Genomic DNA, 571,632 nt, shown 5'->3' on the forward strand with positions numbered 1-571,632 from the left:
GAGCAAATACATTATCATTGCTGACGTCAGCAAAAAAGTAAGTGTGATCTCAGTGAACACTGAATCTATTTTGTAGTTAACTGAAATTATGGTTACATGCAGATTGTTGTACTTTACCATCTACCTTAAAAGTAAGAACTTTTTAACATTCTGAAGCCCTTGTGAAAAGTAGCAGTAGTAGTTTTGTAAAGTTTTAGATTTGAGATAAGTGATAAAAAGGTCATTTGATTTTTTTTTTCCAGAAAACAATAAATTCAGACAGCTCTGTAACTATAAAAGCATATAGAAAACCAGATTGACAGGTTATGGATACTAATCTTTTCTGGACTCCTATTTTGCACATACAAAAATCTGTAAACTGACATTTTCAAATTCCCACTAATCTGAATGAGTGGCAGATAAGCTTTTATTTTGTGAAGTGGAAAGCATATATTAGTTTTATTTAAAAATAAATAGGAAATGAAAGCCAGTGAGTTTTTTGAAATATAGCCGCTTAACACTTTATAGTATGAAAAACATTTATCCAAGGTGTCTGTGTTGAATATGAAATATAATTTTCTAGTTTATTTTCAAAACAGTACTGATATTCTTAAATTTTACTTTGCAGATATGATAAATATTACAATATTAACAGAAATATATATATATTTTTTTTCCTGCTCTTCTGAAGCTGTTCTCTAAATAAAATACTGCATTCTATTTGATGGGGAACAATTTACTGCAAGTGTTCTTCATATGTAGTCTTATGGACCTCTACTATTTTGACCATATTTGCGACTTGTTAGAATAAAACTTGTAAAAGAACATCACTAACTCTAAAGAAAGTGATTCTTATGCTATTTAATCTGAGAAAATCTAACCAAATAATGTATGCAAAAGAAGTGACCATATCTTCCTGGGATCTATTTGCTAGTTTTTTCCAAAGAGCAGAGTTCTGTCATCCTTGGAGAAAGGAACGGTCATTTACAGTGAAAAAACACTGAAGACTGGTAAAAGAGTCACTGCAATAAAGTGTCTGTTTAGGAACAATTGTTGTATATTCTAGCAGGAGATTGATACCCAACCTTGCGAGACATGAAGTGTGTGCCCATCTAACGCTGTTACATACCAGCTTCATTATGGGTAACCAAAAGAACTAGAAATCAAAATTAGAAATTGTTAGTCTAATGAACGCTTTTAGAGTTTAAACAAAATATAACAACCTAGCTTGAATGCAGCCACGATAGTGCTAAAACTTGTAATTCATTACCCATTTTATATTAAATGAAATCTATTAAATACTACGTTTCTATTAATTCTACTCTTTCTATTTAGTGATACAATAAACCAATAGACAAAGATTCTTTCATAGGTCTTCTCTGGTGTAAAGTTCATACCCCTCCAGTCACTCCCAGTCTGAAGTCACCCTTTTTCTTAGATAAAATGATCTCATGACATTACCATTACAATAGGTATATTAGTATATATACCACAGAGTTCTCTACTTATTGTGACAAAACACTATTCTATCTTCCATATTGTTTTTAGATACATGTGACATGTATTTTGAACTATAATGTGTGTATTAATAGAGATTTTTTTAAACGTCAACTTGGTTTTGTTTCTATTTGTCCATAATTTGTCTTACCGAAGAAATCATAGGCAGGCCAAATTCCTGTCTTTTAAACGCTGATCCTCATATTCCTTCGTTTGGAAACAGCTGCAGATCAGCAGATTCTCTATTAGCTCCTTTCTTCATTGTTTTCTGCCAAATTTCATGTGCTAAAGACAGCAGCAGTTAACATACCTACAGGCCGTTCACTGTAATTCATTATCCTCTAGCACCATCTAGTGGACTTCAGGCGAGCAGAAGTATACTTGTAGTCAAATTTTATCACAGCAGCAAGCTGCAAAAAAAAAATTCTCAGCGGCTGAAAACCAAAAACATTCTTCCTTTCTTCAAACAGTGTTATTTATTTCCAACTGATATAGGGCTTAGGTCTTCTGTTTCTGGAATGATTGAAGAGGGCAGCCAAGCAGGTCAAGGGAAGGAATTTTTCCTCCCTATTTTGCATTTGCAAGGCCACATCTGGCCACTCTGTTCAGTTTTGGGCTTCCCAGTACAAACTGGAATAAAGAGAAGGGAGAGGCACTGTATGCCTAGGGCGAGAGAGCATTTAAGGAGGAGAGGCCTGGAGATGAGAAGGTTAAGTCTGCACCTGGCTGAACAGGATAGAAGAGAATGTAGAACCGAAATTTCCATTGAGGTGTGCAGAAAAAGGGCAATAAGCAGGAATCACAAGTTGTAGCAAAGGAAATTTTGTCTGTCTGCAATAAAAAAATCACAAGAATATGTAGGAATTGGAACAAGATTTGTGATTATACAATGCCCATCTTTAGATTTTGTCAATATACTTTTAGATATAAGGAAGAAAGACATCCACTTTAAGAAAGAGAAAGGGACAATGTCTTAAAATCTCTGGATCAGACCCCAGGCCCTTTCATCACAGCACCAATACTTTCCCAGGTGACTGCAAACCACAGTTCAAAGAAGTCATAAGGGTATGTTTAAACATCTTATTTTACTCTGATACACAACTCTGGACTCAGGTTATTCTACAGTTCTACAGGGAGCTGCAAATAAGATCAAATAACTGAAACGGTGCCCTGTGATGTATTTGTGAAATAGCAGGTATGTGCTCAGACATGACAAAAAGTAAATCTATTGCCTTTTGTTTGCAGGCTTTAGCTCCTTAGAAGATATCATGTTAACTCTCTAAAGTGGCATATCAAAATACATGTTCTTTTTTTTTTTTTTTTTTTTTTAGCTATAGCTAGGTGATCTTTGCTGATGATTAAACATCATTGTTAAGCATCACTTTTGTAGGTTTGGAAACTTATGAGTAGAGAGATCAATCACAGAATCACAGAATTGTTTTTGGAAGGGATCATCTAACTCCAAGCCCTCCTGCCATGGGCAGGGACACCTCCCACTAGTCCAGGTTGCTTAAAGCCCCATCCAGCCTGGCCTTGAACACCTCCAGGGATGGGGCATCCACAGCTTCTCTGGGCAGCCTGTACCACTGCCTCACCACCCTCTGAGTGAAAAATTTCTTATAACTGATCTGAATCTACCCTCTTTCATTTTAAAAGAATTACCCATTGTCCTGTCACTACATTCCTCACCTTCCATTTAGGCCTCTTTTAAGTACTAAAAGGCCACTATAAGGTCTCCCTGGAGCCTTCTCTTCTCCAGGCTGAACAATCCCAACTCCCTCAGCCTGTCTCCATAGCAGAGGTGCTCCAATCCCTCTATCATCTTTGTGACCCTCCTCCAGACTTGTTCTAATATTTCTGTCCTTCTTGTGCTGGTGGCCCCAGAGCTGAATGCAGGACTCCAGGCAGGGCCTCACAAGAGCAGAGTAGAGGGGGAGAATCACCTCCCTCCCCCTGCTGGCCGCACTGCTTTTGATGCAGCCCAGAATATGGTTACTGCCATCTCACGTTGAGCTTCTCATCAACCAGCACCACCAGGCCCTTCTCCTCAAGGCTGCTCTCTATCCACTCATCAGCCTGTATTCATGTTTGGCATTGGCCCAGCCCAGACGCAGAACCTTGCACTTGGCCTTGTTGAACCTCATGAGGTTCACACAGGCCCACCTCTCAGGCCTGTCCAGGTCCCTCTGGTTGGCATCCCTTCCCTCCAGCGTGTCAACCACACCACAGAGCTTGGTGTCATCGGCAAACTTGTTGAGGGTGCACTTGATCCCACTGTCCATATTACCAACAAAGATCTTAGATAATACCAATTCCAATATTGGTATATTCAGTATTTTATCATGTCATACTGAGGTGTTTTTGCTGTGAATTATTTTCTAAACCCACGTTATTGAGATGGTAGCAACCAGCTATGCTTTTAAAGAACTAAAAGTCAAAAAGCATTTCAACATCTGGACAGTATTTGTTCTTATCAATTAGCTATCATTTAAATGAGTCTGATAGCAAACAGGGATAATTGCTCAATGTTTTTTGAAACTAGAGTTTACAAAAAACAGTGGAGCAGTTTGTGAAGGAGTGTATGCTGTAGGAGGGGAAGGAGCATGATGATGAAGGAACAGCAAAAAGCATTACAGACTGGCTGCAGTGCCAATTGCCCACGCCCTGCACTGGGAGGTGGAGGTGGAAAAATCAGGAGTAGATTTGGGCCTGGAAAGAAGGTGGGGTTGGGGGAAAGGTGGTTTTAGTTTTGTATTTATTTCTCACTATTCTACTTGGTTACTAATTGGAACTAAGTTATTTATGCTCCACAAGTCAAGTCTATTTTGGCTGTGACGGTAACTGGTAAATCATCAGCCTGTCCTTATGTTGATCCATGATGTTTTCTTCTTATTTTCTCCTCCTGTCCTGTTGAGAATGGGGAGTGAGAGAGCAGCTGGGTGGGCACCTGCTGGTCAGCAAAGGTTAACCCACCACAGATACATATCATGCTTCAAATGTGCTGACTAGGTGGAAAACCACTGCGCTTTTTCTACTCACTCCATATCACAGAACTGTCAAGAAGCAAAATGTTTGAAGGTGTGGTATTGTGAAGAGTGATGCAGCTTGCATTGCTATAGCCTGCAATAACACTTCACCTTCCCAAAGTACTTTATAAAGTCAAAATTCTGTAAAATATTTACATGCGGTAAAGGTGAATGCAACTTTGCATAAGTTTTGAGCAGAGAAATTTAGACAGAGCAAGGATTAGCCAAAACCAGGCAATAGCAAATGGCAAAGCCAGAACTCTAAACCATGGTTCCCAGCCCTACACACAACCCTCCAGTGTTGTGGTAATGGCAGCTTTGTGGTATGTCTGATATCCATATACACATTCTCATCACTAAAAAATATAAGAATAAAGTAAGACACCAACATATTTTCCATGCCTACCAGAGTATGAACACTTCAGATATGAACTGCAAAACAAAGCTAAGTGCCTTGCAAATGTATTGATCAGGATCGAGTTTGACCTTTTAGTATTTACTTATTTTTTCAAAACTGAAATGAATTAGTTTTTTTGTTGTTTTTCCCTAAATGAAATGTAACAACTTGTGGATAGGAAGCTTGAAATGACTCTAACCTGAGTGTTTTTTGTAACTGATTTTTAATGGATGAGATGATATAGAGTTCTTATGTGTATGTGCACTACAGAAATCTCAATAAAGATTTTATTAATTTAATTAACTTATTAAACTTTAGTAACTTTTAACTGTGGACGTGGACTTGCCAACATTGTACTACACGGTTTCACAGATTACAGTTGTCAGAAACAGCTTAAAGCCAGTAAAATGTCTACCTTTACTGTAATGCAGAAATTAAGATATAAAAAATTCAGACACCAGAGAACTGGATAGTTTAACACAAGATTCACAAATGTTTTTCAGAAGGCAACCGATCAAATTAGTGTTTGTCAGTGTTCTAATTATAATCTATTCAGCCAAACACTATTGAAGTAAACCTGATCTCTCTTTTCAAATGTAGCTTTCAGTTTCAGAGAGACTAAGAACTTATTGCAAGACTTTATCACAAGTCCTTTACTCAGAAAGATTTTGATCGATTCATTTAGGTTGACTTGATTATGAGACCTGCAAAAGAACTTGCTGGAATATAAATTTACTTGTAATTAAAAAGCGAAGATACAATTTTGAGGCACTAATAGTATAGATATTTGGACGAAGAAATGGCTGATAACCCACCAATGAGCAGCAAGAGTTGTCTGCTCTGCTTGGGAAAATGAGCTGACCTTAAATGAAAGCAGTCAAGCACTCAGTGAGAGAAAGAGATTGCAGAGGGGAGCTACAGAGAGAGATGGTTACAGGATTCTCATGGGAATTAGAGCCTGCTGGTACGTTCAAGGCCCTGCCACAATCTTCCTTACTGAGACATAACAAAGAAAAGGTTTATTATAAAAGAGCTAGTTGATTATGTGCAAGCATATTTAATGTATTTTGTATTATTAGACATATTTCTGTTTCCTTAATCTTATTTTGCTTTAATTTTAGCCATAGGATTTAACCATCATATATTTAAGTCTGTTACAGTAGATTTTTTAATAGGTGAGAGGGTAAAATGAGCTCACTTTATGCAGCTTTCCTCTTGACTACTCAAAAGACATTTAAGGCTTTAATAGCTTTGAATTGACAATTTAGAAAAAAAGACACATCATGTCTTCATTATAAACCATCTGGAAATCTAAGTGTCAGTATACTAGCTTCACAATGAAGTGTGTATATCTTATGCTTCAGTCCTGTTGTCTTAATGGCAGGACAGGTTCTAGTGTTTTTACGGGCAAATAGACAATATGACAATGTCTTATTTTAGCCATCTGTTCAGTTTCTGAAAGCACTGTTTTAATTCATAATGATGAATTAATCTTTTTATTATAATTTAAGATTAATCTCAATGTATGTCATCATTTTTCAGCTTCTGTCTGGTTATACCATAAACCTAGTAGCATGACTTTAAGTTGACTTTGAAATTGAATTTCAGTGGGGTAGGAATTTATCACGGATTGCTGAAAGTTACTCACTAGCTGTATGGAAATAGGACATCTATGGAAATGGAAGCGATCAGCTGAGTTTTAAAGTCTGGTTGTGCTCAACAGACATTTAGTTTCTAGATGTTTAGCCCAGAAGGATTTTTCTCCCTATGCTTTCTCTTAAATCACAAAATGCATCAAAACCTGCAGAAAGTATCAGGCTCTACAGAAAAGATCACGTCAGACAGAAATACACTATAGCTCTTATCCTCTATTGCCCATAATCTCTTTATCATTTGTTGTATTCTCTTGCCATTTTGTTGAATGTAGCCTTACACAGAAATCCAAACAAAATGTGCTTGAATAACATCTCAGTGAGGTTCCAGTTCTGACTACAGACCCTTAACTACTAAATAAATATAAAGAACAAATTTAATTACTTAGTGTTTTTGGAACTCTAATAATGTTTTCTAACAACGAGGTTGAAGCAGGCTGTTGACAAGCAATTCTCCCACTCCCAGCATGTAGTTAGTGCAGGAATATTTCTATGGCAATCCTGTAGTATTAGCGGTAATGAGCAGAACAGCTACTGTTTGTCTAAAAAGTTGCCAATATCAGAAACCATGGAAATACTAGTGTAATTCCATTATTAAACCCAGTAATACCATACTGGGATATGCACTCGGCAAAGAAAATAAATTATTGGCTGTACAATGAGATGCTAATTTATAAATGGTTATTAAAATAATCTTATTGCAAAAATTTATCATGCAAGTTACTTATCTGTAGATGAAAGTTGATTCGGGGGTGAAGACCGAGAGATTCCAACGTGACCTGCAATCTGAGAAGAAACAGTGGCACTTGAGATACCTTTTAGCTGCTCCCCACCTCCCAGAGGCCTACAGCACAGTCCTTTTTTGTGGTTACGATGCCAAGCATTTGGACTGCTTCTCTATACGTTCAGTACAAAGAAAATAAAGATATTACCAAGGTGACGTTTGGTAAAATCATGGTTGTAACAAACTCCGTTGTCTGTAATAGAAGAGCTGCCACTGAATCCTCTACCTTCTGCTGCTGAGCCGCACAGTTTAGCTACATTTAAAGATACCAAGTCCAGCACTGCTGCTGAATGCAGTGGTACTGCTGCCACCAGTTTCCTTCGGTCTGAATGTTGAACAGTGCTGCTTTTTGTGCTACTCTTACTTTGGCCTAAATATTTTAAACCAATTGCACTTCTTAACAAGTAGTGCACAACAGTAATGTACGACTGCCTGAGAGTGACCAGGGGTAGGGCTGCAGGGCTGAGAATTGGCTCTAAGAAGAAAGCAACTGTGAGTTTTTCCACTTGGAACCTGCTAATGTTTGCAGAGGCAGGCTCTAGAAAGGCTTAAGCACTGCTCTGAATTATGGTTTCTTAGATCTCCTAGTAACCACTCTGTTTCTTAAACACTGTGCCAGCTCAGCTGCAGAATGAATACTGTACTTCAGCACTCTTCTGTCTGAATGCATCTCTAATACAGCAACAAGAGAGTAACTTTGCTTAAAACAAGAAAATACAATGCTAAAGCCTTCTATTTGGCAGCAGGTCAGAGGCAGATGTAAAACCTGACAGCAATTTTAATTGCTGCTTTGCAATCAATTTTCTTTGAAAATTGATGCCTAAGTGGAATATGATTTCACAGGCTGCAAATTTAATCTCAGAAATAAAGTGCGCCCTTTTCAAGGTACACAATAAACATGCTTCGTATTCTCCAGTAGCTGGTAAATTCAGCAAATGGGTGAATCAAACATAGCTTGGTACTGCCACTTAAAGTCTAGGAAAAGATCAGCTATTCCTCCTCACTGTTAACAACTGAATAGGGAGATGATACAAAGTCTGAATTCCTAGATGGAAAGACGTGCCCAATTTTGCTTTAGATGCTGGGCAAGACTATAAGAAGGACTGGTTCTACATTCTTATCTGGGAGTTTAATTTCTATACAGGAGTTGCTCAACTAGTAACCATGAATCTTATGCTGATATATTTCCGATAGTAAAACAAGGCCAACAAAATATGTTCTACAACAGAGCAGTCATTTTATTTTGAGGATTTGATTTATCAGCCCCATTGTGGAAAATGATTATATACTCTCAAATTACCATTTTTTTATGAACTATTACGATACAGTCAGACTTCTTCACCATGCCTAGACCTTTACAAACAGATGCAATAGGGATAGGTTTGGGATTTCCTCTCAGTTCTGCTGGAAACCAATACAGAAAGTCTATTTGTTGATATTTCCTCCCTCAACTCAAAAAGCCCAGCTTTGGCAAGAAACTATATTCTTCTAGCCAATACTAAAACAAATAAACCAAAACCCAAACCAAAACAAAAAACAACACCCTAAACCAAACAACCAATCATGAGAAAAGAGAAAGCACGATTTTCTATCTGGTTTGAATTAGTAGGAAATGTGGCAAGTAATGTACGCAATACCAGGTCTGATGGCCTCATATCTAGTTATAGCATAAATTGTTTTGCCAGCATTAATTAAATTATCAAATCGTTCCTTTTAATTAAGTGTTGATACTCAAAATTCTTTAATGTTTGCTTTAAAAGTGAAAACATTTTAAACAGCAGAAAACATATTTTAAAACAGCATAAACTGGATTTTGTTGGACTAGCAGAAAGAAAGAACAAAATAAAATGGTACTGTTTTACTCAAAATACAGAACAGGACTTCCTGTCAGATAAAATGTCAATGAAATGCTTATCCACTTTGCACCACATTTCAAGAGATCCTAGATTAACAGTATAGTGAGATAACTATGGGAGGCTGTCCCTGGTGTAGAGGATCCTGATCCATGACTCCTACCTCACTTTGTTTAAATTAAATTAGAGAATTCAGTACAGGGTTGGATTGTCCACATCAACAGATGCACAACTGTCCAAACACAATCCATACCTACTGGAACAACAGTTTAGAAGGCCTTGCTTTTTCTGATCAGAGAGATCAGCCTACGTACTCTAGCTTTCTTACAGAAAGGCAGTTTTCAGCCTGGACTTAAAGAGTACCAGCAAACCACCTGAGCTGGACATGGAATTCCTTCGGTGGTCATGTAAAGAAAAGGGATCAATCTTCCTTTAAGAGCAGCACCTGCTCAGTTCTGTTACCAGTCAACCATCCCCAAACCACAGGACAGTAAAAAGGTGAAAACAGGAGACTTGTTTCTTCTGGAAAATATGACTTTCAAGAGCTTTAGTTTCTCACTGAAACAAATTATTAATGTAATTATCAATGTTAGCATAAGTAAAAATAACTATCCAATCCAGTCTTTCTCTCCTTTCCTGTCTGACATTTAACCAGCAGTAACTAGCTGTACTTTGAATGCAACGGAAGCAAACACTCTTTCATAAACTAAACAGGTGCCCTGAAAATAGTCCAATATCTTTATTAAATATCAAATAATTATAATTATCCAATGTTAAATATATTGAAAAGATCTTGATACATTTTTATACACTGTGTAATAACATCAATATTCTGATATTGTAACCTCACTAAATCCATTTTTTCACATACTTACTTATTCATGAAAATTACCCTTAATTTGCCTAGTCTACCTTTTAGTAAAAGGTGAATAAAAACCCAACAGAATACTTGAAGCTGCCTCATATAGAAAGATAAGGACATGATTACTTCATAAACTACATCTGCTGCTATGCCAGGTGAGCTTCAGCTAAAGATCCAGTTTTTAATGGTACTGACAATTTTTAATGGTAAACAGAAGAGTGACAGACATCTCAGTGGACCATAATATGCAGGAAGGAATAAAAATTTGAAAGCTATCCTTGGTATTGTGCTGAATTCATCTTATCTTTTCAAATAACAGTTGTTCAGTTTCAAGTTTTGCTGAATTTTTGATTATATCTAATATCATAACTCTTTAACACATTATTTACTAAGAAACAAAGTCAAGTGTTTTTACTGAAAATCAATCCATGATCAATAAGAATGATAGGAAAAATCCAGTAAGTGCTATGTTATTGGGAATAATGATAAATTTTCATTTTATTTTCAATTAACATTTTTTTCCAAGCCTCGGAATGACTGGCAATTTCTCTTTACTCCCTTATCTGTAATCTAAATTTTTCTGTATTGTAAATCTTGTGCTGCTATAAGCATTAAAAGGCTAATTTTCCATTGCTATTCATTTTACTCTAGTGAGTGAACAAAACACACTTAAATCATCCATAAATCATCTGTAAGTATCTGTGATAAAAATATAAATAAATCTCCAATTAATAATTTGGAAACACTTAAAATTCAGTTAAAATATCACACATTTAAAACAAAATACATTAAGACTAAACTTTATTTCAAAACAGAAATCAAAGCGATAAATGAGCATCTTTCACAAGATGCATAGACTGTATCACTGTACATTTCCATTTCCTTTGTGTAAACTGAAAAAAATGGAGCCCAGTGTTCACAATTTAGTTGTACAAGTATTGTAAAAAATGCAGCTCCATAACTTAAGCTATTAAGACTATCTTAAACTAAAGACATTTCACATCTTTGGGAAAATTAGTTCTTTAAAATGAATGCAGGAAGTAAAGGAATTTGGCATTTAATAGTACAAGCAGGTTTTGAACAAAAGGGACAAAACCCAACATCTTGAAATCAAAAAGGCAGAAAAACCTCCAAGATGATTTCTAATTTGTCTTGGCTGTGTGTTTCACAGTAGTCCACTGGATGGCTCCCTTACCACTGTGTGTTGCTGTTTCATTGATCATATTACCATGAGGCAAGCTCTACTGCTGGAGGAAACTTCTCTTAGAACAAATGAAAAAGTATCTCCACTTGTGGTCCACGAACTTGCAAATGCAAGGTGTTCTCCCAAAGCAATAAACTTCAGTTTCCTGTGGGAAAAATAAATAAATAAATAAAAATAAAAAAGATGAGCTGAAAATCTCTGAGTACATAAAACTGGAACAGGTATGTTTAACAACAACAACTACCCATGGAGTATACTGGAAAACAATTAAAATGAATTGGGGTAGATTCTGACACTACCATGCTCTTATAATGCACTACAGCCAAGGACAGACACAGTCATCCTACCACTACGTAATCCTTCCCACTGAGAAAACGTTGTAAAGGCAATACAGCAAAGAAAAATCTGGAATGGAGGCATGCTGAAAACGCTCGGGTTCTGTGCATCTAGAATGACAGAAAGAGGTATGGGTCAGTGTACAGTTTGCTCCTTGCAGCCACTCAGGTGTGCAGTTGTGGATTCACATTACTGGTAAGAGCAGGTTGACCCCAAAACAGACAGCCCTGCTTACTCCTTTCTTTAGTTAGATCTAACGACTGTTAGATCTGCAGGATATGTCAGATCAACAGGTTGATTAGACTGAATTTTTCTGATGTACTAGTTTTAGATCAGATGGTAAAATCTGACTGTATGATCTCCACAATATATCACAAGGCATAGCCTGCAGTTATAGTGGGTAAAGTGTAGCATAAACCCATATCCTCTCTGTTGTAAAACTAATTTTCTTTTTTTTTTTCCACTTCAGTTGCATTTTAGTTGTATTTCTAATGGGATTTTACTGCAAAGTCTGTTACCAGATAAAATCACCTACGTGTCATAAAATTCCTAAATGTCTCCTAAAACAATTCCTGTATCATAATAAAACAATTCCTGTGTCATAATCATTTGTGCCAGATCAATTTATCAGATAGAACTGTCTTATACTGCCTTTAGGAATTGATAGTACTCAGGCAGAGAGTTTAGCTGAATAAAATTTCAACCTATTTATTGCAAACTGCCAGATTCCACACAAAGAGAGAAGAGCTGCCTGAGGGGCCAGCTCAGCTACAGAGTTAGGCTGAGCCTTTGTAGTGGTTTTACTCAGGTGGGCAGCGGAGCTCCACCACAGTCGCTCTCTCACTCCCCCTCCTCAAAGGGAAAGGGGGAGAAAATACGATGCAAAGGGCTTGAGGGTTGAGATAGGGACGGGGAGATTGCTCAACAATTATAATGACGGGCAAAACAGACTCAAAGTAGGAAGACAGCAAGATTTATTGCCTATTACTACCAAGCTAGAGAAGTGAGAAACAAAGGAAAGAAACCAAAAAACACCTTCTCCCCATCCACCCTCCTCCACCCCCCTCCTCCTGAGCAGTGCAGCAGAATGGGGAACATGGGCTGCGGTCAGTCCCTGACGCTTCGTCTCCGCCGCTCCTTCACGGTCACTCTAACCCCTAATCCCCGTGGGGTCCCTCCCACGGGATGCCGTCCTTCCCGAACTGAGCCTGCAGGGGCTGCCCACAGGCAGCAGCTCTTCAAGAACTGCTCCAGCATCGGCCCATCCCCCAGGAGCAAACTGCTCCAGCACGGGTCCCCCACGGGCGGCAGCTCCCCCCAGCCCCCTGCTCCTGCGTGGGCTCCTCTCCACGGGCTGCAGCTCCGGCCCGGGGCCTGCTCCTGCGGGGGCTCTCCACGGGCCGCAGCCTCCTCCAGGCCACATCCACCTACTCCACCGGGGGCTCCTCCACGGGCTGCAGCATGGAGATCTGCTCCATGTGGGACCCGTGGGCTGCAGGGGGACAGCCTGCTCCACCAGGGGCCTCTCCACAGGCCGCAGGGGAACTGCTGCTGCGTGCCTGGAGCACCTCCTGCCCTCCTGCTGCACTGACCTGGGGGTCTGCAGGGCTGCTTCTCACTCCTCTCTCTCGCCTAGCTGCTGTTCCTCACCAGGTTTTTTATTCTTTCCATTCTTAAATCTGCTCTCACAGAGGCACAAACAATATTGCTTATTAGCCTGGCTCTGGCCAGCAGCAGGGCCCTTATCTAACATGGGGCAGCTTCTGGATTCTACTCACAGAAGCCACCCCTAGGACCCCCTGCTACCAAAACCTTGCCACGTAAACCCACTACAGCCTGCTTCACAGCTCCCTCGTAAACAGAGCGGATCATTTATAGAATAAAATAACCGGAGATGGAAACAGAAGGTCAATGTTGTTATAATATGAACAAAGGCAAAATCTTGTCTACCTGCCTACTGTTCTGTCAATGTATATTGAATACAAACTGAGGTAATATTTTAGTCTATGCATGTACAGAACAGCTGCAGTAACAGTGGCAAGACGTTGGTTCTGACAGGCAATAAAATCCTTTACTTTCCACTGTGGACAGACTTTGGAATGAAACTGGACCAAATCCGAGAGGTTCACAAGCAGAACAAAAGCAGAGGAGGTCCAAGAATGAGTCCAAGGATGGTCCCATACTGTCCCATTCTACTCAAAGGCTTCAAATATCTTTCGGATATCTAGCGGCTGAGGTCACTGGGCCTGTTCAGCCTGGAGAAGAGGAGGCTGAGGGGAGATCTCATCACAGTCTACAACATCCTCGTGAGGGGGAGTGGAGAGGCAGGTGACCTATTCTCCGTAATCACCAGTGATAGGACCCACGGGAACGGTGTTAAGCTGAGGCAGGGGAAGTTCAGGCTGGACATCAGGAAGAGGTTCTTCACTGAAAGGGTGGTCGCAGACTGGAACAGGCTCCCCAGTGAAGTAGTCACTTCACCAAGCCTGTCTGAATTTAAGAAGCAATTGGACTGTGCGCTTAGTCACATAGTCTAAACTTTTGGGTAGACCTGTGCGGTGTCAGGAGTTGGACTTGATGATCCTTATGGGTCCCTTCCAACTCAGGATATTATATGATTCTACGATTCTATGAACTATATTACACCTTCTTTTTTTTTTTTTTTTTTGTAGGGCTGGGTTTGTTGTGGCTCTAGCTATGAATACCAGTTATGTAAATAACATAACAACTATGAAAGTTTCATATATCTAAGCTTATAACCCAATAGTGGAACTAAGTACAGTGACCTTATGTGCAAACAGACATCAGAGTAGTCATTTGTTACACAAAACAGGGTGCTTAATTTTCTCTCTCACAGATTTAAAATGGACTGTCATGGTGGGCATGGCAATGTGCTGTAAATACCATGACAGTTAAATATTTAAGAAATATGGTTCAATTATATTTGCCATTTCAGACAAAGATAATGCCCAACTCAATGTTCATGGCCACTGGTGTGTTTACAAACGATGAACATGGCAGAGGATCCTCGTCCTACTTCTTGACTGAAAACATGCCTCCTGCAGAAGTGAGGCCTGCAGGTTCACCTAATGCTGACTCTAGTCTGAGCAACTGTGAATGTTACTCTAATTCATATGCACTGTTTCATGTACTCGCCTTAACTTTCAGTTACATCCAAGCTGCACCCTTAAAGCTGGGTAGATGTGATGTCCCATTGCTTGTGATGGGACACAGACTTCATGTTAAGCTAGGAACTCCGGCCTTAGGACTTCTGGATTTATCTTGGTCTACTTCAAGTTCTGTTTTAGCTTGCTTTGTACTATGAGCAATTACCTAACTGTTTTGGTAATTATCTAGTATTAGGTAGTAGGTGACTATTCCCTATTACTATATTTTACCTAGATGATGACTACCGTACTACCTCTTATTGCACTATATTTTACCTTTTGCTTAGCTTTGCACTGTCATGTGTTGTAATGCCTCTTGTAACTAATTGTTGCCTTCTGGAAATAATAGGTAGCAACAGGAAGTAGCTATCGTCTGTAGGAAGAAATATCTGAGAGCCTACAATAAAATGCAGTATAGTGAAGAAGAAAAATCAGACAAGAGCAGACACCTTGAAAGTCTGGTCACAGAATCATACTGGGGTCCTCAGGGTATAAACAAGTCACTAGTCTATTACTGATCAATAAAGGAGTAATGGCCATGAAAGAACAAGTATCCAACATATGTAAAATACACCTTATATTAAATTTCAATCTACCTTGGATTTCCAGTCTTCTAAAAAAAAAAAAAAAGCAGTGCATTGAATGTTAACAAACATAAAAAGTTATTCCAAACACACCCTAAGGTGAAGAGAAAGGAACCATTAGCATCAATATTTTACACCTGCTAGCAAGAAGGAAGAAACACCCAACCATCAACATCATGCTCCTCTCACTGATAGACTCAAGATGAAGCCCCCAGACTGAAGCCATTAATGTTTCAGACTCAGAGGACGAGTAGAAATATTAGGATGCTGTCAAAGAAAGGTATACTAGAAAATGTGCATTTATCAATTTTAACTGTACATAGTCCAAACTATGAGTGCTGGTACCAACTTAAGTGGACTGATAATATTAATTCTTGATCATCCCACTCAGATTTTTTCTGGACTAACAGTAGATTCTTGGCTTTGCATGTAAAGTATGTTCTTTGGCTCACAGCTGCAAAAATTGCGCAACTAAATGAGGGAAATTCATCCTGGTCTACTGTTGGATACAACAAACAGATCATAAAATACACACACGTATATATACATAAAGTCTCATTACATAGATAATGAGGAAATTTTATCTTGCAAAATATATCTCAGAACAATGATATCGAAAACAACAGCATCTCTTGCCATCCTAGTGTGTATATATATATTTTAATATATGCATGTAATATATATATATATTTAAAGAAGGCAAGTTTTGTCCATATCTGGGAAAAAATAATGAAATCAGCCTTTGATTTTGGAAATCAGTTCCAGTACCTAACTGAGGATCCAGAAGTAGCTGTTTGAGCTGTTTGTATCCTCCGCAAGACAGTATTTAAGATTTCCCTTACTCTTTCTCTGCTCCTAACTCTAGACAGATACAAACTGTCCACACGGAATTTAAACAGCTCCCTATGCATCATGCTGCCTCTTTCAGATGTCCATCTAGGACATCTAATTTTAGCACATGATGTGCAGGAAACTTAAATGCGTCACTCACAGGTCTAGGTTCTACTCCAGAAGTGCTAGGTGTTGCATTGCTGTGAGAATACTTCAACTTATCCCACAAATCATTATGAAGGTCTAGCTACATTCAACCAGCGTTCTGTGCTGTTCAGTGGTTCCTGAACTACTGGGAGAGTAGGGGCCTCCAACTTGCTCATAGGCCCCTGGGATAGCCACAATGTACAAGAATGTTGTACGTTTGGGTTGTGTATAGTTCATGAATTGCTGCTGTGATGGACAGTCAGGATTAGAAATATTAATAGAAAGATATAGCCACTATTGCCACTAAAAACTACTTGACAAAATTATAAATCTTATTAGGACGTAGAGAGTCATACAGATTCTTTACACTTTATAATCTGTTAGTTTTCAGATTTGCAGTACTTTGTCTTTTTCAGCATACAGCCTCTTCGTTTTGGTTGCCTTTCATTTCCTTATACTGAAACAATACACAGTAGCAGCAAACTGACTATGGAAGACGTTACAGTAACTTACATTTTCTGGAGTTTACAATGCTGAGACAAACAGTCTTTTCTGGCCTGGGTACCCAAGGTTTCAGCTTTGAAAAACTTTTCTCCCTGGCATTTTATTAATAATCTGACCACTGTATATGGAGAAATAGACCCATATAAGTGAATATAATTTCAGCAGATTGAGTCTTGTGTTTAATTATGCAAATAAAAAATAACTGTATTAAAAAAAAAAAACAACAACTATAATTTGGCAAGCATGAGCTTCCTAATGAGGACTAATTGCTTCAGCTTTCACAAATACATATTTTTATAATTAGGACGTAATTACCTGAAATAGTCTTCCTTTATGCACTTTTTACTTTTATAAATTGCTAGACAAATAGGATGAGAGAATCAGTCCTTTATTTTTCCTGTATTTGTAAGCTTGTTTCCAGGTAAGTTGGTAAAATGTTGAAAGTATTCTTTGATAAACTTTATCTTCAGTCCATATATATTTTTTTTCTTGGAACAGCAGCACTAATTTTCACAGATGAAGATATGCACCAATGTAATTGCAAAACCAGAACATATGCAATTGTTCCTAAGGATGCAATTTAAGGCAGTAAAATGAGGGCTAGGGTTAGCATTTCCATTAGCAAATGGATGGTGATGATGTACTGTTAAGGCTGGGTCTGGTACAGATAAAAGTTTAAGTCAGGCTGGAAGCTGACCCTGCTGGGCCAAGGATTCAGGAGGATTGGCAGGCGATGCTGAGCTAGTGAAAGACCTAGAATTAGACTGATGTGATCCATGCTAAGACAGTCTCCTTACATATTTAAAAATTACTGAAGCATGTTCTTAGGCTGAGGTTTAGACCCAGAAATGGTTTCCTGATGTGTTACTGCTAGTGCTTGCACTTGCAGAGTTTGGTGTACTAGCGTTATTGTACTATTAATCTAGGAATAGAGTTTGGTCTGGTGAGTGAGGGTTAGTGCTTGGTTTACTGGGAGTTAGGGTTAAAACTTTAGTTTTGGCTGAAAAGACCAGGTTGAGCTACATTCCTACCTGGATCCACAAGGAATTTCTGAGTTGGGTTAAATGTGGTGCTATCATGTTGAATTTAATGGGTGGGGGGTTGAAATGTTCTAAACTGACAATGTTGAGTTATGCTGAGTTTGGACAGCTTCAGTCCTGCAGTCAGTGATAACTTCATAGAGAGATGGTGGTATCTTCGGTAGTAAGGCTTCATTCAACCTACCAGAAGATTTTTAAAGAAAAAGCAACATTTCAATTTCAGACTAGAAATGAGTCAGTGGAAATAATGATTTTCTGGTGAGAAGTGTTTTGCCATGAAGAAATGATTCGATTTTGTGTTTTGCTCCAGCATAAATTTCTGGATTATCTACTGATAGCCGATCCAGTTGTTTGATGTAAATAAGCCACCAATCATGCAACTAGCTTCCAGATGAAGTTGTTGTATATTCCTTGGCAAAGTACAGATGCTAAAAAAATATATACTGAATGCTACTGCTGTATGATAATCTAAAAATAAAGCCCAGATGCACTTCCAACTTCTGGTAATTAGAAACTACCTTTTAGTTTCCAGCCTAAAATTGATACAAATTTTTCTGAAACTTTTATTTGTTCTTGTGTAACACTGTACCTGAACTCACATAATTATCATTTGTTCATTGCGTTTACTTGTTGTACTTACCCTTGAACAAGCCAACCCTTCCAGCCTTCCAAGACAGGTCCTCTATTCTGCACAGTATTCTAGAAACAGTTTTCTTTACCTATTCCTTAGTCAAACTAAACTCTCCTGACAATGGTAAATAGTATTTTAGATAAAGTTTCATAAGAGCTTTCTAGAGATGGTGTCCCCACTTGAGTCCTTTTGCATGCATGGAAAAATAGCTCTATCAGAAAAGGTAAGATTTATGTATTACAAATATGCCTTCCCAACCTTTGGAAACTTTACCTGAGCAGTGCAAGTGACAGTGCTACCATGCTTCAATTTTTGTTAATATAATCACTTAAAAGATTATTTTCTGACTTATTTCTTTAGAAGTTACCTGCAAAACTGGTAAAGCACACTTTTTTTCTGCATTACTAGGAGCATAGAAGAATTTAGGGGTCGCCTATTACATGCATGAAACAGTAATTATGCACAAAGTCTGCAACAGCCTATAAGAGATAAATTCTTAAAATTTATTGAGAAATAACACTAGCATTGGATCTCACTACAGCCAATTACATTTACTTTGCTGTTTCTACTGCTAGCCTGTTTGTGTAGGCTTCTTGTTTTGCAGTAAAAATTCTCACTGTGCTTATTTTATACATACTCTCAAACCAGAATTATATTTCCCCATTTCTGCCAACTCACTAACTATCTGAAGTACAGTTCATGACAGAGCTGTTGAAGGCAAGATGAGTGTTTTCATTAGCCATACAAGAGTTGAATGGCATGCCAAGAGATGTCAGAAACACAAAGGAGACCATAAAAGGTTTTATTGATCACCTCCACGCAATTTTGCAGGATGTAGTTCTTTAATCTGAACTAAAGATCTGGACTGATCTTTTAAAATGATTGGGAAACTGAAGCTCAAACCTCCACTTTTCTACATGTCCTATATATAACGAATTTAGCTATAAAGTTCTTCTGCCTCATGAATCCAGCTTTACCCAGCCTATATATGAAATTAAAGGAGATGAACAATAGATGTGCTACTTGTGACAATTCAACAGGAATGCCTTGAATGGTTTACAAGAAGGACTTTTATCAAGTGATAAGTCAAGACAGCTTTATGAATGCTCTACTAATTTTACATGAGCTTTTTCATACTCCTTGGCTAAGATGCAATACAATTTTCCTTTTAAATTAATGGAAGATTTCTAGCACAATAACCTAATTCCTGACTTACTGGAAAAGTTCAAGTAAAACCAATGGAAAACTTGATTCATTATACTTTTATGAGCTTTACAAGAGCTACCTCCAGTTGCTCATACTCCTGAATCAGTTATGTTATCACAACTGCATCTCTCCTACTTGTGTAATGTCAACAACAGTGGCATATACCCTGCTAGTACCACAAGATGATGAGCTTCTCACCTGAAGCAAAATATGTAGTAGAAAAATGAAAATCCATGATGTGAATCATATAGGTTCAAATGTAAACGGAAATATGAGTTTATAAAGAAAATAATGTTTTCTTTATAAACCCCACAACTGAACAATAGATTACAGTAAAGTTCAAATTTTAGTCACATGAAGACTTTATTAACTGCTATGATTTTTTATTTATTTATTTATTTGTTTTGCTGGGCTGAGCTATCTAATAAGACCACCAGCTACAAATTCAAATAGCTTTGCTTACCCACATTATTTGGAAACAAGACAACTTATTTACCCTAACTCCAGACCTGCAACAAGAAAAACCTACCACTGTTTATTGCTTTGTAAAGTTTTATCACTTTGGAAGGCAGTCTGTTACAATGAGAAAAAATTAAGAAAATACGTAAGAAGAACTGTAAGAAAAAAAATCTCATAACGCTAACGCCATGGAGAGAAAATACACAAACTCCTAAAAAAGCCCAAGGCTTTGTTGTTTCCTAAAGTTTTATTTGTTGATTACTTTGTTTTATTCCTAACGTTTATTCAAAGTTTTGAGGACTGGATACGACTTAGGATAACACTGTGTTTACACCACTCTGTCTTTTACAGGGACATCCCTACGTACCTAAGCAATAACAGTACTACTGAAAGCATTAAGTGGCCCCAAAAGTGCCCTCCTTTGACATCCTCTCAAAAAGCATAGAGGCTGAACCTCCCGAGGACTGCCACTTCTGAGTCAGAGCAAGAAAGGACAATAAAGCATAAACTAGATATGCATCTCTCTTTCTGCATAACACAATGTGAATGTTTTTGACCAGATCTACTCTAGATTTTCAAGCTTCCATGCTTATATGAAGAGTTGGGAGTTCATCTTTCATACCTCTAAACCCCTGGTTGCCCAACTGGCATCTGTAGCATTACTTAGCATTTAAATTTCTCAAGTAGCTATTAAATAATTTAACATTTATCTTCTAGCTATAGAAGGTTGTTTTTATCACGCACATAAAATATTTATCTATATCATAACTATAAACCTTGTAACTATAAATACTATATTCAACACCATTGTTTTGCTCATAAGCTAAGTATCATTTTAGAAGGATGCACATAACGGATGCAATAACTTAGATGTGGAAAAAATAACAAAGAAATGATAAATAAAAACTTGAAACAAAACATAATGTCTCATTTCAGTAATGTAGGATTTGTAACACAATTATAGTGCTATAAGTCTTGATAAAATCACTGCATTGCCGTGAGAAAATCAGCTGCTTTCACATGTTGATCTCCAACTTGTACAAAACAAACTAAGAAAAAGCATCAAATCACGTACAGGCTGTGATCCTGTCAGGTACTAACCTTCACTTTAGAAATTACTGACACCTGAAAAAAAATACAGGATGACAATCTTAATAAAATGAACCACATAGCTTTTAAAAGACAAAATCATATAAAATAAATTACTTCTTAAAGCAACTTTGTTAGAATCAGCTGAATTATGTGAGGAAACAATTTAGACTTCCAATCTGGCTCTAGCTAGGAATATTAAAATGACATAGTATCCTTCTATTTAGTTCTCATTACCTTTTTCACAACAGAAAATGAATAAAATTATATAAATACAAATTATATAAAGTATAATTTAAGGCTCCTGTCACTTCACTGAGCTTTAAGTAACTCGGTCCACAAACATGCACAACATATTAAAGAAAAAGGTAGAATCTGCACTGGGCTGTATTGTTCTCAGGACAGGGACTTTTCCCACTGCAAATAAAAATATACGCTTGCTGTTTCTCAGTGAGGACAAAACACTCACTGCTTCGTTGCCCAGGATTCCTGCTTAGGGTAAGTCTCTTATTCCAGCTGCCTCAGAACCCACACTTTCTCATGTCTCAGCCCTTCAGGCAGAAGAGAAGAAACATTGTTAGGTGTATCACCTTTAGTAGTACAGATGTGTTAGCAGTTTTTTCCCTATCATAATCCAATAAGAGAATTGATGTTAGGAATACCTACTCGCAACATTGCTAACTTCCCTTATATTGACGGAAAGAAGTGTCAGATGTATGTTCAGGTTATCATTCCCATGCATATATGCTGCATTATCTGTGACAAAATATATTGCATTTGATTTGCTCTCTCTTCATCGAGTTTAAATCAGCTTAATTAAGTCAGCTGGCCTGGTCTTCTCCCCGAACACATTTATGCCAAAATAGTCACATTGACTTCATGGGAGCTGAGTGATACGTTTCTAGTAAGTTCAGTTGATGGACAATTTCAATTTTCTTCTGCTCTTCTTCCCTGGAAGACAGATGAGCACGTCAGAGCAAAACAGTAATGAAGAAGCCCTACAGGTTATTGCATTGCCTGCAAATCACCGGAAGGCACCCAGGTGTAAAGTTTGCTAGAAAAATAAGCCTGTAAAAAGATTTCCTGTCTTTTCCTTCCTGGCTTGCTGCTCCTCTCACACAGCTTCTCCTTGAAACTCAGTGGCATGTGCTTCCCTCTTCTGCTGGCTTCTTTCTGCTTCCTTTGCTTCGTATTACACTTCTGTTTTTCCAACCCTGCCTCACGTGTCTGACACATCTGTCTCTCTGTCAAGCTCATCTCTGGGTGTTCCTGCTTATCCCCATGACTTTACCCCTGTTAAGGCCATTCAGCCATATAAGTGGTCTCCTACAGGTAAATATAAAATTTATAGGGCAATCTCCAGAATTTTTACTATTTTAGAAAGGACTTCAAATACTAAAACAAAGAAAATTTCAAGCAACTAATTATCTTTATTTACATTCTAGAGCAAGCTACCTAAGGAAAAATATGAAAATGCCAACATGTGCAAAGGGCCCGTTCTAGTAACTCCCAAACTTCACACTATACTTTTAAACGATTGGCTATTTTATCTCACCAAAAATCATTGGCAACATGGTAAAGAAATTCTCAGTTTTTCAAAACAAATTCATGCTTACAGTTATCAATTTATTAAATCTTCATTTAACTTCTCACTCTTGTTCCTCAGTTTTCTCCTGAGAAAAACAGCATGGTCTTCTCTCCTAAATTCTTGTTTCAAATTTTCCTTTTCTATACACCTTTATGCTTCTTTGCTACTAATTTCTGGTTTAATTTCCCATTAGATCTTTGCACTTTCCTCACTAACCCTGTGTATTATTTTCTTATTTTTGACTCTTTTTCTCTGTTCTGCTCATTCTAGTCATTCTTCTGCCAATGTCACTCCGGTTCATCACTTGTACTATGCTGCTCAGTCACTTTCTGCTTTACCATTACATAATTTTCTCATCAGCATACGCATGCCTCAGAGAGGACATAACTGACTTCTAAAAAACTACCATCCTTTACTCTAACCTTCTCAGTAACTGCCCCTGTTCACGCTGACTTGCAGATTACCAGTCAGATATTATTTACTCACCATTTTTCCTTTTATATTATATTTTCCAGTCCATAGGACGTATTATAAAACAGGACTCTTTCTAATCAGTAACTCCTGTGCCAGCAACCTGATCTGCTTTTCTCTGCAATCCCTGCCAGATAATATATTTCCAGGTAGAGTTTTAACAAACTGATCCTCTTTCTTCTTCTCTCTCCCTATGAAAAAAATGTTTTCTGTTCCAAAATGTCCATCAAGTGCTTTCCATAGAGTTTCTCTAGAACAAATTGGCACTACTCTCTAATGTGGCAAAACATATCCCATCTCAGAATCCTTTCAGATCTTTTTCGAGTGTTGCAAGAGAGACACATTTCAGTGCCTACCTCAACTGAAAAGACCATTTTCTACAAATGGATTTATAATGAGACTCTTTTACTGCAGAGGTGGTGTGTAACTAAGATAAATCTGAAGACAACTTTTTTTTTTTTAATTATTATTATTATTTCAAAAACCACACTCAACCTCTGTGTTAAATAATAATTTAATATTTCAGGGAATTCAAGAAGGCTGGGGCCAAAAGATTCAAAACGATTGCATGTCCTTCATCAGTTGAGTCTGAGCTTGCATTACAACCACAAACTATAAACCAAACTCTGGATTTGTGTAAAGGGCAATTTGGCAATTTGCTGTGGTAGCAACAAGTAAAAGAAAGTTATATGCTATCACAAAAACAGAAAGGGACTAGCAAGGATAAAAAGGAAAGGAAGGGATTTTCAGAACAATTAAGAAACTTTAAATTGTTTCAGCTGCCTTTGCACATACTCAAGACTGAAGTTCATCGCTCGGAACAGCAGTGAGAATTCTCAAAGCTGAATGTAGAGTACAGGAATCTTTGCAACCATAGTGTCACAAAATCTGTGTTTCTGTGAATGGGCTGTATGGGCTGCTCTGGTTGTGGATGAAGAAATAGTTACCAGACAACAGCAGGACGGTGAGAGGGAAAATACAAGCTGGGAGGGAACTTCTGGAAGCCTCCCAAAAACTGACAGCCATCTTTGGAGCAGATTTTAAAGTCGGGATACCACGGAGGTGACTGGCTCTGCCCACGGCCTCCAGCACCCCCTGGCGCCCCCCGTGGGTTACATAACCCACGCCACATCCCACAGGGCAGCGGCTGTTGTTGGTGGGTGACGGCCGCAGGGCAGCACGTGTGTGGGCAGCTGCTGGAGGAGGGGACCCAGGAGGGACCCTCCGAAGCAGGGGAGGACCCTCTGCTCCACAGTGAGCTGCTGGGGCTGGGTAACCACCGCATGGCGTACTGTGTGGGCATATGCTGTGCGAACAGTTTTCTGCTATTAATAAAAAGTCTAATTGATTAAAGATGTTCTAATAAATGTTGGCTGTGATCTGTTCCTCTTCCTGACTCAGTGCCATGTCAGTGATATTTAGAAGATATAGTATAAAAAAGCCACAAAACTACAAAGGTGTCATCTGGACTTTGTAAGCATGTTATCTTAATCAAGTTGCCTAAGTCTTAAACTTAGGCAGTAACAATGCTCTGAAGTCCTCTAAAGGGCACCCATCAGCCCATTTCCTGGTTTCTCCTGAGCTCTGTATCAGACAGATTTCCATAGGACCATTTTACCAGTGTGCATGCGTACTGGTTTGGACCATGGTAAGTTTCCTCATAGGAGCTCCTATAGTGCAGTGTTTTGGATTTGTGACTGTAACAGTGTTGATAAGTACCCACATTTCAGTTGCTGCCAAGCAGCACTCGCAAAGATTCAAGGCTTTCTTTGTTTCCCGCCGTGCCTCCTCCAGTGAGGAGGCTGGGGGTGCACAGGAAGCAGGGAGGGGACAGCGCTAGGACAGCTGAGCCAAACTGACCCAAAGGATGTTCCATGCCACATGGTGCCGCGCTCAGCAATAAAAGCTGGCGGAAAGAACGGAGCAGTGGCACTCAGAGCAATGTCGTTTTTCTTCCAAGTAACTGCTGAGATGGAGCCCTGTTTTCTTGGAAGTGGCTGAACATCTGCCTGCCAACGGGAGGCCGTGACTTAATTTTGCTTTGCTTGCACGTGCGGCTTTTGCTTTACCTATTAATCTGCCTTTATCTCAACCCACGGGTTTTCACACTCTCGCCCCACCCAGCTGGCAGGGAGCAAGCGAGTGGCTCTGCGGGGTGTCGCTGCCTACCAGGGTTAAACCACAGCAGCGTGGCAAATCCGGGTTTTTCTCACGCCGAGTTGTAGGATTACACAGTTTAGAAGAACACATGCAGCCCGACCGACATCTGATCTGTGGTAAAAACCAGGATTGCTGCTTCTTGCCTCGGCCGCACGCCCTTCTCTCTAACGTAACGGCATCACCCGGGCTTGACCTGCATTGTGGGGGCAGACAAACCGGGCCGTGACGGGCTCGCACCCCTCGGCAGCGCCGTACCCTCGGTGCCTCACGCCCGGCCCTCCCGCGGCCCGCCAACCGCCGCCCGTCAACCGCCACCCGCGGGCGGGGGCGGGCCCACCCCGCCGCCCCGGCGCCCCGCCGCCCCGCCGCCGCCATGGCGACGCTAACGGTCGTTTCCCCGGCGCGCGCCAACCCCCCCACCTCGTCCCCCCCCCCCCCCGCAACGCCAGCAGAGGGGCGGGGCGCGCGGGGAGGGGAGGGGGCGGTGGGCGGGGCCGCGCGCGGCGCCGAATGCGGCGCGAGGGCCGGCGGGCGGCTGGCGGCGGGAGGGAGGGGGCGTGGCGCCGCGCGCTCCCCTCGCCCCCCCGCCCCCGCCCCCGCCCCGGTGTTGTTGTCTCCTTACGGCCGGGCCCGGCGGCTCTCGCGAGATCGGCGTTGGCGCCGTGACCTCCATGTGAGAGCGGCGGCGTCTGGTAAACACTCCCCGGGGCTGCGGGATGGCTCCCGGCGGCGCCCGTTAGAGCCGGCCGCGGCCCTTCCCGATTGCCCCCGCCCCGCCCCGCCTCGCCTCGCCTCGCCTCCGGGGCCCCGCGGCGCGGCCCAGCGGGGGGCGGAGGGGGTCGCCGCGCCGCCCCTCGCCTCGCCTCGCCCCTCCGAGCGGGGACGGCGGCCCGGCGGGCGGGGAGCCTCGCGCCCGCTCGGCGGGATTCAAACCCCCTGCCCCGCCGAGCCGAACAAAGGGCGGGGGGAGCGCCCGGCCCCCGCCGCTGCTCCCTCGTACGCCGCGGAGCGCGGGAGAGAGCCCCCGGTGCCGCCTCGGCAGCCCGCCCGCAGCCGGCCCGGCCCGCCGGAGGGCGCGCACCATGTGGATCCAGGTGCGCACCATCGACGGCACCGAGACGCAGACCATCGACGACCTGAGCCGCCTGACCAAGATCGAGTGCCTGCGGGAGAAGATCCAGGAGACCTTCCGCGTCAGCCCCGACCGGCAGCGCCTCTTCTATCGGGGCAAGCAGGTGAGGTGGAGCCGCCCCCAGCCGGGCGGGGACCGGGGGCTCTTTGTGCGGCCGGGGGCCGGGACCCCGTGCCTTCCCCGGCTTTTGTTCGCCCCGGTCCCGCCGGGCCTGACAGGACGCCACGAGGCGCGCCGCGCGTTTGTGTGGTTTCTGTTATTTTTTTTTTCTTTTAACGTTTATTTATTTTCGCTGGTTCCATGCCCCCGCCGCCCGCCCGCCGTTCCCCCCGCGGCCGGGCGGGTGCCGGCGAGGCCCCTTTGTGTTTTTGTTTTCCCACCTGAGCCGCGGGAGGCTCCTCCCCCGCCCGCCGTCTCCGCCGCACCTCGCTGACAGGGCGCCGGGCCGGGCAGCCCCGCCGGTACCGCGGGTCTGGGAGGACCAACGGCCGCCGTCGACGCCTCCCCGGCGGTGCCCGGGGCACGCGGGGGGGACACGAGCACGGCTTCGCGGCGGGCGGTTTCCCCCCCCTGCCGCCCCCACGGGCGCCGTCCCGTCAGCGCCTGGCCGGCCCCTCCCCGCGGCGGATTAACGGTTCTCGGTGCCCGGCCGTTGTGCGCCCCTCCCCGCGGTGCGCGTCACGTGACCGCGCGGCCGTGGGGCGGCGGGGGGGGGTGCCCGCCGGCCGTTACTTTGCGCGGGCCGGAGCCGCGGCCCGGGGGGGGGGGCCGAGCCCGACGCGGCCCCGCCTGGTGTGTGTGTGTGGGGGGGGGATGCCCGGAGCGGCTCCCCACGACAGGCGACATGGACCCGGGACCCGAGGCGGTGGGGTTTCTGCCGTGAAGCTGATGTGTGGCTGTACGAATAAAAAGTAACAAATCACAGAACAAAAAATTTCCCTTAGCTGTGACCAGGAGATGAGCATGAGCACGGAGGTGCGGAGCCTGCCTTCTGGACCAAGCCCATGACGAATTAGTAGACTTTGTGTTACTCTAACTGGCAAGAGGGAGCATGTGTGAGGACGGCGTGTGTCCAAAACCGTTACAGACAACCCACTGCCCCTCTGGGGGGGCGAATCAAGGCACATTGGTCTTGAAGTTGTGTAACTTGCTTACATTTGTGCTGCACCAGCATATCTCTTCCAGTGCAGGGACTGGTGCGGAAGACAAAGCTTACCTGAGAAGAGGGGAAGATGGGCCTGCAATGAATTGTGCTTTTCTGTGTAGTCCAGGAGTGGTCAGGCTAACTAACTTGAACATTTAATGTCGACAAATGTCTTTCTTAAAAGGGAAAATAGCGAAGTATGGCCGCATGAGCAGCATTTCTTCATTTAGTGCTTAGTTTATCGAGGCTGGGATGCAGTTGGGGTGGTATTCGCTAAAAAGGGTTTTTTTCAGTAGCTTCACTAATTCAGCAACCATTTATGTCCATTTTCTTGCAGCTACCATAATTAATTCTGAAGTTTCCTTGATGGTTATGGATTGCTTTTTCTGATCCCGTGGTGCTAGTAAGTAGAAAAAAGGTCAGAAGAATTGTTCTTGAAAAGTAAAACTGAACGTAGAGAGAGACATGAGGAGAGGAAAATGTAAACAATTGCAACTTTTTCAGAGATATGATAAAACTAGGAAAAAAGGGGATATTTCAATTAAATGTGAGGTGAACAGAAAGCAGTAAATTGATGTAAGCAATGTGGAAAAACTAGGAAGATTCCTTCATCTGTGGGGGGGAAAAAAATGAAAAAAGTCATCTAGTCCACACTTCCTTTTCTTATCCGTTCTGCGCTCAGTGTGGTTAAATCTTTGCAGTCTGCTAGTAGAGCTGTGGTCCTGCTACTGAGCAGTGCTTACTCTAGTCTCTCTGTGACTTTGTAGATACTTTGATCTTTCAAGTGCTGGGTGTAGGCAGACTGGCGAAATAACTGTTTCTTCTAAAAATGGGAGGTGTATGAGGTAATAGGGATATAGAAATCTAAATAAGCCCCAGTTTATGGGCTGAATATCTACAACTCCATGGCCTTAGCTTGCAGCAGTTATGAAATCAGCTTCAACTAACATTTTAAGCTAGAGCCGCTGTTTTGCATCTCAGGGGCTGTGAGTGTCCATGTCCAGTTAATGTAGTTTACCTCGGATGCTGGAACTCGTTGGGTTTGATTTTAAGTGCAAATGCAGGGATGTAAGTGGATTGTTCTTCATCTCCTGCTTTCGAGGGTTAGAATGCCCTAGGACTACTGGTGAAAACCTAGTGTTGTGGTAAATGTGATACTTAGTATTACATTTTTTCCCTTGCACAACTGGGAAAAGCAATACATGGTTTAACAGATTGTTTCTAGTTTTTAACTCCTCCTGCCAGGAGGACCTACGATGCACATCTGGCATCAAAGAGTGAACCAGAGTACTGTTATTCTGTAACTTTGTTTGCTTGGTCTTGTGGGGACATCCTGGACTCTGAGGATTCATTTTCCACAGAGCTAAATAACTGTCAGCCAGAGAAATAAAGTCATTCTGTAACTTAAGGTAGAAGTTCCTTAGGAAAGGGGACAGAAGCATATGCATAGTTCTTTGCTGTGGTGCAATAACCTAAAAACTCACAAGTTACAATGGATCATGTGGAGCCTCTGTCAGAACATGAAGACAAGGCAGTTTGACTATTGGCAGTGTGATGTCTGTCTGTCCTAATTAGAAAACCTATGAAGCACTTTTTAATGAGGATAGTAAGTTTGCAGTGTTCATTAAGAAAAGTGAAAGAGATATCAGAGTAGATGAATTCTTGGCATCTTGACCTAACAGGGCAGACTTTCAGCAGGACCAAGTAATAATCGTTAGTAGGATTCCTAGACTTCAATAATAATGCTGGAAAAATTGAGTGGTAAGAATATTTTGAGGTTTAAGTTTGGAAACTTGCCAGAAAACTTAAGGTTATGTAGAGAACCACAGGAGTAGGACTACAAACTCAGGTTTTGTCTATAACTGAGTATGAACAACACTGCTGTGTTTTAGCAATATGTATTCTTTTTGGGATGTAAAAAACTTTGTTGGCTTCTTTCATTATCCTCTCTCACCCTGTTGGAATTTAGATTTGGTGAAAACTTGAAAATGGCTATTGTTGTTACAGAAACCATCGCCTCAGGTGGCTCTGCCGTGGTGTTTACCGGAGTCAAGGTGTAAGAGCGTTGGAGCACAGACGTTTCTTCGTGGTGTATGTACGAGGCAGTGCGGTGGGTTAACTTCGACTGGTTGCTGGGTGCAAACCAAGCTGCTCTCCCACTGCCTCTCCTCAGCAAGGTGGAGAGGAAGAAAATGTAATGAAAAAAACTTGTAGGTTGAGATAAGGAGAGGGAGATTGTTCATGAATTAACATAACAGGCAAAACAGACTTGGCTTGTGGAAGATAAATTTATTGCCAGTTGATAACGAAGTAGTGCAGTGAGAACTGGGGGAAAAAAAAAGAGCTAATTAGCACCTTCCCCCTTTCTTTCCAGGGTCAGCTTCAGTCTTGGTTCTTCTACTTCCTACCCCTACGTTGGCCAGTGCAGAGGGATATGAAATGAGGGGGACTGTGGTCAGTCCATAATGCTTAGTATCTGCCACTATTCCCCACCTCCAACATGGGATCCATCCCATCGGATAAAGTCCTGTGCAACTGCTGCAGTGAGGGTCCTTCCAACAGGCTACAGTTCTTCCAGAACTGTTTTCCAGCATGGGTTCTTCCCATGTGGTGCCGTCCTTTAGGAACGGACTGCCCCGGTTTGTATCCTCCCACCACCACGGGCTGCAGTTCCTGCCAGGCCTCCTGCTCCACTGTGGACTCTTCTCCACATGCTGCAGCTTCTGCCAGGAGCCTGCTCCCTGCATAGGTTCTCTACAGGCTGCAGCCTCCTTAAGGCCACATCCACTGCTGTGATGTGAGGTTTTCCAGGGGCTGCAGTGTGGAGATCTACACCAACACAGCCCTCTGTGGGCTGCGGGGGGAGCAACCTCTGTATCGTGGTCCTCTTCACGGTCCCCTTCCTTCTTCTTTGACCTTGATGTCTATAGGGCTCTTTCTCTTGCATTTTCTCACTTTTCTCTTGCAACTGTTGTGCAGCATTTCTAAAATATTTCTTAAACATGTTATCCCAGAGGCATAACTGGTGTTGCTCATTGTATCAGCTTTGGCCAGTGGCAGCTCCCTTTCGGAGCCTTCTGGAACTGTCTGTATCCAACCAACATGGGAGCAATTCCTGGTCAATTCTCACAGAGGTTACCACCCCTGCACTCCCCCTACTGCCAAAGCCTTGTCACAAGCCCAATACAAGCAATGACAGAAGTTGCTTGTTAGGTTGATGATCTTGTTGGTGAGGAAGGTGCTTCAGGTCTGTTTCGTGGAAGACTGAAATGAGCAAGTGGAAGTGGGAGTATTGAAGCTATTCAATTTCTTGATGTCAGACTGAAATTGAAGTAAGAGAAAATCAGGTTTACTTCATTAGAAGAAATTCAACTCTCTTCTTCTGCACAGAAAAGTGTGGTAGCACGCATCTTGCTCCCTAGCTGTACACTATTAAGTATAGTTTTTCAAGTCATTGCTGAGATATCAAAGTGCTTACTTTTTTGTTTCTGCAAACTTAACTGAAAAGATTGAGGGATAGTAGGAGTGGAGGAGCTTTAGTCTTGCATGTGAGCCTGCTTGCGATAAAGCAGCCTCAGTGAAACATGCAGTTAAAATCTGGCAGTAGGACATGTGATTTACCTACAGCCTTTCCTACATAAGACATCTTTAACTTCTGCTGACCTGGACTGACAAGTGAGCAGTGGATAGAATCTCATGAGAGTTTAAGCTTCAGGTTTGTGAACTGTGTGTCTAAAGGCTTCGTAAATGCTAACAGCTTGGGTAGATTTCCAGAAGGATAGAAAAGCATTATTTGTTGAGTTTTGCCCCCAAAGAATGGGAGTGCCAAACCTATTCATAAAACAATCGAGTTTCTTAATGCAATTTCTTCCCAGCTTTATTTTGTTTGGAAAATTGTAAACACTTTCAGCTGAAGCTGTCCAAAACCCATCTGCTTGAGGCAGAATTTGGGTGTGAGAAATCTTCAATTTGAGAAGTTAGCTTTATATGTTTGAGGAATAATTTGAAGCCTTAGAAAGGGAGTGATTGCCATTCTTCGATGAAGCTGGTAGTAAGTAGCTCTGTAGCTTGATAAAGGACTGCATTCTGGGGTCTCTGGGACACATGTGGTCAGGCTGCATTCAAAAATTCCTGAAACATTCATGTAGTATACTTCAAATTTACTTGGCAGTAAGTTTGGTTGCCCTATTAATATTTTTTGGTTGTAGAAATTGTTTACTGAAACTGACTTCTTGTTACATTGTTGAAGTTACTAATGCAACTTACCAGTCACTAGTATCATTAACTTCATTCAAAGCACTAAAACAAGCTGAAGGCAATGCTGAATTATATGTAGAAGAAGAGTACTTTATTCTAACTTGTATGTGTGACTTCAGTATTAGGAAACTGGAAAAAAACACATTTCCTGTATGAAATGGCAACTAGCTTGAAGGCTCTGTTTTGTGGCCTGTGTATTCATGTAACCTAATTATGGTAGTTAAGCACTTGTGCTTTTCTTAACTTAATGTGGATACTCCTGCAAACAGTATTTAAAAAAAAAAAAAAAAGCAAGACTGGCAACTGGATGGTAAGGATTGCCTGCCAGTGATGAAATGCAATCAAATGTTGATATCACTTATGAGAGAATTCACTTTAAATGCTCAAAAGTGGATGTACATGCCTAATCATTTAATTATGTGTGTATAACTGCTCTGATATACTAGGGCCTTACATTATTATTATTACTATTTTTAGATTTTTGTTGATTACAGAAGCTTCAGATAATAACCAGTTCTTCATTACAGGTATCCTTACAAGCTGCAAATAGTCATTTGCTCTCCCTGGCACCACTGTTGCTGAACTTCAGTTGCCTGTGCTATAGAAGTCCATACCATCATACAGGAGGTACTTGACAACTCTAATCTAATCAGCACAGAGATGGATGAGTCTTTCCATGCTTCTAAGGATTTCAATACAGCTTTATATTTTTGGTGTACGTGTTTATTTCAAGTGTCAGGTAATCCTTCAATATCACACAGAAGACACCATGAACTTTTATTTTCCTAATTAGAAGACTCCTGGGGACTGTGGAAGAAAACTTGCTGCTGTAACTCCATCTTCCAGCTAGAAATTAATGAGCAAATGTTCCTTTAGTGGGATTGAGAGTTGCTTCTGAGAAGAAAACATAAAAACATCCAGTCTAAATTAACCATTTTTTTGTATCTCACCCAGTGATAAAGGAAGAAATAATCTTCAAAACCCGAAGTTCTTATTTAAAAATTTAATTCAGAAGAGTTGCAGAGATGAACCTTGTAAAATCATTGATTGAGACAGAGAATGGCTGCCTTCACCTTGATCTTCTGATTAAGTCAAGAAATCTTTTCTGACAGCTGTCAGCTATTCTCATGTTTGCAATAATCTTTACACTGGAATCTTTTCTGGATTATAGTTAGTCCAAATCAAAAGGTAAAATGCATTGGTACCACCTGTACACTCTGCATATCATTTTGTAGTAATGGTATTAAAAAAAAACTTTAGTTGGAGACTGTGGCCTTAAGCTGTAGGCTTCTATACTTATTTTTAGTTACAGTACTTCAGGAAAATAGTAAAATGCTTCTTAAAGCTAGTTGTGTTGATTGAGTACCAAGGTGACTAACGCACATTTTATTGTGGTGTATCTACCAAGATTGATGTGTAGTTACAGACAATGTCAGCAACAGGAATCTGATTTTTTTCCTAGATTGTGTGGCTTTGTGTAGCATATCAGACTTCCTCTTGTGTATGGAGTTGAGCAAACAGTGTATTTACACTTTGCGCTGTGATTTAAACTAACTGGTTGACACTAATTCAAAAAAAAGCCTAAAGTATTTGAAGTTTCCACAGTCTGCCCTAGTAGGAGTTCCTCTTGCTGTGTGCTTTCTGACGAGTATTGTGGGAGTCTAAGACAGTGGTGCCTTTCAAGATTGATTTGTTGAGTGAGGCATTTGATATCGAGTATTATGACCACTTTTCCTTGAGTCAAGGGCAGATCATTGGCTGTTCCATTAAAACACTTAAGCAGTCAAAGCAGGTGTGCTCTGGTTTAGAAACTAATTCATGTGGACTTCCTGATGTGATTTTATTTATTTTTCGTGGCGTAGTGGTCTTGTTTTCAAACATTCCTATAGGTTACTCTGAAAAATCATTCTCTTGGCAAGAAGAGTGACAAACTGAGTCCGATTTGGGCCATCTTAAAACGATATTTTGTTCGGTTATTGTTTTTTAAAGTGTTATGATCTGCCTGTCTTCCGTTCTAGAGATACGGATCTAGAGTCTGTCAGAACTTCCTTGTCCAGATATTTCACCTACTCATTCTATTGTGATTTCATTACTCTAAAGAGTGTTAAGAGAAAGTAAACAGGACAGAATGATTATCTTTTTTTATTGACTAGTAAATTCTCCTTGAAATGAGGGAGTGATCAGCCATGTGCATCTGTTTATTTTTAATAGCAAGTTACTAAGTCCAAACTATTAAATAAAAAGTTACGATGAATATTTTAGAGCATAGTCAAGACTAGTACTGGTAATGAAACTGTAAATTAAAGTCTTTCTAATGATGAGTGAAAAAATTGTAGAGTCTCAAATACGTTTCTACTTGGTCTCTGCTTTTGTTGAGGAGCTTGTCAGAGAGAGTGAAGGACATAACTCTGTGATGTGGATCTCCTAGAGTTTAACTGGCATTTCTTCCTCAGCAAGGTTAAGGTTACTTGATTTTTAGGAAAGTAAAGTTCTGTTACAGTTAATATTTGTATGAGACTGATAGGTGTTGCTGTTTGCCTTCCGTTAGGATCTTTGCTAAGGATCTGGGCAGCACTGAGGATGGGAGAGAAATGAAATCAGGAGTGCCACGGAGAAAACAGTAGGAACAGGATCTTCTTATGTCTGCAAGGCATTTATGCCAAAACTTTGTTTAAAATGTGGGGCTACTGTAATCAAACCAACAATTCAAAAACTGTCTTCTGGGGGCATGTGACAAGGAGTCATGTACAGTCTTGGTTTACAGTCTTTGCTTAAAGATATTTGCATGTCGTCATTTTCCTTTTTATTCTCTTACTATCATGGGCTGTCTGAGAGGAATTTTGTTGTGCAAAGCTGGGAATGCCTTCCTGAACTCAAAAATTACTGATCACTTAAATGTCACACAGCAGCAGAACTGTCCCATGTGCAAGAGTACCAGACAGAGCAGCCTGTATGGAACATCTACTGTTGAAACTAGAGTTACTTGAAGTGGATCTCATGGAGTTGCCAAAACTTTTAAAACAGTGTGTATTAAATTTTCTAATTCATATAAAGATAGCAACTTTTTTGTGGTTGGCTAAATTCATTTTTATTTAGCTTTTTTTTCCAGTTTGCAGTTAAGACAGCTGTACTTCCTTGGGAAACAGTGCAAATATACAGTTGTTTTAAAAACCTCACATTGGGCCTTAGTACTGAATGTTGTTAATATGTGAACTTAAAAATCCTGTAAACCTATATCATTTTCTTCACATACGAGATAGTCCAGCTGTAGGCTACAGTTTATCATCTGGAATAAACAAAATACTGTTCAGGTTATTTTGCTTATGTTTTCAAAGCTGAAAAACTAAGCACACTTTACAAATAGTAGAAGTCCATGAGCTAAGTGTCAGACATTGTAATTTTCTTGACGTGGGTTGGTACCATTGGTCCAAAACTCACTGTTCTGAATTTGAATTTTCAGTTTGGCTTTTCATTATTCGAAATTGGTTCGAGATATGTTTGAATCCTTCTGTAAAAACACTAAGCAGAATTCGGAGTTCCAGCAGACTTCTTCCATGCAGGAACAGGAAAGTCTTAAAATAACTGAAATTCTAGATTTCTTCTTTATTTGCCTTCAGTGATTACCTGAAAATTCTAGGTTCTTCTAATTATTCAGACTAACTTAGCCTCTGGGTACCTCCTTTATACAACCTTTAAACAAGTCTTTCTGCTGAACTTTATGTGGAAACGATTTACCCTTATGCATTTCCTATTAAAGAAATCTGCAGGGTGCATTTAACACCAGTGCAGAACAAAAGATTGATGTCACTTTTCAACTTTATACTTCAGTTGAAGAGATCTGCTGCATTCCATTTAGTTTCTTTCATCTTTATTGCTAGATCTTGGCACTGTTCTAGTTCTTGGAAAACATCAGAAGCATCAGAAGATGCTCAGAAACACACTTCCATAAATGACTAAAGATCCTGATTTCCAAATGGAGTGACTGAATTTAGGTGACGTAGGAACTTACCCTCTTCGATCATGCTGTAGGATAAAAACAGTAGGTAATGTGTTCTAAGAAGAACGATTACATGCTTTCTTGAGAGTTCTCTGTGCATGCTGCGTAACCCCAAATGAGCTGTGTTTCTGCAGGGACTTGTAGACAAAGTAATGTATTAATTGTTGAGTTACTTGTGGGGTGCTTTTTCCCAAGTAGTGTAGTATAGTGTACTCTGTATGATCATTTGTGTTTGTAAGTGCAATTTCTACAAGCCTTTAAAGTAATTTATGGCCTGATGTTACAAGGCGTAGTTCTAACAGTGATAGTGGGTAAGTATCAGTTCCAGTGTTGCCTTGCTACAGCTACTTGTATATTAGCATAAGCACAGTCTTGTCTTACTTTTAAGTATTTATAACAACCCTCTGCAGAAGTGTTCTGAAACTGATAGTCTCTATAGCACTTAAACTAGGTTTGAAGGATGTAATCTGTTTCTGTACTTATGGATATTTATTATATAGAAAGAGTGTTAGCAGATACAGTAAATCTAACTGACACTTCATTCCAAACATGTTAATCAGGCCTTACAGGATTTTGAAAGAGTCAGTCATTAAGAGGAAGAAAAACTGAAAGTGGCGACATTTACTGCTAAAGAAACAAATGCTTTTTAATGGCTGTAGTGTCAGAAGAGCTGGCAAAATAATTAAAATCTTCATAAAGTTGTCTATTTTTTTGCTTTTTTTTTACATGTTTTTATTGCCTATTAAGATACTTTAACTGAGATAGAGTGTGACTATCTGGTATTTGCCTCATTTCTTTTGCTTGTCACTTGTAATTATGAGCTTGACAAAAACAAGTGTCCATAAATGCTTAGTCAATGATAATATAAAAATGCGTAATGTTTTCATTTAATATATACATACAGGCAAATATAATAGAGGCAAATGTATTCTTCCTGTTAGTGTATTTATGCAGCAGGATGGTATGAACCTTTTCTATATATTTGTATAAATAAGTATTGTTAAAAGTGAACATACCATAAAGCTGACTGGGGGAGTGGTTGTTTGGCACCTATTTCCACAAATTGCTGTAATATTTTTGAAGATATTTTTCTGCCTTCCTGCATTGAATATGTAACCTGTCTATGAGGTAGCCTGAGACTCAATTCAGTAATGCATTAATGTATTTTGATACCATAGTAAGTCAAGGCTTGCTGGGAGTTAGAGGTGTGTGTTCTGTAGTTGTGTGTGGTTTCTGTTCCTTTTTTATTAGTGGTGTTTTGTTAAGGAATACTGTATTCCAGGATGGATTTAAAATGTTAGTTGTATATAGAAAAAAAGATACCATGTATTTGTTCTGCTTTTGTATCTTTGTCCCTTTGTCCTCTTACTTGTCAATATACTGCAGATGTGCTAATAGTGTTAAGTCCTGCATTTTCTACATCTGATAGTACTTTAATATAATTTGAAAAGTTGTCTTACAGTGCATGGCCATTGTGGAACAGAATAGGAAATCCTCTGTCTGGAGGGTCAGATGTGCTGGAGAGTCATGTGTTGCATTCCTGATTCCTTGCTGTAGTAGTCTGAGGATAGAAACTTACTAGTGAAAATCCCATTGTTACATGAAAATCAGTATAGTATCAGCAATTCAAGAATCAGTACCTTATAATTCTTCTTTCATTTAGTTGTGGCATGGAGTTCTTTAAACACTGGTTGTTTTCCAGCATTGTTACTCTTCAGCTTTCAATGGTCACTGATGCAGTAGTGCTGGGTATAGGTATGCTCGTAGATACACACATACGTTTTATTGTTAGTCAAATTGCATGCAAACTTGATTTTACTGGTTAGGTTTTTTTTCTCCACTCTGTCACCAGAAGAAGGCAATGATTCAGTCATTGACTCGGTCTAAATTTATACCTTTGCCGATATTCTAGGAACATGTTTTTATTCATAATGTAAACAGATGCTCTTTCCCTTACTATCGCTTTGCCAAACACCACATCCTGCCTCATTACAAGTCTGCTTATACTAATCTTATCTCTTGTTACTTTGCTTTCAGACAAACATGACATCACCAGTTATGATGTCTAATAATCTGTAGTCATAAAGTATTCCTGAAAAGAAGACTGATTAAAAAAAAAAAAAAACAAAAATCAACTGCTTGGGAAGAGAATAGAATGCTAATTCACTGCAGTCATTAGTTTAGTCTAACCTTTTAGCTCATGTTAATCACAGCTGACTTCTTTGATCCCTGTGAAGGAATGGGTTGCCTGTGTATTGTGGTTAGTGTGTGGATTACTAGAGAAGGCTGTTTCTTGTTCAAGACCTAGGGATGTGTGGGTTTCTGAACACATTAAATATAACTATACCCAGACAGACTTACTTAGTCAAGTCTTCTCCTTTCTTTGCCCCTTTCTTATGTTAATAGGGAAGATTTGGTTGTGGACCAAAGATACAAATTAATCTGAGTCGTAACTGATAAGTAGATCAGATACTAGACATGCCACTTTTAACCTGTGTTAACACTGGTTATGTAGTTATGGCAGAATATCCAGGCTGTTCAGATTAGATCTTCACTGACTTGGCTTTAGACTTTAAACTGCAGCACCCCAAAATGCTTATTTTCTCTCAGCCTACATGTGGCATGTCCTGAGAGAATGGCAACAAAGACAGTATTTATTTGTTACACCTGTGTGTTGGCTCTATACCTCCAGTCCACCCAGAGCAAGGTAACTTACTCATGACTGCATTAGCTTTCAGAAGGTTTCCTTACAGTATAGGATTCTGGAAATTATGTACTGGCACATTTATCAGTTTGTCTGGTCCAACTGGAACAATCAAGATGAAGCAGAAGTTCCATTGTCTTGTATAGTATCTGGTTTATTTATTATTTCTGAAGCAGTCTAGTTTGTGGAAGTACTAGTGTTGTTTTTAATTATACAATTTTGCAGTACAATTTAAAGTAAGGCATTTTAAACAACAACAAAAAATCATCTGCAGGGAGATTAAGTCTTCAAGATGGGCCTAGAGTTAGTGTTCAGAAGCAGTAGCAGCTCCAGGAATGCACTGAAATGTGTATTTTTTCACCTCTGAGATATATTAATGCAAGGTGGTTATTTGTCTTTGTTTTGGGTTTATGTGTATTTTGAATTCAAGAATTCTGTTTTTTTTTTTACCACAAAGTTCTGGTGTCGTGAAAAGCCTGCAAATCTGGATTGTCATAAGGCTGCAAGGACACTTGTGTTCCTTTCCTTAAAGAGTTATCACAAGCATAAGGATATACAACAAGGTGGGGGGGAATGGTTATGTGAACTTGCTTAAGTAGATTCATACTCAGTATGAAACCCTACCCTAGGGCTCCAGGTATATGAGGCAGTGTTGGCAGTCACCTGTAGAATACCACTAGCTTGAAATTTCCATTTTAAGACCTTTGCACACTTGATAGTTAAAACTGATCGTACTGAAGGTTTTGATAGTGTATCTGATATGTGTTGAACTGGTTTGAAAACTTTCAGCTGCGTATGGGTCATTCCCATTGTTGTTGGCCAAACTTGGAGCTGTTCTTCCATTGCAGCACTGCAGAGAATAATCAGTTGCCTTCCTGTATTTAGTTTTGCTAGCTTTAGGCTATTGCTTAACCAAGCAATGAAACTAATGTTTGACATCTCGTTTGTGACTTCAGTGCACTCTGCTTTTGGGGAATGCATACTTAATCAAATGTAGACTGATGTAAATTTTAACTGTGGGTGCGGTCCTTATCAGAAGTAAGGAGAGTAATCTCTAACATGGGTTTTGCCCTTATGGAAGGAAAACTGATGCTTTGAGTGTCAGATTGTGTCCATAACTGCCCTCTGCCCTTCTGTGTAGGTTGTTTTGTTTTTTTTTTCATCCTAACTTTGTCTGTCCTGAGATCATTTGAATGTAATGGAAAACTAGTGGGAAGCTGGGAAATTCCTTCTTACCTGTCTTTGCTGTTTCGTTGTCTTCTCTGCTTTTGCTTGATGTATTGGTACTGCTCATAACTTCTTGAAAATGGTCTATTTGAGAAAATTCCCAAAACAGTGCTGTTTGAAATTCTGTCTGTCCTCTTAGGAGGAGGGGAAAAAAAGGTAGCTTTTCATTGCAGAAGCAGTTTGGAAGCAGGTGGGAGGCCACCTAGTCATACAATTTTTTCTGCCTTTTGCAGTGTGAAGTAAAATGTAACTACTCAAATTCAAGTTCTGGTGTCGCAAAGCAATGCGTTACATTTTTGGGCAAACCTAGTCTTCTCTGCTTTGAAGATGCTGTGAGTCAGTGAGGGTATTTAACAGAGCAAAGCAGTTATGGTCACTACTCCTTGCTGTTATGTGCTCTCCTAGCATACAACTTGCCAGTTTTTGATGTGCGTTTCTTAGTTTAATTGTTGGTAGGTGATATTATCAGGTAAAAATAAGATAGCACAGCTTTAAGATACCTGTTAGGTAGAACCCAAAGTAATGCTTAGTAACTGTGTACTATGACTATGTATGATTAAAAAGTCTATTTATATTCTGATGTTATGCAGAATCAAATTGAATCTGGAATATAGCTGTGCCCAGATGTTTAAAGTTATTGAGAGAATGCTGCATCATGCACTCTTCCTCAGTATTATAACTGTGTAACTGGTAGGTTAAAGTCATGTCTTCAGTGAATAAAGGTGGTTTGGGTCCTTCCTTGTGGAGTGGCTAAGTCTGGAATAACATTGGTTTTCTTGAGTGCTCTCAATTTAGGAGAGTTCCTTTTATAACTTTGAAGGTCCAGTGCATATTTTTAAGTGTTGCTTCTCCCTATAGTTGCTCTTGTGCAATACTTCCAGGTCTTATCATTTTGAAAAGTAAGTAGAGTTGTATCTGTATGAGGCTTCTTATATCTAGATTTTTCATGTAAGAAATAGTTCCCAAAACAATGGGAAGGTATCACTACTTCCTTGCTTTCAAGAAGAGATGGGAGAAAAGTGAAATTCTGTAGCTGTAATGTATACAATACTATGACAATATAAAAATTCTTTTATGACACGTTGCCACTTTTATTTAGTTATTGCATAAGTCCTATGCATGTTTTAACTAGAAAATCAGTTCTTTATCTTGAAGATCACAGCGTAATTAAAAGGCACAAAGTCTGTAAAGGTGTCTGTTTCTAATTTAAGCTCTTAAGTGATTTTTTTCATTGGTGAAATCATGGCCACAGGTAACTTGATGAGAGTTTATTGTTGCATTTACTTGAGACACAGGTTTTTGTTTGTCTGAAGTAGATGGGTTGTCTCTTAAATAACTTCGACACAGATTTATGGTCTGTGTGGATATTGCCTTTAAAAGGAAGACGTGGAAACTTCTTACTTTAAGATAGAATTTTACAACTATACTTTTTTTTGACAGCTAGAAGATGGACACACTTTATTTGACTACAATGTTGGACTCAATGACATAGTTCAGCTTTTGATACGTTCTGAATCTGAAGCTCCTACCACAGCTTCTATGACAGATCAGGATGGAGAAGTCAATCCCTGCGCTGTTTCCAACTGCAAGAACAAAGCCAAAAAAACAAGTAGTGGGTCTCCCAGTCAGCCATCTACATCGTCTCGCTCATTTCTCATTGATCCTGGCATTGGATTGTACAAGGTATGTACAAGCTTTGAAAGTCAGAAGCTTGTTTTACACATGCAGGTTTATTTTTATTGTTTAAAAAGTTTTATGCTTTTTTGTATAAATGTCTATATCCTAACTGCTTTCTTTCATGATTTAACATAAGTTCCCAGCTAGGGAAAGTAGACTGAACTTAGATATCTCTGCAAGTTGTTGAAGCTTCACTGACAGTTGCATTCTTTATATTAGAGATGTTAAATTGAGTTAAAGAAATTACTTAAATTATAGGTATTTTAGATGTTTTCAAACTTCAGTCATCTGGATTAAATCTGATTTTTTGATGGAGTTGCTTGGGGAAGAGTATTATAGTAAAGGTTTTTAATGTGGTTTTGTTTAAAATAACTTAGTGTGTGTTGCTGTACCAGGCTCACTAGTGTTACAGGCTTCAGGAGTGTTCATAAACTTAGATACATTGTGTTCTCCAAAACCTGTTTTTTAGTAAGTGGATTGTGGCCTCCAGTAAGTTAAGAGTGCCTATGAAACAGTAGTATTTTTTGTAAAAAGAGGAAAAAATCCACAGAAAAGATCTGTGGGAAAGTGTGGCCTTTTCCCCTATCTATTTTTTCCATCTTGCCAAATACTAGTTTTAATACTAATGCTTATCAGTCCTCTATCAGAAAAGATAAACTTAATGTAATACAATGTGATTTTATTATGGTTTGTTTAGGAATCACGTATATCACCTCCCTTGTTAGTTTTTAGTACCCTTCTGAATTTTTCCATATTGTCATGTAGGATTGTACCAGTGTACTAGAATTTAAATTAAAACAGAAAACACGCAATTTGCAGTTTGCTAGGTAGCTGGATGTTTAGGAAGATGTGTATATGAGGGTATGGTAGCATTTTTCCTCCTGGTCTGGAGGTGCTTTTTGATGAATAGTATCAATAGCAGTAATTCATTTGAAAAATGTCCAAGATTACACAGAAAAAGAGAGATTGCACTGCCATACCTCTGCAACTTTCAGATACAGGAATGGTCTTATTTAGACCCTTCATCCAGATGAAAAGCTATCTTGGTTTCACTTAAAACCTGAAACATCATGTAACAGTTTCAGGAGAAGTAGTAAGTTACTTACTCTACATTCCAACAGCATTCTTTGCAATGAGTTTTATAGCTTATTGTCTGAGAAGTCAGGGAGTCAAGAAATTAGTATCTTAAAATATGAAGATGGAAGCTTGTGTGCTTCCTTTTTCTTTTAGTCTCCACTTATTACAGTGGAAATAAAATGCAGTTCTTCAGTTCTGATATTTTAGCTTTTTATAATCTTGATTAACTATGAGAGAGGATGGGGAGTACACTGGCAAGATGGAAGGCCACAGAAGATTGGTTGATCAAAGGAAACGAACATTTAATTGTGTGTTTTCAAGAATGCTGTAAATGGTATCAGCTTCTTCTAAGTGTTCTTATTCAAGATTAAAATGATAAACAGAACAGAATGGTCATGCTGGCAAACATTGAGGAAACCCATTCTGTTGAGTCATGGAAATTTTGCCATCTCTACTACTAGGGACCTAACGCTTTCTCCTTTATCTGTGATTTTTTATTTTTTCAAGCCAGCTTTATATTTTTAATATATGGAGAGAGGAAAAGTAGTTGGTGTATGGCTACGATCATTGTTCTTAGCTGTTTTGCAGATGACAGAAGGAACACTTGGTGGTTTTCTGCTTACAGAATCAGGGAAGTTAAAGAAATACGTTCTAGCTAGTAATGCAATTCAAAGGTGGAAAACTTATTTAATAAAAGTTAATGAAAAAGACCATAAGCTAAGGCATGTTAGATGGCTAAACATGTGGATGTGTTTAATTATTTGTTTACCAAACAATAAGGAATTGTCTAGTTACAGGAAGGAATAATCTTTAATCTTTTTCTTAAATTTTTTTTATAGCTGAGCAAAGTCCTATGCTTCACTGGATCTGGTTACAGAGCTAGACTCAAGAGACCTGTTACTCCATGTTCTGAATAGTCTTTCTGTACTCCTTTCTGGTTTCAGCTACCAAAAGGAAAGGTGTAGCCAGTATGGAACATCTTATAAAAAGAGAAAACAAAAGGTAGAGGTGAAGATGAAAAAAATAAGTGATAATTATTGTTAGGTGGTTATAATAGTGACTTATGATGACTATACAGAGGAATTTTGTTGATTATGTAAATCAGAATTTAGAAAAATTAGTAGTGGGTGTAACAATGTTCAACTCCTGGTCCTTATCATTAAGACTAAGAATAGTTAATAGTATCTGGTTTAAGAACTGGATTATTATTAGTAGTTTCTTACTCAGTCTGGTGACTCTATCCTGGTACCTGTCCTGTTCAGTGTTTTCACCAATGGCCTGGAGAGAAGGAGGAAATGCACTTTCTTCAAGTCTGTGAACACCAGCATAGCAGTGGGTAGTGTAGCTGGTGTGAAGTCAAGTCTGCTGTTCAGAAGGATGTAGGTGGACTTGGAATAATGAACTGCCATGAAGCTCAAGAAAATCAAGTCCTGCACTTCAGATGAATAACATTCTCCCATGGTTCAGGCTGGGAGTGTGGCAGCCCAGCTGGGGATTGGTTTTGCCATAATGGTATCTGGAGCTGGTGAAAGATTGGCTGAAAGTCATCAGTTCACCATAGTGGTACTGCATGCTAAGAATGCATCAACAGGAGCTGGGCTGAATTAGCAGGAACGCAGCCAGTTGATGAGCTGATTATTCAACTTCATTGTCAATTATGACTGATTATTCAGCTTCACTTGTAATTTGCTATTCCACCTTCTGCATCCAACTTTGGGTGTGTTAGCACAAGGAAAGTGGTGATAAACTTAGCAAATTCAGCGGGTCAAGTTCACACCAAGATGTCCAGTTTGGCAATCTCGGAGAGACGTAGGACACTAGGCTTATTTAACTTAGAAAAAAGACGGCTCTGGAGAACACAGGACCTTCCAATGTTCTTTGAAGACAAAGCTTTCTACTGAGGTGCAGAACAGGAGAATGAAAGACAATATTTGGGAATTAGAAAGGGGTAGTAAGGAAATTAACTATGATAAGGGTTGAAACAGGTTGCATTAGAGAAGGTGAGAAACTTCCATTCTTGGAACTTTTCACGACTTAACAACCCGATAAAGTTCTGAACAAATTGACGTGAACTCAGTTCATATCTTACTTTAAGCAGAAGGTTGGACTGGAGATCTCCAGAAGTACCTTTAACCTTAGTGATTTTATGATTGTTGGAAATCACACTACTTCCCCGCCCCCCCCCTCCCCCCCCCCCCCCCCCCGCCCAACTCATACCATAACTTTTCATCACTGGGCCTTCCACAGATTGGATGGTATTTCCTTATATCTACTTTAGAACGATGGCTTCATCTGGTGCTTCTGCCTGGTTTAGTTTCCAGTGTTCTCATATCTTTTAAAGATTGTTGGTATTTCTTTAATTGCTCTGTTGCATAGCTCCTCTCATCTTAGCTGTGAGAGCCAAGTCTATTTGCAGCCTTTTTTGGCCCTTCAAAGCATTTTAATTTCAAGATTTCCTTTGCAGAAAAATAAAATAGTCTGTGGTTTTGCTTTGGAATATGTACAGTCTCTACTTGCATGCAGTATTTTTCTTTAATAATTAAAGGTGTGCTTGTTCATCATATGATGTCATTATATTCCTGTGAATCAGTTCACAGTATTGGTTTGACTGGACTGAAAACATCCCATAAAACATCTCATTGAACAGGTACTATGGAAATTTGCTCTTACTGAATTGCATGCTGCTGCAGTTCAAGTGCAGACAGTTATTTATTTCATTATCAATCTTTGTATTGCGGTGATAATTGTGAAGTAGTTCTTTTAATCCTTTCAGAGAAAAGGAGAAGTAATACAACAATAAACAAGGTTATGATACTTCAAATCAGGAAGAAGGGCAAAGATGAGATCTGTTTATATTCCTACTGTTGTAATTCTCATGGAAAAAAGGATCTGGCTTGATCTGGCCTCTTTAACTTTTTCTGGTGATTTTTTAAAAGTTTAAAAAATGTTTGGGGATAATTAGTATATTTTCTCATTTTACTGATCATAAATCATAAATGTTCTGTTTGTGACAGTTTGTTAATTTTGCAATCCTAAATAAGAAACAGTTGGTGTTTGGTTGGTATTAACATTTGTAGTTATATCACTGAATGCTGTTTTACAAACCAAAATGAAAGATGAACTACATTGATGGTTGTCTTTAGTTGGTAAATCAGTGTAGATACTTGCATTTAAACACAGTTGCAGAATGCAATAAGGCTTTTAGGTTGTTATACCAATGTTAGACTTCTTCCTTACCATAGAGCTCTGATTTTGTTTGCATCTTTACTTACCTTCTCCATGTACCTTTTGCTTTTCATGGGAAATATTCTTTTATACAGGTTGGTTTCAATCTTCTACTCCTCAAGAACTGCTCCAAGTAGTCATATTCCAGCTTATAATCAATAGAAAATAAATCTATCAAAACAATTTTGCATAAAAGCCGACTTGACTGCATTTTTCTTTGAATTCTCAGCTGCAGGCTGGATCTTTTTTTCAGAAACAGAACTGTGTAAAATAGTTGTCTGATGTTCCTCAGTAGTCTTTGATGGTGATTTATTGTCTTTGCGCTTTGCAAGGGTGGGAAGACTGTTTTGTGAGTGTGTATATCAAATTATGGAAGGATGCTTTTGAAAGGAATTATGGGAGACTGCACTGAATTTTATTTTTGTGATCTAATGATGATGGCTTGGCTGATATGGCTTCTCTGGCATTTTCTGAACTTCTTTCAAGTAGTCGCAGCAGATGAGGGACTCTTTAATAGTTTGTTTCTCAAGTCTGCTCTTCAGACAAAAAAGTAAAGAACCTTGTGCTACAACTAATTCAAACTCTTAAGTTTGTGTAGGGACACTTTTTTTCTTCTGGGTTTCTTACAAGTGTTGGAATCCACTGCTTATATTTAAAACAGATTTAAACTGAGGTGGTTCTTTGATTTATTAGGCGACTGAAGTGTTACTCCTGGTAAAAATCTGTACTTCAGATACTGTAGTTTTTAAGAATAAAAAATAAAGTGTTGGAATTTTGTGGGAGAAAAAGGAGAGGATTGAATTTTGAAGACTGTTTTAAGAAGGTGAATGAAAAGAGAAGAGTAAAATTTGAAGCATGATTTATACATTGCTTTCTTGGGTTAAATTTATTAGCTTAAACTGCTGTGAATTGCATGTTTAGATACCTAGAGAATGCTTGACTCTAAATAGTGAAAGTTATTGAATGTGGTGTGTTTTTTTTTCTTTTGATCTTGTCCCTGCCAAAATGTATTATGGTTATTTAGTTAATTGAAGCTAGCCTTTGGAGTTGCTAAGTATGTCCCTGCCACTAGTACTTGACAAAGGCTGTAGTTTAAGCCACATCTATATCGTAATTGTTTTTAATAGATGTTTTCTATGGCATGGCTGTGCAGTACTTGTGTTGTGATAATTTTTCATAGTTGTTATACTGTGGATGAAACGTTCTTTAAATCACTTTTTTCATAGTGTTCTCAGAATTATTAAAGAAACATCCGATTAAGTAGCTGACGACTTGTGAAAATAAAACATGCTCTAGAATAATAAAGTATTTTGGTTGCTTAATGCCACTATTATTCTGAGATATGTTGGGAGATAGTTCTGTTGCTTGCAGCTATAGGATTTTGGTTAACTGTGGTTGCATCCTTGTTCGACATGTTTCCTCCCTCTTTCCTCTCAAGTCCTGAGGGGTAAAAAATGTTGCATGGCAGAATTACAGAAGGTTAATTCATAATTCCAGCTTGGAGGCAGAGGAAAGTTTTAGAACCCCATGGCTGTAAGCTAGTATTTTAATGCTGTAGTACTGCGTATACATGTATACTTGTTTTAGTCAAAAAGAACAATTTGTGAAGCAAGAGCAAAGGACAATGAAAGAGAGAAAGCTAACTTTCAGGCTTAAAAAATCACTTGGGCTCCTTTTCTAAAATTACATACAGGTTATATTCATAGCTAGTAAACATGGTGTTCATTTTGAAAGCTAAGTATTTTTTCACTAGCTAACTAATGCATTTTTTGTGTAATTAAATAGCCTTTCTAATATAACGGGAAATTAATGTGTTGCTGGCCTGATGTTGAAGATTCTGTGTGGTCTTGAATGGAAGTTGCAGTGTCTTTCCTTTGAGATTTTCAAAACCCATCTGCACATGGACCTGTGCAACCTGCCATAGCTGACAATGCCTTGAGCAGAGGGCTGGAATAGATCATTGCTAGAGATCCCTTCCAGCCTGAACAGTTCTGTGATTCTTCCTAATACCAAACTTCAGTGAGACAAGAATAAAATACTGAACATGCAGAGTGTTAATGATGACTGTATGTTACTTGAACTTGTTCAAGGTCAATGAGTTACTGGTGTTAAATTTTTACTGGTAACAGGGTTAAGCAGTTGTATAGTAGTTGTCTTATTTATTCTTAATTAAGATTATAGAAAACAAGCATAAACTCATTATTGAATTTTCCTTTTAGATAAACGAATTGGTGGATGCCCGTGATGTCAGCATTGGAGCCTGGTTTGAAGCTCACATAGAAAATGTTACCCGAGCAACAAAGGGACATAAGAATGGTAAAGCTCAAGGAAAGAGTGGTAATACTTACAAAAGGACTAATGGAAGCTTAAGTCAAGATCATTCTAGAGAGAATGCAAATAATTTGGACAGTACACCGTCTACATCTTATTCAGACTGTATGGACACTGATGAAGAAGCTATTTATCATATCAAGTACGATGAGTAAGTGCTCCTGATACTATTTTGAGGACATCACATATTGTTGTTTGGTTTGTATAAACCAAGAATTTCTTGAAGAAGCTTGGAATCAAAGAGAGCAAGTTCAATATTGCAACCAAGAAAAAAATATTAAAACATTTAAACACTTTTCAGTGGCTATAGTGAATACATGGGAGTAATGGTATTTTTTTCCATGCTTAAGTACTTGTATTAGTTCATTTGTCTTTAAAATTTTAAATCCATCCCTCTTATATGAGAAGAAGAAACTATATATATAAAGGAATTTTCACTCTGGGTTTTTCCAAGTTAAGTACTGTTTTATTTATCTATTCCCTGTGTATATTCAGTTCCTCTCACTGGAACTGGAGAAGTCTCATGAGAGCAAATTTTGGTACACAATTCGGATGAATTTTGTTCTAACTAGAACAGTTATGCACAAAATTGCAGGTCTGCATTGCTGACAAAGGTTTGTTTTAGAAAACTTGTGACTCATGGCATGAAATTGATTCTGAATTGGAATGAGGACACTAAGGGAGGGTTGTGGGTTTTTTGTTTTTTCATAAAAACAAATGTTGGAGCCTTCAACGTGTGGGCAGGAGTAGCCCCTCATACTGCACACTAAATAGAAAGTAATTTCTTTTGGAGAAGTTTTGCACAATTTCATTCACTTGAGATTTTTTTTTAAATTGTTTTAAACAGCATTTGCTGAAGCATTGAGCTAAGCATCTAAATAGATTCTAGGGAATTTTTTAATTTTTGCTACTGAGAGTAGTAGAGCTACTGAGAATAGTAGAAATACTGTAGTTTGTGCAATCCAAGCTTAAGGTAGAGGAAGGCAAGGTGTATTCAGTATTAATTAAATACAGATTTCCAAAATACATTTTCAGAGCAGCAGTGTCAAGTTTAGTTAAAGTGTAACTAAATGTAGTTTTGCTAGGAAAAATAAAAATACAGACTTGAATAGAGAACATTTTGCTGCTGCTGTTATAACTCAGTGTGCTTTTTTGACTTGATTTCAGATATAAAATTGCATCTGCAACTGTGTAAGTTAATGTTAGATAATCACAAAGAGGAAAGCCTTAAACGAATTTTTCTTCAAAATCTTCAATCTTTCAAAAATTTAAATACTTTATCAGGTATCAAATATTACAAGAAGTACATGGAAATAACTTGCTCAACCGATACAATCAAAATCACTTCATCAAAAAACACTTTCTAGGGTAATTATGTGTGCATTGTAGTTAAAGATTGGCTTAAAGATTACCTAATTTTCCAACACTGCAGATACATACAAGTGAGCCCTGAGCAAAAATTTCTTTAGAAACTTTTGTAACTGTTGCAGTGAAATTATGTTCTTCTGTATATGGCCTGTTTTTTTCCCCCATTACTAAAATAGAAATTGTTGCGCAACACACCAGATTTTATCTGGCATATCCATACTACAGGAAAAGAAAATTTACGTTTGTGCTTCAGGATCTAGTTGCTCGCTTTAAGCAGGTGGAGACAGTAATCTTCTTGGTCTTACTATAAGATTATGCATAGCAATTTTATGTTCATTGCCAGCAAAATTTGATAAGGTATAGGAACATAATGTTGCAAGATAGTTAAAGTTAAAGGCACAGGTATGTATTTGTTCAGTCTAACGTCCTGAATGTTTCAGTTGAAGATGCTGGCTGTTGGAACATGCAGAAAAAGTAACTATGGAAAGACTTTCTGGAAAGCAAAACTTGAGCTTTTATCAGTTATTTGGTTTAACATGAATGTTACTGACCTTTGGTTAAAAATACTGAAAGGTCTCACTTCTTTTAGTGGTAATTAACATGAATATTCAAATGGTAGTTATTTGGGCACTCACAGCACTTTATTTGCATCCATTACTGTTTGCCTGTGTCTGTATGCAGCTATCCTGCTGCCAGTATGTTCCTTATGGATAAAAAGGGAGGGCATAGTGTGCTTTACCACACAGTTCGCCTGTGCTCCAGAACTTGTCTCATCTAATTTAACTTCTTGTATTCTTTGAAGCTCATACTTTATTACTTGTTTATTCTTCTGCACAGCTACCTCTTCCTGGATGTTCTGTTTTTTAGGTTCAGGCTGTGCATTTTGCTGCTTAACTTACTTGGCATTTTCTGAGCTTCTTCAAAACACACGACTGCAAATAAAGACATCTTCCCTTTTATCTCCTGAAGAAAATGATTCTCTTAGGTGGGGCAATTTCGACTGTGCCTTGCCCACAATATTTATACTCCTGCAAGAGGTGAAAGCACTTGCATTCATCTGAAACAGAATAAAAATGGCTGGGAAGTGAAAAGCATAAGCCTTGGGTCTGTAAAGCCATAAAAATTACTTGAATACATTGGAGGACTGTATGTCACAGGTGGACATGTGTTGACAGCTTCTTAAATTTTCTCTGACGCTGATGTTTGAGTCTCATTCTCTGCTTGTTTTATCCTTCCAGTTTGGAAGAAAATGTCACCAAAAAGGAAGCTGCAGCTGTGGGACAGGTCAGCTGTAGTGCATTAAATTGGTCTACTGCAGTTTCTTGGCTCTGAAGTGAGACCTTATGGTGATGAACAGCAAATACACTTTACTATGCCACGTGTTGTGGCAGACTTAATCTGACAAGAAAAAAAAACACCTCAAACGTCATCCTTTGGTGTTTTTTTTCTTGGTTGTTTGGAACCTGTAATGCTTATCGCAGTGCTTGTGTAAGAAAGATGCTGGAAGTGTGTGCAACCCTATCAGGACCAGGCTTTCTGTTACTATATGCACAGTTCATGCAGCAAAGTCCTCTAGTGCAGACCTTGCTCACCCTGCTCTCTCTGAAACACACAGATCCCACGTTTTAACATAGATGGAGGCCTGAAACTGTTTTTTCCTTTCTTCCCTTAGTTGTGTCATTAGTATTCACACTGTATTCAGAGGTTTAGGACTGACTCAATGCATTGTTTGACACATCTATCTTAGAACTCTGTAGCTGAGAACTTTATTCAAAAGTGAAGCTTCACCTCAATCATTCTCTCTTAAACTGTACCTGTCAGGAAAGTTCATGCTTAGTCTAAATCACTGTAGTAAATTATAATGAAGCACACTTTCAAGTTCTTGAGAGTGGTGAGAAAAATTTGAAAGAACAAAAATAAATTTTTTTTTACAACCTAAATGCCTAAATATGCCTGGAAATTGTGATGTGTTTACTCTCCCTACCCCTTTCAGTAAGGGTTTAATGCTGCCTTAGCCATCAATTCTACTTAGTCCTGTGCCTGTGCATCAGGAAGTCTACATCTGTATTGGCTGCCAGTATGTTCCATGCTCAATCCTTGAAGGAGTTAGATTTTTAGATCTTAACAGATTTGAGGTTACTTCTGGCTTTGGTCTTCTAGCCAGAGATACTTGGCAGTCCTATCAAGTGAAGAATCCAATCAATCATTAATTCTTTTTCAACAAGGTAACTTTTAGGTCACTCCTGAGAACAGCTTTTCTTAAAGGCTGAAGCAGGACTTGTGCCTTTCTTAAGTGAGAGAGCTGGTCTTAACTGGTACTGCTAGATTTATGTATCACAAGTCCTGTGTAGGACTTTTCAGTTCCAGGTTTGCTAAAACCTTTTAATCTTCTGGCTTAAACAATTTCACAAGAGTATACCTCTTCTTGAGGGACAGGTTTTCATTTGTTCCTTTCTTCTTTCCATTTCCTTCTTAGTAAGAGTGAATGTGAAGGGGAAAACAATAGAAAACTTTTCTGGGAAAATGAATAGAGACTACGATGAAGAGAAGATACCTGTTCTGGATAAGGGCTTGGGGTAACTTTCAAAAGGACAACTACCTTATGGCAAAACAGAGGTTTCCCAGCTGTGAGTGCTACTGATGTATTACATATTCCTTCTTTATTGTGAAAGGTTTAAAAGATATGCAGTGCTTGGTTAAGAGCACTGTTTTTATCAGTGAGGTGAAGACCATTCATCAACACTGAACCTGAATCTGCCTTCTTTTGTTACTAGCTTTCTTGGCATGCAGCTGTGGCAATAGTGCTTTTAACTGATGGTCCATCTTCTGCAGTCAGTTTCTGTATGCAGCATTTTACCTGGAGGGCAGTGTTGTTTACAGGTGTGCCTATTTCTACCAATGTTCTCTTCTTCCCCTTCTGCCTTTTTATTCATTGTTGTTTCTGTTTTATTTTTGTCACTATCACAAACAGCCATTAAATACTTCTAAGGTCAAGGTGTGCTATCAGTTTTTATATGCTATCCTCCATTTCATTCTTCTGCCCCAAGCAACTGTCTTCTAATACAGATGAAGATGTGAACCTGTTTTGAACAGAAGAAATCTGAATCCTTATTTGAAAGGACTCATGAGGAATCCAGCATAAGGTCGGATCCTGAAGATAACAGTCTCCACCATAGCTTGTTTGCTTAAGAAACACTGTGTGAGGAGCAGGACACTCAGTTGCTTAGTGTGGTACAATAAAGACATCTTACTTTGCTGTCATATGAAAGCTTTCCTGTTAAACTTGCCCCACTTCATATTTATTGCTTGTGCAGCACTGGCTAGTCTACTTACTGTCAGAGTTCTCACTCTGCAAGTGTTAGTGTCTTGATGGTTACCTCTTTCATGAAGTAGTGGAAAGAATTGTTGATTGACAAACAGAAGCTCTTTTCCTTCCTTCTCCTGTTTTTCCCATGTAAATTATTTGTAATGAAGGCCTTCCATTTAAGGTGGTGCTCAATGCTATTCATAGCAAGGCTAGAGATGTTTGCAGCCTGACAAATGCCAGTATGCATACCTATACACAGATGATTAAGTATGGATTAAGTGTAGGTAACTTGTTTTCAGTGCAACCATGTTTGGATGATAACCTTCTCAGGTTTTATATCAGTCAGAGGTTTAAATTATACCTTGCACTAATATCTGCATTATGTGTCATTAAGTATGTTGTTTGTGGTTAGTTATTTTAGGGCACTAGGTAGTTTAGCAAAAGGGATGAATTGTTGGCATGTTTAATACTGTGGAATGATGTCCTCAAAGAACTCCTCTGAGTTCTTTGAGAACTGGAGGTAGTCTGAGGCTGCTTTGTTTCTCAGCCCAAGAAACTGCAGTCCAGTTTGCATCTGATCTGTTTGGCATGTATGTTGGATGCTTTTACGATCCAGTAGAACTTCCATGGACGTCTTGTCTTTGGTGCTGTAAAGAGCGTGTCTGAAAAGCATTGTGAAGCAGGATGCGCTAGCAGTGAGTTGCATGCCCAGTCTGGTTAAGGCAACTTAGGTAGCCAGACGGCAGTTACTATTTCTGAGGATTCCTAAAGCTTTTATCAAATTCCTGGATCAATGCAGATAGAATTTATAGTACTTCCAGCTGTAGACTCATGAAAAGTAGATTTTATTTTTCCAGTTCTTAAAGGTTTTGTTTTGTTAAAATAGACATTAGTGAGCAATTTTTTTTTGTTGGTAACAGGAAGATTTTAACACGAACTGAAGTGGATAAGTAAATCAGGGTTATTCTTACCCAACAGTGTCCCTCTCCAAAGAGAAGTTCTTTTGTTCATAGCTTTGTTTATATGATGGATTTTTGAGGGTAAACTTACTCATGTTGGCCAGTCCTTGCTGTCACTTTAGTACACCATCTTTCCACGGTTTTCTCAGACTCTTCTCACTGCACTTTACTACACTTAATGTTTCTTCTGGGTCTAGAGAGCATGCTGCAATTTGAGGGATCCTTATCATTAATGGAGTAGAAAGATGACAGCTGGTGTTAACCTTCAGAGCCTCTCTACAGCAAGAATGAGAGCTTGCATTTGGGTTTCCACATTTTTTTTTAATCTGAGCTTTCTTTTAGGATCTGTAGCTATTTGTATCATTAGCTAAAAGATAAGATTACAGCAACCTCAGGAATGGTCTCAATGGATGCTGGCGGTTTTAAAATCTGTTGCAAGACTAATAAGGCAGAGTTGAAGTTGCAATATACTTTGAATTTTGACATCATTTAAAGAATGCCTCCATTCTTGACATCTGTGCAACATGATGTTGTGACTAGTGGGTATTATGTCTGTTTACAAACCAGGCTGTCCATGGATGTGATCCTACAGTAACAAAACTCAGAAATCCAGTCTATGTAAACTGAATATGGAGATTTGCTGGCTGTGCATGTAGACAGAGGTGCAGGTAGTTAGCGTTACTGAAGAGCAGCTGGCTTCTCTGAGGTAAGTTTTCCAAGTGCAGGTCCATTATTCATCTATTTCGGAGCGTGTATGCTGTTGGGGGTTTTGAAGCTGAGTAGAACAAACAGCTGTTTTGAGCAGCCAAAACGATGAACTGTAGTGAATTTTATTGCAGGTAGCCAGACAAAGCAGCCATCGTGAATACAGCTTTGCTAGGGTGACACCCTTGGTTGTGCTCTGGGTATGCTGACACCTGCAGTTTCCTGTAGTGAGCTCAGCTATGTAGTTTGCACTAGTGGTGTGTTCACACATGCTCCTGGAACCAAATATAAAGGCAAAGGAAAGGACTGGGAAGAAGAAAATATATGCAAATCTGTGCCTGTTACAGATGTGCTTGGTAGCTATTTTGTTTACAGAATGAGAAATATATTTCTAAGAAACAAAATTACTAGTCAATACCCCCATTTTATTCTTCAGCATGAAGAATTAGGAACAGCATATTCCTCAGTTTCTAGGAAGACCTCCGTTCTTATGGGTTCTGTCCTTAAGTTGTTGATATTTTTATCTCTAAATAAGCAGCTTCTGTTAATGTGCTATGTACTTCTATTAAATAGTATTACTAATTAGGTCCTGTAGGTTTGAATAATAAATTCAATTGCTTTGTAGAACCACTTAAAAAAATATTCATTACACACTAAGGAGATTACAGCTTGCTTTGAAGGTAAAGGCATATATGGCACACAGGAATGTGTTACTACATACTTGTAAGTAAGCTTTAGTCAGTACTTGTCCCTTGTTAGGCTGTTTGTCTTCCATAAGCTGTGTAAAATGTCATAAAAATGAACTGTGGAAAGTATCAGTAATCTTAGACACTCAGATCATAAATGGAGTCCAGGAAAAGGTTAGTGTGTGTATGGGGTAGCATGTAATAAAAAGGGACTGATCTCAGTGTTCTGGGGCACTGGTTGGACTCCGGTGTTCCTGAATGTAAATTGAGCTAATACAGTTATATCAGTCTGTCAGTAGTAGCTTCCATTTTGAGGTGGAAGGTTTGTAGTTAAATACTACTAAAATGCCTTGACCTGCCAAGTCAATACTCAGATGTTTTAACTCTTGTTTCTGCTTCTGCCTGAGAAGCGTCGTAAGATTGTCTTAACAATTATAAGCTTATTTATTTCTGAAGTGTTTGAGTCATGTTAGGAGCATAGGTATGTCATGGTGGCTGAAATGAATGTAAAAGTACAAACCTGGGTAACAAACTTCTAATTCGGAAGTTTGGGAAATGGTCTAAAATGAAAAAACAGTTAAGAAGGAAAAAAAGGTGGGGGTAGTCCTACTGGAAATATTTTTTGACTGTTTGTTCATTCCCTACATCTCAACCTACCCAAGTAAAATAATAACAGGAATTAATGTTTTCTGTGTTACGAGATCTTTGAAAAGTTAATTGCAAGAGGAGAATGTCTTTCAAGTACAAGGGGAATTAAGCTTTATTTTTTTTATTTTAAGCCTTTTTATTTTGTGTCTGTTTTATTAGTTCAGAACTAATCAGGGTTGCAGACACTAAGTTGTCATGGAAAATGCTGTAAGAAGTAACAGTTCCCAATGAAGGCCAAAGGTGTTAGTGATCATCCTTTTTATAAAGGGAGAAGATGAGATAAAGGCATAAGCCATTTTATTTGAAAGATTGTGATAGGCCAGCACACTAAAAGTTCTGGTTTGCTGCAGTCATTAATCCTTATCAAAACTGTCTTGCCTTTATCAGGCAAGTTTCATTTGTCTTTTATAGTCCAGACTACCCGTAACATCTTCAGAATAATGTCAAAAGCATATGCATAGATAAGTTAAGAAAAACAAGATTTTGTTTTATTATCATGAAGGTCAGGAATTTTAGTCATTCTGTATGCTGTATAAGTAACATACAAGACAGGTTTTAAGCAGTCATAGTTTACAAGAGCCTCAAACTTGAATTCTCAAAATTATGACTTCGGATTTTTTGGAGAGCACAGAATATTTTGAGAAAATGAGAATGTAATATAAGAAGTGATGTGCTTCTTTAAGTACTACCTTCTCAAGGAAAACCACAACCCTTTCTCCTTGAAAGTGTCTCCTTAGCTGAAGAGATCATCAAAAGAACAAGTTTCCATTTATTCTTCAAGAAATGGTTCGAAGTTGAGACTTGCCTAACAGATATATTTTCAGTTTTTTAATGTGAAATGTGCAAATAAAGGTAGTAGGCAGGGATTTAATATAATGGGTTTCTACCCTACAATTTTTTGATAAATTGTTTATTGGAGACAAAGACATCAGTCAAGGATTACAGTACACTGCTATTAGAGGTTGGTCACTGCTTCTTCCTCTTACCTTATTTTCCAGCTATGTATGCCTGATAGTTCAGTTGTGTTGAATTTGGTGACTGTATGGCTGTAGAGTGCTCTTGCTTCCTGATACATTTAAAAAAAAAAAAAAAACACTAGGTGAAGAGTGCTGTAGATCTAACTGATCCATTTGCATAAATTCTCCTGGTGGCTGCTTAGTAAGGGTGGAGCAAGGGAGGGAAGCACTGCTTTGAGCAGGTTTAATGCACATGCCACAAACAGAAATCTGCTTCCTTTTCTGTGAAGGAATGACAGAATGCCTCCATACCTCCCCTTGCACAGTGTATTTCTCCAATGCCCTTTGTTTCATTCTATTCATACTTCAAAAAGAATACTTAATATTTTGTTGAAAGTAAGTTCTTGGTAGACTGAAAAGACTTGTGTATATTCTGATGTAGAGCTAATGTCTCTCAGTAGAGTGTTTTAGGAACAAACAGATACTGACCAAGAAATGCTGGGATTTTTACTACATTGATAGTTCTTTGCTATGGAAACTGTCTACAAAGTTAGGAAATCATAGGTAAATCTTGCTATGCTACTATTAGTGTTTACAGTTAAAATTATTAGAGGGAGAATCAAAATCACAGGGAAATGTGGCTTGACAGTGAACATGAGACTTCTTATGGGCAGTATTCATTGAACTGTTACAATAATACTTCCTGTTAACAATGTCTGCTTTTTAAAATATTAGTTAAGTGTCATGAAAAATACATAAAAACAAGAAAATGTCTATAATTGTTTAAAGGTTGAATTGTGTCAAATCATCATTTCAACTGTACCGAACTTACACTAGTCTAATTAGAACACTGCTGTGAAACTGCTTTGTTTTCTCTGGAGAGTTATCACAGGATTTTATAAGTAATGCAATAAATAAGAAAACACCTTCACTAAACATTCATGTCTAACAGTAGTTCTTTATTACAGTTGGCTGGAAAGGGTCTTTCACCTCATTCTTGAGGCTTGTTACAAGACTGTATTTGTTCATTGTCTCTTGGTTTATCTCCATAAACCTGTGTGTTCCCATTCGTGATATAGTTACATACTACTCTTGCATTTGTAAGAGGTTAAGTTTTAATGTTGTGTGATTTATAAAAATTTGTTAAGCTTCCGGAAAATGAGTGTGGAGTGAGTGGCATTTTTTATTGTTTTTTCCATACTTAGGTAAATTGTGACATTAAATACATCTGAGGTCACAAATTTACTGTGAAAGTATTTTATTTTTACTCAGTGTAATGAGGAGTAGTGTTACTGTGCTTAACATATTTAGTATGACTGCAGATGTGTGTTTTTTGAGCCTAACTCAAAGGCTTGTGACAAATGTTGTTTCAGCTGTTCTGTTTGGGGTATCAGTTATGGACAAACATGAATAGTTAACAAACACGAATGTTTAAATATCTGTTGGCATTTATCAAAATTCATCAGCATTTCAGTGTGTGAAAGCACAGCACCAAAACAGTTTGTGTATGGAACCTGATGCAAAAGAAATGTGAATTTTGACAAGGAAAATCTCGACAGTTTATTAACTTTTCTTCAAAAGGAAAGTTTGTGAGCTTAAGTTTCTGACCAGCCAACAAGAAAAGTTCCTTTACTGAAGACTGCCTTTCTCTTCTTTCTTTGGAGAGCAATAGGTTTCTACCTATAAGAGGAGACTTCAGGAGGTGTGTTAAGCTTAGCAATCTTCTTTTTTTGGGTTCTTTCACCAGATACTTTCAAGAGCAGAGTTGGAGTCACTGTTAACAATGAAAATCTTTGAGGCTCCTCAGGCATATAGTAGGAAGGTTTCTATTCTGAGTTGTTTAGGAGTGAAAAGATGACACAAAGTTGAATATGGCACAAAATAATTATTGATGATTAAAAGTTATTTTTCCAAAGATCTTCCCCAGAAGAAGAGAACTCAAACATTTTTTTTCAGAGAATAGATTTTTCATATCAAAATTCCTGCTCCAAAAAACTTGCAAAATTGTTGCAAGTTACACTTGTTTTGATTATTTTTTGGGTAGTGACCAGAATTTTTAATGTATACTGATTTTTAAACACCACGGATCTCATACATAATTTTTCACCTCATTATTTTTGTGTGTATATACACAATACGTAACTTTTCTTTCTTTAGTTTCTGGATGCTTAAGGCACACTTTCATTTCTGAGCTTAAGTAAACTGATTCATTGTTCACTGTTATATTTCGTGCCTTCTTCAAACTTTAGGAAGGGTTTATTGTAAAATAATTGGAACTAACCAGTATCCCAGTCTTAGTCTTAAGATTTCAGTAGCCTGTTGTACCGTGATGCTCTGCCATTATTCGGGCCCTGCAGTAAAACAGATGTGACCTCATTATAGTTGCTTTTTGCATTGCTTTATATACAGTTACTGCAATAATTATGAACACTATCACTGTAGAATAGTTCTTTTAAGGGAGAACTGCAGGACAAGTACCAGTGTTGGCTGTGTATAGTTCATGCTTTTGAATTGGAAACAAAACTGTTTAAAAAAAAAAAAAAGTTAGTATGAGACTGTTCTCACATGATGGTGGCTCTCATAAGCACCTGCCTCTGTATATTCCTGTCGTGCAGATTTTGATGATTAGGATTTGAAAGTGTTGGGAAGTAAACACTTTCTGGATTTATTCTGGATTTAACTTGATTATGGATAAATTAAGTTTTAATTAGGGATTAATTAATGTAAGTAATAATTAAAGACATATATGATGTCATCTTGGCCCTTGGTTTATCTCAAACCAATGTTAAACTATTGTGGTTCATGTTTCTTTAAACAAAAGAAGCTGGTAAGCCTTCCAACAAATTTAAGCCACACTTCAGATATCTTCACAGTAGAGGGCAAAGAAAGGCCCAGAGATGGAACACCAGGTCTCTTCTGGCCCTCCCATCCTGCACGCCCACAGTGCATGTCCACAGCCTTCTCCCTAGCCCATTTCTGTTTTAGCAGATTGATAGATTTAGTACAGAAATGGACTTGTGTATAATGCATCCAAGTGCATCGGGGGGGTTCATTCAATTGTTGAGGCGGGGACAGCCTTCAGACTGTAGTTTGCCAGAGCCTCATGCTGCTAAGTACATTTAGTTCATGTAGTTAGAACATGTGATTCTCCCAAGACTTTGAAATGGTCTTGTTCATTACAGATAGGCATGCTGGAAACTAACAAGAGCCATACTTATATTAGCAAGGGTAGAATTTTGCCATTATGATTTAACAGTGCTCTTTTATAAAGGCATATAAAACTACAAAGCATGAGTACTCTTGCTAAAATAATCATCATTACATGATGGAAATGTAAGATATATTGTTCTCAGTAATCTTTCTTAAAAAGAAAGGAATGAATACTTTGCATAGCCCTTGTCTGTAAGCACTTGACTTGCTTTCTTTTTCTCTGGGACTTCTACTGTGACCTCATCTAAGGCAAGTTTAATAATGGATGATTCTCTGCTTACAAGCAGTATTAGAAGGGAACTTCACTATTTTAGTTTAGCATCTGAGTCTTAATCTTTTTGTATTTTCTGCTAGCAATGTTTTCATGTCTCTATTGTGCTGTATTTCCAGCACATCTGAAAAGTCTGCAAGCACTACTATAGCTGAAGAATTACCTTATACAGAGGACCTAAGAAGGCTGTGTTGTTAGACCAAAAAGTTAACATCTCAAGTCTTTCTTTTTTGCTTTTTATTTCTTGTTTGTTTTTAAGATAGCAATATTTGACAGCTATCTTAATTCTGCTAAATAAATCTTAACTTGAAAAGGAATTCGAGTTCTTCAGATACTACTCGTTACTGTTTAATTTTGTATGTGTGCTACAATTGCCGCCTTTCTGTGCTGCTGTATGCCATATCTTATAAATCCTAACAATTTTGGGGTGGTAATGTGTAAAATACTATGGTGTTTAAAAAAAAACTGTCTTCAGTGAAAAAACAAATCAACATTTCGTAATTATGTTTTAGTGAAGCATTTTCCTCTACCTTTATTTCTTACACTGTCGCATTCCTCACTGCATCTTCTCAAAATAAGTTGTCAAAAGGACTGATCCTACATTTACCTTTCTAGGTTTTTCTTTCATAATTAAAAGGGAGAAATGTTTTCCACTTGTTAGATCATCTGTCTGAGAGGAAGTCTGAGTTCTTTCTCCTTTACTAGATTTTGTAGTTAGCCATTTTTTTAAACCCGTGGTTCATTGAACATGGATTTGGACTGTATCTACCACATGAATTCAATATGCTGTGTTTGTAAGGTCAAACTATTAAAAAGATTAGTCCTAAATATAATGAATACAGTGGAAATGTAACAAACGCTTGAGAACAGAGTTAAATCAGGAATGTGCAATGCTGAAAAACATTGTTTTAATCGTTACTGCTTTTTTGTTGGTTTAAGGAAGAAGTTGATTTCACTGAGAGCAAATTTGGGCCATGTCTGTGCTAAAATTTGAAATTGATTGCATTCGAAATGTGGAAAAAATCCAACAACCAGTTCTAACATTTTTTATTTTGTAATACAACTTGTGGATGCTGCTGTTTCCATCTGAGATTAGTCAAACAGCTGGACTCTGTTTAGATTAAAATAAAATTTTCAAAAGGATAGTAGGTCTGATTTTTTTATGCTATGTTTTATAAGTCAAAGACATCTTAAAAATTATACTTTTGAAAAGTGTTGTCTATGACTCACAACTTCCTGTTACAAGAGTAATAATCATTACTGTTGTTGGCTTTGCTTTTCAAGGTACCCGGAGAATGGCATAGTAGAAATGGACACCAGTAATCTTCGACCCCGAGCAAGAACCATTCTGAAGTGGAGTGAACTAAAAGTGGGTGATGTGGTGATGGTTAACTACAATGTTGAAACTCCAGAAGAGAGAGGATTTTGGTTTGATGCAGAAATTACCTCTTTGAGAGAAATCTCAAGGACTAACAAAGAGGTTCATGCTAAAATTCTGCTGGGGTAAGAATTGTTTGACCAACTCAAAATCTTTACATTTCATATAAAGTATCTTTCTGTCTGCTAGTCATCACCAGATTAAAATTAATGTGATACTTAAATCCCACAGCTGTCTGAATCATGGAATTCCAGTGTATGTTTTTTAAAATGTGCAAACTTAGCTATGAGTTGTAATTTCTATATTTCATAAGATTGCTGAAGATAACTACAGGATTTCATGTATTACGAGATTCCACCTGATCAGAATGTTTTTATTTGTATTTATATTTTTCAGCTATTTATACATCTATTTATATATTTTGATTCCACTCAAAGCTGAAGTATCTGTTTTCAGTAACTTTAAAATTTGGGAAATTCTAGGTCTCACTGAATGTTAGTTATCTCTGACAATCTAAGTAAGTCTGAACTGGCTAATTGAATCTTTAAAGAATAAAATTTTGGTAGCTTATAACAAGTAAAATGTGGATCTGTGGGGGTGGGAATTACTTGTATTTTCATGTAGCTGAACTTAACAGAGTATCTTTCCTTTGTTTGGTTTTCCTGTTTGATTTTAAAAACCCATGTATGACTCTTGGGTATGGTGTTTTCTCCAGAAACTTTTATGATATAACTTCCAGTATGCTGTATGACTGCTTTCTAAGAGATTAAAAAATGGTCAATCTTTATGAACAGTCTCCTTGAAGAATTCACTATAACCTTCCTCCTCCCACAAGCTTTCCTCATTCCTTTAACATTATCCTTTTATGGCACGAAAGAACTGAAGGCAATTGGATCCAGTCCGCCACCTCCATCCATGCAGAATATGTTTCCATCTTCTAAGGAAGGCTTACATGCAAAAACTGATTTTAAAATGAAACTGGAACTGAAGTGAAACTTTCTTTTGCTTATTAAATGATTGGTTTAATCTTGGCATGCCCCACATTTACTCAGTGAGTAGCATCATTAGTCTGGGAGTATATTTCTTAAAATGAAGTAGACTACTTAGAGTATTTTCCTTATAAGAAGGGAGAAACATCGTATCTGTAGGAAGATATGATGCAGGATGTGGTTAACTGGAAGAAATGTAGACTTATGATCAGGTGCAATTCAGTATTTTGCTTAAAAATAGTCATATATAGTACTAGGGAAATAAGGCATGGTATATGATATGAGTAGGTGAAAATTGTTTTGTGGGTGGTTTTTAGTTTTAAAGTAACAGGAGTTGTGTAATGGATAATCTCAGTATATTACCATTTCCTTGTGCTAATTAGAGCAGGCATATAGAATCATAGAATATCCTGAGTCGGAAGGGACCCATAAGGATCATCAAGTCCAACTCCTGGAACCCCACAGGTCTACCCAAAAATTCAGACCATATGATTAAGAGCACAGTCCAAAGGCTTCTTAAACTCCAACAGGCTTGGTGCTGTGACTACGTCCCTGGAGAGGATGTTTTGACATGTTTTGAGACAAAGTGGGGAAAAAATGTAAAGCAAGAAGAAATTGAATTATTAATCATTAACTTAGCAAGGGAGAAGAGGTTTAAGAGGACAGAATAGAGAGATTAATGTTTTGCAATACATTTAATAGTTGTATGACATTTGGTGAATCACAGAGATGGACTTCATGGCCTTCTATAATCAGAACTATCCAGTTACCAGTTTACTTTAAGTTCAAATGTCTATTGATAGTTATTTAAAACTATTGTCTGTAGGTAGGGATTCTTTCAGAATTTTTCCACTTGAGTAAAGTAAGATTTGTTGGCAAAACAAAGTACCCATTTCGAGTGATGGCTAAATCAAGTGATGGCTAAAATTCTGCTTGTGGTGGTTGGATCTCTACAGGATAGCTTTTTTCTTTTCAGTCTGAATAAACTGATAGTTATGCTTCAAATTTGAAGATGGTAACAGAGCAAGTACTGTGGGTGTTCCCTGTAGTACTGACCTCTCACTGTCCTCCAGATAGAGGTTGGGGGGGAAAGTCACAGTTGATAAATACTGTAGGTGGTGAATTTAAGTCCATTTTCCAAATGGAACCCTATTTCAATGAATTTTCTTCCCAGATAAGAACTTAGGTTTCTTTTACAAGTTGATAGTTTGTATATGCAGTCAGTCAACTAGTTTGCAGAAGGTCTGTAACCTATCATTTCTGTAACATATCAAGGAATAATACTTGGTAAATAATACCCTGTTATGTGTTACCTAAACCATTCCTATCAGTTAACAGTAAATCCTCTCATTTAAAAGTACAAGATAAATCTGCTAGGATTGATAAACTTGGGAGGAGCGTGCTCACTTTACTTTCTCGTTATGTTGGTTTGCAAAATAAAAAGTCAGTCTTACTGTTTCTAATGTTCTTATCCAATGTTGTAATTAGTTGTTCATTAAAATAATTAACTAATGCTAATATAATGATGTACTCTATCATAAATGTTTTATGGATATGTATTAGTGAGTAACTGATTATATGTTAGTGATGAATTATTTGCGCACTACTTAAGAACAACCTTAAGGCAGTAATGGCAGGAAGAGTTCTTAGAGATGATTCAGATACAGTCACAGCCATGTCTCCTCCCTTTTTGGCATTTTGTTAAAAAGGCTCTGTTTGAAACAACCAGTTTTGTAGAAAATAGTCTAACATTTCACTTACTGATGTTTTTGATGGCTTCTGAAAAAGATTTCATGGAGCTGTTGGCACCAGGACAGGAAGTATCAAGACTGTCTTTGTGGTAATGCTTTGGAGAGGATAGAACACTTATGGTAGAACATACCATGAATATTTGTTTTTACTGTATGTTGACGCGTGTATTTGTTGTGTTACTTTTACTCGTGTCTTAATCGCAACCTAAAGGAAGTGTCCTGTACAGTCTGTCATCATTAGTTCATGTTTTGAGAAACAGATATGGATTAGAGAATTTTACTAAAGAGAAGTGAGACTGAAAAAGAGAAAGACATTGTTGTACAGAAGTCTTAACCACATTTCTAACTGTCCTGTACCTGCATTGGAACTGAAATTTAATTTGTAACTGTAGGATGCCTGAGACCTATCCAGTTCGGACTTAATGTCTTAGATAGAAATTCTTGGGAAACTGGTGCTTTGCATACCGCAAATGGGCTTAGGACCATGTGTATTCCATGACTGTGTGCTCATATGTGCAGGTCAGAATGGTCTGTGTATGTGGCACCTCCAAATAGATTTGAATTGGATTTGCAGGGTGTACCCTGCTCAGGCAGGGTAATCTCCAGAGGTCCCTTCCAACCTCAGCCGTTCTGTAGTTTTGTGAAAATCAGCTCTTACTTTTCTGAATTCGGCCCGTGAAAATTGGAATTTAGTAAGAACCTCTCTCAATACCAAGAGATCTTTTTGTTTATATTCTTGTATCATTCTGATGATTTAAGAAAAAAAAGGTTCATTCTGCAGGTTTTATACCTGCGGGTTTTATACCTCTTACCAAGTGAATATTTAATGAATTTGAGGTCTTTACCAGAGTAACCGTAATGGAAGGTAATAGAAAGGGTTCTAAAATGTCAATGTTATATATTGATTATCTTTTAGTTCTGTGGGGTTATCTGTGAGGCCTCCTGCTCCTTAAAAAGAATTGTTTTGTTTTTGAGGTAGACCTCCTTTTTGAATGTTTGGTTTTCTATTTAGTCTTCCATATTCAAAGTTTATTTTCCCCATTTAGAACATCACCTCTGTTTTGTTGTAGGATACATCCATTTATCATTTCTTTGCTTAGACTCCTTTTACTCCTGTCTAGCATGTTTTTGTTCTTGGAATGTAGTATGATGTCTGTAGAAAGGTTTTATGTTATCTCTACAGATTTTACTCTTTCAGCTGTTTTTTCTAATTATTGAACACTTTTTTCATTTATACTTAATTCCTGGTTTTGAAGTCATACGTAATCATTTTTCTAGTCTTTGCAGAGATATAGAACTTGAACACAATACAGAGCAGTGAAACAAGCCTTGCACTCTGTTCTGGATGCTTCAAAAACTGTCTTTTATGTACAGCTAGTCCAAAAAAAAGTTACTGGCAGTTGCAACTTTCTTGACACTCACAAAGTATATTACTGTTATTTCTCTATCTGTTTCAGTATGTGTTGTGATAATTAACATGTCGTAGTTGATGTTGTCATACCTTGTTAGGTACCTAGTAGTGTAGTTCTGATACTAAATGTTTCTTGCTTAGATTTGGAATTTCAGTCTATAGTTCGTACTTTACTTATGTGTGTATATTGTTGTGGTACAATTCTCTACACAAAATAACTTCCAATTTTGTTTGTTTTAATGTAACATCTTTTGATTGCTGGTGGTTAATCTTGGAAGACATTGTTTTGCTGATATGTGGAATACTAACAAGATTTACTTGTAGCTGTTCTTCCAAATAGCTTTCATGTGTTATCGATAAGTATTCTAAGAATTCTGATTGCTAAAGAACTTGCCATTTGTCTGTGCAAGAAGCTTTCGGGCATATTTCTTGTAGATAACAAAAAAAAAAAAAGGGTGAATTCATATCTCACTTTCCTCTCCTCCTTATGACTTCAGTGCAGCTCGTCTCCCAAAGAAGAGACATTTTTTTAATTAACACAGCTGTTGGTAGGAGCTTCTCAGTCCTGCTGGTGAAAGGGAAAGGCTTTGGAGGACAAATCCTCCTAAATGAAAGGAGCAGGCAAATTCTGTGGATCAAAACCTGGTTAGCTGCACAGCTGGTGTTGACAGGGATTTGGCTTTTGATACCATGGGTCCCATATTTGGATTCCCATCTGTTGCTAAAAGCCTTTCATCCTCAAGTGGAATAAGAGCATCTATGCCAACAGACTGATGAATCCTGGTGAGTAGAGCTTTAGGTAATGAGGGAGGCTTATAAACCCGCTTGTTAAGGGGTGGTTTAGTATGTGCATGGAAAGCAGAGGGTACAGGGTGGTGGGAATAAGGAGGATCTTGGGACTGATAAAAGAGGTATACTCATATCAAGTGCATGTATGCAAATATATACAGCCTGGGAAAAAAATCAGGAACAATTAGTTCTGCATCTGTGAGATGATGGGACAACTAATGTGACTGGAGTGAGAAATAGATGGATGCAAGCTTGTCAGGAACAACAAGGAAGATGAGATGGGGTTGCAGTGACGTGAAGAAGTTTAGATATAGGGAACTCTTCAGCAGGATGGCAACAGTGAGTGAGATCTTGTTGGTCAGGATGAGAGAGGTCAAAAAGGATGGCATAGTGGTAATTCACCCATTCAAGGTGATGAAAAGGACAAAGCCTTCTTTAAAAGTCTCAGTAACAAGGCACGAGTGTTCATGGAGGACTTAAAACTTCCTGATACTAGCTGGCAGGACAATACAGTAGAATGCAAGCAGTCAAGAGGATTTCTGGATGATGTCAGGGATAACTTCTTGATACAGGTACAGGATAGAGCCAACAGGGTGATGCACAGTTGGATGTGCTGTTTATTGAAAACTACTGGGGATGAGATGCTTAATGGTAGCCTAGGCTATACTGACCATGAAATAGTGGTTATCAACATACTGATGCAACAGATGAAAGAGTAGCAGAATATGGACACCAGAATTTAGTAGACCAGACTTGAGTTGTATTCCTGGAACTGTTGTAAATGAGGACTTCAGAATATACAAGGATGGTGTTACAAGAACCAAACCTTATCTAGAGTTGATACTTATAAGGATACTTAAGAGATCTCAAGGGCAACACAAAGAGCCTTTACTACTGCATTGGCAGTAGAAGGCTAAATAAGGAAGTATGTGTTTGTGAATATGACAGATGACCCAGTAACAATTGCCTCAGTCTCTACCAACAAGTTCTCTGGCTGTTCTGCCTAGTGAGAACATTCAAGGAGAAGAGCCACCAGCAATGGATGATGACTGAGTCAAAGATTACTTGCAAGAATTTGACCTAGACAAGTCCATGGAACCAGATGGGTTGCATCCCGGGGTGCAAAGGGAACTGTGGTGTTGTAGTAATGCTGCTCTCTAGTGAGTCTGAAAACTCACTGAGATCAGGGGAGGCTCTTTATGACTGGAAGAGTACAAAGGTTGTGCCCACCTTCAAAGAATGCCAAGATAGAGCTACAGGCCAGTCAACCTCACTTGAATCTATGGGAAAACTCTAGCATGGTCCTCTTTGAAGTGCTTGCCATTTAAAGATTGTTTGGAGCCAGGGTGGATTCCCTCTCCCACACACACACAAGCAAATCATACCTTATGAGCCTCACTGCCTTCAATGGTAAAACAAGTAGCGCTTGTTCAAGGACGGAACAACTAATTTACTTTAGTTTTAGCAAGTCTTTCAACTGTGTGTCCCACAATACTCTGTCCAAATTAGGATGATGTAATCCTGTTAGGTGGGCAACTACATGGGATTAAAAAAAAAAAAAAGAATAACCAGACTCAGAGTAGTGCTTAATGGTTATACACTACTTGGAAAGGGAGAACTACCAGAGTCTGTTCTGGTACCTGTACTGTACACTGTCTTCAGCAATAGCCTGGCGGAAGCAAGGTTGCGCACTACCATCAAGTTCACAGAAAGCAAATTGGCAGACTGGTGGATGCACTCAAGTCTGCAAGTCAGAGGGACCTGAGCAGGCAGGAGGAATGGGCTAACAATGAGCCTTATGAAGTTTAACAAGGATAAATGCAGAGTCCTCCAAAACCTGGGAAGGCAGAGCCTCTTGCTGCTATGGAGGTTAAAACTGGACTGTCTGGGAAGCAGCTTTGCTGAGAAGAACCTGTGGCTGTTGGTAGACAGCAAGGTGAACGTGATGAGCAAGTAGTGAGTCCTTGCTGTAATGAAGGCTAACAATATTTGGGCTATATGAAAAAAATTGGGCTATATGAAAAAAGTGGAATCAGAAGGTTGGCAGATGTATACCCCCTATTGAGTACTCGTTAGACTGCATTAAGAATACTAAATCCACCACCTCAGACACCTGTGCACACAAAAACAGAAGATAAACTAAAGGAGATCTCTGAGGGGCTCTAAAGGGCTGCTGAGATGATTTGGGAAGCCTTAGTGATACATGTCAGGTGGACCAGAGGCAATGGACCTAAATTGCAACAAGGGACAGGGATAAGACAGGGATAAAATTTGTTAAAACATTAACTACTTAAAAAAAAAAAAAACTCAAATAGATGTATTAAAAGTTATAATATCTTGGATTTGATAACCATTTCATAATTAGAATAAAATAAAAATATATTTTGAATGTGAAGAATGGACTGACTTGAATCTTAAGGGTTTTGTTTTCCCAGACCAAAAAAAAATATATCTTCAGTACTTGTAACACTATCCTTTTTCTAATAAACATGCAGACTTGGAAACGCAGAGTCTTTTGATTTACTTTCTAGGAGGTGATTCTTAGGAACATTTCAAAGCTTAATTTTCTGTTCTCAGTGGGGAAAGTAATCTCAAATAAGAGAGGAAGAATAAACTTCAGTAAAAAAAATAAATCCAGGAAAGTGATGAGCAACATTCATAATTTTCATAATGCTCAGCATTATGAAAATAAAAATTTAAAAGGAATAGTGTTAAAATATATTTATACACTTAAGGGACTCATTAAGGGTAGAAAGGACTCCGTGAGCTGGTCTAGTCCAACTCCCCTGCTGGAGTAGGATCACTGAGAGAGATCAACCTAGGCCTATGTCCAGTTGGGTTTTGAATATCTGGGTAGAGACTTGACAACCTGTCTAGGTAATCACTGCTTTAAAAAAAATAAAATTTAAATGTTCAGAGGGAATTTCATGTGCTTTCATTTGTGCCTGTTACCTCTTGTCCTGCCAGTAGACACTAGTGAGACAAGTCGGGCTCTCTGTTCTTTATGTTCTTCCATTAAGTACTTATATGTATTATTAAGAGTCTTCCACACACAAGCCTCTATACTCCAGACTAAATGCTCCCCTGTCAAAGATGCTCCGATTCCTTAATTATCTTCATGATAATTTCATGATAATAAAATTCATGATTCCTTAATTATCTTCTGGAATTGCTCCAGTAAGCCCATAACTTTCATATACTGCGGAGCCCTGAACTGGACATAGTACTCAGTATTTGGCCTTACCAGTGCCTTTGTATTTCCCTTGGTTGAACATAATGAAATCCTCTGTCCAGGTCACTCTGAAAGACAGCACACCCAGTTGGTTTGTCAGCCTGGTTTTGTGTTAAAAGAGAACTTGCTGAGAATGCACTAGGTTCCCATGGTTCCTGTCATTCAGGTCATTGATGAAGGTAGAAGACAGTACTTAAGAGACAGTGCTGGCTTCAGTATCAACCTCTGGGGTAAACCCCTAGTGGCTTGCTTCCAATGGGACTTTCTGCCATTCTCCACAATACTTTGGACCCAGGTAATCAGTCAGTTTTTAATCCTCTGTACTGTGCACTTACCTAACTTACACTTTAAACTTGTCTGTGAGGATGTTGGGGAGGCAATGTCAGCCATACTGAAGTGGAGGTAAACAATATCTGCTCCCCTGTCATCCTCCAAGCAGGTCACCTCATTGCAGAAAAGCACCAGGCTAGTTAAACATGATTTTCCCTTTGAAAGTGCATGCTAACAATTCAAATTCACAATCATCATCTTTTCCTGGATCTGTCAGCGGATCTTCTTGCTCTTCCTTCTTGTAGATAGGGGTGACATCTATTCTCTTCCAGTTCGCAGGAACGTGTCTTGGCTATCATGGCCTTTCAAAGATGACCTAGAGTGGCCTTGCAAAGGCAAAAAGTAGCTCCCGCAGTGTTCATGGGTACCTACTAGGTTCCACAAACTAACACATGTCCGGTTTGTTTAAGTGTCCTTAGCTGAGGCTAAGTCATCTTTGCTTGAGACATGCCCACTGGTCTCAGGGACCTGGGATTTCTGAAGACTGATCTTTCCAGTAAGTGCTGAGGCAAAGAAGGCTTTGAGTACCTTTGCCTTTTGTGTTTCGTTTTGTCATCAGGGACCCCGTCACATTTAGCTGTGAGTCCATGTTTTCTTAGTCTTTGTAGAATCCTTTCTTGTTGCCCTTCACGTTGCTAGCCAGATTCAACATCAAGTGGACCTTGGTCTTCCCAACTCTATCGCTACGCAACTGGACAGCAACTCTACAGTCCCCCTGGGTCAGCTACCCCTGCTTCCACCTCTTACATACTTCCTTTGTATGTGTGAGTTTAGCCAGGAGCAGTTTGCTCATCAATGCAGGCTTCCTGATGCCTTTGATTTCCTGCATGTGGGGATGAACCTTTTTTGAGCTTGGAGAACAGGATTCTTTAATATCAAGGGCTGTATCTTTTGGGATTTTTCCAAGCAGATCTCTGAAGAGTCTGTGGCATTGCTTTTCACCTTGCTGCCACCTCTAAGGATCTTTAATTCCATCCTCTCATCATTGCTGCAGCCATAGCTGTCCCTGACTTTCATATCCCATTTCTTCTGTTTGTAGTCAGGCGTAGCCATCCATGTTTCCTTGATCACCTGTGTCAGGAAGTCGTCACTGCACCTGAGAAATTTTTTTAGGTTTCTTTTGTTCTGCTATGTTGTCCTATCAAGGTGCTTACAATTCCTCATGAGAACCAGGTCCTGTGGACGCAATACTTCTAGCATCGCCCATGTAGTTCTGTCTGGTAATCTTGACCCACGAGCTCTTGACTGGCTACTGACCTGTCCCCATTAAAGGGCAACTTCCCCTCCTTGCCTTCGTAGCCTGTCCTTCCTAAAGAGTGTGTATCCATTCATCACAGCACCCCAGTCATGTGAGGTATTCCACTATGCCTCTATCATCCCAGTGAGGTTGTATTCATGTAATAATTACACAGACTTCAGTGATTCACCCTGTTTGTTCCCTGTGCTGTGTGTATTAGTATACAGTCATTTCAGAGAGGCAGCCAGGTGTGCAAGTTCCCCAGAAAGGGCGCAAGAGCTTTCCCCATAAGGTTGTTCTGGCATTTCCTTCTTTAGATATCTACGCTTATAGTGATTACACTTCAGCCTTGATTGCTGTATTCCTTCTCTTCTGATCATGCCTGACCCTTTGCTTGCCTGTCCCATCCACAGCTTCCTGACTTTGTTGAAGGAATCTCTCAACAGTTTTACCCAGAAGTCTATGAAAATTGTTATATACTTACATAAAAATGAATTATAATGGTATCATCACCAACTCCAAACATTCAATGACTAGAAAAGCTACATTGCTGTTATGCAATAGCCATAAGGCACTTGAATGGGGCATTTAATATCATGCAGTAATGGAATTGGCCATCATGGCACGGGGACTTGATTTAATTTGTCTGAAGAGCAACATAAAGAATGAAGACACTCCACAATCAGTAACTTCCCTCTAAATACCAAATTAATTAGGACTTTTTTTCTCTATAGATCCGTGTACTTTCTTTCAGGAATTCTTGGTGAGAAGAGATGCATCCTGTTCTGAGCAGAAACATCTCTGGATGCCAGCTCTTTTTACTTGGTTGTTTTACGGTGTTCTGTCAGCTAGGTGTTAACATCTGCATCTTTCAACATGGATTTGGTATCTGTGGCCAGCCATTTAGCATTGTGGTAGTGTAAACAACAAACTTAATAGAGTCCCAAAATGGAGAGAGTTGTAACAATGTCAAGGTCTTTCCCCTCCCTGGTTCTGAACCAGGAGCCTTTCTGCAGTACCATGGACAGGTCCTCAACCTGTATGCAGGGCTGGCCAAGGGCAGGCCTCAGCATGGTGGGTGGGATCCATCGTTTTTCATTTACTGCCTTTTCCTCTGTCTGCTCAATGGCACAGGGCAGTCATGCTCCAGAGCTACCCTAATAAACATATTATTAGGATGTCCCAATGTAATTTGCTATTTTCTTAGAGGCCAGTGCTTTCCCCATTTTCCAGGTGTTAAGTTTTTGCTTGCTTTTCTAATATTCATCTTCTTTACAGTTCCTAGGCTAAGGAAGAAGGGTAGTCCCTGCAAACAAAGATCCTCTTTCATAGTCTTGACCAATGACTTACAATATGATGATTTATAAATGCATGAAACATAATGCTTACTTCTGAGGTTAAAAAAGTAATATGCTGGCTGGCTTGTACGTGTATCCATAATGTGAATCTGTAGGTTTAGCAGTCAGGGAAGAGGGAGAGAGGGGGTGGGGTGGATAGGGATTGTTTTGTTTTGCTTTACTTTGCTTTGTTTTAATGGCTTTAGGGGGTTCCGGATAGGTTATGACATTTCTGACAGTATGGTCTTCAATGTATCCTGGAAAACAGTTTTGTTTTTATCTTTGTCTTAGTGCTCTCTCTCTCTCTCTAAGCGTATATTTATATACGGGAATTAAATTTTTGCATAGTTGAAAAGTTGTCTAATGTGTTTGTCATTATAGTGGCTCATGTAATAAAAATAAATAAAATTGAATTAAAAGCACAACTAGTACTGTTCTGTTTTGCAACTACATTTGTATGTTCATGATAAACCAAATGGATGTGGAATATTCTAAAACAATCTTGAAAATATTGTCTGTTTTTCAGTTTGCATACAATACAAAATGAAAGAACTTCTTAGCAATTTAGTGCAACCTAGAAGATTTGGTCAAATTATCAATGTAATATGCTATTTTTATGTGGGAAGATTCAGTAAGTCACTTTTAAAAGAAGTCTGTTTAAAATCTAATCTCTAGTCATATCTGGTGAGCATTGTAATTGCTTTATTGGTATGTTTTAGCCTTCGTTTAATTGTGTAAACAGTACGTGTTTGCAGTTTAGCCAAAGTTATAATTATGTTTAAATGTAAAGCAAGCAGTGGTAATTTATATCAGATTGTGATATTTTCCATTTAACATCTTTTGAAATATAAATGCTTATACATGTATTTGTTTTAATGTCAGAAACATTATTTTGGTTGATAGTGACTTAGAATGAACATGTTAAAGTGAATGTCAGAACATGTTTTGATTTTCAAGAGTAGGTTTCTGTAGACATTATTTATTTTAATTGCACTAATTTAATTCTCTAGCCTAATGATTATAACATACTCAGTATTTTTATAGTACTGTTTTTTAAACGTTATTCATGAAGTCTGTTCAGGAGCCCATTTTCTCTTTAAAAAGTTTTAACAGGTTTATCTATTTTAAAATCAATCCCCACTTTCAAAAGTGCACATTGAGTAAGGCAGGATACAAGTTCATGCAGCTGACAGATGTGAAAACACAAAGTGTAAAGAAGCAAGGACATGCTTCTGGTACATGTGGTACACATGAACTTCGGAACATGAGTGTCTCAACTGCTGTCAGAATAAAAGTTTGAACTTGTACTAAATTCTAAATTCTAGCATTGAGAGTGGTAATATTGAAAAGGTTGCTTGCATAGTTCTCAAGAAGTTATTCAGGATGGTGCAGGAGAAAATAGAAGGATCCTAGCTGAAAGTTTAGCAAATGCAGAATGGATGGTGGTTGATCATAAACAGAAGGTAAACAAAGCAGTGCATATGAAAATACAGATCCTCAAAGTGGTAGTAAATTTGGTCCTGTTTTGATTTCTATATTGATTGCTAAATTAATTCATACATTCACTGATCATAGCTGACATTATGTTCTGTTAGGTTTTGTTCTGATTGTGGCTTTTTCTCTGCTGACCTGGACAATACCCTTTGATGGTAACCACAGAAACTGACAAATGTCTTAGTTGTCAGTGGCAAACATGACTTAGTGTGAGCAATGTTTTTTTCTTGGAATCATAGAATTGTGGAATGGATTGGGTTGAAAGGGACCTTAAAGATCATCTAGTTCTAACCCACAGTCTTTAGGAGACCTAAAGATTCACTGTATGAATATAACCCACGTGTGTATTTTTTTTTCAATAGAGTAATTTTTACAGTTTTGATTCAGGTTAATATTTTGACTCTTAGTGCATGTGGAAATTCTTTTTTTCTAATTTCAATATGGTAAAACTAGAAATTGCCAGACATAGGTCTAGCAATTGAAGCTGAATCTCTCAGACTATAAGATCCAATAGAGTATTCACAATGTGGTAATTGTCTTTTAGCAGGTTTTGTTTTCTTGAAAACTGACCTTTGAAATATCCAGTATAATGCCCAGATAACATATTTCTAATCAAGTGTGCTTACGTTTGTCTAGCATGTTTTGCAAACTGAAGGTTTAAACAAAAAGAAAGATGGAAAAACAAACAAAAAAAAGTATGGATATAAGATTCTATTGAAGGTTATCTAAAAGGAAAGCTTGTGTTAGGAATTTTGTTGTATTGCAGGGTTTGGCTGGCTCTGTTTTGGGATTTAATTTCTTTAAATGATTTAGTGCGCTTTCATGAAATACAAATGGAGTCTTATTTACTATGCTTAAGGTATACTTTAAGTTTTTTTCATCTGATTTTTACTATGGTAAGGTGAAGAAATGTAGAAAGGTGTCATGCAAAAGGTGTAGAAAGGTTTCTCTGTATATTTCACGGAATAATATAACTACAATTTTATTAGATAATCCTGTTTTTGTTTTTCTTTTTCTTTCTCTTTTTTAAGAGAAGTTATGTATGGTCTGATCATTAAAGCTAATGTATGTGTAGGCTGACAGAAGAATTAGTCTTTTAAGAGCAAATAGCTAAGCTGAGTTTTTCAGCTTTGGTAAGGCAAACCTACTTTTTACTAGCCATCAGTTGTCACAATGGTAGTTGAACTTCCTCTGTAGTTCTGGATATGCAACTGTGGTATTTACTGGAACACAACAGCTTTGTAAATGTATGTGATAGTGTTTGCTTGCTACTTATTTCAGTCAGAGCAGAAAATGCAATGTTTTCTCTAGTTCAAATACTAGACTCCTTTCAGAAAAAACTTTGTTAGGGGTTATTTTCTGAGTGCCCTTATCCCAAAGAAACGTGCAAGTGACACCCAAAAGAGAAGGACATTTACCATGACCGTATATGTGATACAGAAATTATTAATTTTGTCTGTTTTATCAGTTCCATCTAGGTATCAGAGCAGTCAGAAGGATAGCAGTGCTATGAGAGGAAATTACACTTTTACCAATTGTTACCTGCTTACAATTGAATTTTCTTAATTTTTTGAGAGTTCTGTGTTTTCTAGCATTAGATAAAGGACTTGTTTTATTTAACTAGCTATAGAAGAAGTATTGGTGAGCTTCAGCGCTTTGAGGTTGAAATACACGTGATTTTTGGTAATGAAATTGATGATTAAAATCTTTGCTTCTGCATACTTCACAGAAACTTTTTGACATGGTGCCTTTTAGTTTACTAAAGTCATTGAACCAAATTATAAATCTCTTTATGTTTGAAGAAAACAGTGACTTAATCAATGTAGTTAATAGTTTAACAGTTTAAATCAATGTAGTTTAATAGTTTAAATTGTCATCAGTGGAATTTATTCCTAGTAAATATTCTACTGAGCTCAGGTTTGGCTTGTTCCCCGTAGTTATGGATAGGAATAGCACAAGCATCTGTAGATTTGCTTCCACAGCTTTATGGTGTTTTCCCACCTTTCTTCTTGTCTAAAAACTGTACTTAAGAGAACTGTATGCAATGTGAAGTTTGTTTTGTTTGGTTTGGTTTGGTTTGGTTTGGTTTGGTTTTCCCCGATAGTGCTTTCTAAATTCTGGAGAAAATGCTGTAAGAAATGAGCTAAATTAAAGTAAAACAGCTCCAAACCATAAGACAATGTAGAGACGGTAAAAAAAACGTTTCAAGTCTTTCCTAGAAGCATTTTTGCTCATAACAGCGATAGAGTACTACAGGCAAACCCACACAAATACTGAACATGTGCAAGATGTAAAACTTGAGGGAATATAAGCTGTGCAAATAGGCTGAAATTTGTCTGAAATGTACTAGAATTTGAAAATATCTCTTTATATGGGAGAGTCATATTTGTAGCAGCTATACTTTGTTTTACATCGAACATGTCAATATCATTTCCTGACAAAATTTTAACTGATTTAATACATTATGCTTCAGCTTTTCAGTAGATACACCTGTAGTTGTACACTTATTAAAATCCAATGTATTCAACTTCTGTGACTACTCTGACTTTCCCATACAGGTCTGCTTAAAATTTAAGGTTTGCTTGTTTTTCTTTGTATGCATACAGATATTCAAATCCATACGCATGGTTTGTTGAATGTAAAAATTCATGTTATTTAGGAGAAATAAGGCATAATTCTGTGTTTTAATTTTAAAATGCATGCACTGCTTTTGAGTTATATTAAAAATTGCTATTAGAGGAATCAAGGTAGATCGTCAGTCAAGCCGTGGTATAGATAAGGAACGTCCTAACATAATAAGGTTTATAGCATTGAAGAGGGTCAGGAGAACTGCTGGTAGCTCTTTTCTGTGTGTGTTTGCTTGCTTGTTTGTTTGTTTGTTTTGTTTTGTATGTGTGTTTTTTTGATGTCGGTGTTGGTGGTGTTTTTTGTTGTTGATGGTGTGTTTTGTAAATTTTTTGTTTTCTTTTTTTTTTTCAAAAAATAAGCAGGGAAACCTTGATACTCTGAGAAGGTCCCTCTGTATTTGTTTGTGTTTTCTGCCAGAGATTATGTATACATTTTTTCCTTTGGAAAAGGATCTATGCATCTTTGAATGCATGATGTTTTATGACTGTGAATTTATGTTTGTTGTAGATAATCCAAAGGGTTTTCTCATGCTACTGCAGAAGAGAGGTATTTCCACTCTCACTTTACCTGCAGTGCTATACTGGTCCCCAAAGCCCTTCTTAGAGGGGTAGTTATTCTTGGAAGTGCTCTTTTATCTGTTTCAGGCAGGATTTTCTAGATACGTATTTCACTTTAAACTAAAACTGGAGATTTTGCCTTAAACAGAACTGCAGATGTGGTGACAGCTGGAGGAATTTAAATGCCATAATCATTCACAGAGTAGAAGTATCTCTAACCTTAGTTGTCAGAGGCATACTTTGCAATGACAGAAGCTGGAGTCCAGCCTTCTAGTGTGAGTGGTTGGACCATACAGTCTCATCCAGACTGAGGTGCAGGGAATTTGCCTTCCTGTGTTCACTGCACTGCATATAAACTTAAATAAAACTGAGGGATATTTCCACAATGTACAGAACTGCTTTAAGCAATGCCCCCTAGTGTGCAAACGAAACTTATCTTAAATACATGATTTTTTGGTGAGGAAAATAAGCTTTTCTCTGTCAGATTGAGGTATTTGCATTGATGTAGCATTTGTATGTTCTGTTGAAATATCCAAAATCTCTCAATTTTGCTAGTGGTTTCTGTTTATGCATATGACTAACAAGTGGGGAATTATTTCCCTCCAAACCCTGGAAGGAATAAAAAGGGTCAAACAAATACAGATGCCAAAGTGAACAACTGTTGGTACATGTAAAAGGCAATCATGGTGAATCAAGACACCATCAAAGTCATCTCAGACTCCAGTCCCATGGAGATCTAAACCACTGCAGATCTCAGGGCCACCAAAAAGGGTTTTGTTGCCTGTGGGTTTTTTCCTGGCTTAGTTTTCTGCTGCCTTAGTTAAGTCAGCATGTGGCAGAGTCCAAGAACTGGAGTCAGCACAAGGGAAGTGGTGGGAGCAGACAATGAAATGGGGGAGAGAGCAGAGCCTTTCCTTTTTTGCTTCTCTTTTCTGAGAACTGTAGTCTAACTGAAGAAGCAGAGGCACACCCTCAAGCAAAATAAATGGGCAAGTCAAGTCCCAGATTTGAGTTACCACAAACTATTAACAGACAAGTAGCAACTTTTTATTAAGAGTATTCTAATTTACATTTCCGTTGGCTAGAGCTGCTTGGAACTTTGAATGGCACAAAGGCCTCATGTTTGCTTTGATAGTAAAACTGCTCTTAGGCATCAGTAACAAAGAGGACAAAAACAGTGATGACATTTAAATGGATTTACTTAAACTAGATACATATTTTTTGTGAGCATATATGCATGTGCATTTCTTTCCCACATTGCTTTTAGAAGCAGTGCTCCCCAACACATTTAGACCTGTGAATCTGGTCTGTGAATATTCAGTAACTAATCCGAGACACCAGTGAGTTAGTCTTGGAGATGATCTGTTATTGCAGTTAGCCTTATTTATAATGGACCATAATATGTTGTTTCCCTGCTCGTCTGTAGTTTGATGTAGTTTTGTAGCATGGAACTTTTTGTAGGAATATGCCACCTGGATTTCTAAGCAAGAATTTTTAGATCGTCTCTGTGATTATTTCCTACAAATATCCTACCAATAGGGCTTAGAAGAGTTGTTCACCCTATACAGGCATATTGTCAGGCTGGTGTACACTCTAATAATTTGAAAGAAACATAACATTTTGTCTTACTAGTGGTGTTTGCATTGAAAGTAGTCTCCAGTGTAGCAATGTTTTATCAGTATCTTCGATGTTATTAATTTTCATTATTTCCTTGTAATGATGCAATGCACTTTAGTTTTGCTTAGCAGAATTTTGCACAACCTAGTTCAAATACTGAATTGTAATCAGTGCAGTAGGTGCTTTTTTTGTTTGTTTGTTTTTTCATTCATAATAAAGCCTTCAAAAAAATTGTAATCTTAACTCTTTCCTGACTTGGAAACAGGTTGACTGTGTGCTACTACTTCTCTGTTATGTCCAGCACATCCAACATCTCTATATGGGAGAGAAGAAAAAAATATATTTCTTGTGTTGCAGAGTGCTCACTGGACATTTTAACTACAAACATCACAGGCTTGGTAAAATGTTAAACTGTATAATCTTCATAATTAAAGCTATGGCATTTGTGGTCTGTATTCCTTTAGTTACTTGTGTAATTTCAGATTTTGAAGAGATCTTTTAGAACCAAAATAGGGATTGCAGCAGTTCAACAGAGTAAATTTTGACAAGGAGAGAAGTTCAACAAACCCAAAAGTTCTTCAGACTTCTTTTTAATAGCTGGGTACCACTCTAAAAGAAATAAAGCTCTCCAGCAAGCAAATTCCTTTCTCTTGTGTCAAATTGCTCAACTGGTAATAACACAATTCAGTGAAGTCAGTGAGACTGTGCTCAGTAATAAATGCTTCCAATATGCATTATACTGGAACTTCACAATCAGTTCTAAATTATGTAGTAAATTGAAAACAGTAGAAGAAGAGGTAGTTGAAGAACGCACTGTATCATCCTGGGGAGGGAGGAAAAGACAGCATTTTAGAAGTGTTGTTTTTTTTTTTTCTAAACTTTTGTATCTAAATGCATTTATATTTGGATTAGAATTTTAGTAAATGCACGTGAGAAAGTGAAAACCTTCGCTTTACACATTATGTTCCCTAATCCATCTCTAGAAGGCTTTTAGCATTAGTGCTGTGGAGTCATAGGGTATTTGTTATTTATCACTGAGGTCTAAGGAGTTGAGCTGGTACAGAAATCTGTCATTAACAGGACTAATCTCAGTATCTGAAATTCAATATTGTACACGTGTTTGCAGGATTGGATTTTAGTTTTCCAAGACATTTTAGAAGTCAAAGTAGGGCTTTTGAAGCTTTCTTTTGGTGATAAGAGTTTTAAACGATCTCCTTTATCATTTTTCTTGCTGTATAGGTTTCAAGTAACATCTATTATTGTATCTTGTAAGTCACAAATCTGGTTTATTTCTGGCAGTGTACCCTCACAACAATGTTTAGTATGCTTTATTCAAGAGGATAGGATTTTGTCTGGTCCTCTGTGTTCAGCCAGCAAAACAGTTTGTAGTTTTAGAGGTAGAAGTGCAATGTTATGGGTGGCTGTCAAGGAGAACATACTTAGTTGCAAGCTGTGATGTGGCAGTCAGGTAATCTGAGGGCAACGAGCTAGTCTTTTGTTTATGCAAGTGTAAAGAGCGTATGTTTTGGTTTTGGTAGAGTTAGTACTACACCGAATTTTGTGTGTGGACTGAATCAACAATGAAAAAAGATGCTACTTAGATTTACCCCATTGCTTAGGAGTCATAAATTAAAGAGTCTAGGTCTGAGAAACCAAGTTGAATGTACTTTTTATTTTTATTTTTCAGAGGCCCAGAAGACACAATAAATGATTGTAAAATCCTTTTTATAGAAGAAATGTACAAGATTGAAAAGCCAGGAGCTTATCCATTGACATTTGGTGATGGAGATTTCAAAAGTATGTGTTTTTTGTTTTTGTTTTTGCTTTTGGCATTGGAATAGATATAAAAATTGAATACTTGAATGATGTTTCTTTAGAATGCAGAACAAGTAGTTTGCAGAAGTAATAATAAAGGTTTTGCATGCACAGGAAAGCAGTAACATAGAATTCTTTTTAGATTTCTGTTCTAAAGGTATATTTACTATAAGGTAGATTTTAACATCTTGGTCTTGAGCAGAGAAATGGGAATATTCCAAACAAACTGTGCAAAATGAAGTCATAATCTCAGTTAAGTTCCTAGACAGGTGTCCAGGTCACCAGAACTTCTGTGGCAATGGACATGCCATTTAAACTTCTACTAAATTAATAAATGCCAAATACAGAATTAGTCTGTAATGCTGCTCTTTAAACCTGTTATCATGTACAAATCAAAAAATAAAATTAAGAACTTTGTACCAGAGCTACTAGTACCATGAAAAAACGAACAAACAAACAAGCCAAATAATTAATGTTTAGGTTATTTTTTGGCCCTGTAAAACCTTCAAAAAATAACTATGCCCTACCTCCTCATCCTCCCCACAGCCAAAGGAAGGAGTTGGTGGCAGCATATCTAAAAAGTGGTGGGACATTTTATCCTAACTTTAAAGATATACTGAAGTTAGGAGGGATAAGATGGTGTTTATGACAGTGAAACTGAGAGATTGATCTTCAGCTCTACTAATAGATGTTACTGAATTAAAAAATGAAGCAGATACATCATATCTTAGATTCTTGACACCAAGGCAAGTATTTTTCAGAATCTTTGTATGTAGCTATTAGTGCACAAGAATTAGTGTACTTACTGTTTATTTGCAGTCACCTAAAAAAACGTTTTTTAGAAAAGCACACTGCATTTGAAGTTGTATTCTTAAAAGTTGAAATGTGACTTTCTGTAAATAAACTTTTCACAATTCATTTTTCATTGCTTGTGATTTACTTTTCTTAGGTTACTTACAAAAAAAAACATTCTTTTTATCTTCTATATGCATAATTAAGTGGTTTTGCAATATCTTAAAACACGTTTCTATTTAAAAAGCTGGTATGAGAAAAGTTAAAATGTACACTTACTGCTTTGCTTTTACAAACCTATTTATTTTGCAAAACCTTTTAAAGGGCATATAAAATTATTACGGTTTGTTTAGTCTTTCCCCACATTTTCTGTGCACTAAATTAATTTTTAAAAGTATATACATGTTAAGGAAGTGAATAATTACTATATTGCTGATTATACAAAATTGGCTACATTGGGACCATCTCATTTGGCTTGAGTATTTATTTATTTTACATTCTGTGCTTCCTCTGATAATTGCTGTTTTTACTATTTCAAATTCAAGCTCTTTATTTTCACTTACAGCTCCTTCCCCTTCTATTTTAGACCTATTTCGTCATTTGTAACCTCTTTGCTTAAATGACTCACTTACTGCTATCTGTGTAGAGATTAGCACCTCTGTGTATGTTTTGTTTCATTCTATTTGTGCTCCCATTTCAGGATATTGTTTATAAACCTACATAAATAAATATAACATAGAAATATAAACTTAAAAAATGTAAACCTACAAATTTAATTGATCTGGTAATATAGTTTGATTTCTTATCTCAAACTGTTCTTTTTTCTGAGTCCAACTTTCTCACCACATTGCCCTTTCCATTTCTGTTCACGTGGTTCTAATTTTTGTGGTAAACTGTCTTGTCATTGTTGACTTATGACACTGCATATCAATTGAGCTCTAAGTAGTACAGCCTTTGTCTTTCTGCCGTGCTCAACTCTCTAGTCCTACTTTGCATTTAAAAAAATTAAAATACATACGCATATATCTATCAATACATGCACATCTATTTAACTTACTTGTATGCTATGACAAGTAGTAGATTTTTGTGACAATAGTATCATGTGAGATTCAAGAATTAACTGTCCTTAAATACTCTATAAGATTGCTGCGAGCAGAATCAGAATATGTGCTGACTATATTGTTGTCTAATGAAGCTGCTCTCTGTGTCCTTTCCAGAAGTTAGTATGCATACTTCGGAAATCATCCTCACCATATAAACATTGTAGGCTATCTCTACAGGGAAATTGTTACTCCTTGAGCATGGTCATATGTTAATGAGGCTTTGTATACATAAATTAGAAAAAAATGTGTATGAAGGATCAGTACAAGTTTATCAGTTACATTAAAAAATATAAGGTAGTTAATTTGAAATTATTTAACTGAATTCTGCAGTCTGGGAAAAAGTTATAGTTAAACCTACTAGAAAATTATGTTAGAAAATTAGTAAATTAAAAAGCAACATATTTGTAAATACATTTAAACTATTTCTGTGCAAAAAAGGAATTAAGAACTGGACATCAACATACATTATTTCCAGCAGTATCAAGATTTGTGCAATAAATGTGAGATAACTCTTCCTGTAAAAGAAGAGAATGTGAAATAATAAGTGCAACTAAAGTATACCTGGCTGGTAGGGATGAACAGACCTGTCTCCATATGACCAATATGCCAGGTATAATCAGTGCATTTCAGTTAAGAACATGGTAAAGCAGAAATGTGAGAAATTAAAGCCATGTAATGAAAACGACAGTTTGCATTTTGTTTGTGTATTGAAGAATGTTGAAAACTTCAGGTGTTGTTTAACTGAACAAATACACAGACCTCTGCTTTTTTTCAGAAATATATATATTTTAAAAAGAGATTATTACTAATCTTTGGCCTATGAAACTGGTTTTGTAACAGAAAACAGAGTAAATTACGTAAGCCTAGACAACCTGTGGTGGTAAGATATAGAGAAAAATAAATTTCTTTTTGCCTATTATTTGACAGATGAGATAGAGTATGAGTTTATTTAGGAATGGCTCAGTCATCAGTTCTAAGATTTTTCAGAGGAGAGACCAGTTACCTGGGATTTCTTCAACCTCAACTTGAATTGATGTAGATAGCTTGGACAGATCAGTGAGTTTTGCGTAGCTGTTCAAGAAATTCCACAGGTACAGCCATGTATAGATTGTTTCATCAGCACTCTTTTTTTTTTTCTCTTCAAATGAACCCTGTGGGAGAAGTCTTAGACTAGAAGATTACTTCCATTTGGATGCTTTTTTGTTTTTTCTCTTACAGAAATTTACAAATTACAATGTAGGTGTACTTCTTCCACCTGTGAAGATACGAGTATTGCTCAATATCATCCAGAAGGACAGTAGATATAGCACAACACTTGGTATTCCAGTCCCCCTTTCTTATAAGACTTTCAGTATGGAGTTTCTCCCACAGAGATTTTGTTCTGATATCTTATCCATGTTGATCACATTTTCTGTAAAGTCTGTCCAGTTGGGACAGCAGTTTTTTTCCCAGCAGAAAGTGGCTGAGATTTCTGCAATCCCATAGTTATTCCTTTTGTTCTGCATATGCTTAGGAAAAATGCAAAAGTATCCAGAACTGTTCTGGATACATCAAGGAGATACCTCATCTTTCTTTCTGTTCAGGAATCAGCTCTTAAATCTTTACTTTATGTTATGTGAGCAAACTAACTTGCAATGACTTGATCAGCTTTCCAGCTTCTGAAGGCAGCAACTTAAACACTAACTCATGGTGAAGAAAAAATAAGAAATAAAGATAGGAGAAGATGGAAACTTGTCCTTGAATAGTATTGTCCCCTTCTAGTGAGACAAACCTGGGGGCAGATATCTATGAGGTTTGAAAAAATCTAGTCTCCCATAAAAATGTGTCAGAAAGACAGACATCCTTTAGTATGAAAAAAATCCTATGTTTTACTAAGGGTTAAATCTTTTATGGGAATAGGCAGTGTTTTCTTAAATGTTATGATTTGACATTTGTACCCTTCTGTTTTTGTGTGATATTCTTAGTTCATGCTGTCTCTTAAAGGCTGTGTGGGGTTTGGGGTCAGAGCAAGTTGGTTTATATTTTGCATTTTTATAACGGGCCTCCTCTTCAGAATTCTTATTAATGAATTTGCCTGTGACATCATGGACATGTACAGTCTTTGTTCCTGAGAATGCAAGTGTTAGTTTTTGAATGAATAATGAGTTTGGGGTATTTTTAGCAAAGATTATGACAGGGACAATTTTGTCTGTCACAGATTTTGTCTGCCAGACTGTCCTTCTAGGCAAATTGCCCTTTTGAGAAGACATTATCAATCAGTTCAGAAGTTTCTCAGATAGTTTGCCTATGGACTTACAAGAAGATTTATTCCACTTGTTGGTATTCCAGCTCTTTCAGTTTCTCAACTACTATAACTCATGGTTATTTTTTTCTCCCAGAATTGTGCTCCTGAGAACATTTTGTGGCCCAGTCTTCCCTATTCCTTTTTCTGAGCTTGCATTGAGATTTCCCAGTTAGAGTACACAAAGAGGGTACATATTACTCTAACAAACTGAAGGCCACTGTCAGTAGTAAAAATGTTTTTACCTATGATTTTCCTCATCTGTCTTAAACTCTTTATTGTATTCCCTCTCACCTTCTTTATCTTAAAGTGGAAGTAGTAACAGGAACGAACGTTATCTACCTTGTTGTCTACCACTTCCTCTTCAGAAGGAAGAAAAGGTTGTTGTTCGTACTTCATAGTATTTCTGACAGTCTACAGCTGTCTCAAAGGTTCAGATAAACAGTCTGTCCATCTAAGTGAATTAAATTATAGAATGTTATAGTAGGACCAGATAGCCAGAATTTCAAGTTGTAAGCTTAACAGAATGAATGAAGAAAGTTAGTTAATAAGCCTTTCTATTTTCCTATCTTCTAAACTTTCAGAAAAAAAAGTCTTTGTATTATTGCAGGCATCTAGATTCTGCAACTTCCTACATCCAACTCCAAACTCTCAAATAGTCTTTGTAGTCTTCTGTGCCTTCTGATTCAAAGACATTTACTTCTTTCAGATAAGATGATATTTCAAAAGCAGCTTGGAATTACTCAGTTAATTATTATATTAGGCTAGTTGAAGGTCAAGTTCACTTCAATGGCATTTCTAGATATCTTTCACACAGAACACATATGAACATGGACAGGAGTTGGACTTGGTGATCCTTGTGGTTCCCTTCCAACTCAGGATATCCTATGATTCTATGATTTTTTTTTCTTTTAATGAAGGAATTATTTGAGCAGTGATCAAGTTCTCTTCTGAAGTCTTCTCTCATTCCTCTGGACTTCCCAGTTGTTTCTAACATTTTTCCTGTAAGTCTTAATTCTGCTATATTCTGCTCTTTCATATTTATTTTAGGCTACTGAATGATTTGGGAACCAATGCCAATGTTTTTTTTTGTCTTTTTTTTTTTTTCATAGCAGTGTTCATTTAGTCCAAATTTCCAAGTGAGCTAAACCAGAAAGCTAGTGTTTCTTTGTGTGTAAACTAAACTGCTGCTCTGAAAAACTGGTGATTTTGAGGTGGACTATGATCTTAGACTATTAATTCTTTTATGCAACTGTAAATTTAATTTTAAGGGGAAGAGAGCTGTTCTAGATTGTAGTTCTGTCTGCATTTGACTGTTACCAACTGGGATTTTTTCATGGCTGAATTTAAGAAGACTCCAACTAATGATTGTTCAAGGCTTCATCTGTAGGCAGAGTATGCTGGTGTCATGTTGGAGGCAGTGAGGCACAGTGGGCTGGTGAGGAGAAAATAAGAGACGCTGCTGGTTTATACAACAAAAAATCCCGTTGGCCTAGGTAGTCAAATAAAAGTTACTGTGGTGGAAAAAAAATAAATAAATTTCAAGAGGACAGTGTTCATGTGCAGAAAGAATTGTTTCCTGTTGATAGAGTAATGCAGTTTTCTAAGATACATGGCATTTGACTTTTTCTTTGTTTTTGACAGGAAAAAGTGGCCCTGAGTGCAAGCACTGTAGGGCTGATCCAGATAAGGAATGCCGTTTTTGTTCATGTTATTTGTGTGGTGGAAAACAGGATGCTCACATGCAACTCCTGTGTGATGAATGTAATATGGCTTATCATATATACTGCCTGAACCCTCCTTTAAGCAAGATACCAGAAGATGAGGACTGGTAAATATACAAGGATGATTTACTTATCTATATTACCATTCTGCACAAGGTACCTCTTTGTTATTTGTACCTCATAAGAGACACGACTGAAGAATTTTTGTAATTCTGGTGTGTTATTCATCTGTCCACTTAATGTAAACCATTATGTTTTCTGTCACGATAATTCTTTTAAATCATTCATAAAGGATTAGTAGTAAGCTTTAATGATCATTACATAATTTCAAAAACTGGTATGTTCATTTTATTCACTGTGATCATTAGGACATTGCCTGATCTGATTATATTTACTTACAGTGGTTGTTCCCTTGTCTCTTAATTTCATTCAAGCTCCACTGCTTGAACAACACTCCCTCACCTTTCTCTTTCACTTCATCCTCTGCCGCTATTGCTGGCCCTGAGACCTTCCCATGTCTTCTGGTTGCCTCTACCCCTTTCATATCTCCTGCTGTGCGAGATCCACCAGCTTGCTGTTCTCCTTTTTACTGTTCCTGGTTCTGCCAGCAGGAAAACCAAGCTAACTCACATTGTCAAATCAAGGTAACTGTATTTTGAAGTGAGTCTGCATGGAACCACTAGCAGCCCAGTAAGTTATCTTGGGCGCTGTGCCATTTTTTGTCTTTATTAGCTATCTACAGTTTACACTGTTCATATTTATAACCTGCCTGTGACTTACATGAGATGCTAATCCTTTATAAATGAGTAATAAACAGAACTTCATTCAAGTGAAGTTTTCCATTATGTAGACATCAGTTAATGTCTAAGATGTCTATGAATACATTTTATGGAATATCTTTGGGCCTTGTGATTAATTTTTGTGGAACGGTACACTTCAAATAAAAAAAAAATCCATTGCTGTGGAAGTTTTAACATTCTTTGGAAATAAATAACTCAATCCACTATACTGTAGTGGATGCCACATGCAAAGTAAGTTTGTGTATTGGTAAGTCACTAATGCTGTGCCTGTTCTTTGTGGCATCAATTTTTTTCTGAGCTCCTTCTATATTTATGCCAATGTGTGATTAAGCAATTGAGAGATTAACAGTGATAGGTATTTCTCAGCAGCAATACTGAGGCTACTGTTTTTTCTTTGTCCTATGAAATTTCTGCATTGAGAAGCATTGTATCCACTCTTTTTGGAGTGGTAGTTGAAATTAAGAATAGCATTTATTTCAATATTGCCTCTGTGCCTTCCACTTCTTCCATGTGCAAAATGACAGTGTTTATTCAGCAATGTTTATTACGCATCATACTAGTCATAACTATCCCTAAGTTTTCTAGTGTCAGGGCAGATTGTTCTTGCTGTATATGGCATCTTCTTGCTTCCTACTAATTGCCAGCATTAGTGAGTTGATGTCATGTTGGAAACCATTCTCAACACATAAATGGTTTGTTATTGACTGCAGTCCTTATACAGTATTTTTACTTCATAGTGCTTGACCTTTGGATATAGAAGGCCTTTTTTGACTTCCTTCATTCAGAATGTTCATTGAGACCACCTGGCTGGAAGTATACATCTGTTCAGTCCATCCATTCTTCTTCAGTTACTTACTCCCAAAATCCAGTACTCCAGCAACAGTAAAATTCATTTATTTTCCAGTATTAATCACAGTTAAATTTCTCATAAAGAAAATAAATATGCTGCAAGTCAGTGACCCTCTAAACACAAAGTCACAAAATCCTTTGTTCTAATCTGAGAACTATTTATTTTCTCTAGTTTCTTCTGTATCCTCAAATACACAGCAAGTTTGATAGGCGTGTTAGGATACTAATATTGAAATCTCACCAGCCACCAGTGTCTCTTTGATTTAGTTAGCGTGCTAAGATTATCTTGGCCTGCTGGGTGCCTCAGATGATTTTTCAGATTAGTTATTACTAATCTTTACTGGCACCCATTCTTTTTCAAAAACTTCTAAGAAGATGTTCTTAGGAGTTATTCTACTTCTATTTCAGAGAGCTACAAAGAAAGTTTGAAGAATGCAAATTTTTTCAAAGTGTTGGAATTACTTCTAAGATATCCCTACCCTCTTCCAATAGCATGACCATAACTGCATAGCATAGATCCATAAGATGGTTTCCCTCCTTACAGGAAATGTGGTGTTCTGTAGGCAACCACAGAAAAATTGAATTGGCTGAAAATATGGCCTTTATAGTCTCTCAGGTCATGGGTTACATACAAGTTTAGACCCTTCTACTTGCATTCCTCACAAAATGATTATGAATTTCCACAAGTAGTAGAAGGTTAATTCATATAATATAAAAAACATATTCATAATATTCATATAAAATGTCTTGCAAAAAGGCTGTCAAGCATTTTAACTTGTTTTTGTCTGCTGTGTAACAATGCGAGCCTTAAGATCTGTTTATTCAAGTAAATATATAGTTGCATCTGTGGATGAAATCATTGGGTGGAAGAGGTACTGTTATGGAGATGGCTCTATAATAGTTATTTTGAGATACTTAGTAATACCAGCCCTCTGCAGTCTTAATGGTTGATTGTATGTAGAAGTAGCTCAGTTACGCTGGGCAAAGCAGTATCTCCTAGCAAAGAGGAGGTCTGCATTCTCCCTTCTTACATAGGAGCAAAGGGTAATGGCTGTGTGATCCTTAACATCTTGCTAGATCTTGCTTGTTTTGGAAGTGGAAAGATTTGGCAAACTCCCTGCAGGGGATAAACTTGCAGTTTGGGAAATGATAATAAGGTTCTCTTGCAGAGATGAGGCCCTTCTATATGCTAAACAGTATTTAATATTCTATGAGAAGCTTACATTAAAAGCTATTAGGATAATATGGTTATGCTATCAAAAAGCAGAGAATGCCATTGTTAAATTCACCTTGTGAACTTGCATTTTATCATCTTCCTTCTTTGTAGGTGGCCATTGCATACTCTTTTTTCCAAACAACTGTAGTAATATCGTCCAAAGTCTTAGTGCTAGACAAATTCAACATCTTGTATTATTTTTCATTTCTTATTATCAATGTAACTTCATTGTCTTAATGGTTCATCACCTTTACTGGCATAGTGAAATCTGTTTCTGTGGACATTAATCATTAAATCTTCTGTTCATAACCAAATAAGGTCATCAATCCAAAACAGCAGTAGTAGTAGTCGCAGTAGTGGTAGTAATCTAAATTAAGTTATCAATGTTATTTTAGATCAGGCGTCTTCCATTAGCAGCTTGTGGGCCAAACTTAACCCATGGGAGCCAGAAACATGGACAATTAATTACCTTTGCATTAGCATTCCTGTAGTGGGATGAAAGTGTTTTTAGAAGCAGTAAAATGGCCAGTGTACCTCCCTTCTCTCTCTGCTGCAGTCACAGCGTACTGCTATCTCCTTCTTTCCTATCAGGCTGGCTTTGTGTTATCTGGAATGAGTCCCAGTGCTGTGTTCCAAGTGCCTTAGGCATTGTGGGGTAGGATTAATGAATGTGTGTGTGCATGTGTGTGTGTCTGTCTGTCTACCCATATTACATGGTGTCTTGGCTCTGTTTCACATTCAGCTGTCTGCAGTGAAATTTAGTGCAGTAGATGCAGAAAATAAGGGTAGAGTGGGCAGGACATACAAACAAACCACGAGCACTGGTTAGCAGCATACTCTAATCTCGGCTATCTTCTCCTTTACATGGTCTGAACGAAAGAGGACAGAATGAAGAGAGAATACAGGACACATGGGGACGTCTCACACATCATGTGAGAAAGAATAGCAAAATGTTTTGCCTCTAACACTCTACCTTCAAAAAAACTGAAATGCCCTATTTTAAAGTTGTCAGCATTTGTTCATGTTGGGTTCATTTTTTTTTTTCAACTGTAGGCTTCAGCTGCTTGAGACTGGTATATATTTGCTAGCTTTAAATATTCAGTCAAGATAAACCAGTTGACACTATTTTGGCTACAGGAAATGTATTGCCATTATTATGAAGTAATTGAGAATTTACTAAAACCGTTTTTTTAGGTATTGTCCTTCCTGCAAAAATGATTCTAATGAAGTTGTAAAGGCTGGAGAAAAGCTCAAACAGAGTAAAAAGAAAGCAAAGATGCCATCTGCCAGTACTGAAAGCCAGAGAGACTGGGGCAAGGTAGAGTGTGTTTTAGAAATAGCTATTACTCTGATTGTTCATGTATGTGCTACATCTGTAATTATACTTCTATACGCACTACACAAAATTCAGTACTGGGTTGCACAGACTATGAGACAATGAATCCTGCCCACTATCTACTGACAGTTAAAGCAGTAGAAGAATTAAGGTGACTAGAGGTAAAAGCGAAAAACCCAACTCCCAATCTCCCCCCAAAAACCATGAACACACATTACTTAAAACATTTCTTTAACGATTGTTAATGCATTTTAAAGTATGTATTTTTTATAATGACTAGATTTCCTGACATCTGTATCTGATTTTGCAAGTAGTCTTCAATATTATAACATTAATTCATTCTGTGTTTTTAGGGCATGGCCTGTGTTGGTCGCACTAAGGAATGCACCATTGTTCCTTCAAATCATTATGGACCTATTCCTGGTGTTCCCGTTGGGACAACTTGGAAATTCAGAGTTCAGGTATGGTATGTTGCTTCAGTATTAGCTGTAGTTGAAGTAAACATGAATAATAATAAATGTGTTGGACACTAATGTAAATTTAGATTGATAATTTTCATTTTCACCTGGACAAGATAAAGCACATACAGTATGATACTGGAAGTGATGCCAACGGTAATGAAATAGAAGCATACAGATTTTATAATACAGCTAATAAGTAGTGTTTTTAAAAAAATTGAATTATTTTTAAATAGAAGTCTGTTGTAATGAGGATAAACAAATTTCACATGTTAAAATTCTAAGTGGGATACTTAGTGAATAGAGTCAAGTGTTTTCTGAATTCTCCTTCACGTGAACTGGTCATCCCACTAAAGAAATGTAGACTGTGGATTTCAAAAACAGTAGATGATATCACTATAAGTTGACTAACTGCTGGGTTTTTTGGTCATGCATAACTGACATCCAACTATTCTTTTAAGCAGGTGAACATCTTAAAACAGCATAAGCCTGTACTACTAATAAAATGAGCTGTCCGTTCAGCATTTGCTACTTCTTGCACTGTCTCATTTTCTGTTCCAAATATTTGTTAGGTTCTGAAGTAAACTAGATTAGTAAAAAAAAAAAAAAAAAAAAAAAAAAAGAAAAAACTGGGTGAAATATCATCCCATCTGGGCTAGAAGGGAATTTATTTTTCCCAGTCCATTTCATATTTTGGTTATACAGTACTGTGCCGATATATAGAGGGGCAGAATGCTTATCAATATGGTGATAGGCACTTTATGAATATATACATAAAATTTATATATATATGTATGTTTTTTATATATATATATGTAAGCTTTTTAAAAAGCTGGAATGATGGGATAGCTTTTTTTTATGCCAGTACTATGAAGTGTCCAAGAAAATGCAAACTTTCTTTGTTTTCCCTGATCTTATCTGATCTCCCTGATTTTTGTTCTATTTTTTGATTTTTTGTTGTTTGTGTCAGGGAAATGGATACTTATTTATTTTCAAAATCAGTTAATTATTTGTCTCCTACATGTGTGATAGTTGGTAACTGAGTGTTTTCCTTCACATGCAGAAGAATAGAAACATTTTTTTCTTCTGTGCTTAAACATGGGCATAACAAGAATCAGAAGCCTTTTCTGATTAGCTCTCTGAACTTTTTATCACCTGCTTTCTTATGAGAAGAAGATAGATGTTTTATTATTCAAATGATAGAAGCAAATACTTAACAGGAAGATTTCATCCGATGGTGGTGTCTTCACTACTGTCTGAAGAATTCTGGATTTGGGAGAGTGTGCAATTTTTAAGGCTGATATGGTTTGCAGCAGACATTTTCTATATAGCAACAGTTTTCAGTTTCTCTCATTGGTAGAAATCACAATGAGGCAGTTAAAAGCTAAACTTACTCTTTCTCACACTGGCACACTGGTGTATATCATGAGTGCTACTGTCAATACCAGATTATAAGCAAATTAATTTTGCATTGTGAAATCATGCTGTTCATTATCCCAGTGATTTTAACACACAACTACTTAGTTAAGAGGAAAATTCCATTTCGATTCTTCAGGATATTTTGCTGACCTCTCCTGTGCTTGAAGAACTTTTTTGGAAGGAATTAAAATAGTTATATTTTTATTGGCTTCCAGATTAAGCATAGTTTCATAAATAAGAGAAGTTTCTAAAATCACCAATTAAGAGAAGTTTCTGAAGTCACCTATGCAAACTCAAAATCTCCAAATAAAGTTTTTTCATGGCTTCAGAAGTAATTAAAGTTGCAAGTTCGCCTTTTTCTTAGGAACTCCATTGGTGACACAAAAGCTGATAGTTTTCTGATCTTTCTTGCGCTGGTAGGAAAAGGAACAGAATTACAGAGCTGCTTTTGTAAGAAAATTAAGCAAAGAATCATGATTTTGTGTATATATATGTGTGTGCGTATGTGTGTGGAATAGACAACAAAAGGCAATTACCATTTATACCTAACAATTTAATTTTTGGTACAAATGAAACATTTCACTAAAAAAAAAAAAAAAACAAAAAAACTTTTCTACATGGCCACTTAAATTACACTTTTGTTTCTCATATAACTGGTCTTCTGTATGAGAAATGGGTTTCTCTTAAGCAGATCTATGAGAATTTAGAGACTTTAGATTCTTTATTTTTGATTTGTGTAGTTTTTCATGACACAAACTCTCTTTTCCCTAGAAGAAAATTGACTAAGTATTTCTTCTGGAGAGAGCACCTGAAGAGCATCTTTGGCATGAATTACTTACCAGAATTCATCTTTGGGTTGAGTCACCTACCAGAAACCTAAATTTAATTGATGAGTCCTGGAAATGAAAGAAGGGAGGGAGGAATGAATGAAAGGATGTTTAATACAGCAGGAAAGAGGAGTGCAATAGTGGGGCCTTTTTATTCAGCATGCACATAAATGGTCTGGAAAAATTGGTAAATAGCTGATAAAGTTAGGTGAGAGTCCTAAGTCGTTGTGGATAGTAAACCTGGGGTTGGGAACATTTCTAACTTTATATGAATTGTAATGGGCTTTCAGTTACTTACTCTTTTCATTACTATTTAGGAAGATCTCTTAACAGCTAGTTTTGAAAATATGCTCTCTTAATGTCCAGTAGTGATCAAAAAAGTAAATCAGGAGTTAAAATATTCTGAAAGGAAGGGCTAGGAAAATAGTAGATATTATTATGAACAACAATCAGGATGATTAAAGGAATGGGATAGTTTTAATTCAAGTGAAAATACTTTTCATTATGGAAGAGGATTAAAAAGATGGTGTGGGGTTGAAGTCTGTAAAATGAAGTACAGAATGAAAAGCATGATTAAGGAACAATCTGTATACATACTTCTGTAATGCAGAAAAGGGGTCATCAAAATAAAAAAAAGTATCAGGTGACTGATTCAAAAGGAACAAGCTAGTTCTAGTTCATAAGACAAGCAGCACTATTGTGAACTCTTTTTTCTCTTGAGTACTATGGGTTCAAAAAGTTCTAAGTAATTTAGGAAGTTGGAGCCCTAGACAGCTGTTTGCTGAGAAATTGTACAAGGAAGGATCATTGTATCCTTACAGAGTTTTCATACTGTGCACAGCTGTCCACTCTTGTCTGTTGTTAGAGACAGCTTTTTTTTTTTTTTCTTTGCCAGCTGGACCTTTGATTTGATGTATTGTAGTATTTTGAAAGTACAAGACTATAGCAAAAGAGCGTAAACTTTTATGGAAGTTGCTTAAAAGTATAGGATGGAAAAAGGGGTACAGGAGTGGGAGAGGCAGAATCAGAAGAACAGACAAAGCCTAGGTTTGAAGGAGTATAAGAAGGTATGAAGAACGATCCTAATTGTTTTTATGCTGGGAACCTTAATTCTATTAATAATATTTTTGACATCATGTAGTGAGAAAGTACAGAATTTAATATGTCATCTCTTGTTTATTCTTGTTAATTTTTAAATATAATTTGGTAGTTTGGAACAAGCAGCAAAAATCTGGTTAATATATTAATTTTTGTGGGAGATACATCCCAGCAGACTAATGATGTTGCAGGTTTATGCTACAACAGCAGCTCTTGAGTGGTGTGGTTGCAGCTAAGTTGCACGTTCATTATCTGAGAGTTATCCTGGTTGGAGAACTAGTTTGTGATCTGCACTTTGATTCAGTGACTTCTGTTTCATTAGGCTGTGCCATAGTATTCCTCTGAGTTGATCACAGAGTAATAGCATGTTAGTTTAGTGGTACCTGACAGAGTGATCTTTACACAGGTCACTGTGATCTTCCATAGTTAACAAATACAAAATTTTATCAAATGGGGTATAGCAATATATACAGTCTTAAATACTGCTCATGGAAAGAATCGTGGAAAATGTTCCCAAAGAAGAAAGTGTACATTTACATCTTCTGGTGTCACAACTGTCCTACATTGTCCTTCCCTTTTTTAGATATCATTATTTTGGCTCTTCTTCCTTAAAAACAGGTGGAATTCTCACCTTTGATGGTAGTTGTACATTAACTATTTACATAGACACCCCTATACAATTTTTTAAGCAGAAAGTTCACTGTTAAAAGTTATTATAGATAGCTGTTTGGTTGAAAAAGATGTTAGAAACTGTCCTTTTTCTGTTACCAGGTGAGCGAAGCAGGTGTTCACAGACCACATGTGGGTGGAATCCATGGACGCAGTAATGATGGAGCTTACTCACTTGTCTTAGCTGGAGGATTTGAGGATGAAGTGGTATGTCATTTATCCAAGCAATGATTTTGCTGTTCTAATACATTAATCTTTTTAAAGATAGAGGGTTATGTTTGTTGTTGATATGAGCCTTACTGCTTGTGCAAATACAATTGTGAAAAAAAATAACTACCACTGATAAAAAGTCCAATAGTTCTTAGTACTTTGGAGAGAAATATATAAGCAAATATCTCTTAAAGAATGCTTATGCTCATGCTTATGCTCAAGCAAGAAATTGCAGCTGAATTTTACATCATTTAGGATAGTAAAATTTCAGTATACTTTCAGAGTCTCAATTTAGTATTATGTAAAATCTGACAATGATATGCAAGTAATTTTATGTTCTTTGGTTATGATTTTTATTGCTTTCAAGTCAGATAAATGCCTCGTCCTTTGGTTTTGTTTATACAATGTGTTTATTTTAATGAAGCAAGGATAAAAGGCACCTGTTACCTGATTCTGTGAAGTTATGAAGGTTCTTGATTCCTACTGATTAGTGCTTTCAGAATTTCATAGGAAAGTCTCAGTATCTTGTGCTATCATCCCCAAAGTTGCTGGAAAAATTTCTACTTCGATGTAAGGTCAAAGTAGAGCAACCAAAGCAGTTATGTTGCTAAATAAAATTAACTGCCTCCAACTTTCTTCTCATGATGCTGATCAACATTTGTTTATGAATAGATTACTGTTCTCGGCAATCAAATAATGTTTACACAAGGTACATCCCTTCCTGCAGTTCGGTTCCACCAGGTGGGATTTTGAATCATGCATGCATCAGGTGAAGGATAAAGCAGTAAGCAGTCCATTTTTTTTACAACATGCATAGCTGCTAATCACAAGGACAAAGGCATTGGAGAAAGAAACAAGCATCTGAAATAGCCTCAGAATGTAATGTATTCTTTGCTGACAGTACCTGCAGCTGCAGGGTGTTGTGTCTGAAGGTGTCTGTGTCTCTTTGTTGAACAAGTCATATGAGGAGGTACTTGGTGTTGGGGTACATTACTATGTCCTTTGAATCAACTCTAACCCGAACTCTAGGAACCTTAGCCAGTACACCTCAGGAACAATGTTGCTCAGTAGTTATAACTACTATCTTGGGATGAGATCTTCTATCTGCTATCTTCTTCTTTTTGATAGTGATACTGATGTTCCCTTATTTCTGCTACTGTCATTATTAAATTAATAATATCTAATAAAGTTATTTGAATCCTTTGCATGCCTCTTCCTGTTTAGCTAAGTGAAGTTGGGATCATGTGATTTTGTAGACACTTAGGCACTGTCATAGCCTCAGTGGCATATATGAGTTTGAAGAAGCATAGCTGGGGAGAAATATTGCAGGTGATACCTAAAAATTCATATGAATGTCAGCTTTTTTGAAGTTCTCTAAAGTAAGGATGTTTAAAATGTTTTTTTAAAAAAATTGTTTTTCCAGGTGCATTTTTCGAATTAGGGTTTTTTTTCAGTTCTTTTTTCATATGCCAAATTTTATTTTCCAGTTTAATTCTATTTCCCCTGTTCTGTGCAAAAAGGTTGAAATTAAGCTCCTACAAGAATACCCAGGGAAAAATCAAATTCTATACAATAAGTGTCCTAAATATAATATATCTTTCCTCCAATTAAACTTTTACGTTAAAATTTAGATAAAATCGTCTGTTACTTTATTGTATGAAAAGAAAAGAGAAGTGACTCTTACTTGAATTTCAGTAGTATGACATAGTGTGTAAGTTTTCACAAGATTGAGAAATACATGCATTTGGGAAACTTTTACCATATGGTTATAATCTTTATTTACACACTTTGCTAATGTGTCATCTTAATGCCCTTCTTGTGGCTTTAAATTAACAGTTCACTGTTGGAGTGAAATAATTGCAAAAATATATTATAGGAAACAGAATTCATTGTCTGGCTTTTAGATCATGACATTTTTATGCTGTGTCTTTGGAAACTTATGGTTCTGCAGACCCAGACTTGTCTGCAACTTTGCTCAAGTTGTGACATTCTGAGTGCTCAGTAACAATAAGTTCTGTCAGTGAAGGATCTGCCCTCAAGATTGAGAAGGGGTATAGTCATAGGTTATGAAATGAGAAGTGTGTGAAATTGTTTTGCATGTGAAGCTTAGCCTCATTCTTAGTTACATGCCCATAAAACGTTTGCATATTAGTCTCTCTCTTATAAATGTTTAATCTTGGATTTTAGTGACAAATTATGTGGGTTAACTATTTAAGATACAGTCCTACAATAGTTAGCTTTAGAGTCTTGAATATATTAAAATTGCTAATCTTGTTCTTGCTAGTAACTGTAATGGGAACATTAGCTGAAGAAATTGTGAGATTTCTTCATGAATTTGAAATCTAAGAAGTATTTCAGAATAGACTAACATTTAGACACTAGATATTCAACATTAACAATGATTGTGCAATCAGAGCGTTCATGATAAAAATATTTTGACTTCCTTGTTCATCAAATCAAATAGCAGAAGAAATTTCACTTTTGTGTTTAAAAATTGTCTTCTTCCAAGCTTGCGTCATTGTTTTTTTGGGTCAGATTTAAAACTGCTGTTTATTTACTCTTTTCAAAAGTTTCAAGATACATGTTTCTGCTGGTTTGATATAGTGTTGTAAATTAATTAAGTGGTATCCTTAGTTTAATCTGAAGAATTATTTCTTCTCTAAGTGCTTTTGCATATAGGATTGTGAGTGAAATCTTGGAAGTGAGATTCAGTATCTGTTGGAGAACAGTATCTGCAGTGATCATTTGCATCATCTGGTAAAATAATCTGGAAGTATAAAAAAGAGTAGCCTCTCTAATGACTCAGAAGGGACCCTGGGCAAATATACTTGTTTCTTAGGTTTGTTGGTTTATTTATACTAAAACCATTCAGTGCCTGTGGTGTAGCATTTACAGACTACATGAAATGGTTCATTGTCCATTTTGAATGATCTGTATCTTTATGCTACTCTTGTGTTTGGGTAATCAGTCCCAATATGTTAGTACAGCTGTTGTTCCTCTTGCTTGAAATAATCCAGTAACGAATAAATGCTGTTTAGTCCACTGGATTTTCCCAAACCTTCTCATGAGGATGTAGCATTTCAGAAACTCCACTTGGCATTCATTGCACACTGGAAGCACTAAATCAGTTCATCAGTGGCAAAGATGCAGTGCAAGTATTGTAGTGAACTGCATACTTAAATTGCTTTAAATCCAAATAAAGTCTCAATAAAGAGCTTCAGATTTGAGTCAGTGTTTTATATGCAAAGACCATTGTGAGTAACAGATTACCTAGAAATGTATATGTGATATGCAGCTTTATTGGTGAGATTGCGGGTCTTGCCTGGATCACCTGAATCCAGTGTAAGCCCTGGTGCAAAAGAGACATAGTGTCCTATATACATTTTCTGAATTATCCTGTTGTGCTATGTTACCAAGGGAACAGTTCTTTTCAGATATTCACTGCTCTGTTTTATACTACTGAGAATCCAAAATAACAAGTTCATTACAGCCATTACATTGAGAGTCTGTCTGTCACCTGAGTTGAATATGTAGCTGGAAACCTGATGACTGATGCTGTGAAACTTGCTGTTTTCAAATGCTGTCATGTTTCCAAGGTCTCAGGACGCAACTGGTTTGGTACCTACTTGGAACTCCAAAATAATGTGAGACAGTTTGAGTATCTCATTATATGATAGCCACCAAATATCTTTCTTTTCACTCTTAATTGTTATTTGTCCATTCTTACTGCCTCCGATACTAAGGAAATACTTGACAAAATTTGTTGGACTTGCTTCTTCCCGGTGTTTCAGATTTTCACAACAGCTTCTATTCTGTGACAGCCTTCTGTCCACATTGTCTATTATTCTGTATGGTTAGCTATCAGTCATGCAAAGTGCTAATGCCAAAAAATACCTTTCTTGTATCATTTTCTGAATTTCATTGTCTCCTCTATACCTGCATTATATTCAGAATTATTTTCACATCCTGATAAGCCCTACTTCGTTGCACAGACCAGACCCTTTTTGTCCCTTCTTACTGCTGGTACTATGACTGTCACTGTCATCTTACGTGCCTGTTTGTCTGCTTCTTTCATGATTGAGTGTGAAACTTTCATCTATACTACTCTTATCTGTGCTTTTTCAAAGTACATTTGAAAGTCTTTGCATATCTGGTTGTTTCTAAAACATTGAAGAAAAAATTTGATATGATGCTAAAGTGGATTAAAAAAATGGAAAATAATGTTGCCAATGCTTAGTAAAACACCATTTAGCTCTTTTTTTTTATATTTCATGCTGTCCAAGAAACATTCTGTTCATAAGAGTACTGTAGGTCAAGGACGTAGGCCGTATTTTCAGTTTGTGAATGCCTAACATGCTGAGATACTTTCTTGCTCACATTCATACGTTTTCAATGAGATGTTAGTTATATTCGTGTAATATACAGAGTACCATCAGTCTATAGCCTTCATAACATTTTGAAGGATCAGCATAATTTTTGTTTTGCCATTGTGTCAAACTGTGAGTTTCTTGCAGGACTTCGTCGATTTTTTGCATGAACACCAATAAAAATTAATTCTTATGATATTAAGTATGTATTTAAATGAAAGAAAGATGAAAGTAACATTCCAATTCTGTTTGCAGAATCTTTGCCTGATATATCATTGTTTTTCTCAAGTTTGCACAAGCTTATTATTCAGTGTTAAAATATAAGCTATTTGAATGGGCTGGATTCATCAAGCAAATGCATCCCTATTCATATTATTGCTATCCCAATCAGCCTTGTGCTATCTCCACATTTTGTTTGCCATGATATTATTAGCAATCATTGAAAAAAAAACAAAACAAAACATAGCTCAATTCTCTGATACCTGACTATACAATTTATTCTGTCCTTTCTTGGTAAATGGTTCTTGCCTTTTCAGTCTTTCATTTTTTGGAAATTGTTTCATATATTGTCCTTATACAACACAATTCTGTTTCTGTTATTTTTTTGGAGATTCATTGAGCACAGATAAGTAGACTGTTTTAGGAAAGGATATACCAGAGTTTATACGATGTCTTTGTTAGGTTTTGAGTATTTTTTTCAGCTTCATAGCACTTGCTTGTTATTATGTATAGACAAATCTTGAGACAGAAACACTCTAATACAGCAGCTGAATTTCTGTTGGGTTTTCCCTACACAGAATAAGATAAAATCATTTCTATAATTAATTTATGGCCTTGTACAACCAGCATTTCTCTTTCTAACTTTCTCTTTTTCTGCTGTTGTCAGTCATGAAATATCTGTAACAGTCTTGCAATGGATCCTTAATAATGTCAGACTTTTAATAGTGTTAAGAAATTGACTGAATTTTACTACTGCATACAAGTATGTTCAGAATTTTATTGTAAAAAAATCATATAAACTTTACTTTCCTATTATTTACTATTATACTATTGCTTCATGATTTGTACAAAATTTGCATCTCCAAAGAAATACCATTTTAAGTATATTTTTTTCTTTCTAGAAATTCTTGAATTTGCTAGGAGTAATATGAATTTCTGTGACATACTTCCTAAAGAAAATAGTAATATACTGGCTTTACTTATGTGTATGTAGCTTTTGATTGTTCTTTTGGTACATGGCAAAAGATTTCATCAACCTTCCTCAGTGTAAATACAATTCTATGTAGGAAATATACTACATAGTTGTATCAGCTTAAAATGTGAATCTAAATGAGTTTAAGCTCTTACTAGTTCGGAGTAGCTGGAGCTATTATATTAAAGCACCTGCCTTGTATTTAAGCACACAGGGCTCTGACTTACTATCACTCAGCCCCTTGCACAAACTGAAATGATCTCTCAAAGCTATTTATGACTCTCCAAATTATTTATTCTATAATGATTATCTTTGTTATGGAAAACAAAGCTCTAGCAAGAGCTACACCGCTTGCTAGAATGTGTTCTTTAAGAAATACTTTGTTTTTAAAGGTAATTTTTTAAAAAGTTGTAAAATTTTAATTTTAAAGGCAGACAATATTTTTAATAGGGATTTTCTAGTGAATATTTTATATCTAGACCAGTAACTTTGCGCTGGCACAACTATTGTAGGACAATGATACTGAAATAGAAAACATGACTTTCCATATTTTGGACTATATTTTTTGTCTGAGTATATAGAGCAAATTAAATTGCCTTTATATATACATATATATATAATTGCTTTGATTTGGAGTGTTAAAAACAAGGATAATCTTCTTGCACAGGATCGAGGAGATGAATTCACTTACACTGGGAGTGGAGGTAGAGATCTTTCTGGCAATAAAAGGATTGGAGAACATTCATTTGATCAGACGTTAACACACATGAATAGGTAAGTTTTCCAGATAAAATAAAAAAGTATTCCAAAAACAAAAAGCTGTGTTATAATGCTTTAATTTAAAATTAACATTTTGCAAAAGTCATTCTCTCTTGTACATGCTACTTTTGTAAATGGTGGTGCCTCTTGCTGCAAAGAGGCATTTTATGAAGCATTATGTTTTGCTGATTTAAAGAAACGTTTGCACCTGAATGAAGTACCCTGCTGTATTACTGATGCAGCTACTAGCCTTGTCTCTGGTTGAAATTGTCCTACAGTTTCCTTCAAGGGACTCTATTCTAAGTTAGTGAGAAGTTTGTCAACATTTTTGTGTTCCAACTTTTCTATTCCAAGTGACTCTCTCAGGCTGATTTATTTTTTTTTAAGTTTCACATTAAATGGTTAAGTCAGCTATGAAAGTTAAGTGTTAAAAAAGAATGTTCCCCTGGTAGAAGAAATCCTTCATAGTTTGATAGTCCTTTCTTCCATGATAGCTCTGCATGAAAAACAATGAACTACAGTGTTGCTTTATTAAAAAAACAGGCACCTGAAAAAGAACATTTATGTCCAAAAAGATTAGACATATACTTACAGTATTTTTGTGTGCTTTAAAAACACTGCTTGAACAAAGAGTTCTCCATCCTTTTGTATTTCTAAGAGCATAATGTCTGTTATGTAGCTGACCACATAACAACTGTGGAGTGCTAAGATTGACTGAGACCTTTTGTTTGCTAGGCCTCCTTTTACATCTGATGTGCTGCTGTTAAGTAGAATGGAGAGAGATTCTTTCAGCTTTTTGGTGGTGTTTAAAGGAGAGAGAGGAAAAGACTGGCTTGGATGCTGAGAAAGGGAGAGAGGGAGGGAGGGAGGAAGAGAGAGAGAGAGAGAGAGAGAGAACGTGATGTGAACAAGAACAAGGAGGGAAGATGGAAGGTTTAAGCAATAGATTTGCAAGCATTTTCAGTGAATAGAGCAACTTCTTTTTCAAAATAGAATTAAGAGCTGTGCTTCTAAGTGTCAGCATGTTTCTGCTTTTAGGAAATGAAATATCCACAGGCAAATCTTGTCTTGTAGCTTTGCAGCAGTAGACTCCATGCTATATTTACAGAGTATAGTAAGGTGCTGCTCTCCATTACTGATTTTGATAAAAGCTCTCAAGCACTTTGGTGCAGAAGATTGGTATGACTGTATGTAGTATGATCAGAATTGTTTTTTGCTTGTCTGAATATTTCTTCTTTTATTTATCTATCTATGTATGAAATATTTTTTGCAATATTCATTGTATCCCTGTCTCACGCCGTTCTTTACAATGTGGATTTTATATTTGTACCGTTACTGTTTATGAACCACATTATTTCTTCTGTTCTGAGATGTGGTTTGATTTGAGTCTGATTCTGAAGGCTTTTCAATCCGAGGTTAAATCAGACGATGATAGCAGAGATGCTATACTGTTTGTTGCAGCAGTTTGGTCTGGTAGGTGTGGACATTCTTACTGCTTTTCTCTGGGTTTCTAGAAGAGAGTCTTCATATAGGATAAAGAGGTTTGCTTGTCTGTGAGTTGTCTATTATTATTTAACTCCTACTCTGAGGCAATTGATGTATTATGTGACAGATTTCAGTTACTTAGAGATTTTTGGACGGTTACTATGTACTCTTTCTATATAACATTTTTTCTTGCATTCATTAATTCTGTGTATGCACTTAAAAAGTCTAAAAATCTTCTGTTAGGTGGGGAATGATAGAGAAAGTTTTCCTTTTGTTGTATTTTTTTTAACTCCCTCAATACTATCTAGGAAGAGATTAATTTTAAAAATGAAGGATATTAAATCTAGAAGTATTTATTTTATTTAGCTATATTAGATGAGTTTTCATCTTGACCATTGGCACCCAGGTACTTTTTGTTCCTTTTTTTTTAATCATACGTGGTAGCGTGGAACTTACTGCTTCTGCAGTTCTGCAGTTGTTAAAAAATATTCTAAAAGATTCTATGCTTCTTGATAAAATATAATTAGGTATGGGAAGTAGACTTGATGTAATGACATTAATTCTCAAAAATATGTTGTACAAAGCAATCTGTTTTATGAATATTTAAAATCTGTCTTTAGGGCATTGGCACTTAACTGTGATGCCCCCTTGGATGATAAAAATGGAGCAGAGTCTAAGAATTGGAGAGCTGGTAAGCCAGTCAGAGTCGTACGTAGTTCAAAAGGGCGGCGGATCAGCAAATATGCCCCAGAGGAGGGCAACAGATATGATGGCATTTACAAGGTATTTTGATTTCTACGGTGTACAACATAACATTTTTCTAAAGCTGTTTTAAAAAATCTTGTACGTGTTACGTTATAAATTCTTTGTTATTGCTTAAAAGAAAGAATTCTTTTTTCTCCCTGATAGCTTTTTAGCCTTAGTTCATCCCACAAAGAACTGAAATGAAATTATTCAGAGCAGTGATAATAGAACATAGTCCAATAATAGGATATATAAAGTTGAATACGTAAGCTACTTATATGTGCTTACTGAATGATATTCGTCGCTGGAAATCAACTAATTTCCTCACACCTTCCAGCTGTGCTCTAGCTTTTGAACGTTTGATGACTTCTCAACATCTGAAATAAAGAACACTATATTTATCCAAAAAAAAACACAAAACTTTTGCAGGTAATGGAAAGGCCACTTTATAATAATGATGTGTGACTTAGCATTCTGATTTCTTCTTGAACAATGAAAGTACGACTCTATATATGTGTTTCACTTGTAATGGCAGTAATTCTATATTTTTCTGTAGGTGGTGAAATATTGGCCAGAAATTGGAAAATGTGGATTTTTAGTTTGGCGCTATCTTCTGAGGAGAGATGACGTTGAGCCTGCACCTTGGACTTCAGAAGGAATGGAACGGTCAAAGAAACTGGGTCTGAGTGTACAGGTTCGAATCAGGGCTGGCAGAGCAGGGATTTTTTTTCTCAGTTCAAGTATATGCAATCCAAAAATGGAAATCAGTTAAATTAAAGCCCCATTTTTTCCTGTACTTCACTGTGGTAGGATCTTAAAAATCAAACAAACAAAAAAAACAAAACAAAAAATTACCAGTAAACTGGAAAAATCTTTTAAAAATTGACAAAGCAGAAGGAATGGTAGGTGATGCTTTCTGTCTTAGCAGTGAATTACTTTGCATATATATATTAGAAAATTAAGAGTTTGAATCCAGTTTGAAAAATATATCTGAGAAATCAAAAAAAGTGTTCATTTTTATGTGCTTTTCTCTATGTGCGACTGAGGAGTTTGTACAGATAATGTATTTCAGGCACAAAAGTAAACTGAGCCAGGAGGAATCAGACACTGCAGAATCCATGAAAGATGGAAAGAATTAACACAGTATTTCTTTTCTCAGTAAGGCAATGGTTTATCATACTATATACCATCATCTTCAACTTTGCAGGAAACTGTGTAGTTGAAAGGGCATGGATTTGGATATCAGTTTCATTTTAACAGAACTCACTCTAGATTAGATCCTTTCACTTGGCTACAATTTCTCAAATATAGATAGCAATTTAAAACTTTTCTACATCATGTAGGGTTTTAAAAATTATTTTGTAATTATTCCAATATGTAGTCATAGGGTTTCAGAGTCTTGTAGAAATTAGTCTTGCTCATATTTGGAAATTCCTGTATGCTGGTGGTTTTTGTTTTAAATCTATGCTTTTTATTTTAGTATCCAGAAGGTTATTTGGAAGCCATGGCTAGTAAGGAGAAGAAAGATAAGGTTAAAAAGCAAACTGTGAAACAGGAGCCAACCAGCCAGAGTAATGGAAACCAGAAAAGGACAATTGACGATGGTATTTCTTTTTACTTTTTAGCATTCATCAGCAAAGTCTTTCTTGTTATGTTTAGTAAGCCAACAACATGAAAACTTCGCAGAAACGTGAAGCTATTTGGAGTACCAGTGTAAATTGTTAAGCACATGTTCTGTGATACAGTAGTAGCCTAGGGATCTTACGAATTTATTTACTACACTTAGGGGTTTTTTATTTAAGCTCAGTAGAAAAATGAACAGTCTTCTGCGCATTCCACAGTAATGCTGAGCTGAAGTGAGTTGGAGTAGGGATTTGATTGCTGCATTTTGTGGGTGTAGTCCATGTAGTCCCTTCTAGAAACAGTTTTGCCTTCCCCTTATATTAGCTTAGACTAACACTCTGGTATTACTGTGTCTGATGGTCATAATCTTAAGCAGGTATAGAGGAACCTACAAATACACCTAAAGCCATGAGAATGGGAGATGGAGGGAAAGGAGAAGCTTTCCAATTGACCCAAGAACAGCAATGGCTGATTAGAGAAGATTGTATGAACCAGAAACTGTGGGATGAAGTACTTGCTTCTCTTAAGGAAGGACCAGTATGTTTGCTGCATGCTTAAATTTTTTACTTTCTTTATTTTACTTTCCTTTAAGTGTTAGGAAAAATCTTCAGTCTCTCTTAAAACATAATTTACTTGTTGACCTTTTGCTGAATACATACTGTTTCTAGCATTATTTTTATTTGTAAAGCTTTGATTTAAAGAAAATAATCCTTTTTATAGCAATAGCAATCCAATAGCAAATCCTCTTAAGGTTTGCTGCTGATGACTACGTTGACATCTACATAGTAGAGGTCTTGTCTTGCTCAAAAAGCATTAAAAGTGCTTGTATATTCATTTTTGAAGGGAGCATGTTTTCTCTGAAATGAAAATGTATTTTTGTGCTGCACTGATGTGAGAAATCAGACATGAAGAAAGATGGCTCTAGACACCACTTTTTGTTTTGATGGAAAGTAATTCTATGGCAGAAAATATAGCTTGCTTTCTTTGTTTAAGGAGACAGAAGTACAGTCATTTTCAAGCTTAGTTACGGAATTTAATATTTTAATCCAAATTGAGATTATTCTACTCTCTAGAGAAGGAACCTTCAGAAAGAGAGAAAATACTTTTCCTCCCCCAAATGTCAAGAAAATAGCCAGAGTAGCTCAAGATTGAAGAAACTATAGACACTAATAAAAAAAAAAGTCCACAGAAGGTATATCTCCTGAAATTCTATATCCTTCAGTGATAAGTAGTCTTACCAATGTCAAGTTCGTAGTTGTTTTAGCTGTTTTGCAGAAGAAATCAAAGCACTACGAATTTAAAGTAAATTTATAAAACCCTGTATCAATTCAGTGAAAAACGAACCATTGGCTGGAAAATGAATGTCTAAAATGAACATACATGTCTACTTTATCTGAGAATTACCACTGTCTATTTATAGTGCTTCTCTTACAGAAAAAACATCTAAATATAGCTCCCTGTTCTTTCACTTCAATGGGTTTGCTATAATGCAAAATAATGCTGTACCTTTGTGTAGGAACCAACATTGTAAAGTTACAAGCTTTTGTCTGTGTTCAATCCAGTGTTTGTAATGATTAGAAAGAATTTCAGCCCAAAATTGTACATAAGCAAGAGAGAGATATGTTTCTAAAAAGGAGAAAACAATGATTTAAAAGCAGTTGAGTTACTGAAAATTCATTTTTCTACAGGTTCCTAACCAACATTTTGGTAAGAGTTTCATTTGGTTGCTACTAAAGGAAATAAGAATGGGTAGCTGCTATGACGATGTAAAACTTTCTGGTTGAAACAACTACATTCCCATTTTAACTAAATAAATTGTTGTTAAAGATTTTTTAAGTGATTGCAAAGAACCGTATTTTAGGTATAGAGGTACTGTTTTTCTATACTCAAACCTTTATGCCTGAGGTATTTGGAGATCTCTGATGTGTCAGAGATAAACATGCTTGTATGTGTAAAGCATCTGACAAAAATGTATTATGAGATTTCTCAGAGATACTCTGAGAAGATTTAAGAACCAGGAAAGTTGTTTTACAGACTGCAGAGAATTCGGAGGGAGGACAAAAGAGGCCGTTAAGCTAGCCATAATCCATAGGCACAGGCAGAGGTGACTTTTTGAGTAAGAGTAATGTGAGGCAGTTTTCTTCTCCCTTGGCAGAGCAGCAGAGATCATTCTGCAGCATTTCTGAGACAAGCAAAATTCTAGCAACAGTTAATAAACGCTACTACTAAATGCTATCACCTATGCTAAGAATCAGGCTTGAGGAGCTCTCCAATATGTTTCATTTTCTTTATAATATTCATACTCAAGTAAATAATCTTTCAAACATTAGTTCTCTGAATTGTGGAAGAGCAGGGAAATTAAATGGTTATGGACCTGCTTCCTGATGAGTGCCACACTCTTGGATTTGGAGGATTTAAGAACTTTTGGAAGTTCATCAGTCTTTATGTAAAAAGTGTCATTTACTAAAACTGCACTTTTCAATGAATAGTATTAGAGAAAACATTGTTCCATCCTGATGAAATGAAGGAAGAGACTGTAAGTAGACGTGTAATAAATATGATCAGAATATAGGCACAGATAATAGCATCATGAGGGTGTGAAAATGCCTGGATACATATCTTATCAATATTGTCTTAGTGCTGGTTGGCTCTGGAAGGAAATGTAACAATGACTGAGTCTTGAGGAGTACACTAGAGGAGTTTCAGCATAAGCAACTTCTTTGCAAAGCGAAACTGTTGTCTAACCACTTTATAAATTGAGCTTAGCAACTTAAACCACTTTTGTAATATTTTTACTTATTGTTAAGCAAGTTTGGGAAAATAATAGCTTGTTATACACGTCTCATCAGTTAATCTATGCATTTGACACTTTTTCAGAGGCCTACTGATTTTATCATCTTCTTGGCTTAGGTCTGAGAGTTGAATGTGAATTTCACACATAAGTTCATAAATAATTTACATGTATGTAGTAATTACAGAAGCTGGGCAATGTAGTTTTGTAAATAATAAACTTAGTTAAAATAAAAATACTTATGTTTGCATATTTTTTGGTGTGCCTCTTAATAGTATGTCTTTTTTGTCCTTTACCCTACACTAGAATTTTTTGAAGAAACTGGAACAATCCTTTATGTGTGTCTGCTGCCAGGAGCTGGTTTACCAGCCAGTGACAACAGAGTGCCTCCACAACGTCTGTAAAGTAAGAATAAACTCGGTCATGCTCTGGGCTGTTTTCTTGGCTCTGAGACAGTCACTAGACAGTCACTAGACAGTCACTCTGAGTAGTCACTAGAGCCAAAATGTATTTTAGAACGTCGATAATTACTGCCTAGCATTCTGAGCAATAACTCGCAACGAGTTTGCCTTCAGTGATTGCTGTGTAATCTTAATTTTACGTAATAAAGAGTGTGACTGTGCTTAGTATAAATCCTGATAGACATAATGAGTCAAGTTTATCATTGCTGTCATTCCATTGTGTTCAGCGGAGTTATGTTAGGAAATTACTTGGTCCAGGAGCCAAATGTTGGTATGGAAACAATAATTTAATTTTTCATAGTTAAGGAATAAAAACAGATCTTAAAAAAGTGTAACACTTTAATGAAGAGTTGTTGAAACAGTAGAGGGTAAATACAAGAAAATTATTTGGGTTCATTACAAATTACCGTATTACTCTAAACATGTCTTTAAGGCTTAACTGAGTCTTGGCAGATGAGGTAGATAGATGGATGCTGTTACTTAACATATTTGTTAATTCACCTTCAGCTTGACATGAAGGTCTGGAGTACTGTTGCATTCTAACAGGGATGATAGAAAGAAGCTGCAGACGTGGCTCTGCTTCACAGGAAGGAATTAATGGAAATCTCAGCAGTGATGTTTTTTAATTCCTCCCAGACTCAATGTGTCACATCCCAGTCCAGAGCAGAGTTCTTTTGTTAGGTCATTTTAGTCACATAGGCAAAAATATGCCCCAGAGAGCTTGGTAATAACTTCCCCTTTTTTTTCTTTTTTCTGGAAGTACAGAAAATTGTGTCTTTGGTTTATAGTAATTCCTTAGTTTTTGCTGGTTAAGCTGTCAGTATAAAATGAAGTTCTCACAATTTACTTCTCAATCTTTTTTATGTCCTAGAGTTGTTTACAGCGTTCCTTCAGAGCTGAGGTCTTCACTTGCCCTGCCTGCCGCTATGACCTGGGGAAGGGCTACACCATGGTTCCCAACAAGATACTGCAGACCCTATTGGACCAGTTCTTCCCTGGTTACAGTAAAGGGCGATGATGTGCTCAGATCCTTCCGAACTTCTCCCAGTGACTTTATAGACAGTAAAGGAGAATAAACATGGGGAATTCAACAGTGGACCAGCCAGCTTGATGGGACTCAATATATTGTCACATTTTGAAGCAGCTAACCCTCTTCCCCTCATAGCCATCTTTTTGGTGTAGTGAGAACTCTAATTCTCAGCTGTCTTTTAACATCAAGGGTAGTTTTGGCCAGTTAACAAATAGTTTTTAAAGAAAAAAAAAAAGAAAGCCTCAGCTCTTACTGGCCTAGCTGATGCTTAATTTATGATTTGATTTTTTGTAACTACCTCAGGACAGAGGAGGATAAATTATGGGGATGATAAATAGTTAGTGAAGTTTTAGCTACACACTGCCTCCTGAATATTAGTTGTGCCTGGTCCATGTGGTTTGATTTACATAAAAAAATAAAAAAAAATAAAAAAAAGAAACCAACAACAAAACAAAAACCCACAAAAAAACAGCAAAAACCAGAAACAGCACTTAAGCCAGCTGGATTAAAGAACAGCAAATTCCGTGGTGTGCATAATCCTTTTTTGTCTTTTTCTTCCATTATGCTGTATTTTTTTTTTTTTTGCAAGAACAGGCTGATTTTTAGTCTATTTTTGTGAGCTTCATTGTGCTTTTCTTGTATCTTATGCAAGTTGACTACTAATGACTAATGAGAACAATATGAATGCATTGTTGCTGCATTAGTGTAAAGTGATCTGTGTTTTTTGCACTTAAAGAGGGTATTCAAGACACTCTAGTTGTGTAAAAAATATTTCATATTAAAAACTGCCACTTCTGTATTAGTTAAACTGTATGCTTTTAGTAGGTCTTGTATCAGTGGCAATACATCTACACAGCATTGAAGGCAGTGCTAGCTTGGAGAGGGTTCAAATCGCTTCATATTGTGATCTGAAATTTTATATACAATATATCCCCCCCAAATATACCTTATTAAATATTTTATGATTCAGAAAAGTTGCTAATTTTGGTTTTTACTATTATCCACTTACTTAAATCATAATATTTTTTTGAGATTTATTTTTTTCTGGATTACTACATACTTTCCTTAGGTGGGCTTCTTTTTCCTTAGAACACGAGGCTTTACATTCCTTTCATTTATCAATGCAAAAATTGTTAAATTAAGAAAAAAAACAACACAACCCAACATCTGTATTCATGGGCTCACACGTATTCTACAGCAGTGGCTGTTGTGTTGCTACTCTGGTCTCTGCTGAGCTTTTGAAGGAAGCGTGTTGGATTTCAGTCCATGTCCCGGAGTCGGAGCGAGCCCTCCCTGCGAGGCTGGCAGCGGAGCTGGGAGCTGCTCAGCGCTCAGGTCATGCACAATGAACCGGTCATTCAGAGGCACGTGGTGTTCCTCCTCTCCATGGCCAAATGTTAGCTCAGTGGCTTATTCATTTCTTTCGAAGTAACCTCTCTCTCCTCACCCACCCCCCTGGTCTCCTTAGGATTTCAGTAGCATCCAACATACATAAAGTTGGTAGTGTCCCTGGTAATGTATCAAAAACCAAATCAAACCAAATCGAACCAAACAGGTGTTGCTGAACAGCTGTGAAAGAATTAGCTCTTTGGCTTTTTCTGTGCTTATTTAAATGAGGATTCAGCCTTTGTTCAGTAGGTGGATTTAGTATTAATAGTAAGCATGCAATTTAAAAGAGCTGTAGACAGTCTTACATCCTGTTGAATGTCTGTTTTATATAATGGTAGCGCATTTTATTTTATTAACAGATGTCATTTTACCTCTGAAAGGCTCATTTGCATTTTTTTCAGTAAGCAAAGATGCCCTTTTTTCCATTCATTTTTTTACCAATTGGTCAATTGGATATATAGTAGCTGTGCACCATTTTGAGAGGGAAAACTCTCAAAACTGTGCATAGGAAAACACATTTTTTAATTCATGTCCCAGCCTTACATGAGTGTTGGTGGACTATTTAGTACTTATTTTGTGAATGGCTCAGATTTATGTTTACAAAGTCACTCTTATAAGTCTATTTTTAATGCAGGCCTATTAGTAAATCTTGTCTATTAGGAAATGTGGTTATTTCTGATTTATATGACTTCACTGTGATTGAGTTTACTGTGAATCTACCATTAGCCACAAATTTGTTGGTTTTAAGTCAACTGTGGGAAGTGTGCCACTTAATACAAATGTGTACTGTTTTTTTAATTTGCTCTAAATTAAAAGTTGCAGTAACAGATACAATCAGGCAACATAACAGTGCCTTTACCACACATTAAAGTAGCCTGAGAAGACTTTGTGGAGTTAGTTTGACAACCCAGAAAGCCTTTTCTAATATTACAAGCAAAGTTTTGTGGTTTCCTTTTTTTTTTTTCTTAATACCTCCACAGTGCTGTATCAGTAGCTACTGAAAACATGCCCTTTTCAGTAGTAGATTCTACATTAGAAAATTCTAATATTCTTCACTATGTGGTTAGACATTTTGAGAGCCAAGTGCAGCTTTTCAAATCAAAACTGATACCTGGCCCAGCCTGCCTTTAATGAAAGCCATTCCTATTCCCAGTCATCTACAGTTTTTCTGTTTAATTGATCCCCCATGGAAGTCATAAGGTAGGTAATGTATACATTGCAACTCCAAAATTCCTAAAGGGGACCCAAAAGTACAGTACTTATATGCAGCACCATAAACACTAGCCTCATCTGTGCCTTTTCAGAGAGAGCTTCTGGGCATGACTGTACACATACACATTCAAGAAGAGGTCGAGTAGTTACTGCTTTTAAGGCACAAAACCATGCAGCCCTATTACCTGCTTTCTGATTGACCAAATCGTGCTTCAGGTGGCCACAGGCACTTCTCACTACGGAGGAGGTCGCTTGCATCAAATACAATTGTACCTGCAAAGGTGTGCTCTTTTGCTGTCACATTTACAGTCTGTCTGTGTAACGGGACAGGTAGGTTTATATAAATATGGCTGGGAACCGATTGGAAGATGACCCTGCTTAAGGTTTGCGTTCTGACTACCTTGTAATTGAATATGGCATTATGTGTAGCAGTGGGACTCTGGGCTCAGGCTTCTCTGTCAGCATTCTTGGAGGGCCGGAGCTAAAGTTTTGAATCATTTTTATACAAGCTGCAGACTCACGTGACAAAGCAAGGGAAATTGAATACCTTCTATAAACCAATATCCAAAATCAGATATTTCAGAAATATGTAAGGAGAATGCTTTTTTAGACAAGATTTAACTCAAGCACTCCTGATGCTTGAGTTATATGGTGAATATATTAGAAAAGTTGCTCCGTGCCTTCTTTGGAATAAGAGGATAGGATTAGAGGGAACTTCAAGGAAAAATTGATGTGATACAGAAAAAAGGTAAGTTTGTTACTGCTCAGTAAAACTAACCATGAAAAAATCACAGATTTATCTCACTGTTAATCTCTGCCAGTATTTTGTTTCAGATAGAATCAGTTTCCACTGTGGCAACTCTGGCAAATAAAAACTTAAGTTTCAGGAGCCTCAGTTCTATACTGCTGTGTTGAACAGAACTATGTAAAAAGTTAAAATCCAGAAAATAATGACACTTAAAATTCTGACCTATTTTATTAGAATACTAACATTGGTAGGTAAAAAAAACAGTATGAAATATTAACATCAGCAATGCTACTGGTAATACGTGAAGTAAATTAAACAATCTACTTCATCCGTTTTTACAAAATATAAACAATTACTATTGCAGTTAATATTTAATTCTATTGCCTTATGCATCTGCATTTTTTCTAACTTTTTTTAATGATATTTTCTATGCCACATCACAAATTGAGAGTTAATTGTTAAAACTTTAGCACAAAACAGACAAAATGCTGAATCAAGGCAACTTTAGTCAGCTGCTGTGGAACACACACACTGTTTACATCTAATGTACTGATTATATTTACATTTTAACTAAGCGATGATTCAATTAACAAATGTGATGATTATCCAAAATATACACAGTATATAAATTCCCTATCAGGTCTGGGAGGAAAAGGCCATCCTGATGGACTCAGAAACTCAGGCAGCTGGAGGCAGTGTTACGAAGACGCTCTCTTCTGTTCCGAGAAGGGAGATTCGTAGGCTTCCATTGGTGGGCAGGTACAAACCAGGTGCTGATCTCCATATATGTCATCGATGCGAGCAATTGTGGGCCAAAACTTGCTCTCAGGTTTCACAAACGGCTAAGTGCAGAACAAAAAGTTGACAAAAATACTTTAATCTTTATGCCAAGCAAATGAGCAAATGTGTATAAATGTAATAGATAAAAATGATAAATGTTGGAAAAGTGGATTTTAAGTGAAATCATAACTCCAATTTATTTTCAATCCCTTAAAGTTAACAAGTATGTATAATAGAGATGGCAGTCAAAAGGCTATTTCCATTTTCAGAAAAGTGCAAGCACATCCTCTAACACAGGCTTGCAAAGAAGCAGTTATCATAAAATAAATGAAAACTATGATGCTTTGAATAACTGGCTAACAGATAAAAAACAAAGAAAAGTGATGGAGACTAACAAGACCCGTGCTGTTCAATACAGTTCTAATTTATGTGAAAAATAAAATTAATTAAAATAAAATAAGCTAGCAACTTCACAATTACAGTTAAATAATTCTTTGAAACAGTACATTAGCAATGAAGCAGGTGCAATTCACTTTCAGATGAGAGGAGTTATATGTGTTTGTTACATGTGTTTAGTTAGCTGTTAGTTATGGAACCAATTTTACACAATGCCCTGAGGGAATCTGGTATGTCCAGCTCCAGTCTGGCCTTTATTTGTAGCTGGCTTACATTTATGTTGCTTGCCCCATGCTGAGCTTGCAGCTTGTCAAGCTCTCATCTAAGTTCTTTGCAGCAGAGCATTGAGCATCACGATGTGGGACTGTTTTGGGAGGGTCTGGTGCAGAATGTCCAGACTGAAGTGACTAGAGTTCTAACTCACTTCTCAGTAAGAATACCCAATATTTAAATGCTGAGATTTAGAAATTCAAGTTCACACTTCATTAGAGACTTTTTTTTTTTAAGTTCTTTTCCTTGTCTTGCAAATAAAACTAATAGAACTGCTGTAGAGCTCACACACAAGAACAGAGTAACGATTGAAAAAAAAAGTCTCTATAGTTTTTATTCTTACCAAATTAGTTCTTCTGCAACGGATCAGAAAACCTCAGAGCGGAAAGCAAATTAATGTATTACCACATCACTAGTATTCCATGATTTACTCACCAGTGGGAATGCTGCCACTTCTCTGGAATAAGGACGATCCCACTTTGAAGAAGTGACACAGTTTAGAGTATGTGGTGACATCTACAAGCAGAAAGACATGTTTAAGACATGAAGTTGCTGGATTCAATTGAACAAATCAGTATGAAGCCTTCAAATTCACATAACTACTTAGTCACATTACTGTCTAGAGTTTCTCCTCACAATGTATCTCAGGAAAAAAAAAAGATTTAAAACAGGAAGCAAGTCAGTAGCAAGATATTTATAATCACCCAAGGTTTGCACATGCTTCTAGCTTTTCGCTAAATCCTCTCAGTATACAAAAATTTAGTGCAGATTTATAACAGCTGAACAGAACTCGAGCCTATAGCCATTTTATGCTATAGTTGCTAAAATAATTCATCCAATCTTTATTTTACTGTTAGCTATAACGTAATTTCACTTCCCTTCTTACATAGATAAATAAGCACCTCTTCCTCATTACTTTGTCATGGCCCATGAAATTATAGACAATATGCTTCCTTAAATAACTTCCTCTGCTATGTCAGCAAAGTTTGGGTTTCTTACTGGGGAAAATCAAAATTCAAATTCAGAGAACTTCCAAGGTTTCTAAATAAGTCAAATTTTGAGATATTCACACGGCCCCCCAAACTATGCTAAGGCTTGTTATATTCAACCTCATGATGCTCACTCCAGTTTGCACATTGGTTAATGTTGTATTTAATTGTTATACATGGTTATTTTCTGCGGTACTGAAAGACCAGGAAATGGGCTGAAATGGGTTCACGTAAGTCTCCAAGGTTAAGCTGATGCTGATAACTCTCTCTGCATCATCTTACCTTTAATGGGTTAATCTGAGGGTCCATCCTGCCCTCCTCTATTTCAGCAATTTCCTGTCGAATACTGATCATTGCATCACAAAACCTGTCCAGCTCTGCCTTGTCTTCAGACTCTGTTGGTTCAATCATAAGTGTCCCTGCCACTGGCCAGGACATGGTTGGAGCATGAAAACCTGAAAAAGAAGAAATCAGTCACTGACAGTAGGTTATGAATTAATATATGCATTAATTAGCAAATGATTCAAAAACTTAGCCCTTTCTATAATCTTTACACCAGTGAACATGTGAATTGGTAGTGTACTCACTATAAAGGTAAGACAGACTTTTCAGTCCCGGACTCACAGAACGATTGGAATTGGAAGGGACCTCTGAAGATCATCTAGTCCAATCCCCCTGCCAAGCAGGATCACTTAAAGCACACTGCACAGGATGGCATCCAGGCAGGCTTTGAGTATCACCAGAGGAGGAGACTCCACAACCTCTCTGGGCAACCTGTTCCAGTGCTCTGTCACCCTCACAGTAAAGAGTATTTTCCTCAAGGTATCAAGTATTTTAATTTTTATACATCAAAGGATAATTTATGTTATTTACAATGTAGTTTAAAGTTACACAGCAATAATGAAATGTTCTTAAAATCTGTGCTTTTTATTGTGTTAGTTTTCAGCCATTAAGTATATTACTTCTGTCGAGGGTTATTTCCATTCCCTGCTGCTTAATTCAGTAGAAGTGTTTTGCCCCTTTACCTTTTTATGACAGGCTGAATACCAAAGTGAGATTAGTATAGATTTATGCTCAGGGAAGCAAGGAAAAAAAAAAAGGTGGTGGTCTCTCATGATTCCTTTAGTGCGCTACTACTAAAGGCAGCCTTACGGCACCTCTGTTTAGGCTGCAGATCAGGTTCTTCAGAGCAAGTGTACAAAAGGCAACCTTGGAGCATCCAGTCCAGGGAAACACTCCTTCCTAAACTGCGCCAGGATAAAAGTGTTTAAATCCTATTATTCTACTTCAAAAGCACTGGTGTTTAGTTTCCGTGAATGTATTTAATGTTGGAACCTTATTCAGGTCTTGGCTCCAATCCATTAGCTCCAATGTCTAAGAGTCATGTAATTGCACATTCGGAGGGCAGTTTACAAAGGTGGGGAAGTAGCAGCAGGCTCTTAAGTAGCTGCTACAAATCAATGGATGAAAGAGCTCTCTAAGCTGTCTCTCATCATAAAGATGAGGAGTACTGAGATGATTTTGGCAGATACAGCATCCATAAGCACAGAACCAGAACGTTTGGTCTAAGGGGTCTAAGGTACCCCTTAGAACAGATATAGGAAGTTCTCACTTAAGCTGCTATTTATTTAAAAATATGTATTTGACTGACCATAATCCTGAAGTCGCTTAGCAAGATCCACAGCTTCAATGTTTGCTGTTTTTTTGAAAGGTCTTGTATCCAAAATGAATTCATGGGCTACATAACCTGTAAACACAAAAGTGTACACCATGTTTACTTGCTTGGAGAATAACCAAGTTATCTACCAAGCAGTATATTTTCAGTGGTTTTGTGGAGAATATGAAAAAGACAAATTTAAAAATTATCCACTTTGGCAAAAACTCAAATCAGAGAAATTAGCAGGTAAGGACTACACAACCCAGTATTTGAACGCTGGCCCTCTAAGTCCCATACAATCTTAAGAAGTTTATTTTGCAAGATCTAGGGAAAGGTAGCCAAAATAGCTCCTATAATTTGTAAGTACTCTGAAAAATAAGTGGATTTGTCAGTGGCCCAACACCATTTGGGTCATAGGCTTTCTCAAATTAGCCATGTACAAGATAGAAAGTTTCATGTTATGTAAGAGAAAAGCACATATTATTGTTATAAAGAGGCTAAATGCTGAAATCCATGATCCTTAAGAATATTGTTCCCTCCAGGACAGGAGAACTGTAGCAGGAAACCAGGATCTAGTTGGAATTATTTCACATTGACAAGGGGTTCTCACCTTCCTCACAAAGGAGAATAAGGTATAGAAATGAAGAAAGAATCTATTTATTTTTTCCTCAGAGGATGTGTGCAATGGAAAACATACATCCGAAAATTGCTTTGAGTTCTTGCATTGTTATATGGGATTTGGAGAGATTATGGGAGATTTGGAGACCTAATATTGTTGCTTCTGCCTTTTCTACTGTTTCATTAATTTGCTATTAGAGTTCAAGGAGAACAATTTGATGTCAAAGTTTATTCCACCTTCTGTCATCATTTCATCTATTTACAAATAGGCATTTTTCTTCTGCTTCCAATTCTTTGTTTCACTGTGGTACCTCCACAGAAGCTGTGTGGCAGGTTATTTCCTTCCTTGTGAACTGCATCAGGTGAAGGCTGAGATACAGCTGCCACACAGCATTAAATAAGAACCATACTGCAAGCCAACTTTTACACAGAAGATCATGAAAAAAAGACAGCTTCATAGCAGAAATCAAGTGTTCCAATACTTGCCTCTTACTCCTCTGAAAAGGATTTTGTAGTGCTTCTCCAGCCTCTTTGCCATGTAGTTTGCATTTAATATAGCAATCTCAGAAGCATGTTTAAGACCCTTTGCTCCCATTGTCTGAAAGAGGAATAACATAAAGAAATAGGTCTAAAAACATTCCCAAGCAATCTAAGTGTGTTCTTGTACTGGCAAACATGATAGACAACAGCACATCAATGCATCTGGCTCGTTTATGGCAGTACACTGCTGTTGTACGTTTACACACCATGCTCACAGAAAAGCACTGGGTGTTACTTTTGAGAAATAGTGGTACACATGGCTTGTTGCCTAATAGCATTTGCTGAAAGTAAACAAGCAAACAACCCAAACCTCTCCTCAAACCAAGCAGCTTTGAAATGAACAGAAAAAGAAAGAGAGCAGAACTCACGAATTTCATCAATGGGTTTCTAACTGTACACACTGCCTGCCACCATCCTTATCCCCAGGGAAAGAGTGCTCAGAGAGCCAACTGAAAGCTGTTTGTGGTGTGTGAACAGCCTGTCCCAGCAGCCCAAACTCTGCTTGCTGCTGTCATGTCACAGATCATACTGTGCATTGACAAAGATCAGAGCCAAATGAACACAGATGCAAGCTTATTCCTCTGTTAAGGCACTGCAAGAGGAAAGTACTGGAAATGAGCTGTGTTTGGCTTTCTTAATACTGCATTTTGAAGTTATGCCAAAGCAGCCTTCATGGTAGTCTCTTTAGATGGGACAGTTAGGAAAAATATTTATATTTACCATAAATATATTTAATTTTATATTATATTTACCATAATAATAATTACCAGCTTTTAAACATAAAAACTTTAATATCAGAGCCAGTGGAGGGGCAAGCCTGACTTCAGCTTTCTTGTATGCTCAGAGTCTACCTGTCTCAAGAATTATTACCAAGAGACAGGATTATTAAGCAGGTTGCATGGATACAACACTACTGCCAACCCTTGTCACATTAGTAATTGCAACAGATGGCAATAGGCAGTTCTGCTGGAAACAAGGAGATTCAAAGGATTTAAATAACCTGTGACCATGCAGTCTGTGCAAACAGCTTATAAGAATTGCTCTTAAACCTGTGTATGTGATTCTAGTGGTGGTGGTCCTCAGGCTTGCTGAAACGCAAACAGATCTTCAGGTAATACTCCTTAAAACAAGTCTACGCACCTTGATATACACCCAGGAAATAGGTAATATAGCACTGGAACCCCAAGGTGCAGCACTGACAGTACCCAAAGGACATGCATCCTTATCTGTCTGAATTTTGATGACAGGATGGGTAGGCAAGTAGGGAGCCAGATGTTTCTTCCTAAAACAAACACATTGATGTTAGAACTTAGCTGTGTGTTACCACTCCTGTACATTTTCAGCAGTAGCTTCTCTTCACCTTCCTCCTAAACAGAGTCCACCAGACTTGAGAGTCCACCACTTCTTCAACAGAAAGTATAGGAGTATAACTGGTAACAACAACAGTTTGTAAAATGAGTGCGATCTTCTATCGCAGGATACTCATGCAACTATCCAAAAGATGATGATTTTTGGAAGGACTAGGAATAAATATTAAATATTTTTTTAAGAATAAAATTAGTCTAGGATAGATTCATGTTCTTCATCCACGACTTCAGTGTTCTGGACTATGTACAATACCAGCCCTCAAAGCCCACAAACTATCTCTGTACTTACTCAAAAGATAGATTGCTGAGCAAGGTCTAGCACACATACTAAAGGGCCAACATGAAAGTCAGGACTTGGGAATACACATGAACTTCACCATTCAACAGATCAGCACAGGATTACCTGGAGAAGGACTGAAGCTTACAAACAGAAATACACCTCTCACATTAACAGTTCTGTATTTAAGTAAACTGCCAACCAAAATTCATTATGGGATTTTGTTTGTTTGTTGATTTATTTTAAAGAAAAAGCTAAGGAAGAGATACTTACACTCCAATTGGTCCCATTCCAGGTCCTCCTCCTCCATGGGGAATGCAAAAGGTTTTGTGAAGGTTTAAGTGAGAGACATCAGAGCCATAATCTCCAGGACGACACAGACCCACCTGTGAAGGGAAAACTGTCTCAAAATACTCTTTACATGCAAACTGATCCCCTAGCATTAGAAGACCTGTTACTGCATTCAGAAAAGTACGATGTAAGAGATGTTACATATATTTTTAATTTTCCTTTAACATGATGCATCACAAACAATTATTGGTACTAATACCGTTGTTTTCTTTCCTTTTTTTCTACATGAGGATTTCTTATTCATATCTGAAGAATGCCTTTCACAAAGATTAGGCAGTCTAAGCAATTTTCATTGAACAACTCACACAACTTCCAACATACTTCAGGACAAACTCAGATAAAAGAGTTCTATCATCATCTAGCTTTCACTACAGGTCTTGGAATCCTCATCTCCCCCCCTCAGTACTGAACTGAGTACTGCTGCGCTATTTTTTTCTAGGGAATGTACATGCCCAATTGTAACACATCTGCCGAGGAGATCACATACTTGGGCATTCATGTTTGCTCCATCCAGGTAAACCTGGCCTCCATTTTTGTGAATCAGCTCACACACATCCCCGATCTCCTCCTCAAACACACCATTGGTGGAAGGGTACGTGATCATGATGGCTGCCAGGTTCTCTTTGTGTTTGTCTACCTGGAGGCAGGGAGGGAGACAAAGGAAAAGGTCATTTCACTAAGGCTCAAAAGGCTTCTTCAAGACAAGACCTTTACAAAAGCATGTAACTAACGTCATCAGGTGCTTTCTGGGTGAGATGCCCGTCTGTTAGCAGGCAGCCTAAGTCATTTATAGTCAGCAGTAGATACTGGCCTCTTTTCTTCAGCAATACCAATCCGGAAACAGTATTTTCTTAATAGGTCAGAATTTTAAATTGCAGAAAAAAGCATGATATGAAAAGAAAAATAGCCACTCCTCAGAGACCTTAAAACAGGCCAGGTGAAACGCTTACCCTTCAAGGTAATGTGATTCAAAGACCATCCCCCTACTTTCAGCAATACAGTTTCACTACTACCAGAGAAGCCTGCTCAAATATGTATTTTCAGTAGTGTGTCCTGCTAATCCACTGGATTCCCAGGATTCACCTGCAGCCAGTCCACTCAAAAATGTGAAAAAAGTTGCCTAGCAACAACCCCCCTAGCAGAGGTGTCCTTGAATTTCACCAAATGAAGGCTAAAGTACAGCTTCAAACGCTTCAGTCTCACAAGCATGCTCCATTCATTTCAAATACTAAACATAGATGAAAATGTTCAGCTGTAAAAGAGCCTACTGTGTGGAAAGACTCACTCAGCCACTCCTGCACAAAAGATCCTCAAATTAGAGGAAAGCTCATAAGTGTCACATCTTGTGTGCGAGTGAGAAAAAAAAAAAAGGAAAGAATTTCTCATTCTTTTCAAGCATGTATTCCCTGTTTTTGCCCTATTTTCTTTCAAAAGAAAATCTGATTCATCTGCCAAAACTATCACCTGTTAAAGACAGGGAGTGTTCCTGTCCTGAACACTAAAGCTGATTAAATACTCACCATTGCTTTTAAATGGGAGATATCAATGCTTCCATTTTTATCTACTTCAATTGGTTGAATCTTCATCCCTGCCATCTGTGCACTTGCTGGATTTGTACCATGAGCAGATCTAGGAATAAGGCAAACCTTGGAAAGAAAAAGAAATAGGGTCTAAAGTATAGCTAGTTATAAAAATCTTAAAGTATTATGGTCTACGCCCAGCTCCAAATCATTATCAAAGTTTTTAAAAGGAACACTAAGGACAATTTCACCAGCAAATTGCCATTTGCACTGAAAGATGCAACAGTTTTCTTTGAAGAAAATCCATACAGGTAGCAACGTCAAAATACCCCTTAGGAAAACAAAGTTTCATTTGCCATATAAATCACATCTAGGAATGTATTTCCACAACATTATTTCAGAAACATTTAATATTCTTTCCTTCCCTCTCACTTATATTTTTAAGACTAATTACCTTTTTATTTTTACTTATTTGTTTTACAATAATCAAGTAATCAGCATCCAGTTTCAAGTATAGTGACTTGAAAGGAAAAACTAATTCCAGCTTTCCACTATATCTCAACTGACATCCAAAGTGTTTTCTTCTCTATTGTGTTGAAAAGAAAAATTTAGACTGAAATATTCCAGTTATGGATAAGAAGTTTCAGACAGCTACTTACATCCTCTATACAGTTCAGTTACAAAAAGTGGGAGAGAAAAGTGCTTTTCCTTAAATAAATGTTGGTTCTTATCAGTGACAACTGGGAAAATGGAGCTCAGAATGTTTCTAGACATTTACTAGGAACTCCACCTATTCTAAAGTCAATAAATATACCTTCAAGGATTAATTTAACAAAGTTTATTAAGTTACTCAAACTTAGCTGCATTAAATTGCTGGCAGTAAGGTTTTTTGATTGATTGGTTGGTTATTGTTTGATTGGTGTAATGAAGAACTGCATTGTAACCTCTATCTCATGCTCCATGGAGACATTAAAACAAATGTCAATTACTTTAAACGCTATTTCAATTAAGTAACTACATGATCTCAGCAGATGGATATTTTCTCTTCTTGCAGTGAAACATCAGTGTTTTATTGTGCAGCTGTGCCAAAAGGGAAGTACAAAGATCCCAGCTCCAGGGGCAGGATGCACTGTGGTACATGTGTGGTAATTTCAATGGTGCAGAAGAAATGTTAAATGAGTTTAGACTGCTACCCAGTCTTGCTGGATTGTATCTGCAGCTGCTGGGTACAGAAGTTTTTGATTAGACAGCAAAGCAGATGTTGTGAGCTGTCATTTAATGCAAGTATTATTTTTCCAGGAGAGGGCACCAAAGTCAAATGAGGCTGACTAAAAGAGGTTTGATCAGCTGTTTTACTTTCACAAGCTGCAAACAAACAAACAAAACCCAACTAATCTGTTAGTACACATCCCATCTGCTTTGGAGAGGAAACTACTGAGAACACCTCTAACTTTCTATAACCTGGCCAAAATGTGTGTGAAATGAAGCTGATCTGAACAGGCACAGGCACTAATTCACAGAAAGTGGCAAAGCTGTAGTGTTATGTATTAAACATCAGAGTAGTTCAAATCAGTACAATAGTGATATCTGATAACAGTGACTCTAACCTTAAGTGCTTCAGACCTTCTGTTGACCCTTCATGTATCTGGAGCAAAGATTAGGCTGCCTACCAGCATCAAGCCCTGTCATACAATCGTTCTCTTTTGACTACCACTTTAGCTTTCTAAATGTCTACACAACTCTTTCTTTGCATTGAGTATATAACAGCCCTCACGATGTGGAATAGAGATAAAAGAATCATTAGGTACTTGTACTTCTTACATCAAAGATGAAAAACTTGACTTTAAAATGGTTTAACAAAAGCATTGCTACATGGCAGGTTGAATAAGCGTTGTAGACAACAGCAGTGCCAGAATTATGTCTCTTCTGTGCAGTTAATCTTGGTATTTCTGAGCGTAGAACGACCACAGACACATGGAGAAGCCCAAGGACCATGCATGGAATAAGAGAAGCAGCAAAGCATACATAGGTAATCAGAAGATAACTAAGAAATACATTTTCAATCTAACTCACTTCCTGCTGAGTTAAAGTACTCATAAAACAAAGCCTATAATTGCAAGAATGGCTGATTTCCAGGAAGCTTGTGGTGATCTGGATTCAGCAAAGTAACAAATAATGAGTTAGTAGTCACTATTCTATTCTAAGCAGTTTTCTCACACAGAGGTGACAGTCTACAGGAGGTTGGGACAACTATCCTTCCATTTTGAGAAGAATTCGTTCCAACGCTGAGTGTAAAATTAAGTTCAAAAAATAAGGATATCATTGCATTAAGGACTTTTTCCACAGAACCACAGAATGGTTGAGGTTGGAAGGTACCTCTGGAGATCATCTAGTCCAACCCCAGCCTCTGAAATTCAATTCTATGAGTGTGCGAAAGAGAAATATCTAACTAATCTCAGATTCCCAGGAAGTCTTTGATGTGGTCCCAAAGCCAAAGTTCTTAAACTAATTTCCTGCAGGGTGAGTGGAAAGGTCCACATGGGTAAATACTTTGATAAAATACTGGAATGAAAGAAAAAGGTAAATGGTCAGTTTTTACTGTGGAGAAGGGTCATCGAAATAGGACACTAAATACCTGTGCTGCTTCCCTAGCATTCAACTTGCTCATAACTAGTTTGGAACAGAGATGAACAGTGAAGTGTCAAATAAAAAATTACCCAGGACACTAAAAAACATGATTGCATAGTTGAGAATAGAAGCCACAGTACTGAGTAATGGCATGGAAACAAACTATTCTGGACACAGACAAGAAAACAAACCTTATCACTACAAAACCTGGACCGTAGTTTTGAAACTCATACCTAAAACCTGTGATTACCATAGCCTTTCCTCCAGGTATCACAGATTGTTCAGGAAGCACCTAAAAACCAATATTAAACTCTTCCTTTCGAATTTTTCAGATAGAACTGTCTGCCATTAAATGTCAAAAAAGAATTATCTTTAAAGAAAACTCCTAAAGAATTTAAAGAAAATTCCGTATGGAACTACTAAAGGGTGAGTGAGTCCTGATGATCACTTCTTGTCTCTCCAATAGAAGAATGAAACTTTTGGGTGGTAGCCAGGGAGTCCTGGATGGTAGCCAGGGAGTCCTAGTTGGTGCAATACTGTCATTTGTCCACTGTCACAATATCCATCAACACCAGATGTCCTTCGACCCACAACTGAGAGGCCAGGCAAGGTACACAATTGTCCACTTTAATTTTCTGCGTTCACTGTGGCTACACCAAAAGCCCACCAGTACCTCCTTGGGCCCATAAAGTACCCTCCCATGAGGTAGCCCTATGCCAGGGACCCACACAGCCTGCGGGGCTGCCACAGTAGGATGCTTCTGACACTTTTTCCCTGTTATGTCCACCTTAGCCTCCAATACAGACAATTTTTGACATATCCCTGTCACTCCACAAATCCAGATGGATCCTGCCCCCTCACATCTTGACAGTACATTAGTACACTATGCACTAGTGCCCACCGAAACTTTATAGCCCTCCGGATTCAGTGTGCCAGGCCACTGAATGGAATTACAAGCCAGCAAGCTTCGTTGTCCCTTTCCTTCACGTGGCCAGAGGCAGCGGCCCTCTGCTGCTGGCTAGAGCTTCATTCTCTGACTCCTTTGGTGTCAGACCAGAAGAGGATACATTTTCAGCCCTTACTATGTATCTGAGGGATTGACAGTTGTCTTCTGTTGTCTTGGCCTGAACTGGTGCAGTAACCTACTTGGATGACCTCTTCTAAGCAGCTGTCTTCCCCTGCAGTTCAGACACATGGGCTCTTAGCTACAAGGTGGGCACACTGTCCTTCTTCCACCTGTCCTCTCATGTCACACAGGAAGAACCAGATGGTGCCATACAGCAGGCACCTGGGTCTCCATCTCCATCTGGCAGGTGGAGGCTGACTCCCTGGGGCACCCTGACAACCCAGATGCTGCCTGTGACGAGAAGGAAGGACAGGAATTCTTCTTGAAACACTAGAGTCAGCAGGACAGTCTCTTCACTGTTGGTGTCTCAAGGTGTGGCTAGTCCATCATTACCAGGGTGCTGGTGTACAACACCAGTGCATTTTTCACAGGTCTCCTCCACATTGCCCTTGTGTACTGGAAGCATTCCAGATCTCCATGGAACTGGATGTTCTCCAGGTGAGTGTAGACCACCTTCACCACTAATTCTCTTAGATTCTGAACAGCTTCCTCTGCAGTGGTCCATTTGCCTCCGTAAATGACAATATTAACCCTGAGGGAACTCATTGCCTTCACAATCAACAGGAACTGCCTCTGGAGGCTGTGGATTATCGCTTCTCTTAAGATTTCTTTGTAGATTCCCCAACCCCTGGCAAGGGATCCCAACTGCTGGGCTTCTCTCCCCTCAGTTGCTGACTGTCAGCCCCAGCAACCAGGGCAGCAATATGCTCACCTGACTGGCAGCCATTATTTTTCCGCAAATCTCAAAGATTGCTCAAGATTAGGAACTGTATGGTTTCCCTCCACTGACTTCTATCACTTCTTCCTCCTGTTCCCTTGCCAAAAGGCTGGCTTCCTGATCAGACCCTTCCTCCTCCCTTATTAATTGATGGTACAGACCTGTTGACCTCCACTTCCAGTGTTTCTTTTTGACTACTGGTGTGATTACTGTAATTGGGGCTTGGATCCCTGTCTGAATCTTAGTGCCCTCAGATGTAGCAGCCTGCGTTTCCCTGCTGCTCTGATGGTGCTAGTCAGAGGCTTGATAGGCACAGACCAAGTCCCAGAACTGTGCTAGGAGCTGCTGGAAATGGGACGGCATGCCTGTTCAGTTTTAAAATCCCAAGTTATCAGAGGCGATAGCAGCACCAAGCACCCGGCCAAATCCTCCCACACACAATGCCACCGATGGTTCAGACTTCTTGGGGTATATTTCCCTGTCACCTCAAGAAGTTGTTCACTCTTACACCAGCACCAGACAAGGTTCCACATGCACAATAATAAATCAACAACGCTAAATAATGGGATCAAACACCTGACATAAGGATGTACAAAAAAAAAATTCAGGAGCCCATGCAAGAAAGATGGACAGGTCAGCCTCAGAGGAGAAAAGGGAGGTGTAATCCCTCATCCTCTCCACAAGATAGCTCACTCAGCACAGGAACAGCATCATTCCAGGGACATATGCCAGCCCAAGCACATGGCCATTGCTTTTATCAAAATGTTCCCAGGTACAGCAAAATAAAAGTGACAAGCAGCACAGCAAACTGCAAGGTCTGAAAACAGCCATTAAAAAGCCCTGGACTCTAATATACAGTAAAGCAAGCAAGCTCTGAGACCTTAGGAGCCTTCCAATAAACAAATTGGCATGCTCAGATCAAAACAATAATTACCTTAGCTCCACGTTGGGCACCAAAAAGTTCTGTGGTGTGTTGACTTGGCCAATAGCCAAACACCCACACAGCTGCTCACTCACTCCCCTCTCCCGTGGGACAAGGAAAACAGAGGTAAGGTGAGAAGATGCATGGACTGAGATAAAGATAATTTAATAGGGAAAAGAAAAGCTGTGTGCACAGGCAAACCAAAAGGCAGAATTCACTCTTTACTTTCCATCAGCAGGCATATCTTTAGCCAATTCCCAAAAAGCAGGGCCTCAGCATCTTTTCTCAGTTGCTTGGGAAGAAAAATGCCATAACCACGAACTTGACCCTTCACCTTCCTTTGCCTGAGCTTTTATTATTGGATATGACGTTATATGGTGTGGAATATCCCCTTGTCTGTTGGGGTCAGCTCTCCTGGCTTTGTACCCTCCCAGCTTCTTGTCCACCCCTAGCCTACTCACCTGGAGAAGGGGTGCAGGGCAGAGTGCGACAGAGAGAGAGTCTTGACACTCTGTAGGCAGTAGACAAAACACTGGTGTGTTATAGTCAAAACACAGCACCATATGGGCTGCTGTGAAGAAAGTTAATTCCATCCTAACCAGACTCAGTGAAGAGCCAGGCTATTTGATGAAGTCTCCTCTCCTCATTCCCACTGCCCTTACAGTCGAATAAGACTTAAGATGATACACATGGCCTGTGAGGGAAGCAGGGAATACCAAATGCTTGTCACGGATAAGGATAACACAACCTAGTTTCTTCTGTCCTGTGTGAGTCCTAGTTGCTGAACCAACTCTCCTGTCTACACTTTCCACCCAAAGTTCTTCCCAATACAAGTGTTGACACTTACACTTCGATGACGTTCTCCTTTTGCATTTAAATAAGCTTTGATTGCAGCCAAACCTGCATACTCTCCTTGGGCTCCACTGCAAGAGAAACACAAAGACTGTTACGGAAGCACACGAACTAGAATGGACTAGCACTCACTTGAAGCTTCAGAATTTCTCTGCCAGTTTTGTCTTGCATATTTTCCTTAGAGGTAAGCTTTTGGAGTCCATGTAAAAAAGTAAATGTTCAGAAAAAAGATCCTACCTGTTTGGTTGGAAGGAGATTTTGTCATAACCAGTAATCTCACACAAGTCCTTCTCTAAGTCCTTGAAAAGCTGCTGATACCCTTGGGCTTGATCCAAGGGCACAAAGGGGTGGATGTTGGCAAATTCCTTCCATGAAATAGGCTACGAAAAAAAAAAAAAAAAAAAAGCATGAGCTGTAAATTCTGAAGATAACTCTGTTTTGTTGTTAAACTCTACGAAGGAAAGAAGCTGCTCTGTGTTCAAATACAGACCGAATACTTCTTGTGTAGCAATACAAGTTCCCAACTGCTGTGAACGATGATTTCTAATAACATATTTTTAACATTTAGAAGATGATTAAAACCCTTAGTTTTTCCTTTTTGGTCACTTACACTTATGTACAGCTGTGCAATCACAGGGCAAAAAGAAAGGAGTCATAAAACAGTACATAACATTGTTTGACACAGTTTTGTTGCTTTCCATTTCAATACACAAATTAAAAAGAAGTGAAGGGTAAGGACATACGTAGAAGAGATTAAGAGAAAGGGGACATAAGAAATCTAGCAAACGAGCAGCAACAGGGAGAGAGTGAAGAGGATCAAAAACCATTCAGCATTCAAGGCTAGCTAAGGCTATGCTTCAGTTGATATCTGCTGTTAAAGATGAAGATACCCAAAGACTCCAGCTCCTCACCTCAGGAAAAGTAAAACTCTCCTAAGAAACAGTAAATTGTCAAAGAGGCAAGAATTGCTTCTTTTCATGTTTCTGAGGATTTTACTGTAAGATTTGTAAAGCATCTAGAAGCTAGGTCCTGCAACACCACACAAGGGAACAGGACTGTGATACATAGAATCATAGAATGTCCCAAATTGGAAGGGACCCATAAGGATCACCGAGTCCAACTCCTGGCACCACACAGGTCTACTCAGAAATTCAGACCATACAACTGAGAGCATAGTCCAAATGCTTCTTAAACTCCAGCAGGCTCGGTGCCGTGACTACGTCCCAGGGGACCCTGTTCCACTGCATGACCACCCTCTCGGTGAAGAACCTCTTCCTGATACCCAGCCTGAACCTCCCCTGTCACAGCTTGACTTCATTCCCTCGGACCCTAATACCTAATTCCAAAAAGTATTTTCCTATTTTTTTTTCCAAATGTAGCCTTCAAAGCCAATCTCCTCATTTTGCTGCATTCCTTCCATGCTTCTTAAAGCTTTTTTTACTAGCAGTGGACAAAGACAATGCCATTAGTGACTTCTGAAACTGCTTCCTCAGCTGCAGGAAGCAGTTTCAAGACTCAGACCAAAACCACCCTCTACCTCTAATGTCTACAGTGACACTGGCTACATGATTTATGCATGTGGGTTTCAAGTAAGACAGTATTACTGCAACTTACTGCAAGTTCAGCTGAACTATTGAGCTTCATTGTACAGGACCCCTAAAATAGAAACACATTTGTCAGTACATATCAAAATACATAAATACATAACTATTTTTTTTCTCTTTTTGGTAAATACTTACCAAAGGAATCATGCTGTGAACAAGGGAAATATCTTTGTTTTCTAATCTCTTCATGTACCGTACGATATTTGTTTCGGAGTGATAGCTGGAGGACACAAAATGCAGTGTTAAGGCAAGCAGACTGGCTCTACCACCTAGTTGATCTGTACTCTAGCACAGGAAAAGCCATAAAAAAAAGAATTAAGACTGAGCAGTGGTAAGAGTAGCCTTCCACTTTTAATTGTTAGTATTTATTAGGTACTTATTTCAAATCATAACTTTATGCTTGCTAAGAGCAATGTGGATGGAAAACTATTATCATTTGCTCCGAAATGCTATCACCAGATGTGGTAAGTAGGGGTTCAAGTAAGCCTACCAATACTATGTCCTCAAATAATTGCTTGTACAGTGTACCAGACTAATGAAAACATACATACCTCATGTGACCATGAGTACCACTTTGATAATTTAAAAGTTGTATAAAAAAGCTACTAAACAGATTTCAGACTAACCAGTGACTGAATACAGATGCAAAACTGTCCTCATCTGACCCTCAGTACAAATTTTGACAGGAGATACTATTACATTCCATTAAAATATCAAATTACAGCAATTTCACAAACCTGTTGAAAACCTGATGGGTCAAGAATTTGGAAGTTCTCTTAAATGGGGTGCTAAGGATGCCTTTGGTTTCCTCGCCCATACCTTCAGCAATTAGTTCCTTTGACACACAAAAAAAATTGAAGTCAAATATTTTCATAGTCACTTTTGATCAGAATTAACTTATACTAGCAGCTTACCACCAGCTTTAGTTAGTTCTTTAGGTAAAAGCACTTTATTAGCATACATATTTTATGTATCTAGCATATCAACAATATCATATTAAAACTGGTATAGAAGTGTCAGTAGTCCTTGCCTTGAAAGTAGTGCTGCTAGTTGTTAATTATATGCAAATAAAATTCCAGTGGTAGTGAAGCAACTGACCATATCTTATAGCCTTCAAAAGGCAAGTAACAGACTAAACGCAGGGTGTCTAAGCTGACCAAAAGAATTAAGTATCATAACCAGAGAACGGCATTATTCAGTTACATAAATCACTGTCATTTTATCCTGCTTCTTTCTGTAAGACAGCATTTGAAATTGCCAATAATTAACAAACGCCATACAGACACCCACTATCCCGAAGTACAATTTTACTTTTCACTGAATTTCTGAAACATTCAGATTAAGTTCATGCATGTGGTCTGTTGTCTACTTACAGCTGAAGACTCGCAACCAAAAATCCATAATATGTCATCTAGGTCTTTCTCGCTTACAGTTTCATCAAGTGATACTCCAAGCTACAGATAAAAGAAACAGTAATTACTCAAAGTTCTCATTTCCAGAGACATACTGTATTTGTTCTTGTTAAGAAAAAGTGTTCCAGAAACACCAGTGAAAAAAACACAAGACAACACCCAATTACATGCAAATGTCATGTCATTTTATGCAATAGATACATACATTTTATTTACATATAATTTCCTGTCTTTCCCTTTCTAAACTATCCAAGGTGACTTCATTCCTGACATTACTAAGTGTTTTCCATTTAACAGAGAAATCTCCCATTTTGCTAGACTGCTCTTTCCCCCAGTCCCATTTTAAAGAATATACTGGAGTTTGTGAAGTACTTAGGGCCTACCAAAATGCAGTTTAGATTTCGATCTTTGTCTTCAAATACTGCCAAAGGACCTGAATTTTGGAGGTCATTTTGCATGTCATTGCTAAGTTTATTAAGGGCTACACTCAGCCCTTAGTGGCATACTTAAATAATTAGATAACCTTTTAAAATAAGCATAAATGAAAATATAGTAAGTTTTAATTATTAAAAAAAGAAAACTTCATTCTTTATATTACCTTTATAATTGATATATCTGAGCAAATTACAGTAAATATTTAATAATTCTATTCTGTTTATGAATAGAAACAACGCAAAAAAGTAATGATATAATATTTAGGAAAGGTTATGGAGTTGCTTACTCTGCCATCACTATAAATGCGAAAATTTATCTTTCTAAGAGCTGCCCTGTCCAAAACCTCTTTGACTGAGCATCCACACGTGACTGTCAAAGTATCAAAGAACAGATCATGGTGCAGTTTATGACCAGCTCTCCTGAGACCTATAAAAAACAGTAAGTTAATTCTATTAGATGCTGTACAAAAGTATTATTGCTTACAAAGTATTTGCATAGCAACACTACGTCTATCTCACAAGTAAATGTTTTTACACAATAAAGTGAGATATTCCCCTTGTATACAGAGCAGTGAAATCATCAGCTTTTTAGAGAAATATCACTGTGCATGAAACACGTCTAAATCAGATTCAGACCTAATTAATAACTGAATCTACAGAAGATCTTTCTGATGAGTCAGGTTTGTAATATATACTGCAGAAGAACTGGTATATGAATGGTACAAGCACAAAATCTCAAGACCAGAAAGAAAAATCTTGCTACACAAATGGATACTAATTTTGGTTTTAATGGTTTTTGCCATAAAGTTTAGACGCTTAATGATTTTCACAAGTGGCAAATGGTCTTCCAGCTGAGCTTGCAAACAAAGCATGGGTAACTGTAGTGATCCCTCCCCAACTCCCAGCGTTCCAGTTCTGCATAGCTCCTTCTGACAGCAATGATAATCATGCCAGTTAAAAAAAAAAAAAACACAAAAAAAAAGTTTCTTATTTAAGAAAATGTAAGGATTTAGGAACAGTGTCTGCAATCATTAAACACTCACCTTCAGCCAGGATTAAAGTAGCATTGTGTACCCGTCTTGCAATATCCCTTAATCCATCAGACCCATGGTAGACACCAAACATGGCTGCCATATTAGCCAGAAGTGCCTACAATCCAAATGCAGGTTAGTATTTTTTTATTAACAAATATTACTTCATGTTAATTTAGCACAAAGTTTCTTTAGTACCCAGGAAAACCACGTCTTCAGCTGATGTAATACTTTTATTATATACTGTCCAAAAAATAAAAGGTGAGAGAGACAAAATGTATTCACAAAACTGTAGACACTGATTATGAACTCAATGCCCTTTGAAATTTAACTGTGTCAGTAATTAACATGAGCTTAAATTCAATTACCGCTACAAAGAAGTTTGAAGAATTGCAAGTAAAACTAGGCTTGTAAAAAAAATCATTGTTTAATATTGCTATAAAAAAAATATGAAACATCTCATAAATACTAAATAATCAGTTAATAATAACAATCCCTCCTTACAACAAGGCACAACATTGAACAATACATTGATAGAAATAGAATACGTTTATAAACTTGTTCAGATGAAAGTCTGTGGAGGCATGTTGAAAATAACTATTTCAGATAATTGCTGATTCAATCATGGTATTTTACTGTAAAGAGAGCTTTTGGACAGTGTAGTGTTTTTGTATCAAATCACATGTTCAAATTGTCATGACTTATATTTTTGCCTAAATACTTTTTGAATTTCAAAATGGATTCTTTTGTTTATTTATTTTTGCCTTGAATGGGTAATCTTGGATGATTAGAGACAGATTTTCTAAATAAATTCATTTGGAACACAGCATTACTCAGTGAAGTTCACCCTGTGGGACAGATGGACTCATTCAGAACTAGGGCCTTTTTTTTTTTAAAGGAAACAGATGTTAATATACCTTCTTTTCAAGAATGGTTCAATTTTTTCAACAGATTTGAAACATATACGCAAGCAAGCATATTTCAACTTTCTTTTTCTAGTAAAAACTCTCAGAAGTAAAGCTAACTCAAAGTACCGTGGTGTTAGGACGACAACCATACGGTTCCATTCATTCATTTTCAATATTAAAAGCAAAGCATGACAAGTTACCTGCGCTGTGCAGATGTTGCTTGTAGCTTTATCTCTCCTGATATGCTGCTCTCGTGTCTGTAAAGCCAGTCGGTAAACTTCCTTTCCATTTGCATCTCTGTCACAAATGAGAATGTTGTTTCTGTTACTTCAAAATGACAGCAAATTAAGAGATCAAGCTCTATGTATGTTAACTTTGACTGTCCTCAGAACAGTGCCGGAGGGAATAAATAGACATCAAACAGAGAGACTAAGGTCTCTAGCTTTCTGTTTACATCATGACTGGCAAATCTGTCCAGTCAAGTATAGTGCACAGCAAGTTTTCTAAGCATGCTACACCAAAACTTGGTATTTGCCTTAAAGTGCCACAAATCATTCAACTGTTTTAACTGAATATAACCTGTAACTTATTTCGCGCACTGGTAAGGAACCATCTTTTCTAATGATACCCAGTAAGAGCATGCAGAGTTTGTATATAAAAATAACCTGCCCAACAAAGCTGTATGAGACAACTGAAAGGGCTATGCCCAGTCCGTCCTTCAAAAGGTCCTTTTGTAGGGCTCCTAACACACTGAAACTGGAGAAGTAAGAGGCAGTCTAATGTCCTTTACGACAGTGAAAACCTTCAGAACAGCTTCAAAAGGAAAAGGATGAACTCTATACATATATATAAATCTATATATGTACACATGTGGGGTTGTGAATGGCTAGACTACTTCCCTCAATTCACTGTATTTTCTACTTCTTCCTACCTATGTTTTTGATGACGATGTCAGAGAAGGAGCTATTACAGTACAGAATAGGCAGAATAACTTAGTTTGCAAAGCCTCATGCCATCACAATTAATCCTCTCTGCTGTGTAGGTTATTTCTTCACCCTAAATGGCAGCAAGCACTTCAGGCAGGTCACATCATCATTCTACACAAATGCAATTCTCTTCCTAAAAATTGAAGCCAATCATTGCTCTTCTAGTTTTCAACAAAAAAGGTGTTAGTTACAATGAGATGGTCAGATGTTATTCATACCGACTGTGCAAGATGGTCCACAGATGTTTCATGCGGGTCTTTCCTAAAGAAATGAAAGCTGAGGGGAGCACTTACCTTGTGACACCAACCATCCTGCCCGGCATCATTCTCACTAGGTTTTCCTTGACAGCGAAGAATGCTGCATGGGGTCCCCCATAGCAGAGCGGCACACCAAATCTCTGGGAGCTACCCAGGACAACATCTACCCCAAACTCCCCAGGAGGCTTCAGAATACAGAGAGCCAGAAGATCAGTAGCACAGCAGGCAAGAGTCTGAGAAGAGAAGTGCACAGAGCAGTCAGCCTCTTCTCTGAAGGAATGGTGTTTCCATGGGAGCTGGGTTTGAACAAGGTACACTTTCAAACAATTTCATATCTCTTGCACAGCACTGAAGTGTAATGGTAACCTTCACACAGTATCTCATGTAACAGTTTCTACACCTATGGCTGTTTTATGCATCAGAGTGAAATCTAATGATTGACAGGACAATGGGGTGACAGGACGAGGGGGAATGGGCTAAAGTTGTGCCAGGGGAGGTTTAGGTTGGATATTAGGAAGAACTTCTTTACTGAAAGGGTTGCTAGGCATTGGAATGGGCTGCTCAGGGAAGTGGTTGAGTCACCATCCCTGGGGGTCTTTAAAAGACATTTAGATGTTGAGCTTAGTGATATGGTTTAGTGAAGGACTTGTTAGTGTTAGGTCAGAGGTTGGACTAGGTGATCTTGGAGGTCTCTTCCAACCTAGACCATTCTGTGATTTTGTGATTCTAATGAGACAAGTAACATTTGTTTTACCCCATTCTGATGAGCTCTTTCAACAAGTTCAGAAAAGTCTTCCACCTTCCCCTCAGTGTCTGGATACTGAAATAATACTCCGCTGACATCCTTTCCACTGAAATCCATTTCATGGGGTAATTTGAGCTCAGTAATAACACCTGTATAACTGGAAAACAAAACCATGTACAATAAAATGTATTCAAACCATTACCTGCCTTGAAGTGATATTTAATATGATGTTTTCATGGACTTAGAACATTCTTTTCTTTAACATGCAAAGAACTGAAGCTGCTTGGCATCACTAAACACTGAGACGGTTTCATGTCATGGTATATAGTACTGCAGAAAAAGTGATTCAATGTAAGTGAAAATATATGGTAGAAAATGGAGAGTAACATTACTTGGCTCTAGTTTGGACCACTGCTATAGTCTGAGGGTGGCATCGGGAATCTACATAGAACTTCCTCCTTTTGTTGTGCCTGTTACAAAGAAAAGGGAAAAAAAGAAGAGATACATATTAAGAATGTATTATTTTCCATGGAAGTAAAATTAATTGGTTTTATAAATGTGAGTTTTTTTAAAGTAAAAACACAGTTGTAAATTTGGGTTATCATAACTAGGTAAGTATGTGATTCAATGAGTATTCTAGTCAATTTAGAACAACAAAGTTCATTGCAGATACTCAACTGAGATTCATATGTGACAAAAATTAAGAGTGGCTACCAAACAGAATCAGGAGCCAACTAAAACAGCTGCAAGAATGCCTCTTGTCCTGGTTTCAGCTAGGATAGTTTTCCTCCTGGTAGCTGGTATGGTGCTGTGTTTTGGATTTAGGATGAGAACAATGCTGATAACATGCTGATTCTTCAGTTGCTGCAGAACAGTGCTTAGACTTAGCCAAGGACTTTTCTGCTTCTCATGCTGCCCTGCCAAAGAGGAGGTTCGGGGTGCACAAGAAGCTGGGAGGGGACAGAACCAGGACAGCTGACCCAAACTGGCCAAAGGGGTATTCCATACTACGTGACATCATGTTGAACAATTACTATGGGGTTACTGTCTGGGGTGGGGGGCATATGGGGTTGCTCAGGGTCAGGCTGGGCATCGGTCAGCAGGTGATGAACAACTGCATTGTTCATCACTTGCTGTGTACATTCTGTTATTAGTATTATTATCATCATTATCATACTTATTTCTCTTCATTTTCTGTCCTATTAAACTGTCTTTATCTAAACCCATATCCTTTTACTTTTTTCTTGATGATTCCCACATGCCACTAGGAGGGGGCGCAGAGGTGAGCGAACGGCTGTGTGGTGTTTAGCTGCCTGCCAGGTTAAATCACACCTCCACACACACATACTCTTATAAAGGAATACAATTGTTTTTTAATACCTAAGTTTCCTCAGATAACCAGACAGGTGCTATTGAAAGACTAAAATGCAGCCTAGCATAATAGCTTGGTTTTCCCCAGTTAAAAAAGCATAATATTATGTCAGACTGATGTTTTGAACAACTGAATAGTTGCATCACAATCTCATCTGTGTAGCATCCTTCTTGATAACACAGACCTGCAGAGACCTTCAATAGTCTCTCTCAAACTTCATTTAATTTGCATTTAATTCATCTCAAATACCCCTACAGCACAGTTCCCTGAAAGCAGATTTAGATATACCAATAACACTTTCACTTTTAGCAACTCATGACAGACATACTCTGCTGTTGTTTATAAGCTTGTTTCAACCGCTGGTTGAAAAAAATCATTCAGGTCTTCAGTGTTCGTGGACACCAGAAATTCATGCCACAGACTGTTAGGTTATAGGACAAAAGATAAGGGAACACTGAGAGGCCACAGCAGGTGGGGGAGCCCAAGCATACACTGTCCCAGGCCCACCACAGGAGCCACCAGCCCGCCAGAAGCCCACCTCCACAGAAGAGCACAGGGGCACACATGAGGGTGGGAAGCCAAGCTGAAGACTCAGAGGAAAGGACACCCTGCCCAGGCCCCCCAGTGTTGTCCCAGAACCATGGAACATTATCGGATGCTGGGGAGAACACTTCAGGATTCACCAGGGATTATTATGGGATGTTAAGGGGCGGAAAGGTGGGAAAAGGGATATATTTAAGTGATCTGGGGAGGAACAAGTGTGGAAAAAAATGGAGGGATAAGGTGATAAAAAGGGACAGTTGTATATAAATAGTTGCTGGTGGATGCATTTGACTGGCCATGCCATGGTCCCAGTCAATACAGTTTGTCTCTTCTTCTTGTTCATAGAATCATAGAATCACTAAGGTTGAAAAGGACCTTCAAGATCATCTGGTCCAACCATACCCCTACTACCAATATCTACCAATTCCTTTCAAACTTTCTGTGGGTGAGGGACTCTGTTTTGGGGTGCGTATATATATGTGAGTCTGGGTGCCAGCAACAGGAGTCAGACCATGGGTCAGAGGGACTGGGTGTCCGTGGTGAGCTGGCTGGAAGGACTGGAGTGAGCTGACCTCAGTGCTAAGACCTGGAGAGGCAGCTCAGCCACAGGGGTCTGTAAGGACTCATATATGCTCATTTTGCTTAAGTATTCTCTGACCTGATCTTTGTCCACCAAGGGTAAGCATTCCTTGCTCCAGACTTTCCCTCTGGTGTATACGTCCTTAGATTTCTGAAAGCTTAGGACTTCTCAGACACATCAACACTGGAAACTTTGTTAGGAGCTAAGTAACACGGACAAATCAGCAATCTGCTCACAGTCAAAAGGCCACACAGCTTCAACCCTCTCACCTATCCATGCCTACACAGTTGAGATGTCTTTCAAACTCCAAATACCTTCCTGCTGTGATTTAACCGTATATTTAAACATATTACCTGTGACATAATTGCATAGCTTCTGCAGCAGCTGTCCCCTCATCCAGCAATGATGCGTTAGCCACATCCATTCCTGTGATATCACACACCATAGTCTGGTAATTTAGCAGGCTCTCCAGCCTGCCCTGGGAGACCTCAGGTTGGTAGGGAGTATACTGGGTAACCCTGTAAGAAAAGAATTCTGAGTTTGGGTCACGGAAAATAAATATATCAGAATTATGCCAACACAGAACAGAATTATGCCACTGGAAACAAACAAACAAACCTGCTATTTGTAAAGTATAATTCACTAACATGAAAAATTGTCAGAAAAGCTATTTTTAGGTGGTTGTAACTTATTACTGTCCTGAAAATCTGAGAGTATTTTCTCTATTGATACTGAATTTTTACAGAAGAGTTATCTTCCTCCATTTTGAAAAGAGAATTTACTTTTAAAACAAAGGTATGAATGCATCTTAGTGAAAAGAGACAGGAAATAGGGTCTGAGTGTGGGAGAACTGAGTCATGTCACAATATCTGAAGGAGGATGCTTAGTTCATTCATATCTAGGTATTGTATTGCCACTATCTTTCAATATAATGTTTCTGTGATCTTTTGCTTGCCAAGCACTCTCCACTCTCATGGAAAAAACTCTCAAGGAAAGGCACTTGGCACTTCACAGAATCAAGTTCAATAACATGCCACTTTTTGTGAAATGACAATTTCCATAAATGTTGTTGAAGAAAAGCAAGACAAATGTGAATTTTATCTGTTTTCACCAGGAGAACAAAGATGTATGGGCAACGCATGTGATTCCTTAGAAAAGCCAATGGCCTAAGGGGAACACACCATTATAACAGCACAGGGAAAAAAAAAAAAAAAAAAAAAAAACAACAACCAAACAAACAAAAAAACCCACCAAAGTAGGAAAGGGCCCAAAAATGAAAGGCAAGAACAGAGATCAAATTCTCTTTTGACTGGTAGAGGTTTGGACACTGGGTTCCACATTGGTTTACACCTGATTTTACACCTGTTTTAACCCAGAGCAGAGGCCAGAAACCAGTGATAAGAAGGAACACTTACGGCCTTGTTCTCTAGCAATGGAAGAAAACAAGTTTGTTTCTTGAAAGGGTGCTAGTAATCCCTAGACTTTTGAGAAACACTTATATGATTCATAGCTGAAAGTATGATCTCTGAAGAGGGACTGAAGAACTTGGAGGCTCAAGTCTCATATAAAGATGATAGGAGGTGAGCTACACAAATTTTTACAGAACAAGCTGCAGAACCTGTGGTATAGAGCAAGATGAAAGGAACAATAAAATAGCAATGCAAGGGAAAGAAGAAAAAAGTCCTTAAGAGAAAAGAAGAGGTAGAGAGATGGACATACTTAACAAGCAAATTCAAAGTATTCAAGAGATAAAGCATTGAAAGCAGAACCAAAGAAGGTATGCCAAGTGCTATTTACTGGGTATGTTCTTTGCTAATGTATTGACTATCTATTTAAGTGATACCTCTGCTCAGATTTCTCACATGTATAATAATCAGTGTAGTGACAGTAAACAGCTATATATGAAGTTTGATAAACATTGATGATTTTCCCAAATATTCAAGTTGTTTTTTTTTTCCTGCTGCTAAGCTACACTTAACACTAAGTCACTCATCATAATAAAACTGATTATGCAATCAAAAACTGAGACCATGGCCTGTGCTGCATGTAATATTGCCCATTACAAATAGCAATAATATATTTTCCCTGCATCTTCTAAACTCAGTTTTCAATGTCAGATAAACTGTCAATATGGCAGTTTGGAGATTTGTTTTCTGAATACTCCCTCAGGTCTCACCAATACAAAGAGTTATTCCCAACTCCTTTGCAAGAACAATGAGTTCCCTTGCCTACTAAAAGAAACTACTCCACACTTAAAATTAACAATCCTACTTTCACAATTCATGAACTTCAGCTAAAGGGCTTTTTTTTTTTTTTTTTTTTTTTGCATTATAACCTGCAGAAGGAGCTGGAAGTAGAGAATTAAATAATCACGAATCATTGGTTAGCATTTGCTGAAATAATGATTTAATAAAAATGAGATTTTAATTAAAGTTGAGTTTACCATCTATATGGTTCATTTCAACAAAAATTTTGTTTCATTTAACCATTATTGATTATGAACTAATGCAAAATGAGATAGGTAGACAAAATTAGAGAAATCAGTAGCAGAGATGCAATACTTCACATTAAACATGGGTTCAAATTTTGCTATAGGACTTTCAAGTTGCACTCTATATTTGTTTTCAAAGACAAAATGAGTCAAGTTCACGACCTCCTACATAACAAGAATCAGTTTTGGTAAGATTTTATCTTATATAATTGCAGATTGACTTTACAATAAAAGCTTCAAAACAGACCACTCAAATTAGATATCTAGAAAACTATATTAATAGCTTCAGGGATTTCCACTCATAGATTATTATTAAATGATTTTTAAATGAAGTTTTTCCACTTTGTTTAAAAACGTGTATCTATTCTTAAACCACTACTAAGTAGCTGTGAATGTAATGGTTCCCTAAAATAACCTTAGTCCTACCATCATAGTAGAGATAGAACAACACATTATAGAACACGATTAATGAAGTTTTGATATTTTCATGCTATGCTTTTGAATGGCAAAAATGGTTGAAGTAAAAATTACCAATTTCAGGGAGAATGCAAGAAGTTCAACGTGAGATCTTGAATTCCAGTACTAGTGCAAATTATCATGAATGAAGTTTAACAGTAGTACAAGTGAAGACACCTTCTGTAACATTAAAATATTTATTTAAACACAAGGTTTTTCTTGGAAGGTTACTTGGCACTGTCTAAGCATCTAAATCCTGTAACATAATAACTATACTTCTCCACAATTTCTTTGAATAAAATAAATGGTTTTAGTCTGCACTGCAACTCCTGCCAGAATATTTCTGACAATCTATATTACATGGTAAATGACCCTCTAAAGTCATTTAAAAGTCAACTCTTTAAAAGTAGAAGTCATTTTTAAAGTAAACCTTTGTACAAATAAAATCTCTAAAAAGCACACAGAACAAACAGCAGCAACAATAACAACTCAAACAAACAAACAAACAAAAAACCCACTGCAATGCCTCTCTTCCACTTAGGTTTGTTCAAGTGGCTACTCTGCAGGTAAAAGTCCAGCACTACGAACATTGAAATGAAAAGGAAGAATTACTATAGTGATGTGGAATACAAACTACAAACTAGATCTTTTTCAAACAAACAGGAGAAAAATATCATCTCCAGTCTGTATCTTTTCAGACCAAAATTAATTCTGCACACCAAGACTCCTAAGCTAATGAAGGCAGATAGATCATGACAAAGGAAACTTTTCATGAGAGGCTAACAGAGTCTTTCTTGAGCCTGTGTCAGACCCATCAGGACTTCAGTAGTAAGTGGCTTTCATTTTTGTAGCTATTTAAAACTCTTTGATTTTGTTTAATTTTTCACCCTTGGCCTCATCCTACTCTCAGAAATGCCAACTTTAAGACACTGATGAAGGTTTTAAGAGACACTTAAGTAACAACGTGTCTCAGCAGCACTGCAGACTGGCATCAAAGCAAGCAGTATCTAGGAAACACAGGCTTTCAGCCAAAGCCTAGTCTGCTGATCAAAAATTTTGGCTTACAAAGGAGCTGAAGTTTTTGTCCATAGGAGGAGGGGTTGTTTTAGGTTTAACAACAAAACAGATGATACATTATAACTGCAAGATTAACAATTACGGCTTCTTTATTCTAAAGTTGCCTCTTGCTTCTACTTTGCCTTACAACATTTCCTTTGGGAAATAGTAATGAAATGGCAGAGCATGCAAAGACTCCATTACTGAACAATGCTCAGTGAACTAGTTCTTGATTAGCATTTGTAGCTGCACAGTCAATAAGATCTGAAATATAGTAAGTTCACCATGTACCTCCCTTCATAATTTTTCCATCCTTTTACTAAATCTCTGGAAATTTATTGGACTCATGATCAAAATTGTACTTTCACTTTGTTTTAATGTATGTTCTTGCAGTTTTAGCCATTCAGAAGACTAACCTCACACACCAGCAGAGCTGGAATTGGTTTGAATTTGCAGTCATACAGAATATTCTTTTTGAGATCTGACAGTTGGTAAAAATAAAAGGAACCTAAAGTATAAACAGACCACTAGCATAATTTGAAACCAACATACATAAGCAATATCTTACTCATGGGTTTGAGAAAGCTGGATGGTCTTATGACAGGGCATGGAGACATGCCAGTTTCCAGTCAAAGCACAGACACCGAATTTACTGCCAGTTTGGCATGCTTTATGAGTTGCTTTTGCAGCTTTCTGTATCCGGTCTGCAAGTAGATGGCAACGGCTTAATGTTTATATCAGATTTTTGCATGGTATGCAGTAATTTTCAGAATGCAATCCAGGAGTGCTTAAGTGCTACTAGCTACTAAGTTACACAACTAATATTAAGACTGCAGGTATCTCTGGTATAGTTACTATATTCTTACTTATTTAATGTATGGGGGGGGGGGAAATGAAGTGAGCTGTACTTCAGAGACCTCTGCATCATGCTCCATTGCAAGGTGTTAGTGTGACGTTAAAGGCCTGCTAGAAATACAAGTTTCAAAAATAAGTACTATGCTGCTTTGACATATAGGTTAATAAGAAGCTCTTATGTTAGTAAGAAGCCTAAGCAGCCTATAAGGTGATTTCTGAAGGCAATTACTCTTCATATCCTTAGCTACTCATTTGTGTTCATGTTATGGCACAAAATTAATTGAGTCTTGTACTAGGGAAAAAGTTCAGTACATTTGGTGTAAAAAGTTTTAATGTGTATGTGACAATGGGATACAACGGAATAAAGACTGTGTATCCATACCAGCAGACAGATAACATATTTGTACTGCACGTGCTAGCTGTCGCATTACCAGTAGTATGCCCCAAAATAAATCATTCTGCCTACGTTTCAGAGTTGAGGTGCTCTAAGTATAAAGCAAGTATACACACGGATCTGATGTCTGTTTTGGAAAAGCAGGCTAATATTTTTGCTCATATCAACTGAGTATGGAAAATACCTTTAAGACCTCCTCCTAGTGCTAGCATGGAACTGCTAGTTACAGACTGCCAGGAACAAGGAATTGTTGGCAGCTAGTAACCAAGACCAAAAGTAAAACAAGTATCAAAAATAAGCTTCTGTGACTAATCAAATCCCTCACTAAGGAGACAGGAATTTTAACTGCAGCATTCCAGTAATGGACTGCCCCACTACAGAAGGTTCTCTGCTTATTTTCTAACTTTGAATCAAAGTGTTTGTTAGATAAAAAGTTATCTGAGAAATATCTACCCAAAGAGTTTTGAAATAGCTTCTTTCATCAATACAGAAGTAGTTTCAAATGATATTCAGACTTAAAAGAAAAGGATGCCCACACTTTTCTGAAGCTACCAGTACAAAATACTCCGGATTGCTGACTTCCTAGGCACTTAATTAGTGCATGGTTTTGGTCAGGCAGTTTTATCTCAAATTAAGCTATTCAGCTTCATTACAAAGATATTACACATTGTTGTCCAGATGCTTCAGAAAGTTTTGAAACTCCATCAGTGTTGAATATTTTCTTATCAGAATCTGAGATCTGGGAAGATTTTTCTGGCAGTTCTTCTGAAGAAAGCAGTGTGGGTCAGTCGTCTAATTTTCAGCTGAAAATACATTTTGTTTTAAACAGTTTCCTCCTGAAATCTACCTTTGCTCTTCCTACTTTCTGCTAGCAATTCCAACTGTACTAAATATTGAAAAGTCTTTCATTTCTATGCTCAGACTCTCTTTTTCAAACTTATATTGTATTCCAACACAAATCTTGCTCTAATGTGTGCCAAGCAGTGGGAAGATATTACTTGTAAGAGCCAGAACCAAGCACAAAAAATACGTTTGCATTTGCAGCATTTCCCCTGGACCTATAATGCAAAGTGTGTTATTACTGATAATTAAACACTCAGGTGTTGCAAGGAGAGGTTTGATTTCTTAAGTAGCTTCCACAAAGCCTGTATAGTTATGAAGTTTGCAAACCTCCTAATAAATTTCTTTTATCATCCTTCTGTAAGTTTAGCTTCTAGGATTCTAATTTGATTTAGGACACTTCAAGAACAGATTTCTGGATAGACTCTACCACTTGTTTTACTAGCACTATATAATTTTTTAGGTTTTAAAAATATGCAGTTCATTTTGGTTCACTTAATTTTACATTGTTCTTATTTTTGTCTCTAGCAACAGGCTATTCGTTTTGTTGAACTGTACTGAAATATTTAGTTTACATATTTTGCAAAAAGAAGATGGTGATAAGACCAAATAAAACTTGGTTTAGATGTATTGCATAGATTCCTTGGATCCAAAAATTGCAACTTTGTAGTCAGTTCAAAAGTCTGAGATGCAATAAAGCATACAAGACCAATAATTCATAGACTTGGAGGGCTGCAGGTACATGGACGCATTTACGGTAACCCAAAATACAAAAAAAAATAGTATCTAAGCGGCAAAATCTTTTTACAATTATTCAACTTTTAAAAATATATATATAAACTTCAACTAGTGCTTGTATTAAAATCAAGATTACTTGGTAATTAAGATGTCAGTTACTGTTTTAATACACTTCAAAAAAGGATGTTATTGACTACAGATAAGGGAACTTCCAGACCAAATGAAACAACGCAAGGTATCAATGATATTCAGTGCCGTGGAAAGTGAGATTCTGCATTAATTTTAGTTTTTCTGTTGCACCACATCTGTGTTACAGTTCTTTAGAACAATGTCAATACTGAATGAGTATTTATAATCAAGCCTTAGTGCTTGATTGAAAGTCTATTTTTATTTAGATTAATGCTGTTCATAATATACAAATTAATGCTTTAAAAGGTTTCCCTTTTTACATTTGAGCAACACCAAAACACCAGTCAAATTCAAATCTGTCAGCCAGCTCATTTTTTGACTTTTCCCCCCAAAAATGAAATATCAATTTGATGATAAGAACAAAGTATGATATTCTCAGTCTCTTCAAAAATGAATTATCAAGTATTTCTGCCTACCAATTTTCAGGTGTCAGTGGAGTGAATTATTTGTTCAAATAATAACATACTATATGGGCACATATTCAAACTCTTGAAGTTCTCTAGTTTCAGAACCAAAAAAAAAAAACACAAGAATTTTAAAAGAAAAGCCTTTGAGATTTCCGAGGCTGCTTTCCTGTTCTCTTTCTGAAACCATAATCAGACTATTGTATGGTGTTTAACAACTTCAACCCAACACACAGCAGTGGAGGAGGGAGCTGCTTTAGTTTTCACAATAAGCTAGGAAATAATTACTTCTGTTTAAGAGATAAGTTCTAATACTTCCTTAAAGCAAACTGAAATATTCTTGGTTTAGTTCATAATAAATAGGAGTTGTGACTTCTAAGTCAATGAAACGTTTTACAGGAAAAGCATCTTCTAAAGTAAATTACATAAATGTATCTCCATTCTTTCTCCTCTCTACCTTCAGTATGAACTGCACTTACACACAGGTATCAAATACATGAAAGTCTTAGAAAAATAGGTTTGGGGCATATTTGTCTGTGCTCTAGATTTGATGAACTTCATATGCATATTTATACGTATGCATTTAACAAGAAAATGTTGTACATTACCATCCTGCATTCTCCAACAAATTCCGTGCAATGGGTTGAGGCACTGAGCAGTTGTAATAACCCATGCCTATATAGGACCTCCATATCTTGTTCTTGCTTGCAATATTGTATAAAGTTTCAAGGATTTCATTTTCACCTAATTGAGAAAAAATTATGTCAGAAAATTTCAGTTACACATAATGCTAGAAGATTTTAACTAAAATGACTCATACCCCTGAGTAAAAAAATACAGCGTCAGAGACACACATATAAACAATAACAGAATAAGGTTGAAATGATAAAATATTCTGGAAAAGTTTAAGTTCCACCAAATATGAGCATTTCTCCCCAGTTATTTCAAGAACAGCTGATCTGGATACAACTGAAATTAAATATCTATATAACCTTCCAGGTCGTCCATTCACATTAACCAGACTTGACAGTTCAGTTGCAAATACTTCATTTTAGGAAGTTACACCTTTTTTAAGACATTAAGTAAAACTAAACAACACAAATTTCATTCTCTGACAAAAATGCAACAACTGAATAACAACAATGTTCCCACCAATGTGGAAATGATAACAAGAGAAAGGGATGTTGGCAAATGACTTAAGGAGCTCTCTTTTTTAATGCAATAAACATTCTGGGTCTCTTGCACATGCATTAAAATACATCTCAGAAGGGACTTTTCATTAGCCAAGCCTTATAGAATCAGCACTAGATGAAGCTATAACCACTCATTACTATGATTTAGTGTGCTTAGCAGAGCCCTTTTTGCACAAACAGGACTCACATCAATCATCCAGGAGTAATTTCTTAATATTAGAGAACTTTTTTTTTCTCCACAGACTTCAGGCACTTTCCGTAAACAATTGATAGAATGGAAGAGTTTTATTCATTCAGTTTTAGTATGCTTCATCAGTTTATTAAAAAATAGTGTGTGAATACTGTATTTCTATCTTAAGAAATTCTATTTAAGATTAGCTTTGAAATCAGTCTGCCAATCTAGTTTAAAGATTACAATTCAATGCTTTTGAAGTGGACAAACAGATATTACCACTTCAGCTCTGATTTCAGAATTCATGTCTCTTCTTCCTCTTACTTGAAATGCTTAGATGTTGTTTTTTAAAATATGTATTTTCCCCCAGATCTCACCTTGGAAACTGCTGTATGGCAGCAGTACAGCAGTTGCATTAAGTTCTCCTGTTCATTCTGCATTGCAATCTCAAAAGCAGACTTTGGAATAACAGGGTATAAATTATCAACACAGAAAAGCTTGGGACCTGGATGTTTAAAATCTTGTTTCTCACTGTAAGTTATTCCAATCAAGAGAGCTCAAGTCAAAACATTTATTGCTCGGGAATCTGCTGGCAAATTATTTTCCATAGAAAATGTCATGGTTTTGAATTAATTTCTTCTGCAGCCACAGATACTAGCACTTCAGCTCTGATTACAGAGGTCATCTCTCTTCTTCCTTTTACAGCTGCTATTGCATTCAATGTATAAAGATTAATTTTTTTAAGTCTTTTTTTTTTTTTCCAATTCATTTATTACTTGCCGAGGCGATCGGCTCTGGGGCAGACGCGTTCTGCAGCGGAGCGGGGGATCGAGACAGGCAGGGCTTTTTTTTCGGCATCGAGGCCACTCCAAGCAGCCGAGGGAGCCGCCAGGACCCGGCAGCCCTCGCGAGGGAGGCTGAGGCGTAGGCGGAGCCAGCAGCGCCCCCTCCCCGGCCGTTCAAAAGCAGCCCCCAGGGAGCGCGGCGACCAGGGCGGGGCGCGGCAGTTCGCACAGGCAGGGCGAGAAGGGAGGGCCCGTCGCCGCTCTTTTGCAACAGTCTTTTCCGTCGGTACTTGTAACCTGCCTGCGAGGAACCTGGTCGTGGTATCAACCAGGCAGAAGACCTGGCCTCTGCATCTCTTGCGGCCTCTCCAGCCGCAGTCACCGATGTGGCTACTCAGACGGAGGGCTCGGGGAAACACACCGCCGTCCTCGTCTTGGGCTGCAGGGTGTGCCCGAGTCTTCTGTCGGTATCCGACAGCAGCAGCGAGGGGTATGCCTGTGGGAGGTGTGCCCAGATTGAAGAGCTGCTCAAGCAGGTAGCGGAGCTTCAGGAGGAGGTGAGCAGGCTCAGGAGCATCAGGGAGTCAGAGAGGGAAATTGACTGGTGGTGGTGTACTCTACCCTCTCTGAGACAGACTCAGGAGCCTGCCACAGCACAAGTGTCTCCTGCTATGCAGAAGACAAAAGTTCCCTCATCCCACCAGGCAGTAAGAGGGGATCTAGGCCACGGGGGGGAATGGAGGCAGGTTCCTGTTCGGGGTGGTAGGCGAGCCCTGTCCCTGCCCACCTCACCTTCCCATCTACCCTTACGTAACAGGTATGAGGGTCTAGAACACAGCAGTCAGAACAACGAAGTAGACAAAAGCCCGTCCCAGTTGGAGAGGGTGCCTAAGGCAAGGCAACCTATCCCCCGCATTGCTACATCAACTGTCAAAAAAGAAAGAAGGGTTATTGTCATGGGGGACTCCCTTTTGAAAGGGACAGAGGGCCCGATATGCCGACCGGACCCAACCCACAGGGAAGTCTGTTGCCTCCCTGGGGCTCGGGTGAGAGACTTCGCTAAGAAAGTCAAGCGCCTGGTACGGCCCACCAAATACTTCCCACTACTGGTCTTTCAGGCTGGTAATGACGAGGTAGCAACGAGAAGTCTGAGAGTGATCAAAAGGGACTTTAGGGCTTTGGGGTGACTACTTAAAGGCTCAGGGGCACAGGTTGTGTTTGCCTCTGTCTTTCCGATAGGGGGGATCGATGCTGACAAGCAGACTCATCACATCAACACGTGGCTTTGGGACTGGTGCAACCAGCAGAATTTCGGGTTTTTTGATCACAGGAAGGTCTACGTGATACCGGGCCTGCTGGCACCAGATGGGATGCGCCTCTCTCAGAGAGGGGTGAGGATTTTTGCTCAGGAGTTGGCAGGGCTGATAGATAGGGCTTTAAACTAGAGTCAAAGAAGGAAGGGGATAAAACCAGGCATGCCGGTGATGAGCTAAGGGGTGGTGCACTGGAATCAGAGGGACTGTGTGCTAGTGAGGCCCTTCGGTCAGCTCCACAAGGTGCTGCGTGTAGGGAGGCACATTTTAAGTGCTTCTACACAAACGCACGCAGTATGAGGAATAAAATGGATGAGCTAGAAGTCTTGGCCCAGTCCCACAGCTACGACATCATTGGCATAAGCGAAACCTGGTGGAATGAGTCCTGTGGCTGGTGTGTTGCAATAGATGGTTACAGGCTCTTCAGGAGGGACAGGCAGGGTAGGTGAGGTGGCGATGTATGTGAAGCATGGGCTGGACTGTGTGGAACTTCAAGTTGGCGATGGCAAAGTTGAGAGCCTCTGGGTAAGGATTAAGGGACGAAAAAATAAAGGGGATGTCGTTGTGGGAGTCTATTACAGACCACCTGGCCAGGACAACAATGCCGATTAATTATTCTTTGCAGAACTAAGAGATGCCTGGAGATCAACTCCCCTTGTCCTAATGGGGGATTTCAACTTGCCAGACGTCAGCTGGGATCACCACACTGCTGACACGAGCAAGTCCAGGAGGTTCATAAAGCACCTAGATGAAAACTTCTTGGTGCAGGTGCTAAGAGAGCTGACTAGGAAAGGTGCCCTCCTAGATCTGTTGCTGGAGAACAGAGAGGGTCTTGTGGGGGACGTGGCAATTGGCGGCCGTCTCGGTCACAGTGACCATGAAGTGGTTGAGTTTAGAATTTATGGTGGCAGAAGGAAAACTGCCACCAAAACTTCAGCCCTGGATATGGGGAAAGCAGACTTCAGGCTGCTCAGGGAACTAGTCAGCAAGGTCCCCTGGGAAACTGCTTTTGAAGGCATTGGCGTCCATCAGTGCTGGTCAATCTTTAAGCACTGCCTCCTAAAAGCACAAGATCAGGCAATTCCAAAATATCGCAAGTCAGGCAAGCGGGGCAGAAGGCCGGCCTGGCTGACCAGGGAACCTCTACTGGAGCTTAGGCGAAAAAAGAAAGCGTACAGCTGCTGGAAGGAGGGCCAGGCAACAAGGAAGGAATACAGGGATGCTGTTCGTGTTTGTAGGGAGAAAATTCATGTGGCCAAAGCCCAAACAGAGTTGAGGCTGGCCATGACTGTGGGAGACAATAAAAAATGTTTTTTTAGATATGTGAACAGAAAAAGGTGAACCAAAGAAAACATAGGTCCGCTACTAGATGGGGAGGGTCTCCTCACAGACAATGACATGGCAAAGCAGAGACCTTTAACGCCTTCTTCGCCTGTGTTTTCAACACTGATGACAGGCTTCGGGACCCAGGGTGCCCTGAGCTGGAGGACCATGACGGTGGGAATGACAAACTCCCAACCGACCCTGAATGTGTGTGGGATTTGCTGCTCACCTGGATCCATACAAGTCCATGGGTCCGGATGGAATTCATCCGAGGGTGCTTAAAGAGCTGGTTGACATCATCTCAGGACCTCTCTCAATTATTTTTCAACAATCTTGGGAATCTGGAGAGGTCCCATTGGACTGGAAGCTGGCAAATGTTGTGCCAATTTTCAAGAAGGGTAAGAAAGAAGACCCTAGCAATTACAGGTCTGTCAGTCTCACGCCAGTGCCTGGTAAAATTATGGAGAGGATGATCCTTGAAGTTATTGAAGCACACCTGGGGGACAATGCAGTCATTGGTCCCAGCCAACATGCATTCATGAGGGGTAGGTCCTGCCTAACAAATTTGATTTCCTTTTATGATAAGATCACCCATCTAGTCGATCAAGGGCAACCAGCTGATGTGATCTTTTTGGACTTCAGCAAAGCTTGTGACACGGTTTCCCATAGGATCCTACTGGATAAAATGCCCAGCATACAACTAAACAAAAACATCATACATGGGTGAGCAATTGGCTGATGGGCAGGGCTCAAAGGGTTGTCGTAAATGGGGCCACATCTGGCTGGCGGATGGTCACTAGTGGGGTCCCTCAAGGCTCCATTTTAGGGCCAGTCCTCTTCAATGTTTTTATAAATGATTTGGATGTAGGTGGTAGAAGGTGTTTTGAGCAAACTTGCCAACGACACCAAACTTGGAGGAGTTGCTGACTCTGCTGAGGGTGGAAAGGCCTTGCAGAGAGATCTGGACAGATTGGAGAGCTGGGCGATCACCAACCACATGAAATTTAACAAAAGCAAGTGCTGGGTCCTGCACCTGGGATGGGGCAACCCTGACTGTACGTACAGACTGGGCAACGAGACACTGGAGAGCAGCCCCGCAGAGAGGGATCTGGGGGTTGTGGTTGACAGCAAGTTGAATATGAGCCAGCAGTGTGCCCTGGCAGCCAGGAGGGCCAACCGTATCCTGGGGTGCATCAAGCACAGCATTGCTAGTTGGTTGAGGGAAGTGATTGTCCCACTCTACTCTGCGCTGGTGCGGCCTCACCTCGAGTACTCTGTGCAGTTCTGGGCACCACAGTATAAAAAGGACATTAAACTGTTGGAGAGTGTCCAGAGGATGGCAACGAAGATGTAGAAGGGCCTAGAGGGGACAACATATGAGGAGTGGCTGAGGTCACTTGCCCCATTCAGCCTGGAGAAGAGGCTGAGGGGAGACCTCATCGCAGTCTACAACTTCCTCGCGAGGGGGAGTGGAGAGGCAGGTGACCTATTCTCCATAATCACCAGTGATAGGACCCGTGGGAACGGTGTTAAGCTGAGGCAGGGGAAGTTTAGGCTGGACATCAGGAAGAGGTTCTTCACCGAGAGGGTGGTTGCACACTGGAACAGGTTCCCCAGTGAAGTAGTCACTGCACCAAGCCTGTCTGAATTTAAGAAGCGATTGGACTGTGCGCTTAGTCACATAGTCTAAATTTTTGGGCAGGCCTGTGCGGTGCCAGGAGCTGGACTTGATGATCCTTATGGGTCCCTTCCAACTCGGGATATTCTATGATTCTGTTCCACAGTCATCTAAATCATAATCCCGTCCACTAAGATTTATTTTTTTTTGTATGGATCTTCAGTTCTGACTTCAAAGCTCATTCCTTCTCTGCCTCTTACTCAGTCTACTGTTACATTCAATATACAAAGGTTAATTTCTTGTTTTTAGTAAACTGTAGGTTTTTTTTTCCTCCTTTTTCCCTGGAGGTTCAGGAGCCATATGTTTCTTATACTTGAACTCAGCAATGTCCAAGTAAAAGTTTCTAAAACATAGTGAACAGTTCCACTCTCCCATACTACTCCTACAGTGCTTATTCAAGACAGATTCACTTGTTATTTATTTTAGTGAGGGCTTTAACATTACAGAGATCTTCCTCTATCATTTGGCAAACCAAAACCTCAATGAAAGATGGTTTTGTGTTCAGTTTGAAGGGGAGTGTTGTATTCTTGCAAAATTCAAACTTCGTCAATTTTTTTTTGAAATTCCAAAGCATTTGTTCATCTGACTCCAAGGTCAGCTGAAGGCAGAAGTTGTCTATCATTTATCTTGCTCACTAGCCTAAAACGTCACACACAAAAAAATGCATGAAAAGTATAAATTCCATAGTAAATACATACCACAGATACTGTACTATATGCCAGATAGTTTCCTTTGGCTGCCTGACTGGGCATTTCTTCAAAGAAAGTTAGAGTCTTTTCTCAGTGAATACAGCTAACAACTATCACATGAACACGCTGAATGTTTGACAGAGCTCCCTGAAATAACAACACCATTTACACACTGATTCAATGCACAAAGCAAAAAGCCTTAGTGAAACCATAAGCAGCTTAAGCCCCAATTAGGCTTCCAACTTAAAGGTAGAATGGTAGAACCACATATAGCACTGGCTATATTTTCATAGTTATGTGAGTTACCTCCGGGGACAGTCACGCTATTAATTGTAATCAGGGTAGTGAAATACTTGAAGGGCACACTCACTCCATTGCTGCATCATTTCACTTGCCCTGCTCCATCAGTCATAATAAGGGCAACAGCATTAGCAGCTCAAATACACACCTCCAACATTCAGCATGCTTCTTTAAAAAGACCTGGGATGACCATTCCTTCACAGTGCCCCACACTGCCGGGAGGTAGCTCAAAGCATGAGGCACCTCTTTAAGAAGTCCCATAAGGAACTGCACCCCTGAGCAACTCAAGTCAACAGCCCTGATGTGTCTGTCCAGCCTGGCTAGACAAAAGCAAACATTAGTCCATAAAGATTTATGACAACTCAGTTTTCCACACATTCAGTGTTTGCTTCGCATTGGTATAGTTCTGAATTCAAGCAAAACTAACCCAAGCAAGGGTCAAAGAAATTGATGCGTACATCGCGGCCCAAACTCTGACTGTTCCTAACAGCAGCCCCTGCACTGGTGGTAGGACAGCTGTGTGTGGTGGGAGGATGAGAGGCACGGCTTGGGCTGAGGCACAAGAGGCTCAGGCTGGAGACAAGGAGAAGCTTTTCACCACTGGGACAGCCCAGCCATGGAGCCAGAGCCCAGGCAGCGTGAGACTCTGCAGCCTGGGAGTTTCGCTCCCTGGCTGGGTGAAGCCCTGAGCAGCCTGGCCCAGACTAGGCCTGCTCTGGGCAGGGGTGGGGTTGGACACCTCCCCAGGGTCCCACCAGCCTCAGCAGGATCTTATATCCCGGTTCCCTGCAGCAGCAGCTGTATTCCCCACTCCCCACAGCCTAGCTTTTAACAGCATATGCCTATAACAGGACTTGTGAAAGGTGTCTAGCGCTGCACTGTAAGTGACTGACACTAGTAGAAAGGCAGAAGAATGCTAACCACAAGAGTGATCTTACGCATGCCTAATAACCCTTTTTCAAGCTCAAAATCAAATTGCTGAGTTTTCAGCTTAGTGGACAGAAGGGTCACTAAGTCCAGAAAATTATACATTTATTCTGCTGTATGTACCTTAGGGCATATGTAGTGGAAACACTGTAATCTTATAAATATTTGAGACTAAAACATAAGAACAAGACCAGTATTTCAGCAAGTGTCAGTATCTGAGAGTTAAAACCACAACTTTTAAGACCTCAGTGTTGTGTTACAAATTTCATTCAACTCTCCCCTGCAACAGGTGAAATACAGAAATATCCAAAATGGGGAAATAAAATTGAATTAAAAAATTTACTACTATTAAGAAACAGTTGGAAATTGGCCATCAAACTTAAGACATTTCTTGCTAGTTTCTGAAACAGCATGGTTGAAGTGCCTTTATCTTTAATTCATTTCACTGGTAGTAGTCTACAAATCCTTTAAGAACCTTATTCAGCAAGAAATAAAATTGCCAGGTAAGTCACTGCAGTTGATATTTATTCCCCTCGTTATTACATTAGATATGATCAGAGACAGTACCCAGGATAAAGTTCATTGATCTTGCAGTACTCTTATCAGACAGCTGTAGAAAAAACTTACGAACGCTACCACAAGGAGTTCAGCAAGGACACTTCAGGACTGCCACCCCCTACATTCACAGTTAGAAAAGGCAAAATACATCACAAAAAATAGTAAGGAGTGAGTTATCCTGTCATAAAATGATAGAACTGTTATTTCTGCTAGTCTTTTAGTGGTTAGCATAGTAGCTTTGCACTGTGAGATACCCGCGAAAAGATAGAGTATCTAGAGAAGTTCAGAGAAGTGATAAAAAAAATCAAGACAAGAGAAACAGATTGAGATATACAACTTAAATCCTATAGTGTAAGAGGGAAGAAACTATTTGATACCATTCAGCTCACACTACACCAGGTCCTCGTTATTTTTTTTAAACATTCTGATACCAAGAAAGCAAGATCTTAAAAACAGTTCATACAAGAAAAAAAAAAAAGGATTAATTTATTTCTCTTGCTTTAGCAATTAATTTAACTTCTGTAACAAAATCGTGTTACATTTAAGTGAAAGAGTCACAAAGCACCATCAGACATGCATGCAGTAATGTTGCAGGACAGCACGAGAGCCTGCTCCAGGTGCAAAGTCTTAACAGCAACTGTCCAAGGGAAGGGTGGAAAGCCAACACTGTTTGCTGCCCTGCCACCTCCTCCTGTGGCTTGGGCTACCCACACTTACCCAGCCTACCTGGAAAGCAGAGGCAACCTAACCTGAGCATGCTGAGATTTACCTGCATGGCAGTTGAATTTGAAAACAGAAACAGTCTTTCTTACAGTATGACTGCTTCTGAACCACATCTCTTTCAGAAATGTTTAGGCTGTAGATCCAATTGGTTGCTTATACAGGTTTTGTAGACTAATCTTTATAAATTCTTAAGTTTTATAAAACAAGTAGGAATGTTTTGGAAGAAATCATGGTAGAATTCATAGACTCATTCTTTTAATTCAAATCCTAGAATTTGGATTAATTGGCAGCATTGCAGGGATAACTATCACTGATACACAGTGTCAGTTTGCAGGGATAAAAGGAGAATTACTCTTATATAAAGTGATCTGTTCTTTGACTTCAAATGGGTCAGTCACTCCATATGTGCTAAAGCACCTTCAATAATTGAAAAAAAAAAAGCTAGCTGTTAAGGTTCACTTGTAGTCACAGTGGGAAAATGCTCTGTAATAACAGCTGATCACAAATAACGAAATATTGAACAGATGCCTAGCCTTTGTTGTGAATATTGATTAAACAGAAGCTATATGCCAAAATAAGATTTTCCCTGGCCTAAATCTGCAGAAAATGCTGACTGTAAAAAGCTTCCCTTCTAGAGTAAGTCCTGCAAACCAGGACTTTTCACTGCTTGGTCCCTACTGGCTTTCACTGTTATGGTTCAGGTGGTTTTACAGCACTGACTGTCACTGCGCTCCTGGCAGCAGGCATTTTTAAAATGGCTTTTTTCCTTTCTGGCACAAGAGGAACATGGATACTTCTGTCATATTACATACAAATGAAAGCAACTTATTTCAAATACCTCTTAGCACAAGTTGCACTATTTTTCTCCTTCACAACTGACCATGTCTATACTAGAAGATGTTTGCCAGAAGAGTGCTGAGAAAACTGAAAGAGCATTCCTAGTGTAGATGCACTTGTACACACTTGTAAATGTAAAGCTTAGTATTTACCATTCACACATATGCTAATATCCAGTTGAGGCTAGAATCTTTCTCTGTCAATATATTGTCTGTCAGGGAAGTAATGAAATTTGAAGCACACTTCTGTGCTAAGAAATATAACACAACTAAGTGCTTCTACTGTAATAAGATGTTTTATTTAGGAATGGTGGAATATGCTATAACATTTAAAACAGCTTTTTAATATAAGCTGCTATATAAGCTGGAGGATTTATTTTACTGTTGTTGCATACAGACAGCTGATTGATTTTCTAACTTTTAGATAATTTGTGGCATTACCAAGTGAAGGATCTGTAAAGCAAAACAATCTCATTGCCACACCTAATCAAACTCTGAAGACACATACATCAAATGTCTTTTCCTTCTCTCTGCAGTTGGTACAGTTTCACAGCTCACATGAGAGCCTTGCCTTCGCTGAAGAATCTCACCAATTTTTCTAGATCAACTGTGCAAATACATAGTCCTCTAGACATTTTTCTCCGGTGAAACCTTTTTCCTCATTTGGAGTATAGCTATGTTATTTCACATTTGGATCTGAGGCAAGGCTTAAAGCTACAAAATCTTAAAAAAAATTAAAGCAATTACAGAGACATGGGATACTCATCCAGACATTTATGGTATATGCATGGTTTTCTTGGGCTGCATTATATAATTCTAGCTGTAAGCAACAACTTCAAAGAGACTTCAGTGCAAGCTCAACTGCATATCCCAATATGAAGGAGCAGCACAGCTCATTTGTTCAGCTGCACACTAACCTGTCACTATGACAGGAGCCACTGTTTGTTTGCTTTTGTTAAAGCAGCTGTTCAGAAAAATGGAAGTGTATACTTAAACCATTAGAAATTGCCATAGTAAGAACTTCACAAATACTGTACTTAACACATTTTGAATGGCCTTGTCCTGTTCTCTCACTGCATGTATGAGTTCGGGGAATAGTAGGAGCAAAATTGTCTTCATTCAAACAAAAAAGCATGTTTAAAAAACAATCCAGTTCTCACAATGCTTTCTCCGTTTGTTATTTTGCTTTAATACAAGGTGTCCTGGTTTCAGTTAGGACAGAGTTAATTTTCCTCCTAGTAGCTGGTAGGGTGCTATGTTTTGGATTAGGATGAGAAGAGCGCTGATAACATGCTGATGTTTTAATTGTTCCAGAGCAGTGCTTACACTAAGCCAAGGACTTTTCAGCTTCGCGCTCTGTCCTGCCAGCAGGCAGGCTGGGGTTGCAGCAGGATCTGGGAGGGGACAGACCCAGGACAGCTGACCCAAACTGGCCAAAGGGGTATTCCATACCATCTGACGTCATGCTAAACAATATATAGGGGTGGCTAGCCAGGGTGGGGGTCCGGCTGCTCAGGGATAGGCTGGGCATCGGTCAGCAGGTGGTGAGCAATTGCATTGTGCATCACTTGCTTCGTACACATTTTTAGTAGTAATACCATTATCATCATCGTTATTATTATTTTCCTGTCTTAATAAACTGTCTTTATCTCAACTCACAGGCTTCACTTTCCCGTTTCTCTCCCACATCCCAGAAAGGGAGGGGGAGCGAACGGCTGTGTGGTGTTTAGCTGCCCACTGGGTTAAACCACAACACAAGGTATGGGGATGAAAAATGTTATACCATACTTACATAAGAAATTCCACACTGGTAATTAGAAAGACATGATTCCTTGTTAATGTGCCATTAGAGAGAACAAGTTTTATCCAGAATATGATGTCCTAGGTCCAAGATGTTCAAAGTGAAACTGCGTAACTTTAATCTGAGACTTCTAACTCTGCTTTAACAAGGTGTGAAGTTTTCTGCTACCAATGGAGTGGAAAACTAAGTGGCAAAAATCTACACACCAAAGTTACAAAAGACAGCTAGTCAGTCACACTGAGGGAAGAAAAGGCAGCAGCGTACAGAAAAAGTTTTCTGTACTTCATCTCTTTTGAGAACTCACTGCATGCAGCGCAATGTGAGACTGCATCACAGTCACATTCTTCCAAAGTTTACTATAAGAGAACTTGAACAGCATAACAAATGAAGCAAAGAGCCAGTGGACTACACGCACCATTAGCTAATGAGGTCCCCTTGCACAGTAAGAACTTGCATGCAACAGACCATCACTAATTCATAGTTGATTTAAGAGATATCCCCTTCAAACAACATGAAAATCAGTATGAGAACACACAGAAATGCATCAAGATTTTAACTTAAGTTGGCATCACTGGTTTGGCATTCATTAATGTGAAATTTTTTTAATGCCTAACTGTACAGTATCACAGTAATGTCCATTTTAGTAACAGAAAACTTTGTAAGGATATCATGTATTGAATCCCAAAAACGAAGAACTGCCACTAATAAGTACTTCTTAAAAAAACAATTTGTCTCCTCTTGAAGACTATAAAAAAAGTATCTAAGTTCTTTTCACTGAGGACAAATACAAATAGCTCTTCAGTCAGGGGGTATCTTGACCAAAGTACATTAACTACGGGAAAGCTCACAAAGAAAGTACTTACAGCAGCAGCCACATGGACAAAAAGGTAAATCTCACCTCTCCTGCCCAACATAGGTTGGGAAACTACCAGAAAAATCAAGTGTCATTGCACTAAGGGAGTGTTTCACCAGCTGGACCTTTCTGCCAATGCCCAACTCCATCATCCCAGCTCCAGCTTCCCTGGATGTGCTCCCTGGCTCTGCTCCTGATTGCAGTGCCCCACCTGGCACCCACCCAGGACTCCCTGAGGACCCAGCAAGCACACTCCAGCCATGGTGCGTTGGTGAGCAATGCGAGGAGCCAGGCGCACGGACCACAACAACTCAGGCAAGGGATCAAGACATAAATACAAAGCTAATACCAGCCAAATCACCTCTGGTATTAGAACAGCTAAGGAGATTTGCAAGTTTTGCTGGAATTGCTTAGGTAGGTGCATTTTTAAGGGTTTCCTTGGCTCCCTGGATTTCCTGGGTGATGTTTGCACATGACGTTCAATGTATCAAGACCATAACAACTTTAAAAAGTGTTAACATGAGGACTCATTGAGTCACATCAAGTTGTCTACAGCGATTTGCTGTATCACTCTGGTTCCACAATAGCTGGCTCAGATGCTTCACATTCCTGCTCTGTACCCATTTCCCTCAACCAGAGGGATTCAAAACGCCAGCCGGCAGCCTCCCATGCACCGGTTACAGGGGGAATACACGCAGGTTTTGGAGGCTTTTAGGGCGTGCATGCTCTCACCCGGGTGCGCGGGGAGCACACAATGGAGCCGCGCAGAAGCACGGGAGCCGCGCGGGGACGGCGGCCCCGCCGAGGGGCGATGTTTCGCCACGCCTCCCCCTCCGCATCGGGATCTCGGGACAAAGCGGCAGCCCCGAGCCGAGAGGCCGCTCCCGGGCGGCTTTTCCCCCCGAGCAGCGGCAGGAAGGCCCCGGGGGTCACTCACCCACGGGGTCCTCCATCCTCAGCGGCCTGCGCAGCCGGATGCTGCCCGGGATGGCTTTATCCATCAGCTCCTCGACGCTCTGCAAAGAGGCGGCGGCACGCCGGCGTTAGCAGACCCCAGACCCCGCAGACACCCCCTTCCCAGCAGCTCCCCCCCCCCCCGCCGCACGGGCGCCCACCTGCACCCCGAGGGCTCGCAGCATCTCCCTCTTCTCCCCCTCCCGGGGGCCGATGTGCCGCCGGGAGAAGTCATCCTGCCGCGGCAGCAGTTCCTCGATGCACCGCGCCGCATCGCCGCCGCCTCCCCCTCCCCCTCCCCCTCCTCCTCCACCGACCCAGCGCTGCTGGCGGTGCCGGTGCTGCCCGCCGCCCCCAGCCGGCCGCAGGTGCCTCGGCCCCGCCCGGGCCGCCAGCCGCCCCCACCAGCGCCCGCAGCTCTGCATGGCCCCGCCACGGCCACCACCGCCGGCAGCCCACGCTTTGTGGCCGGGGCGGGGGCGGTGGCGGCGCGGCCCCCTCCGGCGGCGCCAATGGGGCGGAGGGGCGGTGCCCCGCTCGCCCCTCCCCGCCGGCACCTGCCCCCCCCCCCCCCCCCCCCCCCAAAAAAAAAAATCCGCCCCGCTCGGCCCTGACCCCGGTGCCAAGGCTCCCCACCCCCCCCGCCGGGTGGACGCGGCCCCGGTGGCTGCAGGCAGCCCCGAGAAGCCCCCCCCGCGGGGCACGGAGACGGCTGAGGACGTGAGCACGGCGCTCCGTCCTCTGTTAGCTCCGCAGCGCCTTTAGGTTTGGGAATTTGGGCCGGAAAGTGGCGTCCTGCTGAAGTGCGGGGCGGCTGGGGGGCGGCCAGCTGGGACCTGCTCGCCCCACGCACACGGAGCGCAGAGAGGCATCCGCACCGGCACTGGGGTCCTGACACGTACCCCTGCCCCTGCGTTCCCCTGCCCAAATCCCATCATTTCCAGCACCCTACAATCAGGAGCGTGTGTGCAGCATGGCTGGAGCTGCTGGTCGAGCAGACCTGTTGTGTGGTTGCCACAGCCAGCTGAGGGCATTCTGGCAATTTGGCATCCTAGAGTCAGGGGCTCTTACTCCAAAATGGGTTGGAGACTCTCAGTTTGTCCTTCAGGTGCTCACTGGGAGTGTAGTCCAGGCTGTGTTGGCGATGACCATTAGTGCCGGTGGCTGCAATGGGTCATATGCACACCTGGGGGATGGTTTGTGGAGCAGCACCTGGAAACAACAAAGCCAACAGTAAAGTTCTGGTGCTCCAGACATTCTTGTTTTCCTTTTGAGGCACAGATGGTCTTCTGAAAGCTGTTTTCCAGCACAGCTTTCAGACAACAGAATTTGAAGGCACGTAATTCCATCATAGACATCAATGTCATCATTGTAGGAAAACTGACATAGATGCCAAGAAATATCTCTAATCAAGGTAAACACTTTTTTAGACACAGTCAATATTGGGTGGCATTTCCATTGCTGCAGTGGGTTGAGTTAGACGTATCTGATATTAATAGGAAGAAATTTGGGCTCAGCCTATTTAGAAGTAATGTTAGAATTATTTAGATAACATTATACATTATGCTTCATGCTTACTATTTCTGCACTGCAATTTTAACACACCTTTTACACATCATCTTGGTCACTGTTTTTGTGGTGCACTGGTGACTCTTCCTTGTTACCTTCAAAGGATAGCCCCATAAAGGAGCAGCAATTAAAAGATTTCCAGCTACAAGGCTGGTGTTAAAATCCTCCGAGAATTTACCTCTCCGGCTTTATCCCTCCGTGAGGGCATGAAACTGTGAGCTGAGGAAAAGGCCTCAGGGGCAGAGAAGAGGGCAGGTGGCACAGTGCCCTCTGTAAGCTGCTGAGGCTGTCGGCTGGCGTGCCACAGCCTCTGTTGCGGCCTCCCTCTTGCTTTAACTTTGGGTGATGCCTGCTTGGAGCAGAGAGAGGTCAGATGGAACCTCACAGAGTCACAGAATGATTTGGGTTGGAAGGGACCTTAAGGATCACCCAGTTCCAACCCCCCAACATGGGCAGGGACACCTCCCACTAGACCAGTTTGCTCAAAGCCCCATCCAGCTTGGCCTTGAATACCTCCAGGGATGGGGCATCCACAGCTTCTCTGGGCAGCCTGTGCCAGTGCCTCACCGCCCTCTGAGTGATGAATTTCTTCCAAATATCTAATTAAATCTCCACTCTTTTAGTTTAAAGCCATTCCCCCTCATCCTATCACTACACTCCTGGACAAGGAGTTCTTTCTCAACTTTCCTGTAGGCCCCCTTCAGGTACTGTAAGGTTGCTATAAGGTCTCCCTGGTGCCTTCTCTTTTCCAACTCCCTCAGCCTGTCTTCACAGGAGAGGTGCTCCAGCCCTCTGGTCATATCCGTGGCCCTCCTCTGGACTCATTCTAATATGTCCATGTCTTCCCTGTGCTGAGGGCCCCGGAGCTGAATGCAGGACTCCAGGTGGTGTCTCACAAGAGCAGAGTAGAATGGGAGAATCACCTCCCTTGACCTGGTGGCCACGCTGCTTTTGATGCAGCCCAGGATTTGGCTGGCTTTCTGGACTGCAAGCACACATTGCTGGCTTGCGTTGAGCTTCTCATCAACCAACACTCCCAGGTCCTTCTCACCTCCCAGGCCTGGCCAGGTCCCTCTGGATGGCATCCCTTCCCTCCAGCATGTCAACCACACCGTACAGCTTCGTGTCATCTGCAAACTTGCTGAGGGTGCACTCGATCCCACTGTCCATGTCACTGACAAAGATGTTAAATAGTGCCAGTCCCAGTACTGACCCCTGAGGAACACCACTCGTTACTGATCTCCATCTGGATAATGAGCCATTGACCACAACTCTTTGAGTGAAACTATCCAGCCAATGCCTTACCCACTGAGTGGTCCACCTGTCAAATCCATATCACTCCAATTCAGAAGCGAGGATATAATACAGGACTGTGTCAAATGTTTTGCACAAGTCCAGGTAGATGATGTCAGTTGCTCTTCCCCTATCCACCAGTGCTATAACCCTATTGTAGAAGGCCACCAGATTTGTCAGGTACGATCTGTCCTTATTGAAGCCATGTTGGCTGTCACCAATCACCTCCTTGTTTTCCGTGTGCATTAGTTTCCAGGAGGATCTGCTCCATGATCTTGCCAGGTACAGAGGTGAGACTGACTGGCCTATAGTTCCCCAGATCTTCCTTTTTTCCTTTTTTAAAATGGGGGTTATGTTTCCCCTCTTCCAGTCAGTGGGGACTTCACCAGACTGTCATGACTTCTCAAATATGATGGATAGTGGCTTTGTAACTTTATCTGCCAGTTCCCTCAAGACCCACAGATGTGTCTCATCAGGTTCCAAGTACTTGTGCATCTTCAGGTTCCTTAGATGGTCTTGAACCTGGTATTGTCCTACAGTAGTTGGATCATCATTCTCTCAGTCCCTCCATTTGCTCTCTGTGGGTTGGGCTATGTGCCCGGAGCTCTTGTTTGTGAAGAATGAGGCAAAAAGGTCATTGAGTACCTCAGCTTTCTCCATATCCTGGGTGACCAGGTCTCCTGTTTCTTTCCACATTTTCCCTAGTCTTCTTTTCATCATAGATGTACCTATAGAAGCCCTTCTTGCTACCTCCTTTTCCTCTGTTTCAGCTAGGCTTTTCTGAAGATAGAATTGACATAGTTACAAATGTGTATCTTTATAAAAAAGTAGCAGAATGAAGTGTAGTGGCTTTGAGGACATGTATCTACACAGACATTTAAAGAGAGTAACTCTGAAAGATAAAATATATTCCCAAGAGATGCACAGATTTCATCATAATTCTATGACGGCTTTTACTGTCTGTCTTCTGAATTTAATGGGGTAACTCATCATTACTTCTGAAAGCTAAAAATAAATTTACTTTGCACCAAAGATCACTGAACTCATGCCAGCTTTCAATTTCTATAATAACCATGGAATAAGTCGTCTGATATAATCAGAGTTATCTAAATTATTCCATTATGCCTGAATAGGCTCCCATAACTTCTACAAGCCTGTATTTGAAGTAATGAGTTGTCTTTCTGGTTTCAGAGAGAGAGAGAGACCCAAATTACAAACTAAATTCAGAGGAAGCTGACTTCAAACAGCAAAGCCATTTGTTGCAAGTATTCACGATGAAAATCCAATATTGACTTTATCAGGTGGCTACCCAAAGATATTTATATTTTCCTTTCCTTCTCTGTAATTTGCTTCCTTATAAATGTGACAGAAATATGAAGGAAATTAAAAGCTTGCTCTTACATTTAACTTAAGGTGTGACAAGAATGAATGGAGATACTAGAAAAATATTTTAACCACGACAGTATCAAAATAATTTCTGTAATGAATTAGTACTTAAACCAATTTCTTTTAAAAGCACTTCCCAAGGTATTCAAAACATTTTGCAGATTTTGCCTAAGTATTAATCTGGATTGATAACTGTCCCATTAGGTGTATCTTTTTCTCTGACAGGTAACATTGGGATGATATTTCACACAAAATAAGCCATTACAGTCAGCTCACCTGAACTGGCATATTTCATAGGATTGTATGTTCAAATGGAACCAGAGTATTGTTGTCGCCTGTACTGCCATAGGAAGTAGTGTTTGGAGGAAATACCAAGCATACCAAAAAAATAACCAACCTACGTATTTTCTATCTGCATTGCTGGCTCTTTGAAAGCTAAACCCAATTTCATTTCAACTTGAAAATGATGCTTGGGAGGAGCAAGACTCGAGAAATGTGTGAACAAGGCTGTACAGTCAAGACATACTCACTTCATCTGGAAAGCACTGTATCTGGAGTGGTTTGTTGATGGTAAAGCTTTCTGCTTCAGAAACAAGATGCAGACTTCCATCTTAGCACAGGCTACGTGCAGTCACTCTGGCAGGGATACAAGCCTAGCTAATGTTCTTGACCTGTTGGCCAACTCTCTAGTTGCCTCCTAAAAACTGTATGATGATGGCCTTAACAATCAAAATAGGAATCCCGAAAACGAAGCTCTGATGTCAAATTAACAAAACTTAGTTGATCTTGCAGCTTCAAACAGATTTATCACTTCAAAGTATGTAGCCAATAATACATGAGTGGGGCATGTGACTTGGTAGGGATGCCATCTACAGTAGTCAAGAAGGGAACTATGACAGAGCATAAGAAAAGGTAGACTGAGCATTCTGATTTCATACTGACAGAAAATCTGGAATAAAGTAAGCTTTTGAATCAATAGTTTGTAGGATGGTATTTCAAACAGGAATTGCACAGCTGATTACCTAGAGCTGAAGCCTGAAATGGGAGAAGAATGTTTTAGGCCTCACAGAAAGTCAAAATTGTCTGAATATGAACTAAAGAAATGTGATAATAATGAGTGCTTAGGAGCTTTGAAGACATTGATAAAAGGAAGAGGTAGACAGTGGCACTGGAATAGGTAGGCATATCATAAGCGTAACAGTTGTCCAGAAATATATATATAAGTGAATCTCAGAAATCAGAAGCAATAGAAACAGCTGTTTTTTGCATGCATGCTACAAGACGGAAGGAGGTTTCCCAGACTAGAGGACAGGACTGCAAATGCTAATTAAAAAAAAAGAAAAAAGAAATCACAAAAACTCTAAATGCTCATGTCTTCATCTAGTGAGCAGACATCACTCAAGTGATCAGACAGAGCTTGGACATTCAAAGCTTGACCTTTGATATGTTTCTGCATCATTGCTAACAATGTCAGTTTTGTTACATAAAGCACAGTTAGGCAGGTGCTATAAGAAAGTGTATAATTGATAGAAACAGCAAAGTAAACTTGTACAAGAACATTCATCTTGGCAAACTGCTACATCAGTCAATGAATAACTTGGAGTGATTCATGAATATGTAATGGTCAAGATGCTCTTGAAGATGCTTTTCCTCCCCTGCACCTCTGAAGCTTATTTCTGATGCTGTCCAATTGCAGGTGCCTAAAGAGGAACACAAGAATAGGACAAAAAATATACTGATATGTCTCTGGAGTATTTCTCCAGTCAGTTACCACCTTGGGAATTCTGAGTATATATATATGGAATTTTCAAAGAACCTGTCTCCCAAATTTATTCATCTCTAATTGAACACATGCAAACTTTTAGTGAAATAAATGTAACAGGTTAGTATTCAAGGGTAGTTACTTTATAACCTTTTCTTCATTTACTATTCCTTAAAGACATGAAAAGCACTTATAATGGTAAAGACATTGCAACAAGTAAAACTGAACAACATGTGTAGGTATCAGTAGAGACGGACTCCGACATATGCTGACTTTTATCCTGACATGACATTTTTTTTTTTTCCTGTGGAAATTCCTTAAGAGAAAGGTTTCTGCAGTTAAAATGATCATCTCTGCTGCTGCCTTTTCTAATAAAATTACTAGCTGTCACCAGGGTTTTCAAAAGTCTCTGGCATATCAGGTGAGGAATGCTTATCAGATGGTCTCTTAATGGCCAGCCTTACCTCAGATGTCAGTCCAGATAGAGGACATCCTTGCTAACACTTCACCATTCTTACCATGAAATCACCTTCTGATGCAGAGACACAAGAAGCGCAAAGTACCTCTTCCAGTTTAGCTCAATCTAATCCAATAGTGAAGATTATCTGAATTTCTGCGAATAATATTTTGGAGATGACTGGTTTATCTTTTTTGTTTGTTTGTTTGTTTTTGTTTTTTCCCTACCACCAAACCTTAAACATGTAAAGGAAAAGTAGATTGCAAAAAAATTTTCTATGCATGTTTTATATATATGCGTGTTAGCAAATAAACTATAAAAAAAAATAGGCTAGTCCTTAGAAAATAAAAGATAAAATACACTGTTGTCCCATTGTTCCTTACAATAAACACTGCTACCTTTTAATTTGGTATGTCTTTGCCATAGTTTTCTTCCTCATGAAATGTTTTAACTCCAGCAACATGATTTGCTTAAAATAAGACTCAAAAAGGACTATGGCTGTCATTATGTAAAGAACAACATAAACCTTTACCTAATATATCAAGTCAAGAGTTACTTGGATAATATCAGGTAAAATTTCTCTCTGCTTATTATTTTAAGTGAAGCAGCAATACATTGTACTTCTCTCATAAACGGTTACCAGCTGAGACCAGTGGGTAGAAAATTACTTCTCACCAGTGCATTTACCAGTATTTATAGTGTGAGAACTGAATTACTACCTGTTTGATTTTTTTTTTTCCTTTCCCTTTTGTACCAGTGAAATTTAAGAGCACCATGAACTGCATGCAATTTGTACCCAGAAAGTAGTTTTCATGCCCCTAGATGTAACAGAATAGTTTCATAGCATGTTCTGGGATATCATAGCAGCAGAATATGCAGTAGTATAGGCAATGTCGTGGTAAGGGTGGAGAGCCAATCATCTACATGTTTTTGAATTCTTAATAGCCCTCAGGAGCTTAATGCAGTCACTATTGCCAAAGAAGCAGGAGCCATTTTTGTAGTCTTTATGCACTGCTATTCTTTCATTGACCAGAGATGGATCATAAAATAAGGTCTATGTTAGTACACGAGATAACACAGTTGACTCAGTAGATTTCTCAGGGATAATCACAGTTTGTGTTTAGGGCTGTCTTCCTTCCACAAAAGAGCAGGTGACATTATCACACTAGACAGCACAATATCAGATTGTTTCTGAAGGAGACATCATCAAGCATTCTCAGTGAGAAGTTTGCTATGCAACTTTGTGTCTTAGTGTCAGGTCAATATATCTTTAACCTTTTAAACCTATCTACTCTTACTGACAGCCCCTGAGTGATACAGTCTCTTATCTGTTCTGAAGTCAGAAATATCCCGGTACATTGAATAGGGATGATACTTCATGTAATTTCAAATCGCCTTTGTTTTCTGTTATTTGATAAATTGGAACTAAAATAAAACTGCTCCGTGTTTTTACTCACATGTCCATACCTTTAGTATCTTCAGGGTTCAGCTTTTGTTTTGCTTGTGGTTTTGAAAATATAATTGTTAACAAATCTCCTGTTTAGCACTCTTGCTAAGTCTATAGATCAGTCTTGAATATTCCATATCATAGATCTCAAATTTTATCCCATATCTCAAAGTAATAAACATTAAATGTTGGTGCAGCCAATTGTGTGGAATCATATGCATTTTTCTTCATAAAAATGAATGTAGCAAGGGTAACTGTTTAGGCTCTATGCATATTTCTTAGATAGACATATACAGGTGCAGATGGGTACATAATTTACTACCTCATATTTATGTTTAAATATTCAAGTATAGATTTTTTTTTCTTATCAAACAAATTACTAGTGTGACCTATATGACAAAGGAGAATAATACACAGAAGTCTGATAAGGAAGTACAGGGCTGTGAGGAAAGAAAGGAAAGGAGGAGGAAAAAAAATCAAAAATCCCTTAGACTTCAGAAGAAAAGACTTGTGGAAGATAGAAACAGCTAAGCATTGTGGAATATTAACCTCTGATCAAAATCCTCCCAACCTTCTTTCTTAAGTGGAGAAACAACTCAGGAAGGTAAGAGTGATTTTTTTTTTTTTTTTTTTTAAGGTACTAGGTGTCCTACTATTTTTTCTCAGTGGGGGAGGAGCAAGGGCCAGCTGTTCCCTAGGTGCAGGTGCAGCAGGAGCAAAGGGTGACTCCAGAGCAGGCAGAGCCCCTGCTGGCACGGTGTGGCCTTACAGGGTGTGGGCACCAGGTGTAGGTAACAGGATCCACTGACAGACCCAGGCAAAGTCTGAGTGAGATCCAGGGCTCATGCAGGGACTCCAGCCAGAAGCAGGAGACAAGACTGGAGACAGGGCTAGAGGCAAGGTTTCATCTTGAACCTAGAGACAGTTCAGCAGACAGGACTAGAGACAGGCTTGGAGCCAAGTTACAGCCTACATCTCTGGGACCCTGCCAGGAGACAAGCAGGTCCATCCAGACCAGTGCTCCTGCAAGACGGCTGAGGCCTAAGGCAGAGATGTCATGGCGCTCCTCTGGCGGTGGATAGGGGCCCTGGGTGGGCCTGGTCAGGGCCACTCAGGCCTCCCGCTGCACACAGGGCCCTGACTTTATCCTGTAATGACTGAAACAGCCCTAACAGTGGTTAGGTGGGGACTTTCTGAAGGTTGGATTTGTCCACAAGCTTTTAGATTACTTCTAAAGCTTCTCAATTATTTCAGACCTCTCGGGGGGAGGGAGAAATGTATTAACCCATCAAAATGAGCAAAAGCTTTTTTCCTACTCCACCTCCTTTTACGTTTGGAGTCAGGGATATACACACAGTCACCCATGCTTCCTACAGAGGAGATGAAGTGTGTTAACTCCAGATGTCAGCGGGTTTGTTCTCCATTTGCCACCTTGCTCCCTCAAGCTGTGACAAACTGAACTGCCACACAGCTCTGTGACACGTCTGGGACAGCACAGCTGCTGCTGTGTCTCCAGGGCAAACATCTGCTCTTTCCCTAAATTGTAGGATTACAATTAAATGTGGTGTTGTTGTGTTATTATTAGTTTTATTGTTCTTGTTATCACTGCCATTTCTAACATGTGTTTGTCGGGAACTCCAGTTTTGCTTTTTTAACTCTAATATGAATCCTTAGAAAAGCCCTACCATTGTCCTCTGTAAACCTTACAGAGGGGAAGACCAGGAGGATATAACTGTATTTCTTACAAAGTCAGATTTATTTGTTGCTGAGTGGGTGATTTTCTAAGTCTTTCTTTTTGTCTCTTGCCCTTTTTTAATTTGGTTCAAAGGTAAACTCAAAGGTAACCCTGAATACTGACTTATTTACTTAATACTTGTTACATTAAACCTCTTATCATGTCAGTTGTGCCCATTAGCTTTCAAATACTAAATACAGCTATATGATTAAAGTATTGCCTATTCAAATATTTTATATCAGTAGGTGTTATCTATCCTGAATACCTGTGTAATACACATTGCATTGCAAGAATTTCTCTTGCCCAATCTAGTTTTGTTAGGCAATAAAAAAGTTCTTAGTGGTGCAGAGAGAATTGTGTACTGCTTACCTTAACAGGTGTATCATGACAACAAGGCACTGAGATATTCTTTGGGAAAAAAGCATCTGTGCTCTTTTATTCTTATCTAGGAGTTAAAGTTATTGTGCAACAGAGTACATAGATTTTCAAAAAATCAGGAACCTTAAAAGGTTGTTTTTCAGAAGATTTGTTTCTGCATATACTTGGGGTTCTTCTTAGTATTTTTACCCTAGAAATGGAATTATAACATTTGTACTTCAGATAGTACACCAATACAAACTGTTGAGATGACTCGTTCAGAAAAATTTTCTTACAAAAACAATTAAATGAACAAAACCCAAAAGCATCAAACACACACACATAAACAAACAAAACCAAATCAACAACAACAAAAAAACAAACCAGATCTCAAAAGTCTCTCCAGATTTTCAGTTAAACAGGTGCTAATGAAACCAAAGAATTGCTTGGAAGACATTGACTAAAAATCCTTTCCCCTTTGCAAGATTGGTCACACTTCCTCATCTTTCTGTGTTTTCATTCTTCCAGAGTTTGAACATGTCTTAGCAATAGTGGTGCAATCACACAGCCATTTTCCTTCTGTTTAAGTTAAGGACTTATGAAATCTTTACAAATCATGGAATCTCCAGTAAGGGCATACCTCTTTTTCCTTTGCAGCTCAATGTAAAAGATTTGGAAGAAGGAATCTGTCACTTTCTTATGCTGCAAAGTTTCTAGAGGAATTTTAAGTCTTCATCTGCTAAAAAGGGCTGATGCTTCCAGAGCTGTAATGGTTTAATATTTATCAACCCACATCTAAAGATTGCTTAGAACTGTTCTGCAAATGAAGTTAAGTAATATCATTTTCCAACATCCTTTCTATAAGGTTCTAAGGGGCCTATAATTGGTTACAGTGTTCTGTTTGATCATAGTACAACTATATACACAGATTTACCCCTATGACTGTAGATGAAGTTTAATTTTCTGAGTGAATCAATCTAATATTTCATTATACCAAATCCAGCCTAAAAAGGGGGGATGATTTTCCTGGCTGAACAAGTTTAGTTGTCCTACTGAAGGATCATAAATGATGAACATCATATTCAGTACAGGGGAAGAAATAGGACTGCACAGTGAGGATAGGGGAGTGAAAGAAATGTGGCCTATTCTTTCAGTGACAGCAGCTGCTAATGTTGATTCAGCTGTCCTCTTTAAATACATTTGCAATTGATTAGAGTATCTATGTTATAAACTCCTAATAAACACGGCTGTGTGGGCTCTTCAACAGAGACCAGGACTGAATCAGTGATGTAGAGCAGAATTGAGGAGTCTGTCTCTGAAATCAAAACCGAATAAATACTTTAATGTTACATAATGGCTTAGTTAACATATAACTTAGAAAAAACTTGAAATGTTGCAATGGCCTAATTCTGGTATTAGGTATCTTTTTGCTGTTTGCATTAAAAAATTAAAAGTAAAATAATTAAATGGGGCTAAGACACAAGCTTTTGAACTAATTGGTTTACATGCACTTGTTTGAGACTTCTTAGGGCTCAGCCATAACTTCCATAAATATTCCAGCTACAGTGAGCATGCCTTACCTCAGGGTGGCACGATCTGAGCATGTCTTACCATTCACTTACACTTCCTGAACCTGACAGTGATTGCACATGACTTGTACAGTCATGACTCTGCAGTTCTGGGCAAAGAGCCACGCAATAGTACTGGCTCAGAGCAGTTCTGCATTAACAAAGTTTGTCTCTTAACAGGTCGCCTTAATATTAAAATGGGCCTCAGCTAATTCAGGTATTTTTGCTGTTATTTGTTATATTTGTTATGAAAATTTTTATTTTCTGAATTATATTGTCGGTATGTTGAGCCAGAATCTCAACTCAAATGAAGAAGGAGCAACACCCAGACTTGGGGAGCACCTAAAAAAGTAAACTGCAGCAGGAAGTTGAAAAATGCAGATTGGAATAGCTACTTTTTTAGCCTGGAAAAGAGAAGAGTGAGGGGTGACCTATCAATGTATATAAATATCTGAAGGGAGGGTGTCAAGAGGATGGAGCCAGTCTCTTTTCAGTTGTGCCCAGCGACAGGATGAGAGGCAATGGGCACAAACTGAAGCACGGGAAGTTCTGGATGAATATGAGGGGGCACTTCTTTACTGTGGGGGTGACAGAGCACTAGAAAAAGGTTGCCCAGAGAGGTTGTGGTATCTCCTTCTCTGGAGATATTTAAAACCCACCTGGATGCCCTCCTGCGCAATGTGTTCTAGGTGATCCTGCTCGATAGGAGTTTGGACTAGGTGATATTCAGAGGTCCCTTCCAACCCCAACCATTCTGTGATTCTGTGACTTTACAGCTCACAGCAGATAGGAAATGCTGATGAGAAACAGTATGCTTTAAGTGGAAGGAGGACAATAGTATCAGCAACTACTGAGAGCAGAGACTGGGACAGGACTAATCAGTGGAGAAGAACGAGAGAAAAGAACTGGAATAACAGTATGTGTAGCACTGAGGGGGAAAAAAAAAAAAAAAAAAAAAGCAAGTAACTAACCATTTCCTAAACAAGGCAAGTGTTCTAGGGAGACAACAGTGACTTTAAATATTCTAAAACAATATCCTAATGCATATGCTTAGGAACTAGATGATTAAACCTGCAAAAGAAACCACAAATCTTCATTTCATGATTTTCAGTGTTTCATCTTGTTTGGGTATAAAATTTAACAGCTATGTCAGAACCTGTAATTAAAATAGCAGTACAGAATGACAGGGGAAACTGAGAAACCTCAGATGCTAATAGCAATTTCTTTGGTGTGTTTTAACATAGCAAGGACTCATAATTTTTTGTCATTACTACCATTTTCTTGAAGAACAACATAGCAAAATATTAACTAATTGATGAAAAAAGCAAAAGAAAGTTGGAATTTCCATAGTACTATAGTGTCTGAAAAGTTATATAGTTTCACATTACACCCACTCTTGTAGAACACTCTATTTGTTACACATAGGTTAATCTGAAATGTGTATCTTGCTTTTCCAATGGACACTGAGTTAATTAAGAGCAATCTGTTAATTTATTACTGTAGTGATGAGAATATTAGAGATCGTCATCTTCTAATAGTGCTAATACATTAGTCTTCCTAAGTGCAAATATTTAAAATGTATCTTTGCTGTACTTACGTTTACCAATTGCAAAATGGCATTATGCAACTCTGTCTTTGGCAATCTTTTTAAAAAGCTGGAATAAATAATAGGTCAACTCACCTTTACTTTTTTACCAGATTAAGGTTAACATAAACCAGAAATGGTGTGTCTGAAAAATTAGGAAAGGGAAAGAACACAATTGCACTTCCTCATCTGAGTGACAACTGCTTTTTAAAAGTGTGCCACCACAGTAACTTCTGACATGTGATCGTGAGAAACTTACAGAAACAAAAAATGTGATCCTCCTCACTGCTTCAACAAAAAACCTGCCCTCTGTTGATCAATATCAACTTTAGAATAAAGTTAAAAGACAGAAATATGGTTTTCTAAAGAGATAGTTTAGGCTCATTTGTAGGAAAAGCACTGACCAAGGAGTGTTGACTAATCCACTATCTTCTTGTCTAAGCATTTTTTAATCAATATAAGCAATACACACTGTTAAATGGGACTTAGTACTCAGGGGCTCTTAAAGTAATAAAATACAACAGTGGTAATGAAATACAAAAAAAATAGGTTCTTTCTTCTTCCCTGGTCATACCTCATTGTATTAACTCCTTTAGCCAAACACACACGCATGAAAAAGAATGATGCTCAGGTCATCCATTATTAAAAAGCAGACAGCAGCACGTGTAAAATGGTTACCTTCCATTATGAACTTCTGACCAACACCAAATAATATTTGTCATTTTTTTCTAAGTATTTTTTATTATAGGTTAGCTAGAACATTCCAGTAATTTTGAAACAGAAAATATTTGTTGTAGAAATGGAACAGGCAATGGATGAAGAGACCTGATTCAATTATATGAGTTTAAGAGACTTTAAAGCAGTATAATGACCTTCAAAGCAAGGGTGATTGGACTATGAAAGCATATATGAATATGCGTTATTTGTATCTGAATTTATGAACACAACAATTAAATGCTTGATAAAATAAATGCCTGTACGCTGAAAAACTGAGAATTAACAAGTCTGTTTACTTTTTATTTTTTTATTAAAAAAAAAAAAAAAGAGAGAGAGAGAGAGAATCACAGCTTTAAGGATTCTATTTCCTTCTAAAATAATTTTACTTTTCTGAGGTTTTAATCCTGTTCAGAACTCATACAGATACAAAGTTGATAAACACACAAAATACTCATGATTCTCTATGCATGCCTTAAACCATTTGCATACATTTGTTTGCTGTCCTATGAACTATGAAGTAAATTATTCACTGGCAAATAATGCAAAACTGGTATTTCTTTTCAAGGTTTCATGAACTGGTCTTCATAATCTTTCTGCTTAAGAAAGACCCAATAGAGGCCAACACACTCTCAGTCACATGGTTGTACTTAGCAGAGAACTAAACACAAACGCTTAGCAAGACATACAAAGTTAATATAAAATTTAATCTCCCTTCCCTGCCCTGTCAATCCAGTCGGATTTTTCTATACACTCCTCTGCCCTGCAAAATTGTTTTGATAGTAGATTTAGAAACAGAACACTGTCTACAAACTACTTCCCACACTCTTGTTATAGGTTGAATAGTTCTTAACCCACTTTCCAATCCTTGCCTTCTGATGAATCTCAGTATTCCTCTTCACTAGTTTTAGAGGGCTACAGGGAGCTAACGGGCCATAGAAATGCCACTTGGATGGAGTGTAGGAGGGCCTGTGGTGGGAAGGGATCTGCCAACTCCTCTGATAAGTAAACATTATCAACATGTGATTAGGTTTGTGAAAGAACAGAATGTTAAACCTGAGTGTCACTTCATACTGATTCACAGACATATACAAATATTTCACCGAGTTGTGATGAATACCATGACAGTTTTAAAAATAATGATAAACAGTGTGAGAAACATTTGCTTTATCGCTGTTTTTAGAAACAACAATTAAAAACATTATTTTAATTTTGAGAGTCTTTCAAGCTTACTCAATTTTGTTCTGGAATGTGGCCAATATTTTGTACTTTTGGTTTGTTCATGACTGCTGAATGACCCCAATTTTTAGTTAAATAGATACAGAATTGGTAGTAAATGGAAGCTAAAATACATCCTTTCATTAACAAAATATCTTTTTTTACCTGTTTACACCATGAAAATCTCTGAAATTGAAATCATTACAGTCCTAGTTGTCCCTCAGATGAGAAAGCGTGACTGTGCTCTTTTCCCTTCACTAATTTTTCAGCATTGTAGGTGACATTTTGTTCTACCAGTGATAATAACTTTAGTAAAACACACACATATATGGACTTGACTATACTTTGACGTTTGCTGAACTTCAGATGATGGACGTGTAGACAGAGAAAGTATTAAAAGCTGCACTGAATTACAAACAGATAATGGGAAGTGGTGATGAAACCAACTAGGCAAGAAAGGGATTTAATATTTGTACATTTATACACAAGATAACAGGACGGATACAAAATAAAATTTCAAATCCTTCTTCCTTCTGGCATAAACTATGCCAAATGGGGAAGAAAGTTACTTGCTGTAATAACAAGCTTGTCCTACAATCATTGCTTTGATACAGGAATAGCAGTTTGGTGCTCCATCCTCCACACCATTCAGGTGTGGAGCCAGTAGGTACATTGCATGGCATCAGATTATTCTAAAATCAGACTATTCTAAAAGCTTGCCTTCAGTGCTTAAGCAGGGAGATGAGTGTAGCAGTGCACTTCAGAGATTCTATACTCTACAAAATGTAATCAACTTTTTTTTTTTTTTGATTATGTACTCTTCTTTTTTCTGCTTCTTTTGGTTTCTCAGTTCTGTTCTTCTCTTCCCATTTCCTTTTTGTTTTTCTTTGCAATTTTCTTTCAAAGCACCTTCCGCTTGCTCTATTATTTCCTTTGCTTCACCACATTTATCTTCTTTCCTATTTCCTTAAGTAAAACACCAGTTTGAGACCCTACTAAGCACAACCACACACTTTCTATTTACTTTTCTTATGTTTTTATACATCTTCCTACACAAACTACCTACTGTCTCCTTGCTCCCTTTTTTTTATTCTAATTCTGTTGATCAAAATAAAGGCAGTAAGCCACCTTCTTTTCTTCAGAACTGTTGGTTCTCTACATGGCTCTCTACAGAAATAACGATAATCTTTGACTTTAAAGCATAAACTTTATTTTGCAAGAGTTAGGTCCTCAATCACTTGAATTTCATTCTTTGTAAAAACACCTGTAAATTAACCACCAAACTGTCACAAGATATATGAAAATAAGTATAAGTCATTCAAGAAATTCGTTTGCAGCATTCCTCCTGCCCCAAGAGGAGGAGAGATTACAAGTCAGGATCATGCTAACACACTGGAGTAGACTGGTTCACAGCTTCCTAAACTGTAAACAACATTTCTTGCCATTTGCTCTTACACTGCCAATTGCTGTAGTCTGGTAACTACAGTGGTCAGGCTCGGCTGCCACGGCTGCAGCTGTGGCGACAGCTCTCAGGCCTAACCTGCATTTCATTTTGCCTTGGAGTAGGTAGAGGAAGGCAGTCCCTTCTGGAAATGATGGAGCAAGGTCCTGGAATATTCAATAAAGTCTTATGAGGTCTTATGAACTTTACCCAACAATATCTATGCCTTGTCAGTGTCCCACGTATTTGTAAGCCTGACTTCTTATTTCCACATGTTCTCCCCCTCTCCCCTGGGGCTTACCAAGTTCTTTGTGTGGATGCAACAGCAAATAAACAGCAATGCTGCAGGGTACAGTAAGTGGTACTATGTAGGAGTGTTTACAGCATTTGGACAAGGAGACTAAGAATACTAGGGCCATAGGACATTAGGGAATACAGGACAAATAGGAGAGGAACACAGAACGGAATTACATGTACAATTCATAGCAGCTCATTTAATTTCTGTATAAATTTGAAATATACTCATGTGACATCTCCCTCTGCAAGAACACCAAAAAGGGAAGGAAAAAAAGGTTATTTCCATCTACACAGCTGGATACTGTTAACAGTATTTTTTCTAAAGAATGTAGGAATTCCCAGAATGCATTTTAAACTGGAAAGTAGAGAACCACAGCCTGTAACTATGACTGGGCTTAGCTTACTTTTATCCAGTTGTAGGGTGTGATTCTCTACTAACCAGATTTCTTAACAGTATATCCTGTATTAGACAGAAACGACTGAGAAAACTTTATTCTTTTGATTTATTTTTTAAACTTTATAAAGGGAGTTTAAGAGACAAACAAATGAAAAGCTGTACAGGCTACAGACCTGAAAAGTAAAAGGCTACAGATGAAAACCAAAAGACGATGAGAACCACATAACCAGGGACAGCTTGAACTGATTACCACTGAAAGTGAGAGATCTCCATTTCTCTTCTGTTCACCCCAGGTGCCTAGTGCTTTTGTGATTTCTCTTAGCACTGAGAGGCCCATTCTGTGTGCTGAAATCTACAATCTTCTAATTTATCAGAAAAATTAATATTTTTTTCTTTAAATTGCTTGATTAATTAGTCAGATCTGAGGGAGAGGGAGGTTTTACCGATCTCAGGAGCAAAATGTTGGCCTGACCTAAGCCATGTTAGCAGAAACACCCTGTATTCAACACAGATAACACCCACAGCTTGACACATTTAGGGGCAGATAGTTAATGATGGCAGTGCACACTGTGAAAAAATCCCGCTTCTGTTTGTCTGTTTCTTTAAAATACATTGAATGCACGGTTCATTATAAAGCTATGTTTTTAAAAGCAAGGTATTTAGGTGCAGCCCAACATCAAGACTTGCCTGTGTGTTTTAGTAATCTTATTGTTTTATTCTAATCAGCTTACTTAAGTTAGCTACAGTTAAGCTACACGCACGGTTCCCTCTGTGCTTTATATTGTTAGTCTTGGGCCAAACATTACTTGTTTACTGCAACAACGAATACCATTTTCCTACATCTATCACCCCTGTTAACATTGCTTGCTTCTTTGTCACTCACCGTTTTCCTTCCCTTTTTTTTTTCTTTATACTAAAATATCCCATCAAGTACATTTGAGTGTCTGTTTGGAGCAGGTACTCTTCTGTACTGTAGCTGATGTAGCTCTTTTTAAATATTTATAAAGATTATATCACTATAAAACTGGGTTAATTTTTCATTTTTGCTATTCTTTTTAGCATCATTGAAGCCCATGAATTGCATGAAAGTCTGCAGAAGAACAATTTGGCTCAATGCCTTTGACTTTCAGCTTTTAAGAGCCATTCTTTATTTCAGGCATAATGATTAAACCAAAAGAGACTGATTGCACAGAACTCATCAGAAATTGAAAAATGCAGATCAGCTGGTGCCATAGCTCACAAAAGAATTAAAAAACAACATTGCATGACCCAAAGCATTTCACCATCTGTACTTTGCAACACATGGAAGAGCACACTGAAGTGATAAAAGGGATACAAAGGAGAAAGAATAAAAGGCATGTTAGCTGTGGCTCAGCTGGAAAAGAATATTGCTAGTAGCAATAGGCTCTGAGATCAAATGATGAATTTGCTTTTTTAGAAAATCAAATAGAAGGTATGAACGCAGTAATACTTATTTAGCAGTCAGAGTTTTCAAAAACCTGCTTAGCCAGCTGGCTTGCTCATTTTGAAAAAAAAAAAAAAAAAGTTCTAATTTGAGGTCCTGCTCCTATAATTAATTTTATGATGTCCTAAGGTTTTCATCTGGTTAAAAACTTAGAAGCTATGCAAGCTGTGCAAGCCCCAGTAAAATGGGTTTGTTCCAAACCTAAAAACCAGCTTGTACATTTTAAAGTTCCAGATCTGTTAGAAGGAAAGTTATGTGAACAAGGTTTATTTCCATCAGCACACTGTATATAAAACTCCCTCTTCTCAAAACACCTTCTTGGAGAGTAATCAAAAAAGTAATCTAACATTGTGCCGGGATTTTTATTTATTCTCCTGACAGAGGAACTGTATTCTGCTTTGATCTTTCTGAAGATCTAGTGGGAATTTAGAGCTGAACTGGTATTCTGTCAGACTTTGTACATTTGGGTGAAAAGGTAGAAATGCAAGAGAATTAGGCTGATGAAAGACTTTCATTTTTGGTGGAACTTCTGACCCTTTCTTATCTCTCCTTGGATGACCTCTGGATTGGAGCTCTCACTGATGTCATTCAAGTCAAAAAGCCTTGAACTATTGTCTCTTAAATGTCATCATTACCCTGGGCAGATATTTGAAAGTTCCTTAACGTCTTAAAAAACAACAGAGGAAAGAACCCTGCTCTTTGGAAAAGTTGTATGTTGATATATGTCACATGGACATATGTCAGGTTAGTACATATAGCAGGTTAGCATATATATTCCACCACTGCACTGGAGGGTGGAGAGGGAACAACTCCCCACCCGCCCCACAACTCACTGGCATTAAAGAGATCTGTTCTCTGTCAGTACTAAATTGGCATCTGAAGGGTCATGGTCTGTTCTCAGGATTGGGAATTTACAAAAACTAATGTGGTTGAAAATATGATATGTAATGGGTATACAGAAATACAATAATAATAAAAAAAAACAATCATCATAAACTGAACTTTTAAAATGCTGTCAGAAAAGAAAGATCATAAAAAAGATTTTCAGGAGTGTTCATATACTTTAAAAATAGTGTTTACAATGTAACCTCCTACTGTCTGTATTTCCTGATGTAACTTGTAAATCAGGTATCAGCCTCCAACTGGTGCTTATTCCATTACTGATTTTAGTATTTTACAGTTAACACTTCCTCTGTGTGCTTTTAATTAAACCAAAATTTACCAAGATTATGATAACACTATACACATGCCAAAAACTTTACTACCATAATCGTTATTTGAGTCCAGTACAGCAAAAGTTATTCTTCTCTGTTTTACAGATAGAAACACCAACAAAAAAATGAGTTGTGTCAAATGAAGTCAGTAAGAAAATTTTGCACTTCTTCGGGTACTGTGATCTCATATGCATTGTTATAGCACTATTAGTGGGAGGATTAACTGAATCTAAGCACACCAAAGGCCACATGAAATCACCTGTGAGGCCAAAACCACTTATTTATCTTCAATATTTGCTTGGTTGATATGTTCTCATATCATGTTGCTTCTCACAGCTGTGACAGCATCAGTGCTTTGAATTTCATTCATCTATATGAATGATATATATATATAAATGAAATGAAATTCATATAAATATATATGTATGAATGGAATTAATATCTTTGCAAGGATTATATACATCTACATAAGAAATGAAATCCACATACATATATCTTTGAAAAGATTTCTGTAAAGAGTTTTAAAAACTGAAAGCAAGGAAAAAAAAAGGAATATCAAAATCAAGTCAAAATTCATGTCAGTGTTCAATTACATTGAGTTAACTCTCAAAATCATTAGCCTTTAAAACTTCAAATGTAATATGATTTATCCATTTAACGTTAATTCTAACTACTTATAAATCACACCTTAACTTATTTACTAAAGGATGCTGCACATTTAAGCTGAAGCTAGTTAAATGTTTGACTACTGTAACCAAATTATCTTGTTTGAAACAAAATCTCAAAGTCAAAAATGAGATTTCCTGCTTTGTAATCTCTTCTTCTAAAGGCATTAATATTTTATGCCTCCCTATAAGATACTATACTTCAGAATTTAAGTGAACAATTAGAAATATAGCAACTTCTGTTTAGTACAAATTATCTATATTTTCCAGTTTCTCAAGAATTTTAAAGCTAGAGCAAATGCTAGGAAACAGTATTCTGAGTCAATGCTTTCAGCTGTATACACTTGGTTAATTTTTTTTTCCTTTAAAGTTGTTCTGTGCAATGAACCAAAAGGAACGCTATTTCAGGTACTTCTTGTATTATTGCATAAAGGGCAATTAAAACAACAACAACAAAGATATAGAATAAGAAATACAGATGATGGGAAGGTTTATTATTATTATTTTACAATAGGCCTTCTTGATTTCTACATATGATCACAGGAGTACTAGACTTGTCTTCAGACTGACTTTTCTTGTAAGTCAGCTTGTGGCAGAACCTAGGTCTATCACATTCTGGGTCTTTCTCAACTCAAAAAATGACCCATTCTCTGGATCATGGTTTGACCCATTCCCTGGGTCAAGTCAATTGGGTTTTTCAATTGGAGAAAATTTCCAAATTCTTAGTTTCTTTACTGCTTTTGAAAAAATGAACAAAACAAAACAACCAAGCAACAACCATATTTCATCCAAACTGATTTATCTTCATGGTTTCAAATCACATTCAGCAGAAGATAGACTAAATTTGATTTGTAACTCTTTCTTGGTATCCTGCTGCCAATATTTCTGTAGTTAGTGTGTTAATGTCTAGTGTTTCCTCTCAGCTCCTCTGTTAATTTTCTTGTGCAGAGAAATATGTTTCAAGACAATAATGAAAATAAAATTAAACAAAAAATCAACCAAACAAAAAAGCAAAACAAACAAACCCAAAACCAAAACCCCAACCCCCTTCCATTCACTGGTCCCATTATACAGGATAGAGTTCATTTCTGGATGACGGCTTTATGAAGGAACCTAATTTATTTTTCTTAATTTAGCCCTCAAATCAGTTACCTGCTAGAAAGTACAGTGACTGTTAAATGCCACTAGTTTGCAGGTTCATCTTTGTGAGAGTCTGGATATCCAGTAGGCAGCATACAGAGGTTTAACTTATTGCTTCTGTGGAAGCAGTTAAGATTACTGGCAGAGCTTTACTTCCTTTCTGTTGTCCCAGTCTAATCAGATTAGTCATTTTTGGTGTGGAAGAAAAGTTGTTAACTGCTTTTGAACAAGATGGAAGATAAAGGCTGCCACCTACTGCATCCTGGAAGAAAACACAGTCTACATACAACAACATAGAACATGCTGGCAATCCCGCAACGGATCAACATAAGCAAACAGGGCAGAACTTTCTCTTCTAAGAGCCGTTCAAGGCACTGGAAAATAATTATTTTCTTCTGGTTGTCCTGAGTCCAGTGCTCCAGCTGCCTCTGCCATTTTCCCAGTAAGAAAGGTTTGGTTTTCTTGCTATGTATCAGTTCTTAACTAAGCGGGACAGGCCAATTACAGAGAAAATGATTCCAAATTATAAATAATAATAAAACATGTATTTTCCTATATTTCCTATATTAGTGGATATTGGTATCAACAAATCAAATACATAGCAGGTATAAAGCACCTTCATGAGATATTTAATGACAATATGTATTTGTTTCTTTTTTAGGGTAAACATATGTACATTTGTTCTTTTATTCATTTACAATGAAAGGGAAAAAAAAATCTTTTTTCACCCTTGTCTGAATATTCGTCTTCACCTTGTCATTATCCTGGGCATTGTCTTTTACACATATAAAACTCTCAAAGCTGAGTGAAGTCATATAGATACTGATGAGAAAGTGGGCAGATATTGTGAAAACTTTGACCTAAGACTATTAAAAATGTATCAGACAACTCACTGTAATGAAAAAAACACAATTGCACTAGAACACAGGGGAGACAAGATGACCTCATTACATATTTTTAATCTCTTTGTCATACTATAGTACAATCAAGATTCTTGACCATCTGTCCAATAATGGTGGAAACTAGCATGAAATTTTTCATAAAATGACAGCAAGAGCATGAACAAAGAAAAGAATAATCTGGTATCACCAAATAATAAAGTGTTATTCAACTTTTGCTGTTGGATACTAATGAACCTTGACTGCTTGTCACTCCACTCTACAGAGGACAGTCAGGATCTTTTAGAGATTCCTGGCAGAACAAGGGCTGGCCACGGGGTTATGGTTATTAGTGATCTATTAGTACATAAACACAAACAAACAAAAAAACAGTCAGCATAGCTTATTATCTACAATTTCTTAAGTAGTTTTTTTTTGGTACTTAAAGGAGCTTGTAGTTGCACAGAATTTCTAGCATTCTCAGCTACATGCACTTTTGTCACCTGGACCCTCTGCAGAGTGGGTAAAATCCTCATAAATCAGCACGTGATTCAATCATATTGTATCCCCCAGACTCAGGCTTTACATAAAAGAACATGAGTCACTCACTCCACCCTGGGATGGAGGAAGAAGAAAACTGTGGAGGTATCCCTGGCAACTGGGTTTTGCCGTCCAGCAGCAATTCCTGTCTAAGGACTATTTAGGGCTGGTGGCTACTTGAATTTATGGACAGAGCTCCCTGTGTTGTTTGGCTTCCCTGTTCCAATGTTCACCATCTCCCAGCAGCCCAGCACCTGGGTATTGATAAGGCGGATGGGCTTTGCCACCCTGTCAATGGGTGCCCCACACCCATTCTGGGTGACCCAGTGCTTGAGTCTCTATCACACTGTCGCCCTTATCACCTTGACAATAGGTGTCCCCACACCCTGAGGCCAGAGAAAATGGAGAGGGAGAGGGGAATGGGTATACATTAACAGCCTGCTTACATATTTTGGGTATTCACCTTGTTGTTGGTTATACTAACCATGTTACCTGGGGCCAGGAGAGGGGCATACTGGGCACACTGGTCTGAACCAGCTGGGAGACCAAAACGAGGACCTCTGAGATTTGATGCTTCACCAGAGTTGCAATGTGCTGTTCCATCACCGTGACTATGCAAATCCCCATAGGCATCCTTTAGTTCACACATGTAGCCTCTCTATCTTATTCTAACACTTTTTTTTTTTTGAGGAAAAAGACCTATTGGCTGAAAGGAACACTGTCTGGATAGGTATGCTTTCTCATGAAAAAGACCAACATTATACACAATAAGGTTTCCTCTATATTTAATACAAAATGTCAAAAAGAAATATAATCAAAATAAATACCAAATGTGAATTCTCAACTGTGAAGTTGTACACATGATTATCTAGTCTCACCTTTGTAACAAGTGCAGATATATTCTGGGAATTTATAAACCAAGCCAGTAACTTCTTGTCTGAATTGGAGCACTCGAAACTTTTTATCTGACGTTAAGGTAGGAAGCCTGCCCACCCACTACATGCCTGGGTAAATAGCCTCCCTGATTTTACTGTTGTGGTTTTCACTGTACTTCATTCCCCACTTAAATAAGTAACATTATTGTCATGCCATAGAATCACAGGATATCCCGAGCTGGAAGGGACCCACAACGATCATTGAGTCCAACCCCTGCCTCCACACAGGTCTACCCAACAATTCAGACCATGTGACTGAGAGCACAGTCCAAACGCTTCTTAAACTCCAACAGGCTTGGTGCTGTGACTACGTCCCTGGTGAGCCTGTTCCACTGCGTGACCACCCTCTTGGTGAAGAAACTTTTCCTGACATCAACCTGAACCTCCCCTGTCACAGCTTGACTCCATTCCCTCGGGTCCTATCACTGGTGACTAAAGAGAATCCATCGGCGCCTGCCCCTCTGCTCCGCCTCGCAAGGAAGCTGTAGCCTGCAATGAGGTCTCCCCTCAGCCTCCTCTTCTCCATGCTGAACAAACCAAGTCAACTCAGCTGCTCCTCAAACATTGTCCCCTCCAGGCCCTTCACCATCTTAGTAGCTGTTCTCTGGACACTCTCCAACAGTTTCACATCCTTTTTTTAGTGTGGTGCCCAGAACAGCACACAGTACTTCAGGTGAGGCCGCACCAGTGCAGAGCAGAGCAGGACAGTCACTTCCCTTGACCAACTAGCAATGCTGTGCTTGATGCACCCCAGGATATGGTTGGCCCTCCTGGCTGCCAGGGCACACTGCTGGATCGTATTCAACTTGATATCAACCAAAACCCACAGATCCCTCTCTGCGGGGCTGCTCTCCAGCGTCTCATCTCCCAGATGATCCCCCAGTTGATCCCCCAAGATGATCCCCATTGGTGGTAGGAGGGTGGTTGTACCAGATGATCTTGGAGGTTTTTTTCAACCTTAATGATTCTATGATTTTATTCAACCAACAGCCAGTTTGGGGCCTTCCTCTTAATGGGAGCTTCCACTCTGCCCACAAGAGGGTTTTGAGGAGAACTGTGCCATGGCTGCCCAGCTTGGATGTGGCTCTGGCCACTTCTCCTTCTCACTGAGAAATTCAGGGCATGGCCCAAAACACGTGGGGCTCAGGCCCACTGCCCTGCTGGGCAGACAGTCCCCCTGTGCGACCTGCAGCGGCAGCAGCAGGCTTCAGAGACCGCCTGCCTGTGTCCTCCCCAGCCTCACCACAGCCTTCATCACCTGCCGGTCTCACAGTGAAAGGCCCTGTGACATCACAGGGCTGGGCATAACATCAGGCTGCGGCTGGCCACAGCTGTCAGTGCTGGTGGTCACTGCCAGAGCTCTGCTCAGCGTGACAGCCATCTCCAGTGCTGGTAGCGTTCCTCAGGAGAGCACAGGATGAAGCTCAGCCTGACTCTCCTCTTGGCCATGGCTCTGGCCATGGCTTCATTTATCCCAGGTGGCCTTGGCCTTTGCAGACACTGTGGGGACAGGGTCAGGGTCAGCAGAAGCCTTGGCACCAAGCACCAGGTCCCCAACTGGCCCTGCAGCCTCGGCCTTTCCAGCTGCCCCAGCTGGATCCGGCTCAGGCAAAGCATGGTGGTCCCTGATGAGGGCCCGAAACAACAGCCCCTCAGCACAGAGCACCAGACCTCCGACCTGCCCTACCCCCTGGGCTACTTCTGGCAATACCTTGCCCAGGGCGGGAGTGTCTGGATGCTTTGCAGAAACTGGGAAACCATCTGTCTCCTCTGTGTGGCGCAGCTTGCCAAAGGCCTCTGGAGAAAAGCAAAGAGACTCCGCAGACAGGTGAGTGACAGAGACACAGCGTGCAGGAAAGGGCCAGCCTGCAGGGAGCAGGGAACCACAAGGACCTTGGCCATGAATGCTTGCCAGGACGAACAAAACCCAGCATGTATAAAGAAGCCTTAGCAGGCCCCAAGATGCCCTCTGCCTCTTCCCCAGGGACTTGTCCAGCCGCAGGGCTGACAGCTGCTGGAAGCCCCAGGCGTGGCCTGGGGCCTGCCGGCAGTGTTGTGAGCCCCACTTGCTGCCAGGGGCAGTCCTGCAAGGCTGGACGCGCCAGGGGAAGCCGAGCTCAGCAGGACAATTCTTCACCCTGCAAGCCCTCATCCATGCCCTCTTCACTTGCTGCTCCCAGGGAACAGGCCGGTTGGCCTCAGTTTCCGTGGGGACAGACCGCTGGGGAAAGGATGCTCTAAGTGACTATAACTTGCTCTGCCGGATGGAGGCCAATGTTGCCTTCACGGTGAGGTGCCTGAAGCGCCTCTACCAGCTCCGCCTGCAAGAGCTCGGGCACCCACAGCCAAGGAAGAAGGCGCAAGACCAGCACAGGAAAAGAAGAGCCTCCTTGCGTTCCCCGGCTAACTTCATCTAGAGCGTGCATCCCGTGGACCGGTGACAGGAAAGGCAGCGTGGCGAGTGAGTGCTGCTGTCCATGGGTTTGGGGAGGCTGATGCTCCAGGAGAAGGGGGGAGGGAAGCGTGAACCCATGACTGTGGGTTGCCCCATAGGAGCCCATGTCCCAGGAGAAGGGGCCCATGTTCCAGTGGCTGCCCACATCCCTGTAAGATGGCAGGAGCGAGGGAATGTCCACGACATGTTGGGTTAGCCCTTGGACTTAGGACCTCCAAGGCCCATGCGAGGGTAGGCATCGCATCAGAAAAAGGGGCAGGTAGAAGGAAGTGCCTGGCTAATAATTACGGCACTGCATTTTCACCCATCTGACAGTCAGTTCTTTTCAGAATGACAGCCAGCCAGTGCGGTAGGACACGCCTCAGCGCTAGGACAAAGATAGAATATTGACAAAAGATACGTTGTTCAGGAAAACTTTTTTGTTCCCTCTGTAGCCAACACAGCACATATTACACTATTGAATTGCACAGTATTAATTAAGCATACAGTCTGCAGAAAGTTTCAGCCAGGATTACACCCAAACAGCCAACTTTCATGTTAATGTACTTACAGCTCAGTGTAGGGTAATAGCAGTGGCAGCAACCTGCAGTCTCTAGACAGTACCAGGAGCATGGCAAAATCAGCTCCTCTGCCTTGGGCTTGAAGCACTTTACTTCCTGGTGTTTGCTGCCATCGCATGTCTTTTAAGTAGTATTGCAGTGGAATTATACCAGAGAACTTTTCTGCGTCAAAACCGGCCGTATCTTTAGATAGCGGTGCTACTGACATTTTAAGCAAACACATTGCTTACAATTCTGAAAAGGTTTCCTGGTATTGTTCCTGCACAGTGTAGAAGTAACCTACATTTAGGAACAAAAATGGTGTATTCTGAACTAGTTGTGTGGAATACCGTGCTGTGCCAGTTCTGGGCTCCCCAGAAGGTGCAAGACATTGGCATATTTGAACAAGTCCTGAGGAAGGCCGCAAGATCATTCAGAGCTGGAGAATATGACATGTGAGGAGAGACTGAGGGGGCTTGGTGCATTCAGCTTGAAGAGGACAAGGCTTCGGAATGATGTTGGCAGGTGGACAGCAGTCCACCTTTGCCGAGAGAGCACAGAAAAGGCAGAGCTATGCTCTCCTTGGAAATGCGCAGTGATAGGCCAAGAGAAACAACACAGGAATTTCGGATTACATTAAGAAGAAAAATAAAAGTCCCCATGAGAATGGGTCCCAGAGAAGTCGTGGAAGACAAGCTTGTAACTTCCTTGAGTAGAAAATGACTACTCAAGCAGAAGTGGCTTCCAGCATCAGCCAGACGGGGTGGAAGACATGTACTGTTCACACTATCATACAGCAGAAAGGCCACTTTTGTGGTTTGATTTCCTGGAACATCTTTTTGGTAGCATAATTAACTCTTACACTCATATATGAGATGGCTGACCCAGAAATTCAGGTCTTTGTACTAAGTCCAAAGGGCTAGAGAAGCCTATAGTATGATTTCAGAAGCTTGCGCTGCCTAGATATTGAGCTCACAACTTAAAACAAAAGGAAGTGTGATATATGGAGTAATAATTCGTGTCAAGAAGATGGTTGATGTTAATAAAGAAGGGGGAGATGTGGTAGTGTGGCCGTGGGGGTCGACAAGCCCCATGGTTGGTGATAACATCAGACTCTTAACGATGAGGCCATCAGGAACGTACGGAGTTTAGAGGGAACAAAGAAGGGTGATTCAGAAGACGCCTTGCCGTCTCGGGTTGCTTGTTCTCCCGCCGTTAAGGCATGGAAGTTGCTGGGGTTTGCTGGTTGCCGGGCTAAGTTGTTTGACCAATGAAGAGTTAGTGTAAAAGGACTGCTGCGGGGCGAATAGTACAAGAAGGGAGCCTGTCCTCAATATGGGATGTAACACGTATAATGAAGTTATGTCATCAATAAAGAAGTAGCAGTTACTGATATAGAACAATGAAAAACACTGAGTAAACTGTTAAAATTTGTTGTTTAACGTTATATGATAATCATATTATTAGTGTGGTTTCAAGGGTTAACGAAACACGGGAAAAGACGGCCTCGCACAAGTCAGTGTCAATCACATTTTGTTACTTTCGGGAACCTTGTGGAGGGCAGAGCATGCGCAGAAGAAGAGCGAGCTGGTCGAAGCCGCCCCTGCGGTCTGGACGAGATAATTATAATACGAAGGGGGGATAGTGCATGCATATGTATAGGCGTACTCCGGTTTCTTATGAATATATAAAAGCAATGTTCTATATATTTAGAAAGTTCGGCTGTTGTGCGTGCGTGTTGGTAGAATGTAGGCTCCAGGTGCTCTCAGGGCTGTTTACTTGCCTTTTATAAATATTACTAAATTCAGATTGAGTTGTATCTTCATTTATAACAGACGGGAATTTAAGAGATTCATCCTTTATTTGTCAGTGTTCGTGGTCACATAAGTAGTGTTTTTGTTAGTAGCCAACACTAACCTAATGCACAGCCCAAAACATGAAAGGCAGGAAGAAAGTGCAGAAAAGATTGCTTAAATCTCAGTAAGATAAAAAAATATTCCTCATGCCCTAGAACGTCAGCAAACTCAAAGGTACTTTAAGATGAACCCATTAAAATAAAGAAGGTGATCGGTGAGTTGGAAAATTTCTCATTTCAAGTTGGAAATGGGAAAATTTCACCTTAGAGAGAGTGGTTAGGCATTGGGAGGGGTCGCCCAGAGAGGTTGGTGGAGTCACCGTCCCTTGGGGTGCTCAAGGAAAGGTTGGACGTGGTGATTAGGGACATAGTTTAGTGGGTAACAGTGGTGATGGGGTTATGGTTGGACCAGATAATCTTGGAGGGCTTTTCCAACACTTAATGATTCTGCGAAAGTACTGTGCTGCTTTAATAAAGGTAAGACACTGATCTAGTGACCACGCACGACTACGTAACTTTTGAAAAAGGCCAGCGTTCTCCTTCAGACGTATTTATATTCTTTGGTAACACTGTGAGGGACACTTCGAACCCGCAACAAGACAGACGGCGGGGAGGGGGGTGGGGGTGGGGGGCCAGGGGGGAACCACGTGACCCAGGCGGGCCCCGGAGGGCGGCACCGCTGCCGGCCGCGTGACGTAGACGCCGGCCTCCGTCACGTGCTCCCCCCCCTCTGGGCCTCCGCTTTTTCACCCCCCCCCCCTCAGGGCGTGCGAGGGCCGCGCGCATGCGCACGGCGCAGCTGTCATCCGCGCACGGAACGAGAAGTCCCGGGCGGGGAGGGGAGGAGCGGAGCAGCCGGGGGGGCGGGGTAGCGCCGGTGCGTCCGTCCGGCGGCAGCGGGACCCGCACCGCGCCGGTACCACCGCCGTCCCGGACAGGTGCTGGGGGGCTGAGGGGCGGGTGGCGGCCCCGGGGCGGGGCCCGCGGTCGGCTCAGGGGGGCTGGGGGCCGGGAGCGGGCCGCGGCGGAGCGGAGCGGGCCGGGCAGGCGGGGGTGGGCAGGTGGCGGCGGGCGGCGGAGGGAGGAGGAGGAGCGGGGCTGGCGGTGCGGTGCCGGGGGGCTCGGGGCGGGCGGGGAGGGGAGAGGCCGCCCGCGGCTCCGCGGGGTCGCTGCGGTTCATTCATCTCTCCGCGCAGTTGGGGTGCTCGGCAGCCGAGCGACGTCGGAGCCGTCCCCGGAGGGAGCGAGGCACGCGTTCAGCAGCACCTGCTCGCCGCCAGCTCGCAGCGTCCCGGCACCGCGGTTCGTGTCTCCCCCGAGCCTGCCTGCCCCCTCCCTCCCCGCTGCCTCCGACTGGGAGCCCCGGGTGGGAAGTGCGCGCAGAGAGTTGCTTCTCCCAGGGTAGTTGCGTGTCTCGGTGCGGAAAGCCGGCCTCGTTCCTTTGTTTCTGAAATTAAGGGGAAAATTGGTGCCTTTGTTGTTTAAAAATCTTCAGCTGCCTCGGGGAGTGAACAGTGTGTATTTTCGGTATTGTTGAACTGTAGATTTACACCTTTTTTCCCTGCTTCCAAGACATTAGTGACAGCGGCAACAGAAGTTTCCTGGTGGTTACTAAAGTAGAAGTTTTTAAGCTAAAACAGTTCCCATAAGAAAAAATTAACAGCAGCCCAATGCAGGATAATTTTTGTCACCCTGCAGTGTTTTCTTCATTACATTTTTAATGAACTGAGAACGTGTTGATGACTGTGGTCATCATACATAGATGTAAAATACATCTTGGGCCTTACCCCGATTCTGCCTTGAACTGCAGTAACCAGCTGGGAGTACTGCCACACCTCACAGAATTACCTTCCAAACACGAGGCTGTGGAAACACCAGCACGATTTGCTTTTCACTACTTTCAGTGAGACTGAACTGAACTACTGCTACTGAACTACTGCCAGTCATGCTCATCTTACTCTCAGCTTTGGGGTGGTGCTGATTTCTTGGTTGTTAGTAGGTTGTTAGATGGTTACCTTTTACTGAAGTGAGGGTATGGGTGTGTGTAAGAGGAATTTCCTTTCTTGGGACCAATGCAGGAAACAATATGTCTTATCCGGATGAGTAGATGTGACTGAATAGCAGCTGGATCAGAATTAGAGCCAATGTGTGTAAGGAAATAACATTTATTTGGTGTCTACTTAAAAAAAAAAAACAAACCAACAAGCAAACAAAAAACCCCTTTGATTTGATCTCTGAATTTTTGTGATGAGTATGGCAGAATAGGAAAAAAAAAGTCAGGTCTTGTAATTTATAAGCCTCAATTTTTGGTGACTGAGTACAGAATTTTGTAATTTTTTTTAATCTTTTTTTTTTTTGACAAGGTAAACGATTTTACACCAAATCTAAATGTACAGTTACCACAGTAATGCATTCAGTTCAGAAAATTACATTGTCAAGTACTAATTATAATAATCTCCCTAAGCTGTTATGGGCTAGTCCAGTAATTATGCAGGAAAAAGAAAATCTGTGACTTCCCACCTAACTATTTAAAAACAAGGGGATTTAGTACATTTATGACTTTCTCACTTTGAATGGCGGTTGATTAGACTGCTAAGTACTGCAGTTAAATTACTTAGAAACTTCTGCTTTTTTCTGTAGGTGTCTTTTGCTAGTGTTTCTTCAGTATAATGCTGAATGAGGCATATGGTTTTGTTTAGATTAGCTTTATGAAGGTCCTAGTCTCCCCCCACCTCCCTCATCCTGAAAGCTACTGCCTTTTCAAACACATTTTCAGTCTACACGGAGCTTCAAGTATAACACATTTTGCTGTAACTAATATTCTAAGATTTTAATTCATATCTAGTGAAAACAACTTTCAAGGCAACTTGATATCTCACTATTTTGTATTTCAAAACAAATGAGTGATATTTTGAATTCTTTTCTTGGCTTTCATTTGGATTCAGAGACTGACTAATAATCAAGGTATTTTGAAGAAATGCAGTTTTGTACTTGAGTAAAGATAGTAGTTGTTGTGTAATCAAATCACAATGAAGGTTTTCATAAGAAGTTGTTGAAACGAAGTCCAGAGTGTTTTATGAATGCTTATTGTAGTTTTGGTGTATAAATTGTTAGGACAGACTTTAGGTTTCTTCTCATATGCTGTATTTCATTCTGTTGTAAGATTGCATTTTGCTCCAACTTTTTCACTTGTTTAAGATTGCGACGTTAGGCATAGTGGGTAAGTTCATTGTCTGCATGAGTAATCCTACTACTGACTTAGGCAAGCATTCATATTTTTTATCCTTAATTCTGTTTAATTTTAATTCTTGGGGTACAGTATATTTAGGAAAATATAAAATACAGTATATTTTAAGAAAATATATATTTTTTAAGAAAATACACTCTACAACAGTAGATTAGGACAATTGCCAACTTTTTTTGTTTAAGATGTTAAGAGTTAGAATTAAGAACACATCTTTTTGTGAAGGCTGAATATTGCAAGAAGTGCTTCAATGTCTTAATTGGTTTCACTTTGTGATTGTCAGGCATGACAGGATATACTTCACTGGCTGTTGCTGTTTTTAAAGGAGTTTCATGAACAAAATGTGCTCTAGTTCCTTTGTGACATTTCTGCATTTAGCATGTAGAATTGCTTGACTGAGGCTGTTGTGATTTAGTTCAGTAGACCTATGATTTTCCGCTGGGTTTTTGTCTAATTGAAGTTTTAGTTGTTAGCAGATACCCTTTCTTAGGAGAACCTTGGCAAACACGCCTGTTTTTAATAGATGCTATATGGCAACGATTACCCTGGTGGATCAGGTTTTGTTTCACTTTCACTGTTTAGTTCTTTGCTTAGAAGGTAATTTATAAGTGGTTTAAATTTTAAATGAGCCTATGGTTTTGGAGATCAGTAAATTGTTTCGGAAAAAAAGATGGTAATTTTGATTTAAAATTAAAATTGGGATAAAGTTTAGAAGTCTGCAAACTGAGCTATGAATGAAAGAATAGGAATAAGATTTGAAGAGTTCTATCCCTAAGCATTAGAGACTTTCTTAATGTTTCAGTTTGATTCCAAATTGAACTATTTGAAGTATTTGATCTGAATAAATGATGGCAAATATTTCAAAAGTGAGATTTGTAAGAATATTGAAAGTTAGAGAAAAGAGTAGAGGAAAACAACTGTTGTAACACAGTTGTCACCTTTAGTGTTGTAGGTATTCCTTGTGTAAGTTGGTGATAGTGGGAAGCTCACAGTGTTCTCTTGTTCTCCCTGTGGAAGTCTCATCTAGATTTACTCAGATACAAATCTTCACAGGTTGCTGCTGTACAAATGTTAAATGTATGGTTTAACAAGTTCTTCCTTGAACTTTTTGCATCACAAAGTGATATTGTAGTGCTACAAGTACAACATAGGCACAGTGTTGATCCGTTCTTCTTGCTGCTTACACCTGCTAGAATATTGTAGATCAGAGCCACATGGCTCCCATGTACCAGCCTGCCAGTTCATTTTAGGCTATCTGCCTCTGCTCTGGAAAGGTATATCGTTTTGGAGCGAGGAGGTTTTTGGTTGCCAGAGCTGAGGACGTGGTTTCTCTGCTGCTGTGTTGTAGCAAACCGTGGAAGTGTCCAGTGACTATACCATGCATGTGCTCTCGGTCATGTAGTTCGCTTTAGTGTGCGTACTTAGTCACAACAGCAGAAGGACGTGTGTGACCCTTCCCTGGCTGCTTGGTATTGGGCCTCCGGTAACTTAGAATGGGATGTAAGGGTAGGGGAATTGCATGACTTCTTCGAATTACAAAATCTTTAATGAGGGGTGAAATGCTCACTGGGAAGGTCACAGTAGAAAGTCCTGCACTGTGGTGGGTTTACCTTGCTAAGCAGCTGAACTCCACCACAACCGCTCTCTCACTCCCCCTCCTCAGAAGAGGAGGGGAAGAAGAAAAGGAAAGAAACAACTCATGGGTTGAGATAAGGATAATTTAATTAAAGGAAAAATAATTATTAAGGGAAAATTATTATTAATTTAACTGAAGGGAAAGGGGAAAAGGAAAAACAAAAATAAGCAAAGGCCATGTGGAAGTGCAGAGGAAAGAAATTACTCTCTGCTTCCCACAAACCAGCAATGCTTGACCACGTCCTTGAAGCAGGGCCTCAACACGCATAGGCTTGTTTGGGAGGGCAGACGTTTTCATAACAAGAGCTCCCCCCCTCTCCTATTCTTCCTTTTTCCACCCTTTATTACTGAGTGTGACACCACATCGTGTGGAATATCCCTTTGGTGGGTTTAGGTCAGCTGCCCTGGCGATGTTCCTTCCTTACCTCTTGCCCACCCCCAGCCTGCTGGCTTGGGGGGTGAGGGGGTGGGGTGGGGGGGAGGGTGAGAGGGAGTCCTGGTGCGGTGCCAGTATTGCTCAGCAGTAGACACAACACTAGAGTGATATCAGGGCTGCTCTGGCTACAGGTGCAGAGCACAGCACTGTATGGGCTGCTGCAGGGGGAGTTAACTCCATCCAAGCCAGACCCAGTACATGCACCCATGATAAAGTCTGTAGCTTCAGGTGTCTTGTAAGTGTCATGGGGGGGAAAATATGTCTTTGTTTCGCAGTTTGTAAAGACTAACACTTTTTGTTTTGTCCTGTCTTTGTTCTTCACCTAATAAAGGATTTGCCACGTGATGGCAGCTTGTGAAAGAGTATCACTGTTAACCTAGCATGTTCCCAAAAAAACAAAAGCATATGATTTGATCTTAAGGAGTTCTGAAATCCAGAATGTTTATGTACAAGAGTATCTTCTGGGAGGAGATCTGTAAAGGTGGTTAGTAATCTGCCATACAGTTAGGGAGCTTTTTTTGGAGTTGCATTTAGTGTGAGAGACCTGGCAGGACTGCGTAAAAAATACTTTTAGGATGAAGCTCACTTGCGGTATCATTATCACAGCTGGGAATGAAAACAGCAGGGCTGCCACCTGCTGTTTGTATCCCCAGCAATGTTATAGGCTGCATTATCAATGAATATTTTTCTGAACTTCTAGGGGCTTTTTAAAAGCTGCTTATGGCTTCTGTGAGGACTGCACCTCAATTTGCAAATGTTGATGCTCCATTGTGTGAATTCATGGTTTACTTGCACGTTGAATATTGTTTGTGGCTTTGGCACCCTTTTCCACTAACTGAGTAAATTGCTAAAACTAGTTAAGATCCAGAAACAGGTTGTAAGGATGATTGGAACTAATGAAAGAGATTTTCTGTGAGGAGACTAGGAGTCTTGAGCCTAGAAAAGAAGTGACTGAATGATCTGATGGTAGACGTCTTTAAGCTATGTATGGTCTGAAAGTAAATAGAAAAGATAAACAATTGTTTACAACATACATGTGAGATGTCAGATGAAACTAGAAAGTGAAATATTTAAAGCATACTGGAGATGCTTCATTTAGTATATATTGATTGTGGAGGGTTTTGTCAAAAGGTTTTTTTTAATATTAAAGGCCTACAAAGTTTCTAAGTCATGAGGAAAAAAAAATCAGCAACTCAAATGCAAAAAATATCCTCTTTGCCTCATTATTCCTTGAGCTATGAATTGCTGAAGACTGAGATGTTATTCTGGAAAAGGATAAATATAAGCTACCCCTTCACTTGGTTTTTCTGAGAGACCTGCTGTTAGCGTCTGTGGGAACTGGACAGGTTGGACTGGCTATTACTGTTCCTAGAGACTGCTACATGCTCTACTCAGCTTGGACTACAGATTTCATGCCTTTGTTTTCATCAAAAGCTAAAACCTCTTGAAATACCGGTTGCAAATAAAAATGGAAAAGAAATATATATTTTCTTGCTCCAGATTAGTTTTCTTAAGACATTGTTGCGTGCTTTGAGCCTGGTGTGGAGGATGAATGTCTATAGAATTAATTAGGTCATTTTTCAGTTCAGTATTTATGCGTTCAAAATAGGTCACTTTTTATATTTTGGAAATAATTGCTTTAGGGGTAGTACTGTGACATAGAAATACAAACTTGAAATGAAGTTTGTCAAACTTTTTAGAGATTTATAGTGAAATTCAGATGACTCTAAGAGCTGTAGAATAAGGTCACTTACCAGATCTCATGTTCCTTAAGCTTTTTTAATTCATCAAATACTTTAATACTTATAACATTTTTAAACTTAATTGATTTTTTTTTCTGATGACTGCTGGATGTCTGATGAATACATGCCTAATCATGAGATTGGGTATAACTAACTCATTTTACAAATACAAGACACTGTGACCTGTACATTTGTTTCAACAGTTAATGAGAATGAATACCAGAAATAACAGATTTGAAATTCCTGATAAATAGGATCTTAAGTTTCCTTTTTGTAAGGCAGGTACATAAATCAGTTATACAATTTGCATGCATACTTGCTATTATTATGGGAACAATTCAAATGTAAGTATGCAAAAATTGGATTAAGAATTAACTAATTGCACTCTCAGTTGCATATACAAACTATTTTATGTTTCTGATTACCTGAAAGTCATTCATGTAATTTGTCTTCTTCAAGTTCTGTCAAAAAAAAAAAGTATTTAGTAATTACTTAAAAATGTTGAAAAACATTGAAAAAAAAATTGAAAAAGCAGAGACTGACAATAGTTTACTTTTTGTTGAGGTTGATCTGAAATGTATATTTTTTTAAATCATGAATTGTAGCATATCCTGAGTTGGAAGGGATCCACAGGGATCGTTGAGTCCAAATCGTGGCTCTGCACAGGATCACCAAAAATCAGACCATGTGTCTGAGAGCATTGTCCAAACTCTTCTGGAACTCTGGCAGGCTCGGTGCCATGACCAGTGCCCTGGGGAGCCTGTCTCAGTGCCCGACCACCCTCTGGGTGCAGAACCTTTCCCTGACACCCAGCCTGACCCTCCCCTGTCCCAGCTCCATGCCGTTCCCTCGGGTCCTGTTGCTGTCCCCAGAGAGCAGAGCTCAGCGCCTGCCCCTCCGCTCCCCTCGTGAGGGAGCTGCAGGCCGCCATGAGGCCTCCCCTCAGCCTGCTCTGCTCTGGGCTGAACAAACCAAGGGACCTCAGCCACTCCTCATACTTGTTGCCCTCTAAACTCTTTGTCATCTTCGTAGCCCTCCTTCGGAGGCTCTTTAATAGTTTTATGTCCTTCGTATAATTGTGGCACCCAAATCTGCACACAGCTCTCAAGGTGAGGCCATACCAGCAGAGCAGAGGGGGACAATCGCTTTCCTCAGCAGGCTAGCAATTCTGTGCTTGATTGTGCTAACCTCAGGGTCCATTTGGCTTTTTTGGCTGCCAGGGCACACTGTTGACTCATATTTATCTTAGCGTTGACCAGAACCCCAGATCCCTTTCTGCGGGGCTGCTCTTCAGCCTCTTGTCCCCTGCTCTGTATGTGTAGCCAGGGTTGCCCCTTCCCAGGTGCAGAATCCGGCTGTTGTTGAACTTCACATGGTTGGTGATTGATTGCCCAGCCATCTGATTTGTCAAGATCGCTCTGCAAGCCTCTTTGCCCTTGAGGGAGTTCACTGCTCCTCCCAATTCAGTGTCACCCACAAACTTACTTAGTTTACCTTCAAGTATAAATACCTTCTGAGGTTTGTGAGCAGACTGCAGTTTATTGAATCAGGCTCATAGTGAGCTTGAACACGTTTGACTAAACTTTCCTGTGATTAGCTGTAAAGCATCTATTTTTCTTTCAATGTTATGTGAAGTACTAATGCATGCTAGTTTGAGTGTGAGTGGTGTACGTCTTCTCACTTGTTCATATTACTATCTGCTTTTCTTGATAGTCATGGACAGTCTTATCAACACGCAATTCTGTCTTGTAAGGGGACAGAAAATGTCAGATTACAGTGCTAATATTATTGGCTTAAAATAGAAGTAAAAATCCCTGCATATATATTGCTACTTTCTCTTTTATATTGTGCAGTTAAAATGGACATACTGCCCTTGTTTCTCTAGCTTCATATTTACTAGTGTTTTGCACATTTTCATTATGTAGTTTTAAATAATAACACTACAAGAACCTTGTTTCTTAGCTTGTACAGCTCTGGGTAGTATCCCAAAACAGGTAGATATCCATACACCTAAGTGTATGGATATCCATACACTTAAGTGGAATAGTGAAGGCAATCATAGTTACTGCAATCATAGGATTGCAGTATGGATTTTACTATAGAATGGCACCTTAGTCATGCAATGTTTGCAAAAGAAACAAACAAAAACAACAAAAAACTGCTCTGAAGGCCTATTGGATTTTATACTGAGCCTCATTTCATGATCTCTTATTTTAACGATTTGGCAGGATACAACTGATTTTTTGTATGTGGGAGAAAGTATGTAAGACCATTGAATTCCACAAAGTTGGTGAGAGAATTACATAGTGTTTAGAAATTAGTATAACTGAACACAGAAGACTTATTTTTAAATATTTTCTAGTTGGTTTGTAGCATAGTTTATTTTTGTGTCCAATTGTAGAATGAATTTAAGTTTCAACTGGTAGACTGTATCATAACTGCAAAGGTATTAAATTTCAGAGAAACTATAAAATGAATAGCTTTATGTATTAAGAAGTAAATGGACTTTTAGCATAGCAAGTACTGTGTAGCTTTTATAATGTTTCTGTCTCCTGAATGGAAGAGGTTGTATACCAGTATCTGCTAAAGGAACACTTGAACAAACACTGCGTTTATCAAACAAGTATGTGAATCATAGAATTACAGAATGGTTTGTATCAGAAGGGGCCTTAAGGATCACCCAGTTTCAACCCCCCTGCCCCAGGCAGGGACACCACCTGCTAGACCAGGCTGCTCAAAGCCCCTTCTAACCTGGCCTTGCCCAGGGATGGGGCATCCACAACTTCTCTGAGCAAAATGAGGAAATGTCTTTTAGTGAGGAAGAAGGGTTACAGAGGAGCATGGATCAGACAGTTTATTTCCACCAAGAATAACAAAGTTGGCTGGTCTGTGTGGTCCTTGGATAGTGAACTGGACCCTAAGATAGGATATTTACACACTCAAACAGAGTTATGCAAAAATTCTGCCTTTCCAATGTTATAGATACGTCTTCGTGATAAGTTGAAAGAGATTCTGCCTCTGACAAAAGATTCAGCTTCCTCACAGTACAAGTCAGCTGTATGTTTGAGCTTTGTCTTAGTTCAAGAAACTTAAAAATACAAAAAACAAAAAACAACCAAACAACAACAAAAAAACCCACCACCAAAAGTCTTGCTAGTATCTTCACTTCAATAGGTCTTGCAAACAAGATTTGAGGAATCCAGCAGCAAGGCAAGCATGCTGGTATGTGTGGTTGTGAAGTTAGCATGAGAAGGTCTAGGCCAACCCCACTGCTGAAGGAGGGTTGGTTAAAGCAGGTTTTTTTTTTTTTTTTTTCCATTTTGTGCCTATTGCTATTTGTCCTGTCACTGGACACCAGTGAAAAGAACCTGGCTTCATCTTCACTCCTTCCCATTGAGTGTTTATACACATAGAAAACACACCTCACACCACCTGAGCCTTCCCTGCTTCCAGGCTGAGCAGTCCCAGCTCTCTCAGCCTTCCTTCGTAGGAGAGAGGTGCACCAGTCTCTTCACCATCTCGGTGGCCCACTCTTGGACTCTTTCCAGTATGTTCATGTCTCATGTACTGGTGGTCCTGTCCTGGACATGGAACTCCAGGTATCACCATGGCTGAGTAGAAGGGAAGGATCACCTCTCTTGATCTGCTGATGATACTTTGCCAATGCAGCTAAGAATACTATTAGCATTCTTAGCAACGAGGGCATCCTACTGGCTTATGTTCAGCTTGGTGTCCACCAGGACCTCCAGGTCCTTTTCTGCAGAGCTGCTTTTCAGCTGGGTGGCCACCGGCATGTGCTGGTGCCTGGGGCTGTTACTCTGTAGCTGAAGGTTACTGTCAACTCACTTCTCCAGCCTGTCTGGGTCCCTCTGGATGGCTGCACAGCCCTCTGCTGTATCAGAATACAAATACATAGTGTTTGTATTCTCTACAAATATTGTGGAATTAAGCAGAAGTAGTAGCTCTGAGGGTGGTTGGACAAAATTGTATGTCTGAGAGGTGTTGAAGTATTGACACAACAGTTTTTGGTTAACAATTCCAACTATTGTTTTTTTGCAAAAAAAAAAAAATCAACTTTAAAGTTAATGCGTGACTTTGTTTAGGAAGTGTTAGGTTTCACAGAATCACAGAATCGTCTAAGTTGGAAGAGACCTCCAAGATCATCTAGTCCAACCTCTGTCCTAACACTAACAAGACCTCCACTAAACCATATCACTAAGGACTACATCTAAACATCTTTTAAAGACCTCCAGGGGTGGTGACTACCACTTCCCTGGGCAGCCCATTCCAATGCCTAACAACCCTTTCAGTAAAGAAGTTCTTCCTAATATCCAACCTAAACCTCCCCTGGCGCAACTTTCGCCCATTCCCCCTCGTCCTGTCACCAGGCACGTGGGAGAATAGACCAACCCCCACCTTGCTACAGCTCCTTTAAGGTACCTGTACAGTGCGATAAGGTCGCCCCTGAGCCTCCTCTTCTCCAGGCTGAACAAGCCCAGCTCTCTCAGCCGCTCCTCGTAAGACTTGTTCTCCAGACCCCACACCAGCCTTGTCGCCCTTCTCTGGACTCTCTCGAGCACCTCCATGTCCTTGTAGTGAGGGGCCCAAAACTGAACACAGTACTCGAGGTGTGGCCTCACCAGAGCCGAGTACAGGGGGACAGTCACCTCCCTAGCCCTGCTGGCCACGCTGCTTCTTATACAAGCCAGGGTGCTGTTGGCCTTCTTGGCCACCTGAGCACACTGCTGGCTCATATTCAGCCCACTATCAACCAGTACTCCCAGGTCCTTCTCTGCCAGGCAGCTTTCCAACCACTCATCTCCCAGCCTGTAGCGCTGCTTGGGGTTGTTGCGCCCCAGGTGCAGGACCCGGCACTTGGCCTTGTTGAACTTCATACAGTTGACCTCAGCCCATCGGTCCAGCCTATCCAGATCCTCCTGCAGAGCCTTCCTTCCCTCGGGCAAATCAACACATGCACCTAACTTGGTGTCATCTGCAAACTTACTGAGGGTGTACTCGATCCCCTCATCCAGGTCATCGGTAAAGATATTAAAGAGGAGTTTAGGAGTTAAAAGAGGTTAGAGTTAAAAAAAAGAGTTTAGGAGGTAAAAAAAAAAGAGTTTAGGAGTTAAAAGTTAAAGAGGAGTTTAGGAGTGCTTGACTTGGTACAGGCCAGTTAAGTGAATAAAATGCACATCTGAAAAGTTCTTACCTTTCCACTGAAGGAAAGAATATTAATGATTAGAAAATACAAATTCATAAGTGGGGCTGCTGAAGTTGCTTGGTTTTAAAAAGCAAGAACAATCCTCCCCCCCAAAAGCAGGTCTAGAGCATGAATCAACTCCCTCTGCTTCCGCTTGAAGCCCCCCAGAACTGAACCGACAATATTAGAAAACAGTGAAGAGTTTAGGGAAGGATGTTAATCTCTGTGCTGTGATAAAATACCTAATGACTGCAGTCTGTCTTGTATACAGTCAATGAAATAGGTTAAAGGTGTAAAATGAAAATTAATGAAATACTATTACATTTCTTGCCAAGAAGAAATAGCAGGTTCTTTTAGAGGTGGTGTGTTTGTGGGTACTGCACTCATGTGCATGTACATTTAGTACATGTAAAGCTGAAAGTCTAAAAGCTGATTACGGAGAGATCACATATCCTGCTCAATTACCCTTTTTAAAGTATCACCTCATTGTCAGTAAAGAATTATAAATAGTAGCCATTGTATACTGTGCTGTGCAATGAAGGCAAGCATAACTTCACCTTTGTTTATAACCTAGTCTCCTTGACCTGGTACTGGTCATTGTAGTAAGTTTACATGTGGATCTTTTAATGGATGGGAATAAGTGACGAGTGTATTAGATACATGCCAGCTGTTTATCACCAGGGGAAGTTACTCCAGTTGCACGTTTTGAGGTGTCGTTGCCTATATGGACTTGATAAATACAAAAATAACCCCAAATTAAAATGATACTGATTTTTCCGGCATGGGAGACTTGCAGAAGTCTAGTGAATTTGAGTTCAGATAGGGATGGAAATAAATGGAGAGCAGGATGTTATGGAACGTGGGAGTGTGAAAAAAGTAATCTAAGCGTTAGAAATGGAGAGTGGTATGCTGGGGGATGCGGGAAGGCAAAAACTTAAAGAAAGATAGGGACACAAAAAGCAGGCTAAATTTTAGAATGCCAGTAGGAGAACAAAACATACAAAGACATAAAGGGATCTTCCACATACTGTTTTTCCGTACAGTGATTTGTACAAACCCAAGCTAGGAGAGATGTGAAACTAATGAAATAGGTGGCTAACAGCTAACTCACAAGCAAAATTTAAGGTAACAGGGTGTGGCAACAAAACCATGGATGCATATGTTTTGCAGAAGGAGAAAATGAGGAATGAGATAGCAAAATCACTAGAAAGCTAGCCAAAGCTGAGTTACTTGTATTTTGGAATAAGTTTTTTGTAAGATTAAGGAAGGATTTTGTGAACAATAGGTTTTACTCCTTGTTGGCACATGGTGAGGTAGAGTTGGAAATTACACCTGCCGAAGCTAAATTATATCTGTTAGTGGCACAAAGACCAGTCCTTTCATTAGTTCTGTATCTTAGTATGAAACAAAAATATTTCTTTAACCATTCTTAATGTAATCATGGAAATGAAGGGAAATGCCAGTCATCGTTCTGTATCTACTGCATGCATTGATTCTGTTGAAAAGGCTTTGGAGAATGAGGGGTGATACAATTGCTGTTGAAACACTGACATGTGAGTTAGAAAATCCATGTGCTCTTTCCCTACATTTGCAGTGTGACTAGAAAGTCAGTAATCAGTTTCCCCATATGCTAAATGGGAGTAATGATATTTTATTACCAGAGTAGCTTTGCTGCTCTAGGTTATACTTGTGTAATGTAATTGTCTACAGAGAACCTGTGGATGGATCAACACAGGAGGATGCTAGTATGGTGTTAAGTGGTAACTTGAAAAAATGTGTTGTAAATTCAAACCGGTACGTTGCTTATGGTAGTGTCCCTTCTGGGTGAGGGCCAAGTAGTCTTAAGGGAGTGGAGAGAAAAAGTAAACATCCTTTTTGTGCCTTTTATACAAGCATGGGCAGGGGATTTTGAAAACCCTTTTTCAATTTGAAACATACGTTGAATCTCAGATGTTGTTTAATAGAAGATTGTTCTCTTCAGTATATGTAATGTTATTTTATTTTACTTTTCAGTGGAAACTGAGCCACAATGGAGGCTGTCATTTCAGATAGTCCTCCAAACCCAAGCTGCAAAATCATGACTTTTAAACCTTCGATGGATGAATTCAGGGATTTCAACAAATACCTAGCATACATGGAATCACAAGGCGCTCATAGGGCTGGAGTTGCAAAGGTATGTAGAAGGAAAATTGTTCCTAATGCACATTTTCCTAGTATTTTTATTTCACTGATTGCAAAACTTACCTCGTTAATACTTATCTATTCATTGAAAATCATTTGGAAAAATGTTACTACTCTATTTTTCTTGTAAGAGCTTTGTAGTATTTCTGTTTTATGGAAAATAATGAAGATACTGTTCTCTTTCCAACCTTCAATTGTTTCTATCTTTACAATGACAAAAGGGCATCTCTTCCTAAGGCAGATCTAAACTGGTTTTTTTTGTAATGCACAACTAAATAGGGAAGTGATAGCATAACCTAGAAAATCCTTATCTATCAGATGTTGAATTCATTCCTTTGGGGTGGCATATAACTTCACTGAAGTAGATAATCCCACTAGTCAGTGGTTGCATATGTGAAGACAGTGAACCACTGTTGGAATTCAGATTGTTTACTTTTTAATGGTGATTGTGTTATATTTTTTTTATGGCAGTATCACTTAGATTGGACAAGACCCTTAAGATCATCACGTCCAACCATCTACCTCACTACCAACTCTATCTCTAAACCATGTCCCTAACTGCCACATCCACGTGTTTCTTAAATACCTCCCGGGATGGCAATCCCACCACTTCCCTGAGCAGCCTGTTTCAGTGCCTAACCTGTGTGGAGAAACCCTTCCTGATAGCCAATGTAAATCTCCCCTGGTGCAACTTGAGGCTGTTGCCTCGTGTTCTGTCACTTCTCTCTTGAGAAATGAGACTAACACACACCTCACTGCAACCCCTTCCAGGTAGTTGTAGAGAGCAGTGAAGTCTACCCTCAGCCTCCTTTTCTTCAGACTAAGCATCCCCAGTTCCCTCAGCTACTCCTCATAGGTCTTATTTTCTAGACCCATCACCAGCTTCATAGTTCTCTGCACAAACTATAGCAACTCAGTATCCCTCTTGTAGTGAGGGGCCCAAAACTGAACACAGTACTCAAGGTTCAGTCTCACCAGTGCAGAGGGACTATCACTTCCCTAGTCCTGCTGGTCACCCTGTTTCTGATGCAGGCCAGGATGCCGTTGGCTTTCTTGGTCACCTGGGCACACTGCTGCCTCATGTTCAGCTGGCTGTTGACCATGTTGTGGTTTAGCCCGGCTGGCAGCCAAACACCACACAGCCGTTCGCTCACCCTCCCACCTCCCTCTCCGGGATGGGGGAGAGAAACGGGAAAGTGAAGTCTGTGAGTTGAGATAAAGACAGTTTATTAAGACAGGGAAAAGAATAACAATAACAATAATAATAATAATAGTATCAATAGTAATAAAGTGTACGAAATAAGTGATGCACAATGCAATTGCTCACCACCCTGTTGACCGATGCCCAGCCTATCCCTGAGCAGCCGGCCCCCCCCCTCCACCCCGGCTAGCCACCCCTATATATTGTTCAGCATGACGTCAGATGGTATGGAATACCCCTTTGGCCAGTTGGGGTCAGCTGTCCTGGGTCTGTCCCCTCCCAGCTCCTGCTGCATCCCTAGCCTGCTCGCTAGCAGGACAGAGCGAGAAGCTGAAAAGTCCTTGGCTTGGTGTAAGCACTGCTCTACAACAATTAAAACATCAGCATGTTATCAGCGCTCTTCTCATCCTAATCCAAAACATAGCACCCTACCAGCTACTAGGAGGAAAATTAACTCTGTCCTACCTGAAACCAGGACAGATATCCACCCCTTATTCCATACCATTTATGTCATGCTCAGGTTACACTCTTTCCAATACCTTCTAATTAATCACCATTTTCATCTATGATATATAGCAACCATGGTAGTGATGACATACAGTGTTATATGTGTTGTGGTTTAGCCCGGCTGGCAGCTAAGCACCACACAGCCGTTCGCTCACCCTCCCCCCTCCCTCTCCGGGATGGGGGAGAGAAACGGGAAAGTGAAGCCTGTGAGTTGGGATAAAGACAGTTTATTAAGACAGGGAAAAGAATAGCAATAATAATAATAATAATAATAATGGTATTAATAGTAATAATGTGTACAAAATAAGTGATGCACAATGCAATTGCTCACCACCCGTTGACCGATGCCCAGCCTATCCCCGAGCAGCCGCCCCCCCCACCCCGGCTAGCCACCCCTATATATTGTTCAGCATGACGTCAGATGGTATGGAATACCCCTTTGGCCAGTTTGGGTCAGCTGTCCTGGGTCTGTCCCCTCCCAGCTCCTGCTGCACCCCCAGCCTGCTCGCTAGCAGGACAGAGCGAGAAGCTGAAAAGTCCTTGGCTTGGTGTAAGCACTGCTCTACAACGATTAAAACATCAGCATGTTATCAGCGCTCTTCTCATCCTAATCCAAAACATAGCACCCTACCAGCTACTAGGAGGAAAATTAACTCTGTCCTACCTGAAACCAGGACAATATGATAATTAACATACTACAATTCAACTCATGGGCTATTCTCACCCAATATTAGGTCCCCTTGAGGTACACACCGGACCTCCCCATTCTTTTGCATTACCCACCAAGTGCATCCAGGTCCCTGGGCAAAAGCAATCCCACGAATGGGTTTGCCTTTTCCTGAGGCAGGAGTAGCCCAGACTGTCTTACCCAGCATGTTTCTTACGTGCACTACAGGAACTTTATCCCCTTCTACAGTGCGTAACAGGTTTGATTGGGCAGGTCCAGCTCGGTTGGCAGATCCTCTAGTATTGACTAACCAGGTGGCCTTTGCCAAATGTGTTTCCCAATTTTTGAATGTCCCAGCACCCATTGCTTTCAGTGTAGTCTTCAACAGTCCATTGTATCGTTCAGCTTTCCCGGAGGCTGGTGCATGATAGGGGATGTGATACACCCACTCAATACCATGTTCTTTGGCCCAAGTGTCTATAAGGTTGTTTCGGAAATGAGTCCCATTGTCTGACTCAATTCTTTCTGGGGTGCCATGTCGCCATAGGACTTGCTTTTCAAGGCCCAGGATAGTGTTCCAGGCGGTGGCATGGGGCACAGATATGTTTCCAGCCATCCGGTGGTTGCTTCCACCATTGTAAGTACGTGGCGCTTGCCGTTGCGGGTTTGGGGGAGTGTGATGTAATCAATCTGCCAGGCCTCTCCATATTTGTATTTCAGCCATCGTCCTCCATACCAGAGAGGCTTTGACCGTTTGGCTTGTTTAATTGCAGCACATGTTTCACAATCATGAATAACCTGTGCTATAGTGTCCATGGTCAGGTCCACCCCTCGGTCACGAGCCCATCTGTATGTTGCATCTCTACCTTGATGGCCTGAGGTGTCATGGGCCCATCGGGCTATAAATAATTCACCTTTATGTTGCCAGTTCAGGTCCACCTGAGCCACTTCAATCTTAGCAGCCTGATCCACCTGCTGGTTGTTTTGATGTTCTTCAGTAGCCCGATTCTTGGGCACATGAGCATCTACATGGCGTACCTTCACAACCAGGTTCTCTACGCGGGCAGCAATATCTTGCCACAATGCAGCAGCCCAGATGGGTTTGCCCCTGCGTTCCCAGTTGTTCTGCTTCCATTGCTGTAGCCACCCCCACAGGGCATTTGCTACAATCCATGAATCAGTATAGAGATAGAGAACTGGCCACTTTTCTCGTTCAGCAATATCTAAGGCCAGCTGAACGGCTTTCACTTCTGCAAACTGACTCGATTCACCTTCTCCATCAGCAGCTTCTGCAACTCGTCGTGTAGGACTCCATACAGCAGCTTTCCATCTCCGATGCTTTCCCACAATACGACAGGACCCATCAGTGAACAGGGCATATTTCTTCTCATTTTCTGGTAGCTTGTTGTACAGTGGGGCTTCTTCAGCACGGACCACCTCCTCCTCTGATGATATCCCAAAGTACTTGCCTTCTGGCCAGTCCATAATCACTTCCAGGATTCCTGGGCGACTGGGGTTTCCTGTTCGAGCCCGCTGAGTAATCAGTGCAACCCACTTGCTCCATGTAGCATCAGTTGCATGATATGTAGAGGGGACCCTTCCTTTGAACATCCAACCCAGTACCGGCAGTCGGGGTGCCAGGAGGAGCTGCGCTTCAGTACCGACCACTTCCGAAGCAGATTGAACTCCCTCATATGCTGCCAATATCTCCTTTTCGGTTGGAGTATAGCGGGCCTCAGATCCTCTGTATCCCCGACTCCAAAACCCCAGGGGTCGACCTCGAGTTTCCCCAGGTTCTTTCTGCCAGAGGCTCCAGGTGGGACCATTCTCCCCGGCTGCGGTGTAGAGCACATTCTTTACATCTGGTCCTGTTCGGACTGGCCCAAGGGCTACTGCATGAACTATTTCCTGCTTAATTTGTTCAAAGGCTTGTCGTTGCTCAGGGCCCCATTCAAAAGCATTCTTCTTACGGGTTACTTGGTAGAGCGGGTTTACAATCAGACTGTAATTTGGAATATGCATTCTCCAAAACCCCACGACACCTAGGAAAGTTTGTGTTTCCTCTTTGCTAGTTGGTGGAGACATAGCTGTTATTTTGTTGATCACATCCATTGGGATTTGACGACGTCCATCTTGCCATTTTATTCCTAAAAACTGGATCTCTCGTTCAGGTCCTTTAACTTTATTTTTTTTTTATGGCAAAACCAGCCTTCAGAAGGATTTGGACTATTTTCTTCCCTTTCTCGAAAACTTCCTCTGCAGTTTCACCCCACACAACGATGTCATCGATGTACTGCAGGTGTTCAGGAGCCTCCCCCTGCTCCAGCGCAGACTGGATCAGTCCATGGCAAATGGTAGGGCTATGTTTCCACCCCTGGGGCAGCCGATTCCAAGTATATTGGACTCCCCTCCAAGTGAAAGCAAACTGTGGCCTGCACTCTGCTGCTAGAGGGATGGAGAAAAATGCATTAGCAATATCAGTTGTGGCATACCACTTGGCTGCCTTTGATTCCAGTTCGTACTGGAGTTCTAGCATGTCCGGCACTGCAGCACTCAGTGGTGGCGTGACTTCGTTCAGGCCACGATAGTCCACTGTTAGTCTCCACTCACCATTAGACTTTCGCACTGGCCATATGGGACTATTAAAAGGTGAATGGGTCTTGCTGATCACTCCTTGGCTCTCCAGTTGACGAATTAGCTCGTGCATGGGAATCAGGGAGTCTCGGTTGGCGCGATATTGCCGCCGGTGCACAGTTGTGGTAGCGATTGGCACTTGCTGTTCTTCAACCCTCAGCAGCCCCACAACAGAAGGGTCCTCTGAGAGACCGGGCAAGGTAGACAACTGTTTAATGTCCTCTGTCTCTAAGGCAGCTATGCCAAAAGCCCAGCGGAACCCTTTTGGGTCCTTGAAATATCCTCTTCTAAGATCTATGCCAAGGATGCACGGAGCATCTGGGCCAGTTACAATACGGTGCTTTTGCCACTCATTTCCAGTTAGACTCACTTCAGCTTCCAATACAGCTAACTGCTGGGATCCCCCTGTCACGCCATAAATACAGATGGGCTCTGGCCCTTTACAGCTTGATGGCATTAGAGTACATTGTGCACCGGTGTCTACTAGAGCCTTATACTTCTGTGCGTCAGACGTGCCAGGCCATCGAATCCACACAGTCCAATAAACTCGGTTGTCCCTTTCCTCCCCCTGGCTGGAGGCAGGGCCCCTCTATTCCTGGTCAGAATCTTCGTTTCTGTGTGTAAAAGACTGCCTGCTAGAAGTTGGAGCAGCAGACTTTTCAGAGAACCCCTTTTTCCCGATTGTTTTCTTTTGCAACTCACGTACCCGTGCCTCTAGGGTCTCAGTAGATTTTCCATCCCATTTTCTCATGTCCTCTCCATGGTCACGTAGGTAAAACCACAGGGTGGCGCGGGGTGTGTACCCACCATATTGTCTTCTTTGCACGGATGAACGTTTACCCCTAATAGCCGAGACGCTGGTTTGTACAGGTGGGGAAGAAAATACACTCTCTTCAAGTTGGTGGACCTCTTCAAAAAGTTTCTCCAAAGTATTCTCTTTTAGTTGGTGGCCACTGGTTTGTTCAGGTGGGGGGGAAGATAAATTCTCTTTAAGTTGGTGGAACTCTTCAGAGAGTTTCTCCACAGCCGAGACGCAGGCCTGTAGGGAAGAGGAGAGATTTCCTTCGTACTCCTGGAGTTGTTTAGCCATGTCACCCACTGTGGGATCTTCACCGTCTTTCCAGGTTATTATTGACAATGTGCTGGCCCATGATGATGGTGCATTCCGTACAAACTTCCGCCATATGGGTCGAGTACACTGGACTTCATCTGGATCTGTGGATGTTTGTGCATCGTCTAGGTCCTTATAAATTACTTCCCGTACGGCTAATTCCCTCAGGTACTGAATTCCCTTCTCCATGGTGGTCCACTTGACTGGTAGACATACAAGTTCTTCCTTGTAGGGATACCTTCCCTTCACAGCTAACAGGAGACGCCTCCAGAGGCTGTGAGATCGTGCTCCATCTCCAATTGCTTTGTCAATGCTTGCATCTCTAGCAAGGGATCCCAACCGCCTGGCTTCCCTGCCCTCTAATTCCACACCATTGGCTCCAGTGTCCCAGCACCGGAGCAGCCAGGTGACAAGCTGTTCACCTATACAGCGACCAAAATCTTTTCGCACATCTCGTAGCTCACGCTGGTATAGGGTTTGGGTAGTTACTGTTGATTTTCTGTTGATTTTCTGTTGATTTACTGTTGATTTTCAATCCCCGGTACCCCGGTCCTCTTCTGCTGGGCAACTTTCCAGCCGCTCTTCCCAGGCCTGTACTGCTGCATGGGGCTGTTACAACCCAAGTGCTGAACCCAGCACTTAGCCTTGTTGAATAGCACGTAATTGGATATGACCCATCGATCAAGTCAATCCAGATTCCTCTGCAGAGCTTTTCTATCCTTAAGCAGATCAGCACTCCTGCCTGACCTGGTGTCATCTAAAAACTTACTGACACTTAATTACACTCAGTCCCCTCATCCAGATCATTAATAAAAAAGTTAAACAAAACCAGCCCCAACACTGTGCTCTGGGGCACACCACTTGTGACTGGCTGCCAACCAGATTCAACTCCATTCACAATGTCTCTCTGGGCTTGGCTGTTAAGCCATTATTTTGTCCATTGAACAAGCAGTACATCTGTCCAAGCCACAAGCAGCCAGTTTCTCTAAGGGACAGCTGTGGGAAACAGTATCAAATGCTTTGCTGAAGTCCAGCTAAACAACATCCACAGCCTTTCCCTTGTCCACTAAATGGGTCATCTTATCACAGAAGATCAGGATAGTCCAGCAGGACTTGCCTTTCATAAACCAAGGCTGACTGGGTCTGATCTCCTGGTTGTCCTGTACATGCCATGCAATAGCATGATCTGCTCCGTGACCTTCCCTGGCACCAAGGTCAGAGTGGCAGGTCTGTAATTCCCCAGATCCTCCTTCCTGCCGTTCCTGTAGATGGGCATCAAACTCATCAACCTCCAGTCAGCTGTGATCTCCCATTTTTAGCAAGGACTGTTGGTAAATTATTGAAAGTGGTTTGGTGAGCACTTCTGCTAGCACCTTCAGCATCTTTGAGTAGATCCCATCCAGCCCTGTGGATTATAGTGTTGTTGTGTAGTAGGTTGTTAACCATTCCCATTATGATTTTAAGGGCTTCATTCTGCTCCCTGATTTGGTCTTCCAGCTCAGCAGGCTCGGTACCCACAGAACAATTGGCCTGAGTAATAAAGGCTGAGGCGAAGAGGGCACTAAATACCTCAGCAGTTAAGTGCACTATCTACCATTGTATTGCCCTTCAAACAATGGTATATCCAGGATCTTAGAGCAGGTATTCCTTCCCTAATGGAGAGTGATTGTCAGAGACAGTTACTTAATGTTACATCATATTTGTGTCTTACATGTTTGGTCACTTTTCAAACCAACTGTGCACAGTGCAGGTTTGGAAATCCTAGCGTAGTTATTTTAAGTAGCCACTGGGAACAGCTCTCTTTATCACTGGGTTTAAACTAATAGAGCAAAGTGAAGACATTTAAAAATTGAGAGGAGAGAAACAAACCCTCTGAGACACTGAACCCTGCAAATTTTCAAAAACTTGCGGTTTATTTTCCTGCTGACTTTTGAGAGTAGGGTGCATATAGGTGATATTTTAAACCGTTCTCTACAAACAGGAGTAGAAATGTGATAGAAAAAACAGGAAAGCCTGAGCTCAATTTTCACATGTTCAACCGTACTATGGAACCTGTTTGTTTGTGTGGGAATGAACTGTTACAGACTTCTCATCTTGAACAGTGAAGTTAACAGCAAATTCATCATAGTGACATCTATTGCTCAACAGATCTACGCCATTAACGTGTATGTGGGCAGGAGATTCTAGCTCTATGTTATTCTGTGGATTACATACGTGGACTTTTGTCATTAAAAAAATACCATTTTCATATTGTTTACATAAATAGTTTTATTTCAGCTGTTAGTAGTTTCTAATGCTGTCACTTGGGGATCTACCCAAAAAAATAAAAACTGCTTTATGACCAGCCACTATGGTTTCTTTATTCATAGTTGACCTTGGCTTGTTTTCTTTGTTATTTTGTGTATCAAACAACAGGTATGCTTAAACTGTATTCCTTGCTATCTGTCTCTATATGGAAAAACTATTATATGTGCCAGTGTTTCCCTATACTATATTTGGGGAAAAAAAAAACCACAAAACAGAACAATGAACTAGTTTTGTTTAAAACCAGGAATATTTTTTGATGAGCTTTTTATTGTGTACTGTTTGCCCCACAAGTTAACTAATCTTTTCTTGCAATAGTATTAACAAATAAACCTCACTGAGAAACAAAACCAACCTCCTATTTCATCTTAAAGGAAAATGAAGTAAACTGTATTTACCTCTTTGACAGTTCTCATGAAATGCATCATCAGATACGATACTATAATTCTTAAAAAGGCTATGCAAAGGTATGTTCTTATTGTTTAGATCATAATAAGAAGAGCTTCAGTTATTCCCTATCATGACGGTAGGAAGGCTCTGCAGAGGGATGTGGATAGGCTGGATCAATGGGCCAAGGCTGACTGTATGAGGTTCAACAAAGCGAAGTGCTGGGTGGTGCACTTCGGGCACAACAACCCCATGCAGTGCTACAGGCTGGGGGAAGAGTGGCCAGAAAGCTGCCGATCAGAAAGGGACATGGGGGTATTGGTGGATAGTCAACTGAATATGAGCCAGCAGTGTGCTCAGGTGGCCAAGAAGGCCAACAGCATCCTGGCTTGTGTCCAGAGTAGTGTGACCAGCAGGAACAGGGAAGCGATTGTCGCCCTGTACTCAGCTCTGTTCAGTTTTGGGCCCCTCACTACAAGAAAAACATTGAGTTGCTGGAGCATGCCCAAAGAGCAGCGAAGGTGGTGAAGGGTCTAGAGAACAAATCTTAATGAGGAGTGGTTGAGGGAATTGGGGTTGTTTAGCTTGGAGAAAAGGAGGCTCAGGGGAGATCTTACTGTGCTCGGCAATTACCATAAAGGAGACTACAGCATGGTGGGGATCAGTCTCTTCTCTCAGGCACTAAGTGGGGACAAGGGGAAGTGGCCTCGAGCTGTGCCAGGGGAGGTTTGGTTTGGATATTAGGAGAAACTTTGACACTGAAAAGGTTGTGAGGTACTGGAATAGGCCACCCAGGGACGTGGTTGAGTCACCATCCCTGGAGGTCTTTAAAAGACCTTTAGATGTTGAGCTTGGTTTATGTTTAGTGTAGTCAAGAAACTTAGTCAAGAAACGTATAGATGTAGTGCTTAGTGACGTGGTTTAATGGCGGACTTGGCAGTGCTAGTTTAAAGGTTGTACTTGGTGGTCTTAGAGGTCTTTTCCAACCTAAATGATTCCATGATTGATTTTTTGTGTGTGTTTGTGTGTGCTTGTTCTATTCTTACCTGTTAAAGATTGAAGCAGCTAGAAACCCTGTTCAGTGTCTTCTTGGTACAGGTTCTACGCACTCCTGAGGCTGCTTGTATACTTAAGACTGACCAGGTGTCTAAAACTTAAGTCCAGTGCACTAGCCATTTGTGTGTATGTACTTTAGGATGTTGTGGGAAAGAAATTCTTCTGTATCTTGGCACTCTTGGTTGCAAAATTTCAGCCAGTAAAAGTGAAGAAAGATAATGAATTTGTCTTCTTGAAATAATGGAAAGATTGTATGTTTTCAGTTTATTGATTGAAGACATGATGACTGGGGCTTCAGTCATTGCTCTCATTTGGTTCCTTATCTCTGTTCTGGTTCGTTTTCTATCATCCAGCAATTAAATGAAGGTGTAAAACCAGATGATATAAATATAAAGAAAATACGGTGTCACTTCAGAAAGAGTGTCAGTGTTTAATATGTTTGGTTTTGTAGATTTCTAACTTTTTTGTAAAATTTTTGAAGTTGAAACACTTTAAAGGAACACTGTAATGAGGCAAAGTAGTAGTAATCTTTTTAGGTTAGGCATATGAATGTGTGAACATGAGTATTTTTTTAAATACTAGATGGAACAGTGATTTCTAGCAGATGTCTCAGTATTTTAAAGAGTGGTAGTGCAGACGGCTGTGGAATGGATGTAAGCATGTAACATGACGAACTTTAACACTAGCCTAGTCAAAATGGAATCTGTGAAACGAAATTATGACAGTAAAATAACAGAGGTCAGGCTGTGGTCTTTACTTATTCTTTCATATTTACCCTGGTGTAATGCTGCAAGACTGTAGATTAGAGTCCTGTAACTGAGTTGAAAATGAATACATTTTAGTAATGAAATACTTAAGAGCTGTAACATGTTTCAGGATTAGAGTGAAAAGTAGGTGGTAAATTTTAGGTTGTTTATTTATCTAATGCTTTTTAAACTATATTAATTCTTAAGTTTTCAAGCTGTGTTTTTTCATAGGTACTTAAATACAAACTGAAACCTGAAAATTATTTCCTGACAAGATGATGTGCTGCTTCCTCAAGGGCAAAACGGCCAGTGTTTTTGCTATTACAAAACTACAGCTATTTATTTTGTATCTTTACATTGACTATGCCATTCGTACTTCACTTCTGAATTACGTGACTATTAGATCTCATTAGCAGATAGTAGACACGGAAAAACTTGGCTATAGATGACTTCTCTCAAATTTTACACGTGTACAATTAAGAGAAACTGGAAATTAACTTACTCTGAAAAATAAATCCAAGATTTGATTTTTCGGAGTTTGATACTACTCTCATAGTTCTTGGAAATTCATGCTGTTTCTGTTGAAATCAGTAAAACTGAACATATGTTTAGGGCAGAATTTGGCTATGTAATCACGGATTTCTGATATTTTCAGAGTATACTTGGGATTAGTTTAAATTAAATGCTCCTATGCTTGTATGACTGAATATGTATACGTCCTCTCTTTTCTCCAGATAGCCCTGGTACAACTGGTCTTGGGGGGGGATATTTTTGGAATGAAATGGATATATCTAGATTGCTAGGATTTTCCTCCCATTCCATCTGTCAGATCATAACTGTTCAGGAAGCTCTTCTCCATAGGACAGGTTCTAATGATTCCCAGGAGCACTGAAATTACCTTTCTGTCTGTATTTATATGCATACAGGGTATCTGCTGACCTGGGTTTACAGAACACCTGGACTAACGTATATAGTAAGAGAATACTAAAACCTTTTAAAAAAATCATATTTCAGTTTTACTGTGACTGAGGGAAGGGCATTTGTAACCATGAAATGTAGGTCTGTTTTCACCTTTCTCTACTTGCTCTAGAAATAGTGGTTAAAGCATCTTTAGCTGTTTCCACCCTGCTAGTTAGTTTGATGCATATTATATAGTTGTCTTAGCACTTTATATATTCTGATTTTTCACTGTATTTTTAAAAACTATATATAAAATCTCAACAAACCAAGGAACTAAGTATTTTTAAAAACAAACCTTATGAAGTCAGTAATTCGTACTGCAAAAGTTGAAGGGTCACTTCCTGAGTTCTGGAAACTGGACTTTAAAAGAACAGGGATAAAATAATTTCTTCCCTTTCGATGGTAATGTAAAATAAACTCAGGAACTAATTGATATCAAGTATAGAACTATGGGATTTATAATCTCAAGTGTGAATGCAAAGAGAATAGATTACAAGAAGAGCTTTCTGCAGTAACAGCCATTTAACCTCTGAACAGGGATCATAAGCAGAGCAGGCATACAGTTTAGCTAACACTTCAGGTTATATATGAAGATGGGGGGAAAAGATCACCTCTTACCTGTGCGCAGAAGAATATGTGTATATAAATGAGGATAAAATGAATGTAAGGCTTGTATGTACTATGAGAGGAAAAATAAAATGTAGTGTGCTTTGGTTGGGGTGGCATGAAGTAAGTGTGTCTGGAGAAGGTATGTCAAAGCTTATAGACTTGGAAAGTGGGGAAAAAAAAAAGAAAACCACAAGACCCATGTATGTGGGGCTGAGGAAACTAGCAGAGAATCAAATGACAGTTTCTGAATGACCGCACTACTGAAGGATAAACCAGCAAAATTATGTGTTTAGTAAAGCTAAATCAGGTACGCAAAAAGAAAATAGAGGTCTGTGGGTTGTATATGAATAGGGTGGCTGGGCTATAAAGCATTTTTGCTGTTGTGTGCATGGGGAGAAGACAAGATTGCAACTGAGTAAAGTCAGGTTAGAATTTTGTGTTAGAAAGATTGTAATGCTACTAGGACAGCATAAGCCACAAACGTAAAAGGAAAAACATAAAGGCTGTAAGATTTCAGTAAAACCAAAAGAATTATGAAGGACAGCAAGCTGTGTGGTGCAGCTGACTTGGAGGAAAGGGATGCCATCCAGTGGGACCTGGACAGGCTTGAGAGGTGGGTCTGTGCAAACCTCATGAGGTTCAACAAGGCCAAGTGCAAGGTCCTGCACCTAGGTTGGTGCAATTCCAAGCACAGGTACAGGCTGGGTGATTGAGAGCAGTTGCGTGGAGAAGGACTTGGGGGTACCGATGGATGAAAAGCTCAACATGAGCCAGCAATGTGCACTTGCAGCCCAGAAAGCCAATTGTATACTGGGCCACATCAAAAGAAGCATGGGCAGCAGGGCGAGGGAGGTGATTCTCCCCCTCTACTCTGCTCTCATTAGACCCCACCTGGAGCCCTGCGTTCAGCTCTGGGGCCTGCAGCACAAGAATGATGTGGACATGTTGGGGCTTGTCCAGAGGAGTGCCACAAAGATGATCAGAGACCTATGAATTCTGGCTGAGTGAGCTGGGATTGTTCAGCCTGGAGAAGAAGAACTCTGAGGAGATCTTATGGAGGCTTTTCAGTACTTAAAGGGGGAAAGCTGGGCAGGGACTTCTTATCAGGGGTGTGTTGATAGGGCAAGGGGTAAAGATTTTAAACTAAAATAGAGTAGATTTACATAAGATGTTTGGAAGAAATTCTTCGCTCATAGGGTAGTGAGGCACTGGCACAGGCTGCCCAGAGAAGCTGTGGATGCCCCATCCCTGGAGGTGTTCAAGGACAGGTTGGGTGGGGCTTTGGGCAGCCTGGTCTGGTGGGAGGTGTCCCTGCTTGATGGCAGGGGGGTTGGAACTGGGTGATCGTTAAGGTCCCTTCCAACCCAAACCATTCTGTGATTCTGTAAAGTTCCTAGTACTATGCATGAAATAAACGATTGAGGCACTGGAGAAACGATATTAAAGCCATTCCCAGAGTAGATGATATACTGTGGCATCCCTAGAGCAAATCAGCTAAAAATTTTCATTAGGTTTTTGAAAGTCTGGAATGAGTTCTAGGCATAGATAATATATTTTAATTTTTCTTGTACAGAGGATCTTGAACTTAAAAAGGAAAATCAGGAATGAAAGCAATAGAAATGAAAAACAAGGCACACTGATAGGTTAGTTGCTCTTTCTGGAGAAGGAAGTGTTCTGGAGACTGAAACTGCATTCATGTAGAGTGAAACAGTTAAATGAATTTGCAATCAAATTGGCGAGTAGAAACATGATTTTGGAACACGGCACTGAAAATATGTGTTGGCTAGCAGAAGCAAAAAAAACTTTTAAAGAAAATTTTGGATGAAACTAGCCACTTGGACATAGTAGCCAGTGCCATTCATAATCAAATGTAGGACAGATTACTAATACGTGAAAGAGGATTTACCAGAAATTTTATGCATTAGTACCACTCTGAAATAACCTAATTTCTGCAAATGTGCAGCTTTCATGGAGGAGACTGAGTGGTACTTTGTAACTATGACATCCCTTATATAAAACAGAATACTTAACACACTGAGTAACACAGGGTAGTGTTAATATGCCTAGGATGTTTGCTGTACGTATGTAGATAAATTGAGAAAGCCTTGCCTTAGTTTTTCCTTTTTATATTTGAGTATTGAACTAATTGGTTGATGATTTTGATCTAGGTTGCCTCCATGTCATAAACCTAACTTGCCTGACTTCAGAGAGGTTATTATTTTTAAAAGGAGTGTGAAGAGACTTTGTTAGGATGGATCAGTGGTAAAAATACAGAGACTTAGTTACTATTTTCAACTCTCATACTGACTGTGACTGTGTCACTTTGGACATGATGCTTTAATACCTCTACATCTGGCCCTGACCTTTGTTAGAAAATGTAAATTCTTTGTGTTGGAGACTCTATTTTCATTTAAAATGATGTTTAGCATATCAGTACTCACACAATTCACTTTTCTAATGACTACTCTAACTACAACAGTAATAAACGTCTTCCAGCTGAAAGTGGATATTTTGAACCAGTATTCACAAAAATGTTTTTATTGCTTAAAACACACTGACCTTGAATTAAATAAGGTAATGCAAATTTTGCTTTTCAGTATTCATCTAGTTGAGCCAAACGTATAAGTTCATGCTTAATAATCATGAAAATGGAAATCTCTGTGATTTATATGCATATATTCTGAATGCATGAGTACTTTGCTTCCAAACTAACATTTTGTGTTTTGCTTATGGGAGTATAACTTAAGATTTGTGTGAAAGAAATAAGTAGGAATCACAAGATGATACACTCACTTTTTCTCTAAAAGCCAAAAACACTCAAACAAGCTCTTGAGTCCCTGTACAGGTAAAGTCACATGGTAGTTGAGAAGGAAAAGAAGGATTTCCATCCATGTAAAAACTAGATAAAGAAAAAGTCTGTTTAAAGTAAAAATGTTAGGTATGGAAGTATATTACTACCTGATAATTTTTCTTTACCTTGGTATATCTACGTAAGTATGTACTTGCTACCAGTGCATATTGGTGTTGACCAGATTTCTTTGCGGGATAGACTGTTGAGTACATGTGCATTACAATCTGCACACTTGTGTTTGTTTTCAAAAGGTAGCAAACGATCTCAGGATCTAGGTGATTTTTTTAAAATTATTTTTAAAAGTATTTTTTTTTAGGATTTTTACTTTCTGTGAGTGATGTCATTACAATCTCTAATGATGAGTGGCGCAAAAGTATACGTCATTCAGTATTTTTGGCAAGTAAAAGTAAAAAAAGGTCACAAAAAAAGTCAACAATAACAACAAAAGCCCCTCTGATTTGTTTTAAAACTTGTGATTTCAAATTTAGAGAATTTTTTTGTTTTCAGATTATACTTAAACAGAACATTCAAAATTACACAGCCTGTTAAAGAGCACTTCTGTGACTACAGGCTTCTTTGAAATTTCTAATGGCTCTAATTGTCACACTAATAGCTACTGAGGAGTTTTTGTAGACTTTGGACAGATCTCTGATATCTAAAATAAGTGTTAACTTTACAATTGGTTAATCTGCACATAGCTTTAATATTTAATTATGAGCTTTAAATTATGTTAATATAAAACCAGTACATCTTAATGAGTCCAAACTCCTACTGTAATAGAATTGTACCCTGCAGTTTTATGTGAGTTATACAGACAACAGTTATCTGAAATAGCTGGAATTTAAAAAATTTTTCATTAAAAAAATGAAATTATTCATACTGTATACACCAAACAACTTTTGGACAAAGGACTGTCAAGTGTGTATGAATCTATTTTTTTATACTGAGGATAACAATTTTGTATCAGAGCACGTGATGCTTGTGCATTATAAGGCTTTCTGACTGTTAAAGATTCTGTCGAGTTATGTATGTGTTTGTTTGCACAGTTACACATGATTGAATTGCTGTGGATTAGTGAGTTGGTGCTTGTGAACTGAGGAACGGAAGGTGATGCTATGGCTCTTTTGAATTGGTTTTTGTATCATCTAGGAGCGTTTACATGGTCACTTAGTTATGTGAAACAGCTGGTAAGCAGTAAGTTCATCGTGTAGGCATATTTGACCATTTCTTTGGATTTTCCAGAATATTTTGAATTGGTATGGCAACTGTTGACGTTCACATTTTTTTTTTTTTGAATTTTTAGGTTATCCCACCAAAAGAATGGAAGCCAAGAAAACATTATGATGATATTGAAGATTTGGTAATTCCTGCTCCAATTCAGCAGATGGTCACTGGCCAGTCAGGGCTCTTCACACAGTATAACATTCAGAAAAAGCCAATGACAGTGAAGGAGTTCAAGCAGCTGGCCAACAGTGACAAGTATGTATATGGGGGCCCTTACTTAAAGTGAAAAATGTTTATTTGTTCCTATAATGTGATTTCTTTGAAGAGTGATATGCTGCTAGTGTTTTTTATTTATTTACTCACTTGATATTTTCCTGTCCTTTAAGTTGTGGAAGAATACCACAATATGAAGTTTACTTATTTCTGCTGTAGAAAGTGGCTGGTACTATGGTAGCAAGAAAGCTTCTGAAAAACCTGACACATGATATTTTCTTTTTGCTCTCTACCTGTTTTTCTGTCTGTTCCAACAAACACATATATTGGAAATAATGAAGATGATACAGACCTATATCTCAGTTTTATTTTGAATACCTTTATTAATGTGTAATATTTACTTATTTGGCCTAGATACTGGAATGACCTAATATTTAATTCTGAAAAAAAAAAACACACCCCAAGGTATTTTTAAACACACTTAAATTTTTTTTTACTAATGTTAGAGAATGCAGCTGTGCATAGTGTACCTCCATGTTCTGCTTATGGCAAAATGGCTATTAAGGAAGGAAAAAAGGGTACTATGAAGGGCTAAGTAGTATACTAAAAAGCTTCGAAGTGTTGGGCATTCCAAGAGGGAATGTAAAAGAATAAATTCTACCTCATTACTTCCCGTAACCTGATGGGAAGTGGTTTCTTCATGGAGACTCAAAGAGTCTTAGAGAGAAAAGGTATTTGAATGTAATGAATTAGAGAAAACAATGTAACACTGGACTGGTTTGAAGGAAAGTTTCTCTTATAAGTTAATTTAAGAAGTTAAAAGATATGGAGAGAAATCAAGATCAGGAAAAACGGGTAGATGCTCTTAAAGCTCTTAAAGAGGCTCTTAAAGAGGCTTCTCAGCAAATGTTTGATAATATCTATTCCTTTGTAAAAGTGCAAAACTGATCTCCTTTTTGAATTAAAAAAAAAAGGATCAGTATGTTTCTTCCGTATATTACTTGTGAAAAACTGATGCTATCACATTTGGAGTTTTCTTTTACTGATAAGTAGGAATGGAAATGTGTTTTGTAGTTGTACAAATTATTTGTTCATTAACTGTTAGAGGGAAGAATGAAGTACAAAACCTCTGTAGTATGTGAAGAAAATTATTCCTATGTTATATATTCATATATATATGCATTTGATTAACTTATGATAAGATGAGAAACACTAATTTCTTGAAATAGGTTTGAGAATGCATAATACCTGTGAAGGCTTATTATGTATCATGATGTTAGTTATGTTTATTTTATTTCTTATCATGGAATATATTTTGGAAGCATATCTGATTTAAATTTTCATACTTGTTTTCCTGAAAGCAGTTCATGACTTCATAATTAAAATTAAGAACATTTGGGAGGACCTGTATTACTAGCTGTGTGTTTCTTTCTGAATATTTGTAACTGCTCTTGAGAAAATGTCATATAATCTCTTATCTCTTAATACAGGCTATTTTTCTTAAACTGTTAAGCAGCTGAGAGACTCCATTCTCCTATAAAAAGACTTCTGATCCTTAATGAAGAAAGCTTCTCTGTTATGGACAGCTGCTTTTCCTGAGAATTGTGATGCTATCCCTTTCTTTTAGAAAACAGGGAAGAGCCTTGAACATCTGAATGAAAATCAGAGTTTCATTTAAAACAATTGTGTGTGCCCAATCTAATGCATTCCATCTTTTATGTGTTTAGGCATTGTCAATTCACCATTTAACCAAGGTGCTTCTCCACTATGTTTTCTGGGAAATATGGGCATACCTGCATTCCATAATTGAGATACTTGTTATGCTGAGTTTATGTATCCATTTCACTCAGAGCCAGTCAGAAATACAGGCTGATTTCTGGAGCTATATCATGAGAAATAATTGCAACAGCAACTCTGTTGCTGAGAATACTTTAAGATGTGTTTTTTTAACTAGTTTTGTTTGCTTTCTTAAGTATCTTGTTTTCATTGCATGAGAGAAGTTTTTGTACCACTGTTCTAAACGTTCCTTCTATTAAAAGCTTTTCCCAGGGGAGGAGGAAGAGAGCAAAGTACTGTTTTTGTCTGGCATAGCTGCTGCTTGGAGGAATTAGTACACTAAAACTATTTCACGGGGACTTGTGCAGGCCCTGTCTCTGACTTTGGAGAGCTAGTATTGAGGCAAAAAAATAGCAAATACTTGTCAATTGTCAGAGAAGTGGCTCTTCCGTATGTGTTTTTTTCAGAAAAGGAACAAAAAGAAGGCTCTCAGCCTGAGGGCAACCAGCACATGTTCTGTTTAGCTGCTGTTTAGATTTAAGAAAATATTATATGGGTAGGTGTATAACTTCAATGACTGCAGCTGTCACGTAAGGAAGTTACATTCTGTGGTAAACTATGAAACTAGGAATTCAACTAGTAATTGCTCTCTTTAAGGGGATTTGAAATAGTGATCTCTTAGAATTCAGTTTGCAGGATCAAAAAAGCATAGTCCATCGTGAAGGTGGTTGTTGAAAGACTATGCTGAACATTTGCCTTACCTCTTCCTCTGCAGATACTGCACCCCAAGATACATAGATTATGAAGACCTGGAACGTAAATACTGGAAGAACTTGACTTTTGTGGCACCAATTTATGGAGCAGATATCAATGGAAGCATTTATGATAAAGTATGCATAGCTTTTTATGAAGTTTCTCTTCTAGCCCCCTCTTAACGGGTAGTATACTTAAAGGATACATTCTTGTTTTGTGGCTGAGAATCTGTCTTGTTGGAATCTTTATGTTACTTACTTTAAAGACTCCAAGCAAGGTTGAAATTAACTGTACATCTGCAAAGACACTTCTATCCTTAGACAGTAGGGTTTTGATATTCTTCCTGGTCATAAGACTGCCCTTTAGCCATTTGGAACTCTTCAGGGCTTTGAGATGCCTTCCTGTTAATATATTTATTAACATTTCAGTATGCATTCCATACAGTGTACCTGTGTGGAAATTCCGTGATATTTTAAGTAACTTTAAAATTAAAAGATGAAATATTTGATTTATTTCATTGAGGAAAAATGATAGCTGTACTTTCTACATGTTTGGAATGTCTATGATTTCTGTGAAATGAGCTTATGACTACTGTATACCTCTGAATCAAGATAGACAAAAAGGGAGCTTCCTAAGGAAATGAGTTTTACGGGATACTTGTGAAGATCTCCATGGATAAAAAGGGACATAACACGCATCTTATTATTAGAATTACAGAAGATCTATTGGTATCAAACTGGCTATATAAGCAGTGATAGGAACTAGATAAATAGAATTATTTAAGTAATGAGATGAATAGAGGAAATGTTAGTGTTTCAAACAAGGTTTGAAGATTTACAAAATACAGGACTAACTTTTATCCATGGGAGCCTGTCTTCTGTAGAGTTCTTCAGTTCTTTCATGTCCTATGTAACTCCCTTCTCCAATCATTTAAAAAAAAGGTAGAATTTCCCTGTGGCAGATGGTCTGAGGCCCCACTAATATTTCATATTTCTTCACAGAAGACAAATTACTGAAAGACTCTTTTGTCCAAAGATAAATGCAGTCAGCCAAGATAGTTTAAGGCAATTCATTTTTTTTTTACTTTTTAAAGACATATATAAATAAATGTCAAGTGATCTTTTGTTTAGTGACAGCAGCAAGTCAAAATTTTACTGTGTGTCAAAGTAGCTGTATAAAAACGATTAAGAAAATTACCTCAGGATTCTGCTTTGGGGTGTTCCAGTGAAGAGCCACTTCAGATGCAGATGACAGCTGTTTTTTGTGGAGACCAAATTGGGGCACAGGAAAAGAGTGTTTCTTTCAAGAAATACAAGCTTGCCTGTTTTTTTCCTTTCCTTCCTTCTTCCTTCCCTTCTTTTTGATGTTGATGGATAATGCATTTTGTGATAGCATTTTACAATTGTACACTTTTGTTTTGATTGTGTTCTTTGGTATTTAATATGTTAAGGTTACTGTTGAAGGAGCAACATGACCAAAGAAAAGAGAAAGCAGTAATATTTGAAGTGCTGACTGGTCAAAGAGAGAGTCTGAGATTTTTCTCATGGAACTGCACTGTCATTCGATTAGGGGGCTGAGGTAGGGAGGTGAAAACCCTGACAGGTGAAGTGAGAAGTGCAGCATTCAGCAATCCTAACTCAAATGTTAGATGTGTAGGAAGAAGAGACAAAGAAAGCGTGGAAGGTTACAGGAAGTGTGGGATAAAATAGCACTAGGTAGAATTGAAGAAAACAAAACCAAAGCAGAACAACATTTTGGTTTTGAGTAAGTAGGTATTATTTAAAAATAAACATAAAGGAGAAATGTTAGTGAAACATCGAGGAAAGAGTGAACAGGCAGAACAATTAATATGAAAGCTATGTCAGGGTGTGCAGCCCGGTGAGGGTCTGGAGGAAAAGAAGGAATAATCCCTGGTACCAGTCTGTTGATGAGAGAATTGCAGATTCCAGATCATAACATTTCTCATTTGCCAAAGTTAATTTTCTCCACCAGATGGTGCACTTGGGCAACTAATATTTTTTTTGTGTCTTGATGATAGTACTAAGAAAGATTTTTTTTTTTCTTCCAGTTCAGTTTTGAATTAGAAATTGTTCTCACATGTTCAATCATTTTCTTTCAGGATTGTTATTATTTGGGGAGAAGGGATGAATATAGTTAGCTAACATTTGGGGCAATGTACAGCAGAAAGTGGATGGCAGGGTTAATTTGGCATAAGAGCCTATTTGTGCTAAACAAAAAGAAATGCTTACCATTTATACAATGTGTTTTATAGAAAACAGCGTGCTGTAGAAATTACATTTAATACAGAATGACAAATATATAGCAGAACTCTGGATAGAAAATACCAGGAAGTTAGTGAAAGTGGATTATATAATTGGGCCAGCAAAACTAGTGAGAAATGCTGCTGTGCTGCCTAATTTTATTCTTCGGTTTAAAAGTTTACCACTTATATATTTTTTTCACATGGTGAGTTCAATTTTATATTGACAGATCTGTAACTGAAGCACGATGAAGCCTTATTTTTTCCATTTAGATAATTTAAGAAATAATATTCTGATTTGTGGAATCCAGCATCTTACTAGCATTATGCTGGAGAGTTTATAGATTTTTTTTTGTTTGATTTTCTTAGATCAGAGGATGACAGATTCTGAACAGTTTGGAAAGGGTGAAGTTATAAAACCTGTTATAATGAAGGAAAAAATAACAGGAATAAAGTTATAAATACATGTTTTGAAAATTGACAACTATCATCAATGATTCAAAATTCATACTTGAGATACATGGATTTTTCTAGTCTCTCGTTTCTTTATAATATATTTATGGTTATCTCTCAGTTTTGAACACATTAATTTTTTATGAATAAAGAAACAACCTGAAAGAATGAGTGTTCTGTACACTCTGTAGAAAATAAATTTAAGATAGTTGTTTGTTTACTTGAAATATTATTCTATGCTATAGACATTTTGGTTGCTTTTACATTTAATTATAGTGTTTTGCAGGAGAAAGGCAATGTGAGTAACTCAAGAAAAATAATTGCACTAACGAGTAAGTTATAAAGACATTATTTCTGTTAAGCTTATAAACATTATTAGGTGTTCAAAGTTCTGTCTTTCTGTTGCTATAAGGTCATCTGTACTTCAGTGAAAATTAACATTTCTGACAGGGTTTATAAAGTCAATAATAAAGCACCAGTCTTACTAGCTTCAGTTGTTAAACTGATCCATGAATTGATTATGAACTCCTAGCGGTTATGGCTGGTTTGGAAGTTTAATTGAGAAGTGATTTTTTTATTACGTTATTTCAAGAGACCTCTCTTGCTTGTAAGTTAGCCTGAATGTAATACCAAGTTGAGCCTGCCTAGACTGTGAATGACTAAGCTGTGAAGCAGCTGCAAAAAGTTACTGTCCTTGTCATGGAGAAGAAAGAGGAGAGTTATTTTGTTTTTGATATCATAAGTTTATTAACTCATCTGGCAATTTTAACGGTGAATAAATCTGGAGAGTGATTCACGTACTCTTTCTGTACAGTCTGCGTCCTCAGGACGTTTACTTCCATGCCACACCCGGTTGTTTAAATCATACCACTAATCACTGAGGCTGTGGATTTAGTTCTTTCTTTGTTGTATGAGATATTAGGAGCTGAAATTAACTTTTTGTTTCCTTTGGGTCTTTTCTCTAGAAAGTATTTCATTAGAAATTTTGCATGGACAGGTCGGGGAAGTTATATGAAACCCCTACGAAGACTGATCTAGTAGCTAAGGAAAAAATCCTGATTTCAAGAGAAGGTCCAAAGAAAATTGACTGATCTGATGTTTTTAACACATCATAAAACACATCTGAGTACTGTGCTGTGAAAGAAATCTGCTGTACAGTAGAGAAAGCCAAGGTTTGGAAAAAGCATGTATAAACATTAGCATGCCTCTTTCTTACCATTCTTTCAGCTCCTGTATTCAAGATAGAACATCTTTCCTTTTCCTTCCCTTAGTTTTATTCTTCCTGATGAGATATTACTTTCACGCCTGCCTTCTCCCATACCTAAGCTGTGGGGAGCACATCTGTTTAGTAATACAGAGTGACTGGTTCAGCTGATTTTGCAGGTTAAAAGTTGATTTTTTTTTTTGTTAAATTGAGTTGTAGGTGCATCTCTAACATAACTAACTTTAGCATCAGAGGTACTCCAGTTTTCCGCTGTATCCTTCAAAGAGCAACTAACTTGATTTTAAAGCAGAACCTTAACATTAGCTGTCAAATCTGGATTTGACCAAGAGATAAGTTAGGGATTGCATCTGAGTTGTAACTTAACAGAAGGCTGCAGGAGAGCAGCAGGGTTTAGTTTAAGCAATCAAGGATGTTCTTGGAAAGCATGGATGACAACTTCCTGACCAAAATGGTAGAGCAATTGAGCAATGAGAAGAGGTTGTTTGCTGCAACTTACACTCACAAGGAGGGGCTTGTTGCAAATGTGGAAGTCTAAGGCAGCCTTGGCTGCTGCGAACATGAGATGGTGGAGTTAAGTATCTTAAGAGGAGGTGTCAAGACAGAAGGCAGGACCACAACCCTGGCTTTCATGAGAACAGATTTTGACTTGTTCAGATATCTGCTTGGAAGACTCCCATGGGATAAGGCCCTGGAGGGAAGAGGGCCCATGAAAGCTGGCTCATGTTCACCCCACTCCAAGCTCAAGAATAGTCCGTCTCAGTGAGCAGGAAGTCAGGCAAAAAAAAAGCAAGATGATCTGCATGGATGAACAAGGAGCTTCTGGCAAAACAAAGATAAACACAAAGTATATAGAAGGTGGATGCACAGGACAGCTAACCTGGGAGGAACACAGAGACACTGTCCACATGTGCAGATAGGCTTTGACTTTCCCAGCTGCATACCTGGAACTGAATCTGGTGAGAGGTGTGAAAGGCAGCAAGAATGACTTCTGAAGTATGTGTGGCAAAAGGAAAATGGGAAATACAGGCCTGCTGCTGAATGGCACGAAGACTCTGGTGATGAAGGACATGGAAAAGGCTGACTGCCTTCTTTGCATCAATCTTTACTAGTAGGACCTACTTTCAGAGTTCTGAAGTACCGGGGATCAGGGAAAAAGTCTGGAATGAGGAAGAGTTACTCTTGGTGGAAAAGAGGTTAGAAAAAAAGCAAACAAACTGGGCATAATACGAGTCCATGAATGCTGATGGGAGGCACCCATGAATAGTGAGAGAACTGCCTGATGTTGTTGTGATGCCACTTGATTACTTTTGAATGCTCATGGTGGCTGGGAGAGGTGCCTGAGAACTGGGTGAAAGCAGTTATCAGCCATCTTCAGGAAGAGCAGGAATGGGGACCTAGAGAACTACAGGTCACTCAGCTTCACCTTGATTTTTGGGAAGGCAGTAGAACTACTATTAATTCTGGAAACCATTTCCTGGCACAGGAAGATCAAGAAGGTGATTATGAGTAGTCAGCATGGATTCACCAAGGGGAAGTCATGCTTGACCAACCTGGTAACTTTCTGTGATGAAGTGAGTGGCTTGGTAGATGAAGGGAAAGGACTGTGTATCATCTACCGTGACTTCAGTAGGTCTTTCAACACTGTCTGCCATAAGATCCTGCCAGAAGCTGAAGAAATGTGGAGTGGATGAGGAGAGAAGATTGAAAACTGGCTGTTTGGCCAGGCCTAGAGAGTGATGATCAGTGGGCTGAAGTCTACTTGGAGGCCAGTAACTACTGGTGAATGGCAGAGGTTAATACTGGGTTTAATTAATGATCCAGACTATGGGGCAGAGTGAACTCTCATCAGGTTTGCTGATGACACAAAACTGGGATGAGTGGCTGACACCAGAGATTCACGATGCTATCCAGATGTGCCTTGGCAGGCTGGAGAAATGGGCTGGCAGGAACCTTATTCAGTTCAACATGGGCAAATGCAAAGTCCTGCACGTGGGAAGGAACAACCCCAGGCACATGGAGTACATCCTGGGGGCTGATCAGCTTAGAAGGCCCTGAGGGGTTCTGGTGGACCAAGTTGAGCGTGAGACATCAGTGTGCCCTTACCACAAAGAAGGTGAATGGTGTCCTGGGCATACCATTAAGAGGAGTGATGCAAGCAGGTTTCTTGACGGAGGTGATCCTTCTTCTCTATTCCTTGCTGGTGAAACAACACGCATGGAGTACCATGTCCAGTTCTGGGCTTCTCAAGACAAGAGAGGATTGGACATAAAGAGTCCAGTGAAGGACCACAGGTGAAGGGACTGGAGCAAATGAAGAAAGGCTGAGAGAGCTGGGACTGTTCATTTTGGAGAAGCGACTGCTTGGTGGGATCTCATTAGTGTGTTTAAATACCTGAAGGAAGGGTGCAGAGAAGAAAGGGCTAGGCTCTTTTCAGTGATGCACAGTGCAGTACAAGAGGCAGTGGGCACAAACTAAAATGCAGGAGGTTCCCTCTGAACATCAGGAAACAATTCTTTATTGTGAGGGTGACTGAGGTTGCCCAAAGAGGTTGTGGAGTTTCCATCCTTGCCAAGATAGTCCTACAGATTCTCTTGTGAACTGTCTGCTTTAGATATGTGACTTGTATGGTATTCTTTATAGTAGTGTTTACTGGAAGTTACTGGGTAGCATAATGAGGAGACATGAACTCCTACAGTAACAGTGACTGAACAATAAAAATACAAGAAAGATAATTATATTTATATAAGAATTAAGTACAATAACATACGAATTGGAATGAACTTCTGGTAACGAGTGATGATGGGTATGGAGACTGGATGAGTGCTCTCTGGTCACAGTTTATTTTAGTTTGGAAAAAAAAGGTCACTGAGTAGAAGTGTCTACAAGATATGTCAGAGAATGAGAATAAGCATGGCTGAGTATGAAACTTGCCTAATTCAGTGTGACTCAAAGCCACGATCCTGATTTTGGCTAATTGCCTCGGTCGCGTTGTGGCCAGATAAGCAGAATTCTGATCTCACAGTAGAATCCTGTATGTGCACACTGCATTGACTTTAAGAGAAGTCCCAATGCGATTTAATGTGTTTAAAAAGTAGAAAGTTTTGTGTTTTAGCACGTGATTGCGAAATGTCCTTTCTGTATATGATCTCTTCATAGTTTATGTTAATACGAACGTTCCTTCACTTACACATCTTGTTTTAGTGCCTATTTCAAAAGAGATTCTACTTGCTTCTGGTTTTGTTCCCACCTTTCAAAAGGGTGCTGTAAAGCAAGAGTCATGTCTGAAAAGATACTGAGAAGACAAAAATCAGATAAAATGAGGAAGATTGTTTGTATACTTCTGTGTGTTTATGGTGCAGAAATTCTGATCGTAGTATTTTCCTGTCTGTATCTAATGCACTTCAAAGAAGCAATAAAAGCATGGTAGGTTTTTTAGCATATTTATTTGTGTGAGTGTTGGGTGCACAAAGGGAGGAGTGGGTGACCAAACACAATTCTTCTGCATGTTTCTCCTACTCCCTTTCATGCCCTCTTAATTATTATTTTATGTATATATATTTAATTCTTATTTGAGATTTTATTGTCAGTCATAGGGGCTTTTAGTACTAGTTGTACAAGAGATGTATTGTTTGCCAGGTTAATAGTGTAATTAATCCATGAGATAATCAAAGGAAAAATTAAACAGTGAAAAAGGATTGTGTTTATTAGCATATACATACACAGAAACCATGTTCATAGAAATAGAATTCCTCAGACTGCTGAATTGTTTAAGGAAAGTATGTAGAATGGTATCATGTCAGTATCATAATTACTTTGAAAATGGAAAATGAATAGAATATAATTTTGCTTGGAGGCCTATTTTTATCTGCAAAAAGGTCGTCACTGTTTGTTTAAAAAACAGTGAATTTCACTTTTTACCAAGGTATTGAAAGCTGTATTTTTTTGTCTTTGAGAAAAGGATGGGTCATCTCCTTACAAACTGTTTGGATATTTGTGAGAACTGCTTGTGAGGTGTTCCCTTTTATCTCCATATTCCATTACAAGCTGTTTCAGATGCTGTTAAAAGACTCATAAAAACTCTTGACAGTAATTTACAATAAATTTGCATCATCTAAAAAGTTTGTAAAGTTTGGATTAGTGGTCTCTCATATAAGCCGTTACCTGTTACTTGCTATATTTCTCTAAAGAATTGCAACCTAAGTATAAGGTGCTCCAGCAAAGATGTTTCAAGCTTGTGTTTCTTTGTTGCAATAAATAGAGAAAAAATTGCTTATTTTTAGCTTTTTTTTTCTGATGTTGGATTCTGTGGTACAATTATCAAAGATGGCAAATGTTCTTTAAAACTGTGCCATGTGGGTATTAGAAAAGTTCTCTACATTTTCCTTGAAATTGTTGTAAAATGATATCCAGAAGTAGGCTAGTAGCAGAATAAATATTTGAAACATTGAATAGATTAATTTTTTTGTATTTTCAAGAAAATCCTAGGTATGCTTTTAGATTAAGGGTTATGTGTACTGATGATCTAGTAATGGTTATTAGGAATATGCTGCTAAGGTAGACTTTAATTTTGAGAAGTATTGTTATGTGTTGACTTGTCAAACTACTCTTTTACAGGTCGTATGATGTTTTTAGTTGGCATTGAAATCGTAAAATCTACAAACAGTTACATAACTATTGCAAAAGTTTGAGTTAATATTTTACTTAAAAATTCACATAAACATTTTACTTAGTGCTTTGGAGTGCCAGAAAGAGGTATACCTGTGAGGTAAAGTAACATCTTTAATAATAGTTTGTAGTAATTTGCAATAATCTATACATAAAGATAAAACTTTTTTTTTCCAAGGTCCAGGGATGTAAAAAGATTTAAAATGAATCATTCTGATTTTAGAGTATAAGCCAGTTTGAGTGAACTTCAGTCGTACACTGAAGCTTCTATAGCTTGTCCAGAGTGGTTTCTAGGAAATGGAAATAGATCATGTGTCTTGGTTATAGAGATTGTGGATTGTATATGTTTGGTATTTTGAAGCAACCTTCTTATCCATGGGAGGATTTGATTTTGTTTCAAGGACAAACCACTAGCAGTTTGGTGATTAGTTGTTACTAATCACAGGAATGGCAAAAAAGAGATGTGTTGGGGGAAAAGAAAAAATATAGTTCATTCTTAGTCTGTTCTTTTAACTATCATTTAGTTCTTGGTAAGAGAAGAGTAAGATTTCAGGATGTTAGGGCTGCTAAAAGCTTACATGGATTAAAAAAGGTGATTGGAGAAATGAATGGGTTAGTGGTAAAAAGCCTACTGGGTACTGTTAAGCAGAAGAATAGCAACTCTGGTGAAACTTTCAGTCAGCATATTGCTGGAGGCTGGAAGGATGTTCTTTGCTTACACTGTTTCTTTTGGCCACTGTCAAAAAGAGGATACTGCCTAGATTAACAGTTGATTTTTTTTTTAATCTGGTATTTATTACTGTGTTCTAACATTGTATATGTGTATGCCTCCACAGTTAAGTCATTGTTGTTATTTTGCCATGTTATTTTGTTTCTCCAAATTGACTTCACAAATGGTGAACAAAGATTAATTTTATTTTAAAAGTCAAATATGTAAATTAATCTGAAGAATAATTAGTTAAAATTGTTCCATCAAATTAACTTTGTATTTTACAGCTCTAATACCTTGCTGATGACTGAGTTTTAGATTTGAAGGGTGCAGATTTTACCAGCATCTACTACTTGGATACATATTTGTGTTTAATTTTCTTCTGATACTGCTTATCGTAAATACATTTATATGTATTTTTCAAGTGCTTTTATGTCACATGAGTGCATCAAAGCTAAAGCTTTCATTAAAAATGCATACATAAATAAATTTTCTATCTAGAATGAACTCATTCTGTAAATACAGCTCCTTTGTAAAATTCCCAGACGCCTTAAGGGTAGCTTTTCTTAAGTGAAATAGTCATTGCAGGCAGTCAAAAATGGTTGCTCAAAGAGATGGTTGAATTTCATACAGAAGTTGCTATCTTTATATAAACTCTGGTTGCTGAACACATAACATGCTTCATTATTTCTTGCTTAAAAACTGAGAAAGTGAAAATTGAGAATATTACGTGTTGATTCTTTCTTGGTTTAACTTTATTTCCTCACCACCTGCACAACTGTTGAATGTCAACATGTTTCTTCGTTTTAATCAGCTGCATCAGAACTGCAGTCTACCATCAAACTATTCCCCAAATTTGATTAAGATTGTTAGAACTGTGCAGAGTATCAGTGATGAGAGTTGGAGAGCTGGTGATATTTAAGAGCATGTTTTGGTGCTGTCTTTCTTACCAATAAACAAACTTGCCTGAATTGAGTTCATAATAGTTTTCGTTGTATATCATGTTTTCCTGGCTGCTTGAGCCACTGGTTAATGTCTTAATTGGAGGTGCTAGCAATTGCTGTTATAGTGAAGTCTAAACTCTTTCTCTTCAGTTTTGTAGTCTTGATCTTGGTTACGCTGACTTTTACATACTGCATTACCTGAAATTAGAATTGCTATTTGTGAATCTGAAGTACAACAAAAACTACATTAGTGGCTTTTAATACACAAATTTTATGGGCAAAAAATAGAAGGACAACAGCTGAAATTCTATGAAATCAGTAGATTTCTTCTGTGGTGCTCTGTTGTGCATTATATCATTATGGTTAGAAATATCTCTGAAGTCATAGCTTTAGTTTTTATGTTGTTCAGAGGACCAGTAAACTTGCCCAGGAAAATGACATTATAAAAACATTTTTAATAATATTTAGTATTATTTTTGTAAGAAGCATAGATATGCGCAGTGAAACTTAGTGACATCTACCTATCAGTTTACCAGAGATCCTTGGTTATGGCTGTTATTTCTGTTCTGTGTGGTATTTTGATCCATTTTGTTTGATGTATTTAGTATTAAGCTGATACGTACCTCCCTGTTGTCTGCTTCAAACATCTCAGATTTAATACCTGATCTAAATTCTACTAAAGTCAAGATTTTTTTTTGTGGAAACTTCATCTGTCTGTTGAAGTGCTTACAAATTTGTGTTGATCTACAATCTTTTGAAAGACTAGATCAGGCATGTATCTTTTGAGTGAGACTATTATATAAAATTGCATTATTTTATTTATTAATTCATTTGTTATTTATCTTTTTCAGGGTATTGAGGAATGGAATATCGCCCACCTTAATACAATATTGGATGTTGTAGGAGAAGAATGTGGAATTTCTATTGAGGGTGTGAATACCCCGTATCTGTATTTTGGCATGTGGAAAACAACATTCGCGTGGCACACCGAAGACATGGATCTCTACAGTATTAATTATCTACATTTTGGGGAGCCAAAGTCATGGCAAGTTTAAATTTTTATGAAGTATCATTTGTCTATTTGTTTAGCTGAGTATACCAAACAGTTGGGGTGCAGTTGCTTTGCAGCGATGAGCTTTACTCAAAAGCCAAAATAACATTCTCAGTTGAAAAAGCAATGAAATGTGTGAGGTCTGTGACATAAAGAACATCACAGTAATGTATTCTGTTTTAAAGGAAAAGGCTAATAAGTATATAGGGCTTATTTGAGTTCAACAGAAAAAGACTGTAATGATTCAATTTGAGAAGCTTAATTAGAGTTGGCAACTCCAAGACTATTTGAGAGAACTCTTGTAAGGCCTCTTTGAAATCAGTTCAATTTATGTAGACACGTGACTCGTCCTTTGGGAATGCTTACAGGTTTTTCTATTAAACATGCATTTAATTGCTTTTATTGCATCAGGGTTGCATTCTCTACTGTTACACGGGTCCAGTAGCAGAGGAGATTCAGCATTGAATTTACTTCCTATATTGGAAGCTTCTGCTATCCTTCCCACATTATATTAGATTTTAAATTGAACAGCCTTTTTCTTTGTTGTCTCTCCATCAATCAGATATTGCACATGTAGATTGTGGTATCTTACTATATGCTATATATATATTAAAGCACATGAGAGAAATGTCTTCCTACAGAGTTTTTTTCTCTCCTTAAAATACTTGTACAAAGAACATAAAGTCATTAGAGAGATACACAGAAGATGCTCTCTGCTCAAATGGATTCTGTCAGCTTCTAGTCATCCAAAGTAGATGGAAAACTTTGTAGCTGGTATTTCCTTATGACATTATTTGTTACTTTCATATCTATACCAGAAAAAACCCTACTTATTTAAACTGTAAATTAAAAAATAGTGCCATTATGATCACAGTATAGAAGGTGGTAAATTGATCAGCTGCTGGTTCTTAGGCCACTTCTTCATCTTTACCTGCTTTTCTTGTACAGTGGGTCTCTTGTGCTTAGAGTAGGTAAACAATACCTATTGGAGTAATGCATTTCTGTGTTTTGCATTGTTTAATTATATATTTTTTTGTTGTTGGAAATTGCTATTTTGATAGATTTGGGCATACTATGTCTTCTCAGCCAGAAGAATTAGAGTTGTGCTAAAAATGGATGAAAAGATGGGTAATTCCACAATGTTCTAAGATGAAAAGACAACTTTTACTAAATCAATGTGATTGCATAAAAAAAATTGTTTTAGGTTCTTTAGAACTGTAAAAGTACTATTTACAGAAAACCTCACTGCACATTGTAAAATTCCAAGTAGTCAGGACATTTTGTTACATCTTGAAGTATATAAACTCATTAGGAACTAAGAAAACTTTGCTGTCTCCCACTATTTTGAAGAAGGTGGGAGTTGAAAATATGGTAACTGCTTTTCTAGTTCATAGATACTTGTTTAATACTTCTGAAGAAATAGCAGTGGATACTAACTTTCTTTTGTGAACCAAATTGGCCCATATTATTACAAAATGTAGCACTAAAAAAAAAGTTGAGTGAAAACTTCAGATTTAATCAGTTGAAGATTTATTTATTGTTGAATGGCTGCTGGGGGTTTACTGGAGGAATGGCGCAGTAGTTTATGCTAATGCTGCATCAACAAAATGTACCATGTGTTAATATGATATTTTACTTCAGAAAAGTGGAGGAGGAGTTAGGATACAGATAGCGAAGATCTTGAATGTTCTTTTAAAATTTAAGCTGAGTTGACAAGTGCTTCCTTAGTGAAACCAAATACCCTGGCATATATGGTAGTAACACGAGGTTTTAACCTTACTGGTTATACATGTAGTTCTTCAAGACAGTCACGTTGGTCTTATGGAGAACTGACAAATATTTTATTACGAAGTATAATAGGTAGTGTGTTTTCGCTGAATTGTGAGAAAAGAACCACTTCCACCTGAAGGCCCAGATGAGAATGTGCAGGCAGTATCTAAGTCTGACTGGGGTGATGTCTATGGATTTGGAGCTTTCTCCAAAAGATAGGTGTAGATGAAACTTCATTTCGTCTTATTCTTTGTGCACTTTCACCACCAAGAGGTATGCAAAGAAGTTCATAGGTTTATTTGTACTGATTACTCCATTGACTGCCTCATCTGAAACAAGAAAATGTGTCAGATAACTTTGCAAAATCAAGATTAAGGTTGTTTTCATGTCTGTATATATTTTTGCAATTCATATGCTTGCTTTCTAAATGACTTTTTGCCTGCAAAAAGGTATCAAGGACATAAAATAATTGGAGAAGAAAGGACTTGATGAAATTTAGAGGCCTTGAAATGGAACAATATAAGGGGAGAAGAGAGGTGTAGTGAGAAAAGAGTTTTGGAAAAGAGAAATAGTTTGTTATGATTGCTTGCTGAATTGCAAGCAGAATTTTTGCTGCAACTTTTCCTTTGCATTTTTTTTTGAGGGGAAAGAAATCTTGAAGGTGCCTACACCATTTAATATCACTATTTGTTATGAAAGAAGTCCTATTACCAAGAAGAACCATTGGCATGATGGATGATTTACTTTATTAATTCAATTTGTTGTTGATCTGCTTTTTAGCATTAAAAGTTTCTTCACTTTGCCATTTGTTGCTATATATTTTCATTTTCTTCTATTGTAATTATTATTTCAGGGTTGTAGGCCTTGACTAAAGATTTTCTTGTTTTATTTAATAGCTTGAGGAATTTTGATATGTTGTTCAAATATTTTGTACCATTCTTTGAAATTATTGCCTTGCCTAAAACAGATTTCAGTTAATAGTAAAAATGTTAGGCTATTGGTTGGTGTACTAGATCTATGGGTAAAAAATATAGATAACACGTTAATTTACATTGTAAGTTTATAAATACAAAAAAATCTGAATAAGGTATTTGCATTTTGGAAAGTATTTCTGGATGTATTAAGTGTCTGAAAGCAATGTTTATTCTTCGGGTTGCTTACCTGACTCATACCAAGATTAGTGGTATGGACAGGATCTTTATTTTTTTAACCTTTTTAAGGGTTAAAATGATGTAAATGTTCTTGAAGAATGTTAATAATACATACGTGAAAGTCTTTATTGAACACAACCAAAGCATTTATTTTCATGGCACTGTGGATATTTCAAATGTTAAAATGGGACTAATTTCTTCTTTTGCGGGGGGGGGGGGGTGGGAGGCAGGGGAAGGGGAGATAAGAGTAAATGGAGAACACATTTAGTGCTTTTTTTAAAGCTGTGTAGCCCCAAATGAGCTGTGCTCATTGTTTTCACCTTTTACATCTAATGATGGAGATCTTTCTACACTAGCAAATACTATATATTGACCTGTGATGTTTTCTGTGACATTCCATCTGGTCTTCACTTCCCTGCTCTCCTGAACAGACTAGAAATGAGAAGAGACAATTTTTTAAAAGAAAAGGCTTAGTAATGCATTTCATATATCACAGAAGGTCTTCCAGGGATGGTTAATCATAAAATAAAGATGAATACGTGCAACAGAAAGGGAAGACATCTTTGTGATAACGTCAAGAAAAGGAGTGGATTACTGGAGAGAGTGCTTAGCCAAAATCAGATGAAGTTGCATTACTATAAGAAAAGTAGTGAACATCTGTGGTGACATTCAAAGTTAAGCAGGTAGATTAAGTTCAGGATTAGTGTTTGGGGGAGTTCAGTGGATACAGGATGTAGGAAACACCGATCTTCTCAAGACGGCCTAAAATTCCTTCATGAGCATCTTTATTGATTGCCATAGCTGTAACCTGTTTTTATGGATTAACTAGTATAGAAAATGTACCAATACCTGTTCATCTGCCTTTATGAAGTGGAAAGGTGAGGAAAGATGAGCCATGATATTGGCTGTGGAAAGCATTAAAACATGATTTCATATGAAATCTTTCAGACTTTGAATGCCAGTAGCAAAGGAAACTGGGATGAGGTTATGAGTATTGTGGGATAAAATGGGTGGTGTTCTGTCATCAATATTACAGGCAAAGGTATAGAAGGGAAAGCATAGACTGCTAACACTACATGATTTAAGAGCAGATACGGCAGTGAAGTAGAAGGGTTAAAAGACTCAGTTTGCGACAGAGTCTTCTGGAGTATTGTTCATAGGATTTTCACTGAGATCAGCAGGTAACTGGTCAAGACTGGTAAAATTTGGGCCAGGTGGTGCAGAGTTCAGCAAGAGTGGAAGTGTTGCTGACTTTGTACAGGTTATGCTTACCATCGACATAATTGACATGTTTCCTGGTTATGTTGCATGTCTTGGAAAAGAAAATTTTAGTGATGTGCAAATATTTTAATGTGAAAAGTGGGAGTAATCTATAAAACCTTCTCTGAGAGGTAGAAAGATCATAGAATCATGGAATGGCTCAGGTTGGAAGGGACCTTAAAGATCACCTCATTCCAACCCTCCTGCCATGGGCAGGGACACTTCCCACCAGACCAGGTTGCCCAAAGCCCCATCCAGCCTAGCCTTGAACACTTCCAGGGAAGTCTCCCCTCTTTTAGTTTAAAACCATTCCCCCTTGTCCTTTCATTGTCTGATTGAGCAAAGAGTTGCTCTCCATCTTTTTTGTAAGTCCCCTTTAAGTACTGAAAGGCCACAGTGAGGTCACTCCGGAGCCTTCTCTTCTTTAGGCTGAACAGCCCCAGCTCTCTCAGCCTTTCTTCGTAGGAGAGGTGCTCCAGCCCTCTGATCATCCTTGCGGCCCTCCCCTGGACCCACTCTGTCCACATCCTTCTTGTGCTGGGTGCAGTCGATACAACAGAAGGAAGGGATGCCATCCAAAGGGACCTGGACAAGCTTGAGAAGTGGGCCCATGTGAACCAGATGAGGTTCAACAAGGGCAAGTGCAAGGTGCTGCACCTGGGTCAGGGCAATCCCAGACAGGAATACAGATGAGGAGAAGGACTCACTGAGAGCAGCCCTGTGGAAAGAAACTTAGGGGTTCTGGTGGACGAAAAGCTCGGCATGAGCCAGCAGTGTGCTCTTGCAGCCCAGAAGGCCAGCTACATCCTGGGCTGCATCAACAGAGGGCTGGCCAGCAGGTCGAGACAGGTGATTGTCCCCCTCTGTTCTGCCCTCGTCAGGCCCCACTTGTAGTACTTCTCTGAGAGGTGGAAAGATGTTTATGTTCAAATTAGTAGAGGATTAGCCACAATTATTTTTTTTTGCTAAAAATTATCAGAGAATAATTTTATGACAAAAGCTCAGGAGCCACAGAAATGGCTATAAACAGAATAGGGATTTTGACTGTAAAAAGGTAGCTATAATCAAATGGAATAATGATTTGTCGGCAGTGTTATTCTGTGGAGCAAACATTTGGAAGCTACAATGTCCTCCATGAAGTAGGACAGCCATTTGTGCTGGTATTACTTCGTATTTTCTATCTACTGCTATCTAAGGGTGACACAAAACTGGGAGGAGTGGCTGATAACACCAGAGGGCTGTTCCCTCACCCAGAGGAATCTGGAGAAGAGGACTGATAGGAACCTCATGAAATTTAACAAAGGGAAGTGCAAAGCCCTTTTCGTAGGGAGGAAGAAACCCAGCCACCAGCATATGTTGGGGATCACCCACCTGGAAGGCACCTTGGCAGAAAAGGTCTTTGGGGATCCTAGTGGAGAAGAAGTTGAATGTGAATCAGAAGGTTGCCCTTGCTGCTAAGAAGGCAAATGCTATTCTGGGCTGCATTAGGCAAAGTGTTGCCAGCAGGTGAGGAAGGTGGTCTTTCCCCTCTGCTCAGCACTGATGAGGCCACACCTGGAGTATTGTGTCCAGTGCCAGGCTATCAGTAGAAGAGAAACCTTACCTCCATACTGGAGGAGAATCCAATGGAGGGCCATGAAGATGGTGAAGGGACTGGAGCACTTCTCCTATGAGGAGAGGCTGAGAGAGCTGGGGCTGTTCAGCCTGGAGAAGAGGAGGCTCAGGGAAATCTCATCAGTATGTATAAACACCTGAAGGAGGGTGTGAAGAGAACAGAGCGAGGCTGTCTCTTGTCAGTGGTGCCAATACCAGGACAAGCGGGAATGGGTACAACCTTGGAGCACAGGAGGTTCCCTCTGAACATCAGGAAGCACTTCTGTACTGTGAGGGTGACTGAACACCAGCATAGGTTGCCGAGGGACATTTTAGTTTTCCTACTTGGAGATCTTCAAAAGCCATGTGGGCACGGTCTTGGCCAACCTGCTCTGGGTGTCCCTGCTTGAGCAGGGGGGTTGGACCAGATGACCTCCAGAGGTCCCTACCAATGCCGACTGTTCTGTGATTCTGTGATAGGACTCTGTGATACTTACTAATTTTCTTGATCTGCATTGTTAGAAATACAAAGCCCTTGGAAATACAGAATTAGAGAAAAGGAGGCTCTTCCTTACACCCATTCATAAACAAGTGCAGGAACAGAGACAGCAACAGTCATAGTATTACCCATATCTGGTAAACTTTCAGCTCTCAATTGGAAGATTGAGAATAAGCTATGTTTTTCTGTCTGACAAGCAGTTTTTTCTTGAGTTATTATTTTTGCTCAAGGCCAGGCAGATGGTAAAGGCTATTTAGGTATTGGAATACAGTTAAAAGTTCATTTTGCACATGCTATCAGCATACAGTATTTATGACCATTTATTTTTTAACTATGCAGTGTATATGTTAGAGAAGGAAAACTCGAAAAGGTAATAACCCATCTCCTGAGCTACCTTGTCTGCTGATATGTGGGTTTTGGTGATTTTACTGATGGAATGAACTGACTGCTGCAGATATCACCTTTGTAGCTACTTCAGTAGAACTATAAATTTGGAAACAGTATTGTGGTAATGATTCTGTAGTACAAAATGTAACTGCTCTGGTTCTGATGCCCAGAACAGAGTTATTCATGTGTTGTGCATTAGTGTAAGTACTTTCTGAGGCATGATAAGACCACCATACATTTTCAGAAATCTGAATACATTTTTGTTCTTGTATTGATTGTTCTAGTGATGTTGTGCTCTAACTACATAGTTTGTTCTTTAATACTTTTTACTGTGGAGGTTTGATGACTTAGTGATTTTTACATTCATACATAGCTTTGAATTTCTTTTAGCTTTATTAAAATGTTGAGGTTATTAAATTATTAATAACTTTAAATGGTTTGCAGTGCAAAAAAGCATCTGTTTTGGTTTAACTTCGTGGGCTGGTTTACCTTATCACTATTGTGGGCAAATAAAATTTTATTTGGTATCTTTTTTTCTTCTGTCATGGACGTCAGAGGGATACAAGTCAAGTGTGGAAGTCAGTGTATGATTGGCAGTTTATAGAATTTTGTGCTGATCTATGCAGTACGGACTCACAGGAAATAAGTTTTGCTAGCTAACCTGATATATATTTTTATGACAAATATAGGCCTTATTTTCTGTTCTTTTAAACTAGGGGCTTGTCATCTTGTAGTTGTTGTTCACAGAGGCTATTACAACCTTCCTTTTCTATCTTGAGAATGGTAAGGGCTCCTTGGAAAAAAGAAAAACAACTTATATTTCAGAGATCTTTGTGTTCTTGTTTATAGTACCATTTAGCTCCACTGCTTTTCTTTCTATGAAAGTAAAATTCACTTTGTGTGAAAACAGGCTAAATTAAAAATGTGTGACTCATTGTACCAGCATATCCTTGCTTGTCGTACAGTGCCAGCTGTGCAATTCATCGAACAAGTACAGGTATTTGTGAGTTTTGGCATTCTTTGCAGCCAATAAAGACAAATTGTCCTTTTTCCTCTTTATAACAGTTTCCCTGGGTGAAGACTTAAATTTTAATTTATGTCTTGAACATATCCTTAAGCTAGGATTTTTGTGGTGGAACAAAGTTGGAGATAGAAGCTTCTTCTAGAAACAGAGTATATGCTGATGGATGCAGAATGCTTAAGGTTTTAATAGTTTGTATGTGTCAGACTGAAAACTTTTGAAGTTCTGCAGCAATACAGCTTAAAACTGCATTACTATGTATATTGGCTTCTGATTTTTTTTTAAATTTTAAACGCAACTTAAGTGGATATTGGTCATAACCAATGTAGCCATGATATTTGTCTTAATTAAAGACAGAATAGGTGGGTATGTATCATCTTGGATATATATATATATACACACACATCGAGTATACAGGAAATTAAGGAAAAACTGAAAGGTCTAATTCTGATACAGACAGAAGATAGCATCACTGTATTTGTTTTTAGCTACAACGGTAGATTATGCAGGATGTTTTTTAATATATGTTAAATTTTGCTTCAGGAAGTGCAGTTATGTATAACATTAATGAAGTGTAGTGTAACATTACACTTCATTTTTTTGAATAAATATTCTCATATTACTGTCTTAAAAACAAGACATTAACTGAATGTAACAGGGAAGCTGGAATGCTAAATAATTGTTTGGATTCAATTAATATTTAAAAAGTAATAATTTACAATAGAATATTAAGTCAGCATTCTTAATGTAATGACACTTTAATTGCATTTGTTTAATTTTATTAACATAGTGTAGGGGATTTACAACTACTGTGGCATTACAGAAATTCAGATTGCGCTGTAGCATGTTTTCTGGCTGCTTGAAGACTTTTTTCAGAGTCCAAGAGAACTTTTCAGAGAGTCGAATAACAAAACAGACAATTATTTCTTCCCTGATCATATAGAGATGTTGGTCTTAAAAATGTGTAAATATTTGTTACATTACTGTTGAAGGACCTAGTAGCTTTGAGCTGGAAGTGTTTTGTTTCAATCCCATCTTTATAAGAACGCTTGGTAGCTTCAAACATGACAGTTCTCTTGTCTTTTTTTCCTGATCAACTGTAACTTGTATAAGTTCAATTTGCCCAATGCGATGATGAGGTGTTGCTTTGGGGTAGCAGCACCTCATCTACCATGCTACATGGTAGATCCTGAGGAAAAAAACATGAATCAAGTACTAGGATTGCTTAAATAGTGTGTTTGTTATTATAAATTGGGAAGAAACTGCAGCTGAATAGGGTGTCTGTTCTATGAAAACCTGGAGCTGGCTTAGCCAAGAGCCCTAAAGTAAATGAGCTGTGATACCACAGTTACCTTCCTGTCTGCTTGTCCTAGAAAGCAGTTCAGAACTCTGAATTCAGTGCTTATGCTCTGTATACTGTGGATGGGTGGAACTAGGAGCTTCATAACGGAGTACAAATGGTGAACAAGTTGAGTGGGAAACTGACCAGTCTAGCCAGTAGGCAAGTCTAAAAAGAGGGGGAGATATTAGAAATTTTGTGGTTTAATCCTCTAAGAACTGCAGAAGTGAGGATTTGAAAATATCTTCCTTAAGTTTTCCTAAGTCATCACTGTAGAGTAGGTGAATTGCTCACTTCTTTAAAGGAAATAAATTGAGTTAGTCTCCCTATATAAATTGGGTTTACTGATTGCAACCAGAAATCCAACAAAAAAGTAAGAATGTTATTTCAATTCTCTTTTTATTTTCAGGTTGCATATCAACCCTGTACCTCCCAAGACTATCCCTTAATAGTTAGGTTAAGGAAATACATTCTTCACTGTCCCATGTCACAAGTTACATGGGAGCAAAGGAGGAACATGGAATAGGGAAGATGTCTTTGTATAGATGAGGAATATTGGATTCTAATGTGTTGTGCTAGAAAATTTCTTTAATTTCCATTAGCTGGTCACTAATTAAAATGGTAAGTGCTAAGACTAGGGCACAGAATCAAGACTTCCCATGAATTTGAATTTATTGTATTTTTTTTAAGCCATCTACTAGGGGGAAGAGCAGAAAAAAGGTATTAATACATATTTCTCCCTCCAAACCAGTGATTCTTCTGAAACTGTTTCAGGCTGCTGTGTGTATTGTGGAGATATTAGTACTCTCTTACAAGGCGTCAGGATGATGTGTATGTTTCAGAAATGTTATTTTCATGTGTTAATGTCACAAACTGGCACAGCAGCATTATTACAGATAGGCAATCCCAAATTGTATAGAATGTTGTTTCCTGTGTTTTCTGTTTTTTTAAACCCTGGACTTACATCAATATAGTGACATTTCTGATCAAAATTTGTTCTGGCATTTTTTTCTGGCATTTTTTTCAGTCTCATTTTAATACAGTACAAAAACATAGCCATTTTAATTTCCTTTCTAGATAACCAAGAGCTCTGAGCAGGTTTCTTTTGTTTTTTTTCTTATTCTGACCTACACTCAGCAGGAGAAACAAATGGTTATACTGTGACCAGGAGAGCAAAAAGAACATGAAAGTAATGGAAAAAAAACAATGAAATTATTGTTAGGTAATGCACAGTATATAACGTACAGTAAATCATGCTCTAGCATTATTTAAAAATATTTGTAGACAATTCGTTTAAATGAGTTTGAGTTTTCAATAAGCGCTTTTTATGCAGTAGAATTATTTTCTGTTGTCTGATGTTTTTGCAACAGTCTCTCAAATGGAGATTTGAAAAAGTGAATAATGCTGTGGAGATATTAGTTTGTCTTGTGTTTTCTGAAATGTCTATTAGTTATTTCTTCTGAAGTCTGTAATTTTCATCTGTGTTTTCCTTTGAGTTAATCCATTTCACAAGTGGTCCACATGCTTGTCATTCTTATCTTCCAAGTGAGTTATGCTAAAGATTTCATTTCTGACATAAAGGAAAATTAAAGAAAACACTTCTTTTTTGTGTTGTTATACAGATGTCTCTGTGCAACATCCAAACATTCTTAATAAAATCGAACTTGAGTAAAATCCATATTTTTTCCCTGCACTGATTCCTTTTTCTTTGACATGCAGGGTGAAACAGTTGTGTTTTACTGTAATGAAGTAGCTCTCCATTACTACAGGGAGAGAAAAAATAAATTCGTCTAACAGAAGCTGTGAAGGAAACAGTTCCTTAAAGGTTTTTTACATTTTGCATCTGAGTATAAAGCTAATAGTAACCAAAGTTATTACTGTGCATTGCTATTTTCAGCCTTGCTTTCGGAATGTTGTTTTTTCGTATCATAGTTAACTATCTTAACCATATTTTCCAAGTTAAAGACAGGGCTGAGTGATCATCAGTACTAAACCATTGCCTGTTATTGTCTACCCTGGGGATCTGAGGTATATAGGACAGGGAGCTTACATTGCCACTCTTCATGGATAAACAGTGGATTAATCTTCCGTAAGACTGAGTTTTTATTAAAAACTAGAATAAAAAAATGAAGTTACTAGCTTTAAAGTACACTAAGAAATTCTGTGTAAGCATTTAGTCTTGAAAACAGTAGAAACTATATCAGTGGTGTGTGTATGTTTCAGAAACATAAATTGTTGACTTAGATTTAATAATTACTATAGTTATCATGTTGGCAATACCCTTTAATTGCTGAATTAATATGTATTTGAGATCTTTTCTGAACAATATTCAGCAAGTATGAAGCAATGAACAGTGACTCTTCAACTTTAATCTGTCTCTTAAAAATTTTTAAGAAATATGTCTTCCTGAACTGATAAGATTAAAGTTTAGTTAGCACTAACAGAAATAACATTATTTCTTTTCATTTTTCTGTGTCTTTGCTTGGTATCCGAAAAGTTTCTCTTTGCTTCATAGTGATACAGCATTTAAAATCCATTACGTGTACTTTTGAAGATGACAGGACTTGACCTTAAGATATGAGGAGTCAGACAAACATTAGTGGCTGTTTGGAAATGTAGCTAAGAAGAGGCTGGGCACAAAGTGGGGAAAATATTTTTCCGAAAGCTGTTAACGCTGTGGGTGTAGCGAAGAGATCAGTAACAGAAAGAGTGCACGGTGTTTTCTGTGAGAGTTTCCGTACTTTTTCAGCCTCTTCTCCACGTGTATTTTTTTCCCCTAAGTACTCAGTGTTCTTGGGAGAGAGGAGGGTAGGCTGGAAAACTGAAATGTCATTATTAATAGCTGATCTGAAGCTGCAGTGTAAGTCTGTAACACTTAACCCGGTGAGATGCTGTAGAACGTGTTTCAGTTCAGCTTGACAGTGGTTCTTACCTCTGTATGGAAAGTGATGGAGTGTTTTGCAATATGAGAGAGTGTGCTGAAGGTGTTACATGACCTGGCTAAGGATACTGAGAGGGAATGTTTTTTTCACTGACAGTGATCTGAGACAGAGCTTGGGAGTTTGTTCAGTGTTCTGTGCAGTAGATGAAGCATCCAGTTAGATTCATTTCACCATTCTTTGACTGATATCCAAGACAGGTTCATATGTTTAATAAGTCTCAGTTTTCTAACAAATGGTATTTGGAACCAAGGAAAGTCATTACTGGAGCATTACTGGAAACTACGGCTTCCAATGATACTGTGAAGGCAATCTCCTGTTCCTTGTCCTTTAACTGTGAGAAGAGGGACAGTAGCAACAGTGGGAAGAAATGGAGGACCAGGGAGTAGATGCTACCACGTTACCCCAAAAAAGACAATAGTGAAAAGCACTAGCTTGTGTTGAATCACAGAATGGTTTGGGTTAGAAGGGACCTTGAAGATCATCTAATCCTACCCTCCTTGCCATGGTGGGACACCTCCCACCAGACCAGGCTGCTCAAAGCCTCGTCCAGCCTGACCTTGAACACCCCCAGGGATGTGGCACCCACAGCTTCTCTGGGCAGCCTGTGCCAGCGCCTCACCACCCTCTGAGTGAATAATTTCTTCTGAATGTCTTATCTAAGTCTACCCTCTTCTAGTTTAAAACAACTCCCTTTAGTCCTATTGCTACAGTCTTTGATGCAGAGTCCCTCCTCAGCTTTCCTGTAGGTCCCCTTTAGGTACTGGAAAGCCACTTTTCCCGGAGCCTTCTCTTCTCCAGGCTGAACAACCCCATCTCCCTCAGCCTGTCTTCACAGGAGAGGTGCTCCAGCCCCTTGGTCATTGTGGCCCTCCTCTGGACTTGTTCTAATATGTCCATGTCCTTCTTAATGAATTACTGATTGATAATTTTAGATTCACTAAATAAATACGTGTAGTCCAGTTAAATCACATGCCCTGTTTTATCATTTCAAGAGACTTGTTGAGACCTCAGTTGTCAAGTTTTGTCTTTTAGACTACTGATAAGTACCTAAGTCTATGGGTACAAACAGAAACATGTAGCTCTCTGTTACCACAAAAAGGCAGTAAATCATACTTTTGGAAGAACAACACTTAAGAATAATTCCAGTCCATTAAAGACCTGAAAAGTAAAGAAGAGACTTTACTTTGTGCTTTTTTTGTTAGACATAAACACTATCTGTTTGGTTTTACTTTATAGTTGTGTATTTAATGACATAGCTATACAAGTTATACGTAGCTATTTGTCTCCACTGGTGTGTGAAAGATACAAACATACTTTTAGATTATTACGTATACACTGATGCATGTGTTTTAAGCAGTGGAGAACAGACATAAGTAGGTTGGAAGTATAAATGGAGATAAACAATCAGTTTTGGGAAAACAAGGAAATTCTGTTTAAAACTGCAAGCAGTGAGCAGAGTCAAGTTGAAAGTTTCTTTAATAGCATTTGGAGTGGGTTGTCAGTAGGCATGGGCTTTGTTACACTTGTTCTATTTAAGGCACTGACTTTGGAAAAGTCTTGCTTCTGTGCAGCAGTTTCAGTTGAGATAGTGTAAAATTGTGTGTGGAGGTGCAAATGAGAGCTTGAGATATGCGGTGGTTGTGCAAAGTGAGTCACTTGTTTTTTCGTAGTTGACAGGGAAGATCAATGAAATAGGTGTTCACAATATAGTAAAAAAAAAAAAAGTTGCATGTTCATTTTGAAAGGGCAGGTTTGGACTATGCTAAATATGCATTTTCTCCTTTTCTGAACCGTATTTTTTTGTAAAGAAGAATCAATCTGAAGTCATTGTGACATTAAACTGGAATGAAAGCTGTTAAAGTCAGAAATAAAGCATAATGCACAGATATACGTGTAGTATATCTAATAAGTGCAGTAAATGTGTGAAATGTGCGAAGCTTCTGTGTTTGCTCAGATTCCACTTGTTTTATGTTCTTACTGATTTGTTGCAAATAGCTTATGGAATCTTCTAAAAATAGTTTATTGTTAGAACAGAGTGTTTCCAATCTGTACAATTTCTGAATTTAAAGAGCATTTATTTGTTAGAGTTAAAAAATAATTTGTAATGTTTTACAAAGACAAGTAACCTCTTACTCCTTAGCATTGACAATAAGACAAAATAGTGATGTCTAACGCTCATATGTTTCTGTTGAACTCCTGTGTCTTGTGAAACACAGTAAAAAAACAGAGATTAAACCTGTATGAATTAGATTTATTCTGTTACGTGGTTTTGTTTCATTTAGGAAAGGAAAATGTAGCTTTTTAACTGGCCTGTTATAATAATGAAATATTGTCAATATGCATGATTTAAAAATATTGAATATAAAATATTGAATATAAAATTTCTGAACTGGGTATTATAATATTTAAGCTAGAAATATGCTAAAATATTTTCTCAAAGATAACTTAATCTTTATTTTTTTCTCAGAAAATAGTATATTTTTCCCATATAATTTTTCATTCTTTAATCTTCCTGTTTTCTGTGTTTTGGGGTACTTATTGTGTGTGAAATAATTTTTACTTTAGTAATCATGTCTTTAACCATTTTCTTTATCCCTTTTCTTCATCTGAATTTTAGGTATGCTATTCCTCCAGAGCATGGGAAGCGGCTTGAAAGACTAGCTCAAGGTAATATTTTCAGTATTTCTGTATGTAAGATATTTGAAGGACAAACCTCCAGCAAAATGAAAAACATTTTTCTCTACTAACCTACAGTGTTTTATTACTTCTAAATATTGTGTGACTTTTATCTGTCAGTAGTATGTTTACAAAACGGGAACACTTCTTAGTACTCTGAGGAATTTTAAAGAAACAAAATAAGCCTTTTTCTTAGTACTTTATTTTGTACTGGCATTTTTAGGTTGGTTAAGTTTGTGAAAATAAGACTTGGTATTTTGCCCTTTTTATTCATTAGATGTTCATTGCCGGTATCTTTGCCTCCTTCTGTGCCCTTGCTTTCTTTTGCTTGTCATAGCTTTTCATCAAGAACTTTTGAATTTGTAGCTGATCTTAGCCAAATTTGATTCAAAGAAATGTCAAAGATAGCTGAGTGTCCAGAAGTTTCATGAAAGTTAATGACAGGGTAGAGGATGGAAACCTAGTTAGTACCTCTGGGAAAGAGGAGTCAGACAAAATGTACCAATTCTAAATCTTATTTAGATTATGCCTTAGAACAGGCATAAAAAGGTACTTTAGCCAAAGCACTTACTGGCTTTTGCCCTCCAGAGGTGTGAGGAGCATCATTTGAGAAGGAGCAGAAGATGTTATTGTGGGGATGAGATCTAAGGATGAGGCTAATTTAAAGGAAAATTCTTCTTGCACATAAGCTTATTTTAAAAAAAGCTACAGCTCTCCTTTTATTTCTAGATTAAGAGTGCCTACTTATAAATACAGAAATATTTAGGCATATTTCTTGGTTGGACAGCACATGCCTGCTATTAATGATATTATGTAAGGAATACCATTGAAAGCTCATAACTGGATATTGTGAGTCAGGACTGCTGGGGTTTAACTGGGCACACAGCCGTTTGCTCACTCCCAGCAAGTGGGATGGGGGAGAGAATCAGGAGAAGGTAAAAACTTGTGGGCTGAGGTAAAGACAATTAAAGAGGACAGAAGAAGAAGGAAAAATAATAAAAATAAACTGTTGTGTATATATAAAACAAGTGAGGCACAGTGCAATTTCTGACCACTTGCTAATCAATGCTCAGTCAGTCTCCAAGCAGCAGCCACCCCCTCTCCCCTCCCAGCCAACCCCCCAGTGTTATTGTTCAGCATGGTGTGACATGGTGTGGACTGTCCCTCTGGCCGCTTTGGGTTAGCTGTCCTGGTTCTGTCCCCTCCCTGCTTCTTGTGCACCCGCAGCAGGGCAGTGTGAGAAGCTGAGAAGTTCTTGACTTAGTGCAAGCACTGCTCTGCAGCAACTAAAACATCAATGTGTTATCAGCATTATTTTTCTCCTAAATCCAAAACACAGCACCATTACAGGCCACTATGAAGAAAATTAACTGTCTCAGCTGAAACCAGGGCACAGGGCCGTCATCTGAAAACGTTTGTTCATTTTCTTTTCATATCTGTTTATGTGCGTATATATGCATGATGTTTAAACTAGTCACTGATAACACTAATATGAAATGAATGTATCACTGAGATGTGAAAGTGAAGATGTGAGCTCACACTCATAAAAAAACCAAACAAACAAGCACATTAAAAAGATAGATTTCGACCTGAATAATTACTTATACTGTTCCTAAATCTTCCCATATTTTCAGTTGAGAAAATTGCCACTTTTCTTTCTCCATCCTTTTCTATGACTTGCAAAGCACAGAACTCTTCATATGCATACCTTGAAGCTGTTATTTTCACTGATAAGCAAACTGATGCATGTGATAGACTGGGCAAGTGACATTGACTTATGCTAAGATAGGTTAATAAATATTTGTAAGATTTATAGGAAATGAGCAGGGAGTAAAAGAATAGAGATGTGGCAAAGGTTCAGAGAGGGACAGTGGTGAAAACTTTATATAAAGGACTGTTAAGTTATAAGATTTCATTCTGGAGAACAGTAAAGTAGAGGGAAGCAGGTATGATAAAGACCTATGATTGGCTTGGAAAAGGTGACTAAACAGTGATTGTTCATTAGATCTTCCAGTACAGATGCAGACTCTGAAGGGTCTCAGGAAATTAAAATCCAGTAATAATAATAAAAAAAAATAATGACATGGATTCAGGGGGAGACTGAACTATGCTGGCAAAGAAATCTGCTAGAGGATATGTAGAAACTGCATCTAGCTTTGGAATTCTTTGACACACACCTTGGCTGATTACAAAGGGGAAGCAAAGATTTGATGCTATTATTTGATGCCACTTTTGACATTTGCTGGGAAGATGATCTCAGTGTATGTAGAATTTGCATTTGGTATGTTTTGGCTGCTCTAATGTTTATTATAGAATTTCATATTGACTGCTTATAGCTGTGCAGCATTTTAAAACTAACTATTCATGTTTAAATGTTTTATAATGAGTGTATCCAAAGCTTTTTTTATTCTTTTTTTTTTTTAAATAAAGAGTGGGGAAGAGAGAGAATAGGCCATTTCAGCAACACTTGTTTACTTCTTTCTAAGAATTAACTGAAAGTGAAGGATGGCACTGTTTGGTGCAGGCTGAAAAAAAAAAAAGCTTCAGATTTTTCTTTGACATACCCAGTTTTTCCCTGGATATTAGACTTACCTGTACAGATTTGGAAAGTAAGTTATTTTTCATGGGCATGCTTAGCTATACTGTTTTTTTTTTTTTAAAAAAAAAAAAAACAACAACCAAACAAAAAGAAAAAAACCACAGATTTTCATGGGAATTTATGTTACTTATTGTAAACTTCTATAATATTAGCAGACTGTATACTGAGAGTGCTCAGAGCTCTTAGTGCTGCTAATGGTGTCAATACAATAAGAGGAACAGGACAAAGCATGGGGGAGAAATGGAGATTTCTGAAGCTTCTGTTTGTCAGAAGCTGATAGGATATATGGTGGGGAGACCAGTGTCATAATCTCAGAATGCCTTAGTCAGAGTTGGGTAGTAGGCTAAATAGGACTTCAGGCTCATCCAGTGCAACAGTTCTTAGGACTAGAACTAGTAGAATAATGCAAGACAGGCAGGGGTCAGGCCTGAGGAGCACTGGCATTGGAATACACATACACCTTTTTCCACAGCTGGGAACAGGACCCCAGTTCCTTGATCGTTAGTCATCCTTAGCTTTATTTAGTGAAGCTGCCCAAGCATGTCAAATCAGCCTTTTTCAGGGCACACCTGCATGGAAGTTGTTTACTACTGCTTATAATTAATACTACAAATTATAAAGGTGTGTGATGAATAGAAGTCTACTTTCCTTAATGAATCATGGTAAGTATGATCAAAACTTAATTATTTTTTATTTCAGAACCAGGTTTTGAACAGTGAGTAGCAATTAAAACATAGAATCAGATATTGAACAGTGAAGGTAAAATTTCAGATGTTTTTTATTATTATATTCAGTGGATGAAACTGGATTTGTTTCTGTTGGGAAACTACATGCTCATATTGAGATTTTTACTGTAACAGCAATGTAAGGTATGTGAGTTACTTTTACAGCCAAACATCTCTGAAATTTCCTAAATTTTCAGTGTTTGACTTTAATGTGTTCTACCTTGTTTTTCAGTGAATAGGGTGTTTGTGTGGTATTTTTGGTCCAGCTATTAGCGTAGAATACAATATGGAAGATGTAGTTCTTAAGCATACAGGTGATGAAATTTATACTCATTTTAACATACTTTCACTTATTTGTAAACTTCCATTTCTGATTATACTTACAGAGGTTAAGACTTCTGTGATCTTTTACTTTGCAACAGCTGCCTGCTAAAATACAGTCCAAATTTTACAGTAGGGTAAAATTAGGGTAGGTGTACAGTAGGGTATATTAAGAAGGTGAACATGAAAAGTTAGCTACATGGCTATAATTTACTTACTGTTAAATATTAATGGAACATAACATAAATGAGTCTCAATACTTAATGTTTATTAAAATTTTTCATACTTTTATAGGAGTGCAACATCTGAAGAAAAGTAGCTTATGCAAGAAGGCTAACTGCTGACTAATGCTTACTGAATCAACTGAATGCTCCTATAATAATTAAAATAATAAAATATTACATTAAATGTGGCAGGTTGTCTAAGTCAAAGCAGCAGTTGATACATTAGAATTAAAGGAAGGCTAGAATATTTTCCATTATCTTGTCTGCACATCACAATTATCATACATACCTTTTGTGCATGAATGCTCTCATCTTTGCTTTCCATTGAAATGTTGATTGACTGGCACCTACAAATATTTTATCTGAAAGACATTAGACTTGCATCTAATAAAGGCAACAGTTTGATTTTGCCCTTCAGCTGCTTTCTCATTTATGTAGGATTTTTTTCAATTTTATGTAGACATAAATGTAATAAAAATCTCAAGTGAGCTGTTACTGCAATTTTTATACTTGTTATGTTAATCTGTAATACTGTGGTATTCTTAAGGATTTTTTGTTTCACAAAATGGGTTAGAAAATAAAGAGAATAGCAGCAGCGTGGCAAATCTTAAATGACATTTTGAAGGATTTTCAAATTCTTTTAATGGTTGATTTAATTGCAGAAATTATTTTAGAGAAGAGATGACATCTATCTGATGTTCATTTATGTTACGGAAGAAACTGAAGTAAAATTTGAAACATTCTAAGTATGTAGTGGTTTTAGAAAAAGCTTTGTATGTTATATAGTATTAATTAATCTATTTGATGCAGAAGTCATTACCTGTTACGTATGAAAATGAGTATAAATAATTGTTTAAATGGAATTTGATGTAGAACTTGCATAATTTGTAAGGGTCTTAACATCTGAAAACTGCAGCTGCTGAAGAATTGAAATTTGTCTCAATTGATAGTTAAGTGAGTCAAGTTAAGAAAGTCACATATAAGAGATAATAAACTTAGGTATGTAACATAGTCATCTGGGCATAATAACACTTATATTTCAAAGCACTTTCTTCTTTTGTGTCTTTTGTGCTCTTTGCTTTATATAGCATACAGATTGCCACTGCTTCTTTGTGAGGAATGTTGCCATGCAAGCTTATCCTCTGAAGTTCTTTTATGTACAATACATTAAGTTAAATCAAATTAATTCAAATCATGGCAAATTAATTTTAAGAAGTTATCTTGTTTTTATGTATACTTACCAAAGTAAAATGTAGAAAATAGACCAGAAAACTCAATCTTCCTTTCATATTTGCCTGTGTTCCAAGAGTAGATCTTGTGATCACTGAATTATGGTTGATATTTTGTATGTTCTGAAGTCCTTTAAATGAATATCTACATAAGCAAAAAAATCACTTTAATTTTGAACTTTCTTCCTTAATTACTTAGTTGGGATTAATTTTAACTACCGTAAAGTTAAATTACACTGAAGGTATTTGCGATTCAGGATGTTCTCTTATGTTGCAAATTTTATATTTTTATTTTCAAATAATATTAATAAGCTAAAAATATTACATGCTTAATGTAAAATTTGAGGTGAAGACTTGAGTGTGAAAGTGTAGAAAAAGATAGGAATTATGGCCTCATTCATTCCCTGGTTAGAATTTGATTTGAAAGTTCCCTGTGAATACGATTTTTGTGTGTTTGTTAAATAATGACTTCATTTTCAGCCAGACTATGATATCTTTGATCATATAAGATAATATTTAACCACTTGCCTTGTGGAGTCAATGGAACTACTTGTATGCTTAAGAATTACTAATTTGAGAATAAAAATACCATAATTTGTTCATGTACAATAATAGACAAGCAGTTTAACTGAAATCACTATGAACACATTACTAGTAGCATATGGAAGTATTCCAGTTGTTTTGATAATGCTAATCAACTGGAGGATAAAACCCAACCCACCTCAGTTTTTATGAGAGATAACTGTGGTGATAATATGGTCACCTGATATGAACTATAGCCTTAAGTTGGAAAAAAAAAAAAAAAAAGAAATAAAGCCTTCTGGGTTAACAATGCTCACTGTCCCTCAATAATTAATTGAGCCAGCCTTATTTTGAATTTGTCTTTATCCTTGATCCTTTTCATGGACTCTTTAGTGTGTCTCACTGCAGCAGTGTTGTGTGTGTGTGTGTGAATCTTGTCTTCCTCGGTTACAGCTAGCAATCTGCTTAGTACCCTCTGCTGCCAGCTTCCCATAAAGATGAGAATGGTTTGACTTGTATCTGGAAAATGGATCACAAAACCAGAAGTTGCATAAAGGTGACATTGTCTAGTGAAGTGGAATAGTCTTCACTGGCCTAGCGATAACAGCCAAAACAGTTTTATTAGCATTTATTTATTTTATTTATATCTATTTATATCTATTTATATTTTTTATTTTTATTTATTTATATTTATTGGTTACCTTGTGTAAAATTATCTTATTTTGGTTCACGTTACTTGACAGAGTATGGATGTGGAGTTATCTGAGAGCATGTTTTTGATTCTTAGCACAGTCTGAAGCCTGTGTTTTCACATACTCTTTGCTATTGTTGCTTGTGCTAACTAGATAAAGCTGTTAAAAAGCTTGAGTGGGACCTTCTGTTTGCTGGCTAAATGTACTCTACCTGCAGTGTATGTGTTTGTACCCAAACATTTGTCCACCATATGTTGAATCATGTTCTTATCTTGGAGATCATTCTAATCTGCTCTAGATGTTCAGAATATCAGTTTCTTTAAATCATGGGTTGGAGAATTTTGAACCAGATGGTCTGTTTTCTTGTGGATGAAAATCATTGTGCAACCTATCAGTTTTACCCTAATCTTTGAATACTGATCTTTTGGTTCTTCTGAAGGAATTGTTTTGAATTGTCATTTCGTGTTCTGTATAATCATTTATGAGAGGATGAGTAGGGAAGAGGATGGGTAGAGTACAGATGATGAAATGTAAGTATTGAGAATAGAGATAGAAGAGGTCTACCAGGTCTCAAAAGACTGTGAAACTGGGGTCGCACAAAATAATACCACAAAATAACTGCTTTTGTAGAACTGATATAGAGCTAATGGGTGCTTAATTTCATGTAGTTAATAAAAGCATGAATCTGCTACAGAACTTGAATTCTAGATTGCAGTATTTTTTTTTCTTTTGGTTGTGGGAATTCAGTAGGTATTCAGGATTAATGTGTAAAGCTGTGAATTGGTAATTCTAACATCAACTTAAGTATTTGAGTGATTCCGTTGTGTTCCAGGCATGTCTTGAATTTACCTGCAGTGGATCAAAAATAATTGAAAATTTAACAAAGGAGATAGAAGATTATATGGTGTTTTTATTATTTAAATTGCAATGTTCTGTGAGAAAGCTTATTCCTTTCTGTCTGTGTGTTTAATGTATTTGTGAAGGTCTTGTGAAACTCCCTATGTAATGTCCTCTATTCAATGTGTTAGTAGGTCTTTTTATGTCCTTTAGTGCATTCTCTTGCAGGGTTTGTCTTTGCAGAAGGAGAAGTTGTGTGACCTTATCTTTAGCCTGGGTAGAACAAAAGACCTTCTGATGAACAGTCTTATAATGGGGAGATGCTACCTTACTTTCTTCCTTTGTTCATTGAAGGGGAGCATTTCTGAGAATGAGACTGGAAAATTTGTGTCCAAGCATAGGCTTTGAAAGAGTAAGAAAAATATTTTATAGTGGCATAGAATGTGTTGGCAGCACCTTTGATTTCACTGGGAGGGCTCTGTAATCACAACAAATGTTTTTAAATCCTGTAAATTTCTCTTAATAGATTTAAGTAGTGTAAGTGTACATTACACCTTTGCTCCTTAAGGGAACTTTTTATCCAGTAACTTAGAACAAAAATAATTCCCACAGGACTGGGGAGTATGCTAGAAGAGAAAGTGCAGAGAACATATCAACTGTAATATGCTCATCTTAAGGTAGCTCTGGAATTCTAGGATGGTTAATGGACATAAATGTGAGAATCATATTAGAAACGAAATATGACTGTACATAATAAACTGGAAAACTACTGAGATTTTATCTATTCATAAAAATATTTAGATGGGTAATTGATTGAAAGTTACTTTTCATTTAATAGTGATGTTAGTTGAGTGGTGTTGTTACACTAGGTATGAAACTGTTTTTGTGAATGGCAAAATAATGTTTACTTGAGAGGAGGGATACAACTACTTCTCCAAACACAGTAAATTGATGACAGAGTCATTTTTTACTGGTTAAATGTCCCGTTGCTAATTTCATATCAACTAAACAAATTTTTTACACTGTTAGTTAATTTTTCTCCTGTGTTTTTCTTGAGTGACCTCTTCTTACTGCTTTAATACATTTAGCAGACTTATTTTTCAGCAAAACAATTTATAATGCAGTTTGGAGAAAGTAGAGTGGTGTTCTTGGTTAATATATTAACCAAGAACCTGTGGACAAACATTAAACACCTTGGATAATCCTAGGCAGGATCCTGTATGTTCTTCAGGTGTAAAATATTTTATGCATAAATGAATCAAATGTCTTCTGAATTACTATTAATACTGTTATTAAGGAGACTTTTTCATAATGAATAGTTGATTTTTTATCTTCTCCACTATCAAGTTGATATGCAAGGTAATTGATAAAATATAATATTATTATAATATTTTTTTAATACTTTTTGCTTCACTTTAACTTCTGTCCATGTTTCTGAGGGCATTTCTATGTAGAATAGCAGTACATATGTTGCACGTGTATTCTTTGCACTCAGAAATAAATTTGTTCTTAAATGGCTTTTTTTTGGATTTTCTTATCATAAGAATTTTAGGTTTGTAATGGAAATTAAGATAACTTTGAAGTATCCTTTTTTACCCAATGTCATTAAAATAGATTTTTTGTTGTTGCTTTCAGAAGCATCAGACTAATTAATGTTTCTTCAGTTAAAAATTACAATTTATATTTGCATCCTGTGTGGTTTGAGAGGTCAGTGATGAGGCTTCTTAAAACTAACAGTGAGAACTTAGAATCTCATGACATGGAACCAGTGCTTCTTTCAACTTGTTTGCTCAGTTTTTCTCCTGTGGATCTGTGATAGTTATGGAAAATTCCTTTGTGCCTTAATTCTGCTTTCTGGAAATTAAGAGACATTTTTGATATAAGTACTTTTAAGGGTATTTTATTTTTCAGTAGTAGCCCATGAAGCTTTCTGAAATCTCTTAGGAATAAATGGCATACAGTGGAGTAAACTATTGATGTTAATAAGTCTTGGTAATGATGCAAAATACACTCTCCAGAAGAAAGTGAAATAAATTAATGAAGTTGGACTTCACAAAAATGTTATTTTCGAATGTTGCATGCTTGATACAGTAAAATGACACATTTTCTGTGATTGCTATATGGACAAATTGCAGTTATTTATACTATCTCTCTTGGTGATTCTTGGTAATGATCTAGTGCAAACACTAAAAAAGACTGTAAAGATTAATAATAATATCTTTTTACAAAAATAAAAATAACAGCTTCTAGTCATGGCTGATTGTTAAAGGGAAACAATTTACTCATTACTCTAGTTCTGTTGGTTTGTTAGTGGTAACATTTTGTCAGACTTGAGTGATGTTAGATTTTAACACAGTCAAAAATGGCTTTTTGACAGAAGTCAAAGTGAGGTGAACGTAACTTTGCTCTTGTCAACTAGATTGTATCATTAGTTAATGAACTAAGGGTTAATGGAATGGTGCATAAATAATCATGAAAGTTGAAACCTGAATAACAGTCTTTGTTCATAAAATCAGAACAAGATGTAAAGAAGCAAAAACAACAAAACTAACCTGTCTCCTCTCCTTCCCCCCATTTATTAGATACACCTGTGAACCTTGGGGAATAGTTGAGAATGCTGTTACCATACTACCTGGCCTTTTTAGATAGATTTATTTTTTTTTTACTGTATAGATGATCTGTGCTAGCTAAATGTAATAATTGTAGAATCTTTCTAAATTTTAATAATGTGGCTGATTTTCAGGTGTGCAGGTGTTGGAGTATGAACATGCATGTGGAAAAATATAAAGTATTTCTGGAAAAGGAAAGAAAAGGATGCCCAAATTTACGGATCTGACTTCTGAAAAATCATTTCAGTTCCTTAAAAAACAAAAGCTGAAAATCAGTTAAAAAATGCAGGAGATGAATTTGACTTCTATGCAAGTTTCTCAGCAGCTAACAATGACAGGATAAAAAAAAAAATACAGGAAGTTTGAAGTATTGTTCATTATAAAAAATAAAATATAAAAATGTCTTTGTTATTTTAATTAAAGAATACCCAATTTGGCTTCTCTTGTCTTAATAGGTTTCTTCCCAAGCAGCTCTCAAGGATGTGATGCTTTTCTTCGCCACAAGATGACACTGATTTCTCCCTCCATATTGAAAAAGTACGGAATTCCTTTTGACAAGGTACGTTTGTGTTTATTTTTAAACTGTTCATTCATATGTTGAATTATGTTGTGTTTGTTATAAAGATTGTTCATAGTGAAGGTGAGGCAAAATTATATTTTTTTTAGGCACAGGATCCATGAAAAGATGAAAACAAGTGCTATCTCACGTGATTTAGCTTGGAATTTTCCAATAGAGAGCACTTGCTGTTGTCACAGTCTGTACCCTGAAAGTGTCTGTGCTTTTAAGGGATCACTGTTATTTTTTCTTTCTATTTTACTTCCATGAAAGCTTGCATGTGATTTTCAGTTGTCTGAAACCCTGCTTAACTAGCTGTACTAATAAAAATTACATACCTAATATCTTAAAATAAATGCTTCATTTGTTAATGTCTCTATTGCTCTACTGATGTAATTTAATAGAATTGTATTATGATATAAAAAGCCTCAGAGTATACAGGGGGGAGTAAAACTGAAAGAACTGTTACATAATTTAAAATATAATATAAAAAGCTGTAGTATTACCAAAATAGAGAATGATTATTTTGGACTGTTGGGTAGTAGCAGACTGGATACTTATGAACAAATCTATATATATAGGAAGTAGGGAAAAAGAAATTTTGGGATTCATCGGAGACGAATTTAGAACTTAGCTGCTTTCAAAAATGTCTGAAGTTTTCTGTTGGTTATCCTTCCCTACAAGATTTTCTTCCCAATTTTTTCACTTAGAACATTTTCGCTTGAACTTTGAACTTCCGGTAGGTGCCAGCTAGTAAAAGCATTTCTACTGCATTGCTTTTTCCTTGAGTATATGTATTTTATATCGTGAATGTTTTTTAAATTCTGAATACCTAAATTCAATGGTTTTGCAAGCCTGCTTAGAAGACTACCTCTTGATTTGGAAATTCCCCAGCTTGAACATCTGTTTGTCTTATTCCGAGATCATAAAAGCCTTTTGATCACTAATCAGTTATGATTCTCACTCTTTTCCTGCTGCAAAGTAGTCCTGTAAACTGTCCTCACCACACCCCTTTTTTATTCTTGTTGTTTCTGTTGCTTCTGTTTTAGTGTGTATTTGTTTATGGGTATCATGTGGACCTTTGTATACAAACTTAGCTTCTTATGTTCCCCTGTGTAGTATATAGGATTATGCAGCGCTTTCCATCGCTTTCAGTTGTTTATGTGACAGTAGGAAAAGTAGCCCACAAAAATACTTAAGTGAATGTTTATATATTATATATATATTATATAGAAGCATAAAATACTATAACCCACAAAATACAGCAGGAAGTATTTTAAGTGAATGAATACAGAAACAGGTAATCTCAGAGCTATAGGATAACATTATGATATCCTGTAATTTGTAGCCTAAATAATACCATCTGAAGTGAATCCATTGCTCAAGAAGTAAATATAATTAGAGATTATGTCCTTAAATGTATTCTACTACAGATACTTGTCAACAATATAAAATGTACTCAAACATTTATACCATTGTCTACAACAACGTTAATTATCAGTAGCACTGTTACTAGTAAAACAGCAGTAACTGGCACTGACAGGTAATGTTTTTGGTAAAACAGTAAATACAAATTTAAAAAGGTTACTTGATTAAAAGAATCTTGTGAGAAATTCAGCATTAGTCTTACGACAGAGAATATATGTAGGATGGAGCCATTGATTTGCTGTATGCCGTTTGGAAGATTACTTCACTTTTCATGCTTAAATCAACCTATGTATAAAATTGAAGAAATGTAGGCATTTAGAATGATACTGCCTGCCTTGGAAAACAGGCTTCTTTTTGAATAAATTACTAATAGAAAGAGTAGTTTGTGTTCTGAATGATTTATTATCATATGGAAATGTAGTTGCTGAGTTCAGTTTTGGTAATAGATAGGTAACTACTGATTCCCTTCATAGGCTTGTGCTTTGTCATGAAGTGTCAGATGAAACCTTCCAAAATGAAAGGTTTTATAACTGAATTTATAGTTTTGGATTTACTGAACATTACTCTGAACAGTATGATTTTCAGTAGTTTGTGTTTGAAGTAGCATCTTGCTGAATGCTAACGTATTTGTTTTCAGTACCACACATTTGAGGTGGGTGAAGGAGTTGATGTTCTTATTTCAGAGTATTGATTTAACCTGTATTCTTTTTTTTTAATGAAAGTGCTAGAAATAGTTAAAAATTTAAGTTTGTTTCTGTCACCTAGTGTTTGGAGAAAGCAGACTGTACCCAAGTGTAATTGTAATTAATGGGATTCAGTGAGAAAGTGAATAGAGAAAACCAGGCTGTGATCTCTCATGGCTCAAAGTGATAGAAGTGGAAATGTGCTGAACGCTGATAAGACAGCCTACGCCTACCAGGTGGCAGCTGAACTGCTGCTTGTTGCAATAGAACACCTGCTAAACTGTCAGCAGTGGGAGGGTGTATTGAGATAAATTTTGGAATTGCTAGCATTGAGAATAATCTTTCTTAAACATTCCCACAGCGATTGTTGGAGTACTACAGTAGCAGTTATAATATATGCACCTGTATCTGTGTTTGCATGTATACACTGCATATGAACCCACAAAAATATTAACCTTGCGAACTGCAAATGCAAAAAGTAAAATGCTATTTTTTAAATGCCTTAGATTTTTTGCTAAGCATATTTTTCTTGTTTTTCCTCTTTGCAGCCTCCCATAATACCATCAGAAACTTGCATCAATAGGAGAAGCATTAACCCTGTGTATTTATTCTTGCATTAAACATGAAAAGCACAGAAAGGATTTGTAAAACTATCAGATGAAAACTTTGAGGGTTCTAAAGGAGGCTTCTAAAAGCAGATTCTTAATAGGAAAAATATTTCAAATTGTGATTTTAGTTTTGGTAATTGTTTAAAGTATTTCACTTTTTGCTACTTAAAACCGTAAGTGTGTTTCCCTTTAAAAAAAAAAGTGTCTTTATTTGCCTTTCCAATTCCTTAGTTGCTGTATTGCTTATACAAAGCACTGTCACACAATGAAAATCTATTTCATCTCTAGGAAGTCTCATATTTTCCTGTAATCAGTAAATGTGTCCTGTTGAACAGTCATCTGTCATTGCTCAGATTATCTGCTGAGTTTAAGTGGATGTTTGCTTTTTAGTGAGCCTGTCTTCTGAAGTGTTTGTCATGTAAAAAGACACATCAGGGTATGGGGAATCTCATTTGACTGTTCTGAATCTTCTAGTTTATTGATTAACTTGTAGCAGATAGTTGAGAAGACAGCGTGCCATTTCTGGTCTCTGGCTAGCCTGTCCTCGATACAGTCTTTGTGTCTGACTTTACAGAGGTATAGCTTTAATCTCCCAGAAAGAGCATTAGTGAGTGACCAGAAGTGCTGTCTTTTTCTTTGTCTCCAGAGGAGAGCATCAGTCCATGAGAGTGTACGAAGATGAATGTTTCTTTTTTTCCTTCTTGAAAGAGAATATCATGACCGATTTTTGCTTACCTTACTCCATGTTTTTCTAATTTTTTCCGGAATCCTCTTATATCTGATGTCTGATCTTGCAAACTGCTAGGAATTTGGTTTCTTTTATGCTGTACAAAATAGAGTCATGGTGTTTTTAGCTTTTTTTAATTTTATTTTTATTGTTCCTGTAACTTTGTGTTGAGCCAGTGGTCTCAGCATACTTTTGATTGCTCTTGGTTGTACTTGGAAAGAACAGAGTTTCCATATAGAACTACCCTTGCATATTTTCTAAATTAGTGCCAGAGCTTAATTATAGTCAAGTTTTTCCTCTTTGAGAATCTTCTTCGAAGTCCCCTGTTCTTTAGGCATTTAGAATTATGGCCATGAACAGTACCAGAATTACTATGTCTATTACGCCTAAAGAGAATGAGTAGAAGGACAGGGGCACATTAAAATCAAATTTAAAGTAATGCTTAAGCGATTAAAATGCCACTTTAAAACTGGAACATACTAGATGGTATATCCAATGCAAGAATCCCCTTTGGTGTTAGTAGATGTAATGCTGAATAATTGGTGCAATGCAATTGGTAATTCTTAGTCCTCATTTCCTGTCTGAACTGGTTTCAAGATACTGCCTTGAGGACCCAAATGTATCGTGTTTCACTGTTTTACTTCTGATGTGTTCCATTGGTATAAAACATTTTCTCTAACTGCCAAGGCTTACTAGCTTAGTTTCTCATATTTTATACTCAATCATCAATACAACTTAAAAGCCCCGTCAGTCCCTCAGGTGAGTATGGGAGAGAAAGATGAGCATAAGGTCTCTCCTCAAGAACAGTAAAATAGTTCTGGTGCAATTTTAGTGAAACAATTTCAGGGTGGTGAACAGAATAATTTCTTCAACAATTAATGTGTATTAGTATTTTGGGATGGAAACTTTGGGTATTTTGGACCACCATGTCTTTGCTTCCTCTTGGTCAAGAAAATTGGTACATTCTTTCCAGTGTCTTTTTCAGCTCCCTATCCTGCCAGGTCTTATTCCCAGCAAATACCTCTTCCAAGACTTGCTTTCTTGAAAGTACTTTCTGAATTTGTAAATACATGTAGCTATGCTGAGAAGCCGTCCAAATTACAGTAAAAAAAAAAAAAAAAGTCTCAAATATTTTATTTCTGTATGTGTTAAATCACAATTGTGTGCAGGGGGAAAAAGCTTTTTTTGGATAATTGCAAATGCAAGTATAATTTTCGTTGCTTCAGGAGCAGAACTGACACTGCAAATTTTTTTTAATGCTATAGGTTACACAGGAGGCAGGGGAATTTATAATCACCTTCCCATATGGATACCATGCAGGATTCAACCATGGCTTTAACTGTGCGGAGTCAACAAACTTTGCCACTGTCCGATGGATTGATTACGGAAAGGCAGCAAAGTTGGTAAGTCATATTGCAGAAAACTGATGTATAAGTCTTTTCGTTGTTTATTTCTGGTGGGAATTTGTGAAAGCCAGTCAGAAAGGGAGAACTTTCAGCTAGTAACTTATACTACCACTGAAGTTTTAGTTTTAGTTGCTCTTTTTTTTCTTGCCAGCAACATATATTCCTCTCAGTAATGAGTTTTGATTGAAGCTTACTTTATATATTGCTCTTCAAAAACCAGTCCCATTTATGGAGTTCTTAGCTGAAGCTACACAAATGGAGGGTATATGACTGAATTCTACTCTAAGCTGCACTGCTTGTGAAGACACTTAATTTGAAGTCAGAATTCTGATACCTGGAAAAGAAACATAAATGATTAAACTGAAAATAAAGTTTAAAGAAACAAATTCAACTTTTATCTTCTTTAATGTGAATATATGCTATACTATAAGATGATAAAGTACCTGTGAACACAGAATAGATATTTGCAGGTTTTAAAATCAGGTGTGCTTTACTGAATATACTTCAGAAAAATTTTGGTACGTAGCATACATCTTTTAATCTTCTTTTCATATGTAGCATGTGAGTAAATATACGACAACATGAAAGTGCACAATTTGTTCCGTGAGTGCTTGTTACTGTTTATCAGTGTTGTATGATTTTTCTCAGAATTATGGCTTAGGTAACCTTTTGTCAGCATGCTTCCCAGAACGCGTAATGCAGAAGCATTTTCTTCATTGACATGGACGTTATTGACAAAACCAAAATAACATGATTTGCCTAATATAACAGCTAATAAAATTAGCTAATAAGCTGCTAAGACAGTTCACTGCAAAATGAGGTTTATCAATTAAGTAATGACAGTTAGCTCTCACTAAACCGTTTGGTTTGGAAGACCATCATGAGAAAGTTCTCAAAAAGCAGAATTTTATGATCCTTGTCCCTATTAATTATTATTGTTAATGACGTTGAATATGCTTCAAAAAGGAAAAGGTTTGCAAATATCTTTTTTTCTATGTCGTATGTAGGTATGTACTAATGGTAGTGAAAATACTGAAAATGGCAGTATGTATCTAGTGTGCTCAGCTTGGTCTTAACCTTAAATGGGAAACTTGTGTTTTTAATAGCTGATGGTTAAGGCATTGACTGTGAAGTCTATTAAAGAAAAAAAAATATATATATATTTGATAGTTCAAAATTTCAAGATAACTACAGTGAAATAATGTTGAGAGGAATATGGGCAGGGATACATAGCCCATATTGTGCTGGGTAAACTGTCTTGTATTTTAAAAGGTATGAATGTGCTGCAGCTCTAAAATTGACACACCTGAATGTCAGGAATGGTAAATTTTAACTTTGGGTGCAGGAAAGCTACTGACACCTGCAGCTTCATCCTCTTCAGTGTACAGGCTTCGTATTTCTTATGTTTTGAAAAGAACTTTCTACTTTTCTGTGTGCAGCAGCACCAGTACAGACCTTTTATGCCTCCAGCATGGCCTCTCACTTTTTGTGTCATACCCTATACTCAAAGTCAGGATCAAATTCAACAGAGTTAAAAGATATTTGTTAAAGCTAATGAAGTTTTATTTCTTCACACCACTCCAAAATTACTTCTGAAATCCTGAATTTTTAGCTGAGTAGTCTTGGCGTATACATTGTAAGCACAATTTTATTTAATGAAAACTCTAGCACACAGATAAAACCTTCCTCTTAGGACATTGACTTACTTCTGTGCCCTGTGGTCTTTATACATATGCACAGTATTGTATGTGTGCGCATGTAATATAAGAAATGGAAGTAACTCTGTGGTGTTTGCAGTTAAATGTTTGAAAGTTTCAAAGGGGCAGCTGAATCAACGACTCAGTGAGTCTCCCTCTGTACAGAAATCTTTAAAACCATTGTCAAATGTGAAGTCCAGTTTCTTTGGCAAATGGTGTTTAATGCAAAGTGCTTAATGTTTTTTTTATATTTATTACAACAAGCACACAAGAATTAAACCTTATATTTTTTTTAAATGTAAAAGAAGATGCTAGGAAGTGTGAATAGGACTTTCTGTATTTTTTACTGGAATTGTATAAGAAGAGATGGACTAACAGAAAGGGAGTGAAGTAGTTCTTCATAATACTTGGGTATATTGTTTGTGCTGTACAAATAGGGTAAACAAATTGAACAGAGGGAAAGCATTGTAAATGGCTATCTATTCTTGAATTGTTGTGTGGCATTTCAGAAGCATACACAAGTTAGAGTTATTGCAAGTGGGGTATTCTGTTTCTTGATTATGGTGTTTCTCTAGAAAAACATGAGGATGACTATGATCATTTTTATAACAACTTCAGGAAAGTTCATGAAAATACTAATTAAAAAGGTACAAAGTCTGTCTGCCGAAAGGATACTTATATTTCAGTAAGTTTTATTTGATGCTCTGATAATTTCATAAAAAACAAAACACAAACAACAAAAAAACAGCTTTACATCTCCGTCATTCTTCAGAGTGCTGATGTTGTGTTTGTTATCTATTTCTTCTATATTTTGGATGTACAAGAATTGTAATTGGAAAAAATATGGTTTGGATGTCTTAGTTCCATGGTATTGTACTTCAGAAATTGTCTGTGTCAGCAAAATGCAGCAATACCTAGGTCAGTTTTTGCTGTATTCTCCTTAGAGAATATTGCATGTTGATGACTAATTATTTGTCTTGCTACAGCAACACATTCATTTTCACAAAATAGCTTCTAATTACTTACAGCTGGGTTTCTGTCTTAGAAAAAGTCCTGAAATACAGTCAATATTCGTTCTACATTAATTTGGGGAAAAAAAAAAAAAACAGGCAAAGATTTCCATTAAAGTTGCAGTAAATATTTAGGCTACGTGATAATATTGCTTTCGTGCATAAAATGAAATGATATTAAAGATTCTGTGAAATCAATTGCAAATGTTAATTGAATCAGAGATCATTTAGGCCCAAAGCACTGTAAACTTTGGTTAAGCACACACTATAGATAAAAATTCCCAAAATGATTTTCTATCATTAAAAATACTGAACTTGTGATCTTTGTTTCCATATGTGTAGCCTGCCTACCCGTCAACTCTGGGAGCAGGAACATACTTCCGGCTATTTTTTTTTACGGTTTGTATAAGACTTCCACTCAGGGGCAGCTTATGAAAAGTAATACCAGCTGGCATCTCCAGTGTGCTGTTTGCCGTGACTTGGCTGCTGCTTCAAGCTGTGTTCTCATTTTTGTGAGTCAAGTGGGAACATCTGCACAGATGTGGTGAGAGGTAGAGGGTGATGGGCAGGAACGACACAGGTCATACAAAACATGATCTAGATAGATTTAAGTAGAAGTAAAAAAGTAGATTAAAAGAACAAAAAACAAGGGGAATTGGAGGAACAGGTGAGCTGTACTAAAAGTCCCAGAACGCCAAGGGGAGAAACAGTATAGTTCAATCTCAGACTTTTCCTACTGGCAAGAACGTGCAGGAAGAGAAATAGGAGGTGACTGCTGAAAGGAACAAACCAATCATGCTTGGCAAATGTGTGGGGTGTGGAGGGATGTCGAAGTGCTGATTGATGTATGGTAATGGTGGGACTTAAAGACTCAAAGGGTAGGTAGTGCTCAGCTAACAAGTACTTTAGCTGTGCTTGTTATGTTGTATGAGGGTAAGAGAAGCATTCAAAGGTTTAAATATTCTTAATAATCGTCATCCTATAATTACAGGTTGGTGAATGCTATTTATTTTTGAAAAATTTAAATGGTAGAATGGGGCAGGTGGGATATTTCTTCAGGCTTTTTTTCTTTTTCCTAATGGAACAACATTGGAAGTGTGTAGTTTCATGAAGTGCATTTTAAATTTCCTTGCTCCAGTGTATATTATTACTCTTGCTAAAGCCATTGGGCCAATAGTAATTAGCTTGTGTGTTTTGTAAGTATATACTTACACTTTGATTTGTGCAGAGTACCTTACGTGTTGAAGAAGGGGTAATGTTCAGGTGTTCCAGTCACTGAATATAAATATTTGCACATAATTCTTTTATTTCCAATGAATTAAATATCATTCTGAAGAGACTGGATAAAAGATACTTCTCTAGTCTGAGAAAAATTTTGTATTCCTTGAGCAGAAATTTAAAATTCTAGTTGCATGAGGGGAGCCCCCTACCCCACCCTCTCAAAACGTTTGTAGACCATCTATGTTTATTGATGTTCTATTTTTGTCTGTTGTGATTTTTTTAATGAATGTCAATGTTGCCCTCATACAAGGCCTTCTGTGCAAGACCTCTCATTTACAGGTGCCAAAATTGGGTTTTCAGTCATGATTTTCACCTGTCCAAATTGTAGCTCCAGTGGATAGGGTCAATGAATTTTATACACTTAATTTGATACTGAGAATCAGAAATGGATTTAAATTTTCAATAAAATACTGTGCTTTCATGTTCAATTTTTTTCCTTTTTTTTTTTTTTGCTGCTCTTTATCAATATTGTTTGAAGAACCTAGATGTAGGCAAGTATTCCCTAATTATAGGGGATATTTTCACAAGGCACTTTGTCTGACCTTGCACAGAGTGTCAGGACTGCACGGTCCCACCTAACCTTGCTGGCTGAAGGATGTTCACAGAACTGGGTTGAGATGGAGGTTCTGTGTAGAAAATGTCCAGCAGTAGGGTGATCAGATGAGGGCTCTCTAGTTCTTTATTTGCTGGCGATTGTTTTAGTTTCTTTCCTTCCCTCTTCATCTTGTACTGAAAGCCCCACATTCCTCCATCTGCTGCTTTTCCGAATCCTCTTTTCTCAGTGTCTCACAAGTCCCTGTCATCCCTTGCCCAAATCAATACCCATCCATACTTTCAAAAGCTTTCAGAGGAAGCACTGGCATTTCCAAATACTGCTCTACTGCTCGCTGTGTGTGTTTTCTGGCACCACTTGAGGACGCTCCTTCACTGTAAATGTATGTAAATTTTACTGCCATCTATCAGGGATAGAGTCACACTAGGTGATTTTAGTAGTCATTATAATGATTCCTTTGTACTGTAGCTCATTTCAGAACGTGATTTGTTTTCAGATGTTGAAGGGTTCTGTACTGGAAAGCTTTTTATTCTTTAGCTGATGTGTAGAACCTGAAGAGAGAAGTCTGCCGACCTTTTCTACTTGAAACTGAGGTTACTTAAGTATTATTGCTCTCTTTCATAAAATTATGTTGGTAATTACTCATGCATATTCTTTGGTGGTAGCTGCTTAGCAACGTGTTTTCTGTGGATAGGTTAGATCAAAGTGCTGGCCTGCAGGTTGTATTTTTCCCTTTGGTGGGATGAAGTGCAGTTGTTTTGATGTTAGGTTTGATGGATTTGTTTGCCACTGCATTCATTAGCTTCACATCAAAAAATTGACAGGCTGTTAAATGAAACTTTGGCTTAGATTTTCAGCTTGACTGTTTGGAGACATTTGTGAAGATATTTTGTTTTTGTGCTGCAACAGCCTCAAGCAGTTATGACTGTTTTAAAGGGAAGAAAAGTTATTTACTATCCTGATTTATTTGGGTAAAAGTCATTTTCTTGAGGATAGCCGTGCCCGGTTTATTTTATCCAAACAATATATTTGTTATGAAATGTGTATCGAGAAACAATATGCATGACTTGATTAATCATATCAGAGAAGAAATTATACTTACTGACCACACAATAGCAGTTTTCCACCTCTCAGAATTTATTGAGATAAAACTTTGTTAAAGAAGGATGTTTAGTTACTTCTGTTCAATGAAACTGTACAGTTATCTCTTAAAAAAAAATCCACTAAATCCACCCCCCCACCCCTTTTTTGGGGGGGAAGGGGGGGAAGGGAATGGAGATGAATGATGTAAAGGTTTAGGCTTAAAAAGAATCTTGCTACCCCTGCAACCATGTGTTAGTACTGAATGTCAGAAGTAGCTACATGTGAGCTCATGAATGATTATTTCATCAGTTCGTTTTACTAGTTTGAATTATGTTCTCATGTCAAGGTTAACTTTTTTAGCATACATCTTGATACATTCATTTGCAATGGTATCAACATCATTCAAGATGTAAAAGTTAAATGCTTTTACTTACCAGAAATCATAATTAGCCTCCTTATATTCACTTGGCTGCTAATGAAATATTGCAAGGATTCAGGAGCCAGACATGCTTACATACTTCCCATTTCTGCTCATGATGTTAGCATGCCACTTCCTGTGCATTCTGTAGTTGTTTTTTTAACTTTGTAATCATAGTGTCATGAGCATACTTTCAGCTTTATGGTTGTCAGGGAATGTTTTTTCTATTTTTTCTTTATTTTAGTTTTTTTTATTTTTTATTTTTAATCTTGACGTTTATCTACTATTTTTGCCCATGTTACGGCCCTCTTCTACTTCCCCAGTTTGATTTTTACTTTCACAAACTTGATATTTCCTGAGGACATCACCTATAAAAATGCCCCACTCTAAAACCTGGTTGTTGTGGCCTGAGATCTATTACTGTGATGGGGACTATGGGCAATAGCTTGCTCACTTCCAGTTTTCTAGTACTGTGACATGTTGAGTTTAGAACTGTAACAGTTGTAGAAATATTACGTTACTAAAGGTAGTTTTAAAAGACTTCTATAGCGTGAGTGTCTGTACAATTCAGCTTTTTAACTTTGTATATATCCAAATGATACAGAGTGCATGCTGTGAAGTATCTTTATTTGTCTACCTGGTACAATCTGAATTATTTACAGTTGTTGTCTTTGAAGGTGCAGATGCCATCAACTCACATTTCTGTATAATAATAATAATATTTTCACCCATGAGCTTATCGGAGAATAATGTTCTGTAGCTTTCTGAATCTTCCCATTTTGGTAGAGCAAGTAATAGCGAATTCATATTCTGAGACTTTTCATGACTACAGTGCTACACTATGTGCAAGAAGCATTATCATTTAAGTAGTGTCTTGTGTGGTTTGGAAGTTCACTGTACATTTCTGCTGAATCTTTACCATCTGTATGTGGCCAAATTTTTGTCTGTTGCTACAGCATGTGTGACTAAGGTTATGTATGCATGCATGTTTTTGGTACAGGACTCTTATGCAAGTTGTTCTAATTTACTAAATTGAAATTAAATCAATGGTGCTGTCAAAATCCCTGAAATGTTAAGGGAAATACCAGATTTTTAATGCAATTTTGAATAAGAAATAAGGAGAGAAGAATTTCTTAAAATATAATTTTAAATGTTAGAATGTATGTTGGCAGCTGAGTGAGTAGGAATGATGAGATCTAATTTTTGTTTGTTTTTTTCTGTGATATTGTAGAAGTTCCATTTTTCAAAGTAATGTATGTACCAATCTGGCATTCTTAGTGGATTCCACCCCCCAAGTTGTTTAGAAGTTTTTGTTTTATAGCAGCTCTCACCAATGAACAAAATGATTTTTTTTCCTGAAAAAAGTCAATAATTTGCAATAAACTTGCCTTTCAGTATATCATTTATATGAAGCTTTGAATAAATCAATGCAGTTTGTCTTTCCTTACTTTTCAACAGAATGCAGATTATAATTATCTTTGATTTACTGAGAAAAACCATTGTCACTAGGTACTTTCTTTTCCATAGATTAATGTCAACCTGTAAAGAGAGATCACTTTCATTTCAGGTTTTTCCAGAAGGCAGAATTTCAGCTAAGAACTAGAGGCTCACAAAATAGGCTCTCTGGGCTTGAGTCAGTTGCTGAAATACAGGTGTCTAAGACCATTTGAGATAAATAAGATATTTTACTTTCTCTGTCAAGCTGGAAGAGCACTGGTATTCCATGAGCTCTGTGTGGTACTTAGAGCTCAGGAAGGTGTCACAGATGCCAGAAAGTGGTTCAAGTGGCAGTGCATGCACAGGCAATTGAAGTGAGCCATCTGTCAGTGTATTCTCTTATTTATACCTTTTGTCTAAGCAGAAGTTGTGCTAAAAATTAGCTGCATTCTTGTACCATTTATTTTATATCCTACCACTATCCTGGCAGCTTGGATGTCTTTTTTTTTTCTCATGTTTCTGTATGTAGAGAAAAAGCGTTGTATGAAGATCGCTTTCCCTCAGTTAACCTATTTACCTTCTACTGTGACGGCAGACAGGAGATGAATCCTCCTGCAGTTGATATTAGTCCCACTCTACAGTGACATTTAACAGTTCAGAGAAGTCAAAGGCATGATACGAATTGTCTGTGATACAAAGGATAATGAAAGGTTTTGAGACTTGAGGTAGAGGATATCACAGGTTAGATTAGATGCTGTGTGAGAAGGTTCACACCAAATGTATTGTGAACCATGTACTTGCAATTTTATTTCTTCTTACAAGTGTCAATGGAAGTTCATGTAAAAATGAAGAAAGGTTGATTAGCAGTATTGGAGATTTGCAACAGTCTTGTTTTCTTCATTTCCAACATTTGAAAGAAAACACTGTAAATGTAAGCACAGAACTCACAATCCTTGATTAAGTCTCAGCAGTGACTTGTATGATTGAAGAAGAATGAGTGATATACCCCAATCTTGAGGTAATTTGCTGTAGCAGAGCAAATAGAGTGTATATGTTTAGTACAAATGAGCTTATATAGCCTAGCAGATACGTGAAACAGGAGCTGAACATAAGACCTCTCAGCTGCAGGTTCAGTGTCCACACTGTGCTGGCTCCTGGAGTGACTACAACTTGTTTATATGCAGCAAGTTAAAAAAAAAAAAAAAAAAAAGTCTTAAGGTTTACAAGTCTACAGTAGGATCATAAATGAATTGTATAACTTGTACTGGTTCTCTTTTAGATAAAATCCACAGTAGAACATGCTACTATACTTTACAGAAAGAAGGCTATTAAAATGTCTTGAAATAATTTTCTGAAATGTTCTACAGACAAATGTTGAATTAAGACCTCAGTGCTTGCGTGGTTGTGTTCAGTTTCTAAGGTTTGTCTTTCTGCCCGAAGCCTTTACAACTTTAAAGCTGATGGGAGAAAAACTAGAATCAATCACCTTGAACATGTCATATTTCTCACAGGATGTATAAATAGTCACCTCCTAACTTGGTTACAATATTAACATTAAAGAAAAAGATGTATTAGTATTTTTATATTAAGTTCACTTCTTCTGTATGATTCAATACAAGACCTTGCATGCATTTTGGGTAAGTTACTCCTTCCTTGTTTATAACTCCTTGCTGGTTTATAACCAATACTGTCACCAAATAACTTCAGTGAAGAGTATTTTAAGTTTGTTCTCTGTATTTAATATAGTCTCATATATTCATTAATCTCCTCTGGTCAATGAGCACTGCATGCATAGATTTTAACAAAAAATCATTTGATCTTACCTTTGCAATTCAACATCTCATATGCTTAGGATTCCGAGGGAGAATTCTTCACCTGAAGTTTGTTTTGCAAATATGTGTCCACATGAATAAAACGAGGATTGTTTCAGAGAGCTAGAATGGTATTTGTGTCTAGGAAGCAGTCAAGGGACTGCTCTAATTTGAAATATTCGGCAAACATTGGAATGAAAAATAAACCAAAAAATTGGTGTCATTGTGCTTATTTCTGGATTTTCCAGACTATTCCACCTGAGTTAGTTCAGTTACTTCTTCTGTATATCTTAGTACAGAACAGTAAATGCTGTGTGTTTGTAGTTTTTTTCAAACTATTAAGAGAAGTTAGTGTATAAGAATGACAGAAGTCTGAATACTTTGATGCATTATAATGAGCACTGTGGGAGCAATTTGTAATGTATTAGGATGGATTAGAGAAAGACTTCAAAAATTTCTTCAAAAAGGGGAATGTTACAGTCAAGAAAACCCACAAAATCTCCTTCTGTGCATCATTTTTCCTTTTTTATGTTGGTGGATGTTGATATACATGTCTTAGTGAGTGTATCAGCAGTTAATTTGTTAATCAGGACATAAATAATCTATCTTGAAATCTAAGATTACATAAGATATGAGGAAAAAAATCCAGATAGGTGGCAATTTGTATGTCTCTTGAACATCTTTGAAATGGACTGTAAGGTAAACCCTTGGCAAACGTGTTTGAAAGTCAAAATAATTTTGATACTTTATTGTAAATCAGTTACCTTGATGGTTTCTATGTACTGTAGATGTATGTATGAGTGAAACATTTGAACTAAGGAATTTTTTAAAGGAGTTTTAATGGTGGCATTAAAATTACGATATAACAAAAACAATTGTCATAACTGATATTATTGATGTTCAGTGAACACTGGGACCTCAAAGAGTCTAGACCTAACACGTTTAGTCAATAAGTCTTTACAGATAATTTTATTTAAATAAAATCTAAAATGTGTATTTGAACCCTGAAAGTGGAAACCTTAGAAAAGAGAAAAGGTTTTCATAGTTACGTTCCTTTTTTTTTGTGTGTAGGTGAGGTGTCTAATTAGATGTAGCTTAGCTTCCTGTTTTGTCAAAGTTGTCCTGAAAAAAATCCATGTATTTAGAAGCTGGAAGGAGTGCTGTCTTAGCACGTTTAATTAAAGCAAGTTTTACTTCTATTCTTGCTTCATCTCTTAATTCCCTCTAGCATGACAATATGATTGCAAAGAGATAATAAGAAAAGGACAAAGAAATAATGTGCTAGAGTTTGCTAGCTTTATGAGGAGGAGTGTTTCCAGTTAGACAAGGTGGACAAAAGAATAAGGGGTAGTAGCTCTTGGTGTTACTATATTTGTACATATTTCTTTCCTCTACCAGCATGAGAATACTGTTTACTTCACTACAGCAAACTCCAGCCATTACAATAAAATCTTCAAGAAAGACTGTCAAAGAAACACAGATACCTGACTCTGTCTGCACATCATATGGCTACTTATTATGTCTGTGATTACAGAGTAAGGTGGTTTAAGGTGGTGGAATTACTGAAATACTTTTGTCATGATGTTGTGGTTTAACACCTGTAGGTAGCTAAGCTCCACCACACGGATGTCTCATTCCCCCTCCTCAACAGAACAGAGGGAGAAAAATAAGGTGAAAAAAGCTCATAGCTTAAGATAAAGACAAGGAGATCACTCACCAATTACCATCATGAGCAAAACAGACTCAGCAGAGGGAGATTAATATAATTTATTGCCAATTACTAATAGACTGGAGTAGTGAGAATAAAAACAAACTAAAAACTCCTTCCCTCTATCCATCCTCTTCTCCATCCTCCCTCCGAGTAGCACAGAGGAATGGCGAATGTGGGCTGTGGTCAGTCCCTAATGCTTTGTCTCTGCTGGTCCTTCATCTCCACTTTCTTCCCTCACTGAAGAAAGGATTCTGTCCTTCCCGAACTAAGCCTGTGGGGGCTGCCCACAGGCAGCAGCTCTTCAAGAACTGCTCCCACACAGCTCTGTGTCACGGGGTCCATCGCCCAGGAGCAAACTGCTCCAGAATGGGTCCCCCACATGTTGGGCGGCAGCTCCCCCCAGGCCCCCTGCTCCTGCGTGGGCTCCTCTCCATGGCTGCAGCTCCGGCCCGGGGCCTGCTCCTGCGGGGGCTCTCCATGGGCCGCAGCCTCCTCCAGGCCACATCCACCTGCTCCACCGGGGGCTCCTCCACGGGCTGCAGCGTGGAGATCTGCTCCATGTGGGACTCATGGGCTGCAGGGGGACAGCCCCAAAACTGTGAAGTGTGTATGGGCTCAGAAAATGTGTGCAATCTGTAGGCGTCTGTGACTGGAAATAGATCAAATTCTTTATTTTTTTAATTACCAATTTGTTGACTTTCTGGAAGTTATTTTCTATTTGGTGTACCATAACCCTGTTTTCTTTCAAGAGCATTGATGCAATCACACAGAAGTTGTAATGGACAGATTCAGTCTATTTAATCTCCTTTATATGTCTATTTAAGATTTGTGCTGCTCTGAATTTTTCTAGAGTTGTTGCTCTTTTTCATGTTCTTCCGTCTGAAATTGAAAAATGCCATTTCTATGGTAATCTCCAGTCTCAGGAAGCTAGAGGAGTGTTCTTTTACAGTTACTCGTACAAAGTGTTCTTGACATTTTACAAGTTCTGGGCAAAGCAGGTAATTCTGGACAAGCCAGTTTGACTGTAGCCTATACAATCCTGCAAGCTTGATACTTCTAGCTGTGAGCTAGGGTATCTGAGCACAGGTATTCTTACAGGGCTATTCTTTCCATAATGCATGCTCTTTTCGATAGCTGTTAGAAATTGCATGTGGCTTACTTGTCATTACGTGAAGGTTATAAATTGGTTCAAGAGCATTCTAATTTAATTCTTTCTTTTAAAAATCATTAAACATTGGCTTATTCATAATTGTTATCAAGCTGTTCTCTATCATCTGTTGAATAAAAATGAAATGTGTTATGTTAATGTAACAATGATTCATACACATATGTAAAATAGTCATAGATGACTATTAAAAGGAGAAGCCTTGATAGTGTTTTGAAAGCAGTTTCTGTTCACAATCTCTAAATTCTAAACATTCAAAACATCTTGTTAAAGAGAACATCTAGGGCACTGGATTCTTTTTGGCAATTACTGTATTTAGATTATTGTGTATTTATTTTTCTTGCTTTTGAAGTAGTCAGTCGGCGTTTATCAGTAAATCTGAATAAAGAGGTGCTTTACAATATGTAACTTAGAGGCTTTCAGCAAAGCTTCTTTGTTTATAGTGTTTGCAGTGTTAGCAGAACAGGCAGATGGTTTGCTTTGCCAAATTTTTGCCTGTGCTCTCACCTCTAACAAAAACTGTGTAAGAATAAAAAGATGGAAGGCTATTTGTCACTTTCCGATGGCCTGATCATCAAGAGGAGGAATCTAAGAAATGTTTTATGATCTCTACTACTATGTGCTAGATATCTTTGGCCAGTGAAATATAGCAGTATGCAACGTGTCACAGGAGGGGGACAGATGTCCAAACTTCTGATCAGGTAACACATTGCCTAGCATATGCATATATATATATATATATATTTAAATCAAATCACCTTAATGTTTGTTTCTCACTCTCACCAATGTATCAGAAACACCCCAACCATGCATTTCAGGCATTTTTTAAAATGTTGGTATTTATTAGAATATCTGGAGCATTTTCTGTTTATTAATGGAAATATGTAGGCCTTCTTTATCTTTGCTTACCATCTTAGCACAGTATCCCATAGAGTATTAAGATTGTATTTTTAGACCTTTCTTAAATTTTCACATTTTTTTCTCTGATTAAAGAAGTTCATGCAGGTCTTGTGCGTAACATAAATCCTTGTCTGTGGGGAAGATGCTTCCATGTCCATCTGGGCACCTACTGAGTAACTTACTTCAAAAATGTACTGTAGTCTTTTGTATTATGAATATTTGAATATGTAGCTCATTAGGTCTTTTGCCTGGAAGAGAATGAAATCTTCCATGATCCTTTTGTGGCTTTGGCAGAAAGTTGCCTGCAGTAATTCAGAAAGGCATTCACATCTTTCCTTTTGTGCTGTTGACAAACTTTTTGTTGTTTATTAGTTGCTTTATCTTGCAGATGTAATCTGGCAGACTTCTTAAAAGAGCTGACTTGTACACATTGTGGTTATTGAATGTGGTATTCAAAACTACAAGGTCTTGAATTTATTTGTAGTACAATCAAACTTTATTCAGAGGGTTTTTGTAGATGAAAACTTTCAAAATAGCGCACTCTTGATTTTTCTTGTCTTGGTGCAAGGTAAAATATGGAAATAAATATCAGAAAAATCTGTTCTTGAAACATTTTTTATCTGGATAAATTTAGTGCTAACTTTGTAGAGCAAGAATGATTTTTTTTAAGCCACTTTGACATAAATATATTCTGACAAGCTTCTACAGCTAATCAAACATACTTTTTCTTTTGGCTTTGGAAGGTGTTGAGCACTTCCAGGTCCTATTGACAGCTAGTATAATTCAACATCTCTAAAAAGTAAGCAATAGTTTATTTCATTTCAGACAGGATTTTAATCTTAATCATGACTGCCAGTGGGTATCCTGTAGTTTTTGGCTTTGCAACATTTACAGGAAATGCTAGATATTTTTTTGGTTGGCAGATGAATGTTTTCTATGAGACATCTCTTGTGCCATGTAATGACCAAGTACCTGTCTTGCAAGAGGAGAGAGGTGATAATTTTAGTAGAACTGTTGCTTCATGTGTCACCATAATCATCAAATGGACAGTAATAATATAGTGACAGGATCAGCATGGAGACTGACGTGGTTTTTTCTTTTTCTGTTTTAATTACTAAACTCCAACATGCAACAGAATCTGTATTTAGTTTCATAAAGGTGATGTGTCTAGCATGTAATGGCTAATTTAGAACAATGTGAAATTTTATCAACTGCTGTGCTGCGTATAAAATTGTTACAAAATGGTTTGAATTGGAAAGCTCTGAATCCAAAGAGAATAAATTCAATGTGAACGCCTTTAATTAAATTGTGCTTGATTTAAATAATGTAATTTGTATTGATTATGCTGCTGCAATTCATTTGGAGTTTTATTTTTAATTAAGATTCAATAATCTTGTTTTACCTTCTGGAGCTATTCACAAAATGGCTGTGAAGAAAATTTATGTTAATTAAATGAACATTTATATACATTTATTAAGCCAAAATCAGGCCATAATTTCTTTCTTTTTTTTTTTTTTTTTTTTGTGGAGGTATGCTAAATATAACATTTCTTACAAGGACACAGAAGTTGATTTTTTTTTTGAGCTAATCTGTGTTCATGTAAGTCTTAAAAATGCTGTGTGTCATTTGCTCTCACTACCTGAATGTGTGCCAACGTTACCTTCTGAAGCTGCTTGAATGATTATTTAAGTGCAGCATTAATATTATTGTTTTCTTCTCCATCTTATAATTTGTTGTGTGGCTTCTCCCTATCATCTGGTGTCTGTGGGCCATGGAAGTGAACTTTCAAACTTGTGTGACATCCTAATAATTTTCTGGAAAAGCTACCAGCTCATAATACTGCAAAAGCTAAAAAAAAATCCGAAATGAACAACATGCTGTATTGTATTAACTCAGAACATGAATGCTCTGTTAAGCTTATTGTTATTACTCGATTCTTTTTCTTGTTGTTAGTATTATTAGCAGTAAGAAAATTTTAAGATTATTGTGAGCCAAGACATGCATTTATTTGTAAGCGTGCAGTGATAAGCATGTGATTCATTTTCTCTGCATCTGTGTATGTGAAGGAGAAGTCATGTAAAGCAAAGGTCACTGGAAAAGTTGAAAGGGCAGAGAAACTGAGCAAAAAGCTGTAGAGCTAATTGCTTGGCAAGTGCCCTGTACCTTAAGAATAGACTGGAAAGCTGAACATATTGAACTAGTTGAGTTCACACAGATCTCTGCAAATATTTGTGCCAGAGGGAAACCCTCCGAAGTGGTAGCCTCAAACACTCTGTTTCAGACTTGAATTTAACACTTAGTTTACCTGAATTCAGTCAGAAAGATTGGACTATTGTTGATGCACTGTCTTACTTGTTTTTAGAATCATAGAACCATGGAATGGCTTAGGTTGGAAGGGACCCACCCCTGGATCACCCAGTTCTAACCCCCTGCCATGGGCAGGGACATCTCCCACCAGACCAGACTGCCCAAAGCCCCATCCAGCTTGGTCTTGAACACTTCCACGGATGGGGCATCCACAGCTTCTCTGGGCAGCCTGTGCCAGTGCCTCACCACCCTCTGAGTGAAGAACTTCTTCCTCAGATCTAATCTAAATCTAAAAACATTACCCCTCATCGTATCATTACTCAGCTTCGTATAAAGTCTCCCTCCATCCTTCTTGTGAGTGCACTTTAAGTATTGAAAGGCTTCAGTAAGGTATCCCTGGAGCTCTCTTCTCTAGGCTAACTAACACCAGCTCTCTCAGCCTCTCTTTATAGGAGGGGTGCTCCAGATCTCTGATAATTTCTGTGACCCTCTTCTGGAGCTGCTCTAGCAGGTCTATGCCTTTCCGCTACAGGGGGACTAAGAGCTGAACAGAGTACTCCGGGTGGGGTCTTCTGAGAGCAGAGTAGAGGGGGGACAATCCCCTCCTTCCATGTGCTAGCCACCTCTCTTTTAGTTTAAAACTCTTCCACCTTGTCCTACCACTATCTGCCTGAGTAGAACGGCATTCTCCATCTATTCCATAAGCCCCCTTTAAGTATTGAAATGCCGCAGTGAGGTCTCCCTAGAACCTTCTCTTCTCCAGCCTGGACTGCCCCAGCTCTCTCAGCCTACCTTCATAGGAGAGGTGCTCCAGCCCTCTGATAATCTTCATGGCCCTCCTCTGGACCAGCTCTAACAGGTCCACATCCTTCCTGTGCTGGGGGCTCCAGACCTGGATTCAGCACTCCAGGTGGGGCCTCACAAGGGCAGAACAGAGGGGCACAATCCCCTCCCTCGACCTGCTGGCCACTCCTCTGTTGATGCAGCCCAGGATGCAGTTGGCCTTCTGGGCTGCAAGCACACACTGCTTGCTCATACCCAATTTTTCATCCACCAGTACCCCCAGGTCCTTCTCTGGTGGGCTGCTCTCAATCTTTTCTTCCCTTAGTCTGGTATTGATGTCTGGGAATGCCCTGACCTGTGTGCAGGACCTTGTACTTGGCCTTGCTTGGACTTCTCAGTCCTGACCACGTCCCTCTGGATGCCATCCCTTCTTTCTGCTGTGTCAGCTGCACCACTCAGCTTGGTGTCATCTGTAAATTTGCTGAGTGTGCACTCAATCCAGAAGTCTGTCATTGTTAAGGATGTTAAACAGTATCAGTCCCAATATGTGCCACTGAGAGTCGCCACTTGTTACTGGTCTCCACCTGGACATTGAACCGTTGACCACAACTCACTGGCTACATTTTTTAATCCACTGAAGAGTATGAACTTCGTATACGTATCTTTTGTATTTAGAGACAAGTATGTTTATGGTACCATGTCAAAGGCCTTAAAGAAGTCCAGGAGAATGACATCAGTTGCTTATCCTTTGTCTGCTGATGTAGTCATTGCAGGCCACCAGAATGGTCAGGCACTATTTGCCCTTGGTGAAGCCGTGCTGGCTGTCTCAGATCACCTCCTTGTCTTGCGTGTGCCTTGACATTGCTTCCAAGGGGATCTGTTCCATGATCATCCCAGGCACGGAGGTGAGGCTCACTGGTCTGTAGTTTCCCGGGTCTTTCTTCCTACCCTCTTAAAAAAAAAAAAAAGGGAGTGATGTTTCCCATTTCCCAGTCACTAGGGACTTGGCCTGACTTCCAGGACTTTTCAGATGTGATGGAGTGTGGCCTGGCAGCTTCCTCAACCAGTTCTCTCAGGGCTCAGGGATGCATCTCCTTGGGCTCCATAGACTTGTACCTGCTTAGTTTCATCAGATATTTTTGAACACACTCTTCACCTACAGTGAGAGGGAGTTTGCTCCCCCCACTCTCTGCCTTGAGGTTTTGGGACTTGAGAGAAGTGGGAAGAATGATTGCCAGTGAAGAATGAGGCAAAAAAAAATCGAGTACGTCAGCCTTCTCCATGCCTGTTGTCACCAGTTCTCCCATCTTGATTACCATAGGGGGTACAGTCTCTTTAGTTTTCTTCTTCTGGGTAATGTACCTGTGGAATCCCCTAATATTCTTTGCATCCTTTGCTAGGTTCAGCTCTACCTGTGCCTTGGCTTTCCTGATCCTATCTCTGTATATCTGGACAGAATCCCTATATTTCTCCCAGGCCGCATGCCCCTGCTTCTGCTGCCTATGCATTCCCTAGTTACACTTCAGATTGACCATTAGATCATTCCTCAACCATGCTGGCTTCTTGCCTTCTCTGCTTTATTTCTTAGATCTGGGGATGGAGACCTCTCGCACTCTAAGAACTTAGTGTCTTTAAATAGTTGCCAGCTCTAATCAGTTCCTCTATTCCTAAGGTCAGTTTCGCAGGGGATCTCATCCACTAATTCTTTAAACACCTGAATGCTCTTCTAAAATCAAGGGTCCTGACTTTGCTCTTTGCTGGGCCCATGTCCTTCAAGATCTCAAACTCAACCAGGGCGTGATCACTCCAGTCCAGACTGCCTCCAGTCTTGACCTATTTAGTTCATTCTCATTGGTGAGCGGCAGGTCCAGTAGCACTTCTCCTCTTGTTGGCCTCTCTAATAACTGGATTAGGAAGTTACCTTCAATGCACTCCAGGAGTCTCCTGGATTGCTTACAGCTTGTGGTGTTGCTTTTACAGTAGATATCTGGGTGGCTGATGTCTCTCAGCAGGATGAGAACCTGAGAACATGTTTCTTGTAGCTGGAGCAACAAGGTCTTGTCAACAGACTCCCTTTGATGGGGCAGCCTGTAGTAGACACCAGCCAGAAGGTTTCCTTTATTGGCCTGGTTGGTAATTTTTACCTGTAAGCTCTGTCTTTCAGACAGCTGATTGCAATCAATGCTTTTCTTTTCAAAGATGTCAAGCCCCCAGCCCTTCCTTCCTGGCCTGTTTCTCCTGAACAATTTGTTCAGGAGTTCAGACTAAACAGCTGACAAAACAGTTTGTTCACAGTTCAGACTGCATTGCTCCAGTCATGCAATTTATCCCACCACATTTTGGTGATAGTGATTAGCTCCTAGTTGCACAGTGGTTTCCAGCTCCTCCTGTTTGTTTCCCATACTACATGCATTGGTACAGAGACACTTCAGCTGGGCTGTTAGCAGCATCACCTTTTTAGAGGACCATGCCCTAATTCCTTTGAGACAATTCACAAGTGTTTTTGCTGTTGCTTCCAGATGTTTCAGCAGCTCCTGGCTTTCTCCATCACTTAGAACTCCATCCCCTTCCCCTGCTAAATATAGCTTAAAGCTCTGCTTGTAAGTCTAGACAGCTTGTTGCTCAGGTAAGTCCCATCAGCTGTCAACAAAGGTATATCCAATATTATAGAAGGTGAAACGTTGAGTATTATGGCTCCAGCCTGTTTAGTTTGTTTCCTTGAACCTGCTTCTCAACTGGGAGGAGAACACCACCTGTGCTCCTGATTCCTTTAACATTGTTTTGAAGGACAAAAAGTCTCTTCTAATACTTGAGTTGCCCCATCATTCCATCATTTGACCCTGCATGGAATAGCAGGAATGGGTGGTAAAACAGTTTTTTCGAACTAATACTTCAGATACCAGTACTATGTTAATTCTGTCATACCTGAGCAGCAGCTAAAAATGCCAAGCTAGTGTTACAGTGTCACCTTAGAGTTATTGTTGGAATCAAAATTACATGGGATGTTGACCAAATAGAAGGAAATCTAGAGCAGTTTTAGTGTCTGGAAGTGAATGTGTTTTCTGGGGTCTGTTATTTTAAGTCATATAGCTTAGCTATAAAGCTACTTTTTATTGAGCAGTAATCAATTTGGATCTTTTGCGTGAACAATTTGCAAATCTTCATGTTAAAAATGAAATTCATAATGCAAATTCCTTGGTTTGCTTTACTTTATTTTCTTCTGTTACAAAATATATAAATGAATTCATTATTTAAAATACTATTTTAAAGTATTTTGTGTTCCTGTCTGTGTTCTGGTTTTCCTCCAGTTGCAGGTACTTGAAAACATGAATATATGGTAGCAAAACTGAAGGACTAAACAGATGATTAGAATTGACTGTGTTGTTATATAGCTCATTGTGACTCTTCTGAAATTAGATCCAGGAAAGTTACTGACTCTATAGAGCTTGTGAAAGCAGGTGAGAATTAGTATAGTTTTCTCAACTAATTGAGAGTGTTGACACAGCCAATTAAGATTATTTAAAACATTCTAATTTTTCCACTTGTTTATTTTCATCCTTATGAAAATTAGTTGTTGACTTTTTTTTTGCCTGGATATCAGAATTATGTTGGTGAATAAAGCAGGTGTGTAGAGGTCTGGCAAATGGACTGTTTTGGCTTCAGTAAATCTTAAGATAGAAGGTGCTGAGTTAGGCAGAGGGGATTCATGTCACATTTGGTACCTTAGTCTTTTGATAACTTTTTAGTGACCAGAGAGGTAAACATAAATCTCTTTTCCCTTCGTTTGTTGACCATGTCTAAAACAGTCATTGGTGATAAATTCTTTTCTGTGGCAGAGGCTGAAAGACTGAAAACTAGCTTTTCAGAAGAAAGGGTATAAGGTCATGAGACAAACAGAAGTGTTGTTTCTTGACGGCTCCTCGGTAAAACTTAGAGCATTTCTTGAAATTTCAAATACATTGAAATGAAAAATTGGACTCTTAAAGGACGCTTTTTCCCTTTTTTTTTTCTTAATAAGTCTTGTATTTCATAGAATCACAGAATGGTTTGGGTTGGAAGGGACCTTAAAGATCATCCAGTTCCAACCCCCCTGCCCCTGATAGCAGGGATGCCACTTGCTATCAGATCAGGTTGCCCAGGGCCTTATTCAAGGTGTTCTTGAATGCTTCTAGGGATGGGGCGTCCACAGGTTCTATGGGCAGCCTGATCCAGTGCCTCACCACCCTCTGAGTGAAGAATTTCCTCCTAACATCTAATCTAAATCTCTTCTATTTTAGTTTAAAACAATTCCCCCTTGTCCTGTCATTGTCTGCCTGAACAAAAAGTTGTTCTCCATCTTTTCTATAAGCCCCCTTAAAGTATTGAAAAGCTGCAATAAGGTAACCTTGGAGCCTTCTCCAGGCTGAACATCCCCAGCTCTCTCAGCCTTTCTTCATAGGAGAGCTGCTCCAGCCCTCTGAACATCTTCCTGACCTTCCTTGATCTTGCTCTAACAGATCACCATGCTTGTGCTGGGGGCCCCAGACCTGGATGCAGCACTCCAAGTGGAGCCTCACAAGGGCAGAGCAGAGGGGGACGATCCCCTCCCTCGACCTGCTGGCCACTCCTCTGTTGATGCAGCCCAGGATGCAGATGGTCTTCTGGGCTACAAGCACACACTGCTTGCTCATGTCGAGCTTTTCATCCACCAGAACCCCCAAGTCCTTCTCCTAAAGGCTGCTTTCAATGAGTTCTTCTCCCAGTCTGTATTCCTGTCTGGAATTGCCCCAGCCCAGGTGCAGCACCTTGCCCTACGGCTTGTTGAACCTCGTTATGTTTACATGGGTTGACTTTTTTGCTTGTTCAGGTCCCTTTGGTTGGTATCCCTTCCTTCTGTTTTATCAACTGCACCACTCAGCTTGGTGTCGCCTGCAAACTTGCTGAGGGTGCACTTGATCCCACTGTCTATGTCACTCGTAAAGATATTAAACAGTACCAGTTCCAGGACAGACCCCTGAGGGACACCACTCGGCTCCAGCCTCCACTTGGACATACAGCCATTGACTGCAGCCCTCTGGGTGTGGCCTTCAAGACAATTCGTTTTGTAATGAGTGGTCCACCCTTCAAATCCATATTTCTCTAATTTGGAGATCAGGATGTCATGTGAGACTGTCAAAACCTGGCAGAAGTCCAGAGAGATGACACACTATTTGTTACAGTACTACTGCTCAGGATTTTGTTTCTGCCTTTTAGAAACTATAGATGTGTTATGATTTATTATAGGCAAAATGCATTTTTTGTTAGGCATCAATGTATCATTTATAGTTACAGTAGGTATGAATAAATACTGCTTTAAGTATATTCTTGTATTTAATTTTTGAAGAAATATGCCTTTATGGAATGGAGTTCTATGGATAGTTTTGCAGTTCCAGAACTTCCTGAACCAAGAAACAGTTTTATTCTTAATTTCTTATGGACACTGTGTGGTTTTGTACCTGTGGAATACCAGAGGATGTTGCAGGAGTATCAGTTGTTATGATGATGAACCAGTTGCAGTGTACAGTGAAAGTATTGTGCCTGTGAGATATGTAGATTGGCTGTAGAGCACTTCCTCTACCTCCAAAGAACCTTACTTGAATTAGGAGATACCTTATTTAAAGTGATGTTTGCTTCTCAGCATAAATTATTTTTTTTAAGCTAATGACCACTTAGGGGGTGCTTCATACAACGTCATGTGATAAAGGCATATAATCTAACAGCTACTTTTACCAATATTTGCCATCCTGATTTAATTTGTGGTCATGGATACTGTATCATCCTCTGAATGTTACAAATGACTTTCTTTAGTTTAGACTAATTTTGGAGGAAACTGTCATAATTTGAACTGTTGCTCCATGTCTGCTGGTGAAAAGACGTTTTTCATTCTGATACTCGCCCTTCCTTTTTTCCATTTAGCGTCTTTCATTTTTGCTTTCTGAATAGCTTAGATAAGAAACTGTTTTACTTTATGTATGTCTGCTACTGTAATTGTGAAATTGACTTTCAGCACTATTTAATCACTGAAGTAACTACTCAGGAGCAATACTTCATTGCGGTATAATAAATGTGCATACAACGTTTTAACAAATGATAGTACTACACAGCAATAAGTAAGCCTCTATTAGGCAAATTTAAAACATAATCCACGTTCTTTTTTCAATTCTAAAACACATTTTGTCTCCTATCTAGATAAGCTTTGGTAGTCCTCTAGTCCTCGCTGTTCTCCCTCTTTGGGCTTTTAAGCCTTTGTGCAGATTCTGTTCTCTGTATGTTCAATATCTTCAAGATTTTTTCTGGAAGGCTTAGGGTTATATGTGTTTGCTTGTTTATTTATGTTTTTAAAAACACTATGTATAGGTCGAGACACCAAAAAAGATTCATGACTTTTGAACATCCTTAATCCTGACTTCGTTTATTGGGAAAATATGTACAGAAAATGTCTAGTTGAGGAAAGATATAGTTTACAATTCTGTAGTATCATGTATTTCATTAAGGTTACCATTGAAGAAGCAGTCCTTAAAGTTAGGTGGTTTACAATACTGAAGACAAGTGAGATGGTAATTCTAATAAGCAATGGGTGAAATTAGCCCAACAGCATTAATACACACTTGAAAATGGGAGAAACTCAGTGCTTCATTTGTTTGTAGATAGTTATCAGTTTGTCATGTCATTTTCAGATTTCTTGTGTATATTCTCACAGGGCTTTAAAATAGACCGTTTCCATTTCTGCCTGTTCCCATTGCAACTCTTTGAGCTAAACTTTTTTTCTAATCACAATAATTCTCTGATCATCATTTCAATTTAAGAGAATGTGTATTTTTTTTTAAAAATGTCTGTTTCTAAAGCCACTGTGACAGCCTTTCCCTTTAGCTGTTTTTTCTCAAGTTCATCCTGGCCTGTTAGGTCATTACACTGAACATGTCTGATTCAGCAAGTCAGGTCTGCTTTTCATGAAATCCATAAAACTTCATATTATTCCTAACAGTCACTTCAGATTGACCAGAGACCACCCATATAAGTATTCCTTTTTTTTTTTTTACCTAGGGCAGTTGTTTTGTTTTCAAACAAATATCTCAGGACCTCCTAAAGTCCCATCCCAGGATGTACTTACACTGAGGGTTTGTGTGGTTGTTGAGACCATTGTGCTTTGGCAACTCTAAAAATGCTGTATAATGCTAGAAAATCTCTTCAATTTCTTGTATTTAGGGTCTATGAGTGTACATAATGCTGCTTTAGGGTAGCTTTACATGGTTTTCTTGTGCAGCTTCAGAGTCCTCCCCCAGAAGAGTTAGAATGATACTTATAAGGGCATCTACTTCATGGGGCTTGAAGACCTACTTAACGAGAAAGATGGATAGCATACATCTTCTATGAAAAACCTTTGTGTTCATTATGAAACCCTTTATAGAATAAGGTGGCAGCACCACTGGTTTCAAAGGGTCACTAGCAACCTTCATTCACATGGCTAGGTTATTTTTTTGAGGAAATATGTGAATGGAAGTGGTTGCGATCTTTCAGCTGGAGCTCTGTCTTTCTAACTATGTGTGAGGATTTTTCTTAGTATACTCATCCCAGCTAAGATTATACCTATTTTGGAAATCTTAATTTGGTTTTGATATTGAGCTGCTTACCTATAGGTAATCAGGAAACTATGCTGGCAAAAACACGTATGTGGTCTTACGGCATAATGGAAGATTTATATGATAGATTTGTTGGATTAAATTAAAAAAAAAAAAAGGACTTTTAAAAAATTGGCAAAAGACACTTGCATGTGTCTGAGCTTTTTTTCCCTTTGGTTGCTGATATCTGCATCTCACTTCTGGTCTTGTCCCCGAAGCTGAGTTTCAACAGAGTTGGAGTGAATGAGAGTGCTGCTAAATTGGAGATTGCTAATGTTACTGTCAATACATATGTGTTGGGATAGCTGCTTACTGCCCTGGTAACAGTGCTTTGTACTTGTGATAGTGCTTATAATCCTCAGTAGGAAATATTTCAAGTTTCTTTTCCCAGAAGCACATAAGAAATCCATTTATAAATGTCCTCAAAAAATTCAAATCCAAACAATGAGTTTGGAGGTAAATGAAGATTAATTGTACAAAGAGAGGGTCAAGGAGAAACACGGGTTATAGAAAAACAATTAGCAGTTATTCTGCTGAATCAAATATGAATCTTGGTGGTTCTAAAGTTACTTTATTTTTAATATTAAGAATGGCAGTAGTCACTGTAAGACATACTTCAGAATCATGGTTTTAGAAGACATTTACAAGTTGAAACTCCAGAGGCTCAGTTACTGTTCAGGAAAGCATTCAATGAATAAGAATGATGGAGGGAAATATATAGTCCTGGTCTTTCTCAGTTGCGTTGGCCATTGTGGATATGAAAGTTACAGACAGGTATGAAAGAAATCTATGCAGGATTTATAATCAATCATATGCACTATAGAACTTGAAATCATGCCCTAGAGAGCCTGTGAAGAGACATCAGTGTGTGTTGAGTTAAAGTAATTGGGAGTGATGCCCAATTACGTGTTATAAGCCTGGTCGTGTTCAGGGTACTGAACTATCACGATTACGGATTCGCAAATAACATAACACACCCTCGATCTAATAGTGTTCCATGAACTACCATGGCCATGCTTAAAGAGTTTGGTCGTGTTCAATGAGAACTGTCATGGCTAGATTTAATATAGTGGTGCAGTTTATTAAAGCAACAGGTACACAGCGTCTTTGCACTGCTGGTGATAAATTCACTGTCTGCAAAGCACATACAAATACCGAAAGTATGAGTAACACAGCCTGGCTATAAATGCGTTAAAAGGTATGAAGCGACTCTAACGAGATTTCTGAGTTTCCCGGGGAGGCACCTGGTATAACCAAGTGTTCAAATCTTACCCAAAAGCATCCCGGAGAGGGTGGGGGGGGAGAGAGGCACAGCCTGTCGACTGATCCCGGAAGTTAGAAGTTAGATCCCTAACATCCCCTGTTCCTTAAGCTAGTTTACGTTATTTTCTACCTTTTAGGTGGAGCTTGAGTGACTCTAGTCATGCATATCTTAGTTAGGATTGAAGCAAAGTTTTCTTGCTTTCGTTTAAAGGTATAGGCTCAGAGAAATTCAGAGCACGTGCTCAGTGAGGTGGTCGCAACTTGGAGGCAGGTAGCTTTAGAGATGGAGGTGTGTTTTGGTATTACAATGATATGATAAAGAGAAAAGTTCACAAAGTACATCATTTTGTCAAAAACGTGACAGGTTGTTGGCTCAGGGTAGCGAATGTGCAGCTTGTCAGTCTCAGTGTGCACAAGAGCAATCGAGTCCCCATTTTGCCACAGAGCCTAGCCGCGGTGTCTCCACTCTGCACTACACTCCTTACTGTTCCTTAGAGTCAGCACTGCAGGTCCCCCAGTGTGATAGCATCTAAGGTTGGAGGCCTAGGGAACATCTGTGTAGTGCAGCTACATAGAAGTTGCCCTTTCTTTAAAATGTGAGTATCAGTTTCAATTCCAAGTCACCTCAGGCAATTATTCCACAGTGTGCAGTGAAGCTTAAGGTACAGAGTTAGGAGCTTAATAGGCCTTTATTTGGATTTATTGAGGACATCAAGGTTTCCACAATGGGGATGTTATTCAGATTAATAGTGTTAATAAATATAAATATTTATTGCAATAAATATCAGTATTTTGTCACAGTTCCAATTCTTTCTTTTCCTTTCAAACAGTTCTTACTGTAACCTTGCAGTGTGGGAGTATTGCAAGTGAAATATTTATTCTTATTAAGACATTGCTTACTTTTCATATGCAAGATAAAAATTACAGAAAATCAGAACTTAGTGTTTTCTTTTCCATCACCTTAAGCTTGTTGAATTTAAGAGTGAAAAAAACTTGATATTAAGATGAGAGCAACTCACTTTTATTTAGAAAACATCATAGGTTTCCTTCTATTTGCCTGTTTTATCTCAGGCCTTAAACTTTTCCGTGGTTTAAAAGAAAAAAAAAAGCATTGTGAAAACAACCTAGTGAAAATGCAAGATCGTTATTTATGTGCTGGGACAACATACTGCCTTGTTTCCAAGGTGATGTTATTTTTTTTTGTGTGTGCTGCTAATTGTATTTTAAGAACATATAAGGAAATCAGAGGCCTGTATAGATTAGAGTTTAAAGATGTGATATGAGATGAAATTACCTAGTGTGATCTAATTAACATGTCATAAAACTGCAGTTAAGATAAAGCAATTGTACTTTAGCACATGCAGGACCAAGAAATTAAAGGCTAGAAGGAAATTTAGGCTATAATTTAATCTACTGAAATCTTTCAAAGTACATTCAACTGTGTCTGCACTGCTGCTGTTCATTTGAACTAATTGTATTGAAGATAATTAACTAGTCTAGATAAGGGCAAGGCTAAAATGAGCAACACTTTATGTAAACTCTTTCAGTGTAAGGTGTTCTATTAGGTGGCTCAGGTGGTTCTCTCTGGCTCCAGTATGTACTAGTGACATGTTAATGCTGCCAGTAGTAAGCTCTAGTGTTTGGGGAAGAAAAAAAAAAAAGACAGCATGAATTTATTCTAATGATTAAAATGGTTATAAATACATGTAAATCCAAAGTTTAACCAGAATGAAACCTGGAGGCTGTAGGGGAACAAATGGATCAACATGTAAAGTAAATATAATTAATTATATTTTCATCATCATATGGCCTGTATGGGCCAGATATAATGTTCTTTCATAACCTCTCGTATATAGTGTCTTTTTACAAACTGCCTTTTAATATCAACGTGGAGTAGATTGTTTTGGTAATTGCTAAATGTGATATCATTTCATATGAATTAAAAGAAAAAAAATAGTGTTAATAAAAATTCAACTTGATTGGACAAATATTTTCATACAGGAAGTAATTCAAAGTGAGGCCATGCAGATAAGTTTATCTTAGATTAGAATTAAATTAGCTAAGTTTATTTTCTAATGCTAGGATCAGGAAAAAAATAAAATTACATGATTTTTCTTCTTCAGATCTTTTATATTGCTCTGTTTGCTGATAATTCTTTTAAAAACAGAACTGACATTTGGGGTCTGTTGGAATTACAGCAGAACAAATATTTGAATTTTAGTAATATTTGTTATTTAAAAAGTGTTTATTGGAGCATGAGTTCTGGTTTTATGTCCATTTTCAGCTATTCATCAGCAGAGGGCAATATAACCATACATTTCATTGAAAGGGTTTAATTTGTTGATCTTTTGTTTCTAGTTTTAACTAAAGGAGCACCTACTTGTAAATACTGAGGAAAATATTTGAACTGATGATGAGAAAGCAATGAGCTGTGGTATTAGTATTCCTTATGCACTTTTAAAAGGCTGTATAAACCTTCTAGTAGTTGCACCCTTTGGGGGGTGTTCTCCAAGTTCGTAAGCAGACAGGTAACGTTCAGGCTTTATGGAGATGGCAAAATAGATATATATTTTTTAACTGGAAGTGTAAATTGTAAATTGCTATTAGGTGATGCATCCTTCAGTGTTTTTCTTTTTTTTTGGGGGGGGGGGGGGGAGGGGGCGGGCAAGGCTGGGTACAGACCTGCAAAATTTGGGAAGCCGGAAGCTTTCTGTCATCCGTTTTTATGTCTTTTGGTGTTACTGTACCTTGTGAAGGTATGTCACACATACGTTATGAAGAACTCCTGTTAGTTTAGACACTGTGTGTACCTGTGTTTTACATTAAAGTGTAATAAGAAGCTGTGCTGTGAGAAGAAAAAGTGGATTTGAGTCTTCATTACAACTTAGGCATATTCTGTGTGTTGTGAGAAGAGTTTTGTCCTACAGGTGGGGTGATAAAAATGAGCCTTTTACAGTCATTAAGAATTGTGGGTACCATTAACCTTTTGGAGTACATCATGCTAATAATAATCTGTTATGACAGTTCTTTGATTTCCATGTTACCATTTAAAATTTCATTTAGTTTCTCTTTCAAAATATATTAGGAATCCTAAAATGGATATTCATGTGCAGCAATTTAAAAAAAATAAAATGCTTTCCTATTTCTGATGTTCTTGAGGCATATTCAGAAAGACTTCAGACATATGGTTTCTTGTTTTTCATCCTCTCCTTTGGGCATCACACATTCAAAGAGTCTATTTTACTGTCAGAGCGTACATACAATTCTTGCTAACAGACTGGGACAGGCAGCATTTACCACTGTTAAAACATGAGGCTAAGATTAAAAGATTCTGAGTTCTGACTCCGGCTCTGCCCTTGACTTGCTGAATGACCTTAGGCAGTTGCATCTATCTCTTTACTTTTGTTGCAAAAGCATTGGATTATGCTGGTTTTCCTCTATTCCTGAAAATAGTTTTGAAGATTAATTTGCCACTGTTCAAACTGTAATATTTACAATGCAAATAGCAATTGAACTTCTTTTTTACTGCATGAAGATAAGAATAGCAGAATAGATCATGAAGAATGCCTGTGTATTGGTATGATGCAGCTTTTATATTTCATTTTTTTTTTGCACAGATCTTTGTGCTCATGTATTCTGTGTTCTAGTTCCCATACTGCCCCTAATTGTATGATTTCATTAAGTTACTCAGCTTTTTGCTCCATCAGTGTGTTAGTTGCAAAACTGGAACAATTTCAAATCAGCTTCAGCAGGTATCAAAGTCCTGGCCTGGAAAACATGAATGCCAAGTAATAGTTATTCTGGCTTTTAAATTTTTATTTAGAAAAACACTCAAAATTTGCATGTATAAATACAGCATTCATAAATACAAATGGTTAATTAAATATAGCATTGTTAGATGGTAAAAATGAACATGGTTTGCTTATGCAAATGTAACTAGCAATGTGTACATTAGGTGAATAGTTTAAAAACCACCTCTCTAGCATCGTAGATTTTTCATTTCCTTTAGGCTAAAAAGGCTGTTTTGTCTTCTAAAACCAGTTAATTGGAATGAATGGAAAGTTTTACAGACATCTCACTCCACTTGGTGATTTTATTATCCATTATAGCAGGGTTAAGTGGGGAAGAAGAAGCTAGCATAATAGGATGGCTTGCAGAGCAAAACCATTCTCATTCTCAGTGCTATATCCAGGCACATGCATGTGATCCATTTACTGTGTCTTGGTAGAGAGACGATAACTTTTTAAAATATACTAACTAGATGATTTTTGATCATCCTACCATTTCCTTAGTCACGGGGCATTGTGCCGTGTCCTAGGACAAAGGAAAATGATTTTTTTTCCCTGAACATTTGGAAGTGTAAAACATCCTTGTTATTAAAAACTTCTTAATAACCAGATACATATGTCAGTGTTCATACTTATGCAATATATATGTGATATTGACAAAATGACAAAAGAGCTTTACTTTGAAGACTGTGACAAGTTGAGATGTAACTCTAATTTTATTAAGTAAAATTCTATTAAAATGTAAAATATTCAAAGTGCTTATGTAACACAGTGGCGGGTGACTAATGAATTTAATGGAGATGTACTTAGGTAGGAATGTACTAAATAAGCTTTCAACCAACATTGCTTGTAGATTTTAGAGTTTTGAAGAACATGATTTGTGAAGGAAGCTGATATAAACCAGTCATGAATAGCTGTAACTCAAGCATCTCACTCTGTTAGAACGTAGTTTCAAACCAAGGTAATGATGTGTGACAAGCTTGTTGTTTGAAATATATTTTGATCTGGTGCTTCTGTAAGGTTTTATTTTAGGCAGTTCTATTTAAAAGAGTCACATTCTGATTATGATTTTTTAAAAATCTTCATGTCTCAAACTCTATTTAACTGTTTATATTAAACTTGTATTTCTGCATTTATATTGTAAGAGAAAGTATATATACAGCTAACAAGTGGTTTTATTTTTTTTCTGGCAACTGTAATTTGAAATAAATTCATCATAGTCATTTCTGCGACTTACGGTATCACAGGTGAATAGGAAATATTGCTGCTCCTATTCTAATCAAATGTTTGAAAACTGTGTGTATGATAAGTAGCATAGAGTATTTTGATAAAACCATTGATTCCCCAAATTTTATATATTTATACAGAGAACTGGCAAGTAGAAAAGAAAATAGCAGGTATTCTGATTGCTTTTTCCTTTTTTTTCTTCACACTCTATTTTTTTTTTTGAATTTCTTGAGAACATTTTTTTTTTTTTTTGGAAAGGAGTAGTGAGTACATTTTAAACTACGTTGTCCTGCATTAGTCATCTGATCTCAGAAGTGTTGAATCCATTTTATTGTCTTGATTACGCAGGACAAAAGACTATACATTAGGAATATGGCTTAGTTAGGTGACAGCACTTGGACACCTGCCTCTTACCTACTGGTTGCAGTTTGAACCTAACACCTGCCCAGCTATACCTGGTTAAAAAAAAAAAAAAATTAAAAAAAAGATTAAAAAAAAAGGCAAAAACCAGCAACACTATTTTCCCCTCACCTGCTTGGATATAGAAGCTGTGTTTTGAGGTATGTGTTTTCTTATATATGGGCAGGTTCTTGTGAAATACCCCTGGCAATTTCTTGTCCCTAGTGATACTCCCCTTCTTCCCTTGAGTAAAGCTGAGGGAGATAAGCAATCTTAAAGAAAATGAACATTTTCTTCTCGTACAATGAACAGGCTTGCTTCCTCGTGTGATTGCTTTGCATTTCCTTGCAATTAAGAGTATATTCATTTTCATGTAAGAACTTCTTTAGTACTTTACTGAAAGAATATGCAAGGTGAGAGAGACAGTATAACATTTGTAGAAACTTTCATTGTCCTAATGATTCTGCTTAAAATTCATACCTCAAGGAAGGTATGGATTTCTACTATGAAACAGTAGAAAACTCTGTACAATGCTGAGGAGGAAGAGGAAATTTGGGAAAAGATGCCTATACAAGGCAGGGTGAGGGAAGCATCATTTCCCACTGATTCCGGAGTGAAGAGGGGTTGTTTGGGCCTAAAATATGCTTTGTCTTATGGCACCTTGGTGTAGCAGATTCTCTGCCAGAAAAAGCTGTATTTTCTACATGGTGTACTTTTGGATATCTATTACGTTCTGCTGTCCTTCTGCTGGTCTCAGATTTGGCCTGTAGATCGTAGTTTGGTGTATGGATGTTTGACATGTGCTTGATAGAAATGAAAGGCTGATCCAGAGCTCTGTATCTGCATTTCACAGATCCCCAGAAAGGGGCATTGTGGTGCTTAATGAGAGGAATACAACAATCCATTATCAATTTTGTGTCAGTCTGTAGTACCGACGTGCTGTGATATTAATGAGGATATATAATCCAGAATGCCTATTAAAATTAAATGAAATCTTATGCCCCATATGAGGACAAGGATGAACTCCTGTACGAAGTCGATTTAAATAGATTTTGCATGTGATATTCCCAAAGCCCTGGAGGCAATACTTTTATTTTATTGCGAAATTTCTTGGTTTTGTCCCTACTAGGATTTGCCTGCTATCCAGATATCACTGGTCTGCCAATTTTCAGATGGATTTTTTTCTCTTGGATTTAGTTTTTTTAATAGGTGTTATATAGGGATATTTTCCTGTATTTTCCTAAAGCTCAACCGTTCAATGTACTTTAAACTTTTTTGTCTGTTACTGAAAGTATAAATGATGGAAATGACTGGATAAAACTGAATAACATCTTACATTTTTTTTCCATGTTTGCAACTGTGTGACACTATTTAAAATATTTTTTTTGTTTGAACTTTGACATAATTTAAGCTTTTCCTTACTATTAATTTGGTATTATTTTGGATTTAAGCTTAAAAAGGATTAGGTTGTACCATGTTTGACATATTTTCTTGTTTTAATGATGTCCATGTTTCACGACAGCTGATAAAGAATTAATTTCCAATTCAAATTCTCTTCTGTGCCTGAATCTATTAGAGCATGTTAAGGAAATGTTATTTGGTGCATGTTCTCTGAGGCTATAGTCAGATGTCTTTTCTTTTTTCTTTAGTTTTGCTGTCTTAATGGAAGTAATCTCAGCACTGCTGGGTTCCTTGGCATTTTTGAATCAAATCATTGCTCTTACAGAGCAAGCAGGTACTTGGCAGAAAATGGACAGTCTTTTATTCCATTATGCTAAAATGTAGGAGAGGTGAGGCCTAGTAGTGACTATGTTAGAGGCAAGCTAAAATTGTTCAGATTTTTTTTCAAAAACTAAGCTTTACATTCCTTAAAACCTGCTTACTTTAAGACCTGATAAGTCTTTATCGTTTATTCAATATTATTTTAAAAGATTCTTACAGCACAGGAATATAAATATGGCTGTTAAAGATAAGCAGTGGGTTAAGTCTTTGCAGTGATTTTTTTTTAAATATCAATTAAAAGGACATATCGTACTATCCTATGGTTTTTGTTTCTAATTAGGAACCTTATAATGCATCAGTCAAGCTCAGCCTCAAATTACTATTTTATATTTTTGATTTTTTTTTAGTTCAGTGGTGAATGATGGTTTAAATAGCACTTCACTAGGTGGAAACTACCTATGTAATTTGATTAAAGTCTTGTTGGAGGTAAGATATTGTAAACAGCAAATGGAGATATTTGGAAATGTAAGATCTTCCACATTGTGCTATGCTTCAAGTAGAACTGAATACGAAGCAGTTGTAAACTGTTTTTCCCAACACTCCAGATCAAAATATTGATGACCTTCGAGAAATCATTTTGGGAATGTGGTTATTAGTACAGTACATCTCTGAGTTGCAGAAGAGTGATGTTGATGATTTGCCCTTCATCTTTGAATGTCACTTGAAGTAATGGTTTGCATCGACAACTTTTTGTGTTGTGAAAGACGCCGTGTTTTCCTTTATTTACACAACTGCGTGTAGCTATAAAATAGATAAGACCATGGGTTTTATAAGAGGAACGTAATGCTCTTGATTATTTCATTTTTCATTTAGCAACCTAAATCTCATATTTCTGAGCTTAAAGCAACTAACAGGAGATTAGCATTGGAAATGTGTGCAGCAAAAATATAGTAATTTTATGCACAAAGTGCACTGCAGTTTTTCAACATTGTAAAATGAAATAACGAGTATAAAGATAAAGAGGAACATTTCTGAAATATTGATTTAGGGAGTATGATGAAAGAATAAAGATTAGTTCTTGAGATTTATAATGGAACAGATTTTCTGAAAACTAGATAGTAAATGAAAATAAGTTGGACTTTTTTTTAATTTTAAAGCCTTGTATAATGCACTCCAGAGTTTATAAAACTATCATGTAATTTCAAAACTGCAGTATGAAAAAAAGATGACTGTTAATTTTACTTTGATAATTATAATTAGTATAATAGAATCCTAAATGTGAATAGGTTTGGAAATTGGTATTCTAGTCAGCATATTTTATTGATTGAAAATGGGTACTTGCTGAGCTGTGCTAGCTGGTAATTCGTGTAGTAACAGGTGTGAAAAAAATCCCTAAATTATATGTAGGTAATAAGTAAATGTTACAAAATGCATAATTTCAAAATAAAAATGAACCCTGCTTTATTATAGTTGGATTAAAAACTTATTTTATAAACATGTTTATTTTTGCCTATTTTGAAACAAAATCTTGTTCGAAGTGATGTGAAATGGAGATGTCAATTGATGGACATTTCTGAATAGCAAACTACTTTAAAAATGAAACTAGAGTTTAGCTAGATGAACCAGGTTCTTGATCTTTTTCCAAGTGGAACATTAAAAGCTGCTGCTGTTTATTACCACAGTTTGTCTCACTTCTGAGTTCTCACGTTTATTCTTTCTTCTCATCTTGGCTTTTTTTGGGGTGGGAGGGGTGGGGGAGGGTAATATTTCTGGCAATGAAAATATCCAGATATTTTGGGTACACGTTCTGTGAATTTTAATGTAAAATAATTATGCATATATGTGCAAAGTGGATATATTTGGCTTGGTCCTGTGTGCCAGTATAATGTTTTTTCTTCTTGGTGTTTAGGTAATGCCTTTATGGGAAGTCTTTGTAATATAATGAAATTATGCTAGAGTTCAGTCAGTTCAGTATTATTTGTGTCTTGAGCTAATTCATGTTTTACTTCAGAAATTGTGTGAAATAGACTAGCCATGGTTAAGTATTCTACTTGGCACTGATTTTAAGAGAGTGTTTTTTGTAACTTCATACCATAAATGAAAGTAGAATCCTGTATTAAATCTTACTCATCCCCCAAATACTCTGCTTTGAGGTACAGATTACAATTACAGTATGTACTTTTCATTTTTAGCCTTTGCAGAATAGAAAGAAAGAAATGGTGTGATGACGTGTCCTTTGCTTTAAGTTGTAGTGGCTCTTATGTTGGTTGCATGATGTTGGAAATAAGACTTCTTTCGTCATTTTCTTATGGACTGTGAGCCTGTGACAGCTTTATTGTGGGTTTTGCTAGGGATCTCTAAGCCTGTAATTATTGGCTGCTGTGGTTTAAGGAAGGTGTCTGTCTGGGACTGTGACCTGGTGAAGATCAATCAGTATGGAGGAAGGAGATGGTTATTTCCATGCTAGTGGTGAGTAACCATATTTAGCAGAAGGTGTCAGACAGGTTTTCAGTACAGAATTTGAGGGTGTGTATCCATGTAGCTGTAGGATAGGGTTTTTCAGCTAAGCTGAGAGTTACGCGAATGCATAATTTGTCTTCTAAACTGGCCACCCAGTTTGACAACCTGTATGTGAACTTGTTTTGGGGCTGACAGCACAGAGTGGAAGGATGATGTTCAAATTGTCTGCTGCTGTAACCAGAGCCCTCTTTGTTGCAGAAACTTGCTGTGGCATTCTCTTCTTTGCAACTTCGCTTTGGCAGCAGTGATTAAAAACAAAATAAAAACCAACCATCACCACCACCAAACAAACCCATCCATATAAATAAAAGAATAAAAATACAGAACAGGAATTAGAAAACTTTAGAAAGAAAAGGTAGGTTAAATGAGATAGTGAAGGAAATGTGGGAAATACAATGAAAACAGGGAAGGTAAGTAGAGAAGCTGTCTGGGAGGAATCCATTCTTTAAAAGAGCATACTTGTGTGAGGGAAGAGGAGGCTGTGACTTTTATTATGTATTTTTTTTTTTTTTTTGTAACATAACTGTTTATGTGTATGGGTAACTTCAGTTTTAATAAATGCTTAATAAAACTGCATGGTCTGTTTAACTAGCAGCGGTGATCATTGGAATGATGCATACTTACCTTTGTCCATTCTGCTTTTTGTGCTGCATAGGCTGTGAGCTTGTTGAACACCATTACATAGTCACATTCGACAGTCTTGCTCTTTTGTTTTCTTCATGATTGCTCTTTGATTGTAAGGAACACATTATGTTTCAGGGAATATTGGAAAGCACTTTTATTATAGCACTGTTATTTTCACTGCTCATTCTTACTTTTGCCTGTCAGTTCAGAGTCTGCTTTCATCTTGTCACTAAACAGTAAGAAACTGATTATATTTGAATTTTACTAAATTAGCTATTTTCATAGCTGCTAAAGGTTAATTTGCATTTTAGATGCAAGTAATTATTTTGAACAGTTTTGTTTATATTTCTTACAGAGAAAAATCAGTTTATTAAACTTAGGTAAACGTCCAGTGAAGACTGGAGCGTTTTCTTTAACATAACCTAAAAACAATGAGAAAATATCTACTGCCTTTAAAAATTAGTTTTAAGCAATAGAAAACGTGTAATAACTGAAAACACTCAGTGAACCCTGTTTACTTTTTGAGGGCTCAGTGTTGTAATCCTAAGTATCATGTGTACTGATAGCACTTGTTGGCTATGTTCACTCTAGGCTTATTGGTATAAAAAGTTTCTGTGGAGAAAAATTCATTACTGAATCACAAAACAGACAGTGAACTTCAGGCCCACGTGTGTTTGTCTGAATTTGCATGGAGTGGTTGTGATTGAAAGCTGTCATTTCCAGACAGAGAACTGTGTGCTGTTAGAAGGAGGGGACAAGACTGCTGATTTGTTAATAGACTTTTTTGGAAGTAAATGTTTTTTGAAGAAGAGTCACAAAGATTAGGCTGCTGACAAGGTCCACTGGTGCTGCTGGTAATAAAAATGTTAATCTGAGGAATTTTGGTATAGAAACCAAGAAAGGAGATGTGAAAAAGCACTGGAAAGCAAACAAAAAACGATGCTAAGGAGAAGAAAGAAGTGGAAAGCAAAGATCCCTTTCATACATTAAATGTCTTAGACATCACTGGGATGTAATATATCTGTTTTCTGTTTGATAAGATGGATTTATCCAACATATAAAACCGATGAGAGGCATCTAAATAATGGTAATAAATTGAATGTAAAGTGCATCTTTAGTGGATATGCATCTATGTATCTTTTTTCTTTTTTTTTTTTCTGGAAAGAATAGTATTAGCATTGTCAGACCAAAAATTATGTTTACTAAGTGTGAAAAAATATATTTTTTATATTGAAGGAAAATTAAAGTCTCAACCATATTTGGACAAACGGATTAGATGCAGTCTACTAATAAGGGTTCCCTTGGAATAATAGATTTGTTGGATTCATTTTTGTTTAATCAAATTGCTATTATAAAATTGCTATTATAATTGGGAAAGATGGCTGTGAAGTGTTTCACTGATATTACAGAAGGCATTTAGTATTAAAAGTTTTTCAGATTTCACTTTTACTAGGATTATACTGAAATCCATATCCCATGTTTGGCTTCCTAGGTTCTGGGAGAGATACGAGCATTTTTATTTTATTTTTTTTACTTTCAAGTGTAAGCAGGAGTGTTATCTGTCTTACAGCTTCCTGCGTAACAATGTTCAGGTATGGAAAAAATAGCAGTGTCTGACTACTTACGTATTCTTGTTTTTGTATTTTGTTTTAGAGATACGTGCAATCAGAAAAAGCAGACTGCCAGGCAAAATGTGTCTTCTTTAACGGTGTTAAATATAATACATTGCATAAAGGGAAAGGAAACCTAAAATCAAGGATCTTTTGATGTTTATAATTGTTTACAATATTTTGCTTTCTGTTGCAGTAAATTTCTGATAGTATTGAACATAGGACTTGTATTATTTTTATGGCAATAATTTCTATAAAAATATATTAGGAGTAAATTCACTATGCATTTTTAAAGAAGTCTTTTTATTATCAGAATGCTAAAGAAAAAAGGTGCTTGAAGGCATGTAGGATGGGAGAAATCATCCTGGCTGTGATTGTTAGAAATTTCTTGGTGGTATTTTTAACATTATCTGTGTGTCTTTCTCAGATGCCTTAGGGAAGCCAGTGTTTACTTCTTATAAAGCTCTGATATGGTAATCCACGGTCATCTTTCAAATAGCTACTGGCTTTTGCTGTGCAAAGGAAATGCAGTCTCTTGTATTATGGTGAAAGATATCTATTGATAGGGTGGTGAGGTCTTCTTCTGGCCAATGACAGTGGAGACCTTTTGCAAATTAAACTCGTATATACTTCGAGGAGTTCCAATACGTACCTGTCTACATATTTAGGTTTGCAAGTAATTTTAAAAACCAGTCTTCAGGAAAATTTATGCTTCAGATTTTGTGTTCAGGTTGAAATCACTGCATTCCTGAATTTTAACACATCCAGGTTGCTAAAAATATTTAAGCATGAGGAAAGTTTTATTTGGAAATCAAGATACTGAATCTCTCCTTTAAAGTTATATTGAGACTGAAAATGCATTTATTAGTTAAGCTTTACTACATCCATACTCGTAATGGATGTGCCTGAATTATTATCCTGAGTTCTCTGCAGAAACAGGAGAATATCTAGGGAGCAGTTTTGACTATTTAAGTACAAAAACGTTTAATTCAGTCACCCAAATGAGATAAGTAAACTCTGCAAGTTTAACTTTTAGGATTGGATGTTTGAAAAACAAAACCAAAAAAGCACCCCCACCCCAAACCACAATAAACAAAACACAGAGTTGTGGGGAGGGTTCTCTATGGTGTCTGGATTACACGACTGACAGTATCTAGAACATTTTTATATAGTAAAATTTCTAACTCTTCTCTTATGTAATATTCTAGTAAAATAAGTCTTTGCATATTTTTTAATGAATGTAAGAGTTATCAGCTACCTTTGATGGTCCTGCCATTAAAAACCGTGAGTTGAAGTTGCATTTAAGATTGTGTAGCCTCCTGGAGCTTGAACTTTCCAGACTTATGAGATTTTTGGAGAGAGCTCACTTTTTCTCTCAAGCATTACTCAGGGATAGTGCAATGCGTACTTTACTGCTCAAGCTGTTTTTCTAGGAGCCAGGAACAGATACGGTGTGTCACCTGTTTTGTACCATGCCAGAGAAATGCAGCCAAGTGAATTGTCTTGTGTATTTTTGTTTGTTGTTTTTGTTTGTTTAAAATTCTTTAGTTGGCTTCCTCTGCTTGGTGATAAATATTGTTTGTGAGCATAAAAGGACAACCGAGCCGCTTCAGTGCTGAGAATTTAGTGATGTTACAGCTTTAGAGATTTTCTGGGAGTGGACATCAAGTCTTTCATAGCCTCTCTCATGGTTTTCCATCCAAAAAAATTTTATCCAGGTAGAATTAGAAGCTCCCAGGAAGTATCAAAATTCATATGTAGGAGCTGTGAAATTGAACTGTGGAAATCTGTCATGCCCTGATGGTGTCACATAGGCTGTGCATGTGCTAATCAATGGCCAATGATCCTGGTGAGCTTGACGTTTATCATCCATATATAATTATACGTACACACATCTGTTTGAGGAATTAAAGTTAGAAATGTAGCAAATTTATTTTTACAACGCACTAAAATTAAGATGACTTGAAATCTGTCAATAGGGTAAAATAATACTCTTTATATTTCAGTGTTGAGAACTTTATGTTGTGAATGCGGTAGCTCCTCCTTTTCAGCCAGCTGTAACTACACTTGTAATCAGCATGGTGATCACAGATGCTTTAAAAAAAAATTTACCATTTACAGGAAAGTTCTTTAAAAGTCACTGCTTACATACTCAGAAGCCTTGAGGATACTTTAAAATACTTCTTTTGGCACATGCACCACAGTTCAGCATCCTTTTGATGTTAGTCTTACACTTTCATTAAGGTGCTTTATTGTGAGATTGGGAAATTATTTTGCATTTTTATTCCATTTGTTGCTATAGGTCAGACTTTTCATGAAGAACCTATCGTACTGATAAAAGCAAATCAAATGTATCATCACACAGTGTTTCATAGACAAATGCTTGTTAAATGTCAGCCTAGAATATTCAGGTAGTTTTTCTGTATTTTGACTTGACTGCATGACTTCGACCAGATGCTCTGTATTTCTTTGTGCATTTCATCAGTCTTGCACTGACCAAACAACTGTTTAAAAGAATAGCAATGTTACAAAATCAAGCACTGAGAAATCAGTCTGTCAAAATGAAGGGGACAGTTCCTTTAACACTCCTATTATGTTAGTATGTGACAATGTAATCTTGAGTTTTACTAACAGATATACATTTTTCCATGATTTTATGCCATTAACTAGGTGCACTTATTCAGCGTTCCTTTTTCAGAGTATATAATGTATAGTCATACTGTTCATTATTTAAACCTGGACCTCCTCCCTCCCAGCCCCGAAAATAAAAAAAAACACAACAGAATCCTTCTGGGTGTTTTTGTAGTACTTTCATTATTACATCTATAAAATTCATAAACATTAATTTAACATCACAATATTCCTGTGAATTGGCTGATACTATTATCTGCATTTTACAGCTGAGAAACTTAAACTCGAAAGTTAAAAAGGCTGAAATAGTTTGCTGATTTAAAGTATCCAATATGAGGTGCCAATAACATCCATTTTAAGTTTTAGCAGTTTCTTGCAGGGCTTTGAACCACAGTTTAGTTTACCTAAACTGCAGACATAGTAGTTCATCACTTTTGCAGCTTCCTTTTAGGCAGCAAGTAATATTTCATTGCCTGCCACTCATGAAAAGTTGAATTTTGTGGTTAGCCTGCTATCACACGGAAACTCTCTGACTGGGTAAAGAAGGAATCCATTTCTTTCTGGTAGGTGTTCTCTTTCCTTAAAAACTTAGATTTTACATTGCCTTAGGGAGTTCTTTGCTTCGTTCTCTTTACATCTTCAAGTGCCTGCAAAGACGTGCAATGCTGGCAATTACAAAGTTCTTACTCTGTCCTTGATTGTATCTGTGCTGTGCATTTAGTGAAAAGTATTCATTTAGAAATAAGTGTGCTCATATGATTAAAAATCATACAACAGTGTATGGACATAATCGAATGGTTTAAAGGCATTCATGGGGATTTGATTCTAGTGCTTCCTATGTGAGAATGCTTGACTGCAGTCTCTGTTTTCCTAATTCTTGCCTTAATTTAAGAATCCGATGTACTTAAAAAAAAAAAAAAAAAAAAAAAAGAATTAGAAATCTTCCTGTGTATGATTTGCAATGGGCTTGGAATTCTAAATCATCAGTACAGATCTCTTGCATTTGAGATAACAGTGATTGATAGGTGTTGCAGGTTTCACTCTGAATGTTGATCAATAGCAGAAGGGCTGAGACACAAACTCTGTCTTTGGTTTAAGGTGCTTTTTGGGCAAAATAGAAATGTGGATCCTGTATATGTTGTTTTCTGAGGTCTGGAAGAGACAATATTCCAATGGATACAGACTACTCTGTCATTGGCGTCGTCACTGTGTGTACAGTCATCCATCCTGCCTTACCCACGCATCTCTCTTTCCTCATCCGTATCTCTCTCCATTCTAATTCCCAATTCCTTCTTTTCAGAGGCCTTTTCTTCCAATTTCCATCTTTGTTCTTTCTCCAATACATATTTTTCCACCTTCTCTCTGCCTTTATCCAAATCCCTTTTCCAGCTGATTCTCAGTCCTTTTTTATTTTTTTTTTTGTAACTCTCTCATGCATCTGCATGCTCTTCTGCCTGCTCTACTCTTTGTTCCCCTCCAGCTTTGTAGTCTGTTCAGGTAGCTTTGCCTTCCTTGGCTGTGCTGTTGTTTCGGTCTGTCTGAAAGTCTGCACCTGTGCAGTTTAATGTAAATCTTGAGGAGTATTTTTGTGTAACATATGTACCATTGCCAACAGTTAGACCAGGTGTGGTATGGTAGTAGTAGTTGTGAAGCACTAGAACACAGAGCATAGTTACACTAAAAATGTGATGAATATAAAAATACTGCCCCCCAAATGTCAGTAGAAGTAAGGAAAATTCAAAACTTTTGCCAATGACGTTACCTCTTAAGTCTTTTAAAAAATAATACAGATTCTCATTAGGATCCTTTTAATGGATTCCACCAGCAGGATGTAGCTTTATCATTTTACCTGAACTTTTTTTCATCAGTTTCAAACAGGTTTTGTTATGATGGACTGTGATTGGCTGTTTTGTTTTCCTTTGTGTAATTTTCCACAGTCCTGGTGAATCCTAAACTTTTACAAGATCTATTTATTTATTTATTTTTAATTATTTAAGAATATTTTCCATTAGGTTAAGTCCTTTTCAAACAGAGTTAGGGTACCACTCTCCCTTTGGAGCCAGGTACAGCAGTTTTGAGAGCTGTGTACCACATAGAAGTTGGTTTGGAGCATCCCCAGTGCACAACTTGCTTTGACTAATTATACTTTTTTTGAGACTTTTTTTCCACTCTAGTAGTTTGAGAAGTGAAAGACTAAATTTGAAACTTAAGTCCTTCAGCTGATTTTTGCTTCGTCAACAAAAGACGTGGTGCTTCAAGTGCAGAATAAAACTTCCACTTTGTGTTGTGATACTCTTTGGTAAACATGGGTTAAAATATCTGATGTTATTCAAAATGGAATCCAGCAAAACTGTTACCCGGAAATCAGCGGAATATGCAAAATGTCAAATGGCTTGTTCTTGGTATGTGCTCAGATGTTTCTAGTGATGACTGCAATGCTATAATCAAAGTAGGTGTTGCATAATAATTTTTCATATTCTTTCCAATGATAGAAATGATCAGTGCAAGACTATATAGGAAGGAAAAGTGCTTATTTATTTTTAAACAGGGTTGGTTTTATTCACATGCATCTCTTCATAGATTTCATTTGCTCATTTTTTTTTTGCACTCATTCTCTCATGTTGACATACTTCGCTGAAGTGTCCAAGCAATCTGTCTAGGATTACTTGTTGAGATATGGCAGACAAGGGAACTCTGACTTCTGAGTTCTCATCACAGATATGGGGTTTTTCTTGACAGATGATGATTTTCTGTGATCTCAGCAGACTTTGTGCTCAGGGCTAGTTTAAATTCTGTGGTGCCCTTGTTGCTTCTGTACTGTTGCGTGAACTATAGCATTGTCTGGAGGCAGTCAACACGCCACACAACACCTGCCTAGTTTTTGCTTTATCAGGATTCTTTCTTGAATTTACAGCTGCTTTATTTATTATGACTTGCTGTGCTTGCCTTGTTCTTTTAAAGGCTCATCTGCCATTTTGTCTGGTGCCTTTATGCATTCATGTCATTTGCACTGCAGTGTAGTATTGTCTTTACTTAGCTCACTGTGGTGTCCAGAATAGAGGATTATTGAATGTTAAATATACAAATGACAGTTGAATAAATATATATTGAAAGAAAGTGGTAAATAATGGTTTATAACATGAGACAAATACATATCCTAAAAATAATGAAACTTCAAAGAGTTTTCAAACAATGGATGTCTTTAAATAAAGTCACCTATTGCAGCTCAGGAGTACTATAAAGATGATGTGAGGTTATGTGGGGAGGAAATTAGAAAGGCCAAAGCCCAACTAGAGCTTAACTTGGCAACTACAGTGAAAGACAATAAAAATATTTTTATGAGTACATAAACAAGAAAAGGAGGACTAAGGAGAATAACCAGCTTTTATTAGATGCAGGGAGAGGGGAACATAGTGACAAGAGATGAGGAAAATGCTGAGGTACTTAATGCTGCCTTTGCCTCGGTCTTTATTAGCAAGACTAATTCTTGTCAGGGTACCCAGCCTACTGAGCTGAAAGACAGAGGCAGGGAGCAGAATGAAGCCCTTATAATCCAAAGGGAAACCTTCTACACCACTTGAACACCAACACATCTATGGGGCAACCAAGAGTGTTGAAAGAGCTGGCATAAGTGTTTACCAGGCCACTTTCAATAACTTAGCAGCAGCCCTGGCCAAGCGGGGAGGACCCAGTTGACTGGAGGTTCATGAATGTGATGTCCCTTGACAAGAAGCTTGGGAAAGAGGATCTGAGGAATTACAGACCTGTCAGAGGTTGGTACAAGGGAAGGTCATGGTGCAGATCATCTTGAGTGCCATCACGTGGCGTGTACAGGATGATGAGGTGATCAGACCCAGTCAGCATGGGTTTATGAAAGGCAGGTCCTGCTTCGCAAACCTGATCTCCTTTGATGATAAGATGACCCACTTAGTGGATGAGGGAAAGGCTGTGGATGTTGTTTACCTGGACTTCAGCAACATACTGTTCTCCACAGCCTTCTCCTGGAGAATCTGGTTGCTTATGGCTTGGATGCGTGTACTGTTTGCTGGGCAAAAACTGTCTGGTTCCCTGCCTTTCTCTTCTGAAAAGCTTGTAGCTCTCAATTGTAGTGTTCCAGTTGTGTGATTTTCACCATGTTTCCATGATAGCAATTTGGTCATAGTTTTCTAATTGCACTGTTTCCAACTCCTCCTGCCTGTTTCCCATGCTGTATGCATTGGTGTGGAAGCACTTCACTAGAGCTACCTGCTCTATCACCTTTTTAGAGGAACCCTCTCTAATTCTGTTGGAACGATTCACAGGTGTTTTCCTTTTGGTTCCTAAAGTGTTGGTGTTCTGTGGTTCTTTTCTGTCACTCAGAGGTACAACCCCTTCCTTTGCTGAATCTAGTTTAAAGCCCTGCTAATAAGCCCAGCCAGCCTGCTGCTCAGAATGCTCTTGTCCCACCTGGTCAGGTGCAACCCATGTGCTGTCAACATGCCCAGTCTCTCAAAGTGCATCCAAGATCATCAAACCCAAAACTCTGAGCATGGCACCAGCCATGCAGCCAAACCCCATCTGTTGTGCCCTTCTTCTTTGGTCCCAGTCTCCAACCGGGAGGATGGAGGAGAATACCACCTGCACTCCTGATCCCTTCAACATCTTTGTGAAGGACAAAGTCCTTCATATTTTGAAGGGGAAGTCCTTGATATTTTGGAGTCTCCTTGTTGCAGCCTAATTTCACCCTACATGAAAGAGCAGGAATGGGTGGTAGTTCTCTGGCCCCACCAGGCCTGGTAGCTTCTTTATGACATCATAAATCATGTGGGCCCTCAGCAGGCAGCAAGCATCTCTAGAGAGAGAGCAGAGATGACAGAGATGCCATCCAGACGGCAAGTAGGTGCTTCAGTGTATCTCAAAGAGGAATCTCAAATTACTATCACTCTTTTGCACTTTTTGGTGGCATGGTTCTAATATAGGTGGTTGGTTGATCCAGCTTTCTGTGGTTGCCCTTTCCTGGGTCTTGACCTTTGCCCACACCCACTCTTCTTCCATCACCAGAGCTGTTGTGTGGGGACACTTTGGGGACAAGAGGGAGACTCCTCCCTCTGCTTCAAGCAGAGACAAGGGCCCAGTCTCCCTTGTCTTGTGAGTCATTTCAGTGATACTGATGAGAGGATTGTGTGTACATTCAGTAAGGCTGCAGATGACACCATGCTGGGAGAGAGTGTTGATCTGCTTGAGGGTAAGAAGGCACTGCAGAGGGATCTGGATAGGCTGGATTGACACACCCAATTGCATGGCATTCAACAAGGCTGAATGCCCAGTGCTCCGCTTGGGTCATAACAACCCCATGCAGTGGTATAGACTTGGGGAGGAGTTGCTGGAAAGTTGCACAGCAGAAAAGAACGTGGGGCTGTTGGTTGACAGACAGGTGAACATTAGCAAGCAGTGTGCCCAGGTGGCCAAGAAGGCCAACGACATCCTGGCCTGCATCAGAAACAGGGTGGCCAGCAGGACTAGGGGATGAGTGTCTCTCTGTACTCAGCACTTGAGAGACTGAACCTCGAGTACTGTGCTCAGTTTTAGGTCCCTCACTACAAGAAGGATACTGCGTTGCTGAAGTGTGTGCAGAGAACAATGAAGCTGGTGAAGGGACTAGAAAGTAAGACCTATGACACGGTGCTGAGGGAACTAGGGTCGATCGGTTGGGAGAAGAGGAGGCTGAGGGAAGACCTTGTCACTTTGTCATGATTTTGGCAGGGATAGAATTAATTTTCTTTGTGGAGGCTCACACCATGCTGTGTTTAAGATTTTTCATGAAAATGGTGGTGATAAAACACCAATGCTTTAGTTGTTGCAGAGCAGTGCTTTCACAGAGCCAAAGACTCTTCAGCTTCTCATGCTGCCACTTCAGCAAGGAGGCTGGGGGGTGCACAAGGAGCTTGGAGGGGACACAGCCAAGACAGGTGACCCAAACTGACAAAGGGAATATTGCATACCATACGATGTCATGCTCAGCAATAAATGTTGGGGTAGAGGAGGAGGAAGGGGGGGAACATTGGGAGTGATGGCATTTGTCTTCTCAATAAATCATTACATATGATGAGCCCAGATTTCCTGGGAGTGCCTGCCCATGGGAAGCAGAGAATTAAGTCTTTTTTTTTTGCTTGGCTTGTGCATGTGGTTTTCGCTTTACTTAGCGAACCTGAATAAAGTTTATCAAGCAACTGTATCTGTTAAAAGAATGCATTGTGATTGAGAATGAACAGATGGTGACCAGCTAGCCAAAGTTTCATGAATTAAAACTGGATAGTTTAAAATATAAATACACGAGTCGCATGTCCTGTGATAAACAATCACATATTTGAAAGTTAACAAAACAGAAAACAACTAGTAAGCAAATATATTAAATTCATTGTAGCTAAAATCAGATAAATAAGTAGTAAGTGAGTAGTATTTTAATTGGAGTTTTGTGGGAATATTAAACTGAGGCACATAGGAGCCCATGCAAATGCATGGTGTGATGAGCTAGCTATTCCAGAAGGTGTGGTAAACATAAGTTCATAACGTCATAACTTTCATTTTACAGGGTGTATGGCATTTTAAAACTAATATGAACTAAAAGTGAGTTTATAATCTTTTGTAGTGAAATGTTACAAAGAACTTGCTTAACTTTCACTTGCTTAGAAGTATGTCTTAAAAGGCAGCATTTCTGAGCATTGTTTTCCTCATGCTGCAAATGATTATAAAGATATCAATTATATTCATATAAATAATGTGCCATATCTGATTCTGAGAATCATGAGAGATATCGGTACAGAAGCTGCTCTTGCAGCACCTTTGCTTAGTAAATCTGGTCCTTGGTGCATGTGGTAATAGTGAAGATTACTAGGTCTTCACATCTAACAGTTTTTTCAATAAAGAATAATTAAAACAAAAGCTAAACAACATTTTATTTCCATGGGATGGTAGGGAGAGGATGCTTTTTGGTCATTCAACAGAGCATATTTGAAGTGTACAGAAATAAATGTGAACAGGCTGTGTGATTAAATGTTGCAGTGTTGTTCTTCTCCGTTAGTGGGTGTCAGGTAAATACGGTATGACTTACTGATACTGAAAAGTGGCATTAACTTTTCACTAAAACACTTTAAACTGCTTCAATTGTGTGATTTTTTTCTGCTTATGATTCAAATGCAACTTTTAAAATATACATCATACTTTCTGTCGTGTATTGCTTTGATAGTGGTATTTCTGCTTAAGACTCAACTGCATGTAAACTTTCGCCATGTGAGCATTCATGGAGAACAAACAGAACTCTAAACTTCAGCAAAAGTTTTTATACATCGGGTAATTGTAGGAGTATGCATTTTTAAAAATGTTTTATTTTCCACCGTGCTTTTTCTGCCTTATGTTTTTTCTGCCTCGTGTTTCATCACTAGAGTTCTGATTTTACATATGTATTAACAGAAATCTCTGAATCTAAAGGATTCACAGTGTAACAAGAATATAATCAATAAAAGTAGTATATTGTATTCATAGTAAATATGATTTTTGTGGAAAAAAAAAAAACGGGTACATAGATTCCAAGATTTAGAATTGACTTAGTAAGTTGATGATATTAGCAAACAAAACCTGCTGTAATCTGAGATAAAAGCCATAAGTAAATTTTTTTCTAGTCTTTCTCTTCTAGTATTTCATTATGGATTCCTTATACCTGTGCCACAAGTAAATCCCTGTGTTGTTCTCCTATATAAGATCAAGTCTTAATTACTCCACTGTGTGATAGTGCTCATTATAAGATATGAGAACTGGCTGTATAAGAGAGGATTTCTTCAGTTAGTGTTTGGACTTATACCCACTGGAGACGAATTTATACTCTATGGCTATGTTTGCTTTTAGAAAATGAGACAGTCGTAATCATGATTGTAAACACAGTAGCTCAGCTGGGGTTTAGTTCTGAAAATCATTTCTAGGTCAGATGCTTAGTTCAGGCAGTCTTTAAATATGTTTCTAAATAGTGAGTTTTAAGAACTTTGTGTACATTTCCTACAGCTAAGAAAAGAACATGAGAATTTAAAATATGCTTTAGTGTTTAGATACATTTTTATTTACTTTATAAAAACTCTTAAGGACTTGGTGATTTTTTATCCATTTGAATTATCACACCAGTATTTTGCTGTTTTGATCACACCTCACGACAAGGTCACCTTTCTACAGTTTGCACTTTCTACAGTTCTGTGCTTTCTGAAGAAATGTGGAGTGAAATGTTTCAATATTTTTCAACAGATGAATGACAAAAAGCAGAAGATGAGTAGAAGTTTGCTTTCAGGTTTGCATAGCAGACCTTGAATTCCATGTTGTATGTTTTTGTTTACAAGTCTCCAGTTACAGTTCACTTTCTTCTCGGGAGCTGGACTGTTTAAATATAAAGACTGCTTCAGAACAGAATTGGCCTGAAAAGAAAAGAATTGAGATTTCCTCAGAATTACTTCTACTTTATTGAGGTATCAGCTGTCCAGCTTTATTGAGACATGACCATTAGTTCATGCCAGACAATGCTGTCTCCTTTCCCCCTAAGACAGGAGTGGTGGAAGCTGTCCCCTTCATCACCATTTTCCTATTAGAGATTTAATTTTAATATGTCTTGTGAAAGGTTGGAAGATGAATTTAAATCATGCATCCATACATCCAAACAAACAAGAGTCTGGTTATGTTTTACAGAAAGAAATGCATTGGGAAGGAATCACCTCCCTTGGCCACTGGAAAGCTGAAGAATAAATGTGCACTATAGGTGCTTGGGTTTTTTGTCCTTACTCTGTCAGTACTCCTCCATGCTACTCTTGAATTTGGAGGTTGTAGAAGTCCTTTCTAGCATTCCAGGTGATTTCAGTATCTTTCCTGGAGTTCCAAACTCCATGGGAAATAACTCTGGCAGTTCACACTTGGTTTTCTTCCCCTAAAACATGAAGGACATACTGACATTACAGAATCCCAATTGTGATAAAACCTGGAAATTGTTCTTCTGTCAGTTTCTTTAAAGGAGGCATTACTGTGAATTTTTTCTTTCATGATATCAACATATGTTGTACTGGGTCTGGCTGGGATGTTAACTTTCCCTGCAGCAGCCCATGCAGTGATGTGCTCTGCACCTGTAGCTAGAACAGCAGTGGTATCACACCAGTGTTGTGTCTGCTGCTGAGCAGTTCTGGCACAGCATCAGGACTCTCTCTAACCCTCCTAGGGGGTGGGCAAAAAAGTGAGGAAGGAACATCGCCAGGGCAGCTGACCTAAACCAACCAAAGGGATATTCCATACATATGATCACCACGTATGTGGGAGGAAGTTTCTTCTCAGGGTGTTTTTGTATTCAACACAACAGACTTCAGTTTTTCATTAAAGTTTTTTTTTTCTCTTACGGATTTTATCACATTAACCTGAGATGGTTACATGCACAATGATGCGACCATCTGTATTTTCCTTTGTAGAAATTACACATACATAAATTAATCTTAAAGACTACATTGTCTTTCTTTGAAGAATAAGAGTGTTTACATCTTTTGTAGCTCTGCACTATAAAGCATCACAGTAATGGTGAGATCAGCACTGCAAAACAAAGCCTCCTCTATTTATATATTTATTTTTATATTTTCTGATTGCTTAGAACATCTAAGAAGTTACTTCTTTAAACTCTGTTCTGTTACTGCTTATTGCCAATCAATGTTTAACCTACAGAATGAGGCACCAACATTTTATAATGCTTAAAATCGTAAGGAAAGTTGTAGTCCTGGTGTCGTTTGTGGTGTATTTTTTATTGAATTTGTATTTGGTTTATTTGTTATTGTCAGACAAATTTTAAAGTGACTGCCAGGCAATCTTACTTTTCCTTATCTTAATGTTACCACTCTTAACATATAGCCGTAACCTACTTGTAAAGATCTTGAAGTGTCCTTTTAACAATGTGATTTTAGTTACTAAAAGTAAGGTTTATTGGAAAAAAAAAAAAGATGAAAGCAAATATAGTTTCATGTTTATTATCCAAAAAGAAGTTCAGTTTAACATACTAATGATTAGTAACAGAAACATTACTATTAACATACAGTGCAGTAAGTGAAGATTTTTTTGTTTTGTTTTTCTGCTATATAAATAGGAAAGATACATATATATGTTCATGGTGCATTTATGTATCTTTTGTAAGGGCTAAATGTGAATTTTTGTGGAAGGCAAAGAAGATTTCTTAGAATTGGATTCCGTCAGTGGTTATGTGTTGTCTAAGTTAGAGTCCTTAAGGCGTTTTCATTTTTAATGACAGGAAAAGGTCTCTCTCAAATAAAACAAATGCAACTGGTTTGGAATAGTTCTGTGATTCATACCTAGAGCTTCAGATTTTTCCTTCTGTTAACATTACCACATTTGGTCTTCTGCCAGATCCCATAGAGCTGAATAATGCCAGGAGTAGCAGGTATTTCAGTGTTGGTGGTATACTTAAGTTGCCAAACTTTCTGAAGTCACTTACACAATTTTAGAGATTACAATACCACACCACAGCACGCAGCAGGAGGAACAAGCAAGAGGAGTTTGGAAGCCTTGGCTCTGTTCCAGAGCTACGACTTTGTTGGCATAAGTGAAACCTGGTGGGAAGAGCCCTATGGCTGGTGTGCTGTGATGGACAGTTGCAGGCCCAGAAGGGACAGACAGGGCAGGTGAGGTTGGGGTTGGCACTGTATGTGATGGAGGGCTGGGCTGTATGGAGCTTGCAGTTGGTGTTGACATGGGTTGGGAGCCTCCGGATAAAGAATTAAGGGACAGGCAAATAAAGGGGATGTCACTGTGGGAGTCTACTATCAACCACTCAGTCAGGATAATGATGCTAATGAATTGTTCTTGAAGGAGCTAAGAGATATCTCCAGAGCAGCCACCCTTGTCCTTATGGGTGACTTTAACTTGTCAGATGTGAACTGTGAATACCACACAGCTGATAGAAACGGGTCCAGGAGATTCCTAAAACACCTTGACAATAACTTCTTGGTACAGCTGTGACGGGAGACAACTAGGAAAGGTGCCCTCCTAGATCTGTTGCTTGTGAGCAGTGATGGTCTGGTGGGTGAAGCGGTGACTGGTGGTTGTCTTGGTCATAATGACCATGAAGTAGTTGAGTTTAAAATCTTTGGTGATAGGAGGAAAACTGCTGCCAAAGCTTCAACCCTGGATATGGAGAGAGCAGACTTTTTTTTTTTGTGACCAGATTCTCATTGCAGTTTTCTAAGATCTGTGTAAGCCACAAAATTTCTGTATAGTTTTTGTGGGAATTTACTGTTTTGGAAAATTGTATGGTTGAGTAATTTTTGTTTTGTTTTTGTTTATTTAAATAAACAAAAAAACATTGCCAGATACGTCAGTTACAGAGGTGTAGAGATAGTAGTATAGTACCATAGAAGAAATGAGCTAAAACTCAAGAATTAATCACAGGAAGAAAATTGCAACCTTAACTGTATCCATTCCTATCTTAAGGAATACAGGTTGCAGAAGATAGTCTTTAGTGAGTTACTGAAGAGCAACTACATAGATGGAATCAAAGTCAGGCCTGGTTTAAGCCAGTGTAGCAGGGAAATGAAGGAATATAGTTTTTGAAAAGGTTGAATATGGACCATTTTTGAAGTACTGGAGAATAGCATTCTGCTCTTCTAGTAAATAGGATTAATTGGCATCTGTAAACTCCATGTCACTTAATAAAAGCTGTAACAACTTTAATTTGTTAAGTAGCTCAAGCTGTGAATTTACTTCTTTCTTTTCGATGCAGAGATTTTTGAGAAGAGACTGTATATCTATTATGAAATATATTAAAAACCTCTTTTTCACTGAAAGAAAATTGGAGATTGTCAGCCTAATTTGATGACCTTCACTTCTCTGTTTTTCTTTTTTACTTTTCAAGCAATATTGAATATAGGCAATATAAATGATTTCTTTATTCTGAAAATGTTGCAATTAAAATATTTCAGACTGAATTAGTCTCTGCTCTCTGCTCTTACCTTACTAATGGATTAATGCAATGAATTGCTTTCACTACCAATAGGAGTATTTCACAGAATCATTAAGGTTGGAAAAGACCTCCAAGACCATCTGGTTCAACCATCACCCTACCAATGTCACCCATTAAACCATGTCCCTAAGCACCATGTCCAACCTTTCCTTGAACACCCCCAGGGATGGTGACACCACTACTTCCCTAAAATGTTAATTCTGTCTTCTGACTGGAAATAGATTTGTGTACTTATTACACCATTACAAAAAAATAAAAAAAAAAATCCACTTTGGTATCTTACTAGCTTAGTATAAATAAATTATATTGCTGCATGGTGTTGAAGAGATCTCTAGAATGTGATTTTTGAGAAAAAAAGCTCTATTCCTACAAATTCTTGGATCCTACAATCCCCTGGATTGACAATAAACATAGGATTTTTAAATGTAACATTTTGTTTTTGATGATATATATCAACACATGCAACATTTAACAAATTAGCTCTGAATAGAAATAGCTCTGATATGGCTGAACCTGGTTTATTTACACTTTTTTACACTAATATCTTTTAATGTTACAAACCAAGCTTACTGTCTTGCCTTCTTCTTGTGCTTTAGTTTTCTAGTTTTGTTCATTCTCTGCCCTCATATGACTAAAGTATATCTGAGGTTCTGCTTGTGATTGTTCTGGCATTTCTTCCTTCAGATTTCCTTCTTTCTTCTCATTCCCTTAAATCTGTATTTCAAGTTAGTTTTCAGATTTAAACTACATTTTATGTTCTTCCTCTGTTTTGTTGTCAACTATTTAATGCTATGCGTTATTGTTACGCAACTGGCTATAGATGGACTGATTTTAGCCGTCAACAGCCTTGTTGTATACAGCTGAGCGTGGATCCTTGTAGTGCCATTGGAGAGAAATACGTGTCTGTAGATTGCAGTTTCTCTAGCTAGAGGTGAGACGTGAATTTAAGAAAGACATAATTGTATGCTAAACTCCACTGATTATATTGAAAAGTTTGGCACTGATTACAAAGGTAGTTTAAGGTGACTATACTCAACAAAAGAATTTACAGTCAGTCATACGATTGCTATTCCATGACTTTCATGATTTTTGTGGTGCTTTGAAACACCATGGAATACATATGCTTCAAACTGTTCTGTTTTGGTACTACGAAAGATTCAACAAACTTTTTAGCAGGAATATTAGAGATGTATTTCTGAATATCCTTGTCCTTTAGGACATTTTATAAGTGGTGGAATATTAATCTAGTGTCTGTATATTAAGGTTTCATTCACATTTCATGCATTAATATAACTACTGCTGTTTTTCTCTGCTGTGTGTGTTACTTCTGATATACCTATCGAAGCCTTTTCCAGGTGTTACTTAGTATTGTATTGTTCTAATTTCTAACAATACTTCTATGTTTGCTTTACAAAAAACAATTGGTTGTGTATTCATGTTCAGTCTTCCATACCCAGACTTTTTCTGCCTTTCAGCAGGTGTTCAGCAGTCTTAAAATGTGCCTTGGCTTTCGTTGTAGAAAGATTAAACAAGTTGGTCTGTGAGAATAATGAGCTGTAGCTTATTTTCTAACCCTGATACTTGAAAAAGAGACTGGTGCTCAGCAAATGTCAACATTGATTAAAAACTTTCTTAGCTGTGTTTTAAGAAACCTACATATGTTCTTTTCTACATAGTAGAAAGCAGATTCCCTTCTGCTTCTGTTTGTGATGGCCAAATGTACAAAAATGTGTTTGGACTGATGGTACTTGCTTATCTGGACTAAAATGAGTGAAACATTCGATTTATGAATTACAAGGTATAAAATCATATCTTTTCCCAAAAACTGTTCAAGAGACGTGTTGCAACGTGCGGTTGATAGGTGTTAAAAGGCTATCTGCTTGTTGTTTACATCTTATTAGGCAAATTATTGTCAAGCAAAAGTTAGTAGTCAAATTATTGTTCTTATACCAAATGGGGTCTGTTTCTTCTTTCCTGATCCATCTCACAGCAGTGATGATTAGCATGAACAGTAACTGCAGGTGCCTGATAACTCTTTAGCTCGGGCTTTTTAGGAGAGGGAGAATAATGACTTCAGCACTTGTTTATTATTTATAATGCTTTGAAAACATGTGAAAACTGCCTGACACATAGTTGTTGTGAAACATGGTATCCTACCTAATGTCTTCAGGAGTTTTCCGATTTGATATATTATGACCACAAAACTGTTACTGCTGTTTATGGTACATCCAACAACCTACTTGGTTTTCCTTTTTTCCCTTATCTTACTATTATTTTGCCCAAAACTCATTACGTATTTTCCCTTTGCAGTCTTGTCTGTGTTTAGAGTGTTTCCTCTAAAATTTCCAGCTACTGTTGTTCATGGTTCAGCTGCACAGCTGGCAGGAGTGGTGAAAACTGCAGCATACACAAGGTGCTGAAAGCTCTTGGCAGCTTTACCGTTTTGATTTCTAAATATGCTATAAGCAGAGCTAATGCAACGGGCATTTGCCTTTGTTGTTGCTTACATCATTGCATCTGCTTGTGGGGACAGATTGGTAGTAATAAGAGTAGGAAAATTCTGTGATAAAATATTAGTGTAAAAATAGCATGGGAGTTTTCTGCATAGATGTTAGAGAACAGTGATAATCCTTCTGCGGCCTATGTTATGGTTGCCAAGAAGGATTGGATACGGCTTCTTTCATAGCTTTTAACAATGCTCTTATCAACAGTGCTTAATTGGATAAGGAGATAGTTGAAGAGTCAAGTGAGGCAGTACCTCTGGAAAAAAAAAAAGAAAAGGTATGAGTTCAGTTCTGTTGAACAAGTATTCTATTATGTTTAAAAAACCAACAACAACACAACAATGATAGTCTTTTTTAGGACATTCTTTAAGGCAGAGCTGTAAGAGGTCCTGCTTTGCCTAATGAAAAGCCACCTCCTGGGAGAGGAGATCTTGTAGAATTTTCACAAATTGAATGATCATCAGAAAACTGCTGATTCTACAAAAATGAAAAGCAAAGCAACCTTGATACTCTAGGTTTTTAGGATTTGCAAATAATTTTAGTTGTGAAAATCCGCAGTTGGAATCCAGTCAGAGTAACTCTCAAGCACAAAAGAAGGGCAGGTCCATTTAAGATGTAGATATTTTATACATTTAAAGGAAAGAATCCAAATAACCAAACAAGAGAAAGAAGTAAAATAAGACCAAAGCATGTCATGATGGAGCCATAACTGTTAAAAACAGAGATAATGCAAATGACCAAATCTCCTAGCAATATCAATTTGGCTGTACCATAGAACATTTGATTTGTGGATTAAGCCTGATATTTATTCAAGATAAATCGTTTTGTCTTGAATCAGTTGTGTATAGACTTTACTACTGCTTTTACTGATGTTACACTATTCATGTATGGCATTTTCTATCTGCATTAAGTGTAAATAATAAGGTACATCGTGCAAGCAATAGGAAAACGTGTTTTTGAAAAGCCATTCAAAAAAACACTTTGTCTTTTGTGGTATATAACAGTAAACTGTCAACTGCAATCTTGTAAAGATTTTTTTCCCCTCAGTTTCTTAGAAGTTGTAAAATTAAGGGTCTCACTAAGAATTTTAATATAATGCCTACCACAATTACAAATATTTTTTTCATGTATAAAATCACTTTTTCGCAGGGATGGGGCATCCACAACTTCTCTGGGCAATCTTTCCCAGTGCCTCACCACCCACATAGTAAAGAATTTCTTCCTAAAATCTAACCTGAATCTACACTCATCCTGATAAAATTCATTTCCCTTTTCTCAACCTAGGTCATGGTGGTGGGTTAGCCTCAGCGAAGGGCCAAGTGCTCACTCACCCAGCTGCTCACTCACTCCCTCTTCTCAGAGAGGCAGCAGAGGAAAAAAAAGGTTGAGAGGTCTCATGAGTCGAGAGAAAGTCATGGATAGGGCTTACCAGTTACTGTTGTGGGCAAAATGGACTTGGCTTGGGGAAAATTAATGTAATTTTTTGCCTATTAAAATGGACGCAGTGAGAAACAATAAAACAACCTTTCCTCCTCACCCTTCCCTTTGTCAGCACATGGGGGTGTTCTCTCTGCTGCTCCTTCCTTCTCTCACTTTTCCCTGCTCCGATGGGTTCTCCCCACAGGCTGCAGCTCCTTAAGGAAACATTTAACTGCTCCACTGCGGTCTCCCCCATATGCTTTCCCTCATGTGCTGCCACCTTGGCTGCAGGGCCCAGCCGTGGCCTGCAGCAGGGCTGCTGGAGCCAGCTGGAACCGGCCATGTCCAGCACAGGGCAGCCCCTGCCTCACCTCATGGAGGCCCGGCAGCCCCCTGCCCGTGCCTGGGCACCTGCACCCAGTAGTAGACATTTATACTATTTAGACAACATTCAGTCTCTCCTTTTGTTCTACTTCTAATCTTAAAACAAAGGTTCTTCATCTAGGAATTGTTGCTAAGAAATTATATCTTTTAAGGTGGTTATTCAGTGGTATGTATCCTGTTGCTGTAGTGCTTCAAAAATCCCCGCATCTGTGATTTGGACTTTTGCTATATTATGCTGCTGCTGAGACTCAGATAAGCATGAACCTGTGGAGAATTCCCTGTTATTTGAATCATAGTGGCTTTGCTAATCTCTCCTCTATATTTCATTTTGGAATGTATCTGTCTTTTTTTTTTTTTCTTTAATGCCTCAGTCGCATTTACATTGAAAAACGTTATATTACAGCTCTGCCACTTTTGGCTTTGGGTCTTGCTATAATGGGGATTGAAGATATGTCTTTCCTTCCACAGGGACAAATGCAGTGCAACTGCAATTCTCTGGATACAATAGCTTGATATTAAGGTACAGGATATCCTGTTGGAAAAAACTTGTAGCTTTATGCATAGATTTGCTCTGTAGTGAAGTTCAACTTGTAGTGTGCATTAAATTTGACCATCATTTGCTTGTACCACATCTAAATCACAAAATGAAAATTAATTATAGCCTGTGCTAGTACATCTGTACTTACTTAGGTGATTGTGTGTTTCTGTAATGGGAGTACTTGTTTTCTGCTAACTGCGGGTATCTGTGCTGGATTCTAATGGGTGTTAAATGTTAAGGTATTTTATCTCTTATCTTTTGTAACCTATCCTCGTGTATGAAGGTTAATAAAGGCATGTTAACATAAGCTGCAATATTACCTTATTTTCCTGTGTAGTGATATGAAATTTTGTTTTATGTTGAAATCTTTTTATATGAAAGTATTGTTTGGTTATGAAGCAATGCATTTTATGAATTATTTCCAAGTGAGCTGTTTTCAGACCCAGTGATGAGGGAAGGAATAGTACTTTTTATTATTTCTATTTTTATTTCGTGTACTTTCTAATCTTTTCTGTTTTTTTATCTGTTTGGTTTGGCTTTCGAAATCACTTCACACTTAAAAAACAAAACAAAAACTGAACACCCACATGAAGGCTGTGCATAAAATTATTGTTAGAAAGGTCACTTGGCCGCAGAAAAAAATGTTAGGTATAACTTTTCTGTGTGTTAGGTTGCTACACATTGGTTAAGAGAGTCTGGGATTTTCATGTAAAACTTCTCTGACCGTAGGTCGGAGATACCCAGATTCAGACCATGTGCTTTTTAGAGTGAGTCGTGTGTGAGAAGTCTGATTTATGGTAGTTGTTTATTTTCCCCATTCAACAATTCTGTGAAGCTGGAGACCAAAATAAGTGCTACATACAAAGATTGTAGCTGGAGGAAAGGTCCCTATTTCTTTTTTATGCATTCAGCTCCCAGCTTTTGTTCTCATTTTTTCCCAGAGCACTTAGCGCAGACTTCTGATTCAACTGATTGCAATAAAAGTCTCTTTGGGCCTTGTGTCCTTATCACAGAATACATTCAATACATGCTTGTTGTTCTTGGTATGTGACTGTAGTTGTGGTTAAAATAGTACTTCTTCGGAGTTGTGCTGATGGGAGCCCTTCCTATGCTTGAATATATTTACAGGCTAGTTTGGCTATTGGAGAGGATTGCAAGTTGCCTAGAAGTCTGTGCAATCTCTCTGCACAGACTGGGCTATCTTAGGATATCATTACCCCAGCATAATACAGAGAGGTATACGGTAATTTTGTACTGTCTTTTGCTAAATTTTGTGATACTACTTCTTTTTGTACCTTAGCCAGAGTTGCATTATCTTACCCTAAATGGTTTCTTTCCATTTATTGACAGCGTAGCTCTTGCTGGACAGTGAATGCAAAAGGGGCATCTGCTGTGGCCTTGCCGTAGGTCACAAGTACAGCATGCCACACAGATGATCATCATCTCCCACAGTTCATTCAGATGCTTGTGATGGTAGGGGTATAATAACATCAGAAGTTAGCATGTAACAAATCACTGAATTATTGCCCCTTTCAAGGAATTCTATCTAATTGTAGGTTGTGGTTTAGCACTGCTAGGCAGCTAAGTACCACACAGCTGGCCCTCTTCAGACAGACAAGGCCGGGGTTAAAATGAGGTAGACGGGGAAACAAGAAAACAACCAAAACTTACAGGTTAGAGGTAGAAGCCATTTAATAAGAAAATAAATAAAAATAAATATATTTTTTAAAAAAGACAAGGTTGTGCAGAAGCAAAAGATGAAAAATATTATTCTCTACTTCCCATCAGCAAGCAATATTTGGCCACATCCTGGGAGGAAGGGCCTCAATACATACAGTGTTTGCTTGGGAAGACATATGCTTTCATAACAAGTCTTCTCGTTTCCTTCTCACCGCTGTGACTTTTTATTGCTGAGCAAGGCATCATACTGCACTCAATATCCCTTTGGTCAGTTGGGGTCAGCTGTTCCCCACCTCTTGCCCACCCCTAGCCTACATAGTCTTTGAGGGGGCTGGAGAGCCAGCCTCAGTGCGGTGCCAGCACTGCTCGGCAGTAGGCAAAACATCAGTGTGTTATCAGGGCTGCTCTGGCTACAGGTGCAGAGAACAGCACTGTATGGGCTGCTGTGGGAGAACTTAACTCCATCCCAGCCAGACCTGGTGCAAAGGCTTAAATCTTGTCAGGGAAAATTACCTATCAATAGGAATCCAATTTATAGTGTATGGCCAAAGATTTAATTTAAATACAAAGTATGAGACTATATAGTCGTTGGAAATACGAAAAAATATGAACAACTCTTCTAGTCTGTCTATCCAATTAATTTTTTACCTACCTAGTTGTCTACCCACCTAGACTATAAGGTGGGATTCAAGAGTATTGTGGGAGACATTGTTGAAAGCCTTGTTAACATTGAGGGGAATGACTTCTACTGACAACCAAAACCTGGACATGTTATTACAAAGGGTGATCAATTCAGTCAGGTGTGGTTCACCCTTGGTGCCCAGAAATGTCTTCCATTTTGATTTTTCCATTTTGATTTTTTTTTTTCCCTGAGATGTAACAAGGGCAACTAATCTACAGTTTCCAGATCACCCTCTTGACTTGTGTGTGCAATGTTTGCCTTTCTCCGGTCAGCAGTCCTTTCCCCTGTCATCTTCACAACCTTTTAAAGATGAAAGAGAGCAGTCTGACTGTGATATTGGCCAGGTCTTTGGATGCAGGCCATCAGGACTGCCTGGAACTGTATGGCTTGAGTTTTGGTGAGTAATTACTGACTCAGTTCTCATAGAATCATATAGAATCATCATATAGAATATGGTGCTAGTAGTTCCTTTCCTTGAACCTTGTTACTAAGCACAGAAGATGGAGGGACCCTGTAAGGATTGCAGTAAAGAAAACACCTCGGTCTTGTTTGTGTCTCATGTCACTGTATCACCTCCCCATTTACCTATGGGACCACACTTTACTTGCTCAGACTTTGGTTGTAGAAGCTCTTCTTGTTGCCCTTTGCTGTAACTTACAAGGATCAACTCTGGATGAGCTTTGAGTCTCGTAACACCATCCCTGCTTGCCTTAAGTTCTTCTCTTGTTGGCTTATCCTGCCTACAACTCCCATGTGCTCCCTTTTTGCTTTGGAGCTTGGACTTGAGTTTAGCCAAGCCAGCTCCTGCTACATTTAAATGTTCTGATTTATCAGAACATTCTTGTTCATCAGTATCAGGATAAACCATCCGTGTGCTTGGAGGAGGTTGTCCTTAATCATGTTCCAGGTTTCCTGAACTCCTTTATTCTTCAGAGACGCCTTGTTTGGGATCCCATCTACCAGATCCCTCAGTGAACTGACATTTACTCTCTGGAAGTTTGGGGGCTGTGCTGTACAGTTTTCCTTTCTTTCTCTTCATGAAAAGAAGTATACTGCAGGGTAGTGACTTAAAAAATAATTTATTTTAATAAAGACTCAAAATGCAAAGCAGAACATTTCTTGTATTCTATTACTGTCAGTAGAAATATTAAATGCCTGTTTCTTGGGGCACCAGGATATTTATTCGGCTAGTAAAGTATGTCTGTAGAGGCCTCTCTTTTGTGAGTTTTGTTCTTAAATAGTATTTTTCACTGATCAGTATACTCAGGTATGTTAATAGATACTTTTCAGTAATGACAGAGAAAGTGATGGTTTAATGAAGGTCTTAAACGTGGAGCTTGATTGTATGTATTTGAGGTAGAAATGAGACCTCTGTTTTCTATACTCTGTTATTTGAGTAAAAGTTCAGGACACCCTACTAAAAAGTCATTATTTCTGAGTAAAGTGGTCGGCGCTGTTATTTATTTATTTATTTTTTTTGGGGGTGGTGGGAATGGCTTAAAACTGGGGTAGTAAAGCATGCTCTATACCATTTATAGTTTCCCAACCTGTTTGTTAACTATTGAACTCTTAACAGTGCCCACCATTAAGTGTTGCCATGCCCTTACAAAACTAGATGAGTGGAATATAAGATTTGTAATATGTAGCAGATCAGGCAAATACTGCATGTTAATAACCCTACATCTATTTATTGCCCATACTTTATAGTCTGCCTACAAACCAGGTCATTGCTGTACGCTAACTGATATTGAAAAATGGCATTCTTCCTAATTTGGGCAGGTGATCAGCTTTTATTACATGTTCAGTATTAACAGTTTGTTTTACCTTATTATACGATAGGTCTACAAATACTGTTAAGAGTGATGAAAAAATATTGCATTCTCTGAGCAGCATTATTCACTTTCTCTGCATAAATAAGATGACACATTCCTCAGTCAAACTGAAGAGCAACTAGTTAGTCATTTGTGTGTGTTTTGGTTCCCCTGGGTGATTTCATGAAACAAAAAAATATTACCTGGAAATTTCTGAGTGAGTTTAAATAAGTCTGAGCATCAAGGATGAAAGGAAGTATGAGCATCTTTGGTTTATACCTTATATATGTAAATGACTCTTCCCTAAGCCTGTTTTTGCTTTTTTAATAACATTTTTATTGTTTGAGTTTAAACTAGTTGCTAGGCATACTTTCTGTCAATCCGGCTACTGTTGGAGGTAGCAGTGATTAACAGAAGATTCTGTTGCCAATTGTGGCTGTGTCACAATTACAGTATACTGTTTCTGAATATTTTAATGGTTCAAAATTGGAGTAAGGAAGCCAAAGGAAATTGAAATCTTTATAATGAGAATCTGACTGTGGGATGGTAACACTGTTTTTTTTTTTTTCAGTTGTTTCTGAGTGACTGTGGAAAAAAAAGTAAATTGTACCTGACTTTTAAAAATAACAAATCAGAATTTCCCTTTTATATTCTGTTTCAGTGAAAATTATAGTGTCAATTTTTTCTGTGCAGTAGTTTGATTCACAGTGGTTCTAAGTGTTATGCAGGGTACCATAATTCTGTCAGTTGTTTTCTATAAATACAATCTTGGATTAAAGTACTGATACTGTAGGTTAGTTTCTTAGAAAGTTTATTGTTACATTAGAATGTATTGCCATCATTTTTTTAAAAAAAACAGTTAATGGTTAATTGCTGTAAATAGGCAAAGGGTATTATAGAATCATAGAATCACATGATGGTTTGGGTTGGAAGGGATCTTAAAAACCATCCACTGCCATGGGCAGGGACACCTCCCACCAGACCAGGCTGCTCAAAGCCCCATCCAGCCTGGCCTTGAACACCTCCAGGGATGGGGCATCCACAGCTTCTCTGGGCAGCCTGTGCCAGTGCCTCACCACCCTTGACGAGTGAAGAATTTCCTATTAATATCTAATCTAAATTTTAAATCTCCCCTCTTTTAGTTTAAAGCCATTCTCGTGTCCTATCACTACACTCCTTGACAAAGAGTCCCCCCTCAACTTTCTTGTAGGCCCCCTGTAGGTACTGGAAGGCTGCTAGAAGGTCTCCTCAGAGCCTTCTCTTCTGTAGGCTGAACAACCCCAACTCCTTCAGCCTGTCTTCGTAGGAGAAGTGCTCCAGCCCCCTGTATTGACAGACAGAAACTATTCTTGACATCATCGAGAGTGTAATGTACTTAAATATACATTGACTTCATTTGCTGGTTTTGTTGATGTTTTTTTTTTCCAGTCTTGACTTCATAATTGATTTCAAAGTTCTGTGGTGACCGTTAATTCATTCATTTGTGGAGGAATTACTATTTTATATTAACATTACAGAAACTCAGTGTTGTTGTTGAAAACCATATATATATATATATATATATATATATAATAACTGAACCTGCAACTGCTAACTTTTATAGTGTATGTCAGCTGGTTAATGATATTACTGTAAATATTGTGCACCTCACTATGCTTTTAACTTAAGGAGAGAAGATTAACTACTGTGGGCTTTACTTTCTGTTTGAATTTGTTTCTGTAAAAGACGCAAAGCAACTCTACACCACTGTATTAAACCTGATCTTGCAGTAAGGAAAATGCTACCATATGACTGTATTGGAAGTGTGCTGTATACACAACTATTGTAATTCAGTAGCAAGTCTGTTAAGAAGCTACCACCAGGCAATTGCTAATGATTAAATAACTGAATCTCCCAGCTGTGAGGGTAAGAAACAATCCACACGTTTTTAACTGTGAAAGCATTTCTTCCAAGCCCAGCTCAAAATGATGTATTTGCTTGCAATAGCTTGGAGAGGTTAATTCAAACAATTGAAATAGTTAAAAAAAAGTATTGTTCTCTGGGAAGTGCTTGACAATTACTTAGAGAAAAACAGGCAGATGTAGAAATGAGCACTGCACAATGTGAGACAATTGGGATAAACTGGTGAAAAACAGCTATACAGGGACAGTGTTTGATTGTTTAAACATTGTTTTTCAATCAGAGTTATCTGTTGTTCCTTAAAGATTAAAAGCTTTTTTGTTTTAAAAAAGCTGAGAAATGGCTGTTTTAATTACCAGTCACAGATTCTGAATCAAACACAGGCCTACCAATTATAGTGGGTACTTTGAGACCAGTTACAGATTTAAGCATTGTAATCCTCTTGTGGGCTAATAAGCTGAGAGAATTGTCAACTTTCAGGATGCATCATAGAGTCTTGTTAGGGGAAGCAGGAAAGTCTGAGACAGATTCCTTTGCCTGTAAGCATTACAAATCTACTTTTCCTGTTTTTCATTTTATTCAAATATAAAACAGGTGCCATTTTTTGTAGTTTCCAAGAAACCCAGAAATACTACTTGAACAAATAAATATTCACCTGGAAGGGTGGGAAACCTTGAGCACAATAATACCCATTCTGTGAATTAAATGTGGGCCAAAGCAGGTGTGGAATGGTGGTAGTGGAACTGCCTTGTTGGTAAATCTTTGGTATTATTTGATATCATGGGTATTTTAAAATAGACATTATATTGTGTTAGATGAAGAAATTCATCACCACTGTATTAAAATCCTGAAACCGTAGCCTTTTACTTGAGAGACAAATAAAGGAAATCTTTTTACTGAAATGTTATCTCTTAACTGCTCATTGCTGTTTCAAAACTTCAGGGGTGTGTACCTTTTATGAAAAAAAATATCTTTTAAATCTAAGCGGCACAGTGGCAGAAATTCGAGAGTGCTATAGCACAGCTTCTGGTGCATTTATGTTACTACCAAATACTTCAATTTCATTTGCTTATTTAATTCCTTGAAAAAAAAAATTGGACCTGTACAGAATACGTAACAAATACTGCTGCTGGCAGCTGGGACATCATCTCTTAGAAGTGAAGTAGTTCCAGTCTCCTTGGGTCCACTTAGCTGGTAACTGTGAGAACCCTACAGGATGTTAATGAGTAAAGCAATGCAACTGTAGACAAAATCAGGAACTTTTTTTTTTTTTTAAATAAAGTAGAAGACCATAGTAAAACTTAAGTTAAAGAACAAAAACAAAAAATCTACTCAATTCTGATTGCTGATGTTGAAGAAAAGTTAAAATTCAAAAAGGTGTAGAAAAGGGTCAATTCTCATTTGAAAGCAGATTCAAAAGAATAGATTTGTTTATTGGAGCAGAACTGGGTAGCTTGCACAGAGAAGTGGGATTTAAAAACAATCTGCAATTCTGTGTATAACTGCATTTTATCTTTCTGATTTTTTCCCTGTGGTTGTAATTCTTAAATCTGTTGGATGGGTACAGGACATCAAACTGTGCTCAAGTAGTTGGTAGCTAAGTCATTTGGTCCTGTTGCAGACCTGTTGGATTTAGAAATATTGTCCTTGTAAACATGAAAGTGTTCTTTTCCGTACAAATATGCAATACATAAGTAATCCATAAATATATTTACGCCAACATCTCAAAGAAATTTTTATGTGTGGTGGAAGTGAAGTTCCAGATTGGGCTCCTGTAAGAACAGCTTGGAAAAACATAACAAAGTGCTTTTTCTGTTTTTAATATAAGAGATGCCAACCTGGTGGGCCAAGTGGAGAAAAATACATGTGGTATAGCTAAAATTTGTTTGATATTAACTGGCACTGCAAAGGCAACCGATAGGAGTGAATTAGGCATATTTTTTTTTCTAGATATGAATGCAAGAAAGAGGGAAAAAAAGCCAAAAAACTTGTTGCTTCTTGTGCAATAGAGTTGCAAGGGACACTTAAAGATCATGTAGTCCAACCAACTCGCCTTGATCCAACACCCATTTTTACCTCTTGTGCAATAGAAATTATGGAGTTGTTGTATAATAGGATGGTTTGGGTTGGAAAGGACCCTTAAAGATCGTCTAACACCTCCAGCCTTGCGTGTTATTGGCAGACATCTAGACATCTTGAACTAGATCAGGTTGCTCAAACTTTATCCATCCTGACCTTGAACCCATCCAGTGATGGGGCACCCACACCTGGGTGGTAAAAACTTGCTGAGGGTGCAATCAGTTCCATCGTCTGTGTCATTGATGAAGATATTTGTGGCTGAAAGTTCAGGACTGGACCATTAAAGGGCACCTTGTGGTTGGCGTCTACTACAGGCTGCCTGATCAAGGGGAGCTTGTTGGTGAGGTCTTCTTGCTTCAGCTACGGGAAGCGTCACGCTCGCACACTTCCATCCTGATGGGGGACTTCAACTACCCAGATGTCTGATGGAAAAGTTACACAGCAGGCTGTAAGCAATCCAGGAGACACCTAGAGTCCGTTGAGGATAACTTCCTGCTCCAGGTATTAAACAAATCAACCAAAGGAGAAGTGTTGACCTGGTGCTCACCAATGCAGATGAACTCATTAAAGAGGTTAAGACTGGAGGCAGGCTGGGCTGCAGTAACCATGCCCTGGTTGAGTTTGTGATCTCAAGGAATACGGGCCTGGCTAAGAGCAAAGTCAGGACCCTGAACTTCCGAAGAGCGAAATTCCAGGTATTTAAAAACCAAGTGGACGAAATGCCCTGGAACAATGTCCTTAGGGACAAATGAGATGAAAAGAGCTGGCCACTCTTTAAGAACGTTTCTATCAGAGCACAAGAACCCTTCATGCCCATTTGTAAGAAAGCGAGCAGGGACAAGCAGAGAACTGGGATGGCTGAGCAAGAACCTGCTGGTCAGTCTGAGGCGCAAGAAGGAAACACACAGGCAGTGGAAGCAGGGACACATGGCCTGGGAAGAGTAGAGGGATGCTGTCTGGATGTGCAGAGATGGGATCAGGAAAGTACAATTAGAGCTGAACTTGGCAAGGGATGCAAGAAATAACATGAAGGGATTCTGTGTGTGCATGGGCCAGAAAAGAAAGGCCATGGAGAGTGTAACCCCTCTGACAAATAAGAAGGGAGAACTGGTACCAGCAGACATGGGGAAGGCTGAGGCGCTCATCAAGTTCTTTGCCTCAGTCTTCACTTCCAGTCAGGCTTCTCACGTCTCTCGTTTCATGTATGTCTACTCAATGTCAGGGCACATGCAAGACAAGGAGATGATATGAGACAGCCAACACAGCTACACCAAGGGCAAACCACACCTGACCAATCTGGTTGCCTTCTATGATGGAGTGACTGCATCAGTCAACAAGGGAAGACTGACTGATCACGCTTCGATAAAGGAAGACTGACTGCATGGTCCCACATGACATTTGACATGGTCCCACATGACATTTGACATGGTCCCACATGACATCGTGATCTGCAAATTGCAGAAGGATGGATTTGAAGGGTGGACCACTCAGTGGAAATGAATTGGCTTGAAGGCCACACCCAGAGAGTGGTGGTCAATGGCACTATGTCCAGGTGGAGGGCCAGTGACAAGTGGTGTCCCTCATGGGTCCATCCTGGGACTGGTACTGTTTATAATCCTTATCAATGACATAGACAGTGGGATCGAGTGCAGCTTCATCAGGTTTGCAGAAGACCCCAAGCTGAGTGGAGCAGCTGATAGAAGTGAAGGAAGGGATGCCATCCAAAGAGAACCTGGATAAGCTTAAAAAGTGGGCCCATGTGAACCTAATGAGGTTCAACAAGTCCAAAGGCAAGGTGTTGTCCCATACAGGAGTCCAGACTGGGAGAAAAACTCACTGAGAACAGCCTTTAGGAGGACTTGGGCATTCTGGTGGGCAAAATGCTCAACATGAGCCAGCAGTGTGCGCTTACTGCCTAGAAGGGCAACTGCATCCTGGGCTGCATCAACAGAGGGGTGGCCAGCAGGTAGAGGGAGGTGATTGTCTTCCTCTTCTCTGCTCTTGTGAGGCCCTGCTTGGAGTACTGCGTCCAGGTCTGGATCCCTCAGCACAAGAAGGATGTGGAGCCGTTAAAGCGGGTCCAGAGGAGGGCCACAAAGATGATCAAGGGGCTGGAGCACCTCTCCTGTGAAGAAAGGTTGAGAGAGCTGGGGATGTTCAGCCTAAAAAAGAGAAGTTTCCAGGGAGACCTCATTGCAGCCGTTCAATACTTAAAAGGGGCTTATAAAATCGACAGAGAATTACTTTTTACTCAAGCAGATAGTGATAGGACAACGGGGAATGGTTTTAAACTAAACGAGGGGAGATTTAGATTAGATATTAGGATGAAATTCTTCACGGTGACAGTGGTGAGGCACTGGAACAGGTTACCCAGAGAAGCTGTGGATGCCCCATCCCTGGAGGTGTTCAAGGCCAGGTTGGATAAAGCCCTGGGCAACCTCATCTAGTGTGTGGCGTCCCTCCCTACAGCCGGGGGGTTGGAAGCAGATGATCTTCAAAGTCCCTTCCAACCCAAGCCGTTATACGATTCTAAGATATGATACTAAATAGTATTGGTCTCAGCATGGACCCTTTATGGACAGTGTTCATTACTAGTTTCCACTTTGATGTTAAGCTGTTTACTATAGTTACTATAGTTGATTATACTAGTTGGATGTGGCTATTGTGATAATTCTTTATTCATCTAACAGTCCATCCATCAGACTTATATCCCTCTAATTTACTGGCAAGAATGTGGGGGACTCTGTTAGAGACCTTACAGAAGTACAGGTAGATGACCTGTATCAGCAGCTCTTTCTTTGTCCACTACTGCAGTCCCTCCATTATAGAAGGCCACTGGATTTGTAAGCCTCAATGTGCCTTTGGGTTCTGCTGTTCTTCCTGTCATTAGAGTCACTTGATGTTTTTGTTCCTTTAAGCTGGAATACTCCTCATTACTATCCCCAGAAATGGAACAATAATAAAATCTCAGCCTGCCGAAAAGCTGTCATTAGAAAACAGGAAAAGTGACTGGTGGATGTTTAAATAGATGTCCTTTAGCACTTAAAATGTACTGCTTTCTTTCTTTTTTTTTCTTTCTTTTCCAATTCCCCCTGTAATCAGCCTGAAAGAAGTAAACATTAAAAGAAATAATCCTCACGATCCTGGCCTCATTTGGTAGGTACCTATCAGAAGAGGTTGCTTGTGGAAATTGCAGCAGTAATTGCTGTCCTTTTGTTAGATGATCTGTTTCATTGCACTTGATACTGTGCTTAAGAATGCAAGATTTTGATAGAGGTTTTTTGCAGTTTACTACAGTTGACATCCTACTGAAGAATGTTATTCTAAAAAAAAAAAAAAGAATTGTAATCATACAGAAGAAAATACAATGGATTTCTTGTATTTCTTTGTATGCAATAATGAAGAATATGGAAGTGTGCATGGTGCCTTTTCAGAGCATACAAGGTGGAAGAGAGAGTATTTCATAAGTATGTTTCCCAAAAATTGGTTTTAAGAAGGCGTGCATCTTGTTTTAAGAATTTCCTTGCTGCTCTTTTTCATGTAATGTAAAAATTTCACATGTGCTTCCGATCAATTTGGATTAAAACCCCGATGTTTTTAATCTATGTTTTGGTCTTTATTTAGAACTTTTTTTTACCTAAGTTACTTTCCATTTGGGTCCCTTGAATGCAGTTTTACTTTCCTCTTAATCTACCTATATTCACAAAGCACCTTATTCCATGGTGCATCCACTGAAAATAAACAGAAGCTGAAGAAACTATTTGTTTTCTCAGAAGATAATTTTAAAGACAACTTATCAAAGACTGTAATTCACCGTTCCTTTATCTTCTCCGTCATGATTTTTTGGTAGTGCAAGCCTTGAGATTAGCCTTGAGATTAAATTACTAGTTCTTTTTGACTAGGATTGGTTACAGTTGTAAAGAGCATCAAGCAACCTTACTCCTTCTGTGTCATGTCCTCCCCTGAGGCAGGTTTGATGTTCACTGCATGTGTCTATTAAGCATTAATTCTTTAACTGTATTTTAGTGGGAGAGAGCAATATGGTATGTTCCGATACAAGAATCTTAATTCCTAGACAAACATATGGCATAGAATTATCTACTTAAAGATGGAACAATCTGATAATTTGGTGGAGCGACATCTGCACAATAAAACAAGATGCTGATCACACTGGAAAAGTAAATGCAAAAGTTTTATACTAACTATTCTGACATCATCAGAAAGCCATTATCATTTCTCCATGGAATGTTAAAATTTAATGATCTAATTTGGTCTTATCACATGCAATATAAATAAAAAATAACCCTATTAAGTATTCAGAGACCCATGCTGAACACAAAACTTTTAAAGTGCTGTTTTCTAGAATTTCAACTTAAAGCACTTACATATGTTTAACAGGGACTAAGGAAAAATGTTAGGTGAAAAATAAAAATTCCATGGTCATTTCCATCCTTTACTGAAGATATTTACATATTCTGTTTTATGCCCTTCATAGTTTAATTTCTTCTGCTGGTCCTGCTACTAAATCATCAAGATATGTAATTTGACATCAGTCTTTACTTTGGGGAATAATCATGTTAATGCAAGAACATAATTATAGCTTTTGCCTGAATCAAATGAGAGTGATGATACTTTGAGGGCAATATGAAGAGTGTTCACGTTTGAATACCAGACTTGAACTTAGAGGGGAAGCTCCTGTGAATCTGAATGGAATGAAAATGCCCAGAACTTCGGATGCTGCATTGAATTTGAACTCAATAGTATTTGTAGAGCTGGATTCTTAATCACAACAGATGCAGAATGTAAATGGTAGATATTCAGTAAACAAGGAAAAGATCTATTAAAACTGATGGAAATGATAAACAAACTGTGATTGTTTAGGTTGGCTACTACATTAAAGTAGTTGCCTTTAACAGGAATAGTTTAACTGTCTGCTGTGTGGAGAGGAAACTTACCTTTTTAGAGTTTAAAGGCATAGTAGGGCTTGAGCTGATCATAGCATTACAGTTTTGCAATACTGAGTCCATATCAAGTGTATTTCATGTACAGTTAGAACAGTTAAGACTTTTTCATATTGATCTTTCGTTCTGTACTTTCAAACCCATTCTTTTCCACTTCAATTTACTGTGTCAAGCAGTCAAAAAATAGCTTTTGCATATCTTAATGGACAGCTACTGCTGTTCATGTTTTTTTCTGAATGTATTTATGAATGGAGAATATATTTATGTGGGTTTTCTTCTTTACAGTTAATAGATCATAATAGGAAGGCATTTTTTCACAGCATAAATAAAAGAATTGCATATACTGATTTCCTTTTACACGTCTATATTTACAGCCCTTTTTTGTGACTGTATAAAGCATACAGATGTATTCTTCTGAAACCAGAAGTACAGTTGGCCAGAATGAGGTTGAATTATCTTAGATTGTTTTTTTACTACCTGCCAGCGTATGGAACTGATATCAGTTTTTTTTATGACAGATTTCAGGCTAGGTGCAAGTGTGGATGGAATGTCTCATAGAAATGTATGGGACTGTTGGAAGTTAATACAGAGTTGATGTAGAAATCGTTTTCTCTCTTTGGACAGGTTCTGTCTGATTAATAGGCTTTTCACAGATTAAAAAGCCACCAGGATATCATACAAGACCATTTGTTCGGTCTTATCAATTCTCTCTCTGCCAAACACAGACATACTGTAAAGGCTTTTCTGAGTGAAAAGCATGTACATAATATTGTTTTGCATGAAGTGTAAGCAAGATATTTCTTTGAAGTTAAAGCCTTTAAATTTCAATGGCAGTTTTATTTATTTTAGGTGGAATAATTGTATTTTTTAGAGTAGAATAAAATCAGTAAAATAATACATTTTTTGGCCTGTAAGTAAAATCCACAGTAATGTGAACTCCATGTATAAAGTCTTACGTCTATTTGATTAAACCAAATATTAAGGAAGTGGCAGCATCAGAAACACAGTATTTTTGTTTTTATGCTCACCTAAACCCCTTATTTAAAAATACTCATATTTAATATCCCAGATGAGCTGATTATGAAGAAGTAAAGCTGATTACCTGATTATCTTGAAATCGTCAAGCAGCTACTTGTAATGAACTCTTCATCTTAAGTTTGGGGCCAAGGGAACTAGACGTATTTTTGGTTTAGCTATAGAAGCTTCATTAGTTTATATTAGATGGTGTGACTACAGAAGTTCTTTATCTCCCTGCAGTATTGTGGGGAAAAGATCTCCTATTCATTTGGCAGAAAAATTCAATAACAAGCATATCATATTGTCATTTTCCCACAAGTAGAATCCTGATCTTTTGTCAAAATGTAGGGAACAATTGGCTGATGGCAGTTCTGATTACTTTAGAGAGTAATTATGAAAGAAGGTATATAGACCTTAAACGATTCTTTTATCTTCTACAGCCATCCAAAATAAAGAATGATAAAAATGACATGTATTCTTTATTGCATTCTGTTTAATAATAATAATAATAAAAAGCAAAAGGAAAAATACTGAACTAAACATACCGTGTGATAAGGGCAAAATTGTCGTAACATAGTGTGATGCCTTTTGAATCTACTTGCTATAAATGATCAGTCTTTAGTAACGTTTTTGAGAAATTCCTCCTACTGAGTCATACCCCAAGCTAGAGAAGAATGTAAGGCTTCCATCTTCACTTTCATAGCCTTTTGCCCTGTCCATATTACAGAAATGTTTGGGGAAACTTGCCAGTAAGCACATACGTTTAATTGTCTGCAAATTTAAAAATACTAAAGCATAGTAAAGGGTGGTAGTTTAAGCACACTTGCCATGTCAGGAATCATCCTTGGCAGACTAATGCAGACAGTAGTGTTTTGACCATGTGTCTTCACAAGCTGTTAGCACTGAGGAGTTGTGGTGGTGTGTGGTATAAATTATTATAAACAGGTTAATAATATAGTCTTCTAGCCAAGACAGTAATGATACATGCTTTGCAACCACACAAATCTTTGGTAGTACTAACTTTCCAACTTGAGAGAATAGCTGGAGGATCTTGTGTGTGTGTATGAGTGTGGAAAAAGACCATGCATGTATGTGACTTTCTTTTCTTTTATCTGTTTTCTATGGATAGTTGTACAGGTGTGGGTTTTGAAGTTCTTTAGTTCCAGACATTAGTCCAGTATTGCATAACAATAATAAACTCCTAACTAATGCAGCACAAAGTCAATCTCAGAATAAAATCTATTTTTTTTCAAATTTGTCTATTTTTATTGTCTGTGTAGTTTACTACCAGACATTTCTTGAATCAAGTAATTTGACCATCTTGCATAGTTCTGAATATGGTATTAGAAAGTCAGTGTTTTTATTCCAGGTAGTACTGATACTTGGAAATATTAACTATATCAAGCTTTTGTAAGAAGAAGGGCTAATGGATTGAGAGCACTCCTGTAACAGACTGGCTTAATAAAATGTATTGAGCCAAAGACACGGGAAACAGTATGGGTACTTAGTAAAGGGCTTTCAGTTTCTGATTTAATGACTCTTAGTGCTCCACACTGATCTCTGTGTACCAGCTTCATATTCATTCTTACCTATTGTAACACTTGGTGGTACTTAGTTTTCTGTAAATCATTTTCTTTTATGAGTTGTTGAACATGTAAACGGATTAAATAGATATATATTTACCATTCTCTGAAAACCTTGACCACCATTGGAATGGGATTGTTGGATCTTTTTAAGGAACATTCTTGCTTTATATCCACAGCTGTCAGCATCTTAGCCATGATCAGTAGGACAGTAAAACCACTTTGGGGATTAGTGAAATAATGTTTATTTTCCTAACTCTAGGGCATGGTCAGTTGTCTGAAGCAAGAGGAATATTAGTCATCAAATTCTGTCAAGTCCTTCATTTGATTATCATTCTTTTCGAAACTGTAAGCCAGAAAACCTTACCTTGTCCAGATCATTATGCCTTAATTTCTGTCTCTGCTTGAGTGGAAGGGAATTCTCTTGTCTTTGAATGGTCTTTTTTTTTTTTTCCCCCAAGACATTAGGAGTTTAAATTGAATTCAGTCTCTGTTTACACTGAGCCTTTCTGTTTATCTATTTTTTGTTTGTTTTGTGTTGGTAACTCATATTTTCCAGGAAGGGGTTCAGTTTTCCATGACTATTGACAGATGTTTCTCCAGGATCTTTAATGACAATGATGTATTTGTTGATAAGCTGGTACTTGCTAGAAGGAGCTTTGTTTCACATCAGTGAGTTTTTTTTTTTTCTGTATGACAGCCTTAGTCAACAGAAACACATTCAGTTTCTTCCTAAAATGTATAGGAGTTGTTTAACCCTATTTTGAATGCGTACTTCATGCAATGAGTTTTCCTGTGGTTCAGCTACTCTTTCTTCGTTGTGGCAGGTAAAATATGTGATACTCTGGTTCCACTCTTTTAATTTTTACATTTTTGCAAGTTGTATATTTGAGTAATTTGAATAGTTGAGCGTTGCTCAACTTGCCAGTTGAGTACTCTGGTAGGATTTGAGGGGTGTGGTTCATAGGCCTGCAGGATCTTCTGTGTGAAGAACATGCTGGTGTCTAAACAGAAAAAATTTGATGGTATTTCCATGCAGCTTGTATGTATTAATGTATTAGAGGCTTCTGCTGTTTCTGCCTTGCTGTCATTTTATGTCCACCTCTTCTCCTACTTTCCCAAACCCAGACAACCTGTGTGTCACAAAGCCTGTGTTCTCAATGTGTCAACACAACTTTATTCTCAGCCGTATTGTTTCAAGTGAAAAAAAAAAAATTCTGAAATGATCTGTTTATGGAGGATGCCCTGCTTGTCCTTGAAAAGAAGACTTTTAAGCTTTTTTAAAAAAAATTATAAAGTAATAAGGTAGTGGGAAAAGGAAAACATTGTATAATCCTGTGTAATCCTTCTAAGATATTGGTGTAAGACAGTTACTGAACAGGTTATATTTGGAAGCAGGTATCAATGTTCCTGTGCCTGAGGGGAAATTTCAAACAAATTTAAGATTCTAAATTGTTTTCTTACGGTACTACTTCACAGTTTGCAAGGATAAGTGGGCTAGAAGTATGTCTGCTGGATGAATTCCCCCAAAAGATAAGAAATTTGGTTTTTGCAGGATCGAAGCTGTTTTTGTTAGAAATGAAGGTTTTAGTACTTAAATACAGTATGTATTTATATATGTAATAAAATTCTCATCTGGAAGCAATTTATTTATTTATTTATTTGTAATCAGATTTTAAATCGTTTCATGTTCTGGCAATATTACTTGAAGAATTTCAAGTGGCAAGAGAAATGTAATAATTAGAAGATACTAGGCAACCTTATTTACGACATGACATTGTTAAATCAGATTTTCATTATTGCTAGGGTGTTCAAGTTGTAAAAGCCCAATAAATAGAACAGAACCACTAAAAATACCATATTCGCCAAACTTCTAATACTTGAAAACTTTGTCATCTGCCCTTATTTGAAAGCTGTGCAATGCAATACCATCAAGTGTGAATTTTTGTGTGCCAGATTAAACTGAAGCTGTAGCCACAAACTATATACAAATAATACCTTCTTACTTAGTAATTCTGTTCCTGTTTGAAGTATAACAAATCCTTCCTGCATAGTTGATCAACCAAAACATTCATCTGTTATTCTTTAACTCATGGTAGCGCTAAAAGGAGGTTTTCATGACATTAATTGAACAACTAATACTGAGAACAAATTAATGATGAGTAGTGGGCTACAAAGATCATTGCCTGCATATCTAATCATTGATTAGGTTTAGACTTCTAGTAGGGATTTTTGTGGAAAAATGCTCATATGGCATGTAGAGATGCTAAAACCTACACAAATATAACCTAGAAGTTACTTAGGACACCATTTAATGCGCAATTAATTCAGCCATTAACTCTTCTGACTTTAAAAGATTTGAAGGTAGCTAGCTGTTTGCAATGATGCTTAAAGGACAATTCTTTAAGGCTACACTGCGTGCATAGAAGTTTGTTCTAATTGGATGCTCTTTGTTTGCATTGTTTCTGACAGGATTTCTTTTTATTTTTGCTTTTTTTCTTTTAATCACAATAATTACAATGCTCTATTGTTTAATTGGTATGGATTTAAACCATGATAGAATGTGGGATATCTACTATTTCTTTCCTTAGCATCTTTTATTAAGAGGTAAGCTACATAAATAGATCACTGGAAATTATTTGAATTTTATTATACTACCTATTCCAATACATGGTAGGATCATATCATCTTTTTTCATTAATGTTTTTCTGCCCTCTTTTCTTTTTGCTCTCTCTGATAGAATTGGGATTGTTAAGGAGAGCATTGAAATAAATGTGTTTTTAAGACACATGGGAAAATCATTCTCTTTTCCTCTGTTCAGTTTAGAAATAAAGTATACCATTTGGAGCTGGGAGCTGAAAATAAAATATATTCAAGTCTCAGTTCTAACTGTGGCTTGCCATGCGACCTTGACAAACAAGCCTGTCTGTATTCTGGTTTCTTTTCTATTGTCAGGAAGAAACATTAATATTTGCAAAGCATTCTGGAATTGCTGGGTGGTGCCTGGAACTGCAGATTTCTTCATTGTCTTTTGGAAGGCATATAGGTTTGCTAAATATTGTTTTGCTGTGCAGGAGTACAAATTAGTATTACTTTTTTTTTTGAGACATAAACTCAATTTAAGAATCATATTGGCTAAAAAAATGATTCAGTCGATTGACAGTCTAGAATAAATCTGTATTAGGTGTTAATTCTTGTAGTTCTTATTTTCTCTGATAAGAGAGAGCAGTAAGGTTATTGATACATAAACAAATCAGTGTTTTACTCAGCCTGCTATTTGACTCAGTGTTTACAGATGCTGCAAAATGTATGTCTAACAGATTTGGGGAATCTAATCTTGAAAAACAGAGCCAAGCTATTGCAGCTATTTATTACTTACCTTAGAGAAACTTAATGAATATAATGGTGCTTTGCATGCTTCATGTCAGACTTGACCACAGCTATTCTCTCTAATAGGAATTTCATTGCTGTCTTCTCCTTCCTCCTGGCAGAAATCACTATGTACTGTGATTTAATAGTAATTAATTTGCCGTTTTAAACGTCTCTTAATACAGTATTCTAGATGCTAAGAGATGAAATCTGAGAAAATGTATCCTTATCATGACATGTTAGAACATCTTTAAAATGTTTAGAGAAAAGTTGCTTTCTAAACTTAAAAAAAAAACCATATTTTTATTAATATAAGTGAGAGTCATCTACCCTATTTTTTTGTGTTGTTCTTCAGAAGCAACACTTGAATGTCTAAAAGTGTTAAGACTTTAGATGAGTCTTAGTATTTAATTTTCAATGTGATCTACCTGTGAACATGATCAGGTGTAGATGCAACTATAATTATTCATAGTGGCAGCCAGTTCTGGAGCTCTGTAAAATTCAAATTGCTGTTAAAAATACTCATCTGTTTATATTACTGTGTGTCTTCAAATATTGTCAAATCTTAAAATGATTTTAAAAAAATAATCTGAAATTCCAGACAAAATTTGACTTATTGGAACAACTAGTGGCAATAATAGTCATATACAGATATATCAATTGTGTTAGGAAATGGTCTTAAACCATCCAGTGAAGGTAGCAGTTTATTTTAGCCAATAAACAGCCCCCCAGGACAGCAGGAAAAGTTCTTATTCCCTGACTTGTGTACTAATGTCAGGTGTATATATGTGTCAGTCTTCCCAGAACCCCCTTAAATATGCAATATGTGGAGTACTAATCTGAGCATTTCCCCAGGTGGAATTGATAAAGAGTCAATTTTCTTTAGAGTTTATTGGGAATAGAGCACTTTATTACTAGATTTACCATTTTACTGACTTCTTACATACAATATGTTATGACTCTTGCTCTGCTGTAACTACAGAGCTAAGGATATAGAATCACGGAATCAGAGGGGAGGGACACCTCCCACCAGACCAGGTTGCTCAAAGCCCCATCCAGCCTGGCCTTGAACACCTCCAGGGATGGGGCATCCACAGCTCCTCTGGGCAGCCTGTGCCAGTGCCTCAACACCCTCTGAGTGAAGAATTTCTTCCTAATACCTAATCTAAATCTACCGTTTTTTAGTTTAAAGCCATTACTCCTTGTCCTATCACTACACAAAGAGTCCTTCTCCTGCTTTCTTGTAGTATATCTATATACAGGATATATATATGTGTTAAGAATTTCTGTGCTTGGGTCATTTGTGTATTCCTTTTTTATACGTGATAGTAGTAAATTTTCTGAACATAAATCAATGATAATGGATTGCCCAGAGAAATTGTGGACATCCCGTCCCTGGAGGTGTTCAAGGCCTGGTTGGATGGGGCCCTGGGCAACCTGATCTAGTGGGTGGCATCTCTGCCCCTGGAAGGGGGGATTGAACCTGGATGGTCTTTAAGGTCCCTTTCAACCCAAACCATTCTGTGATTTTATGATCATGTCTGTGGAATTTATATAATGAAGATTAGAAATAACATTGTAGTGCACCTGCTTTAGCTACCCCACAACTACAGTTTATTGTTTATAATGCATTTTATAGTATATAAACATTATTGTGGAGACTGCATTCATACCTGAAGAGATATTTTGCATAATTCTGGTCTTCCACAGATATAAATTAATTTCTTTACAGTAATTTTTATCTTCAAAGGGTCAGAATTCTTCCTGTTTAAAATACAGACATTGTGGGGTAGTTTAAGTTAGTGGTTAGTTGCCTTTATCTTCTGGATCTGAGGAAATGTAGTCAAAATATAAAAGGAAAGGAAGCAGTGCAGAGTAAGAGAAGGATGGTGTGAGGGCAATGACACACAGCAGAGGGACACTTCAGGCAAAGGGTTGCTGTAGGCATTGGGAATGGACAGAGAAGTGGATCTTACAAAGAGAGGAGAACAATTTTGGAAATACAGAATAAAAAGCTAATGATTAAATCTTCCAAGAGTAGAGTCAGGAAGTACAGTAGTAAAGGGTTTACAGTAATAGGAAACACAAAGGTAGTGTAGTCGTGAAAACTTGATTGCATTTCCCCTATGTTTAAAAGAAAACAAAACACAACAGCAGAGAACCTTAAACAGGCATCATTCCACTGTTTTAGTTGTACTTGACAGGGTTGAGCCTTGTTGACAATGATGCTCAGTTTTCACTGCACCCAACGCGACAGTACTGCAACAATCCTGCTTTTGTCACCAGACTGGATTGATGGGTATAAAAACTTGAAAAGTGAGAATGCTGCCCTGTATATTAATCTGTTGTTCTGGATGACAACTTGAAAGTAGAGTTCCAGATAGCCTGTAAAATTACTGAAGCTATAATTATATAAAGCTCCCTCCCTCCTCTCTCTGTGCGTAGAAATATCTTTGTCCTCACCTTATACCTGTCTTCGACAAGTTCCTTGGATCATAGGCTGGTGTTTAGCTTCCATTTTGAATTCCATTGGTCATCTCATCTGCATGCCTAACTCATACTTTATTTAGTCATTTCTGGGTCATGAAAGCTAAGAAAGAGTATAATTAGAAAGGCAGTATTGGCAGATAAGATAAGCAAAAAGGAGGGCTGGGAAGTGGGGAGGTGGGGTATGTGAAAGGAGATGGGCTTCCTTCAGTGGTTTCCTGGCAGTCTTTCTGTTGTCAGGGCTTCAGTGGAATGCTGATACTGTGGAGGAAAACTGATGTATTTTTGCAATCGCTTCTGACACTGGTGGAATCAATTCTACATTTTTATATTTTGAGTATCAGTTGTTTTTGTGTGTGTGTGTGTGGAGGAATGTGTAGGTGGCATTATGTGTAAGTGGAAAATAAATTGGAAATAGGAATCAAGAAAAAAACATAGTTTGTAATGCATTATTTAAATACTGAACTATTTTTAAAATATTGCAGGCTATTTGGTTATGCGTAAATGAATACAAATAATGATTTTATTAGAAATATTTTGTTCTCTTATTTACCTAAATCATCATGGAATGTATAAAAATAAACTTAAAGAGAGTGGTGATTTGAATTTGTATTTTTGTTGGTTATGACTGGATGTGACAGAGAACTGAGCATATTCCCTGTTACTTACTCAAGGATGGTTTGTTTTATTGCAGTTTGCACAGATGGCTAACTGATACCAAAGGTTTCTGCAGTGGTGCCTATAAGTTCCCAGAAGGTCGGTGTGAAAACATATCACTGACTGGTTCTGCAGCACAGAACAATACTTGCTACTAGGATTTATTAAATCCAGTCCTCCAAACAAGCAATACCTGTCCAGCACTTGTTCTACACATACAGGTAGTCCACAGGAAGCAGCTCTAGTTGCAGCACCAATAAATTGAAGTTTATGAAAATATCTTTTATACATTTTTTGGAACATTATTCATGTAAGGTACTGCAAGACAAGTAGCTTACAGGAGGTGAAATAGTCTGTTAAAAGTGCAGTTGAAGTGATGGGAAGATGAAAGTGATGGGAAGATGAATATGAATTAAATAAAATGTATCTAATAAATACATCGTTGCATATGTACCTTGAAGAAAGCTTTAATCATTATAAACACTTTAGAAAAGTATGTGAAAAAAAGTATGTGAAAAGAAATACCTCGATTAGACTATTTTCGGAGTATGTTTTTGGATTGGGATTTATATAGGATATAAAGGTTACTTTCCTCATTCTGCTTATGTGTTAGTTTGTTACATGATTTGTAGATACCCATTCTCCTTTTATGAAGAAGAGAATTTTTCTTCATTTCTCTTGACTGTTATTCTCAGAGGTGCTGTCCCACAGGTATATAAAGATTTTACATACAGTTTGCAAATTGCAACATTTTTTTTTTCCCCTGAAATGATTACACAAAGTAAAGGAATAAATCTAGCCTAAGAATGAACTATCATTCTTTAAATTAATACCTCGAGTGAATTTTAACTAAAGTAAATTTCTGTTGTAATGAAAATCACATTTTAATTAAGAAAATGCTATACTGAGTATGAAATGTTACAGTGCGATGTCCAACAGCTTCCAGCTACTTAAGCTTAATGTGTTAAATATTATAACACTCCTCACCTTCTTCTAGTCAAATAATATACATTGTCTATTTATTTTCTGCTGCAGTGAAACATAACCTCTACAGCATTAATATTTTTGATAGTTTAAAAAATTCCATGTGATTCTGTTTGAGAGAGTTTAATATTAGTGGTAGAGTATTAGACCCTTAAGATGTGTACTCAATTCTTAATGACATAAAATGTTTTTAAGAGCTTTTTTTGAGCTACTAGTGTAGATGTTAGTAAGTCAAAATACTGCTGGTCAAAACAGGAATCCTGCTATTATCTTAGTAAGGGCAATTAGGGGAAAAATCCCCATATTTTAAAAGGTGCTTGATTCTCTGTCAAACATGCATAAATCTAGAAGCTTGGTGTATTCATTTCAATTTGTCTGAATTAGAGCCCCAAATGGGAAGAACTTAATTTTTTAAATACAAAAGTTACTCTTTTTCCATTCACAAATAACATTTATTTGGAAAAAAATATATATTTTGGCTGAGCATGTCTCTCCGAGGTAGTTTTCACTCATTACAAATATATATCATGTTTGGTTATACCATTTAGTTATAGTTGCTGATACATTTTTCTTCCAATTCAGTGCTATAAAAGTCTGCAGTTACTAATAAAAGTCATTTGAATTGCTTACCTCCAAGCTGAGAGAATAAATAATAATAATAATAATAATAATAATGATTATGTTGGAGATGTTAATTCTAAGGCCAAAAGACAGAGAGGGTTCTAGTCCCTTAATTTCTTTGATTGTTGTACTAATCTTTGATTGAAGAATATGTATCAGACTGATTATACTGAATATAGAAAATAATTCCTTGCATTGAATAGAATGGGATCCCAACCAACATAACTGCATGTTACATGCTTTTTTGCGTAGTGAGCATACATTATTGGTGAATAATATTTTATCTACATGAAGGGCTGCGTTAGGTATGCTGTGTAGTACCTGATGATCTCTCACGTCTATCAATGCATTTCAGTCTTGACTAGGATGTTCTAAACTTACCCATTTTGTCATTCTCTTGTGAATCTGCCACCAAACAGCTGCTGAATGGTGGAGATAACTCCTATAGCACTTACATTTGGTGGACAGTGGCATGGGACAAATTGTTTGTGTGCTTACTGGGGTGGGTTATTGTTCTTTTTGTTATTTTATAGAAATAGTGACTTGTAATTTTTTTTTCTAATTTTTCTGATTATATGATTTTACTAGTCTAGCAACTTTGATTTTGCATTTACTCTTAAAAATATTACATGCTTCTAAAATTGTCATCCATTAAAGTAGTGAGTGTTTTAGTGGCATGTCCCTGTGCCTATGTCACTAGAGACTTCTCCATCAGAATGACATTTAGTTTTGCTTTGGAGAGAGAAGCTTTCAGTCACCCTTTTCTCTCTGAAGCAGGAAGCCATGTAACTGTCAGTCAAATGAGACATGAGAAAAGAACATTGCCCCCTCAAGAAGAACCCAAGAAACACTCCTGCAGATTATTTATCAAAGCTACTGTTTTTTCTTTTTTCTTTTTTTTTTCTCCTGACGTAATTTAGGGAAAAATAGCAGAAATGGTTTTCAGATCATAACTGCTTTCACTGTGTAACACGATACCTCCGAGTATTTACAGCCTTTAGTGCCTGGAAGGTTATCTTCTGTGTTTTCTATATTTTCAGGCTAGCAATAGTAGAGTTGAGCATGATGGCTGCTTCTCTTTAACTTTTTACTCAGAGGTATGTATTTTTAGAAGTTTAAAAACTTCTAAAAAAAAAATCAGTGGTACTCGTAGTATCTGATTGCTCTTTTTAAATCTTTTTAAATCACTTGAAATAATACTGTTAGAAACTGGTGGAAATTAGTCAAACCTTACTGAAAGACAGAAATTCTGTGCATCATTTGGACATAATTTATTTTGAGTCTTTTCATATGTTATTATCACAGAATCATAGAATACACCATAGAATGTATTTTTTCTTGATGAATTTTCTTCTTTTGACTTAAATAATGTTTTTTTTTTCCAGACTGTCAGAAGCCTTGATGTCTAACAGCAAAAACAGTAATCCTTTTAATTTTTACTTAAAAAAAAAAATCTAATATGTGTGTAGAAATCTGTCTTGAAATTGAAAGGATTTTATGCTTAAATAAAGAGAAAATGGAGTATCTCTTGTCCTATGTTACAAATTCTATTTTTAAAAGTGAAAAATATTATAGTGGACTGTATCTGCAGCTTTCCACTGTCCAGATATCTCAATTCCTTTCCCTTTACTGCTCACTGTGATTGATCAGGGTACTTTATGAATGAGACACTGTTTCAAATAATGTTAAGTCTTTTTGCAGAATGTGTGTATATGTACATGTGTACAAGTTATTTGAAAAAAGAAAATTCTAGGCAGATACTCTTGGTTAAAAACTGTCATAAAATGCAGCTGCTTAAAGCTACAATTTCATTTTTTTTTCTTCTTTCTACTCAATCTTCCATTAGAGGGCAGTATTATGAAAATGCAGCATATTGATGTTGGCATTCGGATGAATTACTACAGCCTTCTTGTTAGGTGAACGTGGGACTTAATTGACAGTAAAATTGTAAACATGAATTAAAAAAATGTAATTTTAGACTGATAACATTACTATTCTTTGAGTATTTTTTATTTGTTATAAATTGAACCATTTATTTCTTTAGAAAAATTAAAGTTTGTGAAAATTATCTTAAAAATTTAGTTTAAAACTTTTCGATCCATTATGTCAGATTCTGCTAAAACCGTGTCTATTGCAGTGGTAGTAACTGCCTTTCCAGCAAAAATCAGGCTGCTGTGTAGTTCTAATATTTGTATGGAGTCAGAGGAGTTGAGAAGGTTTTTTTCTGGCATCTTTTGAAGTAGGGTTTTGATGCTAGCTTTGTGATTGGCTCTGGTCTGCGGGTTGTACAGGGCTTCACAATAGTTGTGTGAGTCCCTACATACGTAAGTGCGGTAGTGATAGACTTCATTGGGACAGTGCTCTGATATGTTCTGATTACAATAGTCAGGTAGGATCTGATAGGAAATGTGTGGAATGAAGCTGTGATGATAGCATCAAATATGGATATGGCATACCTCATCTCGTTTTGTGTCCCTGGAGACCCTAGGCATTGCTATTCAGAAACTCAGTCCATTTTGAGTTCAAAATGTGGAGGAAACTATCCAGTGGAAAGTGTCATACATAATAAACATCATTAATGCATATGTAATGAACATCATGTAAATTCAGAAACGTGCCATGGAACTATGCGTTTAATAGTAAATAAATAAATAAAAGCATTCCAAAGCCAGAAAGAAGAATGGAATTACCTTCTGAAGAAAGAAAACAATATCCCTTTGGCATAACAGTTTCAAATAATGAAATACTAAATTTACTTGTATGCTTAAGATTAGAAAGTCAGTCAATAAAATAGTTCTACCTGGAGACTGGGCCTCATCTGATGTTAAATAAAAAATAAGTCCTTGTGGTGACTGAAATTTGTTATTTTTAATGACTGTGTTTGCAGCATTTTTAAAGACTGTTTGCAGCAACTTTCCATGAAGTCATTACTATATTATTTCAGTTCTGTTCTAGCTTTTGCCTTCATGTTTTCCTGTTTAACCTTTTTTGAAGATACTGAAAATGAAGCAAGCATTTTAATACTTCTCAGATTCCTTGTGTTCATTTTACTGCTTATGCTTTCAGAGCGGAAGAAGGGTAGTTTAGAAATGGTAGGAGGAAAGAGTAGGCAAAGGAATTTGCATCTAGCATACTGAAAGCAAGCTAATAGAATGCTAGCATTCAGTCACAAGTGTTACAATTTTTCTATGAGTAAACACCCTCTTTATCACCCCTTTTAATCTAACTGTGGCAGACCTATGCATTTACCATTTTTTGTATATACCTATTTACCTGAAGTAAAACATCTTCTCAGTTTTGCCCCTTGAGTCATTTAGCTAAAGCACTAACTTCTTTAAAAGTTTTTCCACTTAAGAATCTCTTTTTTTAGCCAGTCAGTTTGCTTTTAATCTGAATAGTTTAGGTACCACAGGCATATTATTTTATTTATTGCAGTCTCCTAATAAGTAGGTATTTTGGAGTATTAGGTACAGTAATGTCAGTGTTAAAATCATCTGTTAGCATTTACAGTAATTCCATGAAGAATCCTATGGATTTTCACAATCATTGTTCAGTGTTAATTCAATTACTCTAAAATACGCCACTCATATGCAGAATTTGTAAAGGAAAACAGTATGAAAATAGTTTGGTCAGGGACCAAAACAAAGTTGATGAAGGAAGACCTGTATGAGATTTTAGGGTGGACATTGCACAGAATGGCAGATTACAGGTTCATAACACTCTTCCTGACTGTAAAACGTAGTGTTCCAAAGTGTCTACTCCCGTCTCTTGCTTGTCCTTTCCTCTTTGTAAGAAAACCTGAATAAAACTGAAACTTGGTATGGTACTCGTGCGCATTTCCTAATTGTCAAATTTTTCTTTAGAAGAGGTATAAAAGTTAGAACTCTATAAATGCCTGCAAAGGCCTTTGGGACAGGTGGATACTACATGTATAATTTTTAAGAAGAAAATTATGATGCTACTGAATATATATGCAGTCTTTGGGTTCAACATATTACACTTAAAATTATCAAGAACAGTTAATAGATCTAAAATAAATGCTATTGTTTCTTTTTGGTCTTAACTTTGAGAGTTAATAAAACAATGGAGTGTCCATAAGTACCTCTTTGGAATCCTGGAATGTCACATATGTTGAGATAGCATCTTCTCTTGAACACTCCTTACCTGCAGAAGTGAGGAAGATGGAAAAGAAGAAAGTTTTGATTGAAGTAGAGTTGGTTTTCAGTTGTGGGATTTTTATTCTGGATTTTCTTTACGGCAAACTGTGGCGCATTACATAACTTGTCACTTAAAAATTCCTGTATTCTCTTGCAGTGCACCTGCAGGAAAGACATGGTAACAATATCCATGGACATTTTTGTGAGGAAGTTTCAACCAGACAGATACCAGCTGTGGAAACAAGGCAAAGATTTATATACCATAGATCATACAAAACCTACTCCTGAATCAACACCTGAAGTAAAGATCTGGCAGCAAAGAAGAAAGAAAAAGAACCTTCCCAAGTGGTATTTGTTTCTTTATTCTTCATTTAGTTGTTTTCAATATGAAGTCAATTTCCTTTTTGCTTCCTCTGTGCTCCTTTCTCCGAAATTCTATTTTAATTAATTTACTTAGATAAAGTGCTTTTTTTTTTTCTTTAAGATGGATGTGGGGACAAGTAAGTCCTTCAGAGTGGCTAAGTGAAAAGTTCATTCTTAGCTTACAAGTTGTATGCATAGCTGAAGTTAATGAGTATGGAGATCATCAAAACACATTCCAGTGTGGTGTTTAGAATCTTTCTTTAGTAAAGATTATTACTGAAAAATTTTCAGTGGATGGTTGCCATTGTTTCTAGTGACTTCTGCAAACAAAAGACAGAGGAGAAGTCTCTTCACAGTTGGGATGGAGATTAAATTGGAAAAACATGTCATGAAGCTGTGGCAGAATCCCAACAGCTGTGTTTAGTCTCTAGCATCAGTCTTAGTCCTCACTGCCATCTAGCTCCATGGAGATATCACTGCTTATTTGGCAGACTCACAGTGTAGCAGCCAAAACCCTTCTGCATCTAACACAGGCCAATGAGAGATCAGAATTTGGCATAAGGAGAGTCTAAATCCCAGTTGTTTATGCTGACACCACTAACAAAAATAGGAGAAAAAAATTTCAGTTTGTCACTTGAAGCTGTCAAATCCTCGATCTATTAAAGCAGTTTCATAGCAGGATCTGTTTCATTCATGTGTGCATGATTTTTTTTTTTACATCGCAAAATTTTGTTTGTGCACTACTGCTTTCATATTTTGATTCTACTTAACATGATCTTTATGGATTTTCTTTTTCATTATCTAACAATGATCTACTTAGCTTCCAGCCTAGAGTGTACTGTTTTATTGGTATCTAGTTTCTGGGGAGAGAAGCATACTGGGTTAAAAACTGTTTTTTAAGATCTTTTTCCTCCTTCAAATTGCTTTACAATATAGTTACCTTTCTGATTTGCTCTTAAACTGGGAATTCTTCATTTTCTTAGTGAATGAATTTGTTTCTTGAAGAAGACAGTAGGAAAGTCAACCTCTAAAGAAGAGAATCAACTCCAATTGTACAGGAAAAATATAGTTGAAGAATATAACATCGGGTTTTTTCTGGGGTTTCTAACAATAGTTTGTGGGATAGAATGAGTTCTTGAAGACATCTGGTGAAGAAGCTGGAAGAGACAGTTTCTTAATGCATGTATAATATTAACTGAAACAGAGAGTGAGAGAGAGAAATTTTATTGATTAGGTAATTTGACTTACAGTAAATTTCACTGTACGGAGTAAGTGCAAGTTTACACTCCAATGCAGTTTTAACTAAAAGACTTTAAAAATGTATTGAAAGTTTTAGCATGGGAACACATGGTGTGATTTCATGCACTGAGCTGAGCTAATAAACACAATTCCCATGCTTTTTTAATTCTTCAGTTGGCTTTTATTCAACCATGGTAAAAATGCATATTGTGAAAGAAGGATGAAATGTTTACTCAGCTTAATTTCTACTGTAATGTGTTGATTGGCAGGGGGGTTGGAACTAGGTGATCTATGAGGTCCCTTCCAACCCAAGCCATTCTGTGATTCTATGATTCTATGATTGAAATTGTGATCATTTTGATTATGAGAATAATACAAGTGCCAAAAGAGGGAAAACAGAAGAAATACCATGTATGGGAATTTTTATGAATATAGCAACATGCAGAGCTTAAGTTCGATGTTTATGGCTGAAATACTTTGCTACAGTAGAACTGCATGTAAACAGTAATTAGGCTGGCTGTTGTGGATGGATGGCCGTGTGTCAGACTTTGGCAAATTTTTTTGAATTACTATTTTGTAGAAATACTATTTCTAATATTACTTTGTAGAGATTGCCTTGAAAGGTGTACATTAGATGACACATGATAAAAGGGAAGGGGTAGCAAAATGTTTTTTCTGGAGGTGTTTAGAGTCTAAGTTCCTGCCGTAGTTGGGAATTAATCACTACCGTGTCATCAGTTTTGGAACCTGATGTGTGATTTGTTGTTCACAAACTTGTGAGGGAGGGGAGGTCTAGGTTGGACATAGGAGAAATCTCTTTACTGAAAGTGTTGTGTGGCATTGGAATAGACTGCCCAGGGAAGTGGTTGAGTCACCATCCATGGAGGTCTTCAAGAAATGTGCAGATGTAGAACTTAGTAGCATGGTTTAGTGGTGGACTTGTCAGTACTAGGTTAAAGGTTGGACTAGTTGATCTTAGAGGTCTTTTCCAACCTGAACAAATCTATGATTCTATGAAGCAGGTAAACATCATCTTCTCCTGTATTACATGGTTGAATTTGAAACTGGACTCCAGTCTGCTGTTACCCTTAGCCTGAGCGCATAAATAACAAACCAGTTTCTCAAAGTGGCTAACATCTCTCGTGCTTCAACCTCTTTCTTCTGATTCTGAGGGTGCAAAAACTCTAGACTATTTCAACTTTGATTTTTAAAAAGCATTATCAAATGTATTGTTTGATATAGTAGTCATTCGAAATATTTGGTGACTAGAATTTTTTATTTATTCAGATACTTGTTTATGTTAATATGTATATAAAAATTTATATGGTGTGTAAACAGACCATGTTTTATAAGGGTATTCGGACTACTATTGTACTGGCATTGGTGTTTGGAAATATGACCTGGTCTTAGTGCATTTGAGAATGTTTTATCTTCATTACTTTCATAAGGGCTAGTCTCTTTCATGTTCAAAAAGATGGTTCATCAAAAAGCTAGTTTGGATGCTGATTAAGTAATAGTTAAGGTTATTTTACTTTTACAGTTTAAGTTTTGTCATAGAATATTGATAAAAGGTTAAAAGGTCAAATTGAATCATTAACCTATCACATAATAAATTGTAAACACCATCTCAATACAAAAAGATGAAAAATTCTTTTTTTTTTTTCTTCTGACTTTAAGCAGGTGAAAGGGACATATATATATTCTTAGACATTTTATCTTATCCAAGACAGACATTCTACTCTGACAGCAGTATCTCTTATAACAGCTTCCAGCACACCAGATCTCGATCTAAAAAGCTTAAAACTCCAGAGGACAAGAGACTGTCTGCTGTCGTAACTAGTGCAGAAATCATAGCGACTGAAGCAGCTACTGATGACTTCAAGGTCAATGAAAAACGACGAGAAAAAGTGAGACGACTAAGTGCAGGAGTGTCTTCTGGGGAAGAAGAAAACAGTGGTAGAATGCAGCTGGATCAACATTTATTGGATAATGCCAAGGGTGCAGGTGAGATAAGGACTGATGGTTTTTCACCTGTAAGTTGTAGAGTGTTGATACTCTAATGTTATAAATTAGTGGATATTAAAGCAATGTACAACCCTAAGTAGCATACTAAAAATGTGTACTTACAAAGTTATTCAGAGAAGATTGATTCAGTAAGAGTGAATGACCAAATTAATATTCTGAACTGAGAGTAATATCAGCTAAACTGTTTTAGTCAAGTGTGCAAAAAGGATGATTCTTTTAAATTATACTTCTTCAATTGACTATACAAAATTGACTATACAATTGGCTATACAAAAAAAATAAGTGGGAAGTGGTATGGAAACTCTCAATGACGCAAACGTTATAGAACATATATGCTTCCAATATGCTACATGCAGAATACTGCATATTAAAAGTGGTCATACTTGTGCAAGAATGCTCTGAGACTGAAGAGTTGTAATTTTCCCTTGTTTTGTCTGATAATGCAAGTTACAAAGGCTTTTTCAAGTGAAGGATGTTTCTTTTTTTTTCCCCCACAATGATTTTATAATTTTATGTTTGGTCCATTCTGGAACTTATTCCTTCTGTTACCATTGAATTTCATTGTAATTCAGGTATAGTTTCACATTCTTGTTCAGAAAAGCAAACTACAGTCTTAACTTTAGGTTTGGGAACAGTCCCACAGATTTAAAATTTGATTGTACGTACAGAGACTCTTTCCCTGATTTTGAATGGTATTAGTTGTGTTGGAGGTGGTAAAAACCAGGATTGAACCTCATAAAGATACCAAAGTGCTAATTCCAAAATGGAAGCTGAGAATTTCTTTCTTAAATTTAGGTGTTGCTCTATTAAAGCCTTTCCAGGTCTAGTCTAGTCTAAAAAAACTTCACCTCCCCCCCCTCCCCCCTTTTGAGGTGCTATTCCTTTACAGCTTCCTCCAGCTTTATCAGAGGTTTGGAGTGTTCATGACCACGGATAAGCTAGTGTTATTCAGATACCTGACTTCATGTGCTCCTTGACAAGAGAAGGAAAAGCAGAGAAGAGTGGAGCACTGTCCTTTCCTTTGTGCTATGGAGGGGTGGTTCCTAGACCTTTGCAGAGGAAAGGACCTTTTTTGATGACACTAGAAGCGACGGTATTCACATAGGAGCCAGTGGTTTGTCCTGTGTCATCTCCATCTAGTACAGTCATTACGCTACATAAGGGCAGTAGTCTTCATACACAGAGGTTCTGTTTTGGTATCGGATGGGCTTTATATTACTAAATCTTATAAACACTTGACCTGACAAAGTCGTTTTTCAGAAAAGCACATTCATATAACCACTGTAAAGAAAAGTACCTCGGAGACCATTTTCTGTAATGCCTTGGAAGTGCTGCTGAACCAATATTCACTGTGATGTGTGGCAGTGGAGTTCTTTAAAAGCATGCTTTTTGGGTCAGCTCTCCAGCCTATTGTGTCTGGAAAACTGCCTAGAAAATATGGAAACCTGTTGAAACATCCACAGATAAAGAATTTCAACAAAATCCACAAATTCACCCTTCAGCATCACTGAAATACAGAATTATGGTAATTGCAGAACTATAAATTTATGCTAATTGCCTTTCATTTTTAGACCAGTGCTGTTTTCAGAATATTCTTGGTATCTATTTGAAATATATTTTCCTAATTATAAACCATTAGTTGATGTTTATTTTCATTTGTAAAACTGGCATAATAGGTATAAATGCAGGGTATAAAGCTCAATATACCAACCTTTTATATTGTTGTGTTTTTTTTCTAGCCAGTATAAAGTGCATGTGGGCTGTCAGACTAAATGAATATTGATTATTTTGAATGACTTAAAACTGTTGTAATTCAAACACAAAATACCCATTAAAAGATTAAAGCTATATTTCACACTCCAAACTCCAAACAAATTTTACATTGAATATATTCTGTGGTCAAAACTGTGCTCCACTTTTATGCATGTCCTTCTAACGCCTACTTTTTCTGTGTGACTCCTTAATGAGGAACTATGTTTTGTATTTGAATAACTCATATTGTTTTGAAATGAAATGCACTAATATAAAGTGAGATTTATTAACAAATCATATTTTTGATCCACAGGAAGCATCCTTTCAGACTCGTTTTCCAGTCCTGTTCCTGCACTAGAGAAAACAAAAATCAAAGATGAAGACAGGGCAGATTCCAATGACTCTGTCATTACATCTGAAGATTCAGTGGCCTGTGTGCCCATTTCTGATGACTGTAGAAAAGAAGAGAGTTTGAAATCTCAGTATCAGTCTGTGTCACCCATACCATTCCAAAAGTCACAGGAACATACTTCTGAAGTGGAAAACCCAGGTAAAGAGGAAAATGTCTCTATAGAGGATGATGTCAGTGACCTAGAAAGCTGTGGAAGTATCTTGGAACATGGAGAAGTGCCTGTTGCGAAAAAGGATGAAGAAGATGGCATGGAAACATCCAGTGTATGTGAAGCAAATTTTCATCATTATATTAATATATTCCTGATTTAATGAAATGTGAACAAACATGTTCCTAGTGAGAACTGATATCCATATTAAAGCAGTTAAGAATATGCATGATTTTAATCTCGTGCTAATTTGAGCATGTTCTGAAGTGTTCAGGCAACAGTGGGAATTCAGATCCAAAAGCAGAATGTTTTTGGAACTTACTTGTTGATGTATTTTTCATCTGATTTTAGATTTCTACTAATCTCATTCTGTATCTGTGAATCTGATCTGTCAGTCACTACTCTCAAGCTAATCCCATGTTCACTGCCTGTCAGTATTAACACAGCTACCAGCTTTAATTATTGCTACTGACCTGAAATACAAATTATTACAGAAGCACAGAATGGTTTAGGTTAGAAGGGACCTCTGGAGGTCATCTGGTCTAATCCATCTGCTCAAGCAGGGACACCTAGAGCAAATATTGCACAGGACCATTTCCAGATGGCTTTTGAGGATCTCCAATGACGGAGACTCCACAGCCTCTCTGGACTACCTGCTCCAGTGCTCTGTTAGCCACACAGTAGAGAGGTGCTTCCTGATGTTTAGATGGAACCTCTTGTGGTCCTGTTTGTGCCCATTGCCTCTTGTCCTGGCACAGGGCGCCACAGAAAACAGCATGGCTCCATCCTCTTTGCACCCTCCCCTCAGGTATTTATACACATTAATTAGATGTGCCCTGAACCTCCTCTTCTCCTGGCTGAACAGCTCCAGCTCCATCAGCCTTTCCTTGTATGAGAAGTGCTCTAGTCCCTTGATCATTGTGGTGGCCCTCTGCTGGACTCTTTCCAGTATGTCCAGGTCTCTCTTGTACTAGGGGCCCAGAACTGGACACAGTACTCCAGGTGCAGCCTCACCAATGCTGAGAAGAGCGGAAGGATCACCTCTCTCAACCTGCTGGTGATACTTTGCCTGACGCAGCCAAGAATACATTTAGCTTTTGTAGCAGCAAGGGCACATGACTGGCTCACGTTCAACTTGGCATCCACCAGGAGTCCCATGTGGTTATCTGCCAAGCTGCTTTCCAGCTGGGTGGCCCCCAGCATGTGCTGGTGCCTGGGTTTGTTCCTCCCCAGGTGCAGGTATCTGCACTTCTCCTTGTTGGACTTCATGAGATTCTTAGCCCACCTCTCCAGCCTGTTGAGGTCCCTCTGGGTGGTTGCATGGCCCTCTGATGAGCCAGCTACTCCCCATAAGTTTTGTGTCAACTGCAATTAGAGATGAGTGCTGTATTTGGTATCATGTATCTGTGTTTCAAAAAAGGTGTTTGTTTTTTTTTTTTTGACCCATTTTTATGTGGAAGTATACTTCTCTATACATTTCTATATATGAAAGTATCTGGCAAAAGGGCTGGAGCTTTGTCCTATGAGGAGAGGCTGAGGACACTTACATTGTCCAGTCTGGAGAAAAGGAGGCTAAAAGGTGACCCCATTGCTCTCTACAAGTGCCTGAGGAGGTGAGGTTAGTGGGAGGTGCTGGTCTCTTCTCCCTAGTCACTAATGACAGGATGTGTGGGAATGGCACAAAGCTGTGCCAGAGGAGGTTCAGACTGGATATTAGGAAACATTTCTGTACTGTGAGGGTGGTCAAACATTGAAACAGCCTTCCTAGAGAGTTGGTGGGTGCCCTGTGCCTGTCAGCATTCAAAAAGCGTTTGTACAATGCCCTCAATAATATGCTTTAATTTTTAATTAGCCCTGAGAGGTCACGCAGTTGGACTTGTTGATCTTTGTAGGAAGAACTTCCAGATGAACTAAAATGTTCTATTCTTTCTATTCTGTTCTATTCTACTGATGTTACTCTGCTCTGAAGGGTGGGCAGCTTTGATTTTAGGAAGCAGATTGAAAAATGAAAAGCTGTAGTGGTAGTGACAGAAGCTAAGTTTGGCAAATTCCCAGTTTGGTAGAGAGAGAGCAGGCAGCCTACCGCCAGATTGCCAGACTTGATGGGAATTAGATTTTGGAGGTGTAAGTAAAATCACACTGACCATTTCACAGGCACAAAGTGTGCACTTAAGATTTTTTTTTCTGTTTTGGGAGTTTTAATAAATGTGTGTTAGAGATTCTGTTAATCTCTTTCAGTGCCTCTCAGCAATTTATGTATCACATATCACATAACAGGCTTCAGCTATTCTCCGTTATAATTGCTTGCTCTTTCATGTGTTTTTGTTATAACTTCTTACAAGTGCGTTGCACAAATGCAATTAAAGAGGCAGATCTTTCCCTTTTTAATTTGTTGGTAACTTCTAGATCATAAATCTGTATGATGCTTTAACCTCATCTTCTTCCCTCAGCTTATCACAGTAAATACTATCTCATTTTGTAGTTTCCTTCACACTTAACAGAAGTAATTTTCAACCCTCAAAGCATTCAAGGGGCACATGTGTAACTTGTTGGGTTGCTTTCCAGGTATTGAGGAGCAGAGTTAGGTGGTCCATAGAAATCATGTGAGACTGTTCTCAACTTTTTGTCAGTACACTTGTGCTTCCTCTGCTCCTGAATCTCCAGTTGTGACCAGCGACTGATTTACTTTGTGATATCCCCCATGGCACCCAAATCTGGAATTGGGAATGCTGCACTTCTAGAGATTGCAGCATGGCTTTAGTTCTTGAAGCTTGGCTAACTTCAAGCTGAAAGTACATAAGGGTGTTTGAGGGAGGAAAGAGTTTCCTCATATCCCAGTGTGTTAATCCTATGTCAGTAGTCTTAATTTCTTATCTCAACTCCAGATTTATTTTTTTTAATTTCCAAGGGATAGCGTTTCCTCAGGTATTTAGCGTTCTGTCACACATGAAGTCAGTGGATTGCTGCCACATTTTCCAAAACACAGTTGGTGGCTACATTATATTTCTTGCTCTCCAGAACTGTTTGGGCTGTTCTTTCTCTCAAACATCACCTGAACAAACCAGGATTTATGCTCTGTAAGTTTGGAAGGACTGTAGAAACCTACACGTCAAATAATTAACGTGTGCAAAAGATTGCTTTTTCTTAGTTAGAGATTGTATTTTGCATTAGAGACAAATATTTTATTGTTACACTGAAGGTACCTTGGGCACCCTGATAATACATGCAAAACTGGTATCTGTGCTCATTTATAGGAGACTGGATTTGTTCATCAAAATTAACTGCAGAATTCCATGCTAAATTAGTTATGATTTTCCTTTTCAGTCAGCAGAAGCTGAAAGAAAGAAAATATCTAAAAGTTGGCGACATCCACTAAATAAACCCCCAGCTAGATCTCCAATGACTTTGGTTAAACAGCAAGCAACTAGCGATGAAGGTGAGTGTACTGTTTAGTAATTTCTTCTGTTAGTCTTATGTAAACAGTGTAGGGTTATTGCATAAAAGGCATTCAGTGTGGCCTCTGAATCCACATCATATACTTTTGTACTGTTTTCACGCAAATTCTTCTAAAAACAGTGGATCTATCATTGCAAAAACCTCCAAGCAATAAGTCGTTTAAAATGCATGCGTTCACAAATCAAATCTTTCTTGTTAGAACTCAGAGCAGCTGTGTTTAAGACCAAGCGTTTCATTGCGTAAACATAGATAAAAATGACACAAAAATCTTTTGAATACAGACCTTAGTTGTAAATCATAATCCCCTTTGCTGATTTAAATCTACTTTTTCCTGGTCTTTTCGATAGAAGTTCGACATTTTGTAGTCAGTCTTTTAAGTCACTGTAGTTCTCATTCAAAAAAAAAAAAAATGCTACTGACTTCTGGGCATAGGCAATGTCTTGATTTCCAGGTTTTTGCTTATGTTCATACTGAAATAATGAACTTCTGTCATTCTGTCATTTTGATAAATCAGTTTTTCTCTGTCGTTTTAGAAGTCATTAAAAAGATGATTTTGAACATATCCCCTCTACATTTCTCCTATCTCTAGATATGGTTCTAACTATATCTAATGAGTAGTTTGCAAGAGGTTACAAATAAGGTTTACAGTTTCACAAACGTAAAAAGAGGTGGAAGAACATAGCTCTGTTTTTAGATGTTGTGAAAAAGACCTTTTGAGTATTAGAGAGAAACAAAAGGCCTCGTATCAATTTCTCTGGATGAACAATTCTTTAGATATTTTATTAGAGCAGTTTTCTGTTCTCTTCTAAGAGCCAGAAGACAACTGGAAACAGGGTAAAGTCCTGTCTGAGAGTGTGTAAGACTGAGCTTCTGATGTGGCATTTAGATACTTACAGTATATATATTTTAACTGTAATGCTGAGTAGTGACCACAAAATTCCACTGTTCAACTGTTTAATTGCATAAATTAGAAACCTGATGTTAGGCAATAATTTAGTTTATGCTTCTCTGTGTTGTCACTATAAATTGCAGGTATTATATACTATATGATAACTTCGGGAACTTCAAGGGATGGAATGAAGTAGGAATTAAGAAAAAGAAGCAAGTCCATAAGTAATGACAATAAACAACATTAATATATTAAACAGAGTTCTGTACACAATAAATATGTGAATAATTCTACAGCCATTAAATTTAGTGCTCTGGAACTAGATACCATAGGGATCCAAAAAGTTAGAATAATACTCAGAACTTCTCGGATGATCTTTATTTGGGAACATCCATGAGTGCTTTAACATCAGAGAGCCTCCATCTTGTTTGAACAGGCTACAAAAGCTAAAAAGTTTACCCAGGGTAGGGACTTGCTTTTCTGAAGTAAACAGAAAGAGAAACTTTGCTTTACCATGCATGCACATATACAGCCAGCCAAACTGGATGAATAAAGCTACTTTATTCTATCAGATGTGACTTGTGAAGTTTATTGAACTGTGCATCAAAACTATCCATCAAAATGGAAAACAAATACATAACTTGTTCATATTGCCTCAGTGTTTTAGTTCTCTAATTCACAGCTTTTTTTTCCAGTACTGTACACCAGAATCCCTTTAGTTAGCAGAACTGTAGATTGGTCGCCATGCTCCCTTTACCATTTTGATACTCTATAATACAGAATGGACCTAATATCGCATCAGAGGTTGGCTACAGGTCTCATTCCAGCATTGTTGTATGTGTCAGTGTTTACCTGTGCTTTGTACCTGTATTTTGTTTAGTGCTCTCATTTTATACTTTAAGTGGTATAGAGTCTTGCTGGGTTTCTTTTCTCAGTTGTTATGGCTAGTTAATGGTCACTGTTTCATACAGCTGCAAATAGACTTTCATGGCTTCTTAGAAAAAGAGCATGTCTATTAATTGATTCTTCTTCTTGTAATGAAAGAATATTTTAGCTAGCATCAGTTTAGGCATTGTTGAGCTGGGTGCTGTAATTTTAGCTGGTTCCTCATCAATACATCTCTGTCCTTGTTCCAGGCCTAAAATCATTGATTTGCTTCTTCTTTATCAGTAGCTCGAGAGAACCATAATCTCTCTCTTTTTTTTATCTGAACCTCAGTTTTGCAAGACGGGATACTTCAATTAGCTGTTAAGCATCTTCCTGAAAATTAGAGACAGCTTAGGCCCATGATCTGTATCACATATGGATATGTTTGGATACCTTGAGGGCTAGACAGAGCATATTTCAGAAAGTATTATGGTAATTTGCACAACAAGGATGATATTAATATTAAGGTTCAGCTAGTAAAGTAATTAAAGATCTAAATATGTGGTAGTTTGTAGTGAAATTTCTCTTTTTTAATTAGAGATTAGAGTGCTTTTGCTTGCTGATGCTTTTTTAACATTAGCTATGTTAAAAAATAGTCTAAAATTGACACTTAAGCATGAATTGTCTGTGATATAATCCGGCCAGATGATGATGTGATTACACTAGTTTATTAATCTAAATAATTTGTTTGTTGGCCTCCTGATGTCTTAATTTTATGTGAAAGTAGCAGCATCCCAACAGGAAGCCATATACCATTAAATACTTTCCAGTCTTTCCTCTTTACATGATGATTGTCCTTCTAGTAGATAAGGATATATTTTTGATAAGAAGGAAAAAGCTGTTTTAGAATCATTTCAATTACCTATTAAGCACCCATCTGCTTATTGACTGAAGGAAGTAATTAAGAGTTATATTGGACGTGGCAGTTACTGGTATTTTCTGGCTGGTACTGGAGCCTGATATTATTTTCATGCATCTGCTTCTCTCTGTGATCTAATTTATCAGCATGCTTTTGTGAGAACACCAGAAGAGAGACGATAGATTTTGGTGAAAAAAATGTTTACATCCAAGACAGCGATTGAAGAACCGCTGGGAGAGACTGGCAAACTGATGCCTCATTAGCTTTCCTGGTGCATGCTGACGTGTGTTAGAGATCTGTGGCTAGATGGATGCCAGTCAAAGGAGATTTTTCTGATTGTGTTCCAGAATGTTTGTTGTCAGATATCAGGGGAGTAATCAGTATCAATGTACTAACGATTATATTCCCCTTTATGAACGTGCTTCATCTGTATTCTGGAGTTTACCAGAAATGTAGTTCAGCACGCATACTCAACTCAGTTCTTGTTCTCTGTGGTTTCTGGACAGAGATGATGCCAGTTAGGCTGATACTGCAGTCTCTTGGAACCGTAACTGTTGATTTAATCTGTTCTATCCTTCTACAAGGAGGAATATGTGCATTGATACACTGATTTATATTTTAGTTTATCTGGGTTCAATCAATTCATAAATGCAAACAAAATGGAGGAAGGAGAAGAAGAAATGAGCTAGTGCTGTTACAGAAAATTAAAAAATTAGGGCTTTACAGTTCATCTGCAAATCGTGTCATTTTAGTTGGATAGTCTGTTTTGTAGCCATTTCTAATACAGATAATTTATATTCAAATTAATATGTTTGAAGTCCTTCACATACTATCTATGCTTCTAATAGGAAGTTTCTGCAAATAGAGGTGATCAGAGACTGTTAATATGAAGGCAGCATTCTTTGAAACAGTCAGACATTTGCTATCATATTTAACAGCATGCTTAAATCTTCGCCAAGACTTTCTGGATTTTCTATTAATAGAGTCCTTTGGCATAATTTTTTTTTTTTTTTTTTTGTACAGGATTGCTTTGACATTAAATTTTGTATTTTCTTGTTATCTCTGCATATGCTTCTTTATGTGCATGTTTCCTTGTGATCTGAATGTTTCTTTGACAGGAAGGATTGGGTTAATTGTTTCTTTGTGGTTTATTGCTGTCATATTTTTTTTAAATCTTTCCTATTTTTCCCCCCCTTGAAGTCTCTCCCTATGTATATCTGATGTCTGACTATCCCTTATTATTTTATTTTTTATTTTTTATTTTTTGTGGAATTAATTCCTAAAGGTTTGAACAATGAGAAATACAGGGGACTGGGGAATCAGTTCCAGAAATTATAGCTCAGGCTGCCAGTTTAGAAAAATAAGTGCAGCAGTACAGTGTGAGTTGTATGTCACAGTCAAAATACTAATATCTTTTATGTAATGAACCTTGGTTTTATCATCAATGCTGGTATATTAGCTTGTGGTAATATTATTCTTCTGTATGTAATGCAGTTATATTTCTGCTCACTTAAGCAGTAAAAAAGCAAATTCAGCAGAAGGAGCAAGTATACTGACTTTGGATGCACACTGATTGGTCCCAGGGATTACTTTCCAGCAATATTTGGGCATGCAACATTAGAAACTGTTTCTAGATTCAAGCTGGCTAAAATTTTACACTGCCCTAAATGATATAATAACGGTCTATAGATTTAGTTTAGTGTAGGTTTCTTTGCGTACAGCCTTTAGTATTTCAAGTATGAATCAGAAATTCAAAGCCATTTTGCTTTCCTTACTTTGTATTATAATAAAGAGAGAAAGCTATTGTGAATAGAAAGAGTAGCTTGGTCAAGAGTTTAACTTATTAGTAAAAATGGCTAGTTTTAAAGCTGTAGTTTTCCTTCTGCTATAACATGAAATAAAATTCATTCACTTTTAATGTTCACTGTCAGCATCCTGTGAGATGTGCCTGAGCTGAAATGAGTAGGCAGGTTATATAAGGCATGTTCAGTAATGTCATAGGTAGGTTAAACATGCTGAAAAAGGGCAAAATTACACTTCTAGATGTAATTATATTTCGTTTGCTTTGGAGCTTAGAATAGCAGACTTCACTTGAGGATTCTTAAGACAAAAATGTTAACCCTTTTTCTGATGTTACTTCAGAGGTAGAGGGGAAGTTGCTAACTAATTGATAAAGGCATGTTTATTGTTGCCACACTAGTATATTGTAATTTGCAGTGCTTTCACTCCCATACTGTATTGATCTTGGTTTTAAGTAGAAATTAACTTCTTTAAAAATACATTGCTCTTATGTGGGCTTGGAGGTAATTAAGTAAAGAATTTGCATTTTCCATTCTTCAGAAGCTGGTGTTGAAAGAGACTAGCACTATTGAGAATCTACAACTGCATCACTATTGTAGAAAAATTGTTTTCTGTCCATTCCTCTGTACCTACTTTGCTTCTGATTTGCTTAAATTCAATTTCTAGAATTGACTGTCATACTGAAGAAAAAGTTCTAGCATTTATATAGTGTGTGGTATCCTTAAGACTCAGAATTTTACAAAATTGTGGCAGAATTTTAGTAGCTATTTAGAAAAGGGAGGTTTTGAAAGGTCAAAGATAAGCTTTTGCTGAGTGTCGGTTACTCTTGTCAAGCTAGCAGCTGATCTCCAGAAATGGCAAGAACTGACAACTCTTATTATAGCCACGGGTGGCTCTTGTCCCTTGACATCTTTCACAAGCAGAGCTAATCTGCCTCACATTGGACACACATGAATGCCAGGACCATTATTTTGACTGAAGAAGGAAATACAAACCAGTTCCTCTAACCTTTATCCATTATTTGCTGGACGGTGGTGTACATAGTGTTCATTAATACCCATTGTCCCACAGACGAACCTTACAACTCTAATTGAACAGTTTTCTGAGCTTTAAAATGTACTTTACAACTCGAAGGAGTGGGTAGAATGGCAATCTTAGATTAAGAGGCACGTATAATTTCTTGTTACTAAGTGTCCTAAAAGGAAGATGTTATTCCTGCTGTATGAGTGCAGCTTTTCAACAGCCTTCTCAAGGATAGCTATGGAGTCAATAGGCAAACTGGATAGGAAATAGTCCAAGGAGACAGTTGTCTCTTCTGTATGCATGTCTTCTGGAGTCAAACTTCTATTTCTATAATTAAGGTCCAAAGAGAAACACAGAAAATGTACGACGTGCATTTAAAGAAGATTACTTCCCTGTGGTATTGGTACAGAGGATTGTGTGGTATATTATCCTAGTCCCAAGATAGTAGTCTTTTTTTTTTTCCAAATGAAAAAAGACACCAAACCCTACAGAGCTAGCATTGCCTTTGTCTGTCAAAATCCGAAGCTGCTTTGTAAACCATCAGTATTAGAAGTGACTTGATTTGAGTGCCAGTGTTGCTTTACTAAATGCCTTTTCTTGGCTGAGAAGTGCGTATATTTTTTCTAACGGTACAAAAATAATGCTTCTTTAAAAAACAAATTACAAGAATTTAAAATTACAAATAAATTTTATACAGAAATTGATCCCTAAGAGAGATTGAGTGCAGTTGTTTTCTAGAGTATGTACTGTAAACATTGCTGATGGAATATTTGTTCTAGCGATCAGTGTGGGGACCGTTTTATTTTTAGGCAAGAGATGCCTGAAGATTTGGATAATTTTTGGTATTTTTCCACTTCTATAGGAGCACATATTGACAAGTAAATGGGACAAATTTATTAGAGTGTTTCAGAAATAAGAAGGTTTACATTGTGTACTAGCCTAGAAAATTCTTAGAAGGCAGAAGAAAATTGGAAACAAAAAGCCCGCTGTACTAATACTTTTACACTGATAGCACTTGTTTTTTAACTCTGATAGGGAATTAGTAATGGTAGAGAACACTCCAGTGTTGGTTTTCAGTGGTTATTCTGTAAGTATTCAGAGGTTAAAGAGATATTAAATAAAAAGGAAGAATCAAATAAAATACTATTTATGTCTTTATCTAGAGAAGCTTATGGATTTCATCAAATTCTTTATGATGCACTGATTTTATATTGTTGACACCATATAGACCAAATGCTAAAATAAAGATATATGTGATCAGGTCTGAGTAGTGCTTAATTCTGTGAAATAAATGTGAATTGAAATATATATATATATATATATAGAATCATAGAATGGCTTGGGTTGGAAGGGACATTAAAGATCACCCAGTTCCAAACCCATCAGCAGGGTGCCATCAGCAGGGACACCTCCCACCAGAACGGGTTGCTCAAAGCCCCATCCAGCCTGTCCTTGAACACTTCCAGGGATGGGGCATCCACAGCTTCTCTGGGCAGCCTGTGCCAGTGCCTCAACACCCTCTGAGTGAAGAATTTCCTCCTAATCTCTAATCTAAATCTCCCCTCTTTTAGTTTAAAACCATACCCCCTTGTCCTGTCATTATCAGATTGAGCAAACAGTCACTCTCCATCTTTTTCATAAGGCCCCCTTAAGTACTGAAAAGCTACAATGAGGTTCCCCCGGAGCCTTCTGTTTAGGCTGAACATCCCCAGCTCTCTCAGCCTTTCTTCACAGGAGAGGTGCTCCAGCCCTCTGATCATCTTTGTGGTCCTCCTCTGGACCAGCTCTAACCCACATCCTTCTTGTGCTGGAGGCAGCACTCCAAATGGGGCCTCACAAGAGAAGGGCAGAGCAGAGGGGGACAATCACCTCCCTTGATCTGCTGGCCACGCCTCTCTTCATGCAGCTCAGGCTGGAGTTTGATTAGCTTAAATGATCTTTAGTAAGCTCATGGATCTATGGCAAACTATGGTGTTTCTGGTATTTCATTAGTAAATCAGTAAGCATGTGTTTGGATGTCAATAGTGGTTACTAAAAATTGCAATCTAATTTTATCTATTGATCAAAACTTGTAGTTGGTAAGTACAGTGACTGCAAGCAAATTGAATTGGATTACAAATTAAAAATTTTGTTCATTAAAAAATTGTAAAATGTTACATGAGGGAATGGAATAGAGAAAGCAGCTTGTAATAAGTCTTTCATGGTACTGTAAATTAAAGCTTTTCAAAAGAGCAGATATCAGCCAATCTTTAGCTTATAGTTTATTCTTTTGCACTGCTAGCTACATTTTTTGCTGATAGGCTATGCAGTAAATTCCAGCAGGTTTTCTTTTGTTTCTGTTTCGATTTTGATTACATGCTTCTTTGAACTAAATTGCAAATACGATAGCTTGTCTTTAAACTTGCACAGTGTAAAGACAGGTGAAATTACTGGAATTGCTATAACGTACATTATATATGAAAATGGAAATTTTAACACAACTATGCTATTTATATTTTATGTTGGCAGTTCTTACTGCCAACTGCTTGCTTATATAAGGCTTCTTGATTAGTGGGTCATGCCTAAGCTTGGTTTTCAGATGTGTCTGTATTTGTGGAGTCACTAGGTATTTCATGTTTTTTAGGATCAGTGAAAATTCATTGCTTGTGTTTCAACTTATGTAGCCAGAATTAGTAGACATCTTTGAGAATATAAGTCTTGGCTGTTAGAGCTCAATTCTGTATTTCATATTCACTAAGAAGTTGTGTAGTTATTTTGGGAACTCAGAGGATGAAAGATTAATTTTTAACCCTTACATTTAACTTGTACTTTTGTGGTCCGTTGTTTGAAGTAGAGAATTACTTTTGTCTTCAACAGTAAGCAAGCAAAGTAAAATGGATTTTTTTTTCTTTTAATGAGAATATTTAGTTCTTTAAGAATTTTTTCCCAGATTATGTAGATGTGAACTGATTCTGTAAGTCATGAATCTTCAGAACTTTCTCAAAGTTAGTAAGTTTCAGGAACATAGTAATATAAATCGGGTTTTAGTAACCTTACCATTGAGTATAAAAAAGATTGGATTTTAGTACAGTCTGACTAGGTTCTTCTAGATGTTTTACATGTGGATAATTCAACGCATAATAGAAAATTTACTTTTTTTTGAAGTTAATTGGAGTTACATAGGTTTTGATTTAGTAGAGTGATACAGCATGTGCTGAAATCACAGTGTTCAAAAATCACAAGTACAAATTACATTTAGGAGAGTGTAGCAATTGCAATATACAGTTCTGTCATGATACAAATACGAATTTCATTACTGGTGTCATTAATAATATGTTCACTGTCAGGATGCTGGATGTCTGCAGTCTCTCAGAAGGAATAAATGGGTTGCAGCTGGCTCAGGCCCATTGCTTTACATTTGTTTGTCTTTTGCCATGGGAACAACACTTTCATAATGCTTTCTTTTCATGAAACACCTGAACCATCACCCTGAGGAGGATCAGTATCAAAACAGACACTTCTTGAGCATTCATTGTCCTTGATATACATGGGTGCAATCACTTTAATGGAGTCTGTCTCAGTAGACCAGTGTAAATGATGCCTCTGCATATGCTTATCACATACTTCATAAGGCTTCAACTTTGAGTCTAAGAAGTAATTTTGATTGTCTGTGTGCATTGCTTTTACACTTTTATAGCGTCTTTTTTTGTTGTTCTAACATGCTATGTGTTTGTTTCTCTTCTAACTTCTGCACTACTCGCAAGTAACTTCCCAACAACTAGCAAAGCCCTGGTTTTCTTCCCTGTCTTTGGCATGTTAGAACCTTTCAATTTTTCAAATTAATTTTAAGTATCAGCATGACCAGTGATTTGTTCTTCTGTCCATGAAAAGTCTTGGTCATTAGTTTTCTATCCTTCCTTTTCAAAGTTATTGCTGAAGCTTTGCCAGCCTTTGCTGGTGTTTATAATGATCCATCCCTCTTCTAAGGGTAGTGGCTCTGTCTGCAGCCAGTCTTATCACTGCTTGTTCTTAATCACAAATATAGATTGTCTCTACTAGGTTCTTAATTGCAAATAATGACAAATCAGAAAACCTGTTTCTGCCAAAGTTATCATTACTGCTTTAATGTGTACCACTCACCATTGGGAATATCTTGCCAACTATGCCAGTTAATGTCAGTCGAATACACACTGACCAGGTTCTTTAAGATGTTCCACACATGGAGGGTTTCAAGCATAATACAACATTTCATTTGAAAACAGTTGATGTTACATGGGATTTTGATTTTGCGGAGTAATACAGAAATGTACTTAAGTCACAGTGGAAGTGCAAATTACTTTCAGCAGAGTGTAGGAAGTGTAATTGTTGTGGTTTAACACAGCTGGCAGGCAGCTAAGCACCATGCAGTCATTCTCCCACTCCTCCCACAGTGGGATGGGGGAGAGAAACAAAAAAAAGGTAAACATACAAGAAGTTGTTGGTTGAGATAAGGACAGTTTAATAAGAAACAAAACAAAACACAAAATAAAACAACAACAAACAAAAGAATAGTAGCAACCCCCCCCTCCAAAATGATGCACAATGCAATTGCTCACCAACAGTCAACTGATGCCCAGCCAGTTCCCCAGCAATAGCAGCCCCTGCCCCTGGCCAACTCCCCCCAGTTTTATTGCTCAGTGTGGTGTTATATGGTGTGGAATACCCCTTCAGTCAGTTTGGATCAGCTGTCCTGGCTCATCTCCCAGCTCCTCATGCACCCCCAGCCTCCTCACTGGCAGGGCAGCACAAGAAGCTGAAATGTCCTTGGCTGTGTGAGCACTGCTCTGCAACAACTAAACCATCAGTGTGTTATCAGCATGGTTTTCATCCTAAATCCAAAACACAGCAACACACCAGCTACTATGAAGAAAATTAACCTATCCTATCCAAAACCAGGACAGTAATACAGGGTTCAATCACAATACCAAGTACAAATTACGTTTAGCAACATGTAGCAATTGCTATACACAGTTAAATCACAAAATAAATGTGAATTTCATTACAGGACTCTAATAACATCCTTAAGAAAAATCAGAGTATCCCAGTATCTAAATGTATCTTTCAAATGATCCTTTTGGAAGTTTTTTGAACTCTGATTTTTTCTGACTTTTCAAAACATTTTGAGATCTACCACAGCTGGAATGTTGCAGCTTTTTGATATTTTACTTTTTTAATAAATCACCTTATTATTTTCTCTTTTGAGGTAAACTTTATTTAGTCCAGGAGCTGTTAGGTTTAGTCTCTAGTGCTTTGCTTCAGTTTGGCTGTCTTCACATACACTTTTTATGAGAACTGAAGCCTTAATTTATAATTCAGCAATTAAACTTTCTAACCAAAAATGTATATGTATTTTAGAATACTGCCACAAGAAATTGAAGTGTTTACATTTTCATGTTTTGCTATGAAAGTTAGGCTTTCATACTGAAAAAAAAAAAAACCAAAAACCTGAATTTCTGAAATGGAGTTGCTGATATACTGCCGGAAGAGTGAAGTTCAAAATTCCAAGTCTTTCTCCCTGACCGATTTTTTTTTTTTTTTATTAGTTCCTCCAGGACATTTGAAACTATCTGTAATGCCTCCCAGGGCTAAGATTATGTTCAACTACCTGAAAAATAACAGATGCTGCTATGCTGTTCATTGCACAGAATGCTGCCGTACAAAACCAGGAAACATCAGTGGAACATAACCCCAAGCAGCAAAATCATTGTTGTGATTGGCAAAAGCAAATTGTACTGTATTAGTGTCTATGGCTTTTCACATCTGCTGGGTTAAATCAGCAAATACTGGCAATGGCCCATTCTGCAAATGGCCCAAATGTTTTCCATCTGAGAATCTGAGTTTAACTTAGTAAGCAAAAATCACTCAAAGCAATGGTATTGAGTGTTGGAGCAAGTTTGTCATGAACTATTAAACCAATAACATTTGTGAGACCATTTATTTCATTCACTTACCCATTTGGAAAACAGTGCAGTAACTGTTCATACATACTTTGTTTTAGAAGGAGTTGTCTTTCTATGAAAACCCGTTCTGGGGTATAATTTTCATTTTATCTAGATATTTTGTTAATTGTTTAACTTTTCTTAGATATGTAGAGGGATACAGGTGTCTGTAAATACGTACATAACTGAAAACTGGTATATCCTGAATTACATTACAGAGATTAACTAATACAGTATAAATACTCTTTTCAGGTACAAATGTGGTCACAGGAACTAGAATGGAATTTGGCATTGGTAATCACCTTAATAGCATCAGTACCACTATGGCTGAATTATTGTATGATACTGTGAGTTTTATAACAACTGTTTTGCATTTATTTAAAGTAATTAATTGGCTCACCAAATGTTTCTGTCTCTCATTGAAGCAGAAAAAGACTACTTGCTCTATTCACACAGGAAACAAAATATTTAACCTCACTATGAATTTTGCCTGGTAGAATAATACTACAACAAAGCATTACAGTTGCAGTAGAGTAAAAATGTCCTGGTACTTCATGAAAAATTGGAGTCTCTAGCCACTGATAGGGATGGCAGTGATGAGGTATTTAAACATACGGAAATGTCCTGCACTATGTCATCTCATTAATACTTTTGGGGTATTGATCCATTGCAGACTTTTGTGTAAATATGTGATGCAGTCACAGACAGAAACATAGCAGAAGTTTAAAGCAACAGACATTGTTCATATGAGAGTCTCTTAAAAAAAAAGTTTTGCTTACTAACAGACTTGCTTGGTAATGTCCCATTGAAAGGAGATGATGGGCAGACACGTCATCCACTCCAAATGCTTTTTATCAAAGCATACCAACATCAGTGATATATTTAATGATTTGTTGTTAAGGTGTATGAATAATCATGAGATATATAGTCAAAAGGTATCCAGCAAAGGGTTTTAAACATATGTTTACTCTAGCACAGCTCAGCTCTGTCTTTTTAATTGTACATACGATGCACAATGCCTGTACAACTGAACTCAATTTTATGTTTGTGTCTGAGTCCGTTACTCTGACCAAGTTCTTTAGATGCATGTAATACCAAATTTACTGGAAGATATTTGATGTTACAAATTAGCAGAGTGGTACAACAATGTACTGAGATCACAATACAGCCACAATATAGCAATTGCAGTATACAGTTGGATCGCAGAAGAAATATGTCTTTCATTACTGGTCTTTATATGCTCAATGTCAAGATGCTGGATGTCACCAGTAGCAAGAAAGCATTGCATGGGTTGAAGTAAGCTCAGACCTGTTGCTGTCTTCAAAGGTCACTTTGCTCCGTGGTCAGCTCTTATACTGTATGTTGGACTGAGCCACATACACAGTTCGTATATTCTGGTCTGGCTGGCTCAGGAAGACATTCACACCCTTCTCATCAGCTCAGGGAAAAACATTTACACAACAAGCTGATCCACCCAACTGATACAGCTGTTTATCTGAAACAAAGACCACCATCTGGTCCTCTTTATGTTGTGATAAATTCAGCTTCTTTTGCAACAGCTGTGGTCAGTCACTCCCTAGATTTTTTTCCTGAAATTCATGAGCGCAGAGCCCTTGCCCATCTCCTCTGAGTCTTCTTACATTGTAGGGGTTTATTGACTGATAACATGATGCATGAAGGATAAATGTATAAATTAGAGGAACAATGCCCTGATTTACATACAAAATATGCCTCCATCATAAAGAATATTTCAGGAGAGACTGCAAGTGTTTGTTAGGCAGAATAAAGGAGTCTCCACTGCCTAATGTCCTCTTCCACACAGGATCTGCAAGATTTCTTCTGTCATTCAAAATAATAACTGAGCATGGAGCTCCTTCTATGTTGTTTAAAGACCACCTCATATTTTTGTTTCTTTGTTTCCTACTTATAATCAGAGAATTCTTGAAATTCTGAAACATAACTTCACATTTGTTTCCTTGGAGTAACACATCCTTGTTAATGAACTAAATCTTGTGAGGTCCCTGTAGCTCTTATTCATTACACATGGGCGATGAAGTTCACAATTCACAATTGTAAATTGTAAATGAATTCACAATTGTAAAGGTGGTGGCTGGTTTGAGATAAGAGCTTATCTTAATGTACATTTACAATAATGTTTTGAACTTTAAAAGGATAGTAGATTGTAGAAGTTCTATGATATTTAACTTCCACAGAATGCTTGAGGTGGAGTGTCATCTGGTCCCCTCTGCTCAAGCAGGGTCTAGACAGCTGTTTAATGCAGCGCATGATACCTTTTATTTTTATTTTTATTTTTATTTTTATTTTTATTTTTATTTTTATTTTTATTTTTATTTTTCAGTGTTAGCAAGGGCACCCTACTGGCTCATGTTCATCTTGGTATCCACCAGGACCCCCCCAGGTCCTTTTCTGACAAGCTGCTTTCCAGCTTGGTGTCCCCCAGTATGTTCTGGTGCCTGGGGTTGTTCCTTGCCAGGTGCAGGATCTTGCACTTCTTGTTGAACTGCATGAGGTTCCTGCCTGCCTGTTTCTTTGGTCTGTCAAGGTCCCTCTAGACGGCAGCATGACCCTTGGTGTACTCCCAACAATTCCACAGATGACAAAACTGAGAGGAGTGGATGATACAAATCATTAATGAAGATGTTAAACAGGACTGAACCCAGTATTAACTCCCGGGGTACACTGCTAGTTACTGGCCTCTGACTAGACTTTGTTCCACTGATCACTGGCCCCTGGATTGCCTGCTCATCTGGCCCATAGGTTAATAGATTGTTTACAAGGAACTTATTTATGGGATTGTCAAAGGCCTTACTGCAGTCCATGTAGACAATATCCAATGTTCTGCCACCATGTACCAGGCCAGTCATTTCAGTCTTACCTAGCTGGCCAAGCATGACTTTCCTTTGGTGAATCCATGGTGGCCAACCTATAGTTCTGTGTCCTCCTTCTTGCCATTTTTGAAGACAGGAGTGACATCTACTTTCCTCCACTCTTCAAGGACTTCTGACTATCACCATGGTCTATCCCTCACCCCTTGTAGGTGCATAAAACAAATATACGTCTAGTCTGCTTAAGATTTCCCTGACTGGATCCTCTTCCACCAAGACTAAATCTTTCTTGCTCCCTGTTTTTCCTGTAGTCTCTGGGATCTGTGGTTCCTGAGGGTTAGGCTTGCTATCACAGACTGAGGCAAAGAAGACATTCGGTACCTCAGCCTTTTCCCTGTCCTGTTTTGGTACCCCATTGTGTTCAGCCACGGGCCCACATTCTCTTTAGCCTTCTTTTTTCACCAGTGTACTTATAGAAGCTCTTATTGTTGACTTTGTTATCCCCACCCAGTTTCTATTCCATTTGGGCTTTAGCTTTCCTAACTTCATTTGTGGATGCACAGACAATGTCTCTGTGTTCCTTCCAAGTTACCTGTCCTTGCTTCCACATTATGTATGCTTCCTTTCTGTGTTTGCATTTGGCCACATGTTCATCTATGCAGGCTTCCTGGCCTGAGTTTCTCTTTGTTGGGATGGATGTCTTTTGAGCTTGGAGGAGGCGACACTTCAATATTAACCAGCTTTCTTGGGCCCCTCTTCTTGTCAGGGCCTTATCCCATAGGACTCTTCCAAGTAGCTCCTTGAAGTGCCCGAAGTTCAGTGTTGTGACCTTGCCTTTCACCCTTCTCTATGCCCTTAGGATCTTGAACTCTACTGCAGCCAAAGCTGTCTTTGGCCTTCATTTTCCCAACAAACCCTTCATTATTAGTGAGTGTGAGGTACAACAGAGTGCCTCCCCTTACTGGCTCCTTTATGACCTGAAGGAGAAAGATACTGTCAATGCACTCCAGAACCTGGACTGCGTATGTCCTGCTGTGTTGACCCTCCAACAGATACCAGGGTGATGGAAGTACCCCATGAGGAACAGAGACTACAAACATGATACTGCTGCTGTCTGTCTACAGAGGGGCTCAGGCACTTGTTCTGCCTGGTCAGGTCTCCTGTAGCAGGCAACCACGATAGTGTCACCTTTACATGTCCTCACTTTAATGCTAGTTCTTAAGCTTGCAGTTGCTGCTGTTTTGTTTCCTGACTGTCTGATCTGTTTTAGCTACGACTTCTGGGAGTTCTGTCTACGTAGATGTTTTTAATGATGCAACTACAAGTCTTTATTTTTCTTTCTGTACTAAATCATTTAAAAATCTTTTAAAAATTTAGTTTAATTGAATTTTTATATGTTGCAAGATGTTGTGTAAATAGTCCTTTTAAATGTAAAAATAGTTTATTTTAGTGTAGATTATTTAGTTTTTATTCTATATAATTCCACAAGCATGTAAATTTCCATATAATAAAGGCTTCATGTGGTAACCAGAGGAATTTCAGTTTTGCAGTTTAAGTAAATAAACCATCTACTGTATCTTTATAGTTACAGAATTTTAATACATACTGAGAAAGTGTTCTTGGTTGTTCTTCTCTTGGTTTCCCTTCTAAGTGAGGAATGAACACATACATCTTAGTATAGTCAGCCTGTAATCATGGTGCCTTATCTACAGAAGATCTCCTGAGACAAATAGTCTCAGAAAAAAAGAGAACTTAAATGTAAGAAAGAGAATCGGATAATTGCAGATATCTCTCATTGTTAAACAATTTTGAATTTGTGTAAGTTGCACTTATATTTTAGGTTAAGCGTAACATTTACACTTGAGCATGGGGTAGTATTCTGCATAGAGAAGGCATTCTGTTAAAGAGATGTTTATTTTTGTAGCTGACATGGCAGCTTGAATTTTTGATATAATATTTGTTGCTATGGGAATAAATACTATATCTAGGGTGTTATGATTCAGATGGAGATCAAACAACAGGAATAGATAGATCAGTTGAAGACTTTAAAGATGGTTCTTTGAGTATTTTTCAGTGTGTTATGCATGAGAATTTGGAATCTCTTGAAAAGTGCTGTCAATTGAGCAACTGATGTATATTCAATTTCCTTGTCATGGCTAGCAGGTGCAGCTCCTGTATTTTATTTCCTCTGACAGCAAGATGTATTCTGTAGTATTTGTAAGTTGATTCAACTTTTCTTTACCCAAAGAGTGTCAAGAATGCAATGTTCACTTTTGTTTTGATTAATTCTTAATTTGGAATGTAAGTTGAAAGAAGCAAATGACACATCTGAGTTCTTACCAGGGGATTCTGATAAGCACCCATACAGAATCCTACTCATGAACTTACTTCCAGCGAGGAAGTGTCAGTGATTTGATCCAGGTGACAGCAGACATGCAAATCAAGACAAATTCATTAGCTGCATTTCATGTTTTTATAAAAGAAATGCTCGCTATAGATATACTATATACCAGAGATTGTGTCCAATATCACAGCACTGGCTGATCCGAATCTTTCAGATTATCTATTTGGGCCATTGGTAGCTGCTCTTAGAGCAAGGCCAATTTATCACGAAGCAATTTGACTGAATAATGTGAATAATGGTGTTGATGGTTGGCATTGTTGCATAAGTGATCATCAAAACTTATTCTCATAGCACTCAGACAACATTCTCAGGTTCTTGCAGAAAAGTACCAATATGTAAGATTTTTAGTGAAGTGTCATGCTTATAAGTGCTTCATGAAACATTATGCACTGCTTTTGGAAAGTAGATATGATTTTTGGAGGCAAAGTTTGGTTTTGTCAAATCTTGAGTATTAAGAAACTGTACTGATAGGTAGTTGTATGCCTGCTTATGACAATGGAGATTCTGAAATTTTCAGTCGGTGTGAGCACCACAGATTGTTTTTCACAGAATCATAAAATCATCTAGGTTGGAAGAGACCTCCAAGATCACCTAGTCCAACCTCTGACCTAACACTAACAAGTCCTCCACTAAACCATATCACTAAGTTCTACATCTAAACGTCTTTTAAAGACCTCCAGGGATGGTGACTCTACCACTTCCCTGAGCAGTCCATTCCAATGCCTAACAACCCTTTCAGTAAAGAAGTTCTTCCTAATATCCAACCTAAACCTCCCCTGGCACAACTTTAGCCCATTCCCCCTCGTCCTGTCACCAGGCGCGTGGGAGAATAGACCAACCCCCACCTCGCTACAGCCTCCTTTAAGGTACTTATAGAGAGTGATGAGGTCACCCCTGAGCCTCCTCTTCTCCAGGCTTTTCATTCTTTGAGGATCCTCAGTTGAAATGGATTTTGAATGGAGTGAAACTGGAGGTTACAGTTGTCTTGTGTCCCTTTTACCATTGCAATAAGAGCGTAAGGAGGTGCTGATCCTCTGTACCTCTAGCAGACATATCTGGTCAAAACTCTGAATTCACATAAGGCACCCTGAACCCCCACCCATACCAATGTGAGTCAGGAAAGCAAATTTATTTTAGGCTAAGTCACTGATTGTTCTTCAGTTATGTAGTAAGTAATGGAAGGAGTCAATATATAGGATAAATAGCAAAATAATTTCTACAAAAGTACAAGCTTTCCACATTTTTAGGGGGAAATGAAAAGTATTTTGGAATTATCACATGAACAAGTAAAGAATGGCTGTAAAATGATCCAGGACAATAGCATTTGTCATGTCAAGTGATTTTACGCGGCCCTTTTTTTTTTTTTTTTTTAAAACAGCTTGGAAAGCTGTTCTTTATTTTCTTGCCTGTTTTGGATAATCAGACTCTCAGGTTTTATTCATGGTATATAACTTGTCTGACTTAATGGAAAGCAGGAAGCTAACTACACCTGTACCCACTAAGAAGCTAACTTGCAAATCCTTTCTGTAAATGCTCTTGGTGTGTGTTTGAAAAAGTAAAGAAAGTGAAACTGCCCAGATTCAATTTATGAAGAATATTTATGTATAAGATTGCATTTTCTTCCTGGTGAGAAAGTTACTGAAGGCAACATTGTCATATTCTATAATGGGAGTCACGTACTCTGTAACTTTTTTTAATATCAATTTTATTTGACATTTTGTGATTTTGGTGTGTGGGTAGGTGAATATTGATTGTGAGGAGATGAAATAATATTTCTGAAGCTCTTGAAAGATGATAAATTAACCTCAGAGTTGCCTAGGAAATTCTTGGAGAGAACTGAGAATCATAAAACATACAATAGTGACAATAGAGGATCATAAACGTTATATCTCTCTCTCAAGAACTTGTCTTGAGAGAACTAGTCTTGATTTGTATACTCTTAATTTTATGTCACATTCCTTTCAGAAGTGGTGGGCTAGCTAGCCTCCCTTTGAAAGGAGGATATTTTTCCTTGCCTGGGTGAGCTATGGGGCTTGTTTTGGTAAAGAAGAGAGAGAGATCACAGGGAGTAACATGGAAGAGCATCATGTAAGAGAGCTTGGGTGTCGTATTTCATGCAAATGGACTGAAAGACTGCAGTAAGGAGCATGGAGAAGACAGTGCTGTCTCAAAGTAGACAGAAGGAATAATTAGAGATGTTAGAGAACTGAGGCAATGTAGGAGGGCTTCCAGTCAAAAAATAACTGGACGTAGTTGTTCTAAACATAATACAAGGGGCAAAATAAATTTATTAAAAGTGTTAATTTTTTTGGAGGCTGTAGCAGTTCAGTATGTTTGCCTATGGCATTTTGTTCCTGACTTTGTTTGGAATGAGGTTTGAAAATAAATACAAGGCTCTTGAAAGCAAAATAAAATGTCATAAGAGTACTTCCAGCTTTTCTCCTGGCCTTTGCATTCTTTTTACTCCCTCAGTCTGGAAAGGATTTGTAAAAGAAAAATTCAAGGGAGAACAGGAATGGTGGAGTTTATAGGTAATCAAGATGTAAATACTGATCTCATTAAAGCAGAAACAATACAGTCTTGAACATATCAATGTACTGTAGGCAGTGGTAAACCAGAGAACAGTGTAAGAGAAGTGGAACTGTCATTCTAGAATTGATTCCAGAATCGAAAAACTGAAGATAAATTTTGTCTAAAAAGGATCATAATAGGCTGAGGTTCAGCGTGAAGACTTCAATGCCTGTGGAAGAATCATTCAGCAATGATAAGGAGTGGTGAAATCATACAATACTAGAATATCCCAAACTGGAAGGGACCCACAAGGATCGTGCAGTCCAACTCCTGACTCCACACAGGACTACCTAAAAATCAGACCATATGTCTGAGAGTGTTGTCCAAATGCTTCTTGAACTCCAGCAGGCTTGGTGCCACAGCCACTTACTTCCCTGGGGAGCCTGTCCCAGTGCCTGACCACCCTCTGGGTGAAGAACCTTTCCCTAACACCCAGCCTGACTCTCCCCTGTCCCAGCTCCATACCGTTACTTGGGTCCCATCGCTGTTCACAGAGAGCAGAGCTCAGCACCTGCCCCTCTGCTCCCCTTGTGAGGAAGCTGTTAGCTGCAATGAGGTTGCCCCTCAATCTCCTCTAGGCTGAACAAACTAAGTGACTTCAGCCTCTCCTATGTACATATGTCTTCCTGGTTAGACCTTCCTTCATCCTTGTTGCCCTTGTTTGGACACTGTCCTTTAATGTCCTTAGATTGTGGCACCCAAAACTGCACACAGTACTGCATCATCAGCCAACTGTTCACAATTTATAGTAAGAACTTGCCAAGCTGTATGCCAGTCATTTTTTTTTACCAGAAGGATATTGTCATAGACAGTAATGAAGGCTTTGCTGAAATTCAAAAAGATATTGTCTACTTGTCTTCCATTGGTCAACTAGATGGGTAATCATAGAATCATAGAATGGCTCAGGTTGGAAGGAACATTAAAGATCATCTAGTTCCAAACCCCCTGCCATAGGTAGGGATGCCACCCACTAGATCAGGTTGGTCAAGGCCCCATCCAGCCTGGCCTCAAACACCTCCAGGAATGGGGCATCCACAACTTCTCTGGGCAACCTGTTCCAGTGCCTCACTACCCTTACAGTGTAGAATTTCCTCCTAATGTCTAGTCTAAATATATCCCCTTTCAGTTTAAGACCAGTTCCCCTTGTCCTATCATTATCTACCCGAGTAAAGAGTCCTTCTCCATCTTTTTTATAAGATCCCTTTATGTATAGAAATATTGTAATGAGGTCTCCCCAGAGCCTTCTCTCCTCCAGGCTGAACATCCCCGGCTCTCTCTGTCTTTCGTCATGGGAGAGGTGCTCCAGCCATCTCATCATCTTTGTAGCCCTCCTCTGGACTTCCTCTAACAGGTTCACATCTTTCGTGTGCTGGGGGCCCTGAACCTGCATGCAGTACTCCAGATGGGGGCTCACGAGGGCAGAGTAGAGGAGGACAATCACCTCTCTGCACCTCTGTTGATGCAGCCCACAATGCAGTTGGCCTTCTTGGCTGCAAGAGTGCACTGCTGGCTCATCTTGAGCCATTCATCCACCAGAACCCCCAAGTCTCTCTCCGCAGGGCTGCTCTCTACAAGTTCTTCTCCCATTCTGTACTCCTGTCTGGGATTGCCCTGGCCCAGGTGCAGCACCTTGCACTTGGACGTGTTGAACTGCATGTGGTTCACATGGGCCCACTTCTCCAGCCTGTCCAGGTCCCTTTGAGTGCCATCTCTTCTGTTGTATCAACTGCACCACTCAGCTTGGTGTCTGCAAACTTGCTGAGGGTGCACACAATTCCGTTGCCTACGTCATTGATGAAGATATTGAAAAGCACTGGTCCCAAGATAGACCCCTGAGGAACACTGCTCGTCACAGGTCTCCCCCTGGACATAGAACCATTGACCACTACTCACTGGGTGCAGCCATCGAGCCAATTCCTTATCCAGTGGATGGTTCACCCTTCAAATCCATATCTTCCCAATTTAGAGATTAGGACGTTGTGTGGGACCCTGTCGAAGGCCTTACAGAAGTCAAGTAGATGATATCAGTCGGTCTTCCCTTGTTGACTGATGCACTCACTCCATCATAGAAGGCCATCAGAATGGTCAGGCACAATTTACCCTTGGTGAAGCCGTGCTGGCTGTCCCAGATCACCTCCTTGTCCTGCATGTGCCTTAGCATTGTCTCCAGGAGGATTTGTTCCATAATGTTTCCAGTTAGAGAGGTGAGACTCACTGATGTGTAGTTCCCCAGGTCTTCCTTTCTACCCTTTTTAAAAATGGGAGCGATGTTTTCCTTTTTCCAGTCACTGGGGTTTTTGCCTGACTGCCATGATTTTCAAATATGATGAAGGGTGGCTTGGCAACTACATGAGCCAATTCCCTCAGGACCCTGGGAAGCATGTCATTAGGGCCCGTAGACTTGAAGTTGTTAAATTGCATCAGGAGGTCCCAAACCTACTCTTCACTTACTGTGGGGGTACTCTGCTCCCCCAGCCTCCACCTAGAGATTCAGGGACACGAGAGATGTGGGAAGCCTGGCAGTGAAGACCAAGACAAGGAAATCGTTAAGTACTTCAGCCTTCTCCAGGTCTGTCATTGCCTGTTCTCTGTCTTTATTTGTCTGCGGCACTACACTCTCCTTAGTCTTTCTTTTGAAGCCAGTGTACCTGTAGAACCCCTTCTTGTTACTCTTTGCATCCCTCGACAAGTTTAATTCTGTCAGTGCTTTGGCTTTCCTGATCCCATCCCAGCACTGGGACAGCATTTCTGTATTCTTCCCAGGGCACGTGGCCGTGTTTTCACCATCTGTGCATTTCCTTCTTCTGCCTAAGTTTGACCAGCAGGTCCTTACTCAACCATGCTGGTTTTGTACCTTCCCTTCTTGATTTATTACATATGGGAATAGAGAGCTCATGCTCTCCAAGGAAAATATCCTTAAAGAGTTGCCAGCTCTCATCAGATCCAGTGTTCCTAAGGACTGTGTCCCATGGGATCTCATCCACTAATTCTTTGAACAGCTGGAAGTTGTCTCTTCTGAAGTTTAGGGTCCTGACTTAGCTCTTAGCCAGGCCTATATCCCTCGAGATCACAAACTCAACCAGGGTTTTTTCACTGCAACCCAGGCTTCCTCCAATCTTAACCTCTTTAATGAGCTCTTCATTTCCTTTGTCATAAAAGGAAATTGAGTTAGTTAAACAGGACTTTCCTCTCATGAACCCTTGTTGGCTGTGATCAATGACTGTGTTGTCTTTCAAGTGTTTTTCAGTAACTCCTGGAATAATCTTCTCCATAATTTTCCAGGCATTGAAGTGAGACTGACAGGCTTGCAATTACCAGGGTCTTCTTTCTTACCCTTCTTGAAAACTGGAACAATGTTTGCCAGCTTCCAGTCATAGAATCACAGAAACATAGAATGGCTTGTGTTGTAAGGGACCTAGAAGATGATCTAGTTCCAATCCCCCTGCCATAGGCAGGCATGTCATCCACCAGATCAGGTTGCCCAGGGCTGCATCCAGCCCTGGGCAACCTTTGAACATCTTCAGGGATGGGGCATCGACTACAGTCAACTGGGACCACTGCAGATTCCCAAGACTGTTGAAAAATAACAGAGAAGTCTCATGATGACATCAGCCAGCTCTTTGATTACCCTAGGATGAATCTCATTGGGCCCCACAGACATACGGACGTTCAGCTGGAGCAGTAAACCTTGCACAAGTTTGGATTTTGCTAAGAGTTTATCAGTCCAACAGTCGTGGGATGAAAAGATTTCAGATTCAAAGTGCATAATAGATATAGAATATATAAGTTACACACCTTCTCAATAAATTTTATATTCCTCTTTGTTACCTGGAGTGATCAAGCCCTGAATTCGCTGTGAGGGCAGAAGAATAATGAAAATATTTAAAATAATGGCAATATAAGCTCCTAAAAGGAAATGGTGCCAAAGAACAAAATTGGGGAAAAAAAGGTTAGCAAAAATGAAGCCACATTTGAGACCATTCTGTAAGGAAAATAGATAAGAATGGAACTAGAGGCAGAGATTTCACATCTGTTTACTTTACAGATCTGGAAAACTGCAAGTAATAGAAGAAATGTGATTGGACTTTTTTTTTTTAATTTAAGAGCTTAGTAAAGCCTTTAAATTAAAAGAAAAAAAAAAGGAAAAAAAGTAATTCAGAAAACTAAAAAAGTGATCCTTGCATTTTATATTTCATCTCCTACTTGTGTTTGGCTATTTCTTCATTGCCATTCTTTTGCAGCTGCATTATCCACCATAAAGAACTGCTGCTGAATATTGACTTGGTGACAGCTATTTTTTTCAGACATTTTGCATTTTTCTTCTATATGGATTATTGGCAAATGTTTATTGAATTGACGTGAGTTCTTCTGAGAAACTATATAAAATGGAATAAAATTCACATTCAGGATATATTAATTACTTTTTTGAAACATTGAGCTTGCTTGTATACAGATATTATAATTCCGATTTTTTGAAAGCTGATAGAAATGCTATAAACTTTATAGTGCTTTTGCAGCAACTTATGACAATTTATCATAGGAGGAGACCCATAAAGCTTCTGTTTTTTTGAGAAGTGGATGGAGGCAGTCATGGGATGAAAGAATGTGATGATTCAGCTTAATATACTTCACTGAATATTTCTGTTGTTGGAATTTTCTGCTTCTGCAATAAACATGTTTTCTTAAATACACCATTAGAAACAGACTGCATGCTTTAGACCTTTTTTGATATCTGAGAGTTCTATTCGATGACTTTTCAATATTCTTTGCCATTTTGCCTTCCACATTCACATAATTTTCTTCTGTTCTAATTGCACCTGTGTGTCTTCTCATTGATTGAAGATCCCTGCCCACTTGAATGAACAGAACCACAGATCTAATCATTAATCAGAGCAAGTATATAAGGACACAATTTGGGGGCGGGGTGGGGGGGTAGAAGAAGCTTTAAATTTCCTGTCAGGAATACTTTACACAATTAAAAAATACTTCCCTCCTCATAATCTGTATATTTTGCAGATGGTAGGGTCACTAGATTGCCTGTGAAGATACCTTGAGGTTTCCATACAGCTTAAATGTGTGATTAAGCTGAAATTCTGGTGTTGACTGTCATTAATAATTATGCTATTGATTTCTTTGGGGCAAGGCTTTATACTTGGTCTCCTTTCCCAGGATTCCTTTTTCTACATCTTTCTCAACAGCAAATGACTATTCTTAGATTATGCCTATTGGGTAAACTCTTTAAGCATCAATATGATTTTTACTCTCCAACTTCTCTAGAGACTTTCATAGTCAACTTTATGAATGAGTACTATGCAGACACAGAGCTCATAAATAAAATTCTATAACATCTAGAACAGATCACTAGTATTATAACACAATTTTTTCTTGCAATGGACTACAGCATGCACTGTACCTGTCAGTCCAGCTATATCATAGATCTGATTGTTTCCCATTATTTACTGATTATAACTTTTGTTTTGTTTTCTTTTGGAAAACAAGTGACAGATTACACAAAAAACTGAGAGGTGCTGTTTGTGTGAAAAGATAAGTCTGGTTCAGCATGGCTAGATATAACATATTTCAGCTGGGAGAAGCTTAAGGCACAGTACATAGCCAGATAGGTGGTGGTGTAGAGGTTGGAGCAATTAAGGAGTGGAGAGAGAGACTTTAATGTTGTGGATGAGTACAAATGTACAAATTCTAAATAGAAGAGCTACTGAAATACTTTCTAATGCTTTCTGTTGAGCAGTCAGCTTATGACCTAGGTGTCAAAGTGCTTGTGTGCTTGTCGTGATGCATAATTCTTTTAGACTTTGTATTCATTCTTAGATTTTCTTTAGCATTGTTTGATTTCATTGTTAATGAACATGAAAAATTCAATATTGTTTGTCTCCATTCCAAAAAGCCAATATAACCAATTGTTTGCTTTCACGGAATCACAGACTAGTTGAGGTTGTAAGGGACCTCTGGAGGACATCTGATCCAACCCCTCTGCTCAAGCAGGAACACTTAGAACAAGTTGCCCAGGACCCTGTCCAGGTGGCTTTTGAGCCCTTCAAGGACGAAGACTCCACAACCTTTCTGGGCAACCTGCTCCAGTGTTCCACCATCCTCACAGTAAAGAAATACTTCCTGATGTTCAGACAGAACTTCTTGTGTTCCAGTTTGTGCCAATTGCCTCTTGTTCTGATTTTTTCTTTAAGAACTGCCTGAAACAACCTTAATGGAAGAGGAAGTTCAAGAGACAGAGACATGGGCTAGGCCTCTGATCTCCCTTTGGCAGACAAGAGTACCTAATTTCAGTGCTGAAAAAGAATACAATGCAGCTTGTGGAAAAAAGGAACCCCACTGTGCCATTTGCACTCTTCTTATGCCATACTATAAGGTAAGCAAGATCCTTAGACTTCTGTCTCTGGGTAGCATGTGAAATATCTGCCCAGCTACAGCATTTCCAGTAAATAAGTAGCAAATTAGAAATCAGATAAAATTATGCATTTGCTTTGTATGAAAAGTAAATTAACTCAATATCATTAATATTAGTACTGATACTCTATCCATCTGCATTCATCCTTGGTTGCAGACAGTATATATCTTCTGTTTGGTGCTTATGTAGAGAAAAGTTACACTTTTGAAGGTGGTGAATCCACACAGGTTTGCGTCTTTTAGCTACTTCCTTATATGTCAAATGTTTTTCATCAGAGCCTTTTCCTCATCTCCTTTCTGCAGTGTTGGAAAAACAACTTCTCACGGTACTTCTTAGGAATAGTATTCCCATAGAAACATTCTAATGCAATGTACTGTTCAATATTGGCATATGGAATTTGTGTCAAACAGCACCTAAAAATACTGATATAGTTCCGTAGTACTAATTCTGAAACTATTAAATAGGAAGCCCAACTGCATGGGAACTGGGAAAAAGACTTTATTTGCACTGGACCCAGTTAAAAGGCTTAAAGGGAGTCAGTTGTACAGTATCATTGAATGCGGTTGCAATAACACTAATATGCAGATTGAGTGCTCTTTTAGATTTCACAGTTATTTGAATAATCAAGGAACTACAGGATGATTGTGATAGATACCCAGAAGCAGTTAATTTTTTTATAAAACATTGTTAGTGGGGAGCTGGGAGGGGAGAAGTCATTTTAGCATCATCAAAAGGAGCAGTAAGACAGACTCTCCTTTTTTTTTTTTTTTTTTTAAACTTAAATATAGATTTTGTTTATCTTCCAGCCAGACAATCATGCAGAAGAAGGTTCCACTTACAGGGAAACAAACTCAGAAGAAATATTGATGAATGAAAATGAAAAGTCTAAACCTCTTATTCCAGAGATGTGTTTTATTTATAGTGAAGAAAACACTGAAAACTATCCATCAAATGCCTTCATTGAAGAAGATGGAACAAGTCTTCTGATTTCATGTGCAAAGTGTTGTGTTCGAGTTCATGCAAGTAAATAAACTAATTGTTCAGTTAGCAGCAGTGTAATTTCAAATTTTGTTTTATTGATAATTAATAGTTAATGAGATTTCTGTTATGTCTAAGTAAGTACTGGAAAAACATTTCCATAATTAATGCTTGAGAACTCTGGCTACATTTTTTTAACCTATGTTATATGTTCTATTATTTGTTAATGGTTGCTGTGAAAATAGGGAAGAGTTAACTTTCCTGTAAACTGTCATAACCATGGGGAGCACAGACTTCTGATTTTTCTTTCAACTCGGAGTGATAAAATTCCTCTTTTACTCACCATTTTAAACCACTGCATAATACTGATATATTCTTATTAAGTAGTAAGGGTGAAATAATGTTATTTGAGGACTTGTGAATATTGCTATTGACTTGAGGTGTGAAGTAATTTCCTCCACCTTGCATTTTTTTATTTCAAGTAACTGATGAATGCATGAACATTCAGCAGTATCTTCTATAGGCAGTAGGACTTGTAAAGTAAAGTAAAGTCCTTACATGTAAGGACTTTAAGTAAAGTCTTTACTTCCAAGTAAAATCCTTACATGGAAGTGTGGTGTAATTGCATAGAATGAATGTCAGTACATTGATTCAAATTGTACCATGTTACTGCAGGAAGAGTTGATGACTTGCTGTTGAACTCACATAAAGTAATAAATACTCTGTGTATTTATTTATTTTTTTTAAAGTTTGGGGAAGTGCCTGTGTATACACATATATATATGGAATATGTGTTTGTGTATACACATACGTACATGGAATTTGTGTGTATTTAAATATACAGAATGGCAGCAACCCTAGCATTAGGAAGGTCTCCTTGATCACAGGGCCACAGTTTATGTTTGACTAGTGTTTGTACACAGTTGAATTGTATGACATCATAGATAGAAATGCAGAATTTATTACTCAAATCAAGTCTCTTATTCTAGGTTGCTACGGTGTTCCTCCTCATGAAATCCATAATGAATGGTTGTGTTCTCGATGCAGAAAAGAAGCCTGGACAGCCGTAAGTTTTATATTTTGCTTGGTTATCTAAAACGTTACAGATCAAAAAAAGAAAAGGAAAACAAAAGTAAAAATAAATGCAAAAAACACATGGATTATTCCGTATGGAATGTAGCTTTTGCATATTTTTTACTTGACGCACTTTTGCTGAGAAAAAAAAAATTGCAAAATATTATTAGATTTCAATGTAAAATGTAACTGCATAGAGAGAGACAAACTTGGAGAAGGTCTACACACAAGAAAAACAGCTTGGCTAACAGAATATATATGTAAAACCTTGTTCAATGAAATAACTGAAAATTTAAATGCACATGAGAGAGAGAAAATGAGATTTCATAAAAATATTTTAGACTTGGTTATGTATGTGTGGGCAGCTGGGGAATAGAGAAGGGGAAAGAGAATAATAAATTACATTCAGGAATGAAATTGTTCTTTTACAGCATTTGGCTTTACTATGCTGTACGGTCAGAAAAAGGTTTCACTTCTGAAGCCCATAAATGACTATTGTTTAATATTAAAAGCAGTATGCAGTAGTTTTATATAGTCGGGAATAAATAGAAAAGCTATTTAAATAGAAATAGAAAGCTATATAAATAGAAAAGCTATAAGTTAATAGTTACTAAAAATCTCTAAGCATACATTCATTTAAAAAACAACCAGTTTAAATTCTTATGTTTCACCAACATTCATCTGTCAGCTGCACTGGTAAGTCAAATAATACTTATTTTCTTTAAAACAACTTGAGGAAATGTGGTAATCGGTTTTGATGTCAGCACAGCTTTTCTTCATTCAATTATTGAATTAAAAGCAGGTATTTCAAGTGCCTTAAAAATGTAAATCCTTAAATGACATGATAAAATTTTGAGATATTTTGAAGAAGATATGAGGATTCAAACTACTGGAAAATGTGATACCACTTTGTCAAACATCATTTCTTGCAACTGTGAAATGCATCTGTAAAAAAATCAGTGATAGCATAAACAAAGTGAAAGTAGCAATAAATGTAAAACCTTTGAATTTCTACTCTCTCAACTTTTTAAGGTTCATCTGTAAATGCTAAGGAAACAACAATATTAAGGAAACAAAAAAGGAACTGATGCTTTTACTGCAGATATTACCTAAGCTGGGAAAAACAAAACAAAAATAGTGATTTAGGATTGCTCATTACAAAAATATAGTCCATTAATAATGTTTAGTCCTGTTTTCTCAGTGAATAGCTATTAAAATATTTATTGAATCAATTTCTATCTCTGTTATGTGTTTTCATCTTAGAAGTCAAGGCTTTCTTACTAGGTAAAATCCAATTTTCATCTTGCGTAGGTAATCGGAAAACCTTGTTATAGCTTTCTTATCAGACAATTGTGAGTTTCAGGATCTCAGGAACTGCTTTTCTAACTATTGTTCTAGTCAGGGGAAGGTCGAGGGGAAAAGAAAAAAGTCCTTCCTAGCAAATGAAAGGTTGTTGTTAACTTGGTATCTAATTATCAGATAAGCAGGGTTATGCAGCCCCACTCTTCTATCAGAAAGTTGTGTTAATTTCCTTTTGGGGAGAACACGCCTGTGATAAATAACGGAATTTTAAGGAGAACATCCATTTTCATGAGATCTCTCATATGACAGCAATAGGGTAACTGTTTCTGTTAAAAACTGAAAAATTTAGAACATTAGCTTGGAACCTGATGCTAATTGCCATAGAACAGTAACACATTTGTAGGGAAGTTTGAAGAAATCTTTGTCTTTGTCTGTTTGTCAAGTAGCATGTTCATCAAAGGTTACTGAAAAAATGTAAAACAAAATTCAGTCCTGTAATTTGTTAATGCTTCTTGTAGATAGGATTCTAAAATTGTTCTGGTACGTTAAGGTTATTTTGCAGATCTTCTTGAAGTGAACATTCAGATAGCACAACAGTGTGTGGAATATAAGAACAAATATAGATAATTACTGACTTGATTATTTAATTTCATAGATTCATAGAACAGTTTGGGTTGGAAGGGACCTTTAAAGATCATCTAGCTGACTCCCTTGTCATGGGCAGGGATGGCGCTCAAAGCCCTGTCCAACCTGGCTTTGAACACTTCTCTGGGCTACCTGCTTCACCAACCTCATAGTAAAGAATTTCTTTTTTATATCTAATCTAAATCTGCCATCTTGTCCTATCAACCTGGCTTTGAACACTTCTCTGGGCTACCTGCTTCACCAACCTCATAGTAAAGAATTTCTTTTTTATATCTAATCTAAATCTGCCGTCTTCTCCTATCTAACCTATTTAGGTTAGATATTAAGAATAAATTTCTTAGTATGAGGGTGTCAAGGCACTGGAACAAGTTGCCCAGAGAAGCTGTGGATGCACCATCCCTGGAAATGTTTAAAGCAATGTTGGATGGGGCTTTGAGCAGCCTGGTCTAGTGGGAGATGTCCCTGCCCATGTCAGTTGGGTTGGAATTAGATGCTCATAGAATCATAGAGTGGTTTGGGTTGGAAGGGACCTTAAAGATCATCTAGTTCCAACCCCTGTCTAAATTTATCCTCTTTTAGTTTAAAGCATTATCCCTTTTCCTATCACTACGCTCTCTGATGAAAAGTCCCTCTCCAGTTTTCCTGGAGGCTCCTTTAGGTACTGGAAGAATGCTGTGAGGTCTCCCTGGAGCCTTCTCTTCTCCAGGCTGAGCAACCATAGCTCTCTCAGTCTGTCTTCACAGGAGGGTTACTTGAGCCATCTGATCATCTTCATGGCCCTCTTCTGGATCTGCACCAACAGGTCTTCTTCTTTCTCATGTTTTGTGCCCCAGAGCTGAATGCACTACTCCAGGTGGGGTCTCATGAGAATAGAGGGGGAAAATATATCAGTTATTTTGTGTTTTCTATCTGGTCTCTATGCATTGTGCTTTAAATTTTCCTTTCCATCTCTTCTTAGCTATCTGTCTAATACCACGCTGTATTCACTATGGTGTGATGAAGGAGGAATAGTGTAATGTGATAGAAAAAGAAAAAAGCTAGGGAGACTAAATCTTGACCTGATTGGGATTTTTCTTTTGCCAGCTTTTAAAGGAAGAAAATTCACCCAAGACAGTGTTCATTTGTCAAAACTGAAGCACTTTCAGTACTATACAATTACTCATTAACATCTTACCTGTGAAGAATTATGCATGTTTTACTGAAGAGGTTTGGTTTTATTCTATTATGATACATATAACACTGAAAATGAGGAAGATCCATTTTTTATGGAAAGCATTTTTTGGCCAAATTATTTGAGGAGATGAGTTAGTGGAAAAATAACTCAAAACCATACAGAAAATAGCCAAATAGAACCTTTTTGCAATGTGATCTTAGTATTGGATTTTTGAAAATAATACACGCTGGCAATTATAGAGAAGATAGAATTTCTGAAATTTCTTGTCTGAGGTAACAAGAAAGTGGTAGGAGTGGAAAGGAGCAACATTTTCACTGTGTAAAGACTAGACAGTATATATGCTTACTAGGACAACCTATTTAATGTAAACTTAATCTATTATATTTAACTGAATGCTGTGATTTTTTATGTGTACTGATAACTGTACAGCTAAATAGTTAGTGCTGACAACCTGGTTTTTATTTAGCTCTGATTTGGTGACCTAAGTGAAATGAACTCGTACCCTGAGAGATCTCTTCATTAAGATATGTTTGTGGAATAAAATTTGCGTTCTTAATGGCTAAAGTCATTCAGCTGGGGAGTTTTGTTGAAGATTGAATAGATGTATAGTGAAAAAATTGCCTTCCCATTCTTAAGTAGCAGAAGAAGCAAGTTAGCTGTGTACTATTTAGAGACTAAATTAATATTGCTTGCTTATATATATACTTTATTTTTGTGTATAGTATTGCTTTTCCTTTTTTTCTGGGGCTATAAATCTAGCATCCCTCCCTAAACACTAAATTTACTTAAAAGTTGTTCTACTTAATTTGCTGTCTTGTATTTCTTATTACATATTTTTCACATGTCAATGTGAACTGTTCACTGTCATCTAAAAGAAGTAGAAATGATAAACAGTAGACATTAAATCTGTTACCCAAGTTAAATAGCAAAAATCCAACAGTTCAATGATACAAATAAGGCTATTATTTACTCATATGTCAGTGATACCTGATTCAGTTTTTCTTTTTCAATAGTAGTGTCTTTCAAAACTGTTGAGATGCTGAAGAAATCTCAGAACTATTTGTGATTATCTCTGAGAATTTACAAAGCTTCAGTAAGGTGCCAACAGCCTGGAAAATTTAATATCGTCTTTTATAAAGGCAGGAAGTGGGGCCCCAAGTCAGGAATTGTGACATTTAACCTAACTTGAATTCGAAGAGAAATACTGAACAAATGATCAATCTATCAATTATTTCTAAACACCTAAACAATAACAGAGTACAAAGTCATATGTATTTAAAGAAAAAACACCTGATATTTTTTGCCATGACACCTCCTGTAAATAAGGAACAAACAAAAGATTTGATGCATCTGAACTTTCAGATTTGGATAATGCTTTAAATTCTGATATTCAAGCCACATAAGAGAGGTGGTCTAGATGAGTCACTGCCAAACATACAGGAATATGGATCTGTTTTCAGCCCTCAGTATCTCAAGCCACCAGCCATCATTCTCATCAGACTCTTAAGTCACTGAAAGGGTGATAAAATTCTGTGCAACATTTGCTGATTACTCTTCATGTCCTTTTGGAACATACTTGGAAATCTAGAGTGGTCTATTTTAAGTAATATAAGATGATCACATGGGGGATGGGGAAATTTCATGTGAAACTACCAAGGTGTTAAACTTGTAGGATATGTCAAAGGTTTTTCTGTAACTGTCTATTACTTGTCAAGTAGTATTCAAAATATTTTTTCTTCATTTATTTCAATATTTCAGTGAAACGAAAGGCTCAGTAAAGAAGTATTCCTGATGAATTTTCTGCAGGAAGAACCAAGGACCCAGGGCATTTCATAAGCTGAGCTTTACTATTTTGGGTTAAAATTAGTATTTTGGATTTGAACCTACTATTTTGTATGGTAGTAATAATATTACAATATTGAAGAAATAGTGTAAAATACATTATTTTACAGAATTCAGTGGAGAGGTACAGTACCTGTAGGTGGTAGGGCAATGGAACAGAGTCCCCAGGGAAGTTTCTATAGCACCAAGCCAGGTGGTAACCATTGATAACCATTTTTAGGTGAGCCTGTGTGGAGCCAGAAGTTGGACTCTTTGTGGGTCCCGTCCAATTTGGGATACTCCATGATTCTGTACTTAGAAGAGTTACCAGCTATGCGTATACAAGATGAGAGTGTCTGGCTAGGCAATAGCTCCTGCTGCCATCTGGAGTTTTGACCACTCTGGTGACAATGCTAATGAAGGTTATAAGGTCTATAAATCATGAAATGTCAGACCAGGATGTTTAAGTTTATATTTGGATTGAAGCCTGGAAAAGATATGGAATAATCTTTTTGTTCTCTTAATGTTTCATGAGAGCCCAGCTGAAGAACTGTGTCTGGCGATGAACACACATGCTTCAAAAATACTCATTAGACTGAACGGGCTGGAAGAAAAAAAAAAATGTCATGGATATCTAAAAAAAAAAAATTAAAAAAATTCTTTCGATCATTCCTCATAGACATCAATCTTTCGTTAAGGGAGGATTGAAAAAAATTATGCTTCTTCAGTGTAGCCAGGAGAAAATAGAAAGGAAATAAATAGTAGTGTCATATATACAATTATATATATGCATCAAAGATGAACGTAATCAATTGCCATTCCTTCATTTTAGGGACAAGGTGAGTTGTAGCAGCTTTAAACTGTATCAACAGAAGCTTATGTTAATACCATGACATCCTGCCTATTTTTCTTTCTAAAAATAGTGAAATACTGGAACGCAGTGTAGAGATTTTGTAGAATCTACTCCTTTAAGATTTTTAAAAACATGTTAGACAAACATTTATCAGGAGTAGTTGAGGAAGAGTTGATCATGGCTTGAGTCAGAAAACCAAAATATGCACAGGTTACTTTTTTCTATTGTTCTCTTACTCCTGTTTGAACAGTATTACTCATTGCAAAGCAATGTGATTGTGACTATAGTTCTCTTTGGTGAAGAAAATCATCAATTGGATAGACAATTGTATTAATGTAGTTTTGCTTGAATGGAATTCCTTGCTGACATCAGCATGATTAAGAACTGCTGATACTTATTTGGGTCCTATTTGTCATTTTTGCATCAAGCTTCTATTTCTTCAGAGATTGGACAATACCCTTAGATTATCCTAAGAGCATTCACTTCAAAACAGTATAATGCTTTAATCTAATCTTAGCTTCATACTTAAGATAAACGTGGTTTTCTTTTAACCAGTCTTTGTGGAAGTTTAAAAAAAGCCAAGGTAATTAAATATACTGCTGCCCAGAGTACTACTTTCCTTTTAAAAAAATATGCAATTAGTGTTAGTCATGCCAACCTGCAGCTGGAAATTTTACACTCCCTTTGAATTATATGCTTATGTTTCTTTCACAAATCAGTTTTTTATTTGTTTAATTTTTTTACATCTGTTGTTACACATATGATGCTTTAATTGTATTTTAAATTGCTGTGTAGCACCACAAGCCTCTCTGGAAGGGGAGAACATAGTTAAAGAAAAGTACTTATTTGCATGACTGTTTTTGATGTAGGGAATATAGAGTGAATATACTTCACATTCCAGCTAAGACAGTTCAGACTGAAAGTTACTATATGAAACAAAAGGAAAAAAATTGCTCATCTAGATTTGTGTTCAGTGTAAGCATTCCTGAACAGTACAACTGTTGTGGAAGATGTGGAACTGAGATCTGACTGACTGTAGGGATTATATACACACGTTTTCAAAAATTAAATTATTGCTTCAGAAAAGTGCACAAAATCAGCAGATTTTATATTATCCAAAAGTATCTGTTGCTTGAAACTCTGACTTACGGAATGTCTGAAATTTGGTTTTCTTCCTTGTCACATTGATTCCTAGAAGGAGGAGATTTAGCTGAGGAAGACCTGTCTGAAGAATTCTTTTCTGGGTAAAGCTTTAAATCCTGGAGGGAAGATTGATTGGAAAGCAAGGAGAAAGAGAAGTTTTGTGCGGTGGAGAATAAAATGGAAGTTATGAAAGGAAACAGTGTTACAAATGCTGGTTTAGAGTTCATAAGTCATGTCTAAGGGGGGAAGGTTCCTTCTCATTCCTTTGCTTAAACAATAAAGTGTTGTTGTTAATTTTGTTAAATAATACTTAAACTCCAGGTAGTTATGTTGACTTTATAGAAAATCTGTTCTCTACTAGGTGCTTATATATCTGTACAATTTTCTAAACAATAAAAGATGAAAGCAGTATAGGAGTCAGAGCTGTATTAATAACTAAATGAAACTGTATTTTGTGTGAATCCCAACTAGGAATGCCATTAAAATTTTGGAATGGAAAAATGCATTAGTGGACTCAAGTTTTTCAGAGCTAGACTTGTCTATGATGGATAATTCCATTTTATATTATCGAGTAAAACTGCATCTGAGATTCAGAAGCATACTGTTTTCTTGCAGTTGCAGCTTCTCTAAGTAGCTGAAATAGTATGCTTTACAATATTTTATTTCAACTTTTTCATCTTCCAGGATGCACTTGGATCCATGATAACATATCTTTGTATTCTACTACACAGTAGGTCCTATTTGATAATGATTATTGACAAAGTGGAAGACTGATGCAGAATTTTTCTATGCTAATGGACAAAAAATAGCCATAAATCAATCTCCCAAAACAACAACAAAAAATCAAATAATATTAAATAACTCATCTACATGGCTCCTGAAAGTGTGACTGTATTCATACAAAGTGTCTTGATTGAGAACAAATGCCTCATTAATCTTAAATGCTTCAGCTAAAGAAAGCTAGTGAAGTCAGGATGAATAATGACTGGCATTATAGAGAAGGCAACGTACTGTACAATGTGCAAGGATGTAGTCACCTAGTAGCTATACTACATAAACGTAAGTACCTTTATTTTTTAGAGGACAAAAGGATTTGGGACAGGAAAGAATTAGAAAGATGAACAAGTAAGGAAGCAGGTAAATATGCCTCAGTATCTTATTTCATAGTAACCTAGCCATTAATAGGGCTAGTAAGGGAGATCATAGAATCATAGAATCACAGAATGGTTTGGGTTGGAAGAGACCTCAAAGATCATCTAATTCCACCCCCCCACCATGGGCAGGGACACCTCCCACTAGACCAGGTTGCCCAAAGCCCTATCCAGCCTGGCCTTGAACACTTCCAGGGATGGAGCATCCACAGCTTCTCTGTACAACCTGTGCCAGTGCCTCACCACACTCTGAGTGAAGAATTTCTTCTGAATGTCTAATCTAAATCTAACCTTTCTTAGTTTAAAGCCTTGTCCTATCACTATACAACCTGATAGAGTCCCACTGCAGCTTTTTGGTAAGCCTCCCGTAGGCACTGGAAGGCTGCTATAAGATCTCCCCAGAGCCTTCTTTTCTCCATTCTAAACAACCCCAACTCCCCCAGCCTGTCTTCACAGGAGAGGTGCTCCAGCCCCTTGATTATTTTCATGGCCCTCCTCTGGACTCGTTCTAATATGTCCATGTCCTTCTTGTGCTGGAAGCTCCACAGCTGAATGCAGCAGTCCAGGTGAGGTCTCACAAGAGCAGAGCAGAGGGGGAGAATCACCTCCCTCAGCCTGTTGGCCACACTTCTTTTGATGTAGCCAAGCATACAGTTGGCTTTCTGGGCTGCAAGCACAGACTACCAGCTCACGTTGAGCTTCTTGTCAACCAACACCCCAAGGTCATTCTCCTCAGGGTTGCTTTCAATCCATTCTCCATCCAGCCTGTATTTGTTCTTGGGATTGCCCTGGCCCAGATTCAGGACCTTGTTGAACCTCATGAAGTTCGCACAGGCCCACCTCTTAGGCCTGCCCAAGTCCCTCTGGATGGCATCCCTTCCCTCCTGTGTGCTGACTGCACCTCACAGCTTGGTGTCATCAGCAAACTTGCTGAGAATCATAGAATCGTAGAATCATTAAGGTTGGAAAAGACCTCCAAGATCATCTGGCCCAACTATCCCCCTACCACCAATATCACCTACTAAACCATGTCCCTAAGCACCACATCCAACCTTTCCTTGAACGCCCTTAGGGATGGTGACACCACCACTTCCCTAAAATTTTAATTCTGTCTTCTGACTGGAAATAGATTTGTGTACTTATTACACCATCACAATAAATAAATAAATGAATAAATGAATAAATAAATAAATCAGGGTCAAATGCTTTGCACAAGTCCAGCTAGATAATGTCAGTTGCTCTCTTCCTATCCCCCAGTGCTGCAGCCCCATCATAGAAGGCCACCACATTTGTCAGGCATGATCTGGTTGGTTGTCATCCAGCACCATGATCTTGCCAGGCACAGAGATGATACTGACTGGCCTGTAGTTCCCTGGGTCTTCCTTTTTTCCTTTTTTAAGAGTGGGGGTTATGTTTCCCCTCTTCCAGTCAGTGGGAACTTCACCAGACTGACACACCTTTTCAAATATGATGGATAGTGGCTTAGCAGCTACATCCACCACTTCCCTCAGGACCTGTGGATGCATTTCATCAGGTCCCATGGACTTGTATACCTTCAGGTTCCTTAGATGGTCTCACATCTGATCTTCTGCAGCGGGTGGTTCATCATTCTTCCATTCCCTGCCTTCTGGGGCCCTGGAGCTTTTGCCAGTGAAGATGGGCAAAAAAAATCATTCCATACTTCAGCCTATTCCTTATCCCAGGTGACCAGGTTACCCATTTCTTTCCAGAGAGGGCCTGTATTTTCCCTAGTCTTCTTTGTATCGCTGATGTACCCATTGAAGCTTTTCTTGTTGCCCTTGATGTCTGGCCAAATTTAATTCTAACAGGACTTTGGTTTTCCTTGCCTGATCCCTGGCTGCTTAGACAATGCCTCTGTATCCCTCCCAGGCTATCTGTCCTTGCCTCCAATCTCTGTAGGCCTCCTTTTTCTGTTTGAGTTTGGCTGGGAGCTCCTTGTTCATCCATGCAGGCCTCCTGGTGTTTTTGCCTGACTTCCTCATTGTTGGGATGCATCACTCCTGAGCTTGGAGGAGGTGATCCTTCAATATTAACCAGTTTTATTGGGACCCTCTTTCCTCCAGGGCTCTATCCCATGGTACTCTACCAAGCAGATCCCTGAAGAGGGCACTGTCTGCTCTCCCACAGTCCAGGGTAGTAAGCTTGCTGTGCTCCCTCCTCACTGCCCTCTGGATCCTAAACTGCACCGTTTTGTTCGTGGTCACTGCAGCTAAGGCTGCTCTTGGGTTTCACATTCCCCATCAGCCCCTCCTTGTTGGTGGGAATAAGATCCTGCATTGCACCTCTCCTCATTGGCTACTCTATCACTTGGGGAAGAAAATTGTCATCAGTACATTCCAGGAACCTCCTGGATTACCTGTGCCTTGCTGTGCTGTCCCTGCGACAGATACAGGGGTGGCTGAAGTCCCCCGTAAAGACCAGGGCTTGTGAACATAAGGCTGCTTCTATCTGTCTGTAGAGGGCCTCATCTGATTGGTCTTCCTGATCAGGTGGCCTGTACCAGACCCCCACTATAATGTCCCCTGCCCCTGCCCTCCCTGTGATGCTGACCCATAAGCTCTCTGCCAGCTCCTCATACATCCGCAGGCAGAGTTCTGTATTCTCCAGATGCTCATTGACATAGAAGGCATTGCCCCTTCTTGTCTCCTCTGCCTGTCCTTCCTAAAGAGCCTGCATCCTTCCATTCCAACACTCCAATCATGGGAGCCATCTCACCATGTCTCTGTAATGCCAATGAGGTCATAGCCCTGCAGGCTTGCGTACATCTGTACCTACTTTTGTTTATTCCCCATACTGTGTGTGTTAGCATAGAGACATTTAAGTTGGGCCCCTGATGAAGCTGACTTACTGGCTGGAGTGGCTGGGATTCCTTTATGCTGCTCTTCAGGTGCTCTCCTGCTGGCCCATGACCCTCTTCCAGGTTCTGGGCATGTATTGCTTACACTGGCATCAAACTGGGAGGAGTGGGATGGATTGGAGTTCCTCTCCCCCAGCAACTCTAGTTTAAAGCCCTCTTCACAAGCTTGGCAAGCCTGTGACTGAAGATGTACTTCCCCTTCTTTGACAACTGGACCCCTTCAGCCCCCAGCAGCGCAGGTTTCTCAAAACCTGCATAACTTTTCCACAGACTACTTTAGCCCTCTGTAGCACTGCAGAAACAATTCAGCACCTAAACTGATCAGTTGGCATTGATTTCAAGAACTGTGTGTATCTCAGAGATTCTATGTCGAGTACTAATAGCAAATGTTGAGCAGTTTAGTGGCTTTTTTTTATCTGCAGATGAGCTTTCTAATGCTTCATATTTTGTACTCACAGTCTTTTGATTTATATATGTTTTTTGGTTAAGGTGACATCAGCTGAATTACTTTTTTTTTTTTTTTTTTTTCAACGCATCAGAAAAGAGCTTTCTCCAAGCTTTCTGCAAGAGCAGGTTGATCTAAGCCGTATCTAGCCTGGCCTTGAACACTTCCAGGGATGGGGCATCCACAGCTTCTCTGGGCAACCTGTGCCAGCACCTCAGCACCCTCATACATTTCTTCCTAATATCTAATCTAAATCAACTCTCTTAGTTTTATACCATTAACCCTTTATACCATTAACCTGTACTCCCTTCCTTATCAAGAGTCCTTCCCCATCTTTCTTAGAAGCTGCTTTAAGTACTGAAAGGCTTCAATAAGATCTCAACAGAACCTTCTCTTCTCCAGGCTGAAAACCCAGCTCTCTCAGCCTCTCTTCATAGGAGAGGTGCTTCAGCCCTCTGATCATCTTCATGGCCCTCCTCTGGACCCGCTCTAATAGGTACATGTCTTTTTCACAATGGGTGCCCCAGAACTGAATGCAGGACTCCAGGTGAGGTCTCGAGAGATGGAGTAGAGGGGGAGAATCACCTCCCTTGACCTGCTAGCTACAATTATTTTGATGCAGCTCTGTATAAAATAGGCTTTCTGGGCTCAAAGTGCATATTTCTGGCTCATGTTAAGCTTTTCATCCAACAGTACCCCCAAGTCCTTCTCCACAGGGCTGCTTTCTACCCACTTATCACCCAGCCTGTATTTGTGCTTGGATTCATTTGGGTATTCTAATTCTCATCAAGCAGTTTTCCATTCTCTGAAGGCTGAAGCAATATTTCAGTCTGATACAGCTTTGAATCTGGCCCTGCTTGAAGCTGGAATTGGACCAGGGAGCTACTGCCAACCTTGTCCAACCTAAATTCTTCTTCAGAGACCACACCTGGTCTTGAGGAGTGCTGCTACAAAGTTATTGCAGGGATTGGGGAAAAAGATGGAAATAGCTAGTTGCAGGATATCCTGCCTTGCACAGCTGGTGCTACGCTGCTTTCTTGAAGAAACAAATTTTTCATCTAATGATGTTCAGGCTTAAATCTAATATTTACTGTTGCTTCCAAATATTGTCTTATAGTAATAGGAATAATCCTGCGTATTATTATCAGTAGAAATACCATAATTCCATTTTTGTTTGTTTATTTGCTAAATGTTTAGCTTTAGTATTATCTTCTGGCAGTGATTTCTGCTGTCTCACATGTTGAGTGAAAATGATCAGTACTGTATTTTATACCTTTGAATCTCAATATTTATTTATTTATTTATTTATTTGAAAAGCATCTAATCTCATTCCTTTTGACATCTCTTTGAAGGGGAAGTTGTAACCTTTCTTTTTCAGATGCTTGGGAACAGTCATTCTTCCTACTGTAAACATTTCCTAAATTGAATGACCAATAACCACTGAAGAAAGTATTTCATACGCAGCCATGTAACATTCTCCATTTTGTACCCTATATATGTTTTTGTCTTCGGAGGTGCACATTGTAGCACCTTGAGAAAGGTCCTTTTTTAGGTTGGTACCCCTAACAAGTGTGGGAGTTATTTTCACCCATTAACTGTAATAAGAGTTTTGATTTTTGTTGCAGTGTCTTAGCTCAGCCAGTTAATTCATTCTTTGCTTACAGAAGTCTGTTCTCACTCTCATTCACTATCTCAGCTCTCTTCCCTTTCCTTTCCAAGTCTTTCTGTCTCAGCCAACTCTCTCTCGCTTCTTGCATTCATGCAGAACACAATTCACAATGTTGCAGAGAGCAGGGAAGAAAGACTACTTGCTCTGTATACTGTTGCCTCAGCATGCTATGATGTGGGAGCTGCAATTTCAAGGAAATTTTTGGCCATCCCTGAATCAAACACTTGCAGGGCAGACCGAATGTTCATGGCATTTACCTTCTAAAATGTGCAGATTCACTAGCTGATGATGTGCAAACTTCTAATTCCAAAAAGTGGGTGACGAACAGATTTGAATGCATCTGAAAGAGTAATATGTTCATCCAAAACAGACATGCAGCCACCTTCAAATTTCAAGAACTTACTTCAAGCCTGCAGCTTCTAAATCTTCCTCAGCCAAAGATGTGCATACATATGAAATAAATATTAACCTCTGGCGGATTTCTTTCATGGAATTATTTAGCCTCCTCAATCAGTGTGACCTTTAAGCATCTACAAAATGCTAAACAACTTGAGAACAGTTTATTCTGGGCAGAGTAAGACTTTTCGGTGACATTTTCAAAAAAAAAAAAAAGTTGAAATGCTTTTCTGAATGTTCCTAATAATAAAAGTGATGGCATTGTTGAGGCAGAGAATGGTGAAAGTTTGATAGCATTTATGAACAGCTGAAGATGGGGAGTTGCAATGGTAACATCTGTTAATAAATGAAGCTCCCAGGCGTAAAGCAGATCCCGTCACTAGGCCTCCCTTAACTTTTCTGTAAGTTGTTCTTCTTAAGAATATTTTGTCCTTAAAAATCAGAAGTTTGTCACTAAAAAGCTAATTTTAAGGTAGTAGCTTGAAATGGCTAGAGTAACTGCTTCTGCATTGAAACTAAATCATCTCAAAAAAATTCTTCTGAGTGAAGATTATTCCCCTGGTGTGGAAAGGCACTAAACAGAGTCAACAGAAGCATAGGAAACTGGTTGACAAAAAAGAGTGTAAATATGTTGTTCACTGGATAAACAGTATCCTACAGAAATCCTACAGTGCAGAAAACATTATAAACACTTTCATTGCTTCAGACCACCAGACAAAATGTATACTTACTTGAAATTACTTATTCTGGTATCATTGCTACATTAAGCTGTGATAATAAAGTTATGACAATAACTTTATAATAATAATGTATGAATAAATTTTGGTGAATGCACTGTTTTTTAGAAGAAAAAATCTTTTGTACACATGAAAAATAAATGAAATATATGTTTAATTCCTACTGAAGTATGCACTTAAGTACTGAGTAACGTGATGTTCCTAATATTTAAGTACAATTTCTAAAACATTTCAAAAAGTATTTGTTAAAGCTGTAAAATGGCAGATTACATAGAATAGTAAGATCTACTGTAGTGAGTTCACACAGAAACAATTTTAGCCTGTTACCTGTCTCCAACAGAAAGGAATTCATTGGGAAGAATATGTCTTAGGCAAGCATTCCCTAATGCTCTCCCAATCTCTAACAATATGCAAATAAGAAACTGCCTTAGGGAAAGGTACTAGCTATGTATTTACTAGGTAAAAGGTAACCTTTGATGGATTTCTTTCATGAACTAATGCAGCAACTTCCTGCATTAGTAAACTTTTAGCATCCACATGTGGCAAACTTTATCACATTTTGAGAAGAGCATTTCTTTTTGTTTGGTTTGAATCAGCTACATTCTGGTGTTCTCTGATAGCAACCACCTGCTGGATGTTACGCTGGAATACTTAGTCAAGTATTTTTCCAAGCCCCTAATGATTTTATTGGGATCTTTCAGACTCTACACTGTAGTCTTCTTCCTGGTCTGAACAACCACAACATGCTTAGTTATCCCTTAGTTATCACTTGTTGCAGATGTTGTTAACTGAATATAAGCTTTTTTCATCTCCCTCTCTCTCTCTCTCTCTCTCTCTCAGTGAGACCTGTGAAGTAAGATTATAAAGATTTTGCTAAATTACTGAGATATTCTGGAAAACAGGATGCAATTAAATAGGGAATAGTGCAAGATAATGAAGCTAGAGTACAGACACAGAAATGGGGAGCAATCATACCAGCCACTGCTGTAGAAGGGTTTCTGAGGGTTGCAGTGCATGAACTGAAAGTCAGTGCTGTCCAAAGAGTTGAACACTGTGGAGGGAAATGTGGGATGCAAGACATCAACTAATCCTGCTCTGCCTAATATTATTGAGAATTTGCTCTCTTTGCATTTCAGAGGGAAAGATGTGACCTCAAACGAAGATAGTGATTTAAAAAGTAGTGGTAGTTTAACCTACTAAGGAACTGTAGATGGAAAATGGCAAAAATAAAAGGAGCAATCTGTTTTTCATGTTTATGATGCATAAAGAAAAAAGCAAAAAGCAAAAAAAAAAAGGCAAAAAAAAAAAAAGAAAAAGGCTTAAACTGCAGCAGGGGACTTTCAGGTTAGCTGTTAGGAAAAACTTCCAGATGGCAGGGATATGAAAAGACTGGAAAAGATGGTTAGGGTGATTATGGAGGAGACTCTGTCACCACATTTTATGAGGAAGTTGTTTGAAACATGTCAGATAAAATTAATCAGGAATAACATGTTTTATTTACCCTGTATTTATCTACCCACATAGATATATATTTCCTTTAACTGGATAAATATTATTCCTTGGAAGTGCCATCGTAATTTACGGGGTCAATCAATACAGGGTCAGGAAGAAAAAAGAGACAGCAGTTTAACAAAGAAAGAGGATCAGATGTGACATGTTCTTAGTGGTCTATAAGAAAAAACATTATTTGACTTATACATCCCTCTGCCATGGCTCCACTGACTTCTGTTTCCCTTCTGTGTCAGACAGCTTGCTGTCTGACACAGAATGCCATTGCTGATGAAGTAAGTGTGTGAGTATCGAAATGTGAAAACTGTTTTATATTAGCATTACTGTCAATATGACTGAATTTTGGTAGAGTGCAAAAAATACTCAAAGACAACCAAATGCATTCATTTTAATATATAAAAATATGTGAGCATTTTTTTTTCCCCTTGTGTTCATCCATGCAACAGTAACTCATATGCTTGAGTAATGGCATATCATTCCAATAAGGGTGATCCATCTTTTGGATATATGTACCAAAGAGAGCATGGTTAATTCACATTGACTTTTGCTGTTGTTTATAGCAGTGACTGCAACAGAGAAGTAGAGCATACACCAGATTAGGAATGTTGGTTGCAAAAGTCTGTTTCATTGTAAGCAAGGGTAACTGTGCAGTCCAGAAACCACGGATGTGATCTGTATTGTTATGAAAAAATGCATCGCTTACACTGAAAATCTAAAAGATGACGTGAATGTTTGTGTGATAAGGCTTGTGAATTATATGGAAATGGCTTAGTTTATGCAGCTACTGGAAGAGAGTGTTTTCTTTTATAATTCCAATATGTAATGGAGATTTTTAAGCAGATGAGCAATTTAAAATATTCTAAGGTTTAGTTTTGATAAGTGTAAAATAATATGCATAAGAAATTATTATCTCATGCAAATACAAATATGATAAAATCCTTGTTTAAAGGAATTGCAGAGTAATAGTGAATAAGATACTGGATGTGTACTAAGATCAGGCGCTGAAGTCTTGCTATCCTGGATTTTACACACAGAGAGCTCTCTCATGTTTTTCTATGAGGACAAGCATAATAATTGCTAATGTAATCTGATCTCAGTGCCATCCATGGCAGGTATACCTTTACTAGGAATCTTAGTCATTCTAATAATCAGCTGTCCTGGGTTTTCATTGTTCACAGTATGTTGAAACTGGAGGTAAAGTTAGAGCCAAACTGCATGGATATAGGACAATATGTTGTGAAGCAAGGATGATGTAAGAAAAAGATCTAACAGGCTTTACGTATGGGCCTTCTCACACAGCTTTGCTATGAACATAAATGTCATTTTCAAGTTCTGTATCCACCAGAGAAGGATCTGTTTCATTATTGCCTACCACCACTGTCTACTCACTGACACTTTGTATAGGTAGTCTTTGAGAAAGAAACATGTTTGGTTCCTGCAGGCCCTGCATAGGAGATTTTTTTTTTCTAGCTGGTGCTGCTGAGAATAGTTAGAGTCACCTTCTTTTATCTGGCTTTTTTTTTTTTTAACCTAGTGTGAAAGGTTTGCGATTAGTGCATAAGGGTTATGACTTCTTATTGCCAAACCACTCTCCATCATGTTTGAAGAGTCATGGCAATCAAGCAAAGACCCTGGTGACTGGGAAATGGGAAACATCTCCACTTTATGGCCTTGAACTGTCTAGTTGCATTAACAAACTACACAGCAAAAGATCAGATTAAGCTTTTCCTTCAAAGTAAAAAGTATTAATTAGAAGCAGGACAAGTTCATTGACATTCTACTACTGAATTTCAAAGTAAGCTGGAATAAAAACATCAAAGCTCATAAGTTAGGGGCAAGAACCACTATTTTGTTTTGCAAAACTGAGAGGTAGTTTGTTTTGCAAATGACAAATTGCTCTGATACAATAAATATCAATAAAGTGCTTCAGTTAAAAAAAAGGAAACAACAACAGGAAGCACGTGAGAGAATCCACAGGTGAAGGATACACTGAACATTTAATTTTAAAGAGGAAAATGATTTTTTTCCCCACAAAGATTTCTACTAAATCAGACTCATGTTCTCTTCACCAGTCTGCAGATGTTATTCTACGTCTTCATTGTAAGCTTCCTGCTCCTGCAGAACTGCAAATGAGTTAGAGAAAGACTGTCAAGTAGTCCTTACAGCTCCTTTTGTATGAGGAGCTTGTGTGGTATTTGCCTCTTCCTGAATGGCTGTTCCATTTTGAGTATTACATTTATGCTGCGTGGTTCATTTGTTTTGTTACTCTTGTATGGTTTTGGAGAAGCTTGCCCATCTATTTTTACTGTTTTCATCTTATATCTCCCACCGTCTTATGTAAAACTAACAGGTTGGAAAGGAACATTCTGTTGGTCAGTAGCTCAGTTGGCAAGCTTTGTGTATAAAGCTAAATGCTAATAGGAGAGAAGATGACCCATTCACTCAGGATGTCAAAGTGAATCAAAGGAAGAGCTCAGAAATAGATCTTGCCTTTGCTGATTTGTAAGGATCTAAAGATAAATCAGATTGCAGAGGACACAGTGCCGTAGGATTACTCTGTGGTTGTGTGATTGGTAGTCCTCAGGAGTCATAGGTAGGTTTAAAAATCTATAGACTGTTTAATCCTCTAGATTTCACATGTAAGTGCCTGCTTGTAAGTGCTTTGAGTACTGAATGTCAATTAGAATCACATTTCCCAGTACTTTATTGGAAACATGTCAATATGCCCAGTAGCTGTTTAGTGGAATTTTTATTGTATTATGTCAGAATCATTTCAGCATAGTGAAAGTGTATAAAGCCTTAACAATTTGATTCCTTACCATCTAGTTTAGGAAAGTCTTTATGTCAGCCCCGTGTAGTTCAGTAACTTTTCAGTAACTAACTGAGTGTTGTGTTTGAAACCAAAATACATTTAAGATAAGAAAGAGTAATAATTCTTCATATAGCTTGAGTGTATATCTATGTGGGTGGCAGCACCAAATTATTCTAATGACATCCAAGGCAGGGTAAGAAACATTGAAAAAGAATTTGAAGGCAATTTGAGCCAACTTGATCAGAGGTTGACAAAATTTAATACCTGTATAGGTTGGCAAAAAGCATACCAAGAGGTTATGATACCATAAGTATCTACAAATATTTAGAAGGTAATTATGTATATGAAAGAAATTATGTGTTGGAAAGACAATTATGTATAGCAGTTGAACAGCATCACAGAGTAGTGAGTTGAAACTGAAATAAGAGGTGGTACATTAGACTATTTGGTATGTGAATTGGAAGAGTAAGTAATCTTAGAGTAATTCTGGCTCACCGTTTTGCTGTACCTTTAAGAGTGTGAGCACTATGAGGAGAAAGAGGAAATAATCAGCCCTTCTCCCTGCCTCCCTCTTTTGATTGTTCTCCATTCCACTTACCCCTGCCCCTCTGTCCAGTTTTGTTGATACAAGAGGAGATTTCATAAGATGCAGTATGAGAATCTCGCAAAGGTACAGCTGATTGAGCAAAAAGGGTGGCTCTGGAAGAAACAGTTAAAATCATATGGATTTTGAGTGTAGTCCTATGGAGTAATACACTACTGAAGCTTTTTCCTCCATTGAAGAAGCTCCCTAAAGTTACATGCAATATATGTTGAAACACCTGCTAAGTGCTGCAATACCAGCCCCCTTATGTTCCATTTTTCGTCTTTATATGCAGAAGCTACCTGTTCCTGCTCAGTCTCCTCTGAATACCTGAAGGAATTGGTATCCTAAGCTCATGGATTTCCTGATTTAATAGTCGTTCACTATTACAAAGGGAACTGTTATGTGAATATGTTGGTTCCCATCCCAGGTCTCTTGTGGTTAAATTAGTTAACCTCATTTCTCTTCTCCACACCTCTATAGTAATGTTAATTAGATGAAAGTGGCACTGTATGAGAGAATATGTTACAGGTTCTCCATGGTATTGGTATGTAAAGCAAAAAGTTATCTGCTTAAATTGCAAAGACAATTTATTTGTCGCAAGGAAGTAGTTTGTTTTTAGGAAAGGAAACTGTACAGCAAAGAATGACCTGTTTTGTTATTTGAGTTGAATCAATTGCTTACAAGTCAAGAATTTGATAACTTTTATTAAGCTAATTATGTATAATTTTACTTTGTTTTACCTTAGTAAGCTGCATGGCAATTGCAGCCTTTCTATTGCAGTACTTACTGCCTTTTCATTTGTTATTGCCTTCAAAGTAATTCTATCACTTTGTTCAAGACTAATATTTAAAACATTTTTCTTCAGCTTTTTTGAGTCATGACTCTTGTTGTTATATATCCTTCTATTTTTCCTGTAAGGAAATGCAGTGTTTATAAGTGGCAAGTTGTGACCCAGCACTTAATTACATTAGCAATTTACATATCCTTAAGATCAGCTGAATAAGACTGCTTTGTAACCTGTCAATAAACTCACTTGTTTCAACACTATTTTTATTTTTAGGAATGTTGTCTCTGCAATTTGAGAGGTGGTGCATTAAAGGAAACTACTGACAAGAAGTAAGTAATATATTCTTCAAGATTACATGTTCTTGTTTTAATTTTTTTCGCAATCCATTCCCATGTACAGAGCATTTGTAAGCTTAGTTATTTGACAGTGTCCCTTTAAGTTGAATCATTGCAGAATTAAAATTACTCCTATTGAAAAGTGCCACTGCCATTTTGTGAAATAGATGCTAAAATGTACATTCATTTTGGTATTTGCACAGGCTTGCGTGTTCCAAATTCTATTCTGCTGGTTGTTGTGTAAAGGAAGCAAATGAGAGCTCATTTGTCATTGTTTGCATGGGCAAATCTTGCCAAACAGTGAAATGTATATTCTTCTTTAGTCCTGGAAATTTGTGATTACAGAATTTAATATAGAACCTTTGAACTTCTGCTAGAAACAATATTTTATATTAATTAATCTCAATCATATTAAAATACTTCTGGACTTTGAAGTGTTTTTCTAAGTACATTTCTATCATACACTGTCAAAAATAGTATTGTTTCTGACATCATACTATTAACAGCATTAGTATTTTTCTCTTCATTTTTATGATTGTGCAGTATACCAGGTAACCTAAATAAATAAAATGAGAAATGTTGCAGCTTAACATTTTCAAAGCCCAATACTGAAACAGTCTTCATGCATTTTGGGTTTTCACGTAATTAGTTAAATACTTTTAGTATATTAGCAATATCGTGTAGACCACTTTCTTTAGAGGTCCCTTTGGACTACAGTGATAAGTGCTCATCTAGCTGCAACATTGTTTTCCACTTAGCAGGCCAGAATTTATTTATCAATCATTTGCAATTGGTTGCATAGTGTTTTTCTCTGCATTTTGTAAATTGTTGGCTGAGGAAAAGGTTGTATGTCAAATTCATGGGCCAGATCTTATCTTCAAAAGCATTAATGTTGTTAGCAAAGTAATGAAGGCTTTGACCAACTCATGAAAATACTTAGCTGCTTTTTGTCTCTGCTTTAAACTCACCATGATAGTTATTTGTTACTTGCTTTTTCTAACCAGGAAAAAAAATAAAAGAAAATGACAAACTGTGTAATCTGAACAGAATTTATGATGTCATTTTGATATTTGGAGCTGACAGATTACATGTTATATCTTTGAAAATAAGTCTTTTTTTGTAGATCAATTAATTTAGAATTTTTTCGTAAGATTTATTCATAGGACAAAAAAGAAAAAACACAGGGATCTGCAGAATATGTCTTCCTCTGCATAATTATACCTGAAATCTTTGGTTTTGCATTACGTCCCTCTCTAGGTTTCTGTTACAGATTTGTGAAATAACAGCTCTGTAAAAGTCATTCAACTCTTGTTTTCCTGTTTGCATAACACATTACAGTTGCTATAAAATGTTGAGTCCTCACCCATACTTAACACAGTGTTCCATCTATCTTTGAGCATTATCTACCATTTCAAACTTTTGAAACATTTCAGAAGGGTATGTTCCTTTTATTTTTTCTCCAACAAGTATAAAATCCAACATAAGCATTCTCTTCCTTCCTTCTCTCTCGCATACTCATTAGAGATGCAGAATTGGCATTACTTAGATTTAAAAGGTTATAAATCAGACATGGTGGGGGAGTTACAATTTGGGGTAAAGGAGAGCTGAGATTCCTTCTACCTGAGTGAAGGCAGCAATTGTTTCAAGTCCTGTCAGGTTGAGAGCTGTCAGAGTATAAGAGCTTGAGTCAAGATTTATTGAATAGACCTTTTATTTACAGCATTTCTTTTCCAATAAAGCTTAGATGGTAAGACACCTACTATTAAGACAATGCACTTTTGCAGGCAGGCAGCAAGGAGGAAAAAAAGTTGTTATTAAAAGTAAAAAAAAAAAATTCTCAAAGTGAGATGAGATGTTTTCTGTAAGTTGAAATATAAGTGGAATAATCTCCATAATAAAATGATAGATCTACATGCTTTATTGGCTTTCATTTGGGCTGACCTGCATAACTTACTAATGGGTATATCATCTTTACATACAGCTCTTATTTCACACTTAGGCAGATAAAACTTTAACATTACATGACAACAGTTTATTTAGTCCCTGTGTGTCATATTACAGTTTGTATAATCACATATTATATATATGATGGAAAGGTGTGGGTTTTTACCTTTCTGGGCAGCTGAACTCCACCACAACCTCTCTCTCACTCCCCCCCACCCCCTCCCCGTAGAAGAAGAGGGGGAGATGAAAGTATGCTGGAAAGAAAAAAAAAAACAACTCACAGGTTGAGGTAAGGATAATTTAATTAAAGGGAAAAGGAAGAGTGAAAGAAAAAAAAATGAAACACAATCAAAAATAACAACAAAAAAAGCAAAGGCTGTACAGAAGCACAGAGAGAAAAGAAATTACTCTCTACTTCCTATCAACTAGCAATGTTCAGCCACGTCCCAGGAAGCAGGACCTCAATACATGTAGCGGTTGTTTGGGAGGACAGACATCTTCATAACAAGTGCACCCTCCTCTCATTCCCCTTCCCCACCGCCCTGGTGATGTCCCCTCCCCACCTCTTGCCCATCCCCAGCCTGCTGGCTCTTGAGGGGGGGCGGGGTTTGGGGGGAGTCCTGATGTGGTGCCAGTAGTGCTCAGCAGTAGACACAACACTGGAGTGATACCAGTGCTGTTCTAGCTACAGGTGCAGAGCGCAGAACTGTATGGGCTGCTGCAGGGAAAGTTAACTCCATCCCAGCCACACCCAGTACAAAAGGGCTCAACTGTTGAGATAAGGACAAAGAGTTCACTCAACAGTTATTGTCATGGTCAAAACAAACTCAGCATCAGGAGAGTAATATAATATATTGCCTATAACTAGCAGACTAGAGCAGTGAGAAACTAAAAGCAAACCAAAACCTTGCCCATCCACCTCCTTGCCCTTCCACCTCCTTCCCCTGAGTGACACAGGGGAACAGGGGCTTCGGTCAGTCTGTAGCAAGTCACCTCCACCACTCCTTCGCAGTCACTCTGCCCCTGCTCCATGTGGGTTCCCTCCCACGTGATGCTGTCCTTCCCGAACTGAGCCTGCAGGGGCTGCCCACAGGCAGCAGCTCCTCAAGAAGTGCTCCCACATGGCTCCGTACCATGGGGTCTATCCCCCAGCAGCAAACTGCTCCAGCACGGGTCCCCCATGGGCGGCAGCTCCCCCCAAACCCCCTGCTCCTGCGTGGGCTCCTCTCCACGGGCTGCAGCTCTGGCCCAGGGCCTGCTCCTGCGGGGGCTCTCCATGGGCCGCGGCCTTCTCCAGACCACATCCACCTGCTCCACTGGAGGCTCCTCCACGGGCTGCAGCATGGAGATCTGCTCCATGTGGGACCCATGGGCTGCAGGGGGACAGCCTGCTCCACCAGGGGCCTCTCCACAGGCCGCAGGGGAACTGCTGCTGCGTGCCTGGAGCACCTCCTGCCCTCCTGCTGCACTGACCTGGGGAGCTGCAGGGCTGGTTCTCACACCTCATTCTCCCAGCTGCTGTTGCCCAGCAGTTTTTTTCCCCTTTCTTAAATCTTCTCTCACAGAGGCACAAACAACATCGCTTATTGGCTTGGCTCTGGCCAGCAGCGGGTCCCTTTTGTATCCAGCTGAAACTGGCCATTATCTGATATGGGACAGCTTCCGGAATCTTCAGAAGCCACCCCTGCAGCCCCCAGCTAGGAAAACCTTGCCATGTAAACCTGATACAAGGTCAGGTATCATGGGAAGACAACAGAAATGCTGTTCACTGTTGCAGGGAGAAAATTTGAATGGCCAAATCTCAGTTGGAGTTGAAACTGGCTAGTACTGGGGAGGGACAACAAAATGTTTTTTTTTTTTAAAGTATGTCAGTAGCAAAAGAAGGACCAGAGATAATATTGGTCTGTTGCTTGATGAGATTGGTCACCTCACAAATAAGGATATAGGTAAAGCAGAGACATTTAATGACTTATTTACTTCTGTCTTTTACACCAGTGATGAGCTGTGGGACCCCCTGAGCCCTGGGTTGGAGGACTGTAACTGTGGGAATAAACTCCCAGCCAACTCCAAATATTTGTGGGTTTTGCTGCTTCAGCTGAATGTCCATAAGTCTATGGAGCCCGATGGGATGCATCCTAGGTTAATTGAAGAGCTGGCTGATGTCCTCATGAGACCTCTCAGTTATTTTTCAGTGATCTTGGGAATCTGGAGAGATCCCTGTTGACAGGAAGTTGGTATATAACTAGTGATAGGACAAGAGGGAATGGCCTCAAGTTGCTCCAGGGGAGGTTCAGGTTGGAAATTAGCAGGCATTTCTTCTAAGAAAGAGTAGTCAGGCATTGGAACGGGTTGCTCAGGGAGGTGGTAAAGTCACCGTCCCTGGGGGTGTTTAAGAAAAGGTTGGATGTGGTACTTAGGGACATGGTTTAGTGGGCAATATTGGTAGTTGGGGGACAGTTGGACCAGATGATCTTGGAGTTTTTTTCCAACCTTAATGATTTTATGATTCTATGATTCTGTGAAATGTAGTCCCAGTTTTCAAGAAGGGTAAGAAGGAAGACCCTGGTAATTGCAAGCCTGTCAATCTTACTTCAATGCCAGGTAAAATTACAGAAAAGATTATAATGGGAGTTACTAACTTAATTTCCTTTTATGACAAAGTTGCCCACCTCATTGACCAGTGGAAGCCAGTAGACATGTTTTTTTTCTGGATTTCAGCAAAGCTTTCAGTACTGTCTGTAACACCATCCTTCCGGACAAAATGTCCAGCATATATCTTCTTGACAAATTCTCACTGTGAAGGGTGAACAGTTGTCTGATAGGTTGGGCTCAAAAGGCTATGGTTAATGGGGCTACATCAGACTGGCGGCCAGTTACTAGTGGGATTCTGCAGGGCACCATTCTAGGGCCAGTTTTATTCAATGTTTTTATAAATGATCTGGACGCAAGACTTGAATGCATACTTAGTAAGTTTGCAGATGGTACTAAATTAAGCAATCACCAGCTGTATGAAATTTAACAGGAGCAAGTGTGTATTCTGCACCTGGGATGTTCTGGTCAATGGCAAGATGAACGTGAGTCAACAGCATGCCCTGACAGCCTAAAGAGCCAGCTGTAACCTGGGGTGCATCAAGCACAGCATTGCTAGCCAGTCAAAGGAAGTGATTGTCCTGCTCTACTCTGTGCTTGTGCAGCCTCACCTTGAATACTGCGTGCAGTTATGGGCACCACAGTTGAAGAACATAAAACTATTGAAGAGTGTCCAAAGGAGGACAACTAGGATAGTGGAATGTCTCACCAGGAAGATGTATGAGGAGAGGCTGAGGCCCCTTGGTTTGTTCAGCCCAGAGCAGAGCAGGCTGAGGGGAGGCCTCATGGCGGTTTGCAGCTACCTCACGAGGGGAGCGGAGGGGCAGGCACTGAGCTCTGCTCTCTGGGGACAGCGACAATACCAGGGAATGTCATGGAGCTGGGACAGGGGAGGGTCAGGCTGGGTGTTAGGGAAAGGTTCTTCACTCAGAGGGTGTTCAGGCACTGGGACAGGCTCTCTAGGGCAGCGGTCACAGCACTGAGCCTGCTGGAGTTCAAGAAGCATTTGGACAACACTCTCAAACACATGGTCTGATTTTTGGTAGTCCTGGATGGAGCCAGGAATTGGACTGCATGTGGGTCCCTTCCAACTTGGGATATTCTATGATTCTGTGAAAATGTTGAAGGTCATAAATTGCATATGAATAAAATAGTCTGTGCATGTGCACTTGAATAGCACACCTACAATAGTATTGCACTTCACAAATTGAATATGAAAAATACTTTTAAAAAAAAGTTGTCATAAAAAGCCAGTCAGAAATGATATTTACATGAAGTGCTAGTATTGTAAAGTTTGTTAACTATGTTTCAAAGAAATCTTCAGAAATCCTAATAAGGGAAATATCTGGAGATGGTTGCCTTTTAAAAATGAAACAAACAAAATACAAGTAATGAAACATCTTAACACTTACATTTCTATGTTTTTTTTGGTGGCATGCTTGACTTGCTGCTTTTCACAGGTGGGCGCATGTAATGTGTGCAATTGCCATTCCAGAAGTGAGATTTGGTAATGTCACAGAACGTACACCAATAGACACTAGCAGAATACCTTTACAAAGACTGAAATTGGTGAGTAGTATATTCATATATAGTTGATGTATTCTTTGCTAATAAGGTGTCCCAATATTTTGAAATGTATTCAAAATCTGATTTGTGATTATTATTGCAAAGTACAGAACAGTAAACTGTTTAAGGTTATGAGCAAATATCTGGGATTTTATCGAGATTGGATTATTGCTTTTGACATATAATGGCAATTCATTAACAGCGTTGACAGCCTTTAGTGCTTGATTAAAGAAAAGTTCATACCTGCCTTCCCCCAAACGAATGACAACAAACTAGACCAGTGTCAACTGTGAAGGTTTAACTTTGTAACCGTGTTGGTGATGGAAGTGTTGAAACCCAGGCTATGAGTATCACTTAGTACATGTTTGTGAGGTCTTTTCACTGTGTATTTTTGCCTCAAGGAACAGTTTGTTGAGGTAAAACGATGTATGATCTGGTTGTCAAGCAGTATCTGTGCCATCTGGGTATTGAAAAATGTGCACAAAACAGATCACACATTACATTGGACTAAAAAAAACCCTACCAAACTGTTTCCTGAAGATTTTTTAAAACATAAATACAAATACATCCACTATTAACAGTTGTACCCTGTGCTGCATCCTGAATAACACTGCCATTCTGAAAAGCTGCTGTACAAAATCAGAAGACATGCAATACGTAGGAGAATTTTCCTTACTGTGTTACATGAGAATTACTAAATTTGCCAGCATTTGCATCACTGTGATGTCATCTTCTGATAAACAGAAAGTGACTAGTGGACATGGAAACGTGCTGGGCAATGATGCCATTGCTTTTCTGCATCTGCTCCGTGCTATTTCAAAAACATTTCTTGACCTACCTGTCTTTATACTAGCTCCTTTTACTCCATCATTTTGAACTATTAATGTTTTTGTTACATTTTCATTTCATTCATTATGTTTTGTAGCTATTTTTCTGAATGTGGAGGTGCACCTTTAATCTAAATCAGATGTCTTTCAAATGGTAATTTGTTCTATATTTTTGTTCAAAAAATTTAAATTTTGTTTTCCATATGCCTTTTCCATATTCCTTTTTTGAATCACATAAAGCATATTTCTAAACACTTCATGGATAACTTAGTAAAAAAAATGCTGAAAGCTAATTACCTCCACAATTTAAAAAATATTCCTGAATGCTATTTTGGGATTTGTTTAGTTTAATACCCTCTGTGGAAAATGTTGAATGGTCTAAATGTTCTTTCATCATCCTTCCCTCCAGTTTCTTGCCTCAGAACATTAAACCGTGGATTTTTTTCTTGCTGTTTCAGTACACTTGCATGCTCTTCCTGTTCCCACAGTGACAAAAAATCTCTCAGAATCTTATTTGAACCTACGAGTCTTCTTAATGAGCTTGAAGAGAGTCACAAATTCTTCCTAATCTGAAAATACAACCAGTAGAAGCACTGAGAATTAATTTAATGTTCAGTTATATTTTTTGAGGATCTTAAACAGTCACAGACATTTGCCTGTTCAGAAATGGTTGATTCAAACCACAAAAACGTTTAATTTACCAGGTGTTGAAATTCATGTCCTGATGGGCTGTCCATGGCTTGAACTGTGTAAGAGTAATAGGAGCCTTCTGGAGAAGGCTCAAATTAATTTTAAATTACTGACTATAAAGATATGGAGCCAAAATGCACAAAATTTGTGAAGTTTCAGGATTTACAATTCTTAGGTCATTTCTGCCAAATATGAGGCAATTATACTAAGCATGTGTTCATAACTGACAACTTTTTCTTCTATTCTTTCCTGCAGTTGATAAAAGATGGGTTACAGTCCTTAGTATTTTTTCAGTTCTTGAAGCCTCCCTCAATATAAAATTACATTGAGACACTACAGATTGTATTTAGCTACGTACACCCTTTTGGTCTCCTGTGAGTCCCTGAATGTTTTAAAATATAGTGCTTGTTTTCCTTTTTTTTTTTTTTTTAAATAAAATAGTATATTTGAGTGGAATTAATACTGCGATGAAGGAACTCAGCTGAATACAATAAGATGACAGGCAGGATACTTTAAAGCAGTCATATATGTAGTATTGCCCCAGTAGTGGATACCCTTACTGTGAAGGAATGCAGCACTCTAATCTGGGACTGGCTCATTAAACCTTACTTTTCCAAGACTTAGTTTCTGGCATTCAATTTATAATGAAGTAGCTATGCTTGTCCTAATTTAAAGGAAGTATGCAGTTTGACCATCTCTCAGAGGCTCTATAATCCTGGGCTGCATCAAGAGAGGAGTGGCCAGCAGGTTGAGGGAGGTGGTTGTCCCCCTCTGCTCTGCCCTGGTGAGGCCCCACTTGGAGTGCTGCATCCAGTTCTGGGCCACCAGCACAAGAAGGATGTTGATCTGTTAGAGCAGGTCCAGGGGAGGAACACGAAGTTGATGAGAGGGCTGGAGCACCTCTCCTGTGAAGAAAGGCTGAGAGGGCTGGGACTCTTCAGCCTAAAGAAGAGAAGGCTCCAAGGATGACCTCATTGTGTCCTTTCAGTACTTAAAGGGGACTTATGAAAAAGATGGAGAGCGACTCTTTGTAAGAGTAGAGTGTTTGTAGAGTGCTACAAACACTTTGTAGAGTGTTTGTAAGACTCTTTGTAAGACTTAATGTAAGAGTAACTAGTTCTAGTTGTTTAAAATATTTTAAATATTTCAAACTCTGTCTTCCCTTTTCCTTTCTGCATTCCTTCCTCTCTCCCTTCCTTACTTTAGCTTTCCCTTCCCCCCCTTCCTGTCTTTCTCTCTCTGAAATAGTAAGAAGTCAGCAGAACATCTACTACTTTCGGAGATCTTTAGAAATTGAGCTGACATTTTCCTTAATGTATCATCTACAAAGGAGTATCAAAGGAAATAAAAAGTCAATGTTTTCTTTTTGACAAATTAAATAACATCTGTGCAAATACGAACATATTGGAAGGCTGTTTTTATTGCCTAGTTGGTATGTATACTGATTGCTATTAAATAGTTTTAATTCACTAGGCATTTTTGGGTTGAAATCTGTGTGTTTTCTATCAATCTTTCTATTATTAAATATTCAGTGTACACTGATTTCTCCCAGAGTAGAAGTCAGTATTTATATTGAGCTTACAGTAGCTATTATTTTTTTTTAATCCAACAATTTCATGTTTGCAAATTACTGGGGTTTTGTTTTTATAGAATGACAAAATGTTGTCATATTTCTTCAGCTTTTTTTCAGTGGGTTATGTGTCGTGTTCTGTCATTGCTGAAAATTCACATGACACATTGAAATGTTCATTAAAAATTAATTCCCTTGAAAATGATTCCTTAATGCTAGTGGATGAAGACAGTCTAAACCAATAGTAACAGAATATTTTGGTGCTTTATCTTTCATAGGGGAATGTAAAAGAAAATAATATGCTACATAGGGTGTTGAAATAAAACTGGTTGTGTAATACACAACCAGTGTAATGTGTGTAATACACAACCAGTGGGTATATATTTAGGGGTATATATTCGTCATACTGATGGAATCTAGCTGACTTTTCATGTGGAAGCAAGAGGCCTCCTACTCAACCTCAGTGTAGAGAGAAACCCACAAAGGCGCTATACCTCTCCTCTTTATCTTTCTGTGACAATAACTTTTATCTTTCTTTGATAGTTATGTGGATGGGAAAATTAGATTGTCCTGGTCTCTTTTGTCAGAGTCAGGCCTCGGTCAGGCTTTTAGATTCAGCTTGGGTGTTCACATCCATCAGACACTTTGAGTTCTAACAGTCGTGTGAAATTACAGTTTGTGATTATTAAGCTAGGAGGAAAATACATTAGATGTAGAATACAGAGGTTTATGCTCAGGTTCTAGAATGAAATGTCTCAAAGATCCTTACCACAACATATATTTTAAACTGTGAACTACAACTGCTCTGCAGATACTTAGAATCATAGAGTCACGTAGGTCGGAAAAGACCTTCAAGATAATCAAGAGCAACTGTCGACCTGACCTACCGAGCCTCATCACTAAACATACACTGTCTGCTGATGATCACTGGACTGTCTGGTATGTGCTGTTAGTTGGGATGGTCCAGGGGTCTCCCAGTTCTAACAGGAGTTGTACAAGGAAATTTAAAGAGAGCCAATAAACAAATAGCAATTTTAGTAGTGTTTCTTCACAGTGAAAATGGTAAGAGGAGGTAAAAGAGGAGACAAAGTTGATGAGAAGTCATAGTGTCAAGGGGGGACCACATACAATCTGTCTAAATACATATGTTGAGTTGCAGCTGGTGACCATACGGAATGGGTGTGTGATTTGTGGAAAGCTTATGCCGTGACTCAGTGGATTAGTGGTATCAGCTTCCATCCCAACATAGCTTAACGGCATCTTAACTGCTTACCCAAAGTAGATAAAACTTGGGTTTCTAGCTGAGCTTATATTTATTTCTTCTTATTTTTGTTTTGTTCTGCTTGTCCTTAAGTGTCTGAGAGACGTTTGGGTGTAAACTCCTGCTTTTGAAAACTTTTTCTCTTTGGCTGTTTATATTTATGAGGCTTTGGGTCATAGAAAACAGACTGTGGATTCCTGGACTTGTCAAAGTCCATGAAAAAAATCCATTTTACTTTGACAATGGAAAAGCTTTTCTCCAAGTATTTAGATGGTCTCTGCTTTCAAAAGAGTGTTAATTACTCAGCTGTAATTATAAATTTGAACTATAGCTGCAGGAAAAAATCTCGGGGGATGAAAAATGAGACTGACCTCTCAAACATAAACCCAGCTTTTAAAAGAAAGAATAAGTACTCTCATCTGTCATTCTATTTCAATAAAACATACAACTTAAAAATAGATTAAATACAAACACTTCCTATTATATGGCCAAGGAGCCTAAGCCAGCAGGAATACAGAACATAATTTCATTTACCCTTGTCAGACACGTGACTTATAATGAACAGTAGATATTATGAATGGGAGTGTTTAAATGTTTCATCTGCTATAAAAGAAACATTTAAATAGAATCATTAGGATCTGTTCCTAAACCTATGTATTTAAGATGTCAATTCTAAAATCATGTTTTGAATAGAATACATATCAACTCTATTGCAAGATACATTGTCTGTTTTTTATATTGTCAGTGTTTTAAAATGCTTGGATATTGGATTGACTATCTTTACAGGCAGCCACTGCAATGCTGTACAGATGCATGCACATAATATGGCTTTGTTTCTTTATCTGTAAAGCTTCCTATTATTTTTACATTTGAAATCCTATTTCTCCAACAAAATAGAGGTAGAAAATGAGTTTTGGAATAGCTGAAGTTGCCCTGAAGCTTTTGATGACCTCAAATTTGTATTTGACAAGTGAACCAAGTATAAGCACAAGTGTACTCTGAGTGAGGAACATTATTTTGAAAAGAAATTTACACTGTGATGATGACTGATCTACAAGCCTTTCAGTATCTGGCTGAAGCCATAAAATTCTTTTTAGAAGCCTATACACTTTAAAATTTGCACCTGAAGGCAAATAATAGTGAGCTTGAAAGCCAAAGATTATAGTTTTGAAAGGTACATCAATTCTGAAAATACAGAGGTTTCTCTGTGGTATGCCACTGAAGAATGGATTCAAATGGAAAATGTGTATGAGCTTTAAAAGAATGAGCAACTATTCTTCTTTCTGCCTGTCATTCTATTTTAATAACATATAAGCCTAAAAAGGATTAAAGAAATTTGAGGACACTGCTCATCTTCTGTGTTTTAATTTGTAATAAAATTCATTTGTTAAACTACAGTGGGATAGTAGAACTATCACTGCTGTGTTTGTGAAAGAGTAAATAAACATTTGTAGTGAGTATACCAGTGTTGCCATGCAGTTCTGGTAATACAAAGAGGTATTAATTGCTCTTCAACATTTCCAAAAATATTGCTGGAAGGACAATAGAGGACAATCATTTTACCATACATAAATTTATGGATTAGCTATCACATTGCACTGTCACAGAAAATGGGAGGAAAATAGACAAATTTTGTAATCAATTTTGAAATATTTAATTAAAAAAAAATCAGTGAAATACCATTAAGTAGCACACTTTTTCAGTTAAAAATTTTAAAGTTAGAATGATCTGATAGTTGATTAAGCTACTAGAATATATAATTGGTTTAAAATTTAGTGACTCGTAATCATGTACAAAATACTATTTAGTTCACATGCTTTAGTTGCAACATTCGTTAGATTTTTAATGTGTGTTAGAAGAATGTACACCAATGGCTGTGTAGTGTAGTACTTACTGTTTGAATAATCTGCTACAATGAGCAGATCCGATTGCAAACTGTCAAAATTGTATCTTGCAACAGCACCAAACTTTAAAGTCTTCATAAAAATATGGAAAACATTAGATATGTCTTACTACAAATAATGTCTGGGGAGTTGGACCAGTCTGTAACAATGAAAGCAGAGTGGTTAAAATGTTAACTGGTTCTCTGAGTTTCTTTTTATTAGTGAACAGAGAGGACTGTAAGCAATAAAATGGATATTTCCTATAAAAATTATTTGATTTTTTTTAAAGCTGTGTAAGTCTGATAATCAGATTCGGGTGTATGTTTTAAGTTCATTTCTGTCTATGCAATCTGTATTTGCGTATAGATGAGCTCATGTGTATGCATATTTGTGTCCATACGCAAACTGGCAGTTTAGCTGTTTGAGAAAGCTAAATCATGAGTTAAACAGGTAGCTGTCCAAAGGTGAATGTCACTGAAGAGCTAAATTAAATACTGAGTTTTGAATTGAATAATAATGTCAACAGTAAAGAATCATTCCATTTCATAGATGATATTCTACATTGTCAAGCATGGAATAACTCTCTGACCTCTAATAATTTGATGACAGCAAAGGAGCAACTGAAAAACATGAGCATCAGTTATGTACATGGTTTTACTTTGCATCAGTTAAAAAAAAAAAGATTTTTATAACATTTATATTAAAATATATATAGAAATGCTGAACTTAATTTCATTTTTGCCTTGAATTTGTTTCAACCTCCTAATAAAGCTTTCAGAAGTGCTTACATGCTGTAAAGGTCAGGGACCACTTTCAAATATGATTTGGGTATTCAGGGACAGAAATGGTTTTTGTCCAAAAGAGCAAAAGGGCTGGTGATTGTATTTAATATAAAAGCTTAATTTTTTACTGGAATGCATTTGCAAGATCTAATTTGACCAATAAGGTAGGAGGTCCTATTTGAATAGGGAGAAAATGGATTTATTGAATTGGGGTCTCCTTCTATGGTTATTCATCTGGGCTTTGCACACACTGTAATATTTGATAAGTCATTTTATGCCATAGTTTATCTTCCTCTTTTGTCAAGGCTGGTGACACTATGTTGCTGAGAAAAACATTGCCTAATGTCTGTGTAGGTTTTTGAAAATAGTGTTCCATTAGGTTGTTAAGAATTACTTTATTTCCTCAGGAACATAAATGATGGGTGCTGGTGGACATTCTAAAATTTGGAATTATTTATAAATTAAAATTTGGAGTGTGTTTTTTTTTTAAACTTATTTTTTTGTAATTGTGTATCAAAATTTTGTGTAGAAAAACATTTGGTTTAGAAAATGATACAACATGTAGAAGGGAAAAGAAAAACTGTGAAAATGAAAACAGCCAGGGAAGGGATAGAAATACATGTGCTTGCTCTGACATAGGTATAGCAGCCAGCAAGGATTAAATGTGTATAGTGTAGAGTGCAGAATTTAAATAATGTTTTATGAAACATTGTTTCACTCAAAACTGCTGTTAAAAAAAAAAAAAAAAGAATGTATTTGGATAGGGTAGGAAAACTTAGGTCTGATCACAGCACTGACAAGTACAGAGGTACTTTTATAATATGTTTTATTTTTTTTCTTGTTTTTATGGTGATTGAATATACACCAAAACAAGATATTTTTAAAAGGTAAATTTAAAAGAGAATTTTTCTTACAGAAAAATAGTTATTTCTGTGCCCAGGGTCAGCTATTTCACGCTGAAGTATCATTACTAGTTTGACTAACTGGACCCTAAAAAGGTATTTTTAATTTTTTAGAAACTTTCCTTTTTATTACGAGTGAGTCTTAGGCTGTTTAAATGAATTTTGCTGTACTATTGACTACAAACACATTACATATATCGTAAAGAAAGCAACACTCCTGACCAGTATCAGTGGTCACTTATGTATCATTGTTATACATTTACTCCTTCAAGTTCTCACTGTATTATATCATACATTTACTCCTTCAAGTTCTCACTGTATTGTATCCTTTAAACCCCACTATTTTATGAATTTCAGATGTTTAAAGGATAGAATGATGAGTTATTTCTGAGTTAGTTGTTTGTATATCATTAGAAATAGCTGAAAACTAAGCACAGTGAAAATGTTTACCTTTCAGAGGTTAAGTTTGTATTTTTAGTAATTAAAGCCTTTTTTTCCCCTGCCCTTTTCTTTTTCATATTTCCGTGCCAGAAGGCATTGCTGTGGTGATTCCTGGAACACGATTGTCAAAGTAGTTCCCTGAAAAAGGTGTGGTTCAGGTTATAAGCTTGAGATCCTGTCTACACAAGCGGATATTAGTTTCCCTTTTAGAATCTGTTTGCTAGTTGAAATAATATTCAGAAGGACATACTGAAGAAAGCAGTTAATTGAGTTAAGCAGCAAATTCTAGGAATGTGTAGGAACTCAGGTTAACATTCATTTAAAGGAGCAAATAAGGTACGCTGAACTGCTGCCAGGGATTACCTTTTGCCATGAGTCAAAGTAATGCTATCTGAGCTTTCTTTATCTGCAGTTTCCAAGAAAAAGGATGAGGGATCTCTGTTTGAGACAATTTTTATTATAGAAAAAACAGCACACTCTTTTAGAGACTAGAGTTTTGTCCTCCCTTTGTTTACAGTGTGTCTCTATTAACAGTTGTTTGTTGCATCCTTCACTTTTGCATCCCATCCTTATCAGAAGAAGGTATGGTCTTTTGGATAGCCACAGACAGAACTATAGGTGACTGTCTTAAATGACCCCCAAACAATGGAGGAAACATTTCCTCTCTGGAGGAGTGACATTATTTTCTACTGTATACCCAGTAGCGTGAGATCATTTGCTAGGCACATTTAGTACATTTTACTGTGTGGTCTTCAAGAATGGCTGTATGTTGTTTTCATTACTAGCAAGCATTACATCTGTCTTGTCAGCTCTGAACTTAAGCGGCTTACTTATTCCTTGCACCTTATCACAGCAGGGCACTTGGCAAGCTGAGAGACTACGCTGTCCAAGTCTGACAAATACGAGTCATAAAGCTATGTGTCAACATCGTAATGATGGCACTGCAGCCTACTTCATCTTGCAGTTTCTCCCATAGCCTTTATATTACAGAGCAAAACTGTGTACAACAGAATTCTCTGTTGTAACAAAATCATATATAAATTTGGTTTAAAGTTCATAAAGTGAGTAATGAATATGTTAACTTCATATTGCATAAAATCTAACTTTGTAAAATTGGGCAGATAAAAGTGGGATGTGAACACAAATAGAGGCTGTTGAAAATATCCTGATTTGGATTTGAAAAATTACGTATCCCTCTGCTTTTTGGACATCAGAGCAATAACAGTAGATGTGTTCTAGTGCAAGTTTAATTCCACGGGGCTGTAAACAAACAAGACATTGCAAACAGAATCTTTGTTTTGAAGACCTTCTTATCCTGGGGAAAGGCTAATACACATGATCCTTCACTCTTTTGCATGGTATCTTATTAATGTCCTTGCTTTGATAGAATTGTAGCTTCTACCTTATCTTTTAATGTTAAGCCAACATGTTAGCCACAGAGGGTGGCTGGAGGGAATGGAACAAGTAGAAGGATTATTCATACTTCCTGATTCTGCACGATACTTAGCTAACCATCTGCTCTATAGCTCATTGGTTTCTTCTGTGATATTAAATATCAGTTGCTTAATGACAGAGGAACTAGAGTCTTGCAGTTAGGAAGCACTTCTGTGATCTTGGAGAACTTCCAGATCTCTTTAAAGTAATAAGGCTTGACTTAAATTGCAGATGTCCTTTGGTTGGGGAGACTTTTTCTCTTAGATCATCATGGAAAGTTATTTTTATCCTTGTGAGGGGTCTTTTCCTTCTATAACTGAAATCTGTTTGCTGCTTAATTCATTTTGTTGCTCTTACACAACATGCAGTTTAGACTTATCCTAGTGAAAGGGCATCCATCCTTCAGCCTTTTGGGATGAGGTTCAACATGGCTAAGTGCTGCGTCCTGCACTTTGGTCACAACAACCCCATGCAACAATACAGGCTAGGGGCAGAGTGGCTGGAAAGCTGTGCAGAGGAAAAGGACCTGGGGGTGCTGGTTGATGCTCACCTGAACATGAGCCAGCAGTGTGCCCAGGTGGCCAAGAAGGCCGATGGCATCCTGGCTTGTATCAGGAATAGTGTAGCCAGCAGGATGAGGTAGGTGATCGTCCCCTTGTATTCTGCTCTGGTGAGGCCGTACCTCAAGTGCTGTGTTCAGCTTTGGGCCCTTCAGTAAAAGAAGGACATCGAGGCCCTGGAACATGTCCAGAGAAGGGCTACGAAACTAGTGAAGGGCCTGGAACGCAAGTCCTGTGAGGAGCAGCTGAGGAAACTGGGGTTGTTTAGTCTGGAGAAGAAGAGGCTCAGGGGAGATCGTAATGCTCTCTACAACTACCTGAAAGGAAGGTCTGGGGAGCTGGGGTTCGGCCTCTTCTCACAGATAAGCAGTGATAGGACTAGAGGGAATGGCCTCAAGTTGCTCCAGGGGAGGTTCAGGTTGGAAATCAGGAGACATTTCTTCTCAGAAAGAGTAGTCAGGCATTGGAATGGGTTTCCCAGGGAGGTGGTGGAGTCGCCGTCCCCGGGGGGTGTTTAAGGAAAGGTTTAGACATGGTGCTTAGGGACACGGTCTAGTGGGTGACATTGGTAGTAAGTAGGGTGATGGTTGGACCAGATGATCTTGGAAGTCTTTTCTAACCTTAATCGTTGTATGATTCTATGGATCTATGAAAGAAAGCTAGTTTTCCAGTTCAGCATCATGCTTTTAAAACACCACTGTAAAGTACTGTGGTCAGTGTGAAAGATGCCTTTTACATAACTGTTACACATATTTCTTTTACTCTTAGAAATTGATTGCAGTAATCCCATTTCCTTCTTCAGCTAGCCATGGTGGAATTTTTGTTCCTATAGTATCTAGAAATCAGATAACTTTTAAATATAAATTGAAAATTTACCTCTCTGCTGTATATGCCTTATTGAGTTAGTGGGAGAGCAATGCTTGTAGGAGCTAAAACCTTACCAAATACATCACAGAAAATACATGCTATCCTACTTCTACTTTTTATGATCATTTTCTCACATTTTATCTGTGGGTTACTCAGTTGCTTTGCTTTTACATGCATGGACACATACATACACATATACACACAAATATATGCAGTTAACACTGGCTTTTAGAATAGGGGAAGATTAAGAAAATCAAATTCCTTTGACACAAACTTTCATCCAGCTCACATATAGGTGGAAGTAACTGCTATGTATTTACATTAAGCTTTGCATTTCTTTTGGAGGCTTGATAGAAAATATAAAGCTAGGAAACTTTGACTCATCCTGTTGTTTTTGCACAAAAATTTAACATCTGAATGATCATGGACATTTTTTTGATGTCACTGATTTCTTATTGTTTCTGCAGTGAAAATAGACATTTTACTCTAGATTGTTTATTTTGACTAGTGTCTAATTTCCTTGCTTCTACCATTTTCATTTCAAGATTTTTTGTCTCTGATCAGGTTAGTTTATTTGAGGTGTCCTAACTTTCCGTTCTGTTTTAAATTCTTTCATTTTGCCATAATCTATTATCATAAACTCGTTTATACAAATGCAATTCAAACTTTTAAGTTTGAAATTTTTAATTCTTTGTTTCTTCCTCTCAGAGAATAGAGATTCTCCATTTGTAAAAGGCAGAATGCCTTTGGTTGCTTGCCATCTATTTCACAGTTTGGCTGTCGACTGGAAAAATCCTTTTTTCCTGAATCCTTTTTTCATTAGAGAGAACATACATGACTGTTTTGTTCATAAATGGTTTGCTTCATGTCATTAATTGTTTCTGAAGTAAATTACAGTAGAATGGACAAGACAACCAGCAACTATATTTATCAATAGATATGTCAGAGTTACTGTAACTGAATGACACAATCTTACCATGTTTGTGGTAATAACCACATTTATTATGGTTTAGGTTTTTTGGGCCATCTTTCAGCTACTTTGGGTGACTACAGCTAAGAACATAGGAAGTTTAAAAGAATCTCCATTTTATTTCAAAGCATCAATCGATACCGTAATTCACTGCATGATATTTGCAGCTCTTACTTCTCAAGACTTTTACTCCCCCTTCATACAGTTGAAAAATTGTGACTAGCATGCAAGCAGGTGTCAGAGGACTGAATACATGCTGACCAAACATTTGTATAATACAGAGCTATGTGCCCTCCTAGACAGCTCCTAGTAAATTTTAAAAAATTGTTCAAGTCAAATATATGCCAAATATATGTGACTCAGCCCTGTTTCATACTGATTTTCAGGATAAACAGAACAAAATAAAATCTTAGAGATTACAAGAGCAGGTAAGCAAATTAGAAATAAGGGCTATATGTATATATGTATATATGTATATATATATGTATATAATATATATATAATGTATATAATTATTTTATATTTTATATTAATGAATGCATCAATACAATACAATAATATATTAATATATTATATATTGTATATATAATTAAAATATGTCTATATATATAAATATATCTACCTATATAATTAGAAAAATATATCACAGAATCACAGAATCGTCTAGGTTGGAAAAGACCTCCAAGATCACAGAGTCCAACCTCTGACCTAACACTAACAAGTCCTTCACTAAACCAAAAACATATCCTGCTAACAGGTTGCTTTAAAAGAGAAAAAGTAAGATCAAAATTCATGTTAAAAGTTGAGCATGATAAGATGATTAGTGAGCAGTCAATGGGAGTATGGATGTGATCTGGTAAAACTGATATTTCTCATTCACATGAATGGAGGGTTGATGTTGCAAACTGATTTCCTCCTTTATAATTGAAGATCAGAAAGCAGGGGTCAACTATTTCTCAGGACATAATATTAAACTGTAGAGTGTTTTGTAAAGCAAAGCAGCTAATGCCAACATATTTTTGACCTTAATTGTTAATGTCTGAAAAGAAAGAGAGGAAACTTTAAAGGGTAAATAAGCATTATATCCAAGAAAAAGGGGAGAAGTTGAATACCCTAAAACTACTAAGATGAATGGTTATTGTCCATGTAGTTCATTTAGGTGTTCAGCTACATGATTGTAAGTATTTTAGTCTCTAGTCCTTTACTGCGTTGTAGGAAAATCTGACCAGAAAATGGTCATGCCAAAAATGTTAGAATTTCTAAGTCAATATTACAACATTCTAGAACTTTAAATATTACTTAGTTTTAATAATGGAGATAAATGTACTTGTAAATACCAATTTTCCTATTCTTCTTGATAACATCTTGTTTGTGTGGTTGCTGGTTTAATGCAGTTAGACTGTGTAAACACAGTTATTGTTTCCTGAAGACTTCATTGCTCAAAATTGTTGATATGTTGATAGCTGTCAATTGAAAATCTATAAAAGAAATCACACAAATTTGTTGCTCTGCATTTTGTATTTATGCTATTTCTGAGTTCTGTACTATACTGCCTGCATGGCATAGGAGGTAGCCAATGCTCTAAAATTTTAATGGGCTGGAATTAAATTTAATTTAAATTCAGTAACTATTATGTTCTAGATTTTTTCAAATATTGTTTCAAATCCATAAACTCGTTTAGTATTATACTAGACTAGCTGTTTATATTGCATTTTATTTTGGTTCTTTTATCAGGTCTCATCATAGCATCAGAGAGCTTTTCAGGTAGTTAGGGAACAACGTGAAGGATATCCACAGTGTTCATATTCTCTTATCTCTTCTCCAAAGGTTGCATTTTCTGAGAATATTGTAGTAATTTTTTGCAGGGCACTTCCCCTTCCCCTGCCCCTGCCCCTGCCCCTGCCCTTGCCCTTCCCCTCCCCCTCCCCCTTCCCACCCGCCCTCCCTCCCTCCCTCCGTCCAAATAGAACAAATACAGTTCATTGGTCCCGATATTTCACTGTGAAGAAGACTTCACACTGTGAAGTTCCCTCTGTGAATAAGACATTCTAGTATAGCGAAACTGTAAGAAAGAGGGGATGAGAGAAGGCTCAAAAATATCTAAACGGAAGTGTATCAAGACTAACCTCACCACTAAGAACAAAAGATGTTCTACATAAATAATTTCAAACTGAAAGCATCAGTAGACAATTCTTCAAATTTGGCTTTTATAATAGGTGCTGGTGCTGCATTTTAGGTTTAAAACAGTAGTCTTTATTTTGTGGAAAGGTTCTGAAGCACATGATTTTCTACATCCCAATTCCTTGGCAGATCTTTTCTCTAAAATAATTAGGAATGTATATAATTAAATATAATAGTAGGTTTCCAGGAAAGGTTTAGAATGCCACACCCAGAGTGTCTGGAGAATTATCTGAATTCTGTGTTTCTTAATTTGTGACAAAATTGTTTCCTATCTAAACACATTGCTTCACATCCTTTAAATATCTACTAAATGGCAAATCTTTAGCAACCAACTTGAAAAGAGTAAGACTATACAAGGAAAATGACAGCTTGTAGTTTTTGATGAAAAGTCTAATTAAAGTGTTTGATAAAAAATTAATTTAATATTGCTTATGTTGTTAAAAGGGATTCTTTAGCTAGTGACTTAAACTGATATAATACATAAAGACTTTCACTTTAAAGATTTTATGATAAAAATAGTCAGTGCAGTGATCAAGAAGGGTAGTAGGTAGGGTTTGAAATACCATATTTATCAAGTAGTCATGTACCTTTTACCTTTGAAGAATCCTTCAAGCAAACTTCGCTGATATGATCATTGAAAAACAATAACAAGAAAAGTTGGCTCTTGTACCTGCTGAAGTTAGAGCTTTCTGTGGCTGCAGCTATCTGTCAGTAGAGTTATTTGTAGGATTAGGAATAGGTCTGTCACACCATCTCTGTTAGATTTTTAATGTAGATGTTCTGCAATACCTATATATCTACATTTAGCATTCAGGAAGCAAATGTGTCTAACCTAGAGCTTTAGGCCTAGATGAAGCCTAAGTACCTAGTGCAACAGCTCCTTTGTGGCCAGTTTCTAGCGGCACAAAGTCCGTAAGAGTCTCAGAGCCTATTCCTGGTTCTCTGAGCACTGCTTTTATAGGCTCTTCAATCTCTCTAAGCCTCTTGATTTCTCTGTGTAAGTCTTCAACCAGTGAAGAGTAAACATCAGATTCAGATTTCCAGTAGCATGTAGACTGGATTGTATGCAGTAAACAATATTTAGAACAGGAAAGACTTCTTTCTATACATCTGTTCTACCATGCTTCTGTTTTTATTTTAGTGGGATTTGATCTAGTATTTCAGAGGTATTGCCATTAAAAGAATGGGAAAAGCAATTTTTTTGACTCGTAATAATTTTCAAGATTTCAAAAAATGTTCTTTTCTGAAATTGGCACAAGTTGAAACCTTTAAGAAGAAATCAATAACTTCAAACTCATTGCCTATCAACAAGATTAAAATTTTTATCCTTGTTATATTTGAATTGTGTTTAAAAGAATTTGAGCCTTGTTTTTTAACTTGTTAAAGATAAGGCAATGTTTCAGCAAACAATGTCAGATGGCAACAAAGAAAAGTTTAAAAAATAGTAAAAGACAAAATTTATCTATATCAAAAGTATTGAAGCTAAAGAACACTGCTGTTATAGAACTATGACAGTATAAACAGATTGAGGAAATTTAGACTTTGATGAACAAGGCGATTTCTACCCATCTATTTAGTGAAGGTCTTGAACAATATTCCAACTTGGATAAATTATGCAGATGGGTCCAGTGATGTTACACTCGGCTTTAAATAGTTTGTGAAAGTGGTCCTGTTACATTTATGCTTCTCAGAATGCAAGACTGTGCTAAAAAACCTGAGAACTTGCTTTCCATCCTCCTTTTAATTCAGAGCTTAAATTAAAACTGACCCTTCCTGTAGTTTTTAGTTTTGACAGATGATGATAAAAGGACTGGAGCACCTCTCCTGTGAGCTGGGACTGTTCAGCCTGGAGAAGAGGAGGCTCAGGGGAGATCTTATCAATATGTATAAACACCTGAAGGGAAGTTACATAGAAGACAAAGCCAGGCTCTTTTTAATGGTGCCCCATTCCAGGACAAGAGGTCACGGGCACAAACTAGAACACAAGAGGTTCCGTCTAAACATCAGGAATATTCCTTTACTGTGCAGGTGGTGGAGCACTGGAACTGGTTGCCCACAGAGGTAGTGGAGTCTCCTTCTTTGGAGATCTTTAGAAGCCTCCTGGACATGGTCTGGTCAACCTGCTGTAGGTGTCCCAGTCTGAGCAGGGGGTTGGACCAGATGACTTCCTGAGGTCCCTTCCTACCTTAACCACTCTGAGCTTGTAAAAATCTATTGATTTTTTTTTTTCCTAGAACATTTATACCAGTTCTGAATTACTGAACAAATAGTAAGTCCTTGAATCTGTCCATCTGGTTTCTGTACAGATTGAGTCCAATGCAGTTTTATTGACAATGACTGTTTTTTTACTTTTCAGCCTTCATTTAAATGGGAAGCCAAATTGTGGTGTAGGAGGTTGACAATTACTATTCAACTTCTTGGTGATTATTTTTAATAAAAGGAATGTTGGAGTTGTAGATGTAGTTCAAATTTAATGAAATAATGAGCTTCCTGACTACAGCAGACTGAGCTTTGTCTGGTTTCTGCAGTGATGAATTGACCATGTCAAACTTTGCAATCTACCCTAGTGAAATATTTTGCTATGAAAGTTTAATATTCACTCTTTATTTATGAAAGCAGTAGTACTGTCACAACATGTTATCATACAGGCGCCATTTTATGTGATTTATTTTAATGAGTGTCACTCATTTATATGTTTAGCGATTTTTGACCCATATTTAATGCCAAAACCTCTAAGTGTTTTGAAGCATAATGAGTCTGCCATTATTATTGTTTCTTAAATCAACACATAATACATTTCCAGTTGTATCTCATCTCAAAAGCTGCAGTGGTACTTTCTTGGATATGGTTGAGCAAAAGCTTCACTCTGCTTTCTGCAAAATCTTTTCTGGAAAGACCTCATAGTTAGTAAAGAAAAAGTATGGAATCATTTAAAATATTCATTCTTTGTGTAGCTGTTCTGAAGAATCTATGAAACAGCTTGTTCTGTAAGAAACTGTATTAACTCGTGCTCATTTGGGACTGAAGGATACAGCACATTGCTTCATTGCAGTATGGGTAGCCTTAGAGGAGGTATAGTCTGTACTTGCAACTCAGCAAGTTAAAGAGGTGATGTATATGGCTGAGTGACATTAAAATGGCGTATTTAGTTGTCTTCTAGGATAGCGGTTTAGTTATATTCGTATTACAAATGAAATCTCTCAGACGAATGATTTAACAAAGACAAAAAATATGGCAGGAATTCTTCCCACTACATATATTGAGTAGACATGTTGCTTTGTTAGAGAAAAGATACTAAGATACTAAAATGTTGCTTATACCCTTAGACAGCCATGTTTGTATGTACTGGGTGCAGAGACCATGGCAGGGAGCTGCAGAGGCTTCTGTGAAGCAAAGCAAAGCATGTCTGGACACAGACAGTTTCCACCAGCTCCACTGGCCCTGCCACAGGGCACAGCAGAGCCAGGCAGCCACAGGTAGGTGCCATGGGGAAAATGGAGTTAAGAAGGGTAAAGAATGTTGCAAAGCAGCTGAGAGAGAGAGGAGACAGAAAGTGTGAGAAGCAATCCTGCAGACAGCAAGGTCAGAGAAGGAAGGGGAGGAGGTGCTCCAGGCACCAAAGCAGAGGTGCTTGATCATGCTTCATGCATCATGATGCATGATGAAGCCAATTGTCCCCCTGCAGCCCAGGGAGGGTCACATCAGAACAGATATCTATGCTGCAGACAATGAAGGAGCCCATAGTGGAGCAGGAGGCCTGGCAGGAGCTGCTGCCCATGCTGGAGCAGTCTGTTCCTGAAGGACTGCCCCCTGTAGATAGGAGGACCCATGCTGGAACAGTTCATGAAGGGGCTGTAACCCATGGGAGGAACCCCTTGCTGAATCAGAGTAAAAGCGTGAGGATGAAAGAGTGGCAGAGAGGAGCTGTTAGGAACTCACCTCAACAACCCATTGCACCTGTGCTGCTTGAAGGTGGGGAGGAGGTGGAAGACTTGGGAGTGAAAAGGTGAAGTTGAGTATGGGAAGAAGAGGGGCATCTTGATCCATGAGCTTTTCCATCTTCTTTTCTTCCTTTGTCCTGTTGAGGAGGGTGAATGAGAGAGTGGCTGGGTATGGGTCTGGCAGCCAGTCAGCCCACCACAGTGCAGCACAACTCCTGCAGTAAATATGAATTATTTAAGGCAGCAGTAATCTACCATCTGCATTTTGTGAAACGGCAGTTTTCAAAACGTAAATTCAGCAGTAATTTGATTGTTGAGGTCTATGTTTTGAAATCAAAAGATCAGATTCCTGGCTTGTTATTTTCTTCTTTTGGCTTTGGCAAGATATTCGATCTTCCTTTTTCTTATATTTCTTCCACTCTCTTAAAAGCTGTTATTATTGTACTTCTTTATTTTATTTTATTTTGTTTTATTTTGTTTTATTTTATTTTTGCATTTTCAGGCTGAAGAGGAATAATACTGAAGTGTTACTACAATTCATTACCTGACATATATCCATATATGCTTAAATTATTATTACAATAATAAGTGGAGATTGCTGTTTGCATATATTTCAGTTTTGCACAGTAAAGTTTTCCTGGATTCTTAAGGTTCTTGTATTCATTAAAATTCCCTCCATAAAACTATAAAAGGAGAACCTTCTGTATATGATACAAAACATACACTAACAAAACAATAAAATGTAGACAGATCAGATGAGTTAGTCTGTAGGAGAACCCCAGAAAAGATATATGGATAGCGAGTCCTCAGCACTGAATGTTTTGCTCTTCAGTTCTGCTCTTATTGCCTCACATTGCTTCACTGTAGTCATCTGACCTATGTATGTCAGAAGCTATTCAAAACCTCTGTCCTGGTGCTAAAAAGCTGGACTTCAAGTCATAGTTTGAAATACATAGTGAAGTAAACTGTTATGCCAAGCAGCAGTCAAACTCAGCCTATTATTCAGGCATCATATCTCTTCTGATATGTAAAGGACAGTTGTGGTACAGACTGTAATTGTCACCTGGGAAGCATGCAGCCTGTGTTTAGATAGAACTCAGAAATCTTCAAAAACTTGATGCTACTTAATATGTACAGTTTGATAGACTAATAGCTGTGTTGCCTTCTCTAGGATTCAAGACAATGGTCCTTAGGAATTCTGTACATTTTGTCTAGAAAAATAAACTGTCCCTAATGATATAAATCAATACTTAGTACAGTTGGAATTCTCACAAATGCAAATGTGAGCATCTCTTATAGCCAAGCAGGAAGTGGGGTGTGATATGTGGTATAGCTGTTTTGGTTTTACAAAAACTGCTGCACAGCGATTCTAAAACACTTCTCTATTTTATTTTTATTTTTAATTTTTATTTTTATTATTTTTATTTTTATTTTTATTTTTATTTTTATTTTTATTTTTATTTTTATTTTTATTTCTTGATGATCTGCGTGATAATGGTAACATGTTCAGTGTTCTCGGTACATTTTTACTGTTTCCTTCCCTTGCATAAAATCCCAGGGTATCCCTCAAATTAGGATATCCCTCAAATTTATGGTTTCTGTTATGCAATTTAATACGCAGTCTGCAGACAGAATGCAGAAAAAGTTTTCAGCTTCAGCATTCTGTCCAGCCTTTCTCAGTGAATTGTGAAGGAAGTACTATCACTGTAGATAATTTTTTGTACATCAGAGTTCTTAATTCCCCAGGATAATTGTCATGTAATAGAGTTTCAATTAGCTGTACAGGACAAAAGGCTTAATTGACATCAGTGTAGCTGGGGCTGCTGAATTCTGACTTCCTGGAGGCTTAGGTGATAGATTTACAGAATGTACTTCATTATAGTTTTTAATATGTTTTTAGGCTTATTAAAATTTGCTGTTCATTCTTTTTTCAAAAAAAAAACTAAAGTTAATATGGAATATATTTCCAGCAGTTGCCAACATTTTACTAGTGGTCACAGAACTGTGTTTCACATTTAGTTATTACAATGCAGTCCTTGAAATTCCCTTATTTGAACAGTGATACCACTTTTTGCATAGTTAATAGTTTATATGTGTAATGTACATGAACAGAATAGAGGGAAAAGGAGGAGTAGAACAAAAGTAGCAAATAGCAAAGAAAGAACACCCCATAAAAAAGAACGAATAGCAAAGAACATAACATACCATGACACAGAACAGATACCAGTAGTGGTAGTACTGAAAATAATGGCACTACTCACAGGGTATTCACCTTCAAAATGCTAAACAAATTATACTTCGTAATACTTCACCCTTTGAAAACTTCCAAAGTGATTTTGAAAGAGGCATTTGAAGTGATATTATGTTAACTAACAATTTTGTTAGCTCACAAAATCTCACTTCTGTTAGGATTAACCTTTTTAAATTTTGTCCTCCAAAGAGATCAGAGCTTAGCTTGCAAGCCTCTTTGTTGCAAGTGTACCAGACATGTATACCCAGGAAGTTCAAAATGACAAGAAACTAGGTGGGTATGCACACCGCCAAAAGACCTTTGCCAAAATCATACTGCATCTACAGAGGTTAAAAGCCTGGATGAGCACCAGCGTAGCCCATCATTAGGAATTCCAGATGTCAGAGTCTAGAGTCTGGATGTCCTCTTTGAAAGGACTTCAATGTCCTGGAGGGGTAGAATGATATAAAGTACAATTTAAACTTCATTTGAACTTCAGTGAATTTATTATGCTTTTGGAATTACAGTAGAAACAAGGACTCCAGCCAAAGTGACACAAGGGGAGTAGGAAACTTCATGCTGTAGAGCCAAACAAGTCTTGCAGAACCAGGTTACAATGTCCCATGTGCCGCAATGCAGACACTTGGAGCTGGGAGTACAAGAGATTAGTCAATTCCTGAATATACACACAATCATCACACCTAATGTTGCCTGTTAATGAGACGTTTTTTTGTTTTTATAACATTTTAAGGAGGAATGCTTTCAATATTGAATTTCAGTTACTCAATCTCAGTATTTCTTTTTCATTTTTAATCAGTAGTACCAGTATTGATATGTTCTCTGTTTTATCCATGGAATCCTTTTTATTGCTTTTTTTTTTCCCTTCTCTTCTGTTTGTTTAATGGTTGATGTCTTCCATTTGTCCTATATTGCATTTGTTCTGTTTGCACAGTCTAATATCTTCTCTTCTGTTTCAGTTTTACCCAGTCCCTGTTCCTCTATGCAGATAGTACGGATGTACTAATCTAAAATTTCCAGAAGCCCTCATCTTTGAAACAATAACATTTAGCTCTTCAGAGATCATGAACCCCTATATATATGATTTATATTCTATTCACACACTCAATGAATCTTTATTGTGGTGTTGTTCCTAACCATTGCCATTGAGCTTTCTTTCAAATCTGTCCATAGTGAAATACTTTATTTTAAGGTCTTTAATTTCATACTTGCTGTAAGAAAATAAAAAATTTTATTTTTTTTTTCAAGCTGCCAAAACCAGCAGTCCTTTGAAAGAGATTATAAATATTGATGATAATTTTTGCTTTTGTTCATTATCACAATATTTTTGAAAATACAGCTCTCTTTTTAGCTCTGTAACAGTATGTTAATTAGGGACTTGGGCATGAAGTCAAAATCATTAATAATAAAGCCCTACTCATTTAATAAATCTCAGATATTTTAAGCCACATGGGGTTCATGTCCTATGAGGACATTAGCATGATTTTATAATGGAATTAAAATATTGTTTGGAAAAGTAAGACTGTGAGATAATATCATTGGATTTCTCTGAGAACTGTATGTCTGTGTAAGTTGTATTTCATACATTTTATAATTATAAAGCAAAAGAATTCTCTGGTTTAGCCTATTTCACAAATTCTTATGAATTGCTTTGCTCGTATCTGACCATCCAAACATGAAAAATAAATCCAAGTTAACAGCTTGACTCTGCTTTCCTCAGATTCACATTGCAAGTCAAGAGCATAGACTTCATATCAATGAAGAGCCAGTTTTGAATAACACCGCTTCTCAAAACAGAGCACATTCAAACAGGGCAGTAGTTTGCATTATATATCATGAAATAATAGAGTTTTCAATTCGTGGAAAAGTAAGGAGGCAGGTTAGCAGAATTGCCACCTTGGACTTCCAGAGGGCGGACTTTGGCCTGTTTAGGAGACTGGTTGGCAGAGTCCCTTGGGAGACAGTTCTGAAGGACAAAGAAGTCCAGGAAGGCTGGACACTCTTCAAGAAGAAAATCCTAAAGATGCAGGAGCAGGCCATCTCTATGTGCTGAAAGATGAGCTGACAGGGAAGAAGACTGGCCTGACTGAATGGAGAGGTTCGGCTAGAGCTCAGGAAAAAAATAGAGTTTATGGCCTTTGGAAGAAGGAGCAGGTCACTCAGGAGGACTATAAAGATGTCATGAGGCTGTGCAGGGAGAAAATTAGTGCCAAAAAAAAAAAAAAAAGTGCCAAAGCCCAACTGAAGCTTGATCTGATCACTGCCATTAAAGACAATAAAAAAGTATTTGTAAATACATAAACAAGAAAAGGAGGACTAAGGAAAATCTCCATCCTTTATTGGATGTGAAAGGAAACACAGTGACAAGAAATGAGGAGAATTCTGAGGTACTTAATGCCTTTGCCTCTGTTCTTAATAGTAACACCAGTTGTTCTCTGGGTACCCAGCCCCCTGAGCTGATAGATAGGGATGGGGAGAAAAAAGGAGCTCTTGTAATCCAAGAGGAAATTTATAGTGACATGCTATACCACTTAGATTTGCACAGGTCTGTAGGACCAGATGGAGTCCACCCAACAGTAGTGAAAGAGACAGTGGAAGTGCTCACCAAACCTCTTTCCATCATTTATTAGCAGTCCTGGCTATTGAGGGAGGTCCCAGTTGACTGGCGGCTGGCAAATGCAATGCCCATCTACAAGAAAGGCCAGAAGGAGGACCCTTGGAGAACTATAGGCCTGTCAGTCTACCTCAGTGCTGGGGAAGGTTATGAAGCAGATCATCTTGAGTGCCATCATGTTGCACACACAGGACAGCCAGGTGTTCAGGCCCAGTCAGCCCCCACTATTGTAAATGTGCCTAAATGTTAAACTAAATATGAAGAGTTTCTTTATATTCAGTGAAAACTTACTGGCTTGTAATTCAGTGCATTTTCTTTTTCATACAGCTTGGAAAAATGAGAGGATAAACACTCCAAGAATTATTTAAAATGAGTAGTGTTGATTACTTCTGTTTTACTTTTGTTTTTCCTTGTTGTTTTTTTTTTTTTTTTTTTTTCCAATGAGCCTTCTGTCTTGATTTCTATTATAAAAATGATACACTGTTTTACTGGATGTATTTGCTACATGTTAATTTTTCCTCATGTCGAAAAATCAGCAAAAATTGATATGGGGAAATTATATCTGGTCATGGAAATGCATCATTTGTCTCCAAAATATAGCAGTGAACAGAAATGATGTCTTGCCAATACAGGATGAAACACACTTACTCTAAACTCGACATTTATACAGTGTTAAATTTAAACGGCTTTAGTGAGAACACTGAAATGTATTGTCTTCTTTTCACTAACAGAAACTACGATAATTTCTGTATTACACCTTTAGCAGCTTTGTCCTTGGTCTGCTGGTAATTAATACTGCAAAATCCACACAGCATGAGAAGACTATTAGACTTAGGAACTAACTTGCATAGAAATGCATAGAAATTACCCAGACGCTGAGAAGAGACTTTATTAAATCGTTCTGAACATTACATTAGCAAATACAGAGAATACATTCCTCCCACACTGCCACCTGCTTTCTTAACTAAGGGCTGTTTCTTGTACCAAAAAGGTATTTCTTGTTTGCCTTTGGTTACCATAGGGTTTAAAAGTTTAAATGAAGATACTTGATTGAGTATTTACAGCTACCTTAGTTGCCTGGACTTTAGTCACTGAATAAACAGCTTAAATCAATTAAACTTTTATGCATGATATTATGTCTCCTAGCACCTCTTTGGGGCTTTAGCAAGTATATTTGAAGGGAACAACAGAAATTCAGTTAGGAAAAATGCAGCTAAGGGCAGAAGAAAATGCTCAAACTTTTACATGGAGGATAGATAAAAGTACATAGGCATCTATATATGATGTTTTGTGTTGACGAATGATAGCATCATATTGCATATTTAAAAATATGATCATGCGACATTGAAAAATATCATGTATTTTGAATTAAAAAGTGAAGTAAGTAAAGGAAATTTTTAAGGTTAGAAAAGACCTTGGGTTAGAATTCAGGTTAGAAAAGACCTCTTAAGATCATCTAGTCCACTAATTCACTTTTCATTTAATTTCTTCACTTTTCTTCTTCACTTTTTTTTTCTGAAACCCATAATCGTGAGGTTGTGTTTCTTACAAATTCTGGAAGTCATTAAGTTGAAAGAAGAGGATGACTAATTTTCCTCATACTGCTCCTGCTGGTTGATGGAAGAGTAATGGTCAAAAGAGGAATGTTCAATAGAATTAAAGATCGTGTCAAGGTTAAAAGGTATTAGGTCTGAGCTCATAGAACAAAATCCAGGTTTAGATGACCTCAGCTAATTAAAACAGGGCATCACGGATAAAAATTAGCCATGGAACATCTCTAGAAATGATCACATTGAGCACTATGACCTTAAATGTGTTCTTTCAGAAATATGATAAACAAAAAGAAACACATTAACAAGTCTTGGGAAGTCATTTGCAAACCACTTCATAAATTTCGTCAGTTTATTGAGTGAAGTGCTTGGCATTAAATGTCAGAAGATTGTTGTTACTTGTAAAATATATTGTTAAAAGTTAAGCCAAAACACACGTGCTTATAGGGTAGTTTGAAATTAAAAGAGACTATAATAGTTTTTATCAGTGACATCAAATGATGATAAACCATCAGTACAGCTAAGGTGGGCTATTAAACTAAAGAAAAATATTACTAACGTGAAAAAATCCATCTCCTTACTTTGCAGCAGCACAGTGTAGTTGAACACCGCTGTTGTAGACAAGTCACATAGATGTAAGTAGATTGTGAGGAGGCACCCGTTCATTTTGTCCATTTTCCGTACAAGACAACAAAGCTAATCTAACTGATGCAGATTAGTCTCATGGAGCAGTTCTGACAGTCATGACTTCTGGCAGTGGAAATGCGGTGACAGCCATGGTAGTAGTGGTTTCCATGCTGTGTTAACTCTCCAGAAGTCTCAGCTGTTTTTGTGCAGTGCGCGACCATGATCCCATAATACACTCTCTACCACTCCACAAAAATCTTCAGCAAAGTAGTTTTGTTCAAACCAAATGCTTGCCTGATTGCTGATAGCTAAAATCGCCACAACTTGGTTGTCATTCATTCTCAGCTCTAGATCATGCAGTGCTTTAGATCCAGTACCTCCAGGGTAAAATGACATACAGGGAAAATAGGATTATTACTGGTGCTTTAAAGTGTGAACAAAAATGCATACAATTTATAAACAGTTCACTTTAGGGTAAAATAAAGTCTTCCTGAAACTTTTGAATTGTTCACGGTCTTAGCCTTTCTCTAACTTAAAGGTAAATATCTCTGGGAACTTAGTGTGATCTTCCAATGTCTGTTTCAATATTTGTTAACCATGATTAAAAGGAAAAAAAAAAAAGAGTAAAGTAGTAAAGTAAAATGAGTGAAGCAATAAAGCAATAAATATTTTTGGCTGAAGTAGTGAAAGTTATAGAACATATACTTTGAATCCTAAATGTAGCAAAGATTCTGTATTCAACTTCTTTTCTTTGTTCTGTTAGAAATAATTCCATAAAGAGTTAGTCCATGAACAACAACTTTAATGGGTCATTTATTAATGAGGCCTCCTCACTGTTGAAACAGCTGTTTGTAATGAGGTTAAAAATGAAAGGTGCTTCTGGAGACTGATGTCTGCCTCCTTAGTGTGGAGTGGGGATCTGACAGTTATGTCATCTACAGACTTAAATGACCTATAGGATTTTCAGAGAATCAAGCTCCCTGAATATTTTCTTCCAGTGATTTTTTTTCCTTTTCTCTGGGACACACATACACAGCATTGCCTACTTCTGTGCGATCTCAGGTTATGAAGAGGTCTCTTAGAAGGAGACAGAATACTGTCCCAATGATGCTGAACGATGTGTACTGTGTGGGAATATATGTATTGTGTGTGTGCCCACCAGCAAGAAATCACGGGGTTTGTTAGTCTTAATATAGCAAAGACCTGTGCAAATAAGTATATTAATGTTTAACAGCTATCCAGAAAGTGTGGATATTGTAAGTACCTTCGTATCAGTGTATTGGCTGTACTGTTCTGTGAGACTTTAGTGATCCAAATGCTCGTGTCATTCTTTCTTTGGTGCTGAGACACTGTATATCGTGTATGGCAAATGGAGGATTTATGGGGTGAGGGGAACTTTTGTTTGCTATCTCTCTTCCTGTATAAGCATTTAGAATTTTTTAGAGATCACATTTAGAACCACTGGATTATAAAAAAACGGTGTAAACAATAGTTGCTAGAGCAACTAATTTATGCTTTGAAATATCATAGAATGGTTTGGGTTGGAAGGGACCTTAAAGATCACCCAGTTCCAACCCCCTGCCATGGGCAGGGACACCTTCCACTAGACCAGGCTGCTCAAAGCCCCACCCAACCTGTCCTTGAACACCTCCAGGGATGGTGCATCCACAGCTTCTTCGGACAACCTGTGCCAGTGCCTCACCACCCTCTGAGAGAAGAATTTCTTCTGAACATCTAATCTAAATCTACCCTCTTTTATTTGAAAACCATTCCCCATTGTCCTATCACTACACTCCCTGAAAAAGAGTCCCTCCCCAACTTTCCTGTAGGCCCCCTTTACCAGAAAGTCACCGTAATGTTTCTCTGAAGCCTTCTCCAGGCCGAACAATCCCAATTCCCTTAGTCTGTCTTCACAGGAGAGGTGCTCCAACCCCTTGATCATCTTCATGGCCCTCCTCTGGACTCGTTCTAATACATCCAGGTCCTTCTTGTGCTGTGGGTCCCAGGGCTGAATGCAGGACTGCAGATGGGGTCTCACAAGAGCAGAGTAGAGGGGGAGAATCACCTCCTTCGACCTGCTGGCCACGCTGCTTTTGATGCAGTCCAGGATATAGGTGGCTTTCTGGGCTGCAAGCACACACTGCTGGCTCATGTTGAGCTTTTCTTTAACCCTAAGGCTCTTCTCCTCAGGGCTGCTTTCAATCCATTCTCCATCCAGCCTGTATTTGTGCTTGGAATTGTGTTGGCCCAGATGCAGGACCTTGCACTTGGCCATATATATACTTCTTCTATTCTAATAATTTATTAAGATTCTTAGACATATGAATGATATGTTCAAGTCAGTGTCAGGAGGTCCAGTCAGATTATAGTTTAATAAAAGATTTAATTGAATTCTGGACAAGTCTTTAAGTAACTTTTCTATGAAAGACAGGTTTTCAAAAATCCATCGAAAAGTTGGCAGTGCTGTATTAGCAAATTGTTATTATTTGTTTTCTGGAAATATCATCTATGTCCTTTTACATGACATGTCTTTAGATTGAGAGATGTAATTCCTTCCTTCACTAGACTTTTATAATGTATTATGCCATTAAGACACAATGAAGCATCTTTTAATGGTCCATTAACACAAGAGCTGGATGCACTGTGTGGAGAGAAAGAATATCTTCCAGAAGTCTAACTAGTCAAAAAGAAGTTTTGAATACTGGTATCAAAAGTCAAACTGTATTCTAGGTGTTCTTCTTCTCCTGTGACTTTTTAAATACTGGGCTTTTGTACTTCTGTTGCTGTTACAGAATTTGGTAGGAGAATTTTAAAAACTGCCTTTGAAACTCAGTCTGTAGTTAGCAGTTTATTTCCAGTAAATGAGTCCCACATTAGAGAAATTACCTGTGAGGCAAAAACAGGAGAAAAGAAGTTTTCATAATCCTAATATGACAGGAATAAGGCCCATAAGCCAAAGCTTTGTAATTTAATTAAGTTTATAGTGAGGTGCTGCTTTCTTGAAAAGTACAGTATGCAGCCAAATGACAGAAACTGTCTGTGATGAAAGTGGTAGGAAACCGGTCCACTTAGACCAGGCAGAAGTCCACACACTGGACAGGATAAATGGATTTTTTTTGTTTCTTTCTTTCTTTTTGTAATATATTTTATTAAACTGGGCAATGCAATGGAATACACCTTGACGTTTAGTAAGAGTCCTTGCTAAATACTAACATTAAACAGATCAATTAAATGTCCATCAAGGATGTGAAATGTTTCCCAGAGTGAAAATGAAATATGTCAAAAGATGAAGATGTGAGGGAAAGTGTAACCTCAACCCCTAATCACTGTGTCTAAAAAACTAGGCAAAGAGGAAGACATACTGTATAAATAAAAAAATATAAAAATTAAATACTTATATTTCCATATCAAGCAAAATTTATGTTGAATACAGAAAATAGCTGCACAAAACATAACTGTATATTATCCAGAGGTGGTAGTTTGCTCCTCATCCTTTTGGTGAAGATCAACTGTTAATTAGAGCCAATACTGTAGAATCAGCAATCAGACCTTTGTAATACTTGCTCATTATGTAAAAGCTATCTATTCCAGCCCATGTTCTTGTGTAAATTTCTGTACATGCCATAATTTGTGTAAAGTTTCCAGTGTGACCTTCTGTTGCAAATTTGACCTGTACATGTTAGGTCCACGTGATATTTGGACAGTACTAAATGGTCTTTGTAAACATAGCTATAGAGTGATCTAAGTTCAAAGTAGGTTATTTTGAAAGTGGAGGAAACCTCTCCCTATTTCAGTTTGTCGAAAATCATATTCTTAGGAACTAAGAGAAACTCAAGAACAAAATTAATCTCCTGACTTGTATTACTTTAATCTGTCCTCAGTAGTACATTAATCTGTCCTCAGGCCATCTCCCTTGCTTTGTCTTGGGCTACAATAACATCCATAGCAAATAGGACATTCTGCATTAACGGGATATATGATGATCTATTGTGTTCTTCATCTTGGATGGGTATGGCATAATTTCTTAGATGCGTGATGAAAATTGTGCTTCACATGTGAAAAATACCTATAATCTGAGTACCTACAATCTGCATTTGTTTAATGCAGTAAAAAAAAAAGAAGTATATTTTCTGAAAACTGTGAAGATAAAAGCAGTCAAAAACATTTGTTAGTTCAGCTAACATTAACCGTTTTCTTAAGAGCTTACATGAAAAAGGGGTGCGAATTTTAGCTTAACCGATTCAGTTTATATTCAAAGCTGTGATATGTTCTGCCTTTCCTCATCCCTTTCCCTTTTCCTCCATTATCTTTTCCCCTCTGTTCCTTCCTGCCTTTTTCTACTTCTCCTTTCCCTCTTTTCTTTCCTTTCCACACTTTTTTTTTTTAAATGTGCCTTCCCCTCCCACCTTTTCCCCCTTTCCTTTCTCTATTTCTCTGCTTTTTTTTCTGTAAACGTGAAAAATTCTCATTCTCTTCCCATGTCTCAGAAAGATAAATGAACTAATTTAAAATATTTTCCATGCCTCATCTGTCCACTCCACAAGCTGTCAATGAGCTTGGATTGGGAGCTTTCATGCCAATAGTCCACATCGAGCAGTTGTATTATTTTGAAATAGGAATGTTGTTTCCATGGCAAACTTGGGATTCTCTTTAACTGTGCTGACATCCACATACTTTTGGGTTTATGCAAGAAAGATGATAGTTGATGAGCTTTTTTTGAAGCAGAAGGTCATTTGTCTACCTGACCAAGATAAAAACATCATCTTTGTCTTTTATTGTTTTTCTCTCTTGTAGGAAAGCAACAGGATGAAATAAAACATGGGGAAAAACCCATGTGTTTTAAACATGCTCTAATTTCAATTCTTGCTTATGCATTTTTGCCAAGAACCATACGAACCATTAAGTATATTAATGGTTAATACGTTTAATTTTAAGAGAGTAATTGTTTGGCAGATTTTTGTAATGACTAAAAACTGTAAGACGCTGCTTACCATGTTCTGCATTATGGTCAGATTATTCTAAATATTTACTCAGTGATGTTAATACATGAATTAGAAGTGAGGGAAATGTTTAGAAAGAGCTTACTATTTCTGAGGTACTACAAGCTGATTCATTTTAGATTGTGGAATTTTGTAAACTTCTTATTTTGTAAACTTCTTATACTTAATACACTTCAGTATGTCTTTAAAGAATGTCATAACTTTTCTGCACTGCCTTATCACTTCTGGCTGTTCGAATGACACTATTTTCTGGTGAGGTATAGTGTTAACATCAGTTTTGCTGAGAAATAGATTTTGGCTTTTGGCTGAAGGCTTCACGAATAATCTTTTATTTGTAAGCTAAGAAGTCCCCCAAGACCTTCAGAACTGAAAAAAAATATATTTCTGATTCTGAACGTGTTTAAATTCTGTGTGCCCTGACCCCTTCCTGAAATTTAAAAACAAAACCAAAAACACAATAGCTCCAAAGACCCAAGTTCCTCCACCCTGGAATAATCCTTTTTCCTCAGCTTTGTCTTACTCAGTGTTTGTATGTTATTGTTAATACCTGGACATAGCATGGCTCACTTGCTCAAGTTACTGTAGGGGTGCCAGGTGGTTCCTAGCCAGTGGCATAACCTCACTTGACTGCCTTACTTATCCCTCTTGTCTAAAAGTGTATTCTGTCCACAACAGTTTCTCTTCAACAGAAAATAACTTGACAAGCAGCTGCGTCCTCATTCAGTGTGCTTCACAAGCACAATATTTTCCTTCCCAGAGGCACAGTGCATTCACCTACATAATTGGCCATGACCCCTTCTTGCCCAGAGGACTTATAGTGAAGTCTATTCTCGTTTTCTAATCTTTTAAGACACAAAGCAGCACGTTACTGTCATGCTAGTAGGTAGATTAAATTTTGATATGTGTACTTGTATTGTCATCAGAGGTTTCTGTTTGAGCTTGACAAGATTTTTGTTTCTAAACATTTGAGCATACGTCTTAAATGCTGTAGGATTGTCTCTTTAGTGTATTTTGTCGTGTCTGGGGGAGGGGAGAGAATATCTTTTTGTTTATTGGTATTGGTTTACAGACAGCTATTCTCAGAAGGTTGGAGAGTTTATTATAGAAGAGATGGCAATACCTTTATTTTGATAACAACTCTGTTTTCATTTTTTCATTTCAGTAAATTGCTTGCAGGATATTGCTAAGAATATAATCCTTTCGATGCCACATCTCAGTGTTCTAATTTTATCTGCTCTCTTATTAAAATGTTAAATTCTTTGTGTGTGCCTGTATGTATTCGTATGAAATGTTATAAAACAAGCCCTGCAGAAACAGTGATCTTCTCTGCACTGAGTATAAATAATGATACTGCTTTTCAGAGCTGTGCTTTGCATTAAATGACATCTCACGAAGAGGTGGAGCCTGAAATAGCCGTGCAATCTCTTAGAGTAATTTACTCATTGTTTGCGTTCTGAGGTAGCAAGTTCTGTATGCCTTCTATAACTCTTTACTTTGTGTAGTTATGCTCTGTCTCTTTTGAAACCTATTTAACACAGAATCTGTCACTAGAATTTATCTTAACTCTAATGATCCTGCATGAGGTAAGATGGAATTGGCTTTGCAGAAGAAGAGCTGGGGATCATGGTGGACAAAGAGTTGAACAAAAATGCTGTTGCAGCAAAGAAGGCCAAATGTATCCTGGGCTTCATTTGTAAGACTGTAGCCAGCAGGCCCAGGTGACTGGCCTGCTTTTCAGCCTTATTTGGTGCTTGTAAAATGCACCTTGTAAGATGCATCTAGTCTCCCTATTACAGGAATGATATTGCATAATGGAGCAAGCCCAATGAAAGACCACTGAGGTGGCAAGGGCTGGAGCACAGGAGAGGTTTGTGGAGAGGCTGAAGAAATGGTCTCTTCAGCATGAGGAGATAAGAAACCTTCTTGCAGAGATCTTACAGCTGAAGTAGAATACTGGAAATAAAGACAAAGCTTACTTCCCTAGATATGGCCTAGTGATAGGTAGTGGGAAGTGTTGTGCAGACAACAGTTGGAGCTCTAACAAGGTGTTTTATTTCTTTCTTTTTGCCTCATAAGACTCACCTTTAACCTGTTAAGGAGATTACTTAGGGTGTCGCAGGAACATAAACCTTATCAGGTACTTGTTAAAGCAGAAACTTCTTCACAAAGTGTTTTGTTTTCTTTGAGTGCTTTTCTTTGTCTTTTAACTTGCAGTGCAAGGAATCTTCCATTACAATCGAACAGTGTACTTCAGAAGATCTAAGGGTTTTTTTTGTTTGTTTTGTTTTGTTTTGTTTTTTTAATTCTACACTGTATGCTTGTCTTTCCTATTGCTACAAAGTATGATGCTATTGGTACTTGGGCAATTTCATCAAAACAGTAGATTTATACTGTATTCATACTTCTGTCAAAATGTGATATTTTATCAGCTCTTAAAACTTTATATTAAAGCAATATGTATATTTGGTGTAATGTCAAGATCTTTTCATGTTTCAATCAAAATTAAGCAAGGTAATTTCAAAGCCATGACTTGCAAGTTCACTCATTCAGAGTGGACCTAAAACCTACATTATTTCAAAGGTATTAGAAAATAATTGTTCTTACTGTTGCTGATGCGTAAGTGTGATGTCTACTTCTCTGCTGGAAAGTACGATTAACAGAATGTCATCTATATTTAGATAATGTCTATTATCCGTAATTTGCTATGCCTTCATGCTGTGGGAAGACTTGCTGAGTAGTAGGAAATTGCAAATCACTTTCTTCAATCATTGTTTTTTTTTTTTTTTTTTTGTTTTTTTTTCCCATAAGGTACTGGTTGTTAAGTTTGAAATACCAGAGGGATGCAAAATAGTCTGTTGATACTTTATCTAACAATGTTCTTGGTTAATTGTAATGTAATTGTCTAAAACTGTTGAACGAGGAAGTGGAATAGATGATGATCTAAGGAACTCTTTCTGATTCTAAGCTCTGTCAGTTTCGTAGCTGAAGTATTCAGCGTGGTTTAGATTAATCAGGAATAAAGGGAAACATAAAAAGAAAAAAGTAATGAGCTTGTTTCCATAGAAACACACTATCTGCCAAAATTAAGTGCTGACTTTGTATTCTGAAAGATGGTTGTGCAGAAAACATGTGCTCACTGATCTGCAGATAATGTGTCAAATGTCTTCATACTATGTATCTTCTTATTGCATTGTGACTCGTTAACAAATCTTGATGCTAGTACCTCCTAGCCAACCCTTGCAGTTAAGACTAGACTGGAGTCTTTGCTTGGCTCCAACCCACATTATGCTTTTGGACTGGAGAAAGAAAAAATTAGTTTCACAGTGCATTTTACACTGTGTATCTCAAGTTGCAACAGTTGACAAGCTGGTGATACAATACTTCTCTCAGTATTCGCTGTGAAGTCTTTGCTCTGTTAAAACCTGTGGGTACTTTACTTTGGTTACAGTAGGAACAACATTTCAAATGTTGAATGTGACCATGCACAACAGCAATGTTGCTTGGATGGTGATATAAATTCTGAAACAAAGCAGATTCATTACAAAATGCTAAAGATCTCACAGAAAGAAAAAAAATCACCTATGATTTTTCACTAAGTTCTTAAACTTTACAGTGGCGTTTCTTTCTTAGTCTTTGTTTCCAATAATACCTAAAAGGCCAAAATTGCCAGCTATATGAGAGAATGAGAGAATGCAATTCAGTTACTGACTAGCGGTTAATAACCACCTGCAGCAGTAGAAAAGAAGATCTTATGGGTTGATTTTTAATAATATTAAGAAATTTAATTTTATTAATTTCAGAGGCTCTCTCAAAATTGCTTCTCTTCGTAGAGTTTAATGCTTTACTACTGTGAGCTTTTTCATATAAATCATTCTTCCTGCCAAGGTATAGAAATACTTTTGGGAGAAATCAATACTCCAGATTGTTTTCTAAAATCTAGCCCTGACTTTCTGCCGCAACCATCAGCTTGTACTTGCTTTCATAAATCCTTGCTTCAGAAAGCAGTTTTACTGTATTTAATGCATGTTCCTATTAGGAACTGGAATTTGGTTTTGTAAATATTACTCTGTTTGAGGGAAGCGATGTCAAATTATTTATATAAAAAATGCATAAAAATTATTATGAAAGCTATCAGTGGTCTGTCTTTTGCAAAATGCTGCCATTCAGTTTTCTCAGAGTTCTTTAAAATCCATGCTTTTTATATAATTGCAACTTATTAATATTAAAGAGCTATTCCATGATTATGAAATCCATTTGTGACAGAATATTTTTTCACTTTGGGGGCAAAATAGGTCATTTCACCATCTAGAAAATTGCAGTGCATTGTTCTGTCCTATATTCTTAATCTCCAGTTATATAAACAATTTTATTTATTCCCCAATTCATTTTACATCTGGATCTCTGATTCAGATTGATTCTGAGCCTCTTCCCCCATTGTCTCTTCATCTTTGCAACTGGTGATTCCCATTTTTCTCTCAGAATTTTGATGTCTTCTCCCTCTGCCACTTTATTATTATGATCTTTTCTTTATTTCGTTTTTCTTTTTTATATTTTTAAAGAGAACAAAACAAAACATATTATTTGTTTTTGTCATGAATGACCATATATATATGTAAGAATATACATATATATATATATATGTAAGAATGGGAGAAGAAAGTGGTAAAATACATTTGAATTCATATTCAGTAAAGTCCCAAATGAGAGTATAAGACATACATTCCTAGTTAGAAGTTATGGAGGGAAAGACTTGCTGATATGGGTCAGACATAGCACAGTTCAATTTACTACTAACAGCTAAAATATACAATTTGGTATGTAGCTCAGCTAAGGTTCCTAAAATCTATGCAAAGCAGATTTTTATAGTTTAGTTTTAATTAATCAAATATGTTAGATCAGCTGTTTGACTTTTATTTTTAAAGATGAAAGAGCTTTTTCTTGTATATCTGAATGGGAAAATGTCTAATACAGTTGTAGAAGTTGTGAATTTACTTCATAAATGTTGTATAAATGCCTTTTATCTGTACATATGTATACTTTCTGAAATTCATGTCTAGGATTGAGACTCATTGTAAAGCTAACATATATCTGCATCATAACATTCAGTGTTGTACAAAGGACAGAGCATCTTAGAAGTAATAAGAAATGTTTCATTATTTATCAAACTTAATTATTTTTGTACTTCCTGAAAGAGGACTGTTATTCAGAATTTTTCTGGTATTTCGTAAATATAAGAAGAAATAGGATTTTTTGTTGTTGTTGTTCTGGGTGTACAGTAACTTCCCTGTTCATATCTGTGATCCTAATCTTTTTGATACCTAAGGGAAAAATAAGAGCATACCACAGAAGACGAATATGTGTTTGGAGTTAACTGATGTGAACTACCTTTCATGTATTTGGCATTGAGATGGATTAATTTCATTGTTGAAACACGGAAGGCATTTTCACTTATTGTGTGGCTTGAGGTCTGCATTCATGTAATTACTTATGCCAAGCAGTATTCTTTTTATATAAAAAGTTAATCAGAAGTACTGTAGTTTTACACCAGCATGACAGAAAACAGAATAAAGCCAATGGTAATTTGACAGTTTATTGTATTTTCCTTTTTTTTTTTTTTCAGTATTTTCAAATTGTAACTCTGAAAAGTAATGTGGGAAATAATTTTTCCTACAATATTATGTCAGTTTGTCTGATGATTTCTTGTTAAGTTAACCTGGACTGGAGAACAGAAAACTTGGACTCTGTTATTGAGACGGATGAAGTTTTGTTCCAATTTCTGTGGATTTGGCCATTTCATTAAATCTGGTAGCTCTTCAGTTTTCCCAGCTGCACTTCCAGCTTGCCTTAAGCAGTTTTCTCTGACTGTCCTCTTCCTTTTATTTTCCTCAGCTTCTGCAGTTCTCATAGATAGTAAATCGTAAAATATTAAACTGCAAGAACAATTGTACATATATGTATGTATTTGTAATTCCATCTTTTTCTGAAGCATTACCCTTGTAATGTAATATTTTAATTTCTGTACCTCCGAACTTTTCATGATACTGTAGTAGTACATGGAACAAACATAGAAGCATGTTGTAACATTCGTATACTTGCTGCCTTGCACACATGCAGCCAGTAATTTAAGGAGACCATCATTTCTGGCTGTAACATACTTCCGTAAGTTACTGCTAGTTTACCTACACTTTCCTGTTTTATTTACCTTTTCCTCATTCTCTGAATTTTGTTTGCAATGCATTTTTTTTTTGAGTTTTTCAATCAGAATGTGTAGCCATTTCTGTGGACAACACCAAGTAAAATTTAGAATTTTTAATGCTCACGTGTGTTTCATACTCAGTCTTTTCTTCTTATTTTGGTCAAGCTAACTTGTGAATGTGTGTGAAAATGCATTCAAACTGAGCCATATATTTGCATGATCTCAGTGTCTAGACATTAAATATAATAGACTGTGGTTCTGTTTCATTTCTGGAATTCCCAATTAACTGTGTACTGAATATGTATTTACAAAAATATCCCTAAGATCCATCAAGAAACAGTTACTTTATTTATCTGAATATGGTTTCATGCATGTGAATACAAACACACAATGTGATTGATACCAGCATTATCAGATAAGCCTCTGGAACATTTACTGGGTGAAATCATCTTTACCTCATACTAGTCTTTCAGGCATAACGCTGCTACAGCAGACTGAGCTAGGTTCTGGCCCCTTTCGTGAATGAAGGCAAAAAATATAACTAAGTTCCAGATGTCAGATGCTACTTTTATCATAGAATCTTGTAATCATGGAATCATTTAGGTTGGAAAAGAACTCCAAGATCATCAAGTCCAAACTTTAACCTAACACTGCCAAGTCCACCATTAAGCCATGTCACTGAGCTCTACATCTACATGTTTGTGCAAAGCCATTCAGTCTGTTGGCATTCAGGGGTTGGATACAAAGGCAGAATTTGAAGAGCTTTTTTCTGTTCAAAGCGGTGCATGAACTGCACCCTGAATGACTGATGAACTTGGCAGGGCTAGCACTTGAAGAAATCGTTATATCACTCACAAACTGATTGCCAGAAGCCATTGAAATATATAAGTTCTGACTTCTACAATAAAATTTCTGCAGATTTCCTTCAGAATATAGAAATCAATAATCAATAAAACAAAATTTCTGGTAGCCTGGAAAGAAGAATTTGATGTGAGCTAATGTGAAATACATTGAATTATTAATTATACAGTAAGAAATAAATCAAAATTATTCTTACTCCTGTTTCCAGAGCAGGCAGACAAAATCAGTGACTAAAAAAATTAGAACAAATGGAAGGAATCTCTGCTCCTACAGCATGTATTTAACTTACTGAATTCACTGTTTCTGTATCAAGTAAAATCCTATGGCTATACTCTATAATAGCAGAGATAATTTTATGATCTTCAATAACAATTGCTAACATTGTTTTGTAGTCTGTGGTGAGAATTATCAAAAATTAAGTCCTGTATGTGATACAACACAGTTTTTGGTTTTTTGTCGTAATAGTATGGTGGGCTTATTTCCCAGACCTAGTTTATGGCTCTGTTTAGGGCTCTTCATTTGTTTCATATAAGCCCTGTGCTTACAAAAGCCTTGAAGCAGAGCCATTAAGAAATCTGAATCACAGGAACACGGAATAGTTACTGTATTTTGATGTAGTGTCCATTTTGGGAGAAGGAATAAATGTGGAATATCTTGGCACTGGTAAGGCTTTTGACATAATGTTTTTATAAATGAAGTGGAGAAGTATGGCCTACTCTATTACCTTTATATGAAATACACAATCAATAAAAAGCAGACTGGAAAAAGTGAAAACGGATGTAGGAACAGCCTTCATCTGTGATAATATGCAAAAGCATGAGATAAAACATTTCTAACTTTGAGGAGAAGTAACCACTGCAACAGGTTATCTGAAGATGTTGCGGAAACCTTTGCATGAATATGTTGGATTACCCATCTCCCAAAGCCTGTGTAGGTATAGACTTAGTCCAACTTCAAAGTAGGGGGCTGGGTTAAATGATATCTGGAAGTCATATCTAGCCCTGCATTTTTGTGGGAATACTCTATTTCTGAGTCTTGCTGTTACTTTGTGCAGACTTATATATAGGTTTTTAAATTTACCTACTGTAGGAGGAGCAGGTTAATTTTCAGATTAGTGTATGGAATTTGAAATCGAGCTTCTATATAGCTATCTATATATCAGTTTTCTTAGCTCAGCATCAAAACAGGTTGTCCTTACATTTACATAAAAAGAAACAAATAAAAATGCTGTCTATTAATTACCATATTACAAAATTACCTTGCAGTTCATAAATGTTTATTCTTTTGTGACACATGGTACGAGGTATAAAATGTGAACAGTGAAGCACAAATAACTTTTCAGTTCCGGAGATACATGCAGATGTCAGTGGAATTGTGGTAGTATGGTAAAATTTTTTTTTTTTTTCTTCTACAGAAATGTATTTTCTGCAGACAGAGAGTTAAGAAAATCTCCGGTGCCTGCATTCAGTGTTCATATGGACGCTGTCCAGCCTCCTTCCATGTAACCTGTGCCCATGCTGCAGGAGTGCTGATGGAACCTGACGACTGGCCGTATGTTGTCTACATTACGTGTTTCAGGCACAAGATCAACCAAAATGTGGTAAGGAATTTGTTTAATGATTTGTTAGCAAACAGAATTACAGAATTAAAATATATTTCTGGAGAAAATGGAAGAAAGGGTCCACACCATGAATATCTCTATCTATCATATTTCCATACATAACAAACTATTACATCTCGAAGTTTTTTTCTTATGCTGTTACCTGGGAGAAATATTACTTGATATGCCTAATGTATTTTTGCATTAGAGTCATTGATGAATGCTTTGTTTTGACAGCAGAACAAGTCTCTGAGTTCTCTGTTTTGTTAACTTGAAATGTATAACAAATACCCAGATCACAGTATCTTTCAAATACTCACAGATACTGGGAGATAAAGGACGTGGTGTATATGTAAGTTCTTTGTACCACAGCCAAACGATGTCTTATGAATAACCAATTACAATCATTCTGTCATCTGGCAAAGCAACACTGTTATGTCAGGAATAATCATATTATTACTATTTCTTTTTATTTCTAGCCTATGCAGAGGAAACCTTTAATTTTAGATGAGACACATGAAGAATTTGTTTTAACTATCTTGTAGATTTTAATATCTTTTATCCCAACAATTTGTTACTGTCTCAGTTAAGGGAGAACTCTCGCCATTTATCTTGGGCTTTTCAAAGTGTATTTCGCTTCCTAGCAAACTAGAAGAACTTCGTGCAGTCTTATTAAGGAAATAACTTGATAAGTTAGTCAAGTTGAGAATTCTCAAGTTGCAAACTGTTTATTTGAACATGGATTTTATCTCCTTTGTCCATTAAAAGTGAAAGAAAAACAGGTAATATCTATATTATGTATGCCTTTCTTTCAAGAGTCTGTCAGTGAATCCTTGGTCTTAATGACAAGACTACTGCAGAGTAAGATTTTCTATCTATTGTGATAAAATATAATACCTCACAACTAGAGCAATCAGCCAGTCCTGAATTTCAGTCTGCTGCTAGATCATAAAAAGGCAAACAAATTTTGTGTCCCAATTAAAAACTTCTCCAGAAATGTTATGCATTTTAAAGATTTTTGCTTTCCAAAAAAAGTAAACGTGTGACACCAGTACACTTTGCATGGTTGTTATTCATATATTGTTGTTGTTCATGTATTTTTTATGAAAATGAGTTTGGTTTGAGTCCATAGACTCAAAACTATGCATGTCTCTTCTATCTGTTGACGATACAGCTTCAGAAATAACAAATAAGTTTGCTAGCAGAAAAGTTGGTTTATGCAGAACGGTTTTAAATATTCCTGCTGCACTCTATTATTTTGTTTGTGTGAACTGGAGTGTAGTATGCAAGTAAGGCTCTGTGATTAGCTACCTACAGACAGTAGGTCATGGGGTTTTTTTGATTTTTCCTCTTTGACCGTGTTCATTTCTGGGCATGAAATATAACACTCACATCTTTTTGTCATCAAATTGCCAGAACTACAATTGGGAGTGGGTGCACCAGATGGATTTGTTTTGATTAAAACTACCTTATTCACAAGAAAATGAGAAAAAGAAGTTATATGCAACAATACTAATGGGACAAAAACACCTAAGAATCCATAATGATTAGCAAAAGCAGCACTTACGGTCCGAGAAGGTCAGCTGGAAGCAAACATACGCATGGGTGATATTTTATTTCAAAAGCGTGATCAGAAGTATCTAGGCAGGCCCAGTTACTTGCATTTAGAAAGTCTTTAGAAAGGGCAGTTGGGGTAGGAATTACAAAAAATCCACTGTTGTATGTTTTTGAGCTGCTGATGTTTTTATGCTATTATTGGCCAGTTTATACCTTTGTAGTATACAGTGAATGAAGGGATGCTGTCAAGTGGAAATTGGAGATCCTTTTTCCATTGAATTATGAGAATGCAGTGATCATTGCTTGACATTGTCTGCTAACTACTGCCAGCCTCTTAATATTTTCATAAATCTAAAAACATGACGTAGGAAGGAAATATTATTAAAAAATCATGAATTAGCATATTTTTTGAAACATCATGCATCATTTTGATGCCCAAATTGCAGTTCAGAGGAACAAACTTAAAATGATGAAATTAGAGTTATCTTTCTTTATCAAACAAATCTTTTTTATATTTAGAAAGAAATTTTAAAGATCTTCCATTAAAAACTTTAGTCAGATGACGTTTCTAGATATTTAGATATTCATTAGATGCCTATTTCAGGGTAGCTATTTATTATGATTTTATATACATATAGTTTATGTATATTATTTAACAAGATTTTTGTGCCCTGACATACAAAACATGGAGGAGAAAGTCATTTTCCCTCTTATCTTTTTGAAGTTCACATGCAGAAGGAGAGCTTAACCTTTTTTCCATTGTATCTGGTTGTTTTCTGTATTTCTGCTGCTATCTTAGTTCATCCTTAGCTTAGGTACTGCTAAAAAAATCATGCTATTTAAACTACAGCTTTCTCAATAATCTGGTAACTACCACAGCTGTTTCTTTAATCTGATAGACTCCATTACATAACAGCTGTCCTTTCTGATCAAAAATGACATTCCTAACATCAATAAATTCTTAGGATTTTCTGACAGGAAATGTTCTCTGGGACATGCAATCAATTGTAGTGTGTGCTTGTCAATATTTTTTCTGGAAAATAAATCAAGAATCCTACCAAGACAACATACTAAAAATAATCTTCTCCTTGAACTAGGATGCATTTCTGTTTCACCCTTATTTGTTCTAATGATCTATGGCATTTCTTCTCTGAAAATTTTATCATTAAATGACTGTATTGTCTCTTAAAATATTATGTTATCCTTATTCACCTTCTCAGAAGAGTTCCATTTTCAGACTTCAGAAACATTTAAACCTTGTAATAGGGGTATTTCTCCTTGGACTTTTGTAGTGTAATCTCAAACTTCTGCTTTCTGTTATCTCATGAGAGTAATTCAGTTAATACTCTCCACTTCAGTTCTGTTTGTTTTTGTTGTTGTTTTGTTTTGTTTTTCAAATAAGTGAATAGACTAAAGTCAAAAATTATCTGGTAACATCTTATTAGGATAAGAAGCTCTTGATTTTATTTTTCCTGGTGAAGAAGGTTGCGTTTGAAGTAGGAAATTCATGGGTATACATTAGTTGGGAGTTGATGTGTAACAGCTGTCAGCATCATGTGAGCTTCTGAGCATTTGCTGACTTAGAAAGTTCTATTCTTTTTTTTTTTTCATAGAAACTGTTAAGCAGTTATTGATGTAGAATTTTTGCATGGTTTAACAACCCTGCTACACTTCTGATTGACATAACTAGCTGTATGGAATGCAAAGTGAAAAAAAAAATTATTGCTACTAATATACTAGATAAGTAAGTGATGAAGAATGAATCAATGCTGTCTGAAGTCTTAAAGCAAATGTTCAGCACAGCCTGAGTTAAGAACTTACTCAGATAGACTGCTGTAGACAGCTCTGACAAGAACCAGATATGCATTAAATTGTCATCCCAGACAGCAAAATACAAATTATGAAAAGCCATATCAAAATACAGTACTTGAAAACCTCACCTTTTAAAACAGTACAAGACCATCGTCTAAGTTCACCATGTTCTCTCTTCAAACACTACAAAAAAAAATAACATATATTGTTAATTGCTTAAGGGTTCTTGCTCCACTGTCAAATGGTTTGAAGGCATCAAATGCAAAAATATTTTTGAGATGCTGTTTGTTTTCTCATAAAATGCAAAAACTTCCAGTGTAAAACAAATTCGTGTGATCATGATTGTGAGGAACAATTTTGTGTTTGAAGATTTTCTACAGAGCAGTGAATTGTTATCAATTCTGCTTTAACATAGATACAATTTTAATGAGTCAGCTGATATTTTAAATTTTTTCTTTCCATTTTTTCATTTTTTCAAGAGAACTAAAGCATGTGAGAAGGCCATTACAGTTGGGCAGACAGTCATAACGAAACACAGAAATACACGATACTATAGTTGCAGAGTCATAGGAGTGACATCTCAGCTTTTCTATGAAGTTATGTTTGATGATGGCTCTTTCAGTCGAGATACTTTTCCTGAAGACATCGTGGTAAGTACTTTCTCAGATAACTGTTCCCCCTTTTTTTTTTTTTTGAGGGGGTGGGGGGGGGGTGGGGTGTTAGGTGGTTTCACTTTTTATTTCTGTTTCTGAAGATTAGAGAGTTGGAACATCTTGAACTATGACCTTGAAGAGGTAATGTCTTAATATTCGGTTCATGTTTGTTACTTTTGCTGCTGAGATTGATTATTTTCTAATGGGCTTTGAAACAGCGGTTGTTCTAATTAGTCTTTGCCATTTGACCAAATGTATCAGAAGTAATCTTACAAAGCCTTTTAATTAAATAAGAAATATGTATTTAATAAAGGATATGAGAGAGGGAGTTCCATGTATCCTTATCTGTCTCTCAGAGATAACTTGTAAAAATTCCTTATTGAATAGAAAAATCCTAATGTAATGGGAAGAATAGCTCTCATGAATCTGTTATAACAACTTGTTTACACCTTCTGGTGTTTAGTTTGTGAGATTACATTATTAATGATAAAAATCATTGGGGAGGAGAATGTGTAATTTACTGCATTTCCAAAAAGCAATCAAGATTTTGATTTCTCTTATGCACTTACATAAACTACCATATTTTTCAGAACTGTTAAGGACCACACTGTGCACTTAGTTAGTGGATATGAACAGAATTTGCTGACAATTGAGGAAACATTCTGTCTCCCTCCATATTTAGAATGAATAGATTGGATCGTAACCTTTGTTCTGTTCATCAGACACTGCATGATGTTTGTGTCACAACATGACTCTAATCCTTTTTAACCTTCATGCTCCTCTGAGGGTTCTTTGTGCTGAGCTGATTTTTTGGTGTACCTCCTGCTAATTATCTCTAGAAGTTAGAGCCTCCAGGGAGCACTGGCATGCAGAAGTGCTGTGTGTTTCAAGACTAGTTTTCACTCGTGTCCTGCGCTGTAGGCAGAAGGGGAGAGTCTGGCATACACATAAGAATATATACTTTATTAATATATGCTCCAGGGGCATAACCCCTAGGAGCATTCCCTATTCTTTTTCTGTAAAAATGTCTTTGAGCTGTTCTGTTTTATGAAGCCCTAACGTTTTTCTGGAAGTAGCATTAGCGGACAGATAGCATCAGTGGAAATTATACTGTTGTTCCTAGAAGCTTCCCAGTCATTGAAAAGTCTGATGCCTTTTGAAAATACAGCATTTGAAAGGGTACATTTCAGAGCAGTATATGGGGATTGAGCTGTTTACCTCCCACTGGTGTTAATAGAAAACAGCAAATCCCTGTTATGTCTTTGAAAATTTGTCCTTTAATTTGAAACAGTCTGAAAGGCTCTATTAATGATCAAAGGCATTTTGATTTAGGATGATCAAGATTTAAGCAAATGTGGCTGTACTGTTATTAGAAACCCTTCTTTTGTGTATGCCTGCATCAAGGATCTGGTATGGCAGGGGTGAGAAACCGCTTGCCACACCCTAGTGGGGTAGTCTGATCCAGAGCTAAAACTGAATGTAATCAGGTCTGGTTATGCCTCAGTGCTTCTCAGATAGTGGATGAACAACATATAATTGTTTGATGGAAACACCAAACGAATTTCACGTTCCTTAGAGAAATCTTGTTGTGTTTTCATTAGATAATATACCTGCAGCAGTTACTGGAAGGGAAAAAAAAATATGTTTTTTCTTCTGCCTGGACTAAAACTTGCTAATCCATGCAATGTGTGTATCTGGTGTTAGTGCTGCTGGGAGGACTTACTCATCAAATCTGGTGTGAAAGCAATGTTTCTGCCTATTGAAGAACTTATTTTTCTAATCTGTTTTCACTTTTCAACTAGCTCACAAAGATAGCAGCAGCTTTCTGCTTTTCCACTATACGCTGAATCCACTACATAATTTCAGCTCAGCTCACAATAGGCCACAGTTCCAATGTTCAGACACAGTGATTTATTTTTAAGGAGGAAAACAGGGAGCAGGGAAATTTCAGTCTCGAATCTTCTTGAAACTGTTTGCATGTAAGCATTCAATAACTACCTAAACAGGGTATACATTGTTCTCTTCTCAAATGTATTTTTCATGGTTTATGTTCACATTTGCTAAATAGATCAGGATTTGTTAGCTGTAGGTGTTAGATATATAGGTGCAGCTATATAGGTTCTTTTTATTTCAAGTTATTGCTTGGGTACTTTACTTGATTTCTACCTTGTCAGAATTTCTCAGAGTAATCACTCCTCAATTACAGTGTTTAGACCCATTAGATAGCTTTTTGATGTGCTAAGCAGTCAGCTTTCCCTCTACCAAGCGGGTGGGACAGGGTGCAAAGACGTGTACGGGTACATTTTTTTCTGAACAAAACAGCAGGACAACTTCCTCTGCAAGTTACAGAAAGACTGCAATGAGGGGGATAGCATGTGATATTTTAAAGGAGGTGAGATGACAGCTTTAGTGGTTACCTTAACCATGCAAACACACAAGTGGGGAGTGCATATGCTGCAGTCCTGAGGCTCTTCTTCCACCAAACAACTAGCATGCCACTTGCTACTTCTTGAAGGATTAATGTGCTGTAGCTTGTCGCACAGCCCCACACAGTTTTTTTTGTTTTTTTTTTAATACCTGATGGACATGTCGTCAGTGGTACAGCTTGGCTGTTTGCGTGAAATGAATATCCTCAGTCAGATTTATTTAGCTGGGAGTTTTATTTGTTTCTCTGTATATTGTGGCTGCCAATAATGCCTACCAGCAAGTGTAATTAAGTGTACATATATATACATATATATGTAACTTGGAATTAGAGCTAAGGATGCAGTTCTTCCCACATTACGTTACTCACATCTCAGCTAAAGAGGAAGGCCTTGCAGCATACCTGGTTGGGTGAAGAAAGATCTCAACAATTTGTATTTATGTCAAGGAAGTAAAAAGATTGCAGAGTCAACATGCTTTGCTAAATGTGAGTCTGTGGGGAGGTCTGATTAAAGGAGAGGTGGGCACACCTCTCCTGAAATGATAGATGTTGTTTCAGGCCACTTGCCCCAGTTAGTACCCTAGTTCACCCATAGCCAGTTTACACAAAATTGTTTGCTGTCATGGTTTCACCTTGTGGCTATCAAGGAAAGTAGGTGAACAAAAATGAGGGCATTTACTCATGCTGCCATAACATACCCACATTCTGTTTTAGCTTGCCATCAGGTGTATAAATTTAGGGATTCTCCTTTCAGATGTTGAAGCTGACCTGTGGATTGTCATGCCCACAACCTGAAGTGGACTTTACTGATTAAAAGCAATATATTGAATACCATCCTAAATGCTATTGCAGTTATGGAATGCTGCTGTATACTTCCCTTACAAGCAAGAGCATCGTAAGAGATGAGGAAGTAAGATGACTATTAAAGGGCATTTGGGTTTTTGGCATTAAAGGGCATACTATAAAATTAGTAAAAATGTAGTTTAAGACAACGTTTAAACTGGAGCTGGAACAAGCAGCAGGAACAAGAAATTTTTGCGTGTATCAAACTGATCCGTCCAACACCTTGCTTATTTTGTCTGTCACTGTTTTTTAACGTACCCACAGTGACACCTGGAATCCTTAACAGTATTATGCTGATACTAATGTAAGTACCTTTTTTCGGGAGTGGACCCAAGAGAGCCTTCAGCATGAAGAGGACAGTGGAGATTAAGCTCTATCCTTCTGTGTCTATCAATACTTTAAATTCACCACTGTCAGACAAGGGAGGAACAGGGCTATTTAGAAATCTGACAGCTAAAGTACATCATTGAAATTATCGAGAAAGCTACAACTTCTTACAATGTGCACCTAAATTTCACACAGCCCAAAATTATTATCCTCTCCTCTCTTTACAATAAAATGGAGCACATTTTAGTTACTAGTATTTGAAGAAAAACCTGCCAGCAATGTAATTTGAGAAGCTATTTAAAAAATAAACCTTTTCTCAATCAGAGACTTTCTTTGCAGTCCTCTAGCTCAGTCCCTGCCAACAAATGCTCACTTTGCACCCTTGCAAAGTTATGAAATGAAAGCTTTAACAACTCATGACCCATGCTCCAATGTATACATATACTGTGTGCATAGGCTTGCCAATGATCTTTTCTTTCTTGCTGATTATGAACTCACTGAGATTCTGAATGATCCTTGCTAGCCTAGATGTCTGCCAGGGGTTTGAAGCTGCATAGGCATTTATTATCTGGAAGTTGACCAAGACAAGGTGAACTAATTGCATTGTATATGTGTAAGGGTAAGGCTGAATATGGATTGTCCCAAGGATATTATTGTAAGACTGTTGAGAGACAGAACAAATTTACTTCATCACCCTTTGACATATAGAACCAATGGGATTTATCTGGGCAGTTCTTCAAAAATTATTTCCTCCACAGGTGGACTGAAGGGAACATCAATTTAAAACTGCAATGTGCCTTTATGTAGGTGGGACTTTTTGCGACTGCAGGGAAGAAAAGGTAGTGCTTTGGGGGCCCTTGAGTGACAGTGCTTGGGATGTAGCTTCAAGAACAAAATCTTACTTCTTTACAAGAATTTCTCCCTAGTGACTTTATATGTCTGTGACTCATGGCTTTCACTGGTGCAGTAAGTGCTGGAATGGTTCAGAAGAGTGCTTTTTCGTTCATTTCTAAAGTTGTTGGAAAATGAGGCTTTTGAAAGGAAAGATCAGATGTCCAGAGTCAGAGCTCAAAGTTATGTCTATAGGAGTGTGGACTGATTGATTGGACACTTAATCAGCTTCTCAATTTCTGTATGTGTTAATACATGTGTGGCTACTGCTTTTGAAAAAACATACTGCTTGAACAATGGACCTTTGGAAATAGTAGGCTAGCATATAAGTCTCAACAATACTTCAATATCCACCTAGATATGAAAATAGAGGACTTGTTTCTGGCCCTGGTCATCTTGTAAGGATGCAGTTCTTTGACAATATGTCCTACAAATCAGAATTGTGTAATTCCCCTATCAGCCTTGTCTGGCGTTATAAATGACTAAACTCGTGACTGGTTTCAAGCAGTTTCTTTTCTGTATGCCCTCCTCTCTTTACCTCTTCTGACAACTGTTTTCTGCTTGTCCACCTGTTCAAATCAAAACCTTAAATAGTACTGCACACCTGCTTCCTTTTGTCTGTGAAGGATCCATTCGACTTCTGACAGAGAATAATAGATTATTGTTCATTTTATTATACTGGCATGTAAATCTGTAGAGAATGGCTAAGGACATGAGAATGTTTGAATTCATGCTCTCTCTGGGGCAACCCACAGATACTTTGGGTGCACTTCAGTACCACCAGCACCAGCAATTTCTGAGAACATAAAATAGAAAACAAAGCAATGGATTTTTGAAGGGAACAAGAGGATAGATTGTATTTGGTATAAACTTCGTCAAAAGGTTCTCAGAACTGGTTGCATGATGTTGGAAAAGAGGTCTAATGAATTAAAACAGGTTTAGCAACCTTTTTTTTTACACTTCTGAACTGAGACAATGTTGAATCTCTGAGCTAAATAATGCAGTACTCATACTGGGCTTGTACATTTTTTTTTCAGCATTATAAACTCACCTGCTATGTAGGGGAGGTTACTACTCAGCGATTTGTCCAGTGTGAACATTAAAAGACACTTCTGAAAAATTCTGGAAAGCAAGTTTGAAAGCTGTGTGAATTGTCTCTGAGGAGGAAATTTGGGTTTCTTTTCCTTGTTAAATAGATTTGTAAAAATATATTCAGGATTTTGCATTCTTGTTTTGTTTAAAATATTTAAAAATATGTGAAAAAGTTAAATATGTATATAAGTTTTGAAGAGCTGATTTCAATTTCACATGAGCTGAGAAATTTAGTTTAGCATTGTTTTCTGAAATTGTGGACTTCACTCAATTTGCAAGTGCTGATACACAGAATGCTGTGCTTTACACATACAAATCACTTTTTGTGTCTTCTGAATACTGACACAAATGAATTTCTGTTTTCAAAACTGTGGTCTTATTAAGTTGAAATGAAACTTTTTAAAAAGTGAAGCATATTTGGGGTGGAGGCTTTCATTCCATCTTGCAACACTTGAAGCTGCAAAGCATTAAAATATGCAATAGCCTTACTGTAATCTAAAATTTGTTGTAAAGTACTATAAGTGTATTGATTTAACTGAGTTACTTTCACTTTACTCCATTGTGGAGAACAGAAATGATTTTTCTGTGGTTTTTGCTTTTTCTTAGTTTCCTGTTATACTAGAAAGAGTAGAAACTTAGTAGATAAGCATAAAAATGAATATAGGATAGATTAAGAGCAAATTAAACCCTCAAATGTAAGTATTATCTTTACACAATTTCCTGTGTATAATGTCCTTTCCTTTTTAAAATGGAATACTTTATGGAACCTTATCAATTCAGATTGTACATGAGTTGAAGGTAATGTTGTCACAGCCCAGCAGGAGACACAAAATGGAAGATAATCCATTACTTTGCAGTTTAAGATAAAATGGCTGATTTTGCAGTGAAGCAGCTGAGTGACAGAAATGTACTGAAATGCTTGTGTTTGCTAAGCGAGTGAACGTTCATGTCCAGCACTGTGATGAACACCCCCATGATGAGCACGTGCAGCACAGTGAAAACTCTGGAGTCAGATAGGAACCACAGATGGAGTGGGGGAACAGCTATTTTCCCTCCCAACTTTTTTCGGTGGTAACCAGGAGTTATAGGGTTTTCATACCTGGTAATTTACCCTATTTGCTATATATTTCAGTAGTAGATTATTTCCCAACTTGCTGTGTGTGTTATACTGGGATGGGGAGAAAAGCTGGAGCAGAATATGAAGTGTTCATTGTAGTCCTCTGACTGCAGTAGATCTGCTAGGAACTTTAAATCTTCAGATCTTCATACACTGCATTTGGCTGTGGGCTCCCTAGGAAGAGAGAGACATGGATGTATTGGAGAGTCCAACAAAAAGCCACAAATATGATTGAGGGACTGGAGACTCTCAACTATAAGGGAAGGTTACAAGAGCTGTGACTGTTGAGTTTGGAGAAAAGGCTCGGGGGGGATCTTATCTTGTTCAGGGTGCAAAGCGGGCCAGACTGTTTTTCGTGGTTCCCATTGCTTGGACAAGTGGCGGCAGACACAAACTTAAACACAAGAGATGCCTCCTGAACATCAGGAAGCATTTTTTAAAAATTTTTTTTTTTTTTTTTACTTCAGGGTTGATTGTGCACTGGCACAGGCTGCCCAGAGAGGTAGTGGAGTCTCCCTCCTTGGAGATCTTCAAAAACTGCCTGGATATACGTGGTCCTGGGCAACCTGCTCTGGGTGTCCCTGCTTGAGCAGGGGGGTTGGACCAGATGACCTCCAGAGGTCCTTTCCAGCCTCAACCATTCTGTGATAATGTGATATATGTGGCCATGAAAGGAGGTGGGCGTGGTAGGATTCAGAGTCTCATTTAACTGGGGCAAGAGTGTACTAAGGAGGCATCATACTTCAATCAAGTACAGTGAATCAGATGCTTTGGTGTCCTTGCCCACTTTATCTTCCCACCACTTACAGTAAATTTTGTCTCATAAGAACATTTTGTACCCCAAATTAAGGCTTCCTTAGTATCCTCCAAACCTTATTGTGATGCTCAGAACCAGCCTGGACGTCCTAAGTAGTGTTCTGCAAAGTAAGTTAGAATTGTGGTCTTTTGGGCAATTCTGCATCTCTCAGTTAGCATTATGCATGTATTTGTGTTATTAATACATTGCTGAAAGACCATATAATGGTTGAAATAGTAATTTTCTAAGCTAAATAGAAAGTAAATTTTTTTGATGTATTCAGGAATGCATGATTCAATTTGACTTCTATTTTCCCTTTTCCCCAGTGAAAAAATATATTCACTTTGTAAGAGAAGAACCAGTACATCTTAAGGATAAAATATTATACATAAGTTCAAAGTATTTTTATACTATGCAGTCTGTGATCCAATGTTAAATTTGTTGAATTACAGTAACTATTCTGTTAATCTGGTGATTTCATTGAATTTATACCAATTCAAAAACAGAATTGCACTCCTGGGAATCAGGCCTGCTCTTTCAAATGCTAATGCACTGTGTAAATTGCTGTTCCTGTTTAGATAAAATTCTGACTGTGGCAAATTAGCTACCACTCTCTTTTTCATTCAAATTCTCTTGGAACATATGAAACCTAATTTTGTGTTTCTAAAAATTTGCGTAAGTCATGTATACTAACAGTTTCCCAAAGAAAAACACAGTTTAACAGTCTCTTGACATCAGCAGCTGATTTCAGAGAGTTTCTACAATTTTTTACTTCACTTCCACTTTAATAGTGTTGGTAGATAGACTCACTGTTTTCAGCTGCGGTATGTTATTTGTCTGTATGACAAGCTTTTCTAAATCAGAGGTGTTAGTTGTAATCACATTGGTCATGCTGCTTGTGAAACAATTACTGTTAAGCATGACTGTGAGAGCTTAATTGCAAGCACTAAATTTGAAAGTTAATGTTAGCTGAAGTAACATAAGCAGAGGAGACAACTTGCATTAAGCGCTTTTGCAGAATGGCCCTGGGGACATTTCAGCTCCATTGTCAGGACTGTTCAGAGGGTATAGGGGAGGCACCTTTCCTGCTCTGCGGAAAACCCTGTTCCCTGTTGGGTTTGCACATCAAGAACTAACTCTTCATGACAGCTTGTTCACCACATGTTCTTCTTCACTCCTGTTCAAACAATATTCATCTGGGTTCTGTTAGTGCAGAGAGCACAGCCTCATTGTAGATATCTTAGTAGCAATGAATTATGTTAGTAAATTAAGTTCAGTTCCTAATTTGAAAGGGCAAAAATTTAGAAACCGCACACACAATCACACATGACTGCTGCAGTTCAACTACAGTCAATAAAAGGATGATTTCTGTGCAGTAGTGCAATATGTAGGCCAAGGTTGTTCATACTTGTTTCATGTTGTAATCCTGTAATCTAAAAGTCCATTTGAAGTATTATCAGTCAAAATCAAACGTAGTAAGTGTGCTTTATCTGTGTTGTCAGAAGTAACTGCTTCCATTGAGGTTTCTCAATTTTTTTTTGTTTTGCTATGAAATGAATTTCAGTTCCTTCAGAAAAAGAAGACAGAGGTGTTGGTTATTGTGTTTTGGAAAATGTGGATATATTTTAAGGTATTTTTCAGAAACCATGGGATTTTTCATGTAAAAGCTCGAATGAGTTACGAGTACCTTGGCTTGTTCCATGCAAATTGTGGTTAGATAGGCTGATATTAAGGCCTGGGCCATTCTTATGGATTTAAGTATGCAGGAGGTGATAGGAGATGGACAGTTTCTATTTCACAGTTTGATTTTAACCACATGTATGAATTTACAAATACAACATAAGTGATAGTATGAAAAATAAAATGGAGATAGAATAGGGAGACCAGGCTTATTGCAATTACAGTCTGATTTAGCTATAATTCATCTCTTTTTGTATCTGGTTTCTCTTTGATATTCAAAACCTCAGGGCTAGATTATCTGCTTTCAGTTTGCCAGGAGGAGGATTAGAATATTGTACTATGGCTCCTGTGGGTAAGGTACAGAACAATACGTAAAAGGATATGTATCACCAGGCACAGTAGGAGCTGAGGCCAGATGCCTTTGGCCATTCCTTTTCCCCAAGTTGCATGACAGCAGCATAGTGAGATTCAAGAGCTCTCTGATAGAGAAGGCAGCAGCACAACAAAATGGACTCTTATGCAGCCTTCCTGCAAGAGCGCAGTTGATTGATTGGAGGATGTGTTCCTAGAGGCTTTTGATGTCTTCTGGTATAGAAATAATGAGTAACTTCAAAGGACAAAAATGTGTTTAGCTAAACTAATTGATACAAATATTTGCTAATATTTAAGCTGTCTTTAAACAGATACCATCCTAATAAATAACACCAGCCAGATTCTGTCTATATTTAAAAAAATTCTATACTATTTCCTTACCAGTAATCAAAATTATTTACACAATTTCTGTATATTTCATTCTTTTGCTGCGTTACGGAGTCATACAGCAAAAGCAGTATTAGAAGTACGTGCTAGCTCACAAAACCTGTTGCAAGAGCCACATGGACCCACTGTAGCCCTGTGTTGTTTATATCTGTTATACTGCCAATATTATTTGACTAGAATTTGAATAAACAGGCATTTTGTGCTTTATTTTGGAAACAATGCAAATCAGCAAGCAAAACCCAGGAATGTCAAGGAGTTGGAAAAATTTTTGCTAAGGGACATCGAAAAAATGCTATAATTAGAATACAATTTGAACAAATATTCTATTTAGAATACAGTCTAAAGCATAGGGATTTGAAAAATAATAGAGCTCAGCACTGAGCCTGCCAGTTAAACAGATAAGCAATTCTATTAGTGTTGAGAAAAATAAAATCGGAATTACTCGGGTTCATGTGATAGGGGTGGCTTGGGTAATACTCTTCTAAATAAAGAGGTGTCCAACTGATTATGTTTGCTCTCTTGGTTAATACTTGATTACAGTTTGATGCTCCACATTGTGGATTTTATAGAAAAAAAAAATCCTGGGAAATGTCTAGAAGAAATTTATGTGTATTGTAGACTTTAAAATGTTTCAGTAAGTTCCAGAAGAATGAAATGATTCTGAACAGGAAGGGGCCACTCTGCATGTGAAAGGAGGTATCTAACAAAATACAATAAATTATGCTAGTTCATGAATATAAACCTCAGGTTTGTCAAACAGTGCAGCTATAAGGAAACAATTTAAGCTTATTCAGATAGGATGGTGGTGAGTATGAGTAAACTGTGAACTACTTGCAGACAATATTCCCACTTTATACTGTATGACATAGATTGATTTTTCTTCAATATCTTTCCAAACTTTTGGTCTTATGTTTGTATATACTGAAAATGTTAATCTTCATTTTATAGTTATGTATATCTGAATGTCTTAGGGCTATGTTCAGGGAAAACTGGTCTCCAGTCATACTCATTAGATGTAGAAGGTCTTCAGGTTGTCACATACTGATTGGAAATGCACCTTACAATGCGATGTTTCGTTCTGCTCTTCCCTACTAAGCTCACTGTAGGAGCACAGCTGCAAGAACTGAGTTTAGTAATCCCCCTCAGAAAATGTTCTGATCCTATCAAGATGGAAATTTATTTCCTTTGTCCTGATAGAAATTCCACAGAATGCTCATGTGAAAGTATGAGTAGGAGGCAATATACAGCTCTTAAAACATACCTAATACTAATAGAGGTAATCATAGAATCATAGAATATCTGGAGTTGGAAGGACCCACAAGGATCATCGAGTCCAACTCCTGGCACCACACAGGTCTACCCAGAAATTCAGACCATATGACTAAGAGCACAGTCCAAACGCTTCTTAAACTCCGACAAGCTTGGTTCAGTGACTACGTCCCTGGGGAGCCTGTTCTAGTGAGCGACAACCCTCTCAGTGAAGAACCTTTTCCTGATATTTAGCCTGAACCTCCCCTGTCAGGACACCATTCCCACAGGTCCTTTTGCTGGTCACTAAAGAGAATAGATCAGCACCTGCCCCTCCGCTCCCCTTCGTGAGGAAGCTGTAGACCGCAATGAGGTCTCCCCTCAGCCTCCTCTTCTCCAGGCTGAACAGGCCAAGTGACCTCAGCTGCTTCTCATATGTCTTCCCCTCTAGGCCCTTGACCATCTTAGTAGCCCTTAGTTGTTATCAGTTGGAGGATCAAATCAGAGACCTCTATCATTGTATCTTCTCTTGAATCAGGGCAGGATCACACTGTCAAAAATTAACAAGAGCTATGTGATTTCATGAAGTTGCCCCCTGATTTGAACAAATATTTGTATTTGGCAATTTATCATTTTCACTGTGATTGTTTTCTAGCAACAATTTAAAATATTAGACTACTGATGGGTTTATACCTCCTCTAAATGATGCCATATGGCATTTTCCTCTTTTCAGACAAATTCTTGAGATACAGTGACCAATGCTATTGCTTTGAGTTTAAATACAATATTTACCTTTTTGGCCATGATCTTACTGCTTTAAGTTAAGGGAGTTAATTGACTCCTTTCTTCACCAATCACATGCCACATTCACCAGAGACTGAATCAGATTTGGAAGGATATGATTCACAGAATCACACAGAATGGCTGAGGTTGGAAGGGACCTCTGAAGATCATCTAGTCCAGCCCCCCTGCCAAGCAGGATCACCTACAGCACATTGTGCAGGATGGCATCCAGGAGGGTTTTGAGTATCTCCAGAGAAGGAGACTCCACGACTTCTCTGGGCAACCTGTTCCAGTGCTCTGTCACACTCACAGTAAAGAAGTGCTCTCTCATATTCAGCCAGAAACTCCTGTGCTTCAGTTTGTGCCCATTGCCTCTTGTCCTCTTGCTGGGCACAACTGAAAAGAGACTGGCTCCATCCTCTTGACACCCTCCTTTCAGATTATATGCATTGATGAGGTCTCCCCTCAGTTTTCTCCAGGCTAAACAGGCCCAGTTCTCTCAGCCTGTCCTTGTACAGCAGGTGCTCCAGTCCCCTGATCATCTTTGTAGCCCTCCTCTGGACTTGCTCCAGTAGCTCCATGTTCCTCTTGCACTGGGGAACCCAGAACTGGACACAATACTCGAGGTGTGGCCTCACCAGGGCTGAGTGGAAGGGGAGGATCACCTTCCTTGACCTGCTGGCAACACTTTTCTGAATGTGCTTCCAGTTAAGCTCCTGAAACATCAAACTTGTTATAAGCTGTCTGTTGCAGAATGTTGTACAAGCTATTGAAAAACTTTTCTTGATGCTAGATTCAGAAGGAATTCAGAATATTCAGAAATATTTTTGAGAGCTACTTTTCTTCTTTCTGAAAAGAAAAAATATAAAAATGTTATTAAAGGATGTGTTATGGTCTTTAGGTCTTTTCAACTTCTGCCATTCTCACTGTGGGAAAAAAAAATCAAACTATAACTTTTTTTTTCCCCTATTAAATACTAAAATATTTTACCTCAGCTATGCCAATATTTTCCTTTCTAAGATCTTTTCTCTGTCTAGCTTTCTGTCAGACCAGAGACTCTGTAAATTAACTTTGGCTGATCTCTGGAGTCAGAGAGTAATTTCATCATTTCCTACTACAGTCTTTACATGAAAGAGTATAGCATCCTTTCTACTATCAATTTAACTTGCAAGCTTCTTTAAGCCAGTGCCTGAAGATACGAGCCACACCTGTAGCAGATGACTTGCTCAGGAGCACTGAAATTTAGCCTGCTGTCTTCAAGGATCACACCACAGATTTTTATGTTTCCTCTGAATTCACTAAATATGCTTGTTTTCAATATGGCTGCTTTGAATTAACCTAGAGGAAATCAAAGGCTCTTAGATTTGTATTATTTCCTAAATAAGTGATGAATTGGAAATAGCTGAATTCATATGATAATTGCCAAGAAAAATATTGTCAATAAAATTGTAGGTATCCAAGGAACATCTTCATCTGACAGCTTTGGAGAAGTCTCAGTAGTTCTTAAGTTCATTTTAGATCATAATGTCTATATTTTTTAGCCTTGATTTAGGAAAGCATTTGAACGTATTTTTTCAACTCTTTTTAAAAAGTAAGATATGTTCTCCGGGTTTCAGTGGCTGCATCAGATTATGGATATCTTGCAACATTTCTCAGTTCCTGGATATTCCAGGTGAAGACTCCCCCCCCACACCCCCCCATTTTTTTTTTCTTAAGTAGGTCCTATAATTGTTCCTATTCTTCTCTACAGTTGGTATCAGACATTACCACCCTGGCACTACAGCTGGATTTGGTACTTGCAGATACTCTGTCCAGCTTTAATGAAGCAAAGTATTGTTCAATCACAGTGCTAAAAACAAAGGGATATCAGAAGAAACAAGAATATAGGAAAAATATCTACTGTATCTGTAGTGCTGTGCACAAGGATTTCTCGGAGACAGAACTTTTTGTCTTAGGAGGCTGTCCTGGTTTCAGGTAGGACAGAGTTAATTTTCCTCCTAGTAGCTGGCAGGGTGCTATGTTTTGGATTAGGATGAGAAGAGCGCTGATAACATGCTGATGTTTTAATTGTTGTAGAGCAGTGCTTACACCAAGCCAAGGACTTTTCAGCTTCTCGCTCTGTCCTGCTAGCGAGCAGGCTGGGGGTGCAGCAGGAGCTGGGAGGGGACAGACCCAGGACAGCTGACCCAAACTGGCCAAAGGGGTATTCCATACCATCTGACGTCATGCTGAACAATATATAGGGGTGGCTAGCCGGGGTGGGGGGCCGGCTGCTCGGGGATAGGCTGGGCATTGGTCACCGGGTGGTGAGCAATTGCATTGTGCATCACTTATTTCGTACACATTATTACTATTAATACTATTATTATTATTATTATTGTTATTATTTTTCCTGTCTTAATAAACTGTCTTTATCTCAACTCACAGGCTTCACTTTCCCGTTTCTCTCCCCCATCCCGGAGAGGGAGGGGGGAGGGTGAGCGAACGGCTGTGTGGTGTTTGGCTGCCAGCCGGGCTAAACCACAACAGTCCATTTGGCGCCCAACGTGGGGCTCGAAGGGTTGAGATATCGACAGATTTGACCAGAGTGCATTAAACTAAAATTGGTATAAGTATTCAACCTGCTTAATAGTTGCTAGTCACAATGTTGATTGCCTTAATCTCAAGTCTGCTGTACCTGTTTCCCAAATTGAGTTTTATAGCAAGTTACTTTTTGTATGTGCTCCCAGTCGTGCTGTTTATCCTCTCCGGGCCCTGGTTTAAGATTGTTATGGTACTGTGTGGTGTAACGATGGCTTATGAAATGATGAGATTTCTGGTCATGACTCTAACCTGGTATTTGTACTCAGCACTGTCGTCGACTCTATACTTCGGAAACCATATCTCAGAAACTATTAGCAATTACACCTATTGCCTTTTTTCGTCAGGGAGTCAATCTCTGGAGGGGACAGGGGAAGATATTTTTTCCTACCTGTTCACTCTCCCTTCCTCCTTCACCACCCTCTTATCCCCCGAGCTAGTTACGGTAGCTCTCCAAGATGTTGAATATCCTTGGGATACTCAGACCAGCATGTTCTTGTTGTTATGTCTCCTGAATGCGCTTCAGGTTTTGTTTGAGGTTAAACAACTACTTAGGAATCTCATCCGGAGATCTGTCTTGAGGCGGGATATTTGCGAGTGACAGGGAGTGTGGGAGGATATGGGCAGGTTTCTAGGGCAGTGGGCACCTCCAGTGTTTTGGACATTCACCCCTGAACAACTGCAAAATCCTAAAAAACTGGTAGAATGCTTGAAAAAAAGGTGTCATGACTCTGGCAGTTCCAAAGTGACACAAATCACTGTGGCGTGCTGGGGTCTGGCCTGTGCCTATTGAGCTGCAATTGATGCTACTGTCAACCTAGTGACAGACCCTGCGGCCGTTCCAGCTCCAGCTCCCGCAGCCGTTCCAGCTCCCGCAGCCGTTCCAGCTCCAGCTCCCGCAGCCGTTCCAGCTCCAGCTCCCGCAGCCGTCCCGGCTCCCGCAGCCGTTCCAGCTCCCACAGCCGTTCCCACTCCTGTGGCTGAGTCAGAGAAACGAACTGTAGCAGTGCAAGTTGCCCCTGCAGAGGGTACTCCAACCCCTATGGCAGACCCTGTGGCTGGGTCGGAGAAACGAACTGTAGCAGTGCAAGTTGCCCCTGCAGAGGGTATTCCAACCCCTGTGGCAGACCCTGTGGCTGGGTCGGAGAGGCGAGCTGTAGCAGTGCAAGTTGCCCCTGTAGAAAAGGTGAAAAAATGGTATAGAGACTCAGGTCGTTTAGAACGCAGAAAGTCTTCTGCTAAGTCTGGGCGTGGAGAAGACGAGGCTGGGCCATCAAGTGTGCAGGAGGATGAAGATGAGGATGAGGATGTCAGAAAATCAACAGTAACTACCCGAACCCTATACCAGCGTGAGCTATGAGATGTGTGAAAAGATTTTGGTCGCTGTATAGGTAAACAGCTTGTCACCTGGCTGCTCCGGTGCTGGGACACTGGAGCCAATTGTGTGGAATTAGAGGGCAGGGAAGCCAGGCGGTTGGGATCCCTTGCTAGAGATGCAAGCATTGACAAAGCAATTGGAGATGGAGCACGATCTCACAGCCTCTGGAGGCGTCTCCTGTTAGCTGTGAAGGGAAGGTATCCCTACAAGGAAGAACTTGTATGTCTACCAGTCAAGTGGACCACCATGGAGAAGGGAATCCAGTACCTGAGGGAATTAGCCGTACGGGAAGTAATTTATAAGGACCTAGACGATGCACAAACATCCACAGATCCAGATGAAGTCCAGTGTACTCGACCCATATGGCGGAAGTTTGTACAGAATGCACCATCAACATGGGCCAGCACATTGTCAATAATAACCTGGAAAGACGGTGAAGATCCCACAGTGGGTGACATGGCTAAACAACTCCGGGAGTACGAAGGAAATCTCTCCTCTTCCCTACAGGCCTGCGTCTCGGCTGTGGAGAAACTCTCTGAAGAGTTCCACCAACTTAAAGAGAATTTATCTTCCCCCCCACCTGAACAAACCAGTGGCCACCAACTAAAAGAGAATACTTTGGAGAAACTTTTTGAAGAGGTCCACCAACTTGAAGAGAGTGTATTTTCTTCCCCACCTGTACAAACCAGCGTCTCGGCTATTAGGGGTAAACGTTCATCCGTGCAAAGAAGACAATATGGTGGGTACACACCCCACGCCACCCTGTGGTTTTACCTATGTGACCATGGAGAGGACATGAGAAAATGGGATGGAAAATCTACTGAGACCCTAGAGGCACGGGTACGTGAGTTGCAAAAGAAAACAATCGGGAAAAAGGGGTTCTCTGAAAAGTTTGCTGCTCCAACTTCTAGCAGACAGTCTTTTAAACACAGAAACGAAGATTCTGACCAGGACTAGAGGGGCCCTGCCTCCAGCCAGGGGGAGGAAAGGGACAACTGAGTTTATTGGACTGTGTGGATTCGATGGCCTGGCACGTCTGACGCACAGAAGTATAAGGCTCTAGTAGACACCGGTGCACAATGTACTCTAATGCCATCAAGCTGTAAAGGGCCAGAGCCCATCTGTATTTATGGCGTGACAGGGGGATCCCAGCAGTTAACTGTATTGGAAGCTGAAGTGAGTCTAACTGGAAATGAGTGGCAAAAGCACCGTATTGTGACTGGCCCGGATGCTCCGTGCATCCTTGGCATAGACTATCTTAGAAGAGGCTATTTCAAGGACCCAAAAGGGTTCCGCTGGGCTTTTGGCATAGCTGCCTTAGAGACAGAGGACATTAAACAGTTGTCTACCTTGCCCGGTCTCTCAGAGGACCTTTCTGTTGTGGGGCTGCTGAGGGTTGAAGAACAGCAAGTGCCAATCGCTACCACAACTGTGCACCGGCGGCAATATCGCACCAACCGAGACTCCCTGATTCCCATGCACGAGCTAATTCGTCAACTGGAGAGCCAAGGAGTAATCAGCAAGACCCATTCACCTTTTAATAGTCCCATATGGCCAGTGCGAAAGTCTAATGGTGAGTGGAGACTAACAGTGGACTATCGTGGCCTGAACGAAGTCACGCCACCACTGAGTGCTGCAGTGCCGGACATGCTAGAACTCCAGTACGAACTGGAATCAAAGGCAGCCAAGTGGTATGCCACAACTGATATTGCTAATGCATTTTTCTCCATCCCTCTAGCAGCAGAGTGCAGGCCACAGTTTGCTTTCACTTGGAGGGGAGTCCAATATACTTGGAATCGGCTGCCCCAGGGGTGGAAACATAGCCCTACCATTTGCCATGGACTGATCCAGTCTGCGCTGGAGCAGGGGGAGGCTCCTGAACACCTGCAGTACATCGATGACATCATTGTGTGGGGTGAAACTGCAGAGGAAGTTTTCGAGAAAGGGAAGAAAATAGTCCAAATCCTTCTGAAGGCTGGTTTTGCCATAAAAAAAAAATAAAGTTAAAGGACCTGCACGAGAGATCCAGTTTTTAGGAATAAAATGGCAAGATGGACGTCGTCAAATCCCAATGGATGTGATCAACAAAATAACAGCTATGTCTCCACCAACTAGCAAAAAGGAAACACAAACTTTCCTAGGTGTCGTGGGGTTTTGGAGAATGCATATTCCAAATTACAGTCTGATTGTAAACCCGCTCTACCAAGTAACCCGTAAGAAGAATGCTTTTGAATGGGGCCCTGAGCAACGACAAGCCTTTGAACAAATTAAACAGGAAATAGTTCATGCAGTAGCCCTTGGGCCAGTCCGAACAGGACCAGATGTAAAGAATGTGCTCTACACCGCAGCCGGGGAGAATGGTCCCACCTGGAGCCTCTGGCAGAAAGAACCTGGGGAAACTCGAGGTCAACCCCTGGGGTTTTGGAGTCGGGGATACAGAGGATCTGAGGCCCGCTATACTCCAACCGAAAAGGAGATATTGGCAGCATATGAGGGAGTTCGATCTGCTTCGGAAGTGGTCGGTACTGAAGCGCAGCTCCTCCTGGCACCCCGACTGCTGGTACTGGGTTGGATGTTCAAAGGAAGGGTCCCCTCTACACATCATGCAACTGATGCTACATGGAGCAAGTGGGTTGCACTGATTACTCAGCGGGCTCGAATAGGAAACCCCAGTCGCCCAGGAATCCTGGAAGTGATTATGGACTGGCCAGAAGGCATGTACTTTGGGATATCATCAGAGGAGGAGGTGGTCCGTGCTGAAGAAGCCCCACTGTACAACAAGCTACCAGAAAATGAGAAGAAATATGCCCTGTTCACTGATGGGTCCTGTCGTATGGTGGGAAAGCATCGGAGATGGAAAGCTGCTGTATGGAGTCCTACACGACGAGTTGCAGAAGCTGCTGAGGGAGAAGGTGAATCGAGTCAGTTTGCAGAAGTGAAAGCCATTCAGCTGGCCTTAGATATTGCTGAACGAGAAAAGTGGCCAGTTCTCTATCTCTACACTGATTCATGGATGGTAGCAAATGCCCTGTGGGGGTGGCTACAGCAATGGAAGCAGAACAACTGGGAACGCCGGGGCAAACCCATCTGGGCTGCTGCGTTGTGGCAAGATATTGCTGCCCGCGTAGAGAACCTGGTTGTAAAGGTACGCCATGTAGATGCTCATGTGCCCAAGAATCGGGCTACTGAAGAGCATCAAAACAACCAGCAGGTGGATCAGGCTGCTAAGATTGAAGTGGCTCAGGTGGACCTGGACTGGCAACATAAAGGTGAATTATTTATAGCCCGATGGGCCCATGACACCTCAGGCCATCAAGGTAGAGATGCAACATACAGATGGGCTCGTGACCGAGGGGTGGACCTGACCATGGACACTATAGCACAGGTTATTCATGATTGTGAAACATGTGCTGCAATTAAACAAGCCAAACGGTCAAAGCCTCTCTGGTATGGAGGACGATGGCTGAAATACAAATATGGAGAGGCCTGGCAGATTGATTACATCACACTCCCCCAAACCCGCAACGGCAAGCGCCACGTACTTACAATGGTGGAAGCAACCACCGGATGGCTGGAAACATATCCTGTGCCCCATGCCACCGCCCGAAACACTATCCTGGGCCTTGAAAAGCAAGTCCAAGGCGACATGGCACCCCAGAAAGAATTGAGTCAGACAATGGGACTCATTTCCGAAACAACCTTATAGACACTTGGGCCAAAGAACATGGTATTGAGTGGGTGTATCACATCCCTTATCATGCACCAGCCTCCGGGAAAGTTGAATGATACAATGAACTGTTAAAGACTACACTGAAAGCGATGGGTGCTGGGACATTCAAAAATTGGGAAACACATTTGGCAAAGGCCACCTGGTTAGTCAATACTAGAGGATCTGCCAACCGAGCTGGACCTGCCCAATCAAACCTGTTACGCACTGTAGAAGGGGATAAAGTTCCTGTAGTGCACGTAAGAAACATGCTGGGTAAGACAGTCTGGGCTACTCCTGCCTCAGGAAAAGGCAAACCCATTTGTGGGATTGCTTTTGCCCAGGGACCTGGATGCACTTGGTGGGTAATGCAAAAGAATGGGGAGGTCCGGTGTGTACCTCAAGGGGACCTAATACTGGGTGAGAATAGCCCATGAGTTGAATTGTAGTATGTTAATTATCATATAACACTGTATGTCATCACTACCATGGTTGCTATATATCATAGATGAAAATGGTGACTAATTAGAAGGTATTGGAAAGAGTGTAGCCTGAGCATGACATAAATGGTATGGAATAAGGGGTGGATATCTGTCCTGGTTTCAGGTAGGACAGAGTTAATTTTCCTCCTAGTAGCTGGTAGGGTGCTATGTTTTGGATTAGAATGAGAAGAGCGCTGATAACATGCTGATGTTTTAATTGTTGTAGAGCAGTGCTTACACCAAGCCAAGGACTTTTCAGCTTCTCGCTCTGTCCTGCTAGCGAGCAGGCTAGGGATGCAGCAGGAGCTGGGAGGGGACAGACCCAGGACAGCTGACCCAAACTGGCCAAAGGGGTATTCCATACCATCTGACGTCATGCTGAACAATATATAGGGGTGGCTAGCCGGGGATGGGGGGCCGGCTGCTCGGGGATAGGCTGGGCATTGGTCACCGGGTGGTGAGCAATTGCATTGTGTATCACTTATTTCGTACACATTATTACTATTAATACTATTATTATTATTATTATTATTGTTATTATTTTTCCTGTCTTAATAAACTGTCTTTATCTCAACTCACAGGCTTCACTTTCCCGTTTCTCTCCCCCATCCCGGAGAGGGAGGGGGGAGGGTGAGCGAACGGCTGTGTGGTGTTTGGCTGCCAGCCGGGCTAAACCACAACAGAGGCAAAAAACAGTATTTCAATATATTTTCCCAACCTTTATTACTAATGGATTGCTTCCTGTTCTAGTTCAATGCCTGTAATGAACTCCAAAATGAATGTTTCTAAATCCAGAAAATTCAGTCTGTTAAAGAAAAAAAAAGTTTTAAAAATGTTCTCTACATGTTTTTGCTCATAATGAAATTCTTTTAATGTCTGTAAACATAGCATGGGTGAGACCATGTCTGAAGCGCTGTGTCCAGTTCTGGGCTCTCCTGTAGCCACACTATGCTTTTTACAACTGGTGTATGGGAATGTTGACGGATTACCATATCCTTATGTCCATCTTTTCATTACTCAGCCAAGAGGAGTGAGGTTGCATTTTGGTAGTTTTGGCAGCCTAACAAATGGGTCTAATCATGCCCGAGAAGAAAATGGTGAGAATTATTTTTACAGTAAAAAGATGAAATCTATAAGAGATTCGTGTAATACTGAAAAAGGTAGGAACTTTTGGCAGTAATCAGCACAACTGGTTTAGTATGGATTTCCCAAACGTTGTTCCGTAGAGTAAGGTACTGTGGTTATACATGAAGAATGAGTATTTGTCCTAATTCCAGCTCCCTTTAGTTATTTGCATGAGAACTCTGATTTTCTCTATGAGTAATTTCACTAGTTATCCTACAGAAGCTATGAGACTTCTTCCTGTGCAAGATGGACAGGGAGTGATTTATGGTGGGCTTTTGTTCTTGGAAAATTAATATTTGGCTTGACATTGTTGATAGATTGTTTGCTTTTGGAAATTTTCTGTGTTCCATTATGTACTTTAAGAGTTTGGTTCATGATGCTTTGCCAAGATTTTTTCTTACCCTTCTGGGCTTTAGCAATAGATAAGGAAGAAGTATAATAATGTCAATGAGCATTTTCATAGTCATCACTAAGAAGAAAAACTACCTTCTCTTCCTCCCTGCCTGTCCCCTGGAAATACTGGGAAGGGTAGCACAGTAAAGTCACCTGCTACGCCAGAAACAGGTGGACCCATTGGATATGTGGTGAAGTTGAAAGGATACATCTCTCTGGGTCTGTCACAGCAGCATTTGCCAAGCAAACACACATGGTGTGTTTAAGAGCTGTACTCTTGGCATAACTCCTGAGAGATGACAGAGGCAGCATTGTCATCTGTTTTGCAGGAAAGTGTGCTTCTATGAAAGCCAAGCTTTTCTCTGCTTTTCTCATGGGCTGAATCAATTTCATGGATAAGATACATATGATTAAAAATAACTTATAAGGCCTGAATTAGGCTAATATAATATTATGATAAGATAATGTTCCAGTAAGGATCACTGTGGTGCATTTTTGCTCCCACATTTTGAGTTCTTTGTCATGATTGTTGGCCTCAGTTGGAAGTACCTGCTGAACTAAAAAATATGTAAGAGAAATAATATTGTTGGAAATTATTCTATTCTGAGACTTTAAAAACGTAATAGTAACATAGCAACCTGAGATAATACCAGATCCTGCAGAACTTTGTCTCTGTGTCCTTTTACCTGAGCCCTTGGCTTTGTTTTTTGTCTTCCCATTTTATATCTCTTAGCAGTGTGCTCTAATATCATGGACTGAGCAGGTCCTCTCACACCTAGGGGAATACCAATGAAGTAGTGCTAATTTATATCACAAGTCTTCTGATGTAGTCTCTACAAAGTATAGATGCCTTTTTGTGGTTGAATTTTTGGAAGAGATGATTTCAAAAGAAATTGGTGAGGACTTGGCATGACCTCGTCCTTCATGTATTTTCTGATGTGGACAGTTGTAGTAATGGGTGTGTAGTCAATGTGCTCTGCAAATCAGACATTTGGGTGATCAGTCATTTTTGCCCTATGGGGCAAAAGAAATCATAACAAGGGTATGTCACAAGCAGAATGAACTGTGCTGCTCTGACATGCTCAACAAATCAGGCACAAAATTTGGCCAAATCATAGGAAAAAAAACCTGCCTCATGATTTATGGAAAAAAAACACACAATACAAACAAACCAAAGAAACCCTCCACCTGTTCTCCATTGTAAGTATTTAGATTGGACTCTTTCAGTGTTTCTCCATCAGCTAAGCAAAGAACACATTGACATTCTCACCATTTATAGTTTGATCCATCACATTATGTTTCAGTCAGCAGTTAGCATCTAGCAAAAATGTGCTGCAATTAACAAAACATGAGTTATCTGAATATGTAAAAGAAATCATTGCATATATTTGATTGCACTTTAGTGAGCTTTATTTTCAGTGTGTGACAGAAATTAATTTGGGGAAATATATCACAGTTGTTGATAGCTATCTGATCTATGCATATGTTGCCTTGCCAATGCAGCATCAAGCTCTTAAGAGAGTGCTTCTTTGGTCAGTATTTCATTTTCATAAAGGCTAACAGTATCTTCTGTTAGCCCATTAGCAGGATTATAAAACTTGAAACACACATGGTAATAAATCTCCTCCAGTTATCAAGTTGTAAGAAGCAGCTTACTGGTAATTTCAAAGCGTACTGGCTCACTCACTGACGAGAGAATCCATCCTTCTTTATAAATAGAGCAGAGACTGCCTAAAGCTGGGCCCACCTGCAGAGGGAGAGGTTGTCCAAGTGAAATGGCCTGATGGAAAACTGTACGGTGCAAAGTACCTGGGAACAAACACAGCTCACATGTATCAGGTGAGTGTCTATATTTATTAGCGTGTACCTATTTTTGAGATGTGTTTATTGCAAATTGCTCATCTGGCTCTAGTATTGGAGTGGCAGGCCACACACAGCTGCAGAAGGCAGGAATGTGGACTACATTGTAACTGCGAATGCATTTAAATCAGTAAATAAAGCTTTCTAAAACATTAACCAGTACTGTGCATTCCTAGGGAGGTGAGGTTTCACCTGTTCTTCTAAAATCAAGAAATTTGTTTATCTAATGCAACTCAATAGTAATCGGTAGTCTACATTTTATAAGGTTAGCAGGTAGAACATTAAGATTGAAAAATAGCATTTGCTATTGCTCCAGATTATTTACTTATTTATCTCCAGGTTGGTTATTTATTTATTTGATGTCAGGTAATTACATAATTAATGAGATAAAATCAAGTATTGGTATGGGACTACAATGACCCATAGGCATTTAATAAAACAATGGAAAGAAAGACAGTAAAAAGAAGAGTGTAAATAGCCCCACTTTCATTTGTGTTAGGCACTTTTGAATTGATTAACACATAATCAGTCTAAGGAGTGCTTTATCTTTAGCAAAGGCAAAATGACAAAATAAATCTGAACACTGTAGCCTTAAAAGCTTTTTAAGGCTAAAAAGCTGACTTCTGATTTTAGAGACACAGTAATTGTTTTTTTTTTTTTCTTTTTATGTGCTTGCCTTTGAGAAAAATCAGTCAGCAGCTTTGAGTTCCCAAGTGAATGGTAGAAACTGCAATAAAACAATCACAATAATAATAGCACTTCTGGAAGAATGAGAATCTAGGTACATTTCATTTATATATATATATATATATATATATATATATATATATAATCATTTTCACTTATGTAACTCTTTTCATCTGAGGGCCTCACATTACTTTACAAAAATGGCAAATTTGCTATTATATCTGTAGATAAATTAAGGCACAGAGAGGCTAAATGACATGCTGCATTGACCTTCTCAGCTTGCCAATGACTTGCAATCAAATTCAAGTCCTCAAATACCTGATCCCTCGAACTAGTCTCTAAATCTTACTTCTTCTCTTATGTTTAGAGGATGTATTATTTTGTGAAGGTGAAAAGTTCTTTATAAAATATAAAGATAGTTCTATAGTAACATTAATCTTCAGAACATTTAATCTTCTAAACAGCTGGTCTTCTAAGGAATACTGTGAGATTAGATTAATGTAGTTGTTATCTTTAATATTTGAAGAAAACTGAAATAGGAATAACGAACTTTTTGCCTTATTTGAATCCTCTTTGGCAACGTGTTGAAATCAGTTTAATTTAAGGAAAATGGATTAGCGTAAGGAGGTTTGGTAAGGTTTGCAGTTCCTCAGCATAACAATGATGAGAGACTATTGCAATCTGGCTTTAACAAACCAATTTTATTTTTTTTAATAAACTGTGGAGATAGCAAAGATCAGGGGGAGTCCAGATTACACTACATAGGATTTTGGTGATTTAACAAGTATTTCAGTCTGTAGGACAGGACAGCCACAACATGACCACAGATTACAGGAAGTCTATGACATGGAGGGTGCAAGGCTAACTTCAAGACACATCAGTAGTGTGTCCTATGTTCTTTCTACACGGCCTGTCTGATAGACTCCAGGACACTCTTCTGCAGGTTATGAAATCTCTGTTGGACCCTTGAGATTCTCTTGCCAAGTCATTTGCTCTTCCTTAGAGGACACATACCACAAAAGGAGAGACTGAAAAGGGGTCTCTGAAACAGGTTTTAATGTGTGATACAAAAATGTATTCTACTTGGATAAATCTTTGAATTGTCCTCATGTTCATGAGGCACAGAGTGTGACAATACCTGTGCATGCAAGATTTATGACAAAATGCACCAGAATTCATGTCATCTAGTTTAACATTTGCTACCTGGTTATCCTACACAATCCCCAAGCAGAGCTGTACGTACCAAATGTTCATGTACATACCAAGGTGTTCATTTCAAGTCAAATTGGTAACGAGATCTACCTGCATGATGTCATTTTTAATATTGGCATGATAGTTATCAGAATTTATTTTTGATTTTCATTTGAGATGGTTAAGTTATTCATTCACACTACTAATTGTTTTCTATCAATTTCAGCTAACCCTTTAGTTTTTGATGTCTTGTTAAAAGAAAATCTTATGGAGACAATAACATGGTACACAGACACAGTACAGCAGCAGAAGTGCAAATAAAGTAACTTGCTGGATATAATAGATGATTTGAAATGTAGTACTTACCATCAGGATTAAGTTGGAGCTCTTAGAGATGGTGGCTTTATATTTTGTATGAATCATGATTCTACTGAAAGTCTAGTGGAGGGCTTGTGTTTGCCTTTAATGGTATGGCAAATTTATTTCCAGTCTAGTATGGTGAAATACAGCTGAAAAAATTCCAGTTGCTCATCATTGCAAAAGTTCAATATATTTCACACTGCAAACATGCCAAATTCTGTGATATGAAGCAGTTTCCTCCCACTTCACACTACTAATAAAAACAAAGGGATTGCCCATTCAGGAAGCCATTTTCTGATCACGTGGAGATAGCAGAATTTATTTCCTGCCCAGTTCTTTCACTAGCAATGCAAAAAACATATTACTAATGGTATTAAGCAAAAGCATACTACCGAATTTATTATGCAGTAGGCAGCAGGAATAGCAGATAGTCTGCTACTGCATCATTCTGAAAAATACCTAAATTGCCATGATTTGATTAAACAAGCTTCAGCCAAAAGGATCTTCAAGATCCTGTAATGTTCTGGTGGCAGACTTGGCCTGTGGGGTTAGTAACAGGAACAAAGGAACAAACATGACTTTTGTGTTTTCTTTACATGGCTGTGCTCTGTGGAGTGCTCTGTGGATTTTAAATGAATTCCAGATTTGTCCCCATAAACTCCTGTAAAAGATCTTACTTTTGAAGAAGTTAATAGTTCACAGATCCCTACCTCTGACTTTTGACAATGGGTATGCTATATTGGATTTTTCAGCTGTTCAAAATTAATCTGAAACATGCAATCATGGCATCGAACCTACAAAAGCCACTCCATCTACAAGTTCAAATACATGATTTTTCAGATTTATCTATGATAATACTTGGATAAGTTAATGTTTTTGTATGTATGCATTTGGGCTTATTCTTCCACCGTAAGTCTGTTGTTATTCAAGTGGTCTCATTAAGTGAAATGGGACTTCTTTTAAGTTCTTGCCAAACTTTTAAGTACAGTTTCACTAGGAACTAAAACTGCAGTTCTAGATAATAGCTGAAAGTCACAATTGTTAGATGAAGTATGAAAAAAAAATCAGCAGCTCCTGAAAGGCATAAATGCTTCAAAGCCTCAGCATTTTAACATTCCTCACACCTAGTTACATTTCCTTTCTCATTTTCTGCTAACGGGGTTCATCTTGGATTAAATCTAAACCTAAGCATGATAAAGCTTTTCATCTTCTGAACACAGCATTTTAAAGAAATTCCATCAGATTCAATAAAATTCTATTAACTGCTATTTCCTTAGTTGTCACTCATACTTTCTTTCGTTTGACATAGTCTTCCTCAACCTTGAAGCACAGGATGTTAAAATTAATTTTTTTATTTATTAGAAGCAAGAAAAAGAAAGAAGCAAATAAAAATGACATGAAGACATTTTAATATGTTAGTCCAACAAATTATTTTGTCTGTGTTGTTACTGCTTAGCATTCTTAACCTAATGATTTTTATTTTATTGTGTATGTGTCAGTATTGATTTTGAAGTCTCTGCTTAGATATTATTTTTGACTTATGAAGGTGCTGCAATTTCTTAGAAATAACATTCTTCCTGTTTTATCTCAATTTTACCATCCTACAATAGATAGCAAAGTATTTGTGTATAAATCTTTGCTTGCACACGCATTTTATTTGGAGGCATTCCAAGAAACTTCCTACAGGAGTAAATTGTGGTTTTGTGTATAAATAGACTTTTTTTTTTTTATAAATTAGGTTGAGTTTGAGGATGGTTCTCAAATAGTAATGAAGAGAGAAGAGATCTATACACTAGATGAAGAGCTTCCTAAAAGAGTAAAAGCACGTTTTGTAAGTATTCTCTAACTCTATGGTATTTGTATGTTCAAAATGCAGTTAACACTGTTCTTAGCTTTATTCTTGACTTTCACTTTAAATAGTGTAATAATTTTTTGAAGCATGACTGGCTAAATTGGCACAACAGTTAGTACAAGTACACATTTGCCAGTGTGAATGATTAGCTCTTCTTCCAGTATAGGCAAATACTGTTGTCAGACTTTATTCTTGTCTCCAAAAAAGTTCATCTTGGTAGAACATCTGTCAGATATATAATATATAATATTTCAAATTTAAAAAATGATAAATATTGTGTTCTTTCGGAATGTGTATGCTTTCTAAAAACTTTACATATGTTCTCAGAGCTTTCTGATTTTTAAAGCATTGAATTTAATAAAAATTCAATTAACTTTCCCTAAGAAACAGATCACCTGATCAAAACTCATAAATATCACTGGCATGACTTATTAGCATTTCACTACTCTTCAGTTTAAAACCAAAGCTTCACTATGTTTTTCCAGTTCCTTGCAGTTCCAAACAACATTTACCTAGTCATTTATGTATAAGCCACTCAGGAAGGAGTTGAGGTTCATAAAAAACATAAGTTTGAAAATGGAGAGTTTCATCATACAGCTACTGGAGGATACAGATTGCTGCTATTACCTGTCTTTCTTACTAATGATAAATTTTTGTGTAGTCCTACTCATTGCTACTTCTATACAGAAGAGCACCATGTCCTTCTCAAGGCCATGTTCTATTTTAGTGCTCTTTGTTCAAAACCGTGCATCGCAAGGTATGTTACCTTTCTTAAGTAAAACTATAGCATAAAGATGTAAAAGTCTTATCACAATTGAGAACAAACAATAATTCACGGTTGTGAATAATAATAATAATAATAATAATAAAACCTCTTATTCGAAGAATCCTGTTGATGCAGCTTTGAAATCTGATTTGTGATGTTGACAGCCAACATGGCTTCAGTAAGGGCAGATCATACCTGACAAATCTGGTGGCCCTCTACAATGGGGTTACAGCATTGATGGATAGGGGGAGAGCAACTGACATCATCTACCTGGACTTGTGCAAAGCATTTGACACAGTCCTGCATGACATCCTTGTCTCTAAATTGGAGAGACGTGGATTTGAAGGGTGGACCACTTGGTGGGTGAGGAATTGTCTGGATGGTTGCACTCAGAGTTGCAGTCAGTGGCTCAGTGTCCAAGCAGGGATCAGTAATAGTGGTGTTCCTCAGGGGTCAGTATCGGGACCAACACGGTTTAAGATCTTTGTTGGTGACCTGGACAGTGGGATTGAGCGCACCCTCAGCACGTTTGCCAATGACACCAAGCTGTGTGGTGAGGTTGACATGCTGAAGGGAAGGGATGCCATCCAGAGGGACCTGAACAGGCCTGAGAGGTGGGCCTGTGCAAACCTCATGAGGTTCAACAAGGCCAAGTGCAAGGTTCTGCACCTGAGTCAGGAAAATCCCAAGCACAAATAAAGGCTGGGCAAAAAAATGGATCAAGACCAGCTGTGAAGAAAAGGACCTGGGGGTGTTGATTGATGAGAAGCTCAACATGAGTCAGCCATGTGCGCTTGCAGCTCAGAAAGCCAACCGTATGCTGGGATGCATCAAAAGCAGTGTGGCCAGCAGGGCAAGGGAGGTGATTGTCCCCCTCTGCTCTGCTCTCATTAGACCCCACCTGGAGTCCCCCCACCTGTATTCAGCTGTGGGGCCCCCAGCACAAGAAGGACATACTAGGACGAGTCCAGAGGAGGGTCACAGGGATGATTAAAGGGCTGGAACACCTCTTTTATGAAGACAGGCTGAGGGAGTTAGCTTGGAGAAGAGAAGGCTCCAGAGAGACCTTGCAGTGGCCTTCCAGTACCTAAAGGGGGCCTACAGGAAAGCTGGAGAGGGACTTTTTGTCAGGGAGCGTAGTGATAGGACAAGGAGTAATGGTTTTCAAATAAAAGAGGGTAGATTTAGATTAAATATTCAGAAGAAATTCTTTATGGAGCAGGTGGTGAGGCACTGGAACAGGTTGCCCAGAGAAGCTGTGGATGCCCCATACCTGGAGGTATTCAAGGTCAGGCTGGATGGGGCTTCGGGCAGCCTGGTCTAGTGGAAGGTGTCCCTGCCCATGGCAGGGGGTTGGAACTGGGTGATCTTTAAGGCCCCTTCCAACCCTAACCGTTCTGTGACTCTATGAAAGGGAGAGCATCACACAGTGTATTTTTCATTCCTTCAGGGAGGTGGGGTCATACACAATTCCTGCTCACATATCCGTTATGTGACATTACTTAGCTGATTCTTGAGAGGTATGTGGCATGGTGGGGGAATAATGTGTAGAGTTGATTCTTCATGCATCAGCTGAGATGAGTTTAGTGGACTAGCACAGCATTACATATAAAGTTGGCTGAGTGAATCTGACTTTCCTTTTCTATGCTTCTTGCCATATGCACCTGTCATTAGTGTCTGCTTTCAGCCAGTTCTCAACAGCCGCCCCCTACGTGGATGCTATGTATTTCAGAAGCTAGGGATGTGTCAGAGACAAGGATTGAAAGCCAGGGATAAAAGAGAGAGAGAAATCTGAGGCTTTCAGCCTGCTAAGGGAGTGTCCACTAGCAGGATACCCTTCTTTCACTGAAGGAAAGAAATAAGAGTAGGACTGTTTTTTCCAGTGGGAGGTGCAGTGATCAAATATTCCCGACTAAGTGTTGCGGTTTATCCCCAGCAGGCAGCACGGCACCACACAGCTGCTCGCTCACCCTTCCCAGGTGGGATGGGGCAGAGAATTGGAAAGGTAAAAGGGAGGGAACTCCTGGGCTGAGATAAAGACAGATCTCTAGGTAAAGCAAAAGCCACGTGCACAAGCAAAGCAAAAGAAGGAAATCATTCGCTACTTCCCATTGGCAGGCAGATATTCAGTCACTGCCAGGAAAGCAGGGCTCATCAGCTGTCCTGGCTGTGTCCCCTCCCAAGTTCTTGTGCACCGCCAGCATCCTCATGGACAGGGCAGCATAAGAAGCAGACCTGAAAGACCTTCACTCTGTGTAAGCACTGCTCTGCAATAACTTAAAACAGCAGTGTGTTATCACCACTATTTTCATCAAAAATTCAAAACACAACATTGTGTGAGCCTCTGCGATGAAAATTAACTTTGTCCCAGCTAAAACCGTGACACTAAGACACTTTTTCTGTCCATTTATTTGCGATAAGTGCACACATCTTTAAGTGTTCTAATCATCTAACGTTAAGATAGATGTCTTGGAAATTGTTAAATGAACCATCTGGCTATATTCAATGTTTTTTTTTCATTATATACAGAAAGCATTTCAATACCATTTTTTGTTTTAGGGACTATTGATAAAAAGCTTTTATAATTAACTGCATGTTCTGTAGAATATAAACTGTTGCATTTCAATAAGAATATCAATTCAGACAGCTGGGGTTATGCTATTTTTTTTAAATGTCATTTTTGTAGTTCAGTATTTTATTTTTGCATTTGACACCATTAAATTTATATGGAAGTTAAGTATAAAACTGTACTCAGACCTTTGAATGAATTAATGTCTGGTTTTAGTCTACAGCCTCTGTCATGAGATTTGAAGACACATTTTATGGAGCAGATATTATCCTGGGAGAGAAGAAGAGACAGAGAGTACTGAGCTCCCGTTTTAGGAATGAATATGTGGATGATCCAGGATACCGCACCTTCTTAAAAAGCTCATTCCAGAAGCACTGCCAGAAGGGATTATAAAGAAGTAACAAAGAGCCAAAGACAGACAGACAGACAAACATACACACACACACAGACACACACAAACACACACACACACTATGTTAGACTGGTTACAGGTGACTAAAAATCATACAATGTTAGTTGCAATTGGTTTTGGTTTAATTAAATACCTGGTTTTACAGTGAACCAGTCTATACATGAGACTGGTAAGTTGAAGTACTTGAGTTATGATTTCTTCAGTTAATGCATTAAAGATTTTGTAGCATTTTGCATTATGAAACTAAGAGGGAAAACCAAGTGAGAGTAAATGGAATTAAACAGTGATATGCTGAAGAAAAATTTCAGTCCTGCTTGCCTTGAAATTAGTGGTAAAATTCCATTTGAATTACTGGAGAAGATTCATATTGAAAAAAGGAACCATTTTAGTAACCAGAGACAATTTTTTCAGTGGCTCTTTTTTTTTTTTTTTTTTTTTTCTGCAGGTAGGAAAGGATGTTAAATTTAATAATGCCAGTTTTATAAAACATTTTTAAAGCAAATACAAATATGTACAGGATTAAGACAAATAAAAGCTGTACTTACTTTGTACAGTGCTTTTACATTTTTATGTCACTACTGCTTTCAGTAGGGTTTGATGTGGACTCAGCTGTTGACTTAAATATTTTTGGCTTTTAAGAAAGGTATCTTCAGCACAGCAATGGTGTTTTGTATATTTAAGAGAGATTTTTGCAGTTATTTTTAAACATTTTTCATAAGATCTATTAAAAAATATCTATTTGTAAAATAAAATTTTCTTTCATTATGTGTATGAAATACTAGAGTTTAAATATATATACTTAACAGACTAGTTTTGAATGGATATAATATGGTCTTCCTTTTAAAATAATATTCTATCAATGTAATAATGTTTTAAATAAGCATATAAATAAAAAAAAATCCTTTTACTTGCATCATTATGTCTGTTGATGTGATTATCAATTCTAGTATCCTATACCTATGGGAATCAAGAAGCTTCACTATCTGCAGTATGCATGTAGTTTCCTGAACACAACACACACATCTTAGTATCAAAATAGTAATTTGATAAATATTGTACTTTAATTTCTTGTCTTTATATTTCTATTCAGTCTTTGGGATCTTGACCTTTTTGGAAGTTTCACAGAAAGCAGCAAGTCAGAATGCATTTCCAGTCTATTTACCTGAAACACTTGGCTATGTGAAACCAGAAGAGAGCTTTATCAAAATGACATCATCTGTTTCTTGTAAATTGGCCCATCAGCAGGATTTCTGCCTGCCTGCTACAGGAAAAAAACCCTCTCTCAAAACACAATTTAAATCTGAGCACTGCTGTTTCTTGGGTTCTGCTTGCAGAAAAAAAAAACCTAAGCAAACCAAACCAACCACCACAAAAACAAAATAAAAACAAAAACAAAAAGAGAACCCTGAATGTATAGACCCAAAGAATTTTTCAGGATAAACCCAGTCTTTTATATGCTGAGGCACACAAATCTTTGTCTCGCTGCCTTTGAGTGATTATTCTTATGTTTTTGAGTGGACAGTGAAATCTTTTCATCTGCTGTATAACAACTCAATTGACAATTTAATTTTTCTGTGTTATGTTAGCTTTTTTTTTTTTCGTACCATGAAATCACTTGGAAGTTTCTTCAGTCTAAGAAATTGCTTAGCTGTAACAATTGCAATGCATTTCTTATTGATAACACTTTCTCTAGAGGTAGTGAGTTTCTGTGAGTATTGTCTGGCATATTTCAGAATATGAGAGCTTTTTCTAGAATTGAAAAGTGAATATACTGGTACAGTAGCAAAATGCAAGATTGCTGCTGCCTTCAGGATTTAATTACAGCTGGTAACAAATAAGTTATTCTGTATTATATTTTTTAATATAATAAAAACATCTCTATTAACTTACTGATGTTGTCTCATAATACTGTCCTAGGTTAAGAGTGATTTTATGATCCACTGTAAAGATTCAAAAAAAAAAAACCAACCTCAAAACACAACCCATTATTAATTGGTTGAGTACATATAAATATATTTGTAATTAAGTAAAGGGGCTATGGGGTACTACAGAGACTAGAAGTCAAATGTATGTTCTTTGACTGTATCTTATGACCTGCTATTCATGACTGAATAAATTACCCCATCTCCATGCAGTGGAACTAGTATCTTTCTCTTCAAGTTCCTAGAGATCTGCTGATTAAAGGCCAGAAAAAGAAATCTTAAAATACTCATGTTAAAAAAAAAAAAAAAAAAAAAGAGTTTGCTTGTTTCTACTTCTGCCTTTCAGTAAAAATTCTTTATTTTTGTAATTCTAGAAGGCTTCTGAATAATTTCTAAACTTTGTAAGGTGCCTGTCCTTGCTTTCCCACTCTGAGAAAAGTAAATCTGAAATGTAATTACCTTGATTTTAAATAAGTAAATAAGTTTCTCAATTTGAAGAGAAAATAACAGAGTGATTCCCTATAAAGCACTAAACTTCCCTATTTTATAGGTATGGGCAAATTGAGTTTTGACAATTAAAACAGTAATATCATTTTAGGAGGTTGGGATGAAAAGTAGCTGTGTCAAAACTATTTTTTTATTTGGAAAATAGAACTCATTTGCCTTGTACCTTGTAATAACAATCCTTTGCTCTAAGTAGTAAGGAATATTAAACTTAACAAAAGGATTATAAAGGGAATTTCATTTTATTTTTTAAGCCACTGAACTTTCCCTGTTGAAGACCTCTGTATAACTGGATTTCTTCTTTAAATATGGAATTTGGGGCAGAATTCTGACACTAACTGCCAAAATGTTGATTCTCCTGTCTTTGTCTCCTCATCTATGAAACAGAGATAATGATACTCCTTTCATGAGGTGTTGTGAGGCTTTGTTCTTTGGTAAGTGCCAGATGCAGAGCACTGTGTAAATGAAAAGCATAGTTACTACTATTGCAGTTTCATGACTCCTGTCTCAAGACCCGATAGCACTTGCAAAACTATATTTACTAAACAACTGGCCTAAAAAGAGCTTTCTTAAAAAGCTTTCTAAAAAGAGCTTTCTTAACCCTTTACAACTCCTGAAATTTCATGTGTTTTTCAGTTCCATATCAGCATTAATATGGACTTTTGCAGTATGTGAGAAGGCACAAAGGTATGTGGTGCAGTAGTTGTTAGTATGCCATGCTCTGCGAAACAGAGAGCTTGCCACGGTGTGACTCGGGTAGGTGCATAACAAAACAGGGTCCTTTGTTGTCAATGTAGCCAATTCTGAATAGCCCGGTTCTCACTCCAATAAAACCTTCCCTTGCTATTTTTGTCCTGATTTTAGGTCCAGAAATGTCTTTTCTGATGAAGAAGCACCGGTCCAGTCAGCATTCGTCACCATTCGCTTACAGTGCTCTGTGAGGGAAGTGTTACCTTCCAAGACAAGCTAACTGAATAGTGGTGGTTTTCCTAGGATAAAAAGAAACTGAATACAGCAAGAGAGAGTTGTATACCTCAGAACAAGAGGAACCACTCTCTATTACCTTATTCCTAAATAGCAAAATGTTTTTTTTGTTTGTTTGTTTTTTTCATATTCAAAAATTCTGAAGGCTACATGTGTGTATGACACACATTTGACAGGCCAGGGTACATTACATTTTTTTATTTTTCACTATGTTCACATTCATCTCAAAAATATTAAGAATCTGAAGAACTGCAGGCTTCTGAAGCAGAATATTTTAGCACTATGACTATGATTTCCATAGCTATAGCTAAGGTTTGATAAAATCACATTATTAGAATTAGATAAAAATTAGATTACTTCTCTTGAATCCTATTTGCTCTTGTATTACTATAGCAAAGCAATTTTGTTGGTGTTTATTAGGAGCTATACAATGCATTCTGTTATGCTACAGTGCTTAAAAAATTCAATTAAAAGAAGTAGATAAATTCCTGCAAAATATTTTGCTTTGAAGCTTGTTTACACTTTCCACCTGTGATGTAAGTGAACAGCAAATTTTTGTAGAATATAATATGATACCCTGATATTTCAAATGTAACAGGATAAAAGCTGTCCCTATTTACGCAGATCCATCCTTTCTGATTTTGTGAGATGTTCTCCAACACATAAGGCGTAATAGAAAAAATTACTAAGCTAAATACTGCTTGAATGATCACATGGCTAAATAATGAATGGTTTTATTTGCTACCTGTCCTGCTTGATTTAGCCATCTTTATTTAGTGGCACAATCACAAATGTTAGTTTTGATAATAGATGATGGCAAACTGATAATTTCACTTGGAGTTATGAAATAACTCTACTTCATCAGTCCGTAAATGGTATTTTTGTAACTGTAAGTCTGTAAGTGGTATTTTTGTTTCCCGTTAGACAACTGAAGAATTTCATGCCAGTGTCCAGTAGTGTATTATCAGGAAGGAAAGCTTGCATGTGATGCACAAGAGGAATCTTCCCTACACACATGCACAAAAGGCATATCCATCTTTTTAAAAAATAGAACCATTTTGATAAATTTTATCTCACACCTTTGAACTTAAAAAGCCATCTCTGAGGCATCTAGTCTTGAATTCCAAATACCTTTGGTAGGAGTTTTCTCTGCCATACCTAGCAAAAATAAAATGAGTGATGGTATGGTAGGGCATAAAGGTTTTATTGGAGTTCATCTGAGCTATTGTATATACTGCCTACTTTGTTATGGGTTCACAGTTACTACCAGACCAAGCTGTCCCGCAGCCATGCTGCTGAAATGTTATTCTCAACAATTTAATGCATTTCCTATATCTAGATTTGTAGGCAGAGCTGGTAGCTGCCAAAACTTTCTTCTGTAAGAGCCTTTTTTCAGTTACTAATAACTTTGGCAATGTCAGTATCCTGCAGTTGAAATTTTTGTGTGTCAGTTTGTGCCTGAAAAAAAAAGTTGGGGAGGTCTACTGTGAGCAATTCAGTCATTTGGAAGAAGGAGATCAGGAAAAAAAAATCTTTATCTTTCTCTCTGTAAGTTTCCCAGCTATTCATCTGAGTATTTTTGTGGTTCCCTCAAACAGTGGAACAGGGACTTACAGGTGGGTGGGGGAAAGGATGATTCCCATCAGGTATCAGAAATAGGGTTGTTACCATTTCTATAAATGCGCTGCCATTTGACTGATCGATAAATTGACTGCTCTGTGGGATGGGCTTTGGGTGGGAGAGCCCACCCCATCTGTCGTGTGTCCCACCCCAGTGTCCTTCCACAGCAAGGCAGGACCCTGTGTACCTGTTGCCACCACCATCAGCTCAGCTCTGACCTTGACGGGGTTGCAGACTGAGAGGGACTTTTCTAGTCTGCTCTAGTTACTTAAATGGAGACAGAGACAGGCTCTCCATTGTTCTCACTGCCCTGCTAATGCTGCTGTAGTACAGAAAAGCAGGAGAAAAATAAAATAAATCTGCCCTCAGTACAGAAGGGTAAAGAATTGAAGGCAGATAGTGAGGATTCGTGGAGCTGGAAGGGGAAGAAACAGAGGGACCAGATTCCAAAAAAGAGATTTGGTCACAATCTTCTGCAGAACCCAGGATGCCTGAGGCTCAAATTTCTTCTGGTATAAGCAAATGGCTGTGAAATGTACCAGCAAATTACTGGCTGGATGCCTATAGGAATAGCTGTTCCTGATGCCAATTACTGCGTCAACTCAGGGAACAGTCATCTTTATTCTCCCAAGGATCTGATCCTGCACAGAGTGAAGGGCAGTAACATGTGATGAGTTTTTAAATACATATATTTATATCTATATATATACACACATATATTTCTGATTGGTCATCAGAAAACAAACAAACAACCCCCCCTCCCCCAGTTTGTGCATGTGTGTGCATTTAAATTTCAGTGCTAGAGTTAAGGTTGCAAAATGAGGTATACAGCAAATGCCAGAATTTTCCCAGGAGAAGGAACATCATGTTTGAAGCTTCCTTATCTGTTTCTTACAGATCTAGTTACTAGAGCAGCTGTGGGGAAGAATCATCATAATGACTCCCTGGGATGCACAGGAGTTAAAGCAAGAAAGAAAGGAGACAAGGCACTGCATTCCCAAAGGGTATTTCTTGACACAGTAGTAACAGTTGATGGCAATGTCATGCTGCATTATTGAGGAGTAAAGGCTCAAGGAACAATGTAATGGAACAGAATTATCTTTGAAGTTTCCTTGTCTAAAAGTAGTCCAATGCAATCCACATGCCTCTCCCTTTCTCTGTGTGCATGTGCAGTGGACATGAGTAACAAACAAAGCTGTTACTCAGTGCAGCCCTGATACAGCAACCACGGGTGACTTGCATGGCCCTGTTGTTTCCCTTAGAGTCCTATTAAGTGAGTGAAGGCAGGAACAAGAGAATTATTTATTTTTAAGCTGGAAAGAAGATGATGCAGAAAACAAGGTTGTGGATTTTTTTTGTTTATTTGTTTGGTGGCTTTTTGCCTTTTTTTTTTTTTTTTCCCCCAATTGGCCCTGATGGGTAGGAGGAAAGAAGGAAGTCTTAAAGGCGCAGGAGCAGGCTGTCCCTGTGTACCGTAAGATGAGCTTTTGGGGAAGAAGACCGGTGTGGTTGAACAGGGAACTTTTGCTGTGTGTACAGGAGAAAAAGAGAGTTTATGTCTGGTGGAAGAAGGGACGGGCAACTCGGGGAGAGCACAAGGAATTTGCCAGCATATGTGGAGAAAATTCAGGAAGGCCAAAGCCCAGTACGAGCTCAACCTGGCCACTATGGTTAAGGATAAAAAATGCTTTTTTAAATATATTAATGTTAAGAGGAGGGCCAAGGAAAATCTTCATTGTTCACTGGACGCAGGGGGTAACATGACTACTGAGGATAAGGAAAAGGTTGAGGTTCTTAATGCGTTCTTTGCATCTGTCTTTACTAGCCAGACCACTTACCCTCGGGGTACTGAGCCTCCTGACCTGGAAGTCTGGGATGGGGAAGCAGAAGAAACCCCCACAGTTCAGGTGGAAACAGTTAGATACCTGCTGCTCCACCTGGACTGTCACAAGTCCATGGGGCCAGATGGGATCTACCCAAGGGTGCTGAAGGAGTTGGTGGATGCGATTGCTGGGCTGATTTCCATCATCTATCAGCAGTCATGGTCATTTGGAGAGGTCCCAGATGACTGGAGACTTCCTAATGTGACTCCCATCTCTAAGAAGGGTCATAAGGAGGACCTGGGGAACTACAGGTCTGTCAGCCTGACCTCAGTGCTAGGAAAGGTGATGGAACAGGTAGGTCACCTTGAATGCCATCACACAATGTACAACTGGGACAATGAGGGGGATAAGGCCCAGTCAGCATGGGTTCATGAAAGGCAAGTCCTGCCTGACCAACCTCATCTCCTTCTGTGACCGGGTGACGCACCTGGTGGATGAGGGAAATGCTTGTCTACCTAGACTTCAGCAAGGCCTTTGACATGGTCTCCCACGGTATTCTCCTTGGAGAAGCTGGCAGCCCATGGCTTGGACAGCTACACTCTTTGCTGTGTTAAAAACCGGCTAGACAGCCAGGTCCAGAGAGTGGTGGTGAACGAAGAGAAATCCAGCTGGTGACCGGTCACCAGTGGTGTTTCCCAGGGGTCAGTGCTGGGGCCCATCCTCTTTAATCTTTATTGATGATTTGGATGAGGGAACTGAGTATGTAAGACTCAGTAAGTCTGCATAAGACACCAAGCTGGGGGGAAGTGTCAATCTGCCAGAGAGTAGGAAGGCCCTGCAGAGGGACCTGGACAGGTTGGATTGATGGACAGAGGCCAATGGGATGAGGTTCAACATGGCCAAGTGCCAGGTCCTGTTCTTTGGTCACAACAACCCCATGCAACAATACAAGCTAGGGGCAGAGTGGCTGGAAAGCTGTGCAGAGGAAAAGGACCTGGGGGTGCTGGTTGATGCTCACCTGAACATGAGCCAGCAGTGTGCCCAGGTGGCCAAGAAGGCCAATGGCATCCTGGCTTGTATCAGGAATAGTGTAGCCAGCAGGATGAGGTAGGTGATCGTCCCCTTGTATTCTGCTCTGGTGAGGCCGTACCTCAAGTACTGTGTTCAGCTTTGGGCCCTTCAGTACAAGAAGGACATTGAGACCCTCAAGCATGTCCAGAGAAGGGCTACGAAGCTGGTGAAGGGCCCGTGAAAGACCTATGGGGAGTGGCTGAGGGAACTGGGGTTGTTTAGTCTGGAGAAGAAGAGGCTCAGGGGAGGCCGTAATGCTCTCTACAACTACCTGAAAGGAAGGTCTGGGAAGCTGGGGGTCAGCCTCTTCTCACAGATAGGTAGTGATAGGACTAGAGTGAATGGCCTAAAATTGCTCCAGGGGAGGTTCAGGTTGGAAATCAGGAGACATTTCTTCTCAGAAATAGTAGTCAGGCATTGGAATGGGTTTCCCAGGGAGGTGGTGGAGTCACCGTCCCTGGTGGGTGTTTAAAGAAAAGTTGGATGTGGTGCTTAGGAACATGCTTTAGTGGGTGACATTGGTGGTAGGGTGATGGTTGGACCAGATGATCCTGGAGGTCTTTTCCAACCGTAATGATTCTATGATTCTAAGGAATAGCAGTAAGAGATTTCTGTCCTGAATGCTTCTTCACCATTTCAGGTATTAAGTTGTCTCAAAATGGCCAGATCCATTTTGTTGTCTGCCTGTTCACCTTTGTAGCTCTCACACCAAACTCTCTCACCAGAGAAATCTTTTTTTTTTTTTCCAAAAGGCAGAGGAAAGAGAACTATTTTTTTTTCCTCTACCCATTGCAGGCATGGAAGTATTAAAAAGGAGAATTTTCTGTCTTCCTATGACAATTGTGTGGAGCTAAGCTGCTAAGGGAACCAGCTCAGTGCCTCTAGTTCTATATATGACTTTGGCATGCATAAAGCACCTCATCTGCTGTGTTTCAGTTTAGTACATTTACCTGACTGAGGTACATGTGCTGACAGGGAGCCCTCCTGCTAAGTCGTTTTTCGAAGCAGTTATTTTTTCACAGGACATAGGTTTCAGGTCCTCTGCATGACTGAAGCATCCTTATCAATGACATCTGGAGTGAAGTGCCAGTTCCAATGAAATCAATGGAAAGTTACCCCTTCATCAAAAATTTCATTTTTTTTTTTTAAATATGAATTTAATGGCAATATCTGCACCTGCAAAAACTAGAAGAATAATACATTTTACTTTTAATGAAACAGAAAATATTATCCACCAGAAACAAGCAAATGACCAATACGTACTAGACAGCAACACATTTGGCTTCACTGATTTGTTGAAGTAGCAAGAAGAAACAGAATTGTAGAATAACTAAGCTTTTTTAGGATATTACTTATGCATTAAATGTCTGCTTCAATGAAGAGAAAGCCAAAAATCTGACTTGGGAATGGAAAGGGGTAAATAAGGAAAATTAGATTTTCATGGAAATTATTAGTGGGACTCTAGCAGTTGCATGAGATGCACAGGTTTATGCACAAAACATCCCAGTTCCTGCAAGCAAAGGGTAAGAGTTCAGTATCCAGTGGGAATGAAATGCCTCCCCTCTCTTGTTCCTGGTCTATCATGCACTGCAGAGAACCATAAAATGGCTCTTTCCTACAATTTCAGTGGTGATTAGAAGTATTTGATAGGATGTGTTTGTTACTGAGAATGTATGTTCCTAAGTGGGAGAGGATTTGAATTCTGAAAGCTAATGTGATACCTGAAATAAAGCCAGAAATGAATATCAGTATTTATACACAGCTGGGCACAATCTCTCACAGGTGAGACATAAGCTAGGTATCTAAGCAGTCAGTCTGGGAATTCAAGAGCCCAGTTCCCAGGGAGATGGTGTTACTTTTCCCCAGTGTGCTTTCCCTGTGAATTTGTGCCATTTCTGGAGTTCAGGATGGACTGACTAGGAGCAGTGCCAAACAGCTGATGTGGTCTGTTGCTAGCATGCCCTACTGTTACCTGGAAGACACCTTGTCACTCTTGTGTCTCCATGCTCCCTCTGTGGGGTTTTATTTACCTGTCTGCTTAAAACCTGGCTGACAGGCTGAGTATGTTCTGCTTCACTTGTTCACATGCAATGTCTGCGTGGTGAGTGAACAGGGAGCAGTGCTGACCCAGCTCAAGAAATGGATGTTGGCTGTACTGCATACTTCAATACTACCAAATAAAGACATAGCTACAGGTAACAGCGGTAAGTACTGCCTTAAGCTAAAAGTAAAGAACATGAGTTTTGTAATATTTTCACTTGTACCATTGTCAAGCACAGCTGAAGCACAATAGCATGGCCCAGAACATTGTGGCAAGAGCTCACAACTTTGACACCACCTTCCAGTGTGATTTTGGGTAAGTCACCAGAAATCCTGTTTTTTCTCTTGTCATAGAGATTAGTGGATGTGACATCACATAAGTAAGTTCAGTAAATATACCTTGAAAAAGGAAGAACTGATAGAAGGTAGGTTGTCACACAAAAAGTTACATGAATAAAACTCTTCAATAGCTCCTGATTATCACTGGAAATGCAAGCTGAGGCTACATGAGACAGTTGCTGTAACTAAAGGTAAACCTTTGCAGAAAGAAATCCTAGCTATAGGATACCATTCGGACAGTGATATAATTAATACCACGTCCTTAGAGAATGACCAGGATGAAGACACATCAGTGCACAAAGAAATTCTTTTCCAGTCATTTTGAAATACTAGGCAAAAAGTGTGATTTAAGCTCTCCAAGGCCTTTGTCCCTAAAAGAGGATGGATACCTGAGTACAGCACTCTATTATTTTGGAATGATCAAAGAGGACCCTGTGTCTCTGTAAAACTCACCTGCTATTTGACTGTGCTTCCACAGCTGGGGATACTATCTAACAAGTGCTGTAGGTGTGTGCATAGATTGCAACCTCTATGCGTGATTGGTGTGCATCACTCTCAAGTTTCAGTGTTTTTTTCAGTGGCACTCCCACAGAACTATGCAACTATGTAGGTATTTTATGAAAAATAAATAGAAAACACTATTGTAAAAACCCTAGTTTTAAAATGCCTATCAAATTAACTTCTGAAATTTATGTCAATTAATAGTGTTTTGAAAGGACATCAGATGAGAAATCCCAGGATGCTAATCACCTGCCACCAGAATTATTAATTTCATTATGTGTCTTAAAAGGAAGGATCCAGTACCCGCTGACGGAGTCCCTTGAGGAAAACATTACTTCTATGTCAGCACAAGTGATTTTTCAGTGATAGATTAAAAAAAAATAATAATAATCTTAGAGACAAACTACTCTTTTCTACTCTTTTCCCAGTGAAAAGGAGATTGCAGAATCACAGAATGGTTTGGGTTGGAAGAGACCTTAAAGATCACCCAGTTCCAACCCCCCTGCCATGGGCAGGGACACCTCCCACCAGACCAGGTTCCCCAAAACCCCATCCAACCTTGAACACCTCCAGGGATGGGGCATCCACAGCTTCTCTGGGCAACCTGTGCCAGTGCCTCACCACCCTCTGAGTGAAGAATTTCTTCTGAATACCTCATCTAGATCTACCCTCTTTTAGCTTAAAATCATTCCCCCTTGTCTTGTCATTATCGGATTGATCAAAGAGTCCATAGAGCACTACCAGCTTTTTCAGATGCAAGACGGGGCCCCAACAACCTTCCTAAACACTGCTTAACACTAACATGAGAGCTGGCTTTGTGAAAGCTGCAAGTTTTGGCCCAACAAAAATTACAACAATACAGCAATTATAGCTTAGTTCTGCCATAAGAACACTCTCTGGCATCCCCTTACTGTTGTCAGGGCATGTAATCCATTTTCTCTAGTGAATTATGTGGTATTCCCTATGGCAGAAACACTGCTTTGCATTTTGCTACATTTCTTTTTATCTGGATTTTGTGTTTTATGCTTTGCATATAGCCCTCAGCCAATATAATTTCCTTACTAGAATCTCTCCCTTTCTGTCCGGTGCTCCCTTCCCCAGTTGTGTTTAACACGTGATGGGCCAGGTAGTATGGATGACTGAAATCATTATCTTCTGTACAGCTCTGTCCCTCACAGCATCCTTCTGGACAAATTGTCCACCTATGAGATGAACAGGCTCATTCTATGATGGGTGATGAAATGGCTCAACAGTACAGCTCTAATGGTTGTAGTGAATGGGGCTACAACTGCCTGGTGACTCGCCACCAGCAGTGTTCCTCAGGGCTCAATTCTAGGGCCAGTCCTGTTCAACATTTTTATCAATGATCTGGATGCAGAAGTTGAACATTTCCTTAGCAAGTCTGGTGGTGATATTAAATAGGGAGCTGCTGTTGACTCTCTGCAGGGACAAGAGGCTTTGAAGAGGAAGCTACTTATGATACCTTGAAGAGTTGTATGATCGTCAATAGCATGAAGTTCAACAATGTAATGCCAGGTTCAGCACCTAGGATGGAGTTATGCCAGACACAGGTACAGACTGGGAGATGAGTGTCTGGACAGCTGCTCAGCAGAAAGGAATCTGGGTGTGCTGGTCGACAGCAGGCCCAACACGAGCCAGCAGTGTGCCCTGGCAGCCAAGAGGGCAAACTGCATTTTGGGGTGCATTAAACACAACATAGGCAGCTGGTCAAAAGAGGTGATTCTCCTACTGTATTTAGCACTGGTATGTCTAGTTTCTGGCATGATTTTCTCCTGTCTTGTTGCAGAGGAAGTTTTTAGGTGTGCATTCAATGCACATTTTTGTGTTTATTTTTTTTGCTTTGAATCTTTCAGCCCAGAGTACAAATATCTTAGAAATCCTTGCTAAGTTAGTACAAACTACATGAAAATCCTGCTAGTTCTATTTCTAACCTTTCTGTGGCAGTATATGGCTAAAAAGTCATTCTCAAATGTGTTAGAACTAACTGCTTGGTTATTTTTGTATTAAAAAAATGTTTCTGAAAGATTTTGTTTATATTCCATGTATACTTAAGAAATCATTTTTCTTTACAAATTTTTCCAGCTTGTTATGAATTTATCTCCAGAAAGAGCATGTGTTTCCCTGTTACTTTGTAATATATCTTCATGAAATTAATCTTACCAAATTAATTTCCACACATCCATCTAAGGACCTCATTCTAGAAAATAATTTTATTAAGAAAAGAGTGACAGAAAAAAGCCCAAGTTATGTTGCTTGCTGACTTAGAGCAGCACAGAGTTTAGACCTGCAGCCTTGGAATGTAAAACATATTTCTAAGTGTGTATTTTCAGATCAACCTCAGACTTTAGTAACTCATCAGTAGTGCAGTCTTTGAACTGGAAGTCTTTTAGCAGTTTCCCCAGAGAGCTAATGAAAAGCTAAGAAGGTATTTCATTTGATAATAATGATGTCATTAGCATTTTCCTTGGAGATAAAGAATTATGCCAAGAAAGAAATGGTCACTTTTGTAGAAATAGAGCAGTAATTTAACCATAATTTCTCATTTTTACTTTGTTTTCATATGTGAAATGCAGTAAATTACTATAAGATGTTTGACCTGTGACTGTAGTTGAAGTTTTAATCAGACGTATTCTTTAATGTAACATTCTCCAACAGGAACCTGCATACTTTTTCTTGCACTCTGATATGGTAAGGAAATTAAGTACTGTGTTTTTGTTTGTTTGTTTTGTTGTTTTGATTACTTTGTTTGTTCATTTTTAATACAAAACGAACTGGCTGCTGCAGAAATTAAGAAGACTATCAAGAAATATAGTTTAATGGATTTCTGAAAGCAAGGCATTTCCTTTCTCTCTCAAGCTCTAAAATCAGTTCAAGTTGGAAAGCAGAAGGTGAGTTTATAGCATAGCACAGGTTGTACCCAAGTGTACAACCCTGAAGAAATAAAATAATACATAGATCAGAAAAAGGAACTAAAGTGTTCAGAATAAGTATTCATTGGACTTACCTAGAACTTATGGACTCATGCAAACCTCTGCTCTGCAGCAAAATGAGTCCTGATTATCTGCTTTTGAAGCTAAGAAAAATAAGGGAATGCATGTAATTCCTAGGCCTGCCCATTCCAATCATGTTTTTATGGGGCAGAATGCTGTATTTCAATTGCATAAAGGCAAAGTAATTTTATCTTAAATGTCTGAAAATGTACATTCTAGGAAAGGAAGGATAAGACAAGTTAATTCTGAATGGTTCTCTCATTTTAGACTAGCTGATAAATGCAATCCTCAACTTTTTAGTACATAAATATAGTCTAAAAATTTATAAATGAGAAAATGAGAGTAGTCTCAGTAATTAAACCATCTACTTAAAAGAAACACTCAGAGAGTTGTCTTGTGACAGACAGATCAAGTTACATCTAAATCTACAATTTTGAGTGAAAATTCATTCCTGTTTTCTTTTTCTAAACACAACAGATGATTTGAATAATTTATTGCTTCTGATGAAAAGTTTACAATACTTTTAATTAAAATAGAATTAAATATCACGTTAAAATTATTACAAGTAAAAGTTAAACCTGCTACCTTGGCAACAGGCTTTAGGTTTAAGTCCTGGTGGCTGGTAGTGATGGTGAACTGGAAGATGCTATCTCTCCAGTGCCCTGTTATAACTCTGTTCTCTTTCTTCTGATTTGATTGTTGTTAGCTGCTGACATGAACAAGATATCCCCTTAATCTTACTAGGATTTAATCAGGTTGGATGTTTTCTTCAATTAAGTAGAAAGATTCATAGCCTTATATGAAGGCTTTTCAAGGGAAGGGAAGGGAAGGGAAGGGAAGGGAAGGGAAGGGAAGGGAAGCCAGACTGCATGGACATCCATTCATCAGTCTTGGTTTAGCTGCTGGTTCATGTGCTGGTAACCATAACGACATGAAGGTTTGTAAAATGCAGAATAAGGTCCTAAATAGAGAGGTCGACAGGGGAGGAGAGGATTTTAGGTGAAATCAACACAGGTTACCAAGACAAGCTGATAATTAATGGCCCTGCAGAAATGCACAATTTTAGTCCTTGTTTTTCTGTGCTGATTTTGGGGCATCTCTGTTAAGAAGGGGGAAGTACTGCAACAGGTAATCAGAGGACATTGTGAAATCTCCATTACTGAAGGTCTAAAAAAGCAGCCTAAAATAACGTCTGACAGCCATAGTCCAGGGATGGCAAGATTTGTTCTGAGGGAGGAGGTGTGCTTCTTTAATCCGCAATTTTGTGATGTAAAAAAGATGAGTTCATCAATGACCTTAAACTGAAAGAGCTAAGGTTAGGTAATGTAAAAGAAGTTTTTTTGTTTGTTTGTTTGTTTTTGTTTCATTTCATTTTTTTGTTTGTTTTTGTTCAGTCAATGGATATATTCACTATAATAGCATTACGGATACCTTTACCAGATAATTCTTGTTTTTAGAAATACAGACACTTCCATTTTGTCAACAAATGAAGCCTGTTTAAGAACAGACTGATTAAAACTATTCAATCTTTTCTCTGTAAAAGCATATTGTTCTACTAAAGAAGACACCTGTATCTTAATTCTTCATGAAGAAAAATATTTTGTTAGAGGACAATAGTCAGGAGAGATTACGTTTCATATTTGATACAGCTGTACTGCGTCAATGATACTATCTTGAATTTCAGATTAATTTAATTAAGCTCTGATGAACAAAATTAGTTGTCCTAGTCTAATTATAACCTCATTCGAATGGTTTAGTAAATGAGTACAATAGAAATTGTGGTTGACTTGATCTTTCTGCAGCTTGAGTCTCAGTTGTTTCTGTCTGTCTCTTTCCTTCTGCCCATGTAAAACACAGGCAGTGACCGCAGAGAATGAGCACTGGAGCTGCTCTTTAATGCTGTTTACTGAAGCAGTTTCACTGCAGGACAAATTCCAAAGTTAGTGAGACAAAAGACTGAAGAAAGTAGACAGTTATTGGAGACAGGCTGGAGAAGCAAACCAGTGTTAGTGGTTGTATAATGCTGAATATGTTTTAACACTGCAAATGAAAGCAGTGGTGATCTGATCTGTTTGATACCTTAAGAAGTGAATTTCCAAAACACTGGTTATGAAATACATGTATGAGCACAGAGAATAGTCCTGGTAATCTCTGTGTAAAGTACCTCTCTGATTTAGTTTTCAGATGATATAGATTTCCCAGCTTAATTGTATCAGTGTTAAAATTCCTTAAGGAGAGCAGCCTGACCCCATCTAATAAAAACAGGTGTTTGATATATGAATATATTTTTGATGCCAGATGATTTGTTAGTTTTCAAGTGTTACCTTCTCATGATTTAATAATTACAACCATCTAAGGAATGGAAAACAACCACTCTCCAATCCCCCAAGCCCCCACTCCAGCCTGAAAGGCTAAGAAATACATGGGAGAGCTATCTAGAGGAGAATGCAAAGGGAAAAATGCTTTTAACTCTGCTGTAAGTCTCCTGTTCTTTGACTCTATTTCTATTTCTGCACATCATTCACCCTCTATGTCTTTTTCCTTATTTATCAGATCCTTTTTCTAGCCATCCTCCAACAAGAGCAGAGCTATGCAGCTGTATGTCCTGCCTCAGACTGTTTTGATCTTTGATTTGCTGGCAACCAGAGAGCTTTGCTCCATTGTTGCACGCACAGTGAGAGCACTTCATTAACCCTCCTTACTGATTCATTGGAGGGATGCACTAGACCTGAGGCTGTATGAGAGCAGCCAGAAAGTTTTTCAATTTAAATCTTGAGAAAGTTGGATATCTGAAAGTTGGATACATGGAGACTGGAGAAACTTGATAGAAAATTCCTAAATGTATACTGACTGTCAGAAGATAAGGAGAATGAAGTAATCCTGTTCTTCTGCTTATATAGCATCACAGGACTTATTTGGGAGAAGTAATAATGAAAAATTTCAGTTAAGTAGTGGCTGTATCTTTTGTTCACATCTGAAAGGCAGGTCATTAGCTTGTGAGTTTCTCGTCTTTCACAGCTGAATTTCCTGGTGTACATATAACCTCTAGCTGTGTTGGCTGTTTATTTTAGATGGAAGTACCTAAGTCTTTTTCCTGTGATGCCACTTGCTAGCTATAGGGAGTACAATACTGTTCTCTGTTCTCTCAGGCAGACCTTACTCTTGTGGGTATTTCTTATTGTTGCTTTTGTTGCTGCAGCTAATGTCCTCCCTGTAAATTTTATTTCGTTTTATTTAATTTTATTCTTTTTGAACAGAAGGATCTGTCTGTTCTTTGTCAGTCACAGTAAGGTGATTTTCACACACACACAAAGAACAGGATTTTGCAGAATATTGGAAGATAGAGCTAGTCAAACACAGGTAACACCACAGGTTTCAGGTATTGTTGGCCATGTTTTTGACATTGCAATAGGTCAGTATCTAAAATCTTAAGAGACACATACATATGTGTTTTGTAGATTATTTGAATTTTACTTCATTAGATTTACTTATCAGTATGGGCAAAGAAACAAAAAGGATAAAGAAGCCTCATTTGCTCTTTAATATACTGTAAACTCATCAACAGAAGGGTATGAAAAACATGCACAGTCAGCATTAATACAATAAACACACAAACAAAAAATATTTGTTCCATATAGAAATATGGATTTCCTTTTAACCCTGGTATATCTGGCACATGCCTTCCCTTGGCAGCAGCATCTCACTCTCCCAAAAGATATAACAATGCCATGGTCTGTGCACTGCTTGCTACACTTTTAAACCAGTTATATGAAGGATTAAAAAAAAAAAGAAAAAAAAAAGCATGCAATAACAGTGAGTTCTCCTTCTTTCAGCTATTTACATTAATAGCTCTACTCCCTTGGAGTTGGCTAGTGAACCAATATTTTTTTTTTCCTTTTTGTGTATCTGATTTTATATGACTATATGACTACACTTTGCTTCCCATGATATTTCTTATTGTATCCGAAACCATGGACTACCATGTATTGGCTTAGGGCAGGGAGGCCATTTGCTTTTTGCCTTATACATGAAATGTGAATGGGGAAGATTAAGCAAGTCAGCTGGGATTCCACAGCCTGGCTGGACAGCGATGCAAACAAAAGGGAACACACTTTTCTTTGTTCTGTGTCTGTGCTCATTGACATCACACAGAATCACAGAATGTTAGGGATTGGAAGGGACCTTGAAAGATCATCTAGCCCAGACATGATGCAACATGGAGGCCAGGATGTGAAGAACAAGCAGCTAATATGATGGAAGCTATCCAGAGGCTATCAAATACACCCAAAAAAGTGGAAAGGATCATGACTGCTTTCTGGTTAGAGTTACAATAGTTCAGTCGGAAGGGACCTACAAAGATCAGCTAGTCCAACTGCCTGACCAGTTCAGGGATAAGAAAAGCTAAAGCATATTAATGAAGGCACTGTCCAAAGCGTCTTGACCACTGACAGGCATGGAGTATCAACCACCTCTCTAGGAAGCCTGCTCCACTGTCTGACCACACTTACCGTCAATAAATTTTTCTTGATGCCCTGTCTGAACCTCCCCTAGCACAGCTTTGTGCTGTTCCCACACATCCTGTTATCAGTGACGAGGGAGCAGAGTCTGGCACCTCGCTCTCCACCTCCCCTCCTCAGGAACTTGTAGAGATAAACAGAGTGGCCTGTCAGCCTCCTATTCTCCAGACTAGACAACCTAAGTGTCCTCTCAGCCCTTTTACCAGCTTTGTTGCCCTCTGCACACATTCAAGTAACCTATTACCCTTTTTATATTGTGCAGCCCAGAACTACACACAATATTCAAGGTGAGGCTGCACCAACACTAAATATAGTGGCAGAAACACCTCTTTTGACTGGCTGGCTGTGCTGTGCCTAATGCACCCCAAAATGCAGCTTGCCCTCTGTTGTTATTTAGCCCTGGCAGGCACCTCAGCACCACACAGCCACTCACTCACTCTACCCATGTGGGATGGGGGAGAGAATCAGACAGGTAGAAGTGCAAGAACTCCTGGGTTGAGATAAAAACAGATCTTTAGGTAAAGCAAAAGCTGTGTGTGCAAGCAGAACAAAACAAGGAATCCATTTGCCACCTCCCATCAGTAGGCAGGCGTATAGTCACTCCCAGGAAAGCAGGGCTCATCATGTGGAACAGTTTCTTAGGAAGACAAATGCTATCATTCCTGACAACCTTTCCTCCCCTTCTTCTTTACCCCAGCTTTTATTGCTGAGTGTGGCATCATATATATAAATATCCTTTGGCAAGCCTGGGCCAGCTGTCCTGGCTGTGTCCCCTGCCAGCTTCCTGTGTACCCCAGCCTCCTCACTGGCAGGGCATCATGAGAAGCTGAAAAGTCCTTGGCTCTGTGAAAGCACTGCTAAGCAACACTAAAGCATTGGTGTGTTATCACCAATTTTCACCAAAATTTTATCAAAAATCCAAACATGGCATTGTTAGAGCCTCTGTGAAGAAAATTAACTGTGTCCCAGCCAAAACCACAACACCCTCTTGGGTGCCAGGGCACGCTGCTGGCTCATGTTGAGCTTACTGTTGACCAGCAGCCCCAGATCCCTTTCTGCTGAGCCACTCATCCAGCCACTCATCTCCCCGTCTGTACCTATGTCTGGCACTGCTCTGCCTCATGTACAGAACCTGGCATTTTCCTTTGTTGAATTTCATGCCATTCACGACTGCCTAATGCTCAGATGTGCTGCACAGAACCAGGGGACCTGACAAGGAAATACCCAATGGAATACTCAGATGCAGAGGGGATAAAACTTAAGAAAATGGAAAAATGTTTTTTGTTGATTTTTGAGCACCTATTTCCGAAAGAAATAGAATATGTATGCAAATGAAAAAGAAATACTATGTACCTGAATTTTCCTTAGGCAGATCTATTTTGTCTGCACAAAGCTGAGGGTGAGGCTTGCATTGGAATAGGTAACAAAGTTACACATTTTGCCAAATTTGATAGCGCAAACAACTCAGAGTGTCCCCACACCTATATGTCTCTCCTGTCTCTGTCACCCCTACTTAGACTTCAGGGAGATTAGGAAGTGTTGCCAGGGAGAAGGTGCCACATTCTGGCTACAGGTGTGCTCATGTCTAAGTCCATTTTGTCATCAAGATCGATTTGTTGCTCTGAGGCTTTGTTTGTGATGCAAATGCAAAAAGAGAGTGAGGTATAAAAAGCAGAAGAGGGGCTTTACAACTGTGATCTGCCATGGCAGCCAGGGTAAACTGCCGTTCAGCACCCAGAAGGCAGGTCTTGAAACCTCAGGTAAATAATTGCCTCCTACCGTACATGTGAATTCCCGAATGTTTGTAAGAGCTGGAGGTTTTAGCTAGGCTCCCCACATGGGACTGACTAGGGTTCATCTGAGCCTCGTGCCTGGCAGCCAGTATAGCTCCTAAGAAGAAAAATCAATCCTTAACCATGGCTCTTGATAATGGATAAGCAGTGTTATTTACAAGGAGAGCCAATGTAATTAATAACACTACCAGTACAATCTTACCAATACTTGGTAACAATACCAAGCATATTTTTTGTTTCTTTTGCATTCCGAATGGGACACTCTGCAAGAATCCAAGGAAGATATGGGAGTTTTTTCTTTTTCTGTGAAATTCCAGCATTTCCACTCTGGAAGTTCAGTATATCCTCTGAGGCCGTTTGTATTGAATTGCTGTGATGCTGAGATTCCCAGAGCAATTCTATTTATGGGCCTGATCAAAAGTGCGTTGAAATCATTCCATTGATTTCCTTTGGCTTTGGATCTCTCCCATTAAGTTTAACCATAACCTCAAAGTATACTTTGTTCTGGAATTAAAGAGGCTTGTACTCTTTTCCCAAGACAGATCAGTTGCATCTATTTGGAGAAATAGCATACTTGCTATTTCATGGTAGCGCTTATCCATAGTAACTAAAAATTCCTGCTTGAAAGGTTTAACCTTGCTATTTACCAGTACATCTGTGAGTTTGTTAACCTGTCTCAGCCTGCCATTCATATCAGGAAAACGATTCACTGTTTTGCAGAAGAGGATTTATCAGAAAGGCGGTTTCATGAAATCAGAAGTATTCATTTTCATTATGCTGGCAGCTTGTCACCACAGACTTGGGCAAAAAGGTCTGGTGTTATCTTTTTTGTACATGGACATGAAGTTAGATATTCCAAAAGGTCTGAATGCCGAATATTTTGTGGCTTTGATAAAACCACATCATTAAAGTTCATGTAGTGCCACAGTGTATGATTCAGTTCAATGTAATGGGAAGGAGTGTATCTGTGTGTGTATAATGAGTTAGGTAGGTTAAATCCTCTAAGAAAGGAACTACAGGACCCTGTAGCTTATTTAAAGAAAGTCTAGCTTATTCACTCCATCTCAGAGAAAATCCATGAATAGTATGTCAGTTCTTTAAAGAAGCTACCTAGAATATTGAAGGGTAGCATGCTGAGCAAATGGTTCAGTTTAGACATGAAGTTCATTTTTATTTTGCCAGCCCATTCATGTAATGAGTAAAGAAAAAAAGAAAGTTTTATCTTTCTGAGTCAGACTGAATTTCACTTAGAAAGCTACCTGAATTGCCTGAAATTAATCCCATTTACAACATATTTCAGTATTTTCTATGCACCAAAAGAGACTGTACTTCCTGAACTACAGATGGTGTACTAAGACAATACATTTGATTTTCTCCAGTCTCTTATCAAGGTGTGCTTCCACTGGTGAGTTGGGTGTCACAAAATATGTTATTCCCACTGTACTCTTAATATATCCTTTGCTTTCCTTAAGGAGTCAGCCATCCTTTTATTTTTGAAATTTATTTGTATTTCAGAACAAGAGCACTGCAACAAGAATAGGTGGAAATGTGTCAGAACAACCAAAATGGTGCTCACATGTTGCCCATATTCACTGTACTATTACATAAGTTTGTTTATGAAGGGAGATTTGGAAGTAAAGAGAAATTATGAGTAGTGAGAAGTCACTAGTAACCTCTTACAGAGCTAGAGTTTCAGGTTACCTGTGGGTTACACTGTTAGTTATTTAGCTGGGTGGATGTATATGGGGGAACAAATATATTTGATTTAATTGAGTCCTTGCACTAAGCTTGTCTTCTTAAGTGGACCTCACCTCAAATTTAAGTCTGGTACTGGCACCAGAAAAGAACAGAAGAACAACACTGATGACATGTAGAAGATTAATAATGATGTGAACAATGACATCAGATTACAGAAGAGCAGTTTCCTGCAAGGATAATTCGATTTTCTGCAATTTCTGTATGTACCACTTGCTACATGAAAGTCCACAGGTTACGGTATCTTTCTGAATATCTAAGAACATCTTCTTAAGAAAATTTGTTTCTGTATTTATCTATAAATACTCTTAGTGCCTTATCAGTTCATATGATTGAGTACGCAGGAGGTATGTTTTCAGTATACTATATGAAATATTTTCTACTATTCCTTTAAAGTCATGCTGATGTTATAGCTTGGGGATTTGGGCATTACTTTTGGCTTTCAGACATTTTCATATTTGTGAAGTCTGCTTAACAGGATGCAGGAAGTTGTTTAAAGCTGTAAAATCATTTAGAGAAACCTATCAGAATGGAAATGCATGGCAGCCACTCTGTAGATGGACTTAGGACCTTCTCTGTACGTGTTGTGAACATACTGCTTTGGATTTCTCCTCGATGTAAAAACAAAAACAAAAAAAACAAAAACAAAAAAACCACCACAGTTTTGATAGTAAAACTGTAGTGACTTGATATTGTACTGGGAAATGAATTAGTTTTCTGTCTGCTTTGATATAATGGCTAATAGAAAGCTTTCAGAATGGGAGGATGCACTTTTAAATGTTGACTTTGCATTGAGAATTAACAGTTTCAAAGGTACGATCAACTGGAATATCTGTGCGGCTTTATCTTAAAGAGGTAATCTGTTAAAAATGTGTTCCAGTATATGCGACAAGCCGGTAATCGGTCACTTATGTATGTGCTTGTTTCTACAAGGACAGTTTTTGGCAGATAGTGAATGGCTGTTTTGTGTCTGTGGAACAGAGACCAAACCACAGTGTTGCATGCCTGTAGATTACTTTTGCCAAGTAAAGAATCATTTTCCCTTGGGAGAACAAATGTGCACCTGTCAGCATCTTTTTGTATCCCATGTACATCAAAAAACATTTATTAAACTATAGTTCAAAATGGGTATTCTAACTATCTATAGATCTAGAGAAGTATTTTAAAATTATCCATCACATAGCAAAACAGGTGAAGAAATGTTTGGAGCAGGTTGTAACCTTTCTTTGTACACATATTTCATGCCTAATAGCTTCTGTACAATCATATCAATAAAAAAAACACCAGCTATTCAATCTCAGCTTCCCCTTAGCTTTGTCCTAAAGCATGATATGCAGAAAAATGTGCATATTGAATTTCTAAAATATATTTAATGGAAGCTCAGTAAAAAAAAGCAGAAGTCTTTTGCATGTATTTTTCTGCTAACTGTTGATTATTGTTAACATGGAACTGAAGCATACTGTCTCTGACTTATAGCTTATATGAAGAAAATTAATATGAATTGCAGAAAATTCTAGATATTTTTGCTTTTGTCTATTATTTTGAACCAGCAGAGAACAATAATGTGCTTTCAGAAGGTTTGTCGCTTTAATAACATTCTATTCTCTTTGACTAGAAATTTGTGTAACATCGCCATTTCAGGGCAAGAATTTGTGAAATGAATTAACAAAATTTGATCCTGCATGTGATAACAATTTGAACGGGTCAAATTGTTAGATTTGAAGTTTTAATCATGCTACTGTAACACTATGCTTATTAATTTATGTGATGCATTTATTTATTTTTAATGTGATTTATCAGAGCTAGGCAAATCAAAGTCGAGCAAAAAATTGAGTTCTATGTCTGGTAAAGCATAATGGAATCCAAGGGAAATGAGGAATTTTGAAATTGGTAATTTTATGTGATTGTCATTTAATTTTCTTTTTATGGGTTCTCCAAGTAAATACTCTGTAATAATCATGTTTTACCTTCCTCTTCCTCTTCCCCTGACAGTATTTTTTTCATTTCAGAATGAAGGGGGTTTCACTACTGCATAGGCTCAACCAAAGAACTTAAGAGTGTTTTATCACTTGATTCATATCACATGCTCTCCAAAAGGCAAGGCTATGCCATGCCAGAAATGACTACTGAGAGCAGTTTGTTATGAACATAGATTGTAACATGAGAAATTTGTGTCACATTACAAGGAATATAGTTTTACTTGAGCTGTGTTGTTGCCTAGATTTTTCTTGATTAAAGAAATAATTTTATCTATTTCATAACCACTTGTTATTACATCTATTTTATCCACCTCATAGCAAGATGGCACTGAAGTTATTGGTTCACGGAGTAATCATTGTAGAAGCACAGAAAATAATGACTGGAACTCAAGTTCTAGCTATATTCCATATGGCAACTACTGTAAAGGATGGTAGTTTGTATTAGAAAGAGATCTTGTCTCAACATGTGCCTTCCACCACATCCAGGATTTAATCTGAGCTGTTTTTCACTTGCAGCCTTTCTACTGAATTGTGGAAACTAACCACAGCTGTTAGCACAAGCTTGGTTTGGTTTTCGTACCTGCTAATACATTTGATGATATCAATGTTTGTACATCTTTCAAATCTAGTGTTGTTTCAGCTGAGCTGGAAGCCTGCTCACTGATGTCAAGTGACAGGAGACAGAAGTACCTTCAACTAAAGAGAAATCAAGTAAGAAGTTTATTCTTATTGTTTGTTTCCAGTTGGTTCATCAGCCCTATGGATATTTGGTCCTGTGTGACAGGAGATTTAAATGGCCTTTTCAAAAGAAACCTACATTTTATTTATTTTTTATTTTATTTCATTTTTTTTCCTGATATGTCAGTGCCATTCATGTCCTGCTGGATTATCTGAGAAATGTATTATCTCTAACCTATCTATCTTCACAGAAAACTCATGGAACCCTTGTTTCCATTGTGCTGATTAAGAAAGCGATATATGGAGAGACCAAAATTAAGAAAGATCATAAAGGGTTTAGACAGCTTTCTGCCAATTTGGTTGTCTAGATCCACAAGTGCAACAAGTAGCTGCTTATCCCTCCAGCTTCCTAAAAGTATGTGGGTATGTAATTCTTGAATCACCAGGAAAGTTTTGTGGGACTTTATAAGAGAGATTTGCATATATTAAGAGCCACATTGGTGCGTAGCTAATGACTTTAAGTTAGGTTATTGCCTGCGCTATTGTGTGCTGAAGTTGAGAAGAAAAGGAAAACTACAGAAATACTCTCTCTTGGGATCCACTGGTAAAATCAGCAGCAGAGAGTAGGTTGCATGTCTGCATATACAATAAATCAGGAATATTCTCCATCTTCTCCATTTTAGAAAAGTGTCAGGCTTATTTTATGCCTTATTGCCCCTCAGCTCAGATTGTACAGATTTAAGAACAGAGGCAGAGAGCTTCCTGCAGAGTGTCTTCTTTTTGTGGATTTGAGACAGCTATCACAGCAGTGCAGCCCTTCATCTTAATACGTGAAGCTAGATGGAGTCATAAACAACTTCTGGGACACAGACCAGTCAACCTGGTGGCATTACAAGGTTGACCTCTATCCTACCTTTTCATCTGTATCACTCAGTAAACACCTTTTATTCATCTTATGTGTGTGGTTTGCTTCAAACATCTTCACTAATAGCTTATTACCTTCCTGCTGAAACGCTTTACTCTTTAGAGTTACCCTATGACCAAGGAAAAAACTGTTGGACCATACACTGTGCTGTTTCAGCATCTTACTGTTTACTCAAAAAAAAAAAAAAAAAAAAAAGGAAAGGCAGAGGCAGAATATGGCAAAAGCCCAGTATGGCAACACCCTTTTTGCTATTTTATTATAGCTCTTTTACGAGGGAGCATGTCGTTTTCTCCACACGGGCACAGAATTCAGCAAAGGGAAATGTAATGAGGCAGGAAAGAAGTTGGATGTTGACAGGAAAAATGAAGGAAACCAGTAACTACATAGATAAATATCAGAACATATTGCAAGTGGTCGCAGCCACAGAAGGAGTTGGAACAATCTCTTTTTCTTTCATAAAAATCCATGTTTCTATAGGAAGTCACATGGAGTTCCTGTTATGTCCAATTTAAAAACAAATCTAAAATGTCAGCCCCCCTGTGCAGTCTGCACATTTCTAAAGATTGTTGAGCAGATATGATTTAATGTCTATTTTAATGTCTGTCATTCCTATTTCTCTGCTAAGTCTGAGCTGTCTGGGGCAATGAAACAAACCACAAAACACCAACCTTGCTTGGAAATTGGAAGGTGATTAGAAGGATAAGACTGGGAAGATGTTGGTGAATGGTTGGAATCAGCTAAAGATGTAAACAGAGTTTAGGATGAGGTCTGTAAATGATAAAATACATTTTCATTAGGTAACACGTGACATGTGATTCTACATGTGACATGTGATTCTACATGGTCCAGAGACAGTAACTCCGTGGACATGCTTCAAGGGTATGTAGGATTGATCTTTTTCTAATTGTTTGTGCCATTTGTGTATGAAGAGGGTCTCACTTAAAAATCCAGATTTTGGTATACACTTTCACTTGTTTAGCGCAATTGTGATCCTCAGCTTTAAATGTGTCATACCCAGTTTTGCTCAGATACTGCTATTGAGTTACTCTGCATAAAAGCACAAAAATTGAATTTTGGGAAATAAAGGTTGCAATGGTCATGGTAGTGCTCTGCAAGTTTTAAGAAACTATGGCAAAACCTGAAAATTTCCATGCAGTTTTTCTAAAGAATTTGATTTAATTTCAGTCTCTTCCTTTTGCTACAACCTGAAGAAATATAATTACAAAATATAATTGGTGTGATAAGACAAACTGCTACTATTTTGTCTGAAAAAGAATATGTAAACCAAACCTACTCTGCCCAAATTGGAAAACATGTGTGGTATATTTAAGATTTAGCATTAATTTTGAAATAGCCAGTCTGACAAAGAGTAATATGCAGCTTGATCTCAAAATTGAAAAAGCTGCAGACAAGAATAGGAAAACGAAATTAGTTTTTCAAAGAGATGTATGGAGACACACATGGAAGAGCAAACCTCATGAAATGCTAACACGTATAATACTGAGGGTTATGACTGTTCCCACCTCCCAGCCCACACAGAAAAGTGTCTGTTGTTTTTATTTATTTATTTATTAAAACAGAAGCTCCACAGTTCTGAGTCTATTACCAAAATGAATGGATTCAATATCTGTTCAATGATGTGTTCAAAATGAAAGCAACATCATTAAATGTCAGAGATGTTTTTAGCACATTTTACTTCTTACCAGAATAAAACAGGCATTATCTCACCAGGTGCTTGCAAAACTGAAATGCTATGCTATTCTCTGTCTTTAGGTGGTGGGAATGCTATGCCCAGAAGACAGGAGGCAGCATTTCTAATGTGCATGCCTGTGAGGACCCCGGTGTTCAGCCCTCCGTTATGAACTCACACAGACAGCACTGCGGCACGCACACAGATTTTGCTGCTGCTGCAAACCTGGGATCATGGCTGCGATGCAGAGATCCTGCTGGCTGACTATTTAAACCTGCATTCGAAGTCATCACTCTGTACTGCTTGTGCGATTGCAAACCATTAGTTTCCTAAGCCCTCCTTTCCCCTTTTCCACCTGTATAATAAGGAAGTGAACGTGATAGCCTGTTAGCAGTGTGACAGTGCTGACTTTTAGCCCCAAGACCGTATTCAACAAGGGAATGTTCTAACCTTCATCTCCTGGAAGTCTCCTATCTGTTACATGCCCAGAGCTATTACCCACTAAAGGACTTCACATTTTTGAATACTTAAACTGAAAGAAACAGATATGGGAGGAACTACATAAATCCATTATTGCAGCAGAAATATCTTTCTGCTTCAGGCATAGAAGATAAATTGCCACCAAAGTGATACAAAGTTGGTTTGATTATTTCATTGGATCAAATATATCATGCTGTCTTGAAATCTGCTTTCAAGTCAAAATTAAAGAATTTTACCATAACCATATTAGACATTATCATTTGCATATTTTTCATCTCAAAAGAGACTTTTGAAGTTATGTAATGCTGAAGTATTTAATTGTTCTTCACATCATTGAAATATCAAATTATATCCAGAAACAGAAAGGATTCTCTTGCTAGATAGCAGTGATTGACTGTCTATCTGACAAGAACAGAATTCTTATGTCAGGGAAAGAAACAGAATTAACGAAGTAACTCAAAGAGTACCAGATCTTATTTTGTTTAACACTGGGATTTGGGCATTCTTTCTGTTTAAATTTAAGAATACCAGTGTTTTACACTTTCACACATACACATACACACACAAAATGCAAAAAAACAAACATACAAACAAACAAAAAAACCAACCCAAATCAGTCATTGAGCTAATATTAACATGTAAAACCACAACTGTGCTGTAATTTTTAAAAATGGTGAAGACCTGCTTCTGCATGGATTTCTTTTGCATAGCTTATCAGTGATAATCTTGATTTAATTGCAAATGCAGTCCAAGCAATTAGCAACCTTTCACAGCCTGGGGCTGTGGGGGAAGCGTGGAACATTTGTAAATGAAATTCTTCATACTAATATTTACCAGGTACAGATATGATTTAACCATTGAAAATTTGTACAGAATCTGGAAAGTTTCTGAAAACTTTACTGCTTTCCAGATCCATTTTTTCCCACTTTATTTCTGTCTTACTTCCTCATTTTGGTTTATGCAGTTCCGTTTCAACCCAGCAATCTGAAAGCATAGGTGTTTCATTTGCAGTTAATTCAGAACTTTTCACCCATTTTGCCAGTGATGTTATAGATGAGATTATGTATTGTGGGTGCTAGAATTATTTGAGGTGCAGGTACTAAGATGTTACCTGATGCCAACGTGTTGGGAAGAGTTAAATCTTTTTGACAATTCAATGGTTCCCTTTGGGTTTGCACAAATGGCACCTGTTGTTGGAGTCAATAGAGCTTACAATTTAATTTCATCTGCCTGCAAACAATCTCTCTCATTAGGGGGTGAAATGATGATAGAATTCACTGAGGCATGCAGTTTCACTTTCTACAGGGCAATACATAGTACAGTCAACATTTTCAGTGAAGGGAGGCACAATTATCTTGGAAACTGATTGTAAAGAAGAAGAAAGGATAAAATCTCTGGGAAAAACATAAAAAGTCTGTTTCACTGCATTGTTCCATTGATGCCAATTTGCAATCTCATTATTAACAGAATTTGAAAATATAGTTGTCAAGAAAAAAGGATTCCTAATACATCTTTCCATCTATTTCAAAATGAGCTCATTGGTTTTGTAAAATAGGTACATGTAAATAAATATCTATGCAGGGATCAAGGGTTAATGCACACCAAACTTAATTTATTTGTGTTGAAAATACCTGCTTCTACTTGCTGCAGCTCTTTAGGTGAATTAACTGGCCAGATAATGTGTTTCCTATATTTTAGTGCAAAGGGTGTGAACTACACAGCATATTAAGTTAATGGGGCCTGGTGTTCAGTTGAACACATCTCTACCTCACAGCAAATCGACCCACTTCCTGCTGGTACCCCAGAGTGCTTTGCATGCTGCTAGGACTAGCTGAGCCTCTCGTCTGTCTGTGTGCCTCAGCTGCCTTTGGCCAAGCTTCTGCTTGTCACCTCCTGGCTCAAATGTTTGTCTGTGGCAAAACTTGAGCCATTGCCTTGAAGCTCCACCTGGAAGAGTGCTGGCATTCTTTGCTCAGGTAACACAGCTAAGGAAATAGCAGAAAAGGGTTATAAATGTATCGGTGAAGAAGCCAGGGAAGATGTTCAAACCCCAGCTGCAAAGCAAGGTTGCAAACAAAAAGCTGAAATTAGCTTAGAAATGGTCAAAGACAGCTATGGCTCTTATGATGCAGCTTGTCTCACCTCCTTTTGTCCTTTCAGTAACTGGGCAGAATTTTTATCTGTGATGTCTGGGCTGCAGTAATTCCGGATAAACCTGCTCCAGCTCAGCCTCTCACAGGCTGCAGGGAAATACCTTCTTTTTCCTGTCCAGCTTTTTCTGGCCTTTCCTAAGTATGCTTTTCCCGAGGCACTGCCACCTTGGCTGCAGGGCCCAGCTGTGGCCTGCAGCAGGGCCACTGGAGCTGGCTGGAACCAGCCATGGCCCGCACGGGGCAGCCCCTGCCTCACCTCATGGAGGCCCGGCAGCCCCCTGCCCGTGCCTGGGCACCTGCACCAAGTACGGACATGGAGCTGCCACATCTCACGAGACAGCTGACAAACATGACCTTGCCAATTGTGGCCTCGTCATGGTCTTCACAGATTGGAAAGGGTTCGTTAAGCATGACCTTGAGTGATGGAGGGTGTATTTAACTAGTTTATTAGCTTGTGCCAAAGTTATCATTATCGTTGTCATTACCAAGAATTTTTCTTCTGTTACTGCATTGTGCTGTACCACAACAGAGAGGTATTTCTACTATTTGAACATCTTTCCTTACGACAGAGCTTAAGCAATTTAAAAGAAACAGCTTCTGGCATTTTGGTTCTCAGAACCTACCTGCTTTTAGCATGCTAATAAAGTAAGCAGCAGTCTTTATTTCTTTTTAAATTTACCACTTTATCATTCTGGGACATAAGTATTAAGCAAAGACAATTAGCTATTGAGACAGCTTACTAACAGTGGCGGTGAATTTCCTAACTGTGTCATGTTTTTCTTCATAGTTGTTCGTGTTTGTGACAGACATGCTCCAGCTCCTACAGTAATTAATTCTGTACCCTTTGCTACAATAAAAAAAAAAAAAGTCACAATGTTTGCTGGCCATACCCTATGAAACTGCAGGAAAACCTTGGTGGCACCTGTGAATGAGTGAATTGTTGATTCTTCACGGAAAAAGGCAGCAAGAAAGCATGTTTTTTCCCAGTTTTGCTGTGCTGTTGTGATACGGTGGGTGACCTGCCTGGCAGGTAGGAAGGGTAAATACCTCAGTGCTCTTCCTGGCTCATATTCAAGAATGGGGAAGACAATGCTGGGCAAAGAAGACAACTATAAAGTCAGCACAGATTTATTACTTTTATTGCCATGCTTTAGAATGGAAATAAATAACGACATATTACTGAAGAGATAGAACATAAAATTGGAGTTCAGGAGTCATGGATTTTATTGCTAGGATTACTTCAGATTCATTTTCCTGTAATATTTCTGTCCCTTTTCCTAGAGAAAGACAGAAAAAAGTATAAATTACAGTTTATGTAATGAAAGCTCCAAATGGATTTAGGCTCATTGTGCTGTCTTTTAAAGGAAGCCTATTGTTTTAACCCCACCTCTACCATGATACATTTGCAATCTAAACAGAGATAATCAGTAAAATCCTGGGACTGGGGTAAAGAGAGATAAGAAGATGAAGTAACCTGCCTTAACTTAAATGGCAGAATTTTTAGAACGAGGAGTAGAATTAAGTCTCCGGACTCTCTGGATATGGGCAGATGTCTTGAAGTGTAGGAGTTACTATGCTTTAATGAATTACCACTCATCAACTGAGCTACAATATCTCTGTCATAAGTACTCTCCACTCTCACTGCATGCGATGAAAGAATTGTTTGCTTATATTCACATGATCTGATTAGATGGTTAAGATTTTTGAAACAGTTGAGATCCATGGATTTAAAAAATGTGGAATAGGAACTACATGATTGGCAAAGATTTTTTTTTTCCTTCTTTCTTTTTTATTTTTTTCTGTTCTAAGATTACTGACATTTGTGGGTATTATGTACTGAAAGCAGCAGGGATCTGCATTGCAGATAGGCACTCCTGCAGTGCTAATCTGGGAGGAAGATTTCCTCCAGTGTCATTACCAACCAACCACGCATTACTAAGAAAGTAGAAGAATAGCATGAGGTGAGAGATACTCAGATTTGCTACTAAGCTCAAGGAATATTTGGAAGGAAGGGACTCTTAGGGAATCTTCCCTAGAGGATCATATTTACTAATTGCTTGTAGTGCATTAAACTTGATGGTCTGTAAACTGCATTTATTGTACTTAATGCCCAGAAAAGAGTAGTGAACACACAGTCTAATAACTGTATTAGTTTCAGATCCTTTCCTACTCCAGACGAAGTACAGTATTTGTGCCCCACCTCTCCTCTGAGTGCTTTGCTTTCTACGAAATTAGTACAGGCAGCAGGTGGCCTAAAGAAATTGCTAAACAACAGCTGATCTGAGTCGGAGCAGGCTGTGGATCCCTGCAATGGAACAGGAGGTAGAGCTCTATTATACCGCCTGCTCAGTCAGGAGCCACCCCCATCAGCACTCAGAGTCACCCCTTGATAACAGGAGGCTTCTCAAATCTAACTCAGCACACATTACTGAGTTTTCTTTAGCTCTTTGTGCTCTTTACTTAAAGTATGACAAGGCTTTCAGGGTTAGTTTCATAGTTCATGCAATTTACATCTTGCTATTGATGTTAGTGGCCTTTGCTGCCCAATAAACAGATCTTTGGGAGCAGACTATATGGAGCTGAGATGTATTTACCTAATACTGAATGCTGGCATCTTTAGAGAAGCTGTAAGAGCTTCATATTCCATTTGGAAGTCCTGGGTAAAAACTAATTGAATGAAACAACAGGAAAAGACACACCCAGGGAACGTGCTGACTTCTGCTCATTTTCAGTGATGGCAGAGCTGGAATAACTTGTGCAAAGGCCAGAGTTGGCAGAGTCAGTAAAATGGATCTGCTCCTCAGGAAGTAAAACTACTCAGTTTTGTAGCAAGCTAAGATAAGCTTGGGATCCAGGGAGATACAGTACAAGCCAGAAGACTATGAATCGTGACTAAAGCATAGCACCAAAAAAGAAAATTTGTGTGTGGTTTGGGGAGAGCTGGACCTTGGAAAAGGCAAAAAGAACCTTACGTTCACAGTGCTTTTGACAATTGCAACCTATAAAAACGGTCCAATACACATTGGTATTTCCCTGAGCAGAGGGCAAAAACGGTATTCTGCACTTAGACACAAAACCAAACATATCCTTTCTATATTATATGCAAAATCTGTATTACCTGACACTTCTGTGGCAGTTTTACAATCCATAGACAGTTTGCCTGTGCATTTGAGTTGAAAAGCTGAGAGTACTTGAATAACACTTGATATAGGTAGCCAGGCTTTTCTGGTTATTGAGCAAAGCCTAGGTTCTTCTTAAGTCTGCAGCATAACAAGATGTGGTTTTACCCTGCTGGGCAGCTAAGCTCCACCACAACCGGTCTCTCATTCCTCCTCCTCAAAGGAAAACATGAGAAAATATAATGGGAATCAGGGGTTGAGATAAGGACAGCAAGATCATTCACCAATCACCGTCATGGGCAAAACAGACTCAGCATAGGGAGAGTAATATAATTTATTGCCTATCACTAGCTGCATAGAGCAATGAGAAGCTAAAAGCAAACTAAAAATACCTTCACCCTCAATCCACCCTTTTCTACATCCTCCTCCTACGTCCTCCTCCTACGCAGCACAGAGGAATGGGGGCTGCAGTCAGTTCGTAATTCTTCATCTCTGCCGCTCCTTCACATTCACTCTGCCCCTGCTCCACATGGGGTCCCTCCCACGGGATGCCGTCCTTCCTGAGCTGAGCCTGCAGGAGCTGCCCACAGGCAGCAGCTCTTCAAGAACTGCTCCAGCATAGGTCCATCAACCAGGAGCAAACTGCTCCAGCACGGGTCCCCCACGGGTGGCAGCTCCCCCCAGACCCCCTGGTCCTGCGTGGGCTCCTCTCCACGGGCTGCAGCTCTGGCCCGGGGCCTGCTCCTGCGGGGGCTCTCCATGGGCCGCAGCCTCCTCCAGGCCACATCCACCTGCTCCACCAGGGGCTCCTCCACGGGCTGCAGCATGGAGATCTGCTCCATGTGGGACCCATGGGCTGCAGGGGGACAGCCTGCTCCACCAGGGGCCTCTCCACAGGCTGCAGGGGAACTGCTGCTGCGTGCCTGGAGCACCTCCTGCCCTCCTGCTGCACTGACCTGGGGGGCTGCGAGGCTGTTTCTCACTCCTCTCTTTCCCAGCTGCTGTTGCACAGCAGGTTTTTTTTCTTCCCTTTCTTAGTCTGCTCTCACAGAGGCACAAACAACATCACTTATTGGCTCAGCTCTGGCCAGCATCAGGTCCCTTTTGGAGCTGTCTTCAACTGGCCCATATCTGATGTGGGACAGCCTCTGGGTTCTTCACACGGAAGCCACCCTTGCAACCCCCAGCTACCAAAACTTTGCCATGTAAACCCAATACATAAAATTATACTGATTATACCATCTGTAGATGTGCCTTTTCTAATCAGGTGAAGCTGGATGGTGGTAGCAATCATCACACATTGGTTTGTAAAATCCATCCTAAAGGTCTTTCTCCAGTGACCTCTCCAGTTTTTCTTGAAGCAGCTCAAGGGTTTGTGGTAGTTACATTTTTTCAGAATACTGTAACTGTACCCTATCTATCTCAAGCTCCCAAATTCATTACACTCTGTATGCATTCAGAAACAGAACCACAAAATTCATTATTTGGGTGCAACAACTTGTGGTTATGCCTAATGTAGTTAAGTTTAATGGAACACATGGTAATTTGTCTTCGGATACTAATAATGTAACACCTTTCAATACAAAGAGCCTGTGATTTTGGCATGCCATAATCTCACAGCTTTATCATACAGCTATGTTAGATATCGCTGGTGTTCCTGCATTGAAATTGCAGCAAATCCATAGATCATAAAATAAAAATTATACACTATAAGCGTACAAACAGATACTAAATAAAGCAATAGCAACAAATGTTCTGCAGCAAGCATTGACAGGGTGCATTAATGATTTTAACATTCCTGTAGGTTTTTGAAAAGATATTAATTTTTCTTGTAGAATAACCCAAGGTGTAAGGGACCCACATGGATTATTGAGTCCAACTCCTTATTTGGCAAAGAATTTAATAACTTTAATTTTCCACATTACTTTAAAACCAAACTACTCCAATATTCCCCATCACTTTCTCGAAATTACTTACGATTCAAGATCAAAATTTGATTATCTTTTATTTTTCAAGGCAGCAGAATATATTCCAAGCCGCTTAGTTTATGTGCTCTCTATCTTAGGTCGGGTTGTGCATATGGAATGTAGAACTAGAGTCACTGTCCAGAAACTGGTATCCAGAGTGGTGCTGGTAGGCAGCGCGCTGTTCATGTTGGAGTGAATATACCGGAGTCAGTATCATTCTACCTCAGCTGAATTTCTAGAAGGGGAGGTTTGTGTCTCTGTGTTTGTATCCACCTCTAAGTATGCTTCTGTTCATTTGCAATGCAAGCTAACAGATAGGAACACTTATCTAATTGTGGTGAATTAAGTAATTTCTAGCAATAAAAAAAGTATAGATAGAGCCCAGACTATTGAATCTATGTAGTTGTTCTGATTCTAAAACAATTTAACCTATTCTGCAGCACAGTAAGCCGTATTTATAGTTGACTTCAGGTAGACTGCAAGGAGTCATGTCTCCTCAGATTCTAATTTCTTTACTTCAGGAGAAGATGAAGAAAAAGAAAAAGAAAAAAAAAAAGCCTTTTTAACAATCTGCTTGTGTTAATTTATTTGTCTGGATTGAGTTCCAAAAAAATTTGGCAGTTTCAGTTGATTGAACTTCCGTGCTTGTGACTCTTGGTTCTTTATCTAGCTGTAGCCAGTTGGCTCATGAACTTCTGTGCTTGTGACTCTTGGTTCTTTATCTAGCTGTAGCCAGTTGGCTCACATCTCAGGTCTTCTTCAATAACATCTTAATCTTATAATTTTTTTATGCCTCAATGGTCAGGATGAACTTTGGTGGGAGGCCTCGGGCTCAAACAGCTTACAATCTAGTTAGACTTTCCCCCTCTCAGCCTACTAATTGCAGTTCTTGGGTTTGCAAGAAAGAACAGTGATATTATTCCTGATATATCAGATGCAGTTTCTATTAAGTTTCCTGTGAAAACTGTGGTAGAAAATTTTAGTTCACAAAGTGCTAACAGAACTTTGCAGGTACATCAGTCAGCTAGACTGATGATGCAGCTGTGTGCCAGGTATAGAGAATTGGTAGCTGAAGTTACTGACTGTCTAGTGAAAATATTTTTTTAATAAGCCACTGAAACTCCTAGAAAGAAGATTCATCTAATGTATTAAGAACACATATTGTACCTATGGCTTGCAAAATTAGGATGAGATGTGGCTATATTGGGCTATACTGCTGCTGCTTCTAAAAGAGTCCGCTTTGCTCAGTGCCTCAGAGGGCAACTTTCCTCAAAGGGAAAAAAGTTACCATAAATTCTACCAATTAGGGATCTGCAGTGCCTTCCCCTTGAGTGCTGGATAATTGGGCAGGTGAAAACAGTATGGTGCCATCAAATGAAGGCACATCTGAGTCATCCTGAGCTTTTGTTCACCAGCTCACATAGGTTTGTATCACAACACAATTGCCTTAAAGATTGGCTCAATTTTCAATAACCCTGCATTTGCTGATGGGGAAAAGAATCTCTGTGAAGGAAAATGTTGTATCTTACAGCTACCAAACTGAAGTAAATAAGGTAAAATAGAACTGGGGAATTTAAGGTTGCTAAGTGAGATTGCTTATTTCCTAAGGACTAAGATTATATGCCATCTCCTCAGTTATAGTTAGTGGGTTCTCTCTCTGTTATCTCAGGTCCTACAAGTTATGACAGCTGAGAAATAATTGTAAAAGCAATTTCCTGGGCTACCTTCTTTTTCTGTAGTTAGGTTATTGGTAGGTCTGCAGATTCCAGTGTTTTGTCTAATTTTGTTCCTTCTATTCAGGAGCGCAGCCCAGTTACAGTGTGTTTGTGGCTGCATACATGCATACTGAAGTTTACACGAGTTTATATTCATTGATTTTTCAAAACTACAATATGCAGTGCAACATGGACTGCACTTTCTTGTCCAAAACAAGGAAATGCAGATGCTTACTGCATTCTTGCACTGTTTTGTCTCATTTAAATGATTCCAGAGTAGTGATCTACTGCATGATTTCAACAGCAAGGCAAGCTGCTTATCGCAAGTTCAATGGGTTGAATACCCTCCCTAGTAGTCAACTCAGAACTGGTACTTTGAATTTTCCTTAAGGCTATGCAAATCTTATTAACTTTCTATAGTGTTCTTTCAGAAACCAAAGAATCTACAAACAGCTCTCCACCTTAAACTCGAAACATGCTCATTGAAGCTAATATGTATGTTATGAAACAGTAAAAGGAAATCTAAAATAAAACTGTCCTCAGTCAAAGTACTTTCCCTTAAAATGTGGTAGATCTTGCGCAATTTGTTGCAGTTTTTCAATTTCCTTTATAGTCTAAGATCATCTATGACTAGATTCTTTCAGCTCTTGTTGGCCAGCATGGATGCTTTGTAACCTCTGTGGATTTGGCTGAATATTCTGATGGTCTCAGGAACAGACATTTTTTCAGGTTTTCTTTCTCAGATCATTGTGTTTCTTTCAGGCTGAAGTTGCTCAGAAATATACCTCTAGTTCAGCTCTGCTTCAGGGTGATCTAAAATGGGAAAAAAATAAAAAGGAAAGGTCATATGTCTTTTTTTTTTTTTTTTTTTAAATCTTTGCAATGACAAATAGAAGCGACCTAAACTCAAAAGTAAGTAATATTTCTCTCTCTCTCTCTCTCTTTACTTTGGAAAAACACTATATCAAATACTATTTTTCCTATGTTTTGTTACAAATCTCTTCGGAGAAATGAAGCAAGTGCTTTCTCAACCTTTTAAGACGGACCTGAATGCTGCTGAAATGTTTGTTAAATAATTAACCTGTATTTCAAAACCAAGTACAAATCAAGGAGAAAGATCGTCTGGTTATGAAGTGCTTCTCCTCCCTTTGCCTAATACTTGTCTTGGCATTTTGAATAAAAATTTCAGAGGATGTTTGTGTAAAGAGGATGTGAGGCTGCTCACATTCCATAGGGATGCAACACATGTAATTGCATTTTAAATTTAATTACATCTTCACTGTAATTTATCCTGATAAATTGCCCTTACTATCGTGATTGAACCATGTGACCATCCAAATCATTATGTCTTTCTGATCAAAGACTGAAAGACAGTATTCTTGAAACCTGTTATTGGCATTGAGGAAATTACAGTGATAGGTAGGATTGTGAAAATATTTTAAAATGTGCAACTAGCCTGTGGAACCCCCCAAAAATCTAGATATTGGAGTGTGATGGAAAAACAAAGAACAATCTTTGCATGTCTTGGCTTGACAATTAGACATTTAGACAAGATGTATGAGAGCTACTCAAAGCTACTAGTTGTAGAAAAGGAAATATTAGAGGAGTACCTTGTATATGTATTCATGCATCTTTTTGCTAAAGTAAATTATTTTTTATTTTTTTTTTCTTCTTCGTAGGCAGTTTGCATCTTTTTGGTACTGTTGCGTTGAGTCTATTTGGGTTAGTTGAACTCCCTCTTTGACAGCTTCAGAAGCATGATGCTAACTGAGGCATGAGCTACCCTACTATTGGGATGAGAAACACTGTTGACATTTTGCAAACAGGTCTGTGGACAAGGAGTACTGATGGAAATACATATATATTTTTCATCTAAAGTTCACAGGCTTTTAAAGTTGTTAGGTGATATCTAACAAATACACGATCAAATTAATATTTTTCAAGGATCTGAAGAGACATTCATTGTGCACAATACTTAAATAAAGATATTCTCAATCCCTGGTTTAGATGGGTTTCAGTAATTAAAGAACATAAGAATTTTATTCAGATTCAACATTCCCTGTTTGTAATTATCCTCTTGAAGCCCCTTTGTAATTATTCTTTTTTTATGATCCTTTACATTAGCATATTCAATCTAAATTGTTTAATTAGATGATAGTTTACTCAAATTACAAATGCATAAGTTTTCTGTATAACAGTCAGGAAAATAAAGAGCTTTTGAACTTGTGATATGTTAAGAAGAAGAAAAAAAGTATTGTACTGTTGTTGTTAACTGCAAATGCAATTTTTTTTTCTTTTTAAGTCCCTACTCTATTTACTCTGCATAGACAGAAACAAATCCGGTGCTGTTATTTAGATGACTTCTTGGTACAGTGGGATTTAATCTTTAAAACTGACTAAAAAGCTGTGCACAATTTGCATTCTTTAGGTCCACATGAACACAGTGGACAATCTTAGTGTAATATAGACACATAATGTATGCATATCTACATAAAAGAAAAAAAGTTCTCTCATGCCTGTCCTTCTTTCATTGTATCAAAGTCTTCAGGATCACCAAAGGCTATGTAATATCAATAAAAATGACTTCATCAACCAACACACAGATGTCATGACAGGTGGTATCTCCTAGATTTGTCTAGTTATGGCAGAAGTTACGTCATGTCAGTCAAATTCTTACGCCAAGACAGATCACAGACTAAGGCTTGACATGGTCATCCTTTTCATAACAATCAAATTAGTCATCCCACATTCTTGGCAGATACCTTTAGGTGTCTTGTTGCTTAGTTATGCGTTCTGATTTTTTCTTGGAATCCATTCCAAGTCGTCCAACAATGAGCACAGGAATTCTGAGATTTGAAGGATGAAGGTAAGAAGCTGTTGTTTTTCATGAGGAAACCAACACATTTGGTGGTTACCCAGTGTTGCTGAGTGCTTAGGTTATGACAGATGTGTCAACACTGAAAAATGCTGTTTAATGTTAGCAGTAAAATAAACAATATATATTTTCTGTTGTCGTCTCTGAACTTTGTCAGCTGTGGGAATGGGACAGGCCAGTGACAAAGAAATACCATGAAGAGCTGTTTGACAAAAGTCAACATGTTCCTGTAAAAATACTGCATATCTCGCTGGTAGAATAGTAATATGAGACACAGTTCAGCAGGTAATACGCCTGTTTTTACAGTTGTCTGAAAGCACTCCACTGTTTTGGTGCTTTGACCCAGGCCAGCAGTTAAGCACCACATAGCCACTAGTTCACTCCCCCTACCCAAGCTAGACAGGGGACAAAAAAGAAAAGAAAAGGAAAAAGACTTGTGGTTTGAGATTAAGTCAGTTGAGTAGCTTTGCTTCAAAGCTAAGCATACAAACAAGGTAAATAAGGAATTCATTCACTACTTCCCATCAGAATGCAGATGTTTAGCTAATTCCTGGAAAGCAGTGTCAGCAACAGCCAAAATACTGGTGGGTTGTCAATCCCCTTCCAGTCAGAAATCCAAAACAAAGCAGCAACACACAAATTTCTATGAAGAAAATCAACCCCATCCCAGTCAGACAGTCAGCTGCTAATATTGTAGAGGCTATAAATTAGTTATTTAGTTTGGATCACAGCACCATAAGGAGAATTTGCAAGTTTTCTCCTGTATGATGTTATTAATGAGAAGTTCTGGATGCCCACCAGCATCCAAATGGAGAGGTGAGCCTTAGTCAGATGACTTGGAAGAGCAGGTTTAAGTGGCAAGATTTTGGTAGTGGGGAGGCTGCAGGGGTGGCCCCTGTGAGCAGAGCCCAGCAGCTGCCCCATGTTAGATAAAACCCAGCTCCAGACATCTCCAAGAGGGACCCGCTGCTGCACAAAGCTGAGCCAGTGAACAGTGCTGGTCACACCTCTGTGGAAGGGAAAAACAAAGCAAAACAAAACAAAACTGCTGCATAACAGCAGCTGGTAGAGAGCATTGAGAAAATGTAGAGAGAAACAATTCTGTGGACACCAAGGTCAGTGAGGGAGGGAGAGGAGGTGCTCCAGGTGCTGGAACAGAAGTTTCCATGTTGGTGAATGAACTCCCCATCCTTATCTCATCCCTTGAATTGTTTTTGGTCATATATTCTCATATATGGAGAGGATGGTGTGTGAAAGAGTGGTGTAGTAGAGTTCAGCTGCCCATCTGCCTGAAACCAACACGGTGGAAGACACATAAGAAATACAAATGTGAAACAGCGTATCCTAGGATAGTAGCAAGAAGAGTTCCAGAAGGCTGGTGGTAAAGGTGTCCACATGCATCTTTGAAAGAGCAATGTCATTGCAATGTAGGTTTTGTTAGATCTAAGGAAAAGGGCTGTGACAATAAGTCAAAACCCCCTCATATTAAAAATGGTATTAGCTATTGTCTATTACCATATAACCTTTGGGTGAAAACAAGGTCAAGACTGAAATGCTCAGATGAATGCCCAGAGAGTGAGTAGCTCAAATCCACTTGAATTACAACTACATTGTTTACTTTTGATCTTTTGGTATCCCAGCCTAGCTGCTCTGGGGAAAAAGAGAATGGGGAAAGACACAAAGTCAACATAAGGGTTCCTACAGGCAAAGGGAGAGCAATGGCCTAAAGACACCTCAGAAAAGGTGTAAAACATGATTCTACTATCAGAGAGCAGGAATTTCCAGCTCTACTACAGTAGGATTACTACTGCTGATCAGCAGCTGCCTCTTTGAACCTTGCTTGGTATGTGAATTTATATTCTGATGTTTGCTGCCTTATCACAAAGAAGGGAGTTTTTGTTGTGTGTGTGCCATATGCTGTGGACACTTCTTGCTATTGAGTTTTCTTGAGCTGTCTTCTTTCTTTGCTTAGCCAGAGCAATCTAATATACATTAAAATATACAGTAAGGAAATGTGAATGACAGAAATGCTTGGCATGTGCTACTGCTGTTGGTAGCAAAGCTGGTACGATTACTCTCAGACAGGAGGCAGGAAGAGCATCTTAATCATTTCCATCTGTATTTAAGATATGTTTGTTATACAAAAGGGAACACAGTAGCAAAAGAAACAACATGATAAAATACTGGACTTTTACATAGCAGCTTCTGACTGAGTAGCATGCTCACGTGGGATGTGCATCATGCAGATGTGGGTTACATGCAAATGTCCTTACTCTGTCTAGGGGCAAATGTTGCCTAGGATTTTCCTGACATGGAGAGTTTGCATCCCACTAATATGTAGAAGGAGCTTTAAAATAGTTCTTTCATATATGAGATGAGCTGTTCCTAAGGTACCAAAACAAGAAGCACACATGCGCCATTTGGCAAAAGTGATGCTGGAATTAACTAAATGTTTGTAAACCACAGCGAGCATGATTTTTTTACTCATCTTGAGTTAACCATTGAGTTAACCATTGAGTTATTCATTGTTTGCTAGACTTTTAAGGTACAGTTAGGTAGGAAACCAGAAGTAGGACTAAAGCAAGCCGACTTTTAAGGTACAGTTAGGTAGGAAACCAGAAGTAGGACTAAAGCAAGCCATCTATAAAGAACATGTATGTTTTAAAAATATGTGGTTGGTATTAAACATCCCTTGTTGGGGGGTTTACATTATAACAAGACAAATGCTAAAAAAGCAATGTATACCAGTAGCAGAGAGTTATTATTTTGTTCAAATGGACTATGTTAAATGTATGCTGCTGTAATTTATATAACCTGCTCTGATGTAAGAAAAAATTCATACAGTTTTCATAGAAACTTTATGCACAGTTCATTCTTAACTGTAGGAAATCCCTCTCAGAACCAGTAAATAAGCAGCTCAGGAATTGAATTAGCCCCCAGCTATCATAAGCAAATAACCTACATGGGAAATTGTGTTATCTAACTGGCCAGTTGATGCTTTGCTTTTTCCAGCTTTAAGAAAGAAATTAAATGGTATGGCAGTGTATTACTCTCATTTCCAATCCTCTGGAGCAGATAAACATTATCATGAAACTGGCCAAGGATGAAATTTAAATAAGTAGTGATTGGAGAGGATGACAGGAAGAGTTTCCAACTTACAAAAACTGACAAATTAGTTTAATTAACTGCAAATTTTGGAGTACAAAGATATGGGGGAATTATTTATTTTGATGTGTAATGCATGCTCAATATTTCTGTAAACAGATTAAGGTAAAGAAACCCTGCCACAAAATTATTCAAGAAAGAAGTAAGAAAAAGAGCTGAAGCCATCTACATATTCTTCTCCTTTTAAGCCACTGTCAATTTACAGTTCCAGTGTGGATTACAGATTGATTCCATTTTATCTGAGTTCTCTAACAACCCAAAGTCTTTCTCCAGTGCACCTTTAAACAGCCATACAACATAATTACCACTGTCATTTAAGCACCTTAGACACTCATCATGGATATGAGATTATGAGTCTTATATCATGATCATACTCTTATAGGATTAAACTATTTTTTTTTTTTTTTAAAGTCTGTATTGTGAAAACATACTCTGCCCTGTAAGTACAGTACTGAAGGAACTAAACAGGCAGTATGCAATAGACCAAAATGGAAGTCCAATCTGTTTTTGTGGTTGCTTGGATTGCAGAACCTTTTGGCCTCAGGTTCTTTGCATCTTTTTATGATTGCAGAAATGCTATGGAGGCAGGTGGACACAGCAATGAATGCAGTAAAGTCACCCTCTTTATTTTGGTACTTTCCTTTTTTTATTTTGTTTTCAATCATAATGTTCCTCTTATGACATTTTGTGGTTTGTGGTATGGAAATAAGTTACTGTAGAATTTAAGTATATGTACGAATAAAGTAATGTCAGGATGGGGTAGTAAATGAAACATAGGACTTGACAAAAAGTTTCCAAATACTGTCCTGAAACTATTGCGTTTGCATCACTGGAAAATTAATTTGCACTCACAGTATGTCTCTTTCTCAATTTGTGTAGTGTGAGTGCTTCATATGGACTGCATAGTGTCAGTTAATTGTAGTCTGCTCACTGTTTCTCTGCAATGAAGTTCTTGCTGCAGTTTTGGTTCCTAGTTCCAGTACACTTTGTATCTTCAGAAAAAAAATCCTATTGGCCATACTTAGGCTTGTCAATTGTGAAAAACAAAACAAAACAAAACAAAGCAACCCAACCCCTGAGTTCTCAGACTATGGCATAAAACATTAGTGAAGGTTGATTTCAGCACATAATGCTATTGAGGCAAATAATGTGAAAGACAATGATGGTGAAGAGTGGAAAATGATACCTTTTTTTCCCCTTCTAAGTACTACTGCCTGCATTTAGCACAAACATTTTAATAAAGAGCATAGAATTTAATGATTACCTTCTTTTTTCCAAAACTGAAAAGTTTAGGTCTCACTTGAGAAACAGCAGTATCATTAATAGCACCATGGTGACAGGGGAATATCGGTGGGATTACAATGTAATGGAGCTCTTGAGTTTAAAACGTATGCACTGGCAGTTTTAACAGTGAGAAGCCAGAGTAATAACTGCCTTTGTTTCACCCTTGACATTTCATGTTACCTCTGCTGTTCTGTGTCTGAAGTCCTTCCCTTTATGAATACTGCATTTTGCACTTCCATTACATTTTTAGAGGTGAAGATTCATTCACATTTCAAAGCTTAGTTTAAGAAGTCAGATTTTTGTGAGGTTTCTTTATCCTTCTCTCTCTTTCTCTCAAACAGATGCTTAAAGATTTTAAATAAATTTACCCTGAAGTGCCAAAGTAGAAATCGTCTGACAAAAGGTCGCAGATGTTTGGTCTTGCCTGGGTCAGCCTCTGGGCTTGGCTTTCAGTCCATCTGTCAGGTTAGATTTGGTGAAGAAGGCAAAGTGCATGTCAAAAGCAGAGGTGCTACTGGGTGAGGTAGCTCAGGGGCTTCAGAAAGACTTTCCCTTGGGCTAAAATCCTACCTGAAAGGCACGGGAATGTTTTGTATTTTTCTTCTACAGGTCAGTCACCCAGGGTAAGAAAATAAATAACAGTGAAGTGAATCTGAAGTGAAGGACTTGCTGCCCTTTTATCTTTGTGCTCTGTGGCATGAATTTAGCTGGTTTCAGCAGATCCAGGTAACACTGTAAATCTGACAGGGCTATTGGATGGGGCAATGGGGTCATCAGGCAACTGTTTCGTCATGACTGCCACCTAAGAAACACGTACTTTAGCTCTCTACCAGCAAAGGACTGACAAGCCCTAGTGCAGGCATTGCAGAGCTGCCCATCTCTTGGAGCGGAGTGCTTAGTATAATGAACCTAGCCAAGGCTGTGGGTCTCAGGAGGGGATCAGACTGTTTTTTTCCTAGATGTGTTCTTTTTGACTTAGTTACTCTTACTAGTTACTCTTAGTTACTCTTCACGTTTGTCCGCAAGAGAGTCTAAATGAGGTTTCTTCAGTGAAAGAGAGTGTAAAGGATGTATCGCTGGAAAGCTGTTTTTATGTAAAGCAAAGTAAATGAAACAGATTATAACAGGTGAAATGAAACTGATAAAGTATCAATGCTCAGAAAACAGAACTTCAGTACATGAGGGACAGCCATTGGAAATGGGGATATTCCTTGGGTATGACTATTTCTGTCATGCCAAAAGCTTGCTTTCATGGAAAACTTGATGGAAGCACTGCCTCCAAGTAAAGTAAATTAAAAAGTAAACCGAAGTAGAATTTTTACCTGGACACAGCACAGCTTCCATCTCGAGTTGGCTAAATGAAGTGAAAGTGTAGGCTGAAGCAGAATAGCTTGCCACACTTCGGTGTGAGTGCAGGATAACACTAAATGCTGCCCATTGAATTGTTTCTCTCCTTCTTTTCATGGCACTTTCCCTGTGCTGAGAAAGGACGGATAAATACAATGGCAGACAGCATAATGAGCTGTGAGATATGTCCATAGAAATCATCTCAAACAATACTGTTCTGATGTTCATATAAACATTTGCTTGTTATCTAACAATCTGCTTGTTCTCTCTTGAGTTATTTTTAAGAGAATAGGCAGTTGACATTTGACACTTGCAGTGAGTATTTCACATTCATGTATAGTGGACTAAGTAACACTAAAAAACAACTACTAAAAAAAAAAAAAACACTCCAAAATGTCCCTGGAAAATTCTGTTTAATTAATGACTTTTTGTTTGTTTGTTTTAAAGATTTTTGGTGCATTATCTTAGCTGCAAACCCTAGTGGAAAGGTAGATATAAAGTTGAAAAGAATAGGCCAGTACTGCCCAAATACAAGCTTTTATTATTTCACATGCTAATTTTAGAAGTTTGTAGTAAGTACATTGTAGGAGCTTCAATGATTAAGGAAAAAATGGATTTGATTAAGGAAAATATTAAAAAAGAATTTGTAATGGCAGTGGTCAAATAGTAAATAATGACTATTTTGAAAATATCACAACAGCAAGAGTCTAGGTTTGAAAGCTTATCTAGGTACTAGGAAGATTTCTCAGTTCTTCATATTCAACATTGATACCACTCTTTAAAACAGTTACTCAGATTTAGCGCTTAAGAGACACGCATCACAGACTCTTAAAACAAATGAAAATGCCCTTCATTTAGCTGTCTGTAGTTAGTTTGAATAAGGCTGTTGAGACAGGTGCCGTCTGACATCCAGCTGTAGTATGGATACAATTTCTGAATATATGTTGGAGAAATTGATTGTGAGGGAACTGAAGGGGTAGAACAGGAACTCTGAGTTGTTGCTCCAAAGCAGTGCACATAAAACAGCTTACAGGAGTGAGCTGGAAAGTAAGCAAAACATTGCTAGAGAACTTTGGGTCACAAGTGTAAAAACATGAAAATCCTTTCCTTTTTAATACTTCCAGTATATGCTTATCAGAAACACCTGAACAGAGAGCATATATTTTTTATTTATTTTTTGTAATAGAAAGTTTAGTTCTGACTTGAAAAGCAGCAGTGGCATTATTTGGCTGCATATCAAAAAGCTTATTTTGTAATAGAGCTTCCCCATACATACTGAGGTTTACTGTAAGTTATTTTGGTTGGCTTTCTGAAGGTGAACATACTGTCAGCTAGGGTGATATTCCAAACTTCTGCTGTATCCATGTGAGTTTGGTTTTGACACCTGCTGAGCGCTGTAGCGGAGGATGCAATAGAGTTACTCTGAGCAAACATCATCTGGGATCTCTATTTACAAGTTCTAATGATTGCTATTCTGGGATACTTGAAAAGGTCGCAAGAGACTCAGCAGCAAATTCAGCCTTCTTTGTTATTCCTGAGACTGTGATTCTTTCACCACCGCAAAGCTGTGTATGAGCCACATGTGAGAACTTAAAGCCTAAGATTGCTTTTTGGTTCTGAATATTGTACATTTCAAGACTCTTTTTAAGTATGCATTCTTAGCTCCAAGAACAGAGACTAAAGAGGGATGTACTTGGGGCAATCCATGAGCACTAAATGAAAAGACATATGCTCACAAGTATTGAACTACTGAAATGCTCAGCTATGTCCTCTTCAGGAATAACTTGGCAGCTGCACAGCAGCATCTTCATTATTGCAACATCAAATTCGTCCAAATTCATCTCTTTCTAACTGGTGCTTATAATCTATTCCTCCACACCTGAGCTATTTGCACTTAAACTCCTTTCTGCCTTCCTGATTGGCAACCAGAAACTCAGGCTGTAGAAGTATAGCTCTGTCAAAGGGGCCTGCATTCAGTCAATTTATGGCCTAATCTTGTGCCAAAATGGGATGTTGTAAAGCATTTTGAAAATCCACTGTGAAAAGAATATTTAGTGTGTGTGCATCCTATGCATTGTAGGCCATTAGAAGATGTGTGTTGTTTATTCTTCTAGAACATAATGTGCCATGAAAACAGTACTGTCAAACTGGATTTAATGGAAAAGACAATTGCACCCAACATTAGCTAAAACAATTGAATGTTATTAAAGCTGCTGATATACTGCATGCATCTAGCATACTCTGTGTGTAATTAAGAGCTTATGAGGAAAAGCCTTGTTTTAGTACCAAAGATCACTGCTACGATTTGACTGCAGCTCTGTGTCAGTAATGGTTCCTGATCTAGCACCACATAAAGGTTTTTATGTGGGTTTCAATGCAATCCACAGACATAAGTATTCTTCAGCAAATTCAGTAAAATGTGCCATTTAACACTTGCACTCCTAAAATGTGTTTTGTTTACCTAAGTTCATGGCAGTGAAAGATATACAGGTGAAACAAGTGGCTTAGGCCCTCATATTTTTTAAAAAGCTGATCTTGGAAAGGTATTCACAGGCAGTTGAACAGTGAACATTTAAAACCCCAGAAATAGCTTGAGAAAGCTGTGGTGCTGGGACCTCAACTGAGTTACGTTGTTGGGGAAACTTGAAAGTAAAACAAGTTTGGCACTAGAATAATTTGTGTTTCACTTCCTGTGCACAATTTGCTTTCTGCAGAGTGATGTGAAGCCATGCAATAAACCTGCAGTCTACGTGGTTGATGTAGCAGGTTCCAGTTTATGTCAGCTTTGATGGGTGCACTCAAAACATTTTTATAACATGACATTCCCCAATGTCCAAATACAGCTGAAGCAGAGTGCACCAGCTGTTGCTTTGACTGGTGATCAAGAATCTCCCAGATAAAGGCAATCTCATGTAAATCTGCCATGAAAATGAAAATCCTCTCATGTGAAGCTATATTTTTCCAATTACACTGTTATATAGAGGAAAGGTAAAAATGCAAACCTGAAAACATACGTGAATGTATGAAGTTCTGAAACTGTAAAGCAGCATTTTCATTAGGATGGGCTCCTATTTTTCTATTTTAATTGTTCTGCCAGCAGAATCATTAAGAATTTCAAGAACAGACAGACTTTTGGAAGCCTAGCGTATTGGTAGAAAGTCTGCTGATATGTGAGGGAAAATGAAGTATTTTCTCTCACCTTCCCACAAATTGCTGTACCTTCCCTTGAATCCTTGGTTGCATAATGTTTATGTGGGCAGATGTTCCCAGAATTCCCCTCTCTGCATGGCACCTCTTTACAACCCCAGCAGGCAGCCAGATTTTGCGGTGCAACCCAAACATCGAGACTTAAACTGCAAGCAATCTGTTACACTCTAGCTAAGGAAATAAAAGTTCTGCAACTGTCAAGGAGAGATGTATTAGTTTGGCCATGCCTAAAATGCTTTGGGAGGTTTTCTGAAAATAAACATGCCAATCTTGCTCTGAGCCTTGTTGTATGGGGAGATTTGAAAATGTATGATTTTTGTTTCCAAATTTAATGCAGCCAACAGGTAGAAACAATTCAAAAGGACTATTATTTTTCCCTAAGGGGCTAGGGAGTTCATTAGAAATAATTGCACATATACTCTGCTGGAGTTAACAAATGCTCAGCAAGCTATTATAGTGTATAACAGCAGCCTATAGTAATTTAAGGGTGCTGAACAGCCCTGAGATCAACCAGCTTGGTTGATCTCGAATTTAGAAATTTCTCCCCCCCTTTTTTTTTTTTCTCTAAAACATTCATAGAAAAAATGCCATATATACTGAACTGTTTGGCTCTGCATACATTTCTTATATTGCTAGATGACCCAAGACAAGGCACCAGTCTGAATCAGCCTGCGCTCCACTTCCCTCTGAACAATATATCTCCTTCCTTTCTGGCAAGAGGACAAAAACTGCATTTTAGACTTGTAATCTATCTTGCCATCAGTAAGAAGAATGAGAGCATTTTAGACCATCGTTTTGATCTTAGGCTTGTTTTGAATCTCTGATGTAGTTCACTTCTGTATCCCTGACCAAGGTCTATAACTAAGGATCATTCATAACTAAGGATCATTCAGGACAGTATGAGTAAAAGGTTACAACAGTACAAATGAGTACACTGACACGTGCAAGATATCATCCGTTTCTGTAACTGGAAAGCAAAGAAAGACTGTGCTCCCCCTCAGTACTTCACAATCCTGTCCATGGCTGGTAAGTGTTCTTTGCCCACTAATCCGTGACAAATAAATATACTGATTGAAAGCTTCAGGCAATCCCAACCAGTGGAAGATACAATAGTATGGAAATCTTAATCCTTCAGCATAATGCAAATATTCTATTTTAGCAAACTTAGTGCTGCTGGTCCCAATCTCCATCCCCTGGTCACCTGTGTAGTTGTGTGCTCCCCCCCTCCCAGTATCCCATAGCAGGCTTTTAATTTATGGCAGCCTGGAATTTGTTTCTTTTCCCTTTGTTTCTTGGCATGTTCTGTATATGAAATTATACATCTCAGCACAGTGACAATCATTTATCTCAACCTAGACTTCCTTTTTTTTTTTTTTCCTTCCCCTTTTCCTTTCCCTCTCCCTTCTTTTCTCTATTGCTTGATCAAATACGAGGATGTTGTTTTTGCTTGCTTCTGTACTTTCAATGCCAGGTTTCTCTCATCAGTGATTAGATTCTCGTTCTCTTTCTTTGAGAGAACACTTACAGAAATGTTCTCTGATTGTCTTTCACATGCCTATGTCTGTTTGTTTTCAGTGATTTGTGATTTCACGAGATCCTTTAGTTAAGAATATTCCTTGTCATAAAAAGAATATATTTAAAAATCTTATTATTTGTTATTAGTAATACAGGAAAATTAAATCACAGGAAATCACAAATGAATTCTTTTCCTCTAACCACTTACATCCTTATTCTGCAGGAAAACCTCCCTTTCTCTGAAGAGAAAGTCTATTATTCTGGCAAATCACTATGTTAGTCCTCTGTTTAGTGCAAGGAAAGGACAAAAGCTGTTCAGGAAGATGTTTCCTCAGAAAATCACAGACTGAATTAAAAAAAATAGTTTTTTTTTTTTTAATTTACTCTCACTCACTTGCTTTCCCTGTCTTTTGAGGAAATTAACATTTCTTTTTATCAGGCAAGGCTTCTCCTTACTGTTTTACAATTGATGCTTGCAGCAACAGCACACTTCCTAGCATATTTCCTAGCATTCCCACTCAGTAAAAGGAAAATTAGAAACAAAACATCTCTAGTGCTTTGTCAAGAAAAAAAGCAGTCTTCCCTGTCTTTTTAGTTACAGTTTTTACAGTAATTTTATAATTAAGTCAGTAATAGGAGCAAATATTTTCTCGAGTACATTCCTGTTCTAGAGACACACCTATGTATTTCAAAATCTGTTAGGTGTTTTTTAATATCACTGAAATTTCTTTGGATGTGTGACCCTTTGAACTCATTTCTTTAGAGATTAGAATTGCGTTCTATGGCACTCTGTGTAGTAATTTCGCCTTGGAAACTGAATTATAGCTTGGTTGGTGACCCCATCCTTAATTTGCGGTTTTCATTAGGTAGGCACTCCTATTTAGTAAGAAAAGTTTTGAGGAGAATTGTGGTAGCAAGGCAAATACAATACTCCCTTTACCATAATCATTGTGTTGTTCCCTGCTGAGTGGATATAAAGGTTATCATGCCCAGACCAAATAAACTGGAGAAATAACTGGAAACTTCCAATAAACTGGAGAAATTCTTCTAGGGTGTTCTATCCCCAGCCCTTGTAGTTACTTCAAGTTCGTCATGGAATGTCACTGAAACCATGCCTTTTCCATGAGGACTAGGCACTCCAGGTAGCAACTGAAATAGAAAACCAGCCTTTAAAAAAAGAGAAGAAGAAATATTCAACTCAGGTTACATCTATTCAGTTGTGAAGTCTGAGCTCATTCTCATTTGTGTGCATATTCAACAATGTTCTGGAAGATATGGACTTGCAAGCTGGTTTGTCACACCAGGGTTGTGGTGTTACGTGAGTTTGTGTCAACATGTAATTGGACATTGCCAGTAGCACTTAGAATTTACTTGATGCAGATGATGCTCCAAATCACTGCTTGTAATCTGACTCATCTCAAAGGACTAAGTGTTTTATTTTTGTTTGTTTTTTTATTATTTTTTTTTATTTTATTTTTTGTTTTTTTGGTGACAGCTGGTGTGGTTAGCTTGACCTGCTGAACTTTTTTATCTCTAAAATGTGCCAGAAGGATTAGCAACAGCTGTAGACTGGTGTTGTATTTAGGACATGCATGTCTCTGTATGTAACTTTGAATATGGCTCGTCAGAATGCATTGTCAGTTATCAAGTCTTGAACTACCAAGTCTCAGAAATACATGCCAATGAAATAATCATCTTCTTTTCTGTACATCCAATGCTGCATTGGTTATATTCTTCTCTAACACAACCTTCTTGAAAATATTCAACTCTACAAGAAATGAATTCTGGTTTCAGGTATATAACTGCAGCTCCCATTACAGGCCAAAGTAGGACCAATAGGATGTATTTGATTTAGACCCTATGACATTAAAAGTGAACACTGATGAGTTCATTGCTGCATTTTCTTTTGTTACAGACCCGTTTTTAACCGTTTCATGTGTCAGTTTGTGTTAGCTATGACATTGGTTATAAAGTATGAAGTCCTATGAAGTCCTTCTGCACCTCACCACAACTTACACCAAAGATAAGAATGAATGTAATTTAAAACTTAAGCAGTAGAGAATGAAATGTGACTTATCTAACTATGTTTGGGTAGAGGCCTTGTGTGACAGAATGGAGAAGTGCATGCCAGGTGAGAGAAGGAGCAGTAGGCCCTAAACAACCTGAAACTCCACAAACGGCATTACAATGAACAGAATGCCTGGTGTGCTGTGTGATGGCTGGCAGGATGCTTCAAACCTGTGGTTGAAATAAGCATCTCCAGTTCCCTGATTATTTTCTGTATAGATGGAAATGGGATGTTGTACTCTTTGAAGATAACTGATTGCTGTTCAGTGACAAGACTCATTCGTCATTTCCACTTTCCACTGCAAGTTGCTCATGGAATCCCACACTGACCAGGTCAGAAGGGTTAGCATTATTAATCATCTCAAATTGAAAGCTCACTATATTGTGTATTGTCCACAAGCAAGAGAGACAGACTTGATTGTTAATCTAGTCTTTCAGTCTAGGACTCAAATCATGCACTGTGTTGTCATGCAGGTGTAGAATCCGTGCAGTTGTTTGCTGTGCAGCAAAAGAGATTTCTTTTCACTTAACTCCACACTTGTTCTAGTGTTTTTCACAACTTATCCAGTACACTTTTTTTTTCCTTGAGTCATTCTAGCCTTTATTTCTCAGCGAACGTAAAAGGTCTTACAGCTAGTTTACTATCTTATTTCATTGCCCTTTGCATTGTTACAAGTTTAATCTCTAAAGAGTTTCAACAGAAGGCATGTTTAGGAATATCCTATGTCCTATTACATTTATTTTGCAGAGTGGTAGAATACCTATTTTGGATGAAAAATGTCAAGAGGAGGTAATTAAGCTCTACAGCTTGATATTTGCAGCACTCCTTTGGGATGTAACAGATGCCTGCATTTCTCAGTTTGTGAGGCTCTGTCGCAGGCTTCCCACAACCTGAGTTCAGAGGAATTGTGGAATGTGTATTCTTTCAGTGGTGTTTTTAACAGGAATGGCTGTATGGACTAAAGGAGTAGTGCTGAATGTTTAGTGCACTGATGTATCCCAAAGTGTGTCTACCAATTTGATACAAAACAACATGGATTTGAGAGATGCCAAGAAAGCAAGTTAGCAAGTTTTCTTCTGACATTTCATTAAGTCGTTTTCCTGACCTTGTTTGGAAGCTGCTTGTGAGTTAGAGAAATAGAAACTAAGACAGGAGGAAAGGGAAACACATCACACTTTTTAGTAGTCAAAGAAGATTTTGCTTTAAGCCTTGAATAATAGTCTGGCATGTTTTTTATTGAAATTATAACATCCCTTCCACTGCAAGTATTACTGGAATAACCCCTGAGTTAGGTGTATTTTAATTCTCTCTTCCTCTGAAGCACCTCTAGTTGTATAAATTATTACTTTTATTCCCTATGAAAATGTGGTATATTCTCCATCTTTTATCAGTATAGGGCAATGCTTCTGGTCTGGTGTAATGCTTTAAATTACAAGATCTATTTTGCATTGATTGGCCACTAAATAAACCTAGGCAAAAGCCATCTACACTAGAGATGGACAATTCAGGATCATTAATCAAAGTGTGTTTTTGTTACTGTTTTACTGCCTAGCCCTACTATTAACTTGTCACAGTTGGGTTGCTTTTATGTTTCCACACACTGTGTGATGGATTAAACTAGTTAGCTGGCTAGATAGATTATATGCATATAACACTTAACAGCTTTGCTCAAACACTGGGCAAAGCAGAAGGCTTGCCTTTTTGTAAAGCTTTAAAGAATCTGATTTGCTGTTTTTTAGTCTGTGTTCATTCTTTTCTCTGGCTACAGCTACATAATGGAAATAAAACTACTTTTGAACTGAAATCTTTGATTGTATTTTTTGGGAGATTCTTACTGAAGTTTAATGGGCAGTATCATTGAGCTTCCACTCTTTTCCACTAAGCAGAGTCTTATTTTTAACAAAACTACTTAGAAACTCCAGAAGCAGTTTAATTCGATTTGTGGGGCAGCTTGCTGCTTTTCATTCTTTTTAGTATGTTAGCAGCCTTTTCACTATTCAGGTGGTTAATGGTACTACCTTTGTTTTCAGTGTTTAATTGACCATCATCCTGCAGATCCACTGATATGGGAGCTTTTTTAGTGAATTCATGAGTGTTTAAAATTTATGCTTCTAAGACCTTTACAGACCAAAACCATAGAAGATCCCACCTAGTAACTAGTCACATGGGCACCTACGCTTATCCCTATTCTACCCCAGCAATATTAGCTTTCATTTACATGTTTGTTTTGCACTGATGTTTATGTACTGATGTTTTCTCTCTTTGGCAGCATTTCCTGCATTTTGGTTTGTCTCCATGGTTTCAAGCCTGACATCTGAGAGCCTTTTTGAGAGCTGCCCCCATGCTCCCTGTCTTTTCAGGATGTTAGGGGCTTTCCCTCCAAACCTTGTGGTGTCTAATACAGAAACTGCAAGCATCCCCTCAGATAACATTGATTATGTGAATGAGTTAAGGTTCATTGATAATAAATTGTACATGAGTTAAACTTCAATGCTGGTGGTAGCAAGTATTTGCCATGCTGTATATGCAGCACACCTGGAATTACAGTACTTCTCTTGGCTTAGGATTTATAGACATAACCTATCTCATTTACATTTATCAGCTAGTCCAAAAAGGCAGATAGCCAGACCTGCTGAGCAGAACCAGCAAAACGTTAAACCAAACACTTCAGTATATTTTTCCCCTGAATGATGAAAGGACAATACTTACAGAAGTGACCATGCAGTACGGCATGCCAGAGTGGTTAGCTCTGCATAGTTATTTCTGAGGGATGACACTAGCACAACCGATTGGTTTTCTTGTAATCTGTACACTTTTAAGACAGCTCCATCTGCGCTATCATTACAGGCAGCTTCACTACGCTGTTACACAGCTGCATGTCAGCAACTGGCCATTTGTGTGACTGGCCCTGGAGCTCCCAGTACTGTCTTTCCGAGCTTTTCAGCCTGTGCTCTCAGGGGCCCTTGATATGCCTCTGAAAGGTCATTGTTACAGACAATGTTATTCTCATGCTACTGGGAGTTGACTTGACACAATCAGGTGTAAAAAATGTCTATGGATATGCTTATTTATACAGGCATACATATGTTTTTTTAACTTGATGTTGAAAGTAATCCAGTCACAACTGTGTTGGTAGAATGAGCTAGAGCTTCATCCTTCCAGGTTATATCAGCACGTGCACTTCCTGAACTGGACTTTTTTATTTTAATTGAGGATAAGCAGGTCTGCGTACTCTTAGAGCAATTGTGAAATGAGTTTTCAGTGTAAACCCAGACTGAATATGGCTTATTTCAAATTTGTGTTCAAAGAGGGTCAAGAGGAGTTCCTGGATCAGTGTCAGTACTTGAAGAACATATATGAACAGAAGATCATCCTTCAGGTAGGGTGAATGACAACAGGTGATTGAAATAAACAGGATAAATAAAACACAGTAATGAAACACATATGGATAAAGTAAGAAACATCTGTTAAAGCAAGCCCCTGTTTAATTGTGATGGAAGACATTACAAATATAATGGAAGTGGTGGGTTTTAAAGATGGAAATACATAGTAATGTTTCCTGTGTGGAGACAGCAACATAATTATGAGGAGGCACTGGAAAATCTGACAGATAGTTTGTCAGGTTGATGACATTCTGAAATCAGGAACTGGAGCCAATAGTTTGTGTATCTTAAAAATCAAGTAGGGTAAGGATAGCTAATGGTATGTGAAGTCAAGAGTTGCTAACTGATGCTACAAAAAAAACAAACATGATAGTGGGCGAAGTTACAATAACACATAAAAAAGGATGTTTAACTTTCTATGAGAGTATCAATACAAGATGATTCACAAAAAACAGTGTGAAATACAGAGGAAGTTCAGGAGCGATTTGGCTGTGATGAAAAAGTAGTGTCTTGAGTGTCCTGTATCATAAAACATGGAATGGTACAACCCAGATGTGTATACCAGGAAGAAACTGTCAGATCTAAAGTTAGGCAGAAGCTGCAGGACAAGTGATGTGATGATGGGCCTGTCCATGTTGATTATGCATTAACATAACTTCTATCTCAGTGTTGCCTTTATGGTTCTTGTGGTGTTCTGGTAGGCATTACCAAGGGTCACAGCCATCAGAATTATACTGTAGCATGATAAAGAAATACAAGAATATGATACAGAATTTTGTTTCTTGGTGCTAAAACTTGCACAAATATATTACTTACTAAATATATTTTAAAAGGACTATGCAAAATGGGGATTTAGGCCCTAGAGAAGTTGCATTCTTCCTTTTATATATAACTGTTGCCAAGTATACGCATTCTTCTGGTTAAATGCCTTACTAAGGCAAAATATGTGGTACAATAAGAGATTACAAACTAGTGGATGAATAGAATTCCCATCTGAAGTTGGATTATACAGGTATTCTCTGGATTGGAGGACCATGACTAGGGTAGCAGTGACTTTCCATTTGTGGCCACCTGAAATTCTAAGGGAATTCTAAGATGAATGTTCATAAATCCATGGCACCTGATGGGATTCACCCCAGAGTGCTGAAGGAGTTAGCAGATATCATAGCTGGACCCCTCTCAAAAATTTACCAAAGGTCTTGGGAGTCTGGGGAGATCCCTGCTGACTGGAAGCTAGCCAGTGTTATACTCATTTACAAAAAAAGGTGTGAGAGAAGACCCAGATGACTACAGACCTGTTAGTTTAACCTCACTGCCTGTACAAGTTATGGAGAGGATTGTCCTGGGGGATATTGAAAGGCCTTCTAAGAAAACAATATTATCAGGCATAGTTAACAAGGGTTTGTGAAGGGAAAGTCCTGCCTTAGTAGTTTGGTCTCTTCAGTTAGGTCAACCACTTAGTGGTGAAAGGAAGGCAGTGAACATAACCTTTCTGGATTTTAGTAAGGCCTTTGATACTATCCCTCACAATATCCTTCTGGACAAATCACCCGACTGTGAGATGAACAGGTTTATGCTACACTGGGTGATAAACTGGTGGAACGGTAGAGCCCAAAATAGTTGTAGTGAACGGGGCTGCATGTGACTGGTGACTTGTCACCAGCAGTGCTCCCCGGGGCTCAATTCTAGGGACAGTCCTGTTATTAATGATCTGGATGCAGGAGTTGAACACTTCCTTAGCAAGTTTGCTGGTGATCCTAAACTGTGAGCTGCTGTTGACTCTCTGCAGGGACAAGAGGCTTTGCAGATGAATCTACTTACGGTACCTTGGAGAGTTGGACAATCCTCAATAGCATGAAGTTCAACAAAGGAAAATGCCAGGTTCAGCACCTGGGATGGAGTTATGCCAGACACAGGTACAGACTGGGGGTGCTTGACAACAGCAGGCTCAACATGAGCCAGCAGTGTGCCCTGGCAGCCAAGAAGGTAAACCCCCATTTTGTAGTGCAATTAAGCACAGTATAGGCATCCGGTCAAAAGTGGTGATTCTGCTACTGTACTTAGCACTGATATGGCTTCACCTTGAATATTATATGCTGTTCTGGGCTCCGCATAAAAGGGATGTTAAGATACTTGAATGCATCCAGAGGAAGGCAACAAAGCTGGTAGAAGTGCTGGAAGGCACGTCCTGTTAGGAGATACTGAGGACACTTGGGGTGTCCAGTCTGCAGAAAAGGAGGCTGAAAGGTGACCTCATTGCTCTCTGCAGCTTCCTGAGGAGGGGAAGTGAGAGGAAGATGCCGGTCTCTTCTCTCTGGTCACCGATGACAGGATGTGTGGGAATGGCATGAAACTGTGCCAGGGGAGGTTCAGACTGGTATTAGGAAACATTTCTGTACTATGACGGTGGTCAAACACTGGAACAGGCTTCCTAGAGTGGTGATTGGTGCACCATGCCTGTCAGTCACTGGCCTGTTCAAAAGTCATTTGGATAATGCCCTTTATAATATGCTTTACCTTTTGGTTGGCTCTGAAGAGGTCAGGCGTTGGACTAGATGATCTTTGTAGGTCCCTTCCAATTGAACTATTCTATTCTATTCTATTCTATTCTATTCTATTCTATTCTATTCTATTCTATTCTATTCTATTCTATTCTATTCTATTCATTCCTGTTTTAGGGATTTTCCACGTTATTCCTGAGAGATAGAGGTAATTCTGATTCAGGAATGAGATTATAAAGTAATAATGCATAAAATACACCAAACTTCTGTGTTTTTTTATTTTGCTGCATTTTCTCCCACTAGGGCTCTTCTTAAAAGAGAATGAACAGAAAATGAATGTATTTTTTCCAGTTGTTTTCTTTTCTTAAAAATGAGAACTTCGTAGAAGGAAAAGGTGAAATCCTGGAGTCTTGTTTGGGCTGCGTAGTCTTTCCAAGGACATGATGTGATGTAACAGCCTCCTTTTCCTTTTTTAGGAGTTATTTGGTCTTTCCACTTTGGAGGAAGCTGGAATCTTTTCTTGGTTATTCCCTTACCAGAAGGGGGGTGGGAGTTGGGAGGGTAGGCAATATTCTCTATACCACTGCTTTTCTGTTGATCTTTGTAGTAGAACTACTGTTGGAAGTACAAGGAAGACTTTTAACACTCTTAGGCTACCAGTAACTTATCATCCCCTGAGAGCAAGGAGGAGGCAGAGGAGAAATTTGTTTCCAGCAGGATTCTCAGGTGCATGATGTCTCTGGGAGACTGTAGCTCTAATATTACCCTGCTACAGGCTGCATTTCTGCCTTTGTTAGAAGCAGTTCTGTTTCCTCTGTATGTATGCAAGTTTCACAATATTCCCCCTTTAAAATTCTCCCATCACTTCTACAGGCAGGTATGCGAACGCAAATGAGTATCTAGTAAATGCCTGGAGCAAGTGGTGTTGACATCAAATACAGTGAAAACCCTATGGGAAAAGAAACAGTGATTCCTACCCAGCACCACCCTCAGAACTCACTAGTCTTAGGTTCTGCTTTGAACTGAGTGTATAACTTCTCTGACAAATTGCCTGATGCTTTTGTGATGTGGTTTAATGTCCACTAGAGGCTAGGGTGAAATCACTGAACTTGTGTTCTCTTGTTCCCTGAGCCAAAAATTCTAGCTCGTTGTGCCTGAAACAAAAGGTCTGGGTGACATAATGTTTTAACCCACTGCACTGCCAATATCCCAGATATTATTGCTTTCTCCTGAAGTCTGTAATACCGTCACAATGACTGCCACCTCCTTTGGCAATGCAGGGAGAATGAAAGCATAAAAGTAACAAAGCATTAAACAGTTGAGCAGCTATTCTGTGTAGGAAAAAGGCATCCTTTCTGAAATGGCCAGCCTCAAAAAGTACTAAAATTTCATCAAGTGAATCTCTTTTCAGGGATTATAAAGAGAGCATGTCATAGTTCCTCCCAAGTGAATGACCTAGTTCCTGAGATCTTTACTGACTTCTGTAGTTTGTTAATGGGCTTATGAACAAATGTTCTTTCCTAAGAGATCACATGACTGAGTCTACTCCTCTAACATATTATTCATTGCTTCTTAAGATTCCTCAGCAAAGCCAGTCATTTTCATCCCAGAAAATAACAAGCAGAACAGCACATCCAGTTATGTTACCCTGACAGGATGTCAAGAAAATGAAAACAAATGGTTTGAGTGGTCCTTCAGGGGATAAAGAATTCAGTTACTAAGCTACCCGCCAGAAACAGTGTGATTTAGTCATCTGGGATGATTTTATTTCTTTCTCTTTTGTAGCTTTTAACACATAAATCTCTGTTTTATTGCTAGAGAGAGATATCACTAAAATTTGGGAGTGCTTTTGACATGGTCAGAGTTTGTGGACTGCTGTGCTTACAAGTGATTGGGTAAAGAAAGAAGCAATAATATTAGTAGCGTCTTTATTTGCTGAGATTTAAGAGCATGTGTATTTTTAGACTGCCGTGCAAAAAGGTGGATGACCTACTTGGTGATACTTGTGAATGTGCTGTTATACCTACAGCATGTCTCTTAAATGCTACTTCCCTCTGTGAATTTGTGTTTGAATCCTTTACTTCAGGGCTCAAGTCACTTAAAACATTAATTAAAATAGACTGGATGAGTTATAAAGGATAAGTGAAATTCCAAATGGTGTTACCCTGCTGGAACAAATAAAAAGCATGGGAAGTTGAGCTTATCTCCTCTTAAACAGCCTAAATGAATCAGATCCACTTCTACTACATGCACATAATTCACTTGAGTGAAATGTCTATACAGTTGTGGCATGTTGCTTAGGGTGTGTTGAAGCTTGTTGATATTTGGCTGGGAAACAAAGACCAAAGTGCTTGTGTAGGAACTTACTTATCTCCTTATAGAACTTTATACAGAGTAAATGGTGAAAGACAGGGATTTATAACATGATAATTAATCATAGCCAGTTCACTCTTGTGCGGTCTTAGTTTATGCAGAGAATAAGGATAATACTCCATTTTCAAAGTGGATGCAAAGGGCAGCTCTGTGACTTCACAATACAGGCTCTTCCATGTTATACTCCTGATCCAGGTAGACCCAGACACTCAGATTAATATTGCCATTAGCAGTCATGGGGGTATGGGGCATCAGCAGTGCCAAGGAGATCAACACAAGCTATAGCTGTTTTCCATCTTGCTGCACTAGCCTATGTCTAACATAGGTAGGCTGGTGTCCAACCCTGAATTAATAGATTTGAAACTGCTAGATGTAGCACTTGGCTGCTGAATGGAAACTGTACTTCTTATCCATTACAAGTGCCTTTCTAAAGATGTGAAGAAAAAATTCTGCTTGTCCCAATGTCATACAGTCACTTCTTAAAATATGTAGGATTTAAGGCTGCTAGGGAATCATGAAATTAAAGCCAGAGCTATGCAGAGTTTTCTTCACATTCTTACAAAAGCTTTGCTTATGGTCACAGTTTGCAAGTAGTTTCAGGAAAACTCAGAAAGCATGTGACAACGTGAATTTTCTCTGGTTTCAGAAGCAAATATTCCTCTCCCGTCTTCTCAGAAAGGCGGTTTGGCAGGATTATATCTTCTAAGTGGATGTAAGAAAGTAGATATTATTTTCACCTGTGAATAATCGAACTGACATTCCCATAATATAATGTCTTAGTGTGTTTATAGCATTTTGGATATCTTAAACTATAGATTAATTTCTAATATGTGTTCTTGTACCAGAAAAATATAGAGAAATCTTAAAAGATTACATACGGACTGAAAACGTATATGGAATTTTCAGCTGTATTTTCTGCCTCCCTCTATGAAAATTACAAGTATTTGAAAGCAGGGTCATGAAATGGTAGCGCCATTTCAGCTATATTGTGCTGTAACTCACATGGCACTTCAGTAATAACATGGAATTTTACAAGGCAATTCTTCCTAGAAGTTGTTTTATATTCTCTGTTTTTAATCAGCCTTATAGGAGCTGAAGCACTGGTTTAACTATCCTCTCCATGATTCTCCTTTCCACCAGCTCAGATCTAAAGCAGAGCAGAAAATTTCATATGCAGCGTAGCAATCTGTATGTGACATGTGTAGGTCTATTAGGATTCTGACTTCTTGCAGGTACAAACCTGCAACTACATCATATTTTGAAGGAACTTTAGAAGTTAAAGAGAGGCATAGTAGATGCAGATATTTTCTCTGCCTAAGTATAGTTGTTTTGTTGTTGTTGCTGCTTTTTTTTTTTTTTTTTAATGACCTTCAATGAAAAGTATCATTAGAGCTGCTTAAGATGTAGGGACTCTATATTAAAACCTTTGTGTTATTTCTGCCATTATTAAGTATTACCAAGGAGGATAGGTGAGCTATTTAAAACAGTATGGAGGCTATGGTGGAATGGGTCTTAATTTTTTAATAAATAGTTGAATAAAATCCAAGGTACAATGGAAGACCAAGATCTATTGTGTTTATTTTAAGAATAGGTAGAGATTCAAAACACCTCAATGCTCTTTATTCCCTGCCAATAAGAAAGGCTTTCTATATTGGATTTCAAAGACTTTTCTGTCTACACTATTCTTTAAAAGCAATTGGAGGACAGATGCCACTCTACTGGGCCACTCTCCTACTTCGACCATGGTGAGATGTATTGCTTGAAATCATAGAATCATATCACAGACTCATAGAATGGCTGGGTTGAAAGGGACATAAAAGACTGTCCAGTTCCAATCCCCCTGCCATAGGCAGGGACACCACCCACTAGATCAGGTTGCTCAGGGCCTCATTTAACCTGGTCTTGAACACCTCCAGGGATGGGGAATAAACAACCACTCTGGGCAACTGGTTCTGGTGCCTCACCACCCTCTTAGTGAATAATTTCCTCCTAACTTCTAAATCTCCTCTCTTTTAGTTTAAAACCATTCCCCCTTGTCCTGTCATTATCCGATTGAGCAAAGAGTTGCTCTCCATCTTTTTTATAAGTCCCCTTCTAGTACTGAAAGGTTGCAATGAGGTCACCCCAGAGCCTTCTCTTTTGTAGGCTGAACAGCCCCAGCTCTCTCAGCCTGTCTTCATAAAAGAGGTGCTCCAGCCCTCTGATCATCTTTGTGGCCCTCCTCTGGACCTGCCCTAACAGGTCCACATCCTTCCTGTGCTGGGGACTCCAGACCTGGATGCAGCACTCCAAGTGGGGCCTCACAAGGGCAGAGCAGAAGGGCACGATCCCCTCCCTCGACCTGCTGACCACTCCCCTGTTGATGCAGCCCAGGACGCGGCTGGCCTTCTGGGCTGCAAGTGCACACTGCTGGCTTATGTTGAGCTTTTCATCCATCAGAACCCCCAAGTCCTTCTCTGCAGGGCTGTTCTCAGTGAGTTCTTCTCCCGGTCTGTACTCATGTCTGGGATTGCCCTGGTCCAGGAGCAGCACCTTGTACTTGGACTTGTTGAACCTCATTAGGTTCACATGGGTCTACTTTTCAAGCTTGTCCAGGTCCCTTTGGATGGCATCCCTTCCTTCTATCGTATCAATTATACCACTCAGCTTGTTGTCATCTGCAAATCTGCTGAGGGTGCACTCGATCCCACTGTCTGTGTTGTTGATAAAGACATTAAACAGTACCAGTCCCAGGACAGACCCCTGAGGTACACCACTCATCGCCGGGCTCCATGTGGACATAGAGCCATTGACCACCACTCTCTGGGTGCAACCTTCAAGCCAATTCCTTATCCACTGAATGGTCCACCCATCAAATCCATCTCTCTCCAATTTGGACACTTTGTCTCTTCCTGATCCAGTAGTGAGTGTTCACTGATTATTCAGTCCTGATTAAATCTCCATTATTAAGCATTCTGAGCTTGCTCAAGAGATCTCTAAATCAAGGCTTGGATGTCTTTATAAAACAAATGTTGCAACTGAAGCAGAAATTATGAGGTTGATGCAGAAATCAGTGGATGACATTTATGTTTGCTTCTACGTGGGAGGTCGGATGTTCATAATTCTTTGATGTCTCTGAATTTCTCCTTTCTTAGGGGACACAGTACTCCTCCCATGTGATTAAAGATTATACTCTAATGCTACTCAGCGATATTCGTTGGTATGCTTATATGAATAACTACGTCAGTTTAGCTTGTTTGCCACAGTATGTGCAGATGTGCTTTTGTGTGTATGCAGTCTCTTTTCAGAGGAAAACAAGAAGAACAATACTTAAAGGGAAGTAGAAAAGCTCAGCGAACTCCTTTCAGATTTTTATTTCAAAAGGAAACTGTTTTCACTTCTTTCTCAATACCCACCAGAGGACACCCTTACTTTGCCCTAGAGTGCTCTGCTGTTAAAGTACATGGGGTAGTTGAAATGCATCCTGTGCTTGAGAAGCCCATTGGCAACCCAGAAACTCCAGCCATGGAGGCCCAGGCTCGGAACTCACTGATACCTGAACTTGTCTTTTACACTGACATCAACAGTAGCTTGTTGATGCTACTGGTGAAAGACGTTTTGTCTTTACCTTTTACTTAATGGAGCTGAAGTGGAATCTCACATCAATATATTAATGCTGATTAGACATGTAATCACTCATTTTTCTCCCTGCCAGTTGTATCTCTCAATATATACCTTTGCGCCACAGCAAAAAGCTATGACCTTGTTTGCTAGCAGCACAGCTGTTATTGCAAAGTACATTATGTTTATTGTATGTCTATTGCTTTTGCATATGTGACTGTGTTTTAGTGTTCCTAAGATCTTTTTCACATAGCTTTTAAATGCCATTTTAATAGAAGAAAAAATGTGTAGCTAAGATTTCTTTTCATATCTGCTTAGTCTCAAGCATAGTTAATATGACAGCGTAATGTTATATTTTTATGCACTGTCTGCAGATTTTCTGCTCTCCTATGGAATGTGATTCTGAGAATGCATGTATGATTTACTCAGTACATATGACATAAATTTTATTGTAACTAATTTTGGTTCCACATGCCACTTTTGTATTCTAGTATTCCAAATTTTGTTAATGGAAAATAGCCATATGTCTCAAGAAGTAGATGAAGCAATTACCAAAGCAAACTACATAGATACCTTGCAAGCTACTAGAACTAAACATTCTTTTTTCTTGTAGAAAACAGATGTGGTAAAAAGAATCAGATTAACATTTACATTTTTGCCTTTTTGAGGTGGCACCAGCAATGGATTTAGCACACAGTTGTTTTTTTGCTTTATTTGTAATCTTTTCTTCTTTTAGCCCTTCTGGTTTTGCCTAAGCAAATCTTTTTCAAGTGTAAAATGCTAAACGTCAATAATATGTGTTGTTCTTAAAACCTAGAGTTGAACAGAAATGCATGTTTTTCCAGTGAGGTTGACTCCTTTTGGAGAACAGTATTCACTTGATTTTTGCAAAATCTAGTAGAAACCAAACAAGTCCTGATTTTTGTTTGTTTATTGATTTATTTTGCTGTGCATGCATGTTGTTTGTTCAGCAGTTGTTTCACTACCTATTGAAAATCATTTAGTGACTTCGGTGAGTTACAATCTCCATGAAATGTCTCCTATATTCTTAAAATCCTCCCTCTAAAAAGTACAGTTGACTTCTGCAGAACACAATTCTGTGTTATAGTGTATTTGGTTCTAATCACACCATTTAATCACTGAGATTTATATTGTCTCCTAAACCCAAAACTAAGAAAAAAAAAACAAAAAAACACAACAAAACATTGTTTCCTGCCTTGAAAAGACTGTGGAATTACAAAGATAGTATGAAATAAGGAACAGGCATTTGGATTCCTCACTCAGACCTAGTGTAATCTCTTTTTTCTTTAAAATTTCAGGTTGCTGGAAAGTAGAGGTTGGAATGGACTTTATGGTGTGATTTCTGCAAGTAACTATTGAATAAGCAGCCCATCAGCTCATGTCAGATGACTTTGTGGATCATCATCAGGCATGGTAAGTCTAAAGCAAAACTCAGAGATGACAGAATCTCACGAACCGTCCATTCCGTATTTTATTCCTGAGACCTGAAATCCGCCATGAATCCTCCTTGCTACCTCTTCCAAAGCTTACAGAAAGGCTGTCAGACAATGATAGATTAAGAGAGTGATTAAGAGTCAGATCAAAATTTGCCTTTGCTCTAGTGCTAATTATGTCCCCAAGACACTGAAATGTAGGCAAGGTCTCTGCAAGTTATTCCATTAATAGTCTTATTCTGTAGTGCTTTTCTCTTAGAAATCAAGTGTAAAGTCAGCAATGAATATTTATTGGCAGTTATCTGTTGAGTTAAAAGTCTAGTGTCAACAGTCAGTATGTTATTGCCACGATGACTTTTTCAGAGGAGCACTGATGAGATCATCTTTTCCCTACACATTCTTATTGTTTCTCCCTTTGCAGTCATCTTGTTAAACAATGCAAATTATAACACTACTAGAGCAGTCCCAAGCCTAATTTGTTGCCATGTCTGAAATGTGTAATACCTTGAAGACCAGGAGAAAACATGTGTAATAAGTGTAAATAAGTGACAGCTTTCTCTTTTTGTTTCATGAGCAATTTCAGAGCACAACTGTTAGTTTAACCCCCTTGTCATTCCTAATAGAAAGATACAGTGCTTGGATTATTTAGTAAATAAAAACTATACCTCAGGTTGGTCTGATCCTGTTCTTGCAGCTAACTCACTCTAAAATTCTCCCATGACAGCAGGATGTACAATCATAGAATCATAGAATCATTAAGGTTGGAAAGACCTCCAAGATCGTCTGGTCCAACCATCCCCCTACTATCAATGTCACCCACTATACCATGTCCCTAAGTACCACGTCCAACCATTCCTTAAACACCCCCAGGGATGGTGACTCCACATCTTGTGGTTAAGTAAAAATCAAATCTTTCAATTTTGTAAATTAGTTTCAAGAGCTCTGATTTCCAGAGAAAATCTTGAAAATGCAATCTCACTATAAACATCAGGGGTTAAGAGTTTCTAATTCTAGGACTCAAATGTCCCTAATTCTACAGAACAAGCAAATGGCCTGTAATTTATTTCTGTTTCTTCCTTTCTAAAATTTATTTTGTATTTCTGAGAGACCAACGATGTTACGAGGTCTGTTTATTTATCAATTATATTTTCTAGGGCATCTTGTCATTTGTTCTGATGTTGATCCTTTCCAGGGAAGCTCTTTGATTAGTCAATAATTAACCTGATGCACAGGTATGATCACAAAGAGCTGTACAACAGAATACTCCTGTCGTTGCTAATACTGTACTATAGTACAACTCATCACTTAATCCCTTGTATGAACCCATTCAGTATGACATTTTATTCAAAAGGGAGCAACGAGATAAAAAAAACACACTATGGGTCTGTTACTCAGAAGGTTTAGATGTGATAACTGTCTGACTGGGACACAGGAAAGCATTGGATATCTACTTCTGAAATTAAAATTTGCCTTTGTAGTATTCTAACCCCTCAAGTGGGCCCCAAGCTGGGAATTGTCAGAAAGCCTAATGCTTCTTGAAGTAAAATAAAAATGTACTTTTTAATATGACATCTTTTATCAAATTCCTCACTTTAGTGGCTGAAGAACTTCCGGAAAATTGTTTAGAATGGAGAGTCTTATTTTGTTGGGAGTTGCTCTGTGCTTAACATATGCATATGTTATTATTATGCATTTAGATTAAAGCCAGTGGGGAAGGTTAAAAGAGAACACTTCCTGCACTGGGAGAAGTTTGTGGTAGTCCATACATTCCTGAGGAGTTCTTACAATAGTCTTGGTCTAGCTCTGGAAAAAGCTCTGCTTCCTACTCAGATGAGCTATGAGTTTGCCACTTGTTATCCACTGTCTTTATGCAAAAATCACCTTGAAAATAGGCCTGACAGGAAGAAAGCTTTCATGCTTTGCCAACACAGAAAGAGATGGTGCCTATGTACAATGTTGTGTTATGTGACAAAAGGTCATCTGCACACCTATGAGAGTGCACAAAGAGACAACAGCAGGAAGGGGAAACCAAATCATACCCTGCTGGAATATGCCTAGGCCGAATATGCCTAGGCCCATCACAGGAGCCATTAGCCCATCAACAGCCCATCTCCACAAGCACAGAGGAGCACAGGGGGACAGTGGCAGGTGGAAATGCCAATTACAGATCCCAAGATCAAATAACCTGTCTGTGTCCCTCCCAGGGCTGTCCACCAGCAGCTTAGTCCCACCGTCCAGTGGTGAAACCTATCAAGGTGGGTAAACAGGAGCAGCACTCAGAATCACCACTACAATAGAGGGATTTGCTGCCAAGAGGTGTGGGACACATGGGATGCAGAGGAAGGGCATTTGGAGATTGTTCAGGACCTGTTAGATGTTTAGGCAAGGAATTAAAGGTGTGAATAAGGAGAAGTTTAGGTGATCTGGGGAGGAACAAGTGCGGAAAAATAGAGGTGTGCAGGGATAAAAAGTGCCTGTCAGGTGTAGTTTGCGGACGGCATGCTTCTCTGGTCATGTCCTGTTCTGATCTCCTTGGTCGGTCCTATCTCTTATTACATTTCTTTCTAACTCTTTTCTGGCTATGGGACTTGTGTCTGTGAAAGACAGGCTGTACCAGCACACGCAGAGGGCCTGTAGCCTTGTTTTTTTTTGTGTCCAGGCACCAGTGACTGGAGACACTGGGATCTGGGGTCAGCTACTGGGCAGCCTGCCTGAACCCATGTGCTGGAGGGATCCATCTTGTACATAACTATTTATAAGTCCCAGGAGAGGATCTCCCTCATGCCCAGCCAGAGAGGAGAGCAGGAAGAGATTGTTGGTGCTGTGTACATGTGAGTGCTCTCAGTGTCTATCATCTGTGTGGCCTATCATGTATCTGTGTATACATATCTATGTGCCATATGTACTTGCACTGTGTGTGCATGTACCCCCTGAAAATATATTTTTGGCATTGTTACAGGTTGGAGCTGGGGTCATGAAGCTGTAGCAACCTTGCCTGTCTTGGTCATTAAATATTTTCCTTTAACAGTACACTGATAGAATGTTTGTTAAGTTGTGCTCTTTCAGCCAAATCAAAAAGAGGTAATCATGACTAAGATCAAGCCAACGTCCCATTTCCTAGTACCAGTGTTCCAGTTTCCTGGATTACTGCCTGCTTGAAGAAGGATGTGAAAGTTCCTTTTCTGATGGATATTTTGACCTTTTCAAACAAGAGGAGCACCAATTGTTTACTGTGCTTTGTTAATCAGAAAGGGCATAATTTAAATCCAAGAAGTCCTGGATCAACATTGCTATAGGTTTCCTAGGAAGTTCTTAAAGGATGAATATACTGAACAGTGGGAATGTAGGTGGTTATTGTTTGCTGAAACAGATGGGGGATGTGTGCTTAAAAAGGCTTGCCAGATATGTGGTATTTTCAGAGATGTTTTGGTGCTTTGTTCTTTTGCAAATTATGAGCACTCAGGGTTGAGAAAATAATGTACTGCAATGGATAGTTCCTTGGGGCAGGATTTGGCAGCTTAAGTGGAGGCTGATAGGCAGAATCTCTTAGTTTGTAAAACAACCTCAGCATAAGCTTGGAGCAATTTTTTATGTACCATCCTGTCAGTAAAGCCTGTGTTTTTTTTTGCCATCAACACCCTTGTCTCAACTAGCCTTTGTTACCTGCCATCTGTTTGGATCCAGAGTCCTGGCTTGGACCCATCGTTACTTTGAATACGCAGATGCTGCCTGTTTAACAAAGATGCTGCTCAGTAATATAAAATATATATGCTACTCTTGTCACGTAAAATATCGGCTCAGGAATGTATAGCACAGCAAAATATTCTCCAAGGTTCTCCCTTTTTTCAATCATGTGTGGGTCTTTAGATAATTTCACCTTCTCTGAGAAGACAGTCAATGTCTGTGCTAGTCCAGTTATATTTTCAGGGGATTAGAATGAAATAGTTTTTCAGTCTCCAGAGTTCGCAGCTATGTGCAGTGCTCAGCACTGACAATGTCATACTCTAGCCAATTTGAGAATGATGGAGGATTAGAAGGAGTTTCTGCCACTCTAATAAGAGAAGCACAATAAATACGATATTATGTATTCCAAGACAGTTGGTTGGAACTAAAATCAAAGAAAAGGGTGAAAAGTGCTCAATTTTGGTAAGTGTCAGCTGATGTTTCTAAAGCTTTTTGTATATCACGTCATGCCTTTACCCTGGGAGGTCTTTCTACTTTACCATCTTGGATTTAGAGAAAAGAATTGTCATCAGTGTTGGAATAAATCAACCCAAATTAAAGAGCTAAGTTAGCAAATTTTAACCTGTTTTCCAACCTTTTTTCTTAAAAGTCTCTTATTGCACAGAGGACTTTTAGGCTAACATGTATGTTGCATGACTTGAGTGTTTTCAGGAAGAGAGGTGATAGGATAAATAAAGTGGAGACATTCTTGCAACTGTTTTAGAAATAAAAAATAAACGCCTGTGCATGAGCCCACCCTTTACTATAAGTAGAGGTCAATAAAGCATTTTCCTTTTTTCACTGGGAAAGCTAGAAATACTTACCTATTTAAGGAGCAGGGGATATTGTTTTCTCCTCCAGCTGTTTGAGACAGGAGGGTTGTTTTCCCATAACTGCCCTAGGATTTGCCTTAAGGCAAATATTGATTACTCATTGCAAAAAGTCTTAAACAAAACCTGACAACATGTCTTCAGAAGTCAGTATTTAATAGTGAAGCTGAAGACCCTGTGTGAAAAACAGAAGTACTAGAATTAAAAGCATCTAACAACGAACACTGCTATCTTAAAAATAAAATAATAAAAAAAATCTCACTGTCTTTTCTTATCTACTTAAAAAATATTTTCTGTTTTCAGCACAATTTCAGGTGGATGCATGAAGCTGTGTTAGACCTGAGAATCAAAGATAATGATATGTATTGAAAAATCAATATATTTTTAAACTAAGAGCTGTCCATGTGCTTTCATAGAATTATTCAGGATGGAAAAGACCTCTAAGATTATCTTTAGCAACCTTTAACCTACTACTAAAGTCCACCATGAAACCATGCTACTAAGTTCTATGTCTACACGTTTCTTGAAGACCTCCAGGGGTGGTGACTCAACCACTTCTCTGGGCAGCTTGTTCCAATGCCACACAACACTTTCAATAAAGAAATTTCTCCTAATGTCCAACCTAAACCTCCCGTGGAGCAACTTGAGGCCATTTCCTGGATGTTTTGAATAATTCCACAGACCTATGGAGCTCTGGAAAACAATGGACTTATGCAAGGTGTTTCAGAGTTTAGAGAACCATTTTTTACTTTTCCTGTGGGAGGAAACAAGGGAATTATATGGTGCTACTACAGGAATTTGAAGTTCACATCTCTGTTTTCAGTAAACATGTGAAAGGAAAGTGAGTATTCATCAGTAGGTATGTGTATCACTGATAACTCCAGGTTCTTTCTCTATGATTTGCACATCATCATAGTAACAGTACAGCTCTTGTTTGTCCTGTGGTAATATTTTATTTTCTTGTAACAAGTCTGAAATTTTGGGTTATCATGAATTAATGAATGGGCTGCTGGTGCATGCCAGCACTTGAAGCAAAAATTGTGTTTCAGCAGTATTTCCTAACATTATCCTAATTTTACTGGCTTTTATAACCAGACAGTACTTTTGTTATGTCTGTCATCCCAGGAAAATTCAATTGACTAGGAGAGGGTGCATGAAAGAAGAATTTTGCAAATGAAAATTTTCAGATACAATCCATTAAGATACAATCCATTAAGAAACAGAAGACTTAAACTAATAACTCAATTAGCTGAGGTGCTGAACTCTCATATAACATTTTCCTTCTGCAAGAAAAAAATGTCTGGTCAAACTGTAATTACATATGAAAGGCCACTCAGAAAATGAATATATATGAGCATAAATAGATGATCCAGCTAAAGCAATGTGGAGCACTTACTTATAAAGGGAGAAGAAGAGGTGCTCATACATGCAACTTCCTTTTAAAAAGATGGGAATTTAGACCACAGTCAGATAGAATATGCTGTTGATTTTTGATATAATTCTTTAATATAAGTAATAGTAATGTTAAACAAGTCTCTGCCTTGACAGAAAGACCATTACAAGAATTCTAAACATTCAAGATGTTAGGAAAATTACTTTCCAGCTTTTACGCTATGGAATGTCTTTACTCAAAACATGAGCAGCTGGAAAATAGGAAGAAAAATAAATGTTATGTTCTTTACTCCAAAAATGTCAATCAAGGTATTTATTTTCCTAGGTGAGCAACAGTACAAATAGTGCATTAATCACAACACAGAAGATAGCTGAATTACACTCCATAATCAGTATTTCGTAAAGAACAACTCTCGATAGAAAGGATTTGGGAGTTACAAGATAGCTAATTAAAATAGATCAGTATCATGTATTTTCCATATACGCTGTAAATAGAGAATTGCGATCAAAACATTTGCTAATGCTTATTTTAAAATATTTCTTTCAAAAATAAAACTACTTAGTTTAAATCCTGCCAGAATTTTAGCTTTGGCTTGTGTAGTTCAGGTTTCATTGAATGCTAAAAAGTATGTTTTGTGTCTGAGCAGAACACATGCTCCTAAAGCCACCAGTCAGAGGAAGGCCAGGCTGCTGGGGACCAGCAGTTGAGCAGGCTTATGCTGGCAGGTGGAGCTGCTGTCCCTGCACACAGCTCGTGGGCAACATCAGGTACTAGTGGTCTGCCTTGTGTGGGTGTCTTTGACTGATCTGAGCACTACTGTGCACTAATATAAATGAACAGTTTTCATACACATCAAGTTAAGGAGATGGATTTTATCTTGTGCTCTGCTGCGATGTGAAAAAGGAGGAAAAACGTGAGCAAAGGTGTGGCCTCTGAAGAAAGACAACCCATAAGGAAATTCACTTCACAGAGAAAAAACTGAAGGAATTATAGTGCTTCGAAAGATATCGTGGAAAAAAGATTTACAAGTGACACACAATCAAGAGTGGGTTAAGAGCATCATGAAGCAAGTTCAAAGAAGGTAAAAGAATGTAGCTTGATCAAGGCTAAGAATTGAAGGTAGGCCAGTAGAGTTTTCTTTTCTCCTTTTGGACTCTCCAACAAAATATGACAATGCAGGAAAGAGGAATACTGCTAAGGAAGCATTTTCCTAGCTGTCTTTTACTGAAAAAGGCTCCCTGTAATTGCCATGCATTCCTGGAAGGGAAGAGGATCTGCTGCCACTGTGAGTCAATCCCCAGTTTTTCCAGTTTGCTTCTTCAGATTGTGCCTTGTGTTGTACATTGTTGGCTCTAGATAGCCCTGTGAACAACACATGCAGAAATTTAAAGCTCTTCAGGAAATAATCCTTTAGTCATGCGATCGTATGCTTAATTATCTAAGCCCTTCTCCATCTTTAATTTCTAGCATATTTTGTAGGTTTGGCAGTTAAAACAGAAAAACAACAACAAAGTTTTAAACTCAGCACATATATATATATTTGTTTTCTTCTTCCATCCTTGAAACTTCATTATTATGTGACAAACTGAATCCGTATGACTTTAAGTCCAGTGGCAGAAGGATGCAGTGCATCAATTCAGAGCTGTTTTTCAAGTGTCACAGAGTAGTTGGGTTTCCACTTGGTGGAACTGGAGACTGCCAGTTTATGTCAGGTTGATGAATTATGTAAAATCTGGTTTCCTTATGTATTATTAATCACCCCAAACAAAGGAAGACATTTTAATTAATTTGTGATGATTTTTACCTGTTATCTCCAGTGTTACTTATTCAAATTAAATCCTCCTATTCTGAAGACCTGCATCTTGTTAAAAATGCAGTGAGACTTTATTAATGGTGTTTGTTGAAAGATTTAGAAATTTATACGGAAGTCTGTAGTAATGTACAGATGTACACGTGTAGTAAAATACAGAATTTAGGGTGATATTTCTGAAACATCAGCAAGGGAATCTATAACCACAATATTTTAAAGGAGGACTAATTTAGTTGCCTGAAAGCTTCACAGAATGAGTGCAAGCATACATGATATGCAATTGATTTTGGTAATGTTCCATTCATTAATATATATACATACATACACAAATATATGTATACTAATATAAATAAATAAATATATAATATATGTTTTCCCTTGTGCTTTGTTGTGATGTGAAAAAGGAAAAATATGAACAGACATTATATATATACGTAAAATATATACGTTTATATATAATATATTAGATAGATATATACTGGGGGGAGCAGATGAGATAATGTGAATCCTGTGATTAATTTAACAATCCCATACAGATATATTATAGTCTACTTTTCAAATGGAAATCTGTGCTTCACTTTGAAATGTTGCTTTATTTCACTTAATATTAACTACGTGTATATATTGACAACCATATGTGAAAAGTATTTCCTTTGGGGGTCATTCATCATGTGAACGAAAGTTAAAATACCTATGTTACCCAAATATCCCTTACTGTGGCAAAGCCTTACAGTGGGATTTAATTTCAGTGTGAACAGCAGAACACAATAGGTAGGCTGATATTTTCTCCTAGCCAGAGGCACAAATTGAGTTCCCGAGGCCACTTTAATGTTGAGATTAAGTTTCTTTTTTAATGCCATTCTCTTTTCTTCCTTTTCTCACTGAATACATGATTAAACAAAGTCTGATATGCTCATTGTCTCCTTTTGTCTTGGTAACTTGCATATGAAAACTGCACTGTTTATAAAAGTATATAGCAATAAATTTGTCCTGAGACTTACAGAGTTGTACTGTGCAGATAGGATTAATTATCCCGCTGTGTACAAATAACCAGTTATGAATATCTGGAAATCAGAATTATGTATCTACTTTGTATCAACTGAATTCCTAAATAAAAGATATAGTGATAAAGTGAGTTACTGTGGAAGATATGGAGATGTCTTTTCTCTCTATTCACTGACAATACACAGGAGTAATTCCACTTTTATTGTACTGGCATAAAATCCATGCAAATGAAATCCATGCAGATGAAATCAAGCTAATTGACTTCAGTGGGAAGTGTGTGTACTCACCTGTCTCTGAAAGTTTGTATGCCATGTTTAGGAACCTATAATTAAACTGTTCTACTTAAGATTTTGTCCTCAGTGTCTCTTATTCAGGAATGAAACATAAAGCTAGAAGCCCAAATTCCCCTCTAGATGACACCAGCAAAAATGAAGACTGTGAAGTCAGTGGTGTTGATACTAGTGAAGAAGATGCCAGAGTCAAGTGAAAGGTGTGATGTTCCTTTGGGAGTTTGCTTGCTTTTGATGGCACAGAGGGCACAAGCTTGATGAATATTATTTTCCATTGGATATGCCTCTAATGTACAACATTTCAAACATTATTAGGACAAAAAAAGGGTTTCTGTATTTACAATAAAACTGATATGAGTGCTGTTTTTCCTAGTAGGTAATTCCCTATCAAGTAATTATGATTTGTAATAAATACCATGATGGTAATGGATTTAGATTCAAGGTTTACTGGAAAGCTTTCCAAATTTTGTAGTATCCTTTGCCTGATTTATAAATATTAGATGACTAGAGCTGGAGTCTTCAGAAAGTTCCGCAGCGTAAGAGAGGTTTTCAGATCATCTAATGATTGTGTTTTGTATCATCATGCAAGCCTATGCTTACTTAAACAAGCATATGACATTGTTCATATCTAAGACATCATCTTTTCCCTTCTGTCTTCAAATATATGCTGCACTGTAGTAGACATAATATGTTGCCTTAGGTTATGTCAGGGTGTTGGGTATGCATGATAGGATATGATTGTATATGTTGAGTTTTGACTCAATGGGTTGTATACAGGACTGCAGTATAAATTAAACAGAACACTCCATTTTATGTGAAGCAGGTATTGTTTTCTAAATGGGCTGCAGAAAAAGTGTTAACATGAATGTTAATGTGTTTTAGAAAATGATGCACACAGTGGTATCCCTATATGTGTTAGGTTGGGAAAAACAAGTAGCAACTTCTATCTAAACTATAAGACTTATTTTATGCATATTAAAAATCAACATTGGTTATTCCCTCACATATTCAAAGATCAGGAGGAAAATGTTTATTTATTTACTTATTTTTAAGTAAACCATCCAAAAATCCCAGTCTACACTAACTCCAACCAAAGATTTCTCTTTAAGATCATATATTAACAATCTAGGGGCTTGGACCCCAGGAGATGTATCATTTGTTATGGAATTGTAGAAGAGTGGTGCCTATCTGTCCTCTTTAAGTTAAAAATGCTAGTTGTACGTTTGAAGATAATGTAGTTCTTGAGCCACTGGCACCTGGAAAAGTACTCTGGGCAAGCACACCATATTCTTTCCCTATTATCCTAGTCTTTCTGAGAGCATTGCCTAACAACATTATCAGAGACAGGATTCTAGACTGGAAGGAACTTTGATCTGATTCAGTGTGACTCAATCTGATTAGAGTCACTGCCAAAGGAGAGTACAGTTTTATACATTTTTGTGCATGGCTGTCATGTTTTCATTTTACTGCAGTGGTTATATGCCCATTTACTACTTTCATGTAAACACTCACTAATAAAATGATGGCTTACAGCACAAAGAGGGATTTTCCTTCCAAGGCTTATTTGTGATTATTCATCTTTTCTTAGGTTTCGTTCTCAAAGGTTTCCACATCATTCTTGCAGTTGAGAACTGGTCTTAATATTATAGTGCTCAAACAGCGGTTTCCCCAGTGCTCTCCAGAAAGGCAAAGAAGTGGTCATGCCTCTTCGTGATGCCCCTTTCTTTCCCACACAGTTGCATTTTCAGCCTGTTTGTAAAGTGCTGTAGGGAGTGTTTATGATGAAGTGTCTATCTATGAGGACACTAGAGTGCTCTCTGAGTCACTGTTCTCTCAGATGAGGTCTTGCACCCTGTTCTCTCCCATGCTGTCAAGTGGCAGAGAAAATTCTTCTCCAGATACCTTGTGAAGTTGGTCTGACATGTGCACTCAAGATGGTATATATTGCTAGATGATGAGGTGAGAAGAGATTTTCCCTAGTGAGAGTAACAAACCAATTGTTCACTGTTTTTTTTTCTCTTATGATGTATACTATGGCAACTGGGAGCCTTGTGCATATTTACCTGTTCTTTTCCCTACCATTTCCAAGACCTCAGGCCTAAGTAGATCCTTGGATTCTATTTATTTGTTATGAGGAAGGTAGTTAAAACGTGAAAGGGTCTGAAATGGTTTGTTATAATCAGAACCTTTGAACTTATTGTGATGAAAATCAGCTGTACTTGTATTTCCTATAATTAAACAATTTCAGACTATATGGTCTGAGTCCTTTTTCTATGAAACTATGTTTTAATTTATTAAAATTATTTAATCTCTTTATGACAATAAAAAAGGAAAGGATCTTGAATAAAGTTTGAAACATAGCTACACTTTTTTTTTTTTTTCCCAGAATCTGCATTCTTTGAAGACTGATTTCATATTGACTTTTTAACCAAATATTCTTGAACTTTTTTTTTTTTTTATAACTTTGTATCCAAAATGTGTATCTCATCTGGTCTTTATCTCACAGCTACAAGAAAGGAAAAGAGACCATGTTAATGATTCTAATTAAGGATGATATTTTCTCTTCTAAAAAAATTTGAGATAAAGATTACACAACATATGCTCTTTTGATCTATCCAAAGAAACAGTGAGCTGTGTAGTTTTCTGTCAAGAGATAATTAAAATCAGCACAGTGAGCCTTTGAGAGATATTAGAGACCTAAAGATCGTGAGAAAAATGCGTGGTAGAAATAACTAAAGTGAAGCACACCTGGCTTAAGTACTCAGAAAAGTCAGTTCTGGAACCTTTCTGAATACTCCAGCCGACACCTGGAGTACAGTGTCCAGTTCTGTGCACCCAGTACAAGAGAGACCTGAACATTCTGGACAGAGTCCAGTGAAGAGCCTCTAGTATGCTGAAGGGACTGGGACCTCCCATACAAGGAAAAGCCAAGGAACCTGAGACTCTTCAGCCTGGAGAAAAGACTCAGGGGCATCAAATCTGGTGACCTGTGATGGAGACAGAGTGTTGATGAATAGGGGAAGAACAACTGATGTCATCTGCGTGGACTTGTGCAAAACATTTGACACTGTCCCACATGATATCCTTGTCTTTAAATTGGAGAGACATGGATTTGACGGCTGGACCACTCAGTGGGTAAGGAATTGGCTGAATGGTCGCACTCAAAGAGTTGTGGTCAATGGCTCAATGCCCAGGTGGAGACAAGTGACAAGTGGTGTTCCTCAGGGGTCAGGATTGGGACCGGTGCTGTTTAACAACTGACATGATGACATGAACAGTGGGATTGAGTGGACCCTTAGCAATGTCCTCTAACTTCACTGCTATTTGTGCCTTTTTTTTTTTTTCTGTGTTTGTTTTGTTTTTTAATCTCATAGTTTCTAAATAGCAGATATCGGTTTTCACATGATGTTTTGGTACTGATCGCTTTTTGGGCCAAGTATCAGCACTACCTTGTGTAAACAGATACTCCCTTGAAGCCTGGCTGCATCATATTTATATATATATATATATATGTATATATGTATATATGCACATATGTATATATGTGCTTCACCAAGCTTTTACTTGGCCTTTTTTTTTTTTTTTCCAAATTCTGCGGAGTGAATCTGACTAGTCTCATTGCCAATATACATGCCCAACATACATAGTATAGAAATGAGTCTTACTAACAGCTAAGCAAAAATGTACTTTTACTATCTCCCAAAATTTGATTCATTGCAAAAAGAGAAGAAAAAACAGCAAAAAAAAAAAAAAGATATATTTGAACTTTTTTTAGGTTATCTACTTGACTGAAGGCAAAAAGATATACCAGTAGGCTTAGAAACAAAAAGGCCTAACAAATGCATGAATCGTAAGGAGATTAAAAAAAAATGTACCTTGGGAAACAGGGTTAATCATAAATAATACACCAGAGCTATTTGAACAATCTTTAGATGGAGTAAAAAGACAGACACAGAGAACCTGGGAATAAAAATGTTGGACATTAGTGGGAACATAACTGGAACTTATGTGTTCAATTCTGGGAGCCATATTTTAGGAAAGAAATTATGGAGCATGAAAGGTCTGAGGCTGAAAGATCAACATGAATCAGAGTTTCAGAGATCTTAATTATAAAAATCACTCAGGTGTGGCCTTTGATATACAGGCTCAAATAAAAGGAAATTGGAAACTATCGTCTAGAAATATTTTATGGAGGATCTCAAAGACTGCAAATGCTACCAAGCAGGGGCTTAAGCTAGTTAGTTACTGCTGTGGGCCTGTCATACATGGAAAAAACAGCTGCTTCCTCACCTTTCTCTCATTTGCTAACTACACAAAAGCAGTTCCAAATATTTTTTAAGATCAGAAAAATTGAGTTCCTGATAAAAAAGGGTGTTTTTATAGAATCAGATTAAATATTTAATCTAACAAACTATGTTGACAATTTGTCTTATTTTACGGAAGCATAAATAGACTCAAATAAGGGTTGAGCAGAAAAGGAAAAATACTGTTCATGCAGATTATTTTCTTAGAGGTCCTTGTTTGTTTAGCAGTATCCTTACCAGTTTGCTAGTAGCAGTGGCTGAAAACAGTGTACAGGCATTATGCCCTTACCAAAGTGTTCATGTTTAATATCTGTATCAACGACATAGGCAGGGGAATCAAGTGCACCCTCAGCAGATTTGCAAATGACAACAAGCTGAGTGGTACAATTGATACGATAGAAGGAAGGGATGCCATCCAAAGGGACCTGGACAAGCTTGAAAAGTAGACCCATGTGAACCTAATGAGGTTCAACAAGTCCAAGTACAAGGTGCTGCTCCTGGACCAGGGCAATCCCAGACATGAGTACAGAATAACTCACTGAGAACAGCCCTGCAGAGGACTTGGGGGTTCTGATGGATGAAAAGCTCAACATAAGCCAGCAGTGTGCACTTGCAGCCCAGAAGGCCAGCCGCGTCCTGGGCTGCATCAACAGGGGAGTGGTCAGCAGGTCGAGGGAGGGGATCGTGCCCTTCTGCTCTGCCCTTGTGAGGCCCCACTTGGAGTGCTGCATCCAGGTCTGGAGCCCCCAGCACAGGAAGGATGTGGACCTGTTAGAGCAGGTCCAGAGGAGGGCCACAAAGATGATCAGAGGGCTGGAGCACCTCTTTTATGAAGACAGGCTGAGAGAGCTGGGGCTGTTCAGCCTACAGAAGAGAAGGCTCTGGGGTGACCTCATTGCAACCTTTCAGTACTAGAAGGGGACTTATAAAAAAGATGGAGAGCAACTCTTTGCTCAATCGGATAATGACAGGACAAGGGGGAATGGTTTTAAACTAAAAGAGGGTAGATTTAATTGGAGGTTAGGAGGAAATTCTTCACTTGGAGTGTGGTGATGCCCTGGAATAGGTTGCCCAGAGAGGTTGTTTATTCCCCATCCCTGAAGGTGTTCAAGACCAGGTTAGATGAGGCCCTGAGCAACCTGATCTAGTGGGTGGAGTCCCTGCCCATGGCAGGGGGGTTGAAACTATGTGATCTTTGTTGTCCCTTCCAACCCAGGACATTCTATGAGTCTATGATTCTATGATTATATGGTCTCAACATATGTGACTACCTCCAAGGATGTCACTATGCTTAAAATAACTGGCCAAAGAAAAGAAGGAAGAAAAAGTCACCTAGTGCAGAGGTTCTTACTTTCAGAGAGCTTGCTTGCATCAGGGCAAAATGTCACAAACAGAATCAACAACAATGCTATTGCTTCACTTATTAAGAAAAGAAAAAAAAAAAACACAAAACACTCTTACAAATTCAGTGTTACAGTATTGCCCATGCCTGCCACTACAGAAACATTAACATGGGCAAAGACCACTCCAAAATTCCCTTTGCAGTCTGGCACCAGGTAAAATGCAGTAAACTGTTCCACTTCTCTGTGTAGTTAGCTAACGCTAACAGGGTTTGCTGGCATTGTGTTCACCCCAAAATAAACTGAATTTCTGTATTCCTTGTGAATTAAAAACAAAATAAAAATTGTCAGAACTAAAGGCTTAACAGACCTGCTCTGCTGACCCCCACCCTCCCTCTCCCCAATTCTTCCTAATGTAAAGTACCTCTGAAGTCCTAACTGAAATGTTCATACATCCCCAGAAAATGCATGGACAGTACTGCTATCAGGACTGAAGCCAAGAGAACTCACATAACTCGTATACATCACCTGTATTTCATGACAATGTATACTCAAAACATTATTGGTCAGCACAAATGTTCATCTTCTCACTCAGTAAAGGGTTGTCCTTCACGTATCTCTTGTCTGCTTCACCTTTAAGCCATCTACGAAGGTTGCCCTCTTTCAGTTTCTAGTGAACATTACTAGGGAAGAGAACAGTAATGATTTCCCAAGGGAATAACCAAGAAAATGCCTTATTTTTGGCTTGCTTATTTGCTTACAAACTGGCACTGTGAAAATCCTGTGAAATTTATGTCTGAATGAAAGATACGACAAAAACCAAACCAGCCAAACAGCAAAAACCAACCCCACACAAGTACTAATTATATGCCTTTGAACTTGTTCATATTGAAAGGCTATACAGTTTTTTTTTTTTTTATAAATATAATTCCCAAACATCATAGTTTATAAGCAGAGAAAGTGAAAGAAAATTCAAATACCGCTGAGTCCCAGATAAGTTCCTTAGGTATCTGTTAGACAGGAGCTGATCCAAATCATTGACTTTCATCTGCAAATACCTCATTCAATAAATAGTGTAATTAAGTTCCTAAATGGAGGAAAGAGAGAAAAGTCTAGTCCATATAGCAGAGACATTTTCAGTTGATTGCCAGGCTTGTTGGTTTAAGCAGAGACATTAATGTAGAGAAGGGCGGCCACATGATGGGGCAGAGGAATGAACAGTCAGTGGGTTCAGTCCTTGATTCTGCCACACACTTGTGTGGTTTGAGGCAAGCTAATTACTCTGTCACTGCTTCACGGTCCCATGTGTAAAATGAGATCATAATGGAACAATTGAACAATTAATCCACTTTTAAGGACTGCAGAATTTTTGCAATTACATCTTACATTCTGAATTACTGTAGCCCATCATGACTACCTTCTGTTACTGTGCTAAGATACCATACTATAAAATACAAAGGAAAAAAAATATTTAATACAGAACAACATAAATGTTATTTCTTCAGACATCTTGGAAATGTTCTAAAACTACCATTTTGAAGTTGAAAACATTCATGTTTAGGAGTCTTCTAAGGAGCTGAACCTGTTTTTGTGCTTGCACATGGTAATGTATGCATGGTATTGAATAGCCAACTGATGAAAAATAGGCAGAAACAGTGTATAGAAAGCTGTTTGGGGCAGCATCAATTAAGAGCTGAAAATATGTGCCTAGCACTATCCATTTTAAACACAAAAATGTACTATTAACTAGTTATTGATCATGAACCATAATATCAATGCCTAAACTCTAATAATATATTATAAATAAATATATTAAATGACCTAAGATGAACTATATTCTTTCTTTTAGAAAAGCAATTTACATATTTTTGAGTATACTATTAATATTTTCATTTCTCCATGTTGTTCAAAATTTAATGTAACTTTTTTTTTTTTTTTTTTCCCCTCTAATGCAGGGTAATGTAATGAATTGAACAAACTTGTCCCTGAATCTATCTGAGGAAACTGGATTTTGTTCCTGTCTAATGAAAAGTATTAAAAAAGTTTTGGAAGCTGCGTTTTTTGAGGCCAGCATCCACCCTTCACCCCTTCACATCTTCCATCTCTGGCCCTGCTGCATTTATGTATTGTTTTCCTGTAAAGGTGTATAAAAGGCAGAAAATGCCACTATTGAACATTTTTTTCTTTTTTCTTTTTTTTCCATTTTGTAGTTGTTCTTCAGTACTGACCTGCAAAATGCCTCACTGAACTCTCTCTCTGCCTAACAATTGCATGAGATAGTGTGCTATCTGAAGGTTCAACTCTGTGTCTTCACAGTTTAGATGATAGCACTTCTGCATTACAGCAGAAATTGATTTTTTTTTTTTTGAGATTTTCTGCATCTGAAGTACTAGGGCTACAGGTGGTGCTTACTTCCTTTCACTCTCAACCTACACAGAAAATCAGTGTCATCAGTCATCAGCCTGTGATTTATAGCTTCTTCCACCCATCTCCACAGCTGCAGAATAGTCTTGACTTTTGACATAACTGTTCACTGTTCATTCATAATCAGGCAACTAGTCTTTACAAGCATAATTAAAGACAGCAGTCTTATATTTAGTGATAAGTATAGTTCATGAGAGGTTGATTATTTGTAGCCTTCATAGAATACAAAATCCTCTCACCCACCACATAAAGCAATAACTACTTGACACCAATTATATAATTTATTTGGATATAAAAAAAAAGAAGACTATATGTGGTACATACTGGAGGGCTAAGTGACCAGGGAAATATCTGCGCTTTGGGAAATGTAGGGACTAGTCTAGCTGCTTAATCTTTCTTATTCAGCAGTGATGATCAGCACCACATTAACCTAGTGAGCCAAGCTGCTCCCATGCTGGTGCAGTAACCAGACCTCATGCTCCATTTCCTACAGGTGTAGACCCCACTTTGTCTACTTCCTTTGTTACTCCACAGTCTTGGAACAGAGACCTCCTTTCTGTTAATCCTTGAATTGCCACATTATTCAGGTTTCAGATGACACATTGTGGGAGCACAAGCTAATAATTCATTCCTTTTCCACACCAACTTTAGATTTATAGCAAATGAGCAATTAAAGTTACCACTTTCACACTTACTTGCCTTTTTTTTTCTTCTATGAAATTATTCCATGTTATGTACAAAGGCCTATACAAAGAATTCCTTTAATGTGAAAAACCCATGTAATTTCCTATGGATTGCTTTTCTATCTCTGTGTGTCTTTTAATGTCTATGTTCTCTTAGGTGAAATGTAATGATTGTGATTTGACATTGCTTTGCTGGGACTGGGGGGGAGTCCTACATGATCTATTCCTGGATCCTATGGCAAACAACAGTTGTGGGTTTTACCACCTTAGCTCTCTCTTTATTACAGTCTTTCCCCTCATTTTCTCCTCCTCCATGTACAGTATTATAACTCTTCCTCTTGAACCTTATCAGTACTTCTTCAGATCCTTTTTGTCCCTCTCTTTGCTTCCAGCATTAATTTTCATGGTTATGCTATGCTAAATTTTCTGCTTCTTGTATTTATTCACCTTCAGTCCTCCTCCTTTCTCTCTTCAGCAGAAAGACATGGCCACTTTTTCTCTGCACTGAAATTTACTTTTTGACAGACTTATCTTTGGTTAAATGTGAGTTTTTTATTTTTTTTTTTCTTGATGAACAAATGTTATCTTTTTCTCTCATATGAGTTGGAATAAGAACTCTTATTTTATTTTATTTTATTTTATTTTATTTTTTATTTTGTTGTGATTTAGGCCACACATTGAATTGCAGCTTATAAATTCAAATGGTAACATTTTTCTCAAGTGTTCCTCTTCTTCCTCCAGTTCAGTTTGGATTTTGCCAGCTTTCCCAAACTCTGAGTATCAAGTCTTGTCAGCATGTGAATGGATGAACTCTGAGTTTATTGCATCCAAGTAATACTTGTCCCAGAAAGTATTAGAGTTATTCAAGGAGCCAGCTACATGTTCCACTGGGTAAGAAGAAGTGATGTGCTTCCTATTGCTGAGCATGAGTAAGGATCAGTTTCAAAATCTGAGCTGACGATCAGAGCTGTGGTATAGCACCATCAGGATATACAACAATGGCATCAGTAGATAGCCACATCCAGCTGAGGTCAATCAGCAGCACAAAGACAAAATCAGTGGAGGTGCAATTAACTTACACCACTTGGAAATGTAGTGACTGTATTTAATTTAACAAATAAGGCACATATTCTGAATGCCTGAATGACTGCAAAATTCGAAAAGAGCAAAAGGAAAATCCCTTTTTTCCTTGCATTAAATATTGTTTCCGCACTTGTTTTGCAGAGACACACCTTCCTTGTCCCAGCAGATGAAGAGGAACAGAACAGAAGGCAGTTGACTAACTGTGTTGATAGTTTCTGCTGGGGTGGACACAGTCCATAGGATGAAATACTCCTGGAGGAAGAATTTAACTCTGTGAGCCACTACTCCTATGCTAAATGGCTCCCAGTTATACGATTAACTCATGTCCTGGTCCTAAAAGTCTAACATGGGTTCACTTACTGCCAAAGCACTTCAGAGTTTGATTGGTAATCGGGAGCATCCTCTTTCGGTTAGCTCTGAGCTCAAACCTTGCTATGGAGTTGGGTGTGGGGGAATGCTGTGTTGTGCCACCCCAGCTATAAATCATGCACTTTACTGCCTTCAGTCATTAAAGATTCCTTGGCAATATTCAGTGTAAGCAAACCCACCACAACCCTGGGCACGTGTCAGTTTGTATCACTTTGTTCTTCCTGTATCAGTTACCCCTTTAATTTGTATGGATACTGGATGTGTATCTGTGGAATTAGTGTGTGCTCTTGAACACCTGCCAAGATCCAGCCCACAGATGACCGCAAAGCAACTCTTGTAGTGTGTATCTCTTGTCAAGTATGTGGGTTTTAAGATGAAACATCCTGGTTTAGGTGTTGAATCTTCCTTTAAAGACCATTTTTTTTTCAAAGCAAAGTGGTTTTTAGTCATCAGTCACCATGAAGTGTGAGTTCTGAGAAAGGAGCTGTTCAAAACACACTGAAAAGGAACAGTTCCAGCACTGATCATTATGCAATTTAAGGTGTTCTTAGGGCTTTTGTGAACTGCTGGCCACATTGACAGGATTACTTGCATCCCAGTGATATTCCTCATGAAAATAAAAAGTATGACTCTAACCAAAGCAGATTCAAGGTTGAAAGTGGATCTGTCCTCTCACTTGTGAAACATCCGTATTACTGAAATGTATTTCTGTAAGCTACCCTCATATGGATGGATGTAGACAGATGCGTTAGCCATTTCCCTGTAATCTGAACTAGCTGTTACCTCCAGCTCTGATCTGGAAGCCCTATCATTTTATTAGAGAAGTTCCCTGCCTGGTGGCTAATTAGACCTGCTCAGAACAGGGTGAATTTGTCTGTTTGCAGTATAAAGTTAGTGCAGAGAAACAGCTTCTGAACTCAAGTTGCCTTACATTTGATCAGCCCAGACTGGGTGGGCAGAGGAGTTCTGAGCCATCTCTTCTTCCTTGTATACTCACAAATTCCCTAAATCTGTATGGAATCTTCAAGGCACTGAACAGAAAATTCTGCTCCAGGTGCTTCAAAAGCTCCTGAAATCTTTATATATCTGTTATCCCCTGCTTAGTCATCAGGAAGACATGCTGTTTGGCTAGTCATGAATAGTCAAATTACTCTTTTTCTTTTTTTTTTTTTTTTTTACACTGACACATGCGTTTCAATTTTAAACATACTGACGTACGAATTAGAGCAATTCTATTCTTCTGAAATTTTTCTATCCTACATAATTTAATGTCAAAACCAGCTATTTGAAATGCCTTTTTGTAACATAACAGACCTAACAAGAATACCTTTTATTATGATGTTACATTTCACATCTTCATATTACTTTTATAATGTGTCATTAC

At 38.3% G+C, this 571,632-nt stretch overlaps 3 protein-coding genes across 16 annotated transcripts; 2 read left to right on the plus strand and 1 right to left on the minus strand.

The window, feature by feature from the left end:
* The first annotated feature begins 26,311 nt into the window (after positions 1–26,311).
* On the plus strand, positions 26,312–111,121 carry UHRF2 (ubiquitin like with PHD and ring finger domains 2). 5 transcript variants are annotated; one of them, XM_035567682.2, is made up of 20 exons: positions 26,577–26,702; positions 28,081–28,146; positions 29,751–29,853; positions 32,528–32,627; positions 32,955–33,188; positions 41,369–41,611; positions 48,127–48,389; positions 61,633–61,851; positions 80,786–80,895; positions 86,734–86,920; positions 90,873–90,996; positions 91,368–91,475; positions 95,588–95,692; positions 101,922–102,028; positions 104,119–104,281; positions 104,799–104,936; positions 105,723–105,846; positions 106,239–106,402; positions 108,963–109,061; positions 109,989–111,121. In XM_035567682.2, exons 6-20 carry the CDS (start codon positions 41,468–41,470, stop codon positions 110,133–110,135), a joined length of 2,202 nt encoding a protein of 733 aa, XP_035423575.1. In that variant the 5' UTR covers positions 26,577–26,702; positions 28,081–28,146; positions 29,751–29,853; positions 32,528–32,627; positions 32,955–33,188; positions 41,369–41,467; the 3' UTR covers positions 110,136–111,121. The 5 variants fall into 5 exon arrangements, with proteins under 5 accessions (XP_035423572.1, XP_035423573.1, XP_035423575.1 ...); XM_035567681.2 differs by lacking the exon at positions 32,955–33,188; XM_035567683.2 differs by lacking the exons at positions 29,751–29,853; positions 32,528–32,627; positions 32,955–33,188.
* A 2,578-nt stretch (positions 111,122–113,699) lies between these two features.
* Positions 113,700–160,332, minus strand: GLDC (glycine decarboxylase). Of its 2 annotated transcripts, XM_035567687.2 has the most exons (25): positions 160,069–160,332; positions 159,891–159,969; positions 146,411–146,546; positions 138,733–138,897; positions 136,277–136,354; positions 135,894–136,041; positions 135,176–135,372; positions 134,097–134,193; positions 133,001–133,106; positions 132,245–132,384; positions 131,485–131,565; positions 130,849–130,946; positions 130,247–130,331; positions 130,122–130,163; positions 128,745–128,887; positions 128,503–128,578; positions 122,262–122,387; positions 121,229–121,378; positions 120,664–120,776; positions 119,887–120,028; positions 118,693–118,804; positions 117,583–117,678; positions 116,214–116,386; positions 115,378–115,458; positions 113,700–114,338 (listed from the first exon to the last, which is right to left on the minus strand). In XM_035567687.2, the coding sequence occupies exons 1-25, from the start codon at positions 160,330–160,332 to the stop codon at positions 114,195–114,197; spliced, it is 3,072 nt and encodes a 1,023-aa protein (XP_035423580.1). In that variant the 3' UTR covers positions 113,700–114,194. The 2 variants fall into 2 exon arrangements, with proteins under 2 accessions (XP_035423580.1, XP_035423581.1); XM_035567688.2 differs by lacking the exons at positions 159,891–159,969; positions 160,069–160,332 and adding an exon at positions 147,545–147,693 and having other exon boundaries at positions 113,701–114,338.
* Positions 160,333–189,607: 29,275 nt separating this feature from the next.
* On the plus strand, positions 189,608–486,549 carry KDM4C (lysine demethylase 4C). 9 transcript variants are annotated; one of them, XM_035567672.1, is made up of 23 exons: positions 189,608–189,757; positions 190,016–190,121; positions 203,093–203,252; positions 219,597–219,772; positions 222,282–222,396; positions 233,367–233,560; positions 248,146–248,195; positions 258,418–258,521; positions 263,230–263,367; positions 347,956–348,146; positions 351,166–351,404; positions 353,491–353,852; positions 357,062–357,173; positions 382,673–382,854; positions 383,700–383,916; positions 384,861–384,937; positions 405,127–405,182; positions 411,182–411,290; positions 450,107–450,292; positions 454,141–454,311; positions 477,659–477,778; positions 481,776–481,868; positions 485,441–486,549. In XM_035567672.1, exons 3-23 carry the CDS (start codon positions 203,109–203,111, stop codon positions 485,615–485,617), a joined length of 3,213 nt encoding a protein of 1,070 aa, XP_035423565.1. In that variant the 5' UTR covers positions 189,608–189,757; positions 190,016–190,121; positions 203,093–203,108; the 3' UTR covers positions 485,618–486,549. The 9 variants fall into 9 exon arrangements, with proteins under 9 accessions (XP_035423565.1, XP_035423569.1, XP_035423564.1 ...); XM_035567671.1 differs by lacking the exon at positions 190,016–190,121 and having other exon boundaries at positions 189,628–189,757; XM_035567673.2 differs by lacking the exons at positions 189,608–189,757; positions 190,016–190,121 and adding an exon at positions 190,175–190,220.
* The last annotated feature ends 85,083 nt before the right edge of the window (positions 486,550–571,632 follow it).

The sequence above is a fragment of the Cygnus atratus genome, chromosome Z, assembly GCF_013377495.2.
Source record: "Cygnus atratus isolate AKBS03 ecotype Queensland, Australia chromosome Z, CAtr_DNAZoo_HiC_assembly, whole genome shotgun sequence".
Classification (NCBI taxonomy): Eukaryota; Metazoa; Chordata; class Aves; order Anseriformes; family Anatidae; genus Cygnus; species Cygnus atratus.

Coding starts and splice junctions, on each gene's coding strand:
- KDM4C (XM_035567672.1), top strand. CDS start 203,109: ATGGAGGCTGTCATTTCAGATAGTCCTCCAAACCCAAGCTGCAAAATC. Junction 263,368..347,955: donor ACGGAAAGGCAGCAAAGTTG/GTAAGTCATATT, acceptor ATTCTCTTGCAG/TGCACCTGCAGGAAAGACAT. Junction 382,855..383,699: donor TTCTTATGCCATACTATAAG/GTAAGCAAGATC, acceptor TTTATCTTCCAG/CCAGACAATCATGCAGAAGA.
- UHRF2 (XM_035567679.2), top strand. CDS start 26,550: ATGTGGATCCAGGTGCGCACCATCGACGGCACCGAGACGCAGACCATC. Junction 26,703..41,368: donor TCTTCTATCGGGGCAAGCAG/GTGAGGTGGAGC, acceptor TTTTTTTGACAG/CTAGAAGATGGACACACTTT. Junction 102,029..104,118: donor ACGTTAACACACATGAATAG/GTAAGTTTTCCA, acceptor ATCTGTCTTTAG/GGCATTGGCACTTAACTGTG.
- GLDC (XM_035567687.2), bottom strand. CDS start 160,332: ATGCAGAGCTGCGGGCGCTGGTGGGGGCGGCTGGCGGCCCGGGCGGGG. Junction 131,566..132,244: donor GCATTTATAGTGATGGCAGA/GTAAGCAACTCC, acceptor TTTTATCTGTAG/CTTGGAGTATCACTTGATGA. Junction 115,459..116,213: donor CTCAGATTAACCCATTAAAG/GTAAGATGATGC, acceptor TTCTGCTTGTAG/ATGTCACCACATACTCTAAA.